General features: G+C 40.1%; 6 protein-coding genes, 5 long non-coding RNA genes and 2 pseudogenes across 84 annotated transcripts in view; 8 read left to right on the plus strand and 5 right to left on the minus strand.

The window, feature by feature from the left end:
- Positions 1-21,468: 21,468 nt before the first annotated feature.
- LOC102130429 (small ribosomal subunit protein eS1 pseudogene) lies at positions 21,469-23,474 on the plus strand (annotated as a pseudogene).
- Positions 23,475-34,340: 10,866 nt separating this feature from the next.
- ALDH18A1 (aldehyde dehydrogenase 18 family member A1) lies at positions 34,341-84,066 on the minus strand. 4 transcript variants are annotated; one of them, XM_005566057.5, is made up of 18 exons: positions 83,984-84,066; positions 80,708-80,823; positions 70,675-70,889; positions 64,829-64,978; positions 64,635-64,739; positions 61,053-61,205; positions 60,534-60,624; positions 56,077-56,201; positions 55,151-55,295; positions 54,441-54,514; positions 52,775-52,868; positions 48,261-48,481; positions 44,871-45,008; positions 42,361-42,556; positions 42,140-42,261; positions 39,635-39,821; positions 38,593-38,688; positions 34,341-35,355 (listed from the first exon to the last, which is right to left on the minus strand). In XM_005566057.5, the coding sequence occupies exons 2-18, from the start codon at positions 80,793-80,795 to the stop codon at positions 35,174-35,176; spliced, it is 2,382 nt and encodes a 793-aa protein (XP_005566114.1). In that variant the 5' UTR covers positions 80,796-80,823; positions 83,984-84,066; the 3' UTR covers positions 34,341-35,173. The 4 variants fall into 4 exon arrangements, with proteins under 4 accessions (XP_005566114.1, XP_005566111.1, XP_045217227.1 ...); XM_005566054.5 differs by having other exon boundaries at positions 61,047-61,205; XM_045361292.3 differs by having other exon boundaries at positions 83,824-84,066.
- Positions 84,067-90,661: 6,595 nt separating this feature from the next.
- On the minus strand, positions 90,662-114,512 carry TCTN3 (tectonic family member 3). Of its 2 annotated transcripts, XM_045361295.3 has the most exons (14): positions 114,223-114,512; positions 113,935-114,058; positions 113,504-113,622; positions 107,871-107,998; positions 107,528-107,636; positions 107,325-107,440; positions 106,770-106,805; positions 105,828-105,908; positions 104,778-104,903; positions 103,790-103,897; positions 103,372-103,466; positions 102,922-103,075; positions 100,742-100,879; positions 90,662-91,570 (listed from the first exon to the last, which is right to left on the minus strand). In XM_045361295.3, exons 1-14 carry the CDS (start codon positions 114,476-114,478, stop codon positions 91,334-91,336), a joined length of 1,827 nt encoding a protein of 608 aa, XP_045217230.2. In that variant the 5' UTR covers positions 114,479-114,512; the 3' UTR covers positions 90,662-91,333. The 2 variants fall into 2 exon arrangements, with proteins under 2 accessions (XP_045217230.2, XP_073858384.1); XM_074002283.1 differs by lacking the exon at positions 113,935-114,058.
- A 3,715-nt stretch (positions 114,513-118,227) lies between these two features.
- Positions 118,228-324,739, plus strand: ENTPD1 (ectonucleoside triphosphate diphosphohydrolase 1). 9 transcript variants are annotated; one of them, XM_074002284.1, is made up of 11 exons: positions 118,228-118,329; positions 134,043-134,187; positions 251,729-251,856; positions 268,836-268,953; positions 271,479-271,629; positions 273,620-273,779; positions 274,511-274,750; positions 276,716-276,976; positions 287,487-287,600; positions 291,776-291,913; positions 323,967-324,739. In XM_074002284.1, the coding sequence occupies exons 2-11, from the start codon at positions 134,151-134,153 to the stop codon at positions 324,000-324,002; spliced, it is 1,383 nt and encodes a 460-aa protein (XP_073858385.1). In that variant the 5' UTR covers positions 118,228-118,329; positions 134,043-134,150; the 3' UTR covers positions 324,003-324,739. The 9 variants fall into 9 exon arrangements, with proteins under 9 accessions (XP_073858385.1, XP_045218093.1, XP_045218092.1 ...); XM_045362158.2 differs by lacking the exon at positions 323,967-324,739 and adding an exon at positions 293,219-295,896 and having other exon boundaries at positions 118,228-118,482; XM_045362157.2 differs by lacking the exon at positions 323,967-324,739 and adding an exon at positions 293,219-295,896.
- On the minus strand, positions 155,805-172,799 carry LOC135964913 (uncharacterized). Its single transcript, XR_010577650.2, has 2 exons — positions 172,665-172,799; positions 155,805-156,083 (listed from the first exon to the last, which is right to left on the minus strand). It is a non-coding gene; the product is annotated as an uncharacterized lncRNA (long non-coding RNA).
- Positions 219,564-221,148, plus strand: LOC141407717 (hsc70-interacting protein-like; annotated as a pseudogene).
- Positions 258,420-261,090, minus strand: LOC135964914 (uncharacterized). The gene is made up of 3 exons (XR_010577651.2): positions 260,979-261,090; positions 260,073-260,186; positions 258,420-258,517 (listed from the first exon to the last, which is right to left on the minus strand). It is a non-coding gene; the product is annotated as an uncharacterized lncRNA (long non-coding RNA).
- On the minus strand, positions 294,207-325,643 carry LOC135964912 (uncharacterized). Of its 4 annotated transcripts, none has more exons than XR_012418007.1 (5): positions 325,229-325,643; positions 324,261-324,362; positions 322,815-322,944; positions 307,610-307,714; positions 294,207-296,914 (listed from the first exon to the last, which is right to left on the minus strand). It is a non-coding gene; the product is annotated as an uncharacterized lncRNA (long non-coding RNA). The 4 variants fall into 4 exon arrangements; XR_012418009.1 differs by lacking the exon at positions 294,207-296,914 and adding an exon at positions 321,348-321,603 and having other exon boundaries at positions 306,796-307,714; XR_012418008.1 differs by lacking the exon at positions 307,610-307,714 and having other exon boundaries at positions 296,768-296,914.
- An 11,729-nt stretch (positions 325,644-337,372) lies between these two features.
- CC2D2B (coiled-coil and C2 domain containing 2B) lies at positions 337,373-458,009 on the plus strand. The gene is given in 34 exon segments (XM_065520131.2): positions 337,373-337,490; positions 342,481-342,541; positions 344,804-344,880; positions 345,261-345,326; positions 347,693-347,788; positions 361,731-361,929; positions 362,290-362,426; positions 362,518-362,646; positions 372,507-372,716; positions 378,352-378,449; positions 385,060-385,200; positions 389,440-389,539; positions 389,732-389,844; positions 392,233-392,410; positions 395,625-395,775; positions 397,555-397,702; positions 405,239-405,377; positions 406,857-407,060; positions 410,727-410,819; positions 413,865-413,956; positions 415,013-415,183; positions 417,576-417,696; positions 418,434-418,543; positions 426,434-426,530; positions 432,053-432,151; positions 434,501-434,683; positions 434,853-435,050; positions 436,436-436,525; positions 438,870-438,983; positions 441,822-441,956; positions 442,321-442,443; positions 447,790-447,848; positions 450,083-450,260; positions 456,077-458,009. Coding segments are annotated over 34 exon segments (4,341 nt in total). The 5' UTR covers positions 337,373-337,448; the 3' UTR covers positions 456,266-458,009.
- Positions 458,010-467,466: 9,457 nt separating this feature from the next.
- On the plus strand, positions 467,467-485,411 carry CCNJ (cyclin J). Of its 9 annotated transcripts, none has more exons than XM_045362161.3 (6): positions 467,467-467,644; positions 468,749-468,858; positions 474,649-474,859; positions 481,196-481,495; positions 481,583-481,742; positions 482,367-485,411. In XM_045362161.3, exons 2-6 carry the CDS (start codon positions 468,790-468,792, stop codon positions 482,776-482,778), a joined length of 1,152 nt encoding a protein of 383 aa, XP_045218096.2. In that variant the 5' UTR covers positions 467,467-467,644; positions 468,749-468,789; the 3' UTR covers positions 482,779-485,411. The 9 variants fall into 9 exon arrangements, with proteins under 9 accessions (XP_045218096.2, XP_073858389.1, XP_005566119.3 ...); XM_074002288.1 differs by having other exon boundaries at positions 481,619-481,742; XM_005566062.4 differs by lacking the exon at positions 467,467-467,644 and adding an exon at positions 467,959-468,116.
- A 26,278-nt stretch (positions 485,412-511,689) lies between these two features.
- LOC141407722 (uncharacterized) lies at positions 511,690-512,922 on the plus strand. The gene is made up of 2 exons (XR_012418021.1): positions 511,690-511,826; positions 512,891-512,922. It is a non-coding gene; the product is annotated as an uncharacterized lncRNA (long non-coding RNA).
- Positions 512,923-542,683: 29,761 nt separating this feature from the next.
- LOC141407721 (uncharacterized) lies at positions 542,684-549,715 on the plus strand. Of its 2 annotated transcripts, none has more exons than XR_012418020.1 (3): positions 542,684-542,813; positions 547,467-547,533; positions 549,499-549,715. It is a non-coding gene; the product is annotated as an uncharacterized lncRNA (long non-coding RNA). The 2 variants fall into 2 exon arrangements; XR_012418019.1 differs by lacking the exon at positions 542,684-542,813 and adding an exon at positions 545,240-545,448.
- Positions 549,716-550,209: 494 nt separating this feature from the next.
- ZNF518A (zinc finger protein 518A) overlaps positions 550,210-576,716 on the plus strand; it is a 77,869-nt gene continuing 51,362 nt past the window's right edge. For 8 of the 50 annotated variants that reach the window (XR_012418013.1, XR_012418011.1, XR_012418015.1 and 5 more), the window contains exons 1-3: positions 550,548-550,613; positions 553,092-553,176; positions 554,087-554,152. The gene's annotated coding sequence lies outside the window, so the exon portion shown is untranslated. Of the gene's footprint in view, positions 550,336-550,547; positions 551,318-553,091; positions 553,177-554,059; positions 554,153-573,304; positions 573,451-576,032; positions 576,216-576,716 lie in introns of those variants that run through there. The other 42 variants (XM_045362165.3, XM_074002305.1, XM_015456467.4 and 39 more) reach the window with 21 other exon arrangements.

The raw sequence follows: 576,716 nt of genomic DNA on the forward strand, positions 1-576,716 counted from the left end.
GGTTTCTGAACACACAGGGCATCAACAGAGGTTTTACCCGTCCAAGCAACACTATGACAGCAGAAAAGGCCTCTTTATTATCGAATAGGCAACTTCCAACAAATTACAACTTTTTAAAGTAGGTTATACAACAGCATGAATCACATGATCTTATTTTTTAAATAATTCTGCATGGAAAGAAATTTGGCAAGTATAAATAAAATTTAATAGAGATGAAGGACTAGGTGTGGTGGTTTACACCTGTAACCCTAGCGCCTTGGGAGACTGAGGCTGGAGGATTAATTGAAGCCAAGAATTAAAGACTAGCACGACGACATAGCAAGACCCCGTGCCTACCAAAAAAAAAAAAAAAAAAAAAAAAAATTGGCCAGGCATAGTTGCACAAGCCTGTAGTCCCAGCTCTTTAGGAGGCTGAGTAGGAGGATCGCTTGAGCCCAGGAGTCCAAGGCTGCAGTGAGCTATGATTGCACCACCGCACTCCAGCCTGGGAAAGAGAGTGGAACATGTTTTTAAAAAAATATATAACAGAGGCCGGGTGCAGTGGCTCACACCTATAATCCTAGTATTTTGGGAGGCCAAGGAGGGCAGATTGCCTGAACTTCGGAGTTCGAGACCAGCCTGGCCAACCTGGTGAAACGTCTCTACTAAAAACACAAACATTAGCCGGCTGTGGTGGTGCATGCCTGTAATCACAGCTACTTGGGAGGCTGAGGTACAAGAATCACTTAAATCTGGAAGGTGGAAGTTGCAGTGAGCCAAGATTGCACCACTGCACTTCAGCCTGGGTGACAGAGTAAGATTCTGTCTCCAAGAATTAAAAAAAAAAAAAAAAAAAAAAAAAAAAGAGATGACTTAACTTTTTTATTTCTGCTTATCAGTACTTTTTAAATTTTTTGCAATGATCATATCTTGCTAGTATAACATTTAAGGAAAAATAAACTTAGTGGCACAAAAATGATAGGATTTAAAAAATATTACTTTGCATTTTGTGTTATAAATGTGAATTAATTGTATAATACTTTTGTGATTTGCTCTCATGCAAAGTTCATAATTATATTATTTGCTAATTACATTGCCTAATACAGAAGATGGTTTAGAAACAGAGGTTAGTGTTGTGTACAAAACAGAAAATCTTTGCTTCTTGCACATAGTGGTTGCCCAGACCTCCCAGTCTTAGCCACCAAATCTTGGCGTTTACAAGTCTCTAGAAGCATAAAACCCTGAGTGAGGGAGTTCGCCTGGCCTGGTCTACAGAAGCTTAGACAAGAATTGCCACAGAAGCATCAAAACAATAGAATGTGATGTCGTGGGCATCCCAGGGGGAAATAATGCTAGATTGAAATGAATTTTTGCATCACTGATTTTCCCTGCTGATTGAGCCCTGTTTATCTCATTTGGCAGATCAGCCTCAAAGTGCATGAACTATTTGTGCCTCATTAGTTTCCAATAGATTGATTTTGCTAGGATTGCGAATTGGCCATCTTGAATTGCAGCCTGCAGAAGCCGGCTCTGGCTCAGCCTCAGGGGCACAGACACTCGGAACAACAGCAGCCACTGCAGCCACCACCACTGAAAAAGAAACTGGAGAGCTGCTCTAAGGCTGCAAGGACAATAGTACCTTAAATGTTCTCTGGAACCAGGCAGCATAAAATATGGACTTCTAAGAAAACAGACGAGGATCATCTCTGCTTTCTTTTCTTTCTCTCTCATGTATTCTCCTTGGCAACTCTCTCATCTTTCCCCCAATCCCTCCCTCCCTCCTTCTCTCTCTCATCTTAGCCCCCTCTTCAAAAGTTAAAAAAAAAAGAACAGTTTTAAGAGAAAAACATAAACAATTTGAAGACTAGTTTATAAAACAGTGAATGCTGAACTACTTACAATATAGTGATTAGAAAGAGAAGCAGAATATAAAACCAAACATACAGTACAGTGACATTGCTTTATATATTAAAAAAAAAAAACCATAGAAAAAAGGATTAAATTTAAAAAAGCATGCCAAATATAGACAGCAGTAACTTTGGCTGGTGGGGATATGGATGATTATCATTTTTTTCTTTAAACTTTTCTGCACTCAAAACTGTCTAAAATTATTAAGAGCACATTTATCCTCAGAAAATTTTAATAAAAATACATAAAGTAATAAAGGTGTATTAGCCTCTATAGGATATTTGCTGGCTTGGTAATTAAAATGTTAAGGGTAAATCTGGCTCTAGGCACAATTTGATCCAGCAATCCAAGAGCCATTGTCGGAGCTCTCTCTTTTCAGTTCTGACTGCTTTTCTTTGGGTGTTGGCCACATCCTCTCCTACTGCAAACCAGGACACCTCCACCTTTTTCCACTTGAAGGGGAACGTGGTGGTCCCAGATTCATACCTTTCCACTTCTGGGAACCTAGAGGTGAGATATCTTTCCCCACCAGCTTCAGTGAGACAAATACTGGGAAAAGACCAGGGTTGGATGAGTTGGGGTCATGGACCATGATGAGTCATCCCTGGAATAATCAATGTGACAAGGGGATTGGGTACTATGAATGTCTGGTCCAGGTCGCACGTCATGGTGGGAAATGGACATGGAGGAGGGGATGGATAAAGCACAAAAGCACCCAAACAAAAATGTCCCTAAGACAGAACAGTCTCCCCTGCAAGGACTGTATGATCTAGTTAGAAAACTAAGACAAGCATAGAAAAGGGTAAAACAAAAACAAGGGATAAACAATAAGTTTATTTAAACATGGCACAAGGCAGAACATGATTAATTTTCCAACAATAGCATAGACAGTAAGTCCTAGGCCAGGAATTCAGGGGTGGGATAACCTGAGCAAACTTGGTGGAAGGAAAGGAATGTGAGCTGGGTTCTGAAAGATGGGAAGGTTTGGAGAACAGATGGAAATGGCAACATCAGTTCAAACTAAGAGAATGGCCTGAGCGTAGCCACGGAGATGGTCAAGTGAAAGATGTGTGAGAACAGAACACAGGGTCAGGAATGTGAGTAATTTTAGTCACACGCTAGAGATATTAATTGGGGCTGGAGTGCAGTGGCTTTGAAAGCTAAGCTCATGACTTTGAATTTATGTGGTAGCCAGTGAGGAGTCACCAAGGTTTTTAAACAGGGAACTGGTGAGATGCAGGTGGTACATAAGGACAACCTGCCTGGTGGCAGGAGCAGGAGGAACTGGAGCTGAGAAAGATCAGAGGCAGAACAACCAGTTGAGAGGGTGCTGCAACAATCCACGTGTGAGGTAATAAGGGCTGGAACAAGGGAGGTGACCATGAGGAATGGAAAGGAAGAGACATTTCATTCATCGACTCATTCATTCATCCAACAAGCATTTGTTAATCACTGACAACCAGGAACTCTACTAGATCGGCCACTAAGTTCATCAAGGAAGGTGTGCCATGACTTGCCTTCTGCTGGAATACCAGGTCCTAGGCAGAAGGTGACCAAAGATATTCCCCTAGGTGACTAGGACCATGGTGTGGCTGTTAAGAGAATAGTAAAGTCAGGAGAAAGAACTAGTTTGGGCATCTAAGAACAAATAATTCTGAATCTAGTTTGATGGTACAGCAGGGCAGGCAGATGGAACTATCCAGCAGGCAGGAGAAAATGTAGGACTTGACCTGGAGAGGGAGATCAAGGCAGAAGGTAGAGATGTGGGTACCTCTGTGCACAGGGGAGCATCACATCCACGGGAGCACCGTGAATTAGGAAGGTCTGAGCCAGCCTGACTGAGCTTCATTCTGAGCTCAGAGCAGGGACAGAAATGGAGATCTCTTTGCCTGCCCCCTCTACATTAGGTGCAATATAAACCTGATACGAACTTCTGCCTCTTTCCTATGATTCCTGACACGATGGCCCTATCAGCATCACACACGTTGAGATGATTTTCCAGAAGCTGATTACTTAAAACCTCTAATCCAACTCCTGTTTCACCTCTGGATTGAATAGTGCTCTTCTCCCTCTGTCCCAGCTAGAAAAGGGTGTGCTGCAACCAGATGGTAAACTGTGGACAGAAATAAACCCTGTTCACATGTAGCAAGAATATTTATATCCAATCCCATAATATCACTGCAGGCATAATTATAGCCAATCCTGCAATTGTGCTGCTGGTATCAGGCATCAGAAAAACCAACCCAAAGTGCCACAGAGAGACCAGGGAGATATGGGAGCTGCAGAGGCAGCTGCTGCCCCTGAGAGACCCCTGGGCAGAAGTAGGGTGGGGCTATTTAGAGATTATGGAGGGGCTCTGCCAACAGTGGTGGAGAGGGACGTGATAATTTCACGGATTACATAGCTCAAACTCCAGTTTCAGTGGTACTGCATGCTTTTATTTGTAACTTTTAAGAAGTTATAAAATCAATGCTTATTCATTGTAGCGGGTTTAGGAAATATGGGAAAGTATCTATAATCCCACAATCCAAAAATAGCATTGTTGCTGATATGGTGGCTTATGCCTGTAATTTCGGCACTTTAAGAGGCCAAGGTGGAAGGATGGCTTGAGGTCAGGCATTGAGGACCAGCCCAGGCAGCATAGTGAGACCCTGTCTCTACAGAAGTAAATAAGAGTAAATAGCCAGGCATGGTGACATGCACCTGCAGTCTCAGCTACTCAGGAGGCTGAGGTGGGAGGATCTCTTCAGCCCAGGAGTTCAAGGCTGCAGTGAACCATGCTAGTGCCCAGAACTGTAGCCTGGGCAACAGGGCAAGACCCTGTATAAAAAAAAAAAAAAGTGGCTGGGCACAGTGGCTCATGCCTATAATCCTAACACTTTGGGAGCCCAAGGCAGGTGGATCATCTGAGGTCAGGAGTTCGAGACCAGCCTGACCAACATGGTGAAACCCCGTTTCTACTAAAAATACCAAAAAATTAGCCGAGTGTGGTGGTGCACGCCAGTAGTCCCAGCTACTCGGGAGGCTGAGACAGGAGAATTGCTCGAATCTTGGAGGCAGAGGTTTCAGTGAGCCGAGATCTCACCATTGCACTCCAGTCTGGGCAACAAAAGAAAAACTCCTTCTCAAAAAAAAAGCATTGCTTGCTAACATTTTAACATTTGTTGTTTTAGTATTTTGCCTTGCATATATGTGTTTTGTGTCATACTGTAAATAATATTCTACATCTTGTTTATTTCATTTAATATCATATTTCCTCATATTGTTAAGATATATTCCAAAATATTATTTTACTGTGGTATTTCAGGGAGAAGAAGATAACAAAAAAAAGCACAAAACATTATTTTAAAACCTCTTACTATAGTATTTTCATGAAATGGAATACGATATAGCCATTAAAATGAATAAACTAGAGCTTCATGTAGCAATACAAATAATTGTTAATATAAGGTTAATAAAAAGGTAATTTGCAGAGCCAAGTGTTAATATATAATTCAAAGTCATTTTTGAGAAGTTAAAAGGCCAGAAGCAGTGGCTCACATCTGTAATCCCAGCACTTTTCAAGGCCAAGGCCTATGGATTGCTTGAGCCCAGGAGTTTGAGATCAGCCTGGGCAACATGGCAAAACTCTGTCTCTACCAAAATACAAAAATTAGCTGGTGTAGTCCCAGCTACTCCAGAGGCTGAGGTGGGAGGATTGCTTTAACTTGAGAGACAGAGGCTGCAGTGAGCCATGATCGTGCCACTGCACTCCAGCCTGGGCAAAACGGCAACTCAATCTCAAAAAAAAAAAAAAAACTGAAACAATATTATACATTGTTTATGTTGACTTACATGTAAAAAGTATAGAGGCCAGGTGCGGTGGCTCACGACTGTAATCCCAGCACTTTGGGAAGCCAAGGCGAACAGATCACGAGGTCAGGAGATCCAGACCATCCTGGCTAACATGGTGAAACCCTGTCTCTACCGAAAATACAAAAAAATTAGCCGGGCGTGGTGGCAGGTGCCTGTAGTCCCAGCTACTTGGGGATTGAGGCAGGAGAATGGCATGAACCCGGGAGGCAGAGCTTGCAGTGAGCCAAGATGGCGCCACTGCACTCCAGCCTGGGCAACAGAGCGAGACTCTGTCTCAAAAAAGAAAGAAAAGTATAGAAAATGTATGGGAAAAATTTTCTCCAGGGAAGGAGGAAACAGATTGAAATTAAGGAGGAGTGTAAAGGAATTTTGATTGTTTCTGCTATTTGTTTTTTGGGTTTTTCTTTTTTTAAACATGATCTGGCTCTATCTCTCAGGCTGGAGTGCAGTGGCACCATCTTGGCTCACTGCAACCTCTGCCTTCCAGTCTCAAGCCATCCTCCTACCTCAGCTTCCTGAGTAGCTGGGGTTACAGGCATGCACCACCACGCCGGGCTAATTTTTGTATTTTTTGTAGAGACAGGGTTTCGCCATGTTACCCAAGCTAGTTTCGAACTCCCGAGCTCAAGAGATCCTCCACCCTGGCCTCCCAAAGTGCTGGGATGACAGGTGTGAGCCACTGCGCCCAGCCTGTTATTTCTTTTAAAAAGATTTAAAACAAATATAGCAAAATCTTAAAATGTATTAAATCTGTGAATAAATGTGTTCTTTATAGTCTGTATTTTTCTGCATGTTTGAAATATAGACATTATTATTTTTTAAATTATTCATTTTTTTAGAGAAGTTTTAGGTTTACAGAAAAGTTGAGCAGAAAGTACAGGGACTTTCTTCTTAAATTCCCACCCCACAGTTTCCTCTATTATTACCGTCTTGCATTACTGTGGGTCATTTGTTACAACCAATGAGCCAATATTCATATGTTATTATTAGCTAAAGTCCAGTTTTCTTTACGATTCACTCTTTGTGTTATACATTCTATGGATTTTGACAAATGTATAATGACATAGATCCGCCATAAGAGTGTCATACAGAGTAGTTTCACTGCCCTAAAAATCCTCCGTGCCCCACCTATTCATCCCTCCTTCCACTCAAACACCTGGAAACCACGGATCTTTTCACTTTCTCCAGTTTTGCCTTTTCCAGAATGTCACATACTTGGAATCATACACTGCATCTTTTCAGATAGGCTCCTGAATAATTTATATTTTAAATCAAAAATTTAAAGCCAATCACAATGAAGAAAACAAAAATCATGAGAAGCTTCACTATTTCAAGATAATCACTATTAACCATACAATGGATTTATTTTTTTCATGTAAATAGGATCCTAGTGCGCAAAATATTGTATCGCCTTTCTTTTCCGCTTCACAACATAGTATGAAACTATGTAATTCAGGATTTTTCTTCTTTTTTTTTTTTTATTTTAAAGGGCTACAAGAATGTTTCAGGATGTGGATTAAATTAGTGAGCTAACTGAACCTTTACTTTCAGACCATTAGGCTTTCACCTATGGCACGAAGTTTTCCTGGCTTTGAGGATCCCCTCTTAAACTAGAAAAGGCCCTTGAAGTCTCCAGAGAAGTGGGGATATAAGGCTATTGGAAATACCTTTCTGGATATGTGTCACCTGTATGACATGTTTGACATTAAGTGTGAGTTCTCGGCAGTCAAGGACATTGTCAACCACTTCTCCCCTCATTGCCAAATACATGGAGCAGGTATTGATGAACACGGTGGAATGGATCCAACTTGCTCTGCAACAAGTCACTTGGGAGTCATCTGTAAGGAAATTCTCAAGCCACACAGGGTGCTGACTCCTTAAGAGCTGGTACTGTACACTAGGAACTAAGAAAGACACCAGAGTGGTAAGAGGGTGCCCCGTTCTCTAGAGCAGAGCAAGACAGATGCTATGAAGAACTGGGATGGCAGACTGGGTGGGGACAGAGGGCACTGGGTGTGTCTGCTCAGAGAATCTGGAGGGTGGGAAAGTGAGAGCCCAGCGCGACTACCCTGCAGCCCAGTAGCCATGAGGGGCTGGAGTTTTGTGTAGACGGAGGAAGTCCGCAGGCTCCTCTGAGAGCATTTACTCTTTTTAGTCAGTTTATCGCACTGGTTGAGAACTTGGGATCTAGTATGGGACTTCTGGTTTAAACCCCACTCAACCACTCTCTGGCTATTTGGCTTTGGGCAATGGCTAAGCCATGATGGCTCAACCCCAGAAAGGGAATATAAGAGTTGTGAAGGTTAAGTGAGATTGTATGTGCAAAGTACTTGGCACTTAGTGAGTGCTTGGTGAATGCTAGCAATAATAATGAAGATAGTGATAACAAAGCTTAGCACCTGTTCTTTTAAAAAGAAAGGCAATCAGTCCCTGAGAGCATAAGATAGCCAAGCCAAGAAGATCAGCATGAGTCTCACACTGACACTCCCACCTAGAGAAAAACCCAGCACATTTCACCAAGGCAGGCATGGCCTGGATTCAAACGGGTGGGGCACGGCAGGAGCAGAAAATAGGGACACCCCATTAGCTAACTCAAAAGGAATTTGGGCAACTTTCATGATTTTTGCAAGCTATCTGCCAGCCTGTATGTATGTCCTCTGTGTCCATGTTTGTTCTCATGTGTAACCATCTCTAGCTCCTACCATTTGTTCGGTTGCTGAATCCAGCCATTGCAGATGGATTTTCAAATGGATACACGGCCTTTGAAGTCACCTAGTTCTACTTCCTACCCAGTGAGGGGATTTCTGTGCAAAATACCTTTACACGTCCTCGTCTAATCTAGGGGATATCCTGGATTCCTCCCTTTCCTTCGGTCACTCCCAAGCAAACCTCATCGTTTCTATCTTCAAAAAAGATCTTAGATCTCTCCTCTCCTCCTAGCACCATTGGCACTCTCCTGGAGTAAGCCTCCTTCACCCCTCACCTAGGCAACTAGCCCCGTGAACAGATCTACTGGCTATTCTTTCCCAGGAACTAGGGTACCTTCTAAAAATGTAAATCAGATCATGACTCTCTCTCTAGATCCTAGGCTGTGTTCCCAGAAGCAGACCCTGACACAGAAATTCATGAGCAAGTGTTTTATTTAAAAAGAGCCCCAGGCAGAAACAGGTAAGAAAGTAGGGAAAGCTGGACAGGGAAGTGGAAGACATCAGGCAGGGAAAAGTCTAGAAGCCTGGATTTCAGGCCCAGACCCAGCCTCAGCCTGATTCCTCAGGAAAACTGCATAATAAATTGCAGCCAGAACTTGTTCCTCCTAAATGTAATGGGGCTGGGCTTTCATACCCTCACCTGACTAGCTGAGTGCTTGGCTAAGGCAGCTTTCCGTGCATGTAAGCAAAGAGCTCTGGTAGCTGAAGGGCTACCCTTGGAACAAAGTTGTATGTGTCCAGCCCTTAAAAATGAAAGTACTCAGAAGCTGGGGGACCAGCACATCAAAACTGCAAAAGTGATTCAAGAAAACCTCAGCAGAGCATCAACCAACAGGATCAACTCCAGTTCCCCTTATTTCTTATCTCAGACCCTTGTTCATTTCCTTTATAGAACATGTCACGGTTTACAAGTAATTTGTGTAATTATTTGTCTCTATCCTTGTTTGTCCCCACTAAAATTAAATCTTCAGGAAGTAATATGTTTATCTTATTGCCTTTTGTACCCCGGTCCCTAGAACAGAGATGACATATTGTGGATCTTCCACAAAAATTTGTAGGAATCAATGAATGAATCAATGAATGAATGATGGGACCTTGGTTTGGACACTTTCAGTGATGGGGAGCTTCTACAGCATGTAGCAGCTTATCCATTTTCAGAAAGCCTTAATTGAGGGTCTATCCCAAGACTGAATTGTAACCCACTTCCCTGTCATTTGCACCAACTGATCTCCTCTCTGGAACAACTCAGGAGATGATTGCTTTTTCTATGTCTGCACTTCAGCTATCCAATGTCCCACCTTTCTCTCAGCCAGACTAATCAACTCCAGCTCCTCCAAAGTTTCCTTACTTGACATGAATTTTTGTACCCATTGGCATCCATAAGTTTTTACCTCCCTAAATGGATAGCAATCCCTCCCATATTACCCTGAATACACCCTATCTTGGAAGAGAAACTGGGTCAGGAGAAACTAGAATTTGGAGGAGGGAAGTTGAGATAACCCAGCCAGAGCTCTAGAGTCAACAGATTCAAGCACAACTGAATCTCAGCTCCTCTTGCTATTGGAAGACTGATCGTAGGCAAAAGGCTTACTTTCTCTGAACCTCAGTTTCTTCTTCTGTACAATGGAAAAAATAAGGGAATCCACATTACAGAGTTATTCTAAGAGTTAACTAAGGCAATAAATGCAAACCACTTTTAGCAGAGTGCCTGCCACATCTTTAAGGACTCAGAGCTTCCGCAAACTTTACCTCTGACCTAAATGGCTCTCCATGCCCCTACAAGCTCCATTTTTTCCCAGTCAAATCTTCCTGTTGGCTGGGTGTGGTGGTTCACACCTACAATCCCAGAATGTTGGGAGGCTGAGGCAGGAGGATCACCTGAGGTCAGGAGTTCGAGACCAGCCTGGCTGGCCAACATGTTTCTACTAAAAATACAAAAATTAGCCAGGCATGGTGGCAGGTGCCTGTAATCCCAGCTACTAGGGAGGCTGGGGCAGGGGAATCTCTTGAACCCAGAAGGCGGAGGTTGCAGTGAGCAGAGATCATACCATTGCACTCCCAGCCTGAGTGACAAAGTCAGACTGTCAAAAAAAAAAAATCTTCCTGTTAACTCCCCAGCTCTGTCTTGGACACCTCCACACTTTTTTTTCTTTTTTTCACACAGAGTTTCGCTCTTGTCGCCCAGACTGGAGTGTAATGGTGCGATCTCGGCTCACTGCAACCTCCGCCTCCTGGGTTCAAGCAATTCTCCTGCTTTGACCTCCCCAGTAGCTGGGATTACAGGTACCCACTGCCATGCTCAGCTAATTTTTATATTTTTAGCAGAGATGGGGTTTCACCATGTTGGCCAGGCTGGTCTCGAACTCCTGACCTCAGGTGATCCGCCCACCTCGGCCTCCCAAAGTGCTGGGATTACAGGCATGAACCACTGCGCCTGGCCTACCTCCACACTTTTTCAGTCATGATAAGCTTCTAGGTGATTTCCTGACTATTTTTCTTCCCATTTTCTAATTCTCATTTTCCACCTACCTCTCTGCTCTACTCATTATTCCGCTCTTACTCATTCATGTATCCACCGCATAGCCATTCTCTCTTTCTCTTTTATGTGTCTTTCTTGCTCAGTTAATTCTCTCTTGCTTATTTTCTTTCCCCTCATCTTTCTTTATAGCATGGAAACTCTAATCAGTAAGATTACAAAAAAAAAAAAAAAAAATTCTCCCCTTCTGTTCTGACCTCTACCTTGGCTGCAGATAGCTAAGAGGAAATAATCAACATGGTAACAGTAAAATCAGTAAATGCTCATTTTCTCATCACTTAGGCATCTTAAGCTGCAGGCCATTTTTCATCTGCTCCTTGCCACAGATGGAAAGGTAAAAATCCAGGTCAGAAGGGAAGCAGTCAGCAGTGAGGACAGAGAAGAACCAGAAAACTCTCTTACCCTCTCACCTATATGAATGATTCTGATTTCTTACCTGTTGTAATAGTAAAGATCTCCACTACAGTGATAGCTGTCTATCTTGTTCTAACTTTAATGGAAATGCCTTTGATCTTTTGCCATTAATTATGTTTTTGCTAGGTTTTGTACCAAATAGTCCTTATCCAATTGGGGGAGATCTCTTCTGTGCCTAGTTTGCTAAGCTTATATAATACATAGCTGTGATTATTAAACTAGAGTTTCTAGGTAGAAAATCGAACACTGAAAGTCAGGGAAGCAGGGTGATAAGTAGGTTGGCTTAGGAGGTATCCTGGGAATATCAGAAGAAAGAATTGAGGCCAGGTGGGCAGGCTGGGGCATGGTGGAGAATCCTGTCCTGAGGGACTGTCATGGCACTGATAATTACTGCACATAAACTAACTGAGATGTTGCAGTTCAGATTTCAGGTGACCCTTGAGTGCAGTAATGATAAAACTAGGCTCTAGTTACAGTTCTTGCTTCTTCTTTTATTAATTTATACAAGCAACTCTGGATTTTCCAGGAGACTTTTGGTAAAAATTGGAGCAAATAACTGAAACTACATCCCTTTCAAGTGAAAGCTTTTTTGGAGGTGGATCTGATGCTGGTTTTCCATTCCAGTCAGTGCTGTGAAAGCCACTTCTTGTTCCTGCTATGAGCAGATTGAGCTTCTTTTTCTCCCTGATGGAAATTCAGGAAGGAAACCAAATAATTCCCAACAGAGACAAGAGTTGACCACAGTACCATCCAAAAGGGCTTTTAAAGATCTCAATCTTGCATGTGAGAATGTTGGCAAGTGAGGTTGGTTGCTCACGCTACATTGTCAGCTTGATGAGAGGCTGCGAAGGAGGACATGAAAATTGTTTTGAGGGAGAGGAGGTTGCAAGTGAAACATTGATGAAGTGCACTTAACACTGGAAACATTTCAGTAAAAATGTTTGTGATAAGCATCCAAAATAAAGTACTAAACACTCAGACATAGGCATCTCTCAGTAAACCAACCCGCACATCTGTGGGACTGGTGAAAGGACGGACATTCTAACATCAAAGCTACCCAATGTGGGCTGGTATGAAGGTAGTGGGATAACTCAATTGATTGTTCAGTCAGTTACAGATTGAAATCCTTGTTTTTTTGGTTTTTTTGGTTGTTTTTTTTTTTTTTTTGAGACGAAGTCTTGTTCTTGTACCCCAGGCTGGAGTGTGATGGTGCGATCTCGGCTCACTGCAACCTCCGACTCCTCTGTTCAAGGGATTCTCCTGCCTCAGCCTCCCGAGTAGCTGAGATTACAGGCACGCACCACCATGCCAGGCTAATTTTTTATATTTTTAGTTTTAGTTTGCTAAGCTTGTACAATATGTAGTTGTGGTTATTAGACTAGAGTTTCTAGGTAGGAAATCGAGTACTGAAAGTCAGGGAAGCAGGGTGGTAAGTAGGTTGGCTTATCGGAGTTTCACCATGTTGGCCAGGATGGTCTCGATCTCCTGACCTCGTGATCCACTCGCCTCGGCCTCCCAAAGTGCTGGGATTACAGGTGTGAGCCACTGAGCCTGGCCCATACTCCTTGTTCTACTCCTTCCCCACCTTGTCACTACTGCGCTTCACCAGTCTTAAAAAAAAAAGTTACCCAGTGTGGCATGTACTGCTTACTATTCTACCCCTATCACATAATTGTATTTGTTTTGTTTTCAGCATGATTGATAGGAAATTGGCCATCCTGCCCTGCGATAACCAGGAGTTGACTGTGCTTGACTTCTTTTCTGGCTCCCTTTTTCACTACGGAGGCGTGAAGAAAATAAGTGCTCAGCAACTTGTCATAAAGCGAAAATTTAAATTGACATTGGCAATGTATCAGACTGCTTTGGGATAGTCTCAGAAGGTGGAAAGTAAAGAAAATCTATGAAGAAAAGTTGGGCTGGGCATGGTGGCTCACACCTGCAATCCCAGCACTTTGGGAGGCCGTGGAGGGAGGATCACTTGAGCCCAGGAGTTTGAAACTAGCCTGTGCAACAAAGTGAAATCCTGTTTCTACAAAAAAAAAAAAAAAAAAAAAAAAAAAAAAAAAAAAAAAGAAAAGAAAGAAAGAAAAAAAGAAAAAAAAATTAAGAAAAAAAATTAAAAAGAAAAGTTGAAGAAATTGGCATCAATTAGTCTTAAAAAGAGAAGCTGACAGGCTAATATAGTGACTGTTCCCAGTATGTAAACGAGATCAGCTACACACTGCAAAGCACAGTCAGTCCTCAGCCAGTGGTGGCGCACTGGACAAGCAGAAGAGTGGGTTCTACAACCGGACTCCACTCTCAGCTCTGCCAATGCGTGTGGCCTGGGCAGTCTCCCTGTCTAGGCCTTAGTTTCTGTCTCTGTAAAATTAAAAGTTTGGGCCACTTTGGAGTTCCCAGTCTTCCCTTAAGACTTCAAAAAAGAAGAAATGTTTGGACACACCATAAAGAGTACTTTTAAATTATTACATAATAAATGCATTGGCTGGGCGTGTTGGCTCATTCCTGTAATCTCAGCACTTTGGGAGGCCGAGGAAAGCAGATTATTTGAGGCCAGGAGTTTAAGACCAGCCTAGCCAGCACGGAGAAACTTATAAATAAATAAATACATTTATTAGGTGATGAGAATCTCCCAAACACACGACTTATGAGGGAAAAGAAAAATAAAATAGGTGCTCAGTGATAAGAGTTTGGGAACCAGACTCAAGTCACTCTAGAATAGGGATGGTGATGCATCATTTTAGAATCCTTAACACCTGGCACAGTGCCTTCTTGGCACACACACTCATGATGCGCTCATTATGTTTCAAACACACACACGAAAAGGACACATAGTAGACTCCTAGACTCCCATGTACCCATTACCCAGCCCCAAGAATCATCCCTCAAGGCCAATCTAGCTTTTCTATGCTCCTATTAGCTGACCTCTAAATGTCCCAAATATTATTTTGAAGCAAGTGCCAGAAATCATATAATTTCACCTACAAATATTTCAGTACGTCACTCTGAGATAAGTACTATGTAAATACAGCCATAAAATCATTATCAGACCTAAAATGTTAATAATACTTCCTTAAATATCATTTTTTATCATTATGGATTTTTGAGACAGGGCCCGGCTCTGTCACCCAGGTTGGAGTATAGTGGCATGTAGCCTCAACCTCCTGGGTTTGAGCGATCCTCTCAGCTCAGCCTAAAGGTACACACCACCATGCCCCAGCTAATTTTTTTTTTTTTCTATTTTTTGTAGAAAGCAGGGGTCTCACTTTGTTGCCCAGGCTGGTCTTGAATTCCTGGACTCAAATGATCTTCCTGCCTCTGCCTCTCAAAGTCCTGGGATTACAGGCATGAGCCACCATGCCCAGCCTCCTTAAATATCATTTAATATTAATTCCATGTTCAAATTTCACTGATTGCATCATACAATTTTTTTTTTTTTTTTTTTTTTTTGAGACAGAATCTCACTGTGTCCACCCAGGCTGGAGTGCAGTGGCACAATCTTGGCTCACTGCAACCTCTGCTGCTCTGGTTCAAGCGATTCTCCAGCCTCAGCCTCCAGAGTAGCTGGGATTACAGGCATGCACTACCATGCCTGACTAATTTTTGTATTTTTAGGGGAGACAGGGTTTTGCCATGTTGGCCAGGCTGTGTCTTGAACTCCTAACCTCAAGTGATCCACCCGCCTCGGCCTCCCAAAGTGCTGGGATTACAGGCGTGAGCCACCGCACTCGGCCCAGCTTTTTGTGTTTCCATGAGGAGGCACATAACGCCCTGTTATCTTTCTTTTTCTGATGTTAGCAGCTATTGATGATCATTGCCTAGCTCCATTATTTCATTATGAGTTGAAAAATTCCGAAATGCAAAATGTTGATATGCTAACATTTCTTAGCTTCTTTTCTTCCTCATTTATTAGCTAGAATGTTTCTATAAAGAAAATCATCTTCTTATCAACTATTTGGTTATCATGACACACAGTTGGAAAAGAAAAGGCAGAATCAATGCTGTTTCTTTTCCTTTCTTGTCAGTTTCAAAATAATAGGTTGATTTCCTAGCATCTTTCACAAGATGACAAATGAGGGCCTGTTTTTTTTTTTCTAAGTGTCATTAAAAATTCATGGGTTTAATATATTTAATGAGTTTGAGTTCAGTGAAGTTATAATCCTCACTGATTCTTCTACCATTGACCAGTGGGACTGTGGGATCTCTTAATTTGCTCCTGAGCCCTCTTGACCCCACTCCAGTGGCATTTGATAGGTTCTTACTTTCTGTGAACTCAGCTTCTGAGATAATCTCTAAGGTCCTTCTTAGTCCTGTCCTCAGATCAAGCAAAGAATAGTGCCCACCCTTGGCCTCATATAGTATACACATTGAGACACAAAGGTTTTTTTATTCTTGGGTTTTACAGGAAAATTTTCTGAAAGGTAGGAGAAAGGGGGTGTGTGTAAACCCAACTCATCCTCTCAGGCTAGAGGAGGAGGCCTGAGGCTGTCACTGAGAGTGGGGTGAGGGTGGGGAGTAGGGGGACAGAATCACAGCTCTGTCCTGGGAAATCAGGGAGAGAGTGGTTGCTTCAACTTCAAGTTATCTCCTCAAATCAACCCAAGCGTGTGTCTCAACAGAACTGAATCCCAGTAACTCCTTTCCTGCCGATCCTCTCTTCCCCACTCCCTGCTCTTCAGTTAGGATAGTGTAGTTTGGGGAGGCACGTAAAAATGCCTGGAGATCCTAAGTTGGAAAAGTAAGGTGTGAGGAAAGTAACCTGGCCACCCTGGCAAAAAAGAGAGCTTGACTGAATCAGTCCCTATCCCAAGAATGGGTGGATCCAGTTACCACCCAAAAGTCCTGGGCCTGAGGCCAGCTTCTGCACTGCCCTGCCCTGTCCCAGCATAACCAGGGTATGACAACTCAAGCATCCCGATGGAAGGAATGATGCAAAGAGAACCTGGCTCCTTTAGCTTCCAAGACTCAAAGAAGTAAGCTTTGTGAGAGGGAAAAGCCTGGTTGGGAATGTCGGGTAGAGGTGGGCATAACTCGATTTATAGCTTTTAAGCACTTAGACATTTGTCACATGGGACAATATTTGCACTTTTGCAAATGCCAGGGCAGTGTTAGTCCTTCTGGCTTGGGCATTCCAAGTGAGTGTTTGGATGCCCCAAGTGAGGACGTCTGGTTAGACTTCATGGTTCAGGCTAGTCCCTTGCCCAGGTTTTTCTTTTCCTTTCCCAGTCACCGTGGAAAAAAGACCGCCTTTGGCATTACTGAATTCTGAGCATGTCCAGAATTTGGCTTGGGGCTGCTGCTTTTTGTGTAAAGTTAGGGGAAACCTGCAGTTTTGGAAAAGCATCTGGGAGCAAGAGATATATCTTGGGTTCTTCCTTCTTTCAGAAAGGTCCTGATAGCCAAGGATGGTCCCTCTCAATTACCACATCTGTATGTCCCTGCCCCTTGGCCAAAGCCAATTAACACAGTGCAGACACCTTGCCCAAATGTCCTTATCTGAGAGCTCCAAAGAGAGAGGGATGTTCAGAGGAAGAGAATTTCTGAAACTTAATTCCTTCCTTGCCTAAATCTTTGCTGTTCATCTCTTCCTTCAATTATGTGACACACTCCATACCCTTAAAAAAAATGGCTTTTTGCTCATTTGAGCTAACCTAAGTCAGTTTCTATTGTCTGCATCCACACACAGATTAAAAAAACCCTTAACCAAAATTACTGTTCAAAGGTGCTCTGGATGAAGAGCCCAGGCACCTAAATTCATCCCTTTCCCTCTGACTCCCCCATCCCTGTCATCACGTCTTTAAATCCCAGACTCATTATCCTCTGCTTACAGCCAGAACTGAGACAATAAGGGGAAATAAAAATGAGAAAAAAATGATGACGATAATAATAATACTTATTTTTTGAGCACCTTTTATACCAGGAATTATGTTAAGTGCTTTACATAAATCATTTTATTGAATCAAATCCTCATAAACAACTCTGGGTTTGTCAGGATGCTTTTGACTCCACGTAAGAGAAATCCCAACTCAAAAAAGCTTAAACATGAGGAAATGAGTTATTTTCTACGTAATAATAAGTCCCTACCAGGGGTAGCTTTAGGGTTGGTTAACTTAGAAGCTTGATGATATCGTTGGGGACCCAGGTTCTTGCCATCTTTTCACTCTGTCATCCTTAGTTGGCTTGGATCTTCAGCCTGGGTCCCCTCATGACCACAATATTGCTGCTGCACTTTTAGGCATCCCATCTGGACACGACAGTATTTAGCAGAGGGATGATCTCTTCCTTGTATCTTTTTTAAGTACAATAAAAGCTTCCAAGAAGCCTCTAGTTGATCACCCCTCTCATCTCAGTGGCCAGAATTGGGTCATACATGCATGCTTAATCCAACCATTGACCCAAAAGTGGGATTATTGCAATGGGCCTACACCAAGCATAATTCACCCCTGAGCTGAGAGAGGAAGAGATGAAACACTCTGAAAAAAAAAAAAAAAGAGAGAGAGAGAGAGGTCTGACCAGGCGCAGTGGTTTACGCCTGTAATCCCAGCACTTTGGGAGGCTGAAGTTGGCAGATCACGAGGTCAGGAGATCGAGACCATCCTGGACAACATGGTGAAACCTCGTCTCTACTAAAAACACAAAAATTAGCTGGGCATGGCAGCGCGTGCCTGTAATCCCAGCTACTTGGGAAATTGAGGCAGGAGAATTGCTTGAACCAGGGAGGTGGATGTTGCAGTGAGCCAAGATTGTGCCACTGCACTCCAGCCTGGCGACTGAGCTAGACTCCATCCCAAAAAAAAAAAAAAAAAAAGGTCTTTTTCAGCAAAGAAAAGGGGAAACCCATTCGGTAGTTAACCAACAATGTCCGCTGCAAACCTTCGAGATACACATGAGCAGTTCAGAGGGGCAGAGCGATTTGCCCAAGGTCCAACAACCAGTTAAAGGCAGATATGGAGTCTGAATCCAGAACCGTCCATCTCTAAAATCTCCTCTTTTAACCTATATTCTGGGAGGCAGTTAGTCCACACTAAATTCTTTTGCCTTTGAGAAACTCAAGTTGCTAAGGCTGTCCTGAGTATTTCATGAAAATAACTGGTGTAGGAGCTACAAACTGATCAGATTCAAGAGACCAAGCCACACAGCAAACTTATCTAGCCTCACTAAATCTGTTCCCTCCTGGCTCACTCAAGTCTCCTCAAATACAGTGGTGAGGAAACTTAAAAGAAGCTCAACTCAGCAAACAGCAGGCTTCAGTCTTAGATATCTGGCTTTCTGAGTGGGCATATACATCAACAAATATCCTTTCTGTGTCCTTTCACGTCTCCTCTTATTGGTATTACCCCCTTTGAGGAATTCTTTCTACCCAATTTCATTTATTTGATTCTGATAGGGACTTCCAATGACAGTACCAATACAAGACATCAAGTCTCAGCTTTTCAGGAGGCCAAGGAAGGACAATCACTTGAGCCCGGGAGTTTGAGACCCGCATGGGCAACACAGCAAGACCTCATCTCAGGCCAGGCGAGGTGGCTCATGCCCGTAATCCCAGCACTTTGGGAGGCCAAGGTGGGTGGATCATGAGGTCAGGAGATTGAGACCGTCCTGGCCAACATGGTGAAACCCGTCTCTACTAAAAGTACAAAAATTAGCAGGGCATGGTAGCGCGTGCCTGTAATCCCAGCTACTCAGGAGGCTGAGGCAGGAGAATCGCTTGAACCAAGGAGTCGGAGGTTGCAGTGAGCCAAGATCACGCCACTGCACTCCAGCCTGGTGACAGAGCAACACTCCATCTAAAAAAAAAAAAAAAAAAAACAAACAAAAAACAAACAAACACAACTCCTCATCTCTATCAGTCAATCAATTAGTCAGAGATGACATCAAAATCAAAATAGTTAAACAATGGGAAAGCACAGACACCAACCAATCATAAGGGACACTTGCAGCAGTGGCAAAGCAGGCTCCTGAATGCCCCCGGCTGGGCTTGCCATTAACTCTTACTTGTTGGGCTGTGGGGAAGTCCACGGTGTCCCAAGGAGGTCCAGGATGGCCAGGAGATGAGGACAGGGAACTTAGGAATCTTGGGCCAATAGGTATTTACCAACAGCTATGGAAATATTTCGCTTAATGAGTTCTTAATTACAGATATTGCATTTTTTAGTTCTAGAATGCCCATTTGGTTCTTTTTTTATAGATTTGAATGCACTGTTGAAATTTTTCATTTTTCATTTATTGTATTATTTTTCTCTATTTACCATGTTTATAATACTTATTATAAAGTCTTTGTCTGCTAACACAAATATCAGAATCATTTGTGGGTCTGCTTCTACTCCCTGCTCTTTCTCTATTTTTTTTTTTTTTTTTTTTTTTTGAGACAGGGTCTTTCTCTGTTGACCAGGCTAGAGTGTGGTGGTGCAATCATGGGTCACTGCAACCTTGACCTCCTGGGTTTAAACAATTCTCCCTCCTTAACCTCCCAAGTAGCTGGGACTACAGGTATTGTTACCAAGCCCAGGTAATTTTTTAACCTCTTTTTTTTTTTTTTTTTTTTGGAGACAGGGTCTTACTCTATGCCCAGGCTGGAGTGCAATGGTGTGATCTCTACTCATCGCAACCTCCGCCTCCCGGATTCAAGTGATTCTCCCACCTCAGCCTCCCAAGTAGCTATGACTACAGGCATGTGCCACCACACCTGGCTAATTTTTGTATTTTTAGTAGAGATGGGATTTTGCCATGTTACCCAGGCTGGTCTCAAACTCCCGAGCTCAAGTGATCCACTGACCTCAGCCTCCCAAAGTGCTGGAATTACAGGCATGAGCCACTGCACCCAGCCTATTTTTTTCTTTTTCCTTTTTCTTTCTTTTTTTTTTTTCTTAGACAGAGTCTTGCTCTTGTCACCCAGGCTGGAGTGCATGGTGTAATCTCGGCTCACTGCAATCTCCACCTCCCAGGTTCAAGCGATTCTCCTGCCTCAGCCTTCTGAGTAGCTGGGATTACAGGTGTCCACGACCACGCCTGGCTAATTTTTGTATATTTAGTAGAGACGGGGTTTTGCCATGTTGGCCAGGCTGGTCTCAAACTCTTGACCTCAGGTGATCCGCTCACTTCAGCCTCCCAAATTGCTTGAGTTACAGGCATGAGCCACTGCACCTGGCTCCTGCCTTTTTTCTGATCAGTCACATTTTCCTGCTCTTTATATTCCTTATAATTATATAAAAGAAAACAGAGGCAACAGATGATGTTATTTTCCTCCAGTGATGAATCTCTTTTTCTTCTGTTAGCAGATGGGGTGAGGGATTGATCACCTCAATCTAGTCAAGAATTCAGTTGGGTTGAGGTGGGGTTGTAGTCTTAGTTAGTCCCAGTCCACTTCTGGGTCATCACTGGTCCTTGGATGGAGCCCACTCTTTTCATTGGCATGTCTCTGTCTTCTCATCCCTGAAAGCCTATGGAAGATTCAGCTCTGTTCTTAGGAGCTCTGGCTTAGTTCTAGATTCTAGCATTACAACAGATCACGTTGATCATCAAAAACTCTACCAGTTTCTCTTTGTTCCAGTAGAGACGCTATGCCTGGGTCAAGCCCTATCCTTGGCCTGTGCACAGATTTGACAAATACTCCCCGGGAAGAAAATGGTCAGAGACAATCAGCACATTTAGAAAGGGCTCTTTCTGGCCGGACGCGGTGGCTCACGCCTGTAATCCCAGCACTCTGGGAGGCCGAGATGGACAGATCACCTGAGGTCAGGAGTTTGAGACCAGCCTGACCAACGTGGTGATACCCCGTCTCTAATAAAAATACAAAATTATCTGGGTGTGGTGGCACATGGCTGCAATCCCAACTACTCGGGAGGCTAAGACAGGAGAATCAATTGAACCCGGGAGGCAGAGGTTGCAGTGGGCCTAGATTGCGCCATTACACTCCAGCCTGGGCAATAAGAGTGAAACTCTGTCTCAAAAAAAAAAAAAAAAAAAGGGAAAGGCCTCTTTCCTCTCCAGAGTTTCAATTCATTAGTCCTCATTGATGGCACAACTCTGCAATGTCTTAAAAAGGTGATTTTTGTAACTTACTCTGTTTTTTCTAGTTGCTTCAGTAGGAGTGTTGAATTGTTCCTACATATACATCCTCTCCAGAAGAGGAAGCCCTCTGAAACCCTTTCAACATTTAACCATGGTGAGGTCATCCAGGTATACACGGCTGAATAAACCCAGAGCATACCATGGCCCCTGCTCCACACCTCCACTACAGCGAGGACAGGCGGCCCAAGCAGACCAGAGTCTTTTTGCATTGAAACTGGGGACCGTGAGCCTTTTTGTTTTTACAGTGGGTGGAAAGTGTGACAAAGCTGTGAGAATAAGTCTGGAAGCTTCCAATGGCTATGCCCCATGCTCATGGAAGAGGCCAGTCTCCAGCAGGAGGAAATGAAGCCCTTCCACGGAAAGGAGAAGCATTGGGAGCACCCAGGGGATGTTGGAGTCCCTGATTCCAGTCACTTGCTCCTGCTATGGTTGGTTACCTGAGCCACACACTTCCCTTTTCTTCGTGAGTTAGTTCCAGTTTCTTTTTTTTTTTTAAGTTATTTGTGTATATTTATGGGGTACATGAGAAAATCTGTTATATGTATATAATACATAGTGATCAAGAAGGGGCATTCAGGGTGTCCGTCATGTGAGTACAATACTTTTTTGTTAAGTTTAGTCATCCTACTCTGCTGTGGAATATTGAATTTATTCCTTTTATCTTACTGTATGTTTGTATGTTTTAACACTTCTCTTTATCCACCCGCCCCTCCACCACTGTCCCTTCCATCTCTATTAACTGTTTTTCCATTCTCTAGCTCCACGTGTTCAATTTTTTTAGCTGCTACATATAAGTGAGAAAATGCAATATTTGTTGTTCCGTGCCCGACTTTTTTCACTTAAGAGAATAACCTCCAGGCCTTGTGGCTCTCTGAGCAGCACCATGGTGGTTGGCAAGAACAAGCGCCTTACAAAAGGCAGCAAAAAGGGAGCCAAGAAGAAAGTGATTGATCCATTTTCTAAGAAAGATTGGTATAATGTGAAAGCAGCTGCTATGTTCAATATAAGAAATATTGGAAAGACGCTAGTCACCAGGACCCAAGGAACCAAAATTGCATCCGACAGCCTCAAGGGTTGTGTGTTTGAAGTGAGTCTTGCTGATTTGCAGAATGACGAATTTGCATTTAGAAAATTCAAGCTGATTACTGAAGATGTTCAGGGCAAAAACTGCCTGACTAAGTTCCATGGCATGGATCTTATTCATGACAAAATGTGTTCCATGGTCAAAAAATGGCAGACAATGATTGAAGCTCACATTGATGTCAAGACTACTCATGGTTACTTGCTTCGTCTGTTCTGTGTTGGCTTTACTAAAAAACGCAACAATCAGATACGGAAGACCTCTTATGCTCAGCACCAACAGGTCCGCCAAATCCAGAAGATGATGGAAATCATGACCCAAGAGGTGCCGACAAATGACTTGAAAGAAATGGTCAATAAATTGATTCTAGACAGCATTGGAAAAGACATAGAAAAGGCTTGCCAATCTATTTATCCTCTCCACGATGTCTTTGTTAGAAAAGTAAAAATGCTGAAGAAGCTCAAGTTTGAATTGGGAAAACTCATGGAGCTTCATGGTGAAGGCAGTAGTTCCGGAAAAGTCACTGGGGACAAGACAGGTGCTAAAGTTGAACGAACTGATGGATATGAACGACCAGTCCAAGAATCTGTTTAAAGTTCAGACTTAAAATAGTGGCAAATAGGCCGGGCGCGGTAGCTCAAGCCTGTAATCCCAGCACTTTGGGAGGCCGAGACGGGCGGATCACAAGGTCAGGAGATCGAGACCATCCTGGCTAACACGGCGAAACCCCGTCTCTACTAAAAACACAAAAAAATTAGCCGGGCAAGGTGGCGGCGCCTGTGGTCCCAGCTACTCGGGAGGCTGAGGCAGGAGAATGGCGGTAACCCGGGAGGTGGAGCTTGCAGTGAGCTGAGATCTGGCCACTGCACTCCAGCCTGGGCGACAGAGCGAGACTCCATCTCAAAAACAAAACAAAACAAAACAAAACAAAACAAAAAAAAAAAATTGTGGCAAATAAAAAGTCCTATTTGTGATTAAAAAAAATAATAATCTCCAGTTCCATCCATGTTGCTGCAAATGACATGATTTCACTCTTTACGGCTAAACAGTATTCCATTGTGTATATATACCACATTTTCTTTATTCTTCCATTGATGGACACTTAGGTGGATTCCATATCTTAGCTATTGTGCATAGTGCTGCAATAAATATGCAAGTTTGCAGATATCCTTTTGATACATTGATTTCTTTTCCTTTGGGTAGATACCCAGTAGTAGGCTCACTGAATCAAATGGTAATTCTACTTTTAGTTTTTTTAAGAAATCTCTGGTCAGGCACGGTGGCTCATGCCTGTAGTCCCAGCACCTTGGGAGGCCAAGGCAGGTGGATCACCTGAGATCAGGAGTTCGAGACTAACCTGGACAACATGGTGAAACCCCGTCTCTACTAAAAATACAAAAATTAGCCAGGCATTGATGGTGGGTGCCTGTAATCCAAGCTACTCAGGAGGCTGAGGCAGGAGAGTTGCTTGAACCCGGGAGGCAGAGGTTGCAATGAGTTGAGATTGCACCACTGTACTCTGCCTGGGCGACAAAGTGAGACTCTGTCTCAAAAAAAAAAAAAAAAAAGAAAAAAAGAAATCTCCACACTGTTTTCCATAGTGGTTGTACTCATTTACATTCCCACCAACAGTGTAAAAGACTTCCCCTTTTTCCATATCCTTACCAATATGTTATTTTTTTTTTTGTCTTTTTAATAAAAGCCATTCTGATTGGAGTAAGATCTCATTGTGGTTTTTTTATTTCTCTAATGATGAGTGATGGTGAGCATTTTTTCATATACCTGTTGGCCATTTACATGTCTTCTTTTAAGAAATGTCTATTTATGTCCTTTGCCCACTTTTTAATGGGATTATTTGTTCTTTCCTTTTTGAGATTTTTGAGTTCCTTTTATATTCTGGATGTTAGTCCCTTGTTGAATAAATAGTTTGCAAATATTTTCTCCCTTTCAACAAGTTGTCTCTTCACTCTGTTGATTGAAACAATCAACTGCTGTTCAGAAGATTTTTAGTTTAATATAGCCCCATTTGTCTGTTTTTGTTTTTGTTGTCTGTGCTTTCAAGGTCTTAGTCATAACTTCTTTGCCTGGGCCAATGTCCAAGAGAGTTTTTCTTAGTATTTTTATAGTTTTAGATCTTATTTTTCAGTCTTTAATCTATTTTGAATTTATTTTCGCATATGGTGAGAGAGAAGGATCCAATTTCATTCTTCTACATGTGGCTATCCAATTTTCCCAGCACCCTTTATGGAAGAGGGTGTCCTTTCCCCAGTGTAAGCTCTTGGCACCTTTGTTGAAGATCAGTTGGCTGTGTTCTCTAGTCTGTTCCATTGGTCTATATGTCTATTTTTATACAAATACCATGCTGTTTTGGTTACTATAGCCTTGTAATATATTTTGAAGTCCTGTAACATGATGCCTCTAGCTCCAATTTCTTGAGAGGCTCCATCTCTATTTTCTTTGCCCTTGGGCTTTATAAGACACCCCTATGTCCATATAATACATTATCCTTTTCTTCTTAGGCAGGGCAGAGGTGGTTTATGTTACCTGTAATTCAACGGGTCTTCACTAAGACTACTTCTTTAATGGCGGGGCAGTTTAGAAGGGTCTGGTGAAATGTGTCTCCCTCATTGCCCAGAAGGAAGAGAAAGAGGATGAATGGTGATATTTCTGAGACCACAACTTTGGATCATGAATCCTCAGGTCAAGGAGAAACCGACGCCTCTGGATTCTGATCACTCTACTCCACCATGGGAAGAAATTCAGACATGCCTAAGAAGTTGTCTGAATCTGTCGTCCAAAGCCAAACTGTCTTACCTTAATCTTTGATTAAACTGCATTCCCACCCCCAAACAATATTTAAAAATGAGGGGAATGGAAACAAGAGATTCCTGTGTTTGTACATTTCACTTACTCCTGGGGCTCCTGAGTTGCAGAGGAGCCTGAAGTTTACACCAGAGGGTAAAGAAGATAGCTATTTGGACATCACACACCACTTTGCCAGTTTCCGTTCTCTTGAATTATTTACCATCTAATTGTCTGCATTGAAACAGAATCTGGAAACACAGAGTCAGAGTTGTAGCCCTATTTGCAAGTTACAGAAAGAAAACTAGAGCTCAGTGAAGTACCTGGGGCAGAAGCACTTCATGGGTTTCTGAAGTTCTCTTACCTTGGGAGGGCTGTGAATGCAGGGTGAAACCAGCCCAGCAGCAGAGAGAAAGAGCGCCTCGGTCTGGAAGGGGCCTTAGAAGTCACTAGTCCAGACTCCCCTTTGAGGTCACTGTCTCCCTCCTGTGTAAAGGTCTGGCGTCTAGTCTGTACTTTCCCTTCAACTGGCTATGTCACCAAGAGCATCTGAACCTTGATTTCTTCATCTGTAAAAGATAGAATACAAAGGAGGATGGGATGGAAAATAAACCTGTCTATAAATTTAAAAAATTGTTATCACAAATTTTATTTTCACCATTGTACCAATAATTCCTTCTTTCTTTTCCTTCTTTTATTCTTTTCTTTCTTTCTTTCTTTCTTTCTTTCTTTCTTTCTTTCTTTCTTTCTTTCTTTCTCTTTCTTTCTTTCTTTCTTTCTTTCTTTCTCTTTCTCTCTTTCTTTCTTTTGCCTTCCTTCCTTTTCTTTTTCTCTCTTTCTTTTCTGACTCTCTCTCTCTCTCTCTCCTTCCTTCCTCTCTCACTCGCTCTCTCTTTTTCTTTCTTTTTTATTTTTTTCAAGACAGGGTCTCACTCTGTGTGGCCCAAGCTGGAGTGCAGTGGCATGATCTTGGCCCACTGCAGTCTCAAACTCCTGAGCTCAAGCAATCCTTCCACCTCAGCCTCCCTAGCAGCTAGTAGCTAGGACCACAGATGTGTACAACCATGCTTGGCTACTTTTTTTTTTTTTTTTTTTTGAGACAGAGTCTTTTTTTTTTTTTTTTTTTTTGAGTCGGAGTCTCGCTCTGTCGCCCAGGCTGGAGCGCAGTGGTGCGATCTCGGCTCACTGCAAGCTCCGCCTCCCGGGTTCACGCCATTCTCCTGCCTCAGCCTCCCGAGTAGCTGGGACTACAGGCGCCCACAACCGCGCTCGGCTAATTTTTTGTATTTTTAGTAGAGATGGGGTTTCACCGTGGTCTCGATCTCCTGACCTTGTGATCCGCCCGCCTCGGCCTCCCAAAGTGCTGGGATTACAGGCGTGAGCCACCGCGCCCGGCCTGAGACAGAGTCTTGCTCTTTCACCCAGGCTGGGGTGCAGTGACGCGATCTCAGCTCACTGCAACCTCCGTCTCCCCCGTTCAAGCAATTCTCCGCCTCTCCAGTTCAAGTCGGCCTCAGCCTCCCGAGTAGCTGGGACTACAGGTGTATGCCACCATGCCCGGCTAACTTTTGTATTTTTTTAAGGAGAGACGGGGTTTCACCATGCTGGCCAGGCTGGTCTCAAATTCCTGACCTTGTGATCTGCCCGCTTCAGTCTCCCAAAGTGCTGGGATTATAGGCATGAGCCACCATGCCTGGCCCATGCTCAGCTACTTTTTGTATTATTTTTCTTTTTGTAGAGACAGGGTCTCACCATATTGCCCAGGCTAGTCTCAAACTCCTGGGCTCAAGCAATCCTCTGCCTAGGATTCCCAGTCAGTGCTGGGATTACAGGTGTGAGCCACCATGCCTGGCCTGCACCAATAATTTCCCATTTCCCATTTTCTACTTTAAAATAAAGTAGAAAACTTAGAAAAGTATAATGACAAATAAAACTCACTTGTCTCACTGCTCAGTAGAAATCACTCATTAGCCGAGCATGGTGGCGTGTGCCTGTAGTCTCAGCTACTCGGGAGGCTGAGGCAGGAGAGTCACTTGAACCCGGGAGGCAGAGGTTGTGGTGAGCTGAGATTGTGCCACTGCACTCCAGCCTGGAAAACAGAGTGAGACTCTCTCTCTGTTTTGTGTGTGTGTGTGTGTGTGTGTGTGTGTATAATTTTTTTTTAAATTTGAGACAGGGTCTCACTCTGTCACCCAGGCTGGAGTGCAGTGGCTTGATTATTGCTCACTGTAGCTTTAACCTCCTGGGCTCAGGAGACCCTCTGCCTCAGTCTCCTAAGTAGCTGGGGCTACAGGTACACATAACATGCCTGGCTAAGTAAAAAAAAAAAAAATTGTAGACATAGGGTCTTGATATGTTGCCCAGGTTTGTCTTGAACCCCTGTCCTCAAGTGATCATCCAGCCTCAGCTTCCCAAAGTGCTGGGATTACAGTTGTGAGCCACTGTACCCAGCCCATAATATTATTTGATACATTGTCTTTCAGTCTTTTTCTAACTAAATATGTATAATTGAGAATTTTTAATTATACTGTTTTATAGCTTAGTTTTTCCCATTCAATATTTTCTAGTGCATCTCTTCTCCATGTCAGTAAATATTCTTCAAAAACAAGAATTTTGGCCGGGAGCGGTGGCTCATGCCTGTAATCCCAGCACTTTGGGAGGCTGAAGTGGGCAGATCACAAGGCTGGGAGCACAAGACCAGCCTGGCCAACATAGTGAAACCCTGTCTCTACTAAACATACAAAAATTAGCCGAGCATGGTGGCATGCACCTGTAGTCCCAGCTACTCGGGAGGCTGAGGCAGAAGAGTCACTTGAACCCGGGAGGCAGATGTTGCAGTGAGCCGAGATCGTGATACTGCACTCCAGCCTGGGAAACAAGCGAGACTCCGTCTCAAAAAAAAATAAAAAATATAAAAAAATTAGAGACAGGGTCTCACTATATTGCCTAGGCTGGTCTCAGACTCCTGGGCTTAAGTGATCCTCTTGCCTTGGCCTCCCAAGATGCTGGAATGACAGGCATGAGCCACCACTCCTGGCCAATTTACGCATTTACTAGTTAGGGTCAATTTACACCACCAGTTTCAATGGAAATCAACATGATTTTTGATATTTGCAAGGAAAATGGTCCACTTCTTACAAATAGACTTCGGGATGAAAAATGAAGGACGAGGCATACACATCTACAGTGAGGAAAAGGATGATGCCTCCTTTTTCCTCATAGGCAACTGGGGGGAGGGGAAAGGAGGTAAGTAAAGGCATGTTGGGGAATTCAGAGAAGCATCCACACCTGCTCATTATATCAAGTGTCTAGAGACTCTAAATAATTCAGGCACAGTCGGCTCCCTCCAGGGGCAGGTGTTGAGGAGAGTTTCCAGACAAGTGGCTCCTCTTGCAAAACTGGAGCAGACCAAGGATCTGATTACGTGAAAAGGGGTCCAGTTAGTAGCTGTGGCAACCTCCTTCTTCAGCCTCACAACTTGCCTTTGGGATCAGGTACAAGAAGCTTCTGGGAAAACACTACTGCTATGCCCCCTGTGGTGAAGAGTTTTGAAGCTCTGTTGTCTTGGGTTCGAATCCAGGTTCCTCCACTACAGTGTGATCTTGGGCAATTTACTGATCTTTAGGTTCTATACCTGTAGAATAGGGGTAACAATTCCCTCACTCAGATTATTGTGGCATCATACATAATTCATCTGGCCCCCTTACTATGATGCTTAGTACATAGTAGATCTGTCTTAAGAATGTCCTCACTTTATGTCCTAGGAATTGATGCTTGGACTTTAAATAAAAGAGAAATGTAGGGCCTGGTGCGGTGGCATGCACTTGTAACCCTAGCTATTCAGGAGCTGAGACAGAAGGATTGCTTGAGCCCAGGAGTTGAGTTTGAGAGCAGGCTGGGTTTTAGAGTGAGACCCCTGTCTCAAAGGGGAAAAAAAGCAATGTCAAGAACTAAGAGAAAGTCATTCCTGACAATCACTAATAGTAACAGCCAACAGTTACTGAAGGTTAACCACATGCTGAATACTGTGCTGAGTGCTTTACATTTACTCTCGAAAAACCATTTATGGATACATATTATCAAAATTCAGAGAAGTTAAGACACTTTCCCCAGGTCAAACAACTAGTAGGTGTTAGAATCAAGGTCCAAACCCTATTCTGCCTCTAAACTGAAAAGGCCAGTGTTCTTACCCTGTAGGTAAGAGGATCTCTGGAAGTTATTTTACTGATCAGCACTTCATTTCCAGGAGAGCAGCCTGAGGACGGGGAGGGGATAATTTGCTGGGCATTGATGAAGAGCAGGCCGACTTCCTTAGGTCTATGGGACCCGACTGCCCTCTAGCGTTAGAGGAATCCTGGGGCCAGATGGAATAAAGAGTGAGTTGATTTTCTTAGGTTATGGTGAATCCTTCTGCCTTCAGCATGGGATCATATCTGTCTAGTTTGGTGTTTTCCTACTGGCCAAAGGATTTCTCTTAGGGAGTAGGGTAAAATAGGCAGTAAAGGGCAGGAGTTAAGGATAAGAATTACCTGAGTTTAGAGCAGCAATTCTCAGACAGATCAACGTTTGAACCATCAGGGGGAGGAAATGTCTCTTATCTCCAGCATCTGGCACGTAGTGGGTGCTCACTGGATACTGAATGAGGCTTTAAAATCTCATTCTCACTAATAGCAGAGTTCTGCAAAATAGCAGAGATCTGCAAACTTACATGAGGTGCCCTTAAGAGTGGTTATGAAGTTATTCATCGATTTTTGCCAGAAGTGCCAGTGAAAAAGACATTGTAACATTTAACTCAATGTCTACTGCAGGAGACTCCACGGGGCACTTTCATAAGGAAGAGAGAACAATGATACTCCTCAATGGTTTAGAAATAAGTTGGAGTCAGGGAAGACATGATCGTTTTAGACTGCCAGCCTCATACCAGCGTCCCTAATGGTCCATGGATCTCAGAGAAAGCCCCCTCCACCTCAATAGCTCTGCCCAAGTAGCCTGTTTCAATAGCTACTCAGTAAACATCTGTGTGCATTACGCCTTGCTAGGCTCAGTGGGGGATACAAAGACAGATATACCAGATGTGGCTAATTGTGGCCAACATGGATGGTGCTTCTTCCATGAGCTAGGTGTCCAGTCCATGACCTGATTATTTACTGACAGGAATCTTCAAGGTAAGTATTAGCTGTCTACTTTTTTCCAAATAAGGAAATTGAGGCTCATTGCAGCAAAAAACAATCCTGCAAGTTCCTACAATTTATAGATGGCAGTGCAAGTCATATCACTCCCAAATGCATACTCTTTCCGCTATGCCACTCTGGCCAATTCTTTGAAATAGTAGGACTCCTTTTCTAAAATGCAGGTACCTCTAAGACAATTACGTCTGTTTTTTTCTGCTTGGGCTGCCATAACAAAATATCATAGACTAGGTGGATCAAACAACAGAAATTTATTTTTCAGTCTGGAGATTGGGAAGTCCAAGATCAAGGTGCTGGCCAGTTCAGTTCCTAGTGAGGGCCCTGCTTCCTAGCTTGCAGGAGACTGTTTTGTCTTCTCCCGTCCTCACATGAAGGACGGGAGGTCAAGGTCTCTAGTATCTCTTATTTTACTTTTTACCCAACAGTTTGTTGAGAGACATGTTTACCCAACAGTTTGTTCAGAGACATGCCATCTCTTACGAAAGCACCAATCCCACCATGAGGGCCCCACCCTCATGACGTCATCTAACCCTAATTACCTCCCAAAGGCCCCGTCTCCAAACACCATCACATTGAGGGGTAGGGCTTCAACGAGGAATTTGGGAAGGGCACAAACATTCAGTCCATAACAACATAACAACCTCCATCAAGAAGCCATCAGTTTAAAAACAGATGGCTTTTCCTATACTTTGTTTCTTACATTTAGCTTTCTTTAGCCTAATTTCCTACTGACCCTTAGTTTGTAGCCTCTGCCTAGGGCAAGTCTACAACTCACTCTTTTTTTTTTTTTTTGGAGACGGACTTTCGCTCTTGTCGCCCAGGCTGGAGAGCAATGGCACGATCTCGGCTCACTGCAACCCCCGTCTCCTGGTTCAAGAGATTCTCCTGCCTCAGCCTCCCAAGTAGCTGGGATTACAGGCGCCTGCCACCACGCCCAGCTAATTTTTGTGTTTTTAGTAGAGACAAGGTTTTGCCACGTTGTCCAGGCTAGTCTTGAACTGCTGACCTCAGGTGATCCACCCACCTTGGCCTCCCAAAGTGCTGGGATTACAGGCATGAGCCACTGCACCGGCCTACGACTTACTCTTTCCTCTCCAAAACTGCCTGGGAATTTTGTCTTTTCTCCATCTCTTATGGAGCACTTTAGCTTTCCCATAGAAACCTGGATTACAAAACTTATCAATGAGCTCAAGGGAATAAAAGAGCCTTCCAAGAAAATCTACTCTTCGGAAAGTCACTAGGGGTAACTGTACCTAACATGGCTACCCCCTAATGTAGTAGCTTACCTGATTTTTATCTTCTCTTTCTCACAAAGAGGATCATGATTTTTGTTTGAGCAGGAATGTGCCCAGCTGTAAAACTCTATTTCCCAGCCTCCTCGCAGCTATAGTTGTTCACGTGGCCCCAAGAAACAGTTCCTCCTGATGAGATATAAGGGAAGTGACTGACTGGAGCTTCCAGGAAAGCTCTTTGAATGTGGGTGTGTTGGGCGAACTCAGCTGTGCACGCCTCTTTCCCCTGCCCTTCTTCCTGACTGGAACATAGATGGAACACAGGTGTGGAGATGGAACAGCCATCGTGGTGCAAGGGAAGTTGCGGAGTTAAGAATGTCAGGGCTGAAAGTTGGAAAGAGTCTGGGTTCCTAATGGCATCAGAATTGCCTTGTTGGTCTTGAGCTACTTCTGGACTTCTCATTATAGAAGAAAAACAAAACTCTCAGGTTACTTACAGTAGTGGTAATGCTGGGATAAATCACATAAGGGGCTTACTAAAAATTCCAATTCCTTGCCCCATCCTCAGAAATTCAGGCTCAGCAGATCTGGGTGCAGCAATCTACAGTTTTAGCTAGCCCCTGTGGTCATTCTGTTACAATGATCCTTGAACTACAGTTTGAAGTAGTCTGAGGTCCACAAATCCAGCAAATAGCAGAGGGGTGTGTGTGCGTGGAGAAGAGCGGGTCAGTGATGTTGCGTTTAGCTTTCAATGCCTACCAAAGACTTGGCCAGCTATGGCTGTCACATAAAAAAATACCTTGTTCAGCTAATTTGCAATTTAGTGATGAAGAGCCTCCCATACCCCCATCTCACTAGGAAGCTTATCCAAGCTCCCATTTTGTGAGTGTGGAAACTGAGGCAAAAATGTTTAGTTACCCAAGGTCATAATGCCAGTCAGTGACAGAGCTGGAAAAAAAATTCTGGAGTCCCAGTTCAGTGCTCCCTCCATTACACTGGGCTGCAAATAGCACCATGAATCTTTAGTGTCTGCTCACCTCTCCTTTCCATTTCCTTTCTGTGAGGCAGTGCAGTGGGACATTGTGGCTACCTCTCTGGCCACAATCCCAGCCCTCTTTTGTTCTCCAGCAGCCATACTGTTTAGGTGAATGAATCCTGCTCTCAGCTCCACGAATCAATTAGGATAATCTTCTTCCCCTATCTGATTTTCCTCCTTCCTTACCAATAGCACCCTTACTTTCTTGGAGCTGCAGTGTGCCCAAATAAAAAAGCTACACCTCCCAGATCCCTTTTAGAGAAGGGAGGCCATGAGCTCGTTTTGGTCAAGCCACTGCGGGGGTCTTCCTGGAACGTCACTTAGAAGGGGCAGCGGGCAGACACTCCTCTGCCTATGGTTCTTCCTTCTTCCTGCTGGCTGGAATGCAGTCCTGATGGTTGGAATGCCACTACCATGTGGACAAGAGCCTTGCCCTAGGACAGAAGAGCATAAACCAAAAGCAGCCCCAGTGCCTGATGGCCTTCATGGAGGCATTACCTCAGCCTTGAAGCTGCCTACTTCCAGAGCTCTTTTTACATGAGAAAAAGGAATGATCAAGTTCAAGCCCCAATTCTTTGAAGTTTCTGTGGGATGCAGTTAAACTCAATGTGTGCATTTACAGCAATGATTGATGCAGGCCAGTTTAATGAGTGAAACTTGGGGTTTCTGTCTGATGATAGTGGTCTTTCTTAGGGCCCAGATGCAGGCCTGCCTTCTCAGTGGTCTTCCCCAAGGGCCCCAGCTCTCTTAGGCTGCCTTCTATTTAAGATACCTGGGCATTTGTTGTCTGGTTGGGAGCTCATTGTGGTGTTTGTGACAGTTTCAGGCAGGGCTGTTTATAGCCTTTTCAGGCAAGCTATGCCAGAACTTCCCATCCAGAGGGTAGGGCAGTCAGGGTGACTTGCCAGACCATGTAAGGGTCTGGATGAGAGGCAGGCTGTGCAGCCAGCCTGGGAACATGTTCCACACGACACCATCATTCTTGTGCTGGTGAAACATCCCCAGAGGAAAAGCAGCAGCATTGTAAGCGAGTGCTTACTTCTTTAGGAGGCCCCCATGAGACAAGAAATCTTTCAACTGCAGACTGTCAGGCACCAGGGGCCCTAAGGACAGGAGCTAAATGGAGGGAGAGTGGGGAGGGTCTGAACTGTCAGGTGATCCTGAGGCAACAAGACGGGCAGGGAGGAGCTGGGGGATGCAGTGAACTAAGGATGTCAGCTGGGGCTATGTGCCACCGTGGGAGCTCGCTCAGGTCGGACCCCACCAACTTCAGACCCTCACCGCACTTTTAGTCTTCAAGCTCTTGGGGCTTAATCTCCTGTTTTCCTTTCTTCTCTCCCCATCTGAGTCCCTCTGTGGGTTTTGCCTATGTTGCTTCCACCAACAAACACTGTTGAGGCAGATGTCTTGTCTCCCCAGACAGCTTTAAGAGAAGAGAACATGCCTGCAAGCAGGGCACAAGGGTCACAAGAGAAGAAAAAGAAGGGGGTAATGACAAATAAGGGAGAAAACTTTAATCATGCACAGGCTTTTCATAAAAAACTTTATTTCTCAAAAAGGGGGGAAGAATCCAAAGTATTAAAATAATCCTCTAATTTTTGTTTTGGAGGAAACGGGTAGGACGACAAAATAATTCATACAAAAATTTCAAGCATCACTGCCGTAGATATTCCTCCGGCTCAGTGGGGAGCATCCTGAAACTCGCACCTCCTGTCTGCAGCTCAGCTTCCAGCTGCATCACGGGGAGCACAGCATCTCCTGGATGCAGGAAGCTACAAGCATCAGGAATGCTTGTTCATTTACCCCACAAATAAATACAAAAGGTCAATCTTCCCAGTGGAAATGATTCCGTCTATTTTTGTGACTTTCTGATGAGAATGCTAAAAAGAAGAGTTGCCCCTCTTCTAAAATTCCAAATCTTTTTCCTTTTTGAAGATGACTATGTGTGAAAGAAATAAAATGTGAAAAGATTTGTTAAGGATGACTGGCTCTAGTACCAACTAAATGCCAAGGGGGGCTGTAACTCACTGAGGTAATACAAAGCAGCCATGGATTTTCCTCGCCTTTTATATGGGGAAAATGCACCTTTCAATCCTAGAAGATAATTGGACTTGGCAAAGTCTCTATTGGTAGCAATTATTTTCTTACTTTAAAAAAAAAAAAAAAAAGGGGTGAGCTGGGAGCCAGACTGCGCCCATCAGCCAAGACTGCTATTGCCAAACGGAGCCCAGAAGCATCCAAGTACACTTTCCAACAGGCAGACCCTACCAGGAACTGGGAGACAAGAGTGGGCTCTCTCCTGAGATAAGACAAGTTTAACTGCAAAGACCTTTGGAACATTCCCGGGTTTTCCTGGCTCTTTTCAGTTGGTGTTTCTCTGAGGAACCGGGAGGTTCTCATGAAGATACTTTAAACTTCCATGCTCTGAGAAATCTGAGACCACGTGGTCCTTCCCTCGCAGCAGCCACTTAGTAGTAAGCAGTCCCTCAAGTCCTACTGGTCCCCGGGCATGGATTCTCGATGTACTGATTCCCACTTCAGCTCCTGTGAAAAAGCATGAATAAAAGATGTAGCTTTTCCCAGCCTCTGCTTCCTGTCCATGCTCCAGACCCACCCTGCTGCTTTCCCCTCACTTGGTACCCTCTCTTCCTGCTAACTCCTCACCCATCCTCCCCAGGACAGCGGAGTCATCCTGTTCCCATAAACATGTCCTCCAATTACTATAAATCATGATACACCCCTTCTCGTGCAACTGTGTGTGAACCCCTCTTCTGTATTTTATCCCCAGTGCATTTTGACAATGCTATTAATACAAGTGCTGTCTCTGATATCAGTTTAGCATCTGAATTGCATACCATATTTTGACATTTGAGCATGTTTTGGGGGTACGACAACGTTTACCAAAATGGTTTCACCTCCTCCTCAAACACTCTTTAAATCTTAGAAAGAAAGGGACATGTTCTTGGTATCCCCTAGAAGTCTTAGCACAGGGGACTCATTAGACAGTTACTGAATACATCAAAGGGTTACTGTTCATTCACTTTCCTCTTGCTCCCAGCTCAGACCCAGGGAACGTCAGGGGTTTTCCTGGGCCTGGCTTGGTGTTCTGCAATGTATACAGTGGAGGCAGGGTTCCCTCATTATCACTTTACTGAGCATGTACTATGTACTAGGCACTGTGTTGAGCCCTGGGGATAAAGTGGTGAATAATAGATACAAGGCCCTGTTTTCGTGGAGCTGATATTATAGTGGGCGAGGCAGCCAAAGGACAGGTGAGTAAATAGTCTCCTGTGGTGCTCAAGTGCAGTGATGGGTGCTATGACAGAGGCTGTGTGGTGGAGCTAGGGACACGCTGGGAAGGGTGGTCAGGGAAAGCCTCCCTAAAGAAGTGCCTTTTGGTTGAGACCTGAACAGTGAGAAGGAGCTGGCTGGAGAAAACCAGACAGAGGTGCTGCAGGCAGAGAGAAGAGCAAGTAGGAAATGCAGCGAGGGTGGGATGTGCTTGGGGTAGTGGTTGACAAGGAGAGTGAAACCAGCAGGATTCAGATTCTGGTTCAATAGCATAGAGACCACATGACTTTGGACACGCTACCTAACTTCATGCCTCAGTTTCTTCATCTGGAAAAAGAATTCATTTTGTAGAATGAAGTGAGAGCATGCTTGTGACACATTTAGCACAGTGCTGGGAATGTAGTAAATGCTCAATAAAATCTCTATTGTCATTAATGCATTTCACAAGGAATTTAACTCAACCAGCTTTCACTCTGAGCTGGTGTTGGAAGGACAATGAAATGGTCTTTTGTTCTTCCCTCATCCTGGATTTTCATTTGAATGCTGGGTGCCCCAGCCCTTAAAAATATATTGCTATTTCTTTTTCAAGTACATGGAGTATAAAGATCAGTGCAAGTGATGTGATAATTACATCAAATCCCAACATAAAAGAAATGGGGAACTAAAAATAAAGAGTATAATGACTAAGAATAACTGAGTTAAATTCCCTTTTATAATCTTTAACAATTCGGTGAGAACTATTTCTCCAGGCAGATCATCTACTCAAAAAGTTCAGAAGGATTAAAATGTGTGTCTTTCTGTTTTGTTTTGTTATAGAGATAGGGCCTCACTCTCTCCCAGGCTGGAGTACAGTGGCACCATCTTAGCTCACTGCAGCCTCGAACTCCTGGGCTCAAGGGATCCTCTTGCCTCAGCCTCCTGAGTAACTGGGACTACAGGCTCACGCCACCACACCTGGATAATTTTTTCATCTCTGTAGAGAGGAGGTCTTGCTGCGTAGCCCAGGCTGGTCTTGAACTCCCTGACTCATGAGATCCTCCTGCCTCAGCCACTCAAAGTGCCAGGATTATAGGTGTGAGCCACTGCACGTGGCCTAAAATGTTTTGAGTGGTTGAAATAATTCTCAAATATTCAGAAAACGTGTCATAAATGTATTATTGGAGGTTTTCTTTCTTTCTTTCTTTTTTTTTTTTTTGAGATGGAGTTTAGCTCTTGTTGCCCAGGCTGGAGTGCAATGGTGCGATCTCGGCTCACTGCAACCTCGGCTTCCCAGGTTCAAGCGATTCTCCTGTCTCAGCCTCCCGAGTAGCTGGGATTACAGGCAAGTACCACCATACTCAGCTAATTCTGTATTTTTAGTAGAGATGGGGTTTCTCTATGTTGGTCACGCTGATCTCGAACTCCCACCTCAGGTGATCCGCCCGCCTTGGCCTCCCAAAGTGCTGGAATTATAGGCGTGAGCCACTGTGCCTGTTCTGGAGTTTTATATACTGGTACCCCTGAAAACCAGAGACTGTCCAAATAACCCCAACACGACAGAGGGCTGGAGATTTTATACCTAATGGAAGGGGAGAGAAATGTCCTTCTGAAGCTTTTTATTTCAAAGTCTGCTGTAGAAGGTAACCTTGTGCTTCCGGCTGGCCTGTTTGTTTTGATCCTGGTACTTAGGCCCACGGTACCTTCTTTTGTCCTACTATTGTGGGGTTTCCTATCTCTGAGGCAACCTGGCTGTGGGTGAAATAAGTCTGTAAAAGGAGTGCTCTCAAGGGACGCAGCATGTACCTCTGGCACAGCCTATGCAAAAAGGCAGGCTGCAGTCTGCCCATGCTGTAGCGGGAGAACCCAGGCTTTGGACTTGCACAAGTTTGGGTCTGAATGCCAGCTGTGAGACTTCGGGCAAGTTACTACACTTCTCTGAATCTCATTCTCCCTCTATGAAAAATGAAATACAAGTACCTGCCTTCTTAGCATGTGAAATGCTTAGAAGATAGGCCTTCCACCAACTCATGGGAGGTTTCATTAATTATTCTCCCTGATAATTCTACCTTGCCAGAAGTCTGTTTTTTTTTTTTTTTGAGATGGTGTCTCACTCTGTCCCCCAGGCTGGAGTGCAGTGGCGCAATCTCGGGCTCACTGCAACCTCTGCCTCCCGGGTTCAAGTAATTCTCCTGCCTCAGCCTCCTGAGTAGCTGGGATTATAGGCGTCCGCCACCACGCCCGGCTAATTTTTTGTATTTTTAGTAGAGACAGGATTTCACCATGTTGGCCAGGCTGGTCTCGAACTCCTGACCTCAGGTGATCCACCCGCCTCGGCCTCCCAAAGTGCTGGGATTACAGGCGTGAGCCACTATGCCCACCTAGCCTATCTCTCTCTCTTGTCTTGACCAAGCATGTGAGTCAAGGGGAGGTGTCTCCCCCACCTCAACATACCCCTGGACCACACAGTGCTTCAAGAGGAACTTCTTTCTCCCCAACCAGAGTCTTTCTTACCCAGTCCAAAGCGGTAGCCATCAGCAAAGCGAGTGCTGGCATTCCAGAACACACAGGCACTGTCGACGTGCTGCAGGAAGAACTCTGCTGTGTCTTCTGCAGGGTAAAGAAAGAGAAACCAAGTCAGGATGATACCCAGTGAACATCCCCGTTTCCAGCCATTCATTGGTGACAGATCAGGCCAGGGTCTGGGTCCCCACTGGGCCTCCCCATGTGTTCTCACATATTAAATATTCAGGCTTGTGAAAAATCTCAACAGGGAGAAGACAAGTCAGCTTCATCAATCACAGTGTTGTGGAAAGACTGGGTTGGAATCCAGATCTCCCATGCAGGTGACCTGCCGAAACTTCCAACTTATGGGCTCCAGAGCCAGAATGCCTAGGCCTGAACTCCAGCTGTACACCCACCAGCTTTGTGACCTTCTGCAGGTGTATAAAACTCTCTGTGTCTGGGTGAAAAGGGACTTACATTACCTAGCTGATAGGGTTGTAGAGAGGATGAAATGAGTTAGCACCTGGGGAGTACTCATCCTAGTGCCTAGCACACAGTGAGTGCTTGGTAAGTGCTGGCTGTTAATATGGGTGGCACTGCTCTGGTGCCCCAATTAACTGACTGTAAATTCCTCGAGGGGGCCCTACTGGCATCCTCCACAGAGGCTCCAGTATCTGACACCCAGGAGTGTCCCTGCATACATATTTGTGGAATAAATGAATGAATGAATGTGCAGAGTTGGTTCTGCCCTTAATCTCCTGGGCCTTGGTTTCCTCAGCTGTAAAATGGGTTTATTTTAACTACTTTGTAAGATTTGTTGCATGCATTAAATGATAACGCCGCTGACAGGGTTAGTCATCTTCAAAGCAGAGCTAATCATCCCTGCCCCGCCTCCTCCGGCTGTGACATCAAAGTACCAAATGCAACCACTACTAAGCATTACCATAAGCCTACTCAAATGATGTTTTTCTGCAGGCCAAGAGGGGCTAAGAGGAGCAGGATCAGAAAGCAGCAAAGGCAGACACTATGCGGGAAGCATCTGGACACTGACCGTTCTCTGTGACGATGACATCCGTGTGGGAGCTGCCGTACTTGTGGATGTGGTCAATGGCATCCTGAACGTTGTCCACTACTTCAATGCATAATTCCAGGTCCCCATACTCAGTTCGGAGTGACTTCACTTCGGAGGGGCTGAAGGTCAGATAGGAGGCAAATTTGGGGCCTGCGTGAATTTTTACCTGGAACAGAGGAAGTCCAGGGGCAACAACAAAAAAACAACTGAAATAAGCAAGCTCTAGGATAGAACAGAAAGGTGAGCCTGTAAAACCACAGCCCAAAGTGGCTCCTGTGGCCTCAACAACAGAACTAGTTCTACTTTCCTCCCTCCAGCATGATCTGACCGGCCACTTGCAAGCAAAGGGCCCTCAAGGCAGTTGGAACAGGGATTGAAGCAGGAAACCTTTGAACGTTAAGGATGTGCAAGGTGGGCCAGGCACAGTGGCTCACGCCTGTAATCCCAGAACTTTGGGAGGCTGAGATGGGTGGATAACTTGAGGTCAGGAGTTCGAAACCAGCCTGACCAACATGGCGAAACCCCATCTTTACTAAAAAATTAGCTGGGTATGGTGGCAGGTCATCTCAGCTACTTGGGAGGCTGAGGCAGAATTGCTTGAACCTCGGAGGCAGAGGTTGCAGTGAGCCGAGATCGTGCCACTGTACTCCAGCCTGGGTGACAGAGCAAGACTCCGTCTCAAAAAAAAAAAAAAAAAAAGAATAAAAAAGAATGTGCAAGGCATTCAGTGGGTTATCAACATAAGGCCTTGACTTCTGGTATTTTACTAAAACGAATACTTAACAATAAAGATCCCAGTCCCTACATATGGTACCTAGGCACTGGACTCGCATGGAAAGAGGGAGGTGCCACATATACATTCCTACTCCCTGTACCCTGGCGAAGTCCCAGGTTTGCTTTAGAGGTAAGCAGTACTTGGTTAGGTACCTAGTTAGGTACCTAGTACTTGGTTTCAGCACCTCAAACTCTGGCTACTCATTTGATTTACAACTGTGTCACTCTGGCCCCACCTCTAGGTTCAGCTCAGCCCTAGGCTCTGGTTCTAATCCTGCTTCTGGTTGGAGGAATTTAAGTATTTTGAGGCTGGTCACTGAGGGCCCCAATCACAAGCTGGATCCCACTTAAGCCTTGTTCTCTGAGACATCCCCAGGACAGGCTTCATGCCTTGATTCTTTGGGACCAAGCTTTTGCCTTGGCTCAAGTTATGAGTGGTGTCTGCCCTATCCTCATGAGTCCCAAGGCCCTGCCATTGTTTCCTATCTGGGATCTCACTTCCTCTGTGTTCCTTGGAGACTGGAATCCCACCCCTGTGCAAGCCATCCTTCTGGCTTTACTTTATGCCATCCAATAGTGCTGGATGAAGTACACATAGTGACTCATTTTGATTTGGAATTTCAAGGCCATCCTCATTTTAATGACTGAGGATAACACTGGTGTGTTCAAATTAGGTCTAGGGGCAGGGTTTAGTCCTGGCTAAAGGAGAGCTTTCCTCCTGTCTAATCCAGTTCACTGTGGTGCTTGGCAAACACAGGTGCCCAACCAACAGGCTTCCTTACCAAAGTAAAGTAAGGCCCCCAAACATGAATGATCATGTGATCTAACTCCCTTGTAATCTGTGGAGTACAGTTTCATTTTCAAAACAATTCTTTCCAGTTCTCACCGGGACCATGCCACATTTATAAGCTAACTGGAGCCTTCCTTTCCAGTCAAAGGATGGAAGGGAAGAGACACATGCTCAGAGTCAAAGCAACCAAGGCCAATAAGCACATTCTCTACTGCCATGCTGCTTTATATAATTCTGAAAGTGTACTGTGACATCAGAAATTAAAGCTTAAAATGCATCCATGCAGAGAGTTTAACAGATTGTCCATTTCTGCCTTGAGGGCATCTATTATATTTTCTTGCAGGCATGAATTTAGGACACAGCACAACTTTATATTTGAAATTAATTGGCTTTTGGTTTGTTTACAACCTTAACAACATGGTAAAACATAATCCAGGGAGACATTCTACAAATTACTGAATCCCAAATATCACTGCATTAAGTACATTAATATTGGTAACCAAAGACACTGGGGGCAAGCAGTGAACGTACATAAGTTTTTGGTTTGAAACATTTCTGCACCATCTTTTCAAATCAAATTCAAAAAATAATATACGTTTGGGAACACCCTGATAGGTGAACAAAAGGTTGCCAGAAACAGTTCAGTCAGCATAGTGCCATGTGGTCTGTCTTACCTTTGAACCCTCTTTAGCACACAACACATTCCACTTTGTAATAAAGCTATTTGTGTATTGGTTTGGTTCAACTACTAGAGGGCGGGGGTTGTGTTTTACTCACCTCTGTACTTAGCATGGAACTTTGTACATAGGAGATATTAAAAAATATTGTTTCTTAAACTGCCTTATGTGGTATGGCTATGCCTGGTTTAATTCCGCAGGCTTCTAAGACAGGAAGTAATGTACTAGTCCTGTGGAACTCACCTGTTCCACTCTCAGCATATCAATGATCTGGTCAAATAATGGTGTCCTGAGCAGATCCCGGTGGATTAACAAAGTCTCCAAAGCATTACAGGCAGCTGGATATTCACATTTAGAGTCTCTGACTGAAAGATGAGCAAAGAATTGTTTCCACTAATATGATCCAGAGCTGCAGAGGACGTAATATTTCCCCCTTGTGAAAGAGGAGACCCCATCCAGCTCACCTAGCCTGGTGACCTTATCAACACTGGCCTCGGAATCCACATACATGTGACAGATCCCTTCGCTGTGCCCCATCACTGGAATCCCCTTAGCAGCTTTCTGGATGTCTCTGACCAGCTGGGAAGAGCCACGTGGAATGATCAGATCTATCATTTTGTCTAGGCGACAAAGATCTTCAACTTCTTCTCTGGTATTCACCTTTAGAAGGAAAGAAGAAAATGATAAAGATGACATCTTCTGACCACACAAAATATGAAAATAGCAGCTTCTCTTTTACAGATAAACATCTGTACATTCTGAGAACTAAGTGAGACACTGTGAAACTTCTTCTAAAAACAAAATTAAGCTCCCGATCATGGGAACCAAAAAGTTGTCCAGCAAATGCTTATGAAACACTATATATTCGGTGCTGTGCTCCACATCACGGATCACGCAGGATGCAGGGCATGCCCTCAAAGAGCTCAGCATCAAGTAGCGAAGGCAGCACTAGGGTACTGCTAGTCATAATATTGGGCAGACAATTTTTAAAATGCCAGAAGGAGCACAAAGGGGTATCTATGGAGGTTAAATGCAGTACACTACTTCAGGCCATGATCACAAAAGGGAGTGGCTGCTCTGTTGGTTTTCTATTCACAGCATTGAGGAAATGTTGGGTTGGTCTTGCTAGGGAGTCATGGTTCTCATGACTTCTGATGACAACTTCTACCCTGGGATGTGGACTGGAATGACTTAACGAGCCTGTGTGAGGATACTGAGATTATGGGCATTTTGTTTTCTCTTGATTTTTAATTTTTCTCCATATGGTCATATTACTTTTACAACAAATATATATATGTACCAGAATGTTCACAGCAACTTTATTCCTCACAGCCCAAAACTGGAAACAACCTAAATATTCATCAACAGAAGAAAAGATGAACTGTAGTACATGCAGGTAAACGGAACACTACATGGCGATTAAACGAGAAAACTACTGCTAGATGCAACAATGGGAATGAATGCCACAGACATAACGAAGGAATGACAGGCGACATAAACGTGTGTTTTGTTTGATCTCATTTATATAAAGTTCAAGAACAGGCAAAAGGCCGGGCGTGGTGGCACATTCCAAGCACTTTGGGAGGCTGAGGCAGGCAGATTGCCTGAGCTCAGGAGTTCGAGACCAGCCTGGGCAACATGGTGAAACTCTGTCTCTACAAAAAACAAAAAAACCTCAAAAATTAGCCAGGTCTGGAGGCACACACTTGTAGTCCCAACTACTAGGAAAGCTGAGGTGGGTGGACTGCTGGAGCCTGGGAGGCTGAGGCTGCAGTGAGCCAAGAGCTGAGATTGTGCCACTGCACTCCAGTCTGGGCAACAGAGCAAGACTATGTCTCAAAAGAGAAAGGCAAAAGTAATTTAATGTGACAGAAGTAAAAAAAGTAGTTTGTGGGGAAGGGGGCTACATATTGACTGGGAAAGGCACAGGGGGCCCTCTAGGATGTTGGGCTGTTCTGTATCTTGATGTGGCTGGTGGTATGATATGTGTGTGTGTGAACAGTCACAGAGTTGTTCACAGGATCTGTATACTTTATGTATGTTACACATCAATAGGAAGAAAAGGAGGGAGGGCACCTGTGTAAGCTAGGATGTGGTAAAGCTGGGATTTGAAGCCCTAAAATCTATGCTCTTTCCAACCACTATGTTGGCATAAGAAAAAAACCAGATTCTGGTCACTGAGTGTGTAATGAGCAGGCTTGTAGACATTCTCCCAGTAGCCAACAGAATCCTGGAATGTTGGAGCAAATGAGCCACAAAAAAAAAAAAAAAAAAAAAAAAGGATCTGGAGTCAGCCTAGGTCCAAATCTAAACTCTATCACACACCGTGTGACTCTTGGGGAATTACTTTACCTCTGAATCTGTTTTTCCCAATGTAGAAAATGAGTCTAATAATTAATGATATTTTCCTCATGGGACTGTTGTGACGATCAAATGAATTAATGGATAAAATGAGCCTTGCACATAGTAGGTACTCAACAAGTAGTAGCTATTATTATCAAACTTCATTTGACAGTTGAAGAGAATGAGAAATGGTCAGTTAAAGTAATGCCCTTAAATAATAATAGCAATAACAGCATGATCTGATACTCAACACACTGCATGACAGTTTATGACAAACTTTTGTAAAGTTTCTCATCTGACTTACCCTAGATCACTCTACCAATGACAGGAACATAGGCCTCACACTCTAGGTCTGGTACTCCTGCTGCCTTGTGACCCAAAAAATGAAGGTCTAATTGACATCCTCGTAAATAAATAGTGCCAAGATGCAGCTATAAGGCAGGGGCCTTCCTAAGTCACTGAGGACCCATCTGGCTCTGTAGAATGGCCTAAAGTCTGTGGGCTCACAGGCCTGCTGGAGTGTCAAGTCTGCCTGTAGTCTTGGCTCTGTGTGGCCTAAGTTTTGCTTTAAATTCCCAAACACCTGACCTGGCCCTTCTGGGCCTGACTTGGTGCATTCCCAGGGACCTACCAGCTGCACGGCCTCCTTGACTCCATGGATTGAGAGGGCCTCCTGGGTCAGAAGGTGGAGAATCCGGTTGCTGTGTGCAGCCTCCTTCCCTCCTTTGAGTAACAAGCCGTTACCACTTGCGATAGCCAAAGCTGCCACCTGCAGATCAAAGGGAGAGCAGTGGATCAAAGGGGACAAACAGTAATAGCAACAGTGATGTTAGCATTCATAAGCACTCTTTCTGTGTGCTAAGTCATCACTGGGGCATTTCTGCAAGACAGGTATGTGGCCAGAGAGGTAGTGAGCCAGCATCAGCCAGGGATTGATGACAGGCCTCAGTGGTATGGGAGCCCCTTGGTGAACACACTGGTGTAAGGGGATGTCAGAGAGTACCCTTCACAGAGCATTCCAGATTCCACAGTCACCTATGTCTTATAGTAAAGAGGTGCTAGTTTTTTGTTTTTAAAATAGAATTTCCCTTTGAGACTTCGGGGCTAGTGCAAAGAAAGAGCTGGTATCCTATAGGACAGTCCAGTGGGGGAAATGCTCCCAGAATTCAGGGAGGGAGTTTAGGGTAATAAAGTGGGGCCACTCTCTAATGACACCTTGTATTTCCCAGCACAGCTGCTTGGCAAGAACTTTAACATATGCTTTCTCAACAGGAGGCTGTGATATGTCAACTTGCTTAAAGGGGGTTGCATTCTTTTCTTTTTTTGAGATGGAATCTCGCCCTGTTGCCAGGCTGGAATGCAGTGACGTGATCTTGACTCACTGCAACCTCTGCCTCCTGGGTTCAAGTGATTCTCCTGTTTCACCCTCCTGAGTAGCTGGGATTACAGGTCCCACCACACCCAGCTAATTTTTGTATTTTGTAGTAGAGACAATGTTTCACCATGTTGGCCAGGATGGTCTCAATCTCTTGACCTCATGATCCACCTGCCTTGGCCTCCCAAAGTGCTGGGATTACAGGTATGAGCCACCATGCCTGGCCGAGCGTTGTATTCTAATTTTCATTAACTACTGAAAGTTCTTTTTCCTAACAGACGTACCTATAGGAAGCCATCAATGACGCTGACAATAAAGGTGTCCTTTTCACACGGGTCAAGCCAGTTATACATGAATGACAGCAGCAGGCTATCAGAGACTTGTGGTCAGAGAACAAAGTGAACCACAGGCTAAGATATTTGGAAATTTGCTCCTGCACTGTGGTATGGTAGGTTGATTTGGGCTACAGTCCCAGCTGCACCTTACAAGTGTGACAGGAATCTTACCTTCTATGAGGTTCAATTTCTCCAGCTCTAAAATGGACATATGAACAACTACTTTAGGATACTGGAGGAATCAAGAACATATATTACCTCAAGAACAACCTGAGAATAAAGTCTCAAAAATTATCTTTTTTTTTTTGTTAAAAGACCTTCACACACACACAACTGTCTTTGGGAAGCTTATCTCCAGTATTGAAAATATATCCTTCAGGATACAAAATCAATGTGCAAAAATCACAAGCATTCCTATACACCAATAACAGACAAACAGCCAAATCATGAGTGAACTCCCATTCACAATTGCTACAAAAAGAATAAAATACCTAGGAATCCAACTTACAAGGGATATGAAGGACCTCTTCAAGGAGAACTACAAACCACTGCTCAACGAAATAAGAGAGGACACAAACAAATGGAAGAACATTCCATGTGCATGGATAGGAAGAATCAATATCGTGAAAATGGCCATACTGCCCAAGGTAATTTATAGATTCAATGCCATCCCCATCAAGCTACCAATAACTTTCTTCACAGAATTGGAAAAAACTACTTTAAAGTTCATATGGGACCAAAAAAGAGCCTGTATTGCCAAGACAATCCTAAGTAAAAAGAACAAAGCCGGAGGCATCACATTACCTGACTTCAAACTATACTACAAGGTTACAATAACCAAAACAGCATGGTACTGGCATCAAAACAGAGATATAGACCAATGGAACAGAAGAGAGGCCTCAGAGATAACACCACACATCTGCAACAATCTGATCTTTGACAAACCTGACAAAAATAAGAAATGGGGAAAGGATTCCCTATTTTATAAATGGTGCTGGGAAAACTGGCTAGCCATAAGTAGAAAGCTGAAACTGGATCCCTTCCTTACACCTCACACAAAAATTAATTCAAGATGGATTAAATACTTAAATGTTAGACCTAAAACCATAAAAACCCTAGAAGAAAACCTAGGCAATACCATCCAGGACATAGGCATGGGCAAGGAATTCATGACTAAAACACCAAAAGCAATGACAACAAAAGCCAAAATAGGCAAATGGGATTTAATTAAAATAAAGAGCTTCTACACAGCAAAAGAAACTACCATCAGAGTTAACAGGCAACCTACAGAATGGGAGAAAATTTTTGCAATCTACCCATTTGACAAAGGGCGAATATCCAGAATCTACAAAGAATTTAAACAAATTTACAAGAAAAAAACACCCCCATCAAAAAGTGGGCAAAGGATATGGACACTTCTCAGAAGAAGACATTTATGCGGCCAACAGACACATGAAAAAATGCTCATCATCACTGGTCATCGGAGAAATACAAATCAAAACCACAATGAGATACCATCTCATGCCTATTAGAATGGCAGTCATTAAAAAGTCAGGAAACAATAGATGCTGGAGAGGATGTGGAGAAATAGGAATGCTTTTACACTGTTGGTGGGGGTGTAAATTAGTTCAACCATTGTGGAAGACAGTGTGGCGATTCCTCAAGGATCTAGAACTAGAAATACCATTTGACCCAGTGATCCCATTACTGGGTATACAGCCAAAGGATTATAAATCATGCTACTATAAAGAGACATGAACATGTCTGTTTACTGCAGCACTATTCACAATAGCAAAGACTTGGAACCAATCCAAATGTCCATCAATGATAGACTGGATTAAGAAAATGTGGCACATATACACCATTCAATACTATGCAGCCATAAAAAAGGATGAGTTCATGTCCTTTGCAGGGACATGGATGAAGCTGGAAACCATCATTCTCAGCAAACTATCACAAGGACAGAAAACCAAACAACGCACATTCTCACTCACAGGTGGGAAATGAACAATGAGAACACTTGGACACAGGGCGGGAAACATCACACCCTGGGGCCTGTCAGGGGGTGGGGGACTAGGGGAGGGATAGCATTAGGAGAAATAACTAATGTACATGATGAGTTGATGGGTGTAGCAAAGCAACATGACATGTATACCTATGTAACAAACCTGCACGGTGTGCACATGTGCCCTAGAACTTAAAGTATAATAAAAATATATATATATACACACACACACATATATATTCTTCCTCCAATATCTGCACCAGCCCCCGGTGGCAGGGTATTTATTCACCTGGGGTATATACACACCTGGGGTAGGCAGTCAGGACGAGATTCAAAGATCACCAGCAGAACTCCAATTGGGACAGTCACTTGTTCCAGTTCCAGGTTTTTGGCGATTCGGGTGCGGCGCAAAACACGTCCCACGCTGTCCTGGGAGGAGGCTGCGATCTGCCGCAGACCGATGGCCAGGCTGTTCAATTTGGATGTGGAGAGGCTTAAACGTTTCAGCAGAGGAGCTGCAAGTCTCCCTGAAAAGCCATTAAGAGGATATGATGAAGTAGCAGACCTGGCAGGCTGCAGCTACCAACAGATGCGTCTTTTTTTTTTTTTTTTTTTGAGACAGGATCTTACTCTGACGCCCAGGCTGGAGTGCAGTGGCATGATCTAGGCCCAATGCAACCTCCGCCTCCTGGGTTCAAGCAATTCTCCCACCTCAGCCTCCTTAGTATCAGGGACTACAGGCATGTGCCACCAGGTCTGGCTCATTTTTGTAGAAATGGGGTTTCACCAGGTTGGCCGGGCTGATCTTGAACTCCACACCTCAAGTGATCTGCCCGCCTCGACCTCCCAAAGTGCTGGGATTACAAGTGCAAGCCACAGTGCCTGGCCCAACTGATATGTCTTGATGTTTTACTGAACATGTGGGACTGCATTAGGAACAGACTCAGGAAGACAATGACATACCACTTACACTGTCTTTCTTAGGCGTCCGTTTGGCAGTACATAGCATCATGTAAAGCTGTGTACCCTGATACCCTTTGTCCCAGCAATTTCAGTTCCAGAAATTTATCATTTGTATGAACAGGCAGGTATATAATGAGGATACTTACCACAACATTGTTGTAATACTGAGAAATTGAATTCTACCTAAATATTCAGACAATGGTTTATAATTCAGTTATTATAAAGACTATACCTAGGTTCACTGACATGGAAAGCTATCTAGGATATAGTCTACGAAAAAAGCAAACTATACAATAGCATGTACGATATGATCCTATTTATCAAACACTGTACATATATGTGTGCACAGGAAGAAATCTGGAATGCATCCAGAAAAGTAATAATCTATCTTTCTATATTATTTTTTTATAATGAGTGAATTATTTTTATAATCAGAACCAACAAAGATGTTTTCTTCTAAAATAAAATGTTAAATATTTTGGGAAGGAGAATAGAATTTAAAAAAAGAAAACTTTTTTGCTTTTTTTCTTTTACAGACAGGGTCTCAGTGTGTCACTGAGGCTAGAGTGCAGTGGTATAATCATAGCTTATTGCAGCCTTGAACTCCTGGGCTCAAGTGATCCTCCTGCTTCAGTCTCCAGAGTAGCTAGGACTACAGGCATGTATCACCATGGCTGGCTAATTTTAAAACATGTATTTTTTTTTTTTTTTTGAGAAGGAGTCTCGCTCTGTTGCCCAGGCTAGAGTGCAGCGGCACAATGTCGGCTCACTGGAACCTCTGCCTTCCAGGTTCAAGCAATTCTCCTGCCTCAGCCTCCCATGTAGCTGGGACCACAGGTGTGTGCCACCATGCCCGGTTAATTTTTGTATTATTAGTAGAGATGGGGTTTCACCATGTTGGCCAGGCTGGTCTTGAACTCCTGACCTCGTGATTCACCCGCCTCGGCCTCCCAAAGTGTTGGGATTACAGGCATGAGCCACCACGCCTGGCCAGTTTTAAAACATATTTTGTAGAGATAGGGGTCTCACTATGTTGCCCAGGTTTGTCTCGAACTCCTGGGCTAAAGTGATCCTTCTGTCTCCACTTCCCAAAGTGCTGGGATTACAAGTATGAGCGACCACACTTGGCCGAAAAAAAAATAGAATTATGGCAAGCTCATAGGTAGAATTTTATTTTTTTATTTTTTTGAGTCTCGCTCTGTTGCCCAGGCTGGAGTGCAGTGGCGCGATCTCAGCTCACTGCAAGCTCCGCCTCCCAGGTTCAAGTCATTCTCCTGCCTCACCCTCCCAAGTAGCTAGGACTACAAGCTTCTGCTACTATGCCCGGCTAATTTTTTGTATTTTTAGTAGAGACGGGGTTTCACTGTGTTAGCCAGGATGGTCTTGATCTCCTGAAGATCCGCCTGCCTCGGCCTTTCCCAAAGTGCTGGGATTACAGGCATGAGCCACTGCGCCCGGCCCAGAATTTTCTTTAAAAACAGTAGTATACATGGTGTGATTCCCTCTCTCCACGCACAAACATGTATGTACATATTCATATATATACATGCATATACTCAGGAAAACCATTTGAAATCATATATCACAAATCATTACTGTGGTCAATGTTGAGATTACAAAAATTTTCCCTTTCCTTTTTTTACAGTCACAGCCACTAAGATAAAATAACAAAAAGATTTCTGCCTTGGGGGGAAGCAACTGACCTTATATTAAGAAAAAAAAATTAAACCATCTTTCTACCAACCAATTATACAAATTAATTAATTTTCTTTACTTTTCCCCATATGCTAAAAAACAAGTTTTAATTATAGTGTATGTTAAATGTTACATCCTAGCTTTTCACCTCACAACCCAAGTACATTTTCCATGTTGCAAAAATTATCTTAATTACTACTAAATATTCCATTAATTTGATACAGCTGAACACACTTAACCACACCTATGTTATTAAATGCTCAGCTTGTTTCCAGTTTTTCAGTGTGATAAATCCTGCTCTAAAAATCTTTAGATAAAGAGCTATTTTCTTTTCTTTTTTTTTTTTTTTTTTGAGATGGTGTCTTGCTCTGCTGCTCAGGCTGGAGGGCAGTAGCGCGATAGCTCACTGCAACCTCTGCCTCCTAGGTTCAAGTGATTCTCCTGCCTCAGCTGCCCAAGTAGCTGGCATTACAAATTTGAGCCACCATGGCCGGCTTTTTTTTTTTTTTTTTTTTTTTGAGACGGAGTTTTGCTCTTGTTGCCCAGGCCAGAGTGCAATGGTGCCACCTTGGCTCACGGCAACCTCCGCCTCCTGGGTTCAAGCGATTCTCTTGCCTCAGCCTCCTGGGTAGCTAGGATTACAGGCATGCACCACCATGCCCAGCTAATTTTGTATTTTTAGTAGAGATGAGGTTTCTCCATGTTGGTCAGGCTGGTCTTAAGCTCCCGACCTCAGGTGATGCGCCCACCTCGGCCTCCCAAAGTGTTGGGATTACAGACGTGAGCCACTGCGCCCAGCCGTAAGTTTTGTATTTTTATAGAAATGAGGTTTCACCATGTTGGCCAGGCTGGTCTCGAACTCATGACCTCAGATGATCCACCCATCCTGGCCTCTCAAAGTGCTGGGATTACTGGCGTGAGCCACCGCACCTGGCCTAAAGACCTATTTTCTTTAGAAATAGTTTTTGAGGATAAATTCCCTGAACTGGGATTGCTAAGCCATGCTCATGTATACCCAAGGCTTTGTTTTCAACCCACTGTGTGTCCTTACGCATGTTCAGAGACGTACAGCTGGGATCAGGAGTCAAAGTTCTGCCAACAACAAGCTGTGGAACCTCGGGCAACAACAGCTTTACTCTCTGTGGGTCTTAATTCTTTTACTTTAAATTAATGAGTGGATAGTATCAAATATTTCTTCCAGTTCTGAAAATCTATTGTATGTTTTGTAATACTATAAAAATGAGATGTAAACTCTAGAGGAGGTTCTAAAACAATGGTTCAAAAATGTTTTAAGGAATGAAAGTAATGTTGTTGAACCTTGCAAAATTTTCTTGAAACAAACACCATTAATATGATGTTCAAGATAATGCAGAGGAAATTCAAAACCCCATAAAATCAATCCCTCTTATTTTAAGGTGGAAAGGACAGAATTAAGAAAAAGAAGAGAAAGAGTCAGGGCCCTGACACGCTACATCTCTAGGTGTTCACAATGTGAGTTTAACATCTTACTTTACCATTAGCACCTCAAGGGTATTTCTGAATGGCACCTGGTGCTAACTTAGGGAAGACAAAAGACTGGTTAATTAAGAAACAAGCTATCTTTCTTCACAGGCTGCACAAACTATTTCTACAACTCTTTCACATGTACAGTCCATCTGTGTTTAAATCCTGGTCTATCACTGACCATATGGCTTTGGGCAAGTGACGCTTCTCTGAGCTTCAGTTTCCTTCTCTGTCAAATAGGGATAATAAGTAGCAGCTATCTCAGAGGCACTATGTTATGAAGATTAAATGACATCCTGACTGTATAGCCCTTAGCACAGTGCCTGTCAATACAGAAAGACCTCAATAAATGTTAGCTATTAGCTGAATGTCTTAAGCAGTGGTGTTCTCAATCTTGTTCTTTTTTGTCCTGACTGCCATAGTAGCCACAGCTTGTGACCTGCGGGGAATGAAAAAAGTTCCTTTGGGGATTATACTAAAGTATCTGGGGAAGAAGAATACCGATCACCCACCTAACCACAATGGAAATGATATATAATGTACAATTTCTTTTATAACAATCCTTATCTTTAGGCAGACATAAGAATTACTAGTAATACCAAAAACCAAAATAACCCACACCCCTCCATAACATTGACTCTAAATTGTCTGGTCTTTACCCTCTGCCTCCTCCAAGTCTTTTTTGTTGGCTAACAGGATCTCATCACGCTGGTCCGTCAACAGATCAGCCAGATGATGGATAATTTCTGCTCTCTAGAAGAAAGGTACACCATTAAAAAAACAGAGCTGTTAATCCAAGAAGAATGCACACCACAGTTTTTAAACCTACTCTTCTGAGAGTGCCAGGCCTTGCTCCCACATCCAAGGTCACCACCAACTGAATCTCCTGATTTCCCGTCACTTATTCCCACCACTGCTCCCCTTATTTCTTCCTTCCTCTCTCATTGCCAACCCCTAAGTCACTTCTCACTTTTCCTCTTTCTTTTTCTCTTATGACTCCTGATTATTATGATTAGCAAACCATGGCTAATTATAATAATCAGGAGTCATAAGGAAAAAAAAGGAGGCGGGGAAGGGGCATGATGGATACAATCTGTAAAAGATTGTATAATCTGGCCGGGCGCAGTGGCTCAAGCCTGTAATCCCAGCACTTTGGGAGGCCGAGACGGGCAGGTCACGAGGTCAGGAGATAGAGATCATCCTGGCGAACACGGTGAAACCCCGTCTCTACTAAAAAATGCAAAAAACTAGCCAGGCGAGGTGGTGGGCGCCTGTAGTCCCAGCTACTCAGGAGGCTGAGGCAGGAAAATGGCGTAAACCTGGGAGGTGGAGCTTGCAGTGAGCTGAGATCTGGCCACGGCACTCCAGCCTGGGTGACAGAGCAAGACTCCGTCTCAAAAAAAAAAAAAAAGACTGTATAATCTGTAGGAGATTATGTAACTGTACAGGGGCCAGGACTTTGAAGTAACACGATACATAGAGTCTTACTTATTTAATATCATTAACTGGTTTATTTCCAGGTAAGTTTTTACATCTGGTTCTTCCTCGTAAATTATTTATTTAAAGCATTTAAGCAAAGTGAAAAAATTCAGTCCTAGGTATTTGAAGACACCTCAAACCTGACCCTGCTAGATTAGGAAACGTGGCAAATCAGTATGCTGATTATTGGAGGAGTAGAGGGAAGTGGTTTGAAAGGGAAGTGGTTTGAAAGGGAAGCTAGGCTCCTCCTCTGCTTTCCTTTCTCTGCTGTTGGAGTTACTTTCTCTTTTCTCAGGCCAAAGGATTCATTAGTATAAACCCATATACATCCTTACTCTCAAATCCATCCTCGACAATATAACCCCTGGGGGACCAGCTCCCAGCTTCCACTTGACCTCCTCACCACTTCCAGCCTCATCATGTTTGCTACTTAGACTAATTCATGCCAGACAGGTCAGGGCTACAACTAGGCAGCAGGCTCTCGAGCTTCCCATCTTCCAGACAAGTCAGGGGATTTGGAATGGGTTGGGATAAGTAATTTTCCCACATTTCCATGCCCAGTATGTGGCAGAATTAGGTAACCTTCCTAATCTCATCATTTTTATAATGCTTTTGATCAAAACATCATAGTGATGAAAAGTTATCTTGGGCCTCTGTCTATAAAAGATAAAAGAGAAAATAAAATTAAGAAAAAGAAAAAAGGCAGAACAAATATGAATCAGACTTGTAACTCAGATAACTACGGCTCACTAGGAATAAAGACGGAGTCAGCAGGTTTGACTCCTGTAACCATACAGCATGACTCACTCTGAAAACTGTAACAATACTATCAGCTAAGGTTATTACCTGCTCAGGTTCCAAGGTGGCCAACATCCTTCCTCCAGATCGAGCCATTTCTCCCTGCTGCTCAACAGTAGGGCCTGCAAGAATATGTGCAAATATCAGGTCCTGATCACCTTAGTTCTCTTTCACTTTGCCAGCACTTGCACAGGCTCATCACGCCCACAGAAGGAACACATGATGCTTGTTTCACACAGGGGATCAGTATGACCAATAAAATAGCAAAAGAATGTGCCAGATTCACTTGGGCATAAACATAAGAACTTGCCTGTATTTCTGGGGTAGACGATATATTTTAAGTTTTCTAGAATTCTTCTGAATTCCACTTCGGCGATATTTTTTAATGTGTTTACATTTCTGAATGCAGATTATGAGGTAATTCTGTCCTTTGTAAACACTCGACAGCACATACTATATCATATGCATCTTTGCATCTCTAGTGCTTATTACTACCTGGCATCTAACATAGGCCTAGCAAATGTTTCTTGAGAAAATCAACGCTTATATACTTTAACTGAGTGATTGTACAGAGAATAGGCCTAGCTAGGCAGGTTAGACAGAATTTCACAAAAGCAAAGCAAAATCCAATTTTGCAAATAGTGCTCAAAATAATGCCGTATTTCGAAATATTAGCATATCAATTTTGTGATCTCTAACTAAGCCAGGTGTCACTAGTTCCTATCACAGAACTTGGGACCTTATGAAGAACTATTTACCTGCAGGCTTTACTTCTGAAAAGAAGGTACCAACTTTCTTCCCCTCCACGATGTCTGTGATGACGTGCCCAGACACCTTTGGGTGGGTTCCATTGGCAATAACAACAGAAGTGCCACCTTGCAAAGCCCAGAGGGCTGCTTTCACCTAATGAGACAGGTTAGATCCAGCAAACATGAGATTCAGACCTACTCACCCACATTTTAAACTTGCAAAAAGATATAAAATACAAGTTGATATTGAACAACTTAAGTATACGAAATGTGTTTTTAAAAGCTTAGAAGCTCCAAAAACACATTACAGCTTACACACTTTCCAGCTCAACCTTGGCATGTGTTACTTAAAGGTAAGCCAACCTATCCTTTGTTTCCAGTCTGTTCTCTCTTCAGTCTCCCTAGTATGGGACTCATAACTCCTACATTTGATTTACTGTACCTCAACTTAGAAACAACTAAGGAGACCAACAGGCTGGGGTTTGACCAGAGTCTGATCTTGAGTACTTTCGGCTTTTCTAAGTGGGGATCTTGTCCTCATCTGTGCTGTTGATACATGTGATGCTGTACCATAGGGGTGTGACTTCTAAGAATAATTAATGGGACAAAATTTTTGAAAGATTTCATCAAGAAATATTTGAACTGATAAATGAGAGATTTATGAATTATGAAAAATATATAGGCCCTGCCCTTGCAGAGTTTACAACATGAACACACTGTTCATATAATATTAATGAAAAAAACCCACAGACACAGACATAACTAAATGTTGGAATGCAACACTCAATAAATCTATATTTAGGTATGTACATATTTAAGTGTGTATGTGCCTACTATCTGAACCATTAACCCCCAAATAGTTACAAAAGTAAAAAGGATACAATACAGTTTGGGCTTTAAAATTGTTATAGGCAGTTAAGGTACCAGATTCTTACCTTGGCTTCCATGCCACCCATTCCCACTCTAGACTTGGTTCCAAATGTCACAGACTGCTGATCTCCGGGATAAAATATATCAATAAGCTTTGCATCATCTGACCCCGGGGGGCTGTCAAAAAGGCCTAAAAAATAGACAAGAGTCAGTAATACCGCTTTGATGGAAGTGTCTCCAAGACAGGCCTCCCCAGGGCACCTGTCAATCACTCTGTACTTTACTCAACCAAATGAATGCCACTGCACTACCACCTGTTTTAACCAGAAAAAGAGAACAAAGGATTCGACACTGACAAACAGCTCCAGGAGGACTCACCTTATATACTCCTATAACCTGGCTTGATAAATAAATGTTTCCCCACATCAGACCATGGCCATATCCTTGGCACATTTATTAGCCCTGCCCATATCCCTGGCAAGGTATCCTTAATTCTGCCATAGCTACTTAAGATGTTGTGCTTTAAGGACAGAACTGAAAAAGAAGGGTGGCTACTGCAGAAACGGCATAGTAGCCATATACTGTTAAATGTGACCGTTTCCAAGCAGATGAAATGCAACAGAGGTACTCATTAACTCTCACAGTACCCTTTGAAACAGTCACTAATTTACACTCCCAATTTTATGAGTGAGTCACTGTAGAGGTTAGGCTGAGTCAGCAGGAGACTGCATGACTCTTGACATTCAATCTGGATTTATTACCATAAAGCACATGTCCCTTTTATAACTAAGTGGAGTGACATAAAATAGTTACATGAAACGTCACATGCATACAATCCAAGATGAAAAATCCTCACAATTTCACTTTGAAAAAGAGTAAGTAGGAGCTTGGAAAAGAAAAAGGGGGGGGTAACAGGGGGCTAAGAAACTAGAGTTAAATCAAGACCTAAAGTGGACACAGATGGGAAGGCTGGGGACTGGCTGAAGGACATTTTGGGCAGTGATTTTTCTGGTTTCAAGTTACTGCTTTTCCTGTGCTATAATATACCTCTCCCCTCCATTATTCCAAACCTTTAAGACAATCTTGCTACATACTACCTCTCTGAGGAAGTAAGTGAATCAAGGAAGTGAGGAAATCGATGCCCATTGTAGAGCAGAGCAGTGACAACCATAAGCAGTGCAAATTATTACAGGAAAAGAAAAAATAACCTTTCACAATCTGTCAGTCTCAACCTACTACTCCACAGCTCTCCAGGATTTAGGGTTAGGATCTTCCCAGAAGATACAGTGCTGTGAGATCACAGATTTAGATTTGGAAGTTGTTTCAGTTTCATATATTAGTATAGGAAAGAGTGGGCAATTCTAGCCAAACCTTCTCCAAAGACAGTGAAGGGTTCCTAGCATGCTGATAATGTGCCTACTCCTCCTTTCCCTTTACCCCACCAAAAGCATAGTTAAAATTCAGATACTGTTCTAAAAAATCAACACTCAGTAGAAAACGAATTAGGATAATCACAGTAAGAATGCCAGTCTACCAGTGACCCGATTTTGGTGCTTGAAGCTGCATCAAAATGATTTGCTAGAGTGTTGTTTAAATTGGGTTTTATAAATTAATCTCGAAAACCTACTTTTTTTTTTTTTTTTTTTACCTTGTCAGGCAGTATAAGAGAGAAGGAAGAGTGTAGCTTTTTTAATTGAACAGACTCAGATTTGAAACTGGCCTCTGTCAAGCACTTGCTATGTGACTTTAGATATACCATTTAATAGATCTTAATCTAATTTTAAACTAAATTTTAAAAAATTATTTCTTCTTCTCTCCCCTCTCCTCTCCCAACAGGGTCTCTGTTTCTGTCACTCAGGCTGCAGTGAGGTGGCATGATCACAGTTCACTGCAGCCTCAACTTCCTGGGCTCAAGTGATCTTACTGCCTCAGCCTTCCCAAGTAGCTGGGATTACAGGCATGGGCCACGTGCCCAGTTTGAACTTAATTTTTAATTTCTTTATCTGTAAAATTGGGTTAACCTACCTACTACCTACATTGTAGGGTTGCTATAAAGATTGAATAAATTACATTTATCAAGCACCTAGCACACTATGTGCTCATAGTAGACATTCAGTAAAAACCTGCTGATTGGCCAGGCGCATGGCTCACGCCTGTAATCCCAGTGCTTTGGGAGGCCAAGGTGGGCGGATCACGAGGTCAGGAGTTCGAAACCAGCCTGGCCAACATGATGAAACCCCGTCTCTATTAAAAATACAAAAATTAGCCAGGCATGGTAGCACACGCCTGTAATCCCAGCTACTTGGGAGGCTGAGACAGGAGAATCACTTGAACCCAGGAGGCGGAGGTTGCAGTGAGCCGAGATCGTGCCACTGCACTCCAGCCTGGGCGAGAGAGCAAGACTCCGTCTTGAGGGGAAAAATGAATAGAAAACCCACTGATTAACCAAAATGCCTTCTTTCTCCAGGGTGGCTCACACTTACTCCAACTTAGCTGTTCCTATCCTGGGACTTCAAATTACAGTGGATAACACAGGACTAAGACTTCTTACAGGTAAAGACATTGACATGTAGGTGTCTTATCTTTGACTTTCCACATGGGCAGAGACAGATCAATTCATCTATGTCTGCCCCTGCCTCCACTACGTAGCCTCTGCCCTTACCATACAACTGCCTGAGCATAAAACAGAGAACAGGTCTTCCCGTGTTAACCTGCCTTGGTGTGGGCTGGGAATTAAGTAGGGGTGTTCTAACCTTCTGGGAATGTAACAGGGGACTTCTGGAATCCTAGATTCTGGACACAGTTACTATATTTCTTATGGGTCAGACTGTGAAATGGAAATAGCTTAAGGAAGCTTGAGAAGAGTGAATGGAAAGATATATTAGAGCCAAGAGTGGCCCCTCCAGGAAGAAGGGAACAGCAGAGAAGAACAGAGCAACATATAAGAACATAGTAGCCAGATAGCCTAGACTTCTACAGTGGCTCCAACTTAAAACAATCTGTCCCAACAAAGAAAAAGAAAAAAACCAAAACAAAACAAAATAAAGCAAAACAAAACAAACAAACAAAAAAACCTATAATCTGTCCTATGGTTTACATTAAAAACTGAAAGTAATCAAAACCACAATGAGATACTACTTCACACCCATTAGGATAGCTATAATAAAAAAGGCAGATAAAAACAACTGAGTATGGCCGGGCGCGGTGGCTCATGCCTGTAATCCCAGCACTTTGGGAGGCCGAGACGGGCGGATCACGAGGTCAGGAGATCGAGACCATCCTGGCTAACACGATGAAACCCTGTCTCTACTAAAATACAAAAACAAAAACAAACAAACAAAAAAAAACCAAAACAACTGAGTAACAGCAATGATGTAAACACATTAGAACCTTCATACAATGCTGGTGAGAATATGAAATGGTACAGCTGCTTTGGAAAACAGTCTAGTAGTTCCTCAAAAGTCTTTTAAACAGAGTTACCATGTGACCCTGCAGTTCTACTCTTAGGTGAAATAAAACATGTTCGCACAAAAACGTGTCATGAATGTTCACAGCTAATGTCCATCAATTGATGAACTGATAAATAAAACATGGTCTCAGAGTGGCATATTATTCAGCAATAAAAAAAATGAAGTATTGATACATGCTTAAAATAGATGAACCGTGAAAACGTGCTAAGTGAAAAAAGCCAGTCACAAAGGGCCACCATAATATATGAAGCCATTTAAATAAAATGTCCAGAACAGGTTAATCCACAGAAACAGAAAGTATACTGGAGATTGCCTAGGGATAGGGAGTTTGGGTAGAAGTGGGGAGTGACTGCTAACGGTTATGGAGTTTCTTATTGGGGTGATGAAAGGGAAAGTGTTCTACAAATGACTGTGGTTTTGGTTGCACAATTATGTAAATACACTAAACATCACTGAATTGTACACTTTATTTATTTATTTTTGAGATAGGGTCTCGCTCTGTCACCCAGGCTGGAGTACGGTGGCGCGATAACTGCTCACTGCAGCCTGGAACCCCCAGGTCCAAGTGATCCTTCTGCTTCAGCCCCGAGTAGCTGGAACCATAGGCGCATACCACCATGTCCAGCTAACTTTTCTATTTTTTGTAGAAACAGGGACTCACTATATTGCCCAGGCTGATCTCACACTCCTGGGCTCAAATGATCCTCCGGCCTCCCAAAGTGTTGGGATTATAGGTGTGAGCCACCACGCCAGGACAGAATTATAAACTTCAAATAAGTGAATTGTATGGTATGTGAATTATATCTCTATAAAGCTGTTATTTAAGAAAAACAACTGAAAGCACCTGGAAATAACATTTCAGTATTCAAACTACATCTCTTAGACTCGCCCACCCTGTTTTGAATCATAAAAGCCCTTTGTCTGAACACATGGCTAATGATCTATAGCAAAAAATAGATCAGAGGGACGCAAAGAAAGAGGGAAACTCACGTGCTCATACATGTAGCATTTAAAACAAAGGGCAGATAAAAGAAAAAAGCATTACTTTGTACCTTCTACATCTGAAAGAACAATCAAGAGGTCAGTTTTCATTTCCACAGCCAGTCGGGCAGCCAGGCTATCATTATCTTTAACACTAATAACCTAGAATGCAGATTAAAAAGTCAAAAGTGAGTGAGCTAAGCAGTCCAAACAGAAATTCATGGAAGCACCCAGCCAAGCTCAGGCAAAACCAATGAACCCAAATATATAGATGACAGCTCTTGCAGGCCCCTTCTGTCTGCAAAACACAGTGTCTACTGGCAATCCCTTTTCCAAACATGCAGTCTTCTAGCCACTGAAACATACAAGCCATGCTCATTGCACCATCTTAAGTGACTATAGCACCTCACCCTGTTGAATGCAACCACAAGTTCAGAAGAGCTTATGCAGTCACTGCTCCATGACAACAGTTTCTCTCACAACTTTTCCATCTTGTTTATGCCAAACTTCCGGTGTTAGTGCATGCAGCATAGCATGGTGTTAGTGTCTCCAGCATGCTGAACCTTTAGAAATACTTTACCCACATTTACCCCCTGCAGGTCACTGTTGGGCTCAGCTGGGGGGACAACAGCATCATTTGTGTTGACAATGGGGACAATGTTCATTCTAAGGAGTTCATGAAGTGTTCCATTGAGGTTCCGGCGCTTCTGCTCATCATGGAAATCCAAATTGGTCACCAAAATCTAAAAGGATTAAATAGATGGAAAATGCAGGAGGGAGAAAAATGCTAAACTTCCCAGTATACAAAAGATGCTAAGAGTAGGGGAGTTAAACTTTAGGTTTCTGGGGCCCCATACAGATTAGAATGAAATACGCATATCTGGGTGCTATCCAATTCTTTGTTTTCTTCAAGACAGGGTCTTACTCTGTTGCTCAGGCTGCAGTGCAGTGGCATAATCTCTGCTTACTGCAACCTCTACCTCCTGGGTTCAAGCAATTCTCATGCCTCAGCTTTCCAAGTAGCTAGGATTATAGGCACGCGCAGCTAATTTCTGTATTTTTAGTAGAGACAGGGTTTTGCCATGCTGGCCAGGCTGGTCTCAAACTCCTGGCCTCAACTGATGGGATTACAGATGTGACCCACTGCACCTGGCCCCAATTTTTGTAGAGATAAAAAAATTACAATAATCTGAAAGATTTATGTAAGAATGTTCAAGACTTCTTGCAAAAGTACTTTAATCCTCAGAGAGCTAACAAATCCCAAAATCTCATCCATTTACAAAATTAAGAAATTAATGTATCTATTTTTAGAGGAATACTGGGGGAGTCAGTGATTATCCATTAATTTCTTTTCTTTCTTTTCTTTTTTTATAGAGAGGGTCTTGCTGTGTTCTCCTCGTCTCAAGTGATCCTCCCACCTCAGCCTCCTGAGTCACTGGGACTAAAGATGCACACCGCTGTGCCCCAGCAATTTCTAAAACATCTCTGTATCCTAGGATCTGATTCAGGGCCTGGCCATAGTAGGCCCTTAAATATTTGGCGAGTGAGTGAATAAATTATTTTCCCTGCTTCGAAAAGTGTGTTAGACAAAATGGAACAGGGTTGTGTTATCCCTGCTCTTGCTTTGAAGCAGACTATTACTGGAGTTAACTAAGACTGTGTGTGAGCATGTGGGGTCAGTCTGAGAAATTTATGGAGGTTAGTCTTTAGTCACAAGCTGAAAGAGGGGCAGAACACAACTTGGTTCAAGGGAGGAGATGAGCATAAGGTGCTCAAAGGTACAATGGAGATGGGCGTGTGGGCTGGTAAACAGCTCTGCTTTCTAGCTTGAACTAGAATTTTATGCAGTGTTTAGGAGAAAAAGATAAATGGGTAAATGGAGATAGCAAGAAACTAAATGGCAACAAACCTTGAGGCTCAACAGTAAATAATGTAATCTCTCTAATGTTTACGGAAGAGGGTTCTTGCTATGGAGGGCAGGCTAAGGTAGGAAAAGTTGGAAGCAAATAGTAAAGAAAGCAGGCACTGAAACAGTCAAAGTGAGGATGGTTAAGGGTCTGGCTATGGTAACTAAGAAGAATATAGCAATAAAACAGCAGCCTTAATGATAATAAAACACAGGAAACATACATAGAAAAATAATTCACTCGCTCACTTGATAAAAAATTTGTTAAGTACCTCTGAAATGCCAGGGTCTAGTTGCTGGAATGGAGAATAAGAATGTTGATGGTTTGGGGAAAAACAAAATGGGGCATATTTTTGAAAGGGAAGATCATGAACTCCTTTTCAGAAAAGCTTAGTTCTGCTGGACACAGGACTAGGTCAAAGCTGAACACACAGATTCTAGTCATGATGGTGAAAGATCGAACAATTAATATAAACCCGTGGGTAGGAGAGACAAGCAGGAGGTCTAAAGGTCCAGGAAAAATACCTGTCACTAAAATAGCTTCACAAACATGGCCTGGGGATCTCAGCACTAAGGTAGGAGATAAAGAGCCCCAAGAGGGAAATGTACGTGTTTAGACAAGGGCAATCTGTTGAGGGAAAATCAGTTTCCCTTCTACGAAGAAAAAACAAGCTGTTTTAAGTGTTTAAGTCTTTAACCTGGCAAACTACCTACTGGAAGTTTTCAAAAGCCACTGATAATGGTCTTCTCTATAATATTACTGAAGAAAATAAGGAACCATAGGATAAGGTATAAAGGGCAAATATTTTCTGTAGATATGATGGCCTTGGGGGAAGACACAGGTGTGAGAGGAAACAGCCCAGGGATTGAAGCTTGTTGGGAACCGGAGGGGCAGAGCTCTTCTTCCACTCAGTGTAAATGGAAACAATGGCTGATACTGCAGGGACTCTTCATTCAAAACAAAACAAAACAAAAACAAACTCTCAAAAAGTATCATCCCTGGGAAAAACCAAACCACAGCAAAACCATAGCTCTTGGACTTGAGCTTCCTCACCCAGCTCCAGGCACTTTAAAAAAATTAAAGACCAAAACTGTCACTGGACTGTGGAGACGAGAAAGCAGATAATTAAGAAGAGTGATAGAAATACAGATTTATATTGCATTTATACTAAGAGAAAAAAGCTAAGATTACAGAAAGTAGGGTCCCCAGTCATAGGCAATGGGACAAGCCCATGCCTTTCTGTTTTAACTCACTGACATGAGGACACTCTGGTGTAATACCAGAACATCACTGTGGGTACAAACAGGCAAATGATGGAGAAACAAAAAAAAGTAACAGGAAATGAAGAAGCAAAACCTGAAACAATATATGTATACATAACAATATCACCGGTGTAAAATAACATCCGTGCATGTAGTGCACATGTAAAATAATATCCATAATATAAAATAACGGCTATTTTACATCTTTACAGGTAAAGGGGTTTCAAAATAAAATAATTTGGGAGTTAGATTTTTTTTTTCAGTTGTTTCCTGAAGTGACTGCTATTTAGATGTCTCTAGTGTGTAGCTGTACAGTTAAGAATATAATTCAAAAAAATTCAGGAGATTTAGGTAAAAATGAAACAATGCAGAAAGAAGGTTCTAGAACATTTAGGGGTAGCCACTAAAAATTCATAAGTCCCATGACGACTGGAATCATGTCTGATTTGTTCACCACAGTATCCCCAATGCCCAAGACTGCTAGATACACCATAGGTGCTCAATAAATACTTGCTGAATGAGTGAAAAACCAGCCACCCACCAGCATTCCTCTTTCCCTTCAAAGCTTAATAAGTATCTGCTATAAAAGGCAACCAACCACATGCAAAGAGAAGCAAGCCACCTGAAATCAAAGAAGCAGTGAAATAAAGCCGTTTAACTTCTCTGTCTTCAGAAGTGTTAGCACTTGTAATCCTAAGTGTTATTAGGGTAACACGAGCTAATACTGAGAATGTATTATGTAGCAAACACTATACCAAATGCTTTTCATATATTTTCCCACTGAGTCCTTCCAAAAATTATCTGAAATAGGCACTGATATTATCCCCATTTTCAGATGAGGAAACTGAGGCACAAAAAGGTTAGATAAAAAACTTTCTTCAGATCTCTCAAGTAGCAAGTGATGAAGCTGACACCATATTCTAGTAGACTAGTTCCAGACCCCTTTGTTCCACAAGAACCACCCTCACAGGTCCCACACCCCTTTCAAAGCCCAGCCTCTCACCTGGGCAGCACAGATGCTGTACTGGGTAAACATAGCCTCATATAAGGCCATCAGCCCACTCTGTCCGGCAGCTGCACAGGCTCGTGCCTCTAAGACTGGAATTGCCTGTAATATACCAATGAGACAAGGTGTGGTAGGAAATGAGGGAAGAAGACCTGAAGGTCCATTTTAACGTGTGGGGAAGCAGCACTCACCATCTCTTTCAGCTGGTTCTGCCCCGAGTGTAGGGCCTGCCGCACGCTCTGAGACAGAAGGATCTCATGGCGCAAGCGTTGTTTGCCAAAGGCTACAGCTCCGCTGGTCACCAGCATCATCTCTCTGCCCTGATTCTGCAGCACTGATACCTGGCATTGAGAAAGGAAAGGGGATCACAAGTCACTGTACTGTCTCGTTCATCTTTTCACAAGGGATGGAGGTAGGGTGGACTATTGAGTAGATCCCGAATGCTGGTTTATGAACCAGCATGGGGCTGGCTCTGGAAGAATCAACCAGACTGTCTGGTAAAAACACAGATTCCTACATCCTGTCTCAAATTTCTGTTTAGCAGGTGGCAGATAAAAATCAGACATTTTAATTTATTTTTTAATTAAAACAATTGGCTGGGCATGGTGGCTCATGCCTGTAATCCCAGTACTTTGGGAGGCCAAGGCAGGCAGAAGGTTCCTGAGCCCAGGAGGTTCAAGACCACCCAGGCAACATGGCAACACCCAGTCTCTACAAAAAATACAAAATTTAGCCAGGCATGGTGGTGCATGCCGGCTACCTCGGGAGGCCAAGGTAGAAGGATCACCTGAGCTCAGGGAGGATGAGGCTGCAGTGAGCCATGATCGCACCACCACACTCCAACCTGGGCAATAGAATGAGAGAGATGCTGTCTCAAAAACAACAACAACAAAAAGAACCCTATGAAAAAAAATTTTTTAAGACAGAGTCTTCCTCTGTCACCCAGGCTGGAGTGCAGTGGCAGGAGTGTGGCTCACTGCAGCCTTGGCTGCCTAGGCTTAAGTGATCCTCCTGCCTCAGCCTCACAAGTAGCTGGAACTACAGGTTCATGCCACCATGCCCAGCTAATTTTTCTTTTTTAATGCATTTTTGTAGAAATGGAATCTCACTATGTTGCCCAGACTGGCCTCAAACTTCTGGTCTCAATCCATCCTCCTGCCACGGCCTCCCAAAGCTGTGGATTACAGACATAAGCCACCTGGCCTCAGACAGACATTTTTAATAAGGAAATTCTGGTGTCTAGCCAAGTTTGACATCTATAGGACATGATTGTATTAGGTTGGTGCAAAAGTAATTGCATGTCAATTACCATTGACAGTAATAGCAAAGACCACAATTACTTTTGTGCCAACCTAATATTTGCAGGGAGTGTGTAATACAGAAGGCCTCGTTGCTCCAAGAAATGAAGCCCAGAATAAAAGTCCGCAGGTAGGAAATGCAATGTAGACTCAGCAGATGGCTTCTCAGGTTCTAAGGCTTAACCCGGGTAAATGAGGCTGTTCTGGTGGCACATCTGATCCTATGGGTTGCCTCTGCCTACACCAGGGGCAGATGGTGACCTTGTTCTGCTCTGCCTGCCCAGAACCAAATGTGGTCATTTTGTTTCCTACCTTAAGCAGACTTATATGAAAAAATTAAAGACTCAAGATGCAATAAAGTCAATATTCCTAAACTGTCCTTTCCTTCTGATATCTGAACCCTTTTAACTGGTCCAGGAACTCACAAACAGCTATGATAAACCATGATTTAAAACAATAATAACTTTTTTTTTTGAAACAGGGTCTTGCTTTGTCACCCACGCTGGAGGACAGTGGCACAATCACGGCACACTGCAACCCTGACCTCCAGGACTCAAGCAATCCCCCCACCTCAGCCCCCTGAGTAGCTTCCCAAAGTGCTGGGATTACAGGTGTGAGCTACTGTGCCTGGCCCCGACAACAATATTTTATCACAGAAAGTTTCAGCTGCCTGAGGTGGGAGGATTGCTTGAGGCCAGGAATTCGAAACCAGCCTGGGCAAAATAGCAAGACCCCATATCTATGAAAAATTAAAAAAAAAAAAACCAGCCAAGCAGCATGTGCCCATAGTCCCAGCTACTCAGGTGGCTAAAGAAGGATCCCAACTGAGCCCAGGAGTTCAGGGCTGCAGTGAGCTATGATTACACCACTGCATTCCAGCCTAGGCGACAGAGCAAGACCCTCTCTCTAAAATAAATAAATAAAAATCAAAAAAAAAAAAGAAAATTTCATATTTAACCGAAGTGGTGAGAATAGTATTATAAATCCCCATGTACATACCACACAGTTTCACCAACTATCTCTCATGGCCAATTTCCTAGTCTCCAATAACCGCTCTATACCATTATCATCTGGAATATTTCAATGATTTCCTTTATATCAAATAGCCAGTGTTCATATTTTTCCAATTTTTTTTCCTTGCTCAAATTGAGATGCAAATTAAATCCTGCATTACAAATTAATTGAAGTGTCTCTCAAGTTCCTTTAATTCATGGGTTCCCCTCTCCATCAGTTTTCCCCCTTGTAATTTTTGTTAAACTGAGTTGTTTATTCTTTAGGATTTCCCAGCCTACATTTTCCCAATTGTGTCCTTATGATATTAATCCTGCACTTTGTATATCCTATAAACTGATGTTTGGTATGAAGGCTTTTTTTTTTCCCCCAACAAGTCTTTATAAGTTGTGGTGTGCACATCCATCAAGGAGATACATAATGCCTGGTTATTTTTCTTTTTGTGATGTTAGCATCTGTTGATGATCATTGCCAAGATCCATTATTCCATTAGGAGCTGCAAAATGCTGATACTCTAACTCAATGATTCCTTCATTTATAATCTGGAAAAATTCCAAAAGGGAAACTCTCCTTTACTAACTATTTGATTACCCTGAAGGTACAGTTTGCCGATGAAAAGCAGGACAAATGTGTGTCTCCTCCCCTTTACTAATCCATTTTCAATATAATGAGTAGCTTCTCTAGCACCCTCCAAAAATGGCCAATGAAATTTTTTTTTTTTTTTTTTTGAGACGGAGTCTCACTGTCTCCTATGCCGGAGTGCAGTGGTGCAATCTCAGCTCACTGCAAGCTCCGCCTCCCAGGTTCACACCATTCTCCTGCCTCAGCCTCCCAAGTAGCTGGGACTACAGGCGCCCACCACCACACCCAGCTAATTTTTTGTATTTTTAGTAGAGACGGCGTTTCACTGTTAGCCAGGATGGTCTGGATCTCCTGACTTCATGATCTGCCTGCCTCGGCCTCCCAAAGTGCTGGGATTATAGGCATGAGCCACCACGCCCGTCCATGAAGTTTTTTTTTTTTTTAAGTGTAATTATGAACTCATGGATTTAAACATATTTTGTTGCATTGTGCAGTGATTCCCTTTTTTTTTTTTTTTTTTTTTTTGAGAATCAGTCTCACTCTCGCCCAGGCTGGAATGCAGTAGTGCTATCTCGTCTCACTGCAACCTCCACCTCCAAGGTTCAAGAGATTCTCCTGCCTCAGCCTCCCAAGTAGCTGGGATTACAGGCAGGTGCCACCATGCCTGGCTAATTTTTGCATTATTAGTTGAGACAAGATTTCACCATGTTGGCCAGGCTAGTCTTGAACTCCTGACGTCAGGTGATCCCCCCACCTTGGCCTACCAAAGTGTTGGGATTACAGGTATGAGCCACTGTGCCCAGCTGTGATTCCCTTTCTTGATGTTCAAATCATCCCATTTATGGCCAGTGGAAACCACTTTAAGTTGGTTCCTGAGTCCATCTGACATGATAAGATGACTATTAGGCAGGCCCTGATGGAGACAGCTCTTCCATTAGGTCCAAATGCAGCCCTACAAAGCTGATAACCTACGCAAACCTTTACCAGGTTTTTCCTACTCTTTTCATCAAGTTTCTCCTCCGTTCAAAATCTTCAGTCTGTTTTTGAGACTGCACTCCAACTCACACAGTTGGCTTCAGAGCCCTGCCTAATGCAATGATCCATTTTTTTTTTTTCATTCTTTCTAATGAGATGACCACCTCTACTTTCCAGCTTATCTCCTCCCTGGCCCACAGCATGCCACACTCATTCCTGTCTATCCTCGATCTGGAATCCGCTTGAGACCCTGTCCATTCCCCAGAACCACTGGACTGCACAACTGCAGAAGCATGTCACACTGATACTTATTAGCATGGAACTTTTCCCCTCTGTTTGTACAAATCCCATCAGTTGTCAAGGCCCAGGCTGAGTTCCAGCTCTCCTAGGAAGCCCCAGGAACAACCACACTCTCATCTGAGTTTCCCATCTCTGGACCCATCGCTCACTGTCATTTGGGCCCACTTATTTGGATATTTACTGCCCTGAACAGTCACCTTAATGTCTGGGGAGTCCCAGTTCTGGCTCCCAAAGGGTAGAGACTGTTATATCTCTAAGGTAGAGAGGGTAGAGAAGCTAGTACCCCTCATAGTGTAGTCTCTTGATAAATATTTTTAAAATTTATCTGATGAACTCAATCTAGAAGGTGGGTTTGATTATTGCTGTTTTCTTTTTGTGTGTGTGGGGGGGTGGGGACTGGAGGTCAGGATTTTTCTCTGTTGCCCAGGCTGTAGTGCAGTGACTTTATCATAGTTCACTGCAACCTTGAGCTCCTGGGCTCAAGCAATCCCTCTGCCTCAGCCTACCAAGAAGTCAGAACTTTTTTAGACAGGGTCTTGCTCTGTCACCAAGGCTGGAGTGCAGTCAGTTGTGTGATCATAGCTCATTGCAGCTTCAACCTCCCAGGCTCAAGCAATCCTCCTACCTCAGCCTCCTGAGTAGCCAGGGCCACAGGAATGTGCCACCATGCCTGGCTAATTTTTTAAAAATTTTTTGTAGAGATGGGGTTTCACTATGTGGCTTAGGCTGGTCTTGAACTCCTGGGCTCAAGCAATCCTCCTGCCCCAGCCTTCCAAAGTGCTGAGATTACAGGTGCAAGTCACCACGCCCAGCGATTTCATTTTTATAGAGACAGGGTCTCACTTTGTTGCTCAGGCTTGATAATTATTTAGAATAGAAAATCTAAGAAAAAAATTGTATCAAGTTTCAGGTTAGCAGTTTCCCAATATTAACGCCTCAGGAAAGTTGTTTTTTAAAAACTGAAAATTTAATGACGAGGGTAGTGTAAAATTTCAGATGCCATAGAAGAGCTCTTGCTTTATCTGTGGGATGCTGGGATGTCTGGATTTTTACTTTTGGCCAAATCTGGCATGCTGCCTGTTTTTGTAAATGAAATTTTATCAGCTCACGGCCATGCTCATTCATTTATGTATTGTCTGTGGTTGCTTCTGCAGAGCTGTGTACTGGAGACACAGAACATACAACCTACAAAACTAAAATATTTACTATCTGGTCTCTTGCAGAAAAAGTTTGCAGGCCCAGCACTTTGGGAGGCCAAGGCAGGAGAATCACTTGAGCCCAGCAGTTGGAAACCAACCTGGGCAACATAGTGAGACCCCCGTCTCTACAAAAACTACACAAATTAGCTGGGCATAATGGTTTGTGCCTGTAGCTGCAGCTACTCAGGAGGCTGAGGTGGGAGTATCACTTGAGCTCGATAGGTCGAGGCTGCAGTGAGCCATGATCATGCCACAACAGTCCAGCCTGGGTGACAGAGTGAGATCCTCTCAAGACAGACAAACACAGCAGCCCCATCCCAGAGATACTTACTAAGTAACGGCTAGATGTGAAACCCAGGCATCTCCAGGCCCGAGATGATTCTACTGCATAGCCAGAACTAAGAATCTCCAACAGAAACAGCTCTTTATCACGAAGAAGTCTGAGGCATGAACTGCATGAAATCACCCCTACTCCTTAACATCCCCTTTTCTTGCCCTAAGATGCCATCTCTCACTGGCATCTACGTTGGGAAACAGTTTTCACATTGGGTTAAATCTATTGCACTGAAATCACAATTATTTTTATAAGTTGATGAGCAACTTAAACCCAATTTGAAGTAGTAACTTAAAACCCAAATTTCAGTACAGCATAATTTCTATCTTGGCAATCACCTGCTCAACAATAGATGCCAAGCGCCCCAGGGCCAGGCCACATTCATCCCCTCGGGTCACCACAGCACTGCCGAGCTTCACCACGATTCTCTTGGCATGCTTCAGTTCACCGCGGTGGGCAAAGGACTTGCCATGTGTACGACTGAGGGGTACAGTGATAAAGGGGATGTTGCTCCAAGAACGAACATGTCTGATGACTGAAGGCTGGATACAATCTGTAGCCATCAAAGTCAAATGCAAGAAAAAAAGAAATAATATAGTTTTTCAATAAAAACATACATGCTCAGTATTAACCAGTTTAGATACCAAAAAACAGCATTATCATTATTAACTGTGTAAAACTAGTACAGTATATCAAAAGCTCTATCTAGCATATTCTTATTTTACTATTGTATGGAGTTTACACCCAGGATGCAGGTCATAGGCATACTCAAATGCTGTTGGTGAACAGTACAAACAAATTAATCTCTCTTGAAGACAGGTTGGTAAATGTATCAAAAGCCTTTAAAAAAGTTATCTAAAAAAGAGATTTATCAGAAAGCTATTCATCACCGTGTTATTTATTATCAGAAAAATCAGAAGTAGAGTAAATGTTGGATAAAGGGAAAAAGATTAACATTTTTAGAATTTTTAATAATGTACAAAAATGCTTATATGTTAATTTCATATATGTATAAACACATAGATGGATAAAATTAATGGAAAATTAATATTTTATCTCTTGATAGGATTATAAGCAATTTTAAATTTTCTTCTTTGTTCTTTCTTAGGTTTTCCAAGCTTATGCAGTAAAGATGCATTGCTTTCATAATCAGAAAAATATGGGTGTTTCTAAAGAAACTATAAAAAGAGGAAAGAGCCGGCCAGGCATGGCAGCTCACACCTATAATCCCAGCACCTTGGGAGGCGGAGGCAGAAGGATCACTTGAGGGTCAGGAGCTCAAGACCAGCCTGGACAACATAGTGAAACCCCGTCTCTACTAAAATACAAAACTTAGCCGAGTGTGGTGGTGGGCACCTATAATCTCAACTACTCAGGTGGCTGAGGCAGGAGAATCGCTTGAACCTGGGAGGCGGACGTTGCAGTGAGCCGAGATCGTGCCACTGCACTCCAGCCTGAGCGACAGAGTGAGATTCCTTCTCAAAAAACAAAAAAAGAAGGAAGAACCTGATTAGCAAAGACAGTAAAGAACAAAGTAAGTGTATGAATAATACAAAATCTCAACTAGCCTATCTACAATTTCTCTTTGATGAATTCAGATGCCTGTAACAATGATGAAAGAAACCAAAGAGCTTTCTGAAGGAAAAGCAATGTTAGAGTCAGATACTTTCTATCCCCTCGGACATCTGCCTCTAACCAATTTTCTTGATTCTTTTTCTTGTAACACTGTACAAGATTACAGATCATTTGTACAGATGAACAAACAAAAAAAATTATACAAGATTTCTAAGGAGGAAAAAAATCTTGATTAAAAGCCAAAGAGAAACCTGCATAAAGCCAGAAGTAAAAGAGTAAAAGCTGAATGTCAGGCACAGAACCCCTTCAACACTTCTCATGGGCCCAACACCTCCTGCTTCGCTGATTACTAATTACCCATTCGTCCTTTCTCACACAATTACCAGATCCCCAAGTATTGGCGAGGCATACTGCCATCAGTCTAAAGACTACATTTCCCAGCCTTTCTTGCTCAGATAGACAGGACCATGTGACCAACAAGATATCTGACTAACAAGATATCTGGCTAACAAGATACATGTGAAAATGTTATGTGGAATTTCTAGGAACTTAAAAGAGACATGCTTTCTTCCATTCATCCCCACTGCTGCTTGGAACATGGGTATGAAGGCTGGAGCTCAATCACTCATTTTGAACTGGAAGGAACTGTGAAGCAACAAGAACGAAAGAGCAGGGATCTCTGATGATTCCACAGTGCTATTCTGGAAGCCCTGGACTGCCTACCTTCTTTCAGGACTGCTAGGCTTCCTTCAGGAGAAAGAGAGAAATACATTTCTATCCTGTTTGAGCCATTATTATTTTGAGTTTCCTGCTACATGCACATAATTGTAACTGACATAGAAGGAGAATGACTGCATAGGCAGATGGGCTGGGTGAAGTCTCCATGGGAGAGAAGATGCTGTCAATCAGTGGGGGTGGAGGAGCACTTACAGCAAATAGAGCTTCCTTCCTGATAGCAAGAAGCAAGACGTGGTGGGTAACATAGGTTCTCAGCAGGACTAAGCTTTAAGCAATTCCCTGCAAAGACTTTTCTATATCTCATTATAAGCAACTCATAAATATTCAAATGAATTACTAAAATAATCATTCCGAGCCACCTTTTGAACCACTGTTCTATTACTGTATTAGAGAGTTAAGTACCTTCACTTGAGCCAACCATTATCACTTCCCTTTATATTGTCTGTCTATAAATGACAATTTTCTGAAAACCTCTTTAGACCTCTGACTCTCTCCTGGTCACTAACTCACTCCCTAACCATAATCTACTGATGGTGGGTAAAGTAGGCAGGAGCTTATTCTCATGAATGGGAAGGCGACTGTGGGTTCTCCTCCCTTCCTGTGTCCTTCACACACAAATCTTAGAACATTTCTAACAAAGTAGTGAAGATTCATTTCTTCCTTTCCTTAAATAACCATTTTTCAAGTGACTATGTTTCAGGTTTGTGGAGATATAAGAAAGATAATATGATCTTTTTTCACAATAGGCTTGGCATCTAGATCCGGGCACACAGCTACTTAGTAAGCCATTATCTGGGATGGAACTGGGATTCTGACGGCATTGCTGGATCCACAGGTGTATGGTCTCTTCCTGCTGCGGGAGTCCCTGGGACTAAAAGACTGGTTTGTTGTTGAGACTAAGTTTTGCGGAGTGCTACTTTCCTTCATTAGGTTAATTATTAATAATACAGGTACCCTACTCTGTTTTCAGGAATATTATCCTAAGCAATATGTACACATAAGTTTTAAGTTTAAAAGTTGTACACATAATGGTTTGGTCTCACTGATCTGATAGAGAGAAGGGTGGTGGAGGGACAGGCTTACTTCCCTAGGGTTTGGACCAGGGATCATCAGTGGCTGTTTGCAGAGCTCAGAGCTATGCCAAGTATTATGTATTATCCCTTTGATAGCTGTCAGATCTAGGCTTTCTGGCTTTCTCTCCTGTCCGCTGGAGGGCCTATCCTGACCTGGAAGGGGTGGTGAGCATGGGTGGAGCAGCCTGAGAGGGTACCTCAGGAACATGGCTAGTGGCATGCGTGTCTGTCCAGCTGATCAAATGGTGATCAAATGGTAGAAGCCAATCAGAATCCAGCAGCCAGGCTAGCATGAAGGAAGCTAACCCACAGTCTGTATCAGAAGAGGGTGGGTGGCATGGCTCAGTGCCAGGTAGTCAAGGGTCATTCTGGCTGAAGACAATAGGGTAACAGCAGTAGATAAGGCCTGTTAGGGTTCAAGAGGAGGTCACCACTGTTAATAAGGTTTCATGCAGGTGACTCAGTCAAATCCAGTAGGTTCTAGCACAAAGGAGAGCTTCATGGGACCCAGAGCTTTTTGGGTTTCCTATTGAACAACACCTTTTACCTTCCAAGGTTGACCCTACATTTCTTGGGGGGTATTTTTTAAATGTTCTACAGTGTATTACACTTGTTAGGGTCCATACTGAAAACGGAGAAGGCCTTGATTAGTTAGGAAAATTCAAGGTTTCTAGAGAAGTAATTGTTTCCCATCTTCTAAGGAACTTTTAGGCTCTAAGTTCCAAAGAAAATCTGTCCCCTCCTAGTAGGTATGAGGGCATAGTGAGGTGTATGTGTGTACAGGTGTGGCATGGTGGGGGATGGGAGGGGTTGTCCATGTTCTTCTTAAGGGCCACAGATTATACTCTTATTACTCTTAAGGAGGAGAACCCTTTACTTCTTCAGCATCAGAGTCCTTATGCCCAGCAACCAATGAGGCTGTATTCCAGGCCTCAGCAAGAAGGGACCCTGACATGACTTCTCTTTTTCTTTCTGGCCTTCCATTGCCTTCTCTGTTTGTCTCCATAAGCTTTCTCATTTTGCCTTTCTTTTCCTATTTTTTCCCCCTGCTATTCTGCTTATCATGATCAGTGAAAGAGCTCCATTCCAGAAAAATCCAAATCCCCAAATCCAAAAACCTAGGGAAACAATTAGAAAGTGCCTCCTTCTGCGAATGAGCCTAATGAGGATAAGTATCAATAATAAAAATACTGAAGTGAACACTTACCACATACCAGGAGTTGTACTAAGTATTCACACACCTCCTACAGGAGTAAAAAGGATAAGCGTTGGCTCTGGAGCCAGACTGCCTGAGTGGAATCTCAACCTCTTCACTTACTTGCTGTCTCCCTAACTATCTCATAAGGTTGGTATGGGGGATAAAACAAGTTCATGCATGAACAGAGATTGGCACAAAATAAATACTCAATGCATATTAGCTGGTACTATGAAAAAAGTGTTACTTATTGTGACATGGCATATATATCCATGGTTCCTGGCTTATAACTCTAATAGTGCTTTTTAGTCTTTCGTTATAATGTTGGTGTAAGGAAACAGAATCTCTCTCTGATCTTCTCCTGAACTCCTTTCACCTGCTCAAGGCAGGACTCTAATTTGATTGTGGGTTGTAAGACTCTCAATCCAGAGACGGTCCTGCCCCATACCTTGGAGGAAGAAATATTGCACAGAAAGACCAAGATAAAATCTGAACAGACAGGCCTTGCTGGGTTACCCCACTCAGTCTATTAGTATTAGGTCACATCCTTTTTGTTCAATCACATTTCAACACAGTTGTCCATGCTTTAATCATGCCTACCCCAGTAAGTCTCCATAAGAGTTCCAAGGGGACAAGGTTCGGGGAGCTTCCAGACAGCTGAACATGTGGAGATTCCTGGAGAGTGGTGTGCCCGGGACGGGCATGGAAGATCTGTGCCTCTTACCCCACACCTCACCCTACGTATCTCTTCATCTGCGTCCTTTGTAATAAACTGGTAAATCTAAGTGTTTCCCTGAGTTCTCTGCATGATTCTAGCAAATCAACCAAGCCCAAAGAGGGGATTGTGGGAACCCCAGCTTGAAGCTGGTCAGTCAGCAGTTCCAGAGGCCTGGACTTAGGACTGGTAGGAAGGTGGGGATGATCTTGTGGGACTGAGCCCTCAACCTGTGGGCTGTCCTCGGGGAGGTAGTGTCAGAATTGAACTGAAGGATACCCAACTGATGTCCACTGCAACCCCCACACATTTGGTCACAGAAGTCTTCTGTGTTGCTCGTTGTCATGGAGAGCAGAGGAAAAATAGTTTGAGCTTTTCTATACTCTACCTTCATCATCATTGTCGTCGTCATCACCATCATCATCATCTCACTGAATTCTCATGAATTAAGCCTCATAAGTTAGGTATGAGTTCCTTATTCTTGTTATCCATTTTATAAATAAGGAAACTGATGCTCAGAGTAACTGAGTAATTTACCAGTGTTGCCAGATTACAAAAATGGCCACAATCCTTTTGCAGCTTCTCCATTAACAGGTGAGTCAATTTTCCAAACTTCTTAAATTTGGGCTGGCCCTGTAACTTGCTTTGACCAAAACAATGTGGCAGAAGGAACAGTATATAAATTCTGAGTTTACATCTCAAGAGGACTTGCAGCTACCATGCTTGCCCTTCTTGGGAACCCTGCAAGCATCACGCGAAGAAGCCACGAACAGCTTGCTGAAGGATGAGAAGCCACACGGAACATAGGTGATGTGTCATCCCAGCAGAGGCCCCTTCATCCCCAACAATCAGCCCTAAGTCAATCTGAGACCTGACACAGACACAGAACCACTGTGCAGCTGAGCCCAGTCCAAAATACCATCCCACAGAATTGTGACCTAAACAGACAGTTGTTTTAAGCTACTAAGTTACTTAATAAGGAGAAGGGCTAGTTTTAAAAACCCAGGACCTGGTTCCAAATCCTGAACTTTTAGCCCTTATACTCTACATGAATAGGAAAGAGATTTTTCTGTCTAATGATAAGCCTGATGAGTTGATTGGCAAGTCATCTTGCAATGAAACCTGGAAATGGACTACTGATAAGATTTAGGTGATATCGAGGAGCTAGCCAACTCAAAACATCATAAACAGCCTTTCAACAAATGATGCTGGAACAACTGGTATTAAAAGTTGAAAGATGAACATTGACCTACACCTCACACCTTATACAAAAATTAACTCAAAATGGATCACAAAGCTGGGTGCAGTGGCTCACACCTATAATTCCTGCACTTTGGGAGGTAAAGGTAGGAGGATCTTTTGAGACCAGAAGTTCGAGACCAGCCAGAGCAACATAGACTCCATTTCTATAAAAAATTTTTTTAAAAATTAAATGTGCCAAGACTGGGCAACATGGCAAAACCCTGTCTCAACAAAAAATATAAAAATTAGCTGGATGTGGTGGTGCAGGCCTATAGTCCCAGCTACTTGGGAGGCTGAGGCAGGAGAATCGCTTGAGCCTGGGACGTTGTGGCTGCAGTGAGTAATGACTGCACCACTGCTCTCCAGCCTGGTTGACAGAACAACAACCTGTCTCAAAAAAATAAAATAAAAAATAAAAAATAAACAAAGAAAAAAATTAGCCAGGTGTGGTAGTATACACCTGTAGTCCTAGCTACCTGGGAGGCTGACATAGGAGGATCACTTGAGCCCTGGAGGTTGAGCCTTGATCGTGCCACTATGCTGCAGCCCTGGGTAACAACAGAGCAAGATCCTTTCTCAAGAAAATAACAACAAAAAAAATGGATCATGGATTTAAGTGTAAAATATAAACTATCAAGCTTTTAGGAAAAAAAATAGGAGGAAATCTTCAAAACCTAGGGTTATACAAAGAGTTCTTAGACTTGACCACCCCAAAAGTATAATCCATAAAAAGAAAAGCTGATAAATTTGACCTCGTCAAAAGAAAAACTTTTCCTATATGAAAGACCCTGTTAAAAGAATAAAATGACAATCTATGAGACTGAGAGAAAATATGTGCAAACCACCTATCCAACAAAGGACTAATACCTGGAAGTGCTATGGTTTGCATATGGTACGGCCCTACCAAGTCTCAGGTTGAAATATGATCCCAAGTGTTGGAGGTGGGGCCTGGTGGGAAGTGTTTGAATCACAGGGGCAGATCCCTGATGAACAGCCTGGTGCCATTCTCAGAGGGAATGCATGAGTCCTCACTCTTAGTTCCCATAAGAAATGCTTGTTAAAAAGGGCCTGGTTCTTTCTTTTCTCTCTCTTGCTTCCTCTCTGGCCATCTGATTTTGCACACACCAGCTCCCCTTCATTTTCTGCCAAGAGTAGAAGCAGCCTGAGGCACTTACCCAATGCAGTTATTGGTGCCATGCTTTTTGTACAGCCTGCAGAACCATGACAAATAAACCTCTTTCCTTTATAGCCTCAGATATTCCTTTATAGCAATAAAAATGGACTAAGACAGGAAGATATAGAGAATTCTCAAAATTCAATAGTTAAAAAACAAACAAACAAAAAGAAACAACTTTCCAATTCAAACTGAGCTAAAGGCCAGGTGTGGAGGCTCATGCTTATAATCCCAGGACTTTGGGAGGCTGAGGTGGGGGGATCACTTGAGGTCAGGAGTTTGACACCAGCCTGGCCAACATGGTGAAACCCTGTTTCTACTAAAAATACAAAAATTAGCTGGGTATGGTGGTGGGCACCTGTAATCCCAGGTACTCAGGAGGCTGAGGCAAGAGAATCGCTTGACCTGGGAGGCGGAGGTTGCAGTGAGCTGAGATCGCGCCACTACACTCCAGCCTGGGTGACACAGCGAGACTCCATCTCAAAAAACAAAAACAAAACAAAACAAAACAAAAACTGAGCTAAAGACATGAACTAACATTTCGCTGAAGAGGATATAAACACATGAAAAGATGTTCAGTATCATTAGCTATTAGGGAAAGGCACATTAAAGCCACAATGTGATATCACTACCTACCTATCAAAATGGCTAAAATAAAAAAGAGTGACCACATCAAATGATGGTAAAGATGTAGAGAAAGTGAATCACTCATACAATGCTAGTAGGAATGTAAAATGGTACTGCCACTCTGCAAAGACAGTTTGACAGTTTCTTATAAAACTGTGTTAGGCCATTCTTGCATTGCTGTAAAGAAATACCTGAGGCTAGGTAATTTATAAAGAAAAGAGTTTTAATTGGCTCATAGTTCTGTGGGCTGTACAGGAAGCATGGTGCTGGCATCTGCTCAGCTTCTGGTGAGGCCTCAGGAAGCTTATAATCATGGCTGAAGGCAAAGGGGAAGCAGGCATCTCCAACAGTGAGAGAGAGAGAGCAAGAAGAGAGAGTGAGGGGGTGGTGCCACACACTTAACCAGATCTTGTGAGAAGTCACTCACTATCTCGAGGACAGCACCAAGGCATAAGGGATTCACCCCCATGACTCAAACACCTCCCACAGGCCCCACCTCCAACACTGGGGATTACAATTCAATATGAGATTTGGTAGAGACACACATTCAAACTATATAAAAAACTAAACATGCAGCTACAATCTGACCCAACAACTACACTCTTAGGCATTTATCCCAGAGAAATGAAATTATGTTCACACAAAATCCTGTACATGAATGTTCATACCAGCCTTATTTATAACTGCCAAAAAATGAGAGCAACCCAGATGACCTTTAATGGCTGAATGGTTACAGTAACTGTGATACACTCATAGCATTAAATAGTACTCAGTAATATAAAGGAACTAACTGATACACACAGCAACTTGAATGACTCTCCAGAGAATTATACTAAAGGAAACAGAATCCCAAAAGGTCACATACTGGATGATTCCATTTATATAACATTCTTATAATGACAAAATTATAAAAATGTAGACCAGATTAATATTGGCCGGAGGTTAGTAATAGGAAAGAGGACAGTGGCTGTTAAAGAGAAATAAAAAATCCTGTGGTGATTGAAATGTTCTGTATCTTGATCGTATCAATGTCAATACCCTGGTTGAGATACTAGGTGAAATTGGGTAAAGGGTATAAGGGACCTCTTTGTACTATTTCTTAAAACTGCAAGTGAATTTATAATTAGCTCAAAATCTAAAACTTAATTACAAAAAAAGTAATGAACAAAAATAGCATGGGGTTGGGCACAGTGGCTAACGCCTGTAATCCCAGCACTTCGGGAGGGAGGCCAAGGCGGGTGGATCACCTGAGGTCAGGAGTTCGAGACCAGCCTGGCCAACATGGCAAAACCCCATTTCTACTAAAAATAAAAAAATTAGCTGGGCGTGGTGATGCACACCTGTAATCCCAGCTAATTGGGAGGCTGAGGCAGGAGAATCGCTTGAACCTGGGAGGCAGAGGTTGCAGTGAGCCAAGATTATGCCACTGCACTCCAGCCTGGGTGACAGAGCAAGACTGAAAAAAAAAAAAAAAAATGTAAAAATTTATTTTGGGGGCAATAAATACAGGAAATACTTCATTGACCCAAACACTCAGAACATTTCACCAGGAGACTACCTCTTTGTTTCCTTATTTGGCAGAATTTTGTCCAATTCTGCCAAATTACATCTTTTTGTTTTTTTTTTCCTCTTTTAAACCTATTTTCTTGGCTAGGCATGATGGCTCACGCCTGTAATCCCAGCACTTTGGGAGGCCAAGGCAGGCAGATTGTTTGATCTCAAGAGTTCAAGACCAGCCTGGGCAACATGGCAAAATCCCATCTCGACAAAAAATTAAAAAGTTAGAGTCAGTGTGGTGGTGTGTGCCTGTAGTCCCAAGTACTTGGTGGGCTGAGGCAGAAGGATTGCTTGAGTCCAAGAGGTCTGGGCTCCACTGAGCTGTTTGTGCCACTGCATTCCAGCCTGGGTGACAAAATGAGACCCTGTCTCCAAACAAACAAACAAACACTTTTTTTTCTCTTTGAAAACCTTGTTGAAACACACTTTGACTATCAAACTTCCCACATACTCATAAGTTATCTATGGTACATACGAGATCTGGAGACGGTTGTACACTGGACCCAGGGCAGGAGATGTTGGTTGAAAGGCTGGAACCCACAGCGGTAAACTTGACTCAACATGTTGCGATGTGGTCACCGACCAAAGTATCTGCAGAATACATTTTTTAAAAAGTGAGTAATGAAAAATACTGGAGAATTCATTTCATTTCCCTCTCCTTCCCCTTACTCTCAGAGTAAAAATATGACTCTCCTGCTCTAAACTCTGCTGTATTAGACAAACTCCCACCTCCTCTATATTACAGAAAAGAGAGAAAGAGTAAGTGGCTCTTTTCTAGGTCTCAACCCTAGCCCTTCCTTTCCTAGGACCATCTTAGTTTTTATGTAAGCAAATAATAATGCAGGGTTAGGAATATTTTGTGACACAAAAAATATCTGCTGTTTTTGGTATCTTCCAAATTAAAAAAAAAATCTTTCAGGTGCAATGCTTATGTATTAATACTAAATCTTCATATAATTCCTGTAACGGATCCAATATCCTAAAACAACCATGTCCACTTTTCTCCTGACACCTCCCAACAGAACTGGGAAACGCACCTATTTGAAATGTCAGCTTGATCCTTGCCAGCCAGCCATGAGAAGCAAGAGGAAAGGGCAGAGGCTGCTGCCATGTTTTTCTTCCTGATGCCCCAGGATTATAAAGTAACTCTTGTACCCCTGGAAGGCAGTGGCAATGTCTGCAAGTGGCTAACATCTAAATCCTGTGGAGGATGAGAACATGGCTAGAAATCTTGGTTGAGAATATGAGGCAGTTATGGGCATTTCCTCACCCTGGGTCAAATTTGAGACTTTAGACAAAGAATAGTTTATTTCATAAAAAAGTAGGGGACTCCTTCCTATATGTACAGGGAGAACAAGCCATTCATTATTGTAGCTCTTTTTTGTTTGTTTGTTTGTTGAAGACGGAGTCTTGTTCTGTCGCCAGGCTGGAGTGCAGTGGAACAACCTTGGCTCACTGCAACGTCTGCCTCCCGGGTTCAAGAGATTCCCCTGCCTCAGCCTCCCAAGTAGGTGGGACTGCAGGCACGGTGCGCCACCACACCTGGCAAATTTTTTGTATTTTAGTAGAGTTGGGGTTTCACCACGTTGACCAGGATGGTCTCGATATCCTGACCTCAAGATCCACCTGCCTCGGCCTCCCAATATTGTGGCTCTTTTTATGCTACAGAGACACTGCTGTTTACACAAGAAAAACACTTCGGTTTCTTTGTTTGTGGGCCTCCTTTTAACTTTTGTTCTATGGATTGGTGGATATATCCCAGCCCTCTTAAATGTGCCTCAGAAGACTAGCATTTAGCCCCATAGTGAAGAAGAATAAGGCATGGTGTTATTGCTTTACAATTTATACTGCACAAGGCACTGAAATAGGACAGAGAATGGAAGGATACAGCTGTTCTAAAACATATGGCATCTAGTAGGCAACAAAGTATTAATTGATCTTTGTTATTTCAGTTTTTTCATAACACTGAAGTATGATTTTGGCACATGATCTATGTTTGCTGCTTATATAAATTCCTTCAATAATGGCTGCTAAACAATTATTTACATGTGAATTCTCCAAAATAACTATAGAAGAGCCAAAGGGTAGAACAATCAAATTCCAGTTCCACCTCCCTAAGAAACCTTCCCCAGCAACTCTAGTCTTCACAGCTGGATATATATTCCATAGGTTAGATTTTAAATAACCCATGACTACTGCTTTTCCCATCTGGATTACAAACTTTCCATTGACAATATGGCAAAAACGATGAGGAACAAGGCCTTTGAAAATGGTCAGACTTGGGTTCGTGCTCTGCACTTGCTATCTGTGTGTGTGTCTCGTGGAGAGCTACCTAATTTTCCTAAGCCTCTGTTTCCTCACTTACAAATCAGGGATACTAACACTAAGGACCTCATGGAATTATAGCGAGAATTAAATGAGATAATGCGTGGAAAATGCTTGGGTACAACAGATGGTCAGTAAATGTCAGTTTTCCTCTTTTTGTCTTTTAGGCACTAATGATGCCTTACGATAATTTTCTCCTTAATTTCCTTCAAGACCCATCACAGGAACAAAGAATTCAACGAATATTCACTGTTAGATACAATCACACACATATATTGACTGACTGTGTACCTCTCTGTTACCCAAGAGTGATTGAAAGCTCTGAACACTTACGGTCACTGAATTAGAGGTTGAAGACTGACACAGAAACTAAGCCTCCTGGCCTCTTCCGTGTACCACTATCTCTGACTGACCTCGGAGGTTACATCTACTCTGTCACTGTAATGGATAGCTCACTTTGCCAGAGTGTATTACGCCCTCGAGAAGCACACAGTTGATCCCAAGGAGCAAAGAGTGTGTGTGTGTCTGTCTAGACTCATATCTAGATTCGTGTGACTGCGTCTAGACTCTCTGTGTGTGTTTAGACTCCGTATCATCAGTTGAAAAAAGTTTTCATGTTCTGACTCAAGACATTTCTCAAGTATCTCTTCACAGACTAAACAGAAAGCCCTTATCTAACTGATTTGCACAGAGAAGTGAACTTCAGTCCCAACACAGTTAATCCACAAACACATGCTCGGTATATGGCTCACCACTTAAACACAAAGATCCGATGGGCCTCACCACCTCAGAGGGCAGGGGACAATGATGGGGGAAGGGATGAGGTGGGGTATCTGGGTGCACCCTGCTGTAACAGGAAGGCCCCAGCATACACAGAATGCAATACTGGAAAGGGAGTCTGGCTTTGAGGAGGGGATCACGAACGCCCGGAGGGCCGCGGGGAACTAGAGACCCAGGCCCGAGATGTCGGCGTGTGGCCAGCTAAAACCCGCGGCATCCCGGCGCCGCCACCACCGCCACCACCGCCACCACCAGTGCAGGCTCCGGACTCTCCGATCGAGAAGGGGCCCGCGGAGGCCTGAAGTCTCCACTTGGCCCAGTTCCTCACATGGTGTACCCAGGGGAGGCCGGGGAGGTCAGGGGCCCGGAGCCATCCGTAGATCCCGGGGCCGCCGCGCACCGGCATATGGGAGCGCGCCGGGGTTTTGCAGCGCGCCCTAGGCGGCCCGGTGCAGCCGCCATCCCTCGGCCAAGGCCCACACCTACCCGCGGGCCAGATCCCTGGGCCCCGGCACCTGCTCCGGCCGCGCCCCCGCTCCTCTGTGACCAACGGCCCGGCGCTCACGCCCCTCGCGCTAGAGCCTGGACGCGCATCAGCTTCCGCAGAGACTAGGGCGCCTAGCCATCCCCGCCGCTCGCTGCGTACCTGCCTCACCACCGCCGCAGCCGCCGGGCACTGCCACGGGTCCGCACTCTACGCCGGGCTGATTCCAGCGCTCGCTCGCTCTCTTTTTTTTTCCGTCCACGTCCCGCACGATGACGTTACGTCAGTGGCGTAAAAGTAAACCTGGGCAGCTGGGCCTACGCTGTTGACGTCGGGCGAGGGCCTGGCCTGGAGCTGCGGCGCGGCAATGGCGTAGGCCCCTTTCGAGAATTAGGCCCGCGGTCCACGTGGCTGGCCCGCCCACTAGGCCCCCGCTAGCTCGAGGAGGCGGGACTCGAGTTCAGGGGGAACGCCCACGTCCTGGGAGGGGACATGGGCCGAGGACAGGGGCGAAGACAGCTTCCAAATGCCGCCCCAGCGGGCCTTCCAGGGAGGTAGAAGAGGTGCCTGGCATCCTCAGCTGCTGGTAGATTTCATAAGGTGTGTTTGTCAGTGTTAACCATATATGCCGGGCACACCTCGGAAATAGGTTGGATCAACTTACTTACGTTAGTTACTCCAGGCACATCCTGGGAATAGATTGGATCAGTTTACACACATTTGCAAACTTTGGCTCCTTAAATGGAAGCATTTTGACACTGCAATCAAATTGCTTGCCCCCTAGTCATCTGGAGATTTCCCCAGTGGTCCCATCTCAACTCTCTTTCATCAAAGGCAGTTGTAAGAATATTGCATTTTAAAATAGGATATTCAATCTCTGACAACTAGAACTATTCCAAAGGTGAATGCAGACTCACCTTTAAAGAGGGACCAAGAGAGACCACAAAAACCTCCCAGCACAGTGGTGTGTGCCTGTACTCCCAGCTACTTGTAGGTGGAGGCAGGAAAACCACCTGAGCCCAGGAGTTCAAATCCAGCCTGGACAACACAGCAAGACCCCATCTCTTAAAAAGAAAAAGAAAAAAAGTGAAAACAGAGATTTTTCTCCCTCTTTCTTTGCTGTGTTTTGCTCAAAGGACACATTCCTGCATAGGCACATAGTGCTGGGTGGTGGGAGGGCAGCACTTGATAGGAGGTTGGGCACAGAAACGCATCTTGCCCTTCTGTCGTCCCTGATAACACTGCTAAGTTTATTTATTCATTTTCTTGTTCATTAAACACTGGCTACTGCTATGGTCTGAATATGTCCCCCAAAATTCATATGTTTGAAACTTAATTCCCATGCAAGACTATTGGGAGGTGGGGCCTAATGGGAGGCATTTGGGTCAAGAGTGCTCACCTTTATGAGGAGAGTGACCCTCATGAATAGATTAATGCTGCTATCAAAAGTTTTGTGGGGGTGGGTGTCCTCTGCTGCTCTTCTGCCCTTCCACCATGTGAGGATACAGCAAGAAAACCCTCATCAGATGCTGGCACCTTGATCTTGAACTTCCTAGCCTCTAGAACTGTGAGAAATAAATTTCTATTATTTAAAAATTATCCAGTCTGTGTTATTGTATTTTAGCAGCACAAAATGGACTGAGACAGCAAGTTAATGTACCAAGCATTCCCTGGGTGTGGAAGAAGACATAGTTGAGTCCACAGCCTTATGAAAGAGAGAGATATATGAGCAAATAATTACAATACCATGTGATAAATACTAAAGAATGGGATGGCCAGACATTCAGGGATGGCTGAAATGGTTTGACTTTGTGTCCCCACCCAAATCTCACCTTGAATTGTAATCCCCATAATCCCCACCTGTGGATGGTGGGACCTGATGGGAGGTGATTGGATCATGGGGGCTGTTTCCCCCATGCTGTTCTCGTGATAGTGAGTTCTCATGAGATCTGATGGTTTTATAAGGGACTCTTCCCGATTCACTTGTTTGCTCTTTCATGCCTGCCACCATGTAAGACGTGCCTCTTCTCCTTCCACCATGACTGTAAGTTTCCTGAGACCTCCCCAGCCATGTGGAACTGTGAATCAAGTAAACCTCTTTTTTTTTTAATAAATTATTCAGTCTTGGGTATGTCTTTATAACAGTGTGAAAACAGACTAATACATGGCTTTAAAAAGAGTTGATATTCAAATTGTGCTTTGAAGCGCTAGAAGTAAGGGGTTTACCTAAAAGAGGAGAGGAGTACAGTATCATATGAGGAAGAGGGAATAAGGGAATGATATATGCAGAGGTGTGAGACACCCTGTGAACAGAGGCTACTTGCAGTAGGACATGACAGGAGAGGGGTCTGACTGGGATCCTACCTTACAAAGTGTTTTTTGTGCTATGCTAAAGATTTTGAATTTTATAATCCTCAAAAACAGAGACATGACTTTGTAAGTGCTGGAATGGTATGACCAGATTTTTGTGCCAGAAATGAGTAAAGAGGCCTAGAGCTGGAATGTTGATTATCCTATTGCAAAGGCACAGGTAAGAAATGGTGGCCAAAAAAAAAAAAAAAAAAACGCTTCAGCAGAGGAATGGGGGACAAAAAGGAGGGAGAGCTGACAGTACTTATTCAAAGTGGGAGAGTGAGAGAAGAGCAGTGCTTGGGAATCTGATGATGCTGCAATACCATGAATCAGGAAATCTATGAGGTGAGTTCTCATGAGATTTGATGGTTTTATAAGGAACTCTTCATCCTTTACTGGTTTGCTGTCTCATGCCTGCCACCATGTAAGATGTGCCTCTTCCCCTTCCACCATGATTGTAAGTTTCCTGAGGCCTCCCCAGCCACGTGGAACTGTGACTGGGGAACAACAGTTCTTTTGGGTGACAAATGAGAATACGAAATGTGTTAAATGTGGAGCATTTTGGATTTGCAGTAGGGTAGAAAAAACAAAAGAAATTAAATTTCCCTCAAATAAGTTATATCTGGTATCTCATCTTTTGTTTTAAGATTCTCATCATGTACTTAGAATGAATTAGGTGACTATGGGTATAGCTAGAGCCAAGGGACAGGGGCCTTCACTTTAGAAGGCCTGTTCTGGTTCTTAACTCACAGATTACCTTTTGGTAATAGCTTGTCTACCTTCCCTGCTAAAAGATAGGCTCCTGAGAACAGGGAAGTATATTCATGGAACATAAGAAATATTCAATAGATATTTGATAAATAAATAAAAGTAACTACTTTGGTTTAGTTTTCTCAAATAAGAAATAGGGCTAATGACACCATCCTTGTCTATCCCATAGGGTTGTGAAGAGTATAAAAAATGAACATCCTTTAACATTGTACAGACATTTTCTATTTTATTTATTGCTCTTATTTTTATTACTATTTTACTACTAATATTCTATTCCATCAATAAAGAGAAAGGAGTGGAATATGTAACTATGGATTAGGAAAAATTAAATTTCAGACATATGAGCTAGTTTTTCCCTCCATAGAAGTCAAGGAAGTAATTCAGCTATGATATTTTTCCTGTGTATGATAAAAAGACTGACTCTTTTTTTGACTGGAGAGATTTAATTTTTGTCTCAGCAATTAGAAATAAGGCTGGATATGACCAGACAGTCACACAGGAAGTGGGACATTTAGTATTGGTCTATAAGAAGGCAGGATTGAGAAGTGCTTCTTTAGATGCCATCTAAATTATTTTAGGCTTAAATTACCTTAATCTCAAGTTATTTAATTATAAAAACAGACACTCATTCGAACAGGACAATTTACTAGAAGGAGTAACTTATAGTCTCCAAAGGCAGAAAGTCAAATTGGGTCTCACAAGGGGCAGGGACAAGAAACTCAAGATGGTTCTCCATCTCTAAGTCTTTTGCTAACACTTTTCTTTGCCCATCTGTTTCCTTTTCTCCACTTTTCCTTTAAGATAGAGTCTCCATTAGTGAATATTTGGTGGAAAATGGCTTTCCTAGCTCTAAAAAGTCTTTCCAGTTAGTGCCCACTCATGACCCATTTCAAGTCTTGGTCTAAATTCCAAGTTCCTGTGAGAGAAAATTGTACTGGCCTAGACTGGTTCAGGACTCCATTCTTGGTCCAGTCATGCATGTAATGGAAAGATGGAGGCTGTCTCCTCCCCTCCTTAAGCAAAGCTCTGAGCAGTTGGAATTCTGAGAAATGGTGGCCATATTCAGGAGTTGGCAATGATGGGACCCTAAATGAAACCAGTTTGAGCCACACTATGCAGCATTCCACAGTTTCACAAACCAAGCTGCACATGAGAAGCACCTAAAAAACTTGACAAAATACTGATCTTGGAGTCCTCACTTCCCAGAACTGCCTCTTCCACCAGGGATTCAGCATTTCTAGGGGTAGGGCCCAGGAATCAGTATTTTTATAAAGCACCCTAGAAGATTACTTTGTGACTAACCTTTGGGAACCACTGCTTTAAAAGACCCAGAATACTGAACAAATACAATGATAAAAAAAGGGAAGTTACTCATAAATATGGAGTATTACATACAATACACAAGAAGTTGAGTTTTTTGTTTGTTTTATTTCTTTGAGACAGGGTCTCACTCTGTTACTCAGGCTGGAGTGCAGTGGCATGATCATGGCTCACTGCAGCCTCAACCTCCTGGGCTCAAGCGATCTTCCTGCTTCCACCTCACAAATAGCTGGGACTACAAATGTTCTGGTGATGGTTGTGTAACTCTGTGAATACATTTAAAACCAGTGAATTGTACACGTTAAGAGGATGAATTTTATGGTATGTGAATTATATTTGACATATACTTTGTTTAAAGGCACAGAATGGTCTCATAGCACTTCAGCATGAGGCTAAGGATCTGAATCACGGACCAAGAGGGACCAGATTCTGAAAGGGGCAGGTAGTCTGTCAGCAGTGGACTGGATGTCTGCTACCCCATAGATGAGGATGAGTTGTCACGTATTATTTTCCTTTAAGAAGCCCAAACCTGGAAAACTTAAATACTCTATTAGCTTTGTGGTCAGTTTTACTACAGGTCTCCTCGGAGGCAGGGTTACTGAATGAAATGTCTATGAAATGGACTATAGTGGGATCTGTGCTATCAGCTTCCCAGCTGCCGACTTCCCCTTGTACAGAAGCACTTCCTCTAATTTAATAACAACTGCTCAAAACTTTGCTTTTTCTTTCAGGGAAACTGGTTACTTTCCAAGTGCTTTGGAAAAGGGCAAAATGATAGAGATGATGTTTACAAATGTGCGTTTTCTTCTCATGAAGCAGGATTATAACTAAGCATATGCTTTATTAAAAGGCAGTTTTAATTTCAGAGCATTAATATGCTGTGAAGAAAACCAAACTATCTCCCAGTTCTGTCTGTCTGGCTTTCAAGTCCCCACAAAAGGAGCTGCCATCCTGCTTATCTTGGCTGTTTGGCCCATTCAGTGTTTCTACTAGTCACTTCAGGCCCCGAACCCTCCTGCCCATGAAAAACCCTGGGTCATCATGAGGGTTGCTCTAGGCTCCTGGGATCACCTCCCTCCCACTCACTCTCCCAGTCCCCTACATCCTGCCACGTTAGTTCCAAACTTGCCCCTCACTAGTCTAGGCCACACTGATTGCTTTTCTGAACAAATGTAGTCTCCTGTGTTACATGTCAATCTCCCCCCACTAAATTGTTAGGTCACTGAGGAGCTGCACCTTACAATTCCACATTCCAGAGTTTCACTGAAGTTGTTCTAGTACATTCTATTCTTTACATTCAATTCTTTGTAAAATGGATTTAAAGTTTCAAACAAGTAGATTTGGTATCTTACACCAAAAATTTGCCTTAATTACAAGGCTAGGATAATTCTGCTCCAGGCCTAAACCTTTTAATGTTTTCTATCATAGTTCCCAACCAATTCCTACCTGTTCAAGAGTGATAATAGGAAATTACCTTGTTTTCTCTGCAAGCCAGAATCTCTGAATTGGCAGGGCAGGCAAGGCCCTTTGTAAGCTGCCACTGCCTTGTGCTAAAACAAAAAATATTTTTTGCTGGACTCACTAAAGTCAGTGTCACAAAACTGGGGTCTTCAGAGTATATCTCCAAGGAAAAGAACCTAAGTCCCCTGATTTAAATGCTATTGTGTATTTATGAAAGTTTTCTCCCTCCCTGCACACCACTCATCCTTTTTTTGGGACAGTCTTGCTCTGTTGCCCAGGCTGGAGTACAGTGGCATGATCATGGCTTCCTGCAGCCTTGACTCCCTGGGCTCAAGTGATCCTCCCACCTCACCTTCCTGAGTAGCTGGGACCACAAGTGTGTGCCACCATGCCTGGCTAAGCTTTTCTTCTTTTTTTTTTTAGACAAGAGTTTTGCTCTTGTTGCCCAAGCTGGAGTGCAATGGCGCAATCTTGGCTCACTGCAACCTCTGCCTCCCTGGTTCAAGCGATTCTCCTGCCTCAGCCTCCCGAGTAGCTGGGATTACAGGCACCCACCACCATGCCTGGCTAATTTTTGTGTTTTTAGTAGAGATGGGGTTTCACCATGTTGCAGGCTGGTGTTGAACTCCTGACCTCATGATCCACCCACCTTGGCCTCCCAAAGTGCTGGGATTACAGGTGTGAGCCACTGTGCCCGGCCAGCTTTTCAATTTTTTGTAGAGATGTAGTCTTGCTACATTGCTCAGGCTGGTCTGAAACTCCTGACCTCAAGCAGTCCTCTTGCCTCAGCCTCCCAAAGTGCTGCGATTATAGGAATGAGCCACTCTATCCGGCCTTTTTTTCCCAAACCTCACACACATAGACGCATAATCAGGAGGCAGACCACAGGTCAGCTGCCTTCTATCATGCTGCTGGAATTAATACAACAAAGCTCTCAACCAGTTTTATTTTTCCTCACCACAATGAACGGAAGAAAAAGGCAGAAACAAATGGTAGGGTCATTTGCTAGTAGAAAAGAAAGCTGGGATTCCCCATTTACTTTGGAAACTGAGGAGAAAAAACTGCTTTCCCCACTCATGTCTGGGCAAAGGGTGTGCCCAGATGTGGGCAAAGGGTGTGCCCAGATGTTGGCAAAGGAACCGGACAAAATCGACAGCCAGCAGTTTTCTGTTCCAAACAATTAGCTCCTCTACAGTCCAGAGGGAAGCTACTCCTGAGGTCACTCAAGGTGACAGCAGAAGTGTTTCTCTTTCTGCTTGGCCCAACTGTGCCTGAGGGCAGATGGATCCAGACCTTGTAAACATTCAGCTAGGTGTAACATAACCAGAAAGGCTGAAGGAAGGCTCTTGGCCTTCCCAGCTTGAGAAGCAGAGGGCCTCCTGTGTACCTGGTGGTCTGCAGAGCCCAAAGCAGAGAGCTATGATGAATAAAATATTTTTATTGCTTTTCTAAAATAACTCCTTTCATATACAAGGATTCCTTCAGGTAGGTCCTCTATTATCCTAAATGCTCTTTGGTCATGAGCAGGTGAGGATCTATTTAGCCAAGATAAGTGGCTGCCTCAGAGTTTCCCACAGGGAAAATTGAAATCTGATTATTTTCTTTTCTTCATGTAGTCTCTAGGTTGAGAACTCCAAGTAGTAAGAGGCACAGGATAAGGACGGGAGAGACTGAGCATTTTTGAGAGGATACTCCTCTGCTGAATGCCACTCTGAAGGGAAAGAAGAAGTCAAATGGCAATTTCCAGTCCATTTTCGGTTGGCCCCTTGGAGGCTCTGGCTTCTGGGTAATGTCCACAAAGTTCACAATAGTTGTCAAAGATACTTCTGTAACTTGTTGAGAATCCTACAGGAAGAAAGTCAATGGCAGGTCAGCGCTTGGTACCCATTCATATAGCACTCTAACTTGGCTATTATCATTACTTTTCCTGAAGAGAGAAATTAATTATTTTAAGCAAGATATACCTTTATCTCATATTGGTCCTATGTATTTCTCTTTCAGTGAGACACAAGGAAATGAATATCTTAGCAACAGTCAATGATAGCAGAACTGAACAGTTAACACCTACCCAAACCCTGACTCTAGCTTCCCTTAGCTGGGGAGCTGCCTGATATCAGAGAGGCCACATGGCAAAACTGCTACTCTTACGTGCTTAGCAGCTATACTCTATCAGAAGCCTCCAGGCTCTGAAACAGTACATATGTACAAGTGGAAGTAGTAGTAGCAATTCTATTCCTTCTCAAATGGCAGAAAGAAAGGTCACTCACAGACTCTCAGGGTTGGAAGGATCTTTCCAACCACCCACCAATTCATGTCAAATAAAACAGATGTTCCTAGAAGGGATCTTGTCAGACTGACTCAAGTATCTGACCAAACAGATGTAGCTTTGGTAGATACAGCTGCAGCCTGATGATGTCTGGAATCATGTTTATCTAAAATGAATTCCCTTTGTTTTGACTCAGCTCAACAAGCAAACTTTTGATTATAATTTTTGGACAATAAATAATTATTTTGTTAAACTTGAAAATTTTCTTCATTCACCGTCCTTCACTCTGATGAACATATTATGCATTTGCTGTGGTCTTTGGCAACAGTAAGTACCAAGCTCTGGGAACATAATTTTGCTTGGAATAACTCTCCTAGGGACTGCCACTTGTTTGTTTTTAGAGACAGGATCTTGCTCTGTCACTCAGACTGGAGTGGAGTGGTGCAATCATCGCTCACTGCAGACTTGACCTCCTGGGCTCAAGTGATCCTCCTGCCTCAGCCTCCTGAGTAGCTAAGACTATAGGAGTGCACAACGACACCTGGCTAAATTTTTTTTTTTTTTTTGAGATGGAGTCTCACTCTGTCACCCAGGCTGGAGTGCAGTGGCACAATCTTGGCTCACTGCAACCTCTGTCTCCCAGGTTCAAGCGATTCTCGTGCCTCAGCCTCCCGAGTAGGTGGGATTACAGGCACCCACCACCATGCCTAGCTAACTTTTTTGTATTTTTAGTAGAGACAGGGTTTCATCATGTTGGCCGGGCTGGTCTCGAGCTCCTGACCTCAAGTGATCCGCCTGGCTTGGCCTCCCAAAGTGCTGGGATTACAGGTGTGAGCCACTGCTCCCGGCCTGGCTAATTTTTATTATTATATTTTTTTTGTAGGGGCAGTTGTCAGTGTTGTCTATAAGTTGATTTAATCAATGTGCTATTCTAACTCATTTCAGAGCCAGATGCATAATATGTTCATCAGAATGAAGGAGGGTGAATGAAGAAAATCTTCAAGTTTAACAAAATAACTGTTTATAGTCCCAGGAAAATTTCCATGTTCATTTTGCTATGTTGCCCAGGCTGATCTCAAACACCTGGCCTCAAGTGATCCTCCTGCCTCAGCTTCCCAAAGTTTGTTTTTAAGTGGGTCTGGAGTTAGTCCCGTGCTAATCTTGCATTCAAATTAATTCTTTAGTTTAGTTTTTTTTTTTTTTTTTTTGAGATGGAGTCTTGCTCTGTCGCCCAGGCTGGAGTGTAGTGGCGCGATCTCGGCTCACTGCAAACTCTGCCTCCCAGGTTCACGCCATTCTCCTGCCTCAGCCTCCTGAGTAGCTGGGACTACAGGCGCCTGCCACCACACCTTGGCTAATTTTTTGTATTTTTAGTAGAGACAGGATTTCACCGTATTAGCCAGGATGGTCTCGATCTCCTGACCTAGTGATCCACCCACCTCAGCCTCCCAAAGTGCTGGGATTACAGGCGTGAGCCACCGTGCCCGGCCTTTTTTTTTTTTTTTTTTTTTTTATTACATAGTAAGGCTCATGAGGGACTTGGCATAGGATTAATACAACTTCTGAGGCACTGAAAGAACCATATACATTACAAGGATGGCCAGCCCAGGCTGAAGCTGCCGAGGGATTCCTAACTCCGGCCAGGCATTGAAGACTGGCTGAGACTAATCAGAGAAAGAAAATGGATAAGAACTTATTCCCTATGAATAAGTAATAAACTTTCTTTTGACTTAAACTTACAAAAGGATTTAGTATTAGGACTTTAGTTTTCCTTCAGGAATTTTATAATGGGGAGAGGACATATATTCAATTTTTGGAGCAAATCTTCACAGCTGACATTACTGAAGCATGTTAATATTGTTATGTAAACCCACTGCAAAATGCCTGGTGACCTATACTGGCTGAAATGGTGAGAAATACTTTGGGATGGGAAATGGAATAGGGAATGATTTTTCAGCTATGGGTTCAGTGTCATCTAGAAATTGATTGAATCAATGTGTTATTCTAACTTATTTCAGGGCTTTTAGGAGGGGGGCAGATTTGAAACTGCCCACTAGCAGTCCCAGGAGAATTCCCAAAGGAGCTGTGGTTGGAATTGGGATAGTGATCTCATGATGGAAGAGTGTGGTATTGAACATTGCTATATACCCAAATCATATCCACCTAGTGTTAATTAGTAATAAAACTGATATCTGATTATCTTTATCTGACTCCTTTTAATTGGTTTCAAACTTAGGCAGGGAAAAAGAGTATCATTAGCCTCCTCGAACTCCCAAATCAGGGAATTTCTGTAGCCTTGAGGTCACCCCATACCCAGAATTGAACTCTAAGGTAACTATTAACCCAAGAAGGCAACCTTTAGGCCAATGTCTGCTCAAGTATATATATTAATATCTTTATAGTGGTGTTTCAGTGGCAGAGAAACCCCACATGACAAACATTGTTCAAACTGAGTTGTTCTTTCAGAGGCACCCAGAATATGTGCTCATTAAGAGCTACTACTAGATTTGAAGACAGCAGCATAAAGACGTGTCTTCTCCCTCTACATCTTCAAACCATTCCAATCCAACAAGAAACAGATACAAAAACTCCATGTTCACTGGAATGGGGAGACATCATAATATGCAAAACCAGAAAGCAGATGGCAGCAAGGTTTAACAGAGAGAAAGAAGGCCAAGCCTGAAAGTTTTCAGAGACAAGACACAAGCAGATTTTCTCTGTGGAACTCTCAAGACTCAGTGACAGGAGGTAACAGAGGAAGGGTGAGGGATGGATGGAAAATCATTACTAAATGATATCCCTTCAATGCAATCAGGCAACTATTCCTTTTCCCCCTCAACAAGAGACTAAACAACTTAAGCCAGATAAATTCTGGACTCAGGGACATTGGGCATAGAGAAGGTCAGAGTGAGGCATGGAACGAAAAATGGAGAATTATCCCTTCTCTAATTTAGCTCTAAAGTGCTTACGGATAACTGCTCCACAGTGAAGGCCACAAGTCAGTCAGTGTTACCCACAATCACAGAGCTTTCAGTCAGCTTAACAGCTTACTCTTATTTTGGATAGAGAGTTGAAGATTGACAAACATGGGGAAAGTTTCTCACAATAAAGAGAAAACCGTACCAAATGAACAGAATAAACAACTCAGAGGAAACACAGACAATGAAAGATGAAGATGCAAAGTTGTTAGTATCTTCAGGGATACATGAAAAAAGATATTATGAAAAGAAACAGAATAAGGAAGAGCTTAGGTATTAAAAATCTGATGGCCAAAATAAAAAATGCAGTAAAAAGGTTAAAAGATAAAGTTGAGAATCTTTTTTAGGAAGAACAAAAAGATAAGGAGATAGACAACAAGAGAAAAGAAAAAGAAATAGAGATTCAATCTAGCGACACCCTAAGAGATGAATAGGAGTTCCAAAAAAAAAGAGATCGGAGAAAAGAGCGGGAAGGAAATTATTAATCATGTAATAATAATAGAAAATTCTCAGAACTGAGTTTCAGAGTAAAAAATTTGGTATAATCAATGAAGAAAAGATCTACTCAAGGTATAAACTTGTGAAAACTTCAGACTATCAAGAATAAAAAGATCTTAAAATGGCCTCTGAACAGCAATATTGGAAACTAGAAGAAAGAATGCCTTCAAAATTGTAAGTGAATCCGGCCACTGCACTCCAGCCTGGGCGACAGAGCGAGACTCCGTCTCAAAAAAAAAAAAAAGAAAAGAAAATAATTTTCAGTCTAGAATGTTACATCTAAACAAATGATCATTTAAGCATAATGATGATGATGATGATTGAATAAAGATATTTTCAGACAATGCGAACTAAAGAAAAAAAAAATACTTTACATGCATCTTCCCCCCAAAATTATTAGACTCAAACTCCATAAACACAAGAGAATAAACCAAGAAAAAGGAAGAAGTAGTTCCAGTAAACAGTGAATCAGTAAACTAAACAAGTTAAGAATAATACCCTAGTTGGCAGTACAAGAAAGTCCCTTGACAACTGCAGGGCAGCAACTAGTCCACACTACATCAGGTTATGGGATTATGGGGGTCTCCATGAAGAAAATATGTAGGAAAATGTGGAACTGATAGATAATATGGCACGTTTAACTGTTAGAAAAACTGCATTGAGAGAAATTTTACAGAGCTGTTGAACAGTGTGAGAAGCCTTAGCTATTAGTTCAAAGAAAACTAAGAGTGAAATAGGTAATTATTAATTTCAGAAAATTGAATACTTGCTGCAGCATGCATATTTACATAAACATCATGATGAAACATTGAATACTGATTTAATAATTTGATGCAAATACACTGGGAGAGTGGTGGGAAGGGTCGGAGGAAAATAACAGAGCTGAACTGACCTACAAAAATAGAAAGTCAATACATTATCTCAGAAACAGGTAAGTCAAGGATAACTAAGTGTTCAACGGCATAGTAGGGTGACTATATTAATAACAATATATTGTGTATTTCAAAATAGCTAGAAGAGGAGATTTTAAATGTTCCCAACCACAAAGAAATGACAAATGTTCAAGGTGATGGGTATCCTAAATACCGATTTGATCATCATATAGTGTATGAATTTATCAAAATAACACATGGATCCTTGACTCCTTCCCCCTCAACCTCCACATCTACACAGTCAAGTCTTATCTATGGCATCTCTAAATCTGAATTCTGTCACTTCTCAAAGCCCTCCAAACTCCCACCCAAGTTCAGGCCTTCAGTATCTGCTGGTGAATTTCTACACAGATTAGAACTGATCACCTCAGCAGTACCTCACACCTTCTATGGATGATGTCTGTCCGCTTCACCTATCTATACCTAGTTCCAGGCATGGTACTTGGCACAGAGTAAGCACTCAATAAAGATTTTTTTTAAAAGTGGAGATACTTTTTTGGAGGTAGGGAACTAACATAATAAGAGGTTAACAAATCACAAAGTAGAAAGTATGTCACAGCTATTTAAGAATTAGCAATTACAGATCTATTTGATCCTTTTTCCTTCCCATCACATGGTAATTAGGATCTTAATGGTTGTGCTTAATTAATTAATGTATTTATTAACAAATATTTCAAATGAAATGCTTATTCTGCATTTATTTTTAAAATTGCTTCCATAATTGTATAGAAGTTTGGAGTAAATGCAGCCTAGTAGATAGTCCAATTAAAAGAAGCTTAAATTGCACTTACTAGGTAACCAGGTAATACTAAATGTTACTGATCTATTTTATTTTTATTTATTTATTAAGACAGAGTCTCACTCCGATTGCCCAGGCTGGAGTGCAGTGGTGCAATCTTGGCTCACTCCAGCCCTGACCTCTCCTGGCTCAGGTGATTCTCCCACCTCAGCCTCCCGAGTAGCTGAGGTTCAGGCATGTGCCACCTCGTGCAGCTAATTTTTTGTATTTTCTTTTTTTTAGTAGAGATGGGGTTTCGCCATGTTACCCAGGCTGGTCTCAAATTCCTGGACTCAGGCAATCCACCCACCTCGGCCTCCCAGAATGCTGGGATTACAAGTACGAGCCATCACGCCTGGCCTATTTTATTTTTTGAGACAGGGTCTCACTCTGTCACTCAAGCTGGAGTGCAGTGTTACAAACATGGCTCACTGCACCCTCAACCTCTTAGAATCAAGCAATCCTCCCACCTCTGCCTCCCCAGTAGCTAGGACTACAGGTGCATGCCACTGGGCCCAGCTAATTTTTTGATGTTTTGTACAGATAGGGTCTCACTATGTTGCCTGGGCTGGTCTTGAATTCCTAGGCTCAAGTGGTCCTCCCACCTCAGTCTCCCAAAGTGCTGAGATTACAGGTGTGAGCCACTGCACCAGCCTATTGATCCGTTTTAGATTTTGAATTTTAGTATCACATGAAGAACAAGGTTCTTTGAGTATATTCAGTGTGTTTTATTTTGATTCTCAAGTCTAAAGTTTTCCCATTTGTGTTTTAAAAGTTATAGATATGCAAAATTAGACAATTCACTGTTTGTTTAGTGTGTGCAACAGGAAGAGCATTGGGGAAAAATAACTCCCTCAAAATCTGGTCACCTCATTTCTTTTATCAAGACAGACAAAAGATACATAGCCCAGTCAATACATTTCATTTACTGTGGGTCCAGTTCTGTTATGTATGGTTGACTTACTTTATTTCTACTTTAAGCTATAATATTTCATGATGTTTACTTAAGAAATTACCACCAGCAATTTTGTTTTAACACTTTGTAAAGTTCAGGTGGTTATTTGCTTCAATTCAATCTACAGTACAATAAAATCCTTTGTACCAAAATAAGATTTACTTTGTAACAGCATGAAGAGCTTGGATTAGGTTACGTTAGGCTTCGGTAATAAGAAGTACACCCAATATATTACATCTGTATGATCACAATTTTTAAACCATTATATGTTAATACCCTATGTAAAATCGGTACAAATAAAAATTATTCAAGAAAAAGTTGTGGATACTATCTTTTAGGTGTGTTTTTGTAGCTGCATTCAGACTATCAATTATAACAAATTCATCTTTGGTACAAGTGTGTAACTTTTTAATGAGCTGTAAGTGTTCCTTATTTTACATATACAAGAACTTTATCAGACACATATATTACAGACTCAGGCATGTGCCACCTTGCCCAGCTAATTTTTGTATTTTTTTTTAGTAGAGGCAGGGTTTCACCGGGAGGCTGGTCTCAAACTCCCGACCTCAGTGATCTGCCCGCCTCAGCCTCCCAAAGTGCTGGGATTACAGGTGTGAGACACTGTGCCCGGCCTCTCATGTTTTCTTAAATGTCTTTTTGTTTGGTTTTAATATTTTTATTGAGGTACAATTTATAAACAATAAAATATATACATCTTAAGTATTTAGTTCAATGAGTTTTGCCAATTATATATGCTTTATAGCCAATACCCAAAGCAAGGTCTGGACTTTGTCCATCATTTCAGAGGTCCTTCGTGTCCCTTTCCCAGAAGTAGCCACTTTCTGACTTTTATCATTAAAGATTAATTATTATTATTATTTGTGTGTGTGTGTGTGTGTGTGTGTGTCTGGCTTCTTTCCCTAAAGATAAATGTTTCTGACATTCATCTATGTTGTTTTGTGTATCAGTAATTCATTCTGTTTTACTGCTAAGTAGTATTCCATTGTGTGAATGTATTGTAATTTGCCCATTCTCCTCAAGATGGATATTCGGGTTGTTTCCAGTTTTGAGTGAGTATGAATAGGGCTGTTATAAACTTTCTTGCACAAGCCTTTTTTGGGGCATATGTTTTAATGTTTCTTGGGTAAACACCTAGGAGTAAAATTGTGGATTCATACGGAAGATGCATTTGTAAAAGTTTAGACCAATTTTCATTTCTACTAGCAATGTATGAGAATTCCAGTTATTCTACGTTCTTGGAACATGATTGTCAGTCTTTTTTGTTTTAGCCATTCTTGTGGGCATGAAGTAGTAGCGCACGGTTTTAATTTGCATATCTCTAATGATTAATGATGTTGAATACCTTTCCATGTTTATTGATCAATTATTTATCTCCATTTGTGAAGTATCTGTTCAAATCTTTTTTTTATTTATTTTTATTTTTTTTATTTTTAAGATGGAGTCTTGCTCTGTCACCCAGGCTGGAGTGCAGTGGCGTGATCTCGACTCACTGCAACCTCCGCCTCCTGGGTTCAAGCAATTCTCGTGACTCAGCCTCCAAAGTAGCTGGGACTACAGGCATGCGTCACCATGCCCGGCAAATTTTTGTGTTTTTAGTAGAGATGGGGTTTCACCATGTTGGCCAAGCTGGTGTCAAAATCCTGACCTCAAGTGATCTGCCCACCTCAGCTTCTCAAAGTGCTGGGATTACAGGTGTAATGGTCCTGTGGGTATCTTTCCAAACAACACAGGAACTAAAAAATGTAATTGAATGTTCTCATTAATACAGTTTCTGGTAACCTGAGTGTTGACCCCATTTCTAGGTAAAGAGAAGTAATTTGCCCAACCCTGTTGTGAGGGAGACTCAAAGGTATTTTACTTCTGACCTAAATGTAGTCTCAAGTTTACTTCATTTCTGGGATGTAAGTACAGTGCAAGGTAAGAATTTAAATCTGTTTGATTTTCATTATAAGTTACTAAATTGGCATACCAGTTTATATGTGAATAATTTCACTAGGACCTAGTCATTTCTAAGTAAAATGAAAATACCGTGTTTTTAAACTTCTATAGCTAAGGATTGGTTCAAACACCAAGGCAGATGCTAAAGCTCTCCTAAGGCACATAATAAACAATAGGTATATGTTTGCTACAGATTAAAAGTGTTCATTTAATGGGGCAGATACAATTAAGAACTGGTGACTATAAACTAGTCACAGCGGTAACTTTAATCACAATCAACAGACTCAGGGACTCATATAACTGTGTGGCTGACAGACTAAACAATTATGGAAGGTGTTTTCTGTGGTTGAATCAATCAGAATAGTAATAATGGTGGGATTACTGAAAAAAAATTAACCTGTACTATAATCTGGGGTCAGATTTTTTTTTTTAAAAAAGGATATAAGCTGTATTCATGACAACACGTTAATTTCAGTAATCAGGCAGGGCGCATAGACTTGACAATTAATTATGTCAGCTCACTTTAAACAAACATTGGTTGCTAACATAAATTGACTCTTGGAAGGTAAAAAATGATTTGGTTAACAAATGGCTGATAAAACAATCTAGGCTTTGCAAGGCTTAGTGGTCCTTTATGAGCCATGACTTACCCGTATGGACTGGCACTGGTATAGGAATCGAACTCCTGATACATGAGCTTGTGGGTTAGACAGGAGACCTACATATGCCCACAATACCTGGATCTCCAGGGAAACTGGTATGAGACAGCAGGAAGTACAGATGATAGCCTGCAGAAGGGTAAAGAAGCATCTGCTTGAATTGCCTGATGGTTGCCTATAGTCAATCACCATGCATTAAGCCGTTGTTTCTCAAGCATTATTCAGTAATAAGGAAGGCAATGCAGCTTAGTGGAAAAACACAAAAGTTCACAATAAGACTATGTTATTATTCCTGATCCTTTTTTTTTTTTTTTTTAGACAAAGTCTCACACTGTCGCCCAGCTGGAGTGCAGGGGCGCAGTCTCGGCTCACTGCAACCTCTGCCTCCCAAGTTCAAGCGATTCTCCTGCCTCAGCCTCCCGAGTAGCTGGGATTACAGGCATCCACCACTACATCTAATTTTTTTTTTTTTGTATTTTTAGTACAGACAAGATTTCACCATGTTGGCCAGGCTGGTCTTGAACTCCTCACGTTGTGATTCACCTGCCTCGGCCTTCCAAAGTGCTGGGATTACAGGCGTAAGCCACCACGCCTGACCTTCAATCTTTTTTTTTTTTTTTGAGATGGAGTCTCGCTCTGTTGCCCAGGCTGGAGTACAGTGGTGTGATTTCAGTTCACTGCAACCTCTGCCTCCTGGATTCAAGCAATTCTCCTGCCTCAGCCTCCCCAGTAGCTGAGATGCCTGCCACTACATCTGGCTAATTTTTGTATTTTTAGTAGAGACAGGGTTTCACCATGTTGGTCAGTCTGGTCTCGAACTCCTGACCTCAAGTGATCTGCCTGCCTCAGCCTTCCAAAGTGCTGGGATTACAGGTGTGAGCGACGGCACTTGGCTTCATTGATTAATTTAGATAAGTTACTGAGTAACTGGCTTGAGCAGATCATGTGGCTAAAGTAAAGGACTTGAACACAGGAGCAGTGTAAAGTCAAAGAAGATGATACCTAAGGGTTAGATTATGAAGTGCATCCAAGTAGTCTGTTTGGAAGCCATCAAAGAACCTCGAAAGTTTCTAGAATAGAAACATGGTATACCTAATGCAGTACTCCAGGAGGATTAATTGCAAGATGCAGAAAGGCATATCATTCTATATGGTTTTGATTTTTAACCAGATAATGCATTTTCATGCAAATGATTGTAAAAATATAAATTTTTATAATTACAACAGAAAGAGCACAATTTTAACCTCATGAAAGTCTGTGCTGACCAAATATTCAAGAATATAAAATATTTGAAATACATGATGAGATTTTTGAACAACAGAAATCTGTAGATTATCTGCCTTCAAATTTTTTTCTAAGTAAGGAAAATACATTAGGTATTTTAAACCTAACCTGAAATTACTTCAGGCTGGGAACAGTGGCTTATGCCTGTAATCCGAGCACTTTGGGAGGCCAAGCAGGAGGATCACTTGAGCCCAGGAGTTTGAGACCAGTCTGAACAACATAGTGGGACCTTGTCTCTACAAAAAAATCAAAAAATTATCTAGGCATGGTGGCAGATGCGTGCGGTCCCAGCTACTCGAGGGACTGAGGTGGGAGGATCGCTTGAGCCCAGAAAATTGAGACTGCAATGAGCCATGATCATGCCACTGCACTCCAGCCTAGGTAATAGAGCAAGATCCTGTCTTTAAAAAAACAAAAAACAAACAAACAAAAAAAGGCCAGGCACGGTGGCCCACGCCTGTAATCCCAGCACTTTGGGAGGCCAAGGCAGGTGGATCACAAGGTCAGGAGTTCAAGATCAGCCTGCCCAATATGTTGAAACCTCGTCTCTACTAAAAATACAAAAATCAGCCAGGTGTGGTGGCAGGCGCCTGGTAGTCCCAGCTACTGGGGAGGCTGAGTGAGGCAGGAGAATCCCTTGGACCCAGGAGGTGGAGGTTGCAGTGAACTGAGGTCACGCAACTGCACTCTAGCCAGGGCAACAGAGTGAGACTCCATCTCAAAAAAAAAAAAAAAAAAAGGGGCTTTGAGTGGGCATGATTTCTTATACTCTTCCTTCTATGACAAACGCATTATCTATGGAGACAAGGCTGGTTTTAATCTTACTATCCATGATTTACAAAGGGGTAAAAATGAGTCTTCAACAGAAAGCGTATTTCTCTCCTTACTGAAATGTTGCAGTGCCTGTTGAGGATCCTGGTCCACCCTCCTTTCTGGGCTGGGTCAGCATTACCAAAGATGGCAACATGCTGCGGTCTGGGCCTCCCATGAAGAGTCTGATAAATCTCCTGCTGCAAGTAGCTGCAGTCTGCCTTCTTCAACCTGTAATTAAACACCATGGAGGCCGAAGTCCGACGCTAACATAATAATATACCCATATTAGTACTGTATATTAAACCAAACATTGGAAATATTATAAAATAGACCAGAGGGTATAATCCTTAGTAGGTATTAACGACTGCCAGAAAACTCTTAGCAATATTAACACTATCTAGAGTAAAACACTTCCTGATTTAGCATCTTCCGAAGTCATTAAAAATATAAAAGTTACCATATCAGCATATTCCCTACATATTCCCAGTGAAATTGCAGGAAATGATGTGGAAGCAAAGAACTACCTGAGCTTGCATCCAGATATTGCATTCACTCCAAACTGTACCTCATGTCTGTTAACAGAGCAACTTCCATTACCTTGGCTCCGTAAGAGGGTCATCCAAAGTGGAAAAGTGATGATCAAGGACATCATAACAGAAAAAAAAAGGAGGCAGCATTGTAAAATGTATGTTCTCATTCTCCCTTAATGCTATTTATTTTGTATTACTATCATAATGTGCAAGTCACAAATTTGTTTTTTTCTCAAAAAATCACAGAGAGACAACTACGATTCCAAAAATGATTAACCATATATTAGTATATAAGTACCTCATTAAAACGAACAAAAAATTTCTCACCTTTGGCTAGTCTAACATAAGTTTGAAAGCCTTTGCCACTTTTCTCATTAGGTTGCAACAGGCCACCCAGCTCTAAAAAGGATACTGAATAACTTACATCACCAGTCAGAGCCAAGAGTGGCTTCCCAACTATATAGCCAGGATTCCCACTTCTAGGACTGGTGATAGAAGCAGCTGTGCTCTGTTGAAAAGCCTGCAGAAAGAGTGAAGAGAAGTCAATTATGGAGGTAAGCATGCTTTCCCACCTCCCACTGCTTGGCTTCACCATACCCTTCCTTAAGGCAACGCAATGCAATAAGTGAGCTACACTGAACGCTCTGGCTTCTTTCCACAGTGTAGCATTTTGCTTCTTTCACTTTTCTTAACTCACTAAAATAAATCCTTCATGATCTGAATATTGAAATTCACAATATGCTGCTTTTACCAAGGATTACAACCAAGAATCTACTAAGGATCCCTTAACCCTGTTTCTCAAAAATTACTAGCAATTTAGCAATAATAACACAGCCTGGTTAAAATCTGAAGATTTTAAATGTAATTTTAAAAATACATATTTTAATTAACTATAGATGTTCCAGAGATGAGTTCTGAGAGACACAGCAGTTGGTTGATCACCTGAGGGTAGAGTTGAGAAAATCTATGCTGGGTTCAAAAAGAGGAAAGTAGCAGAAAGCCAAATGGCGGTGATTAAGACTGAACACTCAGATTAAGTGGGAAATGAATAAAATGCTGACTGCCCAGAAATATGAGAAAAGCTAGTTACAGAATTTTTGTAGGTGTTGGCTGAATTTATGATTCAAAATGACTATAAAAAAAGTTTTGATTTGAGATTGAAGTCCTGCTTTGTTGGGGGCCAGATAGAGAATTGGAGAAAATGTTAATGAGTAAACACTTGTAGAATAACTACAACTTGTAGTAAAACTATGGAATATTAAATGTTGAGGCCTCAATTGACAGAATGAACTAGGCCTTCATATTCTTATTCTATTTCACATGTATTAGAAAAGCAAAGGAACTATTTCTAACCCGATATTTCTTCCCCTCTAAATCCCCTATGAGAAAAAGGCCCTAACCCTGAAATGAAGGATGAAGTGTTGCTGTAAGGAAGCGCCTGGCTCAACAGTCAGGTTGGTTTGTCCCAAACTGACAGAAACCTTCTGGATTCCAAAAGTCCCATTGGTCTCTATCTCATAGGTGACCTGAAATGAAAAAAGAATCAATTAATAAAAAATAGTTATTGGGCCAAATATGTTCAGGACAGAAAATTTTCTGTCTTCAAGGGTGTTTTTATAACTAAATGAGGTAGACTGAAACAGTAATGTTAAAAATGCCAAACACAAATACTATGAAAGATAAAGATGATTTCATATTATATTTGTATATGAAAAAGAAACTGGATAGAGCCCTTTAAAAGGGTTTATGGGTAGGTGAGTTTATGGTAGGAATTGAAAGGGTAGAAAAAATAAGTTGATTATGGGCAGAGGAAGGCAAGCAGAAACAGGCAGAGGTGAGCATGAAACAGAAATCTGATTTACTTGACTCTCACAATATTTCAGAATTAATAAAGATAGTTGCTGGGGATACAACAATTGAAAGTAACCTTAAATTTCTGAGCATAGTCTTTAAGAAGATGCCTTAAGAAAATTCTTACTTTTTTAGCTTAGATTGTTTAGAGAAGAGAGGAACAGAAGTTGATTAATCTACTTCAGACTTTCAGATGATACTGACTGTGTCAAGAGAAGATGTGGTCAGTCAGTAAGAATCAGTAACAGACTGCAGGCGGGCAACGGAAGAGGTGTCAGAAATAATTTTAATGTCCTGGACCTGAAATACTGGAGGATGTGGTGATGGAAATAACTGAAACGTGGTAGGGAGGATAACGGGCTCAATTATTGACAAGTTTAATTTCAAAATTGTTGGGAATTGTTGAAATTCACAGTATGCTACTTTTAACAAGGATTACAACCAAGAATCTACCAATGCAACAAGTTTGCATTCCCAACATTGTTAGAGAATGCAGACAAAATTCAGTGGGGTCAGTCTGACACTTAATGGAAGATGAGGCACCTCTGGCAGTGTTGATCAACATACATCAGTCCAGAATCTGAGGTCAGTATCCCTACCTGGGAAACTACATTCTGACAAGTGTTTCCAGCCAACAGAGGAGCATTAGCCTGTGAGGTAAGTGTTACAGGAACCTGGAACTAGCAATGAAAAGAAACAAACAGTTAACTAAAACTGAAGGCGGTATTTTGTCTTGTATCTATTAATAGATATCATGCTAAGGTAAGTATTTTTCCTTCCCCTTGACCACCCTCTTTCTCTCTTCTTCCATCACCAGCCAACAACTTAAATTCAAAAGTCTTTCTAAACCAGCACTTCTTAAAACTTATTTCTCAGAACACTAGTTCTATTAAATATAAAACAAGGGTTCCATAGTCAAATAATTGTGAGAAATACTATATTCAGTATTCCCCTTAAAGATTAATAAGGCCCTCTAGCAAATTAAAGACTCCAGGTGGGGTGAGATGGCTCATGCCTGTAATCCCAATACTTTGGGAAGCCAAGTCAGGAGAATTGTTTGAGGCCAGCAGTTCAAGACCAGTCTGGACAACACAGCGAGATCCCCATCTCTACAAAATAGTAAAACATTAGCTGGGTGTGGTGGCACATGTCTATAGTCCCAGCTACTTGGGAGGCTGAGGTAGAAGGATTAGCTGAGCCCAGGAGGTTTAGGCTGCAGTGAACCGTGACCGTGCCACCGCACTTCAGCCTGGGTGACAGAGCAAGACCCTGTCTCTAAAAAAAATTAAGAAGCCCACCCTAAATATAGTTTATTTAACCCAATGTTTACAAACCTATCTAACACTTTATGGATCCTGGTTTCATATGAGGCTATTAATTGTATAGAACGTACTTGCAAAAGCACCATTTTAGATCTACTTAATTGTTTGCTATATCACGCTTACATTTATCTTTCAATAGTACAACTTAGACTAAAATTGCCTCAGATGCAGAGGAGCCAAATATTCTTTTTCCTTTTTCCTGGTACAACAGCATCATACCTCCATATTCTGTGGATCAGTCATGCCTCTTGGAACCTAGGAGAACAGCAGGGACATGAGTGTGCATCTACCTTACCAAAAATCACCAGGAGCTTATGGTTTCACACTACTAACAATAGACTTTGGTTTTTTTAGGGGGAAGGCAGAAGTCAAAATATTAGAATGATTTACTTCCTCTATTCCACCTGACTCTTCTTTACACTAAAATGCCAGGAAGTGGAGCCAGACAGGAGGGTATAGACTGTGAAGCCTGTCTACTCTGACAGAGCTCTACTGAATAGCAAAAGCAAGAAGTTTGGTGAAATAGGTGTTTTCCCCCTTCCACCCTCGCAAGCCGATCCCATTAGTGAGAAGGGTGATGATCTCTTATCCTGGATATATATCCCCAGTTATTGCATTTGTCTTCAGATATGGTTTCCAGGCCCTCTGTCTTTTACATGGCTCCTGGGGATTCTGACTTCTAGTTCAATGCTCTTTCCACAACCCACAACAGTGAGAAGCGTGTTTGCTTCAACTTCATCGTAGTGACAGTGTAGGGAGAGAAAGGACGCCTACCTTTAAGACTGTGAAGTTATAGTAAGAGGCAGCATTGAGGGCTGAATCCAAGGTACAGCTACTAGCCAGGTTCTTGAAAAAACGAGTGCAAGTTGTGCTTTTACTCTCTAGGAAACCTTAAACACAAATAGTTAACAGAGTGGTACATGAGAAAGCCTGTTTTAAACTGAATGAAAAGGTTGGTACTTTTGCTCCGGATTCACCTGCAGGATTGCTTTCAGCACAGAGTCCCGCAGCTCCAACTCCTGCAGGTTGTCTCAGCAAGCTTATTACAGACCACTTGGGGAAGTAAGTAAGAATGGGGTCCCCAGCCTGAATAAAATATAAAAGAAAATTGGTTCATAGTGAGACTGGACTAGACGACAACAGAAAAGAGAGTAGAAACAAGGTTAACTCAAGGGCATGATTACGTGGACAGTACTGCCCTCCAAAGAGCTGACAATGGTTTAGCTAGCTGCAGGGTAGTGCTGCAAAGATACCCTGTCAGCTGTCTGCTATGAGAGTGAAAACCAAACCAAACAATCCCATCCCCTTCCCCAGGCTCACCCTGTAGAAAGACGGTGGTGATTGAGTTTGGAATGTTGAAGTGAATGATTCGCCTCCAAACTCTGCAGCCAGGTCCTGGAAGTTGGTTGCATTGACCTTTTGAAGCTTCTGGAAATAGTTTAATTTTGCTAAAATGTTTTTTAAAAGAAAAGGGAAGTTTAGATAAAAGAAAAATATGCCAAGTAACTAATTTTAAAAAATATTTTAATTGAAGCATAATATACAAGGTACAAATCTTAAGTGCAAACTCAAAGAATTTTTACAAATTTATTTATTTATTTATTTATTTATTTATTTATTTTTTTTTTTTTTTGAGACGGAGTCTCGCTCTGCCGCCCAGGCTGGAGTGCAGTGGCCGGATCTCAGCTCACTGCAAGCTCCGCCTCCCGGGTTCACGCCATTCTCCTGCCTCAGCCTCCCGAGTAGCTGGGATTACAGGCGCCCGCCACCTCGCCCGGCTAGTTTTTTGTATTTTTTAGTAGAGACGGGGTTTCACCGTGTCAGCCAGGATGGTCTCGATCTCCTGACCTTGTGATCCGCCCGTCTCGGCCTCCCAAAGTGCTGGGATTACAGGCTTGAGCCACCGCGCCCGGCACAAATTTATATACTTATATTACCACTACTTAGATCAAGTTACAGAATATTTCCCCAGAAGGCTCCCAATCAATACTCCATCTCCAGAAATAACAATTCTAATTTCCATCACTTCTTAATTTATTCACAAACTACTAACTGAATTATTGTTTTAATAGGAAGATCTGAGATAAGAATATGGTCAATGAATGCCAGTCAGTTTCAAGTCACTGATGGCCAAGAATGTGTATGATCAGCAATTTGTGATGAAAATAGGAAGCTCAGCCAGGCGTGGTGGCTCAGGCCTGTAATCCCAGCGCTTAGGGAGGCCGAGGCGGGTGGATCACCTGAGGTCAGAAGTTTGAGACCAGCCTGGCCAACATGGTGAAACCTGTCTCTACTAAAAATACAAAAAATTAGCCAGGCATGGTGGCAGGCACCTGTAATCAGAAGAATCGCTTGAACCTGGGAGGCAGAGGTTGCAGTGATCCGAGGTCACACCACTGCACTCTAGCCTGGGCAATAAGAGCGAAACTCCATCTCAAAAAAAAAAGAAAAGAAAATAGGAAGCTCGATAATGCTCATGTCTGCCCCATATCAAATGAGTCTCTAACAGAATTGCACTATTTCCATAGGAACATGGAACAATTAGAGACAATTATGACAATTATTTGATCTGTCCTTCCCAAATCTTCCTGCTTCCTCTAAACTTCAGCTGACCAGTCCTAACAATGTTTCTCTCTCTCAAGTTCATAGATTTGTTGCATTTTATTCCTTAAGCCTTATAATTCCTCCATTCAAGATTTTAGATACTTAAAAAGGGTATTTTCTGGAACAATTCTATAATTTCTATGATAGCAATGTATAAATCTACCCAAACTCCTGCAGTCTTCTCTTTATGGCACTTTAGAACCAGTAGAGAGATGTAGGAAAAGGGCTGTGATGCTGTCCCCTGCCCAGAGGATGGCAGGTGATTGACAACACTCTGTCTGCTTTACTACTCAGGTGCTAAATTGAAAAAAGAACATTGGGAAACATGCCCCTTGCCAGTTTCATTCTTCATATAATTAATGGTCATTTGTACAGAGTAAAAGAGGTTACAATACTTGCATCATTGAAAGCAAATGAGGATTCCACGTTAAATGAACCGGACCTTTATCCTCTGTGATAATGGATAACATCTTAATTATCTGAAAAGTCAGCATGAATGTAGCTCTCAATTCTGGGGCCTTTCAGACTACTCACTCTCCATGCATCTCCTAGATCCTTCTTATTCAAAGTGGGGTACACACATTAGTAGCTCAGGGATCACCTGGGAGCTTCTCAGAAATGCGGACTCTCAGGCCACTCCCCAGACCTGAATGAAAATCTTCATGTTAACAAGATCTCCAGGTAATGTGTATGCATATTAGAATCTGAAAAGCATTGCTCTGAAACAGGTGATGCTGATGCTGCTGGTCTATGGGCCACTTTCCACCTCTGATCTGAAATCTTCAAACCCTAACGCTTCCAAGAGCTATTTTAACATTTCCTTCGGAACTCATACCCTGAAAACCACATGGAAGAGATATTTACCTCATGTAAAATGCAGTTATTTGTATCTTTATAAATGAAATAAAAGTTAAAGTTAAGCTAAGAAAGAAAGAAGGTGAACTGAGATGGCAAAATATCTATCTAGCTATTTTTTCATGGCTTAAATGAATAAGAGAAAGTTAACATTTTATCTCTCACTTCGGTGCAAAGATATTGGCGGTAGTGATGATAAATATAGGCTAAGTAGAATTTTTGCCTAAAATTTCTACCATCATAGATGATATATTACACCTAAAAGAGCTTAAAGGTATTTAGACTTCTATTACAATTTCAGATGTCAAAGGAAACCTACAGACCATCTGACCTAATCCCATGAGGAAATTTCGATCCTCAGAGGTAAAAGAGTAGCAAAAAGCCAGAGCGCCAGCTTGCAGAGCCGAGAGTAGACTGCAGACTCCTATTCCTGGTGTTTTTCCCCACTCCAGTATGCTGCACAGACTTTGACTAAAAACATAATTTACTGATGATCATTATCAGTAGATACTTTTTTTTAAATTTTGTTTTATTTTGGAGACAGGATCTCATTCTGTTGCCCTGGCTGCAGTACAGTAGCATGATCACAGCTCACTGCAGCCTCGAACTCCTGGGCTCAAGCAATCCTCCCACTTCAGCCTCCCAAGTAGCTGGTACTACAGGCATGCGCCACCACACCCAGCTAATTTTACTATGTTTTGTAAAGACTGGGTCTCGCTATGTTGCCAGGATTGGTCTCGAACTCCTGGGCTCATGCAATCCTCCTGCCCTGGCCTTCCAAAGTGCTGGGATTACAGGACGAGCCACCAGGCCTGGCTGTACCAATAGATACTAAGCACCATGGGGAAACAAAGATATGGTCCATCCTTTCATGGTGTTGACAATTTACCTGGAAAGATATGATGTTTACACAAACTAATAACAATATAAGAAATCCTATAGGTTCTAAGAGGGTGACTCAAACAAAATGCTTTAGAACTTCTGAGGATGGGCTTACTTCCAATAGATGAGCAAGAAAACACTCATGGAAAATACAGGTATTTCAAAATGCAGAAAGAAAAAGGAACTATAGAGTCAGAAAGAAAAGCAAATACAAACTTGGGAAAAATACAGGGCATATCTTGAGGACAACGAGTAGATGAGTTCGGCCAAAGCAGAGGGTCAAGCAGAGAGTAATGCTAAAAGAGCCAGGAACACTGAGTTGGATCAAATAGGAGATTTGACTGGCCAGCTAAGAAGTTGGATGTTATTTTACGGGAAGTGGGAAGTAATGGAGGTTTCTGAGTAAGGAAGCAACATAATGCAATGTTATAGAAAGATTAATCTAGTGAAGTGATTCTCCATAGCTGTGTATACTTTGTGTATATGCTACGTGTATATATGTGAGGAAGGTGGGCAAATAATCAGAAGCAAAGGGAAACTTTTGTCTTTTTCAGACTAAACATGAATGTACACCCCAGCCTCATTCAGGGAAAAGTTCATTGATGTAATGAACCATAATTACTATTGGAAGTGGCCATATTCCTCCCTCAGGTGGTGTTGGTTAAAGAAAGTTCAGATCCACTGATCCCGAAGGAGTGTGCAGGATGGTATGGGAGGCAGGAGTGGGGATCAAAAGCAGGGAGCCCCAGGTAGGTGCCATTGCAATAACCCTGGAGCATGATTATAAGGCTGGATTTAAAAGGCAGTAAAATGTTTGGAAAAGAAGAGACAACATTACCTTTTTTTGAGACAGACTCTCGCTCTGTCACCCAGGCTGGAGTGCAGTGGTGCAATCTCAGCTCACTGCAACCTCCGCCTGCCTCCCAGGCTCACATGATTCGCCTGCCTCAGCCTCCCAAGTAGCTGAGATTACAGGTGCCCACTACCATGCCTGGATAATTTTTTGTATTTTTAGTAGAGACAGGGTTTCACCATGTTGGTCAGGCTGGTCTCAAACTCCTGACCTCAAGTGATCTGCCCACCTCGGCCTCCCAAAGTGCTGAGATTACAGGTGTGAGCCACTGCGCCAGGCCACAACCTTATCTTAAAATGAAGTATTCACCTTGTTCCCTTTACCCTATTATGATCTAAATAACCACAAGGCTCCTGATAACTGTTTTCAAATTCAAGGCCCCCCAAACCAAAAATTGGTTGTTTTCTGAGACAAATATAGTTTTGCAAATCTTATTAACAGACAGATGAAATCAGGATGAGGTGACTTCCAGGATGCAAGAGACCTTTAAATCCATTTTGTGCAGGAACATTATTTTGCTTCATAGACATTTTAAAAAGATAGATTAGCTTAACATCTTTAGAAATGTTATAGCCATCACCAGCAAATTTTTAAGTCCACTCACCATCCCCAAAAATAATCTCAAATCTTTATTGTACTCTACAGTTGTAGAGCACTTTCGTATACAAAGCCAATGATACTATTTCTCACTTTGTAGTTGAAGAAACGGGCCTAGAAATGCTAAGGGATTTGCCCAAGTCTGTATAGCTGGTAAGGAAATGGCAGGACTGAGATCCTAATCCAATGCTCCTCCTACACTGTTGCCTCATGAAATGAAAATAAGGTTGGCATAGACTCATTTGTCAAAGATATTCATTCAAACATTATTTGGTGCTTACTATGTGTTAGGCACTGGGGATTCAGTTAGTACCCTCATGGAGATTGTAGTAAGTGGGGGATATAGTCTATCTGTGATTATCTGAGTTAAGAGGAATGATTAAAAGGATTGAAATTAAAGCTATTTATGAGTTTTCTGATCCGCAGCCAATAGAACATAAAATGTTGCAAATGTGGCTGGTTCATGGTGGCTCACACCTGTAATCCCAGCACTTTGGGAGGTTGAGGCGGGCGGGTCACGAGGTCAAGAGATCAAGACCATCCTGGCCAACACTGCGAAACTCCGTCTCTACTAAAAATACAAAATTTAGCTGGTCCTGGTGGCACGCGCCTGTAGTTCCAGCTACTCGGGAGGCTGAGGCAGGAGAATCACTTGAACCTCGGAGGTGGAGGCTGCAGTGAGCTCAGATCATGCCACTGCACTCCAGCCTGATGACAGAGGGAGGCTCGGTCTCAAAAAAAAAAAAAAAGAAAAGAAAAAAGAAAAAAGAAAAAAAAAGCAAATGTATTCAGTAATAAGAAAGAAAAGGCAGAAAGGGGTAGAGATTCAAAGGACAAAAGAAAAAAAAGTTTAAAAAAGAAGGAAATGGAAAAAAAGGCCAGAATAAAAGCCAATTCTCAATAAATGTTAGACCAAGCTTGTCCAACCTGCGACCCACCGGCCGCATGCAGCCCAGGACGGCTCTGAATGCAGCCCAACAACACAAATTCATAAACTTTCTTAAAACACTAAGAGTTTTTTTGCTGTTTTTTTTAAACTCATCAGCTATTGTTAGTGTATTTTACGTGTGACCCAAGACGATTCTTCCGATGTGGCCCAGGGAAGACAAATGATAACACTCCTGTGTTAGCAAATGAGAACAGCCAACATGTTTCTACTCACAGTTGTTCACATGTACACAAAACTGCCTGATTCCATTAGAATCCATGAAAACTCTTGAAGGAAATGGGGAATTACTCCTGAAGATAAGAGAGTTGTCTACACAAACCCAGCTTGAAGACCTGTGAGGAAAGAGGAAGGAGAAGATATATTTAGAAGGGGCGGGTGCCCCTTCTAGAAGAGTGCCCTAGCAATATCGGCCAGATGCCAAAGAGAGGACTCCTTGGACACCTATAGGACGACACGAAGGTCTTATTCTACTGGCCAGCCCTGCTCTAGAGAATCAGAAAAGGCAGTTCCTAGGAAAAACCAAGGGAATGTCCTAGGAGTGGAAGTAGGGGCAGGAGGCACAAAGCCTAACTCTTCTTACATCCAAATGTTACCCATTGTAGGCTCCAATCGCTTTAGGATTCCATCTGAGCAACGAAGCTCACCTTACACTGCCAGGAAGGCAGAAGGAGAAGACTGTCCTTGGATGGAGAAGATAGCAGTCCCTGTCGCAGCAGCAATTTATATCGCAGGCGCCAGGAGTCAAGTCACAGACACAGATCGGTAAGACTATGAAAGGACAACACAGACTGAGTGGGATGAAGATCCCCAAACTCTCCCAGGTGCTCACCCTCCTTCCGACTGCCCCACTCCTGCTTTGTGGCAGTTCAACTTTGCTCACAGAATTTTAGATCTCACAAGTAAGTTTCCACCCCCACAACGTTTTCCCTCACCTGGGAAGAGGTCCACAGTCCTATTCCCAGGCGCCGACGGGGTCACGAGAGTAGGGACCACTGTAGAGATCCCAGGCATTGCTGGGCGAGTTGCAGTCGCCTCTGAAGAGGACTGGAGGGTTCCGCCAACCGTTCCTGGCTGCAGGTCCAAAGACGTGGGCACTGCCCCTGATGGGGAGGAAGAGGGCTGGGGCCGGACGCCATCGGGGAACATCAGGAGGAACACTTGCAGGAGCGCGAGCTGTGGGGTGCGCATGGGGCAGTCAAGGCCTGCAGGTCCGACGTAAGCCACCGCGGTATCCAGAAGCGTTGCCAGAGCGTGGGTGGGAGGAGTCGCATAGCGTCTGACGACATCCGCGTGCCTCTTCTCATTGGCTCATGAGAAGAATGAGAGCTCTTCAGCCAATCGAAAGTGGGGTTGTTACAGCTCTTTCAGTGTCCTTCGGTCTGCGCCCTCTCCTTAACGTGAGCCGGGGCGTGCCTTCGTTGCCTGGCAACCGCCAGTGGAGAAGGAGCCCTTGCGCCTTCTCTCCGCTAGGTGGCGGTAGGAGTTCGGCGGACGGACAGGTTCCGCGCCCACTTCGCGGCCCAGAGGACTGAGCCCGCCCTCAGTGCAAGGAAATCCCAGAGGCCAGAACTAGAATTGCAAATTTTTTTTCACCCCGGATTCCAATGGTGAGAAACCCTTTCTATGGAAGAATAATGTTCTCAGGTGGGGGAAACACACCTAAGGTCACATACCTTAAAAAACAGTCTCCGCTAAATATGGCTTTTTAATTTTTTTGAAAACACATTAGAAATAATGTTCATTCAGCTCCTTACATTTTAACATTGACAAATTTTAAAAACCCTAAATAAATGCATCAAATCATTAAAGATGGACTGCATGTTTTTGTTAGAAAAAGTAGTGAGAGAAAAATAAGAAAAAAGGATAGGAAAAATGTGAGAAAATAGGGAGAGAAAGAATAAAAAAAAAGAAACATTGTCTAGGACGTGAGAAAATAAGATGGAGGAATGGAAATAGAAGATTTTTTTTCCGTGTTAATGGCAAATTTTTTAAACCTCTCTAAGAGGTGTTTGTTCTTCCCAGGAATGGCGTGCCTCTTCTGATTCCCCACAGCAGCGCGGGCCATATGACTTTCCTACAGCATTGGAAATGTACCGTAGCTGCACTGTCCAGCATGGTAGTCACTGGCCTTATGTGGCAATTGTGCGCTTGAAATGTGGCTAGTGTGACTGAGGAGCTGATTTTTTTTTTATGAGACAGAGTTTTGCTCTGTCACCCAGGCTGGTGTGCAGTGGTATGATCTCAGCTCACTGCAACCTCTGCCTCCAGGATTCAGGTGATTCTCCTGTTTCAGCCTCCCGAGTAGCTGGGATGACAGGCACATGCCACCACGCCCGGCTAATTTTATTTTTATTTTTATTTTTAGAAGAGATGGGATTTCACCATGTTGTCCAGGCTGGTCTTGAACTCCTGACCTCAAGTGATCCGTCTGCCTTGGCCTCCCAAAGTGCTGGGATTACAAGTGTGAGTCGCTGTGCCTGGCCTGAATTTTTAATTTTTAAATTGTAATTAATTCAAAGTTAACCACAGGTGTAAGTAGCTACCATATGTAAAGTGGGACTGTAGATGATCAAAATCTTGCTCCTCCTAGAACCAGTGTTTTCCTGTGTCCACAGTTCTGGTATCTGGATTATTTTGGATATTTAGTTTTAGTATATAAATTCACATCTGTTAAGAGTTATCTAAAATCTAGTACACTTATGTAAAATCTGGTCAATACCTCCCTTTACAAGTGAATCACTTAACTCAGGTAAGTTTTAGGACGTTTGACTTTACTTGCATTCTCTTACAAGATCTTTATTTTCTAATGTTTTGAAGTCAGTAGCTAAATGTATCTCTGTATTATAAATATTTTCAAATATATTTTTATGTTGTTGTGTGATAGACAGCTATGGGAGATATGTGTTTGGTCTTAAAACATTTATTTACCTTAGTAGTATTTTCTATAGGAAAAGGCCAAGTTCATATTATTAAGATTATATGATCATATGTATATACTAGCATGTAAATTCCAAAAAACAGGGAGTTTTGTTTATTTTGTTCGTTGAAATATCCCCATGCCTAGAACAGTGTCTGGGACATGTTAGATGTGCATTAAATATTTTAAAAATATATTAAAAATTGTTTTGTTGAACTCCTTAGAATTAATCCTTAGGAATATTTTTAGTTTATTTTATTTGAGGATTGTATTTCTTTCTATAAAATTTCTTCTTTTTGCAACCAATTTACCACGTAATGATCTTTCTATAAAATTTCCATTGTACATCTGATCAGAGACTATTTTAGATTTCAAAGTTTGGAATTTAAATGGCAACTCTCAAACAGTGTTAAATTATTTCTGAATTTATTAGCATTGGCAAAAGACTGTTGGTTGAAGTAATTTTAGGGATGAGTGATAAGCAAATAATGTTTCAGGATCCGTTTGAGTTGCTTTTTCTTATTTTTGAATTTTAACACAACTTTTTTTTAGAAAAGTTAATTTTTTTTCTATTTTGTTATAGTTAAGCAAAAAGATTATTTGAATTGCTGTTTTTTAAACTTGCTTTATTTATTGATTTAATTAATTAATTAATTTACTTATTTATTTGAGATAGTCTTGCCCTGTCACCCAGGCTGGAGTGCAGTGGCTCCATCTCAGCTCACTGCAACCTCCACCTCCCAGGTTCAAGCAATTTTCCTGCCTCAGTCTCCCTAGTAGCTGGGACTACATGTGTACCCACCACACCCAGCTAATTTTTGCATTTTTAGTAGAGACAGTGTTTTACCATGTTGGCCAGGCTGGTGTCAAACCCCTCACCTCAAGTGATCTGCCTGCCTTGGCCTCCCGAAGTGTTGGGATTACAGGCATGAGCCACTGTGCCTGGCATGTATTGCTGTTTTGTATTTGTAAGAATCTCTGTAATACAGAACTCTCAATACTTTTGAGATCCAGTATTAAAATCTGAAAGATAATTTTGTGGATGAAGAATGAAATTTATTCACATGTGTCATGCAGATGTCAGTTATAGTATGGGCACCAAGTCTTAAATTGAGATCATATGACATAATCTCAGAAGCAGAGATTTCCAAATTAGATCATATGATACTAGCAGTTGTCTGTGTTTGGGATTAAAAGAGTTGAATATGTAATTGGAAATTTAGCAAGGAGGTTGTATTGAGATGGCAGACAACAAATTCTGTCCTTTTCCCACTTCTCTTCCCTTTTCCAAAGATCTCTGAAAATTACAGAAAACTTAGATACACACACACTTGTGCATACATGAACATGCCCAGAATTTAAATACATGAAGGTGTGCTCTCATGGGCCAGACATTGTAAGAATACTTGAAAAATAGAAGGCACATGGGATTGAATTGAAGGTGAACAAATAACAGTTGCATAATAAAGGCCTTATTCAGAAGTGGAAGTGACTCTTGGAGTGCTGTAAGCACACAGAAAGAAGCTATTGGTTATCAATAGTGGCCCTTGGACAATTCTATGGGTTATTGATTGAAGTATCACTGTAGGAAGAGCCAGGTCAGCCTCTCAACCTTATCCCTACTTGTGCTTGCAGTGGATAGCAGAAGAATTTTCCCCAAAAGGTGGTGGCAAGAGGCAGTCCATGTACACTTTTACTGAAAAGGCAGGACAGTGCCCTGGATGGCTTCTGACATTTAGGAGGAAGAGAGAGGCCCCACAAGTTGAGACTGGTCCTAGCCCACTGCTAGGTTTGCGTGTCTCCTCCAAAATTCATTTCAAAACTTAATCCCCAATGTGCAGTATTGAGCGGTGGGACCTTTAAGAGGTGATAGGTCATGAGGTCTCTGCCTTCATGAATGGACTAATCCATTCATGGGTTAATGGATTAATGTGTTGTCATGAGAGAGGAAGTGGTGGCTTTACAAGAAAAGGAAGAGAGACCTGAGTTAGCAAGTTAACACGCTCAGCTTCCTCACCATGTGATGCCCTGTGCCGCCTTGGGATGCTGCAGAGAGTTCCCAGCAGCAAGAAGGTTCTCATGAGATGTCCCCTTGACCTTGGGCTTCCCGGCCTCCACAACTGTAAGAAATGAATTCCTTTTCTTTATAACTTATCCTATTTCAGGCATTCTGTTATAAGCAACAGAAAATGAACGAAAACAGAAAATTGGCACCAAGAAGTGGGATTTTGCTGATGACGAATACCTGAAAATGGGGAAGCAGCTTTGGAACTAGGTAATGAGCGGGGGCTGGAAGAGTTTGGAGGAGCAGGCTATAAAGTGACTGTATTTCAGTGAATGCGATATCAAGGGTGATTCTGGTGAGACTCAGAAAACAAAAAGACAAGGGAACATTTGGAACTTCTTAGAGATTTGTTTTTGTTTTTTTTTTTTTTGAGACTCTGTCGCCCAGGTTGGAGTGCAATGGCGTAATCTTGGCTCACTGCAAGCTCCACCTCCTGGGTTCACGCCATTCTCCTGCCTCAGCCTCCCGAGTAGCTGGGACTATAGGCACCCGCCAGCACACTTGGCTAATTTTTTCATATTTTTAGTAGAGGCAGGGTTTCACTGTGTTAGTCAGGATGGTCTCAGTCTCCTGACCTCGTGATCCACCTACCTTGGCCTCCCAAAGTGCTGGGATTACAGGCGTGAGCCACTGCACCCCGCCAGGATTTGTTAAGTGATTGTAACCAGAATACAGATAGAAATATGGACAGTAAAGGCCATTCTGCTGAGATTTGAGATGGAACTGAGGAAGGTGATATTGGAAACTGGAGTAAAGGCCATCCTTGTTATAAATTGGCAAAGAACTTGGCTGAACTGTGTCTATGCCTGAGGGCGTTGTGGAAAGCCAAACTTGAGATTAATGAACTAGGGTATCTGGCAAAAGAAATTCCTAAGCCAAATGTAGAAGGAGCTACATGATTACATTTGACAGCTTATGCTGATATTCAGGAGCAAAGAAATAATTTAAAGGTAGAATTTATCATGAAAAGGGAAGCAGAGTGGAAGGATTTGGATAACTCTCAGCCTGAGCATGTAAAGAGTTAAAAAGAATTTTTAGCAGAGGAAACCAAGGGTGCAGCCCAGTGACTATTTGCTAAAGAGATTAGTTTGGATAAAAAGGAGACAGGTGCCATTCCTTTAGACAAGGGAAGAAAGATCCCAAAGGCATTTTGAAGATCTTAGAGGGTGCCCCTACTATCACAGGCCCAGAGGCATAGGAGGACAGAATAGTTTCAGAGGACAGGTTAGGGTACACTCCACGGGCTCACTGCCCAAGGCCACCACAAGGGAGTCCCCACCAGCAAGATGGCTCTCACCAGATATGCCTCTTTGACCCTGAACTTCCCAGGCTCCATAACTGTAAGAAATAAATTTTTTTCTTTATAAATTACCCAGTTTTAGGCATTCTGTTATAAGGAACAGAAAATGGACTAAGATACACACCTTGTCAAACTCTACATCTACCATTTTCTTCTTCAAAAATCCTGCAGGTAGAATGCAATAAACAGATCCCACCTGTTCTTAGGCTAACAGGGAATCTCAGTTACCAAGGTGGACACACACTCAAAAGATCTACATTTGAAAAAGAAAAAACCCAGCAAACAAAAAAAGGGTATAATATTCAAGAAACATTAAAACCTGAGGCCGGGTGCAGTGACTCACACCTGTTATCCTAGCATTTGGGAGGTAGAAGCAGGAGGATCGCTTGAGCCAGGGAGGTTGAGGCTGCAGTGAGCCATGATCACACCAGTACACTCTGCCCGGGTGACAGAGTGAGACCCTGTCTCTAAAAAAAGGAAAAAAAAAATTAAAAAGGACAAATTAGAAAAAGTTTAGAACAAATATAATTAACATTTATAGAGAGACACAAGAGATTTTGCATCTATTAAAGATGAATCAACTAGGAATTGTGATTAAAGATGGAAGAAAAATGCACATTTGGGCCAAGTGTGGTGGCTCATGCCTGTAATCCCAGCAGTTTGAGAGGCTGAGGCAGGGTGATTGCCTAAGTTCAGGAGTTAGAGACCAGCTTGGACAACATGGTGAAACCCTCTCTCTACAAAAAATAAAAATTAGCCAGGTGTGGTAGTGCACACCTGTAATTCCAGCTATCCAGGAGGCTGAGGTGGGAGGATCACTTGAGGCCAAGAGATTGAGGCTACAGTGAGCCTTGATTGCACCACTGCACTCCAGCCTGGGTGACAGAGCAAAATCCTGTCAAAAAAATAAAGAGAGAGAAAGAAAGAGAAAGAGAGAGAGGAGAAAAGAAAGAAGAAAAGAAAGAAAGGAGGTAAGAAGGAAAGAAAGATACACATTTGACCCCTCTTTTGAAATTTTATTAAAATACCTGTTAAAAGACTTAAAAGGGCATATATTTATAAAAACAAAAAGTAGGAGTTGTGGTTGACCATCAGCATGGTCAGTATGGAAGATTTTTCATACATTTTTGAAGAAATTGGAAGGATGTTGACTGAAGAAGCAGCAGCCTAGAATAACCATGGAAAGGGACTGCAGCCAAAGGAGGCAGCTGCCTTCCAGCAGAATACCACAGAATAGCCAGAACTAGCGATAGCAAGGAAGAGAGAAGATAAAAGGTAAAGTTGACAGAAATCAAGAAAATGAATTGAAGGTCTATATGGTATATGGAATAGTTTGCCTTTGCACTCAAAAGGACCTTTAACTAGTTATTTTCTTTCAGGAAAAAATAGATAATTCTTTCTAGAAATTGATACACTGTTTAGTTAATACCTCAGAGAGATTTGAGAAGTAATTAATAAAACATTCATGAGAGCAGAATATTTGACAAAGGAGCAATCAGAATAAGAGCGAGCTCTTGGAAATTAAAACTATTAATATGATTACTGACCTTAACTTTTTTGTTTAAAATTTTGGAAGATAAATATAAGGACATCTACTCTATTGAACAAAAAGATAAATAAATAGAAAATATGAGACATTGAGGATTAAATCTATAAGTCCAATGTTTGATTAATATGAGTTCCAGGAGAAAAAAAGAAAATGGAAGGATTAAATTGGTTGAAGAAATATTAGGGGCTCACGGCTGTAGTGTCAGCACTTTGAGAGGCTGAGGCGGGAGGATCATTTGAGGCCAGGAGTTTGAGACCAACCTGGGCAACATATTGAGACTCCATTTCTACAAGAAATGAAAAAAAATACCTGGGCATGGTGGCATGTGTCTGTAGTCCTACCTACACAGGAGGCTGAGTTAGGAGGATCACTTGCACCCAGGAAATTGAGGTTACAGTGAGCTATGATCACAGCACTGCACTCTAGCCTGGATAATAGAGCAAATCTTTGTCTCTATTAAAAAGAAAAGAAAATGGTAAAACAATAAAACAAATAAGTCCAAATATATAAATAATTACAATAAATATGAATAAGTTTAATTCATCTATTAAGAAATAAATTTTTTTTTTTTTTTTTTTTTTTGAGACAGAATTTTGCTTTTGTTGCCCAGGCTGGAGTGCAGTGGCACAATCTTGGCTCACTGCAGCCTCCACCTCCCTGGCTCAAGCAATTCTCCTGCCTCAGCCTCCCAAGTAGCTGGGATTACAGGTGCCTGCCACCATGCCTGGCTAATGTTTTGTATTTTTAGTAGAGATGAGGTTTTGCCATGTTGGCCAGGCTGGTCTCGAACTCCTGGCCTCAGGTTATCTGCCAGCCTCAGCCTCCCAAAGTGCTGGTATTACAGGCATGAGCCACCGTGCCCAGCCAGAAATAAATTCTTAATAGGCAAATGCTAATAAGGAGGAAACAGATGTAGTAATAGTAATGACAGTCAGAATAGAATTCCAGCCTCGTGCAGTAGCTTGTGCCTATAATTTCAGCTACTCAGGAGGGAAGTTGAAGCAGAAGGACTGCTTGAGACCAGGAGTTCAAGACCATCCGGGCAACATAGTGAGACCTTATCTCTAAAAATATAAAGATAAAAATAAAATTCTAAGTGAATTATATTTAAGGGCAATATATATTTCATCTTTATAAAAGTTACACACTACCTAGAAGATGTTAAATTAATGATCCTTGTGGATCTGAAGACATTGTTTTAAAATATAAAAGCAAATAACTAGTGGAAAGAGTAGACTAGGTAAATCCACCATCAGAGTAAAAGATTTTTATCATACCTCTTCCATAAATAGATAGATTAAATAATAAAAATAGAGAAAAAGATTTAAATAAGTGATTTTAAAATTCTCAATTTAATATCTGTAGGTGGTATAGAATTTGAACCCAATAAGCAAATAGTACTAATTCTTTTTCAATCATACTTGGAGCAGTGACAAAAATTGACCATGTGTTATGTCACAAAGAAAATCTCAATGAAGAGAAAAAAGGCAAAGATTTTATAGTACATTCTGCTTACCACAATATAGTAAAATTAGAAATTAACATAAAAGGACAGCAAAAATATCCTCTTGGAAATTAAGAAAAAAAAATCACATTTTTGAATAAATCTTGAGTTAAAAGAAAATAAACACAAAAATTACAAACTAATTAAAAATGAAAGAATGAAAGTTAAACAACTACAATACAAGGAATAAAGCCAATAGAACTTAAAGAACTTTTATATTTTCAAGTACTTTTTTTTAAAAAGAAATATTTAAAATAATCCTAAACTTAATCTTATAATTTAGTAAGCAAATTACAAATTAAAAGAAAATGAAAGAAGAGAATTAATAAAGATAATAGAAGAAATTAAAAATCAAAAACAAATAAAAATCAGTAGAGTAATTGATAAAACCAATAGCTGGTTATGTGAAAAGATAAACAGATAAATGTTTAGAAGATCAAATTAAAAAACACAAATTAATAACATTAGGACCCAATAAGAGGTCATAACTATGGGTGCAGAGTTAAAATATATACATGATTAATATATATTCAGTAACATAGCTGACAAAGTAGAGAATTTCACCAGAAACTGAAACCTGTGAAAATGTATCAAATGTAAATCCTAGAACTGAAAAGTACAATAATGGAAATTGAGAACTCTTAGATTGGTTTAACAGTGGATCAAACACAGCAGAAGGCAGGATTAGTGAACCGAAAAACTAGATTATTTGTTAAGATCTAGTATAAAACATGGGAAAATGTGTTGAAAATTCGGAAAAGAATGTAAGAGACAATGCGGAGAGAGTGGAAGAAATGTTTTTTTTTTTTTTTTTTTTGAGACGGAGTCTCACGCTGTTGCCCAGGCTGGAGTGCAGTGGCGCGATCTCGGCTCACTGCAAGCTCCGCCTCCCGGGTTCCCGCCATTCTCCTGCCTCAGCCTCCTGAGTAGCTGGGACTACAGGCGCCCGCCACCGCGCCCGGCTAATTTTTTGTATTTTTAGTAGAGACGGGGTTTCACCGTGTTAGCCAGGATGGTCTCGATCTCCTGACCTTGTGATCCGCCCGCCTCGGCCTCCCAAAGTGCTGGGATTACAGGCTTGAGCCACCGCGCCCGGCCTTTAGAAATGTTGATATGTAATTGGGCCCCAGAAGGAAACGAGAGAGATAATGGGGTAGACACAGCAATATATTAGGATATTTTGGCTGAATATTTCCCGAAATAAATGAATGTTTTCAGTCTGTAGATTCTAGCTCTACAAAACCCAAACAAGATAAATTTAAAAGAAAATAAGGCCGGGCGCGGTGGCTCAAGCCTGTAATCCCAGCACTTTGGGAGGCCGAGACGGGCGGATCACAAGGTCAGGAGATCGAGACCATCCTGGCTAACACGGTGAAACCCCGTCTCTACTAAAAAAACACACAAAAAAAAACCTAGCTGGGCGAGGTGGTGGGCGTCTGTAGTCCCAGCTACTGGGGAGGCTGAGGCAGGAGAATGGCGTGAACCCGGGAGGCGGAGCTTGCAGTGAGCTGAGATCTGGCCACTGCACTCCAGTCTGGGCGACAAAGCGAGACTCTGTCTCAACAAAAAAAAAAAAAACAAAAAAAAAAACAAACAAAAAAAAAGAAAATAATACATGGGGATATCTTACTCAAATCCCAAAAATTGACAAAGAGAAAAATCTTTAAAAAGTATAGCTTAAAAAGACATATTACTTTCAAAAGGGCAACAATAAAACTTACATCTGACTTTTCTTGAGACAGAGTCTCACTCTGTCGCCCATGCTGGAGTGCAACGGTGCGATCTCGGTTCACTGCAAACTCCGCCTCCGGGTGCAAGCAATTCTCTGCCTCAGCCTCCTGAGAAGCTGGGATTACAGGTGCCCACCACCATGTCAGGCTTATTATTATTATTATTTTTTGTATTTTTAGTAGACACGGGGTTTCACCATCTTGGCCAGGCTGGTTTTGAATTCCTCACCTCGTGATCCACCTGCCTTGGCCTCCCAACGTGCTGGGATTACAGGCGTGAGCCACCATCCCCGGCCTACACCTGACTTTTCAACAAAAATAATGGAAGTTATAAAAAGTTGAATATCTTTAAAGAAGCTAACCTAAAATTGTATACCCAGCAAAAGATTCCTCAAAAATGAAGATAAGATAAAAATGTATTTATAAACCAAAAACTGAGGGAAAAATTACCACTAACAGACCCACACAAAGAATTGCTAAAGGGAATTCTTCATGCTAAAGAGAAAATGATCTTAGATGGATGCACGAAAATGCAGAAATAAATGAAGAGCAATGGAAAGAATAAATATAATGTCAATATAGAAAATTCAATTGTATTGCTATATTATAGCCATAATAAATTAGAAAGTAAAACTTTTAGATGATAAAATGTACAATTACCTGAAGAAACATTTATACACAGGAATAAATCTGAAATAGTATAAGATCTCTACATATCACTGGGCACAGTGGCTCACGCCTGTAATCCCAGCACTTTGGGAGGGTGAGGCAGGTGGATCACTTGAGGTTAGGAGTTTGAGGCCAGCCTAGCCAACATGGTGAAACCTTGTCTCTACTGAAAATACAAAAATTAGCCAGGCGTGGTGGCGGGTGCCTGTAATTCCAGCCACTCGGGAGGCTGAGGCAGGAGAATCACTTGAACCCGGGAGGCAGAGATTGCAGTGAGCTGAGATCGTGCCACTGCATTCCAGCCTGGGCGACAGAGCGAGACTCTGTCTCAAAAAAAAAAAAAAAAAAAGATCTGTCTGGGTGCGGTGGCTCACACCTGTAATCCCAGCACTTTGCGAGGCTGAGGTAGGTGGATCACTTGAGGTCAGGAGTTCATGACCAACCTGGACAACATGGTGAAACTCCATCTCTACTGAAATACAAAAAATTAGCCAGGCATGGTGGTGCGTGCCTGTAGCCTCAGCTACTCAGGAGGCTGAGGCAGGGGGATCACTTGAACCCAGGAGGCAGAGATTGCAGTGAGCTGAGATCGCGCCACTGCACTCCAACCTGGCAACAGAGCAAGACTCCATCAAAAACAAACAAACAGGCCGGGCGCGGTGGCTCAAGCCTGTAATCCCAGCACTTTGGGAGGCCGAGACGGGCGGATCACGAGGTTCAGGAGACCGAGACCATCCTGGCTAACACCGTGAAACCCCGTCTCTACTAAAAATACAAAAAACTAGCCGGGCGAGGTGGCGGGCGCCTGTAGTCCCAGCTACTCCGGAGGCTGAGGCAGGAGAATGGCCTAAACCCGGGAGGCGGAGCTTGCAGTGAGCTGAGATCTGGCCACTGCACTCCAGCCCGGGCTACAGAGCAAGACTCCGTCTCAAAACAAACAAACAAACAAACAAACACCAAAAACAAAAACAAAACTACATATCCAAATATATAATATTTCTGAGAGGAATAATAGAAAACCTAAATAAATGGAGAGCTACACCAAATTCATGGCTAGAAAGACTTACTAATGGAAACATGTCAAGTCTTCCCAAATTCATGTATAGATTCAATACAGTCCAGTACAAATTTCATCATTTTTGGGTAAAAATTGACATGCTGATTTCAAATTTACATGTAATTTCAAAAGGTCAAAAATAGCCAAGAGAATCTTAAAGAAGAACAAGACTAGAAAGCCTCTACCTGCTAGATATCCCATCTTATTATTAAGATAAAATAATTGTTAGAATAAAATGGTATCGCTTTGGCTCCAAGATTGACAAATAGATCAATGGAAAAGAATAGTGTCCAGAAAAAGACCCACACATATGTAGTCACTTGATTTGTGACAAAGGTAATATTATAGCACAGGGAGGAAAGGGTGATTTTGTCAATAAACTGTGCTGTACCAGTTAGATATTTATAGGGATGACAGTGTGTCTGTACTCCTACCTTACATGTACCCAGACGTCAAGTTTACATAGATTTTATACTTAGGGAAAACAATACAGCTTCTAGAAAATAATGTAAGATAATGTGATCTTGAGGTAGGCAAAGAGTTTTTAAACTGGACAAAAATCACTGATACTAAAGAAAAAGATTGTTTAATTGTATCTTGTTAACACTGAGAATTTCTCTTAATAAAAAGTCAATATTAAGAGAGTAAAAAGGCAAGCTACTCAATGGCAAAATATTATATATATGTGTATATATATATGTAAATATACACATACACACATATAAAACACAGGATTTGTACCCAGAATATATAAAGAATCCATGTACAACCCCTCAAAAATTGACCAAAATTTTGACCAGACTTTTTATAAAGTAGGATATATAAAAGAGTAATAAACATAAAAGAACAACTCAACATCATTAGCAAAGAAGTTCAGATGAAGACAATAAGATGTAATTCCATATCTTTTAAAGTGGTTAAACTTTTTAACGGTAGAGGATATGGAGTTACTGGATATTTCATTTGCTACTGATGGGGGTATAAATTGGGGCTACCATTTACTGTTGGGCTTTATATAATAAAGCTAAACATATCCATACCCTATGACCTGGCAAAGTATATACTTTTAGGTGTAGACCCAGTAGGAAATGTGTGTGTGTGTGTATGGTAAATATATATATTTAACAAAAGACTTGTATGACAACATTTATAGCAGCATGATTTATAATAGCACCAAACTACAATCAACTTTATTATCCATCAAAAGCAAAATGTATACAAATTGTAGTATACTCATACAATGGAATAATAATATTTCAATGAAAATGAACAAAGTACTGCCACACAACAATTTTTTGTTGTTGTTGTTGTTGTTTTGAGACAGAGTCTAAGTCTGTTGCCCAGGCGGGAGTGCAATGGCACGAAATCGGCTCACTGCAACCTCCACCTCCCGGGTTCAAGCAATTCTCCTGCCTCAGCCTCCTGAGTACCTGGGATTACAGGCGACTGCCACCACACCTGGCTAATTTTTGTATTTTTAGTAGAGATGGGGTTTCGCCATTTTGGCCAGGCTGGTTTTGAACTTCTGACCTCAGGTGATCTGCCCACCTTGGCCTCCCAAAGTGCTCGGATTACAGGCATGAGCCACTGTGCCAGGCCAACTTGGACAATCTAAATGATAATAATGTTGATTTGGCCAAGCATGGCGGCTCATGGCACTTTGGGAGGCCAGGGTGGTTGAATTGCTTGAGCTCAGGAGTTTGAGACCAGCCTGGGCGATGTAGTGAGACCTTGTCTCTATGAAAAATTAAAAAATTTAGTTGGATGTGATGGCATGCACCCATAGTTCCAGCCACTTGGGAAACTGAGGTGGGAAGTTCACTTGAGCCTGGGAGGTCAATGGTGCGGTGAGCAGTGATCACGCTACTGCATTCCTGCCCGGGTGAGTGAGTGAGACCTTGTCTCAAAACAAAAACAAAAACAAATATAATGTTGATCTAAAGCAAGATACACAAAAGAACATATTATATTATTTCACTTATATAAAATTCAAAAAATAGGCAAAACTGCCTTATACTATTAGAACATCAGACAGTAGTTATGTTATGGGATCTTTGGGTTGTCGATTTTCTTCCTAGAAACCTCTGTGACCAGTGGCGCCTTTGTTCAAGTTCTTGTCCTGTGTCCAGGAAGAATGAGGTACACAGACAAGAGAAGGATGAACAAGGTGAAGATAAGCTTTATTAAGTGTTAGAACAGCTCAGAGGAAACCCTCAGTGGGTGTCTCCTCTCTGCAGGTCCTCCTGTCAAGTGTTCAGTTCTCAGCATAGAGGAGACCCTGGAGAGGGTAGCTCCTCTCTGCCCACTGGTTGTCCCATCATCTGCTGCTCTCAGCAGAGAGGAGGCCCTGGAGAGGGTGGCTCTTCTCTGCAGGCAGGTTGTTTTCAGGTCTGTGCAGTCCTCTCAAACTGTCAGCAGATGGCAGCTCTTCTCTGCAACTGGACATCCCCTCATCTCTGTCCTCTGCATCCTCTATCCTGCTCTGGCCATCCTCTCTAGTCCTGTGGCTAAGCCCCCGGCTTTTATGGATCTCATAGGGTAAGAAGTGCATGCAGATTGGTCCATGGGTGGCCATAGGCAGCAGGGAGTCCCTGCTCTGGTGTGTGGGACTGGTGACCTGGCTCTCAGCCTTCAGGCCCTCCATGACCTGAAGGTGGTGCCTTACTGGGGACCCCACCCCCTTCTGCCCAGCAAACTCTCTGACTCCTGCTGCCATTCGTGGCCCAGGTATTCGGCCCAACCCCACTTGGAGAGATCTGAGCAGGTGCTGGGAGAGGAGAGAGGTCAGGCAGTGGGAGCAGACACTCCTGAGCCTGCAGGGATTGTGGGGAGGGGGGCTTCCTGGCCACCCGAGGGTGCAGGCTGCAGAGATGCCCAGGTCCTGTGTCTGGGAGGGTGGCCACAGCTGCACCTGGGAGCTCCCACCCTGCCAACTCGGGGATCCTGCTTGTTCCCAACTCCTGCCTGCTCCGTGCAGTTGGGCCCAGGTCTGCAGCTGTTGGTCGTGGGGGCTGCAGCTGCACCCGGGAGGGCAGATCCTGCCTGCTCCTGGCCTCCTCCAAGAGCATAGGGAGGCTCGGATACACAGCCATAGTTTGGGCAGCTGTAGCCCTGCCCAGGAGGGCGGGGCTTCTACCTGCTCCATAGAGCATGAGGCCTGGGTCCACAGCCGCAGTTTGCGGGGCTGCAGTGGCACCTGGGTAGCTCCCACCCCAACTCAGAAAGTGCAGGCCTCCCAGCAGCTCCAAGGAGTGCCCAGCTCCAGGGGTGCCTCACTGCTGCAGCTGGTGTGATGGTAGCAGCCGCTGCCATCAGTTATGTTTGAGAGGAGTAGTACTGGGTAGGAATGCAATGGAGATTTCTGAGCTGGTGGTAATCATGTCTTCAAATGGGCTAGGGTTACATGGGCAGGCTCACTTTTTTTGTTTGTTTTGTTTTGTTTTGTTTTGTGTTTTGAGAAAGAGTCTTGCTCTGTGTCTCAGGCTGGAGTGCAGTGGTGCAATCTTGGCCCACTGCAACCTCCACTTCCTGCCTTCAAGTGATTCTTGTGCTTCAGCCTTCTGAGTAGCTGGGATTATAGGCATGTGCCACTATGCCCAGCTAATTATTGTATTTTTAATAGAAATGGAGTTTCACCATGCTAGCCAGGCTAGTCTCGAACTCCTGACCTCAAGTGATCTGCCCACCTCAGCATCCCAAAGTGCTGGGATTACAGGCATGAGTCACCTCTCCCAGCCATCACTTTGTAAAAATTGGTTGAACTATACATACATTTGGTTTATGCATTATTCTGTATTCATGTTTATACTTCAACAAAAAAGTTTACTTATAAAAAGATACTAGATTTTTCCAAATTAGATTGTCAACAATGGAAAGGTTTGATGACACCAAATGATGATATAAAAAAATGGGTACACTGCATTAGCAATGTAAACTGTTATAGCCTTTTTTGGAGGGCCATAGGTCAGTATCTATTAAGTTTTTATATGCATATGCCCCTTTATTCAGGTATTTAAGTTCTTCTTTTTTTTAATTTTTATTTTTACTTTTTTTGAGATGGAGTCTCATTCTGTCCCTAGGCTGGAGTGCAGTGCCGTGACCTCGGCTCACTACAACCTCAGACTCCCTGGTTCAAGTGATTCTCCTGCCTCAGCCTCCCGAGTAGCTGGGATTACAGGCATGTGCCATCATGCCCAGCTCACTTTTGTATTTCTAGTAGAGATGGGGTTTCACTATGTTGGCCAGGATGGTCTCAATCTCCTGACCTTGTGATCCACCCACCTTGGCCTTCCAAAGTGCTGGTATTACAGGCGTGAGTCACCCACCGTGCCCAGCCCAGGGATTTAACTTCTCGATAGCTACTCTGGAGAAATCCACATAAGTGTAGAAGAGGCAAATAAAAGCATATATATTGGAAAAAATGTAAATGTCTATCATTCCAGAGTGGATAAATAAACTATAATGCATTCGTTATGGAATACTCTGCAACAGCAAGAATGAGAATATTTATTTAGTGAAATGGAAATATCTCTAAGACAAATACATGAAAAAACCAAGTTATAGAACAGTACACAGAGCATACTGCCATTTACACTAAAAAAAGGCACATTTAAACTCTTTTAACCCAGTGTCTAATAAAAAGTTAAACAATGCTTGTGTGATAGTATGTATGTTGTGTGGTAGATTTTGAAAAAGAGTTCATAATAATTTCATGAAAAAAAATCTGCTCTGGTAGCAAAAGAACAGTGGCGAGAGATCTCTCAATACAATAATTACAAATTGAGCATTTTTTCATTTTTAAAAAATTAACCGAATACTTGTAGAATCATTTTCATCAGCTGAGACTTTTTAAAATTAAATTTTCCATTTCGCGATGGAACCTACAGCCTTCATGTAGATTCATGAAGTTATAGGAAATTGAGGGTACTCAGAGCAATCCTGTGTACCCTCAAAGGTAACACTTCGCAAAACTATCATACAATATCATGAGTGAAATAATGGCATTGATACAACCCATCAATCTTCAAATTTTCCCCAGTTTTATTTGTATGTGTGTGTATATTTAGTTCATGAAATTTTAATGCATGTGTAGTTTCATGTTTCCACCACCATGGTAAAGATACAGAGCAGTTCTGTCTCCCTGAAAATCTTTTTTCTTTTCTTTCTTTTTTGTTTTTTTGTTTGTTTGTTTGTTTGAGACAAAGTTTCGCTTTTGTTGCCCAGGCTGGAGTGCAATGGCCTGGTCTCAGCTCACTGCAACCTCCACCTCCCGGGTTCAAGCGATTCTCCTGCCTCAGCCTCCTATATACCTGGAATTACAGGCGCCCGCCACCACGCTCGGCTAATTTTTGTATTTTCAGTACAGACGAAGTTTCACCACGTTGGTCAGGCTGGTCTCAAACTCATGACCTCAGGGAATCCGCCCGCCTTGGCCTCCCAAGTGCTGGGATTACAGGCCTGAGCCACCGCGCCCGGAACTCTTGTCTTTTCATAATCAAACCCACCTTTCTTCTCCCACTCCTGCTCCCCAAGATGCAGTGTTTCTTTTTGTTGTTGTTGTTTGTTTTTGAGATGAAATCTCCCTCTGTTGCCCAGGCTGGAGTGCAGTGGTGCGATCTCAGCTCACTGCAACCTCCACCTCCTGGGTTCAAGCGATACTCCTGCCTCAGCCCCGCTCCACCCCCCTCACCAACCAGTAGCTGGGATTACAGGCATGCGCCACCACGCCCAGCTAATTTTTGTATTTTTAGTAGAGACGGGATTTCACCATGTTGGCCAGGCTGGTCTCGAACTCCTGACCTCAGGTGATCCACGCCCCCCTCGGCCTCCCAAAGTGCTGGGATTACAGGCGTAAGCCACTGTGCCCAGCCCCAAAGACATAATTTTAAACCATCATTAATTTTTATAATAAGCATGATAGGCCAGGCACGGTGGCTCATGCCTGTAATCCCAGCAATTTGGGAGGCAGAGGTAGATGATCACTTGAGGTTAGGAGTTCCAGACTAGCCTGGCCAATATGGTGAAACCCTGTCTCTACTAAAATTACAAAAATTAGCCGGGCATGGTGGCGCAGGCCTGTAATCCCAGCTTCTCAGGAGGCTGATGCAGGAGAATCACTTGAACAGAGGAGGTGGAGGTTGCAGTGAGCAGAGATTGAGCAACTGCATTCCAGCTTGGGCAACAGAGCCAGACTCTGTCTCAAACAAAATTTTTTCAAATGATACTCATGATTAATATAACTGTAATTTATCTAAATTATTGTTTACAAGCATTTATCTAAATAAATTGAATAAACAATGTCTACATGTTTAGTAGAAAACAAATGTTTAATAGCTCTGGCAGAATTCATCTTGCTTTTTAAGAGATTAATGAACAATGAATACATTGTAGAGGCTAGAAGTATGTTTTCACTTTGAAACCTTTATAAAATTTTTCTTTAGCCGGTTAGTATTAACAACAAGCGAAGAGGGGTTTCTACTCCTTTTCTTTTTTTCTTTGCTCTTCTTCCTCATTTCATCCTTTGGAGACTGTCTATAGTCCTACATTTTCTCCAGTTCTGAATCTGTGTAACTTTGACTCTATGGCAGAAACTGTTTATTGCTGACTATATGTTTGTTCTCTCTTCTCTCAAATAAACAGAACCCGAAATTTTTTACTGAGCACATATAGCCAAAAGATGACATTGCCCAGCCTCTTTTGCAGATGGCTGTGGCTATTCCAGGATCCCAGAAAATGGCAGCCACACATGAAGTTCTCTGAAGCAGAACTGCCCTGGATCTTTACTGTGGTGGTGCCCTCTCGGACTTTCTCCTGCCCTTCTGTCTCTGGCCTCTCATTTTCCCCCGAGGCTAGCCATGGAAACTAGAATTCCTCTTCCCCCAGGTGGGTCATAGAAGCCAGCAACAAAACCTAAAAATATTACTCTAACTTTCTCTTTCTCCCGGCCTTTCTGTATAAAAACTGGCCATAGGCCGGGCACGGTGGCTCACGCCTGTAATCCCGGCACTTTGGGAGGCCAAGGCGGGTGGATCATGAGGTCAGAAGATCGAGACCATCCTGGCTAACATGGTGAAACCCCGTCTCTACTAAAAATACAAAAAACTAGCCGGGCGAGGTGGTGGGCACCTGTAGTCCCAGCTACTCGGGAGGCTGAGGCAGGAGAATGGGGTGAACCCAGGAGGCGGAGCTTGCAGTGAGCCGAGGTTGCACCACTGCCCTCCAGCCTGGACGACAGAGCGAGACTCTGTCTCAAAACAAACAAACAAACAAACAAAAAAAACAACAAAAAAAAAACTCGCCATAAAGAAATGATCTGACCTGCCTCGTTTGACTGACTGTTCCAGATTGTTGAAATCCATTCCGAAGAGGCTTCTACCCCACATTTAGACTGTTGAATCCCATTCCAGACTGGGTCCTGTCCCACATCCGGAAGGAGGGAATGCATAGAGGTCAAAAAGAATCTAGATAGACAGCATTGCTGAGTTTCTCCCAGTCAGTCTATAGCATTAGATCATACTCTTTTTTTGACCCGTCATATTTCTACATGGCTGTCCATACTCGGTTGAACCTAAGCATAAAAGTGGACAATTTCCCCTGTATCTTTTATTTATTTTATTTATATTCACTTTTTAAGGGACAGGGTCTCACACTGTCACCCGAGCTGGAGCTCGGTGACACAATCACAGCTCACGCAGCCTCAAACTCCTGGGACCAGCATACCTGGCTAATTTTAAAATTTTTTGTACAGATGGAATCTTGCTTTGTTCCTAAGGCTGACCTTAAACTCTTGTCCCCAAGGCATACTCCCTCCTCAGCCTCCCAAAGTGCTGAGGTCACAGGCATGTGACACTGTGCCCAGCCTCCCCTTCAGGTCTTCATTCTGAAGTGTCCTGTGTACGTGTAAAACTGTGATCAAATAAATTTGTATGCCTTTTCTCTTATTAACCTGCCTTTTTTGTCAGCGATTTTCAGTGAAACTTCAGAGGACAAAGGGGAAGTTTTCATTGGCCCCTCCAGTTTTAGTGCTGTGAACAGGATACCAAAGCTGCTCTGCTCTTCTGGAAGCTGCAATGAAGGGAACCAAGGACCTGACAAGCCAGCAGAAGGGTAAGGAATTCTTACCAGTCAGGCTCCCGGCCTCTCTCCCTCTGTGGAATCTGGTAGAGCTGATGGTAAAATCACTGTTTGTCTCATATTCATCTCCAAAACCTTGATTAATGGGAAAAAAGGATTTGTGTGACTAGTTTTGTGTGTAGTGACTCTGGTGTCCTTTTTTGGTATGAATATTCACATTGTTCGGTCCCTTTCCTTCCAGAAATAGTCTTTGTCTTTCCGTGTTGTGCTGTCATAACGAAGGATGCCACAGGGTAGAACATGGGCCGAAACCCCCATAAACTGTTTGAGCTGGCACTGCAGATTGATCAGTTTTGCAGTTCTGTCTATAAACCTTGCTGTAGTCCGCAAAATAAAAACCAGATGAAGTTCTCCTATTGTCCTGTTTCATGTCCGTATAAGACCTTGACTTTTGAGAGCATTTTCTCTTGGTCCCTGCCCTTTTGGGGAGCGTGATTTTCAGGTCACATTAGGTGACCAGTCTAAAAATGGCTGGTCACGTAAGATTTTAAGCCGTATACTTTTTGTTCCAAATATGTCAAGCTCTCGGGGGAGTTTGTCTTAATAATTTCCATCTATAAGGGGCTCCTGTTGCCTGGTTAGCCTGGGAAAATTCCAATCCCAGGAGGGCCTCCCTGGTGCCAGTGGATTAACAGGTCTGTGACTGGTGGCCCCTGGCAAATTTGTGGGTTACTAGTGGCACCATATGCACAAACACCAGCCTTAATAGTCTGTGGCAACAAGAGTCTTTGTTATCTTAAGTCTACTTCTGAGTGAATTTTTGGGGATCATGGAGAGTGTCTCCTCTATATGCTCTCAAGGAACACCTCTTGTTTATATAGTAAAAACTTATTCTAAACCTGGAAAATTATCTCCTGGACTTTCCGTAAAGAGGCTTATTGTTGAGTCGCTACTGAAATTTGTAAACCATTGGAAATTCTAATCATCAGTGGCCAAAAGATGGATCTTTTAAATTAGAAAGAACCTTAATTTTCTTTTTAAAAGAAGATTTTAGAGATCTCTCATTCTAAATAATTGTCTTACTTGTATTTATGGGACAATCAAATTAAAGAAAGACACAATAGTGTCTTGGCTTAGAAATTCTCTTGACAAAATTAAAATGCAAAAATCTAACCCCAAACAAAATTAAAATCATTTGTACACTCAAACTGCCTGCTTTGAATTCCCTGTGGGATTTACAAAGAAGGCATTCCATCTTGTGGTATAGTGGCTAAGATTCTGTGCTTTCACACCTGTGGCCTGGGTTTGATTCCTTGTCAGAGAATCAGTCCCTGTAGTACATGTAAGCTCTTTAACTCAATAGCACAAACATTTATAAAACTTGGTTTAATATTTGTGTGACTCTTGACTTTTGGGGTGCCCATTTGTTATTGATGGACAAATGTCCACAAAAAAGGTAGACAGGATATCCACTGCAGCTGGAGTAAGAGACTAGAGGTGGGTTAGCTCTACCATGAAGCAGCAGCAGAAAGGAAAAAAATTTATCAACTATTTTTATATCTATCCATATAGCCATCCATCTATTCATCAATTTAAATAGTTACAGCTATTTTGGCATAAGTAGTTACAGCAAAAATTTTGGCAAATTTTTGTACAGATCAAAGTGTATTTAGTCTCTATTTTATTTATTTATTTACAGTCTAGAATAATTGCTCCATTATCACAGAAATGACATCTACATTTTTCTTAAGTTAAAGTTTGAGGCCTGGGCATGATGGCTCACTCCTGTAATCCCAGCACTTTGGGAGGTGGAGGTGGGCAGATTGCTTGAGCTCAGGAGTTCAAGACCAGCCTGGGCAGCATGGTGAAACCCCATCTCTACAAAAAATACAAAAATTAGCCAGACGTGGTGGTGGCATGGGCCTGTGGTCCTGGCTACTTGGGAGGCTGAGGTGGGAGAATCCCTTGAGCCTGAGAGGACAAGGCTACAGTGAACTATGATTGCGCCACTACTACTGCAGCTTGGGCAATAGAATGAGACCCTGTCTCGAAAAAGGAATAAAAATAAAATTTACATAAATAAATAAATAAATAAATAAATAAAGGTTAAAGTTTGAAAACTTAATTTACCAGTTATTTTTCTTATGTAATCAGTAATACATTACTTCTTTTCAGGTCTCAGTTTTGGATTGTAACTAACCACTGTTCTCTTTTGGAGGCATGGTGCCTTAATAAATGTATTATTTTGTCTACTAAACCATGTGTTTGTTGCCAACATGCAGTCTAGCAGTAAAGAAGCTAATTTTTTCACGAGTTTAAGATTATATTGAAAAATAGAATAGCTTATAACACTTTATGATATTATGTATTATACCAAACAGAGGTGAAACTAAATCAGTTTACAACCTCTTAACCTTTGCACAAATGCTATCATTTATTTATTCATTTGTGCATTACTTTACTTCATGGAAGGAATATATTTATCATTTATTTATTTTTCAAACAGAATTTCAAAAAATTTTTTTTAGAATATGCAGTGTTTATAAAACTACAACAGCAGCAGCAACAACAGTTTAAGAATAAGATTAGCCCACATATTATCAAAATAGCATTTTCAGGTCTGCTTTCTTACACCTTGTGAGAATGTACATTCTGGGTACTATCTTACTGTTTCAGTAAGTCTTGGAATTGTTTTGCAAAAGGACGACAGGAATGAAAAGAATCGTTAAGTTTTCATTGGAGACAGTTATTCTCCTCGGTTATCCCTGGAATCTGGAAATGTTATAAACTTGTTTAAATAAAAGGCTTATGCAATGATTCTTGTTATGCCTTTTTGATTTCTCCTGGAACTTCACTATAACAATATTTATTTTTTGTGAACGTTACTTAATCAGGAGTCATTTCAGTTAACTGAGACATACCCTCTTGTCTCTCCTTCCAATTCTGTCAGTATTTGCTTCATGTATTTTTGGGATCTGTGGTTAGGTGTTATATGTTTACAATTGTTATATTTTCCAGATGTTTTTATTATGATTAGATTTTTTATTATGATTAGATGTCCTTTTTATTATGATTAGATGTCCTTCCTTGTCTTAATGTGCCTTATCATAAAGTCTATTTCGTCTGATATTATATAGCCATTCCAGGTCTTTCATAGCAGCTATTTATGCATGCTATTCAACCTACAGTATATTTGAATCTAAACTGTGTTTCTTTTAGGCAATATGTAGTTAGATCTTGTTGTTGTTGTTTTTTTTAAATACATCCTGACAATTTTTGTCTTTTGATTGAATGGTAGTTCATTCACATTCAATGTAGTTATTGGTATGTTTGGATTTGTCTATTTTGCTATTTGTTTTCTATATGTCTTGCTTATTGTTTTTCCTCTGTTCCCCTTTTATTGCCTTCTTTTGTTTTAAATCAATATTTTAATTCATTTAGTGAGATATAATTCACATACCATTAAATTCACCCCTTTAAAGTATACAATTCAGTGATTTTTAATATATTTATAGAGTCATTATCTAATTTCAGAACATTTTAATCACTCCCAAAAGAAATCCTGTATCTATAAGCAGTCACTCCCATTTCCCTCTCCCTCATCCCCTGACAACTACTCATTTGTATTTTTGTTTGCTTGTTTGAGACAGGGTTTCATTCTGTCACTCCGGCTGAAATGCAGTGGTGTGATCATGGATCACTACAGCCTTGACCTCCCAGGCTCAAGTGATCCTTCTACCTCAGCCTCCTGAGTAGCTGGGACTACAGGTGTGTGACACCACATCCAGCTAATTTTAAAAAATTTTGTGCAGTCGGCGTCCCACTATGTGGCCCATGCTGGTCTCAAAGTCTTGGTCTCTAGCAATCCTCATGCCTTGGCATCCCAAAGTGTTGGTATTGCAGGTATGAACCACTGTACCCAGCTCATTTTTAAGTATATTTTTAAAGTTCATTTTTCAGTGGTTACTCTAGGGATTTTTATGTTTCTTGAACTTCATAACTTTAACTTAAAATCCACTTCAGGTTAATGGTGGTTTACTTGTGATACAATATGGCAACTTTGCTCCACTGTAGCTCAGTTCTCTCTTTGGTTTTGGTTGCAAAAGGCAGTCCTTTGGTTCCTATTTGTTCTTGCATTGCTGTGGTTTGAATATGGTTTGTCCCCACCAAAACTCATGTTGAGGCTTGGTCCCCAGTGTAACAGGTTGAGAGGTGGAAAGACTTTAAAAGGTATTTGAGTCATGAAAGATCTGCTCTTATGAAAGGATTAGTGCCATATTGTGGGAGTGAGTTCTGTCTCTTGCAGAACTGGATTAATTACTGAGAGAGCAGGTGGTTATAAAGTGAGGTTTCCTTTCATGTTTTGTCTCTTTTGCACGCGCCTGCTTGCCGTCGTCACGTGTGCTCCTGCCATGTGATGCCATCTGCTATGTTATGATGCAATGTGAGGTCCTTGTCGGATGTGGCTTCCCAGTCTTAAACTTCCCAGTTTCCAGAACCATGAGCTAAATAAACTTCTTTTTAAAATCAATTACCCAGTCTCAGGTATTCCATTATAGCAATGTAAAATGAACTAAAACATGCATATTCTTGCTGAGCGTGACAGATTACAAGCTTTATTCATCTTCTGACACTGAACCATTTCTGTAGCTAGTCATATAGTCACTAGCTGGTCAAGGTGACCATAGAGTGGTACTGTGTCCCTGCTCTTTGCCTAAGGAGAGGGAGGGAAACTGAATTTGCTGCTTGCTCAAAAAGTGCTCGGCCCTTTGCCTGAGTTGCAACCCACTGTATGGGTAGGCATGGGCCCTGTGGGATTTAGGCATAAGGAACTTAGGCAAATATTTTGATGTGCATTCTTCTTGCTGTTCTGTGAGTAATAAAGTCTTTTGTTTATGATGCAGGAATCTTGTGTCTTCTGCCTGTTTCCATGAAACAGTGTCAGGATAATGGTAAGCTTTAAGTAAGCTACAATTCCAAATCCTTCACCTTTTAAATTTGTTTTCAGCAATTCACCTAGCTATCTAGATGTGGTTCTCTGTGTTTATCTTACACACATTGTTCATTGAGGTTCTTGGATCTGCAGGTTATTTTATGTTTTTTGCAGTTGCAAGATTTAATCGAGTGAAAACACAGCTCCCATAAAATGGGAGGGGACCCAAAGGGGGTTGCCACTCCCTGCTTGAATGCCTCAGTTTATATCCCAATCATTGTCCCTCCTCCTGTGCTGTCAGGTGATGTATGATTTGACTATTTCTTTACCTCCTGCTTTAGCCTAATTTGTATTCTAGTGAACCCTCTTTACTACCTGATTGGTCCGGCTTGAGCCGAGTTACAAGCCCCGTGTTTAAAGGTGGGTGTGGTCACCTTTCCCAGCTAGGCTTAGGAATTCTTAGTTGGCCTAGGAAATCCAGCTAGTCCTCTCAGTCTCCCCTTTCAACAGGAAAACCCAAGTGCTGTTGGGGAGGTTGACCAACGACCGCTCTTAACTGCTTCCTGAATTGAGGCATAGTAGGGGTTGTGCAGTTGAGATTTCCTCAAGAGGGGTGCCTTTGATGTCATTAACGTCGGAGCACGGGCTAGCAGGCCAGTCCAGGGGTCTGCAGGAGATCTTAGTCATGGACTGCATGTAGGGCTCCATTTGAAGAACCATTTGTAGTTTTACAGCTTTGATTCTGGAAGAGACAAACTTAACAAGGAGGTTAAACATACAGGGATTGTAATGTATGGCCTGAAGTGCAGGGGCGTATAGGTGTGGGCGGTGAAAATGGGATTTTCTTTAGAAAAACTCCTATACGATGGGGCATCAATATTTCTGGGAAGTCGCGTTCTCCATAGAAGCTCTTGGTAAGGAGAGCTACTGGTAGTACAGTGGCATGGAGGAGGTGCAGTGAGAGTGAAAGGTTTGGTGAAGGGTTTTAAGTAATTTCCATTGGTTAGCTGCAGGCCAAAGCATTTTTCCTTCTTCGGTGGCTAGCCATCCTGACAGGAGAAAACTATGTCCTTGTGACGTTCACCATTCTATTTCTTCTGCTGAGTACTGGGGCTTGGTTTCCCAGAGGGAATTATCCCATACTAAGGTCCTTCTATAAGCATTTCTAATGGAGGGTCCTGCCTTGCAGCTCTTCTGGCTTCAATATCCGCTTGGCGGTTCCCTTCTATTTCCCTTTCCTTTCCTTTCTGATGACCCCAGCAGTGTAAGACTGCCACCTCTTTAGGTTTCTGTACAGCCAAGAATAATCTCCTAATGGCTTCCTGATGTTTGATAGGTGTTCCCTCGGAAGTTAGGAATTCTCTTTCTCTCCATATTGTTGCGTGGGCATGGAGGACTAGGTAAGCATACTTAAGAGTCTGTATATATATTTACCCTTTTTTTTTCTCCTAATTCTAGTGCCCTAGTGAGTGCTATTAGTTCTGCCAGCTGAGCGCTAGTTCCTGGAATGAGGGGATTACTTTCAAGTATTCCATTATTACTGACCACTGCATCCCCTGCTTTTCGAAGTCCGTTTTCTACAAAGGAACTTCCATTAGTATGTAAGTTGAGGTCGGGATCAGTCAAGGGAACCTCTAGAAGGTCCCCTCAAGTGGCGTAGGTTTGAGCAATCACCTGTTGACAGTTATATTCTATCTTTTCTTTATTATTTGGAAGAAATGTGGCTGGGTTAAGAGTTGCACAAGTGCGCAGTCGCAGCACTGGCCCTTTTAGTAATAGAGCGTGATATTTAAGCAAATGGTTGTCTGACAGCCACAAGTCTCCTTTAGCAACGAGTATGCCGTTCACATCATGAGATGTCCACACAGTAAGATCTCTTCCCTGTATTATTTTAACTGCTTCAGAAACTAAGACTGCTACTGCCACCACTACCCGTAAACAATGAGGCCAACCCTATACCACTACATCAGTTTCCTTACTTCAATATGCCACGGGTTGCAAGCTGGTCTCTCGGACCTGTGTAAGGATTCCTGGAGCTATTCCTCTTTTTTCTGTGACATATAAAGAAAAGTCTTGCCCCGTTGGCAAGCTTAACACTGGGGATTGGGTTAGGGCCTTCTTTAGGGCCTGGAAAGCCACTTCTGCTTCAGGTGTCCTTCTTACTAAATGGGTATTGGCTTTCTGAGTTTCTTTAATTAGTGTATATAATGGCCTGGCTATTTCACCGTACCTGGGAATCCATATTTGGCAGAGAAACCTGTTATGCCAAGAAACCCTCTTAGTTGCTTTAGGGTTTGGGGATGAGGATAAGCCAGTATAGGCTGGATACATTCCTTACTGAGGGCCCTGGTGCCTTTGGATAATTTTAGCCCTAAGTATTTAACCTGCTGTGAGCAGAGTTGAGCCTTTGGTTTGGAAACCTTATAGCCACAGGTGGCGAGGAAATTTAAGGGTGGCTTGATGGCACAAGGTTTCTGAACAGGCGGCTAAAAGTAAATCATCCATGTACCAAAGGACAAGAATGTGCAGGTGTGAGAACTGGCTCAACTCTTGGGCTAATGCTTGGCCAAGTAGATGGGGGCTATCCCTGAACCCTTGGGGTAAAAACAGTCCAGGTGAGTTGAGACATTGGGTTCGAAGGATCTTCAAAGGCAAACAAGAATTGAGAGTCAGGATGTACAGGGATGTAGAAAAAGGCATCCTTAAGGTCCGGGACTGTAAACCACTCTGCTTCCTCTGGTATTTGGGAAAGCAGAGTATAAGGGTTAGGTACAACCGGGTATCGAGGGACAACGGCCTCACTGATAATCCTGAGATCTTATACTAACTTCCACTGTCCGTTGGGTTTCTGTACTTCTAAAATTGGAGTATTGCAGGAGCTATTGCATGGTTTTACTAGGCTTTGGATTTTTAGTTTCTTAATATTTTGGAGTCCTTGTTGGGCCTCGGGTCTAAGGGGGTACTGCCTTTGGTAGGGAAAGGAGGCAGAATCCTTTAGTTTAACTTGAACAGGATGGGCATTCTTTGCTTGTCCATATTGCCCTTCTGTTGCCCAAACTTCAGGATTAATTCCTTCCTCAAGCACGGGGCAACAAACAGGTGTTCCTTCTCCTATGTTCAGGTGTATAATTGCCCTGCTTTTGCTAGAATATCTCTCCCTAACAAGGGAGTGAGGCTTTCAGGCATAATTAGAAAAGCATGTGAAAAGAGTAAAGTTCCCCAGTCACAACTTAATGGCTGGGAGAAGTATCTAGTGACTGGCTGTCCTAGGACCCCTCGGATAGTGACAGATCTGGAGGACAGTTGTCCGGGACAGGAGAGTAAGACTGAGAAGGCTGCGCCAGTGTCCAGGAGACAGTTAGCCTCCTGGCTGTCAATGGTCAAGCATACCCGGGGCTCTGTGAGGGTGACGACATGGGCTGGTGCTTGCCCTGGGCACCCCCATTCAGGCTGCTGGATCATCTGGTTAGTGGCTTCTGACTCAGAGGACTTTCATCCCCTGGGGCAGTGGGCCTTCCAGTGATTCCCTTGACATAAAGGGCATGGACGAGAGGGCAGCTTATTTCTATTTGGACAATCTTTTGTAAAGTGTCCTTGTAGACCACACTGGAAGCAAGCCCTATTAGGCATTCGATGTGCTCAGCCTTTCCGTGTTCCAGAGCCTCCAAAGTCCGCTTGCCTGACTGAGGGCCATGACTGAAGCAGTGGCCTTTTTCTTATCTTGTTTGTCCCGTTCCACCTGCTCCTCCTGATCTTTATTATAAAAAACTGAGGTTGCCAAGTTCAATAGGGTTTTTAAGTTTTGCTCTGGGCCTAAGGTGGACTTTTGAGGTTTTTTTCTAATGTCTGCAGCTGACTGAGTAATAAACTTATCCTTTTAGATTAGTTGGCCTTCATTAGAGTCAGGTGACAGAGAGGTATGCTTCCTCAATGCCTCCCTTAGTCTCTCCAGAAAGGCAGTAGGATTTTCTTCCTTTCCCTGTGTTATAGTGGACATCATTGAATAGTTTATAGGCTTCCTCCTAGTTTTCCTTAGTCCTTCTAGCATGCAAGTTAGCAAATTTCTGCCACACCTATCTCCATATTCTGATTCTGAGTCCCGGTGAGGGTTTACACTGGGAACTGCCTGCTGGCATGTGGGGAACTGTTCTCTTTCCTCTGTTGTCATCCTATCATTGACCTGACTGAGACACCAGAGATCGCCAAACTCTCGAGCTGCAGTTAGGGCGGCACTTCTCTCATTTGAGGTTAGAGTTTGATCTAGCAGTAACATTTTATCTCTCCATGTCAGATTAAAGAATTATCCTAACCCTTGTGAAACATCAATATAGCCATCAGTGTTATTTGATAATTTACCTAGGTCTATTTTAATTTGCTTTAAGTCTGACAGGGAAAAAGGTTCATACACTCTTACTGGGCCGAATTCTCCAGAATACATTTTGGGGTGTTTTTGCCTTATGGCATCTGAAAAAAAAAAAAAACAACACAGGGATGCCAGCACCCCTAGTCATTTTCCGATAAGCATTAGTCCTAGAGCGTCCTCTATGGTCCTAATGCTTATTCCTTTCCAGGGTGCGTAACCACCCATGGACCTCTGCTTATCGGATTAGTTACGCTCACTGATGTAGCAGTCCTCCACCCCTTTTCCTGCCTTTCTTGACCACAAAGAAAGGGGTCCAGGCTGCTGGATTCTAGCGGTCCTTTACCAGGGTGCCCAACATTGCCTTTGTGCTCAAGGGTGAGTCCTAGAGCTGGGCTGGGTTCCTGGGTATTTCATAACAACCCAGTTGCCCCATCAAGATACATTCCAATAAACAACGGTTCTTATGCAAATTCGTGTCAGAGAGGGTGTAGGTAACCTTTTGAGTCGGGATTGAGATAGAGTTTTTTGATTCTGTAAGTGCTTTAAGGCTTGGCTGAGTGCAAACAGTTCTAACGTTTGAGCAAACCAATTATTAGGCAATTCTCCTAACTGCTTCCACAAGAGTCTCCCTATCAATTACTGAATACCCATCGTGTTTTTTTCTCAGTCACCTGGGAGGGACCATCTATAGTCCTGTCCTGAAGGGAGTTCCTGCTAGGTCTGGTTGGACCTTTGTATGATAATTAAGATTTAAATCCCCTGTTAGGAAATCTGCTGGGTTAAGGGAATTTTCAGTGGTTAAGGTTAAATCACCTTTTTTAACAGAATAGCCCCATACAAGTAAGATTCGAGTTAGTAAGCTACCTTTTTGCTTTTTTGACTTAGGATAATTCTGAACTGGTGAGGTATGCTCACAATGAGGTTTCCGCTAAAAGTCATTTTTCTACTTTATTCTGTTAGCAAAGCAGTTGCTGCTACAGATTGAATGCATTTGGGCCCATCCGCAGGTTACTGGATTAAGGATTTTTGATAGGAAGGCTGCGGGTTGTCAGTGGTCTCAGTGTTTTCAGGCTATGCCCTTGTTTACACTGACAACAAGATAGTATTGGAGTGTTATAGGGTCACGGAGAAGACCCTCAATTATCAATTATAAGTTTTAAATTTACCCTGACTTTTAAAGGAATAGGGCACACTGTTTTTTCTTTAGTACTTCTATCTTTCTCTTTCTTTCTCTCTTTGACTCCCTCTTTGTCTCTCTTTCTCTCTCTTTTCTCCTAGCCCTTTACAAACTTGGGGCCCTGGCAAGGGTGGTAGGGAACAGGTCCCACATAACTGCCCATGTCGAGAGCTGTATGCCTAAATTGGGAGGGACACCAGGGACAAGACTCCCTGGGTTCATAGCCTAGGGGTCTAAGGATGCAGTGTAGAGCTCCCTTAGATGCCTTTGGAGATACAACTTGCTAAAGCAAATCAAAGTCCGAACCATTAGTACCTAGGAGGCAAGGATGGAAGTAGATTCAGAGGTAAGGAGAATTTTGGGGCTACACTCTCAACCAGCTAACTCCAGGAGTTCGGGATGACAGCTTTATGCCTCTAGTCAGCTTCCCCAGGAAAGTTGAAAGTGGAAGCTGGTTCTAGGCAGAACAACGCTCTCAACCCACAAGGATTGGGGGTTGTTAGAAAGCCCTTTCCCAGGCTGGGCACAGTGGCTCACACCTGTAATCCCAGCACTTTGGGAGGCTGAAGCTGGCGGATCACGAGGTCAGGAGATTGATACTATCCTGGCTAACACAGTGAAACTCTGGCTCTACTAAAAATACAAAAAATTAGCCGGGTATGGTGGTGGGCGCCTGTAGTCCCAGCTCCTCGAGAGGCTGAGGCAGGAGAAGAGCATGAACATGGGAGGTGGAGCTTTCAGTGAGCCAAGATTGCACCACTGCACTCCAGCTTGGGTGGCAGAGCAAGACTCTGTCTCAAAAAAACAAAAACAAAAACAAAAACAAAAACCCTTTCCCAGACAGCTTCACACCTGAGTGTTAAGTCCCGCAGCCACACTAATCATTTTTTACCGGCCGACAGGTGCCTGGTATTTTCCTCCAATTCTAAGGAAGGATAGGACAGAATAGCAAGCGAAAGTAGTCCAATATTACTCACCGCTTTGGATGTCCCTTCGTGGTTGCCAAAATGTTACCGGTGGGGGGCTCCTTGTTCTTAGAGCTCCCAAGATGGTGGTGGGTCACTTCTAAGAGGGCGGCAAGCCTCTTATTCTCTGACCTGGGGTTCTTGGCCTCACAGATTCCAAGGAATGGAATCTTGGGCCATGTGGTGAGTGTTATAGCTCTATTAGAAGCTGTGGGTCACGGAAGAGAACCATGGAAACCAGCGACTAGTGTTCAGCTCAGGATGAACCAGGGCACTTAGCCATGCAGGAACAATGGTGAGCCTTTAGCCTGATTGGGAGCAGCAGTGGGTACCTTGCTGGATCAGGAGTGCAGCGGATACCCTGCTGGATCCAGAGGGGTGGAAGTCAGTGGCAGGTCTGCGACGGTAGCAAACAGCAGTGGTGGATGGCAAGTGGAAGCTCAGCTCAAGCCGTAACAAACATGGACCAGAAGAGTGTGCAGTTGCAAGATTTAATAGAGTGAAAACAGAGCTCCCATAAAATGGGAGGGGACCCAAAGGGGGTTGCCCAGGTTTAATTTTTAAAAGTAAAATTTGAGAAGTTTTGGGTCTTTATTTCTTCCAGTATGTTTCTGCTCATTTTTTCTCTCTCCTCTTTGTCTGCAACACTTCTTATATGTATGTTGGGACACTTTAAATGGTCCCATAGATCTCTGAGGCTCTATTTATTTTTCATCAATCTATTTTCTCTCTGTTACTTGGATCAGATACTTTCTATTGATATATTGTTAAATTAACTGATTCCTTCTTCTGATACCTTCAATCTATTATACTTTTGGGCCCATCTAGTGAATTTTTCATATCAGTTATTTTGCTTTTCTTCTCCAGAATTTTTATTTGGTTCTTTGCTATGGCTTTTGTTTCTTATTGATATTTCCTATTGCTGGATCATTATATTTTTCTTTGATTTTTGAACATCATAATAACTTCTTGAAATCTCTGCTAAATCCTATATATCTGGCCCCATTCAAAGTCAGTTTGTAATGACTTCTTTATTCCCCCTCTGTGAGTATGGGTCATACTTTCATAGTTTTTTGCGTATCTAGTGATTTTTAATTAAATACTGGTCATATGAGCTAATATGGCAACTCGGGGTTCTGTTTTATTTTTCTGAGGATTGTTGTTTTCTAGCAATTTGTCTGGGATTAAACTGCAGATTCTCTCTTCTCTGTGGTGTGTAGCTACTGATACCTCTGCTCAGCTTTTTATTCTTAATTTTTAGCTTGACTTTCTGCCAGTTGCCCTCATGTCTGCTTTAGTTTAGTGGACAGCCTGTACTTTAGGAGAGGCTGTGTTAAAAAATCTGAGTCTATAAGGATTCTACCCCATTCTGCTCAATCTGTTTGTGAGTTAGGGAATGTTTTCAGAGTTATAGCCAGTTCTCAAATCTCTGGCTTTTACTTTTTGCTAGACTCTCTTGGATTTCCACTATACACAGGTCAGAGAGAGAGATGTGGAGTGCTTATATCTTCTCAGATAATTCCATTAAATTTTTGGTTGGTCCACTTCTCATCCCAACTGGAACTACAAACCGTGGGGTTTTCCCCATTCACGTCTGACTAAGTCTGCCACATTTAGCTGGCAAAAGTGGTTTTCTCTTCCCACCTTGGGTTGAGCCTGCCCTCTCTGGAGGAGAGCTGCTGGTTTTTATAGCTGAACCACCACTCGTGCCAAGCTGTGTCCATGTTATGGGTAGAGAGGAATGGGGAGTCATCCCTGGCAAACAGGTCATAGTTTCCATTATTTTTACCCAAAGTTTTGGAGACTTTTCATGAATAAATGCTTTTCAACTTGTTGTCTGCCTTTACTCAATTTCTGGTGCACTGAAATGGCTGTGTTTGATAATAGAAAACTTCTCTCCCTTTAGATCACTTTACCCTCTTCTATTTATAATGTTCATAAACATATCATCTACATATACTAGAACCACAGTGTGTTATGACTTTTGCTTCTTTTATCAAATATAATTTTAAAAGCTAAAGAGAAGGAAAGCTTGTTATATTTATTCATATTTTTGTTGTGTTCTTCCTTTCTTCTTGTCTTCCAAAAATTCTTTTTTTTTTTTTTTTTGAGACGGAGTCTCGCTCTGTCGCCCAGGCTGGAGTGCAGTGGCGCGATATCGGCTCACTGCAAGCTCCACCTCCCGGGTTCACGCCATTCTCCCGCCTCAGCCTCCGAGTAGCTGGGACTACAGGCGCCCGCCACCACGCCCGGCTAGTTTTTTGTATTTTTAGTAGAGACGGGGTTTCATCATGTTAGCCAGGATGGTCTCGATCTCCTGACCTCGTGATCCACCCGCCTCGGCCTCCCAAAGTGCTGGGATTACAGGCTTGAGCCACCGCGCCCGGCCCCAAAAATTCTTATTTAACATTTCTTTTCTGCATAGAAAAGTCCTGCAACTATTCTTTTAGGATAGATATGCTAGTGATAGATTCTCTTCATTTTCCTTCATCTGAGGCTGTCTTAATTTTCATTTCATTCCTCAAGAATATTTGTGCTAGATATAGGATTCTGTGTTGACAATTCTTTTATTTTAGTAGTTGAAAAATACTGTGCCATTTTCTCTGGCCTCTGTGGTTTCTGATAAGAAAGCTACTGTGAGTCAAATTATTTTTCCTTCTATAGGTAAAGTGCTGTTTCTCTCTCTCAACTTTCAAGATATTTTATTTGTCTTTAATTTTCAAAAGTTTGATGATTGATCTGTCTTGGTGTATTTTGGGGGGTTTATCTATGGGAGGGTTCACTCAGTTTCTTGAATTTTTAGGTTTTTGAGTTCCCAGTATCATCTCTGCACACTGGGTCCTGAGCGACAGAAGTGACCGCCAGAAGTGATGCTTTTTCCCAAATTCATCCTTTTGAACTTTGTGCTCCCAGAGAAGTGGCACCACCTTCAAACTCAGGTCAGGGTCACTGGCTCACTGCTATCTCCAGTTTAGAATTTAAAATCCGGAGAGCTCCCAAGAACATGAAGCTCCTTCGTCAGTGTTTCCACAGTAAATTATGCCCCAGATCAGGTTCAGAAGTTGATGAAATGCCAATTTGTTCCATGTAGTCCAAGCAGTCTAGTCAGGTTATGAGATTTGTTTGGACAAAACATGGTGCTCTAACATTTGGAGATTCACAGTGTGACCTCTTGATTTGAGTCATAGTTTTGGTACACTGAATTTTCCCATTTATTTGAGGAAAAGAAAAGGAGAGACTCATTTAATCAAGACCAACTCTTGTATTATTAACAAGCCTAGACAACCTCCAAAACATAAGGCTTCCATTCATATTTGTTCTCTAGAAATTTTTTCTCTGTATCTGAGAATGGTGGTCAAAATTCAGTCTAGAGATGACCTCAAGGTCTCTACCTCCTGTTTGGAAGTTGTCTAGGAAATCCCTTTGATAACTTACATGAGATTCATATTTTAGAATCATAAAGATTTGTTTCATTTATTACCCATTTCTTTGTGGAAATAATTCCCTCACTTGTCAATCAGTTATAAGAAGGACTCAAAATGTGCTGTGGGAAGAATGCAATCTCTCTACCTCCAAACTCACCATTTGCTTGTGACATCAATGTTTTAACTCCTTTAAGCATGTGTATTTTCTTATTCTTCTAACCTACAAGTGATGTATGCTTGCGTTACTTTTCTCCTGGTTATTTACAACTAATTGTGGAGTAAATGAATTTAGCCATGTTTAAAAAATTTTAAGATGTCAGCAGGCAAGTGATAGAGGTTGTTTAATAGAAGTTGTCTTAGCAGCATGTTAAAAATAATGCTGAAATAATATCATCTACCTAAATGGTTGCTCCTAGCAGTCTGATGCCAAAATCTAAACAAATCAAGAATTTTTATATTTGGAGTGATGGTTGTACAAACATCACAGTATTCACATAAATATGTTGTATAAGTTAAATTATTTAAGTTTATTATTAAGTTATTATCCTTCCAATCCAAAATATTTTTTAAATCCTAAGACAACTTCATTGTAGTTTTAGTTATTACAAACGAGAGCAATCTTTAGCAAGTTTGGAATATGAAAATAATAGCTTATTTAGGCTATCTAACTGTTGAATTTGTTTCATATTTCAGTTCACCCTTGAACAATGTGGGGGCTATGGGCACTGACCCTCATCAAAAATTAGCATGTAACTGTTGCCTTCCCCAAAACTTATCTATTAATAGCCTATTATTGGCCAGAAGTCTTACTGATAACATAAACAGTTGATTAATACTTATTTTATATGTCGTATGTATTCTATTTTGTATTTTTATAATTAAGTAAGCTAAGTAAAGAAAAGCTTATTAAGAAAATTGTAGGGAAGAGAAAATATATTTACAGTACTGTACTGTATTTATGGATACTGTAAGTTTATGTTGTCTGTTTATAAGGTGAATTGTCCATCTGAAATGGTGGGCAGCTGCAGCTGCAGACCTCAATTTATGGTACATGTCAAGCAATTCACCTTTTTCTTGTAATGGCATGATTTTTCTCTGCTTCTTGGGAGCACTTCCAGCATCACTAGTGGCACTTTATATGGATCCCACGGTGTTATTCAAGGTTTATAGTATTGCACTAAACACAATGAAAAATATGTGAGAGCCACGAGAGATCAGTTTTTACGGTGACACACAATTTACTGGAAAGATGAACTGCTCACACAGAGATGATTATCATCACACGGTGTTTTAAGCGGATGCTTGCAAGACTTGAGCTCCCCACAATGGTAACAGAAGGTAGCTATGAAATCATTACAATAGTACAGTATGTTCTACAGTGAATTTTATGAAGTTATGATTTAATACTGCATCTTTATGTTTATTTCCATTTCTCTCAACTGCATATGGCACTATGTATAGTCTATGTTTGTGTAAGTTTTGATAAATTTTAACTTTTTATAATAGTTACATATGTTTTGTTAGTAAATGATAAAATAGACTAATATCTACATATATTTTATGCATTCATGACATACCTAACTTTTTCTTAATATTTTCAATATTTCTAGGCTAGATGGTTCATCTGCATGTTTTTTCAAATTGTTGCAAATTTCTAAAATTTTTTAAAAATGTATATATTTTTTGAAATCCACATATAAGTGGACTCTCAAAGTTCAAACCTGAGTTATTCAAAGGTACTTGAATTCTCTCCCGCCTTTCTCTTTCTGTCCTTAAACACATCAACTATCCTAGCATTTTAAATGGAGTTCCTACCAATTATATTCAGAGAAACACAGTATGAAGCATGAAAATTACCTATATGGAAAGTGACTTATCACTTCATAGAGATTTTTTAAAAGTAATTTCCTTGAACTTTACTGGGAAGGAGGTTCTATGCAAAAATTTTATTTCCTGGCGTACTCAGTCTTAAGCTGCTGTATGTGTTACGCTTCTTACCAAAGTTCAGGAGGACACTATCTGTTTCCTCAGGATGGTGTCAAAATGGAGTGTTGGCAGTGTTCCTTATGTGAAGTAAAGAGATAACAGCTAAAAAGCTAATTAAAATAGAGTAGACTTGCTTTAAGGAAGTGGGCAAAACCTTTTCCTTCCCAGAAAAATTTCCTACTCCCACCCACTGCAGAGACTTGAAACAATAGAGTCAGCAATAAGAATGGCAACTTTATGTTCCCTTTTATGAAATTTCTAATTTTGTTTCCTTAAGTCTCTACCTCACTCTGTGTTGTCTTGGGTAGTCAAGAATTGACAAATGCTTATTTTCCTAGTAGTGGTACATTTAAAAACAATCTCCCCTCCTCTAATGTTCCTTTTCAGAAGCTTTATTCCAGCCAAGAGTGACTTTATGTTGGGAGGATCTTAAGACAATAACAGCGAGATAGCCCTAGAGGAAATAATTGCCTTTTGTTTCATGAATTTCTCTGACTTAGTGATATCCTGATTCCTGATTTGTAACAAGTCAGAAACACTGAAATCTCCACTTAGGAACATGAATAATATTTTCCCTAATTCACTGGATTTGATTATTACACACAGAAGTTATTCTTCCCAGTATTTCTTTCTTTCTTTTTGAGACAGGTTATCACTCTGTTGCCCAGACTGGAGTGCAGTGGCAAGATTACAGTTCATTGCAGCTTCAATCTCCTAGGCTCAAGTGATCTTCCCACCTCAGCCTCCTGAGTAGCTGGGAGTGCAGCTACGCGCCACCACACCTGGTTAATTTCTGTTTTTTTTTTCATTACAGACAAGGTCTCGCCATGTTGCCCAGGCTGTTCTCAAACTCCTGAGCTCAAGTGATCTTCCTGTCTCAGCCTCCTGAAATGCTGAGATTACAGGTGTGAGCCACTGTGCCCAGTCCCAGTATTTCCCACTATAATCAAATGGTGCCACCACCATTGGCTTATATTTCTACATTAAAAGGAAAGTGAAAAGAGAAAGGACAAAGAATCAGTCATAAACTTGGGCATGATTACTGGGTCATCAAAAATGTTACAGCATATAAAGACAAAAGAGTAAGTTGTTGAAAAAGTAAAGTTCAGTGAAAAATAAAAGGAAATAATGGGAAAAAACTATGACTTTATTAGAAACTGATATATAATTAGAATGTAGATTTTTGGTGAGGGATTAGTGGTAAGAAAATAATTGTAAGTAAACTTGTGTTATTTATTTATACCCATTCTTAATTTTAAAAAGATATGTGGTGGTAAATATTTATGTAAATGTCTTCCTAATTGAAAAACACAATGAAAGAAAAATAGTGGCATTTCTTTTTAACAGTGTTATGTTTAACAATGGAATTGCTTCCTATCTGTCTGGAAAAGTGAAGGTATACTAATACCTCACACTTGTATAACCTTTGTAATTACAGAGCATTTTCTCATTCTTTTGATTTTCATAATAGCTTCATTAGGTCAATAGATCTTACTCTATTATGAAGGTGGGGAAACAGCCCGTGCTGCTAAGGACTTGCCTAAAGTGGAGTCATTAATAATTATCAGCACCAGAACTAGAGTTCAAGTCTCCTCTTATTTAGGATTTTTCTTCCACTGTTTGGACTCTCAGGTAACTTTTCCAAGATCTTTTCCAGTTTCTCTAGTTTTAGCTAATATATAAACATGTCATAATATTTTTATAGCCAAACAGTGCTGTCTGAGATTTTAAATCTTGAAATTTGAGAATGCCTGAAGGCTAGTGTGCTGGATATTCTCTATTCATTCTCCATCCTCCTCCGCCCTGCTCTGGGTCCTGGGAGACTGGCCAGAGTGAACTGCATCAGGGGGCTTCTGGTTAGGTTCAGCAGGAGATTGGAGGCTGGGAAGAGAGCAAGATCTGGTATTTATTCCTCAGCTCCTTCCCTGCTGGGCCATGGACTGGCAGTGGCTGTACTCCTTAACTGAAGGTGTAGCCAACCCTATGAGCCCCCTCCCCATGTCCTCAGCCCTCACCATTCCTTATGCATGGTGGTGGCTTCTTCTTTTGAAAATACCTGCCACTCTCTACCTCATGGCTTTTTCTGGCCCTAGAAACATGCTCAGCCCATGTGCAGGACCTGCCAGAGGTTCTGGATAGATGCTTTCTCCAGGGAACACCCCTTAATGAATGATGTGTAGGAATTGGTGGATAAATATCTCTGTTTCTGTTCCCCTGAGTTGGAACAGCTATGAGCTGTATTCTACACCCATTTCCCAGTGGGTCCCTATCAAAACAGAGCCCCAGATGCACTCAGTGGTGATCTCCTAATCTATGCATTCTGTATTGGCTTCTTTCCCTGCCCTGTCTCATTTACCCACTTACTTCCAGTGCCTCCTGGAATTGCCATCAAAATTTGCTAGTAGTGCGCAAATCCTTGCTTCAAGTTCAACTTCTAGGGGAACACAATCCAATAGAGAAGCCATAGCTTGTATAAGACAGCTGCCTCCTATAACCATAGCTTGCTCTACACATTCTGAGAACTTCTTCCTCCTCTTATCTCTTCAGGCTAGGCGTAGTCACAGAAACACATTGTTGCTAGCACCAGATGATTCACCATCCCTTATACATACAGCTGCAAGATAGACTGGGCAGTGTAGTCTTTATGCTGAGTGTGGCTAACACTGGATATTCTTTTTTTTTTTTTTTTGAGACGGGGTCTCACTCTGTCACCCAGGCTAGAGTGCAGTGGCGCGATCTCGACTCACTGAAAGCTCTGCCTCCTGGGTTCAAGCCATTCTCCTGCCTCAGCCTCCCGAGTAGCTGGGACTACAGGTGCCCACCACCACGCCTGGCTAATTTTTTGTATTTTTAGTAGAGATGGGGTTTCACCGTGTTAGCCAGGATGGTCTCGATCTCCTGACCTTGTGATCCACCCGCCTTGGCCTCCCAAAGTGCTGGGATTACAGGCGTGAGCCACCGCACCCAGCCAACATTGGATATTCTTTTAGTTAGGAAGAAGGTAAGAATTAGAGGAGTGGACATCTTGTTTTTTTTTTTTTTTTGAGACAGAGTCTTGCTCTGTGACCCAGGCTGGAGTACAAAAAACATCTCGGCTCACTGCAACCTCCACCTCCTGGGTTTATGCTGTTCTCGCGTCTCAGCCTCCTGAGTAGCTAGGATTAGAGGCACCTGCCACCACGCCTGGCTAATTTTTGTATTTTTAGTAGAGATGGGGTTTCGCCATGTTGGTCAGGTTGGCCTTGAACTCCTGACCTCACGTGATCCACTTGCCTTGGCCTCCCAAAGTGCTGGGATTACAAACGTGAGCCACCGCATTCAGCCAGAGTGGACATCTTTTAGTAACTGCAACAGAGGCATGTTTCAAATACTATAAATTTTTGAGACACATGAGATAATTAAATGATTGACAACAATACTAATTAGGCCAGCAATGATTACAGTGCTATTGCCACCATAATGTCAGTACAAGGTTGGGGTTATTGGTTGCTGTCAGGATGGTGGCTGTTAGAAAAGAGCTTGTTCTGCCCTGGATGTATTCTTCATGGAGGCGAAGTTCTTGCAATTTTTCTGTAGTGCCAACCTGATGACACACTAACCATGTACTTCTTAGTTACAACAAAGTTTTTAAACACCCAGCCGCCTAACTTACTTTGTTTCTCATCTCAGGCATTGCTGTGACAATATTTACACTCAGTTGTAGCAAAAATAAAAATTTTCTTTTTACATATCAATGAAAATTTGTAGGGGCTGATGGGAGGGATTTGCTCTCCCAAATGCAGTGGTTGTGAATCCCCATGTTAAGTATTTTAGGAAATATAAAATAAGTAATAAACAGACTCTTCCCTCTGGGACTCCAGGTTTGGTAGTAATGGAGGATGGGGCGAGGAGCGAAGAGAAATTCTGTGTGGGAGGAAATGATAACACAAGCGTGAGTGGCAGAAATCTTTGTTAAGATGTTAATCATTGTGGGTTCCCAGTCCTACCTTGGCTCATTGTCAACATTATGCAAGCTTCCCTAAAGAAATAAGGTAATAGGGAAGAATAAAGGGGTACCTTTGAAGACCAAGAAAGAGTGGAAGTTTTGGGTCACTGGGAAGGGATGAAGGTTGGTGGGCCTATGGGTAATAGGGACTCTTGCCTGTTCCGTGGTCATGTCCTGCTGGGTAATACATCAGAAAGGACAGCTGCATGGTGTCTCAGAGATGCTCCACTCCAAGCACCAGGGCGTCCAGCTGAGGCAAAGTCCCCTCACCACACTCCCCCTTTCCTACTTAGCATTGGAACAGAAAGGTTGGGCAGGGAGAATATCACACGGGATCAAGGTAGGTGTGAGATTAGAAACCCTTCTCCCAGTTTCTATAGATGCACTTTCCCCAGATTCTGGTGTAAGCCAAGGAGGTAAGAGGACTCCAGTAATGACAGTTTGAATTTCCTGCCAGCTCAGAGAGCCAGAGACTTGAGATGAATTTAAGTTGATATAAAAAAAATAAAGAGCAGAATTTTTTGGACACCTACATGTGGTGGAGTAAGATGGAATTTGCTCCATGCATAAAAAAACAGAGACAAAAAGGGCAGAATATGGCAAGGGCTCTAGGGGAGGCTAAGCAATGGAATGTAGCTATAATAAATCATGACATGTTATTTGCAATTTGGGAACATTGCAGTCTCTTCTCCACAGAGCTTCTTCCAACTGGGCAGAGGAAAGAACAGTTAAATGGAGAAGGGAAGGAATGATTTTCTCTCGGATTCTTTTCTTGCTTGCTCCAATTTCATAACATAAAGTACAACAACAAGTAACTGTACATGTAGTAAGTGTTTATTAGTCAAGTATTAAGAAAATAGTCTGTTAATTCCTTCTTTTATGGTAGTCATATGTCACACTGATTTTTATGTCACAAAATCCATATTGCCCATCCTCTGGATTATAGAGACAGACACAACATTGTTTGGTGTCAGTGTCAAGGCATCATGGCACACACGGTGAAGATCCCTTCGCCCTTCTATTTCTCCATCTCATAGACTCCTTTGTTATTCTGCAGGCTTCAGAGCAGAGACCTCTGTGCAATTTGTGTTTTTCCTGGAAGAAATTACAGTTGGGTGGGTAGGGTTTACAGGCATTTTCTACATAGAATCTGTATTTCCTGGATTCCAAAGCACTTGATGAAAATAGATTTTTTTTTTTTTTTGAGATGGAGTCTTACTCTGTCTTGACCAGGCTGGAGTGCAGTGGCACGATCTTGGCTCACTGCAGCCTCCACCTCCAGGATTCAAGCAATTCTCCTGTCTCAGCCTCCTAAGTAGCTGGGACTACAGGTGTGTGCCACCGCACCTGGCTAATTTTGTATTTTTAGTAGAGACGGGGTTTCACCATGTTGGCCAGGCTGGTCTTGAACTCCTGACCTCAGGTGATTCACCCCCACTGGGCCTCCCAAAGTGTTGGGATTACAGGTGTGAGCCACCATGCCTGGCAAAAATAGATTTTTAATGTTTGGAATTCAACATGTGTCTTTCAGTCAAAGTCAAAAGAAATCTATTTGTTTCCAGAGAATCTCAAGTTATGCTGTGTTTGTCATTGTGTACAAGTATGCTTAGTATTTCATGGAAGATATCATTTAATCTGATCGCCAATGCAGATAAGTTATTTGTAACAGTACTTGATGCAGGTAAATTTTAATTCTAGACCTCCAATTGGCTTTTAAAACCTTTTAAATATTTAATACAATTCAGCAAAAACTAAACTTTATTTATTGATTTAATTTTTTTCTTTGTTTGTTTGAGATGGAGTCTCGCCCTGTTGCCCGTGCTGGAGTGCAATGGTGCAGTCTCGGCTCACTGCAACCTCCACCTTCTGGGTTCAAGTGATTCTCTTGCCACAGCCTCTAGAGTAGCTGGGATTACAGGTGCACACCACCACGCTTGGCTAATTTTTTATATCTGTAGTAGAGACAGGGTTTCACCATGTTGTCCAGGCTGGTCTCTAACTCTTGACCTCAGGTGATCCACCCTCCTTGGCCTCCCAAAGGGTTGGGATTACAGGCATGAGCCACTGCGCCCAGCTGACTTTATTTTTTAATGTGGAAGATTGCCTGATCTAGCTGAACAATGAATTTTAAAACAATAAGGGTTGTTACGTACTTTGGGCTATGTTAGAAAATTTTCAAAGTTGTCGTTTGTTTGTTTGTTTGAGATGGAGTCTCACTCTGTCACCCAGACGGGAGTGCAGTGGCACGATCTCAGCTCACTGCAATGTCTGCCTTCCTGATTCAAGGAATTCTCCTGCCTCAGCCTCCAGAGTAGCTGGGATTACAGGCTCATGCCACCATGCCAGGCCAATTTTTGTATTTTTAGTAGAGACGGGGTTTCCTCATGTTGCCCAGGCTGCTCTCAAAACTCCTGGCCTCAAGTGATCCACCTGCCTCAGCCTCCCAAAGTGCTGGGATTACAGGTGTGAGAGCCTGTAATCTGGCTAGAAAATTTTCAAAGTTTTGAGCAATGTGTTTGACCAATTCGTGTGCTGAAGAAGAGTTTTGCTTGGGAATGGTACAACTATTAAAAGTTTCTAGCTAACCTTTTCCCCTAAAATGTTTATTGAAATGTTTAATATTTAACAGAAGTAATATGAAAATATATAAAGAAAAAGTTAATAACCCCCTTTCCCACCCCTCCAGCCATTTTCTCTTCTGTTCCTCCCTCAGAGGAGGATTCTTGTCCATCTTTTTTCATGCTCTTGCATGATGTGCATATATGGGATTTTTGTTAAAATGTAGCAATGACGGTTGCGCACACACACCCCCTCAGATCTCTTCACTATTTCTGTGCACTCCGACTCCTTGTGTAGTTATCTTCCCAACAGCCCAGCTCTGCATCACTTTATGAGCAAATGACCTTCAGGTTACTGGAATGTGCTTCATTTGTGCATACCGGAGGCCATAAGTGCTTATGAATTTATGCTTCCACCCCCCAACCGTTAACTAATGACTGATAGGTGCAAAAGTATAAACTTCAGCTCTTGCCCCCCTCATAAGTATAATTTGGTCAATCACTCCAGGTAGTTTCCTAGCTTTGGTTTGCTTTTTGACACTAAAAACAATGCTATCATATAAAACTTTCTACATATATTCTATATATTTACCAAAAGTATTTTTTTGTGTGTGTGAAAGAGAGCCTCCACTTGAGTCTACTAAAGTTGAACTAAGCCACTTTCTACAATATTGAGATAAAGTGTTGGAGCTGGAAGTATGAAGAGGGATTTATGGGGGGCTAGGCAAATGAATCTTTGTCCTTTCAACAAGTATTTACTGTCCTCCTACTATGTGCAGGCTCTGTGTACAGTCTACTATTCAGTGCAGGACAAAACAGAAATGGTTCCTGCCCTCACAGAGCTCGTCTAGTGGGGGAGTAAGATATTAAGCAATGATGTCATGTGTAAATCTTTGCAAATTGAATAAGTGCTATGAAGAATGAATAGAAGGTGCTCTGTGAGAATTAATTGGGGGCCTAATTTAGAAATAGAAAAACCTCTCTGGAGAATTGACAGTAGAAAAAAAATTAAAGCTTTTTTTTTTTTTGAGACAAAATCTTGCTCTGTCCCCCAAGCTGGAATACAGTGGTGAGATCTCAGTTCACTGCAAACTCTGCCTCCTGGGTTTGAGCAATTATTCTGCCTCAGCCTCCTGAGTAGATGGGATTACAGGCGGCTGCCACCACTCCTGGCTAATTTTTTTGTATTTTTAGTAGAGACAGGGTTTCACCATGTTGTCCAAGCTGGTCTTGAACGCCTGACCTCAGGTAATCCACCTGCTTCGGCCTCCCAAAGTGCTGGGATTACAGGCTTGAGCTGCTGCACCCGACCTAAAAATTAAAACTTTTACCCAATGTTTAAGTTATTTACACAGCCCTAAAATTCATTCTAAAGAATTTTATTTTGTATTTATTTGAATTGAATAGATTTGGAATTGAGCTTTGCTCCAACTCACAATGGCTGCGGAACAGCCACCTTTGCTGCAGAATTCCTCTCAAACCCTTATGATAGAGCAACAGGAAATCTGTAAGTATGACAGGTGGCCAAATTAGCTGGAAAAATGTTTGACTTGTAAATGTATCATGCTGGGGTATCTGGAGCATCTGAATCCCACCACCGCCACCACTCTGTAAGAGGAAAACCTGGTGGAACAAATTAATTGAGGGCTGGGACTTCTCGGGTAGGGAGAAAGGAAGGGAGGGAAGATGAAGGAGACCAGGAGAGGATCTCAATGTCCGAAAAAGTCCCTGGTACATGGTAGGTGTCCAGTAAATATTTATTGAATAAATGATTGCACGAATGATGCTCAGCAGGGGTATATTGCACATGGACTGCCCAGCAGCCTCATAGGGAGAAAATGCTGTTTTGCATTAGCCCCTGGAATCTCTATGTGTGCTTGGTAGTCTGATGATTAGATTGGTAATGTCTTGTGCCTGCCTTGATTTCTAGATGGTAAGGGCTCAAATAAGAATATGAACCAGCTTTTCCCAAGATGGGGTAATTGTCAGATATTAATGAAACATGGCAGTAGGCATACCTAGGGCCAATACAGAAGTGAGGAAGGCCCCTTGCTTGGCCAGATCAGGAGTCACTGTCCAGAGGTTTAGATCCCATCATTTTCCTGCACCAAAGCTGGATGTAGTGGGCAGTCAGCAGGGAGCCAAGGACTTGTGTGTGGTCAGGGTCAAGAAAGGCAAAATTGGTCAGAGAAATGCATACCCTGTTGGTGAGATGGAGAAGACCTATTCCTTCTCACCTCAAACCAAGACTCACCGTAAATATGCTATACATAATCATGATGATCTCCTGACTATTTTGAGTAGCTTGCCAGAAGGGTAAGATGAGAAAAGAGATCTAATTTACATTTTTTAAAATGGCAATTAGAGGGAGATCACAATAGCCAAAAAAGATTAGCTATTTATTAAGCACATATGCACACTCTGGTTAGGTGCTGTGGGATATTGGAGGATTTAGATGGGGAGGAGAGAAAAAGAATTTGCACTCAGACTCCAGAATTTGAAATCACACGTTGGATTGTATACACAGGTACACTTCAGAGATATTGCAAGTTCAGTTCCAGGCCACCATAATAAAGCAAGTTACACAAATTTTTTGGTTTCCCAGCGCATATAAAAGTTATGTTTACATTATATTATATATTATATTATAGTCTATATTTGCAAAAGTACAATGTATATACCTCGATTAAAAATACTTTATTGTTGGCTGGGTGCGGTGGCTCACGCCTGTAATCCCAGCACTTTGGGAGGCTGAGGTGGGTGAATCACGAGGTCAGGAGATTGAGACCATCCTGGCTAACATGGTGAAACCCCGTCTCTACTAAAAACACAAAAAATTAGCCAGGCGTGGTGGCAGACGCCTGTAGTCCCAGCTACTTGGGAGGCTGAGGCAGGAGAATGGCGTGAACCCGGGAGGTGGAGCTTGCAGTGAGCCAAGATCGCGCCACTGCAGTCCAGCCTGGGTGACAGAGCGAGACTCCGTCTCAAAAAAAAAAAAAAAAAAAAAAAAAGACAACAGTGAAGTTTGCCTCATCAATTGACTCTTCCTTTTATGACAGATTTATCTGTAGCATGTGATACTGTTTGATAGCATTTTATCCACAGTAGGACTTTCAAAATTGGTGTCAGTTGTCTCAAGCCCTGCAGCTGCTTTATCAAGTAAGTTCATGTAACATTTTTTTTTTTTAAATTATACTTAAAGTTCTAGGGTACATGTGCACAATGTGCAGGTTTGTTACATATGTATACTTGTGCCATGTTGGTGTGCTGCACCCATCAACTCGTCAGCACCCAGAAACTCGTCATTTACATCAGGTATAACTCCCAATGCCATCCCTCTCCTCTCCCCCCTCCCCATAATAGGCCCTGGTGTGTGATGTTCCCCTTCCAGAGTCCAAGTGATGTCATTGTTCAATTCCCACCTATGAGTGAGAACATGTGGTGTTTGGTTTTCTGTTCTTGTGATAGTTTGCTGAGAATGATGGTTTTCAGCTGCATCCATGTCCCTACAAAGGACACAAACACATCCTTTATTATGGCTGCATAGTATTCCATGGTGTATATGTGCCACATTTTCTTTTTTATTATTATTATACTTTAAGTTCTAGGGTACATGTGCATAATGTGCAGGTTTGTTACATATGTATACTTGTGCCATGTTGGTGTGCTGCACCCATCAACTCGTCAGCACCCATCAACTCGTCATTTACATCAGGTATAACTCCCAGTGCAATCCCTCCCCCCTCCCCCCTCCCCATGATAGGCCCTGGTGTATGATGTTCCCCTTCCCGAGTCCAAGTGATCTCATTGTTCAGTTCCCAACTATGAGTGAGAACATGCGGTGTTTGGTTTTCTGTTCTTGTGATAGTTTGCTGAGAATGATGGTTTCCAGCTGCATCCATGTCCCTACAAAGGACACAAACTCGTCCTTTTTTATGGCTGCATAGTATTCCATGGTGTATATGTGCCACATTTTCTTAATCCAGTCTGTCACTGATGGACATTTGGGTTGATTCCAAGTCTTTGCTATTGTGAATAGTGCTGCAATAAACATACGTGTTCATGTGTCTTTATAGCAGCATGATTTATAATCCTTTGGGTATATACCCAGTAATGGGATGGCTGGGTCATATGGTACTTCTAGTTCTAGATCCTTGAGGAATCGCCATACTGTTTTCCATAATGGTTGAACTAGTTTACAATCCCACCAACAGTGTAAAAGTGTTCCTATTTCTCCACATCCTCTCGAGCACCTGTTGTTTCCTCACTTTTTAATGATTGCCATTCTAACTGGTGTGAGATGGTATCTCATTGTGGTTTTGATTTGCATTTCTCTGATGGCCAGTGATGATGAGCATTTTTTCACGTGTCTGTTGGCTGTATGAATGTCTTCTTTTGGGAAATGTCTATTCATATCCTTTGCCCACTTTTTGATGGGGTTGTTTGTTTTTTTCTTGTAAATGTGTTTGAGTTCTTTGTAGGTTCTGGATATTAGCCCTTTGTCAGATGAGTAGATTGCAAAAATTTTCTCCCATTCTGTAGGTTGCCTGTTCACTCTGATGGTAGTTTCTTTTGCTGTGCAGAAGCTCTTTATTTTAACTAGATCCCATTTGTCAATTATGGCTTTTGTTGCCATTGCTTTTGGTGTTTTAGACATGAAGTCCTTGCCCATGCCTATGTCCTGAATGGTATTACCTAGGTTTTCTTCTAGGGTTTTTATAGTATTAGGTCTAACATTTAAGTCTCTAATCCATCTTGAATTAATTTTCATATAAGGAGTAAGGAAAGGATCCAGTTTCAGCTTTCTATTTATGGCTAGCCAATTTTCCCTGCACCATTTATTAAATAGGGAATCCTTTCCCCATTCCTTGTTTTTGTCAGGTTTGTCAAAGATCAGATGGCTGTAGATGTGTGGTATTATTTCTGAGGACTCTGTTCTGTTCCGTTGGTCTATTTCTCTGTTTTGGTACCAGTACCATGCTGTTTTGGTTACTGTAGCCTTGTAGTATAGTTTGAAGTCAGGTAGCGTGATGCCTCCAGCTTTGTTCCTTTGACTTAGGATTGTCTTGGCAATGCGGGGTCTTTTTTCGTTCCATATGAATTTTAAAGCAGTTTTTTCCAATTCTGTGAAGAAACTAATTGGTAGCTTGATGGGGATGGCATTGAATCTATAAATTACCTTGGGCAGTGTGTGCGCCACATTTTCTTAATCCAGTCTGTCACTGATGGACATTTGGGTTGATGCCAAGTCTTTGCTATTGTGAATAGTGCTGCAATAAACATACGTGGGCATGTGTCTTTATAGCAGCATGATTTATAATCCTTTGGGTATATACCCAGTAATGGGATGGCTGGGTCATATGGTATTTCTGTTCTAGATCCTTGAGGAATCGCCATACTGTTTTCCACAATGGTTGAACCAGTTTACAATCCCACCAACAATGTAAAAGTGTTCCTATTTCTCCACATCCTCTCCAGCACCTGTTGTTTCCTGACTTTTTAATGATTGCCATTCTAACTGGTGTGAGATGGTATCTCATTGTGGTTTTGATTTGCATTTCTCTGATGGCCAGTGATGATGAGCATTTTTTCATGTGCCTGTTGGCTGTATGCATGTCTTCCTTTGAGAAATGTCTATTCATATCCTTTGCCCACTTTTTGATGGGGTTGTTTGTTTTTTTCTTGTAAATTTGTTTGAGTTCTTTGTAGGTTCTGGATATTAGCCCTTTGTCAGATGAGTAGATTGCAAAAATTTTCTCCCATTCTGTAGGTTGCCTGTTCACTCCGATGGTAGTTTCTTTTGATGTGCAGAAGCTCTTTATTTTAATTAGATCCCATTTGTCAATTATGGCTTTTGTTGCCATTGCTTTTGGTGTTTTAGACATGAAGTCCTTGCCCATGCCTATGTCCTGAATGGTATTACCTAGGTTTTCTTCTAGAGATTTTATGGTTTTAGGTCTAACATTTAATTCTCTAATCCATCTTGAATTAATTTTCGTATAAGAAGTAAGGAAAGGATCCAGTTTCAGCTTTCTACTTATGGCTAGCCAATTTTCCCAGCACCATTTATTAAATAGGGAATCCTTTCCCCATTCCTTGTTTTTGTCAGGTTTGTCAAAGATCAGATGGCTGTAGATGTGTGGTATTATTTCTGAGGACTCTGTTCTGTTCCGTTGGTCTATATCTCTGTTTTGGTACCAGTACCATGCTGTTTTGGTTACTGTAGCCTTGTAGTATAGTTTGAAGTCAGGTAGCGTGATGCCTCCAGCTTTGTTCCTTTGACTTAGGATTGTCTTGGCAATGGGGGGTCTTTTTTGGTTCCATATGAACTTTAAAGCAGTTTTTTCCAATTCTGTGAAGAAAGTTATTGGTAGCTTAATAGGGATGGCATTGACTCTATAGATTACCTTGGGCAGTATGGCCATTTTCACAATATTGATTCTTCCTATCCATGGGCATGGAATGTTCTTCCATTTGTTTGTGTCCTCTTTTATTTCACTGAGCAGTGGTTTGTAGTTCTCCTTAAAGAGGTCCTTCACATCCCTTGTAAGTTGGATTCCTAGGTATTTTATTCTCTTTGAAGCAATTGTGAATGGAAGTTCATTCATGATTTGGCTCTCTGTTTGTTTGTTACTGGTGTATAAGAATGCTTGTGATTTTTGCACATTGATTTTGTATCCTGAGACTTTGCTAAAGTTGCTTATCAGCTTAAGGAGATTTTGGGCTGAGATGTTGGGATTTTCTAAATATATAATCATGTCATCTGCAAACAGGGACAATTTGACTTCTTCTTTTCCTAATTGAATACCCTTGATTTCTTTCTCTTGCCTGATTGCCCTAGCCACAACTTCCAACACTATGTTGAATAGGAGTGGTGAGAGAGGGCATCCCTGTCTTGTGCCAGTTTTCAAAGGGAATGCTTCCAGTTTTTGCCCATTCAGTATGATATTGGCTGTGGGTTTGTCATAAATAGCTCTTATTATTTTGAGATATGTTCCATCAATACCGAATTTATTGAGAGTTTTTAGCATGAAGGGCTGTTGAATTTTGTGAAAGGCCTTTTCTGCATCTATTGAGATAATCATATAGTTTTTGTCTTTGGTTCTGTTTATATGCTGGATTACGTTTATTGATTTGCATATGTTGAACCAGCCTTGCACCCCAGGGATGAAGCCCACTTGATCATGGTGGATAAGCTTTTTGATGTGCTGCTGGATTTGGTTTGCCAGTATTTTATTGAGGATTTTTGCATTGATGTTCATCAGGGATATTGGTCTAAAATTCTCTTTTTTTGTTGTATCTCTGCCACGCTTTGGTATCAGGATGATGTTGGCCTCATAAAATGAGTTGGGGAGGATTCCCTCTTTTTCTATTGATTGGAATAGTTTCAGAAGAAATGGTACAAGTCCTCCTCGTACCTCCGGTAGAATTTGACTGTGAATATATCTGGTCCTGGACTTTTTTTCGTTGGTAGGCTATTAATTATTGCCTCAATTTTAGAGCCTGCTATTGGTCTATTCAGGGATTCAGCTTCTTCCTGGTTTAGTCTTGGGAGAGTGTAAGTGTCCAGGAAATTATCCATTTCTTCTAGGTTTTCTAGTTTATTTGTGTAGAGGTGTTTATAGTATTCTCTGATGGTAGTTTGTATTTCTGTGGGATCGGTGGTGATATCCCCTTTATCATTTTTTATTGCGTCTATTTGATTCTTCTCTCTTTTCTTCTTTATTAGTCTTGCTAGTGGTTTATCAATTTTGTTGATCTTTTCAAAAAACCAGCTCCTGGATTCATTGATTTTTTGGAGGGTTTTTTGTGTCTCTATCTCCTTCAGTTCTGCTCTGATCTTAGTTATTTCGTGCCTTCTGCTAGCTTTTGAATGTGTTTGCTCTTGCTTCTCTAGTTCTTTTAATTGTGATGTTAGGGTGTCAATTTTAGATCTTTCCTGCTTTCTCTTGTGGGCATTTAGTGCTATAAATTTCCCTGTACACGCTGCTTTAAATGTGTCCCAGAGATTCTGGTATGTTGTATCTTTGTTCTCGTTGGTTTCAAAGAACATCTTTATTTCTGCCTTCATTTCGTTAGGTACCCAGTAGTCATTCAGGAGCAGGTTGTTCAGTTTCCATGTAGTTGAGCGGTTTTGATTGATTTTTTTAGTCCTGAGTTCTAGTTTGATTGCACTGTGGTCTGAGAGACAGTTTGTTATAATTTCTGTTCTTGTACATTTGCTGAGGAGTGCTTTACTTCCAACTATGTGTTCAGTTTTCGAATAAGTGTGATGTGGTGCTGAGAAAAATGTATATTCTGTTGATTTGGTGTGGAGAGTTCTGTGGATGTCTTTTAGGTCCGCTTGGTGCGGAGTTGAATTCAATTCCTCATGTAACATTTTAAATCCTTTGCTGTCATTTCAACAATGTTCACTGCATCTTCCCCAGGAATAGATTCCATCTCAAGAAACCAGTTTCTTTTCTTATCTATAAGAAGCCGTCCTCATCTACTCCAGTTGTATCATGAGATTGTGACAACTCAGTCACATCTTCAGACTCCACTTCTAATTCTAGTTTTCTTGCTATTTCTACCTCATCTGCAGTTACTTCCTTCACTGAAGTCTTGAACCCCTCCAAGTCATTTATGAGGGCTGGAATGGACTTCTTCCAAATTCTTGTTAATATTGATATTTTCACCTCCTCCCATGAATCACGAATGTTCTTAATGATATCTAGAATGGTGAATCCTTTCCAGAAAATTTTTGATTTACTTTGCCCAGATTCAACAGAGGAACTATCTATGGTAGCTACAGCCTTGTGAAATGTGTTTCTTAAGTAATAAGACTTGAAATTACTTCTTGATCTGTGGGCTGCAGAATGAATGTTGTGTTAGCATGCATAAAAATAACATTCATCTTCTTGTACATCTCCATCAGAGCTCCTGGGTGATCAAGTGCATTGTCAATGGACAGTAATATTTTGAAAGGAATATTTTTTTCTGAGCAGCACGCATCAACCGTTAGCTTAAAATATTCAGTAAACCATGCTGTAAACAGATTTATGGTCATCCAGCCTTTTTTGTTCCAGTTATAGAGCACAGGCAGAGTAGATTTAACATAATTCTTTTTTTTTTTTTTTTTTTGAGACAGAGTCTCTGTCACCCAGGCTATAGTGCAGTGGCATAATCTTGACTCACTGCAACCTCCACCTCTTGGGTTCAAGTGATTCTCGTGCCTCAGCCTCCCGAGTAGCTAGGACTACAGGCATGCACCACCAAGCCCTGCTAATTTTTTGTATTCTTAGAGATGGGATTTTACCATGTTGGCCAGGCTGGTCTCGAACTACTAACCTCAGGTGATCTGCCTGCTTTGGCCTCCCAAAGTGCTAGGATTACAGGCGTGAGCCACCGTGCCTGGCCAACTTAATGTAATTCTTAAAGGCCCTAGGATTTTCAGAATGGTCAATTAACAATGGCTTTAACTTAAAGTCACCAGCTTCATTAGGCCCTAACAAGAGAGTCATCCTCTCCTTTGAAGATTTGAAGATTGAGGCCGGGCGCGGTGGCTCAAGCCTGTAATCCCAGCACTTTGGGAGGCCGAGGCGGGCGGATCACAAGGTCAGGAGATCGAGACCACAGTGAAACCCCGTCTCTACTAAAAATACAAAAAATTAGCCGGGCGCAGTGGCGGGCGCCTGTAGTCCCAGCTACTCAGGAGGCTGAGGCAGGAGAATGGCGGGAACCCGGGAGGCGGAGCTTGCAGTGAGCCGAGATCGCGCCACTGCACTCCAGCCTGGGCAACAGCGTGAGACTCCGTCTCAAAAAAAAAAAAAAAAAAAAAAAAAAAAAGATTTGAAGATTGACTTCTCCTCTCTAGCTATGAAAAACTCTACTGACCCCCAGAGGATGAAGGGCCTAATATGGCATCCAAGCTGGCATCTTATTCTAAAAGAAGGCTATTTCATTTACATTGAAAAGCTGTTGTTTCGTGTAGCCACTTTCATCAATGATCTTAGCATGCTCTTCTGGATACCTCGCTGCAGCTTTTCCATCAGCACTTGCTGCTTCACTTTGCACTTTTACATTATGGAGATGGCTTATTTTCTTAAACCTCATGAACCAACGTCTGCTGGCTTCTGACTTTTCTTCTGCAGCTTCCTCACCTCTCTCAGCCCTCATAGAACTGAAGAGAGTAAAGGTGCTGCTCTGGATTAGGTTTTGGCTCAAGGGAATGTTGTGACTGGTTTGATATTCTATCCAGAACACTCAGACTTTCTCCATATCAGTAATAAGGCTGTTTCTCTTTCTTATCATTTGTGTGTTCACTGGAGTAGTGTGTTTACTTTTTTTAAAGAACTTTTTCTTTGCATTCACAGCTTGGCTGTTTTCTGCAAGCAGGTTAGCTTTTAGCCTATCTCAGCTTTCGACATGCCTTCCTTGCTAAGCTTAATCATTTCTAGCTTTTGATTTCCAATGAGAGATGTGTGACTTTTCCTTTTACTTGAACACTTATAGTCCATTGTAAGGTTATTAATTGACCTAATTTCAATATATTGTGTCTCAAGGAATAGGGAAGCCCAAGGAGAGGGGGAGATAGTGGGACAGCCAGGGAGTGGAACAATCAGACCACAAACAGCAGTTATCAATTAAGTTCACCATCTTATATGGGCATGGTTCATGGTGCTCCAAAACAGTTACAATTTTAATATGAAACATCACTGATCCCAGATCATCATAAGAAGTATAATAACAATGAAAATTTTTAAATATTGCAAGAATTACCAAGATGTGCTACAGAGACATGAAGTGAGCACATAGTACTGCAATAATGGCAGTGATGGACTTGTTCAATGCAGGGTTGCTACAAACCTTCAATTTGTAAAAACTGCAATGTCTGTGAAACACAATATAGCCAAGCGCAAGCAAGTGGAGTAAGCCTGTAAGAAACATACAATATGAAAAGTCAGCAGTGTGAGGCATTAAGCAATTCCCATGTTGCTGGGCACTTATGAAAGGCTCTTAGAATTTGGAGGAGAGAGAGTTAGCGGGAAGACTTGAAAGATTTAAGGTTTGAGCCAGACCCTGCAGGATGAGCTGAGAGAATCATCTTAGGCTAAGTAATGATCTCAAAAGTGTGAAAATTACTATTACTATAATCTTTTTCTGTTCTCCTATTTCTTCAGACTTTACTGGCCCCCAGAGGATGAAGGGCCTAATGTAAAGGAGAACAGGAGGCCTGATTTTGGCATTACTTCAAAGATTTGTCACCTTTGGCTGATCTCTGCAAAGGCGGAGGCATTAACAGCAACATAGGAGCTTCCTGCTATAGACTGGTCTGGTATTGTGGGATATTATTGTCCTCAAAAGCTGGGCGTGTGGGCCATGCTGATAAGGTCATCGGCATCAGTCTAAGGGCCATGTGTTCTTCAAAACTTTCCACTGACTCTTAGGAACAGCAAGGTCCAAAAGTGGAACACAGAGATTTATGCTGTTTGGAGTCTTGATTGCTTGGCAAGTATTAATACAATTCTGGGGCACTTAAGTTGGTCAGTGTGGTAAATTTTGCTCAACACCAGCTTTTCTGCCTCTCAGAGCTACTTTAAGTTCTCTGGCGATGTTCCCAAATAAGGGTAACCCCGTCTGGAGAAGCCTAGGCCTTTTCCTTCCTTTTGTTATTTTTTTTCAAGTGCTGCAACCAGCAGTCGGTACTCCTTCCTGCCCTCCCCCCGGGGAGTTGCTGACTTCTCCCCAGTGACATGTATTTGGAAACTTTTTAAGATACTAGAAAATCAGCTTAGAGACTTTCTTTTTCTTTTTCTTCTTCTTCTGTTTTTTTTTTTTTTTTTTTTTAGACCAATGGGAATATTGCGTGTCGTGGATGGAAAGATTTGAATACTACTATGTTTTCACATTGAGTTCAATGTAACAAGGCCATTTCCGTGTCTTGGCACACAGCCTGAGTTAACTTTGCTTGGCTGGATGTGGACACAATGAATTCTGTTTGAACAAGAAATCATGTGTAACAAATGCTTATGCAAAATCATGTCATGTCATTAAAGTAGTTACTTTAAGAAAGATGGGCTTCACAACAGCTGCAGTTAAATATCTATACACTGTTAACATATTTTTAAAAATAAACTTTTAATTATAGAATAGTTTTCAATTTACAGAAAAGTTACGAAGATAGTACAGAAAGTTACCAGGTACTCTCTACCCAGTTCCCTGATTATTAACATCCTATATTAGTGTGGTACATTTAATACAATAAATGAACCAATATTGATACCTTAATATCAACTAAAGTCCATACTTCATTCAGATTTCTTTAGTTTTTACCCAATGTTCTTTTGTGTCCCAAGATTTCAAATTGCATTTAATCTTCATGACTCCTTAGGCTCCTCTTGGCTGTGAGAATTTCTCAGACTTTATTTTTGATGACCTTAGCAGCTTTGAGAAATACTGGTCAGAAATTTTGTATAATGTCCTTCAATTGGGATTTGTCTGATATATTTCTCATGATTAGACTCGAGTTATGTACTTTTTGGAGGAAGACCACAGAGTGCCGTTTTCATCACATCATACCAAGGATATGAGTTATCAACATGATTTATTACTGTTGATGTTGATCTAGATGGCCTTGCTGAGGTAGTGTTTGTCAGGTTTTTCCACTGTAAAGTCACCCTTTCTTACTCTTTTTCTCTGCTGCACTCTTTGGAAAGAAGTCACTAGGCAGGCCATACTTAAGGAGTGGGGAGTTATGCTTTACCTCCTAGAGAGTGGAGTATTTATGTAACTCATTTGAAATTCTTCTGTACGGATTTGTCTATTCTCTCCCATTTGTTTATTTAATAATTCATTTGTTAAATATTCTATTTCATAAATACACTAATAGTCTTAATAGTCTATTTCAGTATAGACTCATAGATATTTATTTTATACTTTGATTATCATTGAATACGATTCTATTTTATTGTTCAAATTATTCTAATTTTGGCTATTGGAAGCTGTATTGGCTCCTGTGTCACTTTGACACACCCCATCATTGTACATCATTGTAAGCTTTTTTTTTTTTTCTTAATTACTTTCTTACTTTCTGGCCCCACAAGATACTCTAGGATTACCTTGTAATATTTCCTGTCCCCAGCCTAGAGTCAGCTGTTTATCAGGGGAATTCTGGTTCCTTTTACTGGAGAATGGTTATAGAAACAAAAATCTGGGGGTTAGATGTACTTATTGCTACTGGAGTATCATTGCTTATAGGCCCACTCAGCTGACAGAGCAAGAAAATATAGATGTATTTTAAACCACATACATATATATATATATATATATATATATATATATATATGCACAATGATAAATAGTTCTACATTTATTCATATGTATCCCTATTAAGGTAAACCTGAGTTCATACTGATGTCTGTAACCTTAATCCATTACCACATGGATCATTCTAGCCATTTCCCCTTACTTGTCTATAACCTTCCACTCCAATAGTGAGAAGCCTGACTCTTATTGTCTGTCATCCATTTATGTAATTTTCTGATTCCAGTATACATGTATAGTGGTTTCAGAATTATGAATCTTGGGAAACAGAGTAATGTACTTTTATACAGTTCCTTTTGCCTTTGGTCTTACAGACTTTACTCATATCTAAAGTGACTTAGGGCCGGGAGTGGGGACTCATGCCTGTAATCCTGGCACTTTGGGAGGCCAAGGCAGGTGGATTGCTTGAGGCCAGGAGTTCAAGACCAGCCTGACCAACATGGTGAAACCCCATCTTGACTAAAAATACAAAAACTAGCCAGGCGTGGTGGTGTGCTACTTGCGAGGCTGAGGCACAAGAATTGCTTGAACCAGGGAGGCAGAGGTTGCAGTGAGCCAAGATCATGCTACTGAACTCCAGCCTCTGTGACAGAGTGAGACTCTATCTCAAAAAAAAAAAAAAAAAAAAAAAAAAAAAAAAAGTGACTAGGTTAGCACCCTTAGCACCCTTTTCCTCTACTTCCCTCTGTGAGGTGTTTCACACATTTATAATACAGTTCCATTATTTTGTCACAATTTACATTTCATTCTGGGCTCCCTTGACTTCCTGAATAATTTTTGAAAACTTTGTATGGGTTAAGGTTTGTTCTTTGTGATTTAAAGTTCTATAGATTTTGACAAATGCGTATTGTCATGTATCTACTATTACAGTATCATACTGACAAACTTTATCACTCAAAAAAATCCCCTCTGCTTTGCCTATTCAACCTTTCCCTACCCTGATGAATCTTTGGTAATCACTCATCTATTTATTGTCTCTCCTTAAATTTAGCAGTTTTTAAAAAAATTTAAAGTTTTAAAAATATTTTTAGGTTTGGAGCTCTAATAAATTGATTGATCTTTCATAGATAATGAGTACTTTGTTTGAAAATGAGTATTTTTGACCTTAAATTATAGCTTTTATCAATTATACTTGGCAATTCACAGATTTGGGTTTGTGTTTTGAAGTAGCAATAACATCTTACTTTTTTTTTTTTTTTTTTTTAGAAATAGAGTCTTTCAGGTTGGAGTGCAGTGGCACAATCATAGCTCACTGCAGCCTTGAACTCCTGGGCTCAAGTGATCCTCTTGCCTCAGCCTCCTGAGTAGATGGGATATAGACATAAGCCACCATGCCCAGCTAATTTTTTAATTTTCATTTTTTAAAGATGAGATCCATTATGTTGTCCAAGCTGCTCTCCTGGCCTCAAGCAATCCTCCTGAATTGGCCTCCCAAAGTGCTGGGATTACAGGTTTGAGCCACTGCACCTGGCCAATCTTACCATTTTTGATGAAGTGACAGTCACTTATTATCTTTGCAGACCTTTGAGACATTTAGACAAATTGAGGCACTTGATGTGGGGAGTAGGATAAAGGAGTTAAAGGGGATATTTCAACAGAACATTTATGTAAGAGAATCCACTCATGCAAGGCAAGAGAGAAGTAGTAGTTATAGCTAAAAAAATTAAGGTAATGCCTACACAGCACTGACTTCATTGAGTACTAGAGCTGGGTTAGATACTTGCCGTAGCATAGGATTTTCATTTCAGTTCAACAAACTCTCACTGAGTGTCTGCTCTGCTTGAAGCTGCTGTGCTGTGTACTCTAGGCTTACCTTCTCCTGCTGCCACGTTGGGTTGTGTACTTTCACTTTGGAAAAGTTGGCCATTCTCCGACATTCAAGGGCTTCCCCAAGCTCAGTTAGGGCATTCCTCCCTGACTACCTGGAAATAGGAAGACATGGGTGATGTCAGGTCATACTTCAGTCCCTCTCCCAACATGGCCTCAGTCCCACAGCTGCTAGTTGAATACATAGAATCACTTAACTTTGGGAAAAGGGGTGGAGAGGCCCTTTGTGCTACAGAAGGGAAAGAACTTTGACTCTCATTTCCTTCAAGTACCCTAAGGTTACTTCTGAAAAATAAGTGGAAGATATCAGAGGGGGAAAAAGCAAGAGACACAAGTACAAAAGGCAACGTTTTGTTTAATCTGAACATAGATTAGCGCATAGTGAAGAAGAAGGGAACTTACACTTACTGAGTGCCACCTATGTGCCAGAGTCTGTGTTGGGAGTTCTCACGTATTTATTCTCTTTTTTCCCCCCAACATGGCTCTGTGAAGTAGATTTTAAAAAAACAAAAAAAAACCAAACAAAAAAACCTTTATTTTATGGATACATTGGGGTTCAGAAGAGCTCACTAACTTGTCTAAGATCATACAAAAAGAATTGAATCCAGATCTTCTTAATGCCCTGGCAGCACTCTAAAATAATCTTGGCCTTTAAAAAAAAAGTCTGAAACCTACCCCAAACTCAATTAAATTCCAATCTCTGAGAGTTGGGATGGGCATTAGTATTTTTTATAATTGGGCCAAGTGATTATAGTGTGCAGCCAAAGTGGAGAACTATGACTCTGACTAAAGAGGCAGTGCCTCTCCTATTACTCTCCACAAGAAGGGACGGGGCATTTTTTGAACGAGGGTGCATTCTAAATACTCTTGAAACACTTTCAGATACATCCCTTTTTCTCTGCTCCTTCTACCCTCCACCACAGGGTCCTCTTCATCTCTGGATATCTGTAAGTAAGCAGACGGAGTGAGGAGAGAAGTTGTTATTGATAGTAGAGAAATACAAATTCAATTGAATTAATTTAATCAATATTTCTCTTTTGATAAAACATGTATGTGTAGTGCTGATAGACTGTCAAAGCACAATGTCAAGTAGTGTCAAGAAAATTTGATATGGTTTTCTAAATTTGTTGACAACTTTGGTTCGTTGAATATGCATTCACCAACACCAAATAGTACTGACTTATTATCTTGGTTTATAGGGATCATAAAAAAGATGGGGCATGGATCTCTTGCTGGTAGGAAAATAATTTTGAATTCCTGAGATTAGATTTGTTAATTGCCATATAACATGTAACATTTTACCCCCAAATTTTTGAAGTATTGTGATTTACCATATCTATGGCATCTCAATTATAAAAATCCATTCTTTTACAGTCTCCTTTTAACCTTGAAATTGACCATGAGCAATCATAATATTTTGATTCAAATCAAAATGTTCAAATGTCATAATATTTTGAACACTTTTCATATGTTATGAAGAACCTCTTTGTATATTCATCTATAACTAAAGGTGAATACATAAACACAGGCATTCTTGGAATTGGCAAAACATGTCATTTCATACAGTAGTTACCCTGGGCATTTATTTTAGGATATGTAAAACCAGAGTACCACCTCTCATGAGTTTTATCAATAGACTTCTGTTTTAATGGAGAATTAGAAACAATACAGAGAACAGAATGTTCATCTTCCACGCTATCCGACTAGCTCCGTCCTTCCTGTCCCTACTATCTGGCCCCTAGTGATGCAGAAACTACCATTACTACTTAGTCCAATTTATGTGGTTCCTGCTTGGTCACTGTTGGGTTTATGGAGCCTGCCTTAAACTATCAAACCGCAACAACATATTGCATGTTGGACATTGTGTATGGTCCTTCCTGATTTCTACACCTAATGTTAAGTTCCACAGGGAAATCTAAGGAAACCTTGATATTGCTCCCTGATTATTACACTATAGACAAATTGCATGGTGAATATACGTGTCTTGCTTACACTCATTTAACAGTTTTTTTTTTATTTTTTTTTTTAGCTTTGATCAGTTTATTGTCCAATTACTTATACTTTTCTGGCAAATGATTTCTTTTTCCTATTTGCCCCTAAAGTGAAATAGCCTATTTTGTGAGGATCATCTTGCCAAATTATAGCATTATTTTTAACTACCCAAGTCCATTTTGCATATGTCTACTGACTCAGGAAACATTCAGTTACATTCCTCAAATACCAGTAATAACACCCAATATAACCACTGCATATCAAATAATCTCCCACTTTTTCACCAGGATTCTTTTTTGCCTTTTATTGCAAAAAATTTCAAACATAGAAAGTCGAGAGAATAATAAAACATATCCCCGTATACCATCCAGCTTCAGCAGTTATAATGTCATCCCTAATCTTGTCTTATCTGTACCTCACCTGTTCCTCCTCTTTTTGAAACTAACCCCAGATTTCATCTGTACATATTTCAGTGTGTATCTCCAGTAGATAAGGACTTTGGAAAAATTACAGCCACAGTACTACTATCATACCTTAAAAGTTAACAGTTCTATAGTATTATAAAATATCTAGTCCGTTTTCAAATTTCTTTGATTTTCTTTAAGTTTCTTTTACATTGGTTTGAATCAGGATTTCAAGATCCTGGTATTAATTTTGTTGGTATATCTTTTTAAATCTCTTTTAATTATAGGTACCTCATTCTTTTTTTTCTTCTCTGCAATTTATTTGTTCAAGAAGTTGAGTTGTTTTATTGATTGCTTTAATCTAGTCTCCTACAAACCAGATTTTACTGATTGCATTCCTGTTGTATTTTTTTAACGTGTTTATCCGTGCCTTCTTTTTCCCATAAGCTGGTATTAGGTTTAGAAGCTTCCATTTTTGGGAAGACAGCTTCAGAGGATGTGATGTGTGCTTCTATCAGAAGGCACAAAATGAATGTTTGTACCCTCTTTTGTTATGTGAACAGTCATTGATGATTATTGTTTATATTCATTCCTTTGTGAGGTATTGCAAAATGGTGATACCCAAATGCTACCAATTTTGGTCTTTCATTATCTGGAATACTTTAAAGAGACTTTTCCCCATCAATGATTTGGTTGTCCTGGGGTACAGTTTGTGCAGCAAAGGGAGGTTGAGTGTTACTATTATCCCCCTTGTGTGTTTTCACAATAATGAATTGGTTCTAAAAGTGAACAGTGATTTCTTCATAGTATCATTATGACTATGTGGATCTCAATATATCTGATACATTTCAATCTATTGCAGTTATTCTTTTTATTGCTGCTCAAATTTCTTCTTTTTTTCTATTTTGGCCAGTAGGAGCCACTGAAAGTTGGCTCCTGAGTCCTTTTGACACAACCCTAGTAATTTTAGATAGTGTCCTTGCTTTCTGGTATACTTCCTGCCCCAGACTTGGTTAGCTATTTTTCCAAAGGGCTTTAGGCCATTTTAGTAGAAAATAGCATTTAGAAATAGCAATCTTGGTGCTGGGATAGAAGGTAATAATTTACTAAAAACCTATAGGGAAGGAGGGAATGAGCCATGTGGATATTTGGGAGGCCAGCATTCCAGGCAGAAAGAACAGCATGTGCAAAGACTCGGAGGCTGGAGCAGAGGGAGCAAGAAGAGGACAGTAGTAGGAAAGAAATAGAGGTCATGAGGAGCAGGCCAGGCAGGGCCTGGTGGGAAGCTGGAAGGACTTTGGCTTTTCTTGGGGTGAGATGGTGCCTTTTATAAATTTTGAGCAAAAGAGTTCCATAATCTTTTGTCTTCTTTAATTTTAACTGAATTGTTATGGGTTCTGGGTTGAAAATAGGCTGAGGAGTTTGAAGAGCAGAATCTGGGAGGAGACCAGTGAGGAGGCTATCACGATAATACAGGATACAGGCGAGAGATGACGTGGCTTGGATCAGTGTGGTAGCAGTAGAAGTAATGAGAAGAGTCAGGTCCTGGATGTATCTGGAAGATAGGACCCGCCGAATTTGCCAAAGGGTTGGACTTGGATTGTAAGGAAAGAGGATTCAAATATGACTCCAAGGTTTATGGCCTGAGATGTAAATGAAATTATAAAACATGATAACACGAGTGGCATCTCTTCTGTGGGTCGGAACAGTGTCTGTGGGAAAGGAGCGAGGATGGGTCAGGCAAAACTTCATAGGGGATGATGTGGTTTGGATATTTGTCACTTCCAAATTTCATGTTGAAATGTGATCCCTAATGTTGGAGGTGGGACCTGGTGGGAGGTGTTTGGGTCCTGGGGGCAGATCCCTCATGAATGACTTGGTGAAAATGAGTTCATTTGAAATCTGGTTGTTTGAAACAGTCTAGCACCTCCCCTTTCTCTCTTGTGCTCCCTCTCTTGCTATGTGATGTACCAGCTCCCCCTTCACCTTCTGACATGATTCTAAGTTTCTTGAGGTCCTCACCAGAAGCAGATGCTGGTGCCATGCTTCTTGTACAGACTGCAGAGCCATTACCTCTTTTTATAAATTACCCAGTCTCAGGTATTTCTTTATTGCAATGCAAAAACAGCCTAACACAGGGGACCAGATATTTGAGTCATGAAAGATACATAGGAGGACCAGGTGGATAAGAGGGGAAAGAGCATTCTGAGCAGTGTAATAGCTTGTATACATTTAGAGTTGTGGCCAGGTGTGGTGGCTCACGCGTGTAATCCCAGCACTTTGGGAGGCTGAGGCGGGCAGATCACGAGGTCAGGGGTTCGAGACCAGCCTGGCCAATATGGTGAAACCCCGTCTCCACTAAAAATACAAAAATTAGCCTGCCATGGGGGCATGTGCCTGTAGTCCCAGCTACTTGGGAGGGTGAGGCATGAGAATTGCTTGAACCTGGGAGGCAGAGGTTGCAGTGAGCCAAGATAGTGCCACTGGATTCCACCCTGGGCGACAGAGCGAGACTCCATCTCAAAACAAAAATTCAGAGTTGTACAAGGATTATGGGTTCTAGAATTAGATTCAGTTTTTGGAGTGCAGGAAGCCTATAACAGGAAATGAGTTTAGAGAGGTAGAGAGAGTCCTTACATATTCTATGACAGGAATTTAAATTTTATTTTACACATGATAAGGAGACTAGAATTTTTAAAGTCTGCCAATGACATGATCAGATATCGATTTCAGAAAGATGAGGAGAGTATGCACTATGGCAGAAGTGATGGGAATGGAGAGAGGAGATGAATTTGAGAGGTCTTAAGGTATAGAAACAATAGGATTTGGTAAACATTAAGATGTGGGATGTGGGGAGGGGTCTAGGAGGACCCTGAGGTTGCTGGGTTGTGTGACTAGGTGGATGGTGGTGCCATTATCTAATGTAGGGGTAGGGCGCAGTGGCTCATGCCTGTAATCCCAGGACTTTGGGAGGCCAAGGCGGCCTATCACCTGAGGTCAGGAGTTCAAGACTAGGCTGGACAACATGGCGAAACCCTGTCTTTCCTAACACAAAATTAGCCAGGCATGGTGGTGTGCACCTGCAATCCCAGCTACTCGGGAGGCTGAGGCACAAGAATTGCTTGAACCTGGGAGGCAGAGGTTGCAGTGAGCCAAGATTGTGCCACTGCACTCCAGCCTGGGTGACAGAGTGAGACTCAGTCTCAAAAAAAAAAAAAAAAAAAAAAAAAAAAGGAGGGAATACTGGTACCGGATGTAAGCAGATTTGGAAGTAAAGATACAGAGTACAGTTTGGATGCTAAGTTTGAGCTACTTGTGGGATATTCTCTTGACACCCAGTAGGTGGATGGAAATATAGATCTGGAGCTCATGGGAGTGGATTTGGCAGAAATGTAAAGGCATGAGAAGTTATGACCTAGGTAGAATAAGTGAAGTAGGGAGAGAAGGCAAAGGGTGAAGGTCTAGGGAATACCAACATTTATGAGACACAAAAGTTGACTGAAAAGGAGCCATCGTACACAGATGGAGGAGGAAAAACTGACATGAGGGGGATTCTGGAAAATAAGGAGAGATCAATTTTCAAGAAAGAAGGAAGGCCAACAATGGCCCATGCTACAGAGATCCAAGAAGATAAAACACAAATTGGTCTTTGCTTTAGAGGCCATTGCAATCTTAGGGCAGTTTCATTGGGGTTGTGCGGTGAGAAACGGGAATGCAATGGAAGGAGGAGTAAATGAATGAGGAGAGAATAGAGGTGATGAAGGTAAGGCAAAGGTAGACCATGGTCTCTAGTAGCTTGTTTGTGAAGGAGCTGTTTTTGTTTTAATTAATTTTTTAAAAATTGTGATAAAATAGACATAAAAGTTACTATATTGCCAGGCCCGGGGGCTCATGCCTGTAATCCCAGCACTTTGGGAGGCCAAGGTGGGTGGATCCCCTGAGGTCAGGAGTTCAAGACCAGCCGCCTGACCAACATGGAGAAACCCTGTCTACTAAAAACACAAAATTAGCTGGGTGTGGTGGCACATGCCTGTAATCCCAGCTATTCAGGAGGCTGAGGCAGAATAATCGCTTGCACCCGGGAGGCAGGGGTTGCCATTGCACTCCAGCCTGGGCAACAAGAGCAAAACTCTGTCTCAAAAAAAAAAAAAAAAAGTTACCATATTAATCATTTAAAATTTATTTTTATTTTTGTAGAGATGGGGTCTTGTTATGTTGCCTAGGCTGATCTCAAACTCCAGGCCTCAAGACAACCTACTGCTTCAGCCTCCCAAAATGCTGGGGTTAACAGGGAAGGCCAATGCACCTGGCCCATATTAATCATTTTTAACTGTACACTTAAGTATTTTTAAGTATATTCACATTGTTAAGCTGCCAATCTCAAGAACTTATTCATCTTGCAACACTAATATTCTATACCATTAAACAATAGAATTTGTTTTTAAGAATGAGAATTACTTAAATATTTTATATGCAAGGGGGATGAAAGAGGATGAAGGTGTAGGAAAAATGAAAATTCTACCTTTCTAAGAACTTATAAGACCATTTCATCATTAAAAGACAGACAAATATCTACCCCTTTCTAACAACTTCCTCCATCTTTCTGAGTGCAGTTTTAATTTTCTACTTTCGATTACAAAAAACAACAAAATTGACAATGATGATAATTTTTTGTTAAGAAAGAAGATTTATTTTTTAAGATAAATTCTGAGGCCTTTAGAAAGATACACACAAACTCCCATCTCTTTTATAATTATTCTTGTATGAATTGGTGATAATACATACTTAACCATAGTATTTTCTTGATGATGAGAAGGGTGCGAACCTGGACAACATGATTAAATTGTAGCACAGAGCATATTACCTATAAAAAGCATCAAATATTGTCAAAAGGCTCATGTAATATGAGTTAGGGGTTAAAACTATGTTTCTATTACTCCATATTCAGTGTGGATGAACTTCAAATATTTAAGAAGTGCTAGTTATTATAATGAGATTTTACCTCTCCTGGTTAAACCAGACGTTGGGTACTAGAACAATTTACTTTTTACTAACTCTTTCTCTCTCTGATGAAATGTAAAGAGAATGAGTCAATTGTCAAAGTAACCTTTTGTCGACAACGTCTGATAGAACATGATTGAAGTGACCTTGAATTTTAATTTTGTTTAAAATAGAGAACTGTGGCCAGGCACTGTGGCTCACACCTGTAATCCTAGCACTTTGGGAGGCCAAGGCAAGTGGATCACTTGAGGCCAGGAGTTTGAGACCAGCCTGGACAACATGGTGAAACCCAATCTCTACTAAAAATACAAAAATTAGCCGGGCTTAATGGTGCACACCTATAATCCCAGCTACTCGGGAGGCTGAGGCACAAGAATCACTTGAACCTAGGAGGCAGAGCCTGCAGTGAGCCAAGATCATGCCACTGCACTGCAGCCTGGGTGACAGAGTGAGGCTCTGTCTCAAAAAAAGAATGTAAGAATGTAGTAAAATAGGCCGGGCGTGGTGGCTCACGCCTGTAATCCCAGCACTTTGGGAGGCTGAGGCAGGTGTGATCACCTGAGGTCAGGAGTTCAAAACCAGCCTGACCAACATGGTGAAACCCTATCTCTACTAGAAATACACAAATTAGCTGGGCAAGGTGGTGGGCGCCTGTAATCCTAGCTACTTGGGAGGCTGAGGCAGGAGAATCACTTGAACCCGGGAGGCAGAGGGTGCAGTGAGCTGAGATTGCTCCATTGCACTCCAGCCTGGGAGACAAGAGCAAAACTCTTGTCTCAGAAAAAAAAAAGAACTTAATGTCCTAATGTAATAAAGCAGAGAACTGTTGCCACAGCACCCACCAAAGTGTGTCTCTCATTGACAAGTTCAGGTACTTGTCTGTCCGTTTCTCCTGCCTACCCCTCAGCCTCTGGATATTCCCTTTGATCATTCTTTTCTCTTTCTGGCTTTGATGTTTTGGTTTCCATTCTGTAATTCACAGAATATTTTGTGGACATGCTCTTTTCAAATTTGTCTCCAAAACAATAGTACAAAGGCAGTCAGTCATAAACTGATTATATTGTTGGTTTTTACAAAAAATCCCATCATATCACCCAAAACCAATTTTATCATAACAGGATGAATATCAGACCAATATTCATTATTAGAGATGTAGTCTAAACTGGCTCGAGAGAAGACATCCATTGAGTCTTTCATTCAATATAATTAGTTGTTATTATACATGCAAAATCCTATAACTATAAAGCATTTCAGAAATAAAGTGTTGTTATACATCTCCAAATTTGTTAAAGTATAAAAATGTATTAAGTATATACCATGTGGCACCGTGCAAAGTAACAGATGCCTAAACTAAAAGGTTATCCTTCATCATTATTAAAGTATGACTGAAAGTTCGCTGGAGAATATAGTTTCTACACAGAGTCAAAACAATCTTTAGGGCTCACAAATTTAATCATTTATATGGTATAATTGGCTTTAGATACAAATTTTCATGCCAGACAAGTAATGTAGAAAAAGCAAGAACTAGGAAACAGGAAAACAGATCTACCTTTCTGCTTTGCTGTAATTCATTCACTTTTTCAACCATTCATCAAATATTTATTGAGAGCCCATGCTGTGAGAGAAACTGTATTAGGTGCTGGAGAGCATGGTAGCAAATAGGAGAGATCGTGTGTGAGCATGAGCAGGTGGCTTTACCTCTCCACATCTCTAACCTTGTTTAGACTCGATGTCTGAGGTATCTTTCAAACCTGAAATGCTAAGGTTTGCAACAGCCTTGTGGAGGGAGAAACTGCCAAGTTGCCTTGGGACTTGAGGACTTACCTTCCTTTCAAAGGGTAGCCCTTGTTTTGATTTCAAAATAATTTTGTTACACAGTTTAAAAATAATTTGCTCAGGTTCTCATCTACATTGGGGTAATCTTGATAGTCTGGATGTGGCAATTCATGCTCATTAGACTTCAAAGGTAGGAAGTGAAAGTTGTGAAATGGTGGATGACTTTCATCAATTCACAGCCAGGCAGCGGTTCCCATTGAGCAGCTCCTCTGTGGTTCCACCCAGCCTTCCAACCAATAATGCAGCTTCTCCTGCAGGAAACTCATCCCTTGGGTCACCTGTTAGCCTTTGCTCTAATGAGCCTTGAGAAAGGATTGCTGGTCATGGGACCAGAGGCTTTATGGGGAGGGAAGAATTGTATTTGACTTTCAGTTTTTCGAGTGGGTTTCAAGGTAACAACTTTCTTATTATCTAGCTTCATAATTGCAGTAAGGAAATAGCTTTTTTTGCTTGCAGCCGAGACGACTTTTTCAAGGGAGAAAAAGGGATTTCTATAACAAAGAGAGGGAGAGAGAGATGAAGAGGGAGGGAGTAAGGGAGAGAGGAAAGAAGGGAGAAAGAGAGAGAGATATGAATATACATTGCTTCAAGGATACAAAAAATTACAACCTGGAAAAGGCTTCGAGTAACTTTAGGAAAATGAGCTGCTGGAGTCCTCAGTCAATCTGTCCTTTCTAGTCAATGAAAAAGACAAGGGTTTGAGGTTCCTTCCGAAACGGGGCCGGCTAATTTAGCCCCTCCCACGAGCCTAAGGGTCTGTTATATCTCTGTTTCCTTGAGTACCTCTCTCACGGAGACGGACCACAGCAAGCAGAGGCGGGGGGGGAAACACGAGGAAAGAGGAGGAAAACAAAAGCTGCTACTTATGGAAGATACAAAGGGTAAGACCAAAATTGATTTGATCTGAATCCTTAAAAAAAAAAAAAAAAAAAAAAAAAGAAGGAAAAATAAAAGCCAGAGCAAAAAGCAAGTACTTGAAAGTTGGAGGCAAAAAGCCCTGAATGAACTTTCCCACCCTCTTCCTTCTGAGAGGAGGCAGAGAAAGAGCTTTGGGAAACTTTTTAGGAAGCAGAGTCCAGGGTTGCAGTCCAGGGTGGCTCTAGAGCAAGCTGGAGGGGCTCATGAATATTCATTACTAATTTGTATTCAGAGTTGGTTTTTCAGAGGCAAATGACTTTTTCTGTCCCCTTGCAGTTTAAGAGGCAGCTGCCTCATCTGCAGTCCGGACTCATCTACCCTCGGGTCTGTACCTCAGGGAGTTTACTTGAAGATGCTGGGCTCTGCGTGTAGATTTGTTTTGTTCTCGAATTTCTTGCATGCTTTCCTGTTGTGAAATTAGCAAAGGCTTCTTTGCTGGGAACAAGACAGAGAAGTTAATGTGGCACGAGGCTGTCACAACGGGACCCCAGAGTATGTCTTTCAAAATGCTGAAAGTTTCTTGAGATATGTGGGGGAGTTTTATGTGAGGGACAGAGTGGGGGACAGGGAGGGGTAGAGAGAGGAAATAGAATAATTCTATCTTAAAAGGGCAGGTCATATCTGACTACATTTAGATTTTGTCTAAAAACTACAAGAGCAGCCTGGTTTGCACAGATGGTGTGCAGTCTCTATCTTTTACCTCTTTTGGGCATTTTCTGCCAGGACGGAGAGCCAGCTGCTTGCCAGCGTGTGAGAGCCAGGAAGAATCTCTGCAGCAGTGAGGGAGCGGAGAGTTGTAAATCTCCTTCTCCTCCTCCTCTATCATCTCTAACTTCTAACATTCCCACATGCTTATACCATATAGAACATGGAAGAATAGCATAAGTAGGCAATAGATTTCTTAATACTTAACAATAATGATAGCTGTTAATGTTGACTAAGTCTTTATTCTGTGTTGGGAGCTGTACCTAGCATATTACATGTGCTACTTACTTTTCACATGAACCTTACAAGTGCTATCATTGTCATTCCCATTTTCCAGATGGCAAAATTGAGGTACTGAGAGGATAATTCACCTTGAGATCTCACAGTTAGTAAGGGCTGAGTGTGGATGGAGGTGGTCTGAGGCAGGGCTGGTGGGCTTTTCCACTCCCCAATACTGTTTCTCTGCTTTTTCTGGTGCCCTGACATTGTGGATTTCACGTTCGCAAATCCTTGAACCTACTGGGGCAATGATACTGATAAAGTCTTAAGTCTGTGAAGGAATTTGTACTTTGCACTCAAGTTCACATACATTTTCATCATTTGATGCTCATGGCCATTCTCTAGGAGAAGCAGGTATTGTTATTATGATCTTTTACAAAAAGGAGAAACTGAGGTCAGAAGGGGTTAGTTAGGTGACACCAGTCACAGCTAGTTGTCAAAAGTCTGGACTGGGGGACTGGGCGTGGTGGCTGGCACCTGTAATCCCAGCACTTTGGGAGCTGAGGTAGGCGGATCACCTGAGGTCAGGAGTTCGAGACCAGCCTGGCCAACATGGTGAAACCCTGTCTCTACTAAAAATACTAAAATTAGCCAGGCATGGTGGTGTGCGCCTGTGGTCCCAGCCACTTGGGGAGCTGAGGAAGGAGAATCACCTGAACCTGGGAGGTGGAGGTTGCAGTGAGCTGAGATTGCACCACTGCAGTCCAGCCTGGGTGACAGAGTGAGACATTGTCTCAAAAAAAAAAAAAAAAAAAAAGTCTGGACTGGATCTGAAACCCTCTGCTTCTGGTTTTTCTTCCAACCTACAGAGCAGGCCCAGTTATCTCTGAACGTCTGTCCCCACCCCAAGCTGCGCCTCACTGAGTTACTTTCAGTTCCCCAGAGGAACTGCATCTTTCCTCAGACTGAAGCTAGGCGCTGTCTCCTGTTTTAAGGGCCTATCCGGTGCTCTCCTTCCCCTTTAGTCTGGAGCTGAGCTGCCTGGGTTTGAATTTCAGCTCCACCATTTACTGTGTGCCTCAGTTTCATCATCTATAACGTGAAAATAATAATAACATCTATCTTATAGGATTGTGGTAAGGACTGAATGAAGGATTCATGCAAAGTTTTTAGAACAGTGCCTGATGTATAGTATCGCTAAATAAATATTAACATTTGCTATCACTCCTTGAAGTCTCATATTGGTTGTTATTCCCCTTTAAGCCTTCTCTAATCCTTCAAGTCTAGATTAGCCCCCATCTTGGATGCTTCTATAGTACCTCATCAGTTATGCCTAAGGTGGCACTTATCATACTTGTCCACACTCCTGCCCTCTACATTACCTTCTGTCTCTCCCCAGTTGTAATTTATGTATTCACCTTTAGATCTGCAGTGTCTAGTGCAATTTTATTTTTAGTCTCTCAACTTATGGCAACTTTCTCATCAGTGTGGGCAGAGTGGTGGGAGAGGGGCCTCAGTCATGATGGGGTACAGGAGGCAGCCACAGAGGGTGACCATATAGCAGTCATAGAGGGCCAGAAGCCATGCAGGAAGTGGACAGATGCTGAGTACTGATTCAGGAAGAGCACATGTGATTCAGCAGCCAATGGTGAAGGTGTCAGGTTCAGTGAACTCCTCCGTGAGGTCTGGGAGGTCCTGTGATGTGCTTATTGTGGGCCAACTTGGCAGCCACATTCATCAGCCCCTGGGACAGGTTCTTCAATTTGGTGTCCATATCAGAGAACATCCCAAGCTTTCCTTAGAGGGTGGTACACACCAGGCTCTTGTGCAAGTCCAAAAGGTCCTTGTCAGCCATTAGCACCTTGAGCTCCTTAATGGGAACTCAATAAATATTTAGTGAGTGAAGCATTATTATTTTAGCCAATGCTCATTTGAGACTCAGGAGGCTGGTTTAAAAGGGGGACCTTTGAGTTTGCAGTAGGGTTCCCCAGTGGTACATATAGATCTTTTGCACAATCTGTAAAGACATCTCTCTATGTGGATACACTGAAAAACAAAATACATCCCTTTGGGTGGATGATTTTCAGAGATAATGTAACCCCATGCCAGGGCACCCTGTTGGGCAAGTGAAGCTCTGGCTGAACTTCAGCCCCCACTCCCTGCTCAGCCAAGGGCCAAACTGGAGATTTCAGGTGCCTTATAGCCAACTTTGCTTTCTCTGAACAGAATATCTGGTTCCATAAATAGTGTCTTTCTAGCCCTACTTTATAGTAACCTTGCTGTCTGAGATAATGTACTCTGGTAATGAAATAAAAACAAACACTACAGAAGTTGGCCCTGGGAAAAATCATAAAGTACACTACGGTTTTTTCCAGCACCCTCCCTTTCCCCTTCCTGGCATACCTTCAAACCAATTTGATACATATTATTGTGTGTCTACCATTTGTAAGTTCCCATGCCACACAGATCCTTGGATAAACAGTTTGCTTATGGTCTAGTGGGGAAACCTAATAATAATAGCTGGGAGTGCTAATAATAATAGCTAACATTGATTATTTATTATGTGCCAAACATTGTAATGCTTTATATGTGTTGTCTCGTGTAATCTTTACAAAAATTCCGTGATATTGGTTTCCGCATCTTCCAGCTGGTGGAAGAAGGTCATTTGGTTAAGGTCACACAGCTAATAATAGGCAGAGGGGAAATTTTGACTGATGTAGTTAGGACACAGTGGTACATGCTTGTAGTTCCAGCTACTCAGGAGGTTGAGGCAGGAGGATTGCTTGGGCCCAGAAGTTTGAGGCTGTAATGTGCTATATTTGCACCCGTGAATAACGACTGCACTCCAGCCTGGGCAACATAATGAGACTTTGTCTCTAACAAAATAAAAATAAAAAATAATAATACAAGAAAAAGTGCCATGAGAAGCAGAATAGGGAGTGATGGCTTCTGGAGAAACTTCTCAAAGGATGGGACACTTCAGTTGGATCTAGAAAAAGGAGTAGAATCTGGTGCCCATGGCAAGCCCCTTCACCCTCCCAGCAGTGCTTAAAGATCTTTTCTCTCTTTTACCTTAACTATAGTGTAGATTTAAGAGTAAAAAGCCCCCTTTTTTCCCAAGCTCTGAGCAGTCAACCTACTTACATGTCCATCTTGGAGATTTGAAGGCAGAGTTTATCCTTCACTATGGGTCGTGTAATCAAATAAGCCTTTACAAAGCAATCAACTGCACATTAAATGATTTCCTTAATCATGATTGCACCCTTGGTAATAACCTACATCTGGTAAACAGTTTTTATAAATCATTGTGATTGGTATTGCCTTTACTTGGTCAAATTACGTTTTGAGAGGGCTTTCCCCCTTGTGTTGTCTTTTTGGTTGTTTCTCTGCTCTTTATAACTAGTGATGGTGCTCAAGGGCAGTGGGGTTTAATCCCACCCACTACTGTCCAGAGGTGATGGGCTGCATCTGTGCAGAGTGAAGGTGAGGCCTGGAGTAAATAACGTGGAGTCTATTCTTTTAAGTACTTCGGAGGAAGGCCAAAATCAAGGGCAGCCCCTGTGGTGAAGAATCACTAAATGTCTTGATGGTTTGGTGAAGTGTGCAAGAGTGGAATCACTTTTTCGTCTTGGTGATATTGGTGTGTGTGTGTGTGTGTGTGCACGCATGTGTGTTCTGAGGCAGTGCTTCTCAAACTTGAATATGGGTATGTATCATTAGAGAACTTGTAAAAATGCAGATTCTGATCCAATAGCTCTGAAGTAGGTCTACGTTTCTAACAAGTTCCCAGGTGATGATAATGCTGCCCCTCCACAGGCCACACTTTGACTAGCAATGTGACAGGGTCATCACATGCCTTAGTCTCAGGGCTTATTTTGGTACTAAATGACCAAGCTCTTCCCACTCTCCACCCCCTCACCAAGCTACCACTTCTAGCACTGATCAGCTGTCATTGCAGGATGATGGGAAGCCTAATTCATTTATTCATTCAGCAGATATATGCCCTAAAACAGGAAACTGAGGCTCCCAATTTGCCAAATCCTAGAAACTGGAATCTTCAGTACACACAAACTACTGTTACACAAAAAGGCCTTGTGTTAGATTTCCTACATGTCTCCACCTTTTCTCCATGGCTCCAAGCTTCCCTAAACTTCCCTTATTCTCTGCCTTCAGCTTGAGAAGTACTGGAGCAGAATGTGTGGCTGCCTGCAGAACCTTGTGCTGGGTGTTGGAGTCCCAAGAAGCTAGAGGTAGCAGGGGCTCAGGGCTCTGAGATTGGGAACGGTGTGCCTGAGGCATTGTCTATGCTCTGCAGAAGAAAGGTGGGAATAAGTCTAGGAGCAAAGCAAGGAAAGTGGGTGCAGAGAGAACCGATGGAATTTCTTTAGGCTTGGAAACTTGAGGGAGTTGTGAAGAGAAAATAAGTTTTTGGAGAAAAGAATCCAAAGTAGAGGTTATCTAACATGTATGCGACATGCAGTTTTGTTAGAATATCAAAGTGACTTTAGAGATCCACAATGGCAGTACATGCCCTACACAAAGAGGTGTTTCCTTCCATAACCACTGCTTGATTTAAAAAATTAAAAAAAGAAGCCAAAAAAAAAAAATGAAGCGTTTCCTTTTGATTCATAGGAAGGATGTAAAGCATTGCTTTATGTCCATGAGGATAAAAGTAACGTAGCACATGCCTGTTAAAGAAAACATGATACTATAGATTACAGTAGGGAAGAAAAACAATCACTTGTAATATTTTGGTGCTATTTCCTGGCAGTTCTTTTTTGCTATGCCTGGGTTGTTTCTCTCATTTGGCATTCACTTGAGTAGGACCTTGAAAAATTATGAGATGGCACCATGATCATTAGGCCATATATACAGTTTTAAAGCCTGGTTTTACTGTAGCAGTGAAGCACAACTATTTTCCATTTTATAGCGTGGTCTTTGTTAGCGTATTTTTTATAGTCACATGGTTTATTTAACAGTTCTTCTGTTATTGAACACTGAGGTTGTTTCCATTTCCAATAAATGTCTTCGTGCAGGAAGTTTTTTTCCATATGTAGGATTGCACTCTGAGGATAGGATCCGACAAATAGACTTACTAGATTGAAACTTGTTAATGTTTTTTAAAGTTCTTGATTACTGTTGCCAGGTCACCTTCCCAAAGGTTGGGCCCTTCATGCTCTCAAAAGCAGTTACTGTTTTGTGGCATCCCTGACAGCTTTGGTGTTTTTGTTTTTAAATAATCTTATCAATTTTTAGATTGTTTTAGTTTGTATTTCTTTAATTACAGTAAATTTGACATTTTTCACATGATATACTTCTTTTGTATACTTTTTACATCCTTTTCCTGTTTATTATAATACTTATTTGGATTTGACGTTTTTAATCAACATATGTGAGTGCTTTATCATATAAAGGTATTCAAGTTTTCCTGCCATACTTATAATAGTTTTTCGGTATTTATTTATTTATTTATTTATTTATTTTTGTTATGATGGGGTTTCACCATGTTGCCCAGGCTGGTCTAGAACTCCTGCACTCAAGTGATCTGCCTGCCTAGGCCTCCCAAAATGCTGAGATTACAGGTGTGAGCCACTGCACTTGGCCTGTGATAGTTTTTCTGAATCTGTTCTTACTGTGAATAGATCCAACACCTTTTTATATGTGGTGTCATAGTTTTCTAAATAGTTTGACATCATATTTTTATTCTCTGTAGCCCAGGATATTACTTTTAGAAGATTCTAAATGATTTTTATTTTTGTTTAGCCATTATGATTAATTTTTCACTTTTTCCATGATGGTTAAAGAATATGGCTTTATAATTTCTGAGGTTTCCTTGTAACTAAGCATATGGTGGGTTTGTATAAATCTATGAACACTTGTGAAGAAGCTGTATGTTTTTAGGATATAAAATTGGATATTTATTAATCAATCCAGTCTTTTCAATTATATGGTAATTTATCTCCAACCATAATATTCTCCGATGGGTAGAGAGGAGCTTAGTCCTACCAACACCTTGATTTCAGTCCAGTGAAACTGATTTCAGGCTTCAGACTTCCAGAGCTGTAAGAGAATAAATGTGTGTTGTTTTAAACCACTGAGTTTTTAATGGTAATTTGTTATAGCAGGCAAAGGAAATGCATACGGTAAGAGTTTAATGAAAGGAAGTGCTGGTGGCTTTGGTTAGTTAACACACAGACTTATAGTGGATTAATTCAGTTAATTCAGTTTTCCAACAGTCCTAGGAGGTTGGTATAATTTAATGTTAAGTAACTCAATTGTTAAAGTCTCTCAGTTGGTAAGTGCTGAAGTTGAGATTCAAATCCATAGTTGTTGATCTTATTATCTGGAGATATAATTGATATAATTCACATATCATATAATTCACCAACCTAAAGTTGACAATTCAGTGGTTTTAGTATATTCACAGGATTGTGTACCACCACCAAAATCAATTTTGGAACATTTTATCACCCTGAAAAGAAACCTCATACCTATTAATGGGCACTCCCCATTTCTTCCCTACGTGCCCCTCCACCCCTGCCCCCCCGTCTTCTGAGTCCTAGGAAAACACCAATCTACTTTCTGTCTCCACAATTTTGCCTATTCTGGACATTCATTTCATAGCATATATCCCACTGAATGTATATACCACATTTTATTCATCAGTTGATGAATAGTTGGATTGTTTTTGTTTTTTGACGTTGTGAATAATGCTGCTGTGAGCATTCATGGACAAGTTTTGGTGTGGACTTATGTTTTTAATTTCTTTTGGTTATATACCTAGGAGCAAAATTGCTGGGTCACTTGTATGTCTATGTTTAACCATTTGATGAACTGCCAGACTGTTTTCCAAAGCAGCTGGACTATTTACATTTCCACCAGCAATATATGGTGATTCCAATTTCTCCACATCCTTGCCAACACTTGTTATTACCTATCTTTTATTACAGCCTTCCTAATGAATGTGAAGTAGTATCTCATTGAGGTTTTGATTTGTATTTCCCTGATGGCTGATGGTTTTGAAAATCTGTTCATATGTTTAGTGGGCATTTGTGGATCTTTTTTGGAAAAATGTCTGTTCAGATCCTTTGCCCGTTTTTTTTTTTTTGAAGTGGAGTTTCACTCTTGTTGCCCAGGCTGGAGTGTGATGGTATGATTTTGGCTCACTGCAACCTCTGCCTCCTGAGTTCAAGTGATTCTCCTGCCTCAGCCTCCTGAGTAGCTGGGATTACAGGCACGTGCCACCACGCCCAGCGAATTTTGTACATTTAGTAGAGACGGGCTTTCACCATGTTGGCTGGGCTGGTCTCGAACTCCTGACCTCAGGTGATCCACCTGCCTCGGCCTCCCAAAGTGCTGGGATTACTGGCCCCTTTGCCCATTTTTTAAATTGGCTCACCTGTTTATAATTGAGTTGCAATGATTCCTTATATATTCCCTTTTCAGATATATGATTTCCAAAAATTTTCTCCCATTCTGTGGGTTGTCTTTTCACTTTCTTGACAGTGTTGTTTGCAGCACAAAATTTAAAAGTTTTAAATTTTGATGATATTCAATCTATAGTTTCTTTGGTTCTTATGCTTTTGTTGTCCTATCTAAGAAACTATTGCCTAATAGTTTGCCTAATTGCCTAATGTATGTCATGAAGACATACATCTATATTTTCTTCAAAGAGCTACATAGTTTTAGCCCTTGCATTTAGGTTTTTGATCCACTTTGAGTTAGTTTTTGTATATGTTATGAGGTAGGGGCCAAATTTCATGTTTTTCTATGTGAATATATAGTTGTTACAGCAACATTTGTTGAAAAGATTATTATTTTCTCCTGTTAATTGTTTTGGCACGCTGTTGAAAATCAATTTCCCATAAGTGTGAGCATTTTTTTCTAGACTCTCAGTTACATTCCATTTCTTTATATATCTAGCCCTATGTCAGTTCCACATTTCTTGATTACTACAGTTTGGTAGTAAGTTTTGAAATCAGGCAGTGTGAGTCCTCCAATTTCTTTTTATTTTAAAAATATTGTTTTGGGTATTATGGGTCTCATTAACTTCCCTATGAATTTTAAGATCAGGTTGTCAACTTTTGCAAGGAAGCCAGCTGAGATTTTAATAAGATTGCATCAACTCGGTAAATCTATTTGGAGAATATTGCCATCTTAAAAATATTAAATCTTCCAATCCATGAACATGTGATGTCTTTCTGTGTATGTAGGTCTTACTTAATTTCCTTAAGTAATATTTTGTAGTTTTCAGAGTGTAACTTTTGTATTTTTTTGTTAAATTTATTCCTAAGTATGATTTTCTTTTTGGTGCCGTTATAAATGTAATTGTTGTAAAATTTCATTTTTGGTTTGTTATCATAGATTTTTTGTTGTTGTATTAATTTTTCTATTTTGAAAGGACTTCAAAATTACAGAAAAGTTACAAGAACAATTCAAAGAGCACTTCACAAATATTTACAAAGTTAAAAAATTCTGCCACATTTCCTTTATCATTCTCTCTTCCCTTTTCTGTTTCTCCCACATATAACAGTCACATACAGTATTTTTCCTGAACCATTTGAGAATAAGTTGTATATATTATGTTCCTTTACCCCTAAAGATTTCAGTATGTATTTCCCAAGAACAAAGATATTCTCTTATATAACCACAGTACAGTAATCAAACTCAGGAAATCTAACACTGATAGAATACTTTCAATTGTAGTCTATAATCAAATTTTGTTAATTGGTGAAACAATTGTTATAGATTTACTTTTAACCTCAATTACCCTCAATACTGTATTCCTCATAAGTTCTTAGATTCTTTAACAGTGCTTCAAATAATAGTGACTTCATGCTCTTAATGCAATTAAGATTCATTTAATTCAATACAATTGTCTGTTGTCTATTTACCTCTACTCATGTTTTGTATGTTTTTGCAGTTCATATTTTGATAAAATTGAAATAACTCATTTTTATCTACTTTTTTAGTCTTAAATTCTGTTCCCCCCCCCCCCATTTGGCTGATATGTTTTGTCTGTTTTTAATCTTTCTAAATCCAATTTGATTCTCTGTTTTAATAGAGGAATTTAAACAGTGCACATTTATTTTACCTGCCTTTTTTCATTTTATTCTCTTTAGTGTTTAATTTTTTTCTGTTATGCTTTTTACTCTACAGACTCTAGACTTTGTTATTTGTTTTTATATTTCCACAAAGCTGTGAATAATGGACATCTTATTTTTAATTGTACTTGTAGCAATCTTTTTTTTTTTTTTTTTTTTTTTTGACTCAAGGTCTTGCTCTGTCACCCAGGCTGGAGTGCAGTAGCATAATCATAGCTCACTGTAACCTTGAACTCCCGGGCTCAGGTGATCCTTCTGCCTCAGCCTTCCGAGTAGCTAGGGCTATGGGCGTGCACCACCATACCCAGCTGATTTTTTTATGTTTTGTAGACACAGGGTCTTGTTATGTTGCTCAGGCTATGGAAATAAAAGAAAATCATTCCATCCTGGCTAACATGGTGAAACTCCATCTCTACTAAAAATACAAAAAAAAAACCCCAAAATTACCTGGGCGTGGTGGTGGCCGCCTATAGTCCCAGCTACTCGGGAGACTGAGGCAGGAGAATGACAGGAACCTGGGAGGCAGAGCTTGAGTGAACTGAGATTACACCACTGCACTCCAGTCTGGGAGACAGAGCGAGACTCCATCTCAAAAAAAAAAAAAAAAAAAAAAAAAAAAAAAAAAAAAAAAAGGAAAGCATTCCTGAGCTTAAATTTATCTTAATATCGAAGTGAAGTTAGTAATTTTTGACCCCATTATGAGAGAAGGATTAAGAGTTTTTGTGTCCCTGTGTCCTCCTTTTTCTTATTTTAAATATTTAATTTGACAATGTTATAAATTCAAATAGTAAAAATTATATTAGTCATTTATTTCACAGGATGTTTTTCTCTTTGTTTGGATATTAATAATCAAACTCATCCCTCCATGAATTTAATGAATTTTAATATAGTTCTTATCTCACTATGCCTTTCCCCATTCTTGGGTCCCTAATCTTGATTCCTTTCATAATGGTTTAGTAAGCATATTAATTTTTTAGAAAGGGAATCAGTGTTATAAAAGAGAGACAACTTCTCTTAAATATAGCAATCTTTCCCCCTCAAGTCATTGGAAATATTCCTCCATTGTCTTGAGAAGTTTGATGCTGTAAAGAAATTGCTATAGTTTGAATATGTCCCCCTAAAAGCATATGTTCAAAACTTAATCCCCAATATAACAGCGTTGGGAGGCAAGACCTACTGGGAGGTGTTTGGGTCATGAGGGCTCCTCCCTCATGAATGGATCAATGCCAATAATAAAAGGACTTGAAGCTGTGAGTTTGATCTCTTGCTCTTATGCTCTCTTGCCCTTTGCTTTCTGCCATGGGATGACACAGCAAGAAGGCCCTCGCCAGATGCTGGCCCCTTGATCTGGAACTTCCCAGCCAACAGAACTGTGAGCCAAATAAACTTCTGTTGTTTATAAATGACTCAGTCTGTTGTAACAGCACAAAACAGACTCAGAAGTTGAGGACAACTGTTTTTTAGCCTGAATGGTTTTTGTTCCTCATTTCTGAAATTTACAACTTCCACAATAAGACAACTGGATATAGACTTCCTTTCAAAAATTTTTGCCTGGAATATGGTAAACCCTCTTGATTTCCAAATTTAGAACTTATTTAGGAGCAAGAAAGATTTCTTCTGTCACAACTTTGATTAATGCTCCTGTTTCCTTTGTTTGTTTTTCTTCTTCAGGGACCTATTATTTGAATCTCTTATCTCTAAATTGCCTGCCTGAGGCCTGCCTGCCTACCTTCCACCCTCCCTCCCTTCTTCCCTCCTTCCTTCCTTCCCTCCCTCCCTCCCTCTCTCTCTTTTTCTCTCATTCTTTTCTTTTTTCTTTTCTTTTCTCTTTGTCTGCCTTTCTTTCTTTCTTTCTTTCTTTCTTTCTTTCTTTCTTTCTTTCTTTCTTTCTTTCTTTCTTTCTTTCTTTCTTTCTTTCTTTCTCCTTCCTTCTTTATTCCTTTCATTTTCTTCATTTATTCTTCATTGCATTCTGAGACTATTTTCCTAAGAATTTCCTCTATATCACTGATTCAGTTTTCCTTAACTATCTCCAGTATAAACTTTCATTCAGTTACAATGTTTTTGGCTTCCATGAAATCTTTTATTTTAGCTTGTTTATGGCAACATCCTCTTGTACAGAGTTCAGAAAAAACAAAAGATTTCCATCTTATTCCTGCCTCATATCTATTTTAGAGGCAAGCTTTTCCTTCATTGTTCTTTCTATTTTCTTGCAAATTTATTTAATCTAAGGCCTTATCCTTGAAAGAAAAGAGATTCCTTTTGTATGTATGTATGGATGAATGTGTTTTTCACCTATCCTAAAAAGTATTTAAGGATGTATTGGGGGAGATTTATCCCAGTCTAACGTTAGATATGGATAGAATGCATAGTCTGCCCATGGCTCCCTCAGGTTCTGTTCAGATCTTGGAAAAATGCAATCACCAAATGCTAGATCCCCATCTAAATATGAGGAGACATCTAAATCCTCTGAGCAGAAAAGTTCACTCAGATCCAAGAAAGAAGGCGAAAGTCTTCTCGCCATGTACAGTAGTCACGTTCCAGAAGATAAAGTTACTAGGGCTGTCAGAGCTTTATCAATATGGTTATCCAGAGGCATAAAGGCATTCAGGAATGAGCCTTTGTTCCTTCCCCACTGAGAGCAAACCTCTATTGAATTAGGGAGTGAGCTCCTGTTCCACTGCTTAGCAGTTTTCCTGAGCCTTTGTTGGATATCATTTCTATGATCTCTTTAGACTTGTGGTAGGTAGCATATGGCTGCTAATGTGGCTGTTTCTTTGAAGAACATTCCACGCAGAGGAACCAACATGTACAAAATTCTGGGGAGAAATTAGGTGTTTAAGAAACAACAAAGAATCCAGTGTGGTTGGAGTGGAGAAGGCAAGGAGATGAGAGCTGAGAGGTAGGTTTGGCCTAAACAGAATGTCTAGCATCCTGCAGACCACTATATAGCCTTTGACTTTTACTTACAGAGCAATGGGAAACCACTGTGAGTGTTGAGCACAGGAGTGACTTTATCCAATTCACGTTTTAATAGGATCACTCTGGCTGCATTGTAGAGAATAGACATAAAGGGATATGAGCAGAAGAAGAGAGACTAGTTGGGAGACTACTGCAGTAATACAGGTAAAAGATGATGGTGTCCATTTCTAGGTAGTAGCAGTGGATGTGGTGAAAAGTGATTGGATTTTGGACCTAGTAGAGCCAATAAAATCTGCTAGTTGGATTTGAATGGGAAACAAGAGAGAAGGAAACTTGACTCCAAGGTTTTGGGCCTTCCAAGAAACTGAAGGATGGAGTTGCCTTGAGATGAGACGACTGTAGGAGGAATAGCTTTGAGTGGGAAGATCAGGATCTCAGTTTTGGGTGTGTTAATTTTCAGATGCCTGTTTGACATGGGTCTTTCAAAGAGAGCAGAAGGATATACAAATTTGGAGTTTGGGGAAGAAGACTGGGCTTGAGATATAAATTTAGGTCATCAGGTGGTGTTTAAACTGAGTGAGACAGGATTTAAATCCAATGAGACTGGGTAAGTGAGCGTAACTAGAAAAAACAGCAACAACAATGCTCTAAGCACTAAGCCAGATGCTCCAACTTTAAAGGTTGGGTACAGGATGAGAAACCGTCCAAGAAGGTTGAGAGAGAGAGAGAGAGAGAGAGAGAGAGAGAGAGAGAGAGAGAGAGTGTTGGAGTGGGGGAAGGGGGATAAACTAGGTAGGTGAGTATGGTGTCCTGGGAGCCATCAGAGAAAAGTATTTCAACTGGGTCTAACTGAGTCTAATGCTGCTCATGGGTAAAATATGAAACTGAAAATTGACCCTGGCATTTGGCATAGTGAATGTTGAAGGTTGTTAGTAAAGATTTCACAAGTAGAGGAAGTCTTTTAGGGATGGAAATATTTACAGAAAGGTGTGTAACTTCCTGGTGCTGATGTCTATCCAAACTGCAGACATTTTCTGTGAAAGAAAAGCCAGAGGCCTTTCAGGGCAGGAAGTATGGTCTTTTTCAATTGTGTTTTTCTCAAAAAGCTTGCTCTAAGATTCAGATTGTGAAGAGACAGCCCAAACTACAGGTGACAGTATGTTACTCTTCCCAGAACTGCCTTATGACTTCAGAGAGCAGATCTGTTTGCAAAACTAATGGAGGATTAGGGCTGGGGAGGAGTAGAAGATCACATTTCAAATGTGGTGTACGTATCTGCATTTGGCATTTTAAAAAGACTCAGTGGATTTTGGTGCTGGAAGACACTTAAATATCCTCAAATCTCTTAATTAAAATGAAATTAATTACATTTGCTATCTGTTTTCATTACAAAAATAATACAGGTTTATAACAAAATTTAGAATATATAAAGAATAAATAAGAAAATAAAAATTTGTGTAAGTTTACTACTTGTAACTCTGTCATATGACTTTTTAGTCTTTCTCTTGTTCCCTCTCTTTGGCTTACTTTTTATTTTTATTTTTTGTATTTATTTTCTACAAATTTGGAGCCACGTTATGCATACCAATTGTAATCCTCAATTTTACTTTACAGTTTGTCGTGACAATTGAGTGGCTTTTACCATACGATCTTTTAATGGCTGCATATAATATTCCATCATTTGAATATGTACCATATGTCTATTTAACCATTTCCTTTTGGGAAGCATTTGGGAAACTTCCAATTATTTTCCAAATTGTTTTTCAAAAACATTTGCAAGTTATTTTCCAAATATATAATTATATTATAACTTCTGTGGATTAACCTCATTTCACATCTTTGACAATTTCTTTAGGACCAATTCCTTTAGGATCAATTCCTAAAAGTAGAATTTCCAAATTTCTTTCCAAATTTCAGCAGTGTATGAGTGAGAAACATTGAAGTCCTGAGGTGGGAAGGAATGTGCTCATATTGCACAACTGGTTGGTGGCTGAGTGTGCCCAGTTCCCTTGCCTGTTTTGAAAAAGCCCCTCTCCTTTTCTTGCTACCATGCATTCTATAGCATTTCAACCTCCTTTTAGTGATGTTCCATATGATTCCTTGGACCTTGATGACATTTAACTTTTTCCTGAAAACTCTTGGCTCCCACTTATCCCAAACTAGTCCCCCAGTGTATCTCTAGGCATGAACTCTGAACAATTAGAGATGTCCTTTTTCATGAGAGAAGATGTGCTTCTCAGATACATTCCCTCTTTAGGAGTACAAATGTTTTCCCGTTAGTGAAGAACAACCATCCATTAGATATTCCTTCATGTATCTGAAGGCTTCCTGGAGTTTTCCTGGCTTCTTTTTAGCTTTACTGGTCATATATTTTCTCTCTAAAATCTTACTCACTGTAGTACAGACATACTTCAAAGTTATTGCAAGTTTTGTTCCAGACCGCTACAAAGGAAGTAATATGATTAAAAGAGTAATATGAATTTTTGGTTTCCCAGTGCATATAAAAGTTATGTTTACATGATACTGTATCATTAAGTGTACAATAGCATTATGTCTAAAAATCAATGCACCTTAATTAAAAGTACTTTATTGCTAAAAAAAATGCTAACAATCATCTGAACCTTCAGTGAGTGGTACTCTTTTTGCTGGTGGAGAGTCTTGCCTTGATGTTTATGCTGCTGACTTATCAGGTGTTGATTGCTGAAGGCTGGAGTGACTATGACAGTGTATTAAAAGAAGACAATAATGATGTTTGTCACATTGAATGACTCTTCTTTTTATCACAGATTTCTCTGTAGCATGTGGTGCTGTTTGATAACATTTTACTAACAGTAGAACTTCTTTCAAAATTGGAGTCAATCCTCCTCAAGCACGTCTGCTGTTTCATTGAGCAAGTTTAAGTAATATTGTAAATCCTTTGCTATCATTTCAACAATGTTCACAGTATCTTCCCCAGGAGTAGATTCCATCTCAAGAAACTACTTTCTCTGCTCATCCATAAGAAGCAACTTGACACCTGTTCAAGTTTCATCACAAGACTGCAGTCATTCATTCACATCTTCAGGCTCCACTTTTAATTCTAGTTCTCCTGCTGTTTCCATCACTTCTGCAGTCACTTTCTCTGCTGAAGTCTTGAGCCCCTCCAAGTCATTCCTGAGGGTTGGGGTCAACTTCTTCCAAACTCCTGTTAATGTTGGTATTTTGACCTCCTCCCGTGAATCATGAATATTCTTAATGGCACCTAGAATGGTAATTTTTGTCCAGAAGGCTTTCAATTTACTTTGCCCAGGTCCATCAGAAAAATCATTATGTATAATATTTTTATACATACCTTACTAAATATATTTATAAGTATAATACCTTACTAAATGTATTTCTTAAATAAGACTTGAAAGTCAAAATTACTTTGTTTTGTGTTGCTATAAAGGAATACCAGAGACATGGAAATTTATAAAGAAAGAAAAGTTTATTTGGCTCACAATTCTGATGACTTGAAAGCTAAAGACTGGGCATCTGGCGAGGGTTTCAGGCTGCTTTCACTGCTGGAGGAAGGTGAAGAGGAGCCAGAGTATGCAGCGATCACATGGTGGGAGAGGAAGCAAGGTATAGAGGGGCCGGTGCTAGCCTCTTTTTAACAACTAGCTCTCATGGGAACTAATAGAGTAAGAACTCACTAACCCCCAAAGAAGGTCATTGATCTATGCATGAGGGATCTGCCCCCATGACCTAACACCTTCCATTTGGCCCCACCTCTAACACTGGGGATAAAATTTCAGTGAGAGGCTTGGAGGAGACAAATATCCAAACCATAGCACTCCTTGAACCATAGGCTGCAGAATGGATGTTGTATTAGCAGGCATGAAAACTTTTATCTTCTTGTATATCCTCATCAGAGCTCTTGGATGACCAGGTGCATTGTCAATGGACAGTAATACTTTGAAAGGAACATTTTTTTCTGAGAAGCAGACATCAACAGTGGGCTTAAAATATTCAGTAAACCATACTGTAACAGATTTATGGTCATCCAGCCTTTTTTGTTCCATTTATAGAGCACAGGCAGAGCAGATTTAACATAATTCTTAAAGGCCCTAGGATTTTCAGAATGGTCAATTAGTAATGGCTTAAACTTAAAGTCACCAGCTTCATTATCCTTTAACAAGAGAGTCATCCTGTCCTTTGAAGCTTTGAAGCCAGGCATTTCACCTCTCTAGCTGTGAAAGTTCTAGATGGCATCTTCTTCCAAAAGAAAGCTATTTCATCTACATTGAAAGTCTGTTGTTTCATGTAGCCACCTTCATCAATGATCTTAGCATGCTTTTCTGGATACCTTGCTGCAGCTTCTCCATCAGCACTTGCTGCTTCATCTTGCACTTTTACATTACAGAATTGGCTTCTTTTCTTAAACCTCATGAACTAACTTCTGCTGGCTTCTGACTTTTCTTCAGCTTCCTCACGTCTCTCAGCCTTCATAGAACTGAAGGGAGTTCAGGTCTTGCTCTGGTCAAAGCCCTAGGCTTTGGCTTAAGGGAATGTTGTGGCTGGTTTGATCTTCTATCCAGACCACTCAGACTTTCTCCGTATCAGCAATAAGTTTGTCTTTCTCATCATTTGTGTGTTCACTGTAGTAGTGTGTTTACTTTTTTAAAATAATTTTTCTTTGTGCTCACAACCTGGCTGTTTTATGCAAGAAGCTTAGCTTTCAGCCCATCTCAGCTTTTGACATGCCTTCCTCGGTAAGCTTAATCATTTCTAGCTTTTGACTTCGAGTGAGAGATGTATGGCTCTTCCTTTCACTTGAACACTTAGTGGTCATTGTAGCATTATTAACAGGCCTAATTTTGATATGTTATGTCTCAGGGAATAGGGAAGCCCGAGGAGAATGGTGGAGACAAGGAAACATGGTAGTGAAGCAGTCAGAACACACACTACATTTATTAAATTTGCCGTCTTACATGGTACAGTTCATGGCATCCCAAAACAGTGACAATAGTGACATCAAAGATCACTCATCACAGATCTACATAACAGGTCTAATAATAATGAAAAAGTTTTAAATATGGCAAGAATTACCAAAATATATTACAGAGACAGAAAGTGAGCATACGCTCTTGAAAAACTGGAGCCAATAGCTTTGCTTGACACAGGGTCACCGCAACCTTTAATTTGTAAAAAATGCAGTATCTGCGAAGTTCAGTAAAGCAAAGCTCAATAAAATTATAGGAAAGTCATCTTTCAGTGAACTCCAGTGATTGATGAAAGCCTTCATCCCCATCCTATACTGCTTCTGTTTTACTTTGACTCACCCCAACCCATACACAGCAAGGCCCACACATTAGAGCAGGTTGAACTGCTGGCTCCTCGATAACTGAGAAACTCTTAAAAGGTAATGCTAATTTGTCCAATTCTTAACCTGCAATATCCCATTTTACAAATATTGGATTTTACAAATATTTATTAGGTTGAACAATTTGAAATGGACAGTTTTGTAAGTCAAAAATTGTCATCTTGGCAGTTTCTTATGATTCATCCTAATATGTAAAATGATCTTAGATATTGAGGACATGTTACAGAAAATATTGCAATTTATCTCCATGGTAGATTCTGAAAGGCCTGTCCGTGACTCCTACGTACCCAACCAGGTCTGCTGCATACAACCGGTAGATTGTTGGGGCATAACTCCAGTGGTATCCAGATGGTCTAGGGTGTAAATAACACCCCTGGAGTTGTGAAGTCCCCAGCCTACACAAACATTTAAAGCAATCATGAAAACTTCTTCTTTTTACATCCAAACTAACAAATCAATTGTTAAATCAAAAACAGCAACTAATTACTCAGATGCTTCCTAATTGCTCAGTGGTATAAGTAGGCCGTTCTCCACTCAGTTGCTGGGTTTTCATATAACAGTGTTTCAGAGGCCTTGATATATTTCTGTTTTATTGCCTATTCCAAAAACCCTCCTCACATATTACATCTATACTACTCAAAGATGCTTCTTTTTCTTTTTATTTTTTTTTGGAGACAGAGTCTCACTCTGTCACCCAGGCTGGAGTGCAGTGATGTGATCATGGCTCACTTCTGCCTCAGCCTCTTGAGTAGCAGGGACTACAAGTGCATGACACCATGCCTGGTGAATTTTTAATTTTTTTGTAGAGATGAGATCTCACTATGGGGCTCAGGCTGGTCTTGAACTCCTGGCCTCAAGCAATCGTCACACCTCAGCCTCCCAAAGTGCTGGGATTACAGGAATGAGCCACCATGCCTGGCTATCAAAGATTTTGTTTTTTTAATTATACTTTAAGTTCTAGGGTACATGTATAAAATATGCAGGTTTGATACATAGGTATACATGTGCCATGTTTGTTTGCTGCACCTATTAGCTCATCATTTACATTAGGTATTTCTCCTAATGCTATCCCTCCCCCTGCCCCCCCACCCCATGATAGGTCCTGGGGTGTGATGTTCTCTGCCCTGTGTCCAAGTGTTCTCATTGTTCAATTCCCACCTATGAGTGAGAACATGTGGTGTTTGGCTTTCTGTCCTTATGATAGTTTGCTCAGAATGATGGTTTCCAGCTGCATCGATGTCTTTGCAAAGGACATGAACTCATCCTTTTTTATGGCTGCATAGTATTCCATGGTGTATATGTGCCACATTTTCTTAATCCAGCCTATCACTGATGGACATTTGGGTTGGTTCCAAGTCTTTGCTATTGCGAATAATGCTGCAATGAACATACATGTGCATGTGTCTTTATAGTAGCATTATTTATAATCCTTTGGTAGATACCCAGTAATGGGATTGCTAGGTCACATGGTATTTCTAGTTCTAGATCCTTGAGGAATTGCCACACTATCTTCCACAATGGTTGAACTAGTTTACACTCCTATCAACAGTGTAAAAGCGTTCCTATTTTTCCACATCCTCTCCAGCATCTGTTGTTTCCTGACTTTTTAATGATAGCCATTCTAACTGGTGTGAGATGGTATCTCATTGTGGTTTTGATTTGCATTTCTCTAATGGCCAGTGATGATGAGCATTTTTTCATGTGTCTGTTGGCTGCATAAATGTCTTCTTCTGAGAAGTGTCTGTTCATACCCTTTGCCCACTTTTTGATGGGGTTGTTTGTATTTTTCTCGTAAATTTGTTTAAGTTCTTTGTAGATTCTGGATATTAGCCTTTTGTCAGATTGCAAAAATTTTCTCCCATTCTGTAGGTAGCCTGTTCACTCTCATGGTAGTTTCTTTTCCTGTGCAGAAGCTCTTTAGTTTAATTAGATCCCATTTGTCTATTTTGGCTTTTGTTGCCATTGCTTTTGGTGTTTTAGTCTTGAAGTCCTTGCCCATGCCTATGTCCTGAATCATATTGCCTAGGTTTTCTTCTAGAGTTTCTATGATTTTAGGTCTAACATTTAAGTGTTTAATCCATGTTGAATTAATGTTTGTATAAGGTGTAAGGAAGGGATCCAGTTTCACTTTCTCCATGTGGCTAGCCAGTTTTCCCAGCACCATGTATTAAATAGGGAATCTTTTCCCCATTTCTTGTTTTTGTCAGGTTTGTCAAAGATCAGATGGTTGCAGATGTGTGGTGTTATTTCCGAGGCCTCTGTTCTGTTCCATTGGTCTGTCTCTCTGTTTTGGTACCAGTACCATGCTGTTTTGGTTACTGTAGCCTTGTAGTACAGTTTGAAGTCAGGGAGCGTGATGCCTCCAGCTTTGTTCCTTTGACTTAGGATTGTCTTGGCAATGTGGGCTCTATTTGGTTCCATAGGAACTTTAAAGTAGTTTTTTTTGAATTCTGTGAAGAAAGTCATTGGTAGCCTGATGGGGATGGCATTGAATCTACAAATTACCTTGGGCAGTATGGCCATTTTCACGATATTGATTCTTCCTATCCATGAGCATGGAATGTTCTTCTATTTGTTTATGTCCTCTTTTATTTTGTTGAGCAGTGGTTTGTAGTTCTCCTTGAAGGGGTCCTTTACATCCCTTGTAAGTTGGATTTCTAGGTATTTTATTCTCTTTGTATCAATTGTGAATGGGACTTCACTCATGATTTGGCTCTCTGTTTGTCTGTTATTGGTGTATAAGAATGCTTGTGATTTTTGCACATTAATTTTTTTCCTGAGACTTTGCTGAAGTTGCTCATCAGCTTAAGGAGATTTTGGGCTGAGACGATGGGGTTATCTAAATATACAATCATGTCATCTGCAAACAGGGACAATTTGACCTCCTCTTTTCCTAATTGAATACGCTTTATTTCTTTCTCTTGCCTGATTGCCCTGGCAAGAACTTCCAACACTAGTTGAATAGGAGTGGTGAGAGAGAGGGCATCCCTGTCTTGTGCCAGTTTTCAAAGGGAATGCTTCCAGGTTTTGCCCATTCAGTATGATATTGGCTGTGGATTTGTCATAAATAGCTCATATTATTTTGAGATATATTCCATCAACACCTAGTTTATTGAGAGTTTTTAGCATGAAAGGCTGTTGAATTTTGTCAAAGACCTTTTCTGCATCTATTGAGATAATCATGTGATTTTTGTCATTGGTATATTCTGTTGATCTGGGGTGGAGAGTTCTGTAGATGTCTATTAGGTCTGCTTGGTGCAGAGCTGAGTTCAAGTCCTGGATATCCTTGTTAACCCTCTGTCTCATTGATCTGTCTAATATTGACAGTGGGGTGGGTGTTAAAGTCTGCCATTTTTATTGTGTGGGAGTCTAAGTCTCTTTGTAGGTCTCTAAGGACTTGCTTTATGAATCTGGGTGCTCCTATATTGGGTGCATATATATTTAGGATACTTAACTCTTCTTGTTGAATTTATCCTTTTACCGTTACGTAATGGCCGCCTTCATCTCTTTCGATCTTTGTTGCTTTAAAGTCTGTTTTATCAGAGACAAGGATTGCAACCCTTGCTTTTTTTTTGCTCTCCATTTGCTTGGTAGATCTTCCTCCATCCGTTTATTTTGAGCCCATATGCATTCCTTGCATATGAGATTGGCCTCCTGAATACAGCACACTGATGGGTCTTGATTCTTTATCCAATTTGCCTGTCTGTGTCTTTTAATTGGAGCATTTAGCCCATTTACATTTAAGGTTAATATTGTTATGTGTGAATTTGATCCTGTCATTATGATGTTAGCTGGTTATTTTGCCCATTAGTTGATGCAGTTTCTTCCTCGCATCAATGGTCTTTACAATTTGGCATGTTTTTGCAGTGGCTGGTACAGGTTGTTCCTTTCCATATTTAGTGCTTCCTTCAGGGGCTCTTGTAACGCAGGCCTGTTGGTGACAAAATCTCTCAGTGTTTGCTTGTCTGTAAGGGATTTTATTTCTTCTTCACTTATGAAGCTTAGTTTGACTGGATATGAAATTCTCAGTTGAAAATTCTTTTCTTTAAGAATGTTGAATACTGGCCCCCACTCTCTTCTGGGTTGTAGAGTTTCTGCCAAGAGATCCGCTGTGAGTCTCATGGGCTTCCCTTTGTGGGTAACCCGACATTTCTCTTTGGCTGCCCTTAACATTTTTTCCTTAATTTCAACCTTGGTGAATCTGATGATTATGTGTCTTGGGGTTGCTCTTCTTGAGGAGTATCTTTGTGATATTCTCTGTATTTCCTGAATTTGAATGTTGGCCTGCCTTGCTAGGTTGGGGAAGTTCTCCTGGATAAGACATCTTGAAGAGTGTTTTTCAACTTGATTCCATTCTCCCCGTCACTTTTAGGTACACCAATCAAATGTAGATTTGGTCTTTTCATATAGTCCCATATTTCTTGGAGGCTTTGTTCATTTCTTCTTACTCTTTTTTCTCTAAACTTCTCTTCTTGCTTCATTTCATTAATTTGATCTTCAATCACTGATACCCTTTCTTCCACTTGATCAAATTGGCTAATGAAGCTTGTGTGTGGGTCACATAGTTCTCTTGCCATGGTTTTCAGCTCCATCAGGTCATTTAAGGTCTTTTCTACACTGTTTATTCTAGAGAGCCATTCATCTATTTTTTTTTCAAGGTTTTTAGCTTCCTTGCAATGGGTTCAAACATGCTCCTTTAGCTTGGAGAAATTTGTTATTACCGACCTTTTGAAGCCTACTTCTGTCAGCTCGTCAAAGTCATTCTCCATCCAGCTTTGTTCTTTGCTGGCAAGGTGCTGCAATCCTTTGGAGGAGAAGTGGAGCTCTGGTTTTTAGAATTTTCAGCTTTTCTGCTCTGGTTTCTCCCCATCTTTGTGGTTTTATCTACCTTTGGTCTTTGATGTTGGTGACCTACAGATGAGGTTTTCGTGTGGATATCCTTTTTGTTGATGTTGATGCTATTCCTTTCTGTTTGTTAGTTTTCCTTCTAACAGTAAGGTCCCTGAACTGCAGGTCTGTTGGAGTTTGCTGGAGGTCCACTCCAGATCTGACCCTGTTTGCCTGGGTATCACCAGCGGAGGCTGCAGAATAGCAAATATTGCAGAACAGCAAATATTGCTGCCTGATCCTTCCTCTGCAAGCTTCGTCCCAGAGGGGCATCTGCCTGTATGAGGTGTCAGTCAACCCCTACTGGGAGGTATCTCCCAGTTAGGCTACATGGGGGTCAGGGACCCACTTGAGGAGGCAGTCTGTCTATTCTCTGAGCTCAAACACCATGCTGGGAGAACCACTGCTGTCTTCAGAGCTGTCAGACAGGGACGTTTAAGTCGCAGAAGTTGTCTGCTGCCTTTTGTTCAGCAATGCCCTGCCCCTAGAGGTGGAGACTACAGAGTCAGCGCCCCTTGCTGAGCTGTGGTGGGCTCTGCCCAGTTCGAGCTTCTAGGCCGCTTTGTTTACTTACTCAAGCCTCAGCAATGGTAGATGCCCCTGCAGTCTGAGTTGATCTCAGACGGCTGCGCTAGCAGTGAGCAAGGCTCTGTGGGCAGGGGATCCACTGAACCAGGCGCTGGATATAATCTCCTGGTGTGCCATTTGCTAAGACCATTGGAAAAGCATAGTATTAGGGCAGGAGTGTCCTGTTTTTCCAGGTACTGTCTGCCATGGCTTCCCTTGGCTAGGAAAGGGAAATCCCCGACCCCTTGCACTTCCCGGGTGAGGTGATGCCCCACCCTGCTTTGGCTCGCCCTCAGTGGGCTGCACCTATCGTCCAACCAGTCCCAATGCGATGAACCAGGTACCTCAGTTGGAAATGCAGAAATCACCTGTCTTCTGTGTTGATCACGCTTGGGAGCTGCAGACTGGAGCTGTTCCTATTCGGCCATCTTGGAACCAAGATGTTTCTAATGACACACAGGGAAAAGAAAACTGACAAGACCCAGGCAGTTGACTTGACTCTTGTTAGAGGTCAACAGGTGGTTTGTAGGTGAGGAAGTGTCAATGGCTAAAGATACGAGAAAATATCCAACTTCACTGGTAGGCAAACAAAGTAAACTAAAACAATGAGGTACTATTTTTCACATGCCCAAAAGCAAAGATTTTTTTCTTAATATCCAGCGTTGTTGAAGATGTGGGGAAACTAATATTCCCCAACTGTTGGCTAGAATGCAATGGATAAAATTTGACATTTTGCTCTACTTTTTAGGATATGTCCTCAACCTTATATTTTAACTTTTTTGTTAAAATTTCTTATTTTTGATTATTACTGTTTATATATCTAAAAGCTTGTTTTTATTTTCTGATATTTTCTTTAAATACAATTGTACACTTTTTTGGTCTCATGGATGCAATATTTTCTCCTCTCTCTGATGATAGTAATTAATGTTTTCTTCTTTGTTTCCTCTGTTTTTTTAACTGTGTTTTAAAATTTTCATTTATATCTTTCATGTTGAAGACCTTTTCACGTATTATCTTATTTAATCTTCACTTAGTTCTATCAGGTTGATATTATTATCCTTGTTTTATAGTTAATGGGTCTTAGAGAGTGTATCACTGTTTTATTTATCTTACCATGGGCAGCTGAAAAAATTGTTGGTCATAGACCAAAATTACTGGTTACAGACCAGCCAAATCCACAGTCCAGCTTCTTAATCTAGTTGGATTCTCTGTTGAATCCTTAAAATCTCTCCTCACCACCTCCCCAACTCCAACCCCAACACTTGTCTCACTATATTAGATAACTTTGTTAGAATTTTTCCAAGTTGAATTAAAGTCTTTCTCCTTCCCTTTATCTTTCCACTGTCATTAGAACTAGTTCTGTCCTGTAGACCATAGAGATCCTTTCCCCTTTCTACATCTCCTTCCATAGGAGATAGTCCCTCAAATATTTGAAATGATATTCCCATGATTCCTCCACATCTGCCATTCCCCAGCCTGAAGAGGCCTGGTTCTGCCTACTTTATTCTGCATCTTTGTGAAATTCTGCTTGGCTAATGTTTTTGGAATGCTTTGGACCATGTCCTGTCAAAGTCTCACTTTAAGTGTGTGTCTATAACTTAACATAGGGTCCAGATATGCTCTGAAAGACTTAACCTCAAATGGGATACTGTCATTTTATTAATGCATCCTGGAGTTGGCTTAGTTCCAATTTGAGGAGTTTCATGTGCTGCAACTTCTTTTCCTAGCAAGTGATAGTTTTGATGTTTCTCACAAATTTTCTAGGACTCTGAGCTGCCTATTTCTACTGACCTCCTTTTTAGTTAGGGTTGTGTGTGTGTGTTGTCCTTACTGGTTACTGCTTTTACCTCATAGGGTCTTTTTTTCCAAGGCCATTTTCACTTAACCTTAGCTATTAAGCCCAAGTGGAGGTGCTAAGGTGATTTGAAAATTGGAAATATCTTAATTTAAATTGCACAAACAAAAACTATCATGTGTATTTGAGAAGGAAAATACAATGTAAATGAGGGCTTTTCAGGCACCATGTTAAGCCCTTGGTATACATTATTTCATTTGACTTTGATAACAGCATTATGAGGTGAGAACTGCTGTTATTCTCAATTTAGATGTGAGGAAGTGTGGCTAGTTCGATACAACTAGGAGGGCCAGAGGTATATTCCAGACCTAAATACCAGACTCAAGCCTAATACTGCTGTTACCCAGAGAAATGAAGTTCACATATTATAATTTATGCCAATTATAGCTGATGTTGTTGGATGGAATTATATAATCTACTGAGGTATATTGCATACTTCTCATCTTTAACAGAACATACCAAACATAAAAACTTTTATTTGATAGGTTGAGGTGATGATATTGAACATCTGCCCTCCCATGTTCATTGCAGCACTATTCACAATAGCTAAGATTTGGAAGCAACCTAAATGTCCATCGAACATTAATTTTTGTGGCCCTTTAAGTATGAATAAATATGTGGCCCTATAAATATGAATCTTATTTATATTTGTATAGGCAGTGCCAAGCATATTATAGGCAACTATGATTCAAATCACTGCACACATGCATATTGAATGAGTACATGAATATGTACTGTATATTATATTCAAAAATGAATCAGTGAAGTTATAAAACAGCAATGACCTCAAGGTCTATTAAAGTTTTTAGAACTATTTGCCACTATACTAAATCTTTTATAAACTGTTTTGCTTTATGAGTCTATATGTCTGCTTTTTGTAATTTTTTCCCTTCTCCCTGTTGGTATAAATAGAATATCTATAGACATGAAATATGCCTGAAGTTCTTTGCAAATGGAAGACTGAAAGGAAGCTGCCCCAGGCAGTTCAGATCGTTGTGTCCAGTAGACGAACAAACTCATGTTTGATGCAGGTCATGACTGTATTCAAGGACTTTGATCCTAGTTGTGGGGTCCAGCCGTAGGGGCATCAGGGAAGTACATTCTTGGTCTGTGTCCAAATCATTGGTCAGGGAAGTCTGTCTTAGCACCATGGAGACATAGGAAACTGAATTCAGACCTTATGTGACAGGAGTGGACTAAAACCAGTGCACGCATACGATCCAGCAATTCCATGGCTAGGTATACACCCAAAAGAAAGGAAATCTGTATATAGAAGAGCTATCTGCCCACCCATGTTCATTGCAGCATTATTCACAATAGCTAAGATTTGGAAGCAACCTAAGTGTCCATCGACAGATGAATGGATAAAGAAAATGTGATACATATACACAGTGGACTGCTATTCAGCCATAAACACAATAAAATCCTGTCATTTGCAATAACATGGATAGAACTGGAAGTCATTATGTTAAGTGAAATAAGTCAGGCACATAAAGACAAACTTCACTTGTTCCCACTTATTTGTGGGAGCTAAAAATTAAAATAATTGAACTGAGAGAGATAGTGGAAGGATGGTTACTAGAGGCTAGGAAGGGTAGTAGGGGCTGGGGTAGAGTGGAAAAGGGGATGGGTAGTGAGTACAAAAAATAATTAGAAAGAATGAATAAGAGCTAGTATTTGATAGCACAACAGGGTGCTATCAAACCTGTTGCACTGGTTTGCAATAGGGTAACTATAGAAAATAATAATTTAATTGAACATTTAAAAATAACTAAAAGAGTACAATTTAATTGTAACACAAAAGATAAATGCTTGAGGTGGTGGATGCCTCATTTATCCTGATGTGATTGTTACGCATTGCATGCCTGTAACAAAATATCTCAAGTACCCCATAAATATAGATACCTACTGTGTACCCGTAAAAATTAAAAAAAAAAAAAATCAGCATAGGGAGCCAGTCTCCTACTAATTTGGTCAACAGTTTAGGTGAGGTTGTAGTCTTAAGGGTGGAAACGAAAAGAGGGCCAGGACCTTGGTAGCCAGACCGAAGTTCACAATTGTGTTATATACTCTGGAATGGATTTAGCCAAGGAGGTTTGCCCAGATTCTCCCATAGGTGATGTTAAATTCATTCCAGGACACTTGACCCCAGGCATGGGAGTGATGGTGGGTTTTCAGGTGCTCTCCCACTAACGCAAAAATGCCCATAATATATTCCAGGAATTAGGTGAGACAGAGCCTCAGGAAACAAGCCCATTATGCCTTCACCAAGGCAGGGCAGAGCTGGATAAGGGTGAACAGAAAGGGACAAATTATTGATGAGAGTTCTGTGAGTAGAAACTCCTTTCTCTTCTTTAGAACTTCTGCCTCCAATTTGTTAATGCCACTTCCAAAATACACTGCTCTGAGCTGAAGATAATACTGCAGATAGAGTGCCATGAAGGCATTGGTTTGCAGTGATCTGTAAAAGACTAATGTGCCAGGCTCTGTGCTAGGTGCTTGACTTTTACCACCTTGTTTACCCCTACAACAACACTTTTTAAATTGCCCTATTAAGATATATTAATTATATAGAGTATTTTATCATTCTAAGATGTTTCCTGTGATTCAGTATATATTTATTTACTTTTTGGTTGATTTATTGAGTGAAGAACTGAAAATCACTTTTCATTTCCTTTTTCGTATCACATCTGAAGTGAGATATTGACTAACTGGGTGGGTATGTCCAGAATGGGGAAGGATGCAGAGACTATGTCATATGAGGAACATGTGTCGAAGGAGGTAGTAAAAATGAATATAACTGGGGCTAGTAGTTCCAAGAAAAAAATGGAAACGTGCTCCTGGCTAATCAGAAGGTTTAGCTAAAATATTTTCAGAGCCTATCACGTGAACCTGGTAAAAACAACCCAGTATTGGGCAAAAGAGTTAGGGCCATTTGAGGAAATCCTGGGGCCTAGGCTAGGTGGTAATGAACAGGGAAGATGTGAAGGAAAAAGAAGAGAGAGAATTTTCCCCCTTGCCTTATTGACTTCATCCTGCGTTAGTTCATCTCAGCAATACTTTTCCCTCACCCTCAACAGTTTTTCTATTCTTTTATCTATTTTTGAATTGCTTCTCTGAAAGTACTAAGGCTGCTTTTTCAGCTCCTGGTCATCTGGATCACTACTGGTTTTAGGATTCTTGGGGATAATGGGATGGAGGCATGGGAGGAGAATGTCTAGGTTAAAAAGATACTGAGCTGGAAGTAGAAGCCTTGGTTGAATTTTACACTCAGCCACATACAGGTTGGGCAAGTTGCTTTGCTCTTTAGCTTCAGCTTTTGCACACCTGTAAAATGGGAGTGGTGTGTGTGTTTGTTTGTGTGTGTGTAGTGTATGTACCCTTTGTGTCCTAGGGAGTTTCTTTGAGGATCAAAAAAGAGAGTGGACATAAATGAATTTTGTGAACTGTTTCTGAGAGCATCTAAGTGTAGTTTTATGAGTATCATTGTTACCATTGTTGCTGTTCTATTTGCTGAATCTAGTTTAATTTGGAAGCTTCCTAATTCACAATGATTTGTATAGTGGAGTCATCACTCTGTAGGAGCTCTAAATGGAGACTTTGTCCATGATTTCCAAAAGGTCACCCACCCCAGAGTCACATGAGACTAGAAAGCAAATCTGTTTTGTTAATTGGCTTCAAGTACTTTCAGCTTCAAATGGAGGTCTCTAAGGGTCCTTGGCTGGCACATCAACGGGGCATTTCAAAGGAAAGTGGCAAAATCTTGACTGAGCTTCAGAGCAAACACGCACTCTTTTCTTTGCTACTCCCTTTCTAAAAAGAAAAACAAGTTCTACTGGTCTGGATTTGTGTGAGCATGTGTGTATCAGCTTGTTCTAATTCTCTTTTCCCAACCCCTTCTTTGCTTGTCCCATTTTCAAGATAGGATAACACCCAGGTTTTTATATTTCCTTCTATGTTAGGACTTTCTTAGGATTCCTAAAAATTTTGGCTAAGTAGCATTAGGCCTTCTCTATTTCATAGGTAGGCATTTAAAAAAAAACAACAACAACAACAACAGTGTCCACTTCTTCAAAACAGTATCCAATTCTTCCTGGCATTTTGATGTAGGAAAAATATTTGAATTTATTTTTAGGGCAAGTCACATGGCAGAAAGAATAACAAGTATTCATAGTTGCCTGGGGAACTCAGCTTCTAGATACTACTGATTATGGGAAAGAGAAACTAATTTTGAGATGAGGCAAATTTGGTGACCAAGAACTAGAATAGCTAGTGGCCTGGGAAGAGGTGGGGTGTGAAAGCAGGTAGAAAATCTATGCAAAATATAGGTTCCTAGTCATTTTTTTCTTTTGTCTCTTTCTGATTACTATATCCTGCCTTCCTGCAGGAGGCATGTAGTAAGATGCTTTGTATACAGGTACTTTGCTTGTTCTTTTCTTTTTTTTTTAATTGTAGAAAAGATCAGGGTAGCAATTTGACCATTTGCCAAATTACCCATAAGATAGGGTAGGCATTAAAAACCCAGGGACACTAAAGTCAGGAAATCCAGCTTCTTGTATTCCTGGATCTTTCTCGGAACAGCCTGTCACATATGACATCTAATGATGTAGCACCAGCTGCTCACAAATACAAGTTCATTAGAGTATATAGACATTATGGGGCCACTAAAAATGTCTTATGTGGCTTGCTGCCAGCATTTTCAGCAGTCTCTCACCAGCAGCCACTCTCTGTTTGCCCTAGCCAAGCTCAGTGACATGGGGACTCCTGTGAGCTCTGTTGTCTTGTGTAGAGAATGGGGATAACTGTAGAGTGTGAAGGCCTGGGGAGAAAAACTTGGGCTGTATTTCCTAGTCACCCCAAGACCTTGTAGACCCAGGAAGTAGCAGTTCCAGAGACAAATTGCTATATGGCTTTCTGCATGCCCATTGCTTTTATCTTGCTGTTGTCGCAGGAAACATCTAGTGTACATCCGGTGTACCCAGGGCCTTTTGGAAAACACCCATTGGCCTCAGTACTCTTTTCCCTCAGACTGGCAGACAATGAAGAAGGAGGAGAGAGAGCTACCCATTGGAGGAGGAAGTAAAGCTGGAGGCTGGGGTAGTGGCAAGATATGAGCATTCGGGTCTACAAGGCTCCAAGTCTCTCATTACTTCACTCCGTCAGACCAGGACAATCATGGGGGTTTGGCAGGAGTGGTGTTGCAGGGAGTTTAGGCCTAAGGGAGTGTATGTGTGAGGCATAAAGTAACAAGGAATAGACTTTGTTACCTGAGGTGATGAGGGTGACAGGCCCGCATGGATAAATCAGGAAACACAGGCAACACATTCTAAGGCTGCATATCAGAGACTCACGGAGTGGAAATCCCTTGGATGAGGGCAGAGCAGCAGCCCAGACGACCAGATAGCCACTGTGGAAGTCATCCCCTCATCACTTTTTCATTCCCAAAACTCAGCTTTTCTCTGACTCTGTTACTTTGTCGGCATCTCCTGTTGCAGTGTCTGGGCAATTTCTCTTAGTTGTTACAACTTGCATTCAAGAGCATCTCTTGTTCAAGGCCCACTCTATTGATCTCTGAAAAAATGGGAGTTAGAACAGTGTTCAAGCATTCAGATAAACCTACCTTCCAATCATAGTTTTGCTTCTTACTAGCTGTCCCACCTTAGGCAGGTAAGTTAACTTATCTGAATGTCAGTTTTCCTGCTTGTAAAATGCAGTTGGTATTAGTACTTAATTTAAAGCTTTGTTATGAGGATTAAATGAGATAATCCAAGTCCAGCCTATAGTTGACTTTGGCTTAAGCAGCAGTTGTTGGAACAATCTATTCTGGCCAAGATCATATGGTCTCAGGACACAAGGTTGGCCACAAAACCAACCCAGTAACTTACGAAGCAGAAACTACCTGTGGTAACTTTTCTCAGAAGGTGGCTATGTAAACTGGCCTCATTTGGTTGAAGGAAGTTGGGGGGTGAATAGGTGGAGAGAATAAAAGAGAAGAGTTAAATGAGTGTCAATGTCTCCTAATAATTAAAAGCTTAGAATCCCTGGAGTCAGGCAGGCTTATGTTCAAATTCCAGCTCTGTGCTTACCATTTGTATGACCATGAATATGTTATCAAACGTCTGGACCCCAGTGTTCTCAAGTGCAAAATAGGCTAATGATATCTACGGTGTTGTGATAATTTGATGAACAATGAGTATAAAGTGCTTAGCACAGTGCCTACTACCCAGTAAGCACATAACAAATGGGGAAGAGGATGATTGTGAGGATGGCAGACATTTTTATTGTCCTAGCATCCGGTGGTGCTGCTCTTGTTATCTAAGGAGGCAAGAAGGAGACAAGAGTGGGTTCTTGGTAAAACTGGATGCAGGTGAAAGAGATGTGTTTATCTGAGGGCCTCGTTTCTGAGCCTCACTTCTACCTCCTGACCCCTTTTGTCCTCCTACCCTGCTACCCAGTGCTTCAGTGCTGCTTAAAGCACTTTGTTCCAAACTCCCGAGGGATGGTTTGCCCCTCCCCTTCCCATAATGACTCAAAACTTCTGTTCATTCTGTTCAGCTTTGCCACAGCCAGGTTTTGGTGAGAAGGACCACACAGCTCCCTTTGACCTTTAAGGCCACCAGAGGTATTTCTTTTTAACTCCACCAAATTGGAAATTAGTGGAGCAATAAGCAATAGAGGATGGAGGGCACTTTGAGCACAGAGACTTCCATATTGCACGATCAGTAGGGAAGGGAGAAGGAATGCATATCCCCAGCTTCCATATTGCACCACCCTCCTTTGCCTGAGAAAGTGAACCCTGATTTTAGAATCTCAGACTAATGTTGTTCCTCAAGGAGGAAGGCAGCTCAGGACTGGTTCCCACCAAGCCAAGTGCAGTCCTAGATTCTGGCTCCCTGTGCCCACTGTCAGCAGGGAAAGCACCAAATCTAGTGAGAAAAAGTTTCTGGAAATGTTAAAATGACAGAAACCACCTTATCCAGCCTAGACTTTTCTGCCATGGGAAAAAGATGAAACCTGGCAATCTGGGAAACTTAACATTTTCAACACCATTTATAGATGTAAAAAGCCTCTAGTTACTTGAGTGTTGCACATTTAGATATTTGATTTTGTATGTTGATTACAAATGGAGTTGTGGCCTTGTGAACCATCATAATCATCATTATAATCATTAAATTTATGGTTCATATGGCAGTTTCTTATAGATTATTCAATTCACTTTAATCCTCTTAACCCTGTCAAGTAAGTATTACTATTAATCCTCATTTTACAGCTGAGGAAACAAGGTGGAAAAGGTGACTTACTCAAGATCCCAGAGCTAGTAACCTCGAGGTTTTGTTTTACTTTTTGGTTTTGTTTTCAATTTAGGTAATGAGCTACCAACATTAGAATGATGCATAGAAAGGTGCTGGGCCATGGTCTTTGCATCTTCCAATAAAGAATAATAAGATATATTAATTTCCAGGAAAAGAGCTGAGGGAGAAAAAAGGGGGAATATGATTTACTGATACAACTTTTAGGGAAATTAGATCCGCGTAGTATTCCAAGCTTTATTTTCATCATTTTCAAACCAAAGTTTAATCTGTTAAAATAGACATGCTTCTTTTACTCTGTGGAAACATGAAGCTCCACATATTACAAGAGGGCTTGGAAGGATGGGCCTACTAATTGGTACAGAGCAACACAGTCTATTTTTTTATTTAAAGATAAAGATGTTTTAGGAAGGAGAGGGGATGTTAAAGATAGTATTTGGCTGTATGAAAATATAGAAGTATGAGACTGGCAGCTCTGTAGAGGGCTTTGGGTGAGAGAATACAAAGGAGAGAAAGTGAGAAAAACATTGTTGTATGAATATAAGATAAACCACCCCAGTTAAGTACAGGCTCTGGATGAAGTATTTCTATTACAAATTACAGAGCTGGGACAGAAGCAATGTAGACTGTTGATGGAGTATCTTGAGGGGAGTTTGCATACTGGATATATAAATTATTATTGTTATATTCTTCCATCTTGGGGAAGTTGTTTAACCTATATCATTTGCATTTTTCTTATTTGCAAAATGAGACTAAAACAGTACAGTTCTTACCATATATAATCTTTGAGAGTATTAAATGAAAAAATTATGTGGAGTGCCTACTACAGTGCTTGTCATAAAGAAGGTTGCAGTGGATGTGGCAACACTTTCCTCCATCAACCCCCACCCTCAAAATCCTTTCAGTTATGAAAATTCTGAAACACTGTAACTTTACCTGTATATTTATTGAATATCTACTTTTCCAAAAGTAGAACATGTGAAGAATTCTTGATTTTTCCTTGGAGATACCTTTGCAAGTTAGAGGAAGATATTAGTGCCTGTCTTCCTTGGTTTAGTTTTAATTCAAAAGAAAGATATGATTGAGAAGGTAGGAGAAATGACTGACTAATTCATTTAGATATTAATAGTCCTAAAAGAGGGAACTGTAAGGAAACCAGATACATAGCCTCAATTTTTTTTTTTTTTTTTTTTTTTTTTTTTTTTTTTTTGAGACGGAGTCTCGCTCTGTCGCCCAGGCTGGAGTGCAGTGGCCGGATCTCAGCTCACTGCAAACTCTGGCTCCCGGGTTTACACCATTCTCCTGCCTCAGCCTCCCGAGTAGCTGGGACTACAGGCGCCCACCACCTCGCCCAGCTAGTTTTTTTTTGTATTTTTTAGTAGAGACGGGGTTTCACCATGTTAGCCAGGATGGTCTCGATTTCCTGACCTCGTGATCCGCCTGTCTTGGCCTCCCAAAGTGCTGGGATTACGGGCTTGAGCCACCGCGCCTGGCTGCCTCAATTTTTTAATAAGGCAGATATGAAAATAAATATGTGCATAAATAAAATTTTAAAACAAAACCAGAAAATGATAGATGAATTTTCATGATCAAATTTACTAAAAAGAATATGGCTTTAAAAGATGAGTCTAGGCCAGGCACAGAGGCTCACGCCTATAATCCCAGCACTTTGGGAGGTTGAGGTGGGTGGATCATTTGAGGTCAGGAGTTCGAGACCAGCCTGGCCAACATGGTGAAACCCCATCTCTACTAAAAATACAAAATTAGCTGGGTATGGTGGTTGGCGCCTGTAATCCCAGCTACTTTGGAGGCTGAGGCAGGAGAATCGCTTGAACATGGGAGGTGGAGGGTGGAGGTTGCAGTGAGCTGAGATTTGTGCCACAGCACTACAGCCTGGGCGACAAAGTGAGACTCTGTCAAAAAAAAAAAAAAAAGAAGAAAAGCAAGTCTAAAAAAGAAATAACTAAATGAGAAATCTGATTATACAATAATAAATAATCATAATGGATGAGAAAAGTGAAAAGCAGTTAAAACACTTATTTGGTCAGAGGAACTTTACGAGGAGGCCAGAAAGTAGAGTGAGTTTAATTTTCTTATATATTGTTTTCTCTATTTTCTAAAAATTTCTATGGTGACTATGGCTTTTATAAAATAAACAGTTTTCCTCCAAGGATTTGTACAATAGAGAAAGGGATGGCAAGTAATTGAGAAGAATGTTTAGAAGCTGGGATAATTCTTTTAAAAGTAGTATCGCTTGGACTAAATATCTGCTGGCGATGAGGCATGGAGGAAAAAATGCTAAAGATAACAAAAGTTATTTTGGTTACAGTTCAGTGCAAGAACATGAACAGGAAGAGGGATGCACAGTGATCATGGATGATGCAAAGGAATTGGAACCTCTGAACTTCTGTTTTGCTTCCATCTAGAAAAATGGAGTTCAATCAGTACAAAGTAAAACATACACAATTAAGAAGTCACTGAAATGGATGAGAATTTATTGAGAGCCCTTGACTTTTCTAAATGAGTTTAAAGAATTTTAGAGAGATATGCTCTTTAAATTATTGGAATTGGTAATCTAAATAGTAAAAGATGAAAGAGAATGTATCCAGGAAACTCCGTATGAGTTGATACTTGGCGAAGTCTTAAAATAAATATGGAAGATTTGTTAGCACCTAAAAAAGAAAGCTCCAGTCACTGGAAACTGGCTTGCATTTATTGAATCAACTTACATCAAATTACTCTAATTTGTGAAATATTTAGAAGGGCTGTAGGGTTAAGAAATTTTGGCAGTCTCTCAAATTCATAGAAACAGTGTACAGTTGACCCTTGCACAACACAGGTTTGAATTATATGGGTCCACTTTCAAACAATTGGAAAAACTCAAAGATGAACCATATAGCCTAGAAATATTGAAAAAAATTAGGTAAAAAGTATGCCATGAATGCACAAAATATATGTAGATATTAATCTATTCTATCATTACTACCACGAAATATACACAAATCTATTATAAAAAGTTAACATTTATCAAAGCTAACACAATTACAGACCATGCATGACACCACTTACAGTTGAGAGAAATTTAAACAAATATAAAGATGCAGTATTAAGTCATAACTGCATAAAATTAACTGCAGTACATACCGTACTACTGTAATAATTTTGTAGCCACTTCCTCTTGCTATTACAGTGAGCTCAGGTGTTGTAAGTATCTGCCTAGAATGCCATAAATTGCATGTTGCAGTAAAAATGATCTCTCATGGTTCTCAAGTATTTTGAGTATTTTTCATTGTGTTTAGTGCAACAGTGTAAACTTTGAATAACACCATAGGACCCATGCAAAGTACCATGAGTGATATTGGAAGTGCTCTCAAGAAGCAGAGAAAAGTCATGACTGATGACATTACAAGAAAAAGTTGAATTGCTTGATATGAACTGTGGGTTGAGGTCTGCAGCTGTGGTTGCTCACCACTTCAGACAGATGATTCATCTTGTAGATGGGGGATCTTGCAAACTTACCATATTGATAAATACAGTACAGGACTATAATGTATTTTCTCTTCTTTATGATTTTCTTAATAACATTTTCTTTTATGTAACTTTATTATAAGTATAATCTTTTATGTAGCATATAATACATGTAAAATAGAAAATATGTGTAAATTGACTGTGTATGTTATTGGTCAACAGACTGTTAGTTAAGTTTTTGAGGAGTCAAAAGTTACATGCAGATTTTCAACTCCATGGAGGTCAGTACCCCCAACTTCCATGTTGTTCAAGGGCTAACCGAAGTTTATTTCATCAAGAGTTTAAAAATGGCCCTTCTGCGCAGTCACGCCGAGCCAGCGCCTGGGCCTGGAACAGGGCCATAGTCCCCCAGCTTCACCCACCACCTCTCTACCATGGACCCCCGCAAAGTGAACGAGCTTCGGGCCTTTGTGAAAATGTGTAAGCAGGATCCGAGCGTTCTGCACACCGAGGAAATGCGCTTCCTGAGAGAGTGGGTGGAGAGCATGGGGGGTAAGTACCACCTGCTACTCAGAAAGCTAAATCAGAAGAAAATACCAAGGAAGAAAAACCTGATAGTAAGAAGGTGGAGGAAGACTTAAAGGCAGATGAACCATCAAGTGAGGAAAGTGATCTAGAAATTGATAAAGAAGGTGTGATTGAACCAGACACTGATTCTCCTCAAGAAATGGGAGATGAAAATGCAGAGATAATGGAGGAGATGATGGATCAGGCAAATGATAAAAAAGTGGCTGCTATTCAAGCCCTAAATGATGGTGAACTCCAGAAAGCCATCGACTTATTCACAGATGCCATCAAGCTGAATCCTCGCTTGGCCATTTTGTATGCCAAGAGGGCCAGTGTCTTCGTCAAATTACAGAAGCCAAATGCTGCTATCCGAGACTGTGACAGAGCCATTGAGATAAATCCTGATTCAGCTCAGCCTTACAAGTGGCGAGGGAAAGCACACAGACTTCTAGGCCACTGGGAAGAAGCAGCCCATGATCTTGCCCTTGCCTGTAAACTGGATTATGATGAAGATGCTAATGCAATGCTGAAAGAAGTTCAACCTAGGGCATAGAAAATTGCAGAACATCGGAGAAAGTATGAGCAAAAACGTGAAGAGCAAGAGATCAAAGAAAGAATAGAACGAGTTAAGAAGGCTCGAGAAGGGCATGAGAGAGCCCAGAGGGAGGAAGAAGCCAGACGACAGTCAGGAGCTCAGTATGGCTCTTTTCCAGGTGGCTTTCCTGGTAGTTTTCCCGGAGGAATGCTTGGAATGGGAGGGGCCATGCCTGGAATGGCTGGAATGCCTGGACGCAATGAAATTCTTAGTGATCCAGAGGTTCTTGCAGCCATGCAGGATCCAGAAGTTATGGTGGCCTTCCAGGATGTGGCTCAGAACCCAGCAAATATGTCAAAATACCAGAGCAACCCAAAGGTTATGAATCTCATCAGTAAATTGTCAGCCAAATTTGGAGGTCAAGTGTAATGCCCTTCTGATAAATAAAGCCCTTGCTGAAGGAAAAGCAACCTAGATCACCTTATGGATGTCGCAATAATACAAACCAGTGTACCTCTGACCTTCTCATCAAGAGAGCTGGGGTGCTTTGAAGATAATCCCTGCCCCTCTCCCCCAAATTCAGCTGAAGCATTTTACAGTGGTTTGCCATTAGGGTATTCATTCAGATAATGTTTTCCTACTAGGAATTACAAACTTTAAACACTTTTTAAATATTCAAAATATTTAAAACAAATTTAAAGGGTCTGTTAATTCTTATATTTTTCTTTATTAATCATTTTGGATTTTTTTTCTTTGAATTGGGCAGGGAAGATATGTATGGAAGATTATTGCTCTAATTTGAGTGAAATAAAAGTTATTAGTGCGAGGCAAACATAACTCATTTGAGGATAAAAAAAAGAGTTTAAAAATGTTTTTTAGTTGTAGAAATTTTCAAACAAATACAAGATGAAGAGAATAATATAATAAACCATTATATACCCATTACCCGTCATCACAAACTATCAATAGTCAGATTTTTTTTGTTTCATCTGTCACTTTTCTCCCAACCATACCTTTTTGTTGTTATTGGACTATTCTAAGCAAATCTCAGACATTATATCATTTTACTTGTGAGTACTTCAGTATGAAAAAAATGTATAGCAGAGTCTTTCATGATATGCTTAAAGATGAGTTGGAGAAATAGAGATTGGATAAGAATGAACTAAAAGGATTGGTACTAACATGAACCATGGCCAAATCATGTTGATAAATAGTTTGAAATCTTCCTTGAAGAAAGGTGGTAGGGAAATATACCACAAGATTCTGTCCTTGTTGTTGTCTTACATGGCACGATTTATCAATGACATGACCGAAAATTTAGAAAGCATGCTTAGCAGATTTGCTAACAGTACATAGCTTTTAGTGAGACTGCAATGTATTACATAAAAGGGTCAAGTATCATCAGGCTGGAAAAACGAGCTGAAACCGTAGGTTGACATTTAATTGATACACACAAGGTGATATTCCTGACTTGGAGGTAGTTCATGTGAAGATCTGTAGGTTTTACCAGACCATAGCCCTCAGTATGAGTATCTAAAATGATGAGTCATATTTAAACAGTGTTAATTAATGTTTAGTTTCCAGATGAATGGCTATAATAACTTCACTATATCTGCTGTATTCAGTTCAGAGCAATGTATTTTGAGAGGGACATTACAAACTGAAGGGCATCTAGTGGAGGGTAATTAAGGTGACATAAAATCTGAAAATCATGATATGTGAAGAATGGTAAATGGCGCTTGAGCTATTTAGCCTGAAGAATAGGGGACTTGAGGATGGGGTCGATATACTGGCAACCCTTGAGGACTTGAAAAACAAATTTTTAATGAAGTAAACAAATTCTAACTTGCTTTGTAGCTTTGAGCTGGGATCAGAGAGTGGAAGTTAGAATGAAACAGAACTTGGGTTGAGATAGATTGCTAACAGTTAGACATGTCTGGCAATGGCTTGGACTATGTAGATTTGCACTTCTGTCCCATCAGTGGAGAATTTTACTGCAGAGGGTAAATACCCGTCTTTTAAACAGGATTGCCACTTGGAAGGAGTTGGACTAAGTCAGAGGTTCACAAGGGGAGAACCTTGGCTGTACATTAGAATCACCTGGCAGGAGGTGGGGGTGTTAAAAATGAACAGTGCCTGGTCCCCATGCCAGAGATTCTGATGCAATTGCCCCAGGCAGGACTACAGAAAGTCCCCAGGGAACTCCAGAGTGCATGAACTCTAAGGATCCTTTCAACTTTGAGATTTTTTTTTTGGTCCGAAAAAAAGAAATCGTGTTCATGGGGGCTATTTTAGAAGCCAGCATGGTGGAAAACCTGAAGATGACAGTGAAGTCAGGTACAAAACTGAGCTCAGGGGAGTAAAGAGAATTGCTTAAGAGAGACTAAAAGTGCCAGAGCTTACCAGGAGACAGCGCAGCTTAGAGGAGAGGGTGCCTTGCATAGTTAAAAAAACATCAAAAAAAGTGTGACTGAGTGGGAATGGTATGAGAAGAAAGCGTGGCTGAAGAAGATGGGAGTGTCCATCTGGCAACCCACCCTGGTTTGCCTGGGACTGAGAGGTTTCTTGGGATGCAGCACTTTCAGTGTTAAAACCAGGACAATCCCAGGGAAACTGGGATGGTTGGTCACCTGAGTGCCCCACAGGCCCCTGTCAAAAGACAAAATTACAACAAATTTAGTTTAAACATCTCAATAGGCTTTATTGCGATTTTAGAATTGGGCAACACTTCATTCCATAACATAGAGTAAGTGTTCCAATGAGTTGACCAGATGCGGCAGGCTTTCTAGACAGAGAAAGGGCTGAAGAAAGCAGAAACAAAAGACAAAGAGTAGATTGGTCATTTCAAAGTTACTTTCATTGTGGGGATAGGGAGATAGAAAGATGGAAAGATAACTGATTGGTTAACATCAGGTTACTCTGTTGTAAGAATTAAAACAGAGGGAACTTCATGATTGCCAATTGAAGACTGAAACTGGCCTGTTGAGAAATTAGGCTGTTGCCTCTCTCTCCTGATTTCACAGAAGGCCAGATAACAAACTCAAGGTTTGGAGAAGCAGAATCTTAGATAAGTGACTCTATTTTGGTTTTTAGTCTGGTCTGTTGGGGCCTAGTGCAGGAGTTTAGTCCAAAACAGTGGCCTCCTATAATTGTTGTTTAACACCCAGCAATGAAGGCAACACGGGAAACCATTTGTTATCCTAGTCACTCTTCCTGCAGAGTAAAGATGTGCTCTGCATTCATCTGAATTCATGGCTTTGGTGTGCGTAACTGCAAAGGCTGAAATGTCGCGTTCACTCTGGCTATGTATTCCAATCATAGTACCATGCTTGTGTGCCCAGCATCTTGCCAGGGTACTGGTCTTGGGCTTACTATGCTTTCTTTGGGGTGCCTTGGGATTCCTTACATCATTGCTTCCTCCCAACACCAGCTGAAACCTCCTAAAATGATTTTGAAGCTTGTTTCTTTGAATAGCTTCTTAGCAATTTCCTCACTGCTATTTCAGTTCCCCTCCCACCATTGTGTTAAACAGTCCCAAAAGCAATTTCATTAAACTGGCTGACTTCAAGGATGGTGAACTAGAACTGCTTCTAAAAAGCAGGCTAATAGTGACCGAGGGAATTGCCTAATAAGGAATAGACTGGAGGCCTGCTGCCCCTACATAATCTCTTTCTTATAAAAAGAGAAGTATGGATGAGATATGTTGAGTTGTTTATAAAAAAAATAATGCAGGGAAAATCCCCCTAAAATTATGGGGAAAAGGCCCCTGGTTGGGCTTTAAGTATAGAGAATAACTTGGGTAGTCTTCACCCACTGTATCCCTAAAAGGCCTCACACTTGCTCTTCACTCTCTTTCTCCCCCTCTCATCCGCCATTAATTAGGGGGTTACTTATGTGTGTTATGAATTAAAGCAGTGGTTCTCAAAGTGTAGTCCCTCAACCTGCAGCAGAGCATCACCTAGCAACTTGTTAGAAATGCAGATGCCCTGGCCTCACCTCAGACTTACTGAATCAGAAACTCTGAGGATGGGGTCAAGCAATTGTAATAAGCCTTCCCGGTGATTCTGATGCAGGTTGTTGGTTAAGAATTGGATTAGAGAAACCATGTCTTTAGAAGGTTCTTTAAAGGAGAAGTTGTCCAGGGCCTCCCCTCTGACATGGGGCTGAACAGGAAAGCAGCAAGCAGAAGAAATTTCAGAACTAACCACTGAGTCGTGGTGGGTGGTGGTTTGACATTTACGTGACAAGACAGTTAATGTGACAGGAGAGAAAAATGAACAGAGAATTGTGAAATCAAATAGGATCAGAATGATGTCACAGTGGTCAATCCAATTAATTCGTATCATTACAAAATCAGAAAGTCACTAATGACTGTAATTTCTAATATATATCTGCATAAAAGGGCATTGTATGATATGAATTAGATTTTTAAGTATACTGTATTTTGTTTCATTTTGGAGATATAGCTTTTTGTAAAAACATGTCTAGTAGGTTCTGGTCAATCCTTAATCGAAGCTCTATGTTGACAGGAAAATAGAAACTCATTGAATTTTTAAAAGATGATTTGGTTACTACAGTTTTATTATTATTATTTTTTAGAGTTCTGTGGCAAAGAATCACAGAGGCCAAAAATGTGAAAAAAAGTCATATGGTTTAATGATCTTTGTAATCATAACCCTATCAACCATAGCAAAAACAACAATCATAAGTACAGTTGCCATTTATCAAGTGCCTACTCTGTGCAGACACTGCTAAGTGCTCAGCACGAGGGATGAAGTCATAGATAAGCAGCGGACATGGTCCTTACCCTCCTACCCAGTGATTCCCAACCCTGGCTGCACATGGCACCAGGAAGCCATTAAAAAATGTCAGTGCCCAGGCCCCCCAACCCTCAAGGGATTCTGATTTAAGTACTTTGAGATGGGACCCCAGAGTTGGCATTTTTACAGAGGTCTCCAGTGAACCTAATGTATACATCTGGAATTGAGGACTGCTCTGGTGAAAGACTTACACATGTAGACAATTCATTATAATAGCCTTAAATGCTATGAACAAAAAGCTCCCAGAGTGCTGTGAAGGGCACCAGTTAGTGTGGGGTTCAGGGTAGGATTTTTTTGAGGCATCGTTGAGGAAGTGACTTTCTGCTGGGATCTAGAAGGGTAAATAGAAAATAGCTAAGCAAAGAGGATGGGAAGAAAATGTTCCAGGCAGAGTACATAAATTGTGCTAGGGCTCTGGGCGGGGACAGCGTAGTGAAGTGAGGGCTGAAAGGGGGCAAACAGTGAAGGAAATATGGTGATTAGAGAAGCTGGAGACCCAGGGAGGGGCCAGAACATACACAACATATGGGCTAGATAAAGGATTGTGTTCTTTCTTATGAAAGTAATGGGAAGCTATGAAGTATTCTAAGTAACTAGTGGATGATGTGATCATATAGACCCTTTGAAAAGATTACTCTGGCTGTAGCTGGAAAGCAGATTGGTGATAGGTAAGAGTGGATGCAGGGGGACCAGTTAGGAGTCTTCTGTGGGAGGGCATGATGATGGGACTAAGAAGACACTAGAGTGATGGAGAGGGTTACATGGCATCAGAATCTTTGGGAGGTTCCAAGACTTGGTACAAAGTTTCAGAGACATTTGCTGAATTAGTGAGTTGCTTGGATATAAAGGGTGAGGGTGGGGAAGGAGTACAGGATGATGCCACTGTTCTTGGTGTCAGTAACTGGATGAGTGGTGATGTTCACTGAACTATGAACGTTGAGTTATGGAAAGCTGGAGGAGAAACAGTTTTGCAGAGGAAAGGAGAGCATGAATTCTGTTTGGGCACAATAGGTTTAAGGTGCCTGTGAGATATCCAAGCTAAAAGGTGAAGGAGGCAGCTGAAAGTTCAATAATACATATGTTTGAACCAAATATGGAGTATTTCCTACCTATGGACAGTGACTAAGACCATGGAGTCCGGTGAGGTCACTCTAATCATTTTTTCATACAGAGCTCACTATATCTTCACATCAACTTACCTAAATAAGTTACATCTTTAAAATTTTATCTAGAACATGAAAATTTAGACAGGTTAAATAACTTGCCTAGGTCATGCAGCTAGTAAGAGGCAAGGTTGAGATCCCATTTCGCAGGAGATGCATTGGTACCTAGTCATACTGCATTTCCTTAATCAGAATGACTGATTCTCGGATACAATGGAGAATTAACCATGTTTGCTAAGGAACGACCAGTGACCAGCTGAGTGTATATTTTCTTCCATTATAAACATGGCATTTGAGTCTACTATTCTTGGAAAGTCAGTGAAAAAATATCCCATGGAGTTTATGATTAAGCTCTGAGATCCAGATTTTGGGTTTACTGCCCAAACATCTGTCCCCTTGCTTCCTAGAAAACACACAAACTGAAGTTGAGGTTGCCTGGAAGGCTTACTAAAAATAGTGAGAATCATGGAATTGAGAAGTTAAAACACATTTGAAGTAGTCAAATATATACCTCCACTTTTTTGATGGAAAACATTGTGCACTAAAAGTCTAAATCCATTTCAGCCATTCAACTGACATATGTAACACTGCTATAGGCCAGACCCTTTGCTGGACTCTGGAGAGGCACACCTTGTTCTTAAGGGGCTCTGTCTCATAGTGGAGGCTGACACAAGTTAAAGGCTATTATAGCATTGTGAGAAGGGTGCTATGAGAGGATTGCCAAGGAGGGTATTTCATCCATCATTAGAGAAGGGGAAAGCCTTTCTCAGAAAGACTTCCTGGAAGTGATAACACATAAACTAACTATTTAAGCCTCAATTTCCTCATAAGGTGAGTTAGTTAGATAAATAAGAGAGGAAAGAATACTATTTCAGGTACAAGAAAGAAACAGGAACATTTTACCATAAGGCAGGAGGATAGGAAAAAAAGACCCCATTTAGAGACCAACACCTTAAACTATACATGGGTTGTGTGGTTAGATGGTTAGCATGGTCTTAAAATTGTTGCTGAAGAGTTTGGCTTTTGAGGGACATAGAGGCATAATTGAAGAACTTCATACTGGTTAGGGCCACATACTGAGGTCTGCATTTTTAGGATGACTATGTTAGCTTTTAAGTAGATGATGGGTTGGAAGGGGAAGCACCTAGAGGTGGGGAGGCCTCTACAGAAGTTATTGTAGGAGTCCAGGGAAGAAATACAGAGAGAAATGGGCTGGGCATGGTGGCTTAAACTGGTAATCCCAATTACTTGGGAGGCTATGGAAGGAGGGTCACTTGAGGCCAGGAGTTTGAGACCAGCCTGGGCAGCATATTGAGACCCTGTCTCTACAAAAAAATTAGCCAGGTGCGATGGTGCACACCCATAGTCCCTAGCTACTCAGGAGGCTGAGATAAGAGAATCACTTGAGTCCAGGAGTTCAAGGCTGTAGTGAGCTATAATTATGCCACTGCACTCCAGCCTGGGTGACAGAGCAAGACTCTATCTGAAAAAAACCCAAAAACAAAGTAAGGAGATAAACAAATAGATTTGAGAGGTATTTAGTGGGTGGAATCAACAACACTTGGAGATTGGAGGGAGAAGAGGGAATATAGAGGGACTTAAAGGGAAAGTGGTGATCTTTACGGAGCCGATTATGTAAAAAGATTAATTTAGAGTGGGTAAAAAGTTAAATTTTAGACATGGTGAGTTTGGCTGTAAAACATCCAAGCAGATATGTCCAGTAGATGACTAGCATTATAAATCTTGAGCTCAAGAGAAAGGTCTAGGCTGGAAATACAGATCAGGGAATCATGGCCATAAAGACTGGGGACTTGTCGTCCTAGAGGTTAGGAAGTTATCCTCATAGAGATTAGGGCATTGTGTTAGTCTGTTTGCATTCTGTAAAGGAATGCCTGAGACTGGGTAATTTATAAAGAAAAGAGGTTTATTTGGCTCATGGTCCTGCAGGTACAGCCTGTAACATGGTGCTTGCACACAAGCAGCGTAGTGCCAACATCTGCTTCTGGTGAGGGCCTCAGGAAGCTTACAATCATGGCAGAAGGCAATGGGCATATCACATGGTGAGAGAGGGAGCAAGAGAGAAAGGAGGAGGTGCCAGGCTGTTTTAAACAACCAGCTCTTGTGTGAACTAACAGAATAAGAACTCGCTCATTACTATGGAGAGGACACCATGCCATTCATGAGGGATCCACCCCTGTGACGCAAAAACTTGCCACTAGGCCCACCTTCAACATTGAAGGTCACATTTTAACATGATATTTGGAGGAGGAAAACATCCAGACTGTATCAAGCATTATCCCCATAGAAAGTAGGATGTCATTCCTATAGAGGTTGGGGAGTTGACCTCATAGAGATTAAGGACTTGCCATCCCCATAGTGAATAGGGAGTCATCACCATTCAGTTGGCATATGTATATAAAATGAGATGAACCAACATCCCAAGATGGAACACTGTGGATCATTCATATTTAAAGGGTATGGTGTAAAAGAGAAGCTGGCAAAGTAGGGGAAGTAGGATGGTTACTGGAAGAACCTGGTGTCATGGGAGCCAGGAAAGGAGAGTGCTTATGTACTGAGATGTCAAATGTCAAATTGCACATGAAATGTAGATACTGAGATGTGTCCACTGGATTTGGCACTATGAGGTTGTTGGTGATATTTGTGTGAACAGCTTTAGTGGAATGGGGGCAGGAACCAGATGCAGTGGGTTGAGCAAGTGGGTTGTAGGGAGGGGGAATTTAGAAAGGCACTTATTGCCAGGAGAATTAAAAAGAAAAACCAAGTTAGAGCAAGTCAAGTAATAAGAACTGGTGTGGCATGGATCAGCTCTCTGGGAATGCCGGGGGGAGAGAACTGAAGGGGAGAGAAGTGGAATAAACACTATAAAAAGCTCTGAGAAGAGAGGATGTGGCTTCACCCCACCCAATCCTGAGAGAATGGGTGGAGCGTGGGCCTAATATTGTCTTGGTTATCCAAATATTGTCTTTACTAGCTATCCTTTCCCTAAAGATGGGACAAGCCATTCCCAGAGGTCAGTTCTAGGCAACAAGACCTTCCCAGAAGGTGGGGTAAAATTTTCCTTTTTAACTCATGTGTTCCCAAGAGTCTTTGGGTTTTTAGGAATTTCTATGAAGAATTTCAAATATTTTACAAGTAATTTCCAAGTACCATAATATATTCTTCCCTCAGTTTGGTATCCCAAGCTTTTGTTAAGGTGGAGACACATTTTCCTCCACTCAGAACATTATTGTAACTCTGAAGGAGAAAAGGTATGTGGAGTTACTGTTGTCTGCATTGACCTTCCTTCTGTGGCTGCACCACTCCTACTTCTGTGAATCTGAGCAAATAAGAAAACAGACCACCTGTGTATGAGCAAGAAGCACACATATTTTGCTGAATATGTGGTTTCAGTGGTCTTCACATTGCTTCTGTGTTCTATAGGTAGCCCAGGTTTTATACAGACAATCTATTTCGCCTGATGGAATGAAAAGAATGAGAATCACGTGAAACCAAACATATAAGAGATGGGTGTCTAAGGCATAATACCCATTTAGGGATTACCAATGATCAGCTCATTGTTTTAACTTTTAAGTTCAGGGGTACATGTGCAGGTCTGTTATATATGTAAACTTGTGTCATGGGAGTTTATTGTACAGATTATTTCATCAGCTGGGTATTAAGCCTAGTTTCCATTAGTTATTTTTCCTTATCCTCTCTCTCCTCCCACCTTCCACCCTCCTGGGTGTGTTATGCCACTTTATATTTCCATGTATTCTCATCATTTGGCTCTCACTTATAAGTGAGAATATGTGGCATTTGGTTTTCTGTTCCTGCATTACTTTGTGAAGGATAATGGCCTCCAGCTCCATCCCTGTTCCTGCAAAGGACATGATCTCATTCTTTTTTATAGCTGTGTAGTATTCCATGGTGTATATGTACCATGTTTTCTTTATTTGGTCTACGATTGATGGGCATTTAGGTTGATTCCATGTCTCTGCTATTGTGAATAGTGCTGCAGTGAACACATGTGTGCATGTGTCTTTATAATAGAATGACTTATATTCCTTTGGGTATATATCCAGTAACGGGATTTCTGGGTCAAATGTTATTTCTCTTTCTAGGTCTTTAAGGAATCACTGCACTGTCTTCCAAAATGGTTAAACTAATTTACACTACACTAACGTATAAGCATTCTTTTTTCTCCACAATCTTGCCAGCATGTGTTATTTTTTTACTTTTTAATGATAGCCATTCTGACTGGTGTGAGATGGTGTCTTATTGTGGTTTTGATTTGCATTTCTCTAATGATCAGTAATGTTGAGCTTTTTTAATATGATTGTTGGCCACATGCATGTTTTATTCTGAAGAGTGTCTGTTCATGTCCTTTGCCCACTTTTTAATGGGGTTGTTTGTTTTTTTTCTTGTAAATTTGTTTAAATTTATTATGGATGCCAGATATTAGATCTTTGTTGGATGCATAAGTTGCAAAAATTTTCTCCCATTCTGTAGGTTGTCTGCTTAGTCTGTTGATAGTTTATTTTGCTGTGTATCGGGGGAACTCGCTCCCAATATTTCAACATAGGTTCTTTCTATTTTCCCTAAGTGTCAGCTGGTCTGAGAAATAAAGAGAAAGAATACAAAGAGAGAAATTTTACAGCTGGGCCTCTGGGGGTGTCATCACATATTGGTAGGACCTTGATGGTGACCCCGAGCTGCAAAACCAGCAAGTTTTCCATAGGGATTTTGAAAGGGGAGGGGGTGTATGAACAGGGAGTAAGTCACAAAGATCACATGCGTCAGAGGGCAATAAAGGTCACAAGGCAAGGCAAAATTAGAATTACTGATGAGGGCCTATGTCCCGTTGTGCACCCATTGTCTTGATAAACATCTTAACGGGAAACAGGGTTCAAGAGCAGACAACTGGTTTGACTAGAATTTATCAGGCTGGAATTTCCCAATCCTAGTAAGCCTGAGGGTACTGCAGAAGACCAGGGCTTATTTCAGTCCTTATCTCAACTGCATAAGACAGACACTCCCAGAGTGGCTGTCTACAGACCTATCCCCAGGAATGCATTCCTTCCCCAGGGTTACTCGTTGCTGGGAAAAGAATTCAGCGATGTTTCTCCTACTCACACATCCATCTATAGGCTTTCTGCAAGAAGAAAAATATGGCTCTATTCTGCCCGACCCTGCAGGCAGTCAGAATTTATGGTTATCTTTCCTCATTCCCTGAAAATCGCTGTTTTCTGTTCTTTTTCAGGGTGCACTGATTTCATATTGTTTAAACACACATGTTTTATAAACAATTTGTACAGTTAATGCAATCATCACAGGGTCCTGAGATGACATACATCCTCAGTTTATGAAGATGACGGGATTAAGAGATTAAAGTAAAGACAGGCATAAGAAATTATAAGAGTATTGATTGGGGAAGTGATAAATGTCCATGAAATCTTCACAATTTATGTTCAGAGCTTGCAGTATAGACAGTTGTAAGAAATTATAAAAGTATTAATTTTGGGAACTGATAAAAGTCCATCAAACCTTCACAATTTATGTTCTTCTGCCTCGGCTCCAGCCGGTCCCTCTGTTCAGGGTCCCTGACTTCCCACAACAGCTGTGCAAAAGCTTTTTAGTTCCATTAGATCCCATTTATCAATTTTTGCTTTTGTTGCTATTGTTTTTGGTGTCTTCCTCATGAAATCTTTGCCCATTCCTATGTCTGGAATGGTATTGTCTAGGTTATCTTCCAGGGTTTTTATAGTTTTGGGTTTTACATTTAGGTCTTTAATCCATCCTGAGTTAACTTTTATATATGATATAAGGAAGGAGTCCAGTTTCAGTCTTATGCATATGTCTAGCCAGTTATCCCAGCACCATTTATTGAATAGGGAATCCTTTCTCCATTGTTTGTTTTTGTCAGGTGTATCCAATATCAGGTGGCTGTAGATGTGTGGCCTTATTTCTGGGTCCTCTATTCTTTTTTTAAATTTATTTTTTATTTTTATTTATTTATTTTTGAGACAGAGATTTGCTTTTGTTGCCCAGGCTGGAGTGCAATGGCGTGATCTCCACTCGCTGCAACCTCTGCCTCTGGGTTCTCTATTCTGTTCCATTGGTCTCTGTGTCTGATTTTGTACCAGTACCATGCTGTTTTGGTTACTGTAGCCCTGTAGTATAGTTTGAGGTCAAATAGCGTGATGCCTCTAGCTTTGTTCTTTTTGCTTAGTATTGCCTTGGTTATTTGGGCTTTTTCTTGGTTCCATATGAATTTTAAAATAGTTTGTTCTAGTTCTGTGAAGAATCTCAATGTAGTTTAATAAGAATAGCATTGAATCTATAAATTGCTTTGGGCAGTATGGCTGTTTTTATGATATGGATTCTTCCTATCAATGAGCATGGAATATTTTTCCATTTGTTTGTGTCATCTCTGACTTTTTAGATTTATTCTGATTCAAACATGAGTGACCATGGCCTGTCAGCCCTCAGGAGGTCCTGAGAACATGTGCCCAAGGTGATCGGGGTACAGCTTGGTTTTATATATTTTAGAGAGGCATGAGGCATCAATCAAATACATTTAAGAAATACATTGGTTTGGTTCAGAAAGGTAGGAGAACTAAAAGCGAGGGCTACCAGGCTATAGGTAAATTTAAACATTTTCTGGTTGACAATTGGTTGAGTTTGTTAAAAGACCTGAGATCTATAAAAAGGAATGTTCAGGTTAAAGATTAAAGATTGTGGAGACCAAGTTTTATTGTGCAAAGGAAGCTCTCAGATAGCAGACCTCAGAGAGAGAGAGAGAACAGGTTGTAAAAATGTTTCTTTTTTTTTAGGGTAATTAGCATAGCCATGAATTTATTTATTTTTTGTTTTGAATGATTTATTTCCCACCTTCTTTTTTTAAAATTATACTTTAAGTTCTAGGGTACATGTGCACAACGTGTAGGTTTGATACATAGGTATCATGTGCCATGTTGGTTTGCTGCACCCATCAACTCATCATTTACATTAGGTATTTCTCCTAATGCTATCCCTCCCCAAGTCCCCCACCCACTGACAGGCCCTGGTGTGTGATGTTCCCCGCCCTGTGTCCACATGATCTCATTGTTCAATTCCTACCTATGAGTGAGAACATGTGATGTTTGGTTTTCTGTCCTTGTGATAGTTGACTGAGAGTGATGGTTTCCAGCTTCATCCATGTCCCTGCAAAGGACAAGAACTCATCCTTTTTTATGGCTGCATAGTATTCCATGGTGTATATGTGCCACGTTTTCTTAATCCATCATTGATGGGCATTTGAGTTGGTTCCAAGTCTTTGCTATTGTGAATAGTGCCGCAGTGAACATACATATGCATGTTTCTTTATAGTAGCATGATTTATAATCCTTTGGGTAGATACCCAGTAGTGGGATTGCTGGGTCAAATGGAATTTCTAGTTCTATATCCTTGAGGAATTGCCACACTGTCTTCCACAATGGTTGAACTAGTTTACACTCCCACCAACAGTGTAAAAGCCTTCCTGTTTCTTCACAGCCTCGTCAGCATCTGTTCTTTCCTGACTTTTTAATAATTGCCATTCTAACTGGTGTGAGATGGTATCTCATTGTGGTTTTGATTTGCATTCTCTGATGGCCAGTGATGATGAACATTTTTTCATGTGTCTGTTGGCTGCATAGATATCTTCTTTTGAGAAGTGTCTGTTCATACCCTTTGCCCACTTTTTGATGGGGTTGTTTTTTGTCTTGTAAATTTGTTTACGTTCTTTGTAGATTCTGCGTATTAGCTGTTTGTCAGATGGGTGGATCACAAAAATTTTCTCCCACTCTGTAGGTTGCCTGTTTACTCTAATGGTAGCTTCTTTTGCCATGTAAAAGCTCTTTAGTTTAATTAGATCCCTTTTGTCCATTTTGGCTTTTGTTGCCATTGCTTTTGGTGTTTTAGTCTTGAAGTCCTTGCCCATACCTATGTCCTGAATGGCATTGCCTAGGTTTTCTTCCAGGGTTTTTATGGTTTTAGGTCTAACATTTAATTCTTTAATCCATCTTGAATTAATTTTTGTATAAGGTGTAAGGAAGGGATCCAGTTTCAGCTTTCTACATATGGCTAGTTTTCCCAGCACCATTTATTAAATAGGGAATCCTATCCCCAGTTCTTGTTTTTATCAGGTTTGTCAAAGATCAGATGGTTGTAGATGTGTAGTGTTATTTCTGAGGCCTCTGTTCTGTTCCATTGGTCTGTCTCTCTGTTTTGGTACCAGTACCATGCTGTTTTGGTTACTGTACCCTTGTAGTATAGTTTGAAATCAGGTAATGTGATGCCTCCAGCTTTGTTCTTTTTGCTTAGGATTGTCTTGACAATGTGGGCTCTTTTTTGGTTCCATAGGAACTTTAAAGTAGTTTTTTTCGAATTCTGTGAAGAAAGTCATTGGTAGCTTGATGGGGATGGCATTGAATCTATAAATTACCTTGGGCAGTATGGCCATTTTCATGATAATGATTCTTCCTATCCATGAGCATGGAATGTTCTTCCATTTATTTGTGTCTTCTTTTATTTTGTTGAGCAGTGGATTGTAGTTCTCCTTGAAGGGGGTCCTTTACATCCCTTGTAAGTTGGATTCCTATGTATTTTATTCTCTTTGTATCAATTGTGAATGGGACTTCACTCATGATTTGGCTCTCTGTTTGTCTGTTATTGGTGTATAAGAATGCTTGTGATTTTTGCACATTAATTTTGTTTCCTGAGACTTGGCTGAAGTTGCTCATCAGCTTAAGGAGATTTTGGGCTGAGACGATGGGGTTATCTAAATATACAATCATGTCATGTGCAAACAGGGACAATTTGACTTTGTCTTTTCCTAATTGAATACCTTTTACTTCTTTCTCTTGCCTGATTGCCCTGGCCAGAACTTCCAACATTGTGTTGAATAGGAGTGGTGAGAGAGAGGGCATCCCTGTCTTGTGCCAGTTTTCAAAGGGAATGCTTCCAGGTTTTGCCCATTCAGTATGATATTGGCTGTGGGTTTGTCATAAATAGCTCATATTATTTTGAGATACATTCCCTCAATACCTAGTTTATTGAGAGTTTTTAGCATGAAGCATTGTTGAATTTTGTAGAAGGCCTTTCTGCATCTATTAAGATAATCATGTGATTTTTGTCATTGGTATATTCTGTTGATCTGGGGTGGAGAGTTCTGTAGGTGTCTATTAGGTCTGCTTGGTGCAGAGCTGAGTTCAAGTCCTGTATATCCTTGTTAACCTTCTGTCTCACTGATCTGTCTAATATTAACAGTGGGGTGTTAAAGTCTCCCATCATTATTGTGTGGGAGTCTAAGTCTCTTTGTAGGTCTCTAAGGACTTGCTTTATGAATCTGGGTGCTCCTATATTGGGTGCATATATAATATATATTTAGGATAATTAGCTCTTCTTGCTGAATTGATCCCTTTACCATTATGTAATAGCCTTTTTTGTTTCTTTTGATCTTTGTTGGTTTAAAGTCTGTTTTATCAGAGACTAGAATTGCAACCCCTCTTTTTTTTTTTTTTTTTTTTTTTTTTTTTTTTGCTTTCCATTTGCTTGGTAGATCTACTTCCATCCATTTATGTTGAGCCTATGTGCATTCTTTGCACATGAGATGGGTCTCCTGAATATAGCACACTTATGGGTCTTGACTCTTTATCCCATTTGCAGTCTATGTCTTTTAACTGGGGCATTTAGCCCATTTACATTTAAGGTTAATATTGTTATGTGTGAATTTGATCCTGTCATTATGATGTTAGCTGGTTATTTTGCCCATTAGTTGATGCAGTTTCTTCCTCACATTGATGGTCTTTACGATTTGGCATGTTTTTGCAGTGGCTGGTACAGGTTGTTCCTTTCCATGTTTAGTGCTTCCTTCAGGAGCTCTTGTAACGCAGGCCTGTTGGTGACCAACTCTCTCAATGTTTGCTTGTCTGTAAGGGGTTTTATTTCTCCTTCACTTATGAAGCTTAGTTTGACTGGATATGAAAGTCTCAGTTGAAAATTCTTTTCTTTAAGAATGTTGAATACTGGCCCCTACTCTCTTCTGGGTTGTAGAGTTTCTGCCAAGAAATCCGCTGTGAGTCTGATGGGCTTCCCTTTGTGGGTAACCCGACATTTCTCTCTGGCTGCCCTTAACATTTTTTCCTTAATTTCAATCTTGGTGAATCTGATGATTATGTGTCTTGGGGTTGCTCTTCTTGAGGAGTATCTTTGTGACGTTCTCTGTATTTCCTGAATTTGAATGTTGGCCTGCCTTGCTAGGTTGGGGAAGTTCTCCTGGATAATATCCTGTAGAGTGTTTTCCAACTTGGTTCCATTCTTCCTGTCACTTTCAGGTACACCAATCAAATGTAGATTTGGTCTTTTCATATAGTCCCATATTTCTTGGAGGCTTTGTTCATTTCTTTTTACTCTTTTTTCTAACTTCTCTTCTTGCTTTATTTCATTAATTTGATCTTCAATCACTGATACCCTTTCTTCCACTTGATCGAATCAGCTAATGAAGCTTATGCATAGGTCACATAGTTCTCGTGCCATGGTTTTCAGCTCCATCAGGTCATTTAAGGTCTTTTCTACACTGTTTATTCTAGTTAGCCATTTATCTAACCTTTTTTTCAAGATTTTTAGCTTCCTTGTGATGGGTTCAAACATGTTCCTTTAGTTCGGAGAAGTTTGTTATTACCTTCCTTCTGAAGCCTACTTCTGTCAACTCGTCAAAGTCATTCTCCGTCCGGCTTTGTTCCATTGCTGGCAAGGAGCTGCGATCCTTTGGAGAAGAGGTGCTCTGGTTTTTAGAATTTTCAGCTTTTCTGCTCTGGTTTCTCCCCATCTCTGTGGTTTTATCTACCTTTGGTCTTTGATGTTGGTGACCTACTGATGGGGTTTTGGTGTAGATGTCCTTTTTGTTGATGTTGATGCTATTCCTTTCTGTTTGTTAGTTTTCCTTTTAACAGTCAGGCCCCTCAGCTGCAGGTCTGTTGGAGTTTGTGGGAGGTCCACTCCAGACCCTGTTTGCCTGGGTATCACCAGCGGAGCCTGCAGAACAGCAAATATTGCAGAACAGCAAATATTGCTGCCTGATCCTTCCTCTGGAAGCTTTATCCCAAAGGGGGACCCACCTATATGAGGTGTCAGTCGGCCCCTACTAGGAGGTGTCTCCCAGTCAGGCTACACAGGGGTCAGGGACCCACCTGAGGGGGCAATCTCTGTTTTCAGAGCTCAAACACCATGCTGGGAGAACCACTGCTGTCTTCAGAGCTGTCAGGCAGGGACGTTTAAGTCTGCAGAAGTTGTCTGCTGCCTTTAGTTCAGCTAAGCCCTGCCCACAGAGGTGGAGTCTAGAGGCAGTAGGCCTTGCAGAGCTGCGGTGGGCTCCACCCAGTTCCAACTTCCAGGCCACTTCGTTTACCTACTCAAGCCTCAGCAATAGTGGATGCCCCTCTCCCAGCCAGGCTGCCACTTCGCAGTTTGATCTCAGACTGCTGCACTAGCAATGAACAGGGTCCGTGGGTATGGGACCTTCCAAGCCAGGCACAGGAGAGAATCTGCTTGTCTGCTGGTTGCTAAGACCTTGGGAAAAGCACAGTATTTGGGTGGGAGTATCCCATTTTCCAGGTACAATCTGTCACAGCTTCCCTTGGTTAGGAAAGGGAAATCCTCCAACTCCTTGCACTTCCCAGATGGAGGCGACACCCTGCCCTGCTTCAGCTCACCCTCTGTGGGCTGCACCCATTGTCCAACCAGTCCCAGTGAGATGAACCAGGTACCTCAATTGGAAATGCAGAAATCACCCATCTTCTTGGTGAATCACTCTGGGAGCTGCAGACCAGAGCTGTTCATTTTCAGTCATCTTGGAATGGATCTGTCCTCTGACTTGTTTGAGTAGTGTTTTGTAGTTCTCCTTGGAGAGCTCTTCCTGCTTTGGCTCTCAGCTTGACTGTTGTTGGTGTATGGAATGTTAGGGAGTTTTGTGCATTGATTTTGGATCCTGAGACTTTGCTGAAGTTGTTAATCAGCTTAAGGAGCTTTGGGGCTGAGGCCATGGGGTTTTCTAGATATAGGATCATGTTGTCTGCAAACAGGGATAGTTTGACTTCTTATCTTCCTATTTGGATGCCCTTTATTTCCTTCTGTTGCCTGATTGCCCTAGCCAGGACATCCAATACTATGTTAAATAGGAGTGGTGAGAGAGGACATCCTTGCCTTGTGCCAGTTTTCAAGGGGAATGCTTCCAGGTTTTGCCATTTACTATGATGTTGGCTGTGGGTTTGTCATAGATGGCTCTTATTATTTTGAGGGATGTTCCCTCAATACCTAATTTACAGGGAGTTTTTAACATGAAGGAGTGTTGAATTTTATAGAAATCCTTTTCTGCGTCTATTGAGATAATCATGTGATTTTTGTCTTTAATTCTGTTTACATGAGGAATCACATTTATCGATTTGCATATGGTGAACCAACCTTATATCACAGGGATAAAGGCTACTTGATTGTGGTGGATGAACTTTTTGATGTGCTCCTGGATTTGGTTTGCCAGTATTTTGTTGAGGATATTTGCATCCATGTTCATCAAGGATATTGGCATGAAGTTTTCTTTTTTTGTTGCATCTCTGCCAGGTTTTGGTATCAGGATGATGCTCGTAGGCCTCATAGAATGAGTTATGGTGAAGCCCCTCCTCCTCTATTCTGGGAATAATTTCAGCAAGAATGATACCAGGTCTTCATTTTTTACCTTGTAGAAAAATTGACATGGTAAGATAGCTTGGTAGACATGAAATCAGAAGTGGGGGAGTTAGTATGATTATCTTAGAGGAGGCATTCTTCATCACTGTAGGGGAAAAAAACTTTCAAGGAAATGGTGTACTTGAGTCCACAGGCCAAGGCACCTTCTTTCCCCAGAGCATGCTAGAGATACATTGACAGATTATTTTACTTGCCTTTTTTATTCTATGTAGATGACCCCATCCCCGCCATATTCACATATTACTTCTTCACTCGGGGTACAAAATTGAGTAGGACACTACTTTCTGAGTCATATGCTGGATTTGAGGAGACACTGAAGCCACAAGACTGAAAGAACTTTTAAAGTGTGGGTGATTTGGCTAAAAGCTACTCTCATCTATAATATATTCATCTTACTAGTTTTGCTCTCAGAGGAAATTCCTGTTTCCAAGGTAAAGGAACCTTTCTCTAACTCCTCCTACCTTCCTCCTCACTAAATGGGTACAGAAAATATGCTTGGAAAAAAACACAGGGGACCCTTATATTGCCATTCTGAAATATCAGTAGTATCTATCACATTTTGACAGGAACTAGATACTAATCAATTTATAAGATTGAGTTTTCATGTATCTAAAGTGCAGATACTCTGTGTTGATGGTTAAAGAGAAAGCCAGCTGGTTAGGTGTCAGATGATCTGTGACAGTGTTACCGTAGACATTTAATTGCATGACCACATCTTATCCAGATGGCATTTCTCACTTACACTGATACATAACCCCAGAGGGACAGAGGGGCAGATGTCAAATTTCCCTCAAAATAAAACTTTGAGTCCACCCAAAGTCTACCAAGTGAGGCTTTACAATTCTGCCCAAAGAGTACAGAAATTACATTGATCTGGCAAGAAAGAATAAATGGGAACCCAAAGGTAGCTGCTTGAGTTAATCAAGTTGGCGAGTGGTTAGCAGGGTGCTAGAGTGGGCAAAGTCAACATTAAACCACCAGTGCACAACTTCCTAAGTACCCAATGTTCACCTTCCCAGCTCCTAGTATCTTTGCCACTTTACTCTTAACTGGAAACCCTCTGTACATTTTTTCCTCTTTGACTCAAAGCCTTTAGAACTCTCGAGCTCAAGCAATCCCCTCCTGCCTTAGCCTCCTGAGTAGCTGGGACCACAAGCACACGCCACCACACCTGGATAACTTTTAAATTTTTTGTAGAGATAGGGTCTCTCCCTATGTTGCCCAAGTTAGTCTCGAACTCCTAGGCTTAAGTGATTCTTCTGCCTTGGCCTCCCAAAGCACTGGGGTTATGACCCACCATGCCTGGCCCCACATCTTGCTTTTCACATAATGAAATGTTTTGAAGACAGTTTGCATCAACATTCGTAGATCTAGCTCAGTCTTTTTCATGTCCGCATAGAATTATGTAGTATGAATGTAGTAGAATTTATATATCCAGACACCAGTTGATAGACCTTTAGTCATTTTTAGTCTTTTGCCATTACAAACAATACTGCACTGAATGTCGCGATCTATGCACCATTTTTTCACATATTCATAAGTAGCAGGTTACATTTCTAGAAGTAGAATTCTTCAGTCAAAGGATATATGTGCTTTACCCTTTGATAGATGTTACTCAATTGCCTCCCCGTCAAAGAGGTTCTACAAATTTTTACTCCTACCAACATACAAGAAGTATCTGTTTTCCCAAATCTTTGTCAACATGTCATTTCTTTACTGAATTTACAGTAAAATTCACTTTTTTAAGGTGTAAAGTTCTATGAATTTTGACAAATATGTAAAGTTATTTAACCACCACCACAATCAAAATCTAGAATATTTATATTATTTCCAAAAGCTCCTTTGTGGCCCTTTGTAGTCAATCCTCTGTCCCCATCCTGAGCCTTTGCCTACTGATCTAATTTCTGTTCTTAGTTTTGCCTTTTCCAGAATATCATATCAAAGAAAGCATGAAGTAAATAGCCTATTTGAGTCTGGTTTCTTTTACTTAGCATAATGCTTTTGAGATTCATGCATGTTGTTACATTTACCAGTAGTTTATTCTTTTTCTCTATTGCTGAGTAGAATTTCATTGTATGATTGTTCCCAATTTGTACACATTTGCCAGTTGATAGCATTTGGATTGTTTTGAGGTTTTGGCAATTATGAATAAAGCAGTTAGAAATATTTAGGTACGTATCTTTGTGTGGACATAGGTCTTTGCTTTTCTCAGGTAAATACCTCAGTGTGGGATTGCTCAATTTTATGGTGAGTTTACATTTAACTTTATAAGAAACTGCCAAACACTTTTTCAAAGTGGCTTTATTATTTTCCATCCCTAGCAGCAAGGCACAAGTGTTTCAGTTGCTCTGCATTCTTACCAACATTTCATATTGTCAATATTTTTAAAAATTTGGCCATTCTAATAAGTGTGTAGTGAATATTATGTATTTATCAAACTTTAAAAACGTTGCTATTCTGAAAATAATTTTTTTCATTTACATTTCTTTAATTAAGGGTAGTTAGAATACATTTAATATGTTGATAACACATATATTTCTTTTTCTTTGCTTTGCCTATTCATCTTCTTTGCCCATTTTTCTGTTAGGTGAGCTGATCATTTTCTTAATGATTTTTAAATGATGCTTATATGTTAGTGAATCCAACTATTTCATAATTGTTGCAAACATTTTTTTCTGTTTGTCATTTTTTACTTTGATTTGTTAACTTACAGAAATACAATTTACAAATTTTGAAGAGAAGAGGAGACTTTATTTCTTATAAAAGGTTACAGCCTGCATGATGGCCATTCTGACAGGTTGGGAAGTATAGCCTCCAGTCAGAAGCCAGAAACATATTTGGAGGGAGGGGCAAAGGGAACAAGAATTTACACAGAGCTGGTGGCCAAATATACATATTCAATAAGCTATAGAAGGAGTCATGAATATTTATGAAGGGAGAACCATCTGCATGTGTAATTGAGCCTTCTGCTTCTCCATATTCAGAAAATAGTGGTGATCTTAGAAGGAGTTTTTGGCCCTCTGACATCAAAAGGTGAAGCAGAGGATGTGAAAATACTAGCTACCTATTCTTCATAGACCGGCCAGGACCACCCCATGGTTAGTGATCTCTTATCAGGCAGAAAAGGTGGGGCAGCACCAGGGAGTCAGTCAATTGATATCAGTGGTGGAGCCTTTTGAAAGGGCTGGTTTCTGTTAGGCCCTTGAGAAGGAAAGCCTAATCCTAGTTAGCAAGGGAGAGGGTCTGAGCCCCTCTCACCCTCCATTCCATCTTGGCCGAGAATGCAGTTTTCAAGGTTTCTCTGGGGTCCCCTTGGCCAAAAGATGGTCTGGTCAGTCAGTTGGGGGGCTTAGAATTCTATTTTGTATAGCTTATAGCACACTTTTCTAAGTAATATTTGTATGTAACCTCTAGATTTTGTACCTCATTGGTGCAAAAATAAGGAGGTAGAAATGAGAGAGTTTATAAAGGCAAGGTATATGAGAGAAGACTATAAGGCTAGGCACCCTGGTTGAGTCAGTTCACCCTGCTTCCCAACACTAGAGATGCATGGCCAATACAGATTTTCTTGCTTTTTCTCACCATCTGCAAGTAACCAAGGCTTGTTGACAAATGCAGCTGCTTTGAGAAAGCATAGAGTCCCCAGGGCACGATTTTTCAATTTCAGATGTGGAAGAAGACTCGTTTAGTGGAAGCAATGTGCTTATTGCTGAGGCCATCAATACACCAGATTGTTACGCCTTTTGGCTGGGACACAGGGAATTCCTGTCTGCAGTGTCAGTGACATCACTTTGCCGGAAACAGCCTTCCTCCCTGCCAACCCTACACTTAAACATGGGATTCCACACTGACCACAAAGGCCTATTATGCTCAATGCAATCTATGGGCAAAAGAATTCAGGGGAGGCTAGAAGGGGTGGGGGGAAGAGAGAATAGATGGTTTGGTGGGAGGAAGTGAGAAGAATCAGGGAAGAGGACTCCTTTGCTTCCTCATTTCCCACACATAGAGCCTCTGTCAGCATTTGATTTTTGCGATCATTAACATTTTTAGAGTCAGGTACAACCAAGTGCAAAGTCAGTTATGTGAGTTATGTGCTGCTAATCTGAGAAGAGCATGTTGCCCAAGAACTGTGGGTGGGGAGCCTCAGGTTGGCTATATCTGATTTGCAGGAAGAGCTTGTTCTGCATCCCCACCCACATCTACACTATTTAGATATCACCAAATAGGCTCTCCCCACCCAAAACTGAGTCTCAAGGGGTCCACTCAGTATCAGCCAGGCTACATTGTTAAAATACATGCAATTGTTTTCTAACTAAGAAGCTGCGAACTGAGAATAATCAGCTAATTAAAAGTTCAAAGAGTGGAAATAAAATAGCATTAAAAAGAGCCAGTAACTTCCTCTGATGTCTGTGGTTCAAGAGATCAGTGGAACAGGACATGGATTATTTACTCCATTACCTTGTCTTTCTACCTTTCTTTTCATTCTCGCCCCCACGCCTTCCCTTCCTTCTTATTTCCTGGCTCTATTTTCTTGCCTGTGTCTCCCAAACCAATGTCCATCTTATTTTTCCTCCTTCTCTTTTACCTTTCCCTTTAACTAACTGGTTATCATTGAGGTCTTTAGGATCAAAGTTTGTCTTTAGCAGTTGTGTTTCTCTTGATGTTTGTGCCGACTTCTTTAAGTAAAATATAGGCAGGAAAAAGCCCACTAAATTAAACTGCTTTATCCTTGAATGTGACTCTGGATTGGTTAATTGGAGAAATATGGGGTGGGGGTAGAATAAGACCTTTCCTTTTAGATAGAATTTTGGACTAGTGCTTTTGCATTGAGTCAGCTGAGAAAGAATAAAACTGAAAAATTTCTATACATCTCTAATGCAGGATAATGATTTAAGGCATTGAAGTGGAATTGAGACACTTGGATCAAATCCCTGTTCTGCCATGTGTAAGGTGTATGACTTGGGCAAGTTCCTTAAGTTTCCTGAGAATCACAGTCTTAGCCTTTTGTCACTTAACTGTAAGCTTCTGACTGTCAGGGATCAGATTCATGATTTCAAAAGGTAGGACACTGGTGTGCTCAGTGAGAACAGTCCAGACAACCCTTCCAGTCAAATCCTCAATGTTGGTCACTTTTTATTTCTGGATAATGAGATTGGCTACCACATAGCAGTACTGGTAGCACAGCCCAGGCACTGTATGAGCCTCAGTCATGTATTGTAGGGTAGGGTGGTGGTTGAAAGCCTGGACCTTGAAGCCAGAATGCCCGTGTTTAATTCCTGGCCCCGTTACTGGTGGCAGCTATCTGGGCGAGCGTATCCATACAGGTCTACAGTGACCTCAATTCTTGCCTCCTCAGAAGAAAGAATTTGAGGGGCATAAAGTAGAAAAAGACTGAGTCAAGTTTCAGAGCAGGACTGGAAGTTTATTGAAAAGGCTTTAGAGCAGGAAAGAAAGGAAAGAACCCTTAGAAGAGATCCAAGTGGGCAACTTGGAGAACAAACACCGTGTTCAACTGTGATCCTAGGACTTTATAGGCTGCCATCTTGAGCCCTTTCCCTGTGATTCTTCCCTCAGGGTGGGCTGCCTGCACACACAGTGCCCTCCTTACCTTTGTGAATTGAGCATACAGTGTGTTTAGGAAGTTGTGTGCATGCTCATCTGAGGCTGTATTTCCTTTTCCGGTGGAGTGCTCCCGGCAAGTCATCTTCCTCCATTTGTCTCCTAATGTGCATGCCCAGGAAGTTGCTTCTCCCTGGTGCCTGAATTCAATGAACACTTTAATGTTACAACTGTGGATCAGCAGGAGATTTTCTGTCCCTGGCTCCAGCTACCAAATTACCATTTTTGGAGAGGCAATGTGATAATTGTCAAACCATCACCTGATATTTCTAGTGGGTAGGGGAGAAGAGCCATTTCCTGCCATGTCTGTCTAACTATCTGTAACAGCGCAACATTTACATCAGTGTAACTTTGGGAAGTTACTTAATCTCTCTGTGACTCAGTTTCCTCATCTGTAAACTAACGATAATTATAATAGTGACTGTGAGTGTGACTTTATTTGAAATATAGTAGGGTGTTCGGAGATGTAATTAAGCTAAGGATCTTGAGATGAAATCATCTTGAATTTAGGGTGGGCCCTAAATCTGATGACTGGTGTCCTTATAAGAGAAAGAAGAAGGAAACTTGACACACAGAACAACAGGGGAAAAGGCCATGTGAAGACAAAGGTGGAGATTGGAGTGATGCAGCCACAAGCAGAGGAATGCTAAGAAGCTGAAAAAGACAAGAAAGACATCCCTTCCAGAACCTTCAAAGGGAGCATGCCCCTTTAACTTTACCTTAACTTTACCTTAACTTTTGGACTTCAGGCCTCCAGAATTATGAAAGAATAAATTTCTGTTTGAAGCCAGCAAGTTCATGGTAACTTGTTGTGGCAGTCCTAAAAAACTGATACAGATTTTATAGAGAAGATGATAGTATTACATGCACCTTATAGGACTGTAGTGAAGGCTAAATTAATGGCTGCATTTAAAGTGCTAAGAGGAGAATCTGGAATACAGTAAGAAACCTTTAGTGTAGGCTATTATGTGTTGTTAGCTCATTGAAGCTTACATACCAACCCTATGAAGCAGATACTGTTGTGACTCCCATTCTGCACATGAGGAAATGGAGGCTTACAGAGACTAAGCAAAGGTAAGCTTGTCTGAACTCTGCTCTAACTTGAACCATCACCCAGAAGTCTGTGGAGTTGGACTCTCTGCTGATGGATCCTGATGATTGTTGGCTCAGTGACTGTTCCTGATGATGGTCCCTCAGAAAAGACTCTCCAGTGCTGAGCTATGAAGAAGTCTAGAAGGTATTGAGAAGGCTGTCTCATGTGATTATGTTTACTCCTCCTGGATGTGTCTGCCCAGACCTGGTTTTGGCACAAGCTCTGCTCTGATGGAGCCAGGCTCTGTCCACACTTGGCTGTGTGGCCTGACCTCATGTAGCCTCAGCACATCATTACCACAAGAGGCAGGGATGTGCCACCCTAAAAGGCCACACCCTCACTCTCCATTGGCTTCAACAGTCCCCAATGCTTCCTTCTTCACCCCTAAGTTGCTGAGCATGGGTTATACAAATGACATTAGAAGTAAGTCGCATCACTCAGAATAAGGCAAAGCCCTCACTAGTACCCTCAAGGACTTATGAGTAGGGCACCCCATTGTTCCTCTGACCAGTTCCTACTACTCTCCCCTCAGGGCCTTTCCATGTACAGTTCCAGTTTCTGTAAAGCTCTTGCCTCAGAGGTATGCAGGCTTTCTCCCTGCAATAGAAATCACCTTCTCAGGCCAGTCCTAATCACCACATCCTTCCTTTTTACTTTCCTTGATTTTTCTTCCTCCTCAGCACTTAAAATTATGTAATACACTGTAAATTTTACTTGTTTATCTTGCTTATTGTATTTTTCTCCAGACTAGAATATAAGCACCATGAGGACAGGGACATTTCTCATTTTGGGTTATTGCTGTAGCTCAGAGCCTAGGGCCTATCTAGTTCATAGTAACAATGTATTCAATAAGTAATTATTGAGTGACCAATTGAAGAAATGAATGAGGCATAGTCCCCTCTCCAACAACTATAGAACTCCCAAACTGAAATGGTTCAAACTATATCTAGAGGTAGCACATGAAGAGAGGACTACTGACATAACTGAGCTTTGTAGAGTGTGGGGGGAACATAGCTTCCAACTGAGCTTGATTTTGAAGGAGACAAAAAGACTTGGAGAATGAGGGGAATGGAATTACAAATGAAGGAAGTCCCATACTGAAAAAAATTCAGAGAATCCAAAATTCATTCATCCATCCATCCATCCATCCATCCATCCATCCATCCATCCATCCAACATGGGATATACCAATGAACAAGTCAGAAAAAAGTCCCTGCCCTAGGGAGCTTACATTCTAGTAGTCATAATGTCAGGAATTCTCATCTTGGACCCAAACAGATCTGTTGGTTGGAATGGTAAAATGAGAAGGGCTGAAATTTCTGAAGGGCTTGGAAGTCTAGGTAGACCAGTGTGGCTTTCATCTGGCACACAGCAGGCCATAGGTTCTTGATAAGGTAGAGTCTTAGGAATGTCAATTGTGGAAGATTTCTATAGCCACATGAAGGAGGGATTCTGATAGGGAAGAGAATTAGGAAGTGTGGGAGTCACCAGAAAGGGCCATTGTAGAAGATCAGATATGAGGTAAGGGTGACTGGAATCAGGGGATGTGGATATCATTGTAGAAGAAGGTGGGTCTAAGGGGCTTGGGATGAAATAACTGAGAAAAGATCTTCAAGCCCCTGAGTGTGAGAACAACCTACATATGTATCCTCAAGAAGAGCTCCCTGAAGGAGAAGGAGGAAGGTAGCAGGGGTGGTGTACAGACTTTGACTCTGGGAGTTGGAGGAATGACAAGGCCAGATTAGGACCAGTCTTCTGAGCTACAGTGATTGTTCCATCATTAGGCTATGTAAACACAGGAAGGACCACAACATTCCTTGGATGTTTGCTCACCAATGCTTGTCTACATTTGCTGTTTTGTTCTCTATATGACAAGAAAAGTTTAGTCCAGATGTGACCCATAACAAATTGGAAACAATTTGAATCTAGTCAGTCACATTGGATCTGCAAAGCAAAACTTGTTTTTGCCTGAAATCCACCACATCTGTCAACACCCTAAATCTATTTATTAATGGAGTAACATTTTAAAATGTTATATTTTTGTTATCACAGAGTAGCAATGCTGGGATTTCTCTGTACAACAGAATTTTGACTATGGACAAAATTAAATAATTCGTTTGTTTTGGAGACAGGGTCTCACTCTGTTGCCCAGGCTAGAGTGCAGTGGTGTGATCTTGGCTCACTACAACTTCAGTGTCCTAGGCTCAAGTGATCCTCCCACCTCAGCCTCCCAAATAGCTGGGACTACAGGCCTACAGGCACTTGCCACCACGCCTGGCTAATTTTTGTATTTTTTTTTTGTAGAGACAGATTTTCACCATGTTACCCCCCAGTCTCAAACTCCTGGACTCAAGCGATCCACCCACCTTTGCCTCCCAAAGAGCTGGGATTACAGGTGTGAGCCACTGCACCCTGCTGAAATTAAATAATTCTGATTTTCACCTTAGTATGATTGTAACTGGACATCATGATGGCTGTTTCTATAAGAATCAAAAGAACCTTTGCTTCCTTTGATTCGTATAAAAATCTTGAAGGCATTTTTCCTCTGACACAGCTAGTTGGCTTGAAATCAGCCTGTGTTTTTTCAAAGCTTGGGTTTCCTTCAGTTTTGTCTCTCTGTCAGGTGACGAGTTGAAGTTAATATTACCTTGCTGTCTCACTTTAAGCAGAAAATTCCTCTCCCTTGTCTCATCACATGAAAAGAAAAAAATGCAAAGGAAGTGGCAGTCTTAAATTCTCCAGTACAGTAAGCCAATTCAAAGGGAAAACAATGATAACACTTTGCCATTGGATATTTTTGGTAAAATCGTTTGTTGAAATTCTGTTTCAAAATACCATTTCACATTGTATGACAGAAACCACATTTCTGTTAGCCACAAGGCAAATTAAGGGCTTTTCAGGGGGAAGACAATCAATGTGAATTTTCCATAACAGAGCTTGACTGTGGCAGTCATGGGGTCTGAAAGCACTCTGGGGGTCCAAGAAGAAGGCGCAGTTATGTAAGTAATTCTATTTTTATGAGCACATCCAAGATATGTCAACCTGCACCACACCTCTAGCACCTCTTCTCTGGCACCACTTCTGAGATGACTCTCCTGCTTCCTGGATGTGATCAGGGCTTTTGAAAACTGGCTTTCATATAGTCCATGGAAGACAGCATTTTAATTACTGCTCTCTGGATAATGTAGTCAGTTACATGAAAAACAAACTTAACCATTGTGGGTTTTTTGGTAATAAAAACATTTGAAAAATCACTTATGGAAAATTCCTAAATTTTCTCTCTGACCTAAAAGTCTTTTTAGGATGAAAGGCTTCCATATATTCTGGTAACCTGGATATCATTGCAAAAGCTGGGAAAATGTGGAAAAGTGTATATCCAACTCCTCAGTGACAAGAAGTTAGTAAATATTCTCATTAGGAAAAGGAAGAAATAATTATAGTCACATCAAGTTGGTTCCCACCTCTGGGCTCTTGCAGTTTCTGTTCCTTCTCCCTCTTATGTTCTTCCTTCCTCTCCAAGCTGGTGTTTTCTCCTCAAATGTCACCTTCTAGGTCTGAGCTCAAATGTCATCTTCTGAGAGAGGCTTTTTTGACCCTCAGTCTGATACCTTTTCCTTCATTCCCAATTCTACTGCAAGTCACTCTATCACGTTCCTTGGTTTGAATTTCTTCTTAGCACGTATCATGACCTGATATGACCTATTTATGTGCTTCTTTTCTGGTTTATCTTTTTCCCTAACTAGAATGTAAATTCCAAAGAGCAGAGGCCTTATCAGTTTTTCTTTTTTTATTGTAGTAACTTGGATGCTAAGAATAGTGACTGAAATGGCCATGGAAGGAAAATGAGATAGCAAGGTTGTCATATTTACAAAAACAAAAGAAGTTAATAGATAGACCTTGTTGAATAGGTTGAGGGAGTAAAACATTCAAAATTTTATTATGGTAGAAACATTGGATGTCATCCCTTCCAGGCAGGACAATGTTTAAGGATGAAGAGAGAATGTTTTCTTTTTTCCCTAGACTTGCCCCAGAAGACTTCCTCCAGGGTCACATGGGCCATAATTAGGTGGCATACCCATTGTTAAACCAATCACTGGTGAGGGAATGAAATTACACAGACAAGTCCATCCCTGAGCTTGGGGGAAAGGCAAGCATCAGAACAAAATGGAGGTTCTTTTGGGAAGGGAGAAGTGGGAAAGTGCTGTATATTTCATCTGCTCTTCCTTGTTTGGAAGCAATAGATAATGATGTTGCTAAAACTTTTTCTCCTAAATTTTGCATTGCTTGGTCTGGTGGGTAAAGACTGCCTCAAGATTCTGGGGATTGAGGTGGATTGGAGACCCATACCTTAATCCAGGCTTAGAGTTGAATTAAGTTCAAGCTTCTGCTCAAGAGCTTCAGGGGGAGCTCCCATTTCAGTGCCTAGCCAGCTTCTACTGACAAAGGGGGAAAGAGAAAGAGGAGACCTGGGCTCCTCTTTTAGCTTTTTGATCCTACCCTCTGTCCTTAGAGAAGTATAAACTATTCTAGAGAACCCATCTCATTTCTGTATGCTTTTTAATTATGTTATCTTGTCCTTTCTTCCCAAAGCATAAGGAAAACATTTGGGGATAGTTTGGGGCGTTGAGAGAGGAGGAGGTTGAGTTGTCAAAATGGAGGGAATGGTGCAACCATTTCATTTCCTGTTTGCTTCCTCTATACAATCTGTTTACATCTGACCAAAGTAGCTTTTGCCCTTTTTTTGGAGAGGGAGTTTCATTCTGTCGCCACACTGGAGCACAGTGGTGTGATCTTGGCTCACAACAACCTCTGCCTCCTGGGTTCGAGTGATTCTCCTGCCTCAGCCTCCTGAGTAGCTGGGACTGCAGGTACACGCCACCACACCCATCTAATTTTTGGATTTTTAGTAGAGACGGGATTTCACCATGTTGGCCAGGATAGTCTTGATCTCTTGACCTCATGATCCACCTGCCTCGGCCTTCCAGAGTGGTGGAATTACGGGTGTGAGCCACGGCACCCGTTTTCGGTTTTTAATTTTTTTCAGACAGAGTCTTGTTCTGTCACCCAGGCTGGAGTGCAGTGGCGCGATCTCGGCTCACCGCAACCTCCACCTCCTGGGTTCAAGTGATTCTCCTGCCTCAGCCCCCTGAGTAGCTGGGATTACAGGCGCCCACCACCACGCCTGGCTAATTTTTGTATTTTTGATAGAGATGAGGTTTCACCATATTGACCTGGCTGGTCTCGAGCTGCTGGCCTTGAGATCCACCTGCCTTGGCCTCCCAAAGTGATAGGACTACAGGCGTGAGCCATGACGCCCAACCACTTTTGCCTTTATATAACTCTACTATTGGAGCCTTTTTAATGTCCCATGACAGAATGAGACTAAAGACAAAATAAATAAGATAATATGAATTCTGATCCAAAATGTTCAAGACTCCTCAGCCTCTATGCCATTACTAATTGCTTACTATATGCAAGGTCTAAATGCAAGGAGTATGTATGTCAAGCCAGGAAATGTCATGGAATAGTAGGATTTGTTGTTTGATGATGCATTCTTAATACTTTTTAACATCTTAAACATTTTGTGGTAGATTTCAAAAATGAGGAGGGCTATCCTTGTTTTTTGTTATTTGTTACTTGTACCTTGATAGATCTGTATGACCTGTTAAACAGCCAATTTGGGGCTCTTCTCACTCCTCATTCCATATCTGATCACTGACCTAGTTTTGTCCTTGCCACAGCCACTAACTCAGTCTTGGCCTTTGTCAAAGTACAAACAAATCCTTTTGTTCTTGAATTATTTCCCAATTACTTTGTAAGTGCCTCATTGATAAAAAAGATTGGCTTTTAATCTGTCTCTGATATCTCCAGGTAGCCATTACAAGACTAGACAGAAAGGGGAGGAAAATCAGTGTTTTTGATTTCTTGTTGGTATTTTTTTTTCTGCTTTTGGTTTTAGAGTCTAACGTGAAGACATTTTGCTCCAAGAATATCCTAGCCATCCTTGGCTTCTCCTCTATCATAGCTGTGATAGCTTTGCTTGCTGTGGGACTGACTCAGAACAAAGCATTGCCAGAAAACATTAAGGTAAGTCAAATATGTGTGTGTGTTTGTGTGTATGTAAGAGGGGATCTGGGTGGGACAGGGGGAAGAGGGTTAAGGTATGTAGAGCATAGGGGAGGAGTTGAGGTTCTAACAGCCCAGGAACAAGTCAATTTCCACTGGATTAGGCAAGTAAAATGGAAATAGATGCTCATTCTGGAAGAGTAAATGCCTTGAATCAATTAGTGGTGGGAAGATAACTGCCTTTATGATTGTTTAGCAAACTCATTAAATTGATACTCTGGCAGAGATTAATGCTTTATTCAGCTCATCCAGATCTGTGTAATACTATGCCAAGATTCTATATTCTAGTATATTTCCACTTCTTCATCATGGGTGAATCACAATACTGCACTCTGTTCTTTTTACTTCATTATTATCACTATCACCAAAACAATACGTTTATTATACAGCTCTGTATAAAGTACTATGGAAGTCAGAGATTGTGGAGAAGACATGTATCTTATCTCCAGTATAGTAAAGAATCAACAAAATCAATAAAAGCAAATCAGAAAACATATGTGTATCAAGTATAGTCATTTGAAATGAATTCATGGATAGGCAGATTTCTTGTGATATTTCTACATTTGAACAACTAGTTACTATCATTAAAGATCATTAGGCTCATTAACTTTAATGTATTTCTGTTTTCTTTCCAGTTCATCAAAGTAAAATTTCAGACATGAATATCTCACAAGTACTTTGTAATATGGTCATTAAATTTTTTAATCTGTTAATTAAAAAGCATGTGGTAAATAAAAATTTATATTATAGATATACCATTTTACACTTTCACTGAAATTACAGTAAACAAATATATAAGGGCCCAGATGACACCAATATACTAATAAGCATGTATGTATATGTGGGCAGTAATATATCCAAAAGTTAACTTGACCATGGAGGCCTGGGAATACACATGTAGAAGTATATTCTCTTGTATTTGAAGATGTTGAACTGGGAGCCTGGAAGGATGGTTGCATATGCCAGGCCTCTGAAACTTTTGCCATCCACCCAAATCACTGTATAGCAGAGGCGTGGGTGTCACACTGGCATCTTTTTGTCAAGTTCAACCCAGTGGTGCTGTGTACAGCAGTCCCTTTGTCAAGACAGAAAGCTGATACTATCTCATTGTTAAGGGTCGCTTGCCTTTTAATATTGAGTGATGTTGTTTCCTTGGCAAAACTTCACTCACAGTTGAAGTCTCATGACATCTTGGTTCCATTATTTGTTTACCAGTTCCAGAAATACATGATTGCCTTCTTAATTTGACCTTTTTACATGTTCAGTATTGCATCATTGGAGAGGGAGACGCCTAGCAGGCAAAATCCATGACAAACTTGAGTTATGTTCCCAAGAATATGTGTGGTCATGGATGACCTTCCCTCATTCACAGTGGTCTCCTTCAAGTCTGTTGTACTTCTGCATTGTTATGTGGGCCTGGCAAAATGGAACAAGGTCTTTGGCGTTCTTTAAATAAAAGAGAGGAGTATTGAAGAGCAGTCATTGGCATCTGAAGTGAATCTTTTTAATAATATCACTGATTTATTTTATATAAAGATAGTTTTATATATGCAAACTAGTCATTTGTTGAGGTTACATAATTTTAGTAAGATTCCTGGCATATATTGGGGGCAAAATATTTCAGAAACTTGTATTCTGGTGATGGCTTTAAACCAGATGTGCTGTCCAATTTGATAGCCACTAGCCACATTCAGCTCTTTACACTTAAGTCAATTAAAATTATATAAAATAAAAAATTCTGTCCCTGTGTTGCACTAGCCACATTTCAAGTGCTCAATAGCCACACATAGCTGGTGGCTACTGTATTGGACAATACAGATATAGAATATTTCCATTGCTGTAGAAAGTTCTACTAGGCATTGTCACTTTAAAGCATACTCTTGAATGATAACTCTGAAGTCGTTCAAAACCAAGTTTAATGAATAAGGTGTATGATAAAACATTTTATAAAATCTAGAATAAGAAACAAAAAAACTTTTTTTCTTGCATGGTTTGTACACTAGTACCAAGATCATCCCAAATATCATGGGCTACTAAACTGGTTTGAGTAGTTTATTGAAATAAATATATTTGCTTCCAAAAATGACCATTTAAAAGATAACACTTATTTGGATATTTGTACTGATACATGTGTTTTTTTTGTTTGTTTGCTTTTTGTTTGAGTTTTTGTTGTTGTTGTTGTTGTTGTTGTTGTTGTTGTTTTTGAGACGGAGTCTCACTCTGTTGCCCAGGCTCGAGTGCAGTGACACAATCTCAGTTCACTGCAAGCTCCGCCTCCCGGGTTCACGCCATTCTCCTGCCTCAGCCTCCCGTGTACTGGGACTACAGGTACCTGCTACCATGCTCGGCTAAGTTTTTGCATTTTTAGTAGAGATGGGGTTTCACCGTGTTAACCAGGATGGTCTTGACCTCCTGACCTTGTGATCCACCCGCCTCAGCCTCCCAAAGTGCTGGGATTACAGGCGTGAGCCCCCGTGCCTGGCCGATACATGTGTTTTAAGAACACACAATGACATGACTTTCTGACCATACCTAATTCAGCAGTTCTTCATTCATTTTTTATAAATTTATGCATTGACAATTATTTATTACACCCCAGCCTGGCTGACAGAATAAGAGTCTGTCTCAAAAAAAGTAAAATAAAAAATATTCATTGTCTGTGTTAGGCACTGGGCTACACAATAAAGAAAGCCAGTATATAGATGTGACTGAGCTTACCATCTGGGGACGCAAACGTATTTAATAACACAAATTATTAATTGTAATTGTGATAAATTGCCACCAAATGAAAGTTTTGGGATCAGGCAAGTCTCCCCTGAAAAAATGATATTAGAATGATATCTGAGAAATGATTAGAAGTTAGCTGGGAAAGACATAGGTAAAGGGTAGTCCAGGCAGGGCCGAGCGCAGTGGCTCACGCCTGTAATCCCAGCAGTTTGGCAGGCCAAGGTTGGCAGATTGCCTGAGCTCAGGAGTTTGAGACCATCCTGGGCAACATGGTGAAACCCCATCTCTACTAAAATACAAAAAATTAGCTGGGTGTGGTGGCACGTACTTGTCATCCCAGCTAGTTGGGAGGCTGAGGCACGAGAATCGCTTGAGCCCCAGAGGCGGAGGTTGCAGTGAGCCAAGATCACGCTACTGCACTCTAGCTTGGGCTACAGAGTTAGACTCCATCTCAAAACAACAACAACAACAACAAAAAAAGTATTCAAGGCAGAAGGAAAGCGGATGCAAGAGTCCTGAAACAGGAAGGAGTTGGGTATCTCCTAGGAACTAGTTGGAGAGCAGGAGTGGGCCACGTGTTATATAAAGATGGGGAGGTAGGTGGTGCAGGCCCTGCAAGACAGGTTGAGGATTTCAGTTTTAATCCTAAGAGTAGTGGGAAGCTAGTGGTATGATCAGATTTGTTTTTGCAAAGATCACTCTGATTTCAATGAATTAGAGGGGGGTGAGATGTAGGAGGATACCAGGAGGAGGCCACAAGAAAAATTTGGAAGGACGGGGAGGCTTTGGGTATAATTTTTGAAGAATTGTTTTGAATATTGGAAAGCCAATGGGAAATGTCAAGAAAGCAGTTGGATAATCAGATTTGGACCTTTCTTTTCTGAGCAAATGTCTACTGCCGTGCTCAACAAAAATATAAAACAAGCCAAATTTTAAATTTTCAAAGAGCCACATTTTAGAAAGTAGAATAAAAGAGGTGAAAGTAATTTTAATAATATATTTTATGTAGCCTAATGTATCCAAAATATTATTTCAACATTTCATCAAAATAAAGAATTGTTGGCTGGGTGTGTTGGCTCACGCTTGTAATCCCAGCACTTTGGGAGGCTGAGGCGGGTGGATCACCAAGTCAGGAGTTCAAGACCAGCCTGGCCAACATAGTGAAATCCTGTCTCTACTAAAAATACAAAAAACATTAGCTGGGCGTGGTGGTGGGCACCTGTAGTCCCAGCTACTTGGGAGGCTGAGGCAGGAGAATCACTTGAACCTGGGAGGCAAAGGTTGCAGTGAGCCTAGATCACGCCACTACAGTCCAGCCTGGGTGACACAGCAAGACTCTGTCTCAAAAAAAAAAAAAAAAAATGTTTTTTTGTTTGTTTGTTTGTTTTTTGAGACAGAGGAGTTTCACTCTGTAGCCCAGGCTGAAGTGCAGTGGTGCGATCTCGGCTTACAACAACTTCCGCCTCCCAGGTTCAAGCAATTCTCCTGCCTCAGCCTCCTGAGTAGCTGGGACTACAGGCGCATGCCACAACACCCAGTTAATTTTTGTATTTAGTAGAGATGGGGGTTTCACCATGTTGGCCAGGATGATCTCGATCTCTTGACCTCTTGATCCGTCCACCTCGGCCTCCCAGAGTGTTGGGATTACAGGCGTGAGTCACCACCATGCCCAGCCAAAAAAAAATTGTTAATGAGATACATTCTTTTTTCATACTATCTTCAAATTTTAACTTATGGTGTATCTCAATTCCAACTAGTCACATTTCAAGTGCTCAATTGCCAGCTATTTGTTACCCTGGTTAGATAGCACAGGCCTAGATTAAAGCTATGTCTCTGATGGCATTGATTGACTGAAGTCTTAGAAATGGATGAGGTCATCTAGGAAGGGGTTATAAAATGAGAAGAGAGTCAAGGTCCAAGTCCTGAGAATCTCTATCATTTAAAGTAGGGGTCCCCAACCCCCAGGCCATGGACCAGTACAGCAGGAGGTAAGCAGCAGGTGAGCAAGCAAAGCTTCATCTGTATTTACAGTTGCTCCCCATCTCCTACTTTACTGTCTGAGCTCCATCTCCTGTCAGATCAGTGGCAGCATTAGATTCTCATAGGACCGCAAACCCTATTGTAAACTGCACGTATGTAGGATCGGGATTGCGTGCTCCTTGTGAGAATCTAATGCCGGATGATCTGTCACTGTCTCCCATCAACCCCATATGGGACTGTCTAGTTGCAGGAAAACAAGCTCAGGGATCCTATTGATTCTACATTATGGTGAGTTGTATAATTATTTCATTATATGTTACAATGTAATAAAAATAGAAATAAAGTGCACAATAAGTGTAATGCACTTGAATCATCCCGAAACCATTGCCCCCTTCTCTCCACCTCTGGGTCTGTGGAAAAATTGTCCTCTGAGAAACTGGTCCCTGGTGCCATAAAGGTTGGGGATCACTGATTTAAAGGGTGAATAGGGAAGGAATTCCTCCTAAAACATAATGATAATATTATTTAGTGCTTTGCAGTTATAAATCATTTCCACATGCATTTCCATTTTTTCTTCCCATGAATGCTGTGAAGAATGGAAGGTTATCTCCCTTTTGTTTTTTTTTTGAGACGGAGTTTTGCTCTTGTTGCCCAGGCTGGAGCTCAGTGGTGCGATCTCGGCTCACCACAATCTCTGCCTCCTGGGTTCAAGCGATTCTCCTACCTCAGCCTCCCGAGTAGCTAGGATTATAGGCGTGTGCCACTATGCTCGGCTAATTTTTGTATTTTTAGTAGAGACGGGGTTTCTCCATGTTGGTCAGGCTGGTCTTGAATTCCTGACCTCAGTTGATCCGCCCGCCTCGGCCTCCCGAAGTGCTGGGATTACAGGCGTGAGCCACGGTGCCCAGCCATCCCCGTTTCATTATTTATTTATTTATTTATAAATTATATTTTAGGTTATAGGGTACATGTGCACAATGTGCAGGTTTGTTGCATATGTATACATGTGCCATGTTGGTGTGCTGCACCCATTAACTCGTCATTTACATTAGGTGTATCTCCTAATGCTATCCCTCCCTCCTCTCCCGACCCCACCACAGGCCCCGGTGTGTGGTGTTCCCTACCCTGTGTCCAAGTGTTCTCATTGTTCAGTTGCCACCTATGAGTGAGAACATGCGGTGTTTGGTTTTCTGTCCTTGCGGTAGTTTGCTCAGAATGATGGTTTCCAGCTTTATCCATGTCCCTACAAAGGACATGAACTCCTCTATTTTATGACTGCATAGTATTCCATGTTGTAAATGTGCCACATTTTCTTAATCCAGTCTATCATTGATGGACATTTGGGTTGGTTCCAAGTCTTTGCTATTGTGAATAGTGCCGCAATAAACATACGTGTGCATGTGTCTTTATAGCAGCATGATTTATAATCCTTTGGCTATATACCCAGTAATGGCCATCCCCATTTTATAGATAACAAAATCAAAGCCTTAGATGTTCTCTTACCCAAGGCAGAGGGGGAGCTAAAACTAGAATTCAGTTTTCTGATCCAAAGACTAATGTTCTTTTCATTTGTCTTAATGAGTTTTTCCAAACAACACATCCTATTAACAGAAATTGCATGCAGGATGTTTATTTTGGGAAGTGATTCCAAGGAAACAAGGAAGAAGGGAAAGAGAGGAGCAAATTACCATGTTGGGCAACTGAGGCTTGATCCTCCCAGGGACCCTCTGAAGAGCTGTGGAGAGTGAACTTTAGAATTGTCTGCCCTGGGCATTTATCCCCTGGTTCTCATCACCTGTTGGTCAAGGGTTGCTCCCATCCGGTGTTGAGTCCCTGTCACTTCCAGGTTTGCACGTGTGTCAGAGGGGCCATGTGGGTACCACAGGTGACAACCTAGGCAGCAGGAGAGAAGCTCCTGGGCAAAAATAGAGAGATAAGGAGATACTGCTGGGGCTGGAGTAAAAAGTTGGCCAAGATGTAAAATGGCCACAGGAAGTATCTGAAGTATCATTGCACCTCCTGCTTTTTGTGGAGGTGAGGGTTCTTTGTACACATAATTTTAATACAATAGAGATATATTCATACAGAGACAGTGCTGTGGAAGCCCAGAGAAAGAAGCCGCTAGTTGTGCCTGATTACATGGAGACTTCACAGAGAAGGTAGCCTTGGAGCTGAGTCTTGAGTACTATGGCTTGAATGTTTGATCCCTCCAAAACTCATGTTGAAACTTAATCCCCAGTATAATAGTATTAAGAGGCAGGGCCTTTAAGAGGTGGTGGATCATGAGGGCTCTGACCTTATGAATGGATTAATCCATTCATGGATAAATGGATTGAGTTATCACAAGGGTGGGTTAGTTAGCATTAGGGATCAGCAGCTCAGTATGGTTAGATTGTTGAATATGGGGGCAGGAAGGAGTGGTGGAAGAGGAGGTCCAAGTCTGAACTTAGTATTTCTGGCTTAAAAGTGGGCATCTCATCCATTAAACTGCAGTGGTGTTCAAGCTTGGATCCATATTAGAAACACCTGGGGAGCTTTTCAAAAATATGGCTGGGCCCCATCTCAGGTCAATTAAACCATCTTTGGAGGTTAAAGTTAAATAAAAATTATTCAAAATATTGTAGATCACTGGGCGCGGTGGCCCATGCCTGTAATCCCAGCACTTTGGGAGGCTGAGGCGGGCAAATCACTTGAGGTCAGGAGTTCAAGACCAGCCTGGCCAATATGGTGAAACCCATGTCTTTAGTAAAAATACAAAAATTAGCCGGGCGTGTTGTCAGGTGCCTGTAATCCCAGCTACTCAGGAGGCTGAGGCAGGAGAATCACTTGAACCTAGGAGGCAGAGGTTGCAGTGAGCCGAGATCACACCACTGCACTCCAGCCTGGGCGACAGAGCGAGACTCTGTCTCAAAAAACGAAACAAAATGAAACAAAAAAGCCCAGGGACTGATAATGTTTTAAAATCTTCCATGTGATTCTAATGAGTAGTTTTTATTGAAGACCACTGCTTTGAAGGGTTTCATACAAGGAAATGATGCCGAGATTTGTGTTCCCAAGATTCTTTTTGGCTGCAGAGCAGATTAGAGGAGGAGAGACCAGTCAGCATGCTCCTGCCATGGTCTAGGCAAGGCAGGTGAGGCCAGAATTAAGGCATTGTCTGTGGGGTGAGGGGAGGGGATAATGTGAAAGACACTTGGGTTGACCAGATCTTCGTGACAAAATTCCTTTGAGGACCTTTTAAAATTAAGATGGAACAGGTACCTTGGGACAGTAAATGCTGAGAGAAAAACTCCGAATGCCTCCGTTTAAAGACAGTGGTGGCCACAAGCCTCTCTTGGTGCAACTTCATACATAGAAAGACTTTCAGCTGTCCTGTACTCACTTCCTCTTTAATTTGTTATCCCTGTCCTCTTGCAGGGATCATTATTCTGCCTGCCTAGAGTACAACACAACATGGGCCATGGACTCACAGTGCCTTGGATTTGAATCTTCGCTCTGCTCTTAGGGTCACAGGAGTTAACGTCTCTAAGCCTTAGTTTCTCCACTTGTATGATGCAGCTGATGATTCTTCTCTTGTAAGATTACTGTGAGAATTCAGTGAAATAAAGTACATGCAAATGTGAGTGCAGAGCAGAAGGCCTGCCCGCTGCAGACACTCAGTGATTGATAACTCATGTCTTATCATTTTTGCAGCTTACCTGCCTTAGTGACAAATTGACAGTTATCTTTATTTTATTCCCACTGTTCCCCATTTGATTTGCCCTTGTGTAGTCCATTTCAGGTCAGCCCACCCCTGCTGATGATCCAGTCTTGTCATCTTCCTGCCTGACCTAGTTTGGGTTCAGCCCTGCTGGGGAGGTGGTGGCCTCATGCCTGGGCCACATGTGGCATAACACAGCAAGAACTCTTTATTGTTCTGATATGTTTACTTGCCCAGCTACCTAAAAGGTTATAAGCACATTGAGGACAGGGAATGGATTTCATTTGTCTTTGTGTGCATTTTATTTATTCATTGACTCCATTCATCCATTTAACAAATAGTCATTGAACATCAACTCTATTGTAGGCCCTGGCATATATTAGTGAGCAAGATGGGCAAAGTTATTATACCCTTGTTGAACTTATAGTCTAATGAGGGAGATAATCATTAATCAAATAATCATAAAATAAATGTTAAATTACAGCCAGCACAACTGATTTGGATAGTTGCTCCAGAAAAATTTGCTGACTGAATAGAGTAAGCACCTTGAACAGATAAAACTGCTCCCTCCTTGTATGTGAAGAGCCCAGGACCAGCCTAGTAGCCAGGCAATGTCAGTGTGGGAAAGAGACCTCTGTCTCAGAGTTCTCTAGAGATCCTAGTTGCCCACTCTTACCCTCAGAGACTTCTCAGTTTGAACCTCCAGAGTGCAGGGCCTCAGAAGCTACATGTGTTAGCAGGCATCCTGGGGAATTCTCATGCCACTGAAGTCTATGAACCACTGCCTGTGAGACACAATGATAACTTAAAAAAACAAAACAAAACAAAACAAAATATAGCCTTAATGAACTGAAGAGCCATTAGCTGTACCCAAGGCTTCCCCTGGGAAAGCACCTTTGTTCTGGTGGACCTAGGTGGGGAGGTAGCTTTGACGTCTGCTTGGTTCCCCACTTCCTTGTCTACTCATCACTGAACAGTGGCAGTTAGTGATTGTCAGATATTCCTTTTAGCACAAACATTCCACATTTTGGCACACACTGAGTCTCTGTCACACAAGCACCAGACTGACCCAATACCAAACAACTACCCTTCATTAAACGCTGCCTCTTCTGTGAATGCAGGCTTGGGGACCAGACCACTTTGATTTTAATTCCAGATATGCTACTTTCCTAGTTGAGACTTTGGGCAAAAAAATTCTCTCTATGCCTCCCCTTCTGTGTAAAAGCAAGATAGTAATAGTACCTACTTAGAAGATGGTTGTGAGAATTAAATGGAATAATACAAGTGACTTAATTGTCAGAGTGATGAGCACATCAGAGGTCCTCAATGGAGACTACCTGCTTTAATGAAGAGATGTCCTGTGGAAGGCCCTTAGCTATTAGTGTGTCATGGTCACTGAACCAGTACTCTGCAGGATTTCCAACTTCTGTTAAAGGGTAATGACCTTTCTTCATGCATCTGCTTTATAAAAGTGCTGTTCTTAGTTAAAGCATTTGTGATTTTATCTTTTTATGGAGACTTTGGAAAGATTTGCTCTGATTTCCAACCTCAAATACTTTTGGAAAATATTTGTATTCTTTTTACTCTATTGGATTTTAATGTGTGTTTTAAAAAGCAACATCTGCAGATAGATGGTGGTTGCACAACAATGTGAATATCCTTAATACCATAAACCTGCACTTAAAAATAGTTACATGGTAACTTTTATGTTATGTATGTTTTACAGCAATTTAAAAATAAAATAATAACAGAACTGTGGTTTGTATTAAAGATCTAGTAACTCTAATTAAAGAAAAAGGAAAGGAAGAAAATGGTCTCTAAATGTTTATAGGCCCTGCTAGCATCTCTGCTGTCTGGTTTGTTTATAGAGTACTAGAGTCTTACTCAAAATTACAAGCTTTGTATATAAACCCAAGCTCACTGAGACAGACTGATGAGGCTGCTGAAGTTACCATTAAAGCTACAGGAACTTTTAAGAAAGTTTTTGAAGACACACTGCGTCTGAAGGGACCATGAGAAGTTAATGATCACACTTGTCTGTGTTACCAGATGTCTTAGTCTGTTTTGTGTGGCTGTAACAGAATGCGACAAACTTGGTAATTTATCAATATAAAGAACAGAAATTAATTTTCTCACAGTTCTGGAGGCCATGAAGCCCAAGATCAAGGTGCTGGCAGGCTTGGTGTCTGGTAAGGGCCTGGTCTCTGCTTCCAAGATGATGCCTTGAACTCTGCATCCTCTGGAGGGAGGAATGCTGTTCCTCACATGGCAAAAGAGTAGGAGATAGCAAACTCACTCCCCAAACCCCATTTAACTGTGGCATTAATCCATTTAAGAGGGCAGAGCGCTTGAATACCTAAATACCTCCCACTAGGGCTCACCTCCTGATGCTGATGCATTGGTGATGAAGTTTTCAACACATGAGTTTTGGAGGGGAAAACAGTCAAACCATAGCATCTGTCTTATGGGCTTTTTGGGGAAGGTGTAGGACAACTCCAATGGTACTACTTTATATTAGACAATGAAAATTAAACTCTTTTAGGGCTGGAAGGAATTTAGGAACCATCCAGTTCCAACCCCCTCATTTATCCATTTGATTCAATAATTATCTGTTGAATTCTTTCTTTGTGCCTAATGTATAGTAGGATATACTGTCATGGATGCTGTATATACTGTGGTAAACAAAGTAGACCTGCCCTCATGTAGCTTACAAGCTAATAAGAAAGATAGATATTAATCAAATAGCTGCATAAATTATACCATGTAACCAGTACTGTCTTTAGAGGGAAAATACAGGCATTCTGATCAGGAGGGTAGGATCTAAACTCAGGAGGTCATAGAAGGCTGAGATGTCAAATGAAGGGCTTTCTGGGTAAAGGCCCTGGAGCAGAAGCCATGAGACCTATGGGCAACTGCAAGCAGGCCAGTTCCACCATTTTCTGAATGAGAAGAGGGTGAAATATTCTACTTCTGTGGAGCCAGGAAGCAGGCTGACTGATGCTCTAGTTTCTCTTTCTTTCTGCTTCTAAAGAGACTTACCCAGAAGACTGGAAGTATATGACATTTGTGTAGGTAGAATTGTTTCCATCCTAAGGAGAGATCTGCCCTACTTCTATGTGGCCTCCAGTCTCAGTGAGCTTAGGGTCTGTTGCGCCTACATTTCCAGGTCTTCACCAAGGCCCCTGCATTGGTGTTTCTATGAACCAAGCAAGGTCACTTCTACTGTTCCTCTTTCTGGACCACCACTTCTGTTCATGCAACCTAGCTCATGAAGATCATAACCGACCTTCATTCGGTTATGATCTTCGTGAGCTAGGTTGATCATGCATTATGTGCATAATCAAAAGCCAGCTTAGAACAAAATTGTATGCACAGTAAAATTACAACTGTATAAAAATAATATACAACTTTAAAAATTTTAAAATTTAAATTATTTTTAGACTCATGGGGCACATGCACAGATTTGTTTCATGGGTATATTGCATGATGCTGAGGTTTGGGCTTCTAATGATCCTGTCACCCAAGTAGTGAACATAGAACCTGATAGGTAGTTTTTCAACCTTTGACCTCCTCCCTACCTCCCCTCTTTCGGAATCCCCAATGTTTATTGTTCCCGTCTTTGTGTTCATGTGTAACCAACGTTTAGCTTCCACTTATAAGAATATACAGTATTTGGTTTTCTGTTCCTGTGTTAATTCGCCTAGGGTAATGGCCTCCAGCTGCATTTATGTTGCTGCAAAGGACATGATTTCATTCTTTTTTATGGCTGTATAGTATTCCATGGTGCATATGTACCATGTTTCCTTTATACAATTCATCATTGATGGACTCCTGAGTTGATTCCATGTCTTTGCTATTATGAATAGTACCATGATAAATTTACAAGTGCAAGTGTCTTTTTGGTAGAATAATTTGTTTTCCTTTGGGTATATACCTAGTAATGGAATTGCTGGGTCAAATGGCAATTCTATTTTTAGTTCTTTGAGAAATCTCTAACCTTCTTTTCACAGGGCTGAATAAATTTGCATTCCCACCAACAGTGTGTAAGCATTCCCTTGTATGCACAATCTTGCCAGCATCTGTTATTTTCTAACTTCTTAATAGCCATTCTGACTGGTACAAAATGGTATCTCATTGTGGTTTTAACATTCATGTCTCTGATGACCAGTGATGATGAACATTTTTTCAAAAGTGTATTGGTCACTTGTATGTCTTCTCTTGAGAAGTGTTTATTTATGTCTTTGGCCCACTTTTTAATGGGGTTATTTATTTTTTTCTTGTTGAGTTGTTTGAGTTCCTTATAGATTCTGAATATTAGTCCTTTGTTGGATACACAGTTGGAAAATATTTTTTCCCATTCTGTAGGTTGTGTGTTTACTCTGTCACTGGTTTCTTTTGCTGTGCAGAAGCTCTTTAGTTTAATTAGGTCCCAATTGTCAATTTTTGTTTTCACTGCATTTGCTTTTGAGGACTTAGTCATAAATTCTTTACTGAGGCCAATGTCTGGAAGGGTATTTCCTATGTTTTCTTTTATGACTTTTATAGTTTGAGGGTTTTACACTTATGTGTTTATTCCACCTTGAGTTAATTTTTGTATATGGTTAGACGTAGGGGTCTAGTTTCATACTTCTGTATATGGTTAGCCAATTTTCCCACCACAATTTTTTAAATAGGGAGTCCTTTTCCCATTGTTTATTTTTGTCAGCTTTGTCAAAGATCAGTTAGTTTTAAGTGTGTGGCTTTATTTCAGGGTCTCTCTTCTGTTCCATTGATCTATGTATCTATTTCTGTACTAATATCATGCTGTTTTAGTTATCATAGCTTTGTGGTTTAAAGTTAGGTTATGTGATGCCTCTGGCTTTATCCTTTTTGCTTAGGATTGCCTTGGCTATTTGGGCTCTTTTTTGGTTCTATATGAAGTTTAGAATAGTTTTTTTTCCTAATTCTACAATTTCTTTGGGCAATACTATGCATTCAAAAAAGACTTGGAAGGAAATAAATAAAAATAAAAGTGATATCTAATTGGTAGAATCTTAAACATCTTTTTTTTACTTCATTTTATGAGTGATATTTAAGAAACTTTTAGTACTCTTAAAATAGAAAATAATATTGAAATAATCCTGAGGGAGTGTTAGATCTCTTCCTTACCACCCAAATCTTGCTGTTTTCTTTAAAGGATATACTCATAGGGACTTTTGGAAATATTTAAATATGAGCTACAGAGAAATGTTGGGTTTCTCCACTGCTAGACTTTGAGACATTCACTAGCTAATGGGCTTGTGAGCCCAGGAGGCAGAGAGAACATGAACATTCTCCAAACTTCTGGGAAGCTTTATTTACTGAAGCCCTTGTAGGCCTCGTACTCTCTGGAACATGCATTGGAAAATGCTAGTGTGGTGGAAAGAGAACAAAACGTTGTGGCTACCTGGGCTCTGATGGACATTGTAACAAAGAAAGGCAAACTCCCCAAATGCTCAAATTGAACTTTCAGTCAAGCTTTATCTGTCTCTCAAGCAGCAAACAATGCCAGTTTTTTATTCTGCAAGCCATTTTAGAAGATAAAATGTTTAGCACAGTTGCACAGGTTAGCATGCTAGTGTACAGTGTACACAAGATGAAATGTCCTCAATTTCTGCATTAAAATATGCTTTACCCCCTTCTCAAACACTTATCAAATGTGAAGTAGTAAAAGCTTTTGTTTCTCAACTACCTCACTGTGTAAGGCCTTAGAGAAAACAAGCTGACAAAAGCAAGCCTGGTTCTTTGGCTCTATGGGAAGAATGACTTTCATATCAACAATGTTAGAATAAAATGTCCTGATCCCAGATAAAGGCTGCTTGCTGCTTATACCTTGCCAGTGTTTGTCATATGCTGCTGTGGTTGGAACATTTTCTGGCAGGAAGCAATCAGGGGCCCTGTTAGGGAACAACAGAATTTTCTGCCATGTAATTCCTGAGCCTTTTTCTCCACTCTGGGAGGTTTCTCACGGGTCCAGTGGCCCCAGACCTCAGTCAGTGTTCCTCTCTGCCCACAGTGGCCACCACCTAAGCCATTTCTTGGATTCCTTTCACTGCAGGCCTAGCTGTAGAGGAGTCTGTCCAGCTTGCTTCCTTGCTGTGCCCAAAGCTTACAGGCCCTTTTCTTTCTAAAGGCATAATGCTAATTACTGGAGGGAATCCCCACTGTGTGTAACTAGGAAGAGAACACTGTGGAGGTGATGGCAGGTCAAGGGTCCTCACAAGGTCTGCACGGTGATACTCCCTGGTCTAGTGAAATGGAATAGGGTTTGACACTCAATAGGCTCTACTTTTAGCTTTTCCCAGTGGTCCAGGGAGGTCTCTTAAACCTATTTCTTGTCTCTTTTCTCCCTGGAGTCTCTTAGATTCATAGCAGGTGATATATATACCTGTTGCCACCTACATTTTCAGGTCTTCACTGGGGCCCACACATTGGTGTCTCCACGAACCAAACAAGGTCATTTCTACTGTTCCTCTTTCCAGACCACTGCTTCTGTTCATACAACCTAACTTATATATGTAGGGAGATTCACATATACACACCACACACACACACACACACACACACACACGGCTAAATTAAGCATTTTTAAAGTGGCAGACCACATTTTGAGGTCCGCAGCTTAAATAAGCAGCCATGTGACAAGAGTTATTGGCTCACATTTCAGAAGCGTCTCCTGTTTCTCTTCCTTTTGCTTCCCCATTTACTTCCCTCTATGTTTCTTCTCTAAGGAAGATTAAAAAGCACATGTGCCATCATGCTCTTCTCCCAAGTTCATGTCAGATGTCATTACTCAATCATGGCATTTTTTAATCCTGAATAAGCTCAGGGATGTAACCAAAGATGACTATCAGTTTATTAAAATGGACATTGAGCAGTTTACTCCTGGGTAAATACCCCCAAAGAAATGAGAACTTATTTCAACAAAATGAAATGCACATGAATGTTTCTGGTGGCTGTATTTCCAGTAGCCCCAAACTGGAAATAATCCGAATGTCCATCAACAGTTGAATGGATAAAAATATAGTATATCCATATAATGAAATACTCTGCAGTGATGGAAAAGATGATCTACTGATACACACAGTTTGAGTTCATCTTACATAATGTAAAGTGAAAGAAGTTAGACATAAAGGAGGCATACTATGTGAGTTCATGCATCGCAGTTCAGAAACAGGCAGAACTCATACATGATGGGAGAAGTTAAGACAGTGGTAACTGACTGAGAAGGACACCGGGAAGCCTTGTGAGGGTTAGAATGTGTTTTGTTTCTTGATCTGGGCGGTGGTTATATGGATGTGCACATATACAAAAATTTATTGAGGTGTATGCCTAATATTTGCACACTTCACTGTAGCTACCCCTCATTTCATGTCCTTAAAAGGGGGCACCAATTTGAAAATTATTGCCCAGCCCTTGCTTCTGTGTTTCTAGATATAAAGTCTTGAGTCTGACTTTGATTCAAGTCCAGGCTCTGTCACCTATCAGCTGTGTATCTTGAGGAAATTACTGAACCTCTTCATACTTTAGTTTCTCACCTATATAGAAGGGGTAAAAATAGTACCTGCTCTATAGCACTGTTCTGAGAGTTTAGTTGGATAGTTCATACAGGTTGATTCATACAATACCTGCCTGGTACATTTAGTGCACTCGTGAAATATGACATGGTGACTTGTTCTTTCTCTTCTGATCATCTAGTTCTTTCTCCTGCTGTCATCTATCCTTCTCCTCTGCTGACTTTCTTTCCTCCTTTTTTCTTCTTTTCATCTCCCCCTACTCGTAAAGCCAAAAACATGAAGTTTAAGTACATATATTTTAAAATATATTAAATACAATTTTACAGTTGTATTCATAATTTAAAAGTGAGTGCATTTACTGTGTTTTACACCTCTCCTTAAAACAAACTCTGCATTTATTGAACTAAAATTAGATGAAGATATTTATTATGTCTTACTGGCACTCAATGGAGTAACTCAGTGGTTCCCAGACTTACCTGCACATTAGAATCATGTGGGACCTTATAAAAATTTCAAAGCCCAGGACACATACCAGATCAATTAGATCACAATATCTGGGTCTAGGACACAAGCATCAGTAGCCACTGAAGCTTTCCAGGTGATTCCCATATGATTCCAATGTGTAGACAAATTTGGGGACTATAGATTAATGGCTTTCTATTCCTTCCACAGTGTCTCAGCTACTTCAGCATGTGGTTCTGAATCTTGGCTGCACATGAGAATCACCTAAGAAGCTTCTAAACAATACTGCTTCTTGGGCCCTGTTCTGCATAAGGTCTGAATATTTCTAACATGCAACCAGCATGAAAAGCCCCATTCTAGCAGGGTTGGTATCCTGGTAGATTTTGTGATCGGAGTGACTCCAGTGCCATCTCCTCAATGTTCCTCTCAAATGCTTTCTCCTCATGTTTTTGAAAATTCCAGTCCTTTCTCTTGCAAGCCTAATATGGAGATGAGTGATGTGATACTGATAAGTTTTTGGTCTGTTTTGCTTTCAGTATGGGATTGTGCTGGATGCGGGTTCTTCTCACACAAGTTTATACATCTATAAGTGGCCAGCAGAAAAGGAGAATGACACAGGGGTGGTGCATCAAGTAGAAGAATGCAGGGTTAAAGGTAAGATGAAGACCAAGGGAAGGGGAGGCCGACAGTGGGGCATGAGAACATGAGAGGTGTATGGCCAGTAGAACAGAAGAGAAAAAGGAGCCCCAAGCATAGGAAGCCAAGTGAAGAACACAGTGCAGCTGCTGTTATGTTATCGTTACATAAATCATATTGAAATCAGTCCTTAATGATCAAACCCTAAGAATAAACACACACAAATATAATTAATAGTAGCTCCCATCAACAGAACACTTCTGCATGCTATGTACTTAGTACTAAACATGTGTTACTTCATGTATTATTATACTAATTTTTGAAAAATGGGGCACTGAGGTTGACAGAGGTTATACCACTTGTTTGTTACTCAAGCTAGTAAGTGATGGGGCTGCGGTTCAAACCAAGTTCTGCCTAACTTCAAGTCTACATCTTAGCCAGTGCTTCTCAAACTTGAAACTGCTTGAGCTTGTCAAAAACACAGATGATGGGCCCCATCCCCTAGAGTTTCTGAGTCAGCAGATCTGGAATGAGGCCTGCGAATTTGTATTTCTAAGAAGTTCCTAGGTGATGCCGATCCGGCTGGTTCAGATATTGCTCTCTTAATCTTTATACCCTGATCTACAGCTTGGAAGACATTTTTCAAAGCTTTCAGCCTCTGTTTAGGGAGGAAAGACCAAATTATAGGTTCTTAGGGCTGGGAAAAGGAACTTATAGATCGTTTAAATTTTGTTTCACAGAGAAGGAAACAAAAACCTGGAGGATTAGTGCCTTGAAAGTAGCAACAGAATTGAGACAAGAATCTAGGTTCCCTAATTACACTCTAGGCTTCCTGCTACTCTGAGCTGCTGGATTATATATCAATAATTTTTTTCTTTTAAGGTCATAATATAAGTTAGAGTGGTTGACATTCCGCTTTCACTCCCTTTACCCAGTACCCCCCCCCCATGCACCATTGTACCACAATCTCTCTGACTTTTCTCTCTCTTAGCCTTTTGAGCTGGGAACCCACTGTTTATTTTTAGTCAGACCGATAGCCTACATCCTAGAAGATAATTGATTTTTAGTTTGATAGGCTATGGAATCCACTAATTTTCATAGTTTATCAAGAAAGTAGTAGAGAGGAGATATTTCCAAGAGAGCAAGTCATTCTACCCAGTAGCCCATCAGTACTGAGACTTTGGCTCCATCAATACCGAGACAGTACTTCTAGCCTTTCTTAAAGCCCAAATCCCTCATTTTATTGGCTTTTATTTAACCCACTGCCTTCCATTTTAAAAGTTATTTTAAGGGCCGGGCATGGTGGCTCATGCCTATAATCCCAGCACTTTGGGAGGCTGAGGTGGGCAGATCAGAAGGTCAGGAGATGGAGACCATCCTGGCTAACAGGGTGAAACCCTGTATCTACTAAAAATACAAAAAAATTAGCTGGGCATGGTGGTGCGTGCCAGTAGTCCCAGCTACTAAGGAGGCTGAGGCAGGAGAATTGCTTGAACCTGGGAGGCAGAGGTAGCAGTGAGCCGAGATTGCGCCACTACACTCCAGCCTGGGCAACAGAGCAAGACTCCGACTCAAAAAAAAAAAAAAAAAAAAAAAAATCTAGAAGATATCTTTCTTCTGAGACTTAACCCATGAGCGTTTGGCCTAACAAATGCAGGATTTTTCCCTCTCAAAAGAGAGAGTTCTCTAGTTAATCAAATATTGAACACAAATTTTCTGAATCAGAACAATTAGCTGGTAACTTAGAGCTGATTTTCTCATGGTTATTAGGCTGTTTGAAAACCTGTGAATGATCTGGATAACTTATTTAAATAATTATCTTTAAAGCAATTACTCTGCTATGAAGCACTGATAGTGTAGATGTTTATCTTAATGTGAGATGAAAGCGTTGTTATAACTTCAAAAAACTTAAGGAATCTTGGCTCTAATCCTCCATAGCAACAGTCAGTTTTGCTCTCAAACTGGAAAAACAGTTTTGCTAGGGAGGCAGGATATCAGACTGGAAAAGTCACCGAGGAGATGTAGATTCTGTTTCTCTTTCTTGTAATAGGAAGCAGCTCCACCTCAGAAACTTTAAGGTGCTGGCCAGGATCAGATAGCTAGTTAGTAGCAGCTTTCATCTTTTCAGTAAAAGCCAATTTGTCTGCTGCTTAATTTTTATTCTAAGTGTCATCTTTAGGTCTTTTAGGAACTAGTGTCATTAATTACAATGTTGTGGAGGAAATATCAAAAAGCAGCTAATGGAGTAGCTATCTATAAGATTCCTATTAAAGTCTGAGAACGTTATGCAATTGAATATGAAATTGCGCCATCCAGTGGCAGAATTATTGAACACTGGCCAGACCCAACTTAAAGTTTGGAAATTAAATCCTCTCAAGGCTAGGTCCAGTGAATTACCCTCTAAGTACAATAACCTAATGTATAGTACATCAGGAAATTGTTTTCTTGTATTTTTTTCAAAACACCATATTTTGATCTACTACTGTTAAGGTATGTTTTATAATTTTTTTTAAAAGATTGTTATCTTCTACATCTTTTCCTAGGTCCTGGAATCTCAAAATATGTTCAGAAAGTAAATGAAATAGGCATTTACCTGACTGATTGCATGGAAAGAGCTAGGGAAGTGATTCCAAGGTCCCAGCACCAAGAGACACCTGTTTACCTGGGAGCCACGGCAGGCATGCGGTTGCTCAGGTATAGCAGCATGTAGGGACCAAGAGTATCTGGGAGTTAGGCGTGGCAGTGAAAGAGCCTCTGAAGTTATGGGAGAGGGCCACACTCCCTAATACCCCAAGTTCTACACACCCAAGTCCATACCTAAGAAAGGAAATTTCAGTAAGTGAATAAAATGTCCAAACTCTTAACATATATAGGGATAGGATTTTATGTATGTTTAAAAAAAAAAAAAAAAAAAAAAAGCCCCCTTGTGCATCTCCCTATGGGGAATTCAAGAGGGATGGGGCACAGGGAGAGAAAGACTAGGCCCGTATACTCTGGGGTTTGGGGCTACAGACTTAGCTATTCAATATCTAGGAGGAAGAGGATAAGAGGAGACTCATAGACATCCCATGTCATAAATATTCACAATTAGCACATCTTTATATCACTTGATACCTGTGTGAATTATTTGTTCACTTGTTCATTCATTCAGCATGTAAAGCCTGCTTTATCCAGAATATGAAAACTCAACCCTCAAGGAAATCAGTTCCAATGCAGGGTGATCAGTGTTTTAATAGAGAAGTGCTTAGAGCTGCTATGGGAGCACATTTGGCCCTGCCCAGGGTGAGAGGAGGTCAGGAAAACTTAGAGGAAGGGATGCCTGAACTGAATCATGAAAAATGAGTTCGAGGATCGGGGAATGGCTTTATCAGCAGAGCAGACAGCATGCATTCAGTAACTGATGTTTATTCAGCTCCTATTATATGTCCGGCACTGTTCTAAGTACTTAGGATACAACAGTGAACAGGACAAAGTCTCTGACTTCATGGAGCTTGTGTTCTACCAGATGTGCAAAGGTAGGGAAGTGTGAGACGCATATTCAGAGGACTGTAAGTAGTCCTGCCTAGATAGAAGATAAGTGAGTAGTGTAAAATAATAATGATGATAATAGTAGCAGCTCATATTTATTGAGCCCTTCCTATGTTCTTAGCACTGCGCTAAGCACTTAATTGAACCGTCATAACAACTCTATGAAATTAATTATTGTTAACAAGATACAGAAGCTGTGGCTTACAAATGTGAAGTAACTCACCCATGGTCACACACCTGGGAAGTGGTGGAGCCAGGATTCTGAGTGAGATTCTGAAAAGGAAGGGTCCAGGTCACAAAGTGCCCCATGGGCCATGCTAGGAAGTTTGGAGTTTATCTTAGAGAGAGTAGGAAGCCATTAAAAGACACTACACAATTCGTGACACTGGTAGAGAAGATAGATTGGAGGGGAGAAAAGCTGGGGATAAAAGGAAGGCAGTTAGCAGGTGTGGAAGCCATTTAGATGAGAGATGACAGGGGCCTAACGCCAGCTAGAAGGTAGCATCCTCTCGCTCAGAGACTCCCAGTGTTGCGTAGCCTAGATCTTGGAAGCAATTACATCCCATCTTCATTAAGACAACCCTGGAAGATTCCTTCTTCAGGTCTCAAAGTCTCAAACAGACCCAAGAACTGAGTTACAATATGGGGAAGATTTTTCCCAGGCTGGCAGCAGAGGAGTTTGGATGTCTATTCCAGGTCATTTGCCACCTGGTTTCTACTAGAACCCTAATTAAAAACCTGGAGCAGAGTCTGGCCATGTAACCAGCTAGGAGCCACCCACAGTAGCTAATACAGCACACAGCAGCTTCAGGTATGGTCATCAAACCATACCCAGCTATCACCACTACGGTAATTGTAAGAGCCTTTAATAACTTTTTGAGCCAGGGAACTTCAGAACAGAAATGGTATTTTTAAGGAAAACCAACCTACGAAAGGATTGGAAGGATGTGGATTTGGAGAGAGATAAACAAAAGATTAATTCTGCCTCATCCAAAAGAAGGGTTCCTTGGACAGACATATGCGAAGATCCCCATCTCTCCATTTATTCCAGTGTATTATGATTCACTTCTTAGTAGCAGTGTGTGGATGCTATAGCTGAAATGGGTAATGTAATTATTAAAGCAAAAATGATAACCTCAGCTCTTCCTTTGTACAGGATGGAAAGTGAAGAGTTGGCAGACAGGGTTCTGGATGTGGTGGAGAGGAGCCTCAGCAACTACCCCTTTGACTTCCAGGGTGCCAGGATCATTACCGGCCAAGAGGAAGGTGCCTATGGCTGGATTACTATCAACTATCTGCTGGGCAAATTCAGTCAGGTGAATATCTCACAGCATCCATGGAGGTGGCTCTCTGGAGGCCAATGCCATTGCTATCTCAGGCAGTACTTGGGTCACTAGCCAGAATGAATGAATGAATGCTGGATGGATGGATGCATGGATGGATGGATGCATGGATGGATGGATGAATGAATTTACTGTCACATTTGTAAGGGTCACTAGAGGTGTAATTCTCTTACAAGACCTTCTATTGGGAGAATAAGGAAGACATGTGTTTGCCTTAGGGAGGCATAAAGGAAATTAAAAATGTATCATTAAAAATTAGAATAGCTAACATTTGCCTTCTGCAATGTGTCTCGTGCTGTGCTCAGCACTTTTCATGTTTTCTCTGATTTCATCCTTAGAACAGTATGAGGTACTATATCATCCCCATTTTAGAGGCCCATATCGATGTCTAGAGAGGGTAATTATTCTGCCCATGGCTGTACAACTAAGTGACTGAGCGAGAATTTGAACTTGAATGTGTCTGGCCTCAGACCTCTTGTTTGTAAACACTAGTTACACTGCTTCTATGTCTGGCAGTCTGAGCTATGTCTTTGAAGCCCCTCTTTTCTTGCTGATAATCTGTTGTAGATCAGGAGCCTCTAGTGAGCTTTGCCTCATCTTTATGCACCTGTTTCTTTGCCTTAGGAAATCCCTGACTCCAGTAGATAGTATGAAAAGCAGAGTGTCCAGAGACTTCTAGCACTGGTAACTGTACTGTCTTTCAGAAAACGAGGTGGTTCAGCATAGTCCCGTATGAAACCAATAATCAGGAAACCTTTGGAGCTTTGGACCTTGGGGGAGCCTCTACACAAATCACTTTTGTACCCCAAAACCAGACTACTGAGTCCCCAGATAATGCTCTGCAATTTCGCCTCTATGGCAAGGACTACAATGTCTACACACATAGCTTCTTGTGCTATGGGAAGGATCAGGCACTCTGGCAGAAACTGGCCAAGGACATTCAGGCAAGTATAACTCAATCCAGACCTGCCCTCCTCACATCTGTGCCTCCAGCCCCCACATCCTGTTGTTTTCTCTTTCAAATTCAGTAGTTTGTCTGAACTTGGTTATTGTACTTTCCAAACCTTTTTAGGCAGGATATTGAACTACATCTGGTCGACCCCTATAAATTGTTTCAACCAGACATCACCTCCCATGTTTGTTTACTGCGTTATCTCCATGGACATAACTGAGATCTTCTCTCAGGAAATAATTTCTCACCCTCATGGGGTTGATAATGAAAATTATGTGGTAGAATATTGTGTGTTGGAGGGGGAGTTGCAATTTATAATCTCTTTTAGACCACTTTTTAAAGCTCTTTATCCTACAAACTACGATAAAACAGAGTTGTTAGAAATGACCTGGAGAGGAGAAGGAAACAAAAAACACTTCAGGAAAAGCACAAAATGTATCAATTGGCACTTCAAATCTTGTCATCTTGTCCCCAGATGCTTTCTGCATTTTGAAGACAAGAAAAGTTAAACACACTTTGGGAGGCCGAGGCGGGTGGATCACTTGAGGTCAGGAATTGGAGACCAGCCTGTCCAACATGGTGAAACCCCATCTCTACTAAAAATACAAAAAAAAAAAAAAAAAATTAGCCGGGCATGGTGGCACATGCCTATAATCCCAGCTACTTGGGAGGCTGAGTCAGGAGAATCACTTGAACTGGGAGGCGGAGGTTGCAGTGAGCCAAGATTGTGCCACTGCACTGCAGCCTGGGCCACAGAGTGAGACTCTGTCTCAAACAAAAAAGAAAAAAAAGAAAACAAAAGTTAAACATACTCAGCATCATGTGAGTACCAGGCACACCCTGACAAGTAAACACAAAGCCAGGATGTCACATCCAGCTGTTCCCTGTCTCCACTGAAAGGATAACCAGTTCTCTGCTCTCCTCCAAAGCATTCTCTCTTGTTTTCAAAACCACTATCAATAAGATGGTCCTGGGAGTAGGGGGCGCTGAGAGACATTCACTGAGCCTCAAAGCTCCATTAAGCTTCTTATCCACAGCAGCCTCCTTTCTTCTCTAGTAGGTTGTGGATTAGAAATTATTTTTATTGGGCCAGGCGTGGTGGCTCACGCCTGTAATCCCAGCACTTTGGGAGGCCGAGGCAGGTGGATCACTTGAGGTCCGGAATTTGAGACCAGCCTGACCAACATGGCAACACCCCGTCTCTACTAAAAATACAAAAAATTAGCTGGGTGTGGTGGCAAACACCTGTAATCCCAGCTAGTAAGGAGGCTGAGGCAGGAGAATTGCTTAAACCTGGGAGGCTGAGGTTGCAGTGAGCTGAGATTGTGACATTGCACTCCAGCCTGGGTGACAGAGCAAGACTCCGTCTCAAAAATACATATATATATATATATATATTTTTTTTTTTTCTTGGATAGGAGAATGCTTGAAGAAAAGAATTTAAAAAATAAAGAATTTTTAAAAACTAATTAAAAAAATTTTCATACTATTGGCTTAAATGATGTAAAAGTATCTGGGAGTTTCTGATTCTCTCCTTGGAGGGAGGGTTGGTCCATAATGACATCCCTGTCATTATGTAGACTCCTGGAGAACTACCCCCAGGCCCAAATTTTTGACAACCTTGAGAGTTTCCTTATGAATCTGCTCCTGACCTAGATGATTAGGACTAAGCACTCAGGGACATTTCAAACTAATGGCATTTCTGGGCCCAGTTTTAACTATATCAGCATTCTTTGAATAGTCAAATACATTTATATCTGATACCACTTCTGGCGCCTGTTACACAAATCCATTTGTCACATTTATTCCTAAGGGTGAAAAAGGCAGGGCAGGCCATGTTGATGCCAATAACAAGTGGTGGGATGTTGTACAGTGCCTACATATTGATTAAGTCAGACTGTGCCTTTTGTATCCAAAGCGTTCACACATGATGCTTTCAAGTGATTTTTCCATTCAGGTTGCAAGTAACGAAATTCTCAGGGACCCATGCTTTCATCCCGGATATAAGAAGGTAGTGAACGTAAGTGACCTTTACAAGACCCCCTGCACCAAGAGATTTGAGATGACTCTTCCATTCCAGCAGTTTGAAATCCAGGGTATTGGAAACTATCAACAATGCCATCAAAGCGTCCTGGAGCTCTTCAACACCAGTTACTGCCCTTACTCCCAGTGTGCCTTCAATGGGATTTTCTTGCCACCACTCCAGGGGGATTTTGGGGTAAGTTTGTGAAATGATGAGGTATAGGATGTCTTGTTTACAAGTTATAGAATATGTGCCTACAAAGGATTTAAATAATAGGATGTATTTTTTTCTTACATAATGTCTTGAAGTAGATGATTAGGGGTTGGTTCTTCAGCTCAACTATGTCAGAACTTGGGATCAGCTTTTTCCACTATCTTTGTGATCTTTTTGTATTAAGGTATGTTACTGCTCCAAGCACCATATCACTAGGTCACTGCTTCCTTTTTGGCTCTAGGCAGCACCTTAAGCCCAGGTTCATCTCCATTCTAGTCAACAATAGGAGTACTGCCTTTCCAGAATGGGGGAGGTCCCAAAGAGGTTAGCCCCAGCAGTGTGGGAAAACTGACTAGGGGGTTGTGCCCAGGAGACCTTGTGGGACAGACCTCCTACAGCCACAGAACAGCCACTCTGATTTGCCATCTCCTTTGGCCAAGTGACATAGCAGAGTTCCCAGGGCTGGGGATGCTAAATCTTTCTCTCCCTTGTCTCTGCCTGTCCCCAGGGATGTTTCTCTCTTCAGGATGTCACGATGCTTACTGCGGGTTAAGACAAGGACAGGTTTCCTGCTAGGGAACCCAGGATGGTGGGGAAGCTGATTGTCCACCTTGATCTCACTTTTTCCAGTGTAGAAATTGTGAGTTTGGGGGAAATTTTTCACAAGCTTGGTGCCAGGCAGAATGGGAGGAGAGGTGACATGCCTGTGAAAGTTTGATTCTCTTCCCATCTGCTTGGAGTTTTTTCACTTCTTTGTGGCTCTGGGAACTGTCTCATCTTCATATTTGATTTCTGGGATATTGCTGGTGATCATCTCAGTGCTGTACATTTGTTTCTGGTTTTCTGTGGTTGGGGAGCATGAAGCCAGCTTGCTTCCATGCCACCATTTTGGAATCAGACATCCAAGCATCATATTTTCTTTCACATGCAAAGCAAAAGCAGGAGAGACGTTTAAGGTTTTCCTTGCACACATCTCTTGCACACACATTTTGCAGAAGTGCCGACTGACATCTTTTCAGATCCTGCTGGCCAGAACTTGGTGAAATATATACTCTAAACCAATCTGTGCTAAAGAGAAATGGATCAATATGGTTAGTTTAGACAAATTATTGTTTATCACTTGAAGAGTCTTTTTTGAGCATATTGCTTTCCTCTACTTGGGTAAAATCAGGACTTCATAAGCGAGGAAGAAGGGGGCTAGCTATGGGGTATGCACCTGTTAAACAGTCTGCCATAGGTGGCTTCTCAAATGTCAGGAGGAGGAGCAGCAGTTAGATGACACGGCTGAGGGTTTTCCTCTATAAAGACATTTAGGAAGTAGAAACTCAGGAAATCCCAAAGAAACATTGAAGATAACATCATTGTCATTATGTTTTGAAGAGTTGGGGGATTATTTGAATCCTAGCTCCAAATTCCTTATTTTCTTAATAACGCCAGAATAAGATAAAATATTTGAGCAGGGGCAGAAGAGATGCCTCTTAATCGACTCAGTCTTCAAATTTCATATTTTGGTCCCAGAGGCTAAGCATTATTATAATCATAGTTTAGTAGCATATTGAAAAATTAGCTACCATCTGTCAAATGCCAATTATTGACTAAGCACTCTATGTATATTATCTCATTTATTCATTCAAGATATTCAGAGAAACAAGGCTTTTGCCTGCTTTCATGCTTTCTCCCTTTTAAGAAAACAGATCAGCATGTGAGAAGGGAGGTTCAGCTCCTCCCCTCCAGGACCCCAGCAAGAGAGTTTCTCCCAAGGTCACCTGGTCTGGCCCAAGACAAAGCTCTATGAAGAGAACATAGGCACTGTCCTAATCAGATCTGATTCTGCTTCTGGCTTCTTATGAACTGTATGAGTTCTTCATTTTCTTGGTCTCTGAGAAAACAATAGGTAATGCCATAGATCCAGGCTTACCTTAACCATGGTCCAAACCACAGCCTCCCCTCCCCTCAAGGTTCCTGAGGGAAATACATGGCAAGACAATGACTGGCAGAGTAATATTTGGTTATTAGTTGGCTGCAAACCCAAATTCAGAAGAAACTGAACCTCACTTGAATGCCCTGTGGCTGAGCTGGCACTGGCTGCTCACCTAGGACTGTTTTGGGGCCAGGGCCCTTGCCTTAGATTGAACTCCTTGAAGAGGAAGGAGGGTGTCACCTTGGCCAAGGGACTTTTTCATTCCAGTCACTGCAAGGATGTAAATCTAAAGTCAGTGAACATACCCTTGTGTCTTGAGTTTGTAACTTCTCAGAAAGTTTCACTTCCTGGGAAACATGGCCCAATTCCTGCCTTCGAGCTTGAGCAAACCTTTCCTCCTCAGGGGACTGGAATTTCTTGCCTTTGAATGTGATTCATCCAACCACAGCAGGGAGAGGTAGGGGCTGGAAAAGGGTGGAGGAGTCTTGAACTCCCCCTGGAGGCTTTTCTGTTTGATCCCTTAGTTCCTCATTGAGATTGTTCTCCCAGCCTTCTGAACCTCAGTTTGGCAGTTCCTGAGACTATCTCATTGCCTACCTCTAAGTAGGATCTTTCTCCTCTGGATACAGCCCTCAGGGTCAGGACTGTCCTGTCCCTATTTCTGCATTGGCAGTTTCCTTCTGCTTCAGATTTTTGGTGTTTTTTGTTTTGTTTTGTTTTATGTCTTCTGTAATATACCCCTAAAACTTAAAGTCTTTTTGTCTGTTTCCTCATCTGTAAAACGGGGACAGAAATATCTACCTCATTTATAGTTGTGAGCCAGACAAGCAGTGATGGTCTGGGAAATGTCTAACAACCAACTCTCGGGGAATGGGGAGCTGATTTGTAGCACTTACCAGTTTCCATGGTGTAAGCAGTTCTACCACAGCCTATTTCAAGCTATCAGCATATCAACTGGCTCACAAAAATCTGGAAATTTTAAGAATCAGCTCTTGTGGGTGCATGAGAAAGAGTCAGCTCCAGCACACCACTTTAAATAGCAAAAAGCTGGCATACCCCAGCACCACCCTTAAAAAGGTTAGGTCTTTATCCTAGCAGTCTTCATTCTATGCTGTCCTTCCTGCAGGGAGTTCTTATTATTGAGTCCTGCCTCTTGAAGAGTAACTATGTGCAACACAGATATCCAGTTTCATTCCCATTATTTCCAGAACTAGTTAGCCTGGGTGTTCTCAAGCCACAGAGAATTTGTTGGGGAGAGAATTTTTGCCACAGTTGCATTCAGCACTGATGATCTGAGTCTTAGTCGGTAAATATAGTATTAAAAATTCTCAATGCTTTAGTCAGTCTGGCTACCCTGTAGCCTTGGTTGCTAAACAGAATCCAATGTTGTGGACAAATTAGAAACACTAACAAGAAAGAGGGAATGCCTGTAGGGAATTACTTATGAGGTAATTTAGAAATTATGTTTAAAGACCACATTGTGCTGTTTATATAAATAAGAAAGAGAATAAACAAGTTCAATAGGAAACTGGAATTAAAGAACATTAAAAACATATTTGTCTACATATGCATACATAAATGTGTGTGTATATTTATATTTATGTTGGTGCAAAAGTAATTGTGGTTTCAGACCGTGAATTTTAAATCATTATAACTAGGCTGTAACACATCTTTATTAATCGTAATGGGAACCATTACAATCAACACATTTTTGCCAACGAGAAATAAGTTTATTTATTCCTGTAGCATAAAAATCTGTGCTTCAGTATTTGATGAACTCTTGGAAAGCATTTTCTGCACATCCTGCTGGTTGCGGAAGTGTTTTCCTTGCAAAAAGTTGTCGAGATGCTTGAAGAAGTGGTAGTCCATTGGACAGCGATCAGGTGAATGTGGCAGATGAGGCAAAACTTCATAGCTCAATCTGTTCAACTTTTGAGGCATTGGTTGTGCGATGTGTGGTAGGGCATTGTTGTGGAAAAGAATTGCGCTCTTTCTGTTGACCGCTGCTGGCTGCAGGTGTGTTGCAGTTTTTGTTGCATGTCATTGATTTGCTGAGCATACTTCTCAGATGTAATGGTTTTGCCGGGATTCAGAAAGCTGTAGTGGATCACACTGGCAGCAAACAGTGACCATGACCCTTTTTTTGGTACAAGTTTGGCTTTGGGATGTACTTTGGAGCATCTTCTCTGTCCAACCACTGAGCTGGTTGTCACCAGTTGTCGTATAAAATACACTTTTCATTGTATGTCACAATCTGATTGAGAAATGGTTTGTTGTTGCGCAGAATAAGAGATGACACTTCAAAATGACGATTTTAAAACAATTTTGGTCAGCTCATGAGGCACCCATTCATCAAGCTTTTTCACCTTTCCAATTTGCTTCAAATGCTGAACAATTGTAGAATGGTCAATGTTGAGTTCTTCAGAAACTTCTCATGTAGTTGTAAGAGGATCAGCTTCGATGATTGCTCCCAGTTGGTCATTGTCAACTTCCGATGGCTGACCTCTATGTGCCTCATCTTCAAGGCTCTTGTCTTCTTTGCAAAACTTCTTGAACCACCACTGCACTGTACATTTGTTAGCAGTTCCTGGGCCAAATGCATTGTTGATGTTGTGAGTTGTCTCTGCTACTTTACAACTCACTTTGAACTCGAATAAGAAAATCGCTCAGATTTGCTTTTTGCCTAACATTATTTCCATAATCTAAAATAAACATAAAATGAAAGGAAATAATAACTCATCAGCAAAAAGGCATAAAGAAAGAGATGCCCATTAAAATGATGTATAACATAACCACATTTATTTAAGAATGTACTCCAGCATCAAAGGGCAAATTCCAACAATGCAAAAACCATGATTCCTTTTGCACGAACCTAATACGTACCCCTGGGTTATAGATACCAATCAAGTAAGGATTATCAAGTAAGGGTGACTTCTAGTATGGACATTAAGGAGCTCACCACAGATTTTGACTTCAGTGGTGCAGCATCTCATTGACATCTAAAGGCAAACTCAGGAATTCCTAGAGCTGAGTCAGTATTTCCCTCAAGAGTTGGCTTTGGGTCCATTCTGGCAAAAGAACACCTATGGGATTGAATCCCTAAAACCTTACCCTAAAAACAGGATCAGGATGATTCCTAAAGACTTTTTTAAAAAGTCATCTACCTTGGTCACAGGAACTTGGTGACGTGACCTTGAACCATCTGATTTTGAGCAATGTATCTTCCTGGGGTATTAAAAGAAGATAGTTTTTGTTCCTCAGTATAATTCTCGGGATTAAAAATGGAAGCATTCTAAACTGTGCTTTTTTAAATTTTCACTTTTTATTTTAAGTTCTGGGGTACATGTGCAGAACATGCAGGTTTGTTACATAGGTATACATGTGTCATGGTGGTTTGCTGCACCCATCAACCCATCATCTAGGTTTTACACTCCACATGCATTAGGAATTTGTTCTAATGCTCTCCTTCCCCTAGCCCCTAACCCCCTGACAGGCCCCAGTGTGTGATGTTCCCCTCCTTGTGTCCATGTGTTCTCATTGTTCAACTCCTACTTATGAGTGAGAACATGCAGTATTTGGTTTTCTGTTCTGTGTTAGTTTGCTGAGAATGATGGCTTCCAGCTTCATCCATGTCCCTGCAAAGGACATGAACTCATTCTTTTTTTATGGCTGCATAGTATTCCATGATGTATATGTGCCACATTTTCTTTATCCAGTCTATCATTGATGGGCATTTGGATTGATTCTAAGTCTTTGCTATTGTAAATAGTGCTGCAATAACATACTTATGCATATGTCTTCATAGTAGAATGATTTATAATCCTTTGGATGTATACCCAGTAACAGGATTGCTGGGTCAAATGGTATTTTGGTTCTAAATCCTTGAGAAATTGCCACATTGTCTTCCACAATGGTTGAACTAGTTTACACTCCCACCAACAGTGTAAAAGCCTTCCTATTTCTCCACAGCCTCGTCGGCATCTGTTTCCTGACTTTTTAATAATTGCCATTCTAACTGGTGGGAGATGGTATCTCATTGTGGTTTTCATTTGCATTTCTCTAATGACCAGTGATGATGAGCTTTTTTTCATATGTTTGTTAGCTGTATAAATGTTTTCTTTTGAGAAATGTCTGTTCATATCCTTTGCCCACCTTTTGATGGGGTTGTTTTTTTTTTCTTGTAAATTTGTTTAAGTTCCTTATAGATTCTGGATATTAGACCTTTGTCAGATGGATAGCTTGCAAAATTTTTCTCCCATTCTGTAGGTTGCCTGTTCACTCTGATGATCTAGACCATTCTTAAAAGAAGATATACAAATGGCCAACAAACATGAAAAAATGCTCAATCTCACTAATTATCAGGGAAATGCAAATTAAAATCACAGTGAGACACTACCTTACTCTGCTGCAAGAATGGCCATAATTTAAAAATTAAAAAATAATAGATGTTGCTATGGATGTGGTGTAAAGGGAACACTTTTACACTGCTGGTGGGAATGTAAACCAGTACAACCACTATGGAAAACAGTGTAGAGGCTCCTTAAGAAACCAAAAGTAGAACTACCATTTGATCCAGCAATCCCACTACTGGATATCTACCCAGAGGAAAAGAAGTCATTGTATGAAAAAGACACTTGCGCACACATGTTCATAGCAACACGATTTGCAATTGCAAAAATATGGAACCAGTCCAAATGCCCATCAATCAATGAGTGGACAAAGAAAATGTGGTGTATATATATATACACACACACATATATGTATACATATATATACACACACACACTATGGAATACTACTCAGCCATAAAAAGAAATGAAATCATGGCATTTGCAGCAAGGAAACATGATGTATTAAGTAAAACAAAGTGGTATTATAAAAAATTATGTCTAGTATCATCATATTTAGGTTATATATGTACATATACACATATATAATTATATAAATATATATTCACTATTTTATATTACATATCAATTTGCTGTAGATATTAAACAGTAAATCGTTAAAAAGTGTACATCTCTAGAGGATGGTTAGATTAAGGACAGACTTCCTTTTTTGTTTGTTTGTTTGAGACAGAGTCTCACTGTGTCACCCAGGCTGGAGTGCAGTGGTGTGATCTCGGCTCACTGCAAGCTCCACCTCCTGGGTTCACATCATTCTCCTCTTCAGCCTCCCAAGTATCTGGGACTACAGGCGCCCACCACCACGCCCGGCTAATTTTTTTGTATTTTTAGTAGAGACAGGGTTTCACCGTGTTAACCAGGATGGTCTTGATCTCCTGACCTCATGATCCGCCCATCTTGGCCTCCCAAAGTGCTGGGATTACAGGCGTGAGCCACCGCGCCCAGCCGAGACTTCCATTTTTAACTTGTATTTAAACTCTATATAATAAACGTGTTTCTTTTGAATAAGCCAGCATTTTAAAGATATTTCTATTTTGAAGGAAAATAAATGAATAGGGAAACTTCAAATGTTGAGAAATAAATAAGAGCAAGATTCTGAGATGCCAGAGGGAGGCTTCTGAAGGTCATGGGAAATTTTTCAAGAGCCTATGGCATGTAGTGCCTTGGGGAGTTGGAGGTGGCATGGACCAGGAGGCCCTGCTGACTTGATCGCTGTGTATCCTACTGAAGGCTCAATATGTTGCTAAATCTACCTCATAGAAATTTTTTGTTTGTTCATCTGTTTTTTATAATTTGTACTTATTTTATAAAGCAAATGTCACCACTTAGCAAAAGCAAGAGAATTTCTAGATGCTTAACTCATTGAGACTTTTGCTAATAGAATAAGCTCTAGGACTGATTTCAGAAAGTCTTTTGAAAGGTAACAATTTAAGGAAGTATTTATTATTGCTCTATTACATGCTCATTATAAAAAAATCAAACTGTACAAAAAGATTAAAGTAAAAACTAAAAGGTCTCCTCTCCCTCTCGCTCCACCATCAGTTCACTAGAGGAAAAATGAGAAATAGTTGTAGTAAACAGGAAGAACTTTTCCAGGTATTAGCTATGCGAATCCAAACATACACAGTCTGTCAGTTAACAGAGATTGTTGTGCCTTAGGAACTAGAGAGAGAGAGCAGTTTTCTGCCGCTTATTTATAGAGCACTCACATATGCCAAGTGCCATGTTAGTGAGGGCAGATTCAACCAAGAACGAGGGAGATTCCGTGCCTGCCATCACAGAGCTGGCATTCTCGAAGGCAGGCAGAGATGAGACCAGAAACACAAGCAAAGGCAAATCAGACTGCTGCTGATCAAAATCAGACGGCTGCAAATCAAAAGGAACTGCTGGGAAAAAGAGACAGTCCTGTGAAAGGACATAACAGAGGGTCCTAGAAGCCCCTCTGAGGAGGGGATGTGGAAGTCCATGGAATTCCAGCAGAGGGAATAGCAAGTGTACAGGCTTTAGGGGAGGAAAGGCTTGGCAGGGATTGAAAGCCAGGGTGGCTGGGTATGGTGGGCATGGGGGCAGGGCCAGAATATGCCTGGTTTTCAGAGAGCTTGTAGGATTTGATTTTTTTCTAAGTATAATTAGGAGCCACCAAAAGTTTTAAGCAGGGGAGTGATATGATCAGATTTGTTTTTAAAAGATTCCTGTGACTGCTGTTTGCAGGATGGGTTGGACTAGAACCAGAAAGCTAACATGGAGACTAATTAAGAGGCCATTGCAGTGTCCACACGAGATGATAGTGGCTTGGGTTAAGAGAGCTGAAATAGGACCGTACCAAGATCTTTTTCTGCACCTGGCATACAATGATAATTAAAGTGCTGGAATTCCTGAGTTCAGGGCATATGGAGGCTCTCCAGTTTCTGGGGAGCTCGACTTCCTAGAGGAATGAGCATACCAGTTCAGAGGCTAAATGTATAGAGAGGTATTTATACCATTGCTCATAGGAGAAATTGCTGGTAATCAGGAGAATTACCAGTAGGGAGTTACTGAATGAATTAAGATACATCTACACCATAGACTCTTACGTGGCCATTAGAGTGGCCCCAGCTGACTTGGAAGGATTTCTATAAAGGATTGTTAAGAAAAGCAAGATGAAGAATCTGTTTAAAATTTCATTTCTAAAACAAACCCTTTATATGTATGTGTTTGTATATGATTATAGGAGCATGGGAAAAATGGAAGGTTTCATATTAAGTTGTTAGTATGAACTCCTGTTGGGACTGAAAGTGGAAGAAAAAAAGCCAAAAAAAAAAAAAAAAAAAGAAAATGTATTAAAAAGGACTAATATGTTCACACTTATTTTGTTAGATATATATGTCTAAGAATATTGAAAAATGCAACTTATTTCAGCTGGAACTGAGGCATATGGCCTGTTTGCAGCAGGACATTTCTTTGCTGGTGGAGGATATTTTTCCTCATCTCCGAGTCACAGTGAGCCCCCAGTGGGATCTCTGCTACCTCCTGTTTCTTTGCCTACCAAAACTCTGTTTCTTTGCCTATGCGAATTCCACTTTGGGAATCACATTTTCTTTCTACATTCACTTCTAGTTAAGTAATTTTACAGAAGGCAAATTATAATCCCCAATCTAACCGTGTTTGCCACAGAGAAAACTCTATGCTCCCCTCAAATAATCCCAGTAAACTATGACTCAGCACAGTGCCTAGTAAACAGAGCTCAGTGTGTTTGCTGAATGAACAAATGATGTGCTCCTTTAATATCCAACATGATTTCCCCTAAAAACCAGCACCCTTTTGGGTAGGAAAGAAGAAAAGCACTAGAGTTGGGGTTTGAATTGCCTCATCCAGCAAGCTCTGCTCAATCATTTTCTCCCCTTTAAATTCATGCTCTATTAAAAGAGTAAAAAAGGCAGTTATAGGGTGGTATGAAGTATAATAAAAGTTACATATGTATCATAGAATGAGAAAAATGCTAGAAGCCTATATACTATATTTAATAGCAGTTGTCACTAAGTAGTAGAATTTAGAGGTCATTTTAATAGAATTTTTTTTTTGTTTTACTGATTTTAACTTTTAACTTTTTTATAGTTCTCATGTTTGATGATGATAATGATTTTTTAAAAATTCAGTTGTGTCTAAAATAGTACCTAGCCCATAGTAGACCTGTAATGAATATTTGTTGAATAAAGATGGATTTTTAAAGGAAAGCAGTACATATTCATTATAGAAAATAGGCAAAACATAAGCACAAGGGGAAAAAACCAATTTTGCTACTCAGAGATAACTCAATAGTGTTGTATAGAATTTTCTAGTTTTATATATTTATTAAACATCCATATGTAGTACACAGTATTTTTAAATGGGATTTTTGCAACTCCTCTCTCTTTTCTTATTCTCTTTCCCCATTTTTCTTTCTCCCTGACTCTCCTATTACAATTATGGAGAAAAGTAACTGCCAGGTGGCTTAGAAATGTGTGTCAGCAGCAGAGGGGCTCCTCTTCCAGGAAGGAAACAGCTCTTGGGCCTGCAGTATCACTTTGTGTGTTAATTTACTCAGCAGAGCTTTCCAGGCACCTGCACAAGGGATGCGGCCTTTAGGAGAGCAAGTTGGCATCCCTCTGTGTGGAACACAGCCTAAAACTGCAATTTTCTCTTGTAGGCATTTTCAGCTTTTTACTTTGTGATGAATTTTTTAAACTTGACATCAGAGAAAGTCTCTCAGGAAAAGGTGACTGAGATGATGAAAAAGTTCTGCTCTCAGCCTTGGGAGGAGGTAAGTGACTAGGCACAGCAACTCTAACAGCATGAGTGCCCTGTGCCCTCGCTGATGCAGAGGATGTGAGTCTGCTCTGAAACTCCTGCTGGTTTGACCAAGATCCAGCAAATGTGTTAGAGAAGACCAGGTGGTGGACTCAGGAATGAATGTATTGGCATTCCTTGTTAACTTGACATTCAGTGGCTTAAATAAGATCTTATTTTTTTTCTCACCTAATACAAAGTCTGGCAGTAGGCAGCTGTTGGCATGGGGTCAGCAGCTCTGCTCTGTCTCAGCCATTGCTTCTTCAGCTCTGCTGTTGTGCCTATTTCTTCATGGACACAAGATGGTGGCTGTGGCTTCAGGCATCACAGCCTTGTTCAGAAAGTTCAGAAAAGGGGTAGAACCAGATACATCTGTTCATTTTTATAGGAAAGCAAAAGCTATCCCAGACTCAGCAGTCTTCCCCTTATATCTCAATGGCCAGGATTGACTGGGAAAACCAGGTGCAGAATTTTGTGACCAGCTTCAGCTTAGACCTATCATGAGCCACTTCCTTGAGCTGGGCACATTGTGGCCCACTCCCCTCCACCAATCCCCAAATCAGAGTTCTGTTAGCAAGAAAGCAGGCAATTTGCAGAGTCTGCCACATACACGATTGTGGTAAAATCCTCTCCATTTCCCAGGTCCAAGATATCTCCTACTTATTCATAAACTTGAAGCACAATTTTTTTCTTACCAGAGGCACTGAGCCATTCAACATCCAGTGCCACAAGATGAAAAGCAAGGGATGAGAGGTATGGAATCCACTCTGATTATAAAAGACATAGCTCAGAACAGCAGCTCTTTTTAAGTTGACAGTTGCAAAAGTGAATGGTGTTTTCATTCTTAAGAAATGCTATCAATTAAAAATAGATGCTTATCCTTGTCTGCACTAACAAGGGGGAAGAGAGGCTGAGCAAGAGCTGGGAAGCTTGCCATTCTCTCCAGGTATTTTGTCTAGAACATGAAAGAAATGTGGTCAGGGCATTCATCAAGAGTTGCTCAAAGGTCTCAGCACTTTACAAAAAGGTTAGCGGTGGTTTTTTGCATCTGGTGGTAATCTGTGGAGGAAGATAAGCATGTTGGAGTGGAGGCAATTTGAGACCAGGCCTACATATGGCTGCTGAGGAAGCAGATTTAGGCTGCTCTTTGAAAAAAAATTACTTCTGGTTTAGATTAAAAGTTCTCATCCTGGCTAACACGGTGAAACCCCGTGTCTACTAAAAATACAAAAACATTAGCTGGGCGTGGTGGCGGGTGCCTGTAGTCCCAGCTACTCAGGAGGCTGAGGCAGGAGAATGGTGTGAACCCGGGAGGCAGAGCTTGCAGTGAGCCGAGATTGCGCCACTGCACTCGAGCCTGGGCGACAGAGCGAGACTCCATCTCAAAAAAAAAAAAAAAAGTTTTGTCAGGTTTCCTCTCTTATCCACATCTCATTTTTTACTTCATAAGATTATGTTAGGCTGGGAATGCTTATATCTAGACCTGTAGGTCTGCTCAGGTAAGTCATGTGGGGAATTGTTCAGAGGCCCTGCAAGGAAGCTAAGAAGGGCCCGCATTTGGGAGAATTCCTGAAGCATTTGGGGAAGGGGTTGCAGAGTTAGACCCCTGTCCTCACCCAGAGCCTATAGCATTGAGGTGGATGTTATGACCCGGGGTTCACTTTCCCAAGCTGCATCATTCACCCAGATAGAAAACATAGTTTTGTCAAGTACATTGTTAGGAGGTGACGCTTTCCCTCCTAACTTAATCGTGGGGAAGGACTGCTACTCCAGTATGGCTTGTGTTTGGGAATGTTCCTTCTAAACACCTTTGGTAGAGAGATAATAGCAATGTTTAAGCATGTACTGTGTGTTGACAGTGGTGGACGTTTGCTTTCTGTGCTTTATGCATATCTATCATGCTGCCTTTCCCTGCTTTGTCAAGGGAAATAAAATGCAAACCATACTTGCTGACACTTCAGGTGCCTGAAGTCATTGGGTCTCTGGAGTGGAGAGACTGGGCGAGTGAGTGGAAGGGAGACTCCATGGTTGTCTTCTGGCAGCTTCATTAGAGGGCGAGTAGAATCTTTCAGCAGCCTGAACGCAGCCACTTTTCTACTCTGAAAATCTGGGCATCCAAGATCTGGTCAGTCCAAGTGAGCAACGTGATTAGATTCTATGTGTACTGATGACCAGTTATATCTCAGTGTACTCTGGATCCTCACATTCAGCCTTGTGAATATTCAGCCTTTCTAGGGAAAGGCATCCCATTTTTGAAGATCCGTCAATGCCCCTTTATGTGGAGGCCGGAAAGAGGATATCCATGAAGGGAAGAGAACCTCGTCATGTTCCACTGCCCTGGGAATAGAAAGGAGAGAAGAGAGAGGGGAAGGTGGGAGAGAAAGGAGAGAGGAAAGTAGACTTCCTCTCCCAATTTGGAGAGCACACAGTAATGAATCCACCTACAGGCATGAGCATGATCAATTCTGGATTGATGAAGAAGGTAGATGCCTTTTTGGCTTCTATATTTTTGGCTACTGTCATAACCTTCAGGAGGCCAGACTGCATAGCCAATGTACAGCTTTCCAGAAGGAGGAGGGGAATAGAAGTGTTAAAGAATTCAGGGAAATTAGGCCAAAATGGCATCTCCCAGCCCCCCCCCCCCCCCCCGCCCCACCCCACACAAGGTATAGGCCAGCCTTTAAGGACCTACAGGGGCTCAGCACTTTCAAGTTGGACCTAAGAAGATTCTTGGGATTTTGTATCCCATAGGTATCCTTCAATTGACAGGCCCAAAACTACTTCGATAGGGGAGGAGGTCTTTTCACAAAGGGAAAGCAGAATGCAGTGACTGAAAGGAAGGGGTAGGGACCTGGACAGGCAATGTCAACTGATGTCCACACCAAGGTCTCAAGAGGATGTCACATGAAGAGGAATCAATCAAAGGGTAATTTCCAGAACTGTGCTGAAAAGACAAGCTCCAAGCTGGGTCATTCTGAGGATTTCATCAGAGCAAGACAAGGCAGTCTAGTTATGGACTTATCCTTTCAGAAACTGGGGACAGGCAGGAACCAAGTGAGAAACAGACCCCAAGCAGGAGTTAGGATTTGCAGATGGGATGACTCACGAAAGGGAGAGAAATCTGGGAAAATAGGGGTGTGGTTTAGGCATCCAGGAGATACTATATATAAAACATCTGGCATAGGTCCAGATGGTACATGATGCAGGCATAACAAATGTTCTCTCTCTGCCAAGGGTGTCCAGGAGGCAATGCCTATCTGAAGGGCTGAGGGATGGAGCAGCAGACAGAAGTCCAGGCTGAACTAGAGAGGTCCTGGCCTGTTGTCCTCAAATTGAGGGCAGGAGAATTGCAGAGGAGGCTGTGGGCATCTGGGTGTATATTCACAACAGCTAGGCTAGGTAAGGGCAAGGGATGGCAAGCAGCTCTTAATATTTTTAGTAGGGAATAGGATGAGTAAACATAGGAAGGACTCAAGGAAACAACCACTTTGCATGACTCAGATGCAAAAAAAGACATTAAGACAGAAGATAGAAGGTGAGATGTTGGCAGTGCTAGCAGTCCTCAGCAAAATGCTGCCTAAACTGTGTTCCAGAGCTGTGTTTCTCAAACTTTACTGTGCACATGAATCATCTGGGAATCATATTGGAATGCAGATTCTGAATTGGTAGTTCTAGGGTGAGGACTAACCAGCTCCCAAGTGATGCTGATTCTGCCAGTCCAGGGACTAAAGTGAGTGGTAAGGCTTTTAATGACACTGTTAAGATGCTCACAGAGGCTCTGGGCCAAAGGCTCTGGTCAACAGCATACAGAAAACTCAGATTAAACAAAGTTTAGGGGATGAACAGAAGTGCTGAAATTTAGTGTTTCGGAACCTACTAGACCACAGGAACTACTTTTTTCCTGGAGAACCTATTATTATCTCACAGAAACCTGTGCAGGAAAAGCTTCCTTAAGAGATCCTAAACTATAAAACTCTGCTCGCACTGAAGGAGTGCAGCACCACCCCCAAAGCCCTCTGGAAGAGGCCAACCTTCAGGTGCACCGGAGCTGGGGCGTTCCCCTCCCTTCATCAGGTCTACTAGAGAAAAAGAGGGCCACAGAGAGATGCCTATTGTACGAGTATGATTTCTCCTTCACTTCACTTCTAGATAAAAACATCTTACGCTGGAGTAAAGGAGAAGTACCTGAGTGAATACTGCTTTTCTGGTACCTACATTCTCTCCCTACTTCTGCAAGGCTATCATTTCACAGCTGATTCCTGGGAGCACATCCATTTCATTGGCAAGGTAATTTGGGGGCCTGTTGGGCTAGGGGGAGGTTGGGGTTCGGTGGTAGTGACTGAAGCAGTTTGGGGCTTGAAAGAGGGGGAAGTCAGCCTGGTGTAGCTTTGGCCTGATGTTCTGTTCTACCATTCTGCTTCGAACCCTGGCATTCTGTGTCAAGCCCTCCTGGGTCTGTTGGCCCGCTGTGGGCAACCTCTCTAAGGACAGCTACTTGCATTTTCAGTTGCACCTTCCCACATAACAGTGACTAATTCCTTACAAAACAAAACACAAAATGAGATATATTAAAGTAACAGCATTTCAGCAGCTACAATGACTGTGTGCTGACTTCAGCAGCCCTCTGAAAGGCCCCTTCCATAAGCTGGGAAAGTATGATCATGGTTTCATCATCCTTGTTGGTTATTACTTCAAGGTTGACCAATCTGAAAGCTCAGTGTGAAGAAGGGGACTGAGTGGCTGTGAATGATAAGATCATTGTTTAGAAGCCAGGCTTAGCATGAGTCCGGAAGAAGCAACTTCAATGCTGTGCTTTACCATAGCGCCACCTGCAGGTATCCAGGAATAGAGAACTCAGCTGAGCGACTCATGCTTGACCAAAAATACCCAGAGCAGTGTGTCTCTACCTTTTTAAGCCCATGCTCACTAGTGGGGAAAACATTTTACCCCCTGTATTAAATATGGTGATTTCAAGCAAAACAAAGCATTGAGACAGAGGGCTGTAGAAGGCCTGAGGATAACAGTGTCCTTACACTCTTGTCAGTGCTGATCTTGCTAATTCAAACTTAAATCTTTTCCTTGTTATAATATTCCAGACTTCCTTTAATTCCAGCACTTTATTTTGTTTGAAAGATTATACCTATGTCAAATTTAGGACTGACACATGAGGTAGTCATAATGCATGTGTGTATATACATTTTTTTAAAGAGACATGGTCTCACCCTGTCACCCAGGCTGGAATGAAGTGGTATGATCAGAGCTCACTAAAGCCTCAAACTCCTGGGATTAAGTGATCCTCCCCACCCAGGCTCCCAAATAGCTGAGACTACAGACGTGTTCCACCGTGCCCAGCTAATTTTATTTTCTGGAGAGACAGGGTCTCACTATGTTGCCCAGGCTAGTCTCAAACTCATGGCCTCAAGTGATCCTCTCTCCTTGGCCTCCCAAAGTGCTGAGATTACAGGCATGAGCCAGCCAGTGATTTATATTGTTTGAATTCTTCCAATGCATGAGCCAATAATTCTAAGCCCTAGGTGATAACTCCTCTAATGCCTCCAACCACAAACAACAGACTTTCCCCACTATTTGCAGATCCAGGGCAGCGACGCCGGCTGGACTTTGGGCTACATGCTGAACCTGACCAACATGATCCCAGCTGAGCAACCATTGTCCACACCTCTCTCCCATTCCACCTATGTCTTCCTCATGGTTCTGTTCTCCCTGGTCCTTGTCATAGTGGCCATCATAGGCTTGCTCATCTTTCACAAGCCTTCGTATTTCTGGAAAGATATGGTATAGCAAGAGCAGCTGAAATATGCTGGCTGGAGTGAGGAAAAAAATTGTCCAGGGAGCATTTTCCTCCATCGCAGTGTTCAAGGCCCTCCTTCCCTGTTTGCCAGGGCCAGTCTTGACCAGTGTGAAGCTTCCTTGGCTTTTACTGAAGCCTTTCTTTTGGAGCTATTCAACATCCTCTGCCTCAAGGACTTCCGGCAGACACTGTCTCTTTCATGAGTTTTTCCCAGCTACCCCTTTCTCCTTTGTACTTTGTGCTTGTGTAGGTTTTAAAGACCTGACACCTTTCATAATCTTTGCTTTATAAAAGAACAATATTGACTTTGTCTAGAAGAACTGAGAGTCCTGAGTCCTGTGATGGGAGGCTGAGCTGGCTGAAAGAAGAATCTCAGGAACTGGTTCAGTTGTACTCTTTAAGAACCCCTTTCTCTTTCCTGTTTGCCATCCATTGAGAAAGCCATACAATGCCTTTGAAGAAGGCAGACACACATTCCACTCCCAGCCTGCCCTGTGGGTAGGAGAATTTTCTACAGTGGGCAAATATGTGCTAAAGCCAAAGAGTTTTTTAAGAAATATATGTGCTCATGCAGTAAATACAGTTCTCAATCCCACCCAAAGCAGGGATGTCAATAAATCACATTCCTAGGTGATACCCAAATGCTACAGAGTGGAACACTCAGACCAGAGACTTGCGAAAAGCGGATGTACATACATGCATTCAAACATCAGGGCTTACTATGTGGTAGGTGGTATACACATATCACAAAGAAAAATACAGTTACAACTCAGGGTCACAAAAAATGCATCTTCCAACGCATATTTTTATTATGGTAAAATATACATAAATACAATTCACCATTTTAACATTTAATTCATATTAAATACATACAAATCAGTGACATTTAGTACATTCACAGTGTTGTGCCACCATCACCACTATTTAGTTCCAGAACATTTGCATCAACAAGAAATTGTCTAGAGACAAGACTATCCTGGGTAGGCAGAAACCATAGATCTTTCTGTTTACAGCTGTGGAAACCAACTGTACCATAAAGATAGTTCGCTGAGTTTTAAAGCCAAGCCACATCTTATTTTTCCGAGGTTTAATTTAGTGAGAGGGCAGCATTAGTGTGGAGTGGCATGCTTTTGCCCTATCATGGAATTTACACATCAGAATGTGCAGGAACCAAGTCTGGAAGTGTTGCCACCCCTGTCACAAAACATGGGCTTTGTTTGCTTATTCCATGAAGCAGCAGCTATGGACTTTACCATGGAAACATGAAGAGACCCTGTACCCCTTTCCTTAGGATTGTTGCAAGAGTTACCTGTTGAGCAGGATTGACTGGTGATGTTTCATTCTGACCTTGTTCCAAGCTCTCCATCTCTAGATCTGGGGACTGACTGTTGAGCTGATGGGGAAAGAAAAGCTCTCACACAAACCAGAAGCCAAATGTCCCTATATCTCTTGAATGATCAAGTCACTTTTGACAACAGCCAGCTGAATATAAAAACTTAATAAAGCTGTGGAAAGGAACTCTTAATCTTCTTTTCTGCTACTTACGTTAAATTCACTACATCTTGATTAGGAATCAAAATTCGAATTGGGACATGTTCAAATTCTTTCTAGTGGTAGTTGCCTATACTGTCATTGCTGCTGTTGGTTGAGCATTTGTGGTGTACCACGCTGTGTGCTCAAGGGCATTACATTCATCTTCTCATTTAATCCTCACAACAATCCGAAGAAGGTAGGTGTTACCATTCCCACTTCACAGAAACAGAAACTGAGGTTCAGAGAGGTTAAGTCATTTGCCCAAATGGCAGAGCCAAACCTGCCATGCACCTAACCATTATTTTCTTTCCCAAACATACCAGGCTGTCTCCTCATAACTTCCAAGCATGCACTTAAAACTCCACAAGAATACAGGGTTCATGGGACATGGTATTCATAGAAAGGGAGGCAGAAAGCTGGTCTGTTTCTGATAGGCTTGTGATTTAATATCATTCTGCTCATGTGCTTTGGATGGAAGCACGTGTGGCATATGATGCTAATCAGTGGTTCCTATACCCCCGGCTTCCTAATTTTAATGTTTGCTCACTGCACAGTAGATTGACATCAAATAGTGGCTGACGATGATGAAAATAAAGGTCAAATAAGTTAAGCCAATAGCAGCTCCCTTTTTCCTTCTGTCTGCATATACAAAGCACTGTCATGCACACAATCTATTCCGACCCTCACAACAACCCAGAAGGGTGTAAATAGTATTTCCATTTTACAAATGAGGGTCACACAAACGACTACATGGCAGAGCAGATACTGACACATCTGGTTGAAGCCTATTGCTTTTTCTTTTCTAAACACTTTCCCTCAGCAAGATGGAATTAGACTTCACAAGTCTCCTTCAGAGAACACAAATCTTTTGTTATTCCATTCCTGTTTTGTTGCCTAGGTCCAATCTCCCGCTCCCCAGAGACGCAAACCGCCCCCCCCCCCCCCCACAAAAACCCTTTAAGGTATTTGGGAGCCAAACTCCACTTGTTAAAATCTCAAATTATGGAGACAATCAGCAGATACAACCTAACCCCAATTCTTTTGAAGGAAAGGTTGATTTAGAGGCAGATCCAGGAATCTGCTTTGGGCCACTTTGGGTGGGGTAGATGAAATAAGATGGGTCACTGTTAACTAATTTTAACATTGGATTGGCCATTGGTTATAACCGATTACCATTCTCCCCTGGATTTTCACCCAGGACTCAAAACTTGGTTCTGCTAATCCTGTTCCTTTATGAGGAACCTTTTAAAGTTTCCTTTATAAGGTAGGAGTTTTTAAATTAATTTATTTTTTTGAGACGGAGTCTCACTCTGTCACCCAGGCTGGAGTGCAGTGGTACAATCTCGGCTCACTGCAAGCTCCGCCTCCTGGGTTCATGCCATTCTGCCTCAGCTTCCTCAGTAGCTGGGACTACAGGCGCCCACCACCATGTCTGGCTAATTTTTTTTTTGTATTTTTAGTAGAGACGGGGTTTCACTATGTTAGCCAGGATGGTCTTGATCTCCTGACCTCATGATCTGCCCGCCTCGGCCTCCTAAAGTGCTGGGATTACAGGAATGAGCCACCACGCCTGGCCAGGTTTTTTTTGTATGAACCTATAGGGGAGAAAAGAGATCAGCAGAAGTTGTTACTTTTTTTTTTTTTTTTTTTTTGAGACAGTCTCACTCCGTTGCCCAGGCTGGAGTGCAGTGGCGCTATCTTGGCTCACTGCAACCTCTGCCTCCTGGGTTCAAGCAATTCTCCTGCCTCAGCCTCCCAAGTAGCTGGGATTGCAGGTGTCCACCACCATGCCCGGCTAATTTTTGTATTTTTAGTAGAGACGGGGTTTCACCATGTTGGCCAGGCTGGTCTCAAACTCCCAATCTCAGGTGATCTACCCACCTTGGGCTCCCAAAGTGCTGGGATTACAGGAGTGAGCCACCGTGCCCGGCCGGAAGTGGTTACTTCTGTAGACAAAAGAATAAGGCTACTTAATCAGGCTTTCTGTGTAACAGAAAGAGAAAGAAAACATAAAAGTTTCAATTCATCCAATTCTTAATAAGAAATATATAAATAAAAGTTTTTAAAAGTACACTTCATTTTAATGTTGTATCAGTCAAGGTCCCTGCAAGAGACAGATGGTACACTCAAACTGGATAACACAGGAGAGTTTAAGAAAGCAACTAAATCCAAAATACTATCAAGGAATCAATATAAAAATTGTTAATATTTTTCTCATACTGTTTTCAAAATATATTGTGAATATTACATTTACAGCACATCTTAATTAGGACTAGCCGTATTTCAAGTGCTCAGCTCACATATTGCTTGTAGCTACCATATTGGACAGCACATGTCCAAAAAAATACATGTAAAGTTAAAGTTTAAAAGACACAGGAACTAAACCCTCATCGTCCTTCCCTTGGGAGGTAGTTTAGAGAGCTATAGATGCTGTAACATTTTTGCTATTGTTTATTATACATGACATTATTCCTAAAAAGGCTTTTGAGATCCTAGGTTGTATTCCTCAGGTTTTGTTGCCTTCCCATGAAGGTGTGAAGGCAGGGATGCCTGTTATTCAGTCCAGGATGCATGACGAGAGACCTTGGGAAAGTTTCATCTAGATTTAAAGAGAATTCTTGATGCTTACGTTCCATACTCAAAATGTAAATTTGAATATTAAAATAAAGATGATTTTTCTTTTGGAGCTAGTCTTGCTCTGTTGCCCAGGGTGGGATGCAGTGGCATGATCACTGCAGCCTCTACCTCACAGGCTCAAGCAATTCTCCTGCCTCAGCCTCCTAAGCAGCTAGGACTACAGGTGTGCACCACCGTGCCTACCTATTTTTTTTTCTGTAGAGACAGGGTTTCCCTATGTTGTCCAGGCTGGTCTCAAACTCCTGGCCTCAAGCAATCCTCCTGCCTTGGCCTCCCAAAGTGTTGAGATTACAGGTGTAAGCCACTGCACCCAGCCAAGATGAATATTTTAATAGCTCACAGAACAAAGTTTGCCACATAATGATAAAATTACTATTAAAACATATTCCCATTTATTGTCAGTTTAAAAGATGAACTGAGTTTCACCCAAACTGGTCTGGCCCCTCTCTGATAAAACTTCCAGTAGTTGCTGTCCTGTTAGAACATGACAGTTGCTCATAACTAGCTTTGCTTACTAACCATGTTTCTTTCCATTTGTATTAGGTTCTTTTTATAACAGCTCAAAGTTTCATTAATTGCTGCAATAAACATTGATTTTCATGTTTGTGAGTCTGCAAGCCAGCTGGGCGGCTCTACTTCAGGTGGTAAGGGTGGATCAGAGCTATTCATATACCTCTTGTTCTCCTTGTCTAGTGGTTTCTAGGGATATGTTCTCATAATGAACCCCACAGAGGCTCGTGAAAGTGAGAGGAAACTAGGATGCCTCTTAAGGCCTTGGTCAGGATGGGGTCTCCTGTCACTTCCATCGCAGTCTATTGTAAGTCATATGACCAAGTTCAATAAAATATAAACAAGTTAGAAAAGCAATGGGAGGAATGGCAAAGTCATATGGCCAAGGCCATGAGTGATTAATTTTAACACAGGAAAAAAGTGAAGCATTAAACGCAATTATTTAATATACAGTGCCTCATTAACTGAAATATAAAATGTGTTTACTGTAAAATATAATCTGCTTATCTCAGCAAAGAAATACTATCTTTAAAAAATATCATTACTTCTAAGACGTCATCAGTCTGCAACTTCTTTCCATAGCCTTAATCAGGATGCTCTGGCAGCTCCTACATTAGCCTCACATTGTAAACTGGTAGATTTCCTAGGAAACCACACATCTATTTATTTTTCTTATTTTATATGTTTAGGACAATGTATAGCTAATTACCCTACTTTTATTTGCATACAAATCTAATACAATCAGTTTTATCACAGATATAATGGATTTTTCAATAGTGAGGAGAGAGGTGCCTCCATGAGCCTTCTCTTTAGAAAAGTGGCATTCAAGACTCTTCATTTGAAGTGAAGATTGCTATATCTTTTGCATTGCTGTATTTTAGATAAATTAAGTTATAAATTGACAATATAATCAACTGACACCATGATCAGTGATGATGATCACCCTCATCAGCACTAGAGTTGACTTTTTGTTTTTATAACCCCTTTGCATGTATGTTGAATAGCAAAGTTCATCAGAGAACATGTATTAGTCAATGGTAAGTAAGATATCCTCATCTAAGAAATAACATCACCTCTTCTAATAAAGTTCTAAGAGAGGGAAGAAAAAGTCTTGGGAGCTAGTCAGGAAATAGTGTGTATTTGCAATTACCTAAACTGAACTCTACCATTACTCCTAACCCAGCTCCTCCTCCTGTGTTTTACATGATTAATGCCACCCCTGCCTCAACTAACCAAGATCAGCTTCATCACTGGGACCTCCCCATTCTTCCTGTGCAATATTTTTCTTTTTTATTTCTCCTTCTAATATTACTGTTATGCTCCAGTAAAGATCTGTAATATATTTCATCTGGACTGATACCAGGAATGGTGGTGTTGCTTCCAATCTGTTGCTGCTAGATTAATCTTTGCAAAGCACAGGCTTAATTTCATTGCTCCTTAACTAAAACCACTGGTGGCTTTCCAATGCCTAAAAAATAAAGTCAACCTCCCCAGCAGACATTCAAGGCTTTCAGTGATCCATGGCTGTCAGCTCTCTCCAGGCTCACATCCCACTCCACTCCTCTGATGTTTCCTACACTACACTACACTACACTACACTACACTACACTACACTACAGCCAGGTAGAATGACTGTTCACCCAACACCATTCAGGTTGTCTTCTCAACCTGAAATACTCTTGCACCTTCAAAGCTCAGTTCAAGTGCCCCTTCATTTGTGAAGCCTTCTCCAAGTCTCCAAGTCAGAATGTCTCTTCCTTGTGCTACCACAACCCTTTACCTGAGCCTCCATTAGTGCACTGAGACCATTCTGTTCAGTGTTCGGGTGAAGCTTCTTGGTGCAAAATATGTTACCTATTTCTTTCTGAAAAGTTGGATTCAGGGATATTTTAGTAGGACCCAAGGTAATAGTTCTAGCCAACCTCCCTGTCCACTGCCAAGCCGACTACAAACCCTTCTGTTGCTGGCGAGCTGGTCCATGCCACTAGTTCTGCTTCATTCTATTTATCTCTTAATGTAACCATCTTCTTCCTCCAGGTTTTAAGAACCAGCCCAACTCCTGGTTCCCTGATGAAGCTTATATTCCTCTACCCACATCGAACTTTTTCTTTTTGGAACATGCCTTTAGTTTCTGTGTAGTTTGCCATGCAGCACTTTATTGTACACATTATTAAAACAGAATTTTAAGGATTAGAATGAACCTTAAAAGATCACGCGTCTCAAAATTTAATGTACATACAAATTACCCAGGGATTTTGTTGAGATAAAAATTATTTAATTTTAATTAATATAAATAATTCAATAGGTCTGGGGTGAGGCCTGAGGTTCTACATTTCCAACAAGTTGCCAGGTAAAGCCAATGCATCTGTCCAGGAACCACACTTTGAGTATCAAAGGTCTAGATGACATTATCATTCCAAAGAGTTTCTTTTACAGGCTCTCAGATCAGTGTTCATCTACTACCTGACTACCTGACTGTCATTCATAGGCAGTCTGTTCCATAGCGGGCCAGCTAAAGTGGCATTTACAAAGCTCACTCCTCTTATACAACAATCCAAGTGTTTCTTTTGTCAGTTTTCTGTGCCCCAGGAGATCCCTCTCTGCCTTGCCCTCTGCATTTGGGGGACCAGCACCTCGCACTCAGTGAAGGTCTGGAGTGCTTAAGAGGGATTTCTTCCAGCTCTCTTGCCCTGGCCTTCAGTGTATTAGGTGTATTACCTCCATGCTCTCAGTAGAGGCCCATAGGAAAGAGTAGGTAGGTTATGCCAGCTCACATGCATCCTTTAAAAATGGTTTAAAAGTTTAGCTGGTTTCTTATTATTCCTGTCTGTGGATGTTTCCTTCTCCTGTCACTCTACTAGGGATGAAACAGCTAATCATGTTCAAGAGTTCAATTTAGATGGTTTTTAAAAACTACGATTGAATTAGTTCGTTTTCATGCTGCTGATAAAGATATATCTGAGACTGGGAACAAAAAGGGTTTAATTGGACTTACAGTTCCACATGGCTGGGGACGCCTCAAAATCAGGCAGGAGGCAAAAGGTACTTCTTACATGGTGGCCTCAAGAGAAAAATGAGGAAGAAGCAAAAGCAGAAACTCTTGATAAACACATCAGATCTTGTGGGACTTATTCATTACCACAAGAATAGCACAGAAAAGACCAGCCTCCATGATTCAATTACCTCCCCATGGGTCCCTCTCACAACATGTGGGAATTCTGGGAGATACAATTCAAGTTGAGATTTGAGTAGGGACACAGCCAAACCATATCATTCTGCCCCAGGCTCCTCCAAATCTCATATCCTCACATTTCAAAACCAATCATGCCTTCCCAACAGTTCTCCAATGTCTTAACTCATTTCAGCATTGACCCAAAAGTCCACAGTCCAAAGTCTCATCTGAGACAAGGCAAGTCCCTTTCACTTATAAGCCTGTAAAAGCAAGCTAGTTACCTCCTAGATACAATGGGGGATACAGGTAAATACAGCTGTTCCAAATGAGAGAAATTGGCCAAAACAAAGGGGTTACAGGGTCCACACAAGTCTGAAATCCAGTGGGGCAGTCAAATTTTAAAGCTCCAAAATGACCTCCTTTGACTCCATGTCTCACATTCAGGTCACACTGATGCAAGAGGTAGGTTCCCATGGTCTTGGGCAGCTCTGCCCCTGTGGCTTTGCAGGGTCCAGCCTCCCTCCTGGCTGCTTTCTCAGGCTGATGTTGAGTGTCTGTGGCTTTTCCAGGCACAAGATGCAAGTCGATGGTGGACCTACCATTCTGGGGTCTACCATTCTGGGACTGTGGCCCTCTCCTCACAGCTCCTCTGAGCAGTGCCCCAGTAGGAACTCTGTGTGGGGGCTCTGTCCCACATTTCCCTTCCACATCACCCTAGGAGAGGTTCTCCATGAGGGCTCTGCCCCTGCAGCAAATTTTTGCCTGGGCATCCAGGCATCTCCATATATCTTCTGAAATCTAGGCAGAGGTTCCCAAATCTCAATTCTTGACATCTGTGCATCTGCAGGCTCAACACCACATGGAAGCTGCCAAGGCTTGGGGCCTCTACTCTCTGAAGCCACAGCCCAAGCTCTATGTTGGTGCCTTTCAGTCATGGCTGGAGCAGCTGGGACACAGGGCACCAAGTCCCTAGGCTGCACACAGCACTGAGACCCTGGGCCCTGCCCACAAAACCACTTTTTCCTCCTGGGCCTCTGGGCCTGTGATGGGAGGGGCTGCCGTGAAGGTCTCTGACATGATCTGGAGACATTTTCCCCATGGCCTTGGGGATTAACATTAGGTTCCTTGCTACTTATGCAAATTTCTGCAGCCAGCTTGAACTTCTCCTTTAAAAAAATGGGTTTTTCTTTTCTACTGCATCAGCAGGCTGCAAATTTTCCCAACTTTTATGCTCTTGTTTCCCTTTTAAAACAGAATCTTTTTAACAGCACCAAAGTCACTTTTTGAATGCTTTGCAGCTTAGAAATTTATTCCACCAGATACCCTAAATCATCTCTCTCAAGCTCAAAGTTCCACAAATCTCTAGGGCAAGGGTGAAATGCTGCCAGTCTCCTTGTTAAAACATAACAAGAGTCACATTTACTCCGGTTCCCAACAAGTTCTTCATCTCCATCTGAGACCACCTCAGCCTGGGCCTTATTGTTCATATCACTATCAGTATTTTTGTCAAAGCCATTCAACAAGTCTCTAGGAGGTTCCAAACCTTCCCACGTTTTCCTATCTTCTTCTGAGCCCTCCAGATAGATGAGATGTTGGTAGAAAAGTTACGAGAGAAAAACTGAGTAGTCTCTGAAGAAATACCAAAATAACCCATACTAGGTTCAGGCAGGAGTTAACATCTAACCAGGTATATATAGAGAATAATGTCATAGATAACTGGAGAAAACATACTCTAAATCGGGGAAAGGCACATAATGACTTTCTCTCTACACCTCTTTGTCTCCTTTCAACCTTTTCTCTCTTCTGTGGCCTTATTTTCTATTCTAGTTTTTCTATTCCAGCACTTCTTTCTCTTTTCCTGGCTTTTCTTTTGATTTCTATACCTTTTTATATCTTTTCTTCTCTTGTTCTTTCCCTTTAGGGTGTCATGCTTCACCTTTCTCCTTGCCTTGCACTTCAATTTCTCGGGACAGTGATCTGCTAATGCTCTCGCCTAAGTGGTACAGATTTTAAAACTACTGAATGATAGAAGAAAGGACTACTGGGTTGCGTATGTTAAAAATATTTTTTTGTAGCACATCTATAAGGAATATTTTCAAGGCCCTTGTCTAACAATCATGTTTCTGATTTTTTTTTTTTTTTTTTTGAGATGGAGTCTCTTGCTCTGTTACCCAGGCGAGTGCAGTGGCGCAATCTTGGCTTACTGCAACTTCTGCCTCCCAGCTTCAAGAGATTCTCCTGCCTCGGCCTCCCAAGTAGCTGGGATTACAGGCGCCCACCACCACGCCCAGCTAATTTTTGTATTTTTAGTAGAGACAGGGTTTTGCCATGTTGGCCAGGCTGGTCTCAAACTTCTGACCTCAGGTGATCCACCCACCTCGGCCTCCCAAAGTGCTGGGATTACAGATGTGAGCCACTGTGCCTGGCCTGTTTCTGATATTCTTTATGGTCAATAATTAAACTATTTAAATCTAAGTTATATTTACTTCAATCCTGAGAAATAACTTAATGGGGTATTTTCAATTCATAGCAATCAGAAATAGCCTTGGTTGTAAATTGAATCTACAGCGCAACAAATATGAATTTTAGTTTTGAGTTATAATTTTATACCACTTTTGAATGTTTATACAAATGCCCTAATTTGAAAGAAGTTTGAGTGTTTCATTGAAATAAAATACCATTCCTTAGTGTAGAGAACAAAATGACTGACTTGTTTAAATACCAATCAGGATTTATGTTAATAGGAAGTGGGTGGTCCTGACAAGATCTTGGTCTTTGTAAGAATGTTTCTTGGTCAAAGTCCAAGTCTTCTAATGGCATTTATTCTTGCGGCTCACTAGGTGGGTGGTAATAGTAAAATATTTGCCTTGGTTCAGTTCCATTGTTGAAAACAAAATTTCTTAACTCCATTTGTTTTTGAAATTTTTGAGAAGGTGGCGATCTTTGTCCACAACCTCTATTAACACATTTTTTTCAAGGGCATTTTCTCTGAAAAATCATTATTGGAATGGTCATGTAAAGGTCCCAGTGTATGATCTGATACTTTATCAGTACATTCTATATCTTCCAAATTCATTTCATCGTGAGAACAGTGTTGGTAGAAAGGTCTTTACCTTTGCAAACCACTTCTACTGAGGTAATGAAAACCTCGTACAGGTAACTGGTTCTGAAAATCCCCATGAGGTGAGTACTCACAGCTATACGGAACAGTTGTTTTCGTCTCCAGCCTCTGTTAACAAAACCAAAACCTTTCACTGGAAGTGTTCCTGAAAGCTCCTATAGGCCTGGTTATGAACAGTATGCATCTTTTGTCCACAAGCTTTGCTAACAAAATCAAAATCATCTCCAGGGTCTGGTTCATGGAGGTCACTGTGAGGCTGGTGATCATTAAATGGTCTTCGTTTTGTTCCAGGCACCTGGTTAATGAACTCCATCTCCTCTTGGGAGACGTTATAACACTGATGATTAGCAAAAAAATGAACATCTTGATCCTAGTCCCTTGTGAGCAAAATCCCAGTCTCTCAAGTGTCTCTTTTCTGGCATGCTGTCACTACACTGGTATTCATCAAAATCCCTATGCCTTTGGACAGGTTCATTGTTGACATAATCATAATTGTTTATCTGTATACCATTTTGAGGGTATTGATCATTAAGAAGCCTTGACTTTTTCCCAGACCCATGTGTGGTGGGAGAAATATGCTATACATTCCCAGTATTTTAACAATAAATAAAAGATAAATGCTATGCTATTAGCAAAAGCTCCCTTTATGCAATTCAACAGGACACAAGATGACTTTGGTGTGATGTTTCCTAAATTGGGTTGTGCCTCATTTTCATTTCTCCTTTCTATCTACTTGTGAGCCCAAAACACCCTCCCACTGAAGCAGCCTTGTTGTCTGGGGAGACACCTGAGGTTTGCTGTCTGACGGCCATAGAGATCAAGGATGCAGACATACAAAGAGTGAGGTTAAGATCAGAAATTTAACAGGTGAAAGAGAATAGCTCTCTGCTACAGAGAGGGGTCTGCCAAGGACTATTTTGCCTTCACTATCTGCCTAAATAATCTCTTTCTATCTCGTGTATTACTATCAGCTATCAGCTTGTAACTATAAGCTTTAAAAATTCCAAACAAAAGTGTTTTGGTGTTAAACAATAAATTTTTAGTAAAAACTGGTGAATACATTTAATGGCATCTTTTCATTTAAAGGAAAGTGTCCTAACCAGGTCACTTTTACTGTAATTTGATGCATTAAAGAAGTAATCTTACAAATATGGCTGATGACATGCTGGTTTATTGTACTGACTTCATGTCAAAAGAAACAATCAAAATATAATTTACTCCTAAAGACATTGAGCTGATAACATTAAAATATTTATTATATAAATAGCATATTTGGGCTGTTTCTTGTTCTTAGTTGCTATAAATACAGCTGCTATGAACATTCATATCAGATTTATGAGTGAACAAAAGTTCTCATTTCTCTGGGATAAATGCCCAAGAGTGAAACTGTTGGGTCCTATGCTAAGTCTGTTTCTATTTTTATAAGGAACTGCTAAACTGTTTTATAACATAAAAAACACACCAACCTGATATAGAGATAAAAAAGAAGAATAGATTTCAGTTAGAATGAAAAAAGATAACTTTTAAAGACCTAGGATAAGATACTATAATTGACCACAAATTAGAACTGTGCTTCCTAGCAACAAGAACATAAAAGGAAAGTTTCATTAAAAAACAAAACAAAACCCAACCTAAACAAAAATAACCCCCCAATCCCCACAATATCACCTGAAAACAAGCCAACCAATTTCTGGCACTACTTTTTTTTTTTTTTTTTTCTTTTTTTTTTTTTGAGACCAAGTCTTGCTCTGTCACTCAGGCTGGAGTACAGTGGTGCGATCTCGGCTCACTGCAACCTCCACCTCCCAGGTTCACGCCATTCTCCTGCCTCCGCCTCCCGAGCACCTGGGACTACAGGCACCCACCACCACACCTGGCTACTTTTTTATATTTTTAGTAGAGACAGGGTTTCACTGTGTTAGCCAGGATGGTCTCAATCTCCTGACCTCGTGATCCGCCCACCTCGTCCACCCAAAGTGCTGGGATTATAGGCGTGAGCCACTGTGCCCGGCCTCTGGCACTAACTCCTAAGAGGGATTTTCCCAAGGATTTATAAGAAACAGGAATATAACAGTTATTTTCAGTGTTGAAGATAAATCCTTCCTTAGAATGGGAAAGCAGAGATTGTGTGAGGGAAAGGAACTGTGTCAAGGCAATATGAAGTGCTGTGGGAAGTTGAAGAGCTCTGTACACCCTTCCTGTACGTTATGTCCTGTGAGGCTAATGCCTAACAGTGCTTGGCACTGCTCAAGTGCTCCTTCTCCTGGGAAAGAGAAAATTCTGAATTGTGTCTGTTCTAACTTGTATTAAATCAGTTCACAGTAGATAATCTCAATGTATTGAAAATAAGTTATATATTTCATTTTTTCTCAAAAAATCAAACCAAAGACAAACACAAATGATTTCTTATATTTAAACTAGTACTATGTATTCTGAAATTAGTTTTGTAGAGAAAAATGCCACCAAAGAGTGTAGAAACTTATCAAAGATAGAGAAGATTGCAAGATTTTTTTCTATTGTCTTGTCAGTTTATAAATATACACACACACATACACATTATATGTGAAAGTCATAGAAAAGATTCTAGTACCATTTGATAAACCTTAATTCAGTTTCTGATATATCGGTAGAATAAATACAAGTTATTACTAAGAATCATAGCATTTTAGATTTTGAAGAGCATAGAGATTATCTATTTCAACATTTCCCAGTTTGGAGAACCTTATTGTCCCATATCATAATGCTTGTTCTGTGGGGGAAAAAAGTGAGTTCTGTGTTTAAATAAGTTGGGGAAATGCTGGGCTAAATACAATTTAATGAGTTTCTTCAGGATGTCTAATGCTTTTAATGAGTGAATGTTCATGGTCATAGTGGGCTGCATTTCCCAAACTTATTTGACTTTAAAAAATACTTTTTATTCCTGTAAAACTAACAATATCTCATGAAACACTGTGTTTTTAGAATATAGCATAAGAATAGCTAACTGATCTGGTCCAACTCCTTATGTTATAAATTAAACATTTGTGGCCTAAAAAAGTTATCACTTATCTAGGTCACATACAATTAGTAAGTGGCAGAGCTAAGCACTGAACCCAAATTTCCTGATTCCCAATCCTATGGATTTCCCCCACTACTCTATTATTTTAAAAATATGTTTCATAATTTTTATAAAATATTCATTTAAAATCATGTTACTAATACCCATGAAAGTCTTTATTTAGAGGCCATTCTCTGGATTCTTCCATAGAATTATCGGTTGGGGGATTTGCATCTTCATCTGAATCCCAGACACCCATTCCAAGATTACTAGAAGAAAAGTATCAATAAACAACAGAAGCTTAAAATTCAATCAGAAACAGTCATAGGCTTTTAGAAACATAAGTTGAACATAAAATGAGAAAAAGGCAAATCTATACACCATTCATATCTTGGGAATCTATAGATATGTTGCCATTTGTCATAGTGGAAACAAGAATAACACATCATCAAGCACAATTTTAGAGAGTATTTTCAATTGTTAGGCTATACCCATTATCTCTTGTGGCCAAGAGAGCATAAAAATTATTAGGGGTTTAAAGAATATGCATTATGAGGAAAGTTTAAAGGAAGAGAGAGAGGAAGTGGGAAATTAGGTCAGGGGTACTGAAGTACTGAATTAACTAATGAGCCCTTATAAGTATTTTTAGCTTCACCAAAATATAATCAAAACAGTATACAAAATAATAATAATGGTATTTTAATATCTTTAATAGTGGAGATTTGGTACTAACTTTGCTTATTATTCCTCCCTTCATTAGAGACTTTTTAAGAACTCTTGCTTCAACAGATGGTTATAAATTCCCTTTTCTTCTTGTTGTAGTTAATACACAAGTATCCCGTGACTTTAAAAATGTTTTTACTTCATCACTTATAAGATGCATATAATCAATCTGAAATTCTACAGAAAAAATTCTTCATATTATAATTTTGTTTAAAAGGAATTTTAGCTGGATAGGGATTCCTTGTACAGTCCTTTAGTACATGAGTAATGACTATTTGAGGTATAAATCTCAGAGTTAATAGCTAACACTTATTTAGCTCCTACCATATTTGGCACTGTGCTAAGAGCTTTACTTGTATTAACTCATTTAATCCTTACAACAACCTGTGAGGTATTATCTCCATATTATAGTTCAGAAAACTGCGGCACAAAAATCGTAACGTGGAAGCAGTGAAATTTAAACATAGGCTTTCTGGCTCTGCCTCCCATGTTCTTAGCTAATGCTATGGATTGAATGTTTGTGTGCCCCTAAAATTCATATGTTGAAGTCCTAATCCTTAAGTGTGATGGTATTTGAATGTGGAGACTTTGAGGAGTAATTAGGTCATGAGGGTGGAGCTCTCATGAATGGGAACAGTGCTCTTATAAGAAGAGACACAAAAGAGATGATCTCTTTCTTGGATATGTGAGGATACAGCAAGAAGGTGTCTGTCTGCAAACCAGGAAGAGAGCCTTCACCAGGAACTGAATGAGCTGGCACCTTGATTTTGAACTTCCCAGCTGTCAGAACTGTAAGGAATAAATTTCTGTTGTTTAAACTACTCAGTGTATGGTATTTTTGTTACAGCAGTCTTAACTAAGACAGCCAAAAAGTTATATTGTCTCTTTCCAAGGAGGTAATTGATTTTAAGTACAAAGCAGTGGCCAGCCCCGTTCTATTTAGTACATGAGTCAACATGAGTTCAGGAAATTTTTACTTAAGTCTAATCTATTCCTAATTCAAATTATTTCTGGCTGGTTTGAATAAATCCTCCCAGATAATTCTAGTTTTCTTTCCAATACTGACCTCTAAATTGAGCAAGACCTGCCTTTTTCTGAGGATTACATTTAGTCTGAAATATCTTTTTTGTTGTTTTTGTTTTTGTTTTTTTTGAGACAGAGTTTCGCTCTTGTTGCCCAGGCTGGAGTGCAAATGGCACAATCTTGGCTCACTGCAGGCTCCGCCTCCAGGCTTCAAGTGATTCTCCTGCCTCAGCCTCCCAAATAGCTGGGATTACAGGCGCCTGCTACCATGCCCGGCTAACTTTTGTATTTTTAGTAGAGACGGGGTTTCACCATGTTGGCCAGGCTAGTCTAGAACTCCTGACCTCAGGTGATCCACCCGCCTCAGCCTCCCAAAGTGCTGGGATTACAGGCATGAGCCACTGCACCCGGTCCTAGTCTGAAATATCTTGATGCTCACCCTCTACAAGCCTTTCCTCTAAGCTGTAGCTTACCTCGACACCTGAATTTCCTTTTCAGCTATCATTCATTGGAACCCAGACCCGGTAGGTGTTTCTTAAAATTTTCAGGCAGCTTATTTTCATGTTAGCTCTACAGCCTCACAGAAAATCAAAATCATGTAAGCAGTAGTATGTAACCAATATTTGGGTCCTAGACGTACCCAAGCATATTTTAAATGTTCATGGCACCTTGCAATCATCAAATCCAAATGTTTCATTTTATAGATAAGAAAAGTGGGCCGGGTGTTGTGGCTCATGCCTGTAATCCCAGCACTTTGGGAAGTCGAGGTGGGCGGATCACCTGAGGTCAGGAGGTTGAGACCATCCTAGCCAACATGGTGAAACCCCGTCTCTACTAAAAATACAAAAAAAAAAAAATTGCCAGGTGTGGTGGTGTGCGCCTGTAGTCCCAGCTGCTTGGGAAGCAGAGGCAGGAGAATTGCTTGAACCCAGGAGATGGAGGTTGCAGTGAGCCGAGATCGTGCCACTGCACTCCAGTCTGGATGACAGGGCGAGACTCCGTCTCAAAAAAAAAAAAAACAAAAAAAATGACACACAGAAAAGACAGATTGCTTAAAGCTAGACAGTGGGAGAACAACAAAAGTAGTCATTTGTGGGTCCCCAAGACCAGTGTCATCCTTTTAAAGTAGACGAACAAATGCTTAAACCTCATATTTTCAATTCAGTCCAACAAATATTTATGAAGAACTGAAGTAGTATTTTACTTAAAAGGGCTAGTCAAAGCTGGTCCATATTTACTATATTGTAATAGAATTTCTGAAAACTGGCTGCAGTAGGCAGAATAATGCCCCTCATCCCAGAAAGATATCTACATTTTAATCCTTGGCACCTCTGAATATATTACCTTATATGGCAAATGGGAATTGGCAGATGTGACTAAGATGGGAAGATTGCCTGGATTATCAAGGTGGGTCCAATCGAATTATGTAGGCTCTTAAAATTGGAGAACCTTTCTGGCTGTGGGGATTTGACTACGGATGAAAGGTACACAGAGATGCAAAGTTGTTGACTTTGAAGATGGAGGGAGGGGGCCAATATCCACGAAGTGTGGGTGGCATCTAGAAAGGCAAAAGGCAAGGAAACAAATCTCCTGTAGGGCCTTCAGGAAGGAATGCAGGCCTGCTGACACCTGATTTTAGCCCACTGAGACCCACGTTGGACTTCTAACCTACGGAACTGTAAGGTATTGTGTGTTTTTTAAGGCACTAAATTTGCAATAATTTGTAATAGCAGCAATGGAAAACCAACCCACTGGCACTGATCACAAACTCAAATTTCGAGTTTCCTCTCTGGGCCAAGTATCAACCCAAAAAGTAGGGATGTAAATTAGAACTCTCATTCATGAGGGCAGTGAATCTAGAAGGTTCTCAGATGTGGGTACATGAAATGATCACTTTTTAATTTTGATGTAATTGCTCTTGGGTGGGACCAGACATCAGGTTAAAAAAAAAGTCATGATAAATTCTAATGTATAATCAAGTTCAAAACTCTATTCTAGGAACAAAAGAAAATAAGCATCTGAATTGCCTGTTGGGGGAATAACTTTGTTCTCTAATAGGTACCCAGGACTTTTTCTTTTATTGAGAGACAGAGTCCCACTCTGTCACCCTGGCTGGAGTACAGTGGCACCACTATGGCTCACTGCACCCTCAACCTCCCAGGCTCTAGTGATCCTCCTGCCTCAACCTCCCATGTAGCTCGGACTACAGGTACACACTACCACACCCAGCTAAATTTTTATTTTTTGTAGAGGTGGGATCTTCCTATGTTGCCCAGGCTGGTCTTGAACTCCTGGGCTCAAGTGATCCTCTTGGCTCAGCCAAAGTGCTGGGATCACAGGTGTGAACCACTGTGCCTGGCCAGTAGCTAGGATTTCTTAGAAGACAAACACCATATCCTTACACCCAAACTGGTACAGCTAGCAGTTTTTTAGAGAGCAGTCAGCACAGGTTGCCAAGATGAGCAAAGCTGTGTTTCATTAAAGCATTACAAGGGCTATCCTTCAGATTTTAGCCAAGGGACTATGTACACAACTGCAGTCACCTGTGCCCCAACAGTTCAATGACTTTGAGAGCTGGTGAGGCTAAATATCTCCTCTCTACATAATGCATCAATCTGGGTGATTGGTACCAAGTGAGAAACCTGGGAAATCAACCCATTCCTCCCCCCAACTCACGTACCTACATCTCTTCGCCATTATTTTAGTAAGTCTCTCTTTTAAAACCTTCAACTGTTTTCCTCACCATCTCTTCTGCCACCGCCTTAGATTAGGCCTTAATTAATTTTTCCTTTAATTTCTGTAATTGTTCCCACACTAATCTCTGTGCCGCCAACCTACTTCCATTCTTCCATACTGTGAAACATACATTTGGTCATAGTCCATTTCCTGACATACGACTCCCAAAACCCTTGGAATCTCCAGAGTGGTAAGAGTGCCTTCTGTATACTAATGAGATGACTGGTGACTGGGGCCCCTGATAGCCTCAGCATTATACATTAGAATTTCTGGTCCTCAGAAAAACCAAGGCAGGATTAAAGTGTTGGGACTTTCAGCTCTATCCCTTAACCTTTGGGGAGGGGAGAAAGGCTGTAGGTTAATCTCCTCACCAATGGCCAATGATTTCATCCCTCATGCCTACCTAATGAAGCTTCCATCAAAATACAAAAGGCTTGGGTTTGGACAACTTCTGGATAGCTGAACACGTGGAGGTTCCTAGAAGGTGGCTTGCTTGGAAAGGGCATGGAAGCCTGGCTCCCCTTCCCACGTACTTTGCCCTGCGTCTCTTGTCTGGTTGTTCCTCTGTATCCTTTGCAATGTCCTTTTTAATGAATGGGTAAACATAAGTGTTTCCCCGCATACTGTGAGGCACTCTAGAATATTAATAGAATGATTTAGGAGGGGTTATGGGAACTCTGATCTATAGCTAGTTGTCAGAAGTACAGACTGCAACCTGGGGCTTGTGATTGGCATCTGAAGTGGGGGACAGTTTTGTGAGACTAAGTCCTCAACCTATGGGATCTGATGCTATCTCCAGGTAGATAGTGTCAACAGAATTGAATTACAGGACACCCAGATGGTGTCCACAGCAGAACGGCTTGATGTGTGTGGGAAAATCCCCACACATCTGGTGTCAGAAGTGTTGAGTAGCTGTGTGAGAACAGGGAAAACACCTTTTTTCCTTCATGTAAACTATCTATTCGAATCTGTCTTACTCTCTGGTGCCAGAGTAATCTAAGATACATAACTTATTATGTGACTTGTACATAAAATGCCTCCATGACTACATTTTGCCTTTAGGCTGTAATTCAAATCTTCCTAAGACAAGTCAGCTCCTTCGTGCTCTCACCCTTGCTATCTGCCCCTAGGTGAACCTATAATCTAGGCATTCTCACTACTTGTGAATCCCCCATGCGCCATGCTTTCACACCTCTGTGATCCAGCTTACATTGTTTTCTTTGCCTAGCCAATGCTTCCTTTACATTTCTGCTCAGACATCAGAATACTCTGACTCTTCTCCATTAACCTTCTCTGAGTACCCATACTTTTCACTATCTGAAATTGCCTTATGTGTTGAATGCCTTTCTCCAGCACCATCCACACATTTGTTGTTTCATCCCATCATCAAATGTGTTTTAGGTGCCCAAAATATTCCACACACCGTTTAAACACTTAGAGATACCAAATCAATCAAAGTCCCTGCCCTCAAGAGGGACAGACCAAAAGCAAGTACATACATCATTTCTGATAGCAATAAGTGCTTTGAAGGAAATCCAAGATCATGCAATCAACAGTGACTAGAAGAGAGGAACAGCAGTAAATAAGACAGTCATGGAAGGCTGGCCCTCTGAGAAGGTGACATTTGAACTGAGCCATGCAAAGATAAAGCATTCTAGGCAGAGGAAACAGCAAGTGCAAAATCCCGTCATATAAGGCCTTGCAAGTCCACACAGATTTACAACCTTCACGGCCTGGTGTGGGTTAACCTGAAATAATCAAAAGGATCAAAATCCAGTGGAGTTTATTCAAGTAAAAAGCTGGGAATAGCCATCTGGGAGACACAGACTCAGAGAAATAGGGTCAGTGTTCCAAAGTTCAAAGTTAAATTCTTGCATAGATAGGCAGAAAACAAAGAAGTTTAGTAGGTTTCTAACACTTTCTAGAAGGCTAGTTTATGAGTTTCTTTTCTGTATGGCTTGTTTTCTTTACAGTTGGTTTTCATTTCCTTTCCAATTTAAAAGAGGTATTTAACACTCCATCTTAATACAGTGTGATAGCCATGAAATCTTTGGGTAAGAAACTAAAAGGAAAGTTAATCTATAATAAAAACCAACAGTAACAGGGAAGGGGTCTTTCCTGGAGCCCTTTAGTCATTTGTAACATTTTGTAAAACACTGTGAGCAAGGAGGATGGTTAATCTATAATCACAGAAACAAAGATTACAGCTTCCCAGGTTACAGCTGCTTGTAATGTGACTCAGGCCCCATAATCACATTTCTTTAAGGCTCAAAATAGTTTGGAGTTCCAACAGCTTAGATTTTGAATTACTTATTTTCACACCTGTCTTATTCATTGCTGAATCCTCAGAGCTAGCAGAGTGCCAGGACACAGTAGGTATTCCATAAATACTTGTGGAATGGATAAACTATTTGCTGGTTTACTTACCTATCTCCTTGAGGGCAAGGGCTCCTTCTGACCTCTGTAGGTCTAGTGTTGAGCTGTGTGCCTGGCACATAGAGGTGCTTAACAGAATTGCTGAGCAGCATATAAAAGATGTTGCTTGAGTACCATACAGCATATAAAAGATGTTGCATGAATACCATTATCTTCATTAGAGAAGATAAAATTAAATGGAAAGTATTCTTTAGGAATATGCCATTGAGTTTAGGCTAAAAGACACTAAGATTTTTGAATTGTTCCAGTGTTGTTTAGTTTCATAAAGTAGAAAACTGACATCTAGGCATGTTATAAAAGCAATCTTCTCAGGACTAAAGGCCAGAGAAGGCAGGAAAAATTATATATTAGTATCTATAAATAGCAATCACAACCTTAGATGGATGTTAATGTTGACATGAGCTCAGAAAATGACTTGTCTGAATTCTAGTAAAATGCCCCCAGAGTTAATTTTCTGGTATTGTTAATTTTCAGATGTCATCTATTGCGAAGAACATTTCTTTAGGTAGGGACTAAAAACAAGCACAAGCAAAAGGTTGCAAAGGGAAGAAGACTATAAGGAGAGAATATTTAATCAAGCAGCTCTTATAAGAGATTAGTAACCAATAAATTTTCCTCCCAGAATACCTGAATAAATATTGAGAAGAAAATCCCCAGCTTTCAGGCAAAATTCAGTTTCTGATTTGATTTTATTTAGCTTACGAAACACTGAAAGACCATAATGCAAACAAAACAGATGTGGTGTCAAAGAAACAAATATGCATAAAACATTCATTCTTTTTATGAGCTACACAAACTATCCCTAAGACCTGTGATTTGAAAAGAAAGTGTTCCTTAGAGAAGTGGGGATTTTGTACATAACTAAGGTATGAGAAACATTTAGGGGTCATCTGGCAGACATGACAGCCAAAGTGACAAGAGAATGGGAATAAAAGCAAAGCCAAAGAAAAAGTTTTATAAAACCTCTACAGTGAGAAGAATAGAGACAACCAAAGTGATTGAGAGCTATCAGAAAAGAGGCAAACCTGGATAATTACTGTGTCCAAAATAAAAAAATTTAAGTACAGGTTGAATATCCCTTGTCTGTAATGCTTAGGACCAGAAGTGTTTCTGATTTCAGATTTTTGTGGATTTTAGCATATTTGCACTATGCCAGTTGAGCATCCATAATCCCAAAATCTGAAATCTGAAATTCTCTAATGAGCATTTCCTTTGAGTGTCAGGTCAATGCTCAAAAAGTTCCATATTCTGGAGCATTTCAATTTTCAGATTTTTGGATTTGGCATTCTTTGTATGTGTAGATGCCAGATGCTGCAAAGAAAAGGCTGCAGGATTTGGTTAGGTTGTTGGTGATTTCTGAGAAGGCAATTGCATTAAGTGGTGAAAACAAACCACACATTTAAGAAGAGAATGGCACAGTAAAGAAATGGAGGTGGTGATCACAGACAAGGTGTTTTCAAATGTTTGACAATAGGCACAACAAGAAAATGGAATAGTAGTTCATACAAGAGAATAGAAACCAACAGAACACTTCTAGGTATGTTTGAAAGCAAGAGGAAAGCGGCCAGGTTGATTTAAGATGCCAGAGGGGAAAGTGATAGGGACAGTGAGATCCTAGAGCTAAAAAGGAAACACATTCTATAGACATGAAACATTTTTTTTCTTTAAAAAAAGTAAACTTTTTCTAAGAATAAGGCAAAGACTAATAAAAAGGGAAATGGTGTAGTGATCTATTCTTATAGTGATAATTAAATTCTATTGCCAATACTCATAAGCTTTATTGTAAAGAATCAATCTAAATGGGATAATGGCAGAAAGCCATTCAGGAATACAAAATGCAAATTATAAATAGGGAAATGCAAATTAAAAGCACAATGAGATACCCTTTCAAACCCACTAAAATAATAAATAAAAATGATAGACAATAACAAATATTGGCAAGGATGCAGAGAAATGGCTAAACTCACTTTGGAAAATAGTTGGGCAATTTGTTTAAAAGTTAAATATAAATTTACCATGTGACCCAGAAATTTCACTCCTAGGTATCAATCCATGAGAAATGAAAACATGTATCCATACAAAGACCTCAATATGAATGTTCTTAGCAAACTTATTAACAGTAGCCCAAAATGGGAAACAACTGAAATGTCCACTGTGAACCCTGACTATCTGAGATAGGTCTCAGTTAATTTAGAAAGTTTATTTTGCCAAAGTTGAGGATGCGTGCCTGTGAGAGAGCCTCAGGAGGTCCTGATGACATGTGGCCAAGATGGAGCACAGTTTGGTTTTATACATTTTAGGGAGACATGAGACATAAATCAACACAGGTAAGATGAACACTGGTTTTGTCTGGAAAGGCCTGACAGCTCGAAGCTGGGAGGGGGCTTCCAGGTCATAGGTAGATAAGAGATAAATGGTTACATTCTTTTGAGTTTCTGATTAGCCTCTCCAAAGGAGGCAATCAGATATGCATTTATCTCAGAGAGCAGAGGGGTAACTTTGAATACAATGGGAGGCAGGTTTGCCCTAAGCAGTTCCCGGCTTGAATTTTCCTTTTAGCTTAGTGATTTTGGGGCCCCAAGATTAATTTTCCCTTCACACCACCAACTGATGAATAGGTAGACAAAATGTGGTTTATCTATATAATGTAATATTATTCAGCAAAAACAGGAATGAACTACTGATATATGCTGTATCTCATGGATAAACCTTAAAAACATTATGCTAAACGAAAGAAGCCAAACACAAGAGACCAATATTGTATGATTCCATTTATATGAAATGTCCACATGAGACAAATCTCTAGAGACAGAAACAACATTAATTGTTGCCTGGGGTGGGGAAATAGGAATGAACAGTTCATGAACATGAAGGTTCTTATTAGGGAGATAGAAGTGTTTTAAAACTGATATACAGTAATAGATGCATAAATAGGTAAATTTAATAAAAATCATGAATTGTATCCTTGAAGTGGGTGAATTATATGGTATGTTAAATACCTAACCAACAAACAAATGGAAACACAGCCCACGCACATGGATGGGCAGATTCAATATTGTGAAAATGACCATACTGCCAAAAGCAATCTGTAAATTCAATGCATTCCCATCAAAACAACACTGTCATTCTTCACAGAACTAGAAAAAACAATCCTAAAATGCATATGGAACCAAAAAATAACCCACATAGTCAAAGCAAGACTAAGCAAAAAGAACAAATCTGCAGACATCACATTACCCAACTTCATACTACACTATAAGGCCACAGTCACCAAAACAGCATGGCACTGTTAAAAAACAGGCACACAGACCAATGGAATAGAATAGAGAACCCAGAAATAAAGCCAAACACTTACAGCCAACTGATCTTCAACAAAGCAAAAACATAAAGTGGGGAAAGGATACCCTATTCAACAAATTGTGCTGGGATAATTGGCAAGCCACATGTAGAAGAATGAAACTGGATCCTCATCTCTTACCTTATACAAAAATCAATTCAAGATGGATCAAAGACTTAAATCTAAGACCTCAAACCATAAAAATTCTAGAAGATAACATTGGAAAAACCCTTTTAGACACTGGCTTAGGCGAAGACCTCATGAGCAAGAACCCAAAAGCAAATGTAACAAAGATAAATAGATGGGACTTAATTAAACTAAAAAGCTTCTGCACAGCAAAATCATCATCATCATCATCAACACAGTAAACAGACAACTCACAGAGTGGGAGAAAATCTTTGCAAACTATGCATCCAATGAAGGACTAATATCCAGAATCTACAGGAACTCAAACAAATTAGCAAGAAAAAACAAACAGTCCCATCAAAAAGTGGACTAAGGACGTGAATAGACAATTCTCAAAATAAGATATACAAATGGCCAACAAACATATGAAAAAATGTTCAACATCACTGATTATCAGGGAAATGCAAATCAAAACCATAATGTGATACTACCTTACTCCTGCAAGAATAGCCATAATTTAAAAAATTAAAAAAAAAAAAAAGATGTTGGTGTGGTTGTGGTGAAAAGGCAACACTTTTACACTGCTGGTGGGAATGTAAACTAGTACAACCACTATGGAAAACTGTGGAGATTCCTTAAAGAACTAAAAGTAGAACTACCATTTGATCCAGCCATCCCACTACTGGGTATCTACCCAGAGGAAAAGAAGTCATTATACAAAAAAGATACTTGCACACGCATGTTTATAGCAGCGCAATTCACAATTGCAAAATCTGCAAAAATATGGAACCAGTACAAATGCCCATCATCGAGTAGATAAAGAAAATGTGGTATGTGTATATATATATATATATGTATACACACACACACACACACACACACACACACTATAGACTACTACTCAGACATAACAAGGAATGAAATAATGGCATTTGTAGCAACCTGGATGGAATTGGAGACCATTATTCTAAGTGAAGTAACTCAGGAATGGAAAACCAAACATCGTACGTTCTCACTCATAAGTGGGAGTTAAGCTATGAGGACATAAGAAGGCATAAGAATGATACAATGAACTTTGGGGACTTGGGGGAAAGGCTGGGAGAGGGAGGAGGAATAAAAGACTATACATTGGGTACAGTGTACACTGCTTGGGTGATAGGTGCACCACTATCTCAGAAATCACCACTAAAGAACTTTTGCATGTAACCAAACATCACCTGTTCCCCAAAACTATTGAAATAAAAAAATATTAAAATGGATAAATGTTATATATAATTTGGTTTATCTAGCAAATGACTAACTTTAAGAGAAATTCACAAATTGATTTTAAGTGATTTAAATTTTTGTAACAAATTAGAATCCCTTATGCTTGATAAAACAATTAGTAAAACTAAGTAGAATCAAGTAATCTTTTCTGCATTTTAGTGTTCCTGATTCTTTTGAGAAAATATAGAAGGCCTAAAGACAATTTCATTTTAGAGTTTAAGAATTCTTCAGAATTTGTTTGATCCAAATCCCTCCATGTACTGGGGTCACTTGTGACAAGAAAAAAGAAAACCTTGACCATGGTCACATGGTAAGTCGGTAGCAGAACTAGACAAAAACTCAGCTCTCCTGATTTCCAGTCTAATACTTTTTTCATTATCCCATGCAACCTCGAAACAGAAAAATTAGAAGAAGAAAAGTAACCCAAACTCATAGGACTGTATCTTTTTTGGATTCCTACAAATACTCTTGAGCTTTGTTTCAGGAGGCGGTTACTTGGAAACAGTTTGATCCTTTCAGGTCTTGCTGTTAAGACTTATTAGGTAAGATCAGAGTAATGTTTAGTCGAGGGCTCATTATTCCCCACTATTGAGACAAGGCCCTTCTGAATGCTACCCAGTATCCTGTGAATTATGAGGTTTTCCATAACCTCATAATAGCTGGTGGGAAAAGTCACTATTGCCAGCCCTATGTGAGCTCCAAGTACTGTCCCCTCTAACCTTCTAGAGCAGCTCTTTCTCCAGCCTCAGGTACTTTCCTGAAATGCAGGGAAACCTTCTGTATTCCAGGAAAGCACCTGAGGCTGGGGAAAGAGTACTCCAGAATACTCTCCCTGGGCAGTGCTCTCTTGACCAGTGCTAGCTGCCTTGGTTTCCCAGGCGTCTCACTTCTGTCCCCTTAACTTGGCAGTGACTGGCTCCTTCATGATTCCCACTTTCTGCACCATGACCTGGAATCTCTTTCAAGGCAGCAAGCTGGGACATTTCTCAGAGATCACTGTCCTTCATTGCCTGATATCCAACTTCTTGGAAATTGTTGTTTCATATATTTTCTTCACCTTTCTTTTGTTGTTTCAGGTGGGAGGGTTAATCTGGTCCCTGTGGTGTCTTTTTTTTTTTTCTACTCTGAAATCTTGGGTCTAAGAACTCTCTCCTACTTTATGAATTGGCTAGTAACAATTCCTTTTCTTTTAATAGCCTTTTCTTTTATCTGTTCTCATAATGAGAAGCACAATTAAATTCTTATAAAGCTTTGGTAAGAGATACTTGGCAAAAATAAGCAATTTAAGTATGATGACAACTGACAAAGACTCTCCTTAAGCAAAATTTAGTCAGGTTCCTTTGAGCCCATTTTCTATTAGACCCGGTACTCGGGCCTTGTCATCAAGAGCAAGAATCCTGTTAAGTCAGTTTTGTAAGAATCCCCATCCTCATATCTGACCTCCCTCAATAGCCGATCAAATTCCTCATCCCCCATTGCCCCCCAGGTGTTGTCCGATCATCCTGGCCTGCCTTCGGCAAGAATCCTGTTAGATCTGTTTAACCAGAATTCCCTCTGACCTTGATGTTTCCTCCTAGGAATTTTCCATCCACTGACCCCACTCTGTTCCTTGGTATAAATCCCCCCTTATTCTTGTTGTTTTCAGAACTGAGCACAGTTCTATACTCAAGTCCCTTCCTTTATTGCAATAGTTCCTGAGTAAAATCTAGTTTTTACTGCTTTCTTTACTGTCTAGCTCTGGTTTTAATACTACTATGTCCAATTTTACATAAAAATTCTTTATCACATATTCCACATTTTGAAACTCTAGCACTATCAACACCTAAGCTGAAAATGGTCTCTTATCCCTTAAAATTAAGGTTGTAAAAGTATAAGCAATAAAAAAAAAATCCACCTTGTTGCCATTGGCTACAGGTGGCATTGGCTACCTAATTCCATATACTCCAAATACAAACAACTGTAGTGATTATGTCCCATTTAAGATTCTCTGCATTCTCTGCATATTGGAAATTTATTTCTATAAAGGCAGTAAGCAGGGTCAATGAAAACTTTACTCATTGCATTTTGGAGCCAAAGGGGACCTCAGAAAATCGATTTCTAATTGCTGTCTTTGTGGAGGTCAAAACCTGAAGTCTGGAAATAACTTAAACTGATTTACTACTATATTACAGGAGACATGAGACTCAGTCATTATCCCTCTTGAATTTTTAGTGATTTAAAATGTAGTATTATAGGCTGGGCACGGTGGCTCACACCTGTAATTCCAAAACTTTGAGAGGCCGAGGTGGGTGGATCACGAGGTCAGAAGATCGAGACCATCCTGGCTAACACAGTGAAACCCCGTCTCCACTAGAAATACAAAAAATTTGCCAGGTGTGGTGGCGGGCGCCTGTAGTTCTAGCTACTTGGGAGGCTGAGACAGGAGAATGGCGTGAACCCGGGAGATGGAGCTTGCAGCGAGCCAAGATCACACCATTGCACTCCAGCCTGGGCGACAGTGTGAGACTCCATCTCAAAAAAAAAAAAAAAAAACTAAATAAAAAATGTAGTACCATAATTGAACTCAACACTTGAAAAATGGCAGAACCATCCACATGTATAGTAAAACTACTGTTTCCTTTGACTTAAATCTGGAACTTTAGAATATCAAACTTTAAAAGTGCATTAACTTTTTAATCAGCTGCATCATACTGCATCTAGTAAAATTCCCTGCTTTTTCACATGAACTGCTAAGACGGATGCTTTCATATCTTGTCACTGCAATTTTTAGTTTTTTCATAAGGTCTAAGAATTATTTTCCTCTGGAGAAGGGTTTTAAAATTCTGCTCTCCAGAGTGTCCTTCTGCCCCTTGGCCTGTGGATGGAAAGTGAAGGAAGGAGAATAATTATGATGTCAAGTGAACTGAGTCTGGATCCTCAATCCCCTGCTTCAACCAACACAACTCCCCACTTACTGTATCTGCTTTCTATAACGGGTTTCGGAGCAAGATTTAATTGAAAGATTTCCCTTTTAAAGTTCAAAAACTACTGTTGTAATACCCATCTCACTTACATTTTTATCTCTTCTGTTTTCATCATATTGCTGTCTTTCCCTCCTTTTGTTTCTCTGCCCCTTTTTCACTTTTCCTATTTGCAACTACATTTCCTTCTAGTTATTTTGCTTTTTAAAAAGGATAAAGTTCAGTGTTTTTTCCCTCTTTGCACAACCCATGGTTTTTAGAAAAAGAATACTGTATGATTATATGAAGGACTAAAAACGTTGCTAAGAGATTATTCATGGGCAATTCTGAAATTTATATTAAAATAACCAAGAGAATATCTTACTTCACTTTCTAAGTGCAGTATTAAAAAAAAGTTTCTCGCCAGGTGTGGTGCCTCACGCCTGTAATCCCAGCACTCTGGGAGGCCGAGGTGGGCAGATCATCTGAGGTCAGGAGTTTGAGACCGCCCTGGCCGACATGGCAAAACCCTTTCTCTACTAAAAATACAAGAATTAGCCAGGCATGGTGGTGGGCGCCTGTAATCCCAGCTACTCAGGAGGCTGAGGCAGGAGAATCACTTGAACTCGGGAGGCGGAGGTTGCAGTGGGCCGAGATTGTGCCACTGCACTCCAGCCTGAGTGACAGAGCAGGACTCTGTCTTAAAAAAACAAAACAACAACAAAAAACAAACTTTCTATTTTAAGACCTACCCATGATAACAATATACATTTGCAACTTTACCTTAACTTCATAATATCTTGGTGTATGTTAAATCAATAATTAATCCAAGCTCCTCATTTAGTTCTTTTATTACGCTAATCAAGTCTTTCAGTATAAACTTCGGGGTTGGAGTAAGTCTCTGATTTACCGTCTATGATGAAAAATGAAAAATAAGGTTACAAAATACAGATAAAATGTTAACATTAAACATAGAACAAAGAAGGAAGAGAAAAAACATAAGACAATAAGAAGAATTGGTGACAATTTCATAGCATAAGAACATTGTCAAAGCTTTTAACTAACTAGAGCTGTACAAAGAGCCTAAACATATTCACATCCTTTGCCTCAGTGATTTCATGTCTTGGAAATTATCCTAAGGCAAATATCAGAAATACTGGGGAAAAAGAGTTTGGGCGTAACATTCACTGCACCATTATGTATAATAGAAACACATTGGAATATCATGTTACTGTTAAAAATCACATTTCTCAAAGATGGTTATTATTATTTTTGAAACAGAGTCTCGCTCTGTCGCCCAGGCTGGAGTGCAGTGGCATGATCTCGGCTCGCTGCAAGCTCCGCCTCCTGGGTTGATGCCATTCTCCTGCCTCAGCCTCCTGAGTAGCTGGTGCCCACCACCACGCCTGGCTAATTGATTATATTTTTAAATGAGGTCTCACTTTGTCATCTAGGATGGGATGCAATGGTGCAATCATAGCTCACTGTATCCTTGAACTCTTGGGCTCAAGGGATCCTCCTTCCTCAGGCTCCCAAGTAGCTAGGATTACAGGTAGGCACTACCCTTCCCAGGTATTAATTTTTTGTGTGTGTGTGGGAGACAGGGTCTTGCTATGTTGTTGCCCGGGTTGGTCTTGAACTTGTGGCCTCAAGTGATCCTCCCACCTTGGCCTCCCAAAGTCCTTGGATCATAGGCATGAGCCACCATGCCAGGCCACAAAGACTATTTAATAAGGAAAAATCCTCAAAATGTTACATAAAGATCACATCGCAAAACTTTTACATGTAGTGTTATTCTGATTTTTTTTGAAGCGACAGGGAGAAGGAAAATGGTGTCTTAAAGAGAATATATCATTATTTTAAAAGTGGAATTTCAATTGTTTTTCTTCTATACTCATATATTTTCCATGTTTTTTTTTTTTCTATTTCCAACAGAAACTTTCTGTAAATGCTACTGTCATTACAGGATAAACTGGGAGGCGGAGGTTGCGGCAAGCTAAGATTGCACCACTGTACTCCAAACTGGGCTGATAGAGGCTCCGTCCCAAAAAAAAAAAAAAAAACTGAGTTGGGTACTAAATTCCTTAATGAACATGAGTGACCAGGCAGCTGGTAAATAACAGTGAGGAGAGGGAAAAGGGCTCATTAGAGAAGAGTTTCTGCTAAGGTTTACAAGGGTGGAATGGAATGGCCTAGCAATGGCCATAAGACAACAAATACAGATACCACCTGCGGCGCGGGGGCGGTGGCAGACTTTCGCTGTGGTGAATTGCTGGGAAAGCAGCGTCTTCAGGAGAGAGCCAGGTACCCTATATCACAAGGAGGAATGTTCTGTGAACAAGAAGATATAAAGATATAGAGGGGTTTACATATGGGGAGTCTAGAGAAAGAGTTTCCAGTTTCCAGACGAAGGCGGATAGTGAGATGATTAGCAGATGGAGAAGGTGTGGGAATGATGCTGCGAGAAGGGATAAATTATCTGGGTGGTTACCAAGTATGACAGAAACTATAGGGAGGGTGGGATTTATGGTCTCAAATGAAACTCTAACATTGTTTCAGTGCCAAGCTGTCAGAAACACTGGGACTTTATTTTGCTTACTAAGGTTGAACACTAGCGACTAGTTTTGGTCACTACGCTATTAAAAAATAAAGACAATTCTAAGAAATGTAGTCAATTAATGAATATCAGAATAAAGATGTTAATAGTTTATTCCCTGTTATTAACATGTACATTTAGAAAGAAAATAAGAGCAAAGCTTAAAAATGCATGGAAGGTTTACACAGAACGACTGCTGGGGCACAATGCCTGACACAGAACGCAGTTAAACACCGTGGAAGGCTCGAATGAGTGAAAGCATACAAACCACCACTGTGCGGCTCTCCACACTAGCAAGTTTCCGAAGTTCGTCCCAGCCGGTTTCCCTGAACAAGTTCCCAACCGCATCACGTTTAGTTTATCTCGTTATTCTAACTCGGAGCGAGGCAATGGGAAAAAGAAAAACAACGAGGGCTATGCTCTGTTTATTAAGCAATGAATGACGACACGTGGGTGAGCGTGTCTGGCCTGCCCTATTTTAATACTTTAAACATAGTACATTAGTAGGCTAACAGCAAGCTCTGGAAATAAAAGGAACCGCTTGCATATTTAGGGGGCTCTTTTGTAAGTCACAAAGGAATCACCCGAAGTCAAAGCTCACCTCTTTTCCTAGCAAGGCAGGGACGACGGAAAGCATAAAGTAGGTCCCAGTGCGCCGCAACCCGCGCAACTGGCTGGCTGGCGTCCTACGGCCTCGCGCCTCCACGCTGCGTCCTCCACGCTCTTCCCACGGCGGCGCCCCGCAGCGTCCTCCCCGGGGACGCCAGCTCAACCGGGAGCTCGCGGCCGGTACTCACCCGCTGGGTATACGCCTCTTCACCACGACGAGAGGGGTGAGGGCCCCACGCCCCAGGCAACCCCGCTCTCAGGCCTCCTCCAGAACAGAACCCAGGGGACGCTACAACTCACACGCGCGCGGGCAGAGGCGAGGGGCGGGGGTGATAGACCCGGGCGGCGAACAGACTTGGCGCACCGAAGATTCCCCCAGGCGCGCGCTCCGCTCCTGCTGGCAGGCCAGGGGTCGCAGCACGCATGCTCCTGGGTCGCCGTGACTTGCAGCCGGCGGGTGCCGTGGGGCGGGCGCAGGGTGCGGTGGGGCGGTTGGTGATCGTCCTAGCCTGCGGTAGATGGTGTGCCCTGCCTTCGCTGCCCAGACGTTAAGAAAAGTGCACTGTGCGTCCAGGTGAATGTCGGGCTGCTGGTGAAGGCTTCTCTGATGCTTCCCTGTCAGACATTCCCGCACTTTTGTGGAGCTCTGCTCCATGGGGAGAACACGCAGGGCTGGGATAACGGGAGCCGGGTCCGCGCAGGCAGCTGGGACTTGTAGTCCGGGGGCCTGGCCGACCCGTTCGTTAGCCAATTTGGGAACGAGTACAATTGAAAATCACTCGAGGCGGGCGCGGTAGCTCAAGCCTGTAATCCCAGCACTTTGGGAGGTTGAGACGGGCGGATCACGAGGTCAGGAGATCGAGACCATCCTGGCTAACACGGTGAAACCCCGTCTCTACTAAAAAATACAAAAAAACTAGCCGGGCGAGGTGGCGGGCGCCTGTAGTCCCAGCTACTCGGGAGGCTGAGCCAGGAGAATGGCGTAAACCCGGGAGGCGGAGCTTGCAGTGAGCCGAGATCCGGGCACTGCACTCCAGCCTGGGTGACGGAGCGAGACTCCGTCTCAAAAAAAAAAAAAAAAGAAAATCACTCGAGAGCAGTGTTTGATTTGTATCAAATACGGGTCGGCATATTATTAATTCAGTGCCTACTGTGTGTGCTGAACACCTTGCCCTAGTCCTGGTCTTCACATTAGGACAAGCAGAAAGATGAACTTGCAAGGTAGAATGTAATGAACAAAATTCACATTACGAACTACAAGTGCTGTTGGAGATCAAGAGACAGAGTTAGGAAAAACTTCCTGGAAGACGTGGAGTTTGAATCAGCCTTTGAAACACGGAATGCTATCCAGTTGCGGGGAAGTTGTAAAAATTAAAGGATGGCGATGCCAGGGAGTGTAAACAAGAACTCCATCCAGCTATAGTTGAGGGATTATGTTGGAGAGTGGTCACTGCGGCTTAGATGGGGAAGTGGATGTGAGGGTTTTTTGGCTTCACTTTCAGAAAGGGCCTCCCGGTTGACTTCCTGTCTAATTGAGGTTATGAGTATAGACACAGAGGTACATCTTCAGGTTTGAATAAAAGGCATTACAGTACTTAATTGTTTCAAGTTTCTGGACCTCCTGGCCAGTGGTTGCTCTAAGAATTAATGTATTTTTATAAATCTTGTAATTTACTTTTGAGTAACAAAACTACATTGCATGGTGTGTGTTAGATGTAAATTTTCAAAATACAGTATGATAGTTTTTGTAACCTGTTTCCACATTAGTTTTCATGTACCAGAAGTCCCAAGATAGAGAAGTGGGCCCAAATCTTTCTTGATCTACAGGAGCAGGACGTGATGACTTGGGAACTGGTCCTGAGAGGAGTAGGTGATTTAGTTTTGTTGCCTTTCAAAGACTTAAATAAATTCACAGATCAGAAAATCTTTTGTCACACCACTTGTTCCTACGTTTTGATTTTGGAAAACAAGATACCAGTTAAGTTAATTTTTAAACTTGCCAGTTAATGCAATACGTGGAAGTCATAATGTTTTTTGTAGTACACTGAAATACTGCTGTATTCCACTGAACTAAGTAAAGAATTGTTAAGTTAAATTCTAATTCTAACATAACCTAATAACAATAAAGGGTAGCTGGTACCATATTTTTAATAGATTATTTTTACAAAATGCTATTGTTGCCTTAATTACATCATAACTGTGAATGAGTCCTTAATTCTGGACCTAGAATCCTAATTCAAATTAAGTCTGGAAGAGCATCCTTTAAGAAACATTGCTATAAGAGAGTTCAGAAAGGTGTCATCATACTGTGTGACAATAGATGAACTGAGATAAAGATAAAATTGGATTTTGGTCTGAATTCAGATCTGCTAAGGAAGGAAACTGCATTAATACATTTAGAAATATTTCTAACAAGAGCCAGGGGAAAATTAAAGGGAACCAAATTTCTGACTGGATCACAATTAAAGATATGTTACTATATACTAGGATATGCATTGTGTAACCATTTCCACATGCTAGAAATTTTTCTGTGGTTTTATTTTGCTAGCACTCCTGAAACCAAATGGCATGTGACAGAAGTAACCAAGGTGATTGAAAATTGTGCCAAAAAGAAGTCTTTGCTGATTCAGGGATCTCGCTTAGTCTTGTGCCCGCAGAACTGATTTAGAAATTTGTTTAGGCCAAGCGCAGTGGCTCATGCCTGTAATTCCAATGCTTTGGGAGGCCGAGGCAGGAGGATTGCTTGAGGCCAAGAATTCAAGAGCAGCCTGAGCAACATAGTGAGACCCTGTCTTCACATAATAATAATAATAATAACAACAATAATAATTAGCCGAGCCTTAGAGACACATGCCTGTAGTCCTAGCTACTCAAGAGGCAGAAGCAGGAGGATCGCTTGAACCCAGGAGTTCGAGACTGTAATGAGCTGTCATCATGTCACTGCACTTCAGCTTGGGTGAAAGAGTGAGACCCTGTCTCTGAAAAACAAACAGATAAACAAAAATTTGTGTGGTGTTCTAGTTTCTACAAATGTCTGGGGAATTGCATGAACTTGCATTTAACCGTCATGTTAAATGATACTCTTGTTTTAGGCCTTTCTTGCATTGTAACAGAAGAATACTAGGTAATTTATAAAGAAAAGAGTTTTAATTGACTCACAGTTCTGCAGACTATACAAGCATGGCTCTAACATCTGCTTCTGGTGAGGGCATCAGGGAGCTTACAATCATAGTGGAAGGGAAGGGGAACCAGCATGTCACATGGCAAGAGAGGCAGTAAAGGAGACAAGGGGGAGGTCAGGTCCTGGACAGACTCTTTTAAACACTAGATCTCATGTGAAGTAACTGAGCAAGAACTCACTCATCATGAAGGGGATGGTGCTAAGCCAACCATGAGGGATCCACCCCCACAATCCAATCACTTCCCACCAGGCCCCATCTCCATTATTGGGAATCACATTTCAACATGAGATTTGGAGGAGACAAACATCCAAATCATATCATTCCACCCTTAGCCTCCCAAATCTCACATCCTTCTGACATTTCAAAATATAATCATGCCTTTGCAATAGTCCCCAAAGTCTTTTTTTTTTTTTTTTGAGACGGAGTCTTGCTCTGTCGCCCAGGCTGGAGTGCAGTGGCCAGATCTCAGCTCACTGCAAGCTCCGCCTCCCGGGTTTACGCCATTCTCCTACCTCAGCCTCCCGAGTAGCTGGGACCACAGGCGCCCGCCAACCCGCCCGGCTAGTTTTTTTTTTTTTGCATTTTTTAGTAGAGACGGGGTTTCACTGTGTTAGCCAGGATGGTCATGATCTCCTGACCTTGTGATCTGCCCGTCTCGGCCTCCCAAAGTGCTGGGATTACAGGCTTGAGCCACCGTGCCCGGCCGTCCCCAAAGTCTTAATTCATTCCAGCCTTAACTCAAAAATCCCAAAGTCCAAAGTCTTATCTGAAATTCAAGGCCAAATTCCTTCCACCTCTGCTCCTGCAAAATAAAAAACAAGTTATTTACTTCCTAGATACAATGGCAGTGCAGGCATGGGGGAAACATTCCCATTCCAAAAGGGAGAAATTGGCCAAAAGAAAGGAGTAATAGGCCCCATGCAAGTTTGAAATGCAGCAGGCCAGGCATTAAATCTTAAAGTTCCAACATAATACTTGACTCCATGTCCTGCATCCAGAGCACAGTGGTGCAAGGGGTGGACTCCCAAGGTCTTGGGCAGCTTCGCCTCCGTGGCTTTGCAGGGTGCAGCCCACATGGCGGTTGTCATGGGTTGAAGTTGAGTGATTGCAGCTTTTCCAGGCAGGGAGTGCGAGCTGCTGGTGAATCTACCGTTCTGGAGTCTGGAGGGTGACGGCCTCTTCCCACAGCTCCACGAGGCAGTGCCCCAGGGGAGACCCTGTGGGGGCTCCAACCCCACACTGCCCCTCAGCATTACCATAATAGAGTTTATCTGTGAGTGTTCCACACCTGTAGCAGTCTTCTGTCTGGGCACCCAGGCTTCTTCATATATCCCCTGATATCCAGGTGGAAGCTGTCAAGCCTCCTTCATACTTGCATTCTGAGCGTCTGCAGACTTAACACCCTGTGGAAGCCACCAAGGCTGACAGCTTGCACACTCTGGAGCTGCAGCCCAAGCTGTACCTGGGCTTCTCTGAACCAAGGCTGGAGCCAGAGCAGCTTAGATACAGGGAGCAGTGTCTTGAGGCTGAACAGGGTGGTGGGGCCCTGGGCTTGCTCCCTGAAATCATTCATTCCTCCTAGGCCTATGGGCCTGTAATTGCAGGGGCTATCTGAAAGACTTCTGAAATGCCTTTGAGGCCTTATTCCCATTGTCTTGGATAATAGCACTTGGCTGTCTTTTAGTGAAGTTAATCTCTCTAGCAAGTGATTGCTCCACAGCCTGCTTAAATTCTTTCTCTGCCACAGGGCCAGGCTGCAAATGTTTCAAACTTTTATGCTCTACTTCCTTTTTAAATATAAGTTCCAACTTTATTCCTTTGCTACCACATCTGATAATAGCCTGTTAGAAGCAGTCATGTCACTTTTTGAATGCTTAGATGTTTAGAAATTTCTTCTGCCAGATACCTCTAAGTCATCACTCTTAAGTCCAAACTTCCACAGATTCCTCGGACATGGACACAGTGCAGCTAAGTTCTTTGCTAGGGCATAAGAGGGGTGATCTTCACTCCAATTCCCAGTAACTTTCTCATTTCCATTTGAGACCTCATCAGCCTGGCCTTCACTGTCCATATCTCTATCCGCATTTTGGCCACAACCATTTAGCCAGTCTCCAAGAAATTCCAAACTTTCCCTCATCTTCCCTTCCTGTCTTCTTCTGAGGCCTCCATACTCTTATAACCTCTGCCCCTTACCAAGTTCCAGAGCCACTTCCACATCTTCAGGTATCTGTACAGAATGCTTCACATCTTGGCATCAACTTTCTGTCTTAGGTCGTTTTTGTGTCACTATAAAGGAATTCCTGAGACTGAGTAGTTTATAAATAAAAAAAGTTTTAATTGGCTCACAGTTCTGCAGGCTGCACAAATATGGCTGCAGCATCTGCTTCTGGTGACGGCCTCAGGAAGCTTACAATTGTGGTGGAAAGAAAGTTGTCATGCCATATGGTGAGACAAGGAGCAAGAGAGAGAAAAGCAAGGTATCAGACTCTTTTAAACAATTAGATCTCATGTGAATTGAGCAAGAACTCACTCATCACCAAGGGTATGGTGCTAAGCCATCCATGAGGGATCCACCCCCACAGTCCAATCACTTCCCATCAGGCCCCATCTCCAACATTGGGAATACATTTCAACATGAAATTTGGAGAGGACAAACATTCAGACTATATCAACTCTGCTGCAAAGGTATTTGTGGAGCCAAAAAAGAATGTGGAAAGAGACGTAAATCTCATAGTGTCTTTTCAGCCTCCACTGACTAACACTATTTTTATTAAATTTAATGATTTTTATAACTTAGAAATGTAATAATTTGAAATCAGTTAATTGCTCTAATTTTGTTGTGTTACCATCAACAAGTTGTTTTTTATATTTTTTTATTGAATTGATGTCTTACTGGTTTTCATTGTGAAATTTCGGAAGTTGGCTTCCATCCCAAAGACTCTTATGAATGACAGGATGAGACGTTAGGAATTCTGGCTTTTATAATCATAGAAAAGTAATGTGTTTGGTTTCATCTTTGACTTTAATTTCATTAATTACAAACATAAATTAAGAAACCACAGCAAAATCTATTGTACTAATACTAAAGAAGTTTATATATATTTTTTATATATATATATATTTTTTTGAGATGGAGTCTCACTCTGTCACCCAGGCTGGAGTGCAATGGCACAATCTAAGTTCACTGCAACCTCCGCCTCCCGGGTTCAAGCGATTCTCCCACCTCAGCCTCCCGAGTAGCTGGGATTACAGGCACCCGCCATCATGCCCGGCTAACTTTGGTATTTTTGCGGAGAGGGTGTTTCATCATGTTGGCCAGGCTGATCTTGAACTCCTGACCGCAGGTGATCCACCCACCTCAGCCTCCCAAAGTGCTGGGATTACAGGTGTGAGCCACCGCACCCGCCCAGAAGTTTTAATATTTTATCACATCTGTTACCCTGTGGGCATCATTAATAGAAAGATAAATGCTTACAAAACTACAAATTGGACATTGGACTTTTGTATACTTTCATATACCAAGCCTTGCTAGGAAGAGATCTCCTGACCAACCCCCACCTTTTTTTTTTTTTTTTTTTTTTTAGCTTTCAGAAGTTCAAGTGATACATTTCTTTATGAATGTTAAACTTACAATATAAGCCCTAGGAAATTTCATTTCAGAAATCACCAAAGTGATAGAGAAACTCCAGGTCATCTGATACAAAAATAGCTAATCCTCAATTTCCTTGCCTTTTAGAAAAAGCTTTAACTGCAAGAATCATGAATCAGCAATAACCTCAAAGAGAAGATAGGGTTTAACTGTGGGAGCCAATTTTCTAACACAGAGAATTGAATTGCTGTAAGAAGGCAGAAGTCTGCACTGTAATTTTTCCTTACTTTTGCATGAGAATTCAACAGAGCAGTGCAATATTCATCTAGATCTGTAATTTTATCCAAATTTTAAATGATTATTTATCTTATCTCTTATGTAGAATGATAAATGAACAGGTTAGGAACACTTCCAGGTCTGCAAAAAAAATGATTAATAATTTCTGCAATAACATTTTATTTGATAGTTTGTTATAATTTTACTGTCTACAGGATGTGTGCTACTTTGCCTAGTTGAGCAGACAACATTTACAATATAGTCATCAATAAGCCAGGTCGTGATTTTAAGTGCAAAAATTTTAGAAGTTCTTGCAGAATGGATCATAAATTCAAAATTCTCTTTTCTCACCATTTTATTCTTCTGTCTTATTTTGGTATGTTAGTAGGAAGAATCTTAAGTGTGCTGGTAGTCTTTTAAGATTCTTTAATTTGTTAAGTGCCTTTTTTTTTTTTTTTTTTTTACTGATTATACAAATAATTTATTTTACTTAGACTTGATTATTTTCTGTTCCAAGTCTATTCATTATTTTTAACCACCTTCCAGATCTCTCATTTGAATGTCTTATAAGCATTTATAAGCAGTATCTCCAAATTGAACTTGTTAATCCCATCTCAATTACCTTTCTATTTTGACGGTACTTGAAATGAAGCTGCCTCTCAGTTGATCAAGCCAAAAACCTGAAAGTTCTCTTCCACTCCTCGCTCACTTTGTCTTGCATATCTAATTGGTCACCAAATCCTGTGAATTCTACCTCTTAAATGAATCTCTCTCTACTCGCCTTCTCATATCCTTTTTTTTTTTTTTTTGAGATGAAGTCTTGCTCTGTTGCCCAGGCTGGAGTGCAGTGGCAGGATCTCAGCTCACTGCAATCTCTGCTTCCCACGTTCAAGTGATTCTTGTGCCTCAGTCTCCCAAGTAGCTGGGACTACAGGTGTGTACCACCATGCCCGGCTAATTGTAATTTTAATAGAGACAGTGGGGTTTCGCCATGTTGGCCAGGCTGGTCTCAAACTCCTGACCTCAAGTGATCCTCTCACCTTGGCCTCCTAAAGTGTTGGGATTACAGGCGTGAGCCACCACACCCGGCCCTCATATCTATTTTAAAATTCAGCTCTCTAGTATCTATCAATAGCCTTTTAATCAATTTTTCTGCCTCCACAGAATATCTATATGTAATCATTGCTTCTTGGCCTTTTGGCTAAGATCAAATGTATATTTAATCAGATCCTTTTTTTCTTACTGTAAAGTTTTATACTTTTCGGGGAAAGGGAGTTCATACATATTTTAATTAAAATAATTCCTTAGTATTTTGAAGTTTTTTTTTGGTACCATTTTTGTGGAAGTGATTTTTTTTCTAGTATATTAGCATGTAGGGAAGATACTGACTTTTGCATATATTCTCTTGTATTCTGCCAATTCCAATTTTCTAATTATGTCTAAACTTTGTTTATGTAGTCTTTTGGATTTTTCATATATAAAAACCTATCATCTACAAACAATGATAATTTTATTTTCCTCTTCTAAGAGTGACACCTCTTACTTCCATCTTTTGCATATCTCTTATTGCATTAACCAGGATTTCTATTAAATACTAAAGGTGACCAAATACAAATATGAAATAGCACAAGTGATAGTATATTTGTTTTGTTTCTCTTTACATTTAAAAATTTTTAAAGCATACTTTTAACCTCAAGTATCACAATAGTCAGTTTTCTTATATGTGATTCTCTATAATATTTCTTATTTATTTAGAAAGTTGAAATAAAAGGACCATCATGAAAAATATTTCAAAGAGAAGATTTTTTTTTAAAAAGTAAGGTATTAATGGAGTTTATAATATTTTGATTATTCCAAATAACCCTATTGTAAATGGAGGATAATCCTGATAAATGTGATACATTTGTTTCTATATACAAATCATAAATTCATATGTTAAAAAAGAAACAATAAGAGAGTTTAGGGATGAATTGTATTCTTATTTGGTCTGTGAGTTATTTAGTAAGATGAATTATTTATATATGTATTTATTTAATCTCTTACTTCAATGTCTATTGTTTGTATGTTCTGTCACCTAGCCAGCAAGCTATTCCCTGCTTTGCTCAAAAAGATGTTTGTCAGTGAGTTAAATCTATATAGGAGCAATATTTACATGTCTCTTAGAGTAACTGCAATTAAGATTCATATTTTATCCCTACCTTCTAGATGGAAATGATAAGTTATGAAAATTATACAGGATTCTGGGAATGCTGGGCAAGATATTTGGGAACTAATTAGGGAGACCTCTATCAATCACTTGCTGGAGTCGTTCCCTCATACCTTAAGGGTTGCTCTCCCCTGATCAAGAGTAGAATTAGGTATTTTTTATTGTCTTGAGGTAGGTACTGAAGGTTGAATAAGATATAAGGGAACGTCGCAGTCCGTGTTAACCTTATTCAGTAGTGTTTAATAGTGGCACAGGAACAACTGGTAGATTTTGAAGTTCTTTCAGAAAGTTTGTAGACTGGGCTCTTTTTATGATGTTTTTACTGTGGTCATGTCAATAGCCTGCTTTGGTTTTTGACACAAATTCATGTTTTTACTGTGATTGGAAAGCTTGAGCTTTCCAACTGCACATTAGTTTGGTTAGTATGTGCAGTTGTTATTTCAGGAGTCTTTGCTATTCTATATTTTAGCATTAAAATTAAAAAGAAATTCATACATCATATCATTCTAAAAAGGGTTTAACATTGCTAGAATAGTTTACCTATAGAATATTGGGGTTTATAAAAACTGGAAAAGAAATGCTTGTTTTAACATACTGAATTTTTGTTGATGATATGACATTCAACTAGAATTACCAGGAGTCAGTGAGAAATATGGTTTTGATGCTTAGGAGAGTGAAGGCTGGAGACACAGATTTGGGAACCCATGGGAATACATGCACCCTCCAAAGCTTTGGAATGTACCCTACATTTAGGATATAAAGAGGTATGGCCATTGAAGGATACAGAGAATAAGTAGCTACAGAGGTAGAAGGGTAGAGGGCAAGGATATATAAAGTTTTCAAACAGTAAGGGTGCTGAACATTGTCACACACTACAGGGTAATAAATCAAGTAATAGCTAACACTAGTATAGCATTGAATTTTCAAAGTATTTTTGTATATATCTGATTTAACTTGACCCTCTTAAAAGATACATGAAGTAGGCAATACATGAACACTAAGAACTAACTCTTGGATTTTCTCATTAAAAGGCCATTTTTTAATATTCCAGAGAGCAATTCCTTTTTGGAAATTTTTAACTTTTATGGATACGTAGTGTGTGTGTGTGTGTATATATATATATAGGTACATGAGATATTTTTATACATGTGTAATAATCACATCAGAGTAAGTGGGTTATCCATTGCCTCAAGCATTTATCATTTCTTTGTGTTATAAATATTCCAATTGTACTCTTTCAGTTATTCTAAAATGTACTATAAATTATTGTTGACCATAGCCACCCTTTCATGCTGTAAAATACTAGATCGTATTCATTGCATTGTACCTATTACCCTTCCCCATTCCCTGCCTCCTACCCAATACTCTTCCCAGTCTCTGGAAACCATCATTATACCCTCTATTTCCATGAGTTCAATTGTTTTAATTTTCAGTTCTCACAAATGAGTGAGAACATGCAAAGTTTTTCTCTCTGTGCCTGACTTATTTCACATAACATAATGACCTCCAGTTCCATCCAAGTTGTTGCAAGTGACAGGATCTCATTCTTTTTTATGGCAGAATAGTACTCCATTGCATATATATACCACATTTTCTTTATCCATTTATCTGTTGGTGGACACTTAGGTTGCTTCCAAATGTTGGCTCTCGTGAACAGTGCTGCAACAAACATGGGAGTGCAGATATGTCTTCAATATACTGATTTTCTTTCTTTTGAGTATATACCCAGTGGTGGAATTGCTGGATCATATGGTAGTTATATCTTCAGTTTTTTGAGGAACCCCATACTGTTCTCCATAGTGGCTGTACTAATTCACATTCCCACCAACAGGGTGTTAGGGTTGCCCTTTCTCAATGCTTTTGCCAGCATTCATTATTGCCTGTCTTTTGGTTAAAAGCCATTTTAAGAGAGTGAGATGATGTCTCATTGTAGTTTTGGTTTGCATTTCTCTAATGGTCAATGATGTTGAGCATCTTTTCATATACCTGTTTGCCATTTGTATGTCTTCTTTTGAGAAATATCTATGTAGATCTTTTGCCCATTTTAAAATCAGATTATTAGATATTTTCCTATTGAGTTGTTTGAGCTCCTTGTATATTTTGGTTATTAATCCGTTATCAGATACATAGTTTGCATATATTTTCTCCCATTCTGAGGGCTGTTTCTTTATTGATTGTTTCCTTTACTTTGCAGAAGCTTTTTAACTTGATGTGATCCCATTTGTCCATTTTTTTACTTTGATTGCCTGTGCTTTTGGGGTATTACTTAAGAAATCTTTGCCCAGACCAATGTCCTGGAAAGTTTCGCCAATTTTTCTTTTAGTAGTTTCCTACTTTCAGATCTTAGATTTAAGTCTTTAATTCATTTTGATTTGATTTTTATATATGGTGAGAGAGAGGGGTCTATTTTCATTCTTCTGCATATGGATATCCAGATTTCCCAGCCCCATTTATTGAAGAGACTGTCTTTTCCCAATGTGTTTTTTTGGCACCTTGTTGAAAATGATTTCACTGTAGATGCGTAGATTTATTTTTGATTTCTTTATTCTGTTCCATTGATCTGTGTGTGTGTGTGTGTGTGTGTGTGTGTGTGTTTTAATGTCAGTGCCATGCTGTTTTGTTTAGTATAGCTCTGTAGCACAATTTGAAGTCAGTGGTATGGTTTGGCTTTTAGTATAGCTTTGTAGTACAATTCGAAGTCAGTGATATGGTTTGGCTGTGTCCCCATCCAAAATCTCATCTTGAATTATAATCCCCATAATCCCCATGTGTCAATGGGGGGACCACGTGGAGGTAATTGGATCATGGGAGTGGTTTCCCCCATGCTGTTCTTGTTAGAGTGAGTGAGTGAGCCTCACAAGATCTGATGGTTTTATAGGCGTTTGGCATTGCCCCGCTTGCACTCACTCTGTGCTGCTGCCCTGTGAAGAAGGTGCCTACTTCTCCTTTGCCTTCTGCCATGATTGGAAGTTTCCTGAGGCCTCCCCAGCAATGCAGAACTGTGAGTCAATTAAACTTCTTTCCTTTATAAATTACCCGGTCTCAGGTATTTCTTTATAACAGCGTGAGAATGGACTACAGTCAGGTAATGTGATTTCTTGAGTCTTGTGTTTTCCTGCTCAGGATAGCTCTGGCTATTCTGAGTCTCTTTAGGTTTCCTACAAATTTTAGGATTACTTTTTCTATTTTTGTGAAGAACGTTCTTGGTATTTTGATAGGGACTGGATTAAATATGTAGATTGTTTTGAATAGAATGGACATTTTAACAGTATTGATTCTTCCAATCCATGAACATGAAATATCTTTCCATTTTTTGTGTATCCTCTTCAGTTTCTTGCATTTTATAGTTCTCATTGTGGACATCTTTTACTTCTTTGATTAAGTTAATTCCTAGGTATTTAATTTGATTTGTAACTATTGTAAGTGGGATTATTTTCTAGATTTCTTTTTCAGATTGTTTGCTGTTGGCATACAGAAACGCTAATGACTTTTGTATATCGATTTTCTATCCTGCAACTTTGCTGAATTTGTTCATCATATTTAATAGTTTTTTTTGGTGAAATCTTTATGTTTTTCTAAATACATAATTATATAATCTCCAAACAAGGAAAACTTGAGTTCTTTCTTTCCAATTTGGATGCCCTTTATTTCTCTCGTCTGATTGCTCTAGCTAGGACTTTTAGTACATGTCGAACAACAGTGGGGAAATTAGGCATGCTTGTTTTATTCCAGATCTTAGAGGACAGGCTTTCAGTTTTTCCCTGTTTGGTATAACACTAGCTGTGGGTCTGTCACATATGACTTTTAGTGTGTTGGGGTATATTTCTTATATACCCAGTTTTTGAAGATTTTTTTCATGAAGTGATGTTGAATTTTATCAAATGCTTTTTCAGCATAAATTGAAATAATCGTATGATTTTTGTCTCTCATTCTGTTGATATGGTGTATCATATTGTTTGAATTGTGTATGTTTAACCACCCTTGCATCCCTGTGATGAATCCCATTTGGTCATAATGAATGATCTCTTTAATATGATGTTGAATTCGGCTTGCTAGTATTTTGTTGAGAATTTTTGCATCAATGTTCATCAGATACATTGGCCTGTACTTTTCTTTTTTTGATGTCACTTTGTCTGGTTTTAGTATCAGGGTAATACTTGTAGAATGAGTTTGGAAGTATTCCCTTGTCCTCTATTTTTTGGAACAGTTTGAGTAGGATTGATATTAGTTCTTTAAATATTTGCCAAAATTTAGCAGTGAAGCCATCAGGTCCCAGGCTTTTCTTTGCTTGGAGACTTTTTATTATGGCTTTGATCTTGCTACTTCTTATTGGTCTATTCAAGTTTTGGATTTCTTCATGGTTCAATCTTGGTAGGTTGTATGTGTCTAGGAGTTTATTCATTTCTTCTGGGTTTTTAAATTTACTGGCATATAATTTCTCATAATGGCCTCTAATGGATCCTTTAAATTTCTGCAGTATCAGTTGTAATGTCTCCTTTTTCATCTCTGATTTTATTTATTTGGGTTTTCTCTCTCTTTATCTTAGTGGGTCTGGCTAATGGTTTGTCAATTTTGTTTAACTTTTCAAAAAAACAGCTTTTTGTTTCATTGGTATTTTCTATTTTTTTATTTTAATGTGATTTATTTCCTGCTCTTGTTTTTACTATTTCTTCTATGAATTTTGGGTTTGATTTGCTCTTGCTTTTCTAGTTTTTTAAGATGCATCTTTAGGTTGTTTATTTGAATTTTTTTTCTTTTTAAAAATTTTTTGACATAGACACTTATTGCTGTAAACTTTTCTCTTAGTACTGCTTTTGCTGTATCCCATAGGTCTTGGTATGTTATGTTTCAATTTTCATTTGTTTCAAGGAATTTTCTTAATTTCTTCATTGAGCCACTGGTCATTCAGAGGCATATTGTTTGTATAGTTTCCAAAGTTCCTCTTGTTATTGACTTTTGATTTTATTCCATTGTAGTCAGAGAAGATACTTGATATGATTTCAAAAGTTTTGAATTTTTAAAGATCTGTTTTGTAGCCTAACATATGGCCCATTCTTGAGAATGATCTATGTGGTGAAGAGAAGAATGTGTATTCTTCAGCCGTTGGATGAAACGTTCTGTAAATATCTATTAGGTCCATTTGGTCTTTAGTTTAGATAAAGTCTAAACTATTAGGTCCATTTGGTCTTTAGTTTAGATAAAAAATTATCTTTAGATAATTTTTTGGTTGATTTTCTGTCTGGATGATCTTTTCAGTGTTGAAAGTGGGATGTTGAAATCTCCAACTATTGCTGTATTGGTTGTCTATCTCTCTGTTTAGCTCTAATAATATTTGTTTTATATATCTGGGTGCTTCAGTGTTGGGAGCACATGTATTTACAATTGTTACATCTTGATGAATTGATCCCTTTTATATCATGACCTTCTTTGTTTTTGTCTTGAAATTTATTTTATCTAATATAATTATAGCTATTCCTGATCTTTTTTGGTTTCCATTTGCATGGAATATCTTTTATCATCCTTTTCAGTGTTTATGTGTTTTTACAGGTGAAATGTGTTTTTTCACCTGTTTTACAGGTGAAATGTAGGTCTCACCCAAGGCCTATTGGTGAGAGTCCTGAGAGTCTTGATGTTTATTCAAGCCCCAAGGACTATTTAGTGAGAAAATGATGAATCCTGCCAGGACTAGGTCTTCCCCTTCAGTGAAGCAGTTCCCTTCTGGCCTAGGGTGGGTTTAGAAATGCCATTGAAGGGCGAGGGCCTGGGGTCAGGGGTTTTAGGAATTTGTTTGGTGCTTTATTTTACTGGGGCTGAACTGGTACCCAGATTGCAAGACTAAGTCCTCTCTGCTTTTCCCCTTTCTTTCCTCAAGCAGAAGGGCTGTCTGCTCATGGGCACCACTGCCCCAGGCCAGTGGTGACTATACCCTGACTACCACTGATGTTTATTCAAGGCCCAAGGGGTTTTTAGTCAGCAGTTGGTGAGTCCTACCAAGCCTGGTTCTCTCCCATCAGAGCTGCAGGTTCCTTTCTGGCCCAGGATGGGTCTAGAAATGCCCTCCAAGGGCTAAGGTCTAGAATCAGGGACTTTAGGAGTCTGCTTGGTACACTTTATTTGACTGTGGCTGAGCTGGATACCCAAGTGTATTATTAGTCCATTCTCACACTGCTATAACAATACTACCCTTTAAAATGTAATTTATAAAGGAAAGAGGTTTAATTGACTCACAGTTCCGCATGCTTGGGAAGGCCTCAGGAAACTTAGAATCATGGTGGAAGGTGAAGGGGAAGCAAAGACCTTCACATGGTGGCAGGAGAGAGAAATGCAAGCAGGGGAAACACCAGACACTTGCAAAACCATCTGATCTTGTGAAAACTCATTCACTATTATGAGAACAACGTGGGGGAAACCACCCCCATGATCCAATCACCTCCCACTAGGTCTCTCCCTCAGCACCTGGGGATTACAATTCAAGATGAGATTTGGGTGGGGACACAAAGCCTAACCATATCACCAAGTTGCAAGACAAAGTCATGTTTACTCTTCCTCCTCCTTTTCTCGAGCAGAAGGTGTCTCTCACTGTGGCCACCACAGGTGGAAATGTGCTGGGTCACACCTGAAGCCAACACAATACTGGGTCTTGCCCAAGGTCATGGTGACTACAGACTGGCTACCACTGATGTTTATTCAAGGCCCAAGGGTTCTTTAGTCAGCAGGTGGTGAATCTGCCAGGATTGCAACCTTTCCTTCAGGGCAGTGGGTTCTCTTCTGGCCCAGTGTCGGTCTAAAAATGTTATCTGGGAGACAGTGCCAGGAGTGGGGGCTTTAGGACTCTGCTTGGTGCTTTATTTTACAATGGCTGAGCTGGTATCCAAGTTGCAAGACAAAGTACTCTTTGCTCTTCCCTCTTATCCTGGAGCTGTGAGCTGTACTGCCTGAAGTTGGGGGAGGGATGATGCAAGCACTCCCTTGGCCACCCCAGCTGGTGTCTCACTGGATCTTGTGCACCCTGAATCCACTGGCTGTGAGCCCTGCACAGTACCAGGACTTGCCGGGGAATTGCGGTCCTTGTGGACTAGACTGCCTTTCAAATTCATTAGGACCCCAGAGTGCTTTAGCCAATGATGGTGGGCCTAGCTGGAAGTCAGGTTCTGACTGCTGGGATGGACAATTCCCCTCTGGCTAGGGCTTGTCTAAATGCTCCCTCTGTGGGCACTGGCCAAATTCTGCCCTGTGTTGCTTTCCGCTATGTTAGGGGAGCAGGGAATTCCAATGCAAAGTCCCCCAATCACTTTGCTGTCCTTCTCCACAAGTGCATAGATTCTCTCTTCCTGCCACACTGCCTGACGATGAGAGAGACGTGGTATAGGCAATTCAAGATCGTCTTTCCTACTCTCTTCAGTACCTCTTTCCTTGATGTGATGTTAAAACTAGGCACTATGATTGCTCACCTGATTTTTGGGTCTTATGAAGGTGCTTCTTATGTGGATAGTTGTTCAATTTGTTGTTCCTGCAGTGCAGATGATTGCTGGAGGATTCTATTCAGCCATCTTGCTTTACCTCCTAAGAGAGAATAATTTCACCGTATATAAAGAGCTCATACAAATTGATAAAAAGGTGAAATTTAAGAAAGCAAGCAAAAATATGTGAACTGGTATTTTAAAGGAGACGATGTTCAAAGGACTGATGAATATTTGAAAAGATATGAGAATACATAATGATAATGAGAACACATAGACACAGGGCGGGGCATATCACACGCCTGTTGGAGGGTTGGGGGCTGGGGGAGGGATAGCATTGGGAGAAATACCTAATGTAAATGATGAGTTGATGGGTGCAGCAAACCAACATGGCACATGTATACCTATGTGACAAACCTGCGTGTTGTGCACATGTACCCTAGAACTTAAAGTATAATAATAATAATAATAATAAAAGATGTTCAATGACAAAACAAGATGCAAGTTTAACCCTCCCTGCTTTTTTTGCAGATGTCAGAAGAGATGGATAATGTTACAGCTGAAGAAATTACAGACAAGCATCTCCAAAAAGGTTCTCAATAAGTATACCATAACTCTGATACTCTTCATTTTTATTTTTAAAAGATGTAAATGATTAATCCTGTGCCAGGGTTTCAGCTGGGAACACAATTTCCTAAGGAATCAGTTTAAAGAGAAATTAAATGTCCTAAATAAAACAAGATGGGCATAAGGAAATACATAGAAAAGTCAATGGATGTAATAAAGCTGAATTTAATTTTCTTTTTGTCACTGCACACGTGGAGAGATTCCACTGGCGGTGAGACTGTTTTAGACCACAAAGATACATAGGTGCAGAACCTGCTTCAGCAAACTTCAAATCTCAGGGAGAAAAATACATAAATAATGGTTGAGCTCTGGTTCATTCACCAAGCAAATATTTATTGAGCATGTATTATATGCCATCTGCCATTCTAAGTTATGGGAATAGAGTATAAACAAAACCAACTAGTCATTTTTAAATTTTACCAAGAAATACTGTGGTTAAACATGGAGATTCTCATGACCTATAGTTAGTTATTTAGCTTTATGCTTACCCTTTATTTCTACAAACTTCTCTGTAACCTTTAAGCACTCAAAGGCAGAGAATAGAAAAAGTAAAAAGCAAGGCAAAGTGATCAATAGATCCTTAATTTTTTACTGTACCTAGGGTATTGCATGATCTTGCATGATCTCTTTTATTCCATCCAGTGAAGGAGCAGAAAATAACACATGACTTGGAGTACACACAAGGGCTTCAGACTTTTTTTTTTTTTTTTTTTTTTTAAGAAACAGAGCCTTGCTCTGCTGCCTAAGGCTGGAGTGCAGTAGTGCAGTCATAGCTCACTGCGGCCTTAGACTTCTGGGCTCAAGCGATGGTCCCACCTCAGCCTCTCAAGTAGCTGGGACTACAGGCATGTATGTTAATTTTTTTTTTTTTTTTTTTTTTTTGAGATGGAGTTTTGCTCTTGTTGCTCAGACTGGAGTGCAATGGCGCGATCTTGGCTCACCGCAATCTCCGCCTCCTGGGTTCAAGTGGTTCTCCTGCCTCAGCCTCCCGAGTAGCTGGGATTACAGGCATGTGCCACCATGCCCAGCTAATTTTGTATTTTTAGTAGAGATGGAGTTTCTCCATGTTGGTCAGTCTGGTCTCAAACTCCTGACCTCAGGTGATCTGCCCACCTCGGCCTCCCAAAGTGCTGGGATTACAGGCGTGAGCCACTGTACCTTGCCCCTCAATTTTTTTTTGTAGAGACAGAGTCTTGCTATGTTGCCCAAGCTGGTCTCAAATTCCTGGCCTGAAGCAATCCTCCTGCCTCGGCCTCCCAAAATGCTGAGATTGCAGGCATAAGCCTTCTTTATACCCTATAAAACTTTCCTTTTCTCTAATAGTTGGAAAAAGCAGGGGTGAGAATTTTGTAATGATTTTACAAAACTAACATAATTAAAATGGGTATCCAGAGACTTATCGCTCTTCTTTTTTAGATTCCTCTCTTTTCGGTTTAATAAAATTGAAGTAACCAGGCTTTGATATTTGTGTATTAGTATACTCCACAGAGATGTCTCACAGATTTTTAAAATCTGAGCTTTGTTTTTGTTTTGTTTTGTTTTGTTTTTGGCCAAAGATGGGCTCTGGCCAGTAGCTGAGGAAGCAACAAAAGAAGGTGACAGAGACCTACTATGTACCCACAATAATTAAAAATTTAAAACAGAGGGCTGAGTGCCGTGGCTCATGCCTGTAATCCCAGCACTTTGGGAGGCTGAGGTGGGTGGATCACCTGAGGTCAGGAGTTTAAAACCATCCTGGCCAACATGGCGAAACCCCATCTCTACTAAAAATACAAAAAAGAAAGTTAGCCGGGTGCGGTGGCGCATGCCTGTAATCCCAGCTACTCGGGAGGCTGAGGCAGGAGAATTGCTTGAACCCGGGAGTGGGAGGTTGCAGCGAGCCAAGATGGTGCCATGGCACTCCGGCCTGGGTGACAAGAGCAAAACTCTGTCTCCAAAAAAAAAAAAAAAGTTTAAAAAGAAAGTGACAGAGGATAGAAAAGTTGTCACAAAGAAAAACAAAAATCAGTGCTGAATGGGTGAAGGTATTTATTCCAGATGGAAAAGGGGAAAGGACATCTATTGGTCTTAGAGTCTAAGCTCTTGTAAGACAATAACCTAGTTTTCATAATTGTCATGAGGCTTAGAAATGCATGCAATTAAAGAATTTAATAAATACTTTTGCTGCTATTGTTGTTTAATTATAATAAAGTGTCATAAACTCTTTATTATGTTGGTTTCCTGATAGATTTAGATGCAGAAGAAAATCAAAATGTAGTAAAGACAATGAGAGGCAAAGTGAGAGAAAAGCTAAAAATTTCTAAGGTAATGCTTTTTAAAATTTCCTGTTTTCAAATTTACTATGTAAATGAGACATTTAGCACAGTAAAATTTTCTTTGTCAAAAGAGAGCTGAAATTCTGTGTTAATATAGCTCCTTAATTCCTAAAGGCTTCCTATATATATATTTTCCTTTTGTCTCATAACATCCTTATAATGTCAAACCTAAAGCCAGGAAGAGCTAGGTGATTTGGTCATAGTAATTATAAATGATATTTCAGTATGTTTACTGGTATTTCATATACACATACCATACTTTTTAAAAGAAAAGCATTGCAAAGTATTGAAATTTATAAATTTTGGATAAAAGACTTATGAGCACCATTATGTCTATTTCTGAAAAGATTTATTTCTGTTGTGTTTCAGATTAATAAAGGTGAAAAATCTTCAATGGAGCAGCTCGTTGAGAGCAAAATATATCAAAGGTCCAAGGTGAATAACTTTTCTCTGTTTTTACTTTTTAAAACAGCTTTATGGAAATAGAGTTTACATAGCAAAACTTCACCCATTTGAAGTGTGTGACTCAATGATTTCTAGTAAATTTACAGAATTGTTTAATCAATACCACAGTTTAATTTTTATCACCCAAAAAAGATTCCTCTTTATCAGTGATTGCCCATTTGCAATCACGCTCTATTCTTACTTGACATTACTTTTTATCCTAAAAAAAATTATAATAAAATATTGTTAAAAGATAAACTTAGGAACATTAACATTTTAAAGAGTTTATTTGAACAGACAACAATTCATGAATTGAGGAGTGCCAGTCTGCAGATGGTTAGGGCTCCACCGAAGGGGCATGCAGGGAAAGCTTTTAAACGGTGCATGCGGAAGTAAGGCAAAGAAAACATTGATTGACTAGAATGGAGCAGTAGCCTTAAAGTTCCTCGTTAGAGATTAGTTGGCAGTTTCTGATTGGTAAAACTAAAGTTTCATTTTCGTTGGATAGCGCCATTCACACTGAGTTGGGTTTTGGTTTGCTTACATAGGAACTCAGGGCCCTAGAGCTGCTTCCGTCTAATGGCCTCCCAATTAATTATTTTCACAATGTTATAGGTGATATCCAACTTACAGATTTGTAATGTGTAATCAATATTTGAAAAGTCAATGTGTAATCACATATTTGGAACTTGAAATGACAAAACAACTCATATTTTTAGAGAGTTATATTATTTAGAGTACAAGCTAAGTAGCTGTAACAAAAAGATTCAAAGTAAAGTGTTTTCATTAAGATAGAAGTTACCTTTTTCTCTAACATAACAAGTCAGTAATCGGGGCTGATAGGAAAGTTTTGCCATCTCCAGTATGTGGTTTCCATCTGTGAGTCCAATGGCAAAGCTCTAGTTTTCCATTTGCTAGCGAAAGGGAAGGGGGAAAGAAAGAACCAAAGGATTTTAGGTTGATCTTTTAGGGGACAAGACCAGCAAACTGCACATATCACTTCCACCAAATGAATGTGGAAGAAGTGTCTAGGTTCCACTATTAGAGATGGGAGAAAAGACTGTAAAGAGCAAGTAATAGTTTCTGCCACAAGCACCTAGAGTATATAACTGCACATTTTAAAATGCAAACTTTTTTTTTTTTTTAATTTTTCTTTGGCTCCTCCACAGAGCCCCTCTTAGGTACTTAATAAAAATTATTTTAATTAAATGTAAAGGTAAAAGCAGACTAAAAAGTGATGTTTATGTGCATGTTATTCACTTAACACATGAATTAAAACATGCCTGAATTGGATTTAATTTCACTACGAATAGTAAAAACTATAAAGAGTTAAAAAGTTTGTCAAGGTCAATCCATTGAGTATCAGGAAAAGGGATTAAAAGGAAGAGAAATTGACTTCTAAGAAACACAATCCCAGTTACCACACAGGGGTATCTGCTCAGGAAGCAGATTTAAGCAAGCGATTTTGAGATATGCAGAGATGATGGGGGGTAAAAGTATATACTGACAGTTCATATAAGCAGCACTGTTACAAGGTGAATAACTTTTAAGTTAATGTCATGCCTACATTGTAGGTACAAACAGAATATAAAGATAAGCTTTTATCTTATAAGATAAAATCTTATAATTTTATACTTTATAAAATTATATCTTACATAAAATTGTATCTTATAATTTTATAGTTTACATATTTTAAATTATTTGATTCCTAGAAACTATGAGTTTTACTTTTTATTATAGAATTGATTGCTTTCCCAAGCCTTCCTTAAAACAGTTCATTTTAATATATGTGTGTGAGAAAGAAGTGATGTGATTTATCAATTCAAAGAGTCAGACTTTACAAGAGTGAAAAATGAGAGCTTCTTTATCAGTGGGTTTACAACTAAGAATATACCACTTTTCAGACTTTCAATTGCTTCTAACTCCATGAAAGATTGTGGGCTGAGGTGGCAGTCTGTGTGTGTGTGTGTGTATGTGTGTGCGCACGTGCACACACGCGCACACCTTAACAGGACAGCACTAAAAACAAGGAGAAAAAAGAAAGCTCCACTGGAGCCAGCATTTTGGTCAAACTCTTTCCTCCCAGACTAGAGTGAGGAGATAGTTTGGGAAGATGAAGATTTTGGCTCTATATTCTGGCTTTTCTTGCAGTTACCAGAACATTAGAAACAGAACAAAAATAAAAAATTCATGAACCAAACAGACTCAAAGCTAAATATACCTTGATATTATCTGCCTTGGTGCTCCCTGTTCGCTAGCGAGGTAACAATTATGTTTACCCTATTACAGAAAAGTATTTCCTTTACTTATAAGCAGAAAAAGCATTTATTTCAGCACTAAATACTGGTTTATCATAGTTGTCTCCACAGACCGAAGTCTCATTGGATGAAAGTCTTTCATTTTTCATTCTGAGTGGTGAAGAAGGTTCAGCTTTGGGCAAGTCTTCAGAGCAGGTTGGATTTATTCTCTTCCCTCCCACCATCTCACTCTCAGGAAAAAATGATTCCTTATTAAAAGCGCAGAATGAAATACTTGGATGGGAGATGAAGTTTTATTATCATGCCTCTTCTTTTTGAATTGAGAAGCTGTTCATAATAATAAAACCTAGCATTTATTGAGTGCGCTCTGAATGCTCAGTGATTACTAAGTTTTTAACGTGGATTGTAGCATTCAATCCTCATCTTAACTCTGAGGCAGGCCTTATGCTTATCTTTACAGGTGACGAAAATCAGGCAAAGAGGGTTAAGCCTTGATAGAGCTGGAAAGTCTAGGCTGTCAGCTCAAAAGCTAATCCAATCCCAAGGCCTCTTCTAGTCAGTCTCTCTCAGTCCCCCTCAGACTGTGTAGTCTCCCTGTTTCTCTGGGGTTGCCCTTTCCTCCAGTCCTACTTAGCCTCACTGGTCTTCCCCATCTCCTCTTGACTTGTCTCCCTATCTGCTGTTGTTCCTGGACACTTTCTTCTATCCCTCTGTACCTTCCAGTCTCCCCACAGTCTTCTTGAGCCCCCTGCTACCCAGTACCTCCTATTCCCAGTAGTTCTACATAATGTCTCTTGCCACCTCTTGGGCCCTCCAGATCGCTCAGGTCCCCTGTCAAGTCCCTCTGGGACCCCCATTTGCCTTTCTACTTCCACCTCCCAGTCCCTTCCAGTCACCTTTCTTTGCATTCTGCTCCAGTTCTTTCATTCTAATTTTGTTATTGTTTTTTGCACAATTAAAAAAAAACTATTTTAAAATTTTGAACAAGTAAAACATACACAGTATAAAAACGTAATGCAGAAAGCCACAGGAAGAAAATAAAAATCACCTGAAATCCCACTAACCTAAGATAGTCACTATTATCATTTTTTTCATACTTTTCTCTATGCTTAGCCCTGTACATGCACACACACAGTTTTTATTACTACTATACTTTAAGTTCTGGGATACTTGTGGTGAACGTGCAGGTTTGTTACATCGGTATACACATGCCATGGTGATTTGCTTGCACCCATCAACCCATCATCTCCATTAGGTATTCTTCTAATGCTATCCCTCCCCTAATCCCCCACCCCCTGACAGGCCCCAGTGTGTGATATTGCCCTCCCTGTGTCCATGTGTTCTCATTGTTCAGCTCCCACTTATGAGTGAGAACATGCGATGTTTGGTTTTCTGTTCCTGTGTTAGTTTCCTGAGAATGATGGTTTCCAGCTTCATCCAGGTCCCTGCAAAGGACATGAACTCCTCCTTTTTTATGTCTCCATAGTATTCCATGGTGTATATGTGCCACATTTTTTTTTTATTCGGTCTATCATTGATGGGTATTTGGGTTGTCCAAGTCTTTGCTATTGTGAACAGTGCTGCAGTAAACATAAACATGTGCATGTGTCTTTATAGTAGAATGATTTGTAATCCTTTGGGTATATACCCAGTAATGAGATTGCTTAGTCAATAATGGTATTTCTGGTTCTAGAACCTTGGGGAATTGCCGCAGTGTCTTCCACAATGGTAGAAGACACTCCCACCAACAGTGTAAAAGCGTTCCTATTTCTCTCTATGCTCTCCAGCATCTGTTGTTTCCTGACTTTTTAATGATCACCATTCTAACTGGTGTGAGATGGTATCTCATTGTGGGTTTAATTTGCGTTTCTCTAATGACCAGTGATGGTGAGCTTTTTTTTCATATGTTTGCTGGCTGCATAATGTCTTCTTTTGAGAAGTGTCTGTTCATATCCTTTGCCCACTTTTTGATGGGGTTGTTTTTGTCTTGTAAATTTGTTTAAGTTATTTGTAGATTCTGAATATCAACCCTTTGTCAGATGGATAGATTGCAAAAATTTTCTCCCATTATGTAGGTTGCCTGTTCACTCTGGTGATAGTTTCTTTTGCTGTGCAGAAGCTCTTTAGTTTAATTAGATCCCATTTGTCAATTTTGGTTTTTGTTGCCATTGCTTTCGTGTTTTAGTTATAAATCCTTTGCCCATGCCTATGTCCTGAATATTATTGCCTAGGTTTTCCTGTAGGGTTTTTATGGTTTTAGATCTTACATTTAAGTCTTTAATCCATCTTGAGTTAATTTTTGTATAAGGTGTAAGGAAGGGATCCAGTTTCAGTTTTCTGCATATGGCTAATCAGGTTTCCTAACACCATATATTAAATAGGGAATCCTTACCCCATTGCTTATTTTTGTCAGGTTTATCAAAGATCAGATGGTTGTAGATGTGTAGCGTTATTTCTGAGGCCTCTGTTCTGTTCCATTGGTCTATATATCTATTTTCATACCAGTACCATGCTGTTTGGTTACTGTAGCCTTGTAGTATAGTTTGAAGTCAGGTAACGTGATGCCTCCAACTTTTTTCTTTTTGCTTAGTATTGTCTTGGCTATACAGGCCCTTTTTTGGTTGCATATGAAATTTAAAGTATTTTTTTCTAATTCGGTGAAGAAAGTCAATGGTAGCTTGATGGGGATAGCATTGAATCTATAAATTACCTTGGGCAGTATGGCCATTTTCACGATATGATTCTTCCTATCCATGAGCATGGAATGTTCTTCCATTTGTTTGTGTCCTATTTTATTTCATTGAGCAGCGGTTTGTAGTTCTCCTTGAAGAGGTCCTTCACATCCCTTGTAAGTTGGATTCGTAGGTATTTTCTTCTCTCCGTAGCAATTGTGAATGGGAGTTCACTCGTGATTTGGCTCTCTGTTTGTCTATTATTGGTGCATAAGAATGCTTTTGATTTTTGCACATTGATTTTGTATCCTGAGACTTCGCTGAAGTTGCTTATCAGTTTACAGAGGTTTTGGGCTGAGACGATGGGGTTTTCTACATATACAATCATGTCATCTGCGAACAGACAATTTGACTTCCTGTCTTCCTATTTTAATACCCTTTATTTCTTTCTCTTGCCTGATTTCCCTGGCCAGAACTTCCAATACTGTGTTGAATAGGAGTGGTGAGAGAGGGTATCCTTGTCTTGCACCAGTTTTCCGAGGGAATGGTTCCAGCTTTTGCCCATTTAGTTTGATATTGCCTGTGGGTTTGTCATAAATAGCTCTTATTATTTTGAGATACGTTCCATCAATACCTAGTTTATTGGGAGTTTTTAGCATGAAAGGGTGTTGAATTTTATCAAAGGTCTTTTCTGCATCTATTGAGATAATCATGTGGTTTTTGTCATTGGTTCTGTTTACGTGATGGATTATGTTTATTGATTTGCATATGTTGAACCAGCCTTGCATCCCAGGGGTGAAGCCCACTGATCATCGTGGATAAGATTTTTGATGTGGTGCTGGACTTGGTTTGCCAATATTTTATTGAGGATTTTTGCATCAATGTTCATCAGGGATATTGGCCTGAAATTTTCATTTTTCGTTATGTCTCTGACAGGTTTTGGTATCAGGATGATGCTGACCTCATAAAATGAGTTAGCAAGGAGTCCCTCCTTTTCTATTGTTTGGAATGGTTTCAGAGGGAATGGTACCAGCTCCTCTTTGTACCTCTGGTAGAATTCGGCTGTGAATCTTTCTGGTTCTGGGCTTTTTATGGTTGGTAGGCTATTAATTATTGCCTCAGTTTCAGAACCTGTTGTTGGTCTATTCAGGGATTCGACTTCTTCCTGGTTTAGTCTTGGGAGGGTGTATGTGTCCAGGAATTTATCCATTTCTTCTAGATTTTCTAGTTTATTTGTGTAGAGGTGTTAATAGTGTTCTCTGATGGTAGTTTGTATTTCTGTGGGATCAGTGGTGACATCCCCTTCATCATTTTTATTGCATCTATTTGATTCTCTTCTCTTTTCTTCTTTATTAGTCTGGCTAGTGGTCTATTTTGTTAATCTTTTCAAAAAACCAGCTCCTGGATTCATTGATTTTTTGAAGGGTTTTTTGTGTCTCTTATCTTCTTCAGTTCTGCTTTGATCTTAGTTATTTCTTGTCTTCTGCTAGCTTTTGAATTTGTTTGCTCATGTTTCTCTGGTTCTTTTAATTGTGATGTTAAGGTATCAATTTTAGATCTTTCCTGCTTTCTCCTGTGGGCATCTTGTGCTATAAATTTCCCTCTAAACACTGCATTAGCTGTGTCTCAGAGATTCTGGTACATTGTGTCTTTGTTCTCTTTGGTTTCAAATAACTTTTTATTTCTGCCTTAATTTCGTTATTTACCCAGTAGTCATTCAGGAGCAGGTTGTTCAGTTTCCATGTAGTTGTGCAGTTGTGAGTGAGTTTCTTAATCCTGAGTGCTAATTTGATTTGCACTGTGGTCTGAGAGACTGTTATGATTTCCATTCTTTTGCATTTGCTGAGGAGTGTTTTACTTCCAATTATGTTGTCAATTTTAGAATAAGTGTGATGTGGTGCTGAGAAGAATGTATATTCTGTTGATTTGGGGTGGAGAGTTCTGAAGAAGTCTGTTAGGTCCACTTGGTCCAGAGCTGAGTTCAAGTCCTGAATATCCTTGTTAATTTTCTGTCTCATTCATCTGTCTAATATTGACAGTTAGGTGTTAAGGTCTCCCACTATTATTCTGTGGGAGTCTAAGTCTCTTTGTAGGTCTCTAAGGACTTGCTTTATGAATCTGGGTGCCCCAGTGTTGGATGCATATATATATTTAGGATAGTTAACTCTTCTTGTTGCATCGATCCTTTACCATTATGTAATGTCCTTCTTTGTCTTTTTTCATCTTTGTTGGTTTAAAGTCTGTTTTATCAGAGACTAGGATGGCAACTCCTGCTTTTTTTTGCTTTCCATTTGCTTGGCAAATCTTCCTCCGTCCCTTTATTTTGAGCCTATGTGTGTCTTTGCATGTGAGATGGGTCTCCTGAATACAGCACACCAATGGGTCTTGACTCATTATCCAATTTGCCAGTCTGTATCTTTTAATTGGGGCATTTAGCCCATTTACATTTAAGGTTAATATTGTTATGTGTGAATTTGATCCTGTCATTATGATGCTAGATGGTTATTTTGCACATTAATTGATGCAGTTTCTTCATAGTGTCAATGGTCTTTACAATTTGGTATGTTTTTGCAGTGGCTGGCACTGGTTTTCCCTTTCCATATTTAGTGCTTTTTTCAGGAGCTCTTGTAAGTCAGGCCTGTGGTGACAAAATCTCTCAGCATTTGCTTGTCTGTAGAGGATTTTATTTCTCCTTCACTTATGAATTTTAGTTTGGCTGGATATGAAATTCTGGGTTGAAAATTCTTTTAAGAATGTTGAATATTGGCCCCCACTCTTTTCTGGCTTGTAGGGTTTCTGCATAGAGATCCACTGTTAGTCTGATAGGCTTCCCTTTGTGGGTAACCTGACCTTTCTCTCTGGCTGCCCTTAACATTTTTTCCTTCATTTCAACCTTGGTGAATCTGACGATTTTGTGCCTTGGGGTTGCTCTTCTCGAGGAGTATCTTGGTGGTATTCTCTGTATTTCCTGAATTTGAATGTTGGCCTGTCTTGCTAAGTTGGAGAAGTTCTCTTGGATAATATCCTGAAGAGTGTTTTCCAACTTAGTTCCATTCTCCTCGTCACTTTCAGGTACACCAATCAAATGTTGGTTTGGTCTTATCACATAGTCCCATATTTCTTGGAAGCTTTGTTTATTTCTTTTCATTCTTTTTTCTCTAATCTTGTCTTCATGCTTTATTTCATTAAGTTGACCTTCAATCTCTGGTATCCTTTCTTCTGCTTGATCGATTCAGCTATTGGTACTTTTGTATGCTTCATGAAGTTCTCGTGCTGTGTTTTTCAGCTCCATCAGGTCATTTATGTTCTTCTTTAAACTGGTTGTTCTAGTTAGCAATTCCTCTAACTTTTTTTCAAGGTTCTTAGCTTCCTTGCATTGGATTAGAACATGCGCCTTTAGCTCAGAGGAGTTTGTTATTACCCACCTTCTGAAGCCTACTTCTATCAATTCATCAAACTTATTCTCTGTCCAGTTTTGTTCCCTTGCTGGTGAGGAGTTGTGATCCTTTGGAGGAAAAGAGGCATTCTGGTTTTTGAAATTTTCCACCTTTTTCTGCTGTTTTTTTCCTCATCTTCATGGATTTATCTACCTTTGGTCTTTGATGTTGGTGACCTTTGGACGGGGTTTCTGTGTGGATGTCCTTTTTGTTGATGTTGATGCTATTCCTTTCTGTTTGTTAGTTCTCCTTGTAAGAGACCCCTCTGCTGCAGGTCTGCTGGAGTTTGCTGTAGGTCCACTCCAGACCCTGATTGCCTGGGTATCACCAGCGGAGGCTACAGAACAGCAAAGATTGCTACCTATTCCTTCCTCTGGAAGCTTCATCCCAGAGGGGCACCCACCAGATGCCATGCCATCCGGAGCTCTCCTGGATGAGGTGTCTCTCGACCCCTGCTGGGAGGTGTCTCCCAGTCAGGAGACACAGCCGTCAGGGAACCACTTGAGGAGGGAGTCTGTCCCTTAGCAGAGCTTGTGCACTGTGCTGGGAGATCTGCTGCTGTCTTCAGGACTGGCAGGCAGGAATGTTTAAGTCTGCTGAAGCTGTGCCCACAGCTGCCCCAGGTGCTCTGTCCCAGGAGATGGGAGTTTTATCTATAAAACCCCCTGACCGGGGCTACTGCCTTTCTTTCAGAGATGCCCTGACCAGAGAGGAGGAGTCTAGAGAGGCAGTTTGGCTACAGCAGCTTTGCCAAGCTGCAGTGGGCTCCGCTCAGTTTGAACTTCCCCGTGGCTTTATTTACACTGTAAGGGAAAAACCCACCTACTCAAGCATCAGTAATGGCAGGCGCCCCTTTCCTCACCAAGCTTCAGTGTCCCAGGTTGACTTCAGACTGCTGTGCTGGCAGTGAGAATGTCAAGCCAGTTGATCTTAGCTTGCTGGGCTCTGTCAGGATGAGATCTGTGAAGCTTGACTGCATGGCTCCCTGGCTTCAGCCCCCTTTCCAGGGGAGTGAATGGTTCTGTCTTGCTGGCGTTCCAGGCACCACTGGGGTATGAAAAGAAAAAAAAAAAAACCTCCTGCAGCTAGCTCAGTGTTTGCCCAAACAGCCGCCCAGTTTTTGTTGAAACCCAGGGCCCTCACACTTATTCTAAAATTGATCACATAGTTGGAAGTAAAGCACTCCTCAGCAAATGTAAAAACAGAAATTACAACAAACTGTCTCTCAGACCACAGTGCAACCAAACTAGAACTCAGGATTAAGAAACCCACTCAAAACCGCTCAACTATATGGAAACTGAACAACCTGCTCCTGAATGACTATTGGGTAAATAACGAAATGAAGTCGGAAATAAAGATGTTCTTTGAAACCAATGACAACAAAGACACAACATACCAGAAGCTCGGACACATTTAAAGCAGTGTGTAGAGGGAAATTTAGAGTACTAAATGCCCACAAGAGAAAGCACAAAAGATCTAAAATTAACACCCTAACATCACAATTAAAAGAACAAAAGAAGCAAGAGCAAACAAGTTCAAAAGCTAGCAGAAGGCAAGTAATAACTAAGATCAGAGCAGAACTAAAGGAGATAGAGACAAAAAAACCCTTCAAAAAATCAATGACTCCAGGAACTGGTTTTTTGAAAAGATCAACAAAATTGATAGACTGCTAGCAAGACTCATAAAGAAGAAAAGAGAGAAGAATCAAATAGACGCAATAAAAAATGACAAAGGGGATATCACCACCGATCCCACAGAGATACAAACTACCATCAGAGAATACTATAAACACTTCTATGCAAATAAACTAGAAAATCTAGAAGAAATGGATAAATTCCTGGACACATACACCCTCCCAAGACTAAACCAGGAGGAAGTTGAATCCCTGAATAGACCAATAACAGGCTCTGAAATTGAAGCAATAATTAAAAACCTACCAACCAAAAAAGTCCAGGACTGGACGAATTCACTGCCAAATTCTACCATAGGTATGAAGAAGAGCTGGTACCATTCCTTCTGAAAGTATTCCAATCAATACAAAAAGAGGGAATCCTCCCTAACTCATTTTATGAGGCCAGCATCATCCTGATACCAAAGCCTGGCAGAGACACACACAAAAAAAGAGAATTTTAGACCAATATCCCTGATGAACATCGATGCAAAAATCCTCAATAAAATACTGGCACACCAAATCCAGCACCACATCAAAAAGCTTATCCACCATGATCAAGTGGGCTTCATCCCTGGTATGCAAGGCTGGTTCAACATACAAATCCCAATAAACATAATCCATCACGTAAACAGAACCAATGACAAAAACCACATGATAATCTCAATAGATGCAGCAAAGGCCTTTGACAAAATTCAACAGCCCTTCATGCTAAAAACTCTCAATAAATTAGGTATTGATGGGACGTGTCTCAAAATAATAAGAGCCATTTATGACAAGCCCACAGCCAATATCATACTGAATGGGCAAAAACTGGAAACATTCCCTTTGAAAACTGGCACAAGACAGGGATGCCCTCTCTCACCACTCCTATTCAACTTAGTGTTGGAAGTTCTGGCCAGGGAAATCATGCAGGAAAAAGAATAAAGGGTATTCAGTAAGGAAATGAGGAAGTCAAATTGTCCCTGCTTGCAGATGACATGACTGTATATTCAGAAAACCCCATCGTCTCAGCCCAAAATCTCCTTAAGCTGAAAGCAACTTCAGCGAAGTCTCAGGATACAAAATCAATGTGCAGAAATCAAAGCATTCTTATACACCAATAACAGACAGACAGAGAGCCAAATCATGAGTGAACTCCCATTCACAACTGCTTCAAAGAGAAGAAAATACCTAGGAATCCAACTTACAAGGGATGTGAAGGACCTCTTCAAGGAGAACTACAAACCGCTGCTCAACGAAATAACAGAGAACACAAACAAATGGAAGAACATTCCATGCTTATGGATAGGAAGAATCAATATCATGAAAATGGCCGTACTGCCTAAGGTAATTTATGGATTCAATGCCATCCCCATCAAGCTACCAATGACTTCCTTCACAGAATTGGAAAAACCTACTTTAAAGTTCATATGGAACCAAAAAAGAGCCCACATTGCCAAGACAATCTTAAGCCAAAAGAACAAAGCTGGAGGCATCACGCTACCTGACTTCAAAGTATACTACAAGGCTACAGTAATCAAAACAACATGGTTCTGGTACCAAAACAGAGATATAGAACAATGGAACAGAACAGAGCCCTCAGAAATAATACTACACATCTACAACCATCTGATCTTTGACAAACCTGACAAAAATAAGCAATGGGGAAATGATTCCCTATTTAATATATGGTACTGGGAAAACTGGCTAGCCATACGGAGAAAAGTGAAAATGGATCCCCTCCTTACACCTTATACAAAAATTAATTCGAGATGGATTGAAGACTTAAATGTTAGACCTAAAACCATGAAAACCCTAGAAGAAAACCTAGGCAATACCATTCATGACATAGGCATGGGCAACGGCTTCATGTCTAAAACACCAAAAGCAATGGCAACAAAAGCCAAAACTGACAAATGGGATCTAATTAAACTAAAGAGCTTCTGCACAGGAAAAGAAACTACCATCAGAGTGAACAGGCAGCCTACAGAATGGGAGAAAATTTTTGCAATCTATGCAATCTACTCATCTAACAAAGGGCTAATATCCAGAATCTACAAAGAACTCAATCAAATTTACAAGAAAAAAATAAACAACCCCGTCAAAATGTGGGCAAAGGATATAAACAGACACTTCTCAAAAGAAGACATTTATGCAGCCAACAGACACATGAAAAAATGCTCATCATCACTGGCCATCAGAGAATGCAAATCAAAACCACAATGAGATACCATCTCACACCAGTTAGAATGGTGATCATTAAAAATTCAGGAAATAACAGGTGCTGGAGAGGATGTGGAGAAATAGGAGCACTTTTACACTGTTGGTTGGACTGTAAACTACTTGAACCATTGTGGAAGACAGTGTGGCAATTCCTCAAAGATGTAGAACTAGAAATACCATTTGACCCAGCCATCCAATTACTGGGTATATACCCAAAGGATTATAAATCAGGCTGCTATAAAGACACATGCACACGTATGTTTATTGCAGCACTATTCACAATAGCAAAGACTTGGAATCAACCCAAATGTCCATCAATGATAGACTAGATTAAGAAAATGTGGCACATATACACCATGGAATACTATGCAGCCATAAAAAAGGATGAGTTCATGTCCTTTGTAGGGATATCTATGAAGCTGGAAACCATCATTCTCAGCAAACTGTCCCAAGGACAAGAAACCAAACACTGCATGTTCTCACTCATAGGTGGGAATTGAACAATGAGAACACTTGGACACAGGATGGGGAACATCACACACCGGGGCCTGTTGTGGGGTTGGGGGAGTGGGGAGGGATAGCATTAGGAGATATACCTAATGTAAATGATGAGTTAATGGGTGCAGCACACCAACATGGCACATGTATACATATGTAACAAACCTGCACATTGTGCACATGTACCCTAGAACTTAAAAAAAAAAGAACCCCAGGGCCCTGGTGGCGTAGGCCCCTGAGGGAATCTCCTGGTCTGCAGGTTGAGAAGACCATGGGAAAAAGTGTAGTATCTGGGCCCATTCCTCATTGCACAGTCCTTCACAGCTTCCCTTGGCTAGGGGAGGGAGTTCTCTGACCCCTTATGCTTCCTGGGTGAGGCAATGCCCCACCCTGCTTCTGCTCACCCTCTGTGGGCTGCACCGTCTTAACAAGTCCCAGTGAGATGAGCCAGGTACCTCAGTTGGAAATGCAGAAATCACTGGCCTTCTGTGTTGGTCTTACTGGGAGTTGCAGACCAGAGCTGTTCCTATTCCGCCATCTTGCCAGCCACCAGAGGTTTTTTTTGTTTGTTTTGTTTTGTTTTGTTTTGAGACAGAGTCTTAGTCTGTCACCCAGGCTGGAGTGCCTAGCTTCAAGCGATTCTCCTGCCTCAGCCTCCCAAGTAGCTGGGATTACAGGAGTGTGCCACCACACCTGGCTAATTTTTGCATTTTTAGTAGAGATGGGGTTTCGCTGTGTTGGCCAGGCTGGTCTCAAACTCCTGATCTCAGGTGATCCACCCACCTCGGCCTCCCAAAGTGTTGGGATTACAGGCGTGAGCCACCACACCTGGCCACACAGTTTTATATAAACAGAATCACAGTAGTCAATGGCAATTCCATTTTTCGAGTTGCTTGGTTGAACCTTGGTCTCATCCTCAGATTTCCTTTTACTCACATGCTTCAAATCCAATTTCTCACAAACCCTGTTTGTTCTGCCTTCAAAGTATTCCTGAATCAGACCCACTTTTCACCAGCCTCTCTGGTACTTCACCATAGCCTCTTATCAGAATCATTGCCACTGTCTCCATCTGTATTCACTATTGTCCCTGTAGTCCATTTTTCATATCATATAGTCATCAGAGTGACCCTGTTAAAATCTAAGACATACTTTTTTTTTTTTTTTTTTTTTTTTTTTGCTTAAACCTTCTAATGGTTTCCTACCTCACTCACAGTGAAAGTCCTTACAGGGGCCTTCAAAATCTACATGATCTGGTCAGGTACTAAACCTCTCTGACTTTTATTTTTCACTACTCTCCCCTCTGTCGTCTGACACCAGCCACATTGCCTTCCTTCCTGTTTCTCATTTACCGCAAGCTCCTGCCTCAGGGCCTTTGTACTGAGGTGTCTGCCTAGAAAGCTCTTTCCTTCTCCTTAAGCTGTGTCCCCCACAAACTTTGGATTTCTGTTCAAATGACGTATTATTAAAGATGCTATGCCTGACAACCCTAACTAAAATACTACTCCCAACCTACCCAGTCTAGCATTCTCTATCCTCTTACCTTGCTTTATTTTTCTTCATAACACTTATCACCACTTAATATATAGTTCTTTGTCTATTTGTTTATTTTCTTCCTGGAATATATTAGGCACACAATGAATATTTGAATGAATATTGATTAAATGGGTATCAAACATTCCTGTGCTCTTAATCAGTCATCTGACTTCCCTGCCTCCCACAGTTTGGGGTAAGGGATAGGCTTTTCTGGAAAAACAAGCAGGCCCTGTCTCTGATCCTCCAACCCGGCAGAGTATGCCAGGGCTAGGTGCTGTGGCGGTGGCCACTTTTCCTTCTTGTAGGGCAAGCATATTAGGTCAGTAGGATTAAAGAGTGGGGCAAATGGGCTTCTTGGGCATGAGGAAGTCAAGGTTTAGATGTGAGCTGTTTAGAGGAGTTGTTTGGAAAAGCCGTCTGCCCTGCAGCTAGTGACTACTGTCCCCATCACAGAAAGGAGAATGCTGTTCTTTTTGTAAGAGGCTGAGTTTGAGTGTGGTCCCTTCCTGCTGGGAGAAAGGGGAGCCCTGGTTCCACATATCTCATCTGGGCAACCCAGAGTGAAGCCTGGGGTTACTTTCAGAAGGTTCTGCTTGTCACACCACAGTTAACAAGGCATGTTCCTGTGAGAAGGGGCAGGGACACTACCCCTTTTGTACAGCACAAAACTCACTTGTATCCATCTAGACGTATATCTTCTGACCCCATTCTCCCTATCACACAATAGCCAACAGCACACACATTGCTCTGCTGTCAGCTGCAGAGTGAAGACCAAGAAAGTGATCTGGGATAGCAGATGGACTCAGACTAAGTGAGAAACAGTTGAGCAGGTAGGACTTGTATTGGTCGAGATCACAGCTTGTCTCAAGCTAAAAATATAGATAGATTGGGTAGGGCTCATAAAAAACAGACCTGCAGAGTCATAACTAGGCTAGAGTCCAAGATGACAGCCCGACATGGTCTACCATCAGGGCAGACCTTAGCTCTGAAGGCAGGTGGAAAGCCCTGGCCCACACAAGGGGTGTTTTAAAGGAAGCTTGGTTATGAGAGCTCCAGTTGGAGCAAAGAGGCCTTTGTAGTCTGTGACTGAAATCTTCAAAGAGAACCCCCATGTGGAGATCCCCCAAACCTTGCTCCTAGATATTGGCATACTTTATTTGAATTCTGAAAAGGATATCACAAAGATTTCTGGATATAAAATATCCTGATTTCATGGCAGGGATATAGGAGGGAGGGTATGATTATATGATTTTATATGAACCTAGTTGACGTTTAATGACATTACTTATTTAACTTTGTCAGTATTGATCAAGGCCATGTAGGATTCTCTATTCAAAGGAATTCTGTGATTAACTTGTTAAATTTTATTATTTACCCTAAATGTTTGCTTTTGAGAATCGAGGGATTTTTGTCTGACTCACACACTGTCTCTGTTGTTCAGTATGTGTATATTTCAAATTAGATAAAATCATCCAAAATAATGATTTTGCTTTCATGAATAGACTCATATTAAATTTATGAGTATGATATATTCATTTTAATATTTAGTAATGTATCTGTTTCCACATCTATGTTCAAATTGTTTATAACCTTTATATATATCATATATCAGAATTTCACTATAATCACTCTGCTACACTTCTATGCTGAATCTTTTCTTTCTTCTTTCGTTTTTTTTTCATGAATACCTTGTAGAAAAAAGCATGCCTACTCGACAGCACTTTAGGTGGTACTGTTTTCTGAATGATAAGGAAAAAAGGGATTTAGGGTCACATGGTCTGATATATTTGGACCCTGCCCTACATTGTATTCTCAGTAGTTGAAATATTACAGTTCAGTATCTCAGAACATTTTCCATAGGGGAGGAAGGGCTATTTCAGTAGTCTTTCAGTGAAGAATTACAAAGATGGGCTATAGAAAAATCATATTTTATAATACTATACCTTAAATGAGTTCTAAGTTCAGTGAAATTTCATTGTAACACAAGTTCAGCTAGAACTTGGTCTGTGGGTGGCAGGATCAGACACACAATTCACAGTAAGTTTCCAGTACATTTCATTTATATGCATATTAATCACTGGAGACAAGCATGTAAACTTATTTTCCTTTTTGGTATTCAACAGAGACCAGTAAAAGATAGTTATCCCAAATGCTTTTCACTTGGTGTTAATTTACAAAATGTTGCTGAGAGTGAAGATGAAGAGTTTATGAAAGAATTCATTTTGACAGATTTACTCAAAGTAAAAGCTGCTGACTATGAAGATGATCAAGAACAAATAAAAAAACAGAAGGCAAATATTTTTGTACCAAGTAGTTCTCCAGGTAACATTCTTTTCCAGTAAAATATTCAAGTCATTAATGAATTATGTTATGGAATAATAGCTTTTCTGTATGCTGGATAAATAAAAAGTACTGATCTAAAATTATAGTAACTTTTCTATATTTGTTTTTCATGACTTCCCTGAATTAAGGGAACTGATTAAGAGAACTCATTCTTCATTGAAAAAAAAAAAAATATATATATATATATATATATATGTAGAGAGAGAAAGAGAAAGAGAGAGGCTTTCTGCTAGACTTTAGTAGTAGGGTGTAATTATAGTCGTTTGTACTACTTATTTGGTCAATATCCATTTAATATTTTGGACTTTAAAGTAATATCTAAGTTTTATTGTTATTAAGTGGTCAACCAGCACAAACTGCCAAAAGATATGATGCCACGTATTTTAGAAGATGAAGGATTCTATATTCAGAGAAAGCCAGAAATATATAAAAAGACCTGCAACAAAATGGAAAATCGCCTGCTTAAACTAGAAGAGGCAAGTGCACCAGCTAACAAGTTAAAACACTGACTAGTATGTGACTTATTTAGCAAAATATTTAATTACTATACTTAAATATTTTTGATAGGGAAAATGTTGGTTTGGAGAGAGTGGAGAAATAATGTCATTACCTACACCTATTAAACAGTCATGGAATTTCAGACTAAACGTAAGGAAGGAACCTTTAAATCCGTTACTTAAGACCATATACAGGAAGGTAACCAACAACAATTTATTTGTAATTATGGTTAAAATTCTTGTAAAATCAATTATATCTGGTGGTTTTGTGGTGATGATTTATCCTTTAAAGATACTAAGTCTACTAATATAATATCTAAATCATGATGAAATGTTAAATAGCCCTTAAAATTATAGTTTCAAGGAATATTCAATGATATGGGGAAATATCCAAAATAAAATCTGAAGTGAAAAAAGCAGAATGCAAAATTATGTATGATGCTAATTTTACAAAAATAATGAATAAATGAATGATACTCAAGGTAACCACTATTGTAACTTCTACCACTATACATTACTCTTGTCTGTTAGTTTTACCTGTTTTATATAAATGAAATAATAGAATAGGTACTCTATATTGTTGTGTACAGCAATAGCTTGTTCATTTCTGTTGCTGTATAGAACTCCATAGTATGAAAAATACATTTATTTATTTATTAACCATTCTTTTATTGATGGATATAAGTTACATCCAGTTTTTGGCTATTACTAATAACACTACCATGAAAATTTGTACCTCTTCTGATAACTGTATGCATATGCATTTTCTGTTGGGTAAATATCTCAGAGTAGAAATGCTGGGTTATAGTTTTGTATATGTTTAGTTTTACTATATAGTGCCAAATGGTTTTCTGAAGTGGTTGTACCAAACTATACACAAACTAAGAAGTGTGTGAGAGTTTCAGCTGCTTTGTATTCCTGTCAACATTTGGTATATCTGTCTTTTAAATCACAGCCATTCTGGTGTACATAAGATGTATTTCATTGAAGTTTTAATCTGCATTTCCCTAATGACTAATGAAACTGAACACCTTTTCATGTCCGTTGGCTATTAGGACGGCCTCTTTTATGAAAGCTTGGTTAAGACTTTTAACCATTTTTTTCTTATTGGATTGTCTGCTTTTTCTTATTGATGTGTTGATTTCTGGATATGAGCCCTCATATAATCTACTCTATGGCTAATCTTCTGACTGTCTATTTTAGTCCATTCTCACACTGCTGTAAAGAAATACCTGAGACTGGGTAATTTATAAATAAAAGAGGTGTAATTGGCTCATGATTCTACAGTTTGTACAGGAAGCGTGATGCTGGCATCTGCTTGGCTTCTGGGGAGGCCTCAATAAACTTCTGGGAGGCCTCAGGAAACTTGCAATCATGGTGGAGGACAAAGAGGGAGCTGGCACTTCACAAGGCCAGAATAGGAAGAAGGGAGAGAAGAGGGGAGGTGCCACACACTTTTAAATGACTAGATCTCATGAGAACGCTACCACTAGAACAACCCCAAGGGGATGGTGTTAAACCATTCATGAAGGACCCACCCCCATGATCCAATCACTTTGCACCAAGCCCCATCACCAACATTGGGGATTACAGCTCAACATGAGATTTGGGTGGAGACACAGATCCAAACCATATCACTCTCTTACCTGTGCTTTTTGATGGGATATTCTTAATTTTAATGTAGTGTAATTTACCATTTTCTTTTTCTTTAGGGTTAGCACCTTTTATATGCTGTTTAAGAAACTGTGCTTACTCCAGGTGCCAAAAGTATTTTTCTGTTTTTATTCGAAAGAGTTTATTGTTGGACCTTTCTCATTTAGGGTTACCACCCATCTGGAAAGTACTTTCTGTGTATAGCATTAGGTAGGGGGTCATATTTCATTTTATCCACATGGATATCCAATTGACTTAATACCACTTACGGAAAAAAAATCAATAAATCTTTTCTCATTATAATTCATTGTCATCTTTGACATTAGTTAGCTGACCATCTATGTCTTTAAAAATAAAGGACTAGTCAATGGAAAGACATCCCATGTTCATGGGTTAGAAGACTTAATATTGTTAAAAATATCCATATTACCCAAAGTGATCTGCAGACTTAGAGCAATCCATTTCAAACTCTCAATGACATTTTTTTACAGAAATGGAAAAAAATCCAATAATTAATAAGGAATCTCAAAGGACCTTCAAAGTAGAAGCTTTATATTCCTGTTGGGGTCCGTGCCGGGGGTGGTGGAGAATGAAAGAACACACAAAAGACAAAGACACACAGAGAACATAGCGGCCGCGCTCAGAGCCTCCACCTCACTTTATTTATACCCCATAAACCCCACGTCAGCAGAAAGAATGCAATGCAAAACAAACTTTCTTTCCCAGATGTAACCCTCTACTCAGTTCCTTGTTTCTATGCTCTTCCTTATCTGCCCGCCTTCTTGGTGCCTACGGGGAGTTCATTAAAAGTTCAATTGGAGATACTGTCCTTGAGCCCTATCTATTCTCAGCATACTGTTTTCAAAGGCCCCTGCATTCCTGACTTCAAAATGTATTACAAAACTACATTAATCAAAACAGGATGGTACTGGCATAAAGACAGACATATGGACCAATGGAACAGAATGAAGAGCCCAGAAATTAACTCATGTATATGCAGGCAAATGATCTTCAAGAGGATGCCATGACTACACAATGGAGAAAGGATAGTCTCTTCAACAAATGGTGCTGGGAAGACTGGATAACCACATGCAAAAGAATGAAATCAGACCCTTATCTTACATCATACACAAACATCAACTCAAGATTGAGTAAAGACTTAAAAACAAGACCCGAAACTATAAAACTCCTAGATGAAAACATGAAGGAAAGCCTTTATAACATCGTTCTTGGCAGTGATTTCCTGGATATGACACTAAAAGCACAGGCAACAAAACAAAAATAGAGAAGTGAGACTACAACAAACTAAAATGCATCTGTTGCAATAAAGGAAACAATCACCAGAGACAGAAGGCAACCTATGGAATGGGAGAAAATATTTGCAGACCATACATCTGATAAGAGGTTGAAATCCAAAATACATAAGGAACTTATTGAACTCAGTAACAGGAAAACAACCCAATTAAAAAATTGGTAAAAGACTTGAATAGACATTTCTCCAAAAAAACCAAAAATGCATACAAATGGCCAACAGACATATAAAACATGCCTAACATCACTAATTGTCAGAGAAATGCAAGTCAAAACCACAAGAAGATACCCTCTCACCTGTTAGGATGGTCATTATTTTTTTAAAATCCCCTGAAAATAACAAGTGTTGGCAACAATGTAGAGAAATTAGAACCCTTGTACACTATTTGTGGGAATGTAAAATGGTGCAACCACTATGGAAAATAGTATGGAATTCCTCTGCAAATTTAAAATAGAACTGTAATATGATCCAGCAATCTCACTTCTGGGTATTTATCCAGAAAAATTGAATTTAAGATTTTGAAGTGATATTTGCATTCCTATGTTCATTGCAGCGTTATTCACAATAGCCAAGAGGTGGAAACAACCTAGCTGTTCATTGACAGTTCAATAAAGAAAACGTGGTGTATGTAGCCATAAATAATAAATCTTGTCATATGCTAAAACATGGATGAAACTTGAAGATGTTATACTAAATGAAATAATCACAGAAGAACAAATTCTGCATGATTCTGCTTACATGAGGTATCCAAAGTAGTTCAGCTTCATACAAGCAGAAGGTAGAATGGTAGTTGCCAGGGGATTGGGCGAGAGAGAAATAGGGAGTTGCTGTTCAAAGGGTATAGAGTTTCAGTCATGCAAGATGAAAAAGCCCTAGGGATCTATGGCACAACATTGTGCTTATAGTTAATAGTACTGTAAACTTAAACATTTGTTGAGGGGAGATCTCATGCTTTGTAATTTTTACCACAAAAAATAGGACCATTCAGATTTTATATTTTCTGTAATTTGTCTTCTACTTTTACTTTTTAAAAAATTATTTTTTCTCTCTGAATTTTAGTTTGCATATATTCTATTGACGTGTCTTACCATTCACTTACATAGTTTTCTGCCATATTTTATCTATAGTTAAATCCACCCAATGATTTATTTCCCTTTCTTTACTTCTTTCATATATTTAAAATGTCCCCTTCTTCACCTTAAGAAAAAGATTTGGTGGTGTTTATTTGCCCTTGTGTTCTTTCTAGTATAGGCTTAATTTCTAAATTTTAAATTTTTTTGCCATTTTCTTTCACCTAATTTCTGAGTTTAATTCTGATTTATGTTTTAAATGTCATATAACTTCCATATAAATTCAGCTCACTGTGAAAACCACATTTCTATTTATATCTGGTTTTGGATACCCTTCTGGTGTGCTTTGATTGCCTGTAGGCTGTTATTTTGCTCTTTATTCTTTTTTCTTATAGAAACTTTGATGGATTTAATGTTGATCGCTTTCTTCCGCTTATTTTTATATAAAATTATTTTTCCTAAGCTTTTATAAAAAGTCTCAGTTCAAATAACTTTTCTATTTTCACAGACCTGTTGTTTTTGTGTCGTGTTAAAATATATTGTGGCTGGATTTCTGTAATGTCTTGGCTCTATTCCCTTCCCCAGATTTTTTCTGAACCTCCTCTTTCCTTAATTCCTGTGGTCCCCTACTTCTTAGTTTCGATTTCACTCCCAGTAGTTTCTATTCAGTGTGAAGCCTCATTCTGAAAATTCCTGGGAGCTAGACTCCTGCAGCTCCTTCAGTGCTTAACCCAACCATCCACAATTGGAGTGGACAAAACCTGTTCCAGTTTTAGCCGCTGTTTTTAAGTTGGCCTCTTGTACTTTCTGGTGCATTTCTGTTGGCTCTTTCAGACTCTTGTCAGGTCTATCAGATGTTCCATTGCTTCTCTCTGCTGTCTCCCACACAATCGCCAATGCTATTCAGACCTTCTGAATACTGATGATTTGTCTTCACTGACTTGTGTTTTGGGTTTCATGAGGCATTTCTTGAGAACTACTTCTGTTATAAATCTTGTCTGTGGATTGTTGGTTTTGCTGTCTAGTTGCTCTGCCTCTTTTAATATAGGAATTTGGGAAGATCTAAAACTGTACTGCCACCATATTTTCAGACCAGCCCATCTGCTGACTTCTTAATTTTACATATTTTCAATACATTTTTTGCTTGAAAGTGTTCATTCGACATTTAATTCTTCTGTAAATATTCTAATTTTCTTGAGATGTATTTAGTCTTTTCATGGGTTTTCGCTTCTATTTTTAATACAGTAATAATAGCTACTTTAAAGTTCATATCTGGTAACTCCAATATTTGGATCATTATGAATCTTTTTATGATCTGTTTTTGCTCTTGGTTTTGTTCATTTAGTCTTGCCTGTTATTATGACAGGTGATTTTAAAAATTGTATTCTACATTATTATATATGAAAAATTATAGAAGCCCTAGATGATGTTGTCTTCCACCAGAAATGTTCCATCCTTTGCTTTGTTAAGCGTGTTGAGTGAGGATGATCATCTTCATCCAACTAGGGACTTAACTGATTTAAAGACTGAATTACAGTTTTGGTAAGGCTCAGTCTGTCTCTATATTTTCTGTTTACCTAGCATTTTCTCTGCTTGACTGCAAGCAGGGCAGGGTTTTTGTTTTGTTTTATTGTCAGCTTGTTTTATAATTTATTGCTAACACCTACCCAAAGGCCTAGCATTGAATGAATGCTTGTGTTATTTGTAATAGAACTCATCACCTCAGTGCTCTATGCTTTTAGGGTCCTAATATAATTTAGAAGATAAAGACTGGCAGAAGTTCACTGGCGTAATCTTAGAAAATGTTATTTCCTACAAGGTGCTTATCATACCATGAGAGACTAGCAATATCTCTGCCCCATCCTAATTCATAGTGGAACACAGTTGTCAAGATTTTATAAATGGCACCACCATACCAAACATTACAATGTCTTCATGTATTTTCCCAGTTGGTTTACTATAAAAGAATCTATCACCATGAAAATATAAAAACATAAAAGAATAAAAGAGGAGGGAAAAGCCCTGCTATTTGTCTTATTATTTGATATTATGTGGCATAATTTCTAGACTTAATAGTGACAATGCATTTTATCTAAATTTTGCTCTGGATATAGCAGAGATATTTTGGTGTAATTATCTGGGATCATTGCTTTTAGGAGAGAGGCCTTTGAAACAATAACAATTTGTTGAATGAATAAATAAATGAACAAATGCATCATAAAAAGTAAATGCATAATTTACAATTATTGGAGAAATATTAACCACCATTCAGGTTAACCTTTGTAATAATCTAGAATCCCAAGTTGGAAACCACTGGGCTGAACAAGTAACTTTCTTTTAGTGCATCTGTTCTAGCTTCATCCAAGCACAATTACAATATTTCATGGACTGCTATAATTTGGAAAAAATGTAAAGGCCATCTCACTAACTGTCTAAATTGAGTTTTAAAATTCATTCTTGCAGCTGCTGGGATTTGAATGTGTCTCCTCTAAAATTCAGATTTTTTCAGTGTGATAGCATTAAGGGGTAAGACCTATAAGAGGTGATTAGGCCAACTAAGGCACCTCCACCATTGTCAATGGGATTAGGTGCCCTTATAAAGGGGCTTTTGCCCTTCCACCATCTGCCAGGTGAGGACACAGCATTCTTCCCTTCCAGCGGACACAGCTAAAAGGTCCACACTGGACATGAGATGCAGTGTCTTACTCTTGGACTTCCCAGCCTCCAGAACTGAGAGATACATTTCTGTTCTTTATAATTTACCTAGTCTCAGGTACTCTGTTATAGCAGAACAAATTGACAAAGACAGTAGCATCCTTAACAGATCATGTTCTAGATTTTGTGTCAGACAAATGCCTCTACCTGCCTTTCTCTTCTATCTTCTTCACATTTTTCGTGTTGCCCAGCCAGCCTTGAAGGAAAAGCTGATCTACGGTCTCTCTCCAGAATAAATATAAGGGCAACCAAGGTAGATATAACAGTTGTATGCATATCAGAGTCCTGTCTTTGCTGCTGCCTCTGCCAGGTACTTTAACAGCTTGTTGTACCTCTACTATCCCAGGTACCCTATTTGCCTGCTATTTGCTGATTAGTTTCATCTGACTATTTGACGATGACCTTCCCTCTGCTCCCATTTCTAGCACTCTTTTTATATATTTATGTAGATTTTATGTATGTCAACCAGCTTGGATGTTTTTGTACTTTTATGTAGCCTTTGATTCATTGCTGCTTAAAGCTTTATGCTTTTGGTATAACACACTTACCTAGTTCTAGAAGCCTACTTAACCCACTTAGTCAAGGGCTGCTTTTAACCAATGTGTCAGGGAGTTTGCTACCTCCCAAAAGAATTCATTCTAATGTTGGACTTTTTTTTTTTTGACGGAGTTTCACTCTTTTTGCCCAGGCTGGAGTGCAATGGCATAGTCTCAGCTCACTGCAACCTCGACCTCCCAGGTTCGAGTGATTCTCCTGCCTCAGCCTCCTGAGTAGCTGGGATTACAGGTGTGCACCACCACACCTGGCTAATTTCTGTACTTTTAGTAGAGATGGGGTTTCGCCATGTTGGCCAGGCTGGTCTCGAACTCTTGACCTCAGAAGATCTGCCCGTCCAGCCTCCCTAAGTGCTAGGATTACAGGCGTGAGCCACCGCACCCAGCAGACAATTCTAATTGTTCTTTGTTTTCTGTTGTTAAAGTCTGTCTCCAGGTCACTTCTACTTATTTGACCTTGTTTGGCCATAGGGAACACATAAAGTACTTCATCTATGTGACAGCTCCTCAAATGTTTGAAGCCTACAGTCACTTCCACCTTTAGTTTTTGCTCTCCAGTCTAAATTACCTTCTTTGGCTGTTGCTAGATATTCCACCACCTCATTTACCCTCCTGTAGCTTCTTAGTACTGTAGTCAGCAGGTGCTGAAGAGGCCAGGACCAAGGGCAGAGGCTTGTGTCACTCCATTAGAAACCCAAAGCAACTGAGCAACACAGTTATTCAACCAGTGCTGGATCTGCTTAACAAGACAGGATTCTCTAGCTTAGGAACTTTAATTTTCAGAAGTTCATTTACAATTTAGTTGTTTTAAACTGAAAATGATTTTTCCTTGGTGTTTTCTTTCCTGTTTAATGGCCAATTTACCAACTTATTACCTATTGCCTAAATCTCTCAGGTGAAATCAAGAGCAGGTTTCCCCTTTTATGGGTTGGCTCTTACATAGAGAAGAGACTTACCAACCATAAACAAGCTTTATTGCTGTTTGTCTGCCTCCCTGAAACCCAGTAAGGAAGAAGCAAAGGTTTCTAACTCAGGAAAAAGTAAGGAGGCAGAGATTTGGGCACCGTACAGATGGCTTTCAGTCCTTGAGGAGCATTGGGTCTGCCACACCAGGTTAGGGGTGAGACAACATTAGGTGTAATAGCAATAGCACAGACTGAAGAGCATATTACACCATATTACACCAGACTTATCCAGAGAGTGGGCTCAGTGTGCTCCTATTTGGGTTGATGCATTCATGGCTTTTATCAGGAGTGGCTAGGCATTGATGAATCAAGCTGCATATGCTAAGTAACTCACCAACCCTTGTAAATTGCATTACTGAAAACCAATGATATTCAGCACATGCATATTCAAACATGTATATAAATTCAAAATAGTGGACTAAATATATATATATTATATATATTTTTTATATATATATTATATATTTTTATATATTTTATATTATATATATATTTTATGTATATATATTTTATATATTTTAAATATATATTTTATATATATATTTTATATATATATATTTTTTATATATATATATTTTTTTTTTTTTTTTTGGGACAGAGCCTCGCGCTGTCGCCCAGGCTAGAGTACAATGGTGCGATCTTGGCTCACTGCAACCTCCACCTCCCAGGTTCTAGCGATTCTCCTGCCTCAGCCTCCCGAGTAGCTGGGATTACAGGCACCCACCACCACGTCCGGCTAATTTTTGTAGTTTTAGTAGAGACAGGGTTTTGCCGTGTTGGCCGGGCTGGTCTTGAACTCCTGACCTCAGGTGATCCACCTGCCTCAGCCTCCCAAAGTGCTGGGATTACACAAGTGTCAGCCACCACACTCAGCCTATTCCTTTACTTTCTTAATAAACTTGCTTGTACAAAAAAAAAAAAAAAAAAAGGGTGGTCAGGTGTGGTGGCTCACACTTGTAATCCCAGCACTTTGGGAGGCCAAGGCGGGTGGATCACGAGGTCAGGAGATCAAGACCATCCTGGCCAACGTGGTGAAACACCATCTCTACTAAAAACACAAACATTAGCTGGGTGTGGTGGCATGCGCCTGTAGTCCCAGCTACTTGGGAGGCTGAGGCAGGAGAATCACTGGAACCCAGGAGGTGGAGGTTGCAGTGAGCCGAGATCGCACCACTGCACACTGCATTCCAGCCTGGTGACAGAGTGAGACTCGTCTCAAAAAAAAGATGGACTGAAACAGATGAATCATATTCCATATGATCTAAGGCCTATGGACTTCAGAAATTTAAGGACAATCTGGTATCCAAATGGAGACAATCTCATGTACAAAAACAGGTGCTTTTCTTATAGGAATTGCTTAGAGGGCCCAGTCTCCTGAAGATAATTTCCCAGAGGATCACCAGTGTATGCATTTATAAACAATGTTTTAATAAGTAATTCTCTTTTAACTCTGGCCCACGGTTTTATACACCATTTGTCATAGTGTTTCCATAGGAAATTATTTTTGGTTTTATAACTTGAAAGTCCAACTTCCACTCCACCAGCACACAATGGTGAGATAGATGACAATAGTTAATAGCAAGATGATTAAAATGCTGTAATATAAATATATTTGATGAAATTAAGAGTCATAATCAATTTAAGGAAAAAGAATCAAATTATTGTTTTTTGTTTTTCTATATCTCTTGATTTTCCTTCAATTGAAATGTTACTTTTATAAGGAAAAGTTTCTTATAATTTCAAAAGAAACTGAATCAAATTAACATCGTGCACTTATTTTTCTTTATAAGGCAATAAAATATGACCTGGGAAGTTCATTTATGAACAAAATGGAAGGTCCAAGGGAAATATACCAATTAGACCTCAACATTGTGGGTTTGCAATTCAGCCATCATCATCTCTTCAATCAAGAACAAGTATTATGTGCTAGGCTTCTCCAACTATGTGAATGTTTTCAGGACAGGCAGCAACAGAATGTATCTCAGCTGCTTTATGAGAAGGTGAGAATGGCTTTCATTATAAAGCTAAACATTTAATATTGAAAGAGAAAAAATTCCTTGTCCAGAGCAAATTATCAGAACATTTTCTAAATATTTAAGTAGAACAGTGGTTCAATTTCAGTTTCTCTGAAAAGAAACTGTAGGAATTGACTGACTGGGGAGAAAGCTTTAAATATATCCAATGGCATATTTATTTACCACAAATGGTTTACTAATCAATGGTATTCTTGGTCCTATAGCTCAAGAAGAGTATTTGAAATGATTGTTACTGAAAAGAGCCATGTGGCTTTTTTAAGTCTTGTAATAAAGTATTTTAATTAAAATATTAGAAATCTTGAATCTCGTAACAAATCTGAAGAGTCTTTGTCCGAAGCTGATTAATCCAAGTAGTCATCTCATGACATCATGAGGGTTATATGAAGTCTGAAGAGAAATAGAAGGAGTACCCACTGATTACTTTTACAAACTTATGCCTCATTTAAACTCTCTGCTAGGTTTCTGATATATGAGCATTTTGTTGACTAGTGTTCTCTTGGGAAAGGTATTTTGATAGTATGTCTCATTCAACTAATGAATACATTTGAAATCAAATACTCATAAGATATTTAATGAAACATTCAATCCCGATGGAGCCACAAAGCCATTTCAATAAACTGGACATGCACTAATTATGAACCTTCATAAATATCTGTTATGAACCTTCATAAATATCTGCTTTTTTATTTTTATTTTTGAGACGGAGTCTTGCTCTGTCACCCAGGCTAGAGTGCGGTGGTGTGATCTTGGCTCCCTGCAACCTCTGCCTCCCGAGTTCAAGCGATTCTCTTGCCTCAGCCTCCCGAGTAGCTGGGACTACAGGTGCCCACCACATGCGTGGCTAATTTTTGTGTTTTTAGTAGAGATGGGGTTTTGCCATGTTGGCCAGGCTGGTCTCGAACTTCTGACCTCAGGTGATCTGCCTGCCTTGGCCTCCCAAATTGCTGAGATTACAGGTATGAGCCACCACACTCGGCCAATATCTGCTTTTTAAAATACAAGTTTAAAACCCACAGGACTTAATCCTTTTTTTTTTTTTTTTTTTGAGATAAGGTCTCATTCAGGCTGCACTGCAGTGGCTCAATCATGGTTCACTGCAGCCTCAACCTCCCAGGCTCAAGCTGTCCTCCCACTTCAGACTCCTGAGTAGCTGGAACTACAGGTGTGCACCACCACACCTGGCTAAAGTTTTTTTCTCTTTCATAGAGACAGGCTTTTGCCATGTTGCCCAGGCTGCTCTTGAACTCCTGGGCTCAAGTGATTTGCCTGCCTCGGACTCCTTAAATGTTGGGATTACAGGTCTGAGACACCATGCCCAGCCAGGAGTTAATCTATTTGATTTGATGGAGCAACTGTGTGGGAGAACTTAATAGATGAACACCATGCATTAGCAATATCAGAATATTTCCTAAAATCAATATTGGATATTCTAACTTTTAGTAAAATATGGCCATTTTTTGAATGAATGAAGGAAACAACTCGGATTAAAATGCAGGTCATTTAAAAAGTGATTTGATCTACAGATTTCTGCTTTACAGAATTTTTTCCAATAATATTATAGAATCTTTAAAGTCTTATCTAACAATATCAATTGTAGTTTATTAGAGTACCATCTATTAAAGTATATATGGACTCTAGGTTTATTTTTCATGTATATGCATGGCTCTGTGCATAAAATAAAAACTTTTGGGGTTATTATTTGCAATATGTTTCAGTATTATTATTGTATTAGGAGCCAAATGTAATTTCTTAGCAGATTTTTACTTGTTTTCAATTTATTCTCTTATATGAATATAAATATTTTCTCTACCTCCCAGTAAATTGTAAAAAGAGAAATGTGGTTGGAAGTGTGCATAATCTTCTCTTCTAAGGTGGAAAAGAGCAGTGGGGAAGAGAAGAAAAGGCCACGTGGTGCAGAGCGTGTCCGTCGGCCTCCCACCAAAAGATTAATTTCTTACACATGGATAATTTAGACACTGGGTGTGAAATGTACAGCTTTGCCTGTTCCCAGTGTTTTCAAACCAATTCAGAGTAGTGGAAGAGTCATTGGCATCCAAAAAATTCTTAAACTGAAATATGCTCCTTTATATGAGTATGAATTCCACTTAAAGAACAAAGAGGGATGTTGCTGATAGTATGAGAGAGTAGAAAGGATGCTCAGCTATGCAGACTTCTGCTCTTTTTCCCTCTAGCTTTAAAAAATTGTACAAATAATACAGGAATACATTCACACTGGAAAAGATTAATTGTAGAAGTGTCAAGATGTGAAAGCCCTAATTCATTCCACACCTCATAGTTTGGACATCCTTTAGCTCTTTAAGTACATCCTTAAAGTTCTCTTCTCCCTGTATTTCTATATGTATGTATGCCATGATTGTTTTTAACATAAATTGGATCTTACCATATGTATTATTTGGCAACTTGGTTTTTTTTAGATACAGCATCTTGTTATGTTGCCCAGGCTGGACTCAAACTCCTGGGCTCAAGCAATCCTCCCACCTCAGCCTCCCAAGTAGGTGAGACTACAGGTGTGCACCACCATGCCCAGCTGGTTTTCTGAAATTAATACTCTATCTTGGAACTTTATATGTATCACTATTATATATATATGTCCATAATATAGGTTTATTTCAATATATTTAACATATTTAATCACTCCCATTCAATGGCACTTAGGTCATTTCTTTATGATTAATAATGAAGCAGTGAATATCCTTGTACCTATATATTTGAGCACATCTATGAAAACTTCTATAGGATAGACCCATAGAAGTGAAGTTGCCTGGTCAAAGTTAAGGGTATATGCAGTTTAAACTTTGTTAGAAAGTGATAAAATGCCTTTTCCAAATGTTTTTCCAATTTGAATGTCCACTGGCAAGGCAGGACAGAGTCCACTTCCCAGAGACTTCACCAATATTCAGTATTATTTTCTAGCTTCATCTTTAATTAATTCACGAGTTAAAAAATAATATATAGGCCGGGCACGGTGGCTCACACCTGTAATCCCAGCACTTTGGGAGGCTGAAGCAGGTGGATCATGAGGTCAGGAGATCGAGACCATCCTGGCTAACATGGTGAAACCCCGTCTCTACTAAAAATATAAAAAATTAGCCTGGTGTGGTGGCGGGTGCCTGTAGTCCCAGCTACTCGGGAGGTTGAGACAGGAGAATGGCGTGAACCCGGGAGGTGGAGCTTGCAGTGAGCCGAGATGGTGCAACTGCACTCCAGCCTGGGTGACAGAGTGAGACTCTGTCTCAAAAAACTAAAAAATAAAAAAATAGTAATAATAATATATATATATATTTTCTAGATGTAAGTCCATAAAAGAAGTATATCTTTTAAATATGTTTTATATATTTTTGTCCTATTCTGTTACTTGATTTAAACTTTATTATATATTTCAGCGAACATTTTAAATTTAAAAAAATTATTTTTGAGAAAGGTCTCACTCTGTCACCCAGAGTGCAATTATAACTCACTTCCGCCTCTTAACTCCTGGGCTCAAGTGATGCTCTCACTCAGCCTCCCTAGCTGGGACTACAGGTACATGCCACAACAACCAGGTCATTTAAAAAAATTTTTTTAGAAACGAGGTCTTTCTATGTTGCCAGGCTGGCCTTGAAATCTTGGCCTCAAGCAATTCTCCTACCTCAGCTTCCTGAGTTTTCGGAATTACAGGCATGAGCCAGTGAACTTGGTAAGCATTTTACATTTTTACGAGGTCAAATCTGTTAATCTTTTCCCTTGTGAATTTTAGATTTTTTTTGTTTGCTTCCTAAGCTTCCTAAGACCTTCTCTAGCCCAAGTTTATCAATTAGCCTATTTTTGGTTGCAATTCAAGGAAAACTTCATCTCAGTTATTTCAGACAATAAGGAAAGGCATTACCTCATATTGTCCAAGTTAGGGCAGCTCTCGGTTTGGTTAATTTGGTGTCTCGACAATATTATCAACAACCCTAGCCTTTTCTGTCCTTCTCTTCATCTTCAGCAAGTCGACTTGGGGTTGGCCCCACTCATGGAAGCTAACCAAGTGGCTGCTCCAGTTCAAGGCGTGCTGGTCAGATAGATAATATGCAGTGTAGTGTCTCACGTTGAGAGCCTTCTCCAATCTCTCTCTTGTCCTGCAGCAGATTTCCCCTAATATCTCATTGACTAGAATTATTTCACATGATCATGCCTAAACTGTTCATTGGCAAGAATGAAATTGCTGCAAATAGCTGCACTAATCAGTTTACCTCAAAAACACATGGAAAATGGTTGAGCAATTGAACAAAATTGGTGTTCTGCCAACCAAGAAAAATGATCCTTTAAGGGCAATGAATAGTGTCTGACAGACCAAAATTATAAAGACTTCCTTTTATATATCCTTGTGGTGTATATTATATATGCGTTTGTATATGTGTATACATATGGATGTGTGAGTATATGTGTGTGTGTGTGTCAAAGGGCATGTGTGTATATAATTTCCAGCCTTTTCTATCTAGAGTTTATATCTGTGTCTCAGGTGAGACTGGGCTCCAACTCCACTCTTTCTCCCAAAAGATCAGCCTAATATCCAAATACCATCATTTATTTCCCTATTGATTTAAAATACTAACTTTATCCTATACCAGCTGCACATATTTATTAACATATAGGTTTGCTTGAGGACTAGTATGGTCTAGTTCCATACTGTTTCATTACCATATTTAATTATTAAATTATATGTCATAGCACAAGTACCTCCTCATTGTTGTTCTTTTCTAGAATGTTTTTGGATACCCCATAGATTTTATCTTCCATATGAACCTTAGAATTAGCTTGTCACTTTCTATTTTTAAAATCCTGTTACCATCTTTATTGTGATTGTGTTGTAGTGTTACATTAATTTTGAAAGAAATTTGATCCTCATAAAAATTGAGTTTCCTCTTCCAGGAATATAGTTTGCTTTCCTATGTTTAGGTCTTCTCGTATGTCTTGCAGTAAAAGTTTATATCAATTGACTCTAGTCTAGAAGTTCCCACAAATTACCCCTACCTGTGACAGACTTCTCCTTTATGTGTTTTAGGGCCTAGTTTCCTCCTATTCTATTGCTCTATGGATGTTACTCTGTTTTATACCTTCTGTAGTATATCTTGTTCTCTTGATTTTATTCTTCTTGTTTTCCTACATTATGCACTTATCTGTAAAGACAGTTATCAATATATTTATATAGATATGGATGTGATGAGGGCAATGGATGTGGATAAAGACAGACATATGTTTTTTCTGTAACTATGGGATTTTAGGTGAAAGATAAGATTGGTACCTGTGCTCAATATTCCTTCTTGATCTAATGACATTTCTTTATATCAATTGATGAATTGATTGTCTAGTAATGTTCAAGATACTAGATGTTATTAGATACTAAATTGATGTTTATTGCCTACATAGATATTGAGGCTCTTCTCAGTGCCTCCCCAAGGTGCTTATATAAAATGTGTTGTGGATGATAAGCCAATAATACACACAAAGTTATACATTTGTTCTGCTGCTGCATACACCTTGACCTATAGGTGAGCTGGAGTAATGGTAACAGGCGGATAAAATATACCAAAGAGCTCTTTTTTTGTTGTTATAGCTGAAAGCACTGACAGATGCTACTGAATTGTCAAATGAAAATTCAGAAATAAACCAGCTGACGAGAAAATCTTTACAAGATTATTATTGGCAAATAAGGTAGGTTTTGAACCATTCATGTTCATCAAGCATTCATTAGGTAACTTCTTTAGACAAAGTACTGCACTTGCTATGGAAGATAAAGAAAAGTACACAATCCCTACTTTTTAGGCAACTACAGAAATGGTTTCAATCTTTTTTAAGACCCACGTTTGTGTAAAAATATTTCACAGGGGTGCCATGTGAAAGTAATTCTAGTTTTAACATCCATTGATTTTTTTTAAAAAGTTGAAGAACTATAAGTTCATGAGTACTTTGAAATTGACTTGGATTATATTGATCTGAAGTGTTAGTGTATATTTGATAATTGGTGCACATTTACACATGTGCCAGATATGTTATTATTTCAGAGTCTAAAGACACTATTTTACAAGTAGTGGATTTAAGGACCCCTGTAAAAAGCATGGTCTACAAGTTGGGAGCCATTGGCATATAGACTGGAAAGCGAAGTTATGAAAGTGTGAAATAACTGGAAAAGTAATTCCAAGACAAAACATATTCATGTGTCACAGAATCTCTAAGAGCAGGAAAATTCACTGGAAGGTATTCGTAATCAGAAGACAGCCTTCATTCAGATTTCTGACATGAATTTATACAACTTATTTAGCCTAAAATCTATCTCAGATTTAGAATTTAACTTAAAATAGTCCCAGATTGGCATTGGCACCAAACAACTGGCAAAGCAAATACATATTTTTCCTGAAAGACCACAGTTTTAATCCTAGCTCAGAGATTATTCAAAGATATAACACTTTAAGGAACATGAGCTTACAGTTTACAACCTCTTCTATCACACACGCACAAAGACAGCATGAATAAGAGCCAGAAGAAATAATAGAAGGCTCATACAAAGCAAAAGCTTAAGAAAATAGAATGATCAAATATAGAAAATAATAGAACTTTTTAAAATATGATTTAAAAATAAAAGACAAGCTTGAAAATATGATCTACAAACAAGATAGAGTAAATTACTGAGTACTTCTTGAGCTATTTTTATATAAGAAGAACCAAAGAGAATTTATAGAATTGAAAAACATAAAGTGAAAATTAAAAAAATTCAATGGAAGGAATTTCTAGGAAGATAGAAGAAGCAGCAGCACTAGGAATTCATCTCCCCACCTAGACAGCAGTTGTACTAGCAGAGAACCTGTCTGATGTAACTACAGTTGTCCCTCAGTATCTGCAAGGGATTGGTTCCAGAACCTCCTACAGACACCAAAATTCATGGATGTTCAAGTCCCTTGTATAAAACGACATAGTATTTGCATATAACCTATGCACATCCTCTCATATACTTTAAATCATTTCTAGATTACTTATAATACCCACTACAATGTAAATGCTATGTACATAGTTGTTCTACTGTATTTGTTTTTTCACATTATTTTTTACTCTTGTATTGTTATTGTTATTGGCTTTTTAAAAAATGTTTTAAATCTGAGATTGGTTAATCTGTAGATGCAGAACTCATGGATATGAAAAGCCTATATTTTGGAACTCTGGAGTGTATTGAAGGCTTGCAGCATCCAGAGGAAGGCTTGGGTGGTAAATTGGGGTTAATTTTGGTGAATGTCAGCTGTTAGCACAGTAGCAGCTATCTCCCCACCCCTGCCCCTCAGCCCCATGGCAGGCAGCTGTGCACATGTTCCTGGAGTAACCCACACACATTTTTCAGGAGCCCAAGGTAAGCAAAAAGGACCTTATCCTACAAATATTGGGAACATGTGCTCTGATCACTGCTTACTTCTAATCACAGAGGTGCAATGAGAGGGGGACCATTATTGTTGTACTTTTCCCCATTGTTGCAAGCCCCTCTATCTCTGGATAAAGTGACTTCCAGGGGATTTAAAAAGCTGGTGCCCCTTCCGCACCCGTTCATTGTTTCTTTTTCCTCTTTTGGGATCCAGATATTAAAGACTATGACATTTAAAAGCAACTGCATATACAGGGAAAATTAGAAAGTGACCACACATGCACAGGGAAAGGCATCGACTCAGAAAAGACCTGAGAGGACCTTATGTTTATACCTCAGCCTGATCCTGGGCACAGAGACAGCTGACAATGATGTTTTTGTTTGTTTGTTTGTTTTGGAGACAGAGTCTTGCTCTGTCACCCAGGCAAGAGTGCACTGGCACGATCTTGGCTCACTGTGACCTCTGCTTCAAGCGATTCTCCTGCCTCAGCCTCCCAAGTAGCTGGGACTACAGGCGCATGCCACCACGCCTGGCTAATTTTTGTATTTTCAGTAGAGATGGGGGTTCACCATGTTGGCCAGGCTGGTCTTGAACTCCTGACATCAGGTGATCCGCCTGCCCCGGTCTCCCAAAGTCCTGGGATTACAGGTGTGAGCCACCACACCAGGCCATGATTTTTTTAAAAAATAACAATAACAAAAAACAGCAAGCCCTGGGAAAGGAGGACAATGTGATTTCTAGAGTTACCACATTATTAGATTCAAATATCCAGTTTTCAACAACAGAAAAACACAAAGGTGTACAAAGAAACAGGAAAGTATGGCCAACTCAAAGGAAAAGAATAAATCAACAGAAACTGTGCCAAAAAAAAAAAAAAAAAAAAAACCTACTAGATAAAGACCTACTCGACGGCAGATCTACCAGATAAAAACTTTAAAACAACTGTCTTAAAGATGTGCAAAGAACTAAAGAAAGATGTCAAGAAAGTCAAGAAAACTGTATGTTAAACCATGCATAAACAAAATAGGCCAGATGCTGTGGCTCCAAGCCTGTAATCCCAGCACTTTGAGAGGCTGAGGTAGGCAGATTGCTTGAGGCCAGGAGTGCAAGACTAGCCTAGCTAACATGGTGAAACCACATCTGTACTAAAAATACAAAAATTAGCCAAGTGTCATGGTGTGCACCTGTAGTCCCAGCTACTCTGGAGGCTGAGGCAGGAGAATTGCTTGAACCTGGGAGGCAGAGCTTGCAGTGAGCTGAGATTGTGCCACTGCACTCCAGCCTGGGCAACAGAGTGAGACTCTGTCTCAGTAAATAAATAAATAAACAAACAAACCACATATAAACAAAAAGGAAGTAACAATAAAGAGATAGAAAACTGAAAAAGAGAATGAAGCTGAAAAGTATAATTGAAATGAAAAAGTCACTAGAAAGATTCAAAGGCAGATTACAGCAGGCAGAAGAAAGAATTAGTGATCTTGAAGATAGGACAATGTAAATCATTGAATCTGAGCAACAGAAAGAAAAAAAAAATGAAGAAACACAAACAGAGCCTAAGAGACTTGTGGAACACCATTAAGTGGACCAACATATTCATTGGAGGAGATTCAAAAGGAGAAAATAGAGAAAAAGAAAAGAAATGAAGATAAAGGGTAAGAGAAATGAAATAACAAAGAGATAAACAGAAATTAACAATAAAACTATAATAGAGAAAATCAATACACTCAAATGTTGGATAAAAATTGATAAACTCTGGGAAAGCTGATCAAGTGGAAAAAGTGAAACAGCACAAATATACAATGTCAGGAAAAGAAAGGGAACATTACTATGGATGCTGTATATTTTAAATAACTTTATGCTAAAGAATGTAAACATTTGTATGGAAAAGACAAATCTACACAGAATACAGCTAATCAAACATATTCAAGAAGTGAAAGACAAGGAAGAAAAGAAAAACCTTAAGTAATTCAATAATTGTTAAAGAAATCAATTTGAAACCTTTCTGCAAAGGAAACTCAAGGCTCAGATGACTAGAGTACTTTCTAGAACATTTAAAGCAGTGGGTCTCAAAGTATGGTCCCCAGACCAGAATCATCACCTTCACCTGGGAATTTGTTAGAAATGCACATCATCCAGTCTACCACAGACCACTGAATTGGAAACTCTACAGGTAGGGCCTGGCAATCTGTGTTTAGCCAGCCCTCCAGGTGATTCTGATGCACAAAAAAGTTTCACATCCTCTTATTTAAAGACAAGTACTCTTCTTCACAAACTCTTTCAAATGAAAGAAAAATAATCTACATTTTCAGCTCGTTTAATGAGGTTATCATATCCTTGAAATTAAAACCTGGCAACCGTATAAAAATATTGCAACTGAATTTCATTCATGAACATAGATACTAAAATACTAAACAAAATTTTATCAAATAATACATTATAACCAAATTTGGATTATTCCAAATTGGAATAATCCAAGGAATGCAAGGATGGTTTAACATTAGAAATTAATTAGTGTAACTTAACATACTAATACAATATGTTAATTAGCGTAATTTAACATACTAATATAATGTGTTTGCAAAGTTATGAAACATAGAAGAAACTTTTTTAAAACAGTATGTTACTTCAATATTCTAAAAATATGATTATTAGCCTATCAGGCAAAGTACCTTTAAATTTGAAGCAGTGTTCTAATTGTTAACCTGAAAAAAGTGTAATAAATACATTATACAATTTCCAGGAAATCTGGAAATACATGGAGAATAGTGTATTTATTTTTTTCTAATTAATAATTTGATCCATTGCTTTCAGTTTAGAGGTACTTCATTCAAATAGGTGTCAAGAGGTTGAAGAAAAATTGAGCATATGAAGACTCAGAACACTTAAGCAGTTTTCTTAAGTAAGTTGGAGAACCGCAGTTAACAATGGGTTTGTCGACTCCAAGTATCTTGCTATCCTTTCTACTATATCACACTTCTTTTTTTTTTTTTTTTTTTTTGAGACGGAGTCTTGCTCTGTCGCCCAGGCTGGAGTGCTGTGGCCGGATCTCAGCTCACTGCAAGCTCCGCCTCCCGGGTTTATGCCATTCTCCTGCCTCAGCCTCCCTTGTAGCTGGGATTACAGGCGCCCGCCACCTCGCCCGGCTAGTTTTTTGTATTTTTTTAGTAGAGACGGGGTTTCACCGTGTTCGCCAGGATGGTCTCGATCTCCTGACCTCGTGATCCGCCCGTCTCGGCCTCCCAAAGTGCTGGGATTACAGGCTTGAGCCACCGCGCCCGGCCCTATATCACACTTCTTCTGGCACTCACTCAGAATGACCACACTCCTTTAAGTATTCTTGTTTCACACTTCAGCTACGTGAGTGGACTGGGAGGTAATGGAAGCTTACAAAAAAATGTTGGTAACTGGAGGCTTACAAAAAATGTTGGTAACATTTACAATAAACACCTGTTATCCTGAAGTACTCTGAACCTTGATATCACATGGGGAAGCAGACATTGAATGACTTATTACAAGTGTGATGAATATTTAAAAGGAAAAGCATGAAGGGATATAAGAAAATTTAATTTTGTTGTGGGGGTTTTCAAGCAAAGCTGTACTGAGGAAGTGATATAAACTGAGTTATGAAATATATATTTTCTTTTTTTTGAGACAAGGTCTTCATCTGTTGCCTGGCCTGGAGTGCAGTGGCGCAATCACGGCTCACTGCAGTCTCAACCTTCTAGGCTCAAGTGGTCCTCCCACCTCAGTCTCCTGAGTAGCTGGGACTACAAGTGTGCACCATCATGCCCGGCTAATTTTCATAACTTTAGTAGAGACAGAGTTTCACCATGTTGCCCAGGCTCAAGTGATCCACCCCACCTTGGCCTCTAAAATGCTGAGATTATAGGCATGTACCACCATGCTTGGCCTTGAAATGCATATTTTCTATCTTCATGCACTTTAACTAAATAAGAATCCCTCCCCAGCACTTTCTTAGTGTGACTCAAACTCTATGGTACTAGGCTACCACCATCCTTTCCCATCAAGACCTCTTGAGATTTTGGCATCCTTAATCTAAGCCAATACCTCACCAGTGGCTTTGGAACCATCCAACTAGAACTTAGGTGGCAAAATAAAAGTTGTGGGAGCATGTATTGGAAGGGACATGCACCAGCTGATTTGCATCTTCTTTTTTGTAAATAATGAAGTGCCAACCAGAAATTAACTAAATCCTGAATAGACAGCAAGCACAATTATCAAAACATAGGGGCTTTCCACTCCCTTTCTTTTATTGCTCCTTTCTTCCACTATTGCTCTTCTCTCTTTGGTACTTCAGAATCTTGTAGAGTTCTGGCAGGGCTCATTGGCTCACGCTTATAACCCCAGTGCTTTAGGAGGCCAAAGGCAGATCACTTGAGGTCAGAAGTTTGAGACCAGCCTGCCCAACATGGTAAAACCCCATCTCTACTAAAATATAAAAATTAGCCAGGCATGGTGGCACATGCCTGTAGTCCCAGCTACTTGGGAGGCTGAGGCAGGAGAATTGCTTGAACCCAGGAGACGGAGGTTGCAGTGAGCTGAGATCGCACCATAGCACTCCAGCCTGGGCAACAGAGTGAGACTCTGTCTCAAAAAAGAAAAAAAAATATCGTAGAGTTCTAGCTAGGCTATTTGTTTTCTCAGGAGCATTTGCATTTTAGCAGGGCACTTTTGAATAGTGAAAAGCCATTAAGTCATAAAGGAACGAATTTCTAATGGAATTGCAGTGGGTAACATAAAATATAGTAACATGGGGTTCAGGTGTGTATAAAATGAAAAAAGTAAGGTGGGGAGGGAGTTCAAAAGAGTTATTGCAATACATTCTTCCATGCCACCTTTGAAGGCTTTTAGTTCTAATCCACTGACAAATTTTTGCTCTGCTATTTTTGTTGTAGTAATACAAAACAGATGTATGACTTAGAAAGGGGAAAGGACCTCTCCCTACTACGCAGTATATTACGAACTTGGAAACAGATTAAATCTCTTCGACAGCGACAAGGGTTTACAAGCACCCCAATAAAGTTACAGGTTCAGAGGTAAGTGGCTGCTCTATTTGCTCTTATTGGTCTCCTGAGGAACTGCTCATGAATAAGTAGGAATTCACAGTGACTAGGAAGACATCCAGAAGCTAGGAAACTATTCCACTTAGTCAACAAAGAATTTGTATCTTAAATATATAAACATATATATATGCACATATATATTGAATATATAAAGTGGAATTCTTACAACTTAAGAAAACCCAATTAAACATGGGGAAAGAATTTGAACAGACAGTTCACTCAAGAATGTATATGAATGGGAAATGAACACATGAAAAGATGCTCAACATTGTCATGTCATTCTCTATTGTCATGTCAATAGAGAAATGCAAATTAAAACCACAATTAAACAGTGCTACACACCTATTACGATGGCTAAAATCCAAAACTAAAGGAAAGAAAAGACAAGACATTAACAAATGCTGGAAAGGATGCTGAGCAATGGAAACTGATTCATTGCTGATGGGAATGCAAAATGGTACAGCCACTTTGGAAACAGTTTGGCACATTCTTTTAAAGATGAATGTGGAGCCAGCAATCATACTTTAGGTGAAACACATTTTAGATAATTTGATAAAATCATAAAACCATGTCTGATGGAGGAAATAATTTCAATTCAAACCCAAACACTTAAGCTGTTTGTGAACTCACAGGGAAATAACTAATTTTCTCCCCACAATCCATTGTCCTGGGTCTTTTGGTTTTCAAAAGAATAAAAAGTTAGTACAATTTCAGGCAAATAAGAAAAATGTTTATTTTGTTGATTTTTTTTTTCCTGCTGCAGTGTTTTTTTTTTTTTTTTAAACAAAAGTGCTTTGGACAGTTTCTAATCCTAAATCCAGCATTGAACTTTATCTTAGACTCCTAAATTAATGTAAATGTAATGACTTGCTTCTAATCCTTTAAACCAACCTGACACACCCATGCATCATGAATCCTGAGCAACAAAGAGGAGACACAGATGTCATAGGGTTACCCAAAACAATGTCTTTGGACCCATATTGCCTGCTCAACACTAACTCTTGTTGCCACTATTCTGAACTCCAGTCCCACCTGAGGCCCTTCGCATTTGTTCTTCCTGACATTCAACTTTTCCAGCTGACGTTGGCTTGAATTCGTCTCTCCAGACTGCCTCTCAGCTAAATACCACACTGTCATTCACCAGGTTGGCCCCAGCTGGGCTAGCCCCAGCAACCCTAAATTGGGGCATTTAGCTTAAGCAGTTAAAAGTATCATTCTGATCAATTAGAGAAGCTATCTGTTTGAAGATGTTTCTCGGAACTGTTTCCTGGCCAACTTTACCACTGTTGACCTCACAACACACCTGGTCCTTGTGAGCCCTAACTGAATAAACTTGTAGCTAGGCTTCCTGGAGAGAGAGTACTCATGATAAGAAGGCGTCATACCTAGACACTGAGCTCAGGTTATCATTTCATCATGTATTTGGTTTGGGGCATGTTGAAGTTGATGTGCCTTTGAGATATCTCTAAATAAAGCAATTGAGTGGGCAGCTAGGTCCATGGTCTGTGGCATAGTAAATAATCATAATTGAAGATATGAGTGTGTATGAAACTGCCTAGGGAGAAGGCAGAGAATAAGATGAGGAGAGACCCCAAGCACTGAATCTTGAGAAATTGGTTTGAATAGCTTGGTAGAGGAGGAGAAACTAGAGGAAGGACAGAGAAGCGCCCGTTATAGAGTATTTTGCCCCAGAGGCAAGGAAGCGGGAGTATTTTAAGTAGGAGGAAGTGGTTAGCAGTTATTATCAGTTAAGTTCACTACTAAAAATGTTCATTGGATTTCCTGACATGGAGATTATTGATAATCTCAGCTAGAGCAAGTTTTAGAAAGTTACAGGGGCAGAAATGAGGTAGCAGAAAGTTGAAGAAATAGCCCTGTCTTCTCGTGCAGGTGGCAAACTCTCCTTGTTAAATGTTAGCAACACTGCATTCAGCTTAGAGAGACTGGATGTGTCAGTCGCTATAGGTGATAGATTGTATTGTCTTCTGCCCCTGAACCCAAACCACAGCACTGGCAAATAACACAGAGAACCCAGATTTCTTATATTGTCTTCACTCATGTTCTCTGTTTGGCACTGGCTACCTGGAGAAGATTCAGATAACTGCCAAAGAAACTTTTAAAATGAGAAAGAAAATGCAAGCTATGCAAGCAGGAAATGCAACAACATTTGATAAAATAGCATCAGGACCTTCATCATTTCCCAGAGTCATTTGGCTCAGAATAGAAAGGAGGAAGCTATAGACCCTGCCTCAATAGTTTCCCTCAGAAGAAAATCTGGGTATAACACCCATTGTCTAAGTTACTCGTAACACTTATTCCCTAAATTATTATAGATTGAAATCACTTAGGAAGTTCTAAAACAACTGTTCTAATTTAATTAGTATGGGGTATGGTCTGGATATCATGAGTTTTAAAATGCTTCCCTGGTGATTTTAATGTGTAACAAAGGTTAAAAGCCATTGGTATTAAAGAACAGCAAGTTAATTGACGTCATATTGATTGCCCTGAAACCAAAGAAAATAATAACATTTATTAAGTGTTTGTTTTACTCCAAGTCCTGGGTTGAGCACTTTACTTAAATTAGTGCATTTAATCCTCACAACAACCTAATTTTCAGATGAGAAAAGTGAGGCATAGAGTTCTTAAGTAACTTGCCCAGATTCTGTAGTGCCATTAATGAGGCTGGGTTTTCAGCCCAGGATGCTACCATATAGATAATATCTGCACTTAGTCACCTGTATTCTATTTCAGAAGGCAAAAAGCATATAATAGCTTTTAAACAGCTCTACTGAGATATAATTCACATACCATATGGTTCACCCATTCAAAGTCTCCAGTTCAATTGTTTTTAATAAATTCCCAGAATTATGCAACCATCACCGCAATGTAATCTTAGGATGCTTTAGTCACCCCCAAAGAAATCATCTTCCCATTAGTGGTCACTCCTCATGTGTGCAGACATAGGCTTTTATTTCTTTTGGGTATATGAGTGGAATTGCTGGGTCATGGTAACTCTGTAGTTAACATTTTTGAGGAACTGCCAGACTGTTTTCCAAAACAGCTGCACCATTTTACATTCCCAACAGAGCATATAATCCTTTTACCAAAGGATTTCCTTCTTGAATGATTAAAATGGAAAACCAACTTATACTGAAAACAATAAACTTTTACACTACCAGAAAAACTTGACTCCTAGATCAATAATTTTCTGACACTGCTCGGATAACTGAGATTTTATCGAACTACTAATAAAAGAGGAATAATAGTACTTACTTCATAGGGTTGTGATAATTAAATCAGTCAATACATGTAAAGTACTTACACTATTGCCTGGCCCATACTTAGTAAGTACTCTATAAGGATTAGCTAGTAGTAGTAATAGTAGCAGCAGCGGTGGCAATAGTGCTAATGCCATGAACTGTTTACTGTTTATGCACAAACACCAACTATGACTTACCATTTAATATCACCATGATCACCTGCCCTTATACCTGCTCGGGTTCTCACAGCTTCAAAAATATGAGAGAAAGAAAAATGAGAAGGCCGGGCGCGGTGGCTCAAGCCTGTAATCCCAGCACTTTGGGAGGCCGAGGCGGGCGGATCACAAGGTCAGGAGATCGAGACCACAGTGAAACCCCGTCTCTACTAAAAATACAAAAAAAAAATTAGCCGGGCGCGGTGGCGGGCGCCTGTAGTCCCAGCTACTCAGGAGGCTGAGGCAGGAGAATGGCGGGAACCCGGGAGGCGGAGCTTGCAGTGAGCCGAGATCGCGCCACTGCACTCCAGCCTGGGCAACAGCGTGAGACTCCGTCTCAAAAAAAAAAAAAAAAAAAAAAAAAAAAGAAAGAAAAATGAGAGGAAACAGGGTATGTGTCCTTTAATTTTTATCTCCCCATTCCCCTGTTACTTATTCTCACCAGAGGAAAGGTTCTTGATGCCCTTAGAAAGGGCTGTAAACACTAATGGTAAATGTACTGAGAAAGGAGAAATCTCTGGAAGCTGAGAACAAGCTTATAAAGTTTTTTTTAATATTTATCAAATTGGTAATTTCCTTAGAATGTAAAATTACTTGTAAGAGATTGGTTTTGTGTGTACGCGTGTGTGTGTGTGTGTGTGTGTGTGTGTGTGTGTGTGTGTCTTGGCAAAAACTGAAACAACTCTCAAATACCTCCATTATTTCTGCTGTCAATAATTCTGTTTATTATTAATTAGGATAAAAATGAATAAATGTGATGAACAAGAGCAAATCTCAGAAATGTCTGAAACTGAGAAGAAAAATGAAGGAAAAGAACTTAATGGGAAAAAACAGGAGGTATTTATATTGCAAAATAACATTAAACTCAACTAGTTGTAATATTTTATTTTTTGATAGAATATGAAATCTTGGTATTTCTAACAGTTATCCAACAAAATGACAAATACATGAAATAAATGAATTTTAAGAATAAATGTCCTACACAAGGGATATACATGATAAATTATATATTTATTTTTTTATTTCTAGAGCCTCTCATATCTAGCTTCAGATGAAACAGAAATTGAAAGAATAAAGCCAATTACCTTGAGGCCACAACTTTCTTTCACTGCAGAATTAACAAGCTTATCCAAGTGTTCATTGTAAGCATTAAATTGTCTATTAATTGGATTGTTTTTAATAATAAAGTGGGATTTCTTGAGTGAGTGCCATATGCCAGGCACTCTAAGTTTTTAAAAACACATTTTCACATTTAATTGTCACCATAGCTCTATAGAGTTCCATATTATCCTTATCTTAAAGCAGGAATGTAGCTTATGGGAAGTTAAATTGCCCAGGTTCACACATCTAATACATGACTGAGGTGGGACTTAAACCAGTTTGGTGTTCTATAGAAACTGTGGTGTCTTCACTGCTAGGCTTCATATATTGATAATTTGTGGGGGGTTTTTTGTTTTGTTTTGTTTTGGTTTTTGCTATGGTAATAATTTTTGTTCGGGTATAAAAAGATATAAAGCCACTGTAAAAAGTAATACACCATTGCCTTTGCTTGTTAAAGGAACTCTGGCTCTCATAAAAACTATTTCACATCAAGAGGGCCGGGCCCCCTAAACAATTTTCTTCTTTGACATTACAAACTTCTTTACTTCCCAGTTGTGATTTCTTCCTTGAGCTATAATGTTTTCTCTCTTTGCCTAGAACAGTATGCAAAAACGGACATCGTAGGTAACCCCATTTCTCCATCTACTAGGCCTATGGATCCCATCTCCCTTAAAGAGGATATGGCAACTTAGAGTACTAGGTCTAAGTTTTCAACATCTCTATCCCATGGCACACTTGGTACCAGTCCATCTTTGAGTATTGGGAATGTGCATCATTTAGCAGTGTTGGAACATACTGGGTACTCAATAAATGTTTACATTTATTAAATGAATGAATGGATGATTACATTAACAACCAAAAGAGCAGCAGACACAAAGTCACAATTATCACCACCCACTTTCTGACCAGAGAAGTGCAGCAGTGAAGAAATCCTTTATTTGTTCTGCACCTCCTTCCAAAAAGGGCCTGAGATATTTTGTTATGTAGGACACTCATATAAAAGGACTATCTAAATAAGGGTAAGAATACAGGAGCCATAAAATGAAAGTTGGAGTGAGAGAGAAGAAAGAGGAGGAATAAGATATTTGTGCTGGAAAACCTAGACTAAAACTTAGTGGAAGTCAAGGCAAAAGGATGTATGGTGTTTTATATCTTTGCAAAGCCATTGCCATCTGAAATAGCATTGCCGTCATCTATTTAAAATATCCAATTGAATAAAAACTCATTCTCCAGAAAAGAATAATATGTCGATATAGAGGATAGACGTGAAAAGAATAGAGAGATTAGAGAGGAATTACAAAGAGTTTACAGGTGAAGAGAAAGGCAAGATTTCCTGAAGATAATTATAACCCTGAATCAACAAATTTTTATAATCAATTCATGAACTCATTGTTAAAACTACTTTTAGAGGGCAACAGAAAGGGTAGCTTTTACTTAGATATTTCTTGAAAGGTATTTGGGAATATGGTCAAAAGAGGCCAACAGGGAGATAAGAATAAGTAATCTTTTGTCCTCTAACTCTTTGAGAAGGTTACAGAGATGGACAGGTAATAGGGTAGAGACATACTGGGCCTATAGGGTGATTAGACCGGGGAGCAGAAGGGGATTTTATGTTTCAACTTAGGGTTTATCTTCCACCCAGCCTTCTCCCTTCTGAAAAAGAGGATCAAGTCTTAAACATCATTAGGTGAGTTCTCTTGCAGCTAGGAAGATATTCAATAAATGTTGGTTGACTGAATTAAAGAATGAATGAAAGACTCTAGGAGTTTTATATCAGTCAAGGGATCAACTTATGCCTCAACAAGTGTTTTCCCCAGGGAAATAACCTGGCTTGCTCCTTTGATCTTTGGGTTCAGAGATAGCGTGGCTTCCCCACTGTCCTGGAGAAAAGGGGTACACAGCCTAAGATGATTTACAGAGACCTTTAAGAGAACACAGCAAGCTTGTTGCCGTAGAGCCACATCTTTGAAGTTATTGACAACATGGTGTGTGGAGGGTTGTGTGTTTGTGTATGTAGTCTATGTGTGTGTCTTTTTAAAGTTAGAAAATATTTTTAAATTCTTGATTCAACCTCCCCTCGCCATTCCCAAGCCCCTCAGTTTTTTCCTCTCATAAGACATGTGGTAGATACGTGGTTTAGTCTCTTTAAACTGTAATTTAGTGAAATAATAGCTGAATGATTTATAGCACCTTGATTTTAGTTCTTCTAGTTTTGAATGCATATTTTGGGTACATCTCTTTCGTTAAAAACATTTGACTGGGAAGAAGAAATTTTTATCCACATGTAGACAAGTGTTATTTGATGTAAAGATAACATTTGTCCTCTGAAATTATCTTCTGTTTAACATGCTAATATACATTTTGAAAGAACAATATGTTATGTTTATTGTACTTTCTAAGGGTGATTTAAAGGTTTATTTAATTTTTAGGGATGAACAAAAAAGAAGAGCCAGAATTCAGAAGCTCAAATACTTTATTAAAATATTTTACAACAATAAACAGGTTTCTTGTACTTCAGTATCTCCCCTACAGTTTGATTTTAAAGTCATGTTTCAGCAAATTTTCAATATTCAGTTAATATATTGGCCTGAAGTGATTTGCTTGGAGGTATGCCATTGTCATTTACTTTCGTATCTTATTTTATGCCATACATAATTTAAAATTTTGTCAGCTACAGTTATATGTGATCAGTAATTTCTTTGATGTTAAGAGATGGACTGATCTTTATGTGTAGATGATATTTATAAATGTATAATTCACCACCAGTCTCTTATACTGTAAGTACAAAGTTATTTGATTTGTAGTGTTCCAAATACTCCTCTCCTGCTAAAATTTCTGCACCCCTGGATGTGCAGCACTACTATTCATTTGCAATGAGGTGGAAAAGTGCTGTTTAAAGTATTATGAGTATCATAGCTATTTTAAGTGTTGAATGATTTCTATAATATGAACTTCCACATCCCTGACTTGGTGGCTTCAGTCTCTTGCTGTATTTGTTCTTCCTCTTTTTTTTGGATTTTTAGGTCCCTCTAAGAATCAGATGAAAGAATATACATACAAAAGATCCCCAGTCTCTGTGCAAAGATCCCACTGTAAGAACCCCCACACTAATGGAAGAAGAAAATAGGATGATGGAGAAAAATGAGAGACAGTAAAGGAGTCTAGACAAGAAGTCCTGGTGGCAATAATGGGGTTAAACTTGAAGCTAGACTAGAAAAAAAAGTTAGGAGGGAATAAAGATTTGTGTGTAGGAAGGGAGGCGCTTGAGGAGTAGGGAGATAATTGTAGTCACAAATATAAATCAAAATTATTTTTATAATGCCGAGAATAATTTTGCTCTCTCCCTGATAGATGTTCTATTCATTATTCATGTATTCAGGTTTCCACCATCTTACAATGTCCCTCTGTTGAAATTCCTACATTAAAAATATGCCGACTTTCCACACTGCATTCCTAATACAAAAAAACAAAACAAAACAAAAACAAACAAGAACTATACTTTCCTACTGTTGTCCCAAAGTAAATTGTGATATAATAATCCAATCACTTGAAGTTTAAAATCTGCCTCCCCAAATAGGTAAATGTGTATTTTGAGTCCTTTATCATCCTATCACTTAGCATGTGAGCCTAACAAACTAAGAAGCAGGGAGGGAGAGGAATCTAGTTAGAGATAAATTCACCATTAGCAAATGCAAAAATTCCAAAATAAATCAATATGACCTAGCCTAACAGACTTTAACCTACTTTTTTAATTCTTTTTTTTTTTTTTTCCTCAGATGAAGTCTCGCCCTGTTGCCCAGGCTAGAGTGCAGTGGCGTGATCCCAGCCACCACAACCTCCACCTCCTGGGTTCAAGCAATTCTCCTTCCTCAGCCTCCCAAGTAGCTGGGATACAGATGCTTGCTACCACGCCCAGCTAATTTTTGTATTTTTAGTACAAAAATACTAAACGGGGTTTCACCATGTTGGCCAGGCTAGTCTTGAACTCCTGACCTCAAGTGATCTGTCTGCCTCAGCCTCCCAAAGTGCTGGAATTGCAGGCATGAACCAACACGCCTGCCTTTAATTCATTTCTTACTACTACTCTTTATTCATTCATCACTTCAGCCAAACTGAGCTGCTTGTCTTTTCCCACACGTGCTTGTAATTTCCTACCTCTTAGCTTTTGTACATGTTAGCTGCACCATTTAAAAATGCCCATTTTTTCATTCTTACCACTTTTAAGATGCTCAATCTCATCTGCATCATGGTGTTGACAGTTGTCATCAGGGGACAAGACTGGCTCCTGGGAACCCTCAACTGATAAAATTCTCTACCTCAGTACACTTACCTTGCTGTGCAGGGGTTGGCCTCCAGCCTTGTAGTCCAAGAACCTGGGTTTGACAGTCCACTGAGAATGCATCCTACATACCCTAAGCAAATTCACAAGGCTGAAGTGTAAATGCCAACTCAACAACTGAATATATCAGTTCATGTTCTCTGAAAGTTAGCCAATTTACTAATTTATAATTAAACTTATTTCACAGAGCTACAACTCCTACAAACCTTTCTGCAGTAGGGATGCCTTTGTCAAAGGGACCAGTGTGTTGTCTTAAATTCTCTCTTACAAGGAAGTAAAACCAGATAACCAGAAAAAATATGTGCCTCTTTGACTTTCCTTTTTCTTTGCTTTATTGGCTAATAAGTCATCACGTTGATTGGCACATTCTTTCTTATCTTTCAAGGAGCAATTTTCCCCTCTGATTTCCTTCTTAGAGCACATATCACTGTTTTCCCAAGCACTGACAACACAGTATAGGTCAAAATACGATTTTTTTATTGAAAAAAGTTTGCTTAGGCTGGGCGCGGTGGCTCCCGCCTGTAGTCCTAGCATTTTGGGAGGCCAAGGCAGGCGGATCACCTGAGGTCAGGAGTTCGAGTTCAGCCTGGCCAAAATGATGAAACCCCGTCTCTACTAAAAATACAAAAATTCGCCAGTCGTGGTGGTGGGCGCCCGTAATCCCAGCTACTCAGGAGGCTGAGGCAGGAGAATCGCTTGAACCTGGGAGGCAGGTGTTGTAGTGAGCCAAGATTGTGCCACTGCACTCCAGCCTGGGCAACAGAGCAAGACTCCATCTCAAAAAGAAAAAAACAAAAAGAAAAAGAAAAGAAAAAAGTTTAGCCTATAGTTATGGCAGTGAAGTTACATGGAATTGTAGTAAAAAACACACCATATAGAATTAGAAAACCTGGGTTTCATGCTCAGTGAACCTCTATGGGACTGTCTACTCAGCACCCCCTTTTCCTTTCTTCTGGAGCTTTTCCTGTCTGCCCGCTCCCATAGCTTGTTTAACTCATCCTTGAATTTCATGACCAATGACTACCTTTTTCCTAAGCAATTCAACGTGAGTCTCAGCCACTTATAATAATAACAAACATATTTTCATATAGAGCTTCCATTTCCTCACTTATAAAATGAGAATATTTATTTCCTATAATTTTTATCAGATTTACATGAAATCAAAAATTTTAAAGTGCTCCACAAAATTAAGTTACTATGATATTATGTTATATGTACCTCATATATGTATTCTCAGAACTGTATTCATAATCCATTATATTCGATTCATTTTCTATGAAGTCAGTAAAAGGCATTACACTTTCAAGGACATGACTGGCCGCTTTTCTCATAATCATGTGGATGAAATGCTATACAGCAATACTTATTTTATATTCTGGTATTTTAAAAAAATAAATAAAAATATGTTGTTAAGGGTGCTTATTTTTTCCTTTTTCTATGTTGTATTTTTAGTGAGCTATCAGCCATTTCTTTTATATTTAGGTTTATGAAAAAAGTAAAAGAACAAGCTTACTGGCAAAACTATATTTACCTTTACCTAACTACACAGAGCTGAAAGGCAAAACCGTTTTGCAATATGTAGAGTTTAGCTCTGATAAGCTGGTCATGCCTGCCGATGGAGAAGTAGGAAGCAGTGAGTTTATTAAAAATACTACATTCCCCCTATTTTCTTCCTGAGTACCATATTCCTAAATGACCCTGGCTCACTCACATAAGTACAAAATCCTGTATTTACAATATTCTTTTTTTTTTTTTTTTTTTGAGACAGTCTCACCCAGGATGGAGTGCAGTGGCTCGATCTCAGTTCACTGCAACCTCCACCTCCCAGGTTCAAGCAATTCTCGTGCCTCCAGTAGCTGGGATTACAAATGCCCACCACCACGCCCATCTAATTTTTGTATTTTTAGTAGAGACAGGGTTTCACCATTTTAACCAGGCTGGTCTCAAACTCCTGATTTCAGGTGATCCACCCCCCTCAGCCTCCCAAAGTGCTGGGATTACAGGCGTGAGCCACTGCGCCTGGCCCTGTGTTTACAGTATTCTGTTAAAAATGAATTAAATTATTCATTCAGATGTTAAACTAGATTGTTTAAAGCTTTGTCTTGGGTCAGATTTGGGGGAAATTTCAAATGAGCAGTTAGCACCCATGCTTTTTGTAGGCCATCCAAGACAAGGACAGAATACTGTCTGGAAAGCGAGCTCTGCTTTTGAGTGGGCTGGCTGCTCTCCCTCTACCTCTCCTTTAGTGAACCTATAGGTGCTCGCAGACATATGGATTTGTCTTTGAACTGCATGGGGAAGGGAAGAAGAAAATGAGGGAGGGAAGAAAAGAGGGAGGGACAGAGAAAAGGAGAGAAGAAAGAAGGGATGTTTCTGTTATTTGTTTTTCAATTGCTTTTACTCCTCTTATACGGTTAAATGTAAGTTAGTGCGTCTCTGAGAGCACTGTCATTCCTCTCCTTCTCCCCATTATTCCTTTCTTTCACCTTCCTAGGGGTTTTGAAACTACTTGGGCCTATTTGGTGAAAAGTAAGGAAGTATGAATGAGTGAGCGAGGAGGAGAGGGGAAAAAAAGGGCAGAGAATGAGGGAAGAATAGTTTGCTTCAAGTCCAGATGAAGCAGAAAAATAAGCTTATGGAGACCTGGGAGAAAAGACTCAGGACTCAAAAAATTTAGGGAACACTGGGCACTCAGCAAAAGTTTTAAGAAGTATTGTTAAACTCTGGAGATTAGATGCAGAAGACTTGGGAATGTAGGGAAAGAGGAGAAAGAACTGCTTGCTGGCCTCTTTTTCTGCTGCCAGTAGTCCTTTCTTGCTGGAAGCCACTCCCACAAAGAATGGTTAAGAAGCCTCCAGGCATAAAAGGAAGAAAATCGTGATATTCATCTCTACATATCATCTCAATCTTTACCTTATCTTTTGTAGTCCTTGAAGGATTTTAGAGAGGAGATGAGGGAGAGCACTAAGATAAGAGTGGGGTTTGGGCCAGGCGTGGTGGCTCATGCCTATAATCCTAGCACTTTGGGAGGCCAAGGCAGGTGGATCACCTGAGGTCAGGAGTTCAAGACCAGCCTGGCCAACATGGTAAAATCCCATCTCTACTAAAAATACAAAAAATTAGCCAGGCGTGGTGGTTGATACCTGTAATCCCGGCTACTCGGGAGCCTGAGGCAGGATAATCACTTGAACCCAGGAGGTGGAGGTTGCAGGGAGCCAAGATCACCCCATTGTACTCCAGCCTGGGCAACAAGAGCGAAACTCTGTCTCAAAAAACAAAAAAAAGAGTAGGGTTAGCACAGATCTTCCTTTGTGTTCCTAGAATTCCACAAGTAAAACTTAGGAAAAAACCCACAATGTGCTTCAACTGCACTTAAATCAATTCATATGTTTTTAATGCCCTTTATATACAGATGTGCCTTTTCTTCTTGAGGGAAATGGAACTGAAGAACTCTGTCTTTTGACATCAGGAAAACTTAGCTATTCTCTATCATGGAGCTTAGATGAAAATGGTCTTCCTCTGATACCTATGTCACAGTCATTGAGATCTTCTTACTGCAGGTAATAAACTTTTATCTTTGAAAAATAATGCCAGGTCTCAGCAAAGCATCACACAAAACATATTATGTGTAAAAGAGAAAACTTGAGCAGGAATAGGAAGAGTTTAGTTTATTTGAATGTTGATTTATCTTTTATTTAAATCATTCTACTAAGGTAGTATGTGTATTTATATGTAAGAGAATGTGTCCCTTCAATGCTTGGAATTGTAGCCACACAGATGATGAGAGAGTCATTCCCAGAGTCCTTCACTTGTAGGCGAAGGTCAAGACTCCCAGGAACTTTATTTCTGGGGCCTGTATATCTCCCAGTCATTCTGGATTAGCAAAGAACCATTTATGCATTATCATGATTCTGGGAGTTCCCAGAAGAATTGGGGTTAATTTTCAGATTAATTATTTGTGGGATTACTAGAAATAAGTACAGTAAATTCTATGAAAATGATGATAATGCTGGCTTCCATAATGTGCTATGTTTGAGGGAAATGGTAAATATAAAGGAAAAAGTTTAGTTCCTCATTTAAAATAATGAACAATGATAACAAAAAGATATCCTCTCCCCTCCCCATCTTAACACATATTTTTAAAAATAAATGGAAATGAAAAGCTTCATACAACTATATGGCATTCTAGAAAGGGCAAAACTATGGAGACAGTAGAAATATCAGTGGTGCCAGAGATTCCGGGGGAAGGGAAGAATGAATAGATGGAGCACACAGGATTTTTAGAGTAGTGAAATTATTTTGCATAACATTATAATGGTGGATACATGTCATTACACAGTTGTCAAAACCCACAGAATGTACAACACCAAGGGTGAACCCTAATGTAAACTATGGACTTTGAGTGACAATGATGTGTCAATGTGGGTTCATGGACTGTGAAAAAAAAGTACCACTCCAGCAAGGCATGTTGACAGCTGGGGAGGCTGTGCGTGTTTATGGGGATGGGGTGCATGGCAACTCTCTGTGCCTTTTGTTCAATTTTGCTGCAAATGTAAAACTTCTCTAAAAAATTTTATTGAAAAATATTATAGTTTTGAAAATTGTTACCCATAACTAGATTAAATGGAAAATCAAAACTGAAATTAGAGACTGTTTAAAAAATAACAAGGAGAACATTATATATAAAAACTAGTAGCATGTGGCCAGAGTCATAGTAAGAGTTCATAAAGGCTTTTCTTTGGTATGTAAGAAATTGAAAGAGAAAAAAACTAAATGGCAGTAGCACAAGGAGATCATTGGTGTGAAAGAAACTGAGGTCGTAGGGGTAGTTTACTTACCAAGGAGTTTCACAATAAAAAATATGCTAAAAAAATAACAGAAGACCAAAAAATCAAGGTACAGATTTCTTAAAAATTGGGGCCATATTTATGTTCTTAAAAGAAGTGATTAAAAGTGATGAGCTTACAAAAGATTGAAATCAGTGGGGCAAAAAGACCTAATATATTGGAAAGAGTATGAAGTCCTTCAGAGTCCGGAAGGTATCAAACCAGAACCCAAGTGAATACCTGTGGTTCTGGAGAAGAGAAACTCTCTCTTCCTCAACTCAGGGAATGAGACAGTCACCACTATGAAGACAGAAATGAAACTTTGATGAATGTCCTTGTTTTGCTAAGTAAATGAGGTCATCTTCTTAGAGACCTGGAGAAGGGCATTTTAAGAGCAAATCTTACAGTTATTAAAGGTCATTCATTTTGGAGCCAGTGGAAAAGTTTTTAATACCCAGAACTATTATTTTATTATATTTCTTAATATTTCTCTAGCATAGTCTCCACAGCAGCTATTCCTAATCTTTGCCTCATCATAATATTCTTTGCATTTTTCTTGGAATGAGATGTTTGTCCTTCTCACTCTGAGGCTAACTTTTATGCAGGTAATTTGGAACTCTCTGTATTTTACAATTCTACTGATGCATTTATATCCTTTTCTTCCATTATCTTCAACTTGTCCATCTCCCTAGGCTGTTGGTCTTTTGTACCCAAAAGCCTTCTTTGTTTTAAAACGAACAAGCACAAACTCAAGCACCTGATTAAATCCTGAAGCCCATTTTGGCTAGTTTTTCCTGCCAGAGTTCTCCTGTGTGTGGCCTACTGGTCTGCATACATTCCCTCCACTTTCTGTTCACACATTCCCTTCCTAACCCTACCCACTTGTCACTGAAGGTTACCAGCAAGTGACCTTCAAGCCGTATTCATTGGCTTGTCTCCATTGTCTTACAATTCCTATTACTTGGAAACTCAAGCTTACAAAAGATTGAAAACAGTTATATGCAAGGGTGGGACAGATGACAGATTTCAGCAGGAAGTATATTGCAAGAGAGGTTTTCAAAGTCCAGGGCCCTCTCTAAGTCAAGCTTTAATACCACATTAAACACAACTCTCTGGCTGGGCGCGGTGACTCACTCCCGTAATCCCAGCATTTTGGGAGGCCGAGGTGGGAGGATCACCTGAAGTCAGGAGTTTCAGACCAGCCTGGCCAACATGGTGAAACCCCATCTCTACTAAAAATACAAAAATTAGCTGGGCATGGTGGCACGCACCTGTAGCCCCAGCTACCTGGGAGGCTGAGGCAGGAGAATCGCTTGAACCTGGGAAGCAGTGGTTGCGGTGAGCCAAGATCATGCCATTGCACTCCAGCCTGGCGACAGAGTGAGATTCTGTCTCAATAAACAAACAAATCAAAAAACAAAAAAACAAACAAAAACCACACCTCTCTTATCTAAATGATCATTGTCTAGAGTTTTCATTTTTAAACATGAAACAGTTTTTCTTACACTCGCTAGTTAATAACATTTTTAACATTTAATAACATTGACTTTTATGTTTACCTTATTTCTTATTTCCCATCCTTCATTCTCGATTTACTTTTCATGCTGAAAGCATGCTCCTTTAATGATTCTTTCAGTTAGTTTCTATGGATAGCAAAATTCTTTAGCCTTTCTAGATCTAAAAGTGTCTTTATTTTGTCCTCATTCTTAATAGTTTAGGTGAGTAGAAAATTTGAGGATGTTCTTTATTTCCTTTTAGCACTTTGAAGCTGTTACAGTACTGCATTATCTATTGGGATTTATCATTGCTATTTATAAGTCCGCTATTGGTCTAAATGTTGGACTTTTATAGGCTATATTTTCTCTCTGATAATGTTGAAATATTTCACTTTAATTCAGAGACAGAAAGTGGAATAAAGGTTACCAGGGATGGGGAAGGGAGAAATGGGGTTATTGTTTAATGTGTACAGAGTTTCAGTTCGGGATGAAGAAAAAATTCTGGAAATAAGTAATGATGATGGTTATACAATGCTGTGAGTATACTTAATACTACTGAATTGTACACTTTAAAATGGTGGTAAATTTTATATTATGTATCTTTTACCTTAATAAAAAAGGAAGAATTTGCCATGAAAAAAATTTTGCTTTATCCTTAAAGTACTGAAATTTTACTATACCATGTATGTGTGGATTTATCATTATTCCTTTTCCTGCTTAGCAGAATAAATTTTATGTTTAAAGACTCACATCTTTCATCAATTACAGAAACGTCTCAACCACTATTTCTTCAAATATTACTTCTTCACTATTTCCACTCTTCTCTCCTTCAGGATTTCTTACTGAATTTGTATTGGAGCCTCTCAGTCTATTATTCTTTTATTTATTTTTGAGACAGGGTCTCACTCTGTCACTCAGGCTGGAATGTAGTGGTATAATCATAGCAGCCTCAAGCTCCTGGACCCAACAATCCTCCTGCCTCGGCCTCCCTAGTAGCTGAGACTGTAGGCAGGTGCTACCACGTCCAGCTAAATTTTTTCTTGTTTTCTGTGTTTTCTTTTTAAGAGACAAGGAGGTCTTGCTTTGTTGCCCAGGCTGATAAACTCCTGGGCTCCAGCGATCCTCTCACCTTGGCCTCACAAAGTGCTAGGATTACAGGCCTAAGCCACTGAGCCCAGCCAAGCCTCAGCCTAACTATTATTTCATATTTTTATGTTTTTATTTAATCTGCATCCTGGATGAATTTCTGGGTACTATTTTTTAGTTCCTTAATTCGTTATTCAACTTTGTCCAATATAAGTTTTATTGACTTTTATGTTATAATTTTTACTTTTATTTTCTGCCGCCAAGTTTTCTGTTTGATTCTCTTTCATATCTACATTTTCTTATTTCATTTTGGCATTTTGTTCCATTATTTCTTGCATTTAAAAGTGAATTATTAATTTTCATTTGTTTTTACATCTTAAGCATACTTCATTAAAATGTGTTTGGCAGACTTCCATAAAATGAATTTCAGCTAGAATTAATTTAATGTTCTGATAGTTGATACTGTTGATTATTTTTCTGAGCATGGCTTCATTGCTCAGAAGTTTTGGTTAGCAGGGTCATTTTGAGTTGGAGAACTTTTGGGTGATTTTGATTTACAGGTTTCTGGGTTTTGGGTGGTTTTTTTTTGTTTGTTTATTTTGTTTTGTTTTGTTTTGTTTTGATTTTGTTTTTTCTCTCTCTCCTTCTGTATCTACCCCTCCTTACCTGATGGTTCTGAATTTGACTTCATCTGTCCCCCTAAATCCAGAAGTGGGCCGTAAGCCTACTTACTGGGTAGGTTGGGAGGTTGGGTTGTTACACTGGGTTGCTATTGGAGTCATCACAGATCTAGGCAACTGGTGAGCTGTGAGCCTGGTTCAGTTCCTCATTATGAGGCAGTGTCTGTGTCCCTTTGCCTCTCTAGACTCATAGCTTTCTAAAAGCCACAGCCGCATGCAGTGGTCAGTATTTTTTTAAAGGTCCCTTTATTTAAGCCCCGCCCGCGCCCTCAAATCTTTGGCTTAAAATGATAAACCTGGTGCTAGTTCCCTGTCTCAGGAACTGAGCCCACAACCACCATGGACTGCTCATCAGCCTGAAGCCCAGCAAGCCCACAGTGCTATCCCCACTCGCCACTCTGCCTTTCTTTTCCATTTCTGGTTCACAGGAATGTTTATCTTAGCTCTCAGCACAGTTATATTTTTAACTGTTTTTTAACATCTTTATTGAGATACAATTCACAAACCATAAAATTCAGCCAATTAAAATATGCAATGCAATGGTTTTAATGTATTCACAGAGTTGTACAACCATCATTACAATCTGGAAATGGATGGTGGTCATGGTTGCACCACATTGTGAGTGTACTTAATGCCACCGAATTGTGTATTTTAAAATAAAGTGGTAAATGTTATGTATATTTTACCTCAATTTAAAAACATGGTGGCTGTGGCCTTGCATTTGGGTGTATAAGCCAAGGTCTTGGGGCCTGCTAGAATTAAAGCTCGCCTCTTTCTTGGGACCATGCTATACTTTGATTCTTTTGTCGGAAATAAGATGTAAATATCAGGGCTGCATTAGATAAACAACAATCAAAGAGTTTTCCATGCCTTTTATAAAGTGCTGCTTCCAGCTCTCCGTCATCAAAGTAGAAATCTTCAATTGAAAAGAAGAGAGGGGGAGGAGAAAGGAAGAGAGAAAGGGAGGGAGGGAGGGAGGGAGGGAGAAATCTTCAATCATTTGACTGGTTTTGACCCAAGGAACAGCACTGCTGTGAACCATAGCCCACAGCTATAGGAGCAGCTGGGGGAATCATTGTAGCAAGGCTGTGAGATTTTTATTACTTTCTCTGAGGCAGAAACCATGGGACTATGTTGACATTCAATTACAACTTTCTTTGTTGTTTGTTGTTTTTGTTGTTGTTGTTAAAGGATATAATGGGAAAAGTTTCTCTCTAATCTATTCGTTAAGATTTAAGCTTTACCTGAGGCTATCTTCTAGGGGATCTGGGCTAAGATTGTTTCTAGAAGGAAAATTTATTACATGATGGTGTCAAGGGTGTCAGGTCCTAGCACTCTTGTGACATAGATATCAAAACAGTTCAAAATGAGGGCAGACATGGGAAGCAAAAGAAAAGAAGAATATGCAAACTTCACCTATTAGTAATTTTCCTTACATCTTACCATACCACACATTGGCTTTTGCAGCAATAGCCTCAGAAGATTCATCAAAGAAATATGAACGAATGGAAAGGAGACAGTGTAAAATGTGTGCCCATGTTTGGGCTAAGACATTGTTGAATCCGTGTCAGAACTGTATTTCTGGAATCCCAATTTATAGACAGGAACCTTTCTGGACTACTTTATAGAAAGGATTGTAGAAATTTGGGTCGTAGTCCAAATTCCTGTAGTTACACATGATAAGACAAATTCTCTATGAAAAGACAGATTAAATCGCTGGGATAATTGATGGCTCTAAAGAAATCCTTACTCATTAGAGTTGAATTCCTTTTGCACTTAGTCGCTAAAAATATTTTATGAGTCTAGCCTATCTTTTACAGCTTTCCAGCTTTTAAGATTATCTCATGGCTGGGCACAGTGGCTCACGCCTGTAATCCCAGCACTTTGGGAGGCCACGGCAGGCAGATCACGAGGTCAGGAGATTGAGACCATCCTGGTCAACATGGTGAAACCACCTCTCTATTAAAAATACACAAATTAGCCAGGTGTGGTAGGACTTGCCTGTAGTCCCAGCTACTCGGGAGGCTGAGGCAGGAGAATTGCTTTGAACCTGGGAGGCAGAGGCTGCAGTGAGCCGGGATCGCGCCACTGCACTCCAGCCTGGCGACAGAGTGAGACTCTGTTTCCAAAAAAAAAAAAAAAAAAAGATTATCTCATATGATCAAGGATGGTCCTCTGGCACATACTTACCCAGTTACTTGCATTACTTTCTGTTATGTTTCCACTGTAAAGATGTAGCCTAAAAGTGGTTTTTATTTTGTGTGCTTTCTTAATTTTGCTTAAGTGAATATTTTGATTAAATTTCAATATTGTACACCCTGTGAAAAGAAAATTTTTTTTTTTTTTTTTTTGAGACGGAGTCTCGCTCTGTGGCCCAGGCTGGAGTGCAGTGGCCAGATCTCAGCTCACTGCAAGCTCCGCCTCCTGGGTTCACGCCATTCTCCTGCTTCAGCCTCCCGAGTAGCTGGGACTACAGGCGCCCGCCACCTCGCCCAGCTAGTTTTTTGTATTTTTTAGTAGAGACGGGGTTTCACCATGTCAGCCAGGATGGTCTTGATCTCCTGACCTCGTGATCCGCCTGTCTCGGCCTCCCAAAGTGCTGGGATTACAGGCTTGAGCCACCGCGCCCGGCCAAGAAAATATTTTAATAAGTTACTATGCTTAGGGTTTACATAATACATCCAATAAGCACCATTCATTTAAGCATCTACAATATTTTAGCTGTTACATACAATATAGATGGCAAGGATCAATATTTACGGACTATTCTTAATAAGGTTACTGTCTCTTACAAACATTTATCAAAAAGCTATGATACAAGTTAGAGTGAGAACTAGGAGAGATATCACATCTCAACTTTCTATTTTATCCATAAATACAGAGGATGGATAAATTTTATCTTCAAATACCCAGAATGGGTACGTTTTTACCCTATATAACAGTGTATTGTATGTAATACATATATTGTTTATTGTATGCGAGTTCACAAAATATTTTTTCTATGTTAGTATGTTAAGGAATGTAGATGCGAGAAGTGTTCCTGGAATTCCATGGCTCATTAATGAACAGAAGCTTTTTGAATGGGCAAATGAAGTCAGAATTGATCCAAATAATCCAGAATATTCTGATTTAATGGAATTTGTTATGGTAAGTTAAAGCAAGTATCAATACTGTAAACATATTCTGTTTCCTAAGCTCTACCCCCCTTTCTCCCCCATAGTTTGGTATATATTTTTCTAGGCTCTAGGGTTTATGTAAAAGTAAATCTGAGGACAGAAACCATTTTCAACCAGTGTACAATACTGTAAAGACAATTAGAAACTCAGCAACTGAAATAATTCCTCCTTTAGGCCTGATGGATGGTCCTCTGCCACTACTTAGCAGCCACAGCACATCCGACAGTCTTTTATGCTAACATCTATTGTGCAGTTACCATGTGCCAGCCATAGTATTAGATACTGAAGATATTGAGATAATTTATAAACACACTCCTTCTCTCAGACTCTATTATGTAGTCACTTCTACTCTTCTTTATTGCCAGCTGAACTGCTGTATGTACCTCACGCATGCTTTCTTTATACCTTTATTCATGCCACTGCTCTGCCTAGAAGGGCATCCATAACAGTTACCTTATTCACCCTGCAAGTCTAATAAATGCTTCCCTGGTAAACTCAGTTAGGCACTGCATCTTCTTTCCTTGCTTTCCTGTTAACCTTTCTTCTACTTTTTTAAAAAATCAACTCTTATGACTCTAATTTCATTCTGCCTTTTACTGTAGGTTTTTTTTTTTTAGACAGAGTCTCGTTCTGTTGCCAGACTAGAGTGCAGTGGCGTGATCTTGGCTCACCACAACCTCCGCCTCCCAGGTTCAAGCGATTCTCTTTCCTCAGCCTCCCGTGTAGCTGGGATTACAGGCATGTGCCACTGTGCCCAGCTAATTTTTGTATTTTTGATAGACAGGGGGTTTTACCATGTTGGCCAAGCTGATCTTGAACTCCTGACCTCAGGTGATCCACCCGCCATGGCCTTCCAAAGTGCTGGGATTACAGGTGTGAGCCACTGCACCTGGCCTACAGTAGTTATTCATTCATATATTTTATTTTTCCTTGTGGAACTACAGCTAATAAATCTGCGTCTCTCTGATGGCAGCTAGCACTATTCCTTGCATGTACTATGCACTCACATTTGCATTTGTTGAATAAAACAACCCATAAATTAGATTGCTGCAAGTAAGCTCCCTAGATAAGAGCTTCTCAGCTGAGGTGCAGAATTGGTTATAGGTATACAGAAGTATTGATCCTCTGTCAACTCAGGACAACCAGATAGGAACAGTCTCATCTGTCCTATCAGTGTACAATACAAAATTCAGTGTACAGTACAAATATTTTCGTTTTCTTTGTAAGTCATGACTGGGAAAAGGTTGGAAAGCCACAAAGGCTGGATTCTATTTTGTTTTGTTTTATTTTGTTTTTTATATGTTCTAGACTACAAACTCAATTGCTCCATTTCCTACTTATATTACCACTCAGATCTCACAGTTGAGGGGGAAAAAGTCTTTTGAAGTAATTCCTGAATTTTAAAAAATTAGTATTTTAAGTAAAGACTTTGCATTTTTATGTTTTACAGTACATGAGACTTAAGGGGCAGGATATTCCAAAGTATTTTCGTCTTGAACAGTTGCAAGATGAATTTAACTTTGTTTCTGAAGAGGAAATGGCAAAGAGTAAACGTTTCCAGCTATTGCAACTTAGAAATGCAGGTCAATTAGATAATTTCCTTCTACAGCAAATGCCCCTCCATGACACAGAGATTCCAGATTTACTCTTCCAGGTATTTGGTTTCTATTTGAATATGGCTTATTGTATGATAAAGTTAACAGTTTGCTGCTTTAACCCTATCTTAATTTATTTCTTTTTTTTTAAGCTAATAATCTGTAGACAGATTTCCTCCCTTCTCTATAGGCATTAAAAATGTACGTATCTCCCAAATTCCAGAAATTCTTCAGCTTGACTTTACAATTTAGTGTTGTCTAGTCTATTCAGTATTTAGCAGCCAAAATCCTTTAGGCATATTCTAAATTTATGTAACTATTGTATTTTTGTTATTGTAAAATGTATCACAGATTTAAAAGCGGCTTTGGGAGTAAGGGGGAGAGACACTACCGCAATAAACATTACTTATAAGGCCCATCTCAATGTTAGAATCTTTAAAATATTTCTAAAAGAAAACAAAAGCTGGAATGCACGATAGGTTCTCACCAGCTGGTGCCAGCCAGCTCTAGCACACTATCAAATAAAGCTAGCTTTTCATATTAGTTGCTTTAAGTTTGCTACTTGGTGAAATTTGGATATGGATCAAATATTAGATAATACTGGAGAATTGCTGGTGGTGCTTATGGCATTGTGGTTATGTAGAAGCACGTCCTTAGTCTTTGGAGATTCATACTGAAGTATTTATCTAGAGATGCTTAAAGTGTCATGATGGCTATAATTTACTTGAGAATATGTTAGCTGAAAATAAAATAAATAAAAACAGGTAAAACACATATGATAAAATATTAATTATTTAATCAATGGGGTAGGGATATGAATTTTAATATTTCTTTTTTTCAGTCAGGTGCAGTGACTCATGCCTGTAATCTCGGCACTCTGGGAAGCCGAGGCAGAAGGATAGTTTGAGTCCAGCAGTTTGACACCAACCCGGGCAAAATAATGAGATCTCATCTCTACAAAAACATAAACAAAATTAGCTGGGCATGGTGGAGCACACCTGTAGTGCCAGCTACTTGGAGGCTGAGGTGGGAGGATCACTTGAGGTCAAGGCTACAGTAAGCTGAGCTCCTGCCACTGCACTACAGCCTGGGCGACAGGGTGAGACCCTGTCTTAAAAAAAAAAAAAAATGCACACACCCACATACACGTGTGTGTATATATATTTTTACTTTTCTACATGTTTGAAAATATGAAAAAAATTAAACAAAAATAAATAGCATCTAATATACCAGTAAAACCCCACTAAAAATGTAATTTAACAAATATATAGGCCGGGCGCGGTGGCTCAAGCCTGTAATCCCAGCACTTTGGGAGGCCAAGACGGGCGGATCACGAGGTCAGGAGATCGAGACCATCCTGGCTAACACAGTGAAACCCCATCTCTACTAAAAAAAATACAAAAAACTAGCTGGGCGAGGTGGCGGGCGCCTGTAGTCCCAGCTACACGGGAGGCTGAGGCAGGAGAATGGCGTAAACCCAGGAGGCGGAGCTTGCAGTGAGCTGAGATCCAGCCACTGCACTCCAGCCCGGGCGACAGAGCAAGACTCCGTCTCAAAAAAAAAAAAAAAAATCACTTGTAAGAGCAATAAAGACTGTAAGATACATAGGAATATATTTGACAAAAGTTGTGCAAAAACTCAACAGATAACATTTTGAAGTATTTTTGAATGATATACAAAAGAATCTGAGTAAATGTTCATTGATAGGAAGAGTCAACATTGTAAACTGCCAAAACTACCCATATTAAGCTGTAAATATAGAAATGCAATTCCCAACCAAAGAAATAGAATAGGCTTATTATGCATATGTGGAAATTTTATATTTGACAGCATTGTCTTTACAAATCAGTTGGAAAAGAATGAAGGATGCATTAACTGGTTCTGGAATCGTTATTCATACATGTGGAAAGAAATAAAATTAGATTCAGATATCAGAAAAGAAATAAATACCATGTGTAGTGAAGATTACTTGTGAAAAGCAAAACTTCAAATGGGCATTTCAATTTTGGGATACAAAGGTATTTCTTAAATAAGACATGAAAAGTATAAATGATAAAGAAGAAGATTAGTTAATTTTTCTTTGAGATGGAGTCTCACTTTGTCACACAGGCTGGAGTGCAGTGGCGTGATCTCGGTTCACTACAACCTCCACCTCCTGGGTTCAAGTGATTCTCATGCCTTAGCCTCCCTAGTAGCTGAGGCTACAGGTGTGTGCCACAACGCCTGGCTAATTTTTGTATTTTTAGTAGAGACGGGGTTTTGTCATGTTGCCCAGACTGGTCTTGAACTCCTAACTTTAAGTGATCTGCCTGCCTTGGCCTCCCACAGTGTTAGGATTACAGGCGTGAACCACAGTGTCTGGCCAGATTAATAAATTTTGTAACATTAAAATTAAAAGCCTACAGATTAGAAAAGTTATTCCTTACATATATAAAATTAAAATATTAATATCCAGAGTATTGTGTTAACTCCTAAAACTTAATACTTTAAAAGTAAATAAAGTGATGTGAGGCCGTGCACGGTGGCTCACGCCTGTAATCCCAACCCTTGGGAAGGCTGAGGTGGGCAGATCACAAGGTCAGGGGTTCAAGACCAGCCTGACCAATATGGTGAAACCCCATCTCTACTAAAGATAGAAAAATTAGCCAGGTGTGGCGGCACACACCTGTAATCCCAGCTACTTGGGAGGCTGAGGCAAGAGAATCACTTGAACCCAGGAGGCGGAGGTTGCAGTGAATTGAGATTGTACCACTGCACTCCAGCCTGGGCAACAGAGTAAGACTCTGTCTCAAAAAAAAAAAAAAGTAAATAAAGTGGTATGAAATGGCAATATAATATTTTCTTAAATAAAAGTTGTTACTTGCAAAAGAATTAATTTCAGGATTTCTTATGGATAATTAGAAGGACAAGTAACTTACCTTCAGATAATGGAGCATGCGTTGTTTCATGGCTGAAGATTCTAAAGTATTTACTTCATTACTTTTGTATAGTCTTTAATAATATCTATAATATAAAATCATTTCCAAGTGCTTTGGGGATATATAATACTGAAAATGCATAAATAACAAATGCAAATTTACTTTATTTAGATGAAGCATCCTGACAAATAATCTTATACTGACTATATATGTCATATTAAAATTATTGATTATAGTCAACGCACGTTGACTACTTACTATATGCCAGGCCCTTTACATATGTTGTTTCAATTAAGTCTCACAAACAATCTTGTGACAGAGGTATTATTATTATTATTATTGAAGAGGAAACTGGGGTCTGGAGCAGTTAATCAGCTTTTCCAAACCACACCAGTTAGTAAATGCCCAGGCCAACTTGAACCCAGGACTGTCTTCTTCCAATGCCCATGCTCTTAACCACTTATTTTGTTTTTAGTGATACAGGGCAAATGCATACATGAAGAATCTTTTCTCAATCCTCTTCACTTTTTAAAAAATCATTTTCTCAGTCACAAATCTTGTTCTTAATCATTACTCTAATTTAAAAGATGAATGGACTTCAATCTAGACCCAAACAGAATATAGTTAGAAACTGGTTTTAGCTCATCCTCAGTGGGAGAATCTAGAAGAAATGTTTTCTTCTCTCAGTCTCAGAGTGTTTCCAGTGTCTTACACATGGACTGAAGTGACTAGTGATATTTATTGCAATGTGTCATATGTAAACTCTTCGTTACATTCAAGAAGTGAAACTAACAATTCTGTATTTAGGAGTATGAAAGTCAGAAAGAGGAGGAGGTATCCATTTCAGATGTAAATTCTATTACAGCACAAAGGATTAATTCTGCCAATTTGCTGAAAAAGGTAACCACACAGTATCAGAAATATATTTGCATTTGTTTTTGTGAAAACTTGTCTGCTAGATCCATGGTATTATAGTCTTTCCAGAGAGTCAGATGGACAAATCCACTCACTCGTCACCTCTTTCATATCACTGAGGAGTTTTCTGTTCTTTTCAGACCTCTTTATGAGAGTTAGGTTACCTCATTGACAGTGAACTCATTATTAAAGCACATCCCAAACTTTTCTGTTTAAACATAAATTTTAAAGACTTCCCATCTCTTCTTTGACTCTAAAAGTTCACCTTGAGAGATACCCCATCATTTTGCCAGAACCCCTGTATTTACTGGTGCCTCATGATGTCATGGACCATAGCAATTCAGGAGATGAAGGGATGAAGGAGCTACCAGAGGCACACAGACAGTATTAGAAAAATAGATATGCTTTGAAACAAAGCCAAATAGTGAACGTTTCCAAAACACTCTAGCAGAGCCTTAACCAGGTTTGAGTGGAATCCTTCACTGGATTTCATGCCTGATTTCTGTCGACCCCTCATCACGCCACTAGACTTTGTTAGCTTAGTGCAGGGGCGACATCTACAGATCCTTAGTGCCTAGCATAGTATCTTATACTTAGAAAATGCTGATAAATATTTGAGAAATTAATGAATTAAAGGATGGGAGCTGAGGTGGTTTCTACAACTCCTGCAAAGGTAGACTCTCACCCACCTACATCTTCTTTGCTGTAGAGCACCAGAGCAGCCTTGCAGGGTAATTTGAAAAGAAGCAGGGAAAGCTACGGAAAGATTTAAGAGATACATTCCAGATCCCTCATGGGGACAGGTGAGAGACAACCGTGTATAGCTAGTAGACCCCCAGGCAGGTGTGTTCTAAAGACCTGTTCTTACTACCCTGTGTGTCACCGGCAAGTAACCAAATCACTGAGTCCCACTTTATTTTTTACAAAAATGGACAATATTAATGCTTGCTTTGCTTTACATCCAATGTGAGGAGCAAATGAGATCAAACTGCAAGTATTCTTCTAGTTCGTACACTATGACTGTGAGATGGAATGTGAACTGCTGTAGCTCTCCCAGGCATGAGACAGCCCCCTTTGTCACTGGCAGCTGTTTTTCCCACTCATCCCTGACTCTCTTACTTCTTTACTAGCTCGCTCTATTTTTTAAGTTGGGATGTGCTTTAATAGTGAGTTTGTGCTCTCGGGAAATAAAGAAGTGTTCTTGCTTATAAGAAAAGAGAACACATATCCTTCTTATCCTGTTTCTTCTTTTTTATGTAAGGAGAAACCCACGAGGGAGGGTAGCAGACGGTTAAGAAGGACATAAGAGAGCAAGTATCTGAGGATGCTTGAACTTCATACAGGAATCCCGGAAAGGCACTTTCCAAACATTTTGTATTTAGATTTTAACTCCTTGTGAAGACTTCTTTGCTATCTGAGGACAGTTTAAAACTACAGGTTTGAAAAATAAAATAAAATGAAACCACTGGTTTGGTAGTTTTATGGGATAATTACTATAATCAAAGATACTGGAGAAGTTTGCTCCTGGAGGCCTATTAGGGCCATAGGTACCTAAATCCTTCCATGGGAGGAACTCATGCAACTGTGAGTTATGTGCATTACATTTCCTGCTGTGTTACTGGAGTCAGTGATGGCTGAGGCCAGGGTTACAGCAGTACGGAATGAGGTCCCAGTAGTCTCAAATATTACTAGAGAAAACTTTTACTGAAATGTTTTCTCTAAGAGGGTAGCACATCTCTTCAATCTGTCCATTTCATCAATTTTTCAACAAATATTTATCGAGCACATACTATAATTCCTGAGCTCCTTGAGTATATATTCTATAAGTTAGATAATGGGAGACACATTATTAGTATGTTACAGAGTGAAAGGTGCTATGAAACATAAAGTAGGAAGAGGGAACAGGCGTTCTGGCGGAGGCGGAGGTAAGGGGCGTTGGGGTGAGTAGGGGCACAATTTTAAATAGAAGTAGTCAAAGAATCTGGTAAGAAGGTAACACTTCTGCAAAAGACCTAAACGAGATGAGGAAGATAGCCATGGAAGTTTAGGGAAAGAACATTCTAGGCCGATGGAACCAGCGTAGAAAACTCAGCATAGAAGCACACCTGGCCTGTGAGAGGAACAGCCAGGAGCTCAGCCTGCATCGTGCCAAGGGAGAGTGGGAGAAGAGAGAGAGAGTGGCCAGTGAAGGGGCCACCGAGGTCTTGTTCACCTTCAAGGGAAACAATTTGTTGTCCGTGTGGCAGGATAATTTTCAGGAGTTATGTTTTTCCCATTCGTCTCTCACCACTCTATTTTCCTACCTGCTTCAAGAAGATAACTAGGGTCTAGGTTACGTTGTCTCCAGAATGATCTTTGACAGGACAGAAAGCAGAAAATTGCCTCCAGACCTGCCTCTGTCTGGTTTCGTATCTGAAAAGCTAAAGACAGGGTAAAAGGAGAAAGGGAAGGATTTCCTCAGACTAAAAAGGAGATGTTCAGAGTCCTTGGAGGAACTAAGGTCTGTGGGTTCTCCAAGTAGGAAGAGCCCAAGGAGATGGCTTCCTTCAAGCACTGACTTTCTTGCCAGAATGAGGTCTTAAAGTCAGAATAGGATTGACTTGAAGGAAATACAGAAATGGGATCACATTTCCTTGTGTTTGTAGATCAAGACTCACATCCATTACTAGTGGCTATTGTAGAAGTGGATTCACAGGGCAGTCGTCTCCTTTGGTGAAAACTAGTTCTGGCCACATACACTGTGAGTTAGAGGAAAAAAATAACAGAGCAAAGAGTTTAGGATGAGATGAACTAGATGTAGGACAAAAAAAGTGGAAAGAAATAAACTACCTTTGGCGTGACAGTGTGAAAGTTGGAAATGACTTTAATAATGGCAGCAAACAGAATAGTATTTTCACTTGTCTAATCCCCCACTCCATTCATTGCTTGCAAAAATTAGGAGTAAAATATAGTGGCACCAGTAGCATTGTAAATACTTAACCTTAAAATATAAACAATACATTTATTTATTAAATTCTAAAATTTTTTTAGGTGAGAAGGTTGATAATGAAGAGAATTGTTAAAATTAGCAAATGTAACTTGTCAGATATTGTGACTGATTATGAAGAAATTGTATCTACAAGGTAATTGCTAAAGACTATTAAGTATGAAATATAAACCTTTAAGATAATCTCTTTAAAATCCTCTAAGTTCTCTATTTCTATTTTAATTAAGCCATATGTCAGAAGATGCAGTTTCAGATCATAACGTGAAATACAATGACTTAAAATATTTGGTCAATTTAAAGTTGCATTTTGGGATATCTACATGATATATTTTCAATTATATAGTATTTGGGGGCAGTTTTTTTGCCCTCTCCTTTGACAGGTTTTAGGGCAAGAAAGAAAAATTCAAGAAACATGTTTGTCCCAAATTAGTTTTGCCCTAAGATTTCCTGTCCTGAGACTGCTAAGGGAAAAGATGTTGCTGCTCGCACCATGCTAAGCCTGTAATCTCCCCTTTGCAAAACAGAAAATCCTCAGCTGTACAAAGGTGCTGAGATCCACAGGCAGCAGCTGGGAGAGCGTTTGGTGAAGTCACTCAATTCTCATACTGTTCTATCTGTGAACTAAGGGTAGGAACAGGGCTGTCTCTGGGAAAACTCCCTGGAGGACACATGCAGACTCGGAATGACCAATAAGGTTTTAACTCATTTAGGATGCTGAACTGTATTGTGTTTTACTTTTCAGTCCTTGAGGGAAAAATGAGTGAGAACATAAAACTATAATTCTATGGATTTGTGTTGCCCAGGTTGGCGGCATATACAACTAATTCTAGTTTCAGAGCCATGTAGAAAATGTTAATATTCGGGCACTTTCAAGAGAATGATTCCTGAACAATGAATAATCTTCCAAAAGATCATCATGTTTCATGGCTTTACCTCTCCATGTCCACGTCTCTGTTTGGACCATGTACCCAAAGGGCAAGGAGCAATCACGGTCTCTCTCAACATGAGGGAACATAGCATCTCTCCCTTCCTATGCTAAGAAAAAGATTTCTCCTTAAGACAATTCAGTCTCCCCTCCATAATGCAGAGAATATGGTTCAGAATAATGGTCTCATTTCAATTACTCAAAAGACTGATATCTTTTAAAACCAAGAAAAGCAAACGAGGCTAATGATCAATTTTTACTCTTTAGCCAATTGACAGATGCAGTTTGTCAGTTTGTTGAACCACGGAGAAAGTTAAAACCTCAGAGGAAAGAAAGGAAAAAAGTCAGAGCACAGACGATCTCTGATGGAGATATTAAGATTCTTGTCCGAATAGTGAGGGCCTATAATATTCCCACCAGAAAAACAACAATTAATAGGTAAGGCAATATGCCCCAATTTTTAGAGTTGCAAAAGGTCTACCTTAAATATGATAATTCTCCATGCTGTTCTATTTGTAAACCTTCGCACTTTGTTAATGCTCCATATACATAAAATGAATGAAAATTGAAATCTTCATTTGCATAGTCAAACCTACCGTCAGTGCCATGTATTAAGAGTTTTCTGGGGTTCAAGATTCCCGGAGTAACTTTAACATGTATATTTTGAGGGTATGGGCTGCATTCTCACCTTCTCATACTGTATCAAGTAAATGCCTTTGTCTCTATTCCCTGTTGTGAAAATTCTGAAGCTTCTGCTGCCAACTGCCCTATTCCATGCCACTGACTCTCTCAGTACTGGAAGCAGAAAGCTGGAGAAAATGAGTGGGACACTAATTTTGTTTTGGGAAATGCCCCAGGAAAGCTGTGAAGCAAATGTGGAATGGTGTGTAAAATCAGAATTGCTAGAGTTGCACCCTGCTGTGTTTTAGACCTGCTATTTTTAGGTAACATCTACAAATTGTATGTGCCCCAGTGGGTTTTATTTGTGTTTTGGGGGCAGAGGATACATGGGGCCAGAGTGGACATCACCAGTGGATGGGCAAAGTATAGCATCATGAATATTAAGTGCCCACAGTTATTTAGTGTATCCTGGATATTTAGTGTCTCATATATTTAGTGTCAGTATGATTTATATATTACTAATATTTAGTACCCAAATGCCTTAAGAATGTTAGGCATTCCCCTCTGTCTGTGTTCAGTACATGTGCCCTGCTTGCTTACATTTATGCCTACCACAACTCATGAATTCTTCCTATGAAAAACAAACATTTTGTTTCCTGGCTACTAATCTATAGTTAACATCTCTTAAAGGTTTTGCCACTGTCTTACAAATTACAGTATTGTTCATCTAAAAGGATTAAATATGCTCAAAACAAATGCATATTTCAAAGGCTGTTTTGTGAAATAAAGACATATAAAATCCCCACCATTTTCTATAACATCCTGCTGTTAAAAAAAAAAAAAGAATATTGTAACACCAAAAAAGTAGGAGGGATATATTCTTAAAGTATAACTTGTAATATATATATATAGTGTGTGTGTATATATATACATAGTATGGTCTAGCCCTATGGGGCTTAGTGGGTGTTCTCCCCATGTGCGGAGATGAGAGATCATAAGAAACAAAGACACAAGACAAAGAGATGAAGAGAAAACAGCTGGGCCGGGGGGACCACTACCACCAAGACGTGGAGACTGGTAGTGGCCTCGAATGGCTGGGCGCACTGATATTTATTACATACTAGACAAGGGGGCAGGGTAAGGAGGGTGAGTCGTCCAAGTGATTGATAAGGTCAAGAAAGTCACGTGATCATGGGACAGGGGGCCCTTCCCTTTTAGGTAGCCAAAGCAGAGACGGAAGGCAGCATACATCAGCATTTTCTTCTATGGCACTTGTAAGAAAGATCAAAGACTTTAAGACTTTCACTATTTCTTCTACCACTATCTTCTGAGAACTTCAAAGAGGAACCAGGAGTGCGGGAGGAGCATGAAAGTGGACAAGGAGCTTGACCATTGAAGCACAGCACCACAGGGAGGGGGTTTAGGCCTCCGGATGACTGCGGGCAGGCCTGGATAGTATCCAGCCTCCCACAAGAAGCTGGTGGAGCAGAGTGTTCCCTGACTCCTCCAAGGAAACGAGACTCCCTTTTGTGGTCTGCTAAGTAACGGGTGCCTTCCCAGGCACTGGTGTTGCCGCTTGATCAAGGAGCCCTCAAGCAGCCCTTATGTGGGCGTGACAGAGGGCTCACCTCTTGCCTTCTAGGTCACGTCTCACAATGTCCCTTCAGCACCTGACCCTATACCCGCTGGTTATTCCTTGGTTATGTTAGTAATACAACAAAGTGTAATATTAAAAGCTAATGGTTAATAATGTTTATACTAATGACTGATAATGTCCATGATCATCTCTATATCTAATTTGTATTGTAACTATTCTTTATTCTAACTACTTTCTCTATTACACTGCAACAGTTTGTGCCTTCAGTCTCTTGCCTTGGCACCTGGGTAATCTTCCACCCACAATATATATTTTAATTGACATCCATCATGAATAACTTGCCCTTTCTTCCCCTTTTACTGAATACCTGTGAATATTTTATCATAGACCAGATCTAATCCATAGTTCAGTATTTAGGAGTTGCGCTTCCAGAGTAGTAATTATCAAATGTTTAGCTGTAACCACACATGATAAGACAATTCAAAGCAAACTCAGTAAGAACCATAGATACTGACTTATATATCTTCATAAGCACAGGAAAAGCCCACCCACTCCTACCAAAACTAATTAAAACTAATTAAGGTGTATGTCTCTATATTGTTTTTCCTGAAGAGCCTTGGATATGCCTACTTGTTCAAAATCATCTATATCTTTCCTCAGACATAAAGAAACAATCAAATCAGTAGCCTCGGATGAGATCTTACATGAGATAAGTATTTAACACTTCTATAAAGTACAATATTGATTATGTTTATTTTGAATTACAATTGACTCTTAATTCATCTCTCCATCTATATTTTCTTTGGCTTCCAGTTTATTTTCCATGACACAGTAAAGGTGGCATTTATAAAATGTAATTCTAACCATTTCATTCCCTGCTCTCAGGGTCTGTATGATAAGGTATAAGCTCTTTAAAATGGCTACAAAATCTTCAGGCATCAGGCCCACGCCTACAATCAGCCTCATCTCTCTCTATCTTGCATATCGTGCTACTCCTTGTTCCATGAGGGCCCTACTAGTTGTTTCCTTTGCCTGGAATGGCCTTGACACATATCCATGTTATTGTCCAAATGAACTACGATTTAAAGTTTCAGAGCACACGCTCAAACAATGATACTCTCCTTATTGTCACCCCCCAAAAGTTAATAATTCCTTTTCCTGAATAATTTTCATACCTTAAAGATATTTCTCTAATTTCTCACATTTCATTGCACTTGTTTGTTTATCTGTATGTTTTCTCCTGATAGACTAAAATCCCTAAGAGAAAGTTCTGTTTATCTTTAGATCCTAGAAAAGTACCTGATATAGAATAGACACAATAGATGTTTATTCAATAGATAAATAAATAATGGTTGTTTGAAAAACTAGAAAAATTAAGCCATGTATTTGCCAAGTAATTTCCTAGGCCTCTATCTTTATCGTCTATATACAGTATTTCAAAATCTAGTCAATGTTTATTATGTGTTTCAGGATACTGTAAATCCATTCGTGGAAGTTTCTTTCCAGCACACTGTATACCAAACCAATACAGCAAGTGGATCTCATCCATGCTGGAATGAGGAAATTAAAGTAGATTTTATGTAAGTTGGAGTTCATTTTTCCATAGCTCCTAAAAAAAGAGCAATAACAAAATTATTTTCTTGAGCCACTTATTGAAAATAATTACTGAAATAGGCTTTATTTAAGCTTTTAAATTATGAAATATTTGATGCACATAAACTAATGTATATTGTATAGCATAATATATAATCTATATGTATATATAAACATAAGTTCTAAAGAAAAGTAAATGAATACCTATTTATTTACCATCCAGCTTAAAAAAATATAGTATTACCAGCACCTTAGAAGGCCCTTTGTGCCATTACCTAATGGCATCTTCTTTCTTTCTCCCCAGAGGTAATAACCATGAATGTGTTTATCATTCTTTCTCTCCTGTATGATTTTACTTCATAGGTATTCATCCCTAAGTATGTATTATTTACTTATGTATGTTTTCAACTTTATATAAATTGAGTTATATTTGTGTATTCTTCTGTAATCTTGTTTCTTTAATCTTAATTATTTTGAAAGATTCATCCATGTTCATGCTTGTAGCTGTTTGCTGTGGTCTAAATGTGCTCCCCAAAATTCATGTGTTGAAAACTTAACTCCCAATGTTGGGAAGTGAGGCCTATTGGGAGGTGTCTTAGGCCATGAGAACTCCACCCTTATGAATAATGTCATTATAAAAAGGGCTTGCAGTGTAGGTTCACTTTCTTCTACTCTTCTGCCATGTAAGGACACAGCATTTGTCCCCTTTTTCCCTTCCACCTTCCACTATGTGAAGACACAGCAAGAAGGCCCTCACCAGACACCAGATGCTGACATCTTGATTTTGAACTTTGCAGCCTCCATAATTGTAGGAAATAAATTTCTGTTCTTTATAAATGACCTAGTCTCAGATACTCTGTTATGGCAGCCCAAAATGAACTAAGACATTGTTATTTATTTATTTTTACTTCTATATTGTATTCTGTTGTATAAAAATGCCATAATTTATTTATACTTTCTTCTGTTGATGAACATTTGTCTTTTTGCTAGTTTTTGCCATTGCAAGCAATATTGCTTTGGACATTCTTGTACTTGTCTTCTGGAGCACATGTGCAAGAGTTTCTTTTTAAGATAGTGACTCTCAGACCTTTTTAATGTATTCGAATCATCTAGACAGCTTTTTTTTTTTTTTTTTTTAAATTAGGACAGGATCTCACTCTGTTGCTTAGGCTGAAGTGCAGTAGTATAATCATAGCTCACTGACTCAAACTCCTGGACTTAAGTGATTCTCCTGCCTCAGCCTCCCAAGTAGTGGAGACTACAGAAATGTAGCATCACACCCAGCTAATTTTTTTAAAATTTTTATTTTTGTAGCACTAGGGTCTCACTATGTTGCCCAGGCTGGTGTCAAACTCCTGGACTCAAGTGATCCCTCTGCCTGGCCTCCCAAAGTGCTGGGATTACAGGCATGAGCCACCACACTTGGCCTGCTTCTTAAAACACAGATTGGTAAGCCCACTTCTCTAGTTTCTAATTCAGTAGGTCTGGGGTAGGGTCTGATAATTCCATCTTTAGCAAGTTCCCAGGTGGTTCTAATGCTACTAGTCAGGTGACACTTGAGAATCTGTTTTCTAGGATATGTGTTCAAAAGTGGAATTGCTAGGTTGTAGCTGAAGTCAGCTTCAACTTTACTAGACAATGCCAAACTCTTTTCTAAAGTGATTATATCAATATACACTCCCAACAGCAGTATATACAATTTCCTTTTGTGCCATGTCTTCAATAATATTTTGTATTTTAAAAATTATTTTTCTCAATATGGTGGATCTAAAATTATATTCTCATTGTGTTTTAATTTATAATTTCTTCTTTTTAAAGAGGCAGGGTTTTTTTTTTCAATTTTTTTTTTTTTTTTAAATTAAGAGACTTTATTTTTAGAGCAATTTTAGGCTCACAAGAAAATTGGGTGGGAAGTACAGAGTTAACCCCTTCACCACAGCACATTCACAGCCTCCCTCAGCATCAACATCTGCGTTGTGTGATATTTGTTATAATCAATGAGCCAACATTGATACATCATTATCAACCATAGTCCATACATTAGGGCTCACTCTTGGTGTTGTACATTCTATAGGTTTTGACAAATGTACAGTGACATGTATCTACCATTATAGTATCACACAGAATGGTTTCACTCCCCTAAACATCCTGTGTGCTCTGTCTGTTCATCCCTCCCTCCCCCTGGAACCTTGCCAACCACTGATCTTTTTACTACCTTCACGGTTTTGCCCTTTAAAGAATGTCATTGTGTACATCAAGGTTCTCCAGAGAAACAGAAGCAATAGGATGTAGACAGAGAGAGAAAGAGAGAGCGAGAGATTTATTTTAAGAAATTGGCTCACATGATTGTGGAGGCTGGCAAGCCCACAATCTGCAGGGTAGGATGGCAAGCTGGAGACTCAGGAAAGAGTTACAGTTTAAGTCTGAAGGAAATCTGCTGGCAGAATTCCCTTTTCCACAGGGGAGACCAGTCTTTTGTCTATTAAGGCTTTCAACTGATTGGCTAAGGTCCACCCTTATCATGGAGGATGATCTGCTTTACTCAAAGTCAACTGGCTTACACTATACCTAAAAAATACCTTCAGAGGCCAGGCGCGGTAGTTCACGTCTGTAGTCCCAGCACTTTGCGAGGCCGAGGCGGGCAGATCACTTGAGGTCAGGAGATCAAGACCAGCCTGGCCAACAGGGTGAAACCCCGTTTCTACTAAAAATACAAAAATTATCTAGCTGTGCTGGTGGGCGCCTGTAATCCCAGCTAGTTGGGAGGCTGAGGCAGGAGAATCACTTGAACTCGGGAGGCAGAGGTTGCAGTGAGCAGAGATCACGCCACTGCACTCCAGCCTGGGCAACAGAGGGAGACTCTGTCTCAAAAACAAAAAAACAAAACAAAACAAAACTCTTCAGATAAACATCTAGAATAATGTTTGACCAAATATATAGAAACTGTGGCCTAGCCCAGTTGACACATAGAATTAGCCATCGTAGTCATATAGTTGAAATCATACAGTATGGAGCCATTTCAGATTGGCTTTCTTCCATGAAAAACATGCCTGTAAGTTTTCTCCATGTCTTTTTATAGCTTGATTGCTTACTTCTTTTTACTCCTGCATAATATTCTATTGTATGGATGTATCACAGTTTACTTATTTATCCACATTGAGCTTCTTTTCATAGGTTCATTGGCCATTGGTATTTTCTTTTCAGTGAAATGCCCTTTCATTACTTTTGTCTATTTTTCTTTTTTTTTCCTTTTTGGAAATTATTTTATTTCTTCCATAATGATTTAGAGGGACTATCTTCAAACTAGTACAAATATTTCATAAATAATATCTAGCTGTTTTCTAACCAATTGAGTAATTTGTTGCACAATAAGCCATGTCACATCTAAGCAAGAAATACATTAAGTTTGACTAGTAAAGACATTACATGAATTAGGATACAATTAAAATTTGCTTTAAATATTTATTTGAGGGAGAGGACACCACACTTCTGCTCAATGAAGAGAAACATTTTTACAGTCCAGAAGTCTTTTATTATCTTTTTTTTTTTTTTTTTAACACCAATTATGCCATGACTTCATAGGGAATAGGTTCCCCCGGCAGCTCAGCCTCCTTCCCATTGGTTCTCACAAAGGGTGCTTCTCTGAGTGGAGCAGGCTGGTGCTTCAGTTGAACCCAGGTACCTTTCTCTCTGGCTTCTTTTTCTGATCATTTTCCTTCACATGTTTCAGGAAGCTATCTCCGCTATTAGAGTGCTTATGTGCTCAATACACACATTAATTCTCTTGGCAAGAATCTTGCCCTTCTTTGTTTACAACAATGCCAATAGCATTACAGATTCTTCCAGTTTTGCCGTGGTAACACTTGTAGGCATTCCTTTTTGAACAGTACCCATTCCCTTGATGTCTACAATATCACCTTTCTTATAGATTCGCATATACATGGCCAAAGGAACAACTCCATGTTTTCTAAAAGGCCTAGAGAACAAACATTGGGTACCTTTCCTCTTTTCCTTTGTGTTCGTCATTTTGGCGAACTATGGAAGATGGCTGCTCTAGCCGAAAGGATACTTTTCTCTATTTTTCTATTGTTTTGTATTTATTTATTTACTTATTTATTTATTTATTTATTTTTGAGACGGAATCTTGCTCTGTCGCCCAGGCTGGAGTGCAGTGGCGTGATCTCGGCTCACTGCAAGCCCCGCCTCCCAGTTCACGCCATTCTCCTGCCTCAGTCTCCCGTGTAGCTGGGAGTACTGGCGCCCGCCACCTCGCCCTGCTAAATTTTTTTGCATTTTTAGTAGAGACAGGGTTTCACCGTGTTAGCCAGGATGGTCTCCATCTCCTGACCTCGTGATCCGCCCGCCTTGGCCTCCCAAAGTGCTGGGATTACAGGTGTAAGTCACCGTGCCTGGCCTGTCTTTATTTTTTTTTTTGAAGCAGTTCTTATCTTATGGATACCAGCCCTTTGTCAGTTATATGTGTTAAAACTGTCTTTCCCTAATGACTTGACTTTTCATTTTCTTTATGATGTATTTTGATGAAAAGAAGTTTTAAATTGTGCCAGTCCTTTCCTTTATGGTATGTCCTTTTTAAAAATCTTTAATAAATAGTTGTCCTCCTTTACTTTCCTTACTTTAGAACATATGTCAACTTGCATTAAAATTTTAGACCATTGCATTTTCTGAAGAATTAGTGAGGATATCTTTTTGAATAATATTCCTGTATATAAAAGTATTTTTAATTAAAATAGTTAATAAATCAGATTTTTAAATCCAAAAAGAAATATACATCTATGTTCCTGCTTGCTACCAAGAAGGAACAAAACAGATATAGACTAGAATAATCCTTTATGCGGTGTTTAGGGACACACACATACACACACTCATGACCCAGTAAAATGAATCTAATTCCATTGCCATTTCCTTTAGTATTGCTATGCTTTACTGCTGGGTATAAATTTCTTTCATGAGCAGGTATGTGTAGCTATTAAACATCTAAACATTTTTTCAATTAATATGTTTCTTTTTATTTTGAAAGGTGGGAAAATTGACTTCTTATTCATACACGTAGAGCAGGATTGTCTTATGGATTAGCCATCATTTTATATTATTTTTCTATAACTTATTTTCTATAATTTCCTATGAATATTTTATATTTCATGTTAGTTCATAGTTTATATGATTTTATAGGATTTCTATGCTTTGTCCGATGCCTGTGTTAACATATATCCCTCACTAACAAAGGCTAAAGGAACTCTGAAGAACTGACATAATCACTTGCATATATGTGATGACATCTTGGAGGCTATGTAAACATTCACATCCCAGCCACCCCTTCTGAAAGTGAAAGGCTTCAAATCCTAAACAGGATTTGCAAAGAAAGGGAGACCCTGTTTGTGCCATTATTTCAACTTAGGGGTAGGGGAACTATAACGAAAAACACCTTAGAATTTTGTTAGCTTAGATGCTATGGAACTTCTGCTATTAGCAGAAATCAAATTCATTCTTCCGGATTCAACATAGGCTCAATTATATTTTCAGAGTTGTTGGCCAGAGTTCCTAAACAGATATTCTTGTTATTTGGCTACCTGTCTGAATCTTGTACCTCTCACTTTGCGTTGTTCTCTGACACTTGCTTTCTTGAACTATTTATTCTTTGTGTGTGAAGGAAATTATTGACTTAAAGGGAAATCTATTATATAATATCACATAATATCAAGTTAAATAATTAACATATAAAATGTATTTGTTTGAGAAGTTTGTAAATGTAAAATATGTGGTCATGTGTGTTTGGAAATACTTGGAATATTAATGTAGACATTAGAGTTAGAAGAAGTATATTGTATTAATTAAATTTAGGAGAACATAAAACAGTCAATAAGATACATAAACTTATAAGTGAACTAATGAGAAGATTTGGGAGTGTTTGCATCCTTGCAATTATAGCAGTGAAACAGGCCAAGAACAATGTGGAGTGCAACCAAGTGGATCACAGGCTTTGGATAAGGCAAAACCATCCAGCTACTACTTTTTGATGCCTTTGGTTTAAGACCCCAACTCCCCTCTTCTTGTGACAGTTTAGTGAACAAAAACCACAAGCAAATTGATAAGTAGTCATAATAAATAATATTTATAAGTAATAAATAATATTAAATAATTAGCTCCATGAGCCCTTCCTGGAGGAAGAATTATGGTAACATTTGAAGAACATTTTAATAGAATACAGAATGCAAAATAATGCAGAAGGACTTAAGTGATGTCAGGAATAGACTAATAAGCTAAAAAATGTTGTAAGGATGACAGTTGTCCTTTCTCCTGCTAGCGTAGTGTTGTAAATAAGTATTGCCTCCCCTGCCCTTTCTTAGGTTCTGGCAGCATGAATGAAAGGAAATCCTTGAGGAACAAAGTAGGGGAGTCAGCTAGTTATTTAACACTAGGAAATACAAGGAAACTTCCACTTAAAATTGTTCTCTAAACTCAACTAGCATTTTTCAATCATCATTGCTTATAGGTTTCAAAAAGTTACAGAAGCTGTTGAAGATCCTTTGAAATAGTGGTTGCTTCCTTAAGCAACAAGATTCAACAAGTAATGTCAGTGGCAGCTGTACACTGAAAAGACCTGGTCTTTGGAGTTTGTCAGAACTAGGTGGTAGCACATCCTGTAGGCCCAGCTACTCGAGAGGCTGAGGTGGGAGGATCACTTGAGCCCAGCAGTTCAAGATCAGCCTGGGCAGGATAGACCCCTGTCTCTAAAAAAGTATATATTATATATATATATGTGTGTGTGTGTGTGTGTGTGTGTGTATACACACACACACTAAATAAAAATATTAAAAAGAAGAAAAGCTGGGTTCAGATCGGGCTCTGTCATTTGCTGGTGGCATTACCTTGAGTAAGTTATTTAACTTCTCAGAGCTTCAGTTTCTCTGTGTAAGGTAACCTATTGTACAAGATTGAGATTGCCATCACTGTTAAATGTTTGATGGAGATTCAGTACACAAGCTGGAGCTGAGAGTGAAAGTTCATTGCTCATGATATACACTATCCTTTCAACTACCTCCAAGATATACTTAATCAAGAATGCCATCAGCAGACAGCCTGCAAAATTAAATGCACTCCATTATCCCAGTTTCTGCTTGGAGAAAATTAACATGGGAAAGAGAATAAATTCTGTGATTTATTTATTTATTTATTTAGAGATGGAGTTCTAGTCTTGTTACCCAGGCTGGAGTGCAGTGGCGTGATCTCTACTCACTGCAACCTCCACCTCCTAGGTTCAAGTGATTCTCCTGCCTCAGCATCCCGAGTAGCCAGGATTACAACCGCCTGCCACCAGGCCCAGCTTTTTTTTTTTTTTTTTTTTTGTACTTTTAGTAGAGATGGGGTTTCGCCATGTTGGCCAGGCTTGCCTCGAACTCCTGACCTCAGGTGATCCACCCATCTCGGCCTCCCAAAGTGGTGGGATTACAGGCATGAGCCACCGTGCCTGGCCATAAATTCTGTATTTAAAATCATATCTATTAACTGAGAATAAAAGAGCATTTTATCTCTATGGGAAACTAGCAGAATTTAAGATAGGTGAAAAATCTATACAATACTCCAAATAATCTTTGCAATTGATAGCTATAGTGAAAGCCTTTCTGTTCCACACTTAAACATTTTTATTTTTCATCTTAAGAGAGATGTAAATTACAAAGCACATGCTGGCTCTAACGAAAGGTAGCAGCCAGTCTTCAAAATATACAGCTTTTCCTTAGTTTATACTTCATAAAAGAAAACAACACAGGTGATTTTATAGTTCTTTATGAATAATGCTGTTAGGAAATAAGTGGATTTTGAGAAAATTAAGCATTTGAATATATTTTTCTTATTTGCAGCTCACCAGGACATGATTATAGCTTCTCAAGCTTATCTAAAATAAAAGATAATATATATATCAACATTTTTGATGAAATGATAACTGAAAAACATGAGGTAAAGTAGAATAATTATAATAGCCAATGCTGGAATAATTCTAAGGTCAAACTGAATGAAGTCTAGTAACACGTTTGTAAATATGCTTTTAGATGCAATGTCTATATCCAACATTTTCTTGAAAGGATTTGAGGCAACTTGCAATAAAATCAAACATATGACAAATCAGTTAAAAAATAACAGAGATCATAAACCACATATAGGAGGAGGAGGAATAAATATACCAAGAACTTGGGAGAAGTAGGTTTCTGCAATAGAACATTACATTTAAATGTGAGCTTTCTGTAGCCAATACAGAAATATAATAGGTTACATATTTCTCATTATCTGATCAAAGAAAATACACTACTCCTACAAAAGAGATCAAATTATTCCTAAGGCTAAAATTCAGTTCTACTTAATCTAATTTCTAAAATTACTGACTATCTTCCTCATAGTTGTGTAAAAGTTCCTAGCACAATGCCCAGCACCCTAGCAAGCTCTAAAATAAACGTTAGTTTCCTCCCTATTGAACTTGCTACTAAAAATATAAAAATGCATACCCATAGTCTCTACTCTTTTAAGGTGTGTAGATTAAATGCTTTAATAGAAATGTTTTCCAAATTCTATGGCAATGCTACTGAAGGAGCAATTAATTCTACCTGGAGGGACTGGGGATCCATGTCAGAGAAGCTGAACAAGACCTTGGAGAGTAAGGTACAGGAATGAGCCTTCTGTAAAAACCACTGCAAATCATAATGACTATGTTTTCCAACCCAGTTTTCCAGGAGATACAACACATATTCTTCTTAAAGAAACTTTAAATCAACCATGGTAAACGCTAAGGGTAAAATATTTAGCAATAATTTGGCGATAGCTTTTCTCCAAGGAGTTAAACTGAGTAATGTTCTGATGATCAACACTGATAATGGGTAAAGCTTAGAAAACCCAAAAGAATGTCTAACCAATTTTCTCTCTCAAAAGTGAATTATCTCAAAGACTAATTTGGTCAGAATTGAGTAGCAGTTGATTAACAACTGAACCCTTGAAACTGCTTTGCATTGTTATTAGAGTGAGATTGTTGTTATTGGAATGAGATCCACATGCTTTAGGTGTCAGACTTGTTTGTGACAATATTGGCATGCTCTTTAAAAAAGGAAAGGGCCTTGCATTCTTGCCCTCCTCTCATGGACAGGGTTTTAGGGGAGCTATGGGCCAAAACATTCCATTGTCTTGTAAAAGACTAGAGCTAGGCTGAGCCCCGAGATAGCTACGCAGTTAAAAGAAGGTTTTAAGTTATCACTGAACATTATTTTGTCTAGAAATGTTTCATTTTTCCTCTGTGCCCCTCCTGTATATTTTCTTCCTGCTATCAACTGTTTTCTTACTTCCCACAGATCTCCCTTTCTTTAGTTATGTATTAGCAGAAAGCTGAAGACTTGGAACTCTCACAGACACGTAGCCTATTTTTAATGCTCGGCATGAAAGAGATGGGCTGAACTGCCTTTGGAACTGGCAGAGCAAGCCCCATGCATACTCCAGATTTAAAACCTAGGTTAACTGAAAGTCTAACAGAAATCCCAGTAGCCACGGAAAGACCTTAAACTAACCCAAAACTCAGATATTGGTTTAAATACTTTTAAAAAATAGTTATTTTCAAGATTTTAAAATTTATTAGCATATAAATTTTCAGCATAGTCTCATAATTTTTGACTTGCCATTATCTACTCTCCTCTGACTTCTAACTTTATCCAACCTTGTCTTTCAAGTTTTAAAAAAATTATTTAATTTGGAAGATGTTTGACTATTCTTTAAAGAACCAACTACTGAAATTGTTTTTACTTTTCACTTTTTTGGTTTTCTAATTCATTTATTTCCACTTGTATATTAATTTTTTCTCCCTATTCCCCCAGGACTATAATTTTTGTATTTACTTTTGCCAAATGTATTGAATGCCTAGTTTGTTTGATCTCTTGCCTTCTCATAAATAATGGAAACATTTGGAGACTATAAATTTATCTCTGTAAACATCTTAGACTATGTATTTTATATTTAGTGACTTGTTTATTTTATATATGTAATATATATTATATACATATAATTAATATATATATATTACATTTTCTTGCTTGGCCTAACAGTCTTCTAATATTGTATCTTTGCATTTTCAAATGTTTGAAAGACTTTTGTATAAACTTTTGATTTTAAATTTCAGTTTTATTACCTTGTGGAAATCATACTGTACATTTGAGCCTTTAGTCCATGGTTCATTTAATCAAGCCACTGTCCCAACTCTATGACTGTTAATTAACATACAAAGGTGTTCATCCTGATGACAAGATAAGGAACCCTATTGGGCAAGCTATGTTGCTCACAAAGAAATTATCTTCCATGACAAAGATGAAGGGGTTACTTTGATTTACAAGGGGTTGAGAGACTAAGTATACAGATATCTGAGTTTTATTTATATGAGTTATTTAAAGAGATGGTCCAATCATAACAGCACCTCTTCCACCATTTAACCATCAGAGTGCCTGGCCCTGCTTCAACCTACACCAGGATATGCAAACTTACCACATACACATTATAGCTCTGGATATTAAGTCTTGTTTTTATCACTTGATATATACAGTTCCCACACTAATAGATTCCTTAAAGGTCGCTTCATATATAATTCATATTGTTGATCTTAAAATTCTTTCATTGCTTCTCAGAGAGGATGCATAAGGAACCAATTTTACATACTTTTTATTTTTATTTGACTTTGAAGTTCAGGGGCACACATGCAAGTTTGTTATACAGGTAAACTTGTGACACGAGGGTTTGTTGTACAGATTATTTCATCACCCAGGTATTAAGCCTAGTGTCCATTAGCTGTTTTTCCTGATCCTCTCCCACCTCCCACCCTCCACACTCCAATAGGACCCAGTATGTGTTATGTCTCTCTATGTGTCCATGTGTTCTCATCATTTAGCTCCCACTTATAAGTGAGAGCATGTGGTATTTGGTTTTCTGTTCCTGTGTTAGTTTGCTAAGGATAATGGCCTCCAGCTCCATCTATGTAGGGAACTAATTCTAAAGTGAACTTTGATAGAGCTATAATCTATAGCCTGAGGCAAGGTAGACCTAAGAAGCCTCCAGCATCCCTGGGACTTAGGATGGAAACATTAATGCAGTTGAGAGCACATCCGTCAGAATTCCAAGGACTTGATTGCTACAAAGCTACCTAAGTGTGCCTATTACCTTTTAGACTAGAGCAGCACAGTCCATCTTGCTCAGCTCTATTGTTGCTGGTTAGCCTCTGGATCTAAAAGACCCTTCTCATATTCCCTGGTAAGTAGATGGGGTAACTTCTTAAGTACAAAAAGTTGGAAGGGCTCCTAATGTCCAAAGCAGTGGTTATGAACTAAAGGGAGGAATCAGGGTTTTGGCAGCTTTTTTCAAACTTCAGCTATTTTCTTTCATTTTCCCTGGATTCTCTGGCCTTTGGTTGATGAAATGAAAAATATAAGTGGCCAAAAGATCATAGGGTGCTGCCAATGGGAGGGGTGGTGGTGGGAGCGAATGCCAATCCCTTTTATGCCTAATTCCTGCTTCTCCCTACTACAAATACTTTCTCTAATTTTGAAAACAGTGTTATTGAGGAATGATTAGCATACAATGATCTGCACATATTTAAAGTATATAATTTGACAAGTTTTGATATATGTATATACCAATGAAACCGTCATCGCAATTAAGATAATAAACATATCCATTACCCTCAAAAGTGTCCGCCTGCTCTGTTGGCATGTCTACCTCCTGCCAGCAACCAGTAATTTGTGTTCTGTCACTATTGTTTCTATTTTCTAGAATTTTATAGAAAATGGAATCCTATGGTATGTGTTTTGTTTTGTTTGGTTTGGTTTGGTTTTGCTTCTTTTACTCAGAAAGATTATTTTCAGATTCATTCATGTTGTAGTTGTATCAAACCAGTTCATTTCTTTTTATTATATAGCAGTATTCCATTGATAAACATGCACTTCATTGCTTGTTTATATATTCACCTGTTGATGGACATTTAGTTTGTTTTCATTTTTTGACTATTATAAATAAAGCTGCTATGAACATTTGTGTAAAATCTTTTTATAGACAAATGCTTTCATTTCTCTTAGTAAATAAAAATAGCTGGATATTATGGTAAATGAATATTTAAGAAACTGCTAAACTGTTTCCCAAAGTGATTGTACCACTTTTTATGCCCGCCAGTAATGTAGGAGACTTCCAGTTCTTTCACTTTCTTACAAACTACTTCGTCAAACTTTTAAACTTTAGCCACCCTAATAGTTGTATGGTGGTTTCTCATTATAGCTTTAATTTGCATTTCCTAATGACTAATGGTGTTGGGCACCCTTCCATGTAAATATTTATTTGCCATTTATATATCTTCTTTGGTGAGGTGTCTGTTCAAGTCTTTAGTCTATTTTTAAAACTGGGTTATTTTCTTATTGAATTTTCAGGGTTCTTTGTATTCAAGTCCTTTGTCAGATACATGATTTGCAAATATTTTCTCCCAATATGTAGCTTATCTTTTTATTTTCTTAACAGTGTCTTTTGAAGAGCAAGGTTTTTAATTTTGATGAAGTCAAATTTGTCAACTTGCTTTTGATGTCATGTTTTTTAGCTCTGTATTTTGCAACTCTGTTTCTGGGTTCATATGTGTTAGATATACATTACATATTACATATATATTTCTTTTTGATGAATTGATTCCTGTATCAGTATAAAATATCTCTCTTTATTCCTGATTAATTTCTTGTTTTTAAATATGTTTTGTCTGTTATAAATATAGTGACTCAGCTTTCTTTTAATTAGTGCCTGTATAATATATCTTTTTATTTTCTTTTAAGCTGTGTCTTTATATTTAAAATGGGTTTACTCTAGACAGCATACAGTTGAGTCTTGCTTTTTTATCCACTCTGACAATCTCTTCCTTTGAACGTACGACCATTTACATTTTCTATAATTATTAACCTGGCTGTGTACCATCTTCCTATTTATCTTCTGCTTATCCCAACTATTCTTTATTCTTTTTTCCTGCCTTCTTTTGGATTGATGGCATAGTTTTATGTTTCATTTTATCTCCACTATTGGCTTATTGGCTATAATTGTTTGTTTTCTTAACTGTTGCTCTCAGGTTTACAATATTATCTTTAATTTACCACAGACTATCTGTACATAATATAGTGCCACTTCACATACAGTGTAAGAGCAGGATACTACAATATAATGCCTCCAATTCTCCCTCCTTGCATTGTGCTAGTGTTGTCATACATTCTACTTTACACAAGTCATAAACTCCACAACAGATCATTTTCTCCCAGACTATTATTTTTTGCTTTAAATAGTTATCTTTCAAAGAAATTAAAAAGCAAGAAAAACACATCTTTTCTATTTACCTTTTCTTTTTTTAAAAGAAACAGAATGACTTTTTATATTTACCTGAGTTTGTAGAACTATTCATCACATGATATTAAGTAATAAAAAATTATTTATTTTCATAGGATCACTGTCTCAAGAGCTGTAGTGCTCACTCATATATAAGAAAGAATTGGCTTGGATCCATTGTCTTCCCTTTTTCTGCTCTTCTGCAACAATCTGAGGTAAGAGAAAATGTTCTTTGCTCATTATTCTAAGTTTTGATCTCTGGCTAATAGAAACACTAATAGAAACACTTTCTGTTGTCTTTGAATCAGACTCTGTGATTGGCAGGCTGGTAGGTCAGTTAAGATGATCCTATATTAGAATGTTATGGGCTTCTGAAGTGTTTGAAGATTTGAACTGTCTCTAGACAGTTCTTCAGAGCGTTCACTAACAAAGGATAGGACAGTATCTTTAGAGTGTTCATTAACAAAGAATAGGACAGTATCTTTAGAGTGCTCACTAACAAAGAATAGGAAAACTAGTCTTAGGTCTTCAAACAACATTTATATTTGCATAAAAGAGTTCTATAAGATCAGATTCATGAAACATTCTGATTAGTGGTGTTGCTTTGTAATCATGGGTACCAGGAGTTTCAGCTTGTCAACACTGTTTATTGACCATGGTAAGACTTATGATTTGCACCTAGTCTCTGTGAGACCCTCAGAGGGCTCTGCTGTTGGGTTATTATGTAGCAGGAAAATGCCTACATGACTAGCAAAGTAGAAAAGCCCCAGCCTAGACTTCACTGTTACTTCTTCACTAAGTGATGGTAGGCAAGGCACTTGACATCTCTGACGCCGTGGCAGACACTGGAAATGTGAAAATTCAGAAATGAATTTTCTACCTCAATGAGTTCAGTCTATGGAATAAAACGAACATTTCAGTACAATGTGATAATATTGTAGTGCTTTAATAGAGGTATGAGATAGGTACGTGGGAACATACAGTATGGAGTACTTTACTCTTCCTGGGTTGCAGGTGGAAATGCCAGGGGAGTGGTTCAGAGTTTAGTAGATAAGAAGAGACTAAGGAGGAGAATGAAAGATCAAAGAAGACTTAATATAGGTGATAACTTCTGAATTAAGTCCTTAAAGATGAATTTGTCAAGCAAATAAGGGCTTAACAAATTGGTCAAGCAAATAAGGGCTTAATTTAGATTGCCTTTTACTACCCTGCTTTTCCATCATGGGTTTCTTCCTGCCTATGTGTCCTGACACCCAATTTCCAAGGAGATAACAGTGCTCTCAGATTTATTTCAGAGACAATCATTTAAATATATTTATAAATCCTAGCTCCTTTGCTTGTCAAGAATTGTGAGCCTTGTTTATTAATTGCATGAAGTCACCACTGTACAGTGTCATAATAGTACATAAATGGCTGCCATTGTATACCAATTAAAGTGCTAATGAACTTTCTGTTCCTACTACCTGGCTGTCATGTTGCCAACTAAACTATTGGTAAGGAAGTGAGAAAGAACAAATATCACATAGGAGGGTAGAGGTGCCTGCACAGTGTGCAATCACATGAAGTCATGACGGCACGTGTTTCAAAGACTGGCAATAGGAATAGACATTGTTGGAGGTACAGCTGCAGGGCTTCCTATGTTTGTAAGTCCCTGTGGACATTGCTCAGTCTTAGGCCAGACTGCAGGATACAGTGGTAGGAAAGAGTGTGGGCCTCAAAGGTGGACACATCTGGGTTGTAATCCTGGCTCCACTACTCATTAGTTTTGTGATCTTGCACAAATACTTCAATTCTCTGACCCTCAGTTTCCTTATTTGTGAAATGGAGATAAGGTCAGTGTCTACTCCATTGAATGATGCGATCTATATCAAGTACTTGGGGTCTTGCACATTAGTAAGCACTCGGTAACTATTAGCTATCATGTTTCTTTTGAGACAGCATCTCACTGTATTGCCCAGGCTGGAATGCAGTGGGACAATCATGGCTTATTGCAGCCTCAACCTCCAAAGCCCAAGTGATCCTCCCACCTCAACCTCCTAAGTAGCTGGGACCACAGGTGTGCACCACCACTCCCAGCTAGTATTTATTATTATTATTATTTACCTCTTACACACACGCACATGCACGCACGCCCGCGCGCACACACACACACAAATTCCTCCTACTGTGGACCTGAGGGTTGTCTTTCTTGCTGTTATACATTTTCTCTTTCTAGACCCAATACAAAATGTAACATGATCTTTTAGCTTCTTCTCTGAGCCTGCATTAGATTTTCTAAGAGCTTTATCACTGGCATCGTAACTTGCTTGTTTCATTCCTTTCTTACTCCTACCCTCTCTACATAGTACATATTAGGCAGGGACCCAAGGTGTCAAGGGTACCTATGAACACATCACCACAGAGAACCTGCTCATTCCTGGGCAAGTACAAATGAGTGGAAGCCCATTCACACAAGCAAGCCAGCTTTCTGTGATGGAGTGGACTCCGCTGGGCCTTAATATTTGACTGATGTTCATTTTCATCATGCATAATCCATAATCCATTATGCTGATATACTCTTTCAGATTAGTGGAACATTTCAAGTAACTATTCCACCAGTTTTGCTTGGGTATACTTGGAGTAATACTTATGTATTTCCTAAAGAAGATTCTAATGAGCAGAATTTAAAAGAATGTACATTCTTAAATATTTTTGCTACCATTGAACCTCAAATATCGTATGTCACCTGTAATCCAACACTAGATAAGGTAGGTTTTTTACATTGAATTTCTTTTATATATACCATCAAAGAAGTATAAACTATTTTAAAAACCAGTAATAATAATTTGAAAGATGGCAAAAATAAACATTGGTTCTTGATATTTTCCTGTGAGAACAGTATAGTACAATGTTGAAATACTTTAAATTTTATTCCAGTTTTTAGATCAAACAGAGGTCTTGCAGAGAGCACAGATTTTTAAAAAGAATTGTAAGGCAATGTTTCCCAACCGAAGAATCATAACTACTGTTTTTAATGATGAAGGGATACAGTTCTTAGTCACAAGATATATCAAGGCATTAAATCCACCTCAGCAACTTCTGGATATATTTCTTCACAATTCTAATGCAACATTTGTAAGTTATAATTATTTTTAACAGCTTCATTGTGATTAAAGGGCATCTGTGAAGAATCACTTTTACCTTTTGTGTATTTGGGTTCAGTCTAGTGAATTGTCTGTCCTCAGAATATTTGTCCTGTTTGTGAGTCATAAAGCTCCCTTAGCTGGACTCTTTAAGCTAAAATCAAAAGTTCTAATTTAGATTGCCTTTTGCTACACTGCTTTTCCATCATGGGTTTCTTCCTGCCTGTGTGTCCTGACACCCAATATCCAAGGAGGTAATAGTGCTCTCAGGTCTATTTCAAAGACTATCTTTATCTTTTAAAAAATATGTACAAATCTGAGCTCCTTTGCTTGTCAAGGATTGTGAACCTTGTTTATTACTTGCATGAAGTAACTAGTGTAGAGGGTCATAATAGCACATAAATGATAGCTATTGAATATCAGTTAAAATGTTCATGAACTTTCTATGTTAACACATTGTTTATTTGCACCCCTTTCTCCTTTCCTAGATTAGTCTGAGTCTTTGTCTCCGGCACTATAGGGGAAAAATACATAGTATAACTTCTATTGTTTGAGAAAGCACACTGTGCTACCCTAATATCTCCCTGCTGTGGCAGCTTATAATAAAGTTATATTCACAAAAATAATTGTGATAGATTTGAACCAAAAAACAAATAAAACATTTGCTATTCTTCAATATCTTAAAATGTTTTAACAGTTGTACTTTAAAGTATGTGTTATGTGGAAACATATTATTTTAATATTTAACATTTAATAATTAATAAATTACTAAATAATTACTAAATAAATATAAATACAATATTATGGTTACATGCACCCTGTGCAGTCAGTCCAACTTGGGCTCAGTTTCCCAGGGACTTCACATATTGTATTAGCCACGGAACCCAGGGCAAGTTATTTTATTACTCCAAGCTTATTTCCTCTTCTGTAATACTAGAATAATAATAGTGTCTCGGCCGGGCGCGGTGGCTCAAGCCTGTAATCCCAGCACTTTGGGAGGCCGAGACGGGTGGATCACGAGGTCAGGAGATCGAGACCATCCTGGCTAACACGGTGAAACCCCGTCTCTACTAAAAAATACAAAAAACTAGCCGGGCGCGGTGGCGGGCGCCTGTAGTCCCAGCTACTTGGGAGGCTGAGGCAGGAGAATGGCGTGAACCCGGGAGGCGGAGCTTGCAGTGAGCTGAGATCCGGCCACTGCACTCCAGCCTGGGCGACAGAGCGAGACTCCGTCTCAAAAAAAAAAAAAAAAAAAAAAAAAAATAGTGTCTCCTTTTATAGGCTTAGATTATATGCTAAATGAGACAGTGCATGTAAAGCATTGTGCTAAGCGATGGACGTACAGTACACACTCAATAAATGTGAATATTATTCTAGGACCTCGTTGCTCGATTTGTATCTTTGATTCCTTTTATGCCTAATACACCGGATGAAAATGATGGTTCTGATATATGGATGACATCAGAGGTAAATTACATGTTATAATTAAAATGTATAGTATTTCTTTTAAGGAAACCTTTTAAAAATATTATGTATTTATATATTACTTTGCCTTGTGAAATTTAAAAGTATTTGATAATTTTATACATCATCTTCAGCTCCATAACAATCTATGGAAATAATTCATGAATACCAAAAATCTTTTCAACATTCTAAGTGGTAGCTCATGAATATTTTGACTCAATGGGAATTCCAGGAGTATAATATTATGCCATTCTCCAAAGAGCAATATGACTTGTCACTATGGAGTTGGCCAGACCCTGAAGTCTTGTGCAAGTGCTGTCACTTCCCAAAAGCTTTCCCCCATTACCCCCATGTGAATGAAGAGCTCGTATAGCAGTGCTCTTCCTTAGCACTTAAAGTCCTCTTTAGTCTGATTGCCAAATAAAATACAGGCCCCATGAGATATTCAGGACAAACTTTAAGTAAGAAATTATTTGTTGTTTATCTGAAATTCAAATCTTAACTGGGTATCCTCTAAGTTCTTTTCTAAGTCTGGCAACCCAAAGTAGAGTATTTAGAGTATTTCTTCCATTTCAGCTTAAATCATATTTGTGTCATAAACCATGAGTGTATGACTGATTCGGTTTCACAAGAAAAGAATTATTTTCTCTCACCTAACACACAGTCTTTGGAGTAAAACAAACAAACAACCTTGGTTCAATTTCCTAGTTCAAAGGCTTCATAGCTATGTGACCTAAGAGAAGTTAACCTCTTTGGACCTGAATTTCCTTATCCATATCATACAGGAGTTTTCAAAAGACTAAATGTAGTAACATGCAAAGCATCTGGACCTCAGGAAAACTTAGTTCCCTACTGTCATCCTCTCCCTCCTCTGATAAAATCCAGAACCTTCTTGGCCTGACAATGAAGACTGTTGTTATTCTGCCCTTAGCTCACCTGTTCACACAGTTCTTTCAGAAGGGCCTCCTTAATAATCCTCCCTAACTCCCATCCTTCACCATCAGGTTCAGCCAGTGCACACTGATAGGGCCATATCAGTTGTTCAAACATTGCAGTGCTTCCATACTAATTAGTAAATAGTCATTGCCATGAGCTCTCTAGCTCCCCAACCCTTACCCCCACCTCCCTGGCCCCCACAGCTCCTTCTCAGGGACTGTATTGAACTAGAGAGTACGTGTCACATCATTTTTTTTTTTTTTTTTGAGATGGAGTCTCGCTCTGTCGCCAGGCTGGAGTGCAGTGGCACGATCTCGGCTCACTGCAACCTCCGACTCCCTGGTTCAAGCAATTCTCCTGCCTCGGCCTCCTGAGGCCAGCTGAGTAGGTGGGATTACAGGCACGCACCCAGGCCCAGCTAATTTTTTTTTTTTTTTTTTTTTTGTATTTTAGTAGAGATGGGATTTCACCATATTGGCCAGAATGGTCTCAATCTCCTGACCTCATGATCTGCCCACCTCAGCCTCCCAAAGTGCTGGGATTACAAGCATGAGCCACTGCACCTGGCCACATGTCCCACTTAAATGGTGTAGCCACTAGTCAGCAACAGATTGTTGCCATCTGAACATTTGGACCCAAGTCTTTGCTAGAGTTTTGTTTGTTTGTTTTGTTTTGTTTTGTTTTTTTCCCCAACAGAATCCAGAAATCCAGAGTTTTCTATGAAAATGTTCTCTCTTTTTTTGACATTCTGGGTGCCAAACAAAACACACCAGTAGACTAGAACTAGGTCATAGACCACCAGTTAGCTACTTCTGCTATCCTTTTTCTCCCCTGCTATATTGCTGTGCTTTACTGGGCACTGTCTATTTGATCTGTTACATACTGCTTAGCTGTTCAGCTCTTTGAGTTGAAGAAGTTTCAGTCACTTTTCCTGACTAACATCCAACTCAGATTTCTTCCTTTCTTTGAGTTGAGAGTACTATATTGGTACAGGACAGGATGTAGTTCCACAGCCCAAAGGATCACTTCCTGCAAACACTATATGATTCCCTATCAGATAAGGTTCCTCAAAATACCAGTCCATATGTCCCTGCTTGCCCAGGGCACTTTAATATTTGTCCTAAACAAAAACATCCCATTTTGGGTATAAATTGTCTGGTCACTCTATACAATATCTACATTAAGTGTTCTATAATAAAGGTGGCCCCAGTGCTCCAAGTCAATGTTCTCTTCTTCTAATGCCCTAGCAAAGCTGGAGCTGTCTGCTCTGCTGTCAACTTAGCAACTCGGTAAAAATAAATGTGTTTGGGACTGGAGTGAGTAGAGGTGCTCCGCATCAGTTAGATGCTTGCATTACTCAACTTTTCCGCTCTTTTCTTTTTTTGTTCCTATTGCTTTTGTTTTGTCTTAGTGCTGCATCAGTTTGGCTGTTGGAAATAAGGAGGAGCATGCCATCCTTCTCTGTAATTTCTTTCTGTATTTTGGAAAGAAGGCACTGGTCCTCTTGGGAACCTCCGTGTTAGAAGTAAGTGCTGGAGTTCATATTGCAATAATGTAAGCAAAAGGAAATCAGATTTCAGCTGCAAGTTTAGAAGACTTCAAACCCAGGTTTCCATCTCTTCACAAACTAATTTGGAATTTCATGGGCAAGCAATGGTTAAGAGGATAATGTTTCCTTTTGCTTTTCTCCTTTGTAAAATAGTACTAAAAATAGTGCTAATCATACTGGGAATATTAAATTACTTAGTACATATTAAGGGACCGAGAGCAGCACCTGGACTCAATAAAGGTGGTGGTGGTGGTGGTGGTGGTGGTAATGTAGTAATAGTTATAATGCAGTTGTGGTGGCTGTTATCCATCCTTACCACCATGATCATCATATGGTTTTTGTTTTTTGAGATGGAGTTTCACTCTTGCTGCCCAGGCTGGAGGGCAATGGCATGATCTCGTCTCACTGCAACCTCTGCCTCCCGGGTTCACGTGATTTTTCTGCCTTAGCCTCCCAAGTAGCTGGGATTACAGGTGCCCGCCACCACACCTGGCTAATTTTTTGTATTTTAGTAGAGACAGGGTTTCATCATATTGGCCAGGCTGGTCTTGACTCCTGACCTCAGGTGATCCACCTGCCTTGGTCTCCCAAAGTGCTGGGATTACAGGCATGAGCCACCGTGCCCGGCCCATCATATGTTTCTAATAAGTGTATTTTAAGATCTGTAAAAAACACTTCTCCTCATGCTCCATTGCTGAGGTTTTAATCTTATAAGAAGTGAGCCATGAATTAATGTTTCCCTATCTGAACTGTTTATAGCTTAATTTATATGCTGCTTCTACATTTGTACCACCAGACAGATATTATTTCTGAACTGTTTCTACCCCTACCATGAGTATCTTGCTAAGTGTCAGTATTTACAGTCTTGCCTTATGGTTTTTGTCATGATGATTTATTTCCCTATATTCTCTTGGCATCATTTATTATTTCATTGCCAAGCTTGTTAACTATTAATAGAAGTTCATTCCCTCTATATGATCCCCTGCTGTAGTTGTAAGTGCCACTAGATGGCAGTAAACAGTCAACAATATTTTGGCAACTATTTGCGTTAGTACCTGTGGACCAATACTGCAGGAGGTAGCCCTGCACAGTTTCACCTCAGCCATGTGGTTAAGGTAAAGCCTCCTCTTTACTATAAAGACGATGAGCACAGAGACCAAGAGCAAGGTCTGTAGAGTCAAAGAGAGCAGGCTGCACAGCGTAGTTTTAAGAATATGGGTTTGGGGGACAGTCAGACACAGGTTTAAAACGCAGCAATTGCTGAGCATGGTGGCTCATGCCTATAATCCCAGCACTTTGGAGGCTGAGGATGGAGGATTGCTTGAGCTCAGGAGTTCAAGGCCAGTCTGGACAACACAGGGAGACCCCACCTAAATAAATAAATAAATAAATAAGCAAGCCAGGCATAGTGACACATACCTGTAGTCCCACATACTTAGGAGACTGAGGAGGGAGGATCACTTGAGCCTGGGAGGTCGAGGCTGCAGTAAGCTATAATGGCACCACTGCACTCCAACCGGGCTACAGAGTGAGACCCTGTCACAAACATAGACATAGTTAGTGGCCAGCAGTGCCACTAACTATATGATCTCAGCCTTGTTTACTTCTCTGAGCCTCAGTTACCTCCTCATGAAACAGGAGTAGTGCCACTCACAGGCTCTTTTGACAAGCCTCTTAACCTCTAATTCTTTATATGAAAGATGGGCATAACAATCACCCCTTCCTCCCAGAATTTGGAGTGAATGAAAGTGACAAAGTTAGTGTTAATTCTTAGCATAGTATCTGATGCATATACTCAATAAATGTTAAATATTATTTAACATTATTATTACCTAAAAAATTTTATTCTTTGCTAGGATAGGATTACACTACAAAAGGTCTTATCATTCAGAGTAAAATAATAGCAACATAATAACTACTTTTTATTTCTCAGACTGGTTTCCTCCATACTTTCCCTTTAGCTTCTAATTGCAGATCTTGTTCCCAAATTTAATTTAATGGCTTTTTAACTTTACTTCGTTTTGTCAGAGCCTTAAGCCAATTTCCATTTCCTATCTCTGCCTGGTGTTCACCCTCAGTCTCCAAGTATATTCTAACCAAAGCAGGGATAGTCCATATAGCATCTTGTATGAATTAGACAAAAGTGCCCTACTTGAAAACACTGCAGTACTATCTGTTGGGAAATCCTTGTAATACACTGATTTGTTAAAACAACAGCCGTGTTACCATCAGGGCACGCTCTGCAGGACCATACATGACAGCACTGGCTCACAAGTTTTTTCATCTGAATCCTCATGCTAACCTGGGGCTGAGGATTTCTGGAGCTTTGGTGTTTTTGTTTGCTTGCTTGTTTTTTCGTTTCAAAGAAAATGTAAAAGCCCTCAAAAAGGCTTTTATTTATTTTTGTTGTTTGTTTGTTATTGAGACAGGATCTCATTCTGTCACCCAAGCTATAGGGCAGTGGCATTATCACAGCTCATTGCAGCCTTGACTCTCAGGCTCAAGTGATCCTCCCACCTTAGCCTCCCAAGTAGCTGGGACTACAGGTGTGTGTGCCGCTGTGCCCAGCAAATTTAATTTGTGTGTGTGTGTGTGTGTGGTAGATACAGGGTCTCCTTATGTTGCCTGGGCTGGTCTCAAACTCCTGGGCTCAAGCGATCCTCCCGCCTCAGCCTCCCAAAGAGCCGGGATTACAGGCACAAGCCACCACACTCCGTTAAAAAAGGTTTTAGAAATCAGAATCATCACAGTATAATTTCCATATACAGAAATTATTAAAATCCACCAAAAATTACTTTCTTTTTTCTCATACAGGGGCATGTGGCTTATGTAGTAACTCAAGAAACTAATGAATATTTGCTTTGGAATCCATCAACTGGCCAATGTTATAAGCAGTTTGACCCGTTTTGTCCCTTAAAAAGCGTAGATTGTTTGTTTGATGATAGAAATGTAAGTATATGGGGAAAAAAAGTCTTGAGTTCTCTCCTCAAGAGTCACCCTGGCTACACACTAGAATCACCTGGGGAACTTTAAATATGGAGAGTCTATCAGATTCCCTAGGGCATGCGGCCAGGGCAATCTTTTATCCTGAAAGCTCCTCCAGGTGCTTGTGTAGTGCCTTCAAGGATGAGAACCAATGAGGTAGTCTAATGATCATGAAACCCTAGAATCTCTTTATCTCCTGCCTCAGAAACCCCCTGGGATTCTGCCACTTCATTGAGTAGTAAGACTGTAAAATTTTGCTCCTTCCTTACCAACAATGGGCCTTGTGTTCCTATGGACCTACACTAATGTTATGTTAATGTTTTCATAGGTCTGGTTTAATATTCAACAAAATAATACACCAATGGCTGTATTTTTTGACTATTCAAAGGAAAGTTTCTGGAAGCAGTTGCTTCCAAAAAACGTTCAAGGGACAAAAGTACAAAGTATACAGGTAAATCATATTTTCCCAGGTGTGTCTATATGAGAGTTACCATTGCTTCTAATCTTTACTAATTGTGACAGCTCTTATTATGTTTTATAGTTGGTCGCTTACTGAAATATTTGGCAATATTAATAAAAAACCAGTTTTCTCTGCCATCCAGCTCGTGGGCTCTTTCCCCTACTTGCAAAAAAAATAGATTGAGAAGAAAGTGACATCTCAAGTGCAAATTTAGATGCCAAAATAGAATTTAAAATTTTTTCATCATAAAACATAACATATAACGTTCAAGATGTGTAGTAAGTTCTTACTCTGACCTAGCCCTCCCGTGCCACATCTGTGGTAATGATCAAGTAGAAAAATTGACAAACAAAAAGCTTTCTGGACTCCCAACCATGATAGTTGTCTCCTGGAATAGAAACAGGACAGAAACACTAGCAGTGAGTAGGCTGGAGCAGGGATGGCAGCAAGATCTGAAATGCTTCACAAAAACCAGAGAACCAGAGCAAGCATCACTTTTTAAAGACAGGGACTGTGGTGGGGCTACTTTACTTCCATATTTTTGAAAGGAGATGGGAAGGAAAGCTGTAGACTCACTGTCTGGGGCCCAGGGGACAGGAGACCAAGAAGTAACTCAATCACTACATGGTTTGGCTAATGGATCTGTGATGTACTCAGTATTACTTTGGGAAGGCACTAGAAATACCATGTCAACAGCTGTTTCTGGATCGAGGGCCAAGCTGTGGCAGGGTGTCGGCAATTGCAAAGTCCACAAATGAGGAGACAGGAGCCCAGAGGGAGGGAGGGAGAGAGAGAGAAAGGATAAGAGAGAGCAAAAGAACAATAGAAAAATTAGGCAAAAGACAATTCATAGAAGCAGTAACTTACATGCTAAACCTCACTCATAATCAAGGAAATACAATTTAAAACAATAAAATCATTGCTGGACATGGTGGCTTATGTCTGTAATCCCAACACTTGGGGTGGTTAAACCATGAGGATCACTTGAGGCCAGGAGTTTGAGACCAGCCTGGGCAGCATAGCAAGACCCTGTCTCTAAAAATAAAAACAAAAGAATTACCCAGGCATGGTGATGATGCACATGTGTAGTCCCAGTTACTCAGGACGCTTAGGTGAGAGGACTGTTTGAGCCCAGGAGGTTGAGGTTACAGTGAGCTATGATCGCACCACTACACTCCAGCCTAGGAGCCTACTGCAAGACCTTTTCTCTAAGATAAATAAACAAGAAAAACAATAAAACTATTTCACATACATAAAATTGGCAAAAAAAAATGTGTGATTATACTAAGTGTTGGCAAAGAGGCAGAGAAGTGGCGGGAGCATACATTTCTGTAAACATTTTCGAAAACAATATGGTGATAATACTTGGTAAAGGTAAAGATGCTCAACCTTTGATCTGCCAATTCAATCTTCTCAGTATATACCGCAGAGGAACATTCACAGGGAGACAAGTACAACAACATTCATTATAGAATTGCTTGAAATAACAAAAATGTGAAAGAGTTCATCAACTGGAAATCAGTACATGAGTTGTGAAATACACAATGAAATCTAACGTATAGCAGTAAAAGATGAATGAACTGAGCCAATTTACAGTTGTTCCCAATTTGACTGTCAGTGCATTACATCAGAATCTCTGAGGGTGGAACCCACATGCCAGGAGCTTTGAAGGCTCCCCAGTTGATGCCAGTGTGCAGCCAAGGTTGAGAATCACTGGCCAAGAGGCATGCATATCTACATGAAAGAATATAAAAAATGTAACGCTGAGCAAAATAAAGACATGAAATGGGCCGGGCGCGGTGGCTCAAGCCTGTAATCCCAGCACTTTGGGAGGCCGAGACGGGCGGATCACGAGGTCAGGAGATCAAGACCATCCTGGCTAACACGGTGAAACCCCGTCTCTACTAAAAAATACAAAAAACTAGCCGGGCGAGGTGGCAGGCGCCTGTAGTCCCAGCTACTCGGGAGGCTGAGGCAGGAGAATGGCGTAAACTCGGGAGGCGGAGCTTGCAGTGAGCTGAGATCCGGCCACTGCACTCCAGCTTGGGCGACAGAGCGAGACTCCGTCTCAAAAAAAAAAAAAAAGACATGAAATGGCATATACAGTACAAAACCATTTATGTGGAGTTTGAAAGCAATATATTGTTTATGTATATATAGATATGTGGTGATGTAGAAAAGCATTCATGGAAATGATAAATACCAAATTCAGATTAGAGGTTACTTTTGGGGAGAGAAAAAAAGGAACGAGATTAAGGAGCAGTATACAGAGTACTTCAAGTCTGTAGTATCTTATTTATTTTTTAAAAGTCTAAAACAAATATGCAAGAATGCAAAGATCAGATGTAGCTAGGTGGTAGGTATGCCAGGTGAATGTTCATTACATTATTCTCTATGTTTGCCTGTATAGATTGAAGGCAATTCACACTATCAAAAAGAATGCATGGTGGCTGTGGGGGAAGAAATCAAAGAGGGCCAAAGTGTATAAAGTGATGGGTTTCTGACTGGGCACGGTGGCTCACGCCTGTAATCCCAGCACTTTGGGAGGCTGAGGCAGGCGGATCACTTAAGGTCAGGAGTTCGAGAACAGCCTGGCCAACATGATGAAATCCCGTCTCTACTGAAAATACAAAAAAAAAAAAAAAAAAAAAAATTAGCTGAATGTGGTGGTACACACCTGTAACCTCAGTAACTTGGGAGGCTGAGACAGGAGAATCACTTGAGCCCAGGAGGCAGAGGTCGCAGTGAGCTGAAATTGCATCACTGCACTCCACTCTGGGTGACAGAGCGAGACTGTCGGAAAAAAAAAAAAAAAAAAAAGTGATGGGTTTCTTTCTCCTTCAACATCTCTTTCCCAGTCTCAAAGAAGTCACTGTCAGTAGTTTTTCGTGCATCCTTCGAACATTCTCCATGCAGATGCAAGCATATATAGGTATTTTTATATTTCCTATTTGAAAAGTTATTTTAAAGAAGGGGAAATATGCTTCTCTCTCTTGAGCAAGCCACATTTAAAGCCTCTACAGCCCATACGTTGCTTTGCCCATCCCAAAGCTGTGACCAAAGCATTGCTGCCTCCCAGGGGGAGAATAATCTATTTCAAAATGAGGCTCTTGTTCGTTTAATGTATAATCATTCTCTTGTTCGTTCGGGTGATATTTATTGATTTCCCGCTATGAGCCAGTATTATGTTAGATGTAGATACTACAAGAAAAAAGACATGTCTCAGTGTTCTTGGAACTTGGATTCTAGAGGAAGAAACAGAAGGGAACAAGCAAGTGCAGTACAGAGTGATGAATGCTGTTACAGAAGATATGACGGTGCTTTGAGGAGTGCACAGCAGGAGGCCCTGAGGGAGGGGAGTTGTAGGGGCTTCCTGGGAAAGAGTGATGAGAACCATGAGTGAGGAATGGTGAGCAGGAGCTGGCCTAGATAAAAGTCAGGAATGAGAATGGTCCCGAAAGACAGCAGGAACAGCGAATGGGAAGACCTGTAGTGGCAAGGAGATATCTGTCCAGGAGCTGAGAGGCCAGGCTGGCCAATGCTGGGGTGGACAGTCCTGGTGAGAGTTTGGGCCTTTGTCCTCATGGCAGACAGAAGCCAGCATCTCTAAGGCAAGGGCTGCTGTGATCAAAACTGTGTTTGTAAAAGCTACTCTGACTTAGGGCTGAAGCTAAAGCCTTCTGCCAAGTTGAATCTATAAATATAAAACTCATAGTTGTGTTTAACTTGTATCTCTATTTACTTCTTTCCTGTGGGTTCATGACCCTCCATCTTCTGTCTTGCCACATACATCCCAGAATAAACCACTACCTAGAGTGAACACTATTACACACAATTGTGAACACAAATTTGAATGTGCGTGAGGAGAATGTGGGTACTCAGAAGTGGTGTTAACAGGGATATCCCCTTGAAGTTTTGAAGGACATGAGTGCCCAGAAAGAGGCCATTGCCAGAAAAGGAAAGGATAAACACACCATCAACTTCTCAAGTCAGCATAAACCAGGCCTCTTTTTCAGGCCTGAAGGTGGCCTAACTCATCCACAGCAGTTGCCCAGTGAGGGGTGGACAGCCACTGGGGACAGTAATCAGGGAATTCCATCCACCTGTCCTGTGTGAGATAGCTGTCGGCTCCTGCAAGATGATACAAAGTCATTCTTCCCTTCCTCAGTATCTCCCATCCCCTACCATGTTGTACTGTGGGGCTCCTCCCTGTGCCTGGGACCATCTCTAATCCAGTGCTCCTCCACCATGGCAGGCATCAGAGCCAGCGGAAGGGGAACTTGTTAAAACATAAGTTGCTGGGCCTCACTCACAGAGTTCCTGATTTAGTAATCTCAGGTGAGGGCCAAGAATTTGTGTTTCCAACAAGTTCCCAGATGTGAGGTTGCCAGTCTGGAGGCCACAGTTAGGAACCTAGAGGCCTATCAAATGTTGCCTCCTTTTTACATAACCCTCATTCCATTCACGAGGGGGAAACATCTGTCCCTGTCCCTGTCCCTACAGCTGCCTCTTCCTCAGCTCAGGAATACCCAAAGTAAAAACTGTCTAAACCCAGCCCCTTACTCTTGTCCATGTGAGCCCTGCAAGGAGTTGAGGGTTGGGTTGGCAAGGAACTTGAGAAGTCGTCCTCTCCTCTCAGCAAATCCTGCCCAGGAAGGGAACTGGAAGAAATGTGGAATAGCACTCTTCCAGGCAAAGGCTTGGAGACAGGGGAGGTTGAGATGGATTCTCTCTCTCTCTCTCTTTCTGTGTGTGTGTGTACGCACTGTGTACATACACACACACAAACACAAAGAACTGGCTTCTTCCAGCTGAAAGAAACAAATAATCAAAGAAGGAAGATGATCAACCATGTTAGAATGATAATAATATCTGATGGTTGTTGAGCATTCCATATGTGCCAGGGTTTACATGTATTACTTTATTTTAAAATCTTCACAAAACCCTAGAGCAGTAGGTACCATTATTATCCCTATCCTAAAGACTCGGAACAAAGAGGTAAAGACTTTGCCAAGGTCACAGTGGAAGACACCAGTGCAGCTGCCTAAGATTATTTGGTAGAATCCATAATGTGTCAAATACTTGTTTGAAAAATGAATTGGGGCACCAGGTTGTTTTACCCATGAAAATATATCTTTTGTAAACCCCATCCCGTTCTGGTGAAGCAGTGTGAAAATAAAAGGAAATGCTGTGGTCTGCATGTTACCTATGGAATTGAGTGTTTTTGCCACAGAAGCCTGGTTTGTCTTCCTCCTCATTATAGCTGGCATTCCAGGAGTGACTGTGATATAAATGTGGTCTCTAGAATCTATCCTGACTTTTGGTTGTCTATTTCAGCCTGAAGAAATAATGTATTTTGAAACTGATAAAAGCATGGTAGAAGATCTAAGGAATAGGTACTGTGTTTTCCCTAATCTCTTGTTGGGTTACCTTTCAGTCTTCTGACCCACCCCATTCAAAATACCTGCTAGGTTAGCAGCAGAAGCATGGAAAGGGTTCCAGCTGGCCCAGTGGCTCACACCTATAATCCCAGTTTTCTGGGAAGCCAAGGTGGAAGGATCACTTGAGCCCGGGAGTTTGAGACCAGCAACATAGGGAGACCTCATCTCTACTAAAAACAAAAACAAAAACAAAAAAAATTAGCTGGGCATGATGGCATATACCTGTAATCTCAGTGACTAAGAGGGGAAGGATCACTTGGGCACAGGAATTTGAGGTTGCAATGAGGTATGATCACACAACATACCACTGCGTTTCAGCCTGGGCAACAGAGTGAGGCCTTGTCTAAAAAAGAAAAAAAAAAAAAGTTCCATTGAACATTGAACCACCTGGCTCTTGTTACATCCATGGAAAAGTGGCCCCTCTGCCATCCAGGGCATTCTTTGATGGGACAGACTAAGTTAACTCTGGAAACATTGTGGGCCCCCACTGGAAAGCTCTCAACATAGATGCCTGTTGAGCCTATAGTAATAATAATGCAGTAGTCAACACTTCTTGAAAGGACATGAAGGTAAATGACCCATGACTTGACATCTGGTAAAAACATCCCAGTTAGGCCGTAGAAACAGCAGTACTGCCACTGCTGGACACTCCCAGCCTCCCAAGCACCTACACATAAGTGCCTGAGGAAGTCAGTCAGTCAAGCCCAGAGGGCCACAGGCTTTGCAGCAGGACTCACTCCCAGGCCATGTGTGTCAGAGGCTTCTAGATCTGACTGTCTCCAGTGGCTCACACTCACATAGCAGGCTGGCATGGAAGCCACTACCAACAAAGCAACACAGAGCATGACCAAAGCAACTTTGCCACTCCCTTTCTCACTAGCACACATCTCCCCCCAGGCCCCCACCTGTCATTCTTACTCTTCGTTTCCCAGTTCTGAACAAAAAAGGAAGAAATGCAACAGGGAAATGGTTCCCAACTGGCTTTCATTATAATTGCTTATAGAAACTATTTAAAAATACAGATGTCAGCATCCCTGGATCAGTATCTGGAGGTGAAACATTTTGATAAGGCCCTACAGGTGATTCTGATGCATAGCCACTATTGAGACCCTCTACAAACTCCAAACTACTTAGTTGCACTATGAACTAAGCTAAGAAGAGACCTCCAGCACCTTCTTCTATAACACACACTGCAGTAAGAGAATCAATGCCACACAGTCATCCTGCACAGGGAGGCTTTTCAGGAGAGCCCCATCAACCAACCCACACTGTGTCCCCTCTCTCTCCTCCCTGGCATATTCATCCCCAGGCACTGTTCTAGGGCCTGGATATATATGGGTAAAAATCCCTGCCCTTCTGGAGCTTACATTCAAATAGGGGGAAGCTGATCACCAAACTTACCTGTCCAATGCCTTGTTTCCTCCCAACTCTGCTTGCTAAATTAACTCGTGTAATAATCCCATCCCTGCTAACATCATCCCAGACCAGATGTCTGGATTTTTATAAGGGCAGTTTCTTGGAAACAAAATGTCCAAGTCAAAGTCTTGAAAAGTAGGAATGTCAACCCAGTAATCAGATGGTAGGTGTTGTTAAATCACACCCAGTAGGCAGCTGCCTACACACGGGTAACTGGAAGAGAGATGTGCCTTGGAGAGTTAATTGCCGGCTATCCCCAAGAGGCTTCTTGTCTTCCCAAGCCAAGTAAGAGCCTGCCTCTCCCCAACTTCATTAATGGGAATGATGGCAGATACCTTTAGCTATAGAGGTCTGGTTTCCTCCTAAGTCCAAAAAGTATCATTCTCATACTTGAATAAAAGTCACAGGCCAGGCATGGTGGGATTACACCTGTAATCCCAGCACTTTGGAAGGCCGAGGAGGGCGGATCACCTGAGGTCAGGAGTTCGAGACCAGCCTGGCCAACATGGTGAAACCCCATCTCTACTAAAAATATAAAAATTAGCCAGCTGTGGTGGCAGGTGCCTGTAATCCCAGCTACTCGGGAGGCTGAGGCAGGAGAATCGCTCAAACCTGGGAGGCAGAGGTTTCAGTGAGCCAAGATCTCACCATTGCACTCTAGCCTGGGGACAAGAGTGAGACTTTGTCTCAAAGAAAAAAAAGTCACAAAACTCATTACATTTACTAAATGAGTTATAACTTGTCATAAAGTTACCTTTGGATTCTTACCTTAGGATCGAAAGGACTCTGAAGAGTAAAGTGATGGAATGGCGACCTAAACACCCAACACATTGGAATCGACAATGTACTTTTATTTTGCGACAAATCCTTCCTAAGCTGGAATTTGGCATAGGAAGCTTTGTTTCATCTGAAGGAGATAATGAATTTGAAAGAATACTACAATTTTATTGGGTTTGTATATGATTTAATGCATTAGTGACATTTGTTTTATCTATGTTGTTAATTGCTAAATAATAGCAGTCTTAAATATTTCTGAAATGCCTTTTATCTTGATCCTTAAAGATAGATGCTGTAGCATTAAAATACATTTACTGAAGAATCAATATTGTTAAAATGTCCATACTACCCAAAGCAATCTACAGATTCGATGCAATCCTTATTAAAATACTAATGACATTCTTCACAGAAATAGAAAAAAAAAATCCTAAAATTTATGTGGAACCACAAAAGACCCAGAATAGTCAAAGCTATCCTAAGCAAAAAAACCCACAAAACTGCAGGAATTACATTACCTGACTTCAAATTATACTATAGAGCTATAGTAACCAAAATAGCATGGTACTGGCATTAAAACATAGACCAGTAGAACAGAATAGAGAACCCAGAAACAAATCCACACACCTAAGTGAACTCATTTTTAGCAAAGGCACGAGGAAAATACATTGGGGAAAAGACAGTCTCTTCAATAAATGATGCTGGGAAAACTGCATATTCATTTATGCAGAAGAATGAAACTAGGCCCTCATATCTCACCTTATGCAAAATCACATCAAGCTGGACTAAAGAGTTAATTTAAGGCCTCAAACTATGAAATTGCTACAAGAAAACATTGGAGAAAGCCTCCAGGACATTGGTCTGAGCAAAAATTTCTTGAGTAATACCCCGTAAGCACAGGCAACCAAAGAAAAAGTGGACAAATGGGATCACATCTAGTTAAAAAGCTTCTACACAACAAAGGAAGCAATCAACAAAGTGAAAAGATTGAGAGAAAATATTCAGAAACTACCAATCTGACAAGGGATTAATAACCAGAATATATGAAGGGCCCAAACAACTATAAGAAAAAAAAATCTGATTTTTAAAATAAATGGGCAAAAGACTTGAATAGACATTTCTCAAAAGAAGACATACAAATGACAAACAGGCATATGAAAAGGTACTCAACATCACTGATCATGAGAGAAATGCAAATCAAAACTAAATGAGGTATCATCTCACCCCAATTAAAATGACTTTTATTCAAAAGACAGACAATAACAAATTCTGGAGAGGATGTGGAGAAAAGGAAACCTTCATACACTGTTAATGGGAATGTAAAATTAGTACAACCACTATCGAGAATAGTTTAGAGGTTCCTCAAAAAACTAAAAATAGAGCTACCACAGGATCTAGCAATCCCACTGCTGGGTATATACCCAAAAGAAAGGACATGAGAATATGGAAGACATGCCTGCACTCCCATGTTTGTTGCAGCACTGTTCACAAGAGCCAAGATTTGCAAGCAACCTAAGTCTCCATCGATAGATGAATGGATAAGGAAAATGTGGTGAATATACACAATGGAGTACTGTTCAGCCATAGAAAGAATGAGATCCTGTCATTTGCATCAACATGGATGGAACCGGAGGTCATTATGTTAAGTGAAATTAGGCACAGAAAGACAAACATCACATGTTCTCACTTATTTGTGGGATCTAAAAATCAAAACAATTGACCTCATGGAGATAGAGAGTAGAAGCTTACCAGAGGCTGGGAAGGGGAGTGGGGGGTTCGGAGGGAGGTGGGGAATGGGTAATGGATACAAATAGAAAGAATGAATAAGACCTAGTATTTGATAGCACAACAGGGTAACTATAGTCAATCATAATTTAATTGCACATTTAAAAATAACTAAAAGAGTATAATTGAATTGTTTATAACACAAAGGATAAATGCTTGGGGGGGATGGATAGCCCATTTTCCATGATGTGACTATTATGCATTGCATCATTGCATACCCACGTCAAAATATCTTCTCATGTACTCTCTCTATATATATATGGTACATATACATATAGTATATATATACACTATGATACACTATAGTGCCCACAAAAATTAAAAATTAAAAAAATGCATTTACTTATAAACCAAGAGACTGCAAATGTATTGAAGAATTATTACTAGGACCGTATTGCATGGCATTAACTTGGAAACAGTTATATGTTTTATGATGTATAAATTACAGGTTTTGCAAAGAGATGTCCAAAAGGAAACCACTCTGCAACCAAAAAACTAAATTAAAAAAATCTCTAGTCATAGGTCAATTCCCTGTTATTGGTTCTGGGCAAGAGGACTCCAGGCAAGCTTCATTATCTTCTACATGCGAATTACAGTGGTCCTTTGGTATCATTAGGAGATTTATTTCAGGACCCCCACAAATACCACAATCCAGAGATGCTCAAATCCCTTATATAAAATGCCATAGTCTTTGCATATAATCTATGTACATCCTCCTGTATACTTCAAGTCACCTCTAGATTACTGATAATACCTGACACAATAGTTGGGTATTATAAGTAATAATTATAAATAGTTACACTATATCGTTTTCTGTTTGTTTTTTATTGTTGTTTTGTTTGTTTTGTGACGAGGTCTCACTCTGTCACCCAGGCTGGAGTATAGTGGTGTGATCATAGTTCACTGTAGCCTCAAACTCCTGTGCTCAAGCAGTCCTCCTGCTTCAGCCTTCTGAGTAACTGGGGCTACGGTACTTGCCACTATGCCTGGCTAATTTTTAAAATATTTTTGTAAAGGTGGGGTTCCACTATATTGCCCAGACTGGTCTTGCACTGCTGGGCTCAAATGATCCTCCAGCCTTAGCCTCCTAAAGTGCTAGGATTACAGGATGAGCCACTGTGCCCAGCCTGCTATTTTTTATTTTTATTTTTTTCTGGATATTTTCAATTTGTGGTTGGTTGAATCCTCAAATGCGAAACCCATGGATATGAAGGGCCTACTGTACTTCTAAATTTATACATTCAGTCAGGCCACTGACATCTTTTTTGGATGGTAAAAAGACATCTCAAACTCAGCAAGTCCATAAACAAACATGGTGGGCATCTAGTATATTGTTAGGGTCCTCCTTTCCTTCTACTCTACCCCAAGCTCTGGGCATCCTTTCACCTCTTCTTCCCTATAAACTGGCTCAGTGGGTTTTTGAAAACCTCAGCCTCCCGAGAGATAGACTCCGTCCCCTTACCATGCAATAGACTGGAGGGTGTCTGCTAGGGAACTCTCTGAGATGAAGTAAGGAATCTATTGGGAGTTGAGTACTTAGGTGGGAAGGGAGGGATCTACAGGCACTATTCACTCATGAACAGGGGGGAAGTTGTTTTTGCTTTGTTTTGCTTTATTTTAAAGCTTATAAACAATAGAAATTTATTTCTCATGGTTCTGGAAGCTGGGAATTCCAAGATCAAAGTGCTAGCAGACCTCAGAAATAATATCACACGTCTACAGCCATCTGATCTTTGACAAACCTGAGAAAAACAAGAAATGGGGAAAGGATTCCCTATTTAATAAATGGTGCTGGGAAAATTGGCTAGCCATAAGTAGAAAGCTGAAACTGGATCCTTTCCTTACTCCTTATACGAAAATTAATTCAAGATGGATTAGAGACTTAAATGTTAGACGTAAAACCATAAAAACCCTAGAAGAAAACCTAGGTAATACCATTCAGGACATAGGCATGGGCAAGGACTTCATGTCTAAAACACCAAAAACAACGGCAACAAAAGCTAAAATTGACAAATGGGATCTAATTAAACTAAAGAGCTTCTGCACAGCAATAGAAACCATCATCAGTTTGAACATCAGAGTGAACAGGCAACCTACAGAATGGGAGAAAATTTTTGCAATCTACTCATCTGACAAAGGGCTAATATCCAGAACCTATAAAGAACTCAATAAAATTTACAAGAAAAAAACAACTCCATCAAAAAGTGGGCAAAGGATATGAACAGACACTTCTCAAAAGAAGACATTCATACAGCCAACAGACACATGAAAAAATGCTCATCATCACTCGCCATCAGAGAAATGCAAATCAAAACCACAATGAGATACCATCTCACACCAGTTAGAATAGCAATCATTAAAAAAATCAGGAAACAACAGGTGCTGGAGAGGATGTGGAGAAATAGGAACACTTTTACACTGTTGGTGGGACTGTAAACTAGTTCAACCATTGTGGAAAATAGTGTGGCGATTCCTTAAGGATCTAGAACTAGAAATACCATATGACCCAGCCATCCCATTACTGGGGATATACCCAAAGGATTATAAGTCATGCTACTATAAAGACACATGCACACATATGTTTATTGTGGCACTATTCACAATAGCAAAGACTTGGAATCAACCCAGATGTCCATCAGTGACAGACTGGATTAAGAAAATGTGGCACATATACATCATGGAATACTATGCAGCCATAAAAAAGGATGAGTTCATGTCCTTTGTAGGGACATGGATGCAGCTGGAAACCATCATTCTCAGCAAACTACCACAAGAACAGAAAACCAAATACCACATGTTCTCACTCATAGGTGGGAATTGAACAATGAGATCACTTGGACACAGGAAGGGGAGCATCACACACCGGGTCCTATTGTGGGGAAGGGGTAGTGGAGAGGGATAGCATTAGGAGATATACCTAATGTAAATGATGAGTTAATGGGTGCAGCACACCAACATGGCACATGTATACATATGTAACAAACCTGCATGTTTTGTACATGTACCCTAGAACTTAAAGTATAATAAACAAAAAAACTGACAGAAAAAAAAAAAGTGCTAGCAGAAAAGGGGCTCTTGTACATATAATACACCTTCTTGCTCTTTCTTCATATGGTAAAAGAAGCAAGGCAGGTTTTGCTTTGTTTTTAGTAGAATTAGGGGATAAACAGATAACAAAGCAGAAATATAAGCCAAGGTTTAAAATGTGGAGTACCTATGTAAAATAATCAATTTAGTAATACATAGTCTACAATAATAAAACTGGACTAAACCCTGCAGCCCATGCTCAAATCCTAGTTTAACTACTCAGTAGCTTTGACCTAGGGCAAGTGACCGAATCTCTCTATACCCTCTACTCCATTAGAAAACAGGAATTTTTTTAAAAGTTACCTATTCTATCATTGTTTTGAGGATTATGTGAGTTAATAATTACCATAGCACCCAACACCTATTAAGTATTTAGTAAATGCTATCTATTTTTTTCTTCTATGTGCCAGGCATTTTGCTGGGCACTGGAGTTATAGTAGTACACAGGACAGATACAGTCTTGTACATCTGCAGAGATTATGGGTTAGAGAGAGACCAGAAAACAGGTAACTGCAATATATTTTATTAAATAAGCTCAGGGAAGGACAGTGTGCTACACAACTACATGGGAAGAGCATGTGAACAGATTTAAGGATCAGGAAAATCCTCCTGAGTTAAGCAATTACAGTGTGAAAGAATGGTTGTCATCTATACATTATTAAATAGGTAATTTTCCGTAGGACCGTGTTCCACAATCCTTTAATCCCGTCATGTAGTAGTCACCTAGTAAACATAAGCTGAATCGATGTTGAATAAATTGTTCTGAAATTCTCACTTAAATCCCCCATATGTAGAATCAAGTAATTTTCTCACCAGCAGTTTGCTGTCTAGAAAGTTTGTGGAATGTTACCTGTGCAGACTTTGGACTCAGACCTGGTTGTGCTCCTCTCTATCTGTAAAGTAAGGATTATAATAATACCTACCTCATAGGGTTGTTTGAGAATTAAATATGTATGTGAAGCATTTAACTGTACCTAGAACATAATTTAGCACCCACAGACAACTATGATAGTATTTTATGAGTACTATTTCTTTGAGGTTTTTGTGATCTTTTTGCATACAGTAATTCCAGATTACCCAGTTGTAATGTGGGTTTATATGCTGTTCTGTCTTTGATCCAGGTCACGGGATTTCCCATCCAGATGCCATACACTGATGTACAGTCAATTATTGATGCTGTTTATCAAACTGGAATCCACTCTGCTGAATTTCCCCAGACAGAGTTCGCTTTAGCTGTATACATTCACCCATACCCAAACAACATATTATCTGTGTGGGTCTATTTGGCTTCCTTAGTTCCACATCAATGAAAAGGAAGCAGAGCAAAGTAAAAGATTGTACTATAGGCCTCTAATACCAACAAAAACTTTTCTGGTACCTTGAGATTTTGCTGTTTATTCTCAAGTCCAGCTAAGTGCTGGGCCCAATTTTTTATTCACTTACAGAGTTGGCCACTATGGAGACTCGCAACCCTGAGTGAGTCTTTGAGGAGGAGTCTAGATGAACTTCTCACCAGAGGCCTCTCCAGGGAGGACCTTTGGATAGTCTGGCTGTCTTGGGTCACTGTCTGCAGTAGGTCTTATTCTGGGAAAGAAGCAATTTTGGCCTCTTCTCCTAAGGCCAATGTTTTTCAAATTGTAGAATTCACACCATCTCCATTTGAATCATCTGGAGAGCCTTGTTGAAAATGCAGATTACTAGATCCCACTCAAGACCGGCTGAATCAGCACCTCCGGGAGTGAAGCTACAGAACCTGCATTATTTTCAACAAGCCCCCCAGATAATTCTGATGCACTGTTATGAGGGAGAGCCCAGCCTTATAGAATGTTTTCAGTACTAAACTAAGGCTGGTACGTTTGATGCTGGGTCTGATACAATTCAAGATGGAAGCTGCTTAAGTGGAAAACTAAAGTCATTGCCTCTCGAGAATAAAATGCTTATTTCACTGGTAAAGAAAAAAAAAGAAAATCTACCATGTTGGGCTGATGTTGGCTTCTAGAAACTTCTCAAAAGTTTGCACTTGGGATGCTACTGACATGAAATTCTTACAGCTCCAAGTATTTGGAAGGAACTCCCAGGAAACTCTAATCTAATTTCTCCCAATTCTGTGAGGGAGGAAATGGTCTTGACAAATCTCAGGACTCCTTTTTTCCTTAGTGAGCAGCCCCCAACTCTGCCTCTGGCACTTCTTGCTGCCTTGCTTTCTTAGTAGTGGCTTATCTAGATCCTAAGGGCCCCTCAAGAAAGACTGGACAGGTCTAAGTAGGAAGCACTATACTTTCTTCTAGTTGATTGTTTTGTCCTTCATTAAAAGAGATGTATTTATATAATTTCCTTACATATGACAAAACAACTTGTCAAAAAGAAATAATCAAGGAATATGGACTTCCAAAGGTTGACCAGAGCAGTTTTGTATGAGGTAAAGATAAGAGAACATTCACCTCTCCCATTGCAGAACCACTGAGGTTTCTTGGTTCACTCGCACAAGCAGAGAGCAGAGACCCCAAATTTATCTGCAGGGAATACCCAATCTATATCCATTTCCTAAATGTGCATGGGCTGGTGCCAGAAAAGCCTCACTTATTTGTGGTGATGTTAGTCTTGGACCAAGCTTGAGATTACTAGAAGAGGCAAAATAGGGACATGAGTGAAGGAATGTTTTTTTCTCCCAGGTTAAAACCTAACTGTATGTATCTTGTGGCATGCATAAGAAAACTGATCAGAATTTTTACTTTTATTTGAATGTTTTTGTTTAAATTTAATGTGAAGTTTTATTATTAAACAAGTCCCCCACTTTGATTGATTTAGCACAAAATGATGCTGATGGAAAGATGAGGACGCCAAAGACAGGCTGAATTCATACAACTCATTTCTGTACAGCTTTTAATATTTACATAGCTATTTTATTAGTTGTTCATGGTTTTTAGAATTGATAGGCTGCTTAAGAGTAGGGTAGCAAGTGTTCATAGGAAAGCATGGAGGACCTTTCTATATTGTATCCTTTTTACATGTGTGTTACTTTTACAATTAAATTTTTTCCTGAAAATCATGAAATTATCTGTAATGAATCTTTTTTTCATTAAAACATTTCAAAATACATGATTTTAAGTGGAATGTATAATTGCAAAGTTCTATATATCATTCCATAACTAACTACAGGGCACCCGTTACATGCCAGATACTGTGTATTATCTATTTAATAATGTGCTGGAGCACAGTGATGAAAAGACAAAGACTCTACCGGTGTGAGGCTGACATGTTTAAAGGGGAAACAAACCACAGCAAGTAAGTGAGAAGAGTTCAGGGTGTGATGAGTAGTCTAAAGGAAACAAATAGGATAGGATGATAGAGAAGGACTTTGGTGGGGATGAAGGGTGTAAGCAGAGCAGTCAGGGAAGGCCTAAGGAGGTAACATTTAAGCTGATATTTTTTAAATGATTTAACATTAGAATTGCATTCAGTTGCATGTAACAGAAACCTAACCACAGTAGCTTAACCAAACAGGGATTATTTTTCACACATCTGCAAGTCCAGAGGAGGCAGCCCAAGTTTGGTGCAAGAGGCCTACTAACTTCATCCAATTGCTTTGCCATCTCTAAAGAGACTTCTATTTTCTAGCCCAGTGGCTTTCAAATTTCAGCAGGTATAAAACTCACCTGAAGGGCTTGTTGAAACACAGATTGCTGGGCCCCACCCCCAGGGTTTCTGATTCAGTGGGTCTAGGGTGATGTCTGATAATTTGCATATGTAAGTTCCCTGGTGATGCTGAGACGGCTGATCTGGGGAGCACACTTTGAGAACCTCAGTTCTAGCTTCACAACCATTTTCATGGCTTAAAAATGCAGAAAAGGAAGGGGAAGACAGAGGATGCCAACTGGTTCCATTCTTTTAAGAAAGCTTACCAAGAAGCCATGCCGGTAACTTCTACTTACACCCCTTTGGCCAGAACTGTATCACTCCTAGTCATAAGGGAGCCTGGGAGATCAAGAATTTTAAATGGACATATTGCTCTCCCAACTAAAGTCAGTATCCTATTGGTAAGGAAGAAGGAGAGGGTGGCTGTTGGGTAGGCAAATCACAGAGTCTGCCACAGATGAGAGGAAGCCAGTCATGCAAAGACCAGTGGCAAAACGCATTTGAGGTAGAGGGAACTGTGACTGTGAAGTCCTTCAGTCCAGAAAGAGACGCCTGGGGAGGGGAGAGTAGTAGCACATAGGTCTGGAGAGGTAGATAGGACCAGATCACGTAGGTCTTGGTAAAGAGTTTGGATTTTATTTACAGTGCAATAGGAAATCATTGAAAAGTTTTAAGCAACTGAAATAATATTTTTCTCTTTTATATTTGAAATTACTTTTAAAACTATTTTTTACAGATACTCATTATTTTATTTAAGTGCATAAATGTCATGTTTTTTGAAATGCAGGTTTTATTTTTCTTTCCTGGTTTTTGCTTGGGTCCCTGTCCACTGCTCTTCTCTCCCCCACCCACATTGTTCACTTCTTCTACCTTCTTAGCAACCATGTTGTATGTATATTTTCACTTCACCAACATTCTCAAACATTCATATGCCAACACACACACATATGCACATATATGCATCTGTCTTAGAAAAATGAAATGACACAATGTATGTTTTTCTGTATATTGTTTTTTTCCTTCAAAAATAATACAACCCCTCCAAGTGAACTATTCATGTTTCCTAAAGGATGCATAACATTCTACAGTGTGGGCAGGACCACTGCATACACTTAAGGAGGTTATGCACCACATGACTCAAAAGTTTATGTGCATGGACCCCTAGAGTTGTGTAGTATGTAGAAACCTTGGTTGTAAATGTTATTTATTATAGCTTTTTCAACCATTCCCCTACTGATGGGAATTTCTTTTGGTCCACTTGGTTGACATGTTTATTTTTCCTATATCCTTGCTACTTTTGTGTCTATGAGTTCTATTACTGAAAGAGGAGTGTGAAGTTGCCAACTGTAATTCTGAGTTTCTCCATTTCTTTTTTTTTTTGAGAAGGAGTTGCACTCTGCCGCTCAGGCTGGAGTTCAGTGGCACAATCTCAACTCACTGCAATCTCCACCTCCCAGGTTTAAGCAATTCTCCTGCCTCAGCCTCCTAAGTGGCTGGGATTACAGGCGTCTGCCACAATGCCTGGCTGATTTTTGTACTTTTAGTAGAGATGAGGTTTCGCCATGTTGGCCAGGGAGTTTATTTCTTCTTTCAGTTTTGTTAGTTTTTGTTTCATGTATTTTAAGTTCTATTGTTAGATAGACACACATTTAGGATTTATGTCTCCTTAATGAATTAACTTTTATCATTACACAATATCCCTCTTTAGTCTTAGTAATTTTCTTTGCTCTGAAGTCTGTTTTGTCTGATGTTAATGTAGCTACTCCACCTTTGTTTTGATTAGGGTTTATGTGTTATATGTATTTTCATTTTTTATTTTTAACATACCTATATAACATTTGAAATGAGTTTCTTGTAGACAGCATATACCTGAGTTATGGTTTTTTGTTTGTTTGTTTGTTTTTTGAGATGGAGTCTCGCTCTGTTGCCAGGCTGGAGTGCAGTGGCGCAATTTCAGCTCACTGCAACCTCCGACTCCTGGGTTCAAGCGATTCTCCTGCCTCAGCCTCCTGAGTACCTGGGATTACTGGTGTGCACCACCATGCCCAGCTAATTGTTTGTATTTTTAGTAGAGATGGGGTTTCACCATGTTGGCCAGGATGCTCTCAATCTCCCGACATCATGATCCATCCACCTCGGCCTCCCAAAGTGCTGGGATTACAGGCGTGAGCCACCGCACCCGGACTATGGTACTTTTTATACCCTCTAATAATCTCTTTTTTAATTGGTGTGTTTACACTTAATGTAATTATTGGTATGTTTGGACTTAGATCTGTCATTTCATTATTTGCATTTCATTTGCTGTTTCAATTCCACTGTTTTCCTCTTTCCTGCTTTCTCAGGTTATTTGAACATTTCTTAGTATTTCATTTTAATGTATATATTATATTTTTGATTATGTGTTTTTGTATATATATTTTTAGGTTTTCCTAGGGATTATCCTAATACACATTTAACTTTTCACAGCCTACACAGAATCTACTTTTTACCACTTTTAAGTGGAATGTAGAAATCTTACCACATATTCTTTTGTTCTTCTGCTTTTATGGTATAATTGTCTAATATATTTTATCTGTTGAAGTATATGCTGAAAACACTAGAAGACAATGTTCATGTGTTTGCTTTTAACCATCAAATGTATTTTAAAGAACTCAGTGGAAAAGAATGTTTACCCAGACATTTATCACTCTGTTGTTCTTCCTTCATTCCTGATGTGCCAAGTTTCCTTCTGGTATTATTTCCCTTCTGTTTAAAAAATGTCCTTTCGCAATTCTTTTAGAGCAGGTTTACTGACAACAAATCTTTGTTTTCTTTCATCTGCGAATGTCTTTAATTTCATTTCTGAATGATATTTTTGCAGGATATAGAATTCTGGGCCTGACAGTTCTTTTCTCTCAGGACCTAAAAAAAAAGCTCAACCTTTATTTTAGATTAAGGGGGTATTTGTATAGGTTTGTTACATGGATATATTGAATGATGCTGAGGTTTGAGATATGAATGAGCCCATCACTCAGGTAGTGAGGATAGTAACCAACAGTTTTTCAGTCTTTCCCGCTTCTCTCCCTCCCTGCTGTAGTAGTACCCAGTGTCTATTGTTGCCATCTTTATGTCCATGAGTACCCAATGTTTTGCTCCCACTTGCGAGAATATGTGATATTTGATTTTCTGTTCCTGCATTAATTCACTTAGGATAATGGTCTCCAGCTGCAACCATGTTGCTGCAGAGGACATGATTTCCTTCTTTTTTGTGGCACCTCAGCATTTAAAAAATTTTGTTCTACTTCTCTCTGGTCCTCTTGGTTTCTGGTGAGAGATCCATCATACGTTGAATTTTTCATTTTTCCCCTATAATGTTTTGTTTCTCTCTGGTTGTTTACAATTTTTCTTTTTCTCTAGTTTTTAGCCAGTTTTTGTGTGTGTGTTTTTGTTTTTGAGACAGAGTCTTGCTCTGTCACCCAGGATGGAGTGCAATGGCTTAATCTCGGCTCAGTGCAACCTCCACCTCCTAGGTTCCAGCAATTCTCCTGCCTCAGCCTCCCAAGTAGCTGGGATAACAGGTGAGCCTCACCATGCCCAGCTACTTTTTGTATTTTTAGTAGAGATGGGGTTTCACCATGCTGTCCAGGCTGGTCTCAAACTCCTGGCCTCAAGTGATCCACCTGCCTTGGCCTCCTAAAGTGCTGGGATTACAGGTGTGAGCAACTGCACCCAGCCTAGTTTTTAGCAGTTTTATCATGTATGTGGGTATAGATTTCTTTGAGCTTATCCTTGTTAGCATCAATCACCTGAGTTTCTGAATGTGTTTTTGTCTTTTCTCAAATTAGAGGAATTTTCAGGCATTATTCTCCCAAATATTTCTGTACCATATTCTTTCTCCTTTCCTTCGGAGACTCCAATGACATAAGCATTAGACCACTGGGTACTATCACACAGGTCTCCAAGTCTCTGTTCATTTGCTTCCATCTTTTTTTTTTCAGATTGTACTATTTCTATTGATCTACCTTGAGGTTCACCGACTACTCTGACATCTCCATTCTCCTAATGAGCCCATCCAGTGAGTGTTTTTAAGTTTTGTGGTTTTTTCTATCTTTTTAGTTATAAATTTTCCATTTCATTATTCTTTATGTATTCTATTTATTTGCTGAAACTTCCTATCTTTCCATTCATTTCAAGGAAGTTTTCTCTTCTTGGAGCATTACTATAATAGCTATTTTAAAGTCTTGTCAAATAATTCTCTGTCATCTTAGTGTTGGTGTCTGTTGATTGTCTCTCCCATGAGAATTGAGATTTGTTTTTGTTCTTCGTAGGCTGAGTAATTTGGGTTGTGTCCAGGGCAATTTGAATATGCTATATGTTAGGAGATTTGTGTCTTACTTAAATCTTTTGGAGAGTATTGATGTTTTTTGTTGTACCCAGGAATCAATCTGGTTGACTTTAGGCTGCAAGTTCTGGCTAGCCTTCTGTGGGTTGTGGTTTTGATGTCAGGTCCATTTTCAAAGTCTTTCAGTGCTACTCAGATCTGTCACATGTGTGTGCTGCTTAGTGGCCAGCCAGTGCTCTGAGCAGTTCTCAGAGTTTTTAGTCTTTTCAGAGTGTATCTATGCATGCACAACTCAGAGGTAAGCCCAGTTGTTCATAAGCACTTTGTGGGATCATTTTCCAAAGCTGCTCCTCCCTCTCCACAGTCTCCCCAGTACTTTTCAGTTTCCTGGGCCTCCCTTTTTCAGTTCTCCAGCCATAAAGTTGTGGTTTTTAGTTACACCTCTTTGCCCATACTTCCCATTATTGTACCTCTATCCAGAGTAAGGCAGTGGGAAGACAAAGGAAAACAAACAACCACAGCTGTTCTGATCAGATAAGAGGCTTTCCTTTCCTAAGTTCTAGGCACCTGTGGGCCCCTATGACCACTGTTGTGGCTACCACCAATCTGCTGAAGATTGCCTGGGGGCTACAGCAGGAGAGAGAGGAAAGAAAGAAAGAGAGAGAGAGAAAGAGAGAGAGAGAGAAAGAGAAAAAGAGAGAAAGAAAGAGAGAAAGAAACAAAGAACGAATGAACAAATGGGAATTGCCTCACTCTGAGCATTGGGAGACTCCTTTGCTGTTCCTCATAACAAAAGGGATTCTCCTAGGGCTCTCTCTTTCTGTGCCCAGGTGCCCATTTCTAGATTTCAGGCTTCCTGAATCCAGGCTGGGGGATCCTGGAGGAAGAAGGGGTAACTCACCACCAGTTTGGTGATATTTCAAATTAAGGTATTCTTCCCCAGTTGCCTGCTACTATTTACTTTACATTGTCTTCAAATAGTTGCTCATGCAGTCTGTCCAGATTTTATAGTTACATTCAGTGGGAGAGACAGGATGAAGCTGGCTTAATCCATTGTGTTAGCATTCTCCAGAGAAACAGAACCTACAGAATGTGCATGTGCATATGTGTGTATTTACCTATCTATCTGCATATATATGTGTGTATATGTGTATATGCATATACACAGAGAGATATAGACATATAAACTAAGGAATTATATCTATATCTATAGTTATATATCTATATCTTACATGATCATAAAGGCTGAGGAGTCCCAAGATCTGCTGTCAGGAGCTGGAGACCAGGAGAGTTGACAGGTAGTTCCAGTCTGAAAACCCATAGGCTCAAGATGCAAGAAGAGCTGATGTTTCAGTTTGAGTCTGAAGGCCAGGAAAGACCTATATCCCGGCTCAAATAAGTTGGGCAGCAGGAATTCTCTCTTCCTCAACAAAGGGTCAACCTTTTTATTCTTTTCAGGCCTTAAACTGATTGGCTGAGGACCACTCACATTAGGGAGGGCAATCCACTTTACTTACTCTATGATTCAAATGTTAATCACATCCAAAAACACCCTCGCAGACACATCCAGAATAGTATTTGACCAAATATCTGGCACCCAATCTTGGCCCAATCAAGTTGACACATAAAATTAATCATCGCATCCATCTTATCCAGAAATAGAATCTTATATAGCATTTTAAGATTTGGAATATTTTTCGTAAATTACAGATTACAAATATCTGTAGATTACAAATACCTGAAACAAATTTTTTATAAAGCAGACTTAAAAACTATCCTTAACATTCTTCAACATGCTAAAACATTTGGAAATGTGATCTAGGAACTCTTAACTATCAAGCTCAGATGTGATTTATCTTTTTATGACCACTCCAACTACTAGGTGATGAATATTTTCAAGAACAGGAGTAGTTGCAATAAAACCAGTGAAGAGACTACTGTACAAGTCCAACTGAGAGATGGTAGATATGAATAGTAGTTGCAACAAGTTGAATACTACAAATAGCAACAAATCAAGAAACGAGAACCAGAGCCCAGGGATTTTGGCTCCCAGGCCTTTGCATCCAGTAGAATACGATGCTGCCATTAAAAGGAATCCTGGATGTCCTGTTATGGAAAGTTCGCCGGAATATTCTGCATGACAAAATCTAGGTACACAACAGAGCATGTGACACACTACCATTTGTACACAAAATGAGGCAAGGGAGTTTTATATATATATATGCATGGGTATAAATACCTGGACATCCCTGGAAGGCTACAAAAGAGTAATGGTGTCGCCTCTGGAAAAAACTGGGATCGGGGAGGGAAAGAGACTTGCTAGTCACTGTATACAGTATTCTATGGCTTGAAATCTACCTTTTTCATGCATTCATTTAAAAAACTTAAACAATTAAAAATCAGTGCTTTTCCACTGTCTAAAGTTCCTTGAGTTACAGAAGCTTTCCAGAGAATCTAGTCCCACCTCATCTCTTGTCAAATCTACCTGTGCCTTACGCTGCAGTCACAATAGACTCTGCAGTTTCCCTATTCTGCCCTTTATATAGATGTTCTGCCTTTTTACTTCCATTCTTTCATACCGTTGGTAATCAGTGCTTCCTTGACTTAGAACATCTTTCCTATCTCTTCACTCCAGACATACAGTGGCCTCTATTTTCACTCCAAACACGCCTTCACTTTAGAGTCTTTGCATGTACTGTTCCCTCAGCCTGATATGTGCCTACTGCCTCACTTCCCCTTTACAGTCTTTGCGTGTACCGTTCCCTCAGCCTGATATGTGCCTACTCCCTCACTTCTCTCAGGCCTTTGCATGTACCATTCCCTCAGTCTGATATGTGCCTACTCCCTCACTTCCCTCAGGCCTTTGCATGCCTTACCTTATCATGAAACAAAGTCCACCCATGGTCACTTTCTTTTTTTTTTTTTTTTTTTTTGAGACAGAGTCTGGCGCTGTCACCCAGGCTAGAGTACAGTGGTGCGATCTCAGCTCACTGCAACCTCTGCCTCCTGGGCTCAAGCGATTCTTCTGCCTCAGCCTCCTGAGTAGCTGGGATTATAGGTGCCCACCACCACACTCGGCTAATATTTGTATTTTTAGTAGAGATGGGGTTTCACCATATTGGCCAGGTTGGTCTCGAACTCCTGACCTTAGGTAATCTGGCCTCAGCCTTCCAAAGTGATGGGATTACAGGCGTGAGCCACCACACTCAGGTCACCCATGGTCACTTTCTAGCCTTTTTTTCTGTTTTTCTTCACATCACTTGTCACCATGTGATATGTTTTTTTGTTGTTGTTCATTCTCTCTCTCTTCCTAGTGGAATAAAAACTCTATGAGAGCAGAGACTTTATTTAGGAGTTAATACCTTATTGTGTCCACCTTGCTCTAAAGGAATTAAAGAAATCATAATAAGCCTGAACTTTGCATTTTAAGGATTTACAATCTAAGACACACTAGGGCAAAACATATGTGTAAAATGAACATTAATCCATAAAAGGAAATGGACATTGAAGTCTTCTCATCACAAGGCAAGTCCAGAAAATAATAATGATTTCTGAACAAATATATGCCAGTGAACAATATTTTCAAAGTAGAAACCATAAACACAGTCTACTTCTTATACTAACGATTATAGTCTGTGCCCCATTTTTCTGAAAGTATTCTTAAATAGGCCCTGGACGGTTAAGTCATTTAGAAACCAAATTATTATAAAGTTGTTTAATAGTCATGAAATGGAACCCAAGGAGGTAGATATTATTTAAATGCCACTAAAAACAGCCTGAAACTTTTAGCCTGATGTGTCTACCTTCACTCTAGAGGACCCCTGCAACTGACAGACAGGCCAGGACAGCCTTCTCCCTGGACTATGTCAGGTTAGGCTGGGATCTGCCACCTTCAGCTCCTGAGTTTCCCTTTTCTTGCCTTTGGTTCCTGCGGGCCTGCTCTCCTGGGTATAAGCATCGTCTAGGGATAGGGTACGGCTCATATATATGTCTGCTGATAATCTTCAAATGGATGAAGATGCCACCCAGAATCACGTAACATGTATTTATCACTTTGTAGTAGTTCTTTATCATCATGTATCTTTTTGGACAAAGGATTCAAAGTAAAAGGGGTGAAGTTTTAAAAATATTTACGCTTTACTATTAAGAGATTGATCTACAGTCTCAGAAAAGTGGGCAGTCTCACTGTCCTAGGGTTACCATCCACCTCTTTTGTGATAATCCACCAGAGGTTAAAATAGAATTGATTAGGTTTCTTCTAATCACATTTCAGCCCCCATATCACCTCAATTGACGTCGGAGTGTTCTCACAGTTGTGCAGTTTCCTGATTTACGAGCACAGATGGTTAATTACATCCACCATGGGTTTGACAAGCAAGGTTACTAGAAGTAATCTTAAATCGCTTCATTCAAAGCTCTTGGGAATCCCTACAGCAACGAAAATAAGGAGGGGGAAGAGATTAATTAGATTTCTAGAAGAAAGGCGGAGTTTGAGGTGGAACTTAAAAAGAGAGAATTTCATAGGAAAAAAAAAAAAAAACGCTTCAGGGGCTGCAGCTAAAGCACATTTAGAGGGCCTGATGATCCACGGAGCAGCCCCTGGGATGGAAGGGGCTGGTGCAACGTGAAGTAAGGCAAACCGAATCCATGCTGTGAAGACTTTTAAACGCCAAACGGAGGCGTCGGAACTTTGCTCCGCGGGCACCGAGGAGCCATCGAAGGTTCTCAGCAGGTGAGTGGCCTAACTAGATTGGTCACTGCAGTGATCCACGTTACAATTTCTCCGGCACTCTGCCGACCCCAGCCCGCGATCAGGCCAGCTTCGCAGTAGGTGGCGGCTGCGCGCCCCGGCAACCGAAGCGCCAGGCCCCGCCGCGCCGGCCGCGATGCTCACCCAGCCCAGGCGGGAGCCGCCGCGCCGCCGCCTGGCTCTGCACCTGGACCCGGCCCGACCGCCGATTGGACGGCTCGGGGCGACCCCGCTGTATCGCGAGACGAGATTGGCAGCGGCGGGGCCTCAAGTGCCCCCGCGCTGGCTTTGTACGCGGAGCCGCCTGCCGGTCCTTTAACAATGGGCGGCGCGAGCGTCCAGGCGCTGGGCCCGAGCTGAGGCCGGCGCTTAGCGGCCGACTGTCCGCAACATGAGCGGGGCCGGCGTCCCCCGCACGCCGGCGGGGCTGGGGCTGTAAGGGCCGCGGTTCCGGGTAAGGGAGCCAGCGTGGGGCCGGGCGGCTTGGCAGGCCTGGGGTAGGCGCGAGGCAGCGGACCCTCCCGGGGTGAGGCGCAGAGCCTGGCTGGCCCGGCCTTTTGTTCCCCTTTCTGAGGCCGCGCGGAACGTGCGTTTCTCGGGGGTCCCGGGAAGGAGCAGGCCCCCGACGTCTACGCGGAGACCCCCGGCCAGGCAGACGGTCACCCCCGGACTTTTCCATGGGAGCGTTTCCCCTCAGCGGGGCAATGACCGTGTCACCTCTCCCCGCTGCTCAGGACGGGCGGGAGGGCTCCAGCGCCGGACGCAGGGAGCCCCAGCTGGGCCTCCCCCAGCTCTTCCCGAGCTCGCACCTGGCTCCGCGCTTTGGCACCTCAGGGCCCGAGTGGATCCCCTTTTGCCCGACACACAGTCGGACAGGGAGTCTCAGAGTCCTTCGGCTCTTACTGAGGGGCAGACCCGGCCTCGCGTGTGGCGTTGGGGGAAACGACTCGGGTCGGGCTGTGTTGAGGAAGAGTCAGGTGAAGATGAGCAGCCACACCGGGTGGCCTGAGGTCACACCCCCCGGGGAGGGGGCACAGAGGGTCGCGGGGGAGCCGGCAGTGACCGCGCCTGGGGTGTGTCTTACAGACTCGAGTTGCCGCGTCGGGTTGGGCGCGCCGCCGGGTCCCATGGAGCTGGAGGGGCAGTGGTGGCGAGGACAGCTGGCCGCCGACATTCACCAAGCGCTTCGCTACAAGGTAACTCCGAGGCCCGGCCTGCCTTCTCCTGTGTCTCGCGCCAGTTGTTCTGAATCTCGGCTCTCTAGAAGGTCTGGTCAGGTTCTTTACTCACTATCTTCTGGGCCAGAAAAGACGAGTTTGCTCATTTGCTCAAGGTTAATTAACTTCTTGGCTCCTTCTCTGGGATGTATCAGAAGAACCTGCAACTTGAATGGGGAGGGAGATTGTAGTTGGGCCAGGGAACGTGGAAAGGGACGTTCTGATATCCAGGTGGATCATGAATTCGATCTTGTATTTTAAACGATATATATACTGAATTTTTGTTGGGCAGAACAGCCCTCTTTGTTCGAGAGTTGCCGTTGCATGCAGCCAGTTTAAGTCGCTTTTGTACATAAATTCCTCAACCTTTCCGCTCCCTTACTGTAAGACTTGGGACAAGTTAAATTTCTGTTTCTTGATTTCCTCATCTGTAGAATGAGGAATAATATGAGTGTGCTTTATGATTCTGGCGATTGTGAAACTAAAGTTAGTACTGTACATGTGCTTAGAAACTGCTCTTGGTAAATAGTAAGCACAAAGTGATAACTTCTTATCGCTTACCCCTCAGGATTTGGGCTGTTCAAAAGCCCTAAAGTGGAGGGAGTTGGCCGCCCCTTCCTGCTGATATCAAAGGCAGAAAGTAGACCTAATATACTTAATAGATATTGCGAAAAAAATACTTTTCCAACACAAAGCAGAGTCTGTATATTGTTACTATTAAGTAACGATTTTATTCTGCATGTGGCAAGGCACATTAGGCAGATTAATGAGACATTTCTGCCTCTTTGATAACCAAAAGAGAGACCAGATCCAAAATGATCTCTAACTTAACTCAGTTTCACCTTGGATAAAGAAAGCCATTTGTTAAATGTAGAAAATTGAGAAAGAAGCAAAATAGCTGACTCTTTCAACAAAAAGGATTCTGAATCTTGGGGTTGAGATCCTGGAATGATAACGAATTTTTTATCTTGAGTTTCTGACCAGGTCAAGTAGATTGGAAAACCTAATTCTGACTTAAATTGTTACCCTTTTCTAGGCCTGAGATTTCTAAATGCTACTTCCTAATTCTGACATTCAGTTTCTAAGATTCACTAAAATACAGTTCAGCCCCCTTGGAGATGGTTTGTACCGCATAAAAATTCTAACTAGTGGGATCTCTGGAGTCTTAGGAAAGAGTTACAGGTTCTTTACTTGGAAAATTGTCCAGATACGCTTTTGATCTTTTCTTCTTTGGCAGATGTCATCTTTCAACGTGCAATTTTTTCTTTTTTAAAAAAATTAATAAGAGTTGTACATATTTTGAAAAGTGTTTTAAGTGTCAGCCTCTTTATTCCTCTGGTATGTGGTGAAATTAGTTGATATTAAGAGTACTTTTTTTTTGAGTTGGAGTTTCACCTGACCTCAGGTGATCCACCTGCCTGGGCCTCCTAAAGTGCTGGGATTACACGCATAAGCCACTGCACCCAGCCAAGAATACATTTTTTAATTGGCATGACACTTAAAAGGTTTTTCTTGGTGATTTCTGTAGTTTTCAATCATTTTATGTGTGTATCATTTTAATTCATGAATGATGATCTGAATTAATTTTGTCAGTTGAGGTTGGACATGGGATTTTTTTTTTTTTTTGGTTTGTTTTTGTTTGTTTTTTCTAGATTTAGATTTGTTGAAGGCTTTTGTGAATCAGTTTCTGGAGCATCCAAGGCATAAGACCCAACCCTACACTCAAGTTGCTTATGAGCTATCAGAGGACAAGGTACCACAGGGTCTGAAGGAATGCCACTGAAAGTTTTCTTGGGCCACCTATGGCCTACTGCCCTGGGTTGTCTTTATGTTTAAGCATTATGCAAACCGTGGTTCTTACTGGCAACACTTTATAAATAATTTACATTAATCAGTAAAACTTAAACTTGTGGAACTGGAGAGACCACTGTTTGTAATATACTGAAGGAAATTTAAAATGGACTTTTCTCCTAGAAAAGACGTGGTAATTCCAGGCTATTAATTGGTGATTCAGTCGGATAGTCATCTGTTTTTCTTCAACATGTTGATTATTTATGACATACATGATATTATGCCAGGTGTTAGAGCAATAACAGTGAACAAGACATGATCCTTGCCTTCATAGTCTAATCTTATCTATAATTTAGAGCATCCACATTTAGGTCTTCCTTTGTGCAGTTGCCATTGAGATACTGCGGAAGGTGTTCTATGTTTAGGCCCAAGGTTTGTGGAGAAATATTTAGTGTGACTAGCACTGTGTTTACTAGGGAAGAGTGAAAATGACAATAAATGGAAATCATGCCAACTATCCACTCCCTCAAAAAAAAAACCCCTACAAAGCAGCTGTCACCTTACACCCTTTTGTCTCCTTTCTTCTCATTATTTTGCTGTGTATAGTTAGTGTGATAGGCTGTTTGAGAAACTGTTTTTAGGAACCTTGACAAATGGGAACAATTCTAGCTTTGTGAGAAACATTAAGAAAGTGGTCCATCAGTGTTTTCCAGGGAGTCTTTAAGACCATGTTCAGGCCACTTTTTGGGAAAAACCTGATCTGGTGTTGCCTTTTTTCCCAACTCCCTAATCCCTGAGTTAAGTTAGATTTTCTTCCTAAGTGTTGCCATAATAACCTGTGATGACTATATCGTGTGATAATCTATGTATTTGATTCACCTGCTAGAGATAGGCTTAAGACTGTTTTTCCAGCTTTTATGCCTGGGTTAGTATAGTGTCTACAACGTGGGAGATGCTCAATAAATGTCACATGATAGCAGCAAAGGTAAAGTTGCCACTCACTTACACCATCATAAAGATCCGAAGAAACAGTTAAGGAGAAAAAAATCCTAGGAGCTGCATGAGAAATCGGCATCTTTATGTGAAAAAAAAAATTTTTTTTTGGCCAAGCATGGTGGCTCACACCTGTAATCTCAACACTTTGGGAGGCCAAAGCAGGTGGATCACTTGAGTCTGTGAGCTCGAGACCAGCCTGGGTAACATAGCGAGACCCTGTTTCTACTGAAAGTAACTGGGCATGACAGTGAGTGCTTGTAGTCCCAGCTACCCCAGAGGTTGAGGTGGTTGGATTGCTTGAGCCTGGGAGGTGGAGGGTGCAGTGAGCCAAGATAGTGCCACTGTACTCCAGCCGGCGCTACAGAAGGAGACCGTGTCTCAAAAAACAACCAGAATTGATGTATTCTTTGGCTATACTACTAAATTACATTGACTATTTATCCATTTATCTTAGATAATATTAATTTAGGTGAATATATAACTTTCCTTTTTCATTTATTGTAAAATGTATCATCATAAAACTTTTTTTCCCCAAACTTTTAAGTTCAGGGGTACGTGTGCAGGATGTGCAGGTTTGTTACATAGGTAAACGTTTGCCATGATGGTTTACTGCACAGATCATGCCATCACCTAGGTATTAATCCTAGCATATACTATTCTTCCTGATCCTCTTCCTCCTCCCACCCCAACCCTCCGACAGGCCCCAGTGTGTGGTGTTCCCCCCAACATGTGTCCATGGGTTCTCATCATTTAGCTCCCACTTATAAGTGAGAACATGCGGTATTTGGTTTCCTTTTCCTGCATTAGTTTGCTACGGATAATGGCCTCCAGCTCCATCCATATCTCTGCAAAGGATGTGATCTTGTTCCTTTTTATGTTGCACAGTATTCCATGGTCTATATGTACCACATTTTCTTTATCCAGTCTATCATTGATGGGCATTTAGGTTGATTCCATGTCTTTGCTGTGAATAGCTTCACTATTGTGAACAGTGCTTCAGTGAACATACACGTGCATGTGTCTTTATAGTAGAATGATTTATATTCCTTTGGTTATATACCGAGTAATGGGGTTGCTAGGTAAAAGGGTATTTCTGCCTCTAGGTCTTTGAGGAATCACCACACTGTCTTCCACAATGGTTGAACTAATTTACACTCCCACCAACAGTAAAAGCGTTCCTTTTTCTCCACAACCTTGCCAGCACCTGTCATAACGTAAAACTTACCATTCTAACCATTTTTAACTGTACAGTTCAGTGACATTAGGTACATTTGTATTGTCACCACTATCTATCTTTAGAACTTTTTCATTTTCCCAAACTGAAACTCCATACCCATTGAACGATTACTCCCCAGTTTCCTACCCTCTAGCTTTTGATAACCACTGTTCTACTTTCTGTCCCTATAAATAGGACTATTCTAAGTAACTCATTAAGTGGAATCATACAATAAATGTTCTTTTGTGACTTTTTTCATTTAGCATACTGTCTCCAAGGTTCATCCATGTAGCATATTATCAGAATTTTCTAAGTCTGAATAATATTCCATGTATATACCACATTTTGTTTATCCATTCATCTGCTGGTGGGCATTTGCATTGTTTCCACCTTTTGGTTATTGTGAATAATCCTGTTTTGAACATGTGTGTACAAATCTCTCTTCAAGTCCCTGCTTTCAGTTCTTTTGAGTATATACCTAAAAGTGGAATTGCTGGATCATAACTCTGTTTAATTTATTGAGGGATTGCCATACTGTTACCTGTAACAACTACATCATTTTACATTCCCACCAGTAATGCACAAGGATTCCAATTTCTCCACATTAAAGCTAACACTTGTGATTTTCTGGTTTTGTTTTTTTGTTTTTGATAATAGCAATCCAACTAGGTGTGAAGTGCTGTTAGTGGTTTTGATTTGCATTTCTTAATAATGAGTGATGCTGAACAAACATCTTTTTCATGTTTCATGATATTTGTTGGGCATTTGTATGTATCTTTGGAGAAATGTCTATTCAAGTCCTTTGCCCATTTTCATAATCAGGATTTTTTGTTGTCCAGTTGTATAAGTTATATAATCTAGATATTTACCCCTTATCAGATATGATTATAAATATTTTCATCCATTCTGCGGGTTGCCCTTTTACTCTGTTGATAGCATCTTTTGTTAAATAAAAGTTTTTAATTTTGTTAAAAGTCCCCTTTCTCTTTTCTTTTTCTTTTTTCTTTTTTTGCAGGGCATGGGGAGTTCTGCTTTTGGTGTCATATCCCTGTTACTTCTTCTATTGTGATACGTGTTGGGTTTAGTATCAGTATTATGCTGATTTTATAAAATGAATTTGGAAGCTTTTCATCTTTCTCTATGCTCTGGAAATATTTTAATAGTATATAATTTTTCCAATTTTTAAAAAACAAGTTGATATAGTCCTGAGATTGAACAGTGATTTTAGGTGTATGAGAGGATGATGGGAAAGGACAGATCATAAAACAGCTAAAAGGGAAACAAAATTAGAAGATACTAGTGTATAGGTACTGGTTTCTACACTAATGCAAGTATAATACTGCATGCAGCATTTCCACTTATCTATTACCCTTTAACCAAAAGTTTTGAGCATCTTGGAGAGGTGTAGGGATGTGTGTGTGTTATGTGGTTGGTTTTTTGTCAGGGATGTTTTTCTGAAAACACCTGGTAGGGAAAATAGGATTCCCTTATTAAAAATCTTTGTAAGATGAATCCATTCGAGAAAGCAACAAACAAGAACATCTATAATTGTTCACATCAGAGGTGGTTAAGAATAAGGAGAAAATTTTGGTTTTAAGTGTCATTCATTATCCTTCCACTTAACTTTTTCATTTTTGTATTCCAGTCAAGAAAAGTATGTTTTAGGCACTTGTAATACTAATATATTGGAAAAACAATGTTAAGTCATTGCATTGTGGGGTAAGTCTACAGATAGGTCAGACTAAATGTTGTTCCTTTTGACTTAGGAGCTGAAGTTGCCCTCCTATAAAGGCCAGTCCCCTCAATTAAGTCTCAGACGGTATTTTGCTGACTTGATTGCCATTGTGAGCAATCGCTTCACGCTCTGCCCTTCTGCCCGCCATCTTGCTGTCTATTTACTGGACCTGTTTATGGACCGCTATGACATCTCTATCCAGCAGCTGCATTTAGTTGCGCTTTCCTGCCTGCTTCTAGCAAGTAAGTATGAATCTGATTTACATGACTGGAAATTTCTGATGTTTATGTAATAAAATAAATTTATGTAGAACTCAGTGAAATATCATCAAATCCCATTCATTCCAGTTCACTAGTATCAGGAAGCTTAAAAGTGCTTCTCAGTGCAATAATTCTTAACCAGACATTGAAAAATGGCTTTGGAACCTGTTAAAAACATGTGCCTAAGCTGTACATCCTCGGCCACTCCAGATCTACTAAGACAAAATCTACATAATGGGTACTGGGTATTTTTTAACTTTTTGAAAAAGTTCCAAAGGTGATTTTGCTTTACCTTCCAATTGAGAACCATTGTCTTTAAACAGTGGTTCTAAACCAGGAGCAGTTTTGTCCCACAGGGAACACTTGGCAATGTGTACAGACGTTTGGTTGTCACATCTGGTGATAGAGTGGGAGATGCTTTTTTAGCATCTAGTACATAGAGGCCTGGGATGCTGCCAAACATCCTGTAGTGTACAGGACAGTTCCCCATAACAAAATTCTGTGTCCCAAAACATCAATGGAGCTAAAGTTGAGAAACTGTCTTAAAAGTACCATACTCTTATATTAAAATACTTTCTACTGACTACATAATGAGTTGGCTTAATGAACTAAAAGTTAATGTGCAACTACTACAAATGTGAAAACTTTTGCTTTTGCATTAGACCAACTATGTAGTAGGCTCCAAGATACAATCTGATACAACCATGTTTGTTACTCAGTACAGAAAATACTGGTGGACCTTTTGGCCTCTCTTTCTCTTTACATTTTCCTGTATCTCATTTCATTGCTTGTTGGTACTCTCACTGAAGATAGGGCACGTAAAGGAATTGAAATTGTGTTTCTTTCTTTTAATAATGTGGAAGATTGTATTTGATATGGAAGTTGAATCAGTAATATAGTTTCTATATTCATGTCATTACAGTAGAAATTTATAGTATGTAGATGTATTGATAACCTTCACTTTTAACTCCCACTTGAGGGATAAAGATTGTATTTGATATTGAAGTTAAATCAGTAATGTAGTTTCTGTATTATCCATGTCATTACAATAGAATCTTAAAGTAGTACGTAGATATACTGATAACCTTCACCTCTCCCACTTGAGGTTTTGGGGTCAAATATGGCTGGGATGAAATAAGGAACATTCCCCCTATATCCATGCCACTAAAGTTCTTGAGCACTTCTGTGCTTGGCTGCTTACAAACCTGAAAGCAAATGTAGTCCTGTGTAATATCATTTCTGGTACTAATCTCTTCTCAGATTTTATTTTCCGACCTTTGTTCTTTCTTTGATCTGATGACCTCAACTACTTATTTTATCCCCTGGAATGTCCTTTTGTAAGTTATTTCAGATCCATTGTAGAACCAGGCTGAATGTAAATAAAACACAGCTGCAGCATGACTTCCCACTGCCTATATGTTAAGGTGGAAACTGCTTAATGTAGTGTTTAGAATCTTTCATCTGGACCCAGCCATCTTTCCAGTCTCATTCCCATGTACGTTGAGCAAAATTCTTAGAATACCATTTACTTCCTGAATATCTACATTTCCCCTTTAATCTATTGTTCTCTAAAATTCAGACACTTCACTCATCCCTCACCCCTCACCCCCCACCCAGGAGCCAGAGAGGTAATGCTTGTATATTTATAATTAACCTTTAATTTAGCCTCTAATTAAAGTTTCATGCTCGTAAGTAACCATGTGTGTAATACTGTATGTGTTTAATCACTGGCTGTGAAGCCCTTTGGGGTTTAATAGTTTGTATAAGATTGGAAAAGCTCACACTTGACAGTTTAGATGTGAGTCCACAAATAAAATGGCTTTTTGTTATTGTACAGAATGTTTATTATAGAATCAGTTTATAGTAGAGTGTCATTGGAAATCAAACATGCAAGTTAGATTATTTTAAAAGCTTGGTATCATTAATGGAAAGTAACTGTGTGGCCATCACTGTCATTTTAACACTACCATGTCCCACCTGCTCTATGCCTGTAATTCTTGAAGTGTAGTGTGGGCCAAGTGGGAGGGTCATCTTTGTGTACCATCTTAGGTTGGTTGGAATTGAGTTTTCAATTGTTATTTTTAAATTATATATTTCTATTAGTTTAAGGTCATGAACAATTTATTTTATTGAACTATTTGGATTAATATCAGTGGTAAGATGTAGTTATTTGTGACTTTCCAGTAATTAGGCATTAGGATCTGTATTTGCTAGGGTTCAAATATGAATTATCACTTATTACTGAAAGAACTGGATACCTCCCTCTTTTTTCTGCTGATGACTCCTGATTTCCCTTTCCTTGAGGAAAGAATTGCTTTTACATTCTTCCTTTTGCACGAGAGTAGGAATGTATGTGAGGTATTCTTAAGGAGTTCTGCTCCTCGCAAGTAGCAAGTTGTTCAAAAGAGTTTGAGCTATCAGTTCTATACCAAGGTCGGGAATTGAAGAGGTTGGCCCTTAGCAGGCAGCAGTCTCTTTACCGTTGCTCCCCAACCCTAGTCTATAACTTTACAGCAGAAGAGCTTAGGATTCTTATAAACTGATAACCTGTTTTCAATGATTCCTGTTTTAAATTTGTGGAGTTCATTGTAATGGGAAGCTGTAAGTGGTTTGGCCAAAGATGGAGCATACTTTGTAAGTTCTAGAAGCAAATGCTTATGTCTATACTATTAGAAGAAAGAGCCTACAGATTATCTCTGATTGGAGAGCTATGTGTAGTGTTTTCGAGCAATGACCATAGTGATGGATTCCCTGGGTTGGAATCTTATCAGCAATATGAATTTCAACAACCCTTGAATCTCAGGTTATTTCTTTATAAGATGGAAATAAAGACACCTTACAAAGTTGTTCTGAGGATCAAGTGGGGGTAATATGTTTAAAAGCATGTAGGAAATGGAAACATTAAAAGATTAGCATGGTAATTATTAATTCCCCCATAAGTTGCTCTGTTACCTTTAGCCTGCCTCCTTTACCCTAAAGGTTTTGGCCTATTTCAAACTGGACCCTAATTTGTCCAGGGAAATTCTGCTATTCCAACTCTTTCACATGTATGCCCTGGCTTCCCTTGGCTTCTGTGACCAACATTACATTTATGGAGCATGTGGAAGTAATCTTGGAGATAAGATTTCTCATAATTTGCTCAAGATCTTACATAACTAAGAAATGATCTTGGAGTCAAGACAAAGTGAAAAGTGAGACAGAGGCTTATAGTAGTAACAATTTGTAACAAGTACTTGTTTCCCCTTGCCAACCAATACTGGGTTAGCAAAGCTTTTTACTGATCTGTGAAAATTTGTATCTCACAGCTGGTTTAATTTACATCTCAATTTTTAATGAGCTTAGAATTTTTTTTCTATGAATTACCTTTTTCTTTGCCCACTTTTATATTAGATTCATGTTATAAATTTGTGATAATTCTTAGTCTATGTTAGGGATGACTTTTTCTCCTCCTACTTAGTAATAAAACAATAGAATGTGGATTGGCAGAGCACTTGGTGACATCTGATCCGTGCCCTATTCAGTATATAAATCTCTACCACATACCTACTATTCACTGCTGGCTTTGAAAATGTGTTGGTTTCCATGGCTGATATGAACATATCCTATAAAGGAAAGACAACCCAGTGTTTTTGTTTCTATGGCCTCTAATTCTTTATTTTCTGGGAAGCAGATATGAATTTCCTGTGCCCTTATTTCCTGTTTGGGGCCTTTATCAATATACTCACATGGCTTCTGGTATTTCCTTTCAATTGAAGAAACTGATCTTTGTGATCTGTGTGTGGTAATGTGGATAAGTAAACTTAAAATGAACATATGCATAGAAGTCAGCACAACAAAAACTATAGATATGAATGCAGGTACTCATTGACATTATCACACTTTTTGAAATCTTTTAATATCCATGTATCTGAATATTTATTACTATACATAATGGAAAAGTTACAAAAAATTTGAACCCTGAATTAAAACTTCAAGTATGGTTATTTATTCAGAATGCAGATTATTCTTAACTTAGCAAGATCAATATGCAAAGTCCTTCACACTTGTAGTAGCCAAATATTTTATAAATGCAAACATCTCATAGATACTTAATAATATAGAAATCTGTCAGTTCTGGTCTAGAAGTGCAAATTTGGGAATTCAGATATAAATTTTCCTTTTGGCTTCCATTTTTGGTTTGATTGAACTTATCTGACCTTAAATGGATTGGCCAACCTCACTACCTTGGTTTTTGAGCAGTGAAATTGGGCATATGCAATTTTTTTCCCAGTGTTGAAGATTTCAAAGAGATAATATGAAACATTCTTACTCCTTCAATTACGATGTATTAATTTCTTCAAAGGAACTTTAAGCATAATATAAATAAACTCATTAATTTCTACAGTATTCCTTTGAAGTATTCTGTCAGTATTGCTGTTGCTACACAAATGGCAGGGTGCTTGAAAGCTGTAATGATTCATCCAGAGACACTGAACCAAATTTCTAGGTCATTCTCCTTCTGAAGAATTTCACTTTATACAAAGAACATTGGTTTCCTCTTCTTTTTTCAGGCAATATGCTGGATAACTGTGTCATACAGACCACTTTAGTGCTTTCAACTTTAAGTATTTGCTATTGGCAAAACTTGTTAAATTGATCTTTATGTGATTTTAATTAGGAAAGGCTATCTAGATTCTTAAGGTTTGAATTACTTAAGTTTGGGATCAACTTCTACCTGTAGCAATATTTAGAGTGGTTTAGATATAAGGAAGTTCTCTGCCATCACTCCTGCTTCTTTGGGCTTAGATTCTTCACAACACATGAGCTTAGAATCTCCTGGCATAGGAGAAAAACACCTTTTATACCAGTTCCGCTCCCTAAGCAAAGATCAAGGCAGTCGGCAGCATTTTTCCCCCAGCTCCAAAGCAAACCAACATGAGCAAATCCGCACTGGCTCTAGCACCACTGCCTGTACACTGAGCATCTGGGCTGAGTGTAGCAACTTTAATGTGTGGTGCAAACCCATCCCCTGTAGAAGAGAATCATCACAGAGGAACTCTTCTGGTTTCTCCTGGTTTGGCATTCTTTCTGGTTCTTCTCCCAAAAAACGTTTTTAAAGAATAAAATTATAAAATTTCCAAGGAAATGAAAATATATTGAAATATATCAAAATATTAAAATAATTTTTATATAGTAATATGTGTTGCTATAGAAACATTCAAATGATTTTGAACAAGTATGGGTGTAAAATCTATTGTGAGAAATCTATAATAATCATAGTATGATGGTTTTAAACCTTAAATCTAAAATAGAACACAGTAGTAAGAGCTTTAGTTATAATTTCCTTTCTTTTGTGGACCACCATGGAACAAAGACCCAAAGAGGCTTGATGACAACTCTGGTTCTGTTGCTGCATCTGGAAAATCATAATAGTACTTAATAGTTTATAAATGTTCTCCAGCCATCAGTTCTAGAAATACTTTCTAAAATGAAGGCTTTATATATAGAGACAGTAAAATGCTTGTTTGGAAAGTAAAGTGTAAGATGGTACATAATCGATAGAAACATTCTGGGACTGGAAAGGGAATCTTTATTCTTCAGCTGTGCATAGTTGAAACCTTATAGATAGTTATTTCCAGAAAAGAAATTAATCCTTTTGAATAATGTTCAGCCATATTGTCTTTACTATTCTGCTTTCAGTAAGGGAATTTAAAAGCAGATATAAACTATCTCCCCCATGCCCCTTTTTTCTTCAACAGACTAGATTTTTGTTTTGAATTCAGAAGAAGTGGGGAATGGGGTTTTTTATGGAATGATAGTACTTGTGTTAAATGTTCACCCAATTTCTCCCTCCAGTCTCTCTCTCTCTGGAATTGAGATTATATTGATGCCAAGATGAAACAATTGGAGCTTAACTATGTTTTATTTCAAATAAAACTATGACATTAAATTGTTAAAGCTATCTTCTACTCTAAAATCAAATAATTCATTTTGCTAGCTACCACCCACTGCAAAAAAAAATTTCCTGAAAATACTCAGCTGATGAGATTGAGTTATTTTTTTCACTGGCACATGACTATTTCCATTCTATACTAGAACACAGAACAAAATGTTTACGTATTTCAAGCATTTTTTTTTCCAGGGGATTGGGGAAAGGTTGGGGATGGTGGCACTGGGAAAGAAAACACAGGTTCTGGCACAATTGTATCTGTGTAAGGTAAACTACGTCTTTGGATCTAAATCCTGGCAATAAGACAGCAAATCCCATTTTACTGACTAGACCTGTAATGATCACTTGCCTAACATTTTCTCTCCCCTCCCATCCCCTTTTCTTATAAGGTAAATTTGAAGAAAAAGAAGATAGTGTGCCTAAGCTGGAGCAGCTCAACAGCCTGGGTTGTATGACTAATATGAATCTAGTATTAACAAAACAAAATTTGCTACATATGGAACTATTATTATTAGAAACCTTTCAGTGGAACCTCTGCCTTCCAACAGCTGCCCATTTCATTGAGTATTATCTCTCTGAAGCAGTACACGAAACAGATCTTCATGATGGCTGGCCAATGATTTGCTTGGAAAAGACTAAACTCTACATGGCCAAATATGCAGATTACTTCCTGGAAGTGTCTTTGCAAGGTGGGTTGTTGTGAATACCAGTAAGTGACTTGTGCACTTGTGACTCGTGTATTCTGTTCCTTAAGTTCATTTTTGGTGTCTCCACAGATTATGCCTTTCTAAATTATGCACCTTCTTTAGTAGCTGCTGCATGTGTGGCTTCTTCGAGGATTATACTTCGTCTTTCTCCAACGTGGCCTACAAGACTGCATCGTCTTACTGCCTACTCTTGGGATTTCTTAGTACAGTGTATTGAACGACTATTGATGTAAGCCTTTTTATTATTGTGTTTGTACTTTCTCATTAACAGTTTTTTTCATGCATGAGGTGCCCTGAAAACAACTTCTGAAAGGCACAGAGTTTCTAGGTTATTTGATTTTAGCAGCAGTTACTTGCTGCCATGAGCAAGCCCATGTATGAGCAGAACTCTGGGGAAGGAGAGTCCCTTTTGGCCATTAACCAGTTAGAAGATGTCATTGCTAGAATGATTCTGGGCACATGATAAGGAAAGGAGCTGCTTTTTTGTGTCTGTAAGTCAGTAACTCTGAGATCAGTCCAGGCCAGCCTTGCCCCATTCCTAACATCTTTGAATTTTGGGGGCCACCAGGATGTTACCAAAGTGGCAGCCACACTTACGTGCTTATTGTGGACACAGCTCCCAAACTGGAAATAATCCTCAAAGCTACCAGGAAGGTTCACATCAAGGGAAATAGCTTTAGAAGGACACAAGCGGGGTCTCACTGTTGTTGTAATTATGGTGCAGTGACTGCTACCTGGGTAGTGGTGGCAAGTGGTGGAAGAAGCTGTTGGGGAGTTGGGGATGGGGCCTGACTTTCTTGCAAATTCTTCTCAAGTAATATTTTTAATAGTTTCCTTTCTCTCCATGTTTCAGCGCTCACGATAATGATGTGAAAGAAGCAAACAAACAGAGAGGGCAAGCAGGACCTCAGTCAGCGCAACTAAGTGTGTTCCAGACAGCCTCCCAGCCCTCACGGCCAGTTCACTTTCAGCAACCTCAGTATCTCCATCAGACACATCAGACCTCACTGCAGTATCGCCATCCTACGTCAGAACAACCAAGCTGTCAGCAGATTGTATCGACCACACACACCTCATCTTACACACTACAGACATGTCCTGCTGGCTTCCAAACTAGTGTTCAGGGCCTTGGGCACATGCAGACTGGTGTTGGGATGTCACTGGCAATACCAGTAGAAGTTAAGCCCTGTCTGAGTGTTTCTTATAACCGGAGTTATCAGATAAATGAACATTACCCTTGTATTACTCCATGTTTTGAAAGGTGATTATGTGTGAAGCTGATAACTGACCCAGACTGCTTTGTGACATGAAGCTATGGGTAAGCGTTTTGTAAACTTCTGTTCAAAAGGAAAGGGATCTAAGTGACATCAGAACTCTTCAGGTGCCAGCACCAGGAAGACTGAATATCCCTTTTAATGCACCATGAATCCTGGGAGGACTAAGCAAATTAACAGTATGTCAAATTCTGTTACAACAAATCCTTGTATGACAAAAATGTTCAAGTCCTGGCTGATGGTCCAAATATTTCAAAAATACTCAATACAACAGAAAATTTGGACAGACTCCAATTTGCCATTTTGAGAACTGACCTGTGGTAGCATCTGGGCCTAATGTTGGCTTCTAAGTCAAAGACTAAATGTTTATCTTATCTATGGACTTGCCAAACAGTCTTTTATGAAGGAAAGTTACAGTATTAGTTTTTGAAAAGGTTTTTTTACTCTGCAATTTTTTATTTTTGTTCTACACATGAATTTTTGACTAAGTTTAAACTTACGAATTGTTATGCTGTACCAATCTGTGCAGTGAAAAAATTTTTTTAGATGATTCTATATAACTTCCTCTCATAAATAGTATAGGTATCTGGATTAATATACTAAAATTAAGGGTAAAAAAGATCTTGTTTTTTAAATCATGGTCATAATTTTTCTTTTTTTCCCTAAGTGATCAACCTCAAATTTTTAGAATTAAAATAGATTTAACTCAGGGAATCTGTACTACTTGGAAACACTTAACTGTAATGCAACATGCCTTGGGAATGTTATAGTGTGAACTACCTTTATAACATAGGTTAAAATACTCTTGCTAGGGTGTGTTTTCAAATGAGAACGTAATATTATAGCTCAGAATGAAGTGGTAGTTCCTGTGATTCATAATACATATGTAGGTTTTGCATTTCTCAGTGCAATCTGTGATTTATACTCAGAATCGACATTCTTAAAAAGTTATTTCAAGGGATGGCATAACTCTAAGAGGTCAGTGCTAGAATAAAGTCCTGTAGGTTTATTTTGGAAGGGACTGTGGCCAGGGTAGTTCTCAGGTTGTGCTAGAGCAGCACTTTGTTATGTGGAAGACAGGTTTTTTAAGCAACCTTTGAATCCAGCTCTAGTCCGTCTAAGCAGGCAAAGGTAACTGATGACTAAATTTCAGTAGCTACTTTCATTAGATTGACCCTACAACTGCCCTGGGACATTTCACTGTACTGGTATTAACTGCAAACAGCAATAATTGTCATTACAGCAAGGGCAGTTTGGGGGTAAAGAATTTTGGAAGAATAACCTTAAAAAGTTAAAAAGTCATTGTAATAACTGATAAACTGTATACATTGTGCTCTTTTCTGTGGGAGAAGAAAGATTTGGTGGAGGGAAGCTTTCTGGTTTAAAAATTAGTAAGATGTGTCTTTTTGTGTTTTTTTTAAGATAGCACTTGAATAGAAGGGAATCTGCGTGGCAGATATGTGACTGCCACAATATGCATTGAAGACAAACTTACTATAAAGATGTTGTGGGTATGCAGCAGGAGTCTCAGTAATCAAGCCAATGGCCTTTGTCAGGAAGGGAAGGGGCTCAACACAGTGATGGACTGATCCAGATGGCTCCCGGGGATGAATGTGGGTGGGTAGCTTCTGCCAGCATGAATGCTTAGAGAAATATCCTTTCCTTAAAAAGAAAATAACTTTTATATTTAGAGTACATAGGGCATGATGTGGATGTATTAGTCTGGTAGATAAAATGAAAACCACTCAGGTAAGAACTCTCACTCATGGCAGCTTTTAAGCATGAAAATTGTTTTCTGAAAGTATCATCACTTTTCCTTTTTAAAGAAGGCTGCTAATTGGATTTTGGTAGTTCTTACCTCAAGAAAACTTGAATTGTTTGGGGGGAAAGTAGGCTCAAAAGAGAATATATCTTTCACATTCACATTCAGAACCCAGCAACCTGGAGTCCAATTTTCAGTATTTTAACTACCTCAATAATGCTATGAATGTAAGATATTGGGATAGAGATCCCAACTTGAAACAACAGCCAGTGCCTGTGGAAACTTAATGTCTTGTCAAATACTTTTATTGATTGGTTTATATGCCGTACTTGTTATAGAAGAATATGCCTTTTAAAAAAGCTTATTAATAACACTTTCCCAATTTATATTTTAAAAAGCTAAAGAACACTGGATTAATAATCTTTTGGGAGGGTAGAATAAAATAATTGATTACTATTGCTGCATACCCGGGGTGGGATGGGGTGGTTGGAGAACCAGAACTATTTTTAAAACATTAGGTTTCAATATAAATACAACTCACAACTGCTAGCTTTGGGGGGTGGGGGAGCATTGTGTGGGTTTTGTTTTGTTTAATTTATTGATTAGTCTTCAAAGTAGGCTTTTTTTTTTTTTTTGAGATTACTGGACCATCATTAAATGTGTACTGTGAAGAGATTAATATGTATGAAGGGCTTTACCAAAGTCCACTAAATAAACACTACTCAAGTACAGACTGCAAACCAAAATGTATCTGTGTTATGACATTAATTGCAAATAGCAAGTATGGTGCTAAAGTCTACACCAATGGAATTAGATGAGTGCTATGCACTTAATTTTAAAATAAAACTAGTTTTCAGTAAAATGGCTTTGGTATTTTTGTTTCAAATACAAACTTGTATGTTTGCAGCTCTAGTGAAGCATCTCATGTAATTCAGACTTGGAATCATGATTATATTTACTAAAAGCCATGAAGATGTAGAATATAGCCATTAGTTCGTTATGTATTCCATACTGAGCATTAAAGCTCACAAAAGTATATTGGACACCATTGCTGCCTTTTGAGCTTAAAATCAGTTGTTAGTATGTTAGCATCTACAGATTCTAATTTATTCAACAATCATGCAAGCATCAGAAAATCTGAAGTTTGATCTCAAAAGTAGGGACACAGAAAATGGTTAAAGCTGTGAGAAGGAACATAGGGTCTACAGTGAGTGCGAATGGTCTGTTTACCTGAGTATAAATATCATTTGCTACTTAATTCAACTCAAATCTTAGCAGATGGAATTTGTTTTGAAAAGTAAAGTTTAACAGGTTTATACAAGCGGGTGAGGAATTTACATGCCTTTTTAAAAAGCATTTTTGAAATCAGTCTCAAAAGTATTGTATCGTCACTTGTTCTGGCACAGTGCCAGGGTTTAGCAGCTCTCAAGAGTTAATATACCACGTTCTTTAGAGCTGACTTTAAGAAAAAGAACAAGCATTCCAAACCAGGCCAGGTAGCTTTGCCTTGAGGCAATCTGAGCCCCATGTGACAAGTTTATAACCAACAACTGCCTGTCAGGCACATGGTAAAAGCCTCCCTAGCCTCAAGCAGCTTACATCTATGATAAATATGACTAGCACACTTGAAGCAATTAGGCTAGTAGAGGCCTGCGCGGTGGCTCATGCCGGTAATCCCAGCATTTTGGGTAGCTGAGGCCAGCGAATCACTTGAGGCCAGGAGTTTGAAGCCAGTCTGGGCAACATGGTGAAACCCTGTCTCTACTAAAAATACAAAAACAAGCTGGGTGTGGTGGCACGTGCCTGTAGTCCCAGTTACTCGGGAGGCTGAGGCACAAGAATCACTTGAACTCAGGTGGAGGCTGCAATGAGCTGAGATCACACCACTGCACTCCAGCCTGGGCAACAGAGCTAGACTCTGCCACTGAAAATTAGGCTGGTGTAGTCTGGAACTCGGTTTAATATCGTGTTGGTTTAGGAATCACTCAACATTCATTTTTCCATCCCTTAGATTTTAAAAAAGTAACAAGTATAGTCAGTTGACAGCATAAAGATCAGGCTCAGGGGTCATATGGGAAGGACACCTGCTGTCCTATCCTTGACTATCACTCTGTCTTTCCTCCCATAACACCCTCTGCCTCCCAGGTAAGCATCACCACCCTGAATTTAGTTATCAAGTCCATAAAGCCTTGACATGGTATGCAATTTATATGTAAATGATTTCCCCTGTTCTTAAAGTTTTATCAGTTACTCAAAGGGACCTGTAGTTAAAAATGGTAACAGTCATTATCTTGTATTCATTTACTTGCTAGTTTCTCCCTACTAGAACCTTGTGTTAGGCCGGTCTTGCATTACTATAAATAAATACTCAAGACTGGGTAATTTATAAAGAAGAGAGGTTTAACTGGCTCATGCTTCTGTAGGCTGTACAGGGAGCATGGAGCTGGCATCTGCTTGGCTTCTGGGAGGCCTCAAGAAACTTATTCATGGCAGAAGGGTAAGCAGCAGCAGGAATCTCACATGGTGGGAGCAAATGCGGGTAGGCGAAGGTGCCACACACTTTAACCAGCTCTCACGTGAAGTGAACTCACTAACAAGGACAGCACCAAGCCATGAGGGATCCGCCCCCATGACACAAACACCTCCCACTAGGTCCCACCTCCAACACTGGGGATTATATTTCAACATGAGATTTGGGTGGAGACAAATATCCAAACTGTCAAACATATCTTCCCTCTGTCTGCCAGGCTGGAGTGCAGTGTCGCCATTATGGCCCACTGCAGCCTCAACCTCCTGGGCTCAAAAAATTCTCCCACTTCAGCCTCCTGGGTAGCTGGGATCGTAGGCACACACCACCACATGCCTGGCTAATTTTTACAATTTTTTGTAGAGGTGGGGTTTGCCATGTTACCCAGGCTGTCCTTTTTTTTTTTTTTCTTGAGATTTTTAATTTTAGAAGAGCTTAGATGTACAGAATTATTACTAAGATAGTACAGACAGTCCCCATATATCCCACAGCCAGTCTCCCTTCTTATTAATATATTGAAATGGTACATTTGTCACAATGAATCAGTACCAATGTATTATTAGTAACAGAAATCCATGCTTTGTTCAAATTTCCTTAGTTTTTCCCTAATTTCCTTTTTCTCTCCCAGATTCCTATGCAGGATATCACATTACCTTTAGCACTCAGGTCTTAGGCAACTCTGGGTTGTGACAGTTACTCAGACTTTGTCTGTGATGACCTCAGCAGTTCTGAAAATCCGTGGTTAGGTATTTCATAGAATGAACATATGTTTCTTGAGAGCAGGGATTTTGTCTTACTCATCTTATGCCCCTGTATGTCATAGGGATCTGAAGTATGATAGCACATCATAGGCTCTTGGGACGTAGGTAACAAAAAATTGGCCAGCACGGTGGCTCACACCAGTAATGCCAGCACTTCTGGAGGCCAAGGTGGGTGAATCACTTGAGCCCAGGATTCAAGACCAGCCTGGCCAACTTGGCAAAACCCCATCTCTACAAAAAATACAAAAACTAGCTGGGCGTGGTGGTGTGTGCCTGTAGTCCCAGCTACTTGTGGAGCTGAAGCAGGAGGATTGCTTGAGCCCAGGAGGTCGAGGCTGCAGTGAGCTTGTGCCACTATACTCCAGCCTGGGTGACAAAGTGAGACCCTGTCTCAAAACAACCACCACCACCAAAACAAAACAAAACAAACAAACAAAAATGCAGTCCAAAAGTAGGCAGTGACTAATAAACAAATGCTGCCTTGGGTTGATTTAAAAAGTAGAGTACTCTGATCATAGGAAGGCACAGTCCCATCAGATTCAGCACTGGTTAGATCATTATCTACAAAAATCGTGTGAATCAAATTTTAAGTGGAATGGTGATAAACCCAAGTTTTGCCACAAACTGGTGATGGGTCCAGGAATCGTGTTATATGAGTGACAGCTGAAGGAACTGGTGGTGTTTTCATCTGAAGTTTAAGGAAGGGTAAAATGCTTGTCTTCCCAGATGTGAAAAGTCCTATTACTCCAAAGGGCAGAATTAAGGCAGTGGTCCAAAGTTTCTCATATTTCAATGAATAAAGCCAGAATGTTACAAACAGAGCAGTGCTGCTTTGAGAGTTCCTGAGTTGCCAGTTAACAGAGAACCCTGACATAGACCAGAATTGGGATGGAAGTAATCCTTGAACTTGGGTGTAAATATCTTCCAATTCTCAAGAGCTTCTCAGCCTCTAAAGAGTTTCTGGGGAGTTTCTAAAGGCTTTATGAACCTGGGACTTGAGCTGGGTGTAGAAAGAAGGGAAAAGCTTCAGCTAGACTAGGGCAGTCATCACCCCTAGTGTTGGCACAAAGCAGACTGCAGTAGCCTGGCTGAAGCCCTTCCCTTCTTGTATTCTCAGCTCAATTGTTGGACAGTGAAGGCAGACTCATTGAGAAATTGTAGAGGAAATAAGGCTGAGTGAGTAGAATGAGGTTGGGTTATGGAGTTTTATTTTATTATTATTATTATTATTGGGAAGGAGTCTTGTTCTGTCACCGAGGCTGGAGTGCAGTGGCGCGATCTCAGCTCACTGCAAGCTCCGCCTCCCAGGTTCACGCCATTCTCCTGCCTCAGCCTCCCGAGTAGCTGGGACTACAGGCACCCACCACCACGCCCAGCTAATTTTTTTTTGTATTTTTAGTAGAGACAGGATTTCACCTTGGTAGCCAGGATGGTCTCGATCTCCCGACCTCGTGATCTGCCTGCCTCAGCCTCCCAAAGGGTTATGGAGTTTTGAAAGCCAGAAGAGAATACAGTTTTTGTGGGGTCAGAGCTATCGCTGAGGATTTGTGATACGATACTGGTGATTTTAGGAAGAATGATGATTTTAGGAAGACTGGTTTTAGAAAGAATAATGATTTTAGAAAATGGTTTTAGGAAGAATGATCTGACCATATCAGAATAGGTTAGTGAGAGGAGATGGGAGTCAGAAAGCTTTCTGCAATAATGACAAATTGAGTAAGAGTGGTACATGGATATTTCATGGTACAAAGGTAAACCCTAAGAAAGAAAACAAAATTGGTAGAATTGAGGGATAGAATAAAGGAAAGGAAATATACTAACTCTGTTATTACGTATAAAAGTGAATTATAGATACTGAGATACTGGCTAAACAGAAAACAGGTATTATATAATCGGTATTACAAAGGTAAGTACAGGAACAAAAACACAAAGCTTTCTAATTATTAAAAGAAATAAGAAAACAAAGCGAACTGTCCATATAGTAAAATATACTTTAAAGGTATAAATAGCAAAAGTATAACAAAATAATCTGACAGAACTAAGTCCAAACATATCAAATCAATAAATGAAAACAAACTCAACTATTAAGAGAAAAAGAATTTCAGACTGAATCACAAAGTGAAAGTCAAATCTATGTTGTATGAGAGAGAGGTCTAAAATAAAATGATTCAGAAACGTTGAAGATCAATGGATAAGTAAAGAGATACCAGAAAAACTCAAACAAAAAGAAAGGATCTTAACAACAGACAAGGCTGAATTTTGGCCAAAATGTATTAAACCAGATTTTAAAAAGAACACTTTATAATGCTAAGGGTTACAGTCCATGATAAGGATGAAGAGTTATTAATACTTCTGGATCAAATAACTGTAGCAATATTATCCAAAAACTATAAAGGTTATACAGAGAAATAACAGAAAAACATGGGGCCGGGCGCGGTGGCTCACGCCTGTAATTCCAGCACTTTGGGAGGTCAAGGCAGGCAGATCACGAGGTCAGGAGATCAAGACCATCCTGGCTAACACGGTGAAACCCCGTCTCTACTAAAAACACAGAAAGTTAGCCGGGGGCAGTGGCCAGCACCTGTAGTCCCAGCTACTCCAGAGGCTGAAGCAGGAAAATAGCGAGAACCCGGGAGGCGGAACTTGCAGTGAGCCAAGATCGCGCCACTGCACTGCAGCCTGGGTGACAGAGCAAGACTCCTTCTCAAAAAAAAAGAAAAAAGAAAAACATGGGTGGTAGGTAAGAAACTAATTTATTTCTTTAAGTCCAAGACAGATCAGTAACATTAAAAAAAAAGCAAGGATATACAAAACCCTAACATACCATTAGGGTACATCTAATGGACACATATTAAGATACTCTGAGAAGGAAATGTTACAGACCTGGAATAACGAAGATGGCAGAGAAAACAAAGGATACTGCCGGATGTACAGAGATAGCCTGTCATGCATGCCAACAACAAAATTCTGTCTTCTAAAGAGTCCTTAGATAACTGAAATTGCTTTCTTTGTTGACCCATCTAGGTGCCTGAGATCAGAATACCCTTGCTGGCCTCTTTGCTAGCTACCAGCTAATCTGCAGCTTATCCAGTGAAAATAAAATTCGTGGTTTCCAAACTGCAAAAACACTTCCACTTTGGCCTTTGTTAGATGAGGTCAATCCATTACTGGATTTCACTTTACACAACAGTATACTAATAACTGACTATATTTCTGTAAGTTTTCTTGGATAATATCAAATTCTAATGTGAAGTTTCACAAAACTTAACTATGTATTAATCCACCAAAAAAAAAAGTATCAATTCCAAAAAGTAGAATTAATACAGAAGACATATTCTGATGAAAATGTGACTAAAAAGAAATATGTAAAAGGACCAAAGAACCCAAATAATCTTTGGGTCAAATAAGAAACTGAAACTGAAACTTCAAAGTATCCAGAAAATCACTTGTAACAAAAATTCTACATATCATGAGCTCTGGGATAAAACTAAAGCAATGCTCAGAATAAAACTAACATCCAACTGAAAAAGTCTAAGAACAAGAAACCAAACAAAAGCAGGAGGAAAGAAATAAGACAAAAGCAGTAAAAATGAATTATAAAAGAGAAAAAGAAAAAAACTAATACCTACCTACACATGCAATACAACTAAACAAGAGAAAATAAAATACAGTTTAAACATTGGGAAGGAGGAGGTAAAATTACAACTATTTGCAGAATCAATGTATACCTGGAAATGCAAGGTAATCAACTGAAAAACAATCACACACAATAAGCAAATTTAGTAAATTAGCTGGCTACACAATTAAAATAGCTCTCACATATACAAACAACCAGTTAGATTTAATGCAAGATATACTCAATTATAATGGCCACCAAAATAAGATATAATGCCTAGCAATAAATATAAGACATGCACAAGATCTACAGAAAGAAAACTTTAAAATACTTATGACACAAAAGAAAGTTGCACAAGGCATACGATGTACTTTTACAGAAAGTGTAAACTTTATAAAGATGTCAATTGTCCTTAATCTATAAATTTAACACAATCTAACAAAGTAATTTTTTAAAATGACCTAAATAAGCAAAAATAACTAGGAAAAAAATTTTAAAGAATAATGAATATAGAAAAGCCTCATGACATTTTAAAATATATTATAAATCTATAAAAAATAAAACACAATGGTACTGGCAAATGAGCTGACAGACAATTCTGTGAAACAGAATAGAAATTCCCAAAATAAACACATTTAGAATTTATGATATAATAAAGGTTGTATCTTAAATTAGTAGAGGAAAACAAATATTACTCAATAAATTGAGTTAGGTCAACTGGGTAGCCACCTAGAAAAACAAATTTAGATTCCACACCTCAAAAAATTTAAGTTTTAGGCTGGGCACAGTGGCTTATGCTTGTAATCCCAGCATTTTAGGAGGCTGAGGTGGGAGCATTGTTTGAGGCCAGGAGTTCGAGACCAGCCTGGGCAATATAGCGAGACTCTCGTATCTGTTAAAAATACAAAATTAGCCAGGTGTAGTGGTACTTGTCTGTAGTTCTAGCTACTATGGAGACTGAGGTGGGAGGATCACTTGAATCCAGGAGTTCAAGACAAGCTTGAGCAACACAGTGAGATCCTACCCCTACAAAAGATTTAAAAATTAGCCAAGCATGATGGTGCATACCTGTAATCCCAACTACTAGGGAGGCTGAGGTGGGATGATTGCTTGAGCCCAGGAGTTGGAAATTACAGTGAGCTATGATCTCACCATTGCACTCCAGCCTGGGCAACAGGGTGAGACCTCGTCTCTTAAAACAAAATTAAATAAATGAATAAAACATTTAAATTCTGACCAAAAAGAAACTATGGAAGAATTATTTTATAACCTCAAAGGCAGAATGTGCAAGAATACAAATGCAGGCTGGGCATAGTGGCTGCCTGTAATCCCAGCACATTGGGAGGCCGAGGTGGGTGGATCACCTGAGGTCAGGAGTTCAAGACCAGCCTGGCGAACATGGTGAAACCCCGTCTCTACTAATACAAAAACTAGCTGGACATAGTGGCATGCGCCTGTGATCCCAGCTACTCAAGGCAGGAGAATCACTCGAAAGGATTACTTTTACAACTGAGAAAATATATTTTTTAGGGAAAAAAGCTTCTTAGATCAAAAGGTAGACTGACTTCATTATATCTTAGAGCAGGTTCTAGATAAAAGCCTTACTAGGTATTTGTGCAGATTTTTTTTTTTTTCAGTTTTAAAAAAATCCAGAGGTTCAAGTATTAAAGACCTCATTCCACGAGAACCTTCTAACTCTTGATATACAACAAAATTTGGGCCTTCCCTGGCTCAAGCAGAAAGAAGCCTACAAAGGAACCTATAAAGATGCAAGGAACCTACAAAAATGACCTGGTCTAAGGCCACTTCCTTGTAGACTCAGAAAAATCTGTCTGGCAGATAACCTTTTCCCCTCTGTCGTCCTGTTCTATGAGGATCTCTCACGGCTGCATGAATTACCAGTGACACTCAGCATCAGTGCCCCTCCCTACTATTGGTCCTGAAGAAGTGAGCTTTCTTTTGAAAATTCAAATTTATTGAGGTATAATTTACACACAATAAAATGCACATACTCAGTAACTTTTGACACCTATGCAACCACCACCACAACGAAGATACAGAACATTTCCACTACCCTAAAAGGATTATTTGTGCCCCTCCCACTCCATCCTCCCTGTATCCAAGCCCCTGGCCCCGGCAACCACTGAGAGAAGCACCCATGAGACGAGGATTTATCAACATGAAATAAGTATGCAGTTTCAAACAAATGGAATTATACACGATGTTCTCTTTTGAGTGTGGCTTCTTTCATTTGGCAGGCTGTTTTTAAGGTTTATCCATGTTGTTTTTATTGCTGAGTACAATACTATTTTGTTTGTACTCAGCTGTGAACAAAACCAAACTACATCATATTAGAAATTCATGACAAGTGGTATTTGGGCTCATTAGTCACTTCATTCACCCATACGTCTTTCCAGTGATTCACTTTTCCCTCATCCAGCAAATACTGTTCTAGTATTGCCTGTTATGCATCAGGCAATGAGTTAGCCATTGGTTAAATGTAAGCTGCACACTTGGTTCTGGGATCATGTACCTAATTTTGATTAGGTAAAAAGATTTTTGATTAGGTAAAAAGATTTTTGATTAGGTAAAAAGATTATTTTGTGTAATATTCAATAGTAGCCTTACTTATCTATGGGAATGTGAAACCTGTGTGGGGTAGTGTTAAACTTACATGCCTGGGCACCCAGTGTCTCGGTGTTCTTTGTAGACTTTGTGAATAGTCTATTTTTTCCATCATAAGAATGAGGTAAGATGGCGCAGCCAAGATAGTATGTCCATGTTCAAGACAAGAAGAGCTAAGAAACATCTGTCACTGTTATCAGAAAAGCAAAATCTTCCCAGAAGCCTCCAGCAGATTTCCTCTTATGACTCATCCACCAGAACTGGGTCACATAACCATCCACATCTACAAGAAGGCCAATGAGGGTCTTGCGAAATGAAATAAGATGGTCATGACTGACACATATGAATAATGACTCACAGACTGAGGCTGGCAATTATTATCCCAAGCAAAATTGAGGTTTCAATAACAAGAAAGATGGAAGAAATACATACAGGGTAGGCAATATGGATGCTGTGTCTACCATGACTTCTCCTGACGATGTCTGCAGGGAGCCTCAGGATGACTCTGGCACAGACAGGGCAATGTGAGTAATAAAGTGGAGAATGGAAAAAGAATTCCACTAGATGGGTACAACCTTCCCTAGCCCATACTAAATAAGATCTTTGGAGACTTCCAAAAATATCATACACAATTGGGACGTTTACTTTGTTAACAAATGGATTCGTGCTCATAAAATCATAATTATGAACTTTCTCTCACTAATTATAAGACAAGATAAAGACAGAGAACATTTGCAGTCCCTGCCAAAAGGCACTCTCAAGCTCCAACGCTTGAGTAAAGCACAGTTTCTAAGGAGAAGCCAGAGTCATATCATCTTCCTTCAGCCTTATTCCCAATCGTGCTCCCTCACCTCACATGTATGCTCCTCGAGACAGGGAAATTCGATCATGATTCTACTCTAGGTTCCAGGGGGCTGATAAATGTCACCCTTTTCTTCTCCCCAAAAAGGGAGAAAAGTCAGAATCAATGCACAGATAAAAATGAGAATAAGGCAGATGAAGACCAAAGTATCAGCTTTAGAACTAATAAAACCTACCTCAAAGGACATGCCTTAGATGTGTTATCTCAGTGCGTGACCTAATAGATACTTTACCACAGAATTCAGTATTCTCAACCAGACACAGGCAGGGCAGGACAACTGTAGGCCTTCCCTACCAGAATAGGCTTACTGTGATAAACTTCCTGCATGTATGAGTGAACCAGACATGCCTCCGATCTGCCAATGTGAAGATCAGAAGGGGAGAGAAGCCAAACATGCCCATGTCCTTATCCTCAACTCACAGATCATATAAAGTCTCCCTGCTACCCTGAGGAGGGGGAGTGGCTGAAAGTGTTCCTCACTCCTCTTTCTCCCTACGGACTGGAGTAGAAACTCCTACCCTCTGTGGAAACAGGAGAAACTAACAGTTCCTCTAACACTTCTGTTTACAAATACCCTAAAACTGTTTGGTCACTAAGTTTGGATCTTTTTTTAAGGAATAAATAGGGTGCCAATAAGAACATTAAATGTAAAGGTGACTCTGGAAAGTTCATCTAAAAAGTAAGATCTCACAGCCCCCTCATTAGCTAAGTAGTAGAGACTTCATTCATGCTAACCTATATATATAAAGAATATATTATTTGGATGAGGTAAAATGCTAGTTTGAATGACAGAGACAGTCAGCTATCTGAAGAATTAAAATGCAGGGAGGGCCGGGCACGGTGGCTCAAGCCTGTAATCCCAGCACTTTGGGAGGCCGAGACGGGCGGATCACGAGGTCAGGAGAACGAGACCATCCTGGCTAACGCGGTGAAACCCCGTCTCTACTAAAAAAAATACAAAAAACTAGCCAGGCGAGGTGGCGGGTGCCTGTAGTCCCAGCTACTCGGGAGGCTGAGGCAGGAGAATGGCGCAAACCCGGGAGTCGGAGCTTGCAGTGAGCCGAGATCCGGCCACTGCACTCCAGCCTGGGCGACAGAGCGAGACTCCGTCTCAAAAAAAAAAAAAAAAAAAAAAAAATGCAGGGAGATTTGGGGGAGGGGTGTTAAAGAAAGCCATTGCTAGAATCTTTCAGTGGTACAGTATATAAGTTTATTTCAGGATCTGGGCTCCTTGTTTAGAGTGAGCCTTTAGCTCATGGCACTAGTCTTCATATATGTTACAAATTGATTTTGTTTGACCAATCCAGTATGAACAGTTTATTTGTAGCACCGAGGAAAGAAGTTCATTATTGTTATACATGATACGAGTCTACAGAACAGTGAATCTTAAATGCCAGTGTGCGTTAATCAAAGAGCTAATTAATGCAGATTCCTAACACCCTACCCCAACTTCATAAGGTAAGTCTGGGGCAGGGCCTATGAATCTGCATTTTTAATAGTTACCCTGGGAAATTCTGATTCAGATTTTGGGAGGTCCATATTTTAAGAACCATTGCTATAGAGATGAGGTGAACTTTCATCAACTCCAAAACAGCTCTAGTTTCTTCTATTAGTAGCCAATCTATGCTCCTTTAACCTTCTTTGTCAAATATATTGTTAAATGCTATCTGACAAAAGAATTACTTCTTAATGAGCCTATTAGGTCAGTAGCTTTCTAACTCTGTGGTCCACTGGTAGAATATGAAGCAGCTTTCTCATTAATCATCCCCCTACTTTTGGTGTGTACTGTTCTAATCAAAGAGCTTTGAAGACAATAAAGGTATTACAGAAGATTCAGTTTGCCTACCCTAGCATCCATTTCTCCTTTTTTCCTTTGAACAGAAGCTTGATTTGTCATGTCCCCTTTCCCCCCACATCAACATTGCAAGCTCAACCCGCCCTCAATTACAGGGAGATGACTTAGAAGGCTAATAGTTATTCATTTTCTTTGCCAGTGCTTGGTTCAGAAACTGGCACATGAGGCCAGGTGCGTTAGCTCATGCCTGTAATCCCAGCATTTTGGGAAGCCAAGTTGGGAGTATCAGTTGAGGAAAGCAGTTCAAGACCAGTCTGGTCAACATAGCAAGACCTTGTCTCTACACGCAAAATTTTCTTTTTTAATTAGCCAGGCATAGTGGCTCATGCCAGTATTCCCAGCTACCTGCTTGGGCCCAGGAGTTTGAGATCACAGTGAGCTATAATCATGCCATTGCACTCCAGCCTGGGCAACTGAGTGAGACCTTGTCTCTAAAAGCAAAAAAGGAAATGGGCACATGTTTAGAATCTGGCCAATAGGACACACTGGGGAACTCCGCTGGGAGGATTCTACAAGTTTTCTAATACTGTGAGCAAATGCTGCCAGCTCTGGATGTGATGCCTGGAACTGCTGCAGCTGTCTTGCAACGGCTTGATGTTGAAGTCATAATTACATACTTTCACTCACCAATTGCAACATAAAATATGATGGAGAGTTGCAAAGAACCTGTGCCCTTGATGACATTACTGTGCCAGTGAATAAAGGCAATCACACCTCAAAGCCTACCCTATAGCTGGAATTCCTGTCATCAATGAGTTAATTTTACTATTTAATCTTCTTGGAGTCTGGATTTGTTACTTGTTGCCAAAAGCATTATAACTGATACAGACATCTTTGTATCATGTTCTGTATTCTTCTCCAATATGGCTAGATTTGTGTACATTTCATTGTGCCCTCCTCAAAATGCTATCTTTTGGATTTCTGAATATTCTCAGAATTTTTTACCCACGTGCATAAATACAGACACACGCAGACACACACACATACACAGACACCCCTCTTTACTTAAGGTTAAGATGTTTATACTTCCCATGTCTTTTGAGGAAATGTGTTACATTAGTGGCTCCTGTTCCTACAGCTGCTAGTGCTCTTAAGGTTGTGAATGCTACTGAACCATGATTTTTGAAGCAAAAAATAAGATTTTAGCTAATTATACCTACCCACCTGGGTGCTGTAATTTATGAATGTCCTACACCAATTAATATGAAGAAGCTGCGCATCTTAGAAATTCAGCCATATGTATAGAGATAGTAAGTATTCTTGTTATTCAAAGCATGCTGGTGGCACTCAAGTGAGAAACTCAGTAAACCCTACTATTACAGAAAACGCACTTAGAAAGACAAACACCCTCTTCCAGCAATTTTACAGGTCTTTAAGTGTCACATCTAAATCTGCATTTGAATGAGTTGGGTACGGTTATAAAATGAATGTCAGTAAGGGAATCATGTCGAATACTGACAAAAGACTGTTCCATTAGCCCATCTAAACAAGCTAAATAATCTCAACCCTGGTTATAAAAATTGCTTTTAAAATCACAGAGGTACTTTTTAGTTTGAGGATTGATTCTCAAGGGTCCAAGACTCAATTTTCTCAAAAGTAAGGCTTAGTTATTCATATTCAATGGATGTAATAGGCTTCAAGGAGGGACTGGCTTGTGCGTCCATGACTCTTTAAAAAAGTACGTATACTTTTGTGCCCTTGCCCCAACTTGCAACAACTCTGAAGGGCCATCCCAGCTCCAGAGTGCCCTTACAGGATCTCCTGACATCTTTGTTGTGACTGCATCACAGCTCAACTAACTCCTTCTTTTGCCTAATTCTGCTTCCTTTACTCCCTCACTCACATTACACTCAAGAATCATCCCCATTAAGGCACCTATAGCCAAATCACTGTCTCACAGTCTCTTTCACAGCAACCTCAACCTACAACACTTTTCCTTAACCCGGAGAGTTGGAGGCCTGCCCCGCCTCTCTTAAGTCAACCCCTTTCCTCTAAACCTTCATGACAGCAGAATGGGGGTCGAGACTTCGACACACCATGTTTTTTAGTTTCTGATTCTTATTGTACAACAGAATCCTTCTCTAGGCACTTTTGAAGATTGTGTAGAGGGGAGTGGACTGACTGCCCCTTGTCCTGCGGTATATGGGAAGAATATATTTAGGCTCTTCCCAAATAAAAAGAAGAAACTTTGCTGCAGTGACCAATTAGATCTATGGTTTGGTAAAATTCTACTTGGAAATTATGAATTGATCTATTTGCTTAACATTTGTCTCTGCTCTCAACCAATTCAATGAGAATCCCTGAATTAATATTTAAAAAGGCTTTAGAACTAAGAATGTTTTGAATGAGTAATAAATACATATAGTAATTTTCAAAAGGTAAAAAAATATACTTCTATACATACACACACACATACACACACTTTTTTAAACTAGTAATTCTTATTTCAATACCAAAAGAAACCGTCAAATTGTTTCTGCTAAAATACTAGCAATTATATACAGTCTAATCTAATACTCATATTAAAAACCAATGACCAAGTATTAAATACGATCAATGTCTTAAATTTCCATCCCCACTACCTGGGTCCTAGTTACCATTATCTCATGCTTGGATGACTGGTTTTATATCTACTCTGCCCCACTCTAATCCTTGCTCCAATCGCAGCCAAGGAGATGTTCTCAAAATTCGAATCTGGTCTCAAGTGTCATCTCCTCCTCCTTCTCTCCCCTCCGACCACCGGCCTTTCTTCTAGTACCTATATTTGAACGTTCTTTCCTATCACAGGTCCTTTGCATATATTAGCCCTTTTATCAGGGGCACACATTCCTTCCCTCTTCATTTGTTAACATTTACTCATGTCTTCAGATTTCTGCTTCAGCATCACTTTAGGGATACTTCCCTAATCTAAGACAGTCAAATTCTCTTGTTATAGACTTCTTATATTTACATTTTTATATCTGTGATTATCTGGTTACTGGTGGTCTATAGAAACTTGTGCTTCTTCCTAACACCTGTTACATTTGCATTTTTATATTTGTGATTATCTGGCTACTGATGATCTATAACACTAAACCATCAGCTTTATGGGCAAGGGTTTTACCTGCTTTTACTCACCATTTACAAGCCCTCTGTTGGAGTAGATGCTCAATATGTATTCACTGGGTGAAAACATTGGCAAATGTTTTATCTCCTACAAAATAGCCCCCAAAGCAACATGAATTTCACCATCTTTTTCCCCTAGTTGTTTCCAGTGATCGAAAGAACCCCAATAACAAATCTTTGGCTAGAAGATTCTTTTTTAAAATATCTGTTACATGAGGAAGATGGGGCTGGATCTTCTTAGCACCCACCCATTTTGGAAGAGGGTTGTAAAGCATAGACAGCATAAAGGGATAGTGCCCAGAATGCAGATACTCTATTACTTGTAACCACAAGATATCAACACCAGGACCATTTCCTTCTCTTGACACTAAAAATAACTTCATCAAACGGGGAATTACTCAACTTCTCATCTGCACCCCTTCTCTGAAGTTGGTATCCCATCCATCATTTGAACCCTGGTACATGCTAGAACCCTATTCAAGCTACTCTCAAGTAAAGATACCAGCTCTTATCATTCCATTTTCTCCTTTTCATGGATGGGTTAAGTCTCTTTCCTGAATTGTATTCTTATGACACCAATCAAAGCATATGGGAGTAGGGGTTGGAGGGAGAAGGGGAAAAGCAGATTGTTCACAAATGTTAGGTTTAAAGAACTTCTTTATTCTTAATGCCTTGAAGAAAATTTCCAATGGTAGCAAAATCTTTTTCTGGGAAAAACTGTTTTCATTTTCACTTTCCATGGGCTTTTAAAAAATACTTAAGCCTCTTGGGGCAGTTTCAAAAAATATTTTTATAAAAGTTCTGGCCGGGCGCAGTGGCTCATACCTGTAATCCCAGCACTTTGAGAGGCTGAAGCGGGTGGATTACCTGACATCAGGAATTCAAGACCAGCCTGGGCAACATGGTGAAACCCCGTCTCTACTAAAAATACAAAAATTAACTGGGCGTGATGGCACGTGCCTATAATCCCAGCTACTTGGGAGGCTGAGGCAGCAGAATTGTTTGAGCCTGGGAGGCGGAGGTTGCAGTGAGCCAAGACTGTGCCACTGCACTCCAGCCTGGGTGACAGAGCGAGACTCCATCCCAAAAAACTTTCTGCGAAGATAAATTAGAGGCCCTGAAGCAAGATTCACAGTGATATGCATGTATTTAACACTGTGTGAAAGGCTTGAAAATGTATGCCACATTTTCAGTGTATGTTTAGGAGTGTATTTTTCTGAAGAAACAGTCCCAATATTGCTTCAGATTCTCAGTCTCTAGTACTTAATATACTGCCTGGCATGTAATAAGTGCTTTATAAATACACAAACAAAAGGATGAGAGAATGAATGAAGGCAAAGCCCTGAAGACATTCAAAGGAATGACCACAGAAGTAAATTATCTAACACCAGGAAACATTGGTGTCAGTGAAGTCCAAGGAAAAGAAGATTTCAAGAAGAAAGTGGATAAACTGTCACATGTTGAGCAGAGGTCAAGTCAGACAAGGTCTGAGAAATACCCAGTGGATTTAGAAATGAAGTGGTAGTTGGTGACCTTTAAAACTGGTAATTTCAGTTGAGGTAAAATATTGCAGTTGGTTGAAGAATAAATAGGAAGTTCAAGGAAAGAAACAGTGAGTACAGATAACTTTTTCTTTTTTTTTTTTATTTTTAATTTTTTTTTGAGACGGAGTCTCGCTCTGTCGCCCAGTCTGGAGTGCAGTGGCCGGGTCTCAGCTCACTGCAAGCTCCGCCTCCCGGGTTCACGCCATTCTCCTGCCTCAGCCTCCCGTGTAGCTGGAACTACAGGCGCCCGCCACCGCGCCCAGCTAATTTTTTGTATTTTTTAGTAGAGACGGGGTTTCACTGGGTTAGCCAGGATGGTCTCGATCTCCTGACCTCATGATCCGCCCGTCTCAGCCTCCCAAAGTGCTGGGATTACAGGCTTGAGCCACCGCGCCCGGCCAGATAACTTTTTCATGAACACTTGTCTGTGATAGAGAGGTATGAAACAGAAGAGAGAAGGGCAAACTGGCATAGGATGGTTTTATTTTTTTCTTCTAAGATAGAAAAGATGTGAGAAAGGCTAAATGCAAGTGGGAAGCAGCCATAGCTAAGTAAAACGAGAAAAATCCTAAAGAGTAGGAATGAATGGGAAGAGATCCAGAGCCTCAGACTGGAAGAGGATCACCTTTTCCACTGTGTAAGGAGGAAAGGACAAAAAAAAAAAAAAGACAAAAAAAATGGGTTATCAATGAAGTAAGTTTGAAGATGTGGTCACACTAATTTGCTAAAGTTTCCATCTTATGTTTTCTATTTTCTCTGAGAAAATGGGAGGTAAAATAACCTGCTGAGAATGAAAGGGTAGGAGATCTAGCGAGCACACAGGAAAGGGTCTAAGGTCAGCAGAAGTTTAAAACAGCTCCTGTGGAGAATGGGAAACAGAAGAATTGCCAGGCAAAGTCATGAACATAAATGTCATAGTACTAGTTTTCACCAATGTGTGATTTTTCTCTAAGAAGTCTTTTGAGCAGAAAGGGGTTTCTAAGAAAAATCCCTGCCACCAGAGGCTACCTTATCTCTTGTGAGTGAGAATTAAGTCAAGTGACTTAAATTCAGGTTCAAAATTGTGGTGGAAATACATTTATGTGAGTATCACATGCAGAAATTATGGTGAATCTGAAATTAAGGTAGGAAGTTATTGGTATTATTTTAAATATCTAGAAAATAAAAGTTTGCCTCTTTAAGGGACTAAGAATGGTGACAGGAAAGTTTTTTTGTACAGGGAAATGAAAACCATTGTCGAGGCCAGCACAGTGGCTAATGCCTGTAATCCCAGCACTTTGGGAGGCTGAGGCAGGCGGATCACCTGAAAACAGGAGTTCGAGACCAGCCTGGGCAATGTGGTGAAACCCCGTCTCTACCAAAAATACAAAAATTAGCACAATGTGGTGGTGCACACCTGTGGCCCCAGCTACTCAGGAGGCTGAGGCAGGAGAATCGCTTGAACACGGGAGGTGGAGGTTGCAATTAGCCAAGATCATGCCATTGCACTCCAGCCAGGGCAACAGAGCCAGACCCTGTCTCAAAAACAAACAAACAAATAAAAAAAACCATTGTCAAAGCAAATCCCTAAATTAAGTACAGTCATCATGCACTACATAACAATGTTTCAGTCAACAATGAACAGTATATGCACTGCTGGTCCCATAAGATTAAAATGGAGCTGCACTATATAAGTGTATTAAAAAACAAAAACAACTTTCATATTGTATTTTTACTGTACCCTTTCTATGTTTAGATATATTTAGAAATGCAAATATTTACTATTGTGCTACAACTGTCTCCAGTATTTAGCACAGTAACATGCTGCACAGGGTTGTAGCTTAGGAGCAACAGGCTATAACATGTAATATAGGTGTGTAGTAGGCTACACCAGCTATGTGTGTGTAAATAAGCATGATGGTGAATTCGCCTAATGACACATTTCTCAGAACATATTCCCACAGTCAAGTGATGCATGACGGTACTTAGAGAGTCCCACAGGTGACCTAATAACTGAAGCAATCAGCTCTCAAAAGCTTTACCCTGTCACTTCACAATGTCAGCATCAACAAATCCAGAACAAAAGGAAGGACATCTAGAGAGAGAAATCCAGAGCAAAGACTAGTTAGAGTGGTTTTCTCAAAACAGAGATGGAAGGCAACAAGAGGGTGCATGATCCCCAGCACATCTCTCCAGGCCAGCTGAGCCAAGCCTCAGAGAGGGCAATGGAGGTCCTCAGCCCATCAGCCATGACATACATATACATGACATAATCACTCAGACTCACCTAAAATTAAAAACAAGAAACAAACAAACAAATGGAGGACTCTCTCATGCCTATTCTACCAATTTTAAGTCAGTTCAGTCTCTAATGTTCAGTAGGTCATCAGGCAAAGGTGACATCACACTCAATCTCCAAACTGATGCCTATTCTCTTTAGCTTTTTTTCTTCCTCTGGCTACAGACACCCAGAAGCAGCTGGTGACATTAAATACCTCATCACTGTTACTTCCCTCCTTATCTGTTTTCTGGCTTGGCTGGAGACCTACCAAGAGGGTTGGTTACAGAGCCAAGGTTTAAGATGAGTGCTTTCAACACTCTCCACCTAGCAAAACCTACTCTGTCTTGAAAACAGTACAGCAGTCCAAGTGTGGAAGCAGAGAAGAGAGCTGCTTTGAAACACAGTCTAAATAAGTGGTTAAATGCACATTTTCTAAGGGCAAAATTCTATGGTTTATATCCTACTGACAGTAGACAGAAATTGAGCTTTATTTTCCTCATGCACAAAATGGAGATAACAGCGCCATTGAGAATATTAAAGGAGACAATCCAGGTAAACTTAAAAGACTGGAATACAATAAGCACTCAATATGTGTTAGCTATTACCATAATATCTGACTTAAGGTTGTGTTTTACTGGGTAGGTCTAACAGGGAAAAGGGTGCAAGATTGTAATGGTTGAAGTGATGGGAAGTAAAATGTAAAAGCTGACTGGGAGAGAAAACAGCACAGCCAAAGGATTGGAGTTCTTGAAGCTGAAGTACAGATGCACTGGAAGTCATTCAGCTAAAAAGCTGGAAAAATGGGCAGAGAGCAGAAGAGATTTTTAAGTTTTTAAGCGTGTAGCTGCTGATATAAATAATTATAAGATTCAGAGACTGGGTGGCTTCGTGAAAAGGTAAAAGGTCACTAAATTTGAGGTCAAGCAGTTGAGAACCAGGATGTTGGTTTAGTTAACCACATGGAATTTGAAGTGACCATCATAAAGGTGGGACTTGGGGAGAAGAGAGTAACTATAAGCCAGGTGCCAAAGTCTTCAGTGAATGAAAGGAAATGAATGAGAATGGCAGGGACAGGAAACTCAGAAAATAATAGTCATATTGTATGAGCACAGCTAAAGAAGGATGCCAACTGCTCTTCCCAATTCCAACTGATGCTAGCTGGTGGGAAAAGACCATAGACCCAAAGCTGCTTGCAATGCTTAAGAGAGTATAACGACAGTACAGCAAACTGACCTATCCAAAATGTTACTGTTCCTGCTGAGAAACACAGCCATCAAACTGTTTAGAGCGCCTTCTCAAAGCAGCCTGGCTATTCCGGGTGTCATGGTATCTCTGAAGCCCTTTCGAAGGATCATTTGTGTCCTCTCTCTACCCCCGCACATATGTCCACCACAGTATGGCGCATACTTTATGTATTTTTTTATTGATTGAACGATTGGAGACAAGGTCTCACTCTGTCACAAGGCTGGAATGCAGTGGCATAATCACAGCTCACTGAAGCCTTGACCTCCTAAGCTCAAGCGATCTTCCCACCTCAGCCTCCTGAATAGCCAGGACTACAGGTGCAAACCACCATACCTGGCTAATGTTTTCTTATTTTTTGCAGTGATGGGATCCCTATGTTGTTCACAGTGGTCTTGAACTCCTGGCCTCAAGCAATCCTCCTGTCTCAGCCTCACAAAGTACTAGGATTATAGGCATAAGCCACGACATTTGGCCACATGAATATATTTAAATGTCACTCTCCCATAGGTACTTCCAGGGCTGAGGCAAGATATAGTCATCTTTTAATGCCTATCTCTTAATGCTGTGCAAGCACTTCATAAATGTTATAAAAGAGTTCTCGCAGTCACCAAATCAGGGAACAGAGCATAAAAAGAATACTCTCCTATGAAGATGGGTCATGAAGCATTTACGCTTTGACTATAAAGAATGATTTTTTTCTGGGTGGGCGTGGTGGCTCATGTCTGTAATCCCAGCACTTTGGGAGGCTTGGCGGGGGGGGGGGGGGGGTGGATCACTTGAAGTCAGGAGTTCGAGACCAGCCTGGTCAACATTGTTAAATTCTGTCTCTACTGAAGAAAAATACAAAAATTAGCTGGGCGTGGTGACGGGTGCCTGTAATCCCCTCTACCTGGGAGGCTGAGGAAGGAGAATTGCTTGAACCTGGGAGGTGGAGGTTACAGTGAGCAGAGACTGCAACACTGCACTCCAGCCTGGGCAAGAGTGAGATCAGGCCTCAAAAAAAAAGAGAAGGGAAGGGGAGGGCAGGAGAGGGGAAGGAAGGGGAGGGGAGGGGAAGAAAAGAAAAGGAAAGAAAAAAGAAAAGAAAAGAAAAGAAAAATGATTTTCCAATAAAGATTAGAAAGGAGGTATGATATTTTTTCACCAACTGGTAGGATAACATTTTTAAACACTCCCGATGAGAAATCATGGCTGACACCTAAAAGGAAAAACTCAGGATTTGGAAAATAAATTTGTTAGTTAACTTGGAAAATCCTTTAACCAGTACACTAAATGAAAAACAATGATGTCTTAAATTAGCAAAATCCATTTGTATTCCTTGTTTAAAAGTTTAAAAATTTTAAACTTTTTAAAAATTTACTTGTTTAAAAGTTTAAAATTTTTAAACTTTTTAAAAATTTACTTACCCTAGAGTTTACATGAGATGCTTATAAATTCATCTTTGCTGTACGTAAGTAATGAGAAGGTTTTAGAATTTTGTTTCTGGTCCTCCTTTCAAGTGTCCCATGTCTTTCTGTTTTATTCTTTTGAGTCACAGAATATCTCCAAATGTCAAATGTTCAAATTCATCCGTATTTGATATAAATTCTTGAAGATGCAGAAAAAGTAGGGAAAACAAAGTGAATATATCTTATGATTTCAGCCTAGGTGAATTCACATTTTGTTGGGGTGGGGGGTTTACTGTTACTCATTTACAGGAAAACAGAAAGATAGAGAAAAACGGTGTGGAAATAATAAAAATTTTAAAGGAAAACAATTTTCAGGGTAATACAAAGCAATCCTTAGGTACTTAAAAAATTATTCAAAGAAACTATTTGCTCCAAATGTTGTGATATCACTTCTCCTTCAGTTCTTCAAACTTGAAGGTCTTTGATTAATAAGCATAAACTTCTGTGAAAACTTCATAAAATGAATTACTTTTTTGGACTAATAAAATAATTTTTTGTAGGCCCTTGGCTTTATTCTCCTTTGGGTTTGGGGAACTCAGTAAAGTATACATTACAAAGTCTGTGCAAGGAAGTAAGTACTAACAGAAGTGAATACTATTCCCTCATTACTGCACAGGCATAACTAAAGAATAAAAACTGTGTTTTCTGTAAAAAAAGGGCTCTGAGAAAAGGAAATTCATAGTGAAAATTCCAAGATGTTCATGGTTAATGTTCACTCAGTAATGAAGTGCTATCACATGGTACAGAGTTTTATTTTAGTAGCAGGAATTTTTGTAATTACGTAAATGACTTTACTCCTGTATCTGGTCTTTAAAAATTGAATATACAGGCATATATTCTTTACAGAATTATGTAAGTAAAATTATAGCCATAATCACATTTAACAATTGAAATGATTTTTAACATCTGGATTATTAATATAAAATAATTTCCTGTATCTCATGTTTAGTTAAAACACTGTATTATTTGAGGGTAAAAATTTTTTTTGTTAATTTTCCCAAATCCCTTCCAGATGATATGTCACACACTGGCTTTTCTGGCCACAGCACAATACTCAGCTGATTATCTACAGAAAACAGTCTACAACTCTATAATTATTCCTGTGCCACCTTCCTGGTTCTAACTGAAAGTACAGACTATCAGACAGCCATACTTATGGTTGGAATAATTTCTCCTGTTACATTATTCTCACACTTGCCCACCCCAAAACTTGAACACTTTTCTGCCCATTGACATAATTTCAATACATCTTCCAATTGTAGTTTATTATTCATAACTCAGAAATATTCAACATTATTTGGAATAATATTTGGGAAAGACAGTATGCCTAATCACCTCCAGAATACTCACAAAAATTAAATAAGCTATCAACATTTTTTGAACTTTTCTTACAATGAAGATTGCTAAAAATTAAATAATGTTCCTATACTTTGGCCAGTTTAAAAATAAATCAGATTTCTTGTTGGAAAGTCTATATGCCAACACTTCAATTTTTACTATACCTCTTCAACGAACAAAATATACCCCATACTTGATGACAACCAACAATAACAAGCAGAAGAAAAGATATCTGGAAAGAAAGACAGTTTGTAACAGTGAACTTTTGAATGCAAAAAATTTCAGTGCAACATATTTTTGCACTATTAATACTATTGCAGTCATGTGCTGCATGACATTTCACTGATGGTCCCACAAAGTTATAATATTTTTACTGTACCCTTTCTACGTCTAGACATGTTTACATATGCAAATACCATTGTGTTACAACCGCCTATGGTATCCAGTACAGTAATATGCTATACAGGTTTGTAACCTAGGAGCAATAGGCCATACCATACAGGTATGTAGTAGGCCGTACCATGTAGATTTATGTAAGTACATGCATAATAACAAACTCACTCAACACATTTCTCAGAATGTATCTCTGTCATTAAGCGATGCGTGACTGTGTATTTTATGTCTAATTCAAGCCAAATACAATTTTTTAATGTTGTATTTGTAATGTGAAATGAAGATGTGGTGGGGCACTGTGGCTCATGCCTGTAATCCTATAACTTTGGGAAACTGAGGTAGGCAGATCACTTGAGCCCAGAAGTTCAACACCAGCCTGGGAGAAATGGTAAGACCCTGTCTCTACCAAAAAATTAAAAAATTACCCGGTGTGGTGGTGTGTGCCCGTAGTCCTAGCTACTTGGGAGGCTGAAGTGGGAGGATCACTTGAGCCTTGGAGGCAGAGGCTGCAGTAAGCCAAGATTACATCACTGCACTCCAGCCTGAGCAACAGAGTGAGATTCTGTCTCAAAGAAAAAAGAAATGAAGTCTTGTTTACTTCATTGAGTAAATGTTCACTGAAAACTCACTATGTGCCAAGCATGTTCTCAGTATGGGGGATTCACAGGTGATAAAGACAAACATGGTTCCTATTTTTCCATTATTATGAAGACTAAATTTTTTAAAAATTTATTTTGCAGATGTGATCAAATGAAATCTATGCTTTATCTTGAATCATTTACATTCAAAAATACTTAATCCTGCAATAAAATGTTAAAAAGTCACAGATGTTACAGAGTTAGGGTTGAAAATGAGCTCATCAATTCCAAGATGCACATTATTTTACATTTTGACATCTCTAAAATCAGTCACATCTTACAATGTGACCAGACTAGACAGCAATGGAGATGGAGTTGGCACTGCCTATGTGTGCATCAAAACTTCAAAACTCAGAATGAGCACAAGGGGCTTGGAAGAAAATCTCAGGTTCAATAGTAAAGGCACCATTGTAAGGATTTTTTTTTTTTTTTTTTTTTTTTTTTGAGTAGAGATGAGATATTGCTATGCTGATTGACCAGGCTGGTCTCAAACTCCTGGCCTCAAGCAATCCTCCCATCTGGGCCTCCCAAAGTGGTGGGATTACAGGCGTGAGACACCACACCCAGCCTTAAGGATTTTTGATGATTCAAGGTTCAATAAAACATAACAGTTGAAAGTTTTCATTTATTATAGGTGAGGAAAATGAAATTCAGAGTGGTCACATGACTTGCCCTAATTCACAAAGCTGGAGAGGTAGAATAGAGTCCAGGTCGGTTTTCTACAGTCATTCACTCTTCTACCAGTGTACAGTTATATGGAGGAAAAGGGGTGTCATACAAAATAAGTAGGTAAGAAGATGGCTCTAGTTTTGTAACCATAAGCAAGGAACTTAATCCGTCCTTGCCTCAGTTTCTCCATCTATTAAAACAGGGATTTAACAAACCTAACTCACAGTACTGTTGTAAGCATTAAATAAGATATGTCTGGCAATTGTCACAAAGATTGGCATATGTTAAGTACTCCATAAATGTCAATTATTTGAGATCAGACTTTACATTTATTATACACTAAGTCAAGCCCACATATAGTTGTTTGTCTAAAGCACTAGAAAACTAAATAAACTGGTCAAATGTTTGAAGTGATAAATACAACGAAAATTTCCACCTTAACAATATTTTGTCCAGGTACTGTGCCAAGAACCCAGTAGACCTACCTGCAAGAAACCAAACAAAAAGCAAGATTCCACGCTGGCATGATGATCAAATTACGTACTTCAATATGTGTGAATGCATTTATAAGCACAATCTCCATACATAAACAGGGAGCAAAATATTTAATGTATAAACAGATCATTTCTTTTTGCTTTATTTAAAATACTATATCAGAATCACCCGAGGAACTTGATAAAATTTTTTTAAAAAACTATTATAACTACGTATATTAAGCCTGGTTAAAACCACAAGTTTTAGAGGTTTAAGCCTTACTAGCTCAGCTCTTCTAATTTTGAGAGTTTCAGTGAAAATCTAAATTATAACACAGTATGTGGAGTAAACTTGCTTTAAATATTAGCTTCTACATTGTTTCTATAAAAATAGTAATCTTCTGTCTTTTAATATCAACTCATCACATATTAAATATTTCAGTTAAATCAAAATTTCAGTTGAAATCTTCAATCTAAAAAATACACAGTTATGCGCTTAAAAAGTAATTTTAACCACTAGGAAATGTTAATGATTAACTCACATTTGTTTCTGTTTCACTCCATGACAAAACCTACAGGACACCCTGCAGAGAGGAAAACTCACATTAATATATCCAGAATTTTATTTTCAGAAGCTTCTGGTAATGAAAACTTTATTATGAGGTGTCTTCATGTTACCACCGCGCAGTAGCAAAGTTAAAATATTCTAAAGATTAGTCTATTTTCTCATACTGGTTTTTTTTTCTAATGCTTTTGCTAACATGTTGTCTAAATTTAAACCTTAAAACGATCACATGACCCAATATGCGAACTCTGCCTATTAATTCTAAAACTTTTAATAACAGTTTGCTTATGTTTGAGACTTAAAAAAAAAACAAAACAACATACTGCACTATGCCCATCCTAGATATTTTCTAGGATCAAAGTCTATCTGGAGCAGGGCAGGCTGTGGTTGAGGGTGGTTGGGTCAGCAGGGAAGAGCCTTATGATCAGCTCTGAGCGCCTCCACGGTGAGGAGCACCCAGAATTAAGAGAGACCAGGCACCAAAGGGTGGGGTAACTCAAGGTTCCATTTAGAAGACTCCAGCCTCGGCCGCCCGTGACTCCTCGACGAGCCCCACCTCTCTAGATTCCAGTATCCGGCCCGCCCCTTCCTCCCAGGCTACCACGGTATGGCCCGCCGAGCTCCCGGGCCGCGGGAAGTGACGGAAACAAAAACTTGGTACACAAAGAAGGGCTGGGTCAGAAGTGAGGCCCCACCCTGCCAAGAAGGACGAGTTTTCTAGAAAAACTTAGCGGCAAGTTAACGGGAAGCGCGACAACAGAGTTCTTAGGATTGTGGGGGGCACCCTGCCGCCAGAAAATCTCATCCTTTGTCCTTTGAGAGGCCTCCTTGAAGCCGAAGGCTCTAAGTGCCCCTGGGCAACCTTTAACCCGATCTCCATTTCGGGCCCTCACTGATGGCAGCCATGACAGTTGCATCGGAAATATCGAATAGCAGCGGCCAGAGTCTCCCGGAAGTGACGCAACGCGGAGGGATCCGCGTTCGGCCGAGGGAGACCGAAGTGAACTGGTTCCCGGAAGCGGCTGCAGCTGGGCAGCTGGTGGCGGGGCGGAGGAAGGTTGGGGAGAGAGGTTGTGGGTCTTACAACCAACCCCAACACGTTTTACGTGTCGGGCGGGCATTGTGCTGAACACCTGATTGGCAAGCCATTTAATCCCTGCCTTACTACAATCCCAGCAGTCAGGAATTTATTACTTCCATTTTACATATGGGGAAACTAAGGCTAAGAGAGGGCGAGTAAATTTGTCCGAGATCGTATAGCTGGTACTTGGTGGACGTGGTGTAACTCAGACACCACATTCTCTGTGGTGACTCCCTTTTGTAAAACCAGAGCTGCTGGCCCTTGGCATCCTGGTAAGCTCCTTTAAGTTAGGCACTCTGTGGCCCAGAGAGGGGCCAACCTTTAGCCAGTGTGCTCTTTATGGTGAACACAAGGCCGAACGGTGTGCCTGGGTCCCCTTGGCTGAACCTCAGATTTCACTTGGTCTCTGACACCTCACCTTTGCAGCACTCTCCCTGTGTTTGCAGCGCTGGTTACCTGAGGAAACTGTCAATGATTGCTAGGCTCTGGGGAGCATTTTAACTCTGATTAGGCCCTTTTAAATCCAGGACTAAGACAGTTGGAGGCCTCTATCATCAGATACTCTTGCTGGCCTTAACAGGGGGCCAAGGATCATAATCTTGGACTTTCCACCAGATAAAGTGTTTGTTTGGTTTCTGTTTCTTTAGAATATGACTGAAAACCAATCTATTGTTTAATCTTCTTTCTGCGTTAACCAGTACTCAAAGTGTGAATAGCCACTAAGGCTATGTTTTTGTAAAAACAAATTATGCATAGAAAAAACACAGGAAATACATCAAAATTAACAGTGATAGTGTTTGAATAGTGGGTGATTTTTCTCTCTCTGCTTTCTCGGTTGCATATCTGCTATAATACCTTTTTAAAATAGAAAAATAAGCAAACTGGCTATGGTAAAAACATTTTTAATTGCCTGCCGTTGTAATGAAGGCAAAGGCATGTTGTCATATTTTGACAAATGACTGTCCTTGATACAAATCACATAGAGAAATCCTGTTTGACTAGAAAAGCATTGGATTTTTGTGAGTCGGTGTATTCTCAAAATTTTTAATGTTTTGTTTTGGTTCTATAATCCTCACAGGAAAAGTAAAAAAGCAAATTGATGTTTTTCACACACTTTCGTATGAGAATATGCCACAACCAAAAGTCATATCTAAAACAAAGTTTCAGAGGGCATGGAATGTGGGGCCTTTGTGTACTTAAAATGCTGGAGAACAAGTATAAAAAGCTATTTTTATTCTGGCTGCTTTGGGGTACAGTTTTAAGCAATTTATTTCAGACTGCCAAAGAAAGCTTCATTCTTTATGCACATACTCTGCTTCCCACTATTGCTTATTAGTGACTTCTAAAGCAGTGACAAAACAAGAAAAAGAAGATAGAAGGGAAAAATGAGAAGTGATCACGGGAAGAAGAAAATGTGGAGGAACAAAGACACATGGTGATATTGGGGTTGGAGTTACTTTGGAACTCCAGGGTGGCATGTAACAGCCTTCTTATCCAAGTCCTGGCACAGGCCTGGTTACCTACTAAAAGGTAAGTTAGCATCTATGATGTTCCCGCTCACATACTCAGCACCCACAGTGATAACTCTTACTAAAAATTCATCTTGATGCTCATTCAAATTAGACATATATTTTAACAAAAATGGAGTGGTTGAACAAAAAGAAATGTAAAGTAAAATCTCATCACTTTTCCTGTTTTTTTCTCTTACCATGTCATTCATTCATCCTGTGGTTAGTAGCATAACTATAAACTGGAAGTTTTGCCTGCATTATTATAAAGCAACAACTATGAAACACCAAAGTGAGGTGCTGACAAGATGCATATTTTCCAAAGAAATGTCTTTACGTTAGTCTGACTTTGATGAGAAGTTGTTGTGATGGGATTAAATGTGCAACAATTTTATTAGAGGAAACGCCTGTGAGAGAGAATGGGAGGGAGCCAAGCAAGGCTGGGAGAGGATGCAAGTCTGAAACTAAGTGAAGGAGAAAGGGAGAGAAGGGTGGTGGAAGTTTCCTAGACTGCCAAATAGTCTAAGCAAGATTTAGAAAGGCTATTGGAAATTCTCAAGCAAAAATCACCTGCCAGAGGAGTCCTTCTTTCGGGAACCAGCCTGCATTATTATCTGTGCTGCTCTCAGTCACCGGCTGGAGCAACCCATGGGTGAAAATGTGGCCAGGGAATTCAGAGTGCAGCAAGCATCTGGGGCCCTTGATTGGTTTTGCTCCCTGTATTGGCAGCCACTGTCCAAGAACTGATTTTGCCACTCCTGGACCTTTCACCAGTTTCATGGGTTAAAAGATGTTGAAAGAGATGAGTTTATGAGGTGAAGTTTTGGGGAGAGCCATTGTTATGCTTCCCCACTCACCTTCAAGTCTAGTGAAGGGAGCTTCAATAGCAATACTCAGAGAACTTGATATGCATTCCCTGCGTTTTGAGAGTTACAGTAGTATTGTGAGTCACATCTGGGAAACCCCAGGGGCAGGAGAGATGGGCCAGTGAGAATTTTGGCATAGGAGTGAAGGAGAGTTGCTATGTTGGGATCGATAGTCACTGCCATAGTTTGTCAAGGCAAATGATGCCTGAGTGTTTCTTGTGCAGCAGATGTGGGCCACATGAAAAAAAGAGGAAGTTTGCCTGAGACTTTTTTGACTCTTGTGTATGGAGAGAATCTGTATGGTATGGATTATTAGAGAAACCATAGCTGCAGATGGAGCAATAGCTGGAGGAATAGAATGCATTGCCTATCTAGAGTGACCAACTTGTCCAGTGTGCCTTGGACTTTCCCTGCTTTAGTACCAAAAGTCCCAAGTCTCAGGAATCCATGTTTGATCATGCTACATGTCATAGGAGTTGCGGCATCCAACAAACCTAAAAATCATCTGTGAGAGTGGGTCAAGTTTAAGTTTCAAGCAGGTCTAGAGTGTAAACCCAGTTTATGACCATGCCAGTGTTAAAGTAGATTTTATCAGAGGATAATTGGAAAATGATGCTAAAGGAAAAACTTCTTCACACTGTTTTTTTGGATCAGTCTTTTGACACAGCCAAAATACCATAGACTGAATGGCTTACACGCAGAGATTTATTTTCTCATCGTTCTGGAAGTTCAAAGTCCAAAATCAAGGTTTTGACCAATTTGCTTTCTGGTGAGGGGCATTCTTCCTGGGTTGCAGCTGGCTGCCTTCTCACAATATCCTCATATGGCCTTTCCCCGGTACATACTCAAGATGAGGAGGCATGGGAGAGAAACAGAGAGAACTTTCTGGTGTATCTTCTTATAAGACACTAATTCTGTCAGATCAGGGATCCACCCTTATGACCTCATTTCATCTTAATTACTTCCTTAGAGGCCCCATCTCCAAATATAGCCACAGTGGGGGTTAGGGCTTTAACATATGAATTTGAAGGGCACACAAACATTCAATCCATCACAGAGTGTGACTCTGCAACACAGAGATACCTTTTTGGGGGAAGGGGGGTCGTGAGAACATTAGGTCTGTGTTTATGTCTCACACTCTTAAGGAGGAGTTGTGCTATGGTGACTTTGCAGCCCTGTATCTTTATGAACAAATGTAAATATGATCTCTAGAGATCGTTTGTGACACTTTTGGAGCTTTTTAGACATTAATCTTGTCAAGGAAAGTTGGATACCCAGAGGACCCTGTTATTTTTGCATTCTGCAAAGCAGAAGATATCACACACTAATATTCACACTACTGAACTCATGAGGAAACCCACAACGGACTCTGTGTACATAGTGATCAGGACTTGGTCTAAGCCCTGGGGCTTGTATTTAGCTACAGGGACTTAGTAAACAGTGGAACTGTTCTGATAAGAGATATGGTTCTGCTTCTATTTATGAAATTTGATTTTTTTTAAAGTTAACACAGGATTGGTTAATCAGGGAGTATATCCTCTTACATCTTTCTTACAAATATGAACTCAAGTAGTTGTAGGACTCCAGCTTAAAAGGCCAGTATGTTAAGAATGAATTGCTGTTAAACAAAACAAAACAAAACAAAACAAAAGACAGACATAGATTTGAGCCTCCTTTAGCATCCACTTGATCCTTCCAGAAGGCATAGCTGTTTTTTTAATTCCTTAAGGGGTATAATAGTTGGAAGTATGTTCAGCTATGATGAAGTAATATAAATTTCCAAAATAAATTTATTTAAACATGACATAAACTAATTTTTTTCTTTTAAGAAGTCTAGATGAAATCAGTTTAGAGTTAGTACAGTTATTCATGGTGTGAGGATTCCAGGCTCCTATCTTGTTGCTCCACTATCTGTGGTGTCCATTTTCCAAGGTCATTTCATGATCTAAGATGGCTGGTAGAGCTGTAGCCATTCCAGTGAACAGGAAAGACTAGGGGATTCAAAGAAAAGCACAGTTGTTTCATTTAAGGATGGTTCCCAAATGTTACACACAAGCTTCTGCAAGACATGTGGAAAGGGTAGTATTTTATTTTGTGGTAAGCCAGTGCCCAGCTGAAAAATTAGTTTTTATTACTCTATAACAAGGGTCAGCAAATGATGGCGAATTGGTCAGTTGCCTGTATTTGTAAATAAAATATTGGAACACAGTCATGCCCATTTTACCTGTCGTCCATGTCTACATGTTCTTTTAAACTATTTTATTGACATAATTCACATTATACAATTCACCCACTTAAAGTGTAAAATTCAGTGGCTATTAGCGTTCACAGAATTATGCATCTATCACCACAATCAATTCTAAAACATTTCCATTGTCCTGAGAAATGCCACAACCTTTAGGTATCTCTCCAGTCCCCCATATCCACCACCCCAATCTTTCTGTCTCTATAGATTTGTCTACTTTGGACTTTTCATGTAAGTGGAATCATACAATAATATGGGTCTTTTGTGACTGGCTTCTTTCACTGAGCATAATGTTCTCAAGATTCATCCATATTGTAGCATGTATCAGTACTCCATTTCTTTCTGTGGCCAAATATTCCATTATATGGATATACCACAGGGTGTTTATTCATTCATCAGTTGATGGGCATTTGGGTTGTCTCTTTCTTTTAGCTATTGTGAATAATGCTTCTATAAACATTCATGTACACATTTTTTTGTGGACCTATGTTTTCATTTCTCTTGGGTATATCCCGAGGAGTAAAATTACTGGGTCTTATGGTAAATGTACGTTTAACCTCTTTTTTTTTTTTTTTTTTTTTTTGAGACAGAGTCTCAAATGTCTGTCCATTGATGCAAAAGAACTCATGGTATTAATTTAAATGCCACATACTGGTTCTTTAGAAATCATTTCCCTCCTCCTTTAGAAATCACTTCTTCCTTCACCTAGGACAAATCACAGATAACTGCACAGGCTCTGTAAATGGTTCTAAGAAGTCTTCAGTGATGACCCTAAGAGCGTATTTGGCTCCCCTCTGGTAGATTAAATGCTACCTGTCCTGAAGAAGGCCCCCTGAGTATTAGTCTTTTTCTCCTACCGTGAGTGACATACTGTAAAAGCATTAGGCATCCAGATGTTCTACTTCTCATTGCTTTTCTAAATGTTTTATTGAGATATACCTTCTACTATAAGATGACTCATTGTTAGGCATTATTTATCAAGCAGCTATGCCAGTTATCAACTGATTGCCTCTCAGCCCCAAATTTGCCTTTTGCCTCATCAGTAAAAATGGACCTGGGTTCTTGAAATATTTCTCCTTAGCCAGTGGGCATGATGTTAATCTTCTTAAGAACTGGGAGCTGGAGAGACATTGTAGGAGGAGGAATTTTTCCTTCCTGGTCCTAGTGGCTTTTATTCTCTATTACTTGACCTCTATTCTCTATTGCTTTTATTTTCTATAGCTTGGCCTGTGTAGTTTTCTCCGGTATGAGGTACCTAAAGGAGGCAGATTTCTCTAGTGGCTACTGTGTCAATTTCTAGACTTGGGTGACAGAGGCATAGCCAGGAGAATGGCATGAATTTGTGCCTTCCCAGGTCACTGCCCTCTTTGCCCACTCCTCAGACCCACAATGTGTACATGCCCGGAGCCCTGTAAGCTGGCTGTGAGGAGCCCTGCAAGCAACCCTAACCCTGGCTCTAGTGAGCCAGCCACCCAAGCTTTGCCTATGCAGCTGCTCAGAGCTGCCCTTGTCCAAGCCACACACAGAAGCACTAGTTTCCTGTAGCTCCCAGTTCCAGCAGCATCCACAGTGGTGCTCTGTCTTGTTCTGTGCACTTGACTTCCTGCCTAACACCCACCTACCAGTTTGAGCTTGCCTGTACCCTCTGGCTTACCCAACAACTAGGCATAAATACATCTTTGCAACTTTGCATCTTCCAATTCATGAACATTGTATATTTCTCCATTTATTTCATTGTTCTTTGGTGTCTTTTACTGAAGTATTATAGTTTTCTCTACAAATATTTTACTTATTGTTTAAACATCTATTCCTAGTATTTCACATTTTAATGCTATAATAAATGGCATCATCTTTAAGTTTTTAATTTTTGACTGCTTGGAATGCAACAAATGTGTATATGTTGATTTTGTATATCCAGCAACTTTGCTAAACTTTCATGTTAATTTTAATCATCTATCTGTAGGTTCTGTTTAATTTTCTATATCCCAAATTGTATCATATGTGAATTCTTCTTTTCTAATCTTTATGGTTTCATTTATTTTTCTTGTTTTATGTACCAGTGAAGACACAAAATATAATGTTGAAAAGAAATGGTGTTAATGTCTGCCGGGCATAGTGGCTCATGCCTATAATCCCAGCACTTTGGGAGGCCAAGGCGGGCAGATCCCGAGGTCAGGAGTTCGAGACCAGCCTGGCCAATATAGTGAAACCCAGTCACTATAAAAATACAAAAAAAAAATTTAGCGGGGTGTGGTGGCACGTGCCTGTAGTCCCAGCTACTCGGAAGCCTGAGGCAGGAGAATCTCTTGAACCCTTCTCTTTTCTTTTTCTTTCTTTTCTTTCTTTTTCCAGATAGGGTCTTACTTTGTCACCCAGGCTGGAGTGCAATGGTGCAATTGCTGCAGCCTCAAACTCTCAAACTCAGATGATTCTCCCATCTCAGCTTCCTGAGTAACTAGACATCCAGCTCATTTTTTTTTATTTTTTGTAGAGATGGGGTTTTGCCATGTTGCCCAGGCTGGCCTCAAACTTCTAGGCTCAAGAAATCTGCCCACCTCAGCTTCCCAAAGTGCTGAGGTTACAGGCTTGAGCCATCGCACCCAGACAAAAGTTTGGAATTTTTCAATCTGGGCCTGGAAAAGACAGATTAGTCTTTCTCAACTGATAGAGATATGAGGGTAGATGAGATGCCATGAAAGACTTAGAAACAATAACATTCTTTACTACCAGGACAACATTTTTTTTTGCAGTGAGATAAAGCTGATATGTAAAGAGAAGCTGAGATAGGAGATTGATGGGAAGAGATCTGAAAATTTTTATATCACTGTTTCTGGGATCTCCTGAGACCCAGTATTATGGTGTACCCTTTCAGTAGTTGTGTATTCAACCCTTCATTTCATTATGAAGAATATCATACCTTGATATTTTTTCAATAAATTTGTATTTTCAGCCTAGTTTGTTTGCAACCATAAGGAAGTCTCATTGCATACATGATTGTTGCAAAAATGTACAAAAAATTATCAAGCAAAAAGCAAGGATTTTCTCCTCTCCTTCTACCTTACTGTTCTCATTATGGTATGAACTACTCACAACAGTTTTCTTAATATCTTTCCATGTTCATTCTATGCCTATTACACATGTGAAATTATATCTTTATAAACTACTTTCATCACTATTTCACTCAGTGTTATATTGCAGAATTCTGTGTCAGGATACAGAAAATACACTTTTGTCTTTTTAGTAGACGTGTTGTATGGTTATGCCCCTATATGTCTAACTAATTTCCTATTGATAGATATTCAAAAGATGTTCCCAATTTAATTGGTGTTACAAAACAAAGATATATAATTATTTGCTTCATTTGTTAATTCAACAGAAATATATTGCCCATATTACATGCCAGACAATTTTCTTGGCAAGTAATTTTTCAAGCTTCTACTGGTAGAGGGGGGAAGAAGTAAACAAGAAAACAAATATGTGTGAACTAAATAATTGCATCTAGTGATAAGTTCTGTGAAGACAAATAAAACAGGGAGATTTCATACAAAGGGAAAGATGTGGGTGTAGAACTTCTTCAGAAGGGGGATCTGGGGAGGTATGCAGTGGCTCATACCAATGGAGTCCCAGTGCTTGAAGAGCCAAGGTGAGAGGATCACTTGAGTACAGGAGTTTGAGAACAACCTGGACAACATAGCAAGACTCTGTCTCTACAAAAAGTTAAAAAAGTTAGCTGGGCATGGTGGCATGCTCCTCTAGTCCCAGATATACAGGAGTTCAGGAGGCTGAGGTGGAAGAATTGTTTGAGGCCCAGCCCAGGAGATGGAGACTATAGTGAACCGTGATCGTGCCACCCCAGCCTGAGCTACAGAAGGAAACCCTGTCACTTAAGAAAAAAAAAAAAAAAAAAAAAGGAGGATCTGGGTCATTTCTGCTGCAAGGTGGGTGATATTTGGCCTATATCCTGAATGATACAAAGGAATGGGCCCTGTGTGATCAAGGCAGACGAACATGGAAAGCAAAGATCCTAAGGCGGTAACAACTTGGCAGTTTGGAGGAAAAGAGAGGTGGCCAGTGTATCAGTTAGACTTCTCCTTGCAATCAGTGGAAACCAATATAACAGTTTAAGCAGGAAGAGAATTTATTGAAAGATACTTAGCAGCTCACAGAATCTCTGGGATGCCAAAGAACCATCTTGGAGACTGGCCTGCCAAGACAAATTCCCAGAATCACACTGCGGAACTGGTCTAGTGGGAACATCACTACTGTGCTTGCTGGTTATGGATGCTATTGCTTGCACCAATAATGATACTGCTACTTCTGACTCTTAAATTTCAGTGTGTCTGCCACCTTACCCTCCACCCTTATTTACAACACTAGTTTCCAATTTAAAGTCTGGAGAAGTGACTCACTCATGTAGATCCTATATGTGTTTGCACATTTGTACTGGTATTTTTAGACTAAATTCCTAAAGGAACTGTTGAGTTTAAGGAGAAGCACATTTACATTTTTTTCCAGACAGGGTCTCACTCTGTTGCCCAGGCTAGAGTGCAGTGGTGCAATCATGGCTCACTATAGCTTCTACCTCCCAGGCTCAAGTGATCCTCCCACCTCAGGCTCCCAAGTAGTTGGAACTGCAGGCATGCACCACCATGCCCAAATAATTTTTAATTTTTTGTTAAGGCGGCGTCTCCCTGTGTTGCCCAGGCTAGTCTTGAACTCCTGAGTTCAAGCAATCCTCCTTAGTCTGCAAAAGTGTTGGGGTTACCCAACACTTGGTATTACTTATTAACTCTAGATTTATGTTTTAGGGTAGGATTGCAGAGCTGCATATATTTGGATTTCATCTTGGCTCCATGGCAGTAATTGTGCATCATTGGGCAAATTAGTCTACTTCTCTGTGCTTCATTTACCTTGTGTATATAATATGAAAATGACTACCATGTTTCTGAGACTGCCACTTGTCCCCCAGTATCCTCTTTCCCCTTCGATGCACACAGAGCCCCAAATTTTATCTAGATCCATACCTATGCAGAATCAGTACTAATTTACTCTTTTCCCTTAGTCATAGCCATCACTAAAGCCTGTTGAGCCAGTGTCAGCAATTTGTAAGAAAAGCCCAGAGCACTTTCAAAAAAATGCTGCATCACAAAGTTTCTTTATGGTACATGGGATGATACTGGATAGAAAAACAGATACTTGTGCCACTGAGTTAAAGTGATTGAACACAAATGTAAATGTGACGGAATTTTAGAAATACCTTAAATGATTTGTTTTGCTTACATATTTCTTTTTATATATACAAAAATTATATATAGTTGAGTACATGTCTAAATCAAAAAGGTATATTTCAATAAGCACACAATAAACATCCTGATAAGAAAGCATCTCACAATTTAATTGAAAGCATTTAAAAAATTTTTTAGATTCAATTTAAAATGGAAAATGTGGTGCACATACACTGTAGAATACTATACAGCCATAAGAAAGAATGAAATTATGTTCTTTGCAGTAACATGGATATAGTTGGAGACCATTATCCTAAGCAAATTTATGTAGAAACAGAAAACCAAGTACCATGTTTTCACTTATACATGGAAGCTAAACAATGGGTACCTACACTGTTTTACTCAACATTTTGGGAAGTAACTGCCTCTGACTTCAACTCAAGAAAACACTTTTTTTGTTGCTAATGTAGTCGGTTTTTGTAATGGCGTCAGCAAATAAAAGGATGCTTATTTAAAAAAAAAAAAAAAGATTAGACATAAAGATGGGAACAATTGACACTGGGAACTACAGAAGTGGGAAGGGAAGGAGACAGAAAAGGTTGAAAAGCTACCTATTGGTTACTATGCTCACTATCTGAGTGACGGCTTCAATCATACCCCAAACCTCAGCATCACACAATACAACCATGAAACAAACCTCCAGGAGGGTCACTTGAGGCCAGGAGTTCAAGGCCAGCCTGGGCAACATAGAGAGACCCCCATCTCTTAAAAAAAAAAAAAAAAAGTAAGAAATTGGCAGGGCATGGTAACACGTGACTGTTGTCCCAGCTACCCAGGAGGTTAAGGCAGAGGATGGCTTGATCCTAGGAGTTCAAGGCTGCAGCGAGCTGTGATCGCGCCGCTGTACTTCAGCCTGGGTGACAGAGTGAGAATCTGTCTTTATTTTTATTTTTTAAAGCTGATATTATATAGGAACAATGTTCTCTGAAAAACATGAAATAAAATTAAAAATCAATACAAACAGTTAAAAATTAGTTGTGAAAACAAAACCTTACTTCCAAACAACTCAAGGTCCAACTAAGAAATCAGAAGATAGTGAAATCACTCCAGATAAACAACTGGTGCAGTGCAGCTAAAATGGAACTTAGAGGGAACTTGATAGGCTTTACATTTTAGAATACAATAAATGAAAAAACCATAAATAAACCAAGTACTTAATTCATGAAGTTAAAAATAAGATAGAATGAACTCAGATAATATAGAAGAAAATAAACAGAGGAGAATTTAATTATTTAGAAAACAAAATAACAGAAAAAGAGATAATACCTCCAAAAGATTTTTTTTATTTTGAAAGAATAATAAACAGACCAATATAAAGATAGAGACAAAAAGAAGGAAAACATAAAGAATCAAAACAAGAAAAACAGCTATTGTAGAGACTTAAAAAGCCTTAGAAGGATAATTTGAATAGCCATATTCAATAAATTTGTAAAACCTAGATGAAATAGATTATTTTCTACGAAAATGTAAGTCACCAATAAAGCTTAGAAAATCTGAGCAAATAAATAATCATTCAAAATAATATTAAAATGTCTACCTTCTACAATAAAGATGTTATCTGTATATAGATTTATAGGCAGTCTTAACAAATGTTCAAGAAACAACTAAACCCTATCTTACACAAACTGCTACAAGATTATTTTAAAAAGAAACATGGCCAGGCATGGTGGCTCACACTTGTAATCCCAGCACTTTGGTAGGCCAAGGCGGGTGGATCACTTGAGACCAGGAGTTTGAGACCAGCCTGGCCAACATGGTGAAACCCCATCTCTACTAAAAATACAAAAATTAGCTGGGCATGGTGGTGGGTGCCTGTAATCCCAGCTACTCAGGAGGCTGAGGCAAAAGAATCACTTGAACCTGGGAGGTGGAGGTTCCAGGGAACCAAGATCGTGCCACTGCGCTCCTACTCCAACCTGGGCGACAGAGCGAGACTCTGTCTCAAAAAAAAAAAAAAAAAAGAGGAAGCATGACCTATTAATTTTTTTGAGACCATACAAGAGCAAGGAAAGAAAATTATAGCCACATTTCTCTTATGCACATGGATGTAAACACATTAAATATATCAACACGTTGAATCAAACGTATTAAAAAATAGACCGTGACAACTTTACATCAGAAATATAACAGTGGTTCAACAACTAAAATTATATCATTGTAACTCACAATATTAAGGAATCAAATTTTAAAATGTGGCCATTTTAATGGTCAGTGGATGAGGAAAATCTGTTTGATGATATTTAAAATCTATTCAAGATTCTTAAAAAACAACAACAACAAACAAAAACTTCTTAGCAAAAGAGGAAAAGAAAGACACCTCTTAATGTCATGATTGACATCAGTGCAAAACCCGTAAACACTTTCACTTAACACCATTACCACTTAATGGTTACATTTAGAAGCATTTTTATAAAAGTTAGGACGTTATATAGATGCATAGATATTTTCTGTTACCGTTACTACTCAAGATTACATTGGAGACCTTAGACATGCTCAGATTGGCTTCTTATTTTGTTTTATTTTTTGGCTGGAGTGCAGTGGCGTGATCTCAGCTCACTGCAACCTCCGCCTCCTGAGTTAAAGCAATTTTCCTGCCTCAGCCTCCATGCGCGGCCGAGTTTTTGTGTTTTAGTAGAGATGGGGTTTCACCCTGTTCCCTGGGGTGGTCCCAAACTCCTGAACTCAGGCAATCCACCCACCTCAGCCTCTCAAAGTGCTAGGATTACAGGCGTGAGCCACCTCACCCAGCCCAGATTGGCTTTTTTAAATCAAGCAATATGTACTTAAGTTTGTTCCAGGTCTTGCGGCTTGATAGTTCATTTCCTTTAATGGCTAAATACTAAATAATATTTCACTGCATGGATAGATATACTACAATTTGTTTATCCATTCACCTTTTGGAAGGACATCTTGGTTGCTTTCAGTTTTTGGCAATTATGAACAAAGCTGTAATAAACATTCCTAGCAGATTTTGTGTGAAAGTAAATTTTCAACTCATTGGGGCAAATACCTACAAGTGCAATTCCTGAGCTCTATGGTAAGACTATATTTAACTTTGTAAGAAACTGCCAAACAGTATTTTAAAGTGGCTATACCACTGTGCATTTCCACCAGTGATAAATGAGAGTTTGCATTGCTCCACATTCTCCCCAGTATTTGGTACTGTCAGTTTTTGGATTTGAGGCATTCTAATAGGCGTGAGGTGGTATCTTGTTGTTTTAATTTTTATTTCCCTAATGACATAAGGTGTTATTATGTCATTAGGCATATGGTGTATGGTATATGTTGTCTCATATGTTTATTTGCCATCTGTGTATTTCCTCTGGTGAGGTGTTTTTCAGATCTTTAGCTTATTTTTAAAATTGAGTTCTTAGTTTTCTTATTGTTGAGTGTTAAGACTTCTTTATATATTTGAATACAAGTTCTTTGTCAGATATGTATTCTGCAAATATTTTCTCCCAGTCTGTGGCTTGTCTTTTAATGTTCTTAACAGTGTATTTCACAGAGCAAAAGTTTTAACTTTAAGTGAAGTCCAGATTATCAATTTTTTCTTTCATGAATTGTGCTTTTGGTGTAGTATCTAAAAAGTTATCACCAAACACAAGGTCACCTAGATTTTCTCTTGTGTTATCTTCTAAAAGTTTTAGTTTTGCATTTTACATTTAGGTATAAGATCTGTTTTGAATTATGAGTTGTGAAATGTGTGAAGTCAGTATACATATCGTTTTAACATGTGGATGGCCAGTTGTTCCAGGAACAATTGTTGAGAAGACTAGCCTTTCTCCATTGAATCTCCTTTGCTCCTTTGTCAAAGGTCAGGTGAGAATATTTGTGTGGATCTGTTTCTGGGCTCCCTATTCTATTCCATTGATCAGTTTGTCTGTTCTTTTACCAATACTACACTGTCTTGATTACTATACATTTATGCTAAGCCTTGAAGTCAGGTAATATTAATTCTCCCAGTTTATTCTGCCTCCTCGGTATTGTATTGGCTACTTTGGGTCTCTTGACTGTCTATATAAATTTGAATTTGTTGATATCCACAAAATAGCTTGCTGGGTTTTTTATTTAAATTACATTGAATCTATAAAGTTGGGAAAACCAAACATCTTAACAATATTGAGTATTTTTATCCATGAACATAGTCTCTACATTCTTTTAAATATTCTTTGGTTTCTTTCATTGGAGTTTGCAGTTTTCCTCATATAGATTTTGTACATATTTTGTTAGATTTATTCCGAAGTACTTCATTTCTTCATGCTAATAGTATTGTATTATTTTTTCTTTTATTCCTGTTTTAGGTTCGGGGTACATGTGTGGGTTTGTTATATAGGTAAACTGTGTGTCACGGGATTTGGTGTACATATTATTTCGTCATCCAGGTAATAAGCATAGTCCCCAATAGGTAGTTTTTTATTCTTTCCCTCTTCCTACCCTCCATGCTCAAGTAGGCCCCAGTGTCTGTTTTTCCCCTCTCTGTGTCCATAAATGTGAGCACGCAGTATTTGGTTTTCTGTTCCTGGATTAGTTTGCTTGAGATAATGGCCTCCAGCTCCATTCATCTTGCTGAAAAAGGCATGAGGTTGTTCTTTTTAATGACTTCATAGTATTCCATGGTTATACGTACCACATTTTCTTTATCCAAACTACTGTTGATGGGCATTTAGGCTGATTCCATGTATTTACTATTGTGAATAGTGCTGCATCAAACATAGACATGAATATGTCTTTATAACATAATGATTTATATGCCTTTGGGCAATACCTAATAATGGGATCTATGAGTCAAATGGTAATTAGGTTTTTTGAGGAATCACCACACTGCTTTCCACAAGGGCTGAACTATTTTACATTCCCACCAGCAGTGTATAAGTGTTCCCTTTTTACCACAATCTCACCAGCATCTGTTATTTTTTGACTTTTTAATAATGGCAATTCTGACTGGTGTGAGATGGTATCTCATTGTAGTTTTGATTTGCATTTCTCTAATGATTAGTGATGTTGAGTATTTTTTCATATGCTTGTTAGCCATGTGTATGTCTGCTATTGAAAAGTGTCTGTTCATGTCCTTTGTCCACCTTTTTTTTTTTTTTTTTTTTTTTTGAGACGGAGTCTCGTTCTGTCCCCGGGCTGGAGTGCAGTGGCCGGATCTCAGCTCACTGCAAGCTCCGCCTCCCGGGTTTACGCCATTCTCCTGCCTCAGCCTCCCGAGTAGCTGGGACTACAGGCGCCAGCCACCTCGCCCGGCTAGTTTTTTGTATTTTTTAGTAGAGACGGGGTTTCACCGTGTTCGCCAGGATGGTCTCGATCTCCTGACCTCGTGATCCACCTGTCTCGGCCTCCCAAAGTGCTGGGATTACAGGCGTGAGCCACCACACCCGGCCATCCTTTGTCCACTTTTTAATGGAGTTGATTTTTCTTTTACGTTTAAGTTCCTTATAGATTCTGGATATTAGACCTTTGTCAGATGCATAGTGTGCAAATATTTTCTCTCATTCTGTAAGTTGTCTGTTTACTCTGTTGATAGTTTCTTTGGCTGTGCAGAAGCTCTTTAGTTTAATTAGGTCCCATTTATTAATTTGTGTTTTTGTTGTCATTGCTTTTGGCATCTTCGTCATGAAATCTTTGCCAAGGCCTACCTCCAGAATAGTATTTCCTAGGTTATCTTCTGAGGTTTTTGTAATTTTAGGTTTTGCATTTAGTCTTTAATCCGTCTTGAGTTGATTTTTGTGTATGGTGTAAGGAAGAGGTCCAGTTTCAATCTTCTGTAAATAGCTAGCCAGTTATCCCAGCACCATTTATTGAATAGAGAGTCCTTTCCCCATTGCCTGTTTTTGTCAACTTTGTCAAAAATCAGATAGTTGTGGGTGTGCAGCATTATTTCTGGTTCTTTATTCTGTTCCATTGGCTTATGTGTCTGTTTTTGTACCAGTACCTTGCTGTTTTGGTTACTGTAGCCTTGTAGGATTGTTTTGAAGTTGGGTAGCATGATGCCTCCAGCTTTGTTTTTTGGTTTTCTGGGGGTTTTTTTGCCTAGGATTGCTTTGGCTATTTGGGCTCCTTTTTGGTTCCATATGGATTTTAAAATAGTTTGTGCTAATTCTGTGAAGAATGTTTGACAAAGATAGCATTGAATCTGTAAATTGCTTTGGGCCATATGGCCATTTTAACAATATATTGATTCTTCTTATCCATGAGCATGGAATGTTTTTCCATTTGTTTGTGTCATTGATTTATTTGAGCAACATTTTGAAATTCTCCTTGTAGAGATCTTTCACCTCTCAGTTAGCTGTATTCCTAGGTATTTTATTCTATTTTGTTGCTATTGTGAATGGGATTGCATTACTGATTTGGTTCTTGGCTTGAATATTTTTGGTGTATAAGAATGCTATTGATTATTGTGCATTGATTTTGTATCCTGAAACTTTGAAGTTGTTTATTAGCTTATGGAGCTTTTGGGCAGAGACTATGTGAATTTTTAGGTATAGAATCATGTTGTCTGCAAACAGGAATAGTTTGGTTTCCTCTTTTCCTATTTGGATGCCTTTTATTTCTTTATCTTGCCTGATTACTCTGGCCAGGACTTCCAGTACTATGTTGAATAGGAGTGGTGAGAGAGGGCATCCTTGTCTTGTTCTGGTTTGCAAGGGGAATGCTTCCAGCTTTTGCCCATTCATTGTGATGTTGGCTGTGGGTTTGTAATAGATGGCTCTTATTCTTTTGAAGTATGTTCCTTCAATGCCTAGTTTGTTGAGGGTTTTTTTAACACGAAAATGTTAGCAGAAAGGGTCCTGATCCAGACTCCAAGAGAGGGATCTTGGATTTCACGCAAGAAAGAATTCGGGGCAAGTCCATAGAGTAAAGTGAAAGCAAGTTTGTTAAGAAAGTAAAGAAATAAAGAATGGCTACTCCACAGGCAGAGCAGTGCTTGAGCTGCTCAACTAAGGATACTTATTGTTACTTCTTGATTATATGCTAAACAAGGGGTGTATTATTTATGAGTTTTCTGGGAATGGGGTGGGCAATTCTGGGAACTGAGGATTCCTTTCCTTTTTAGACAATCTTGAGTAACTTCCTGATGTTGCCATTGCATTTGTAAACTGTCATTGCACTACTGGGAGTGTCATTTAGCATGCTAATGCATTATAATTAGCATATAATGAGCAGTGAGGACAACCAGAGGTCACTCTAGTCACTATCTTTGTTTTGGTGGGTTTTAGCTAGCTTCTTTACTGCAACCTGTTTTATCAGCAAGGACTTAATGACCTGTATGTTGTGTGGACCTCCTATCTCATCCTGTGACTTAAAATGCCTAACCTCCTGGGAATGCAGCCCAGTAGGTTTCAGCCTTATTTTACCCAGCCCCTATTCAAGATGGAGTCACTCTGGTTTGAATGCCTCTGACAAAGGGATGTTGAATTTTATCAAAAGCCTATTCTGCATCTATTGAGATAATCATGTGGATTTTGTTTTTAGTTCTATTTATTTGATGAATCACATTTATTGATTTGCATGTATTGTACTAACCTTGGATCACAGTAATAAAGCTGGTTTTGATGTACTGCTGGTTTTGGTTTGCTAGTATTTTGTTGAGGATTTTTGTGTCTATGTTCATCAAGGATATTGTCCTGAAGTTTTCTTTTTTTGTTGTATCTCTGCTAGGTTTTAGTATCAGGATGATGGTGGCATCATAGAATGAGTTAGCGAGGAGTTCCTCCTCTTCAATTTTTGGGAATAGTTTCAGTAGGAGTGGTACCAATTCTTCTTTATACATCTGACAGAATCCGGCTATGAATCCACCTGGTCCTAGATATTTTCTTTGGTTGGCAGGTTTTTCCGTACTGATTCAATTTTGGAACTCATTATTGGTCTGTTCAGGGATTCAGTTTCTTCCTGGTTCAGTCTTGAGAGGTTGTATGCATCCAGGAATTTATCAGTTTCTTCTAGGTTTTCTAGTTTGTGTTCATAGAGTTGTTCATAGTTGTCTCTGAAGGTTTTTGTATTTCTGTGGGGTCAGTGGTAACATCCCCTTCATCATTTCCAATTGTGTTTATTTGGATCTTCTCTCTTTTTTCTTTATTAGTCTAGATAGCAGTCTATCTATCTCATCATTTTTTTTCCAAAAAGCCAACTCCTGAATTTGTTGATCTTTTGTATGGTTTTTCGCATTTCAGTTTCCTTCAGTTCAGTTCTGATTTTGGTTGTTTCTCATCTTCTGCTAGCTTTGGGGTTTGTTTGCTCTTTTTTCTCTAGTTCTTCTAATTTTGATGTCAGGTAGTTAATTTGAAATCTGATGTGGGTGTTTAGTGCTTGCTATAAAATTCCCTCTTAACACTGCCTCAGCTGTGTCTCAGAGATTTGTGTATGTTGTATCTTTGTTCTCATTAGTTTTGAAGAATTTCTTTATTTCTGCTTTAACTTCATTATTTGCCCCAAAGTCATTCAGGAGCAGATAGTTTACTTTCTCCTCTTTTTCTTTCTTTCGTTTTTTTTTTTTTGCAAGAGATTTCAGTTTTTACTTGTTTAAAGAGTGTAGGTGGTAGTTTCAACAAAAGACTTTTGGTAAAAACATCTAGCAATAAGATCATGGCTATCAAAGCAGTTTCTTTCAGAGAAAATGGCCATTCCTTAAGTGCTACATGTTTTTGGAAATTTCTTAGAACAGTCTTAAGGTTGTTTAATTTCTATGTAACTGTGTGGTTTTGAGTGATTTTTTTTCAGTGTTGATTTCTATTTTTATTGTGCTGTGGTCCAAGAGTGCGGTTGATATAAGTTAGTATTGTGTTATTAATTTCACATTTCAGTTGTTCACTGCTGGTATATAGGAAAGCAATTGACTTTTGTAAATTAACATTGTATCCTGTAACATTGCTGTAATCACTTATTAGTTCTAGCATTTTTTGGTCAATTATTTGAGATTTTATACATAGATAAATATGTTATCTGTAAGCAAAGAAAACTTTATTACTTCCTTGTCAATCTGTATATTTTTTCTTTTCTTTCTTTGTCCTGCTGAATTACCTAGGATTTTCAATATAATATTGAACAGAAGTGGAGAGAGGAAGCAATTTTGCTTCATTCCTAATTTTAGTGAAAAGCATCTACTTTACCATTATTAAGTATGATGTCAGCTATGGCATTTGTAGATATTCTTTATCAAGTTGAGAAGTTCCCCTCTATCCTCGTTTGCTGAGAGTTTTTATAATGAATAGGTATTGGATTTTGTCAGATGCTTTTTCTGCATCTATTGATATGACTATGTAATTTTTCTTTTTTAACCTATTGATTTGATGGATATAACATTAATTGATTTTCAAATACTGAATCAGCCTCACATAGTTTGTATAAATCCCACTTGGTCATGGTGTCTTTTCATCAATTATAGAGATTTTTATTGATTATTTCTTCAAATACTGCCTCTCCAGCATTTTTTTTTCCTACTAGAACTCTGATAAGACAGGCGTTGAAATTCCCAGTCTTTCTTCTGTGTATTTTACATCCTTTTCATTATTCTCATCCCTTCGACTTTCAGTGCTGCACTCAGGAAATGTTTCCAGATCTGTCTTTTACTTACTTTTTCATGTGTTTTTAATATTTAGTTTAATCCAGTTCCAGAGTTTTAATTTTCAATTACTATGTTTTTGCTTTTTGGAAATTCTACCTGGTACTTTGTTAACTTCTCTGGCCAGTTTTCATAGACTCTTGGATTTTTACCTGAGGGAAATTTGCAATTTTTAACATAGATTATTAAATAAGATAGATTCAAACAGAAAGCACTAGTGCCACTGGGCTGAGGAGACAAACAAATAGAAATTGAGAGACAAGATATCAGAGCAGAGAAAATCAAGGGAAGTAAATCCAAAACTTGCATGTCATCTTCCCTCAAGACATTTGCCAGTTGCTAAGCTTTACATGCACAAGATGAAAGTTCAAGAAATCTAGGATAAAGAAGCATCTTTGAGGCTAAAGAGCTGAACAGGGATTTCAGCAGCTTTGGGGTGGTAGGGACACAGAGGTTCAAGTTAAAAAGATCGGCAAAGGTGGAAAAACTATATAAATACCACAGACTTTTAGAAGATACCACAGAAAGCCATATCCTAGGAGTAAGGGCAAAAAACAAAACAAAACAAAAAACTGAATCATCTTTTATAAGGCCTAAAACCAGGCCTATATAGAATTAAGATAATCTGTCCCATCTGTCAGAAGAAAACTGACTTAGGAAGGAGAAAACATTAGTTAAACCTTTTACAGTTTTAATACACAAAGTCTGGTATTCAGTAAAAATTATGAGGCATGCTATAAGAAGAACCACATAACGAAAAAACAAATTTAAAACAGATGGAGAAATAGCCTCACAGTGATTCAGATATTGAAGTTAGCAGACAGAGACTTTAAAATAATGATGATCCATGTTTAATTGCTGACCAAAAAGAAAAAAGAAAAAATTGTTTCTAAAAACAATGATTAAGATAGCCAATAGAACAAAGGGAAAGACAGAATTTCAGCTGATGCTAGGAATCTATTTAAAAGGTCAAATGGAAATTTTAGAATTGAAAATAATCTGTAACTAAAATTAAGAAGTAAGTTGATGTGTTTAATAGATCTGACACATCGAAACAGGATATTTTAACTGGAAGACATATGAGTAGAAATTATCAAGATTAAAGCACAGAGAAAAAAGGATGGAAAATACATAACAAAGATAAGAATATATAGAACATGGTGACATCTTCTGACTTGTGTATAAATCTCAAAATAGGAGGAGAGAGAATAGAACAGTGGCAGTATTTCAGAATATGTTGGCTGAGAATATTTTTCTAGTGGTGAAAGATATCAAACCACAGATTTGAAAAGCTCTCTAAGAACCATAGGTAAGATAAATACAGATTATCATACTTGGGATCAGCATAGTCAAAGACAAGCAAATTATAAAAGCAACCTGAGAAAAATGAGATGTTTCTTTCAAATGGGCAGTTGAGTGAGGAAAGCCAGATAAATGACTTTTCAATAGGATCAATGAAAGTCAGAAAACAATAGAGCAATATATTTAAGTTGTTGAAACAAACTATCCATAAAGCTATAATTCTACAACTGGCAAAAAAATTCTTCACAATTAAAAAAATTGAAAAGCAAATAACCATATTTTCAGGCAAAAACGTTGAAAGAATGTTTTGCCAGCAGATTTTCACTAAGGGAAATACTAAAGGGAGTTGTTCAGAGAGAAAAGAAATGGTCCCAGGTGGAAGTATAGAATACAAAAAGAAATAAAGAGTGCTGGGAAAAGTAAATATGTGGGTATATTAGAGTGAATATTGATTTTATCAAATGACAAAAATAATGCCTTGGGCTTAAAATATTTATAAAATGAAATCTATGACAACAATAGGACAAATTGGGGGGCAGGTAAATGGATTTAAAATTTGTAAAGCTCTTTCATTGTTTGTGAAGAGATAAAATTACTAATTTCATAGGGACTCTAACAAGTCAAGAATATATAATGTAAATGCTAAATTATTGATTAAGGACTGTATAATAAACTAATAAGGGGAAAATAAAATAAAAATACTTGAGTCATCCAAAAGAAGAAAATAATTAGTAAATTAACTGGTAAACTTTAAGATATGTCAGAGAAAAACATCAGAATAAGATACCAAAAGAAAAAAGAAAATATTTAGAAAAGTTTAAGACACTAGGGAATAAAATGATAAGGCATTGCATATTGTATAACATGTTTGTATTGGAGTCCCAGAAAAGGAGGAGCAAGAGAATGGTACAGAAATAATCTTTGAAGACATAATAGCTGAGATTTTCCCAAAACTGAAAAGTGATCTCCAGGCTTAGAGATTTCCAGTGATTTTTGCCTCCTGGTATTCTCCGCTCCTATATTGTTTTCTCCCACATTGCAGAGGGCTAATCTGTATAACCAATAAAAGAGTGCAGAAAGGATGGAGTGTGCTTTCCAAGGCCAGGCATAAAGGACATTTCACCTTCCATCTTGCTCTCTCAGATCACTTTCTGAGAGAAGCTAACTGCCATGCCATGAAGACATTTAGGTAGCCCAATGGAGAGATCCATGTGGCAGGAATTGAGGCCTATTGTCAAAAAACAGTACTAACTTGGCAGCCAATTGAGTAAGCTATGTTGGAAGCAGATCTTCCAGGCCCAGTCAAACTTTCAGATAACTGCATTCTTAGCTGTCTTCTGTTAACCTTAAGAGAGACCCTGAGTCACAGCCATAATCGTTAAGCCGCTCCCAGGTTTTTCACCCTAAATAAACTGTAGGAGATAGTAACTGTTTATTGTCTTATGCCACTAAATCTGAGCTAATTTGCATGCAGTAACAAATAACAAATACAGATTTTTGAGGCCTGGAGTTGGAGTGCTGCTGTAACCAAAACCTAAAATGTAATGGCTTTGGAACTAGGCAGTATACAAAACACAGAATGGTGAAAACCTTGAAGAGCCTTTAGGTGTTTGTTAGTAGAAACCTGATGGCATTTTAGGAGACTGCAGGTGAGGACTTAAAGTGAAAGGGAGGTAAATTTTACTGAATATTGGAGGAAAGGAAATCTTCCTTATGTAAAAACAAAGTTTAGCAAAACTAGTACCTGCAGTAACGTGGAAAGTAGCAAACATATCTGATGAGCTATGTGATCTAGTTGAAAACAATTTTCAGGCAAAGTATTGCGTGCCTCCTTGATTCTTCATTTTGCTTATAGTAAAATGTGAAAGGCTAGGAGAGGCAAAAAATAGAACTGCTTTTAAAAAGTTGAGTAAGGGAAGCCAGAAATCATTAGATTTGAACATTCTTAGCCTCTCCAAATGACACAGAATGCTGAAATTAACAAATGGCTTCCAGACAAAGGTCAAATTTAAGGCACTTTAAGAAAAACTTGGTCTAAAGATGAAGCTGAGGGTGTGCCTATAAAATACTTTTAAAGAGCTCAGAAGGATCCAAGGTGATGCTTTAGATACTTTTAATCAGAGAATAAAGGTTATGTGACTCTTAGGTGTGCTGTCCCCAGCGCATCAGTGGAAGTCCAGTGTAGAAAAGAGATCACTTCAATGAGATTTGTGGGTGTGGCTTTTGCTTAATAGAGTAAATCCAAGAACTTTCACAGAATACCCACAGTTTTAAAGATACTTTTATTGGTGGAAACACCACTAGCTTGGACTTAATGGGTCAGAAATAGCAAAAAGGAAAATAAGTTCTTGGATTTGGAAACATTTATAGGCATGAACTAGGCCAAGAAAATCATGCAACCAAAACCAATGATAGTGTTTTATGAAAAAGGAAGAATAACTCAAAGAAAAGAATCAAAAGCCCAGATGGTAGAGCCAAGAGATATGGAGAATTGTTCCTCTGCAGGATTAGCAATGAATTCCGATCAAGGACTTTGAAAATTTGTCCAGGTGAAGTTCAGAATTGCTGTGGACTGTGTGTTGTATTCATTCCCCCATTCTTTTAAACAGGAGCATCTATAGCAGTTATCCTTTGCCTGTGCCACCATACTGTTTGACATGGGAGACACTAACAACTTGTCACTTTAGTTCACATGCCTTCAGATTGAAAGGAACAATACTTGAGCTTTTATGAAAGAACTACACCCAAGAAGACTTACCTATATCTGGACCTGATATAAAGTTTTGTACTTTGAGCTCATGCTGTAATGGATTAAAACTTTTGAGGGTGACTTTTTTTTTCATATGAGAGGGACATGAATAATTGGGTTACAGAAGGTGGAATATGGTAGTTACCCCGCAAGATGACCTCCAGTGATTTTTGTTTCTTGGTATTAAACTCTTGGGTAGTCCCCTCTCATTCTGAATACAGTTGGCCTCTGTAACTGGTACTTCTGAGACAATATAATAAAAGACAATGTGGCTTCTATCTTGTGTTCTTTTAGATCACTTGCTTTGGTAGAAATCAACTGCCATGCTAGTATACTCAACCAGCCCGATGGAGAAGTCCATGTGACACTGCATTGAGACCACCTGCTAATAGTCAGCACTGATTTGCCATGCATGTAATCAGACACCCTGGCAGTGGATCTTCAACCTTAGTCAAGCCTTTAAATGAGTGTAGTCTTAGCAAGCATCTTGACTGCTATCTCATGTGAGACCCTGTGTCAGAAACACCTAGTTAAGCTGCTTCTAGATCCCTCCAACATAAACACTATGAGATAATAAATGTATTTTTGTTTTGTTAAGAGATGGAGTATATGTTGCCCAGGCAGGCCTTGAACTCCTGGGCTCAGTGATCTTGCTGCCTCAGCCTCCTGAGCAGCTGGGACTACAGGCATACATCACAGTGCCCAGCTTGATAATAAATGTTTATTGGTTTTACCTGCTAAGATTTGAAGGTAATTTTTAAATGCAGCCATAGATCGCTAATAACATAATTTTTTCCAAAACTGAGGGTGTTTTTCCCCAAAGAAAAACACGAAGGATAAATATATGAAATGACATAAGAACCAAACTGCTAAAATCAAAGACAGGGAAATTTTTAAAAGCAAAATTCTGTTCATAGAAAGATAAAAAACACATATTATCTTCAATAGAATAAAAATTGAATAGATAACTGTGACTCCTCAACAGAAACAATGAAAGTCAGAGGCACCATACAGTTATCGTCAATGTGGTACAAGAAAACAACTGCCAACCTAGAATTCCATAACAAACGACACCGTCTTTCAGTAATGAAGGTGAAATAAGTACATTTTCAAGAGAACAAAAACAAAAAGCTTTATCACCAGCAAACCCACACTAAAAGATCAAGTGTTTCCCCCATCACCCCTGCAAGCAGAAGAGAAAGGATCCCAGACAGAAGTTTGGAGTTGCAAGATATTATGAAAGCATGTAAAAGTAAATCTGAATCAATTATGCAATTATGTCTATGTAAAGCAGTGATAACAATGTCTATTGGGGCTTACGATAGAAAATTAAAATTTATAAACAATAGCACATAAACTAAGAAGGATGGGATTAAACTGAGTTAAAATGTTCTCTTAATTGACAAGAAAAAGGAAAAAGTACTGATATACATTAGACATTAATAAGCCATGGGTAAATTATATAAACTATAATAAAGCACTTAAAGATAAGTAAAGAATAGATTACTACAAAACTGATAAAAGGAATAATAAAACCGCCAATCAATCCAAAAGAAGAAAGAAAAGGAGAAAAATGATAGTGGAAGAGGTAGAAAAAAACAAACCAAAAAAAGATAGTAGATTTAAGTTCACATACATTCCTATCTAATTATATTAAGGATAAATGACTGTATTGTCCAGCTAGGAGCAAACCATTTTCTTAGTAAGAGAAACTATGATCTGCTGTTTATAAGAGACAAACTGTAATGAAAGAAAAGCTTAAAGATAAAAGGTCATGTCATGTAAACACCAACTTAAAGAGACCTGGTATAGATATATATCACTCTCAGATAAAGTAAAATTCAAGAAAAAATGTCTGACTAGAAATACAGTCCTATTTCATAAAGATAAAACTAATTTATCAGGAAGATATAATAATTTTAAAATTATATGTACATAAATAACATTGTCTCAAAACACATAAAGCAAAATAACAGAACAACAAGGAAAAACAGACACATCAACAATCATACTGGGATTTTTAAAGATACTTCTCTCAGTAAGTGAAAAAATAAACAGACAAAAAAAAATTTGAAAACCAGTGAAGACATAGGAGTAAAAACAATGATTTAAATGCACCTGAGAGACATGCACAGAACACTACACCCATTACCATGGAATACACATTCTTTTCAAGAGCACATGAAATATTTATAAATGTTGACCATATCCAAGGCTATAAAACAAATCTGAATACAGTTCAAAGGATTGAAATTGTGGAATACATGTTTCCTGATCACAAGGGAACTGAGTTTGAAATCAATACAAAAACAACACACACAAGTAAACAGTAAAAGAGAAAAAGGAAAGAAACACCATGTATTTAGAACTTAAACCATACATGTCAAAATATCGCATGGATTAAAAAATCACGATGGAAATTTAAAAATAGTTTGAATTCAATGTTAATGAAAATACTGCAAATCAAAAACTGTAGGATATAGCTAAAGTAGTGTTGGTGGGAAATTTATAACTTTGCATACATAAGAAAGGAGAATGACTGAAATCAGTTAGGGATTCCTCTCAAGAAGTTAGGTACAGAGTAACAAACCAAAGAATATACAAAGAAGAAATAATATAAATAGCAGAAGTGAATAAAATAGAAAACAAATATTAAATATTGAAGATCAACTTACCCAAAACTTGATTCTTTAAAATGACTTAAAAAAAAAGAAAAGGAAAAATCTCTGAGATAATGATTTTGAAAGACAGAGAAATCAAATAATATCAGCAATGTATAAGTGGATATCAAAACATATCCTACAGATGGGAAAACGAGTAAATTGTATTGTCAGTAATTTGCCATTTAAGAAAAACTGGACAAAATCTTGGAAAATATAACAATAAAATAGACACAAGAAGAAATAACTGGTCCTAGGATAGAAGGGTTTAAAAAAAAAAAAGAGAGAAGAAACAGCTGGAATAAATGTACGCAAAATGCATTTGCAACTCAAGGATGTCACCGTTGACACATCATTGACACACACTTTGTTCTGAAGATTGCATTTTCTAAAAATCATCAAATATTACTTCATTTTTTATCTTTCATTTTAAATAAACTTTTATCCATTTTGGGGTAGTGCTTCAGTATTTTTAATGCATTATTTTTAGTTATTGCTTTAAAAATTTTATTTGAGCGATAGGCATGTTTAAAAATGTGTTTTGCATGCTGTTTTATATGTTTTTAAGTTATATTTGAAATGTGCTTAATATTTAGCTTTTCTATTTTAAAAATTTTAAAGAAAATACCCATCTTCACTCATATTTCAACACTATATGAAATAAGACACAACTCTATCTATATTGTTATTTTGTCCTAGTTTTACAATCTCTAGTTTGCATGGTGTTGATTCTAGGAAAGATGTTGAAGAAAAGTGTTCAAGTTTTGTAAATATTCCATTTATCTATTGTCAGCTTAAGTGCAGGAGTATATAAATTAGTTTAAGCTTACTGATTTTGTTGTTGAAATCTTCTATATCCTCACAAATTTTTTAATCTGTTTGCCCTATCAGTTTCTAAAAAAGGTGTATTAAAATCTTCCTCCATGATTGTAGACATCTCAATTTTTTTCTATTGATTGTTATATTTTACTTTATAAATTCCAATCTTATGTTGTTAATTATAAGTTGAGGATTATGACACCTTATTCATTAATAGTTCCTTTTATAATTACTATGTAGTGACTATTTTGAATCCTTATTAAAGCTTTTGTCTTTAAATGATATTTTGGACTCATGTTAATATTTTTAACCTATTGTAACTGAACCAGACCAATCGGGTTCAACTTCTATGTAACAAAGTTGTGAATTGCTTTTCAGTTGCTATGGACCTCCCAGGTTCAAGGTCATGTAACCTGAGCATGCCCAGATGAACCAAATGTGCAACCACTGGTGGAACCTAAGTGCTCAGACCAAGGAACAGGGACTGAATTAAGAAGCAGACACCACTGACATCATGACTCCCAGCAGCAACTCACTGCAAGCTCCAATCAGATCACCCCTCATTATCCTATACTTAAAAAACCTGACCCAGGCTGGGCGCTGGTGACTCATGCGTGTAATCTCAGCACTTTGGGAAGCCACGGTGGGTGGATCGCTGGAACCCTGGAGTTCTAGACCAACCTGGACAATGTGGCGAAACCCAGCTCCACAAAAAAATACAAAAATTAGCCGGGCATAGTGGCATGCTCCTGTAATCCCAGCTACTCGGGAGTGGCACTTCAGCCTGGGTGACAGAGTGAGGACCCCGTCTGAACAACAACAACAAAACAAAAAACAAAAACAAAAAAACAAAACAAAAACCTGGCCCAACCCCCAGCTTGGGGAAACAGGTTTGAGTGTTTCCTCCTCTGGTCTACTTGCCAGTGCAGTCACAATAACCCTTTCACGTTGCAAAAACCTGGTGCTTCCGTGTTTGGCTTTGTGTTGCGCAGGCAAACTGGCCTGGTTTGGTTTGGTAAAGCCATCTTCCATTAGTTTAATATTTTCTTGGTGTATTTACCTAACTTTTACTTTCAAACTTTATAGGTTTGTTATTTTCTCTTGTAAGCAACACAGTGATGGAATTCGTTTTTGAGATATATTCTGAGGATCTATCTGTCTCAATATGTAAGCTTACTCTGTTAAAATGATTGATGAACTTATGTTTATCATAATATTTACATTTACATTTTCTGTTTACCATCTTTTATCACTGTGTCTTTATTTTTCCTTTCTTAGATTGGATTGAAAAACAAATGTATTGCCTTTTGATTCCTCTCTTGGCCTAGAAGCTATAGAATATATTTCTCTTCTTTTAATAGGAACCCTTAATATTTGAGGTACATAACTCCATATAAATTTTTTAACAATGTCTGTAATTATTCAATTTTTATTTTATTATTTTTTGAAACAGAGTCTTGCTCTGTTGCCCAGGCTGGAATACAGTGGCTCAATCTCGGTTCACTGCAGCCTCTGCCTCCTGGGTTCAAGTGATTCTACTGCCTCAGCCTCCGGAGTAACTGGTATTATAGATGTGTACCACCACACTTGGCTAATTTTTGTATTTTTAGTAGAGACAGGGTTTCACCATGTGGGCCAGGCTGGTTGAACTCCTAACCTCAGGTAATTCACCCTCCTCGGCCTCCCTAAGTGCTGGGATTATAGGCATGAGCCACCACACCCAGCTTGTGATTACCCAATATTTGTATCTTTCTTCTGAATACCACATGACTTTTATCCATTGAGCATCAAGACCAACTCCAAACCTTGTAATTGTTGCATAGCATTTTGGCTTCAACTTTTTTTGAAGATTAGAAAATGTTTTCTTGAAGAGTCCATTAATTTTCTCACATATTTTGTAAGTTTCAGAACTCAACATTTTTGCTATATTTTATACTTTTCCTCTTGATTTACTTACCTTCTGGCTGAAGTTCATTATTTAATATTCCTTTGCAGACAATATGTGGAGGTAAATTTAATCTTTAAATGATGGCAAATATCTTTAAAATTTCCCTCATAACAATAGTTCAGCTAGGTATGAAATCCTATATACAGTCATTTTCTCTCACCACTTAAAAAAATTATGATGTTGTTTTATAGTATGTATGAGGTATTGAAAAATTCTGTTTTTAGTCTAATTCTTTTATATTTAATCATCTTTTCTTTCTGGTGACTTAAAAAAGAATTGTTTATTTCTTTTATTTTTGTAATTTTACTATAGTGTGTCCAGGTATGTTTTAATTTATTCTATCCAGTGTTTGCAGCACATTTTCAAATGGGGATTCTTTTCTTTGAAAATCCCCACATTTTCAAATGGGGATTTCTAAAAACTATGTTTTTAGTTACAATTTATTTTATTTTTTTAATTTTTGTGGGTACATAGTACATGTATATATTTTGATACAGGCATGCAATTCATAGTTACATCATGGAAATTGGGGTATCCATTCCCTCAAGCATTTTCCTTTGTGTTACAACCAATCCAATTATACTCTTTTAGTTATTTTAAAATGTACAGTTAAGTTATTATTGACTATAGTCCTCCTGTTGTACTATCAAATACTAGGTCTTATTCATTCTTACAATTTTTTTTGTACCCATTAACCATCCCCACCTCCCTGCTATCCCTGCCACCCACCCCGGAGGAATCTTGTGTTTTCTCCAATTCAGAAACATGCTTAGCCTGTATCTTTTCCAATACTGCTTTTCTTCCATTAACACACTTGCATGCACTCCTATAACAGGTGTATGTTGAAAACACTAAATCTTTCTCCATTTCTATTAAAAGCTCTTTCATGTATTTCAAAGTATTTGTTTCTCCTTACTGCATTTCAGAGAAATTCCTCAGGGTCATTTTCACATTGATTCTCTTTATTATAACCACTGTAGGCTTTATTCCATCTGTTAACTTACAATATTTCAATGGCTATATTTTTTTATTTCTGAGATATCTAATTATAATTCTAATACATTCTTTCTTTCTTTCTTTTTTTTTTTTTTTGAGATGGAGTCTTGCTCTGTCACCCAGGCTGGAGTGCGGTGGCCGGATCTCTGCTCACTGCAAGCTCCGCCTCCCGGGTTTACGCCATTCTCCTGGCTCAGCCTCCCGAGTAGCTGGGACTACAGGCGCTCGCCACCTCGCCCGGCTAGTTTTTTGTACTTTTTAGTAGAGACGGGGTTTCACGGTGTTAGCCAGGATGGTCTCGATCTCCTGACCTCGTGATCCGCCCGTCTCGGCCTCCCAAAGTGCTGGGATTACAGGCTTGAGCCACCGCGCCCGGCCGTCTAATACATTCTTTTAAAATATCACTCTACTTGTGCTTCATTTCTGCCTGCTTATTAATTCATTGCTTACTGTTTTTAATAACATCATTTTTTCATTTACCTTTTTGTAAGACAGTTTAGTTTCTTCAGGAGTGAACTTACATTTAAAGTTTGATTTATTGGCTACTTTCATAGCATTAGATTACTTTATGGGGTTTGGAGTTGAATTTGCAGAGTCAATTTGAATAGGAATTTTATCCTTCCTTCCTTCCTTCCTTTCTTCCTTCCTTCCATTTTCTTTTTTTGGGGGGGGGGGGACGGGCACAGAGTCTCGCTCTGTCACCCAGTCTGGAGTGCAGTGGTGCCATGTTGGTTCACTGCAACCTCTGCCTCCAGGGTTCAAGCAGTTCTCTGTCTCAGCCTCCCGAGTAGCTGGGATTATAGGCGCCTGCCACCACGCCCTGCTAATTTTTTTGTATTTTTTAGTAGAGATGAGGTTTCACCATCTTGGCTAGGCTGGTCTTGAACTCCTGACCTTGTGATCCACCTGCCTCGGCCTCCCAAAGTGCTGGGATTACAGGCATGAGCCACCGCGCCCGGCCATTCTTTCCTTTTCTCTTTCTGTCACTCTTGATCTTGCTGTCTGCTCACTCTTCCTCATTTAGTTATTTTGAAGTTGTCTTTCTAAGCCTACCCCAGTCTGTCAGGGTGGAACGAGATTTTATATTACAGATGACAGGCCTCTGTTTTAGAGTAAATTGAGGCTAACACGGTTCCCCAGAGACCCAGTGGATAATTTTGTTTTGTTCCTGGTACTTCCTTTTTCTATTATTCTGAGATTTTCTTACACTTTCTTCTGACTTACACTTCCTATTATCTGATTTCTGAGTTTTACTCTTTCTTAATTTACTCCCTGAATTTTAGTGAAGCATTACCTTTTTGGGAAAAAGTGCAAGGGAGGTAAGTTTTAGAGCATTTCCCTTCCTAAAAATGTCTTGATTCTACTCTTATGTTTAATTGTTTAATTTGCCTTAGAATTTAAAGGTATTACTCCATTGTTGTCTAGTTATTTGTGTAATTATTGAGAAATCTGATTTTATTTTTATTTACTATCTTTTGCATGTGACCTCTCTTTTCTCTTTGTAAGATTTTAGGCTCTTTGTATCCTGATGTTCTAAAATCTACAGTGATGTATCTTAGCATGGTCATTTTGGTGACATTCAGTGTGAAATTCAGTATAGAAAGTGACATCCTCCAGTTCTAGGGCATTTTATTGTATTTGTTTAATAATTTCTTCTCATTTCTCTTCACGGAAAAGAGGAGCTCCTATTATCTGGATGTTAGGTTTTAATTTTTTATGTTTTCTATTAGTTGTAGTGAATAATTCTGCTATGAACACGGTATACAAATATCTCCTCAGGATTCTGTTGTTAATTCTTTTAGGTACATACTCAGAAGTGAAATTGCTGGATCATATGGTAACCTATTTTTACTATTTGCATGAAATGTATTTTTCCATCTTTTCACATTCAACCTATTTGTGTCTTTGAATCTAAACTGAGTCTCTTGTGGACAGCATTCAGTTGGATCATGTATTTTTATCTATTCTTCCAATTTCTGTCTTTTAATTAGAGAGTTTAATTTATTTATATTTAAAGTAATTACTGAAAAGGAGGGAATTTGTTATGTCATTTTGCTTTGTTTTCTATATGACTCATAACTTTCTTGTCTCTCATTTCCTGCCTTACAGTTTTCTTTTATCTTTAGTTGACTTTTTATAGTGAAATGTTTTAATTCCCTTCTCATTTCTTTTTGTGTATATTCTATAATTATTTTTGTGGTTACCATGGGGATTATATTTAACATCTTAAAGTTATAACACTCTAATGTGAATTTTTACCAGATTAACTTCCAATAGCGTACAAAAAGTCTGCTCCTTTACAGCTCCATGTCTACCTCTTTTTATTATTGAAGTCACAGAATTACATCTCTATATATTGTGCATCCAAAAACATAAACTAGTCACTGGTTTTTAAAATTCATTAGTCTCTTAAGTTATGTAGAAAATGAAATATGGATTTACAAACCAAAGTTATAAGAATACTAGCTTTTAGACCAATAATTGTTTTTTAATTTATTGGTCTCTTAAATCACATATAAAACAAAAAGTGGAGTTATGCCGGGCGCAGTGGCTCACACCTGTAATCCCAGCATTCTGGGATGCCAAGGCGGGTGGATCACAAGGTCAAGAGTTCGAGACCAGCCTGGCCAATATGATGAAACCCCTTCTCTACTAAAAATACAAAAATTAGCCAGGCATGGTGGCGGGTGCCTGTACTCCCAGCTACTTGGGAGGCTGAGGCAGGAGAATCGCTTGAACCCGGGAGGCGGAGGTTACGGTGAGCAGAGATCATGCCACTGCATTCCAGCCTGCGCAATACAGCGGGACTTGGTCTCAAAAAAAAAAAAAAATAGTCGAATTACAAGTCACTGTTGGCCTAGCATGGTGACTCATGGCTATAATCCCTGTACTTTAGGAGGCTGAGGCGGGTAGCTTGAGCCCAGGAATTTGGGACCGGCCTGGGCAACATGACGAAACTCCATCTCTATGAAAAATACAAAAAATTAGCCAGGCATGGTGGCACATGCCTGCAGTCCCAGCTACTCTGGAGGCTGAGGTGGGAGGATCACTTGAGCCTGAGGTCAAGGCTGCAGTGAGCTGAGATCATGCCACTGCATTCCAGCTTGGGCCACAGAGTGACACCCTAGTCTTAAAAAACAAACCAACAAAAAACCAAGTTATTGTCACCATAAAACTAGTTTTAATAATTGCTCATGTATTTTTCTTTATTAAGACCTTTATGTTTTCATATAACTTTGAGTTACTGTCTAGTGTCCTTTTATTTCAAGCTGCAGGAACTATCTTTAGCATTTCTTGCAGAGCAATTTTTGTTTTGTTTATTTTTTCCCTGTGATTGTGCCATGCTTTCCTGTATCTTTGTATGTCTTGTGATTTCTTTGTTGAAAGTTGGCCACTGGAATCTAATAATGTGGCAGCTGGTAATCAGAGTCCTCCCCATTCCCGCAGGGTTTGCTGTTTTTTGTTGTTTGGGTTTTGGTTGTTGTAGGCTGTACTCATGCCAAGCCAAGGATCAATCTAAGGTGTAAACCAGTCTCCTCAGGTGTTTTCTGAGCCTGTGTCTTTTTCTGGGCATGTGCGGTGACTTTCTTATTTCTCCTGGATATGCAGATGCCTTTGAATGTCCTAGTCTTTAATGTTTGGCTCCCAAAAGGGCAAAAAGGAAAATGAAGGAGAGGAAAAAGGCGCTGGCCCTTTAAGTCTCCTGGCAGTTGCTTCAGCCTGAGGGGGAGGGACTTGCCACCTTGGAGGAGGGGTTGGGTGGTGGTGGTGCAACAATGGCTGTCTAACTCTGTGCGGACACTCTTAGGATCAGAAGTAGCAATCAGCAGTCAGAACACAGATCCCCAGTATTTGGAGGATGAGTACTTGCTCCTTATTGCCACCCAAGCCCAGCAAACTGCAAGCAAGGGACTCCAGGAACAAGTGCACAGCTGCCTTGCTGGAGGCTACAGGGTGGGGGATGGTAGCTATTGCGGAGCTAAGAGCTGAAATTGACAGAAACTGCAATTTACCTTGCAAGCCTTCTATAGATGCCAGAGTTCCAAAATAGTTACATCAGACATATCCTGCCAGTACCACTTGTTGACAGATTCCTGCTGCTTCCTATGTTGCCATCTTCCCAGAATCCTCTCTTAAAAACTTTTTTTCTTAAGTCTTTTTGGTTTGGTTTTGTTTTTTGGAGGGGAAGAAATTTTATGTGTACCCCATGAGTTTTATTAGTGATTTTCATTATTAACTTTTAAATTAATCCTTCTGTGTCAATAATTGTATAGGTCCAGTCCTCTTAACTCCCTTTCCTGTTTATCTAGAAACTGTATTAATTCTTCTGTCAGACTTTAAGCTAGGAGCTGGATGTTGATAGTTTCTATTTTTCAGTTACTCAGCTGTCTGAGGAGGTTGGGGAGATGGAAAAAAAAAGGGAGTGAGGTAATTTCTGTCTACATAGGGGCATTTTTCATTTAAATCTGTTGAATCTCTGCATTTTGTCCAGAGGGTCAGTTCCTTTTGCCATATCTCTGCTTTCTTGTGTTTAAAGAACATTGGTCATCTTGGTGCCAGGATCAGTTAAAGTGAAGACCTATGACTTGTGGACATACATGAAATGTGGTCTTACATTTTATCTGTAAATATTTCAGCATGTGTCTCTAAATGATAAACTTTAAAGACATAACAACAAATATATTACATCTAAAAATTAACAAAACAATTTAATACAATCAAATATCCTGTTTTCAAATTTCCAATTGTCTCATACATGTCATAAATGTGTTTTTGTCTGTTTGCTTGAATCAGAATCCAAGTAACTTCCACACATAATGATTAATTGATATATAATTTAAGTCTCTTTTAATCTATAGGTTTTCTCTTTCATCTCTTTTTTCTGTGCAACTTTTTGTTTGGTTGAGAAAACAGGTCATTTGTCTTACACAGTTTCACAAAGTTTATAGTTGGTTTTGCTCATTGTGTAGTTTAGTATGTTCCTCTGACCTCTGTAATTCCTGTGACTTGGTAATGCTATAGGCACTCTTGCTTTTCCATAATGACTGGTTTTCTCCCATTTTTTTTGTGATATTGACAGAAGTCAAACATTTTTATATGCTAACCAAAAGTTATTCATCCTTCCTCCATGCTAGTTAGAACCACTATTTTGCTCAGTTGTCAATTTGCCCAGTCTCAGGGTATAAGTCATGATTGGTTTGAGTCAATCACAGCAATACTGTTTTTCTTCACTATCAATTTGTTCTAGAGATGAGTATGTGATTCCATGTTGGCAAATGAAATATAACAAGTTCATTAGAAAAGGTTTTTCTCTTCCGTAAAATTTGGAAAAGTGTGAGAAGAAAGATCTTTTTTTTTTTTTCTTTTTCTCACTTCTTACTGCTGAGGGAGGATACAATGCCTACGGCTGTAATAGCTACATGATCTCAATCTGATTCTTATTCTGTATAAGTGATCTTTTTATCTCTGGAAACTTTTAGAAGTGCCACTTTGTCTTTGATATTCTTCAACTTCATTATAATGTATCAGGGTTGGGTTTTTTGTTTTTTGTTTTTTCATTACGTCTCTTGCTGGACACCTCATGAACCATCAAACTTTTATTAAAAGTTTTCTTTAAAATGTAATGAACCATAATTATCTACTTTTACAAGTTCTCAAGTATAATTTATTGGTATTAGCATAGTCCATATGGCATTGATCTCACAAAAATCAGATTTATCTTTTAAGCCACTTTAGACAAAAAACCAATTAATTTCCACTAACAAAAAAGAAAAGAAAAACCCTATACTATTTTTCTTTTAAAACTTTAAATAATGAAATGTTCTATGCATATACAAAAGAAATAAAGGAGTATGTATAACATATATATGTACCAGGTTTGTTCTTAAATGTAATTAACAAGTATTCCACTGAATTATTTTTTCTTTTTCTAAGACTTGAATTAACTGTACTATCTATTATCTTTTCCTCAGGATGCAGAGAGTCTTAGGAAGAATTTGATGTGATTGGAGGTGGGGAAAGGTACCCTAAAATACTTAGGTAAGACCAATATAGTTTATACAGTTCATTTTAATGTTCTTTATGGTGAATATAGTATCCATGAAAAGAACTAAGAAAGAGAGACTCATAAAAACTTAATAAAAATGTCTTGGTCATCTAAGAAGTGTGAATTGAGAGGAAACTGTCAGGATGCCAACCTAAAGAAAAATCTTTGTCATCCTGTGTTACAGGATCTGAAATCTCATCTTTAGAATTGCTTTGTTGGATCATAAAATCTTTTAAATATTCAAGAAAATTCCATCGAACTGATGGTCCTCCACGAGGAATCATGTCTTATTTATTGCTAGCAGTTTCTGGCACATAATAGGTAGTCAAGAAAATGTCTGCTGAATAAATATTAAATAACAAAATTGAAAAGAACATTGAGAAGAATAATACTTAAAGACCAACTAACACTTGTATGATAGACTGCCACAAGTAATTAAGCCATAATATCTTTGACCAAGATGTGTAACCACTTTATGTTGTATCACCCAGACTCTTCCTATCTTTTTTTTTTTTTCCCCCAATTCTGGTTGCACTTGATTATATTGTTGAGGGTAGAGAACCTGGGCTTGAGTTCATAGATCAACAAAAAGAAAAGAAGCATTTTTAAGAGACTCTTATTATCCAAATTAATATCATTTAATCTTTTGTTATCACAGTGCTTATGAGGTGCCAACTTATCTATGTCTTAAAAATATTTTTACATTGTTGTAAGAACAAATACAAGTTTGTTGGTATGATTTACGGGTGAGAATCCTTAGAGAGAGATGTATTTCCATTTATATATTATTTTTAGGAGAAAATTTCACTGTCTTAAAATGAGGTGCTTTATGACACAGTGTCCATGAATTGTATGTATATATTTTTTTATCCTTCCACCTCAGTCTCCTGAATCACTGGGATTTTAGGCACAAGCCACTGCACCTGGCATCAATTGTATATTGAAAAGCAGAAAGAGGTTTGTAATCAAGATGGAAACTTCATTACTATCACCACCATCGTCACTTTTATCATTTCCATTACACTCTTGGTGCAGTGGTGTTGAGTACTCTCTCCAATCTGTCAAACAATATATAACATATTAGTTATACATTGCACAGCTCTGAGAAACTCAGAGGTCAAATGCTATCAGTTAGTAAACAGTAGTAAGGTCTTCGGAGGGATCAACTATTTAAAGCATTAATCTAAATGCCCTATCCCCACTAACTATCCTTCTCAAGTAAAAAAGTATTCCAGAATCCTTTCCTAAGCTATGATTTAGCCCTCTCCTTTTGTTTTTCTCCCTTTTAATCATCTTCCCTTCCTTCTTGATTCACTCTCCTCTCTCCTCTCCTCCCTCACCGTTTTTTTTTTTTTTCTTGCTAACCAATATGTTCAAAACTGAAAGGAGATCAAGAGGTAACTTTCAGGTTTTGAACATAGAGGTTAGCAAGAAAAAAAGGTCATATGAATGGTGGAAGAGGTGAGATGAATGTTGGAGGAGAAAGGGGAAGAGATAAGGTAAGTCTGACTAACAATTTATTTTAACTTTCTCCAATTCCTCTATAACATAAATGCAGGTTTGCAGGATTTTGTAGGTGAATGTATACGTAGAGGTAAAATAAAGTTATAATGTGAATACTGTTGGGGGGATGCAATATCCTAATCTGAAAAACAAAAACTACATGAAAACACAGAACAGCTCTGCCCATTTTTCCAAACTAACATCGTTTTTTGTCATTAAAAGAAAAATCTTGTTCTCTCTTTCTGCTGTGATGTGTGTGCATGTCTGGTTTGCACGGAAATGAGGACCTGAAGAGAGATGGGGGATGTACGATGCGGGCATAAAATCCACTTTGTAAACATGTTCATCATTCCATAATGGCATCCCCTTTGGTATTTACAGAAGATTTCTCCTTGTGTGTTTTACACAAACGTGAGTATGACTAACGTGAATTTCCGCTCATTTGCCTTTTCTAGGTGGAATTGTGTAGTCCAATAAACACAATAATAAAGAAGGCTTCCTAAAGACAAAGTGAGGATTTCTCAGTGTGCTTTTTATTAAAGGATGGAGAAAATCTTGCATTTGGCTACAGGTTGACATTTTCAAAAGCCTACTCTGAGACAATTATGTATCATACACATTTTTAAAGTTTTTAGAAAATTGTCAATGCTGTACATGCTACTTAAGAAAACATGGAATAAAAAAAAAAAAAGAAGTGAAAAATCCGATCGTAGTTTCGCTTTTAATTTATTGGTATATCCTTCTGCACCAAGGTATTTTGTTGTTGCTTGAACGTTTGCCGCTACTTATTCCCTCCCACATTTTAAAAGATAATTTATGTAGAATTATGTAGAAAGTGAGGTATCAATTAATAGGTTGGATTTATAAAGAACAGAAGAGGAGCCATACTGGCCTTTGGGGTAAAGCCAACCATATTAACTGTCCAGCCCTGTTGTGAGGTAGAGGAAGTATTCGTTTGAGGGGGATGTGAGCCTCTCTCATTGTAAAGACAGTTTTTGATCAAATATTCAATATGTACATGTTTGGAGTTCAGTACGTCTTCCAGAGCTACTGGCGACAGCTTCTTTCGTTGACATGGGCTACAATGATTGCTAAAACCTGTGTGCCAGAAGCAAGGGGTGGGGAGACGCCATTTGCTAAACCGGAACTGGTTAAAATCTCAGGGTGGAGACCATTCCCAGTCAGCAAAGGCTTGCGAAGTGCATACAGTTCCTGCTCCTGGTGTCTACTCTGAAGAGCACAAAGTGGACGTTTGTCTGCCATTTCACTGGCAGTAGGATCAGCAGCTGCTGGTGAGCAAAGAGGTAGTAGTGAGTCACTGGAGTGGTGGGCGCCGGGGCAGCGCCCTACGTGGAAAGATCAGCGGCGAACCCAGCTCCATGGCCTAGTCTCGTCAGACCGAGCGCGGACCCTGCCGGCTTCCGTTCTCTTCCGCTTGTCTCAGGTGCAGCGCAGATCCCTCCGCCGTAGCGTGCGCTCCCGGTAGCGCTGCGATCAGCTTTTCGGCAATACCCGGATGGAAGTGTAATGGCCGCCATCAGGGACTCGCAGGCAATGGGGACTACGACAGGTACTCCCCGTGAGCGGGACTGCCCAGACCTTTTAGGATACCGGAACTTCTAGAGGGCCGGCCAGCAGGCAAACGGCGAGTTTGTGGACCGTCAGGGTCCCCCAAACAGGGCTAGGGATCCGCCTCTTGTGAGAGGAAGCGCAAGTTAAATAGTCCCGGCCATTCAGCGCTTCCGCCTAACTTGCCGCAAAGTTTTTCTGGAGAAGTCGGGGTTTTTTTGCCGAGCGCTTTTGCAGGCTGCTAGAGCTAACCCTTACTTTCTAAACCTGGGGTTGTTTTACGTCCGGGCTTTTTCAACTCTACACTCTCCTACATTCTAGGAGCTGGGTGGGAGTAGGGCACGGTGTGCCTCCGCGCTCCCCGCGGGGCAGCCGAACCCCGGAGGAAGGGGCGGATCGGGCGCGGTGTTTGGGGCGAAGCTGGGCGCGCGGCGCTCGAAGCACTCACTCGGCGGGTTTCGTGGTTGGTGGAGACAGCAAGGGCACCCCGCAGACCGCACCCCTCGAGCTATAGGTTCGCAGGCCCGACTCGACGGCGTCCCTATTGCTGGCCCAGCCTATGGTCATTGGGGGCCATTTCTTGCAGAGATGCCCAGCTCCCTGAAGCGCTCGCTCTTCTCCAGAGTTGGCCAAAGGTGCTCTTCCCCGCAGACCCTAACCACACCCAGTGGCAGATGGATTTCTTTGTAACTGGCTTTCTCACATGTAGGGTTCATTTTGACTCTATTCTTTACATGGTGTCCTCTTTGTCAAGTAGACAGTCTCTTCCTTGGTGGCTGTGGTAATTGAAAAGTATATGGAGTGAATGTATATAAGGAAAAATGTTTTAACTCTTAAGCGGACCGAACAAACAGATGTAGCTTTAAAGTTTAGAATACAACATTTAAGACTCAGTTTTCTTTTTAGGTTTAAATTTGATAGCAAGTAGTGTATGTGAGCTGTTTGAGTGCAAACATTGTTGAGTATGTTGTCAAACGTCTAAAAAACCCTAGAAAAATAAAATAAGTCAATGTTCAAGGAATTCATAAGAATGTTGGAATTTGTACAGTTGTCACAGTGATAAAACATGAAGACACCAAACTGTCAGGATAGGAATTCTATTAACTTGAAAATGTGCATGTTAGATCTAGTTACTGGTAATTATTGAATTGCTTTTTCTGCAGCAAGGGATCTGATTTGAGTATACTCTAAGGTTGGTATCCTCAGATTTAATTTAAAACATTTAAATTGATTCAGTGAAATTTCCTAACATTTTCAGAGTTTAACTGCAAATTTATAGAAATGCATTCACTACCTTTCAGCAAAATTCTCTTTTCTGAAATTTATAAAGAGACATTGCATTCTTTTAACACATTGAGGGTGTTGGGATTTCCTGGGGAAGGTAAGCATAGTAAACAATGTTGATTTTTGCTATAAAAACTATAAATTAGATCATCCCTGGATACAGAAAATTGCCAACAAAAGGGGGAGGAGAATAAAATGTAGGTATGTTACACAACCAAATGTTTCCTGTTTGTTGCAGTGAAAATAAGTATAATGACCAATTAAAACGTTTTATATCTGGTTTTATGGAAGGACAAAAGACAGTAACCACAATGAACAACCACTATGTGCATTGATAATGTATGAACTTTTAAATGCTTCAGTTTTTTGCCATGGTCACACTTCGGATTCTGTTCTAGCCTCTCTGGTAATAGTATGCTGTAATCCCAGAAGTTTCTATATTTTGAAACATTACAGAGGGACTGTACTTTAGCCTAAATCTATAATTTGACTTCGAGATATACTTTAAATGCCCTTTAAGTTTATTTTTATTGTTTGCTTTTCTGTATATAGTTGTTTAGAATTGTTCTCATTGAGGCGTTCTGACATTGCATACTTTAGAGTACTTAATACAACTTTTTTTTTTTTTTTTTTAATGATAGGAGACTTTAATCTTGCCGACATTCCTTCAGGTATGCTACTGAAGGTTTTGTGGCAAAGTGCCATAAGCAGAAGAAAAGGGTTTTAACACAGTCTTGAAATTTTTGTTTATTATCTGGTCCCAGGTGTGTAGGCTGTGAGTATTTCAATTCTATATGGGGTATTGGCGTCTCATGGTGAGCAGTTTTCATGGCATATTAGATACCAGAAATAAGTATTAAGGGTTACTATTGTGGTTGTAGGATAACTGAGTTGGAATCAGATCCAGATATTAGTTCTAGTTTTGTGACTTTGGGCAAGGCTCTATTTCTTTTTCTTATAATAAATGAAGATACTGAGTCAGATTGATTCTAGGCGTTAGATTGTGACTTTTGCAGATTTATGACATGTTACCACTGGGCATCAATGATATATGCTTAAGGGTAGAGAGGTTTTCTTAGTTGTGTGTGTGTGTGTGGGTTTTTTTAGGTTTCTTTATACACCTTAAGTTGAATGTGACGTGTAATTGAACAGTTTTTGTAGTCAAAAGTTTTAAAATCTTGGTCTTCATTTCCAGATATCATCTCTTCTTTTGATCACTGTTCCTGATTGTGACATTGTGCAAGTGTTAAATTGTGTGCCTTTTGTTCCTGAAGAAAGAGGTATGGTAAAGATTGAAATACTGGAGTATATAGTCTATTAAGTAGTAAGTTAGTATGTTTTAATATTGAACTAAATAAAATAAAATACAGGTTAAGTATCCCAAACCCAAAAATCCAAAATGCAAAATTCTTTGAGTGCTGACATGATGGTCAAAGGAAATGCTCTTTGGAACATTTTGGATTTTGAACTTTTGGATTTGAGGTGCTCAACTGGTATAATGCAAATATTCTAAAATCCTAAAAAAGAAAAAGAAAAAAAGAATGAAACCTTTCTGTTCCCAAGCATTTCGGATAATAGACCCTCAACCTGTAGTTTACATATACATGAGTTTTCATAAGTTATGTAAGTTACAGTTGTATTTTATTTTTTGGCCAAAATAAAATACTTAAACATGGGTTTTCATTTTAATCTAAGCAAAAAAAGCAATTTTTGGTTTCATAGTTTATTGCTTAACATTTTGTTAGAGATCCAAATACAACTTTAACTGTATCATCCTTCTAAATAGAAGGTGGCATTAAAGACTTCTGGGTAATGAACAGTGGAGATAAAGGTGGCAGATAGATGTTTCAAAGCTGTATGAATGGCCAGAAGAGTGTGGTTGTGGTCTAGTAAGTGCAAAGCAATGTACCTAAAGAAAAGTTATCTCGTATGTGTTTATATTATGACTAATAGCATCTTCATTATGAATCAGGAGCGAGACTTGGGAATCACTATCGTGTTATGATTAGTTTCTTGAAGACAATCGTGAATGTCTGGGTGTAGACAAAAAAGGAGGAAAAATATGCCAACAAATCTATGGTATTATAAGGAAAGTTTTGGAAATGTAGTGGAAAATATTGTACCCGTGTAAAAAAACATGTTTTTTCTACCCTCGAAACACAGATGTCTCTTACTGTTTGTGTTGGATAGGTCCTGGGATCTTTGAAATCCTAAGATTCTTGGATACCACAGTATCATAAAATTCCTCTAAATGCAGTAAGTATACACACAAGTATAACCATAAATTAGGAATAAGATTATTTATGTAACTGCTGAAATAGCTGTCGTATAGTATACCACCTTACATTATTGGTTTAATTATCATAACTGTGTTGTTCTCTGAACTTCACCAGCAAATGGATTTCTGTTCAGGGCCATTTTTTTACAAAGGCATGAATTTTGATTTTGTCAGAAAATAATGTACATTGAGTAGAGAGCAGTAGAGCTGAGTTGAGGATACCACGTTATCATTTATGTCATTAAGTAACTTTTTCCTATATAACATTTGTTTGACTTCCTACCATGAGGTTCACATGCGTACTATGTTATTCCTGAGGAGATAAAGTAATTCTGAATGCTAAGAATTTTCCTAAAGGTTGAGCATCCCAAATCTGAAAACCTGAAATCCAAAATACTCCAAAATCTGAAACTTTTTTAGTGCTGACATGAAGCTCAAAGGAAATCATCATTGGAACATTTTGGATTTTGGATATTCAGCCAGTAAGTAGTGCGAATATTCCAAAATCCTCAAAAATCTAAAATCTGAAACACTTCTAGTTCCAAGCTGTTTTGTTTTGTTTTGTTTTGTTTTTTTGAGATGGAGTCTCACTCTGCCACCCAGGCTGGAGTGCAGTGGCGTGATTTTCTCGGCTGACGGCAACCTCTGCCTCCCAGGTGCAAGCAGTTCTTCTGCCTCAGCCTCCCGAGTAGCTGGGACTACAGGAGCATACCACTATGCCTAGCTAATTTTTGTTTGTTTGTTTGTTTGTATTTTTAGTAGAGATGAGGCTTCGCCATGTTGGACAGGCTGGTCTCAAACTCCTGACCTCAAGTGATCTGTCTGCCTCGGCCTCCCAAAGCGCTGGGATTACAGGGGCGAGCCACTGTATTACAGGCATGAACCACTGCTCCCGGCTTACTTCCAAGCATTTTGGTTAAGGAATATTCAGTTTGTACTATTTGAGCCAAACTACCCAGAAAAAGTAATGTAATGAAGAATGAAAGCTTTAGTTGTAGTGAAGTAAATAAGAGACTGCTATGTGATGACTGACCAAAATGATTTTTATTAATTTATCTTGAAAAGTTGTGAGCAAAGTCTGACTAAAAATTTAAAGCTGTGACTGGTATGGCTGCCTGAAACAAGTGTCAGAATATTAGAATGAAGGTACATGATGTGAAGTTTCAGAAAATTAAGTGGACTTCACATAGGTCTCATTTCATGAGGAAAGTCAAATAATTTCAAAATGTAGTAAGCTTATCGTCAACTCCTGATTAAAATTGGTTTGTTGAAGGCTGTGGCTGGTAGAAGACATATCATATATTGTTTTTTTTTTTTTTTTTTTTTTTTGAGACGGAGTCTGGCTCTGTCGCCCAGGCTGGAGTGGAGTGGCGCGATCTCCGCTCACTGCAAGCTCCGCCTCCCGGGTTCACGCCATTCTCCTGCCTCAGCCTCCCGAGTAGCTGGGACTACAGGCGCCCACAACCGCGCCCAGCTAATTTTTTGTATTTTTAGTAGAGACGGGGTTTCACCGTGGTCTCGATCTCCTGACCTTGTGATCCGCCCGCCTCGGCCTCCCAAAGTGCTGGGATTACAGGCGTGAGCCACCGCGCCCGGCTATATATTGTTTTTGTCAACTCAGTATCTCTTCATTTAGGGAACCACTCCTCCCCTATTCTGAGTGGTTGGTGGGCTCTCCATCAGTCTTACTGTCTTATAACCTGAGCTTGGTCATCCCTATTGCAATAGTGATTGCTGTTACTCATGCAGAACCAGTCAGAATCCTTTTTCAAAATTTATGGGCGAATGCTAGGACAAAGGTGTAGTACCTTTTCTCTGAAACTGTTAATCTGGGAAGGTGCTGGTGACATTCTTTACCACGTGTATGAAAAGCACATCTGTGTAGTGGGAGAAAGTGATGCCATAAGGAGATGGGAGATGGATGGTGGTAGTGCCACTTTCAATCTCAGGGAACATGGTAAGTGGTACCTACTTTTGATTTTGTGAGCTATCCTGGTGTCCTTCTCAGTCCTTGTGCCAGAATTCTATGCATAAATTGGTTTGAATTGGAGCAGAAAGTGTTCTGATGAATATATGGCCCTTATGAATTTAAGGTCTAAAGTTTCAGATTGATCATTCACATCCTTCTGTAGTTTGCCACTTTCCTATACCTTATAAAAGGTTCCCTTTATTTATTCATCATTTGTGCATGCATTCAATCTGCTTTCATTCAACCTACAAACATTTTTTGAGTGTCCATTATGTACGAGTATGTGCAACTACATGGATATGCAAGGATTATATGTACTAGACTGAGTGGATGGTGGATATATGACATTTTTTTTTAATTTCTGGTACACAGATCAACAAGCATGTGTTGAGAATAATGACTGTGGTGCTTGGCATCTAAGTAATAACGTGAGAATAAGAATTCCTTGTCTTGGAAGTGCTTCTAGTTAAAGAGTTCATATTAATATACAGCAAACACAACAGAAAAAACAGATAAATGAATGCACAATTGTATTTTAAGTCAATTTTGATGGGAAGGAAGTGAGCAGGTTGAACCATTTAGGAAGATTTCGTGAAGAATATATAACTTTAAATGTATTTTTAGTTACGAATGTGGCTTTGATAGGCACAGAGAATAACTGAAGAAAGGATGGAGTTAAAAATGATTATAGGCTGATCCAGGTTGGAGTGGAGATTGGTTTCACTGTAACAGTATGTGTTCTTTGGAAATGAGGTAGTAGAAAATAAGGTAACTGTTTAAGGTAAATCTTTGTATGAGGCCTTTGGAAAACGAAGCAGAAATTTTGGCTTTCTACTAAGATGGAGATTTCTTTGAAAAAATGTGTATATTTCTTTTCATGTAATTTCATTTTTGTATGCTGAAATATAAAGTATGATGGAATACTGTAAAATTATTCATTATGGCGAAAACCTTTATTATAGTCATCTGTCTTGAAGATTTTTTTAAAAATAGCAAATAACTTGAAATGCCGATTTATAAATATGTATGTATAACTTTTCTCAAAAAGGGAAAGGTAAGAAGAAATAAACATATATAACATTTCTTCTTACCTTTCCCTTTTTGAGAGATCTCTTAGTAATAGTCAAAACCATACCCTATTCCTTATCAATAAAGCCCGTTTGAAACGAATGTAGCAATAGATGTAAAAACATTTAAAGGCTGGGGAGGTGGCTCATGGCTGTAGTCCCAGCACATTGAGCAGCTGAGCTGGGAGGATCGCTTGAAGCCAGGAGTTCGAGACCAGCCAGGGCAACATAGTGAGACCCCCATCTCTATTTTTAAAAAAATGTTTTTAAAGATAAGGAACAAAATTAAAGTGATGATTGATTGCTCATAGAATGTTCATTTTGGGCTCCAGAAACTAGGAATGATGTAAAACTTATTGTTGGGTCATTGTCTCATTAAATGCTGTAGTTTCCTATGTCCTTGCCTACCTTCTTTCCTCATAGCCTCGCATCTGACTCTCAACTCAGAGAGTAACATTTGGATTAATCCAGTTGGATTATTCCAAGGTTGGCAAGCTTTTTCTGTAAATGGCCAGATAGTAAATATTTTAGGCTTTGTGGGCCATATGGTTTCTGGTGCAACTATTGTAACACAAAAGAAGCCATAGGCAATATGTAAATGAGTGAGTGTGGCTGTATTCCAATGAAACTTAATTTACAGAAACAGGCAGCAGGCCAGATTTGGCCCGCAGGCTGTCATTTCATTCCACAAACTCTCTCAGTCACATCTGCGCACCTGCTAGCATCTTTATTTATCCTCCCTTCTAGTTACTATAGATGGATCATGTTTGCTCCTTTCTAAGTTCACCTCTTCAACTTGTTCACTAGATTCTGTCCCTTCTAACCTGAAAGACTTTGCTGCTGCATTTCTTTCCTATCCTCCATCATCAATTTTTTTTATTTTTACTAGATTATTTTAATAAGCATGCAGTCATACTGTAATTTCTCCCACCTTTAAGACACAAGAAATAAAATTAAACAAAACAAAACAACTCCTTTATCGTAAAACTCCTTGAAAGAGTTGTCTGCACTACATCACTACTTCCTCTGTTCCCATTTTGCTTACATCCAAGCTTGTCAGCCTTTCTCCTCTATAACTCCACTGAAGCTCTTCTAATCCATGGTACCGGTGATCTTCATATTAAGTCTAGTTAGTCATCTTCTTACTTGACAGAGTTGTTCAATCCCTTATCCAGGAAACATTTTCTTCATTTGGCTTTGAGGTTACCACATTCTTGATTTACCTTAAGTCTTATTGGTCTTTTCTTTCCTGTCTCACTTGCTGGTTCTTTTTAATCTCTTTCTGTTGAATGTGTTATAGAATCTTAAGCCTCAGGCCTTGGACTGCTCTTTTTGTTTATTCCCCCTGGTGATTTCATCCTGCTCCAAGTACTTGAAAGTACATATGTACATATACGCACACCGATAACTCCCCAAATTTCATCATCCACCTAGCCCTGTGTAGTCTATATCCAGCCACATAGTCCACCTTTCCTCTTGAATGTCAAATGGACACCTCAAATGTTACATGCCTAAAATGGAACTTTTGGTATATTTCCTACTACTTTAACAATCTTTTGTATCTCGGTAAATAGCAATTCAGTTCTTTCCATTGCTGTCAGAACTTCTAGAGTTATCCTTGACATGTCGCTTTCAGAGAAAGCATGTCAGGATATCTTGTAGGTGCTAACTTCAAAATATATTCAATCTTACCATGCCTCATTATCCCAACCAAACCACCATCAACTCTTACTCGGATAATTGCACTGTGTATTCTTTGTCTTTACTCTTAATCCCTCCTGAATACTCTGTTCTTAGCATGGCAGCCCAAGTGATAGAAGTAATTCAACTCATGGTAATTCTCTGCCTGCAATGCTCCAGTAGCTTCCTCTCTGATTCAGAATAAAACCAAAGCCTTTATGGTTTCTATCAGGGCCTGTTTCTGTCCCCTTGTTGCTTCTCTGACCTCATCTTCTAGCTTTCCCTCTAATGCTTTCTGTTGTGGTCATACTGATTTTCTTGCTGTTCCCCAAATGTGTTAGGCACATTGCACACTCAGGGTCATGGCACTTACTGTTTTCTTTTCTTGGATTGTTGGCTTCCTCAGCTCCTTAAGATCTTGACTCCAATAAGACCTTTTCAAGTGATGGCTCCCTGACTTCATAATTAAAATTATAGCACTCTGATTCTGCCTTTCCATCTTTGCTTTATTTTTGTCTGTAGCACTTGTTGCCTTTGAATATACATTATAATTTGCTTGCTTTGCTTATTACCTGAATAATCAGTAAAATGTTATCTCCGTGAGGGGAGAGATTTTTGTCTGTTTTGTTTACTGCCATATTCCCAATGCTTAGAACGTAGATGTGGTGCTAGCTATAAGCCTGGCACCATCCCACATGCTGCTGATACAGTAAAGAACATTACAGATGTAGTTCTCATCCTTATGCAGCTTATATTCCAGTGGTAGAGATAGATAGAAAATAAATTGGCAAATAAAATATTGCCAGAGATGTAAGATGTGTTACAAAAAAGAAATACAAAAGGATAAAGTGGCGAATAATTTATGTATTTTTTTTTTTTTTTGAGGAGGGGATGGTTTATAGGGAAGGGCCCTTCTGAGGTGGTGACATTTGAGCTGAGACCTAAAAGATGAGAAGGATCTAGCCTTTTGAAGAATGGAAGAAAGCACATTTCAAGTAGGGAACAGCTGATGCAAAGGCCTGAGATAGGAAGGATAGGAAGAATATTTGAGGAGCTGAGAATCTGTGGCAGCTTGTTGGAGTATATGTACAGTGGGGAGAGTGGTGTGAGATGAAGTTGAAGAAAAAGGCCCAAGACCAGATACTGCTGTTTCTTGCAGGCCTTTGTAAAGAGATTAAATTTTAAGTGCCTTGCCGCTATAGACTGAATGTTTGTGTCCCCCTTCGCCAGCCTCGTATTGATATATTGAAACCTATTCTTCATTGTGATGGCATTTGGAAGTGGGGCCTTTTTAAGAGGTGATTAGGTCATGAGGGCAGAGCCCTTAAGAATGGAGTTAGTACCCTTATAAAAGAGACCCCAGAGAGCTCTATTTTGTCATGTGAGGACACAGTGAGAAGATGGCCCTCTGTGAACCAGGAAGTAGGCACTCCCCAGACACCAAATCGCCAGTGCCTTGATCTTAGACTTTCTAGCCTTCAGAATTGTGAGAAATAAGTCACCCATTCTATGGTACTGTGTTACAGCAGCCGGAACAGAGTAAGACACTTGGGAAACCACCAAGGAGCTTTAAGCAGGGGAGCTTTGTGATCTATTTTATTTTAAGAAGAGCATTAGCTCCTGTGTGGAGAGTGGACTCAGAGGAGGGTGGTGGACAAGGTGGAAGCATGGATGCCAGTTGGGAGGACTCTTTTCTTTTTTTTTTTTTTTTTTTTTTTTTTTGAGACGGAGTCTCGCTCTGTCGCCCGGGCTGGAGTGCAGTGGCCGGATCTCAGCTCACTGCAAGCTCCGCCTCCCGGGTTCATGCCATTCTCCTGCCTCAGCCTCCTGAGTAGTGGGGACTACAGGCGCCCGCCACCTCGCCCAGCTAGTTTTTTGTATTTTTTAGTAGAGAGGGAGTTTTACCGTGTTAGCCAGGATGGTCTCGATCTCCTGACCTCGTGATCTGCCCGTCTTGGCCTCCCGAAGTGCTGGGATTACAGGCCACCTCGCCCGGCCTGGGAGGACTATTTTCATTCATGTTCGAAATGATGGTGGCCTGGACTAAGATGATGACAGTGGACAGGAAGAGAAGAAGGAAAATACAGGATCTGTTGTTTCTATTTTGGTTTTTGTTTCTGTTTTTTCGAGACGGAGTTTTGCTCTTATTGCCCAGGCTGGAGTGCAATGGCACGATCTTGGCTCACCGCAACCTCCACCTCCTGGGTTCAAGTGATTGTCCTGCCTCAACCTCCTGAGTAGCTGGGATTACAGGCATGCGCCACCACACCCGGCTACTTTTGTGTTTTTAGTAGAGGCGGGGTTTCTCCATGTTGGTCAGGCTGGTCTCAAACTTGCAACCTCAGTTGATCCACCTGTCTCAGCCTCACAAAGTGCTGGGGTAGGCGTGAGCCACCTCACCCGGCTCAAGATCTGGTTTTGAGATAGAGTTGACCAGGCTTGCTTATGGGTTAATGTGGGAAGTAAGGGATGGAGGAATCAAGGATGAATCTTGATTTCTGGCTCATGAAAGTGTATGGATTTTAGTGCCACATACTAAGATGTGGACATACAGTTTCTAATCATGGAGGCAGGTGCTGTATAGACCTAGAGAAAAATTAAACCATTTATATTATTTAGTGAAGCTGAGCAGGAATGGATAACGTGATAACATGTTCTCCCAGCAAGCAGCAGTACATCTTTTGATTTTCTTCCCTCCCCTTGTGTATTCCAAATCAAAATCTGCCTATTCTAAATCACTGTCACAGCGAAATGACAAACAGAAGAAAAGAGCAAGAGATGAAAATAATCCTTTTCCTATACTGAATTCAATGGTGCTTATGTCACTTTGGACAAATTAATTCAGATTTTTCTCCCAATTCCTACCTATTAAAAAGGTGATTTCTGTCAGAGTGTGGTGGCTCATGTCTGTAGTCTCAGCACTTTGGGAGGCTGAGGTGGGCAAATTGCTTGAGACCAGGAGTTCAAGACCAACCTGGGCAACATGGTGAAACCCCATCTCTAAAAAAAAAAAAAAAATTGGGCAAATTAGCTTGGCATGGTGGTGCACACCTGTGGTCCCAGCTACTTGGGAGACTGAGGTGGAAATATCAATTGAGCCCAGGCGAGGCTGTAGTGAGCCATAATTATGCCATTGCACTTCAGCCTGGGAGACAGAGTGAAAAAAAAGATGGGGGGTTGTGGGAATGGTTTCTGACTCAGTGTGTTTTAAACCAAGTTCCAAATTATTGCAGCAAAAAAGTTTACATGCTCTTTGAAGTTTGCTATGAATTGATTTAATCTAAAATCATAGTCATATTTGATTTGAAAATGAGAGAATGAATCGCTTAAAAATATATGGGTTAGGTACCAGTTTACCGAGTCTTCTGGTTTTTGTGAGGGAAAAACGAGAAATATTAAGTAAAACTTGCATTTAGGAAGCTTATACATTATCTGGGGAGGTAAAACTTTAATGAAATTATGGAATAGTATAAAGCAGTTTGTAATAAATGGTGAGCACTGGCTACTCTTTCAGTGGATATTCAGAGAAAGGAGAGATTTAGTGTGTATTGTAGACGGTTACATGTCCCTATAGGAAGCAGAATTTGAAAGGAGATTTGAATAGTATTGAATTTAGATAGAGGGAAAGAGATGCCATGCCTGGTGACCGAAAATTATATGAACAGAACAAAGGTCAATAAAGGTGTATGTGTGGGTAAGCATCTTTTATATTGGGCACAGTAAGAAGTCATAGTTTCAGGGAGTAATAAAGAGTAAGATTTACCTGAACCTAGAACTGCTTCTGTATTTTAATTTTTAATTTTAAACTCCTTTATAATTGTGTACCAATATCAGCTGCATACCAGAATAGTATGTGACCCACAGATACACTAGAATTTTGAACATTTCCAGATCTGTATTTAATTAGTTTTGCATATTTAACCCTACATTTCTTTCTTTTTTTTTTTTTTTTTTTGAGACATGGTCTAGCTCTGTTGGGCTGGAATGCAGTGGTGCTTGGCTTGCTGCAACCTCTGCCACGCAGGTTTAAGTGATCCTCCTACCTCAGCCTCCTGAGTAGCTGGGAATACAGGCACATGCCACCACACTTGCTTAATTTTTAAAATGCTTTTGTAGAGATGAGGTCTCACTGTATTGCTCAGGCTGGTCTTGAACTCCTGGGCTCAAGCAGTTCTCCCGCCTCTGCCTCCCAATGTGCTCGGATTATAGGCCTGAGCCACTGTGCCTGGCCTACATTTCTTTTTCCATGTTTAAGTTGTTCATTAAACCACAGTGATTTGGAAAGAGCTGGATTTGGTTATGTATGTAAACTGGTATAAAACCATTTCTTGCACTCTCTTAAAATGTGATAGGCATTAGTTTTGCAGGTAAACTTTCGGAAAACTTCAAACAGGTACAAAAAAAAGTAAGCTCAAAATGTTTGTTTCAAGTAATGAATAGGTAATAGTTATTTTGAGGGCACTAAAATAGATTCTGCTTTGAAAGTAATATTCTTAGGGGGGTGTGTGTGTGTGTGTGTGTGTGTGTGTGTGTGTGTGTGTGTGTGTGTGTGTGTGTTTCTAGACTCTTTTTAGCAGAACCTTATATTTTTCAGTAAGCTTTTACTGTACATGCTGCTTTGGTTTTATCACCAGTAATGTATTCATTCGTATGACTGTTTTGCCTGTATTTATCTACAGAAAAAGGGTTGAATGACTTAAGGAATGCAGTAGTTTTCTATGTGATGAGACAACTTACGGAGCTACATGCTGAGTCACGAATATAGCTAAGCTAAAACTAGAGTTTTCTAGTTTTCTTTGGTTTTTAAGCAACTTGAATATAGTTAAATAGCACATAGATTCTTCCTTTTTAGACTCTGTAGAATGCCTTTGACTTTTAATTATCGTAGAAAGCAAATATAACTGTCTAGGAATGTTGCCTTTTGATGAACTCTTCAAATCTTCCTTATCTTTGGCATTGTACTTTGGGAATTATCTTTTAAAAGTCTTTCTGGACCCAATGTGTGATTTCTATTTTTTTTTTCTTTTTTTTTTTTTTATTGCAACAGAATCTCACTGTCACTTGGGCTGGAGTGCAGTTGGCAGTTGGCTCACTGCCAACCTCTGCCGCCTGGGTTCAAGTGATTCTCGTGTCTCAGCCTCCTGTAGGATTACAGGTACCCACAACCATGCCTGGCTGTATTTTTAGTACAGATGGGGTTTCACCATGTTGGCCAGGCTGTTCTTGAACTCCTGACCTCAGGTGATCCGCCCGCCTTGGCCCCGCAAAGTGCCGGGATTACAGGGGTGAGCCACTGCGCCCACCTGTGATTTCTGACCTGTGTATGTTAACATTACTAGTTCCTTGGCTCCTCGCTTTTTATTTGGATTGTCACTCTAGTCATTTAATTTCCTCATTTCTATTTTTACTCTTTCTCCAGTTTATCTTGCTTTCTAGTACCCTTCTAATATTTCTAATGTACATCTTTTATAACTTTTTTCTGTTCATAAATTGACAGTTGCTTCTGTTAATCTTTCATTTCCAATTCAGATCTGTCCTCTGTAGTCTGTTCTCACTTAACCTCCCCATCGTGCATTCTCTTTTTTTTTTTTTTTGAGACGGAGTCTCACTCTGTTGCCCAGGCTGGAGTGCAGTGGCCGGATCTCAGCTCACTGCAAGCTCCGACTCCCGGGTTTATGCCATTCTCCTGCCTCAGCCTCCCGAGTAGCTGGGACCACAGGCGCCCGCCACCTCGCCCGGCTAATTTTTTGTATTTTTTAGTAGAGATGGGGTTTCACCATATTAGCCAGGATGGTCTCGATCTCCTGACCTCGTGATCCACCCGTCTCGGCCTCCCAAAGTGCTGGGATTACAGGCTTGAGCCACCGCGCCCGGCGCATTCTCTTTTTGGTCTAGACCCTGTGGTACCTTGGGAGAAAAATAGTTTTCTTTCATTGTTTCTTTTTTCTGTTCTTCTGGTTTAGATTGCCTTTGCTCCTTTCTTACATGTTTAAGTCCTGCTACTCTTTAAAGGGTCCTCACAAAACCTACCTTTCTGTGAAGTAAACACAGTCATCATTGATTTGTCAACTTTTTGTATTAAGATGCCTCTGATTACAAGCAGTAGAAACCAATGTGAGCTGGCTTATGTTGAAAGCGGAAATTATTTTAAGGATACAGAATTTCCTGGAATTCAGGAGTAGGAATATATAGGCAGACCTCATAAAGGCTTGTGGTGGTGACATTGCCCTCTTGGTTTCAGTCAGGGTTCTTAGGAGAGCTGATTATTTTTCTCCTATTGATTTGGTTTTCTGGTTTGTTTTTTGCTATGCCATGCTGTCATTTTTTTAAAAAAAAATTAAACTATCATCAGTAGTTTGGGGGATACCCTTCTGCAGATCTTGCTTGTATACATGTATACTTATAAGATCTTTCCTCTTAGCATGAAAATGACATGAAAATGAGGATCATTTCTCCTACTTTAAAAATGTATTCTGTGCCTCAGTCTGCAGCTTCCTTCGTTGTTGTTTTTTTAGACAGGGTCTCGCTCTGTCACCTAGGCTGGAGTGCAGTGGCATGATCATGGCTCACTGCAGCCTTGACCTCCCAAGCTCAAGCAATGCTTCCACCTCAGCCTTCCGAGTAGCTGGGACTACAGGCGCACGCCACCACGCTTAGCTAATTTTTGTTTTTTTTGTAGAAATGGGGTTTCGCCGTGTTTCCCAGGCTGGTCTTGAACTCCTGAACTCAAACCATCCACCCACCTTGGCTTCCCAAAGTGCTAGGATTATAGGCATGAGTCACCATGCCCAGCCTACATCTTCTTTTCAAAATAAAAAATATATATATTACGTAGAATAAATATTGTTTGAAGTCAATTCAGTACACATACTTCTTTCTGTATAATTTCATGTGGATGTTCCATTATTTTTTAATTTTCCTATTCCTGGGCATTTAAGTGATACTGATATATATATTTATATGTTACGCTTTTTAGGGGGTAGGATATTCTTAAAAGTGAGGTTTTTGTGAGTATACAAAATTGAGTATTATCAAGGAAAATATAAATTACCGAAGTGACTCAAGCAGTAGAAAATCTAAAGAGCCCAGAAACCATAGAAGGACTTGCAAAGGTTGTAAGGTCTAAAAAGCTGAAGTGTTACTAGTTCCATATGGTGTTCTTGGTGCAGTCTGTATAATTTTAAGGAAAGAACAAAAATTAAACTATGGTCAGTAGTTTGGTTAGTGAACTATTTCAGAGCAGATGAAATAGTGGTAAGTACTGCAATCCATTTTACAAACCCTCTGTAATACCACTGCCAAAACTGTTATAGATAGCAAAAAAAAAAGAAAAAGAAAAAAAAAATCTAAATAACATTTTGTCAGATGAAATTCAGCACTTTATTAAAGAATAATATGCTGCATATTGCAAAAATAGTTCAACATTATAGTTCTGTTCATTTGTTTGTATAGCATATAGAAAGAAATATATAGGCAAAATTAAATGGGTGTTAAAATTTTTAGTATTTCTTTTAACAGTATCAAGATCAGGAACCATATTGTTAGTTCAATACCATTTGTTTTTGTATAAAATACGTGTATCTTTTTGTTTTTTTGTTGAGATGGAGACCCGCTCTCTTGCCCAGGCTGGAGTGCAGTGGCACTATCTCAGCAACCTCCATCTCCTGGGTTCAAGCGATTCTCCTGCCTCAGCCTCCTGAGTAGCTGGGATTACAGGCATGGGCCACCACACCTGGCTGATTTTTGTATTTTTAGTAGAGATGGGGTTTCACCATGTTGGTCAGGCTGGTCTTGAACTCCTGATCTCAGGTGATCTTCCCACCTTGGCCTCCCAGAGTGTTGGGATTACAGGTGTGAGCCACCGCTCCCAACCACATCTTTTTATTTATGTAACAACACTGCATACATAATTGGTATTCTGGTTGTATTAATTCCCATTACTTTTTAGGTAGCCTCATTCCTCACAACTTAATTGTTAAACAAACTAAAAACACTTAACAGCATGAATTTATATAACATGAGTGAAATTTAGTAACATAATTCATCATTCTCTTGAGTGTTTACCATTAACTTTGACGCTGGTGTTAAAGTGTTCGCTGCACTGGTATGAGTGGGTATGTGTGTGTTGATATGGGGAACACAGAATTGAATGATTCCTATATTGTTTTGATTTCTTCTTCACCTTTAGTGTCAACATTCTCCTATTTTATACTGGCAGCAAGTATATTATTTTGAGTTTGTTTAAGAAAAACTCAGTTGGTTTACCACAGAAGTCACTTGCTTTGTTTGAGAATTTCAAAATTATCATGGCTTCATGCCACTTTATTTCATAAAGTTTCATAAAATTGCAGTCTAGAGGCAAAAAGATTGCTGTTTTCACAACATCCAAATGTAAGTTGTTTGCTTGTGCTATCATAAGGTAGTATGCCAGTGTGGAGGCCCTGGTGATCTAAGACAGCATTTTATGAAACACTGACCTAAGAGTAACCAGTGATCACTAGGAACATTTTTGTATGTGTGTTCTTGACTTTTTACTTTTTACACATTTGTTTATCCATTCTGTATCCATCTATCAGTATTTGAACAAATTAAACTCTATTATGTCTACTGTTAATTTTTTCTTCACTTAAGGTATGTTACATATCATTATGTTAGTAAATGTGAGTTTACAGTATTGATTTTTAGATTGCATAATATTCCCGTAAAATACCATACTTGATTTAATCATTATTTATTAGTGGACACTTATTTTTAATTTTGTGATTTTATAAACAATGGCACAAATAATATTTCTGATTATTAGCTTTAGGATGCATTTCTAGAAGTGAATCAGAAGTTGTATGCCTTTTCCCCCAGACTTTTTATGTATGTATTGCAAACTGTTCTTTATAAAAGTCCTGCCAGTTTTATCTCCATCATTAGTATATCATTGTGCCTTTTTTCCCTCACTGACCAACACTAGGTATTACAAATATGTAACATCTTTTGCAGTCTGATTGGCAGAAGTTTTCTCATTTTTGTTTGTTTTGAATTCTAGTGAAGTTGGGCGTGTTTTCACTTATATTCCTCTGTGACTTTCTTCTTTGGGTCTTTTGCCCAGTTTGTAACTTGTTTTTATTTTTATTATGAAATGTGTTTATGTACCAAATGCACACTGTGTGTATGGTTTAAAGATAAATATCTGCATACCAACTGTTTGAGAAACAGAAGCTCCTTTCCTCTACCCTCATTGTGTTCTCTCTGGTCATATCCTCCTCTCTGCTCCTAACCAATATGAAACTACCATTCTAACTTTTGGTATTTTGATGACTATAAACACCAAATTGTTTAGTTTTGAAAATTTGGTAGCAAGCCTAAATCTAGCTGTACAGTGAAAGCGTAACAGTGCCACTAGTAGATGAAGGCTCCCAGGAGAAGTTAAGGTAACAGCATACCTAGATCACAGTCTGGTTTTAGTTTCCCTAGAATTTACCAGAGCCGCTTTTGGGGAAGTCTAGGTAAGTCATGAGTGAATCCTAGCAACCTTAGGGCTCACTGTAATCAGAGAATCTGGCAGGCCCAGAGTATAGACCAGATAGTGGATGTCTGAGAGAGGCTGCTCTGTAATCTTGGTTTCTAAGCTCACCATGCAGTTGATCTGGATATAAAGGTATGGAGGGAAAAGCAGGAATATGATGAGTTTATGCCAATACAAGCCAAATCCAGATAAGAATCTGGGTCAGGCTCACCTGGGGATTCTGTCCAGTGGTTGAAAAGATGGTACAGTGTCAGTGATGTTTTTGGCGATGGAAGTCCTCAATGTGTCTTTTGATGTCCAAGATGTCTTGTCTTTGGACTGACAGGAGCATGTGATCTGTGGTCCAACTGTTTGTTATCCTGGTATTTCCCTTAACCATCATCTTGGGGATGTTATTTACTTCTCTCTATTCCATTTGATCTCACAATGCATATATTTCATGTCTTTCTCTCTCTTGGTTTATTCTTTCATTTTGGTGGAGTATATCTTATAGTAACAACTTGGGGGAGGATGTCTGGCAGATAAATTTTGAGATTTTGCATGTCTTCATTTTACCCTTATACTTAGACCTTTGGCTAAATGTAAAATTCTCGGTTGAAACTTTATGCCAGAATTCGAAGATATTGCCCCTTTGTCTTTGTCCATCTGTTATTGTTGTTATTGTTGTTATTTGATTTCTAATTTGTTTTCTGACCTTTTTTGTTTCTTTTTAGAAACTGGATTTTGCTTCTACTGTTATGAATCTTTGCAATGATATGCCTTCGTACTTTACACTGAGCACTTGAAAATGTCCACTTGGTGGACGTTTTCATCCTGGAAACTGCTTTCCTACAGCTCAGTACTTTAAAAAGTTATTTTATTGATGATTTCCTTCCTCTTTTTCTTTGTACTCTCTTCCTGCCCTCCTGTTAGTCAAATGTTAGACCTCCTAGGTTGCTCCTCTAACTTTCTTACCTTGTTTCTCCTGTTTTTCATCTCTGTGTTTTTTTTTTTCTGAGAAGTTATTTCACCTTTACCTTACAGCCCTTCCATTGCCCGTTTTTGCTTCTTTATGTTTTCTTATTTCTTAGAGTTCTTTTTGTTCTTTTGATGTTCCCTTTTTGTGGCATCCTGTTCTTACTTCTTATATCCCTGGAAATCAGTGAATTTTTAAAAATGTGTTGTCTTGGCCAGGCACGGTGGCTTACACGTGTAATCCCAGCACTTTGGGAGGCTGAGGCGGGCGGATCACCTGATGTCGGGAGTGCGAGACCAGCCTGACCAACATGGAGAAACCCCATCTCTACTAAAAATACAAAATTAGCCGAGTGTGGTGGCCCATGCCTATAATCCCAGCTACTAGGGAGGCTGAGGCAGGAGAATTGCTTGAACCTGGGAGGCAGAGGTTGCAGTGAGCCAAGATCGTGCTATTGCACTGCAGCCTGGGCAACAAGAGTGAAACTCCATCTAAAAAATAAAATTGTCTTAATACATAGTCTCAGTTTCTAACAAATTACTTTTTTTTTATTTATTTGGTCTGGATCTTGAACTAATATTAGAGGGTTTTCTCAGATATCCGGTAATCCTTGGCTGTCTGCTTGTGTCTCAGAAGCTCCTGGAAAGCCCAGTCTGAACCCATAGAAGGGTTTGTAACACAAAGTTTTGACTCCCACTGTGGGGAGCTCTTTGGACTGGGCCAGGCACCAGAATCTGGCCCAGTGCTTCTCCAACTGGTGAAGCTCTAGGATTTTTTTTCCTTATTTTTCTTTTTGAGACGGAGTCTTGCTCTGTCGCCCAGGCTGGAGTGTGGTGGCTCAGTCTCGGCTCACTGCAAGCTCCACCTCCCGGGTTCACACCATTCTCCTGCCTCAGCCTCCCAAGTAGCTAGGACTACAGGAGCCCACCACCACGCCTGGCTAATTTTTTGTATTTTTAGTAGAGACGGAGTTTCACCGTGTTAGCCAGGATGGTCTCAATCTCCTGACCTTGTGATCTGTCTGTCTTGGCCTCCCAAAGTGCTGGGATTACAGGCATGAGCCACCGCGCCTGGCCTGATATTTTTTTTTCCCTTTTACCTCTCAGTCTATTACAGCTGATAGTTTTAAAGCATAATAAAAATAAATTGCCAGAATAATGAAATTTTAAAAATGAAGACATATAAAACACAAGTATGTATTTTTATTATTAGATTTAACAGATAATAACCCTAACTCTGAAAATTTCTGTATTAGTTTATAAATGTTTATTTTCGGTTTCGGTACTTACCTTGTCATGGACTGGTGACAGATGGCTTATGGACCATCAGCAGACCATAGTTTAAGGAGCATTGTTGTCACCTAGGAGCCAACCTAGAAGCAGAAAAAAAAAAGGGGATATGAGGTGAGGGTTTGTGTCTCATGTATGTGGTGATTTAATCCTCTTGGTTTTGGTGTAGTACCTACTCTGTCACCTGTGCCTGGTCTCCCCGAAAACAAAGATTCTGTTTTACCCACTGTAGAGAGTAAGCCTCTAGACTTCTGTAGTGGGGAAACAACAGTAACCGATAGCTTGATAGAGTGAGGAAGAGAATCTTAGCATCTAACTAAAAGTCAGCCTGCTTTCTCCAAATTTCTGTTTTAGCTTCCTCCTCACTCCTTCCTCCCATTTCGGAGTTGCTTGGTGCTGCCAGTTCTTAGGCCTCGTAAAGATTCAGAATGTAAAATGTGTTAGTTGCTAGCTTTCCCAACTGTCTGCAAGGTCATTTATGTGCTTTTCAGTATCCAAAATTTTGTTGCTGTTGTTTCCTCTGCTGTTTTCCGTTGTGAATTTTGCTGTAAGCGATTCTAAATATTTGTTGTCGCAAGTGTTCTTTTTCTCCATCCAGTCTTTTCTGCTTTCTTAACTACATTAATAACAATGTTTATATTCATTTCTGTGTTGTAGGTTATATTGTTTACAGATATTTGTTCTATATTACTTTTTTTGAGTTCTTTGTGATTTAAATTTGAATTTGCTAAAGTATTTACTCAAAACTTTTTTCTTTAAAGAATACATATGTAGTATATTTTCTGAATCTTTGCATATCTAAAATTGTGCTTTTCCCTCACATATGGGAACTTTTCTGGATGTGAAATTAATCTTGGGTTACCTCAGAACTCTATATAAATATTATTCCATTTTCTTCTCGAGTTTAGAGTTGTGAATAAAATGTCTGATTAATATTGGTGTTTGGGCTGGGCGTGGCGGCTCACACCTGTGATCCCAGCACCTTGGGAGGCCAAGGCAAGTGGATCACGAGGTCAGGAGATCGAGACCATCCTGGCTAACACGGTGAAACCCCATCTCTACTAAAAATACAAAAAAAAATTAGCCGGGCATGGTGGTGGGTGTCTGTAGTCCCAGCTATTTGGGAGGCTGAGGCAGGAGAATGGCTTGAACCTGGGAGGCGGAGCTTGCAGTGAGCTGAGACTGTGCCACTGCACTCCAGCCTGGGCCACAGAGCAAGGCTCAGTCTCAAAAAAATAAAATAAAAATAAAAATAAAAAAATTGATACCTGATTAAAGGTGGTGTTGCTGATGAAAAATCCCTTTTTTTAAGGTAACTATGACCACCTTTTTGGATAGCATTTCATTTTTATCTTTTAAGCTAAAAATTTTTACAAGAATAAGTTGTAGATACTGAGCTTTATATTCTCCTTCTACCTTGTAATCTTGCCTGGTTATTTGGAGAGCCTTTGATTTTAAAAATTTAGGTCTTATTGGAAACAAACAAAAACCTAGGTACAATTTTTTCTCATTTTCAAAATCATTATTGCTCCTGTATCTACTTTGTTCACTCTTATATGACAGTCAATATGCTCTTTTTTATTTTATTTTATTTTATTTTTGAGACGGAGTCTCGCTCTGTCGCCCAGACTGGAGTGCAGTAGCCGGATCTCAGCTCACTGCAAGCTCCGCCTCCCAGGTTTATGCCATTCTCCTGCCTCAGCCTCCCAAGTGGCTGGGACTGCAGTCGCCCGCCACCTCCCCCGGCTAGTTTTTTGTATTTTTTTTAATAGAGACGGGGTTTCACTGGGTTAGCCAGGATGGTCTCGATCTTCTGACCTTGTGATCCGCCCGTCTCGGCCTCCCAAAGTGCTGGGATTACAGGCTTGAGCCACCGCGCCCAGCCCTCAATATGCTCTTTTTTTCAATATGCTAGTTATTATCTGATTTTTTTTTTAAGTTTTCTCTTTTTGTTTTAATTGCAGTAACTTTCTTTTTGTTTTTTGTTTTTGTTTTTGTTTTGTGACAGAGTCTCATTCTGTCACCCAGCTTGGAGTGCAGTGGCATGATCTCGGCTCACTGCAGTCTCCACCTCTACCTCCTAGGTTCAAGTGATTCTTGAGCCTCAGCCTCCTGAGAAGCTGGGATTACAGGCACCCATCACCATGCCTGACTAATTTTTGTGTTTTTAGTAGAGATAGGGTTTCACCATGTTGGCCAGGCTGGTCTCAAACTCCTGACCTCAGGTGATGTGCCCTCCTCGGCCTCCCAAAGTGTTGGGATTACAGGCGTGAGCCACTACTCCCTGCCTTACTGCAATAACTTTCATTATGGTCACAGCTGGGTGGGAGAACAGGGGAGAGGTTTCTCAGAAGGTTCAGATTATTTTCTCTTTTTAGAGCTGCTGTATCCAGTGATGTTTCTGCCTACTTATCTTTTTTTGTTGGCATTGGTGGTTAAGATGAATTCCTAGAGAATACACCAAGATTTTCTCAGTGTTTTTGTTAGGAGAAGGGGAAGTTGAGATTTAACCTCATTTATTTTTCTGACAGTGTAGAGATAATTCAGTTATGTGGCGAAAGGACAGGGCTCTTGAGCAGAGGAAGATAGCCGTGGGTGTAGGAAGATTCATCTTTGTTCAGAAATAATGTCCTCTTTGCATCTCTCCTGACAGTTGGTGCTAACAATCCCCTACTCTGGCCTCTGGACCTAGCTTGAAGTTCTGGATTAATTTCCTTCTTCCTTGTACCTCAGCCTGAGCCTTCTGTCACCCAAAGGGCTCCAGCTTTTTTTCACTCAGGCCTCACTTGATCTTCCAAGGTATGTTTAGGGGTAGGAGTAGTCAGAATTATCTCTCACTTCCTTACTTGGGGTATAATGGGCAGATCCTCATTAAATATTGATTGGATGAATGTTCCTAGTGAACTCCCTCTTTAAAAATGGTGGTTGGCAGTGGGTCGGCGTTTATTTTTACTCCCCTCTCACCAGACCATTTCCTGTCAGACACCTTGCTGTATGTATATGGAATGTTTTTCTAGTTCCTAGCCATTTTGTAGGAGTTTTTAAGTTATATTGTTTGGTTGTTTCAGTAGGCAGTTAGGAGGAGGAGGAAGTCAGATGTTTTCAGTTGCCGTGTTCTTATAGGAAACTACAGATTATTTTAATACTTTTACAAAGTTGTATTATTTCAAGACCTATTGAGATGTTGGTCAAGTCTTATGCTGTAATAATACATATATAGAAGGCAGTAGTTTAAATAGCACATTAAAACCAGTAATCTGGGCTGGACGTCGTGGCACACACCTATAATCTCAGCACTTTGGGAGGCCAAGGCAGGTGGATCACTTGAGCTCAGAAGTTCAAGACCAGCCTGGGCAACATGGCAAAACCTCATCTATGCAGAAAAATACAAAAATTAGCATACTGTGATGGTATATACCTATAGTTCCTGTTACCTGGGAGGCTGAGGTGGGAGGATTACTTGAGACCGGGAGATTGAGGCTGCCGTGAGCTGAGATCATGCCACTGCACCCCGGCCTAGGCGACAGTGAGACGCTGTCTCTAAATAAATAAATAAATAAATCCAGCAATCTTTGTTGGTGGGTAGAGATTGGACTGTGGTAAAAAGAACATTAGCTCATAGGTTGGAGGATTACAATTGTAATAAAATTTTTCTTTTTTTATGTTGAGATGTTCGCAACATGCCAACATGTTTTGTCCATATGTGGCAACCTTTGTATAAATTGCTGTCAGATATCAGGTTTGTGTATTAGTCAGAGTTCTCCAGAGACACAGAACCAATAAGATACATACACAGTCATACCTTGTTTAACAATGGGAATAAGTTCTGAGAAATGAGTCATGAGGTTATTTTGTCATTGTGTGAACGTCAGAGTGTACTTACAAAAACCTAGATGGTGAACCTGTTACACACTTAGGCTATGTGGTATAGCCTATTGCTTCTAGGCTACCTGTATAGCATGTTACTGTACTGAATAGTGTATGCAAATGTAACACAATGATCAGTATTTGTGTATCTAAATGTAGAAAAGATGCAGCAAAATTACAATATTACAGTATTACAATCTCTTGAGACCACGTTTGTTTATTTGGTTCATTGTTGACTAAAACATAATTATGCAACATGGACTGTATATAGATTGATAGATATATAAATACATGAGAGGGGATTTATTAAGGGAATTGACTCATGTGGTTATGGAGGCTGAGAAGTCCTGTAACAGGTTGTCTGCAAACTAGAGACCCTGGGATGCTGGTAATGTGATTCAGTCCAAGTCCAAACGCCTCAGAACCAGGGAAGCCGATGGTCCAGTTCTCAGTCTGAGGCTAAAGGCCTAACCAAAGTGGGGCTGCTGGTCTGAGTCCTGGAGTCCTAAGGCTAGAGAGCCTGGAGTTCTGATGTCCAAGGGCAGGAGGAAGAGAGTGTCCTTGCTCCAAGAGAGAGGCAGGGGAAATCCTTTTCTCTCCTTTTTTGTTCTGCCAAGGCCCCTGGCCAATTGGATGGTGCCCACCCACACTGAGGCAAATCTGCCACACTCAATCTACTGACTCACATCCTGGTCTCTGGAAACACCCTCACAGACAAACCCAGAAGTAATGTTTTATCGGTTTTCTAGGTGTTCCTTAATCCAGTCAAGTTGATACCTAAAATTAACCATCACAGATTGCTTCTCCATGCAACAAGTTGAACATAATTGAAGACATATAATAGACTCTTTAGAGAAACTTAAAATTTGAGGGCAAATAACAAACCCCAAACTAGCTAAAATACACAGACTCCTCTAGTGCTATATTGTATATGCCATTAAATACGAAGAAGATTGACATTCAACTTTATTTAACAGTTACCAAGCTTAAGTAAGAGCTAAGTGGATTTCCTAATAAGATGGTCTCTTTTATCCTTGTTGTTATGCCATTTTTTTGACTTACAAAAATGTTCCCAGTGAAACTTTTGAACCTCTTGTATTTGAAGTTGAAACTAGTGAAAACACATGAAAACTCGAGTAGTACAGAAGAGGTGTAAAATGTGAAATAGGACATAAGCAGTGTAAATACTGAGTTTCCATCTGCTAGGCATCTAAAATTTTTTGATACTCAAACAGAAAAAGTGTGTATTACATTTTAATAATCCTATTCTCAAGGTCTAAGTGAGACATTATTAGAGAAAGAAGCCAAAGCTGTCTGTTATGTTTTATTTCACAACCATTTTGACTCCTGAGTTACATATTAGAGTATCTTACAAGATTAGACAGTTTGATTTCCTACCTGTATATATATTCCATTTCCCCACTCTTGCCCTAGTCCCTGAAGGAGAACTGAACACGTGATTTAGTAATACTATTTTCTTTTTAATAAACTCATATAATTCTTTCTACACCCAGCCTGGGCAACATGGTGAAACCTCATCTCTACAAAAAATGCAGAACATTAGTTGGGTATGGTGGCGCATGCCTGTAATCCCTGCTGCACGTCGGGAGGCTGAGGTGGGAGGATCACCTGAGCCTGGGAGGTCAAGCCTGCAGTGAGCCGTGATGGTGCCACTGCACTGCAGCCTGAGTGACAGAGTGAGCCCCTGTCATCAATCTTTTCTTTCTCTTTCTCTTTCTCTTTCTCTCTCTCTCTTCCTTCCTTTCTTTTCCTTCTTTCCTTCCTTTCTTTCTCCTCCCTCCCTTCTTCCTTCCTTTCTTTTCTTTTTTTTCTTCCTTCCTTTCTTCTTTCTTTTTTTTTTTCTTTTCTTTTCTCTTAACAAAGCAGTGAGTTAAAACCTGACTGTTGGATTGTAGAGCCCTTCTCTTATTGGTAATTAGCGTCTAGTTCATTCTCCTAGAAAGGCAAGTGCTCTGCTTTGCTAGTCATTCTGAAATCATCTGTAAGCCCCATCTTTGTTTAAGAATAGCAGTCAGATAATTCTTCTCAGCGTTTTCTCCTGGTTTCCTGACAGTTCCAGTTACTTTTTCAGCTTTTCTTGTTTTAGGGCCCTAAAAACCCTTCATAAGGCCTTCATCTTGTATTAAACATCCCATTCTAGATTCACATTTTACTGTATTAGTCATGGCATGTAAAAC

Source organism: Macaca fascicularis, chromosome 9 (genome assembly GCF_037993035.2).
Source record: "Macaca fascicularis isolate 582-1 chromosome 9, T2T-MFA8v1.1".
In the NCBI taxonomy this organism is placed as follows: domain Eukaryota; kingdom Metazoa; phylum Chordata; class Mammalia; order Primates; family Cercopithecidae; genus Macaca; species Macaca fascicularis.

What these genes read in the sequence shown, in the direction of transcription:
- ALDH18A1 (XM_005566054.5), bottom strand. Translation starts at nt 80,795, where the DNA reads ATGTTGAGTCAAGTTTACCGCTGTGGGTTCCAGCCTTTCAACCAACAT. An exon ending in AGACTTGGAGGAGGCAGAGG is followed by an intron (nt 48,482 to 52,774) that starts GTAAAGACCAGA and finishes ATGGCTTTTCAG; the next exon opens with GGAGACTTGCAGCTCCTCTG. An exon ending in TGGCTACCGCTTTGGACTGG is followed by an intron (nt 35,356 to 38,592) that starts GTAAGAAAGACT and finishes GCTTTTTCACAG; the next exon opens with GAGCTGAAGTGGGAATCAGT.
- TCTN3 (XM_045361295.3), bottom strand. Translation starts at nt 114,478, where the DNA reads ATGCGCACCCCACAGCTCGCGCTCCTGCAAGTGTTCCTCCTGATGTTC. An exon ending in ATAACTTCACAGTCTTAAAG is followed by an intron (nt 106,806 to 107,324) that starts GTAGGCGTCCTT and finishes CTGTTCTCCTAG; the next exon opens with GTTCCAAGAGGCATGACTGA. An exon ending in ACTTCATCCTTCATTTCAGG is followed by an intron (nt 103,898 to 104,777) that starts GTTAGGGCCTTT and finishes CTCTTTCTGCAG; the next exon opens with GCTTTTCAACAGAGCACAGC.
- ENTPD1 (XM_065520128.1), top strand. Translation starts at nt 182,252, where the DNA reads ATGGGGAGGGAAGAATTGTATTTGACTTTCAGTTTTTCGAGTGGGTTT. An exon ending in CATTGCCAGAAAACATTAAG is followed by an intron (nt 251,857 to 268,835) that starts GTAAGTCAAATA and finishes TTTTGCTTTCAG; the next exon opens with TATGGGATTGTGCTGGATGC. An exon ending in AACTGGCCAAGGACATTCAG is followed by an intron (nt 274,751 to 276,715) that starts GCAAGTATAACT and finishes TTTTCCATTCAG; the next exon opens with GTTGCAAGTAACGAAATTCT.
- CCNJ (XM_045362161.3), top strand. Translation starts at nt 468,790, where the DNA reads ATGGAGCTGGAGGGGCAGTGGTGGCGAGGACAGCTGGCCGCCGACATT. An exon ending in CCTGGAAGTGTCTTTGCAAG is followed by an intron (nt 481,496 to 481,582) that starts GTGGGTTGTTGT and finishes GTGTCTCCACAG; the next exon opens with ATTATGCCTTTCTAAATTAT. An exon ending in TGTATTGAACGACTATTGAT is followed by an intron (nt 481,743 to 482,366) that starts GTAAGCCTTTTT and finishes TCCATGTTTCAG; the next exon opens with CGCTCACGATAATGATGTGA.